Source organism: Chiloscyllium punctatum, chromosome 48, assembly GCF_047496795.1.
Source record: "Chiloscyllium punctatum isolate Juve2018m chromosome 48, sChiPun1.3, whole genome shotgun sequence".
Taxonomy (NCBI): Eukaryota; Metazoa; Chordata; class Chondrichthyes; order Orectolobiformes; family Hemiscylliidae; genus Chiloscyllium; species Chiloscyllium punctatum.
Window position 1 is genome coordinate 42,832,917 of NC_092786.1, and position 406,895 is coordinate 43,239,811.

At 42.5% G+C, this 406,895-nt stretch overlaps 3 protein-coding genes across 12 annotated transcripts in view; all 3 read left to right on the forward strand.

Annotated features, from left to right (window-relative positions):
* The window catches only part of atosa (atos homolog A), a 104,313-nt gene extending 13,191 nt beyond the window's left edge, over positions 1-91,122 (forward strand). Inside the window, exons 1-13 of one of the 6 annotated variants that reach the window (XM_072565064.1) lie at positions 21,332-21,465; positions 28,800-28,930; positions 54,463-54,647; positions 54,833-55,038; positions 62,772-62,897; positions 64,218-65,823; positions 67,880-68,008; positions 73,207-73,286; positions 76,307-76,412; positions 83,882-84,040; positions 84,289-84,357; positions 85,660-85,859; positions 90,476-91,122. In XM_072565064.1, coding sequence (XP_072421165.1) covers positions 28,927-28,930; positions 54,463-54,647; positions 54,833-55,038; positions 62,772-62,897; positions 64,218-65,823; positions 67,880-68,008; positions 73,207-73,286; positions 76,307-76,412; positions 83,882-84,040; positions 84,289-84,357; positions 85,660-85,859; positions 90,476-90,629 — 3,024 coding nt within the window. In that variant the 5' untranslated portion in view covers positions 21,332-21,465; positions 28,800-28,926 and the 3' untranslated portion in view covers positions 90,630-91,122. Of the gene's footprint in view, positions 1-21,331; positions 21,466-28,799; positions 28,931-52,376; positions 52,398-54,460; positions 54,648-54,832; positions 55,039-62,771; positions 62,898-64,217; positions 65,824-67,879; positions 68,009-73,206; positions 73,287-76,306; positions 76,413-83,881; positions 84,132-84,288; positions 84,358-85,659; positions 85,860-90,475 lie in introns of those variants that run through there. The other 5 variants (XM_072565065.1, XM_072565066.1, XM_072565063.1 and 2 more) reach the window with 5 other exon arrangements.
* Positions 91,123-107,634: 16,512 nt separating this feature from the next.
* arpp19a (cAMP-regulated phosphoprotein 19a) lies at positions 107,635-120,489 on the forward strand. The gene is made up of 3 exons (XM_072565068.1): positions 107,635-107,775; positions 116,213-116,335; positions 119,554-120,489. Exons 1-3 carry the CDS (start codon positions 107,716-107,718, stop codon positions 119,722-119,724), a joined length of 354 nt encoding a protein of 117 aa, XP_072421169.1. The 5' UTR covers positions 107,635-107,715; the 3' UTR covers positions 119,725-120,489.
* Positions 120,490-124,463: 3,974 nt separating this feature from the next.
* myo5aa (myosin VAa) lies at positions 124,464-401,214 on the forward strand. 5 transcript variants are annotated; one of them, XM_072565069.1, is made up of 41 exons: positions 124,464-124,917; positions 184,812-184,922; positions 192,145-192,316; positions 196,898-197,042; positions 213,541-213,697; positions 219,408-219,551; positions 223,707-223,788; positions 225,017-225,124; positions 226,533-226,645; positions 236,464-236,729; positions 240,520-240,601; positions 241,550-241,690; positions 242,669-242,794; positions 244,369-244,452; positions 264,747-264,896; positions 330,794-330,891; positions 341,044-341,130; positions 341,319-341,427; positions 345,823-346,034; positions 349,311-349,467; positions 351,359-351,598; positions 353,925-354,173; positions 354,529-354,622; positions 356,046-356,191; positions 357,178-357,303; positions 359,933-360,076; positions 361,258-361,317; positions 362,818-363,045; positions 364,640-364,740; positions 373,628-373,705; positions 375,631-375,829; positions 380,486-380,560; positions 381,674-381,767; positions 383,138-383,284; positions 384,997-385,151; positions 389,614-389,703; positions 390,520-390,670; positions 393,319-393,601; positions 395,356-395,530; positions 397,004-397,084; positions 398,776-401,214. In XM_072565069.1, the coding sequence occupies exons 1-41, from the start codon at positions 124,891-124,893 to the stop codon at positions 398,926-398,928; spliced, it is 5,640 nt and encodes a 1,879-aa protein (XP_072421170.1). In that variant the 5' UTR covers positions 124,464-124,890; the 3' UTR covers positions 398,929-401,214. The 5 variants fall into 5 exon arrangements, with proteins under 5 accessions (XP_072421170.1, XP_072421172.1, XP_072421173.1 ...); XM_072565070.1 differs by lacking the exon at positions 124,464-124,917 and adding an exon at positions 131,973-132,093; XM_072565071.1 differs by lacking the exon at positions 380,486-380,560 and having other exon boundaries at positions 124,473-124,917.
* Positions 401,215-406,895: the final 5,681 nt, after the last annotated feature.

Genomic DNA, 406,895 nt, shown 5'->3' on the forward strand with positions numbered 1-406,895 from the left:
AAATACCATGATAGTTTTACTTCTTTCATATGTAAATCACAAAATGTTTTTTTAAAAGTTGCATTCTCAGGTTAACCGTAACAATTGGTGTTAGCTAGACATGACTCAGAAGAGATTTGCCTGGATGTTGCCGGGAATGGAGGGTTTGAGTTTTAAGGAGAGGCTACGTAGGCTGGTACTTGGTGGGGGGTGACCTTATAGTGGTTTATAAAATCGTGAGGGGTATAAATAAGGTGAATGGCAAGTGTCTTTTCCCTAGGGTGGGGCATTTCAAGACAAGAGGGCATATTTTTAAGGTGAAAGGAGAAAGATTTTCAAAAGACATGAAGGGCAACATTTTTACACAGAAAATGGTTCGTGTGTGGGATGAGCTGCCAGAAGAAGTGGAGGATGTAGGTACAGTTACAATGTTTAAAAGACATTTGGATAAGTACATGAATATAGTTATAGTCATAGAGTCATGGAGACCAGATATCCTAACCTAATCTAGTCCTATTTGCCAGTACTTGGCCCATACCCCTCTAAACCCTTCCTATTCATATACCATCCAGATGCCTTTTAAATGCTGTAATTGTTCCAGCCTCCATCACTTCCTATAGTAGCTCATTCCATACACGAACCACCCTGTGTGTGAAAATGTTGCCTATTAGGCCTCTTTTTTAAAAATATATCTTTCACCCTAAAACTATGCCGTCTAGTTCTGGACTTCCTACACTTCAGGGAAAAGACCTTGTTTGTTTATCCTATCCATGCCTCTCATGATTTTATAAACCTTTATAAGGTCACCCCTCAGCCCCCAATGCTCATGAAAAAACAGCCCCAGCCTATTCAGCCTCTCCCCATAGCTCAAATCCTCCAACCCTGGCAACATCCTTGTAAATCTTTTCTGAACCCTTTCAAGTTTCACAACATCCTTCCGATAGGAAAGAGACCAGAATTGCACCAATATCCCAACAGTGGCCTAACCAATGTCATGTACAGCCGCAACAATATTCAATGTTCTGACCAATAAAGAAAAGCATACCAAATGCTTTCTTCACTATCCTATCTACCTGCGACTCCACTTTCAATGAGCTATGAACCTGCACTCCAAGATCTTTTTGTTCCGGTTGTTTGGAGGGATTTGTGCCAAGCACAGGCAGGTGGGGCTAGGTTTAGTTTGGGATTATGGTTTGCTTGGACTGAAGGGTCTGTTTCCATGCTGTATGACTCTATGACTCTAAGTAATTGAACAGTTTAGTGCAGAACCATGTCCAATAATTTTATCCACCCCTTGTTAGAACTTTGGAGATGAGCAGACTTATAAGATCATAGAATCCATACAGTGGGGAAACGGGCCATTAGGCCCACTGGATCCACACAGACCCTTCATAAAGATTTCTACCCCCCCCACCCACCCCACCACATTCCCATAACTCTGTACTATCCATGGCCAATCCACCTAGCCTGCACATCCCTGGACGCTATGGGCAATTTACCATGGCCAATCCACCTAACCTATACATCTTTGGGCTGTGGGAGAAACCCGAAGCGCCTGGAGGAAACCCATACAGACACTGTGAGAATGTGCAAACTCCACACAAACAGTTGCCTGAAGCTGGAATCAAACCTGGGTCCCTGGCGCTGTGAGGGAGCAATGCTAACCACCGAGCCACCGTGTCACCCGAATGATTACAAATATATATGCATCTGCTATTGCCTCAAAGTGTAAACACCTTACACCTTCTTGCCAGCAAAGCAACAGGTGCCTCCATTAATTTTTAATAACCACTTCATCCTCATCTGTTGTCAAGCAGACTTCAGAACAGGCCACACAAACTCCTTCATTTTACCCAAATTCAAGGCATTGTCCCAAAATATCACAATCTATCAAAACATTACAAATTTGGGAAAGGTGAAAATGGTGTGATATTGGTTTGAATTCTAAAAGAGAGGCACCACAGTGCTTTTAAATTTTAATATTTTAAACAGTTATTTCAGCAAGGGAATCATGGGGTATGAAGATAAGGGCAGGAAAGTGGAGTTGCTCTCATCTAATGGCATAGCAGACTGAATGGGCTGAGTGACTTACTCCTACTCCTAAGACTTATGGTCTTATTTCAAAAGTATTAATCATATGAGTGTACATTGTGACCAAGGTTTCAGTCTCCCATTTCTAAACACTGGTGCATATCCTACCTCCCACCAGATTCCTTGAACAGAATTGCTATGCTTGCAAACAAACTACCCAAATCTGCACATAAGGTTATCTACGTGACCTTCAAACACAATCTTCACAGCTGCCTGAATAGCAGGAAGTGACGTTTTAAAGTCTTAGGTGGTGAAAGACGAATCCTACTACCTTAGTTAATAAATGTTACACAGAAATGCAGTTTCCTCATCATACAATTTTAAAAAATTATTTTAATTGCAGTGTCAACAAGTATTTGAGGGACTATCCTCGTGTCTGGATTTTCCCCATTAACAAGTTTTAATTACAGTACTTTACTTCATTGATTTATTTAACAGTATGTCACGCCTCATTTGATTTCAGTATATATGAAAACCTTACACCTTGACTGAGTGAGTAAAGAAATTACATTACAGAAAACTAAATGGGCGGTAACTGAGGTTTTGGCTTGCAGATCAAACTTCCTGCTTGTAATCAAACAGTTTGTTCAGCTTTAAGTCAAAACAAGGCAGACCACATCCCCTGCAATTTTTCTTTTTCATAAGTAGAGTTCTGGAGTTGATTTTAATGGTGAGGTTTGAGGTACCAATGTCTGCATAAAGATTACTGTTTAAGTAATGGACAAAGTATGTTTGAAAACACTGAAAAGTTTCATGTCCACTGCTATAACTGACAATCCATCCATGTACAGTCAATACTTAGAAACTCCTTGAATTTTACTGCTGTTTTCACTAGCAAACTGAAGATAATTGATAGAGATGCTGGGTAGAAATTATGCATTAATCTTTGATAGGGACAGGTTTTAAAGGCAGTGAAAGATAAGACAAGTTTAGTAGAAATTACCATATAGAACTAATAAATGGTTCACGTATTGACGATTTAATTATGTTGTTCCTGTAACCTGATTTGCAACTGCAATAAGTTCAGTGTTTAAAAAATTAGAACTGCAATAAATGTCAACATGTATACAAAGGGAAATGTCAATTCGGTGTTGGCTTTAGATTTCAGAACATTGAAAATTTGATTCAAATTTGAAGAGGCCTGTATCATTAGGTATGTTACAAGCTGTTTCATTCAAAAATTGTTTAAAATATCACAAGGACACCGTCACTTTAATTAAAGATAGTATCACTAAATCACGACACTGCCATTAGATTTGATTAGCGAGCAATGGAGCTGAAACTGATTGGTTCAAGAGATTAAACCTGATTACAAATCATTGTGAGTCGAAGAGTGTGGCGCTGAAAAAGCGCAGCTGGGTGGACTGCATGAATTGTCATCAAAGGGTCATCCAGGGCAAGAGGGATAACAGCTAGAGAGTTTTATTGCTTTTATTATATGTAGATGAAGTCCCCTGACAATCAAGGTGGATCTTTGAGCTGGTTAGTTCACTATTCACCCAGATCTGTGACTGCCCGGGCACTGCCTCCAAGATTACCAGATTTGACTTAATCCCGAACCTGTTTCTCTGAAATGAAAATTGAGAGATAGGCCTTTTAAACTGAGGTGCTGAGTCAGAAGATGTCCTCGTTCAAGCTACTGAGCTCATTAATGAAGATTTTATTTGTAGTCACTCGAACGGGGTTCAAACCCATACAATTGTAAACTGGTCTCACATTGATTTATAGAAGAAAGTGAGGACTACAGATGCTGGAGATCAGAATTGAAGAGTGAGGTGCAGGAGAGTTGACATTTCAGGCATAAGCCCTTCATCAGGAATGAGGCTTGTTGGCCAAGGGTGCTGAGAGATAAATGGGATGGGGTGGGGCTTGGGAATGCGATAGGTAGATGAAGGTGGGAGTGAAAGTGATAGGTCAGAGAGGAGGGTGAAGCAGATAGGTGGGAAGGAAGATAGACATGTAGGACCATTCAAGAAGGTGGTGTCAGATTGGGAGGTTGGGACTGGGATAAAGTGGGGGGAGGGAAGATGCAGAAACTGGTGAATTCCACATCCTACCTGTCTATCTTCCTTCCCACCTATCTGCTCCAGTCTCCTCTTCGACCTATCACTTTCACCCCACCTTCGTTCCCAGCTATTTTCCCCTAGCCTCATCCCATCCTATTTATCTCTTCCCCTTGGTCCACAAGCCTCATTCCTAATGAAGGGCTAATGCCTAAAATGTCAACTCTCCTGTTTCTCAGATGCTGCCTGACCGGCTGTGCTTTTCCAGCACCACACTCTTCAATTCTGATTTCCAGCATCTGTGGTCCTCACTTTCTCCTACAAATCAATGTGAGATCAGTTTAAAATACTATGGGTTTGAACCCCTGTTCGAGGGGCTACAAATAAAATCTTCATTAATGAGCTCAGTAGCTTGAACGAGGACATCTCCTGACTCAGCACCTCAGATTAAAGGGCCCATCTCTCAATTTTCATTTCAGAGAAACAGGTTCGGGATGAAGTCAATTCTGGTAATCTTGGAAGCAGTACCCAGGCAGTCACAGACCTGGGTGAATAGTGAACTAACTAGCTCGAAGATCCACCTTGATTGTTAGGGGACCTCATCCTCCCATCTAATAAAAGCACTAAAACTCTCTCTAGCTGTTATCCCTCCTGCTGTTATTCAGTCCATACCTTTGATGACTCTTTGACAATTCATGCAGTCCACCCAGCCCCCATCATTGCTCTGCCCTCCACACCCATTCAATACCAATTCATGCCTCATATCCTCCCCCAAACTCCTTTGGTCATTTGTAACCCTGTTATGACTCATAAAATGTAGACCACATGAAAAGTTTGGGAACAATATGAGGATGAAACAAAATAAACTTCAAAAAATCTAAGAGAACTCTTCCTCTATATTACTCACACAACACCAGGATATAGTCCAACAGGTTTAATTGGAAGCACGCTAGCTTTCGGAGCGACACTCCTTCATCAGATGATTGTGACAATCACCTCACCTGATGAAGGAGTGTCACTCCGAAAGCTAGTGTGCTTCCAATTAAACCTGTTGGACTATAACCTGGTGTTGTGTGATTTTTAACTTTTGTACACCCCAGTCCAACACCGGCATCTCCAAATCATGATCTATATTACTCAATAGTCACAAAACCTTCCATTCATCATGAAGCCTAAAGGAAGCTTTTACATCTTAAGGGATTAATCTCCTATAAAAATAAACTAATGTCTATTCATACCTCACTCAGATAACAGCTAATGTTTTAATACTCTTTAAGCTGTCAATCAAACTGTGCAAAAATCTGTTGATAAGATAATTGTAACTTTTGAAGCCAAACTTGTGAAGTCTAAGCAACAGCATGATAGACTAAGGATATGTACAAAACCCGCAGTTACAAAGCAAATTATCAGTTTGTTACATAAACATGTTTGAAATTTTCAGGTAAATTGAACCTACAGTAGGAGAGTTGAAATTCTGCATTAAGGAACACAACACGAGAATACATGTTTGTGGCAATAGTGAACTTTTCCTAAATAACAAAGGCAGCAGTATGAATCTATTGTTAGACACAGCAAGCAAAGTCAATTCAACCTCCCAATCACTGGATTCATAACACACTGAAATTAAAACATGCAATGATGCTCAAAATTCCTTAGTTCTTCCTAATAGTATTTCACATGCACGATAATTCCCAGAAGCGTAGCATTCCAACTGAACCTCTGTCAACAAACATATTGACTTGGATCCCATTTACCACAGCCTGAGAAAAAGAACAGGAAATGACATCTCCACAGGAAATTATGTCACCAACCCAAGGAAACCTAAACACATAAATAAAAAGCGGGCCATACCAGCAGTGCTTCACCGGAGGCTCACTGATGATGTTACCTAGTATGGTGATGAAATGTCTGAAATGAAAACCTTCCAGCTTTGAGAGCAAACTTACATCCAGAACAAAATTAACTATTTATTATTAAGAATGTAACTTTGTCAGAATATAGATAAAGTACAAAGCAATCTAATTAATATCTATGTCTATTAATATCTAAGCTCAATTTACTTTGATCATAAATCCTCATTCTCACACTGATAGGCAGGCATGATTAAGGGCTTCTTCAAAAAAAAGCAAAGTTTACCTGTTTTAGCAATGAATTCCTGCATTAAGAAATCCTTAGTTAATGGATTGTATTAAAGATGTATAGGACTGTTTGTCTTGCTTGGATTCTGAAGCCATTGGTCAATGCAAATTACTTCAGAATTATTTACCAACATATTATAGTCTGGGAGTCTCTTCTCAGAAGATTAAACAATTCAATAACTGGAGTGAAATCCAAGAGTGCAAAACCAAAAGCCTGGTCCTGAAGCGTCCAAAACAAAACTGCCTCCTATCCAAACCCAGTCAACACCAGTTCATTTTGTGTTTTCTCTTTTCAACATCCTCTGGTTGGCAGGCCTTTGACCAAGTCAACATCAAACCACCCGCTAAATTCCTGAGTGTAACAATGTCTCAGTGCCTAGCTTTCCACAGTGACCTTTGAGAAGTAATTCACCTGCATTATCTTTCCAGGCCAATTTCGAACAGCAAATATCAGACTTTTGTTCTTCCCTTTTCTTTAGAAACAGGCTGTTGTTCAAAGCTCAATAATCAATTCTCAACTTCAACTCTTTTCCAAACCCAAAATTAGGAGAAAAAAACAGAAGTATTGGTGGTCCTAACACTATAAGCCATAGTAAACTTCCTCACACAAGATCTTAAGTGATGAAAAATTTACATTTTCACTGGGATCCCAGCAAAAAATACTAAACAAATGACACTGGCTAAACAGTGAGTCCTTGATTTGTGAGTTGGCCAAATCAGGGCAGCATTTGGTTAAGATTTGAGTTGTGAAAGCTGCAAGGTTTTTATGAAAGTTTCAGGTGCCATTCCTGTACCGAAAGGAAAATGTGTGTGAAACAGAGAAGCCTGAACCACAGCCAAAAACAGAACAAAGAATTTTTTTTCAAAAGCAAAGGAAGCTCACCAGCTGCATTGTTGAATCTGCACTGAAAGTAACTTTATAGTCGTGCTACTATACCCTAGATGTCAATAACAATTGCAAAAGAGAGGGACCATCAGGAAGATGACTACCAAATATACCAGTATGAACTAGAAGACTATGTCAGTGACTATTGGAAGTACATCTGAATGTTTGCTTTTTAAGCATAGGGTGGAGCTATGTTTCTTAGATTTGGCCACTGTAAAAACCAAAACGTTAATCGTTATTTTGCAGGAACTCTCATTTGATGAATTATGGGGAGGGATGAGAAGGACTTTGAAAGACTAGGGTGTGTATTAGAGTTTAACCCATGCAGTTGTGCATTAAGCAATAATTCCTGGCCAAGAGAAGAAGCAACTATGAATTGAAAAACCTTTTCAGATAGCAAGTAGGTGGGATCTGAAACACATTGCCTGGAAATGTAGTAGAGGCAGGTTCAGTTGAGACATTCAGGGGGTTATTTGATTTTATTTAAACAATGCAGGATTACAGGGAAAAGGAAAAAATTGCCACAAAGTTAAAATGTACTGAGGTAATAAACAATAGACAATAGACGCAGGAGTAGGCCATTCAGCCCTTTGAGCCTGCACCGCCATTCAATATGATCATAGCTGATCATTCCTAATCAGTATCCTCTTCCTGCCTTATCTCCATAACCCTTGATTCCACTATCTTTGAGAGCTCTATCCAACTCTTTCTTAATTGAATCCAGAGACTGGGCCTCCACTGCCCTCTGGGGCAGAGCATTCCACACAGCCACCACTCTCTGGGTGAAGAAGTTTCTCCTCATCTCTGTCCTAAATGGTCTACCCCGTATTTTTAAGCTGTGTCCTCTGGTTCGGCACTCCAATTTTCAGCCAACCAATTTTCAATCCAATCTAATACTTTGACCCCAATACCATGCGCCCTAATTTTACTCACTAACCTCCTGTGTGGGACTTTATCAAAAGCTTTCTGAAAGTCCAGGTACACTACATCTACTGGATCTCCCTCGTCCATCTTCAGAGTTACATCCTCAAAAAATTCAAGAAGATTAGTCAAGCATGATTTCCCCTTCATAAATCCATGCTGACTCTGTCCTATCCTGTTACTACTATCCAGATGTGTCGTAATTTCATCCTTGATAATAGACTCCAGCATCTTTCCCACCACTGAGGTCAGACTAACTAGTCTATAATTTCCTGCTTTCTCTCTCCCACCTTTCTTAAAAAGTGGTATAACATTCGCCACCCTCCAATCCTCAGGAACCTACCCCAAATCTATCGAACTCTGGAAAATAATCATCAACACATCCACGATTTCCCGAGCCACCTCCTTCAGTACCCTGGGATGTAGACCATCAGGCCCCGGAGACTTATCAACCTTCAGATCTAACAGTCTCTCCAACACCAAATCCTGGCAAATATAAATTCCCTTAAATTCAGGTCCTTCAGCCACTGTTACCTCAGGGAGATTGCTTGTATCTTCCCCAGTGAACACAGATCTGAAGTACCCATTTAATTCTTCTGCCATGTCTTTGTTCCCTGTAATATATTCCCCTGTTTCTGTCTTCAAGGGCCCAATTTTAGTTCTAACCATTATTTTGCCTTGCACATATCTAAAAAAGCTTTTACTATCCTCCTTTATATTCTTGGCCAGTTTACCTTCGTACCTCATTTTTCCTCTGCGTATTTCCTTCTTCGTAATCCTCTGTTGCTCTTTACAAGCTTCCCAGTCCTCAGTTTTCCCACTTATCTTTGCTATGTTATACTTTTTCTCTTTTAACATTATATGTTTCTTAACTTCCCTCGTCAGCCACGGCCGCCCATGCCTCCTCCTGGGATCTTTCTTCCTTTTAGGAATGAACTGATCCTGCAACTTCTGCATTATACACAGAAATATCCGCCATTGTTCCTCCACGGTCATCCCTGCTAAGGTATTGCACCATTGAACTTTGGCCAGTTCCTCCCTCATAGCTCCATAGTTCCCTTTATTCAACAGAAGTACTGTCACTTCTGACTGTAACCTCTCCCTCTCAAATTGCAGATTGAAGCTTAATGTATTATGGTCACTACTTCCCAATGGCTCCTTCACTTCGAGGTCTCTGACCAATTCTGGTTCGTTACACAATACCAGATCCAGAATTGCCTTCTCCCTGGTCGGCTCCAGCACCAGCTGCTCTAAGAATCCATCTCTGAGGCACTCCACAAAGTCTCTTTCTTGAGGTCCAATACCATCCTGATTCTCCCAGTCTACCTACATGTTAAAATCCCCCATAACAACTGTATAGGTGGAGCAAACACAATGAGCAAAATGACTTTCTTCTGTTCCATAACAACTCTGAATAGGTAAGCAGTGAAAATTAAAATAGCTAGTGGAAATGAGATGTTGCACAGAGTCAACTCTTAAGACCTGTCTGAACAGGACCCAAGAAATTCTCCTATACAGTGAAAAATGCTTTATGAGAAAAGTGAACTTTAGAATTCACCATTTTAAGTTAATGTCCACTGGCAACAGCCATGAGAATCAGTTATTGGTTCAGGAGCAAACACTGCAATTTCTCAGAGGCTGAGCTACCTGAGTGGATAATGAACTGGTTGTGGTTTCAATGTCTGTCATAATTTTCCATAAGTACTACTTGTATAGAAGAAAAGGTCATGACGTAGGGATGCAAAGCTGACATAAACCATGAAGCTGCTGTATGTAGTTGAACAACAACATCTACAGGCAGTAGCTCCAGTTATTGATAGCCAGTAACACAGTAGCCAGGACACAGATATCAGTCAAGCTGTGTGGGAAATGCAGTCTATTATGCGCACTGTGAAGCTGACCTACCTACCAAGACGTTTGGAGATCATGTGGTTCAAAAGAACACTGGACTCACCCATGTAAGAAATCTGGCTTCAGAGATGCAACCTGACACTACACAAAGATGTGACAAAGATGTTGCCAGGGTTGGAGGATTTGAGCTATAGGAAGAGGCTGAATAGGCTGGGGCTGTTTTCCCTGGAGCATCAGAGGCTGAGGGGTGGCCTTAAAGAGGTTTATAAAATTATGAGGGGCATGGATAGGATAAATAGACAAAGTCTTTTCCTTGGGGTTGGGGAGTCCAGAACTAGAGGGCATAGATTTAGGGTGAGAGGGGAAAGATATAAAAGAGACCTAAGGGACAGCTTTTTCACGCAGAGGGCGGTACGTGTATGGAATGAGCTGCCAGAGGATGTGGTGGAGGCTGGTACAATTGCACAATTTAAAAGGCATTTGGATGGGTATATGAATAGGAAGGGTTTGGAGGGATATGGGCCAGGTGCTGGCAGGTGGGACGAGATTGGATTGGGATATCTGTTTGGCATGGACGAGTTGGACCGAAGGGTCTGTTTCCATGCTGTACATCTCTATTTCTCCATTGGTACATTGATGAAATGCAGCTATGGCAATTCTGCATGAAAACCATAAGTACTTTATCTTTTACCTGATGGACACAAATGGACTACCTGCATGTACAAAACTCAACATTGTGATTATTCCCAAAATCGCCAAGGTACCAATTTCAGAAAAGCTGCAGTTACATCAGTCGGCCCTCGCAGAAAGTGTAGTGTTCTCGTACAAGGGAAGCTTTAGAGTGAACTGAATTATATACTACATTATCATTCATTGTGTACATCACACAAACCTGTGCAGTTCTGTTACAAACGTGTGAAGGAAAGATGGCATAATCGTATGTTTGGCTCAAAATTTATAAATCTTCCTTTAAAGGGATGCCTACACTAAGTTCCAATATTAGAAGAATTGAAACCCAAATTCACATGACGCAGTTCTTTTGCAAGGTAGATGCCAAGTATATTGTTTGGTTCACTTGGCAAAGGAATCTCAGGAAGTCACTGCTTTCAGGACACTGTTTACGAGAAATTATTTACAGAGACTATATTTAAATGTATCTGTCTGATGCAGCAGCATATGATGGAATGACTGAATGTATGTTAATGTATTGTCGATATTGCAGTAATGGGTAGAACCAAAAAGGAACATGACTGAAATATACACTCATTGATGGCAACGATGGCAAATTGAGAAGGATTTGTCTTCAACAGTAAAAAGTACCAGGTGAATGTTAGGTTAAGTCAACTCTTTTGACTCTCTCTCTATATTTAGGTTATGGGATCCGCCCTAACCCAGGCTAAGTCTTAGAGGTATAACAAATGATTACTGCTCAAGACAAAGAAGACCTATAGAGATATCTCTGATTTTACTTCTTCATGTCATGCATACCAACCTTCTCCAAAATGCCTTGTTGTTCAGAGAGTTTGTAAGGAAATACAATCCATATTATGGCAGCAGGATTATCAATATGTGTTCAAAACACTCAGATTAGTTTTTTCAGCAGAAAGTAGTACAATGCTGCGACATGGCGAAGAAGGCAATTCTAGAAATCTTCTAAAAAAGGCTGAGGAGCGTTTATCATGCAAGATGGCAAGTCAATTTATCACAAGTACAATCCAATTATTGCAATACAGAGCATGAAATACTTGCTTTGGCATTCTTTATCACAAGAGTCAGCAAGTAACTTCATAAACCATTGGAAATGATATGGTGTAAAACCATGGTTAAACAGTGTTCACTCTGGTTTTCTTAATGACTGCACAGACCTCCAAGGCCCATATGCAGCAGCGACCTGTGTGCAGTTTAAAGGGAATGTTGCTGATAAAGGCATCACTACACCATAATGACTTCTAGTGAAACTTAATTTGCTACAAACCTGGACCTTGAATGGTTACCTCAGACACACTAGACAGTCTGGACATTAGAGTGGAAGATTTGCTTAAGGTAGATTTTGATTAATTTTGACCAGCAAAAGTGCAACCAACTTTAGGAATAAACAGCTCATGAACCATGGTTGAAGGTGTTATGGAAAGTTACAGAAGATGACAGTAAACAACAGGTTCCAGATACACTTCGATGTTTTTGGTCAAACAGAGATGAACTAGCCATTTGTCTGTTTAGTAAATTTGTTTTAGATTTTCAAATAAGTTTAACCTACTCTACTTACCCATCCAGTATGAAAATGGTAATTCTGTGTTCAGGAACCCAACATGAAAGTACAACTGAGAGTGTTCACCATCAACAAGGCACAAGTCAGGAGTATGATAGGCTATTCCCCATTGTTTAGACCATTGAGTACAGGAGTTGGGATGTCATGTTATGGTTGTACTGGTGAGGCCACTTTTGGAGTAGTGGTTGCCCTGCTGTAGGAAGGATGTTATTAAATTGGAGAGGGTGCAGAAAAGATTTACAATGATGTTAGCAAGTCTGGAAGGTTTGAGTTATATGGAAAGGCCGGTATTTTTCTCACTGGAGCATAGGAGGTTAAGGGGTGACCTTAGAGAGGTTTATAAAATCATGAGGAGCAAAGATAAGTTGATTAGCAAAGATCTTTTCCTTAGGCTTGGGCATTTTTTATGGTGAGAGGGGAAATATTTAAAAGGGGCCTGAGGGGCCACATTTTCATAATGAGGGTATTTCGTGTGTGCAATGAACTGCCCGAGGAAGTGGTAGATGCAGTTACAGTTCCAACATTTAAAAGACTTTTGAACAGGTACATGAATAGAAAAGGTTTAGAGGGATATGGGCCAAATGCAGGCAAATGGGACTAGTTAGATTGAGAAACTTGGTCAGCATATACAAGTTGGATTGAAGGGTCTGTTTTAGCTCCGTATATGAGCCTGTCTGAATAGGTGCACACTTGCTTGTCAAATAAGGCAATCCAGCAGATTATTTTTTTGAAACAACCACTGATGCATGTATTTATTTTTGTCATGTTTAAACCTCTAGGGATTTTAAAACTTCAAATCATTACCGTTAAATAGACCTGTTCCATCCTTCAAGGGGGTTGACATTTAATCCTGTAGTCATGTCTCTCGCTGTAGTTTTAAGTGTCGTGTAACAGCCCAAATGGCATCTCTTTGAACTTAGCACCAAGTTCAAATGGCGCTACTGTATTTGGATTTCCCTCTTGTGAATCACACCTCTTCTCCTTTCTCCTGTTGGCAAAAGTTTGATTTGTCACACATGGAGGAGGACTTCCACAACTGGTTTGCCTATTATTGTAATGGTCCACAGATACTTGTCAACTTGACAAAGACCTGCCCCTACATCTCAAAGGTTATTAATTGACAGTGTAGTGATTGGACATCCTGCAGATATGAAAAACAGCAAATAAACACAAATTAGGTCGTAATGGTTGTGGTGTTTTTAAAATCATGCATTGATAATGTATTAATCAAAGGTACATATTGGAAAAGCAACATGAGAAATTTTCCTTCCATGAAATATATTTCAGGCAAGTTTATCCTATCTTCATAGCTGAATTAAAAATGTAATGTTAATTTTTCTGATGTTTCAGGATGCATTTAAAAAAGAAAGCCCTGTCATAATGGTCTAGTATCCATTTAACTTTAGATGTCTTCTTTTGTTACATTTTCTTTTGCACTTATGCAACGCTTGCAGTGTAAACAATTAGGAAAAACACTCCCAAGTAACAGTGCAAAACTCAGAAAAACTGAAACTCTAAGCAGCATATATAGCATATGAAATGTAGGATCTCAGAAGTATATGGTATTAAGAGCTGACAAGGAGTTCCATGTAAGAACTGTCAAGTGCAAGGGAGCCCTGTTCTGTTGGATCTTCTTCTGGAAGTACAAGTCCAGAAAATAGTCATTCAATGCTGATGCTTTTTGAGGTGCTAATTCTTTAGTCATTTACAAAGGCACAACAAAATAATAATTGGATTAAACCGTTTTCTGTCAATTAAAGGGTTTGATTCCCTGATCAATTTGATCTCATTGTCTGCATCGAGAAGTCATTTTAATGTTACGATAAGATTTGAGAAATCTCAGTGATGCAGCTTTATTGCATAAGGTGTAGAAAACATAAACTAGCATTTATGGTTTTGATATCATAATATAAAGTATTGTAGAAGTGTTTTGTCATCATAAAGTGACAGTATCTATCAAAAGAAGCAATTATATTCTCTGATGGAGACTTCAGTTGTGTCTTGTATATTTCAGTAGTGAGTGAGAAACACTTGCAGTGTCAGTACTTCATTCATGGCCGTAAGCTGTATAGTTGTTACCATGGTGCTTCTGATAAATTACAACTTTAGTGTCTTTGCCAGAATGGTATTGCAACTTCTTTGATCTAGAATTAAAGGGCTGATCAAACTGGATAAATCCAGTTATTTCTGACTACCATGATTGCATCTTTCTTTCACAATTTCTGAACAGTTTTGGGCAGCGAGTATTTACCTGGCCTTAAAACCTTGAGCACACATTCTAGCAGGGGGAGAAAGGTTTTGTTGGATATGTACATTTTTGTTTTTCTTTTTGGGAGAGCAAAAGTTTTCTAAGTTTAAAGCCAAGTTTGTCTTTTTTATTTTTGCCTGCATTATGTTGGATAAAATCCTTTAAATTATTGGACTTTACCATATTTATACCATCATAACCTAACTAAACCTGTTTATTTGCACTTTTCCTCTGTTGGCATTTTAACTGATATTCACAGTAACATCATAATCGATTCCAAAATAAAAAAAAGAACCCTGAATTTTTATAAGTCTGAAGTGTTGGCGAGGGATTCAGATGATTTCAAGCACTTTAATTCATTCAAAATAACTCCATTGGAAATACACAGATTAGTGAAACTATTGTTCAAATACACCAAAGTTGAATATAGTTAGTTAATCTTACTAATTTGTCTGAACTATACCCTGCACTGCTCCAGTGTGAATTTTCATTTCCTATTTCAGCTGCTGCTAATTTTCTGGTGTTTATTTATGGGGTTACTTTACTCAGATCGAGGCCCATGGTGCATCCGATTAGTTTTGCTTCTCTGAGAGATAGATAACTTCAAAGAGTGGGCAGCAAGATACCAGATAGAGTGGAATGGAGGGGAGTGTGAAGTTATGCCCTTCAGTTGCAAGAATAGAAAAGTAGTCTTTTTTAAAAGATAAGAAAATTGTTGGAATTGATGTTCAAAGATTTAAGTGTGCTCTTACAAGGAAGACAAAATTAGCATGGAGGTGCAGAAAGCAATTAGAAAGGTAAATAGTACGTTTGCCTTTATTGCACGAATAAAGACACTTTTTTCCCAGTGGTGAAGGGTTTTGGTGAAGCCACATCTGGAGCACTGTGTGCAATTCTGGTCTCCAAGTTTAAGAAAGAATATTCCTTAATTGCAGGTACAGCAAAGGTTCACTAAATTGGTCCCTGGGACAATGGGCTTGCCTTAAAATGAGGGCCTGAGGAAATTGGGTCTATAATCTGTGGAGTTTACAAGAATAAAATGCTATTTTGGCAATACATATGAGATTCTGAAGGTGCTCGAAAGGATAGTTGTTGATTATTTCTGCTTATCAGGAAATCTGTCCCTTAGTACTGGAGGAATGTTGCCTCATTTTTATTGTATCAGTTGTGTATGATGGAAATGGCAAAAGCTATTCTACTCTAAACACAGGGGTACAGTCTCAGAACAATCATATAGGACTGAGATGGGAAGAAATTGTTTGTGGATCTTTGGAATGCTCTCCTCCAGAGTGTTGCTAATGCCTCATAAGGCCGGAATAGATAGATTTTCAGTTAGTCAGAGAATCAAGAAATATGGGGAGTGAGTAGGAAGCTGGAGTTTAAGCCAAACATCATCTATGATTGATTGTATTGAATGATGAGCAGGTCACGTGGTCCATGCAGGCAACCTCTGCTTCTACTTCTTGTGTCGCTTTGTTGAGCAACTCTCCCTGTGCCTCTTCTCTCCTGTGAATATTGACTGTTGATTTCATAGGCACTAAATAACATTTGGTACTTTCCCCAACTGGCCATTATTCATATTTGTCTTGACATTGTGAGGCCAAATGTAGCCAGTTCTGATTCTAACTTTTCCATATACACTTCTTCATTAGGAAAATCCAGGTTGACTGATTTCTTCTTCTCTGTTCAAGCACCAAATAACTACCTACACAATTAAGTTAATCTAATTTGGCAAGGATAGGGGATGAATCTGGTTTAGTTATCTAGTTATCTGTCTCTCCAGTGAGAAGTGACTTTAAATTGCAGTTACAAATTGAGAGAAGTCTTGTAAAACTTTATACCATTCAAGATTCTTTCTGTCAAGTCGTTTATGGTCATCATGATCCATGATTAGTTTTACACTTTTAATTGATCTTGTATGCTTTACCTTGTCAATGTTATGGAAAAAAAAGGATTAACTTTGAAGTTTTCAAAGTTTGTGACTCATTTATTTCATAATTGGATGAAGGCATTTTTAAAAACTACATCACTTTCCTTAATCTAGTCTGCTTTGTTGAGTTATTCTGATGATAGACATTACCATCTTAATGGATACAATGGGAGGTCCAGCTATTTGTGCAGCAAGAAAAATTAATCGCCAGTCATTCTTCCTCTTGAGAGCTGTGCCATGTCAAATTGGTACCATTTCCCATCTTTTGGGAACCCATTTAAACAATTCTGTTTTGCATCTGATTGTAGATTATTAGAAATCCAAAGGTAGTGAAGAAAGTCATGACGGGCCCCCTGGACAGGGTGAATAACCAAGGTCATTTAATTGAGTCCAAAACTCGATGGCATAGGTTTAAGTTGAGAGGAGAAAGCTTCCAAGAGATCAGTTGTGAGAGGGGATTCTGTAGTCCGAGGGACAGACAGACGTTTCTGTGGCCAGCAGAGAAAAACAGAATGGTGTGTTGTTTCCCTGGTGCCAGGATCAAGGATGTCTCAGAGAGGGTGCAGAATGTTCTCACAGGGGAGAGGGGCCAGCAAGAGGTCATTGTCCACATTGGAACCAACGATATAGGAAGGGAAAAGGTTGAGATTCTGAAGGGAGATTACAGAGAGTTAGGTAGAAATTTAAAAAGGAGGTCCTCAAGGGTAGTAATATCTGGATTATTCCCAGTGCTACGAGCTAGTGAGGGCAGGAATAGGAGGATAGAGCAGATGAATGCATGGCTAAGGAGCTGGTGTATGGGAGAAGGATTCACATTTATGGATCATTTGAATCTCTTTTGGCGTAGAAGTGACCTGTACAAGAAGGACGGATTGCACCTAAATTGGAAGGGTCTAATATACTGGCAGGGAAATTTGCTCGAACTGCTCGGGAGGATTTAAACTAGTAAGGGGGGTGGGGGGACCCAGGGAGATAGTGAGGAAAGAGATCAATCTAAGACGAGTACTGCTGAGAACAGAAGTGAGTCAAATAGTCAAAACAGGCAGGGACAAGGTAGGACGAATAAATTAAACTGCATTTGTTTCAATGCAAGGGGTCTAACAGGGAAGGCAGATAAACACAGGGCAGGGTCAGGAACGTGGGACTGGAATATCATAGCAATTACAGAAATATGGCTCAGGGATGGGCAGGACTGGCAGCTTAATGTTCCAGGACACAAATGCTACAGGAAGGACAGAAAGGGAGGCAAGAGAGGAGGGGGAGTGGCCTTTTTGATAAGGGATAGCATTACAGCTGTGCTGAGGGAGGATATTCCCAGAAATACATCCAGGGAAGTTATTTGGGTGGAACTGAGAAATAAGAAAGGGATAATAACCTTATTGGGATTGTACTATCCACCACCTAATAGTCAGAGGGAAATTGAGAAACAAACTTGTAAGGAGATCTCAGCTCTCTGTAAGAATAATCTGGTAGTTATGGTAGGGGATTTTAACTTTCCAAACATCGACTGGGACTGCCATAGTGTGAAAGGTTTAGATGGAGAGGAATTTCTTAAGTGTGTACAAGACAATTTTCTAATTCAGTATGTGGATATACCTACTAGAGAAGGTGCAAAACTTGACCGACTCTTGGGAAATAAGGCAGGGAAGGTGACTGAGGTGTCAGTGGGGGAGCACTTTGGAGCCAGCAACCATAATTCTTATCGTTTTAAAATCGTGATGGAAAATGATAGACCAGATCTAAAAGTTGAAGTTCTAAATTGGAGAAAGGCCAATTTTGATGGTATTAGGCAAGAACTTTCGAAAGCTGATTGGAGGCTGATTTTCGCAGATAAAGGGATGGCTGGAAAATGGGAAGCCTTCAGAAATGAGATAACAAGAATCCAGAGAAAGTGTATTTCTGTCAGGGTGAAAGGAAAGGCTGGTAGGTATAGGGAATGCTGGATGACTAAAGAAATTGAGGGTTTGGTTAAGAAAAAGAAGGAAGCATATGTCAGGTATAGACAGGATAGATCGAGTGAATCCTTAGAAGAGTATAAAGAAAGTAGGAGTATACTTAAGAGGAAAATCAGGAGGGCAAAACGGGGACATGAGATAGCTTTGGCAGGAGAATCCAAAGGGTTTTTACAAATATATTAAGGACAAAAGGGTAACTAGGGAGAGAATAGGGCCCCTCAAAGATCAGCAAGGCAGCCTTTGTGTGGAGCCACAGAAAATGGGGGAGACACTAGATGAATATTTTGCATCAGTATTTACTGTGGAAAAGGATATGGAAGATATAAACTGTAGGGAAATAGATGGTGACATCTTGCAAAATGTCCAGATTAGGGAGGACGAAGTGCTTGATGTCTTGAAATGGGTAAAAGTAGATAAATCCCCAGGGCCTGATCAGGTGTACCCGAGAACTCTGTGGGAAGCTAGAGAAGTGATTGCTGGGCCTCTTGCTGAGATATTTGTATCATCGATAGTCACAGGTGAGATGCCGGAAGACTGGAGGTTGGCAAACGTGGTGCCACTGTTTAAGAAGGGCAGTAAAGACAAGCAGCACCTCGCATTTATCTGAATTAAACTCCTTCTGCCCACTTCTCAGCCCATTGGCCCATCTGGTCCAGATCCTGTTGTAATCTGAGGTAACCCTCTTCACTGTCCACTACACCTCCAATTTTGGTGTCATCTGCAAACTTACTAACTGTATCTCTTACTAACTGTAAAGACAAGCCAGGGAACTATAGACCGGTGAGCCTGACCTCGGTGGTGGGCAAGTTGTTGGAGGGAATCCTGAGGGACAGGATGTACATGTATTTGGAAAGGCAAGGACTGATTAGGGATAATCAACATGGCTTTGTGCGTGGGAAACATGTCTCACAAACTTGATTGAGTTTTTTGAAGAAGGAACAAAGAGAATTGATGAGGACAGAGCAGTAGATGTGATCTGTATGGCCTTCAGTAAGGCATTCGACAAGGTTCCCCATGGGAAACTAATTAGCAAGGTTAGATCTCATGGAATACAGGGAGAACGAGCCATTTGGATACAGAACTGGCTCAAAGGTAGAAGACAGAGGGTGATGGTGGAGGGTTGTTTTTCAGACTGGAGGCATGTGACCAGTGGAGTGCCACAAGGATCAGTGCTGGGTCCTCTACTTTTTGTCATTTACATAAATGATTTGGAAGTGAGCATAAGAGATACAGTTAGTAAGTTTGCAGATGACACCAAAATTGGAGGTGTAGTGGACAGTGAAGAGGGTTACCTCAGATTACAACAGGATCTGGACCAGATGGGCCAATGGGCTGAGAAGTGGGCAGAAGGAGTTTAATTCAGATAAATGCGAGGTGCTGCATTTTGGGAAAGCAAATCTTAGCAGTACTTATACACTTAATGGTAAGGTCCTAGGGAGTGTTGCTGAACAAAGAGACCTTGGAGTGCAGGTTCATAGTTCCTTGAAAGTGGAGTCGCAGGTAGATAGGATAGTGAAGAAGGCGTTTGGTATGCTTTCCTTTATTGGTCAGAGTATTGAGTACAGGAGTTGGGAGGTCATGTTGCAGGTGTACAGGACATTGGTTAGGGCACTGTTGGAATATTGCGTGCAATTCTGGTCTCCTTCCTATTGGGAAGATGTTGTGAAACTTGAAAGGGTTCAGAAAAGTTTTACAGGGATGTTGCCAGGGTTGGAAGATTTGAGCTATGGGAGAGGCTGAAGAGGCTGGGGCTGTTTTCCCTGGAGTGTCGGAGGGTGAGGGGTGACCTTATAGAGGTTTACTAAACTATGAGGGGCATGGATAGGATAAATAGACAATGTCTTTTCCCTGGGGTTGGGGAGTCCAGAACTAGAGGGCATAGGTTTAGGGTGAGAGGGGAAAGATATAAAAGAGACCTAAGGGGCAACTTTTTCATGCAGAGAGTGGTATGTGTATGGAATGAGCTGCCAGAGGAAGTGGTGGAGGCTGGTACAATTGAAACATTTAAGAGGCATTTGGATGGGTATATGAATAGGAAGGGTTTGGAGGGATATGGGTCGGGTGCTGGCAGGTAGGACTCAATTGGGTTGGGATATCTGTTTGGCATGGACGAGTTGGACCGAAGGGTCTGTTTCCATGCTGTACATCTCTATGACCTGAGGGGTAGCTTTTTCACACAGGGAATGATCGTTGTATGGAACAGAGGTGGGTACAATTTAATTTAAATGAATAGGAAGAGTTTAGAGGTTAAATGCTTACAAATGGGACATCTGGTCGGCACGAATGAGTTGGATCAAAGGGCCAGTTTCTATGCTACATGACACGATAAAACTACTTTTTTGAAGATAAAGATCTAGTGACTTTTCTCTGATTTCATAACAATTAACAGCATTATCTCCTAAACGTTTTCTCATTGTTACCCCATTTTCAGGGTTAAAAATTGTTGTGGCCTGTGTGAGATTGGGGTATGGAAGGGCCAGTGAGTTTTCAGACCTTTTAGAGTGGGATCACAGCTGTTGGGATTCGAGTTCCATGGCGGCAGTTGCTGGCTCAGAACTCACGACCTCCAGAAAGAATTAGTTTGCGATGCCATCTGGGGCTCGACCTCCACGTGGGGAAGGTATCCATTAGAATTAAGTAAGAAGAATAATTTAAATGAGTTTATATTGTGCATTGTCCGGATTTTGTACTAGGAATTGCTTCAAAACCACATTTATAATAACTCCTGTTCATGAATGTAGAGATGTTTTAAGCTTTGTTTCAATTTACATGTCTAGTTTATGTGTACTTTAATATTTGCAATGGCTTAGTCCAAAATTGCCATTGTGGTAAGCTATTGTTGGACTCAACTTTTAATTTACCTGCTTGCAGCTGAAAACAAGGAATCACTATTGCTGAACAGGAAACTATAGTAGAGTTTGACACTGGGGTTTTTCTATTGCTGCCAGCCAATCAGCTTGCACGGCTGTTGCTATGCTTGCTGTAAGTCTGCCTCATTGTTGAAACAGTACGTTGCAGAGTGATAGGCTGGAGCTAATATGCACCACAGCAGAACATGTTGTTTTGACCATTGCAGACATCTGGTGCACTCAGATACTGACAGTACAGCCCAGCATTAGCCAGAGGCAACTTCCTTTACTCAAGGAGTCAAACATTCTTTGTTCAAAAACGAAAATTATGGCTGCATAGAAAAGGTGTGTACTGTGAAGAGTGTTTTTGTGCATTGTATTTTCATTGCTTTTTTTTTAATTCCCGCCCCCCCGTAAAATGTTTAAGTGAGTTGAACACAAAAAGTATACACAGAAATGATGAGGTTTCTCTAACTTTGTTCTTTTATGTGATTTGAGTTCAGTAGATTTATTACGTATGACTCACATTATCATAAATTATTCATGAATAGGAAGGCTTCAAGTTGTTTTCGTTACGTTTTATTTGCGATTTGTAGACCAGCTTTCTTTGATTTCTGCCTGCTAGGATACCTTACGGAGCTCTTCCTCTGAGACTTAGCAAAGCATTATCAATTCTTTGTCACTATTTGTCTGCCTTAGGTGAGGTAGTTTGTAATCTGCAAGAAAAAAAGATTAGAACCTTTGCAGACGCACCATCTAGGCAGCTTTCTGCATTTACATGGCTTCCGTTCTCAGCTGTGCACTTGATTATATTTTGTTCCGTTTTGTCTTTGAAACAACACTACATAAAGAGAACAGACTCAACCAGTACCTTTTTTATGTTTTGTTTTACAAATTAGTACTTTGTAGGCTATTAGGCTATTATAGAATCTATTAATCTCTTCCGATATATCTCTCAACAGGATAATTTCATTTCAGCCACTTTTAAACTACAAGGATTATCAAAGTGAACTCGTCAGTTTTAGACTTCAATATTTTGTGGTTTTCTGATACTAGGATAATTTTTTTAAAACAGTTCAGCCTCTCAATGATTTAACGTACATTTGACCAAAGCTACTGTATACTTTGACAGCAACAATGAGGTCAGTCCTTATGACTGTTTCTCCCCCATGCTCACAGTGTGACACCTTTACTGAAAGAGTGGGGTTTTGTCACTGGCAGGGCATGCATTCTTCTATGCTCTCTTCTTGTAAATGCAGTGCACATGTTTGGGTATTGTTTTCCTCATTCCCCTTTTCACTGAACCACTTTCAATCCACTTCCACACCTGGTCCTCAACAAAAAGACACCACATCCTCATCTGTGTATTTATTTTGTTACATTCACGACCACAACATGTGATCATTATGTTTCTCACTTTGCTCCTCTTCTGTCTCGAACAAAATGCCCCCGAAAGTTTTATTTTTGTAACGCACGAGTTATAAGTGTAGGCTTTTAAATTTGTTGTGTGGCATGACACAAGTCTTAAAGGGACAGACCTTTGTAAGTTGCCAGAGTGGGTAGCTGAACAGTTTTAAGGAAACATTGAACCCCTTCCTACATCGACTCCTTCTTGAAGTGCTGAATATTTGGGTCCTGACTCAGGGAGGGGTTGGTGAGTTTATCTCGAAGGAAAATCTTGTTATACTGGTTGTACTGGAGCTCCATTTTGAAGTATACAAGTCTTATAATGTCTTATTTGCAGCTTTACAGGTTCTGTCTTCTGGGAGAGGGTGGGTTTGAAATTTTAATGCTGCTGGCTCATCGTTGTTTTTTTCCTCTCTTCTTCCCAGAGAGGATAATGGATAGAGGTGCTATGAGTGCTGGAGCCAAGCTAGTTGAAGAGGGTTGCAGGGACGGTTTTGTATGGCAGGCCTCCTTCCTGGAAGCAGTGATTTGAGACAGGAAAACTCTAGCCAACTTCCAGACACCTAAAGGCATCATGAATAGTATAGATACCTAGAGACAACCTTCCAGGCAGAAGACCAACATAGAAGGTGGGGTTGACTATCTAGGCAGGATTTCAGACCTCATCCAATTCCTGGGCTTCAACTCCTCCAGTAAGTCATGCTGTGGAAGTATTCCTCCTTCATGTTGGTAACTCTATTTGCTTTTGACATGAGAGAAAACACCTCAAAATGGAGACAGGGCTGTCTTTCATTTACTACTTCAGTAATAGAGAGCCTCCTATTGGTGAGCCTGCATTATGATCACAAATTAGCCAACTCACAGGAAATGTGTGTCCCTTGGTGCAGGCTTCTCACCTCAATTTGACCCTGATAACAAGCCCTGACGTTTGTGGGAAAAATCTTTGTGGTTGTGATCTCTCCCTTTTGGAACTAACTTCTATCTGAGGTATTCCCTATTACCTCTGTGTCTTCAATTTACATTTCTCCTTTCGTCTGTGCTTTGTGCCATAGCAGAAGGCTGCACCTGTACTAAACACTATACACCCTTCTTCAGTGATCCTTCCCATTCACTTTTCCGTGCCATAATAATATGTTATCTCTGCAAAATTGAAAGGCACAAGACTGATAGAATGATCCTGAAGTGGACTGTCAATTGGTTTAAGCCAAAAAGCAAATAGTTTTTGTCTGGATCAAGGAAAAATATAATTAAACAACTGTCTCATAAATTATTACTCTGCACAAAGATCAGACCGATCAAATTCAGAAAGACTTGAGTAGAATCATAGAATTTTACAATACAGAAGGAGGCCATTCAATTCATCAAGTCTGCACCAGCTCCAGAAAGAGCTGCCCAGCCCTATCTCTGTAGCCCTCAATTCATCACTCAAATATATATCTTGCTCTCTCTCTAAAACTTCCTATGGAATCTGCCCTAACCACACTCCCAGGTAGCACAGTCTAATAACCCTCTGAGTGGAGGTTTCTTCTCCTCTCACTCCTAGCTCTCTTGCTGATAATCTTGAAATTGTGAGTTAGTGAACTACCATGGTGGAAACATAATATCCTTCTTTACCCTGTCACAATTGTTCATAATTTTGAACACCTCAGTAAGGTCACCTCTTAATCTTCTCTGCTCCAAGGAGAATAAGTCCAGTTTCTCTAACATTTCCTTGTATCTAAAATCCCTCATTCCTGTATCATTCTAGTAAATATCCTTTGCACTGGCTCCAGGGTATCTTTTAAATAAGGTACCCAGAACTGAACACACTGCCCCAGATATGATCTGACTAATGATTTGAGGTGGTGTAACACCACTTCCTTGATTTTATACCCCTGTGTCTCTATCTATAAACCCAAGTAACCTGTAAGCCGCCTTAATAACTGTTACAAGTGCCTGACCACCTTCAGAGAACTATGCATGTGAACCTGTCTGCTCCTCTCAGTCATAACATTGACCCTGTACTGTCTCTCTGTGTTTCCTCATATTTCTCTGCATTGAAATTAATCTGCCAGGCACCTGTCTTTTTGTCCAACTTGTCAATATTGCTCAGCATCATCCTCATAATTCACTATTCTCCCTAATTTAGTACCATCTAAAAATATAGATTTTTATTCCTCAACACTCAACGTCCGAATCATTCATAAATAAGAAAAAGCAAGGGTTCCAACACTGGTCCCTGGGGAACAGCACTTTCAACTTGTCTCCAATCTTAGAAGTGCCCATCTATATCTGTTTCTTATCTTTTTAGCAAATATCTAATCCATGACACTAATTACGCATCAATCCTAAATATTTGTAATTTGCCACCCAATCTGCCATGTAGCATCATACAAATGCTTTATGAAAGTCCAAATATCTCACATCCAGACCTCTACCCTCATCCAATGTGTATCACCTTGTCCAAGAAACCGAATTTGTCAGACATTACATGGCCTTGACAAAGCCATGTTGAGTCAGTGTGGTGCTTGAAAAATACAGCAGGACAAGCAGCATCTGTGGAGCAGAGGAGTCGCTGTTACAGGCATAAGCCCTTCGTCAGGAATGTGGGGGGCCCCCAAGGGGTCTGAAAGATAAATATCAGGAGGGGGTGGGACTGGGGGGATTGTAGTTTGGAATGTGATAGGTAGATGAAGGTTGGGGCTGATGGTGGTAGGTCGGAGCGGAGGGTGGGGCGGATAGGTGGGAAGGAAGATGGACGGGTAGGACACTTCAGGAATCACAATTTCTCCTCCTACATGGTCAACAATGCCTTCCAGTGCATCTTCTGCACTTCCCACACCTCCAATCGTGAACACCACCCCTCCAACCACAAAAACAGTAGAATTCACCAGTCCCCACCTTCCACCCCACCAACCTCCGAAAACAATGCATCATCCTCTGCCATTTCAGTGACCGACGTCCGATCCCACCACCAGAGATATATTTCCCTCCCCACCCCTATCAGCATTCCACAGAGACCATTCCATCTGCGAGAGGTGTAAAACTTTCGCCCACACCTCCCATCTCACTTCCATCGAGGGCCCCAAAGGATCCTTCTACATCCAGCAGAGATTTTCCTGCACTTCCAAACACTTCATCTACTGTGTCCGTTGCTCGCGATGTGCTCTCCTCTACATTGGAGAGAGACAGAATGCTGACTTGTGGAACATTTCAGAGAACATCTCCAGGACACACACACCAAACAACCCCACCGTCCTGTGGCCGAACACTTCAACTCCCCCTCCCACTCCGCCAAGTCCTACGTCACCTCCACTGCCAAATCCTAGCCACCCAACGCCTGGAGGAGGAAAGCCTCATCTTCCACCTTGGTACTTTGCAACCACATGGCTCGATGTTGATTTCACCAGTTTCCTCATCACCCCCCCCCCCCCCCCCCCCCCCCCCCCCCCCCCGTTCCCAGATCCAACACTCCAACTTGGCACTGCCCTCTTGAACTGTCCTGCCGGTCCATCTTCCTTCCCACCTATCCACTCCACCCTCTGCTCTGACCTATTGCCATCACCCCCCCACATTCCTCTACCAATCGTATTTCAAGGTTCACCTGCCCCATGCCCCCCCTCCTATATATCTCTCATTTCCACCCCCCCCCTCAACCACCACCACCACATTCCTGATGAGGGTTCTGCCCGAAACATCGACTCTTCTGCTCCTTGGGCGCTGCCTGACCTGCTGTGCTTTTTGAGCATCACACCTTTTACTCTGTTCTCCAGCATCTGCACTCTTCACTTTCTCAAAGCCTCCATCAGTTTTCCCACTATTGAGTCAGTTTGACAGGTCTGTAGTTTCCTGCTTTATTCTTTGCCCCTTGCTTAAACAATGGTTTCATGTTTGCAGTCATAGAGGTGTACAGCACAGAAACAGACCCTTCGGTCCAACCCGTCCATGCTGACTAGACATCCCAACCCAATCTAGTCCCACCTGTCAGCACCTGGCTCATATCCCTCCAAACCCTTCCTATTCATATACCCATCCAGATGCCTTTGAAATGTTGCAATTATACTAGCTTCCACCACTTCCTCTGGAGTTCATCCCACACATTTACCACTCTCTGCGTGAAAACGTTACCCCTTGGGTGTCTTTTATATCTTTCCCCTCTCACCCTAAACCTATGCCCTCTAGTTCTGGACTCCCCCCATTCCAGGGAAAAGACTTTGTCTATTTACTCTATTCATGCCCCTCATGATTTTATAAACCTCTATAAGGTCACCCCTCAGCCTCCAACACTCTAGGGAAAATAGCCGTTGCCTATTCAACCTCTCCTGATGGCTCAAATCCTCCAACTCTGGCAATCTCCTTGTAAATCGTTTTTGAACCCTTTCAAGTTTCACAACATCTTTCTGATAGGAAGGAGACCAGATTTGCACGCAATATTCCAATAGTGGCCTAACCAATGTCTTGTACAGCTGCAACATGACCTCCCAACTCCTCCGGGACAAGTTCTGTGTTCAGAGAGACCGAGAAAATTTCGAATAATGGCTTTGGAATTTGCTCCCTTACCCCTCTCAGAAAGCTAGGATGTATCCCATCCGGACATGTGACTTCTCTACCTTGAAGATTGCCAGCCTTTTTAGCACCTCTTCTTCATCTATCACTGTACTGCTCAGTTGCTGCACACTAATTTTTCAACTACAACATTATCACTATTTTCTAATTTGGTAAAGGCAGAAGCAAAGTACTCATTTAGTACCTCTGTTCTTTTCCAATTTAATATTGAACCTTATCATATTATGATTGCTATTTCTCAAATGCTTGTTTTGGGTTCTCCATTTCCTATGACTAGTTCCAGCACATTTTCCTGCCTGGTAGGACTGCAAATGTACTGTTCCAGAAAATTCTCCTGCACACATTGCAAGAATTTCTCCCTCTGCGCTGCACACTGTACCTCTTTCTCAGTCTACCCTGTAGTGATTAAAATCATCACTGATCACAACCCTACTTGTCTTGCAGAGTTCCATCTACTACTTCTACTTAGAGTCATAGAGATGTACAATATAGAAACAGACCCTTCAGTCCGACCCGTCCATGCCGACCAGATATCCCAACCCAATCTAGTCTCACCTGCCAGCACCCGGCCCATATCCCTCCAAACCCTTCCTATTCATATACCCATCCAAATGCCTCTTAAATGTTTCAATTGTCCCAGCCTGCACCACTTCTTCTGGCAGCTCATTCCATACATGTACCACCCTCTGCATGAAAAGATTGACCCTTAGGTCTCTCTTATATCTTTCCCCTCTCACCCTAAACCTATGCACTCTAGTTCTGGACTCCCCGACCCCAGGGAAAAGACTTTGTCTATTTATCCTATCCCTCCAAACCCTTCCTATTCATATACCCATCCAAATGCTTCTTAAATGTTGCAATTGTACCAGCCTCCACCACTTCCTCTGACAGATCATTCCTCCTTCCCACTATTTGGAAGCCTGTAATAATTACCCACCAAGGTCACTGCTCTCTTGCTGTTTCTCACCTCCAATCACATAGATTCTAATCTAGGAACTGCATTTCGTTCAAGGGCAATGATGCTATCTCCAATGAAGTCAGCTACATCTCCCTTTTTACCGACTGTACCAATACAAAAACTGTTATAATCTGAGATGCTAGTCCTTTTTTGACCTGAGCCAAATTTCTGTCAATGCTTCCAGTTCCCCATTTTTAAAAATATAATATATGTTATTGAGGAAAAAATAGATTTTTTAATTTTACAAGTAAAAAACACAATGCAATTCAAAACAGTACAAAAAAACCCCAAATAATAAAATAAAATAAAACCAACCCACCCTCCTGTACAAGTATATAAACATAATAGGAAAATATAGAGTTTAATAAAAAACTCAACTAGCTATTTAAATAAATAACCAACAATAAACAAACAAATAAATCGTAATAACTCAGCCCAGTCAAACAAAATGCTCATATATTCACAGTTCCTCCTCCCTGGATATTTGTCTTGCGAAACACAATGGTTACAGCTATATAAAAGCCCTTGTTAGATTGGCAAATAAATCTGTGTCAAGTTATTCCAAAAAGGGCTGCCATGTCTTGTAAAAATTCTCAGTTTTGAGGTGTACCATATTTGTGAGAAAATCCAGGGGAATATGTTCCATAACAATCTTCCGCCAACCCGACAGGCCTGGGGTTTTTTTTCAGATATCAAACCTAGCAAGATATTCTTTCTTGCACAGAATGTGAGAATATTGAAAAGTTTTTTTTCTTATGCACGTCTGCAGGAAATACAGTGGGCAGGCCCAAAAGGAGAGCGATAGGGTCCTTCTCCACCCTTACACACAGAATCCTCTCCATTGCGCCCGCCACAGCACTCCAATATGTTTGAAGCCTATCGCAAGACCAAAGACAATGGGTAAGAGTGTCCGTGCAGACCTTGCATTTGGGACATGCTGAAGATATCCCTGGTTTAAATTTTGACAAACAGTCCAGAGCCAAGTGGACCTTGTGGAGAGTCTTCAACTGTAAAGCATGAGTCCTCTTGCAAATTAATATCTTCCTTGCATTCTCCCAAATATCCTCCCATGCCTTTGAGGAAACTTCAACACCCAGCTCTCTTTCCCACATCTTGCAGAGTCGATCAGAGTCATCTGAGGGGGCACCCCCAAACTGATGATATAAAGTACTAGCAGAGAGTGTACTCTTAGCCCTTATCACCCCTCTCTCTATGTCGGATTTGCAGGGATCAGTCAAAAGTGTGGTCTTTTTTTGAATAAAATCCTAAACTTGAAAAAAACAAAAGAGGTCTCTATTAGATAACTCATCTTTCCGTACTAACTGATTGGAGGATATAATTACATCTCCCTCAAATAAATTGCCCATGCAAGACATACCCCTAGCTGCCCAACGTTTAAATCCTGAATCTATTTTACCCGGTTTAAAAACCCGGCATACCCACTAAGGATGTAAAGAAAGATGTTTTGCCAATATTGCCTTCCCTCTGCCAAATTGTCCTCTATGCTTTAATAGTATTGATGACTATTGGGTTATGGCAATATTCCCTAACTGTCCTCATCTTGTCTAAAAACAGCAAACTGATAAGGGGCACCTTGCCTGGGAGGCTTCGATATCTAGCTGTATTGAAAAAAGATCCCCACAAACCCAATCACTCATGTAGGTCAAAAGCAAGCTTAACTGGTCATTTTTAATGTCTGAAAGGTCCATTCCCCCCAATCTGTGAGGCAGCTGCAGTTTGGCTAATTTAATGAGGGGCCGCTTACGATGCCACATAAAGGAGCTGAACCAGCCGTTCAGCTTTCTGAGTGTTTGTTTATTGAAAATCAGGGGGAGCATCCGTATAGCGTATAGCAAACAAGGGAGAATATTCATCTTCATAAGCACTATCCAACCAAGTCACGAGACTGGAAGTGCCTCCCATCTTTGAAACTCTTGTTTAATTTTTCCAAATAATTGAGTAAAATGAGCTTTGAACAGCCAATCCTGAACTGGAGTAATGAATATGCCCAAATACATACAACCCCCATCAATCACCAACATAAAAAGCAATGGTGAAAAGGGACAACCCTGCCGGCTGCCCCTAAAAATATTAAAATTGCTTGATCGTACCCCTCCCCAGTTTTTTTTAAAATGATACTCAATGCATTTACATACATACAATTTAACCTTACCCATATCTCTTTCTTGCCCATTCGAGGGTGAAAATATCTCTGTTCACTGTCAACACTTAAACCTTCCTTCACCTTTTCCCCATTCCTGTTCTTCTCTCTCTTTTTTTCCTCTCTGGTATTTCCAAAACTTGACTCATTAGTTAACCTGATGAAGGGCTCCTGCCTGAAAAGTCGATTTTCCTGCTTCTTGGATGCTGCCTGGCCTGCTGTGCGTTTCCAGCACCACTCTAATCTTAACTCTAATCTCCAGCATTTGCAGTCCTTTCTGTCCTTTCTCAAAAGCAATCCCTCCTGAAGATATTTTCTTCATTGCAAGCCTGTTTTTCTTTCTCATTTCCAATTTCAAACCCTATGCAACCTCTGACACAACCACTTTCCCCCCAAATCATCGATCCATAGCTTATCATCCCCAAAGCTACCTTTGGATCACTACATGCAGAGACATCCTTTGATAACTTTCTAGTTTCAGACTCTTGGATGTCTTTCTATTTGTAATTCCCTTGGCAAGTTCCTAAACTGTCTTCACTTGTTTTTTTTAGGACTCTTCATTCCCACAATAAAAGTCATAAGAATTCATCTCTGACTCTGCTAATGAGTTTTATCACTGAAGTCCTGTTAGCAAATGATTCATCATTTGTTCTTTTTCTTCTATTTCATCAGCACACTCCTTCTCGTGTACTCAGTTTCCCTTGCTGTTAATATTTTGACAACTTCTGTGATGTTGCTTTTGCTATCCCCACAAGGTCATGTTGCATGTATTCTAGTATTGCTCTTGTCCCCTCCTTTTCATAATTCATATTCCAACTGTGACATTTGAACAGGCAATCATGTTTCATATATGTACACAGAGTCATGGGGATGTACAGCATGGAACAGACCCTTTAACTTTCTTTTAATTCCAAGGTTTTGTTTGAATCTGCATTGTTTGCCTGACATCAAGTCTTGTCAAAACGTTTTGACAGACAAAATTGAAACTGTCCTTTTTGATTTCTATTGCCTTATAAGTGCTTGTGCCCTAAACTCCATTAATCCCCCGATCTCACTTCAAGCGAAAAATGGTGAAGTAGAAACATCTTTTGGTTTTTTTCATTTATTCTCTGTTTAAAAACCTTGTGTAACACTGTCAGTGTTGACTGCCCCCACCCCCACCCCCAATGCACCAGATGTTATCAATTTTTAATCAATATCTTTCTATCACAAAGTTCAGTATACTTTCTAAATTGACATCTATGTTTCCACAAACTACTGATAAGTCAGAATGTTCAGCTTTTGTCAAATGTTCACTTCCACATAGCACCACCAGCCCCTTCCCTGCCCTTACGCAATGATTGCTTTCAGCCCTGTGTGCTCTTCTTTCCCTTTTCATTTCCACTATTTGGAATACAGCTTACAGCTCTGCAAAACTGCCTCTGCAAATCCTGCACCAGTAAAATCTAGGTTTTTTTTCACCTATTTCACTGGCTTTTGAGACTTGGATACAATGTAACCTTTAATATTTTTTTCCCTTTATATCCAAGTGGGTGGAACGAGGGGGGTCATTTAATTATAAAAATTGGGCTAGTTTGAGCTTTGTGTTGGGGAGAACATGGAGCCTGAAGTCTGAATGTTTTCCTGTTTCCAACTCCTCCACTTCTGGCTCTAACGAGGTGAGCCAGAACCTGAAGTATAATGAGGCTGTGAAGCTTGTTGCCATTCAGCTTTTGACTGTCAGAGTTTCTAGACTATTGACAAACTTGGCTGCTTCATCAATGCTACATCCTGGATTCTGGTGTCTGTCTGTTCATAGAATCCCTACAATGAAGATTCTTCCTCTCTTCCCCTTCCCTGCTGTATAATGTTTGGTAAAGCTCTAATACCCTTGTCTGAAGTCATGAGTATTGTGTTACTGTTAATTTTTGGCTGAGAAAACATCAAAGTCAATTGCTGATAAGTTCTGAAAGTATTTCTTCTTGCAAATGTTTGAAATTCAAAGACTTATTTTGCTGAATCTGCAAGTGTGGGAAGAGAGCAAAGTGAGAACAAGGTCTCTGCATGTGCCCACTTTCCATCCCACTAGGCTATGCATTCAACAGGTTATCCTCAAAAACATCCGCTAACTCCAATTAGACCCCACCACCCAGAACATCTTCCCTTCCCCACCCCTCTCTGCCTTCCAGAAGGACCATTCCATTCGTCACTCCTTAGTTCATACCACTCTCTCCACCAATGCCCCCAGTAGCTTGCCTTGCAAATGTAATCCTTCACTTTCACATCCAGATAGCCATCCACCACACCACCTCTATTCCCTGCTCCACTGTTCTAAACCCCACCAATCGTAATAAAGGCAGGGTACCCCTTATCCTCACTTTCCACTCCATTCATCTCTGCATCCAATGTATCATCCTCGAACACCTTCGGCCACTCCAATTAGACCCCACCATCCAGAACATCTTTCCCTCCCCACCTCTCCCTGACTGTTCCTTTCATCACTCCTTGGCTTGTGCCACTCTCCCCTCCAGCCCCCACAACTACCTTTCCCTGCGACCATAAAAGATACAAAGCCTGCCAGCACGTCACCTCCCTCATCTCCATCCAGGGCCCCAAATAGTCCTTCAAGGTGAGAGAGGTTTACCTGCCTCTCCTCCAATCTAGTTTACTGCATCTGGTGCTCTCAATGTGGTCTTCTCTACATTAGGGAAACCAAATGTACAGATAGGGAACATTTTGCCGAGCATCTCAGCTGGGCTCATAAGGGCCAGCCTGACCTGGTCACCGCTCGTTTCAATTCCCTTCCCACTCCCTCTCCAACATGTTCATCCTCAACCTTCTCCATTGCCACAGTAAACCAGACTGCAAATTGGAGGAATTGGTGGGCAGCACGGTGGCACAGCAGTTAGCACTGCTGCCTCACAGCGCCAGAGACCCGGGTTCAATTCTCACCTCAGGCGATTGACCTGTGTGGAATTTGCACATTCTCCCTGTGTCTGCGTGGGTTTCCTCCGGGTGCTCCAGTTTCCTCCTACAGTCCAAAAATGTGCAGATCAGGTGAATTGGCCATGCTAAATTGCCTGTAATGTTAGGTGAAGGGGTAAATGTAGGGGAATGGATCTGGGCGGGTTGCGCTTCGGCGGGTCAGTGTGAACTTGTTGGGCCGAAGGGTCTGTTTCCACACTGTAAGTAATCTAGTCTAAACACCTTATCTTCCACCTGAGCAGCCTACAGAACTCAACATGGAGTTCTTCAATTTCAAATAACATTTCCACCCATCCCCTGAATCCCTTTCAATCCTGCGTCCTCCCTTCTAAACCACCTACTCATCCTTCCTTCCAGCTATCAACCAGATTCATCCCTCCCATCCACCAACAGGTCATAACTTTGTTCACCTATCACTACCTCACTATTCCAACCCCCTCTCCACCCAAACCCCTCGCCCCCACCACCTCTCTTTATCTGCAGCCACTCCTACTCCCACCTCCATTCCTGTAGAAGGGTTATATCCAAAATGTCGACTTCTCCACCTCCTTATACTGTCTGGCTTGCAGTGTTCTTCCGGTCTCCTGCCTGTTCCCTGATTAGTGCCATAGGATTCTGCAAAGCTGTCTGAGAGGCAGTTGGGGTCCCCAGCAGTGCCCCTCTCCTCGATATTGGTTTAGTTATGTAATCAAACATTTGGAGTGGAACTTAAAACCATGATCTTCTGGCAGAGTGATAGAAATAACATGTAAGAACTAAGGCTTTCAACTAGTTCAGAAAGGTATGACCATGCAACTGCAACAGTTCTAATACATCATGAATTGCTTATGAGGTGTATAGCTGGTTTGTTTGGAACAATTTAAACAGCTTTGCATTTTCTATTTTTACTAAACATTTCTTGGTTTTAAAAAATCAGCTATCTTAATAGCCTTGCATTTGACAGAACTTCAAGTGACCTTGTAACGACTGAGGTTTATGATTTATACAACCACACAAACAAGTAACTTTCACTTATTTCTATGTAGCTTATTTTCTCTGGAATTCATTATAATTGGGCCTAACACTGTTATAAACACATCCTCATTCTTTATCATTTTGCAGAGGTACTTGCTCACAAGGTGGCAACAAGCATGAGTAATCAAACTAAATCTCCAGGGAGAGAATAAATTTGTGGGATAAAATTGTGCATCATTCAATCTTTAATGTTGTGCTTCCAGTGTTACATGCACTCCAAGATACTGTTTAGATTAGATTACTTACAGTGTGGAAACAGGCCCTTCGGCCCAACAAGTCCACACCGACCCGCCGAAGCGCAATCCACCCAGACCCATTCCCTACATTTACCCCTGCCCCTAACACTATGGGCAATTTAGCATGGCCAATTCACCTAACCTGCACGTTTTTGGACTGTGGGAGGAAACCGGAGCACCCGGAGGAAACCCACACAGATACGGGGAGAATGTGCAAACTCCACACAGTCAGTTGCCTGAGGCGGGAATTGAACCCGGGTCTCTGGCGCTGTGAGGCAGCAGAGCTAACCTCTGTGCCACCATGCCGCCCATATTTAAAAAGTGCCACAACTGAATTATTGACTTTCAGCAAGATCAACGCTGTGGGCAGGATTCGAACCTGCACATCGAGCCCCCAGTGGAATTCATTGCCAACGCCTGAACCTCTCGGCCATCACAGCAGCAGCATTGCGTTCTCTTTCCCGAGATTTTTACACACTTGCTGCAACTGCAGACGCCAACTTCTGTGAACAAGCAAAATTCTATTAAGCACAGTAAGAACAAGCTTTCTGGAGAAACCCTTTAACATACTTCACAGGGCTTGCAGAGCCGTGTCAAAGAGCTCTCTGAACAAAGGAAACAGTCCATCCTTTACCCAAAAATCTTTATATCACAGTCAGTAATGCCCACATGACAACTCCCAGCCATCCCCTCCCACAGTCACATGCCCTCAAGACACAATGCAGTGACCACATAATTTCCAGAAAAAATACATTGTAAATCATCCCTTAATGATAAAATCTATTGTGAATTTTTTTAACTACAGGGGAGAAGTCAAAGTTCCAATTGCATTGTTCTTATTGACTTTGAAGAGGATGATGATGTAATTCTTTTACTCTGAATAACTAGGAAATGGCCATGCAAATGGCTCTGAATGGCAAGGATGGGAATGTAAATTTCTTAGTCTACCTGTAAGACCGAGACATCCCACCCTAGCCTCGTGACATCCAATTTTCTGCAGGTCAGCACAGCAAATTAACTTTTTTTTAATATCTCAACTGTAAGGCTGTAATCATCATTTCCCTTCTAATAAAGGGAGTACTGACAACAAGTTTTGTTCGCATATATAAAGTTATTGAATACGTTGGAATTATGTATGAAGTGGACAAAAGACTGTACTCAGTACAGCAAATTCAAGCTAGCTTGGCTGAGTGAATCAAACTGCAAGGTATCATGCACTTTTATTGAAACATTCTTTCAATGTATAATGTTGAGAATAGAAATTGTGGAGGAGTAGAAGGGTATCCAGATAAACAAATAAATGGAATCCAACGCACAAGTACAAAACTAATCAGAAAAGCTGGTGGAATGTTGGCTTTTATCTCAAGGGTTGGAATACAAAGGAGGAAGCTATGTTTGAGATGAGCCCTCATCAGGCACCCTCTGGAATACAATGTTTGATTCTGAGCACATCGTATCAAAGGAGGGCTGTTGACATTAAAGGGATGGGGGTGACAGAGGAAACGTTGTAAAGCTTAAGTTATGAGGACAGGTAGCATAAATTAATACTGTGTTCTTTTAAATTGAGAACTAATTGAGTGGAAGTACAATATTAAAAACTAGAAGTATTTAATAGATACTGAAAACCTATTTCTTCTTCAAAGGGAATTCATAGGAGAGGAATATAATCTCTATATTGGAGATGGCCGATTCCGACATCTGAATCGAGATAGTGCTTATATTTTCATTACATGTAATAGAAAACTGTTGTTCCGTCATTTAGAAGACCTGGATGCTGTGTCAATTAACTGGCATTGACTGATTTTTGTTAGTCATAAGCATTGAGTGTTACGGTTCAAAGGCAAGCAAACAGATTTGAGGTACATATCAGCCATGGTCTAATTAAATAATGGAATAAGCTTAAGTGGCTAAATTATGTGGTTCCTACTGAACTAAATTGGCAGCTTTGCTCTACATCCACTGTCAAAATAACAATAATACAATTGTGACAAACTTGTCGTGCTCCTTTTTCACATTTGGATGGTTGGAAGGAATGTGATGCCACTTTTTACTCTAGAAGATGTTTACATGCTTTAGCTGCACATAGAACATGGTTTATTTTGATTCATCTGTCATAGTAATAGAGCTACAGCATTTGGTCAGAGGCATTTAAATTATTTCTCCTACTGTCCTGAAGTTTTCTGTTTGACTTTCATTAGATTTTCAAATCCTCCCTTAATCTCTGTGTTACATGAATGTTAAACTTCTATCATTAGATCTTTTTCTTTGGCATGTCAACTTGTATATCACTTAATATTCTAACAGTTCTAATCAATCATATTTATAAATTATTTGCATTGAATTTGTACAATTTGTTGAACCTGGACAACATAACTTTCTGTAGCACTCTTTGAATACTTTTATGATCCCAACTGACATTATTACTGAACAAGTCAGTCAGAATCTAGCCTGAAATATAGCTAAAAAGATCGGTTTTTTTGGTTTAGTTCACAAGGTGGTCTTTAACTGAAACACAGCCAGATCTGGCTTTAACGATAAAACAGAAGTTTATTACACAACAGAAGATAAAGTAGAATAAACTGAGCTATTTGCATATAACACATTAAGTTACAATATTTGATCTATCCCAACAGCAGCATTTCACTGTACTCAATGTTTTTTGCCTCCATTACAAATGACTGACAATTGGGTATATAACAACTGTAAAATCACCAAGAAAGTTGAACAGACAATTAGACTGAGAATGCTCTCACACTGCAAACTAGGAAGGGGAAAAACACTTATTTTTTTAAAAAGCATAATGAGTAAAAGAAGAATGGGGTCAGGATTGCGATGTCTAAAAAGGATTAATTGGAAGCTGATTTTTCAGCTTTTAATATATAATTTTTTGATGTTTTAGTATTTTTATTCATCAACAGTGCAGGTCAGGTGAATTGGCCATGCTAAATTGCCAATAGTGTTAGATGCATTAGTCAGATGGAAATGGGACTGGGTGGGTTACTCTTCGGAGGGTTGGTGTGGACTTGTTGGGCCGAAGGGCCTGTTTCTACTCTATGGTAACTAATCTAATCTAATAGTGGTAATGACACTATAGATATCTAAAACATATGTTTTCCAGTTGTACAGTTGTAACTATGACTCGATTGTCATGGACCAGACCAGACCCCCTCAAAACATTTCAAGAAAGTAGCCCAGACCCTAACTTTGCGAGTTGTTTTAAGCAGGTGTAAGTGGATATCCCAGGAGTGATGCAGCTTGTCAAACCACTCAGTTTTAAACAAAACAGAATTTATTTACAAGATTACTGAATGCAACACACAAGAAAACAGAATACAGAGTAACTTAACCTATCCAAAAGCCCACAGACTCTATCAACTTAATGATGCTGTTCCAAATTCCTGCAACAATCCCCATAAACACCCCTTGGCAAACAAGGTAAAATCAAACACAGGATCTTGAGTGGACAGAGAGAGATGGCAGCATGGAATACATTCTTCCAAGTAGCTGTTTCTTGGATTAGCAGCCTCTAACTGACCTGACCCCTTTCAGTTTACAGCTAGGCTACTTCAAACCAAACCAAACCAGAGAAAAGCTGAGCTGGGAGAACTGGCTGCTTCCCTTTCAGTGTACAAGTGTTTTTTTTAACTTGAAAGCCTTGTACCTGAGGCAGTATCTATTAGCTATATTCAAATTGGCGCTAAAACCTATCCAAGCCAGACTTTTCGGAATTACTGCTTTTATGATTTCTTTGGAGGAAAAAAAAAGCCAAGGTACAGCATAAATTTGTTAAAGGAGCAGCATCATCACATGATAAATCATTAAAAACTCAAGTACCCCTTAAGTTGTAATATTTTCATAGTGGAAGGTGATGGTCTAGAGATAATATAGTTGGATTGTTAATCTGGAGACCCAGTTAATTTTCTGGGGATCTGCAATAGCAGATGATGAAATTTGAATTCAGTTTTTAAAATCTGGAATTAAGAGTTTAATGATGACCATTGTTGATTGTCAGGAAAAACCCTTCTGGTTCACTTATTGTCCTTTAGGGAAGGAAACCACTTCTGGTCTCCATGCTACTCCAGACCTTTAGCAAAGTGGTTGACTGTTCACTGCCCAATGGACAATAAATACCTGCCCAAGCCAGCGATGCCTTTATCCCATGAATGAGTTGTTTTTTAAAAAATTGTCGCTATAAACGAAAATTATGTGTCACAGGTTGAATTCTGTGTCAAATCACTGCTTTCAGTTTGATTTTTATTTGTGAAGACTTCAACATTGGATTCTCTTTTAGGATCAAGATATCCTCAACAGCAATTTCCACATTTTCACATTTAACTGTACATTTACAAACTACTGTTGCTGTCATTTTGAATAACAACAAAGTTTTGCAATTATTAAGGCCACAAAATGTGGGCCAGTGTTCTCAAATGTCCAAAATGTGAAATATTAACTCAACGTGCAAATGAGATTGAATTCAAATGCATATTTTCACTTGTTCTGGGCTGTTCAATTTCTCACAAGTGTTTGAAAGTGTAAAGCCTACACTGGATTAGTGGTGCTGGAAGAGCACAGCAGTTCAGGCAGCATCCAAGTAGCTTCGAAATCGACGTTTCAGGCAAAAGCCCGAAACGTCGATTTCGAAGCTACTTGGATGCTGCCTGAACTGCTGTGCTCTTCCAGCACCACTAATCCAGAATCTGGTTTCCAGCATCTGCAGTCATTGTTTTTACCTAAAGCCTACACTGTTAATTTCAGCTCGGTAAATTTAAAAAAAAACAGCCATTTAATATAAAACCTTCAAAATCTGCTCAGTTTCATTTGAAACCAACATAGTCATATTGATTAAAAATTAAATTCAAGGAGCTCTTGTGGCACAGCAGTAGTGTTCTTATCTCTGGGTCAGAAGGCCCGAATTCAAGTCCCACCTGCACCAGAGATATATAATAATATATCTGAACAAGTTGATTAGAAATATCTAAAATCTAAGTTAACATACCCAATCGGCATCGAATTATAAAAATCATAATTTAGCATCTAAATAAGCAGATTTTTTAATATTCACTTGCGGGACATAGGAGTTGCAGATTGGGCAGCATATAATACCCATCTCTAGTTTTTATTCCTTGAGAAGGTGGAGGGAGCTGCTTTGTTGAAGCACTGCAGTCCATGTGCTGTAGGTAAACCCATAATGCCATTAGGGAAGGAATTCAAGTGTTAGGTTCTTTTCCCAATGTTTCGCACACGAGATGCAGTTTGCACACACCAACCTCTGCAAACAATTAAAGTTTATTAAAGCTTATACAAGCTAGGTGATCCCCTTTGACCTCCCCCGCCCCTGCCCCTGCCCAAAGCAGGCGTGCAAGGTTGAGTCAAAGAAAACACATCCCTTTACACAGTCAGATGGCCAGCAGATACTCTGGCCAGATCCCCACAGTCACATGCCACTCCAGACAACCCACAGTCATTAACAGTCACCCCAGGTAGGGTGAGATCAACCTTGGAGATAATGTACATGCTAATGCCCTAATCCTGAAGAATTGTTATGTAGACGATTTCCTTACTCAGTGATTTCCCCAAGACAATGTAGGTGTGAGGTATCCTAGCTTTGAGAGGTGGTTCGAAAGCATTTCTGAATGGAAGAGATTGAATGATAGTTTAATTTGATAATAGTAGGGGAGTAGTAGCAAATGACTGTCTAATTGGAGTGGGAGTCATTCACATTCTTGCCTGACTGTCATCCTCACCCACTTACAGAAATTTCACTCAGTATAGTTTCACCCTTTTAATATGATATTAATGTCTAGAGAGATGTTCCCATTTCATCTTTTAACATTATGCAAGGATTTTGACCCAGTAACAATGAAGGAATGCACATTTCCAAGTCAGGATGTTGAGTGGCTTGGAGGGAAACTTGTAGTTGGTGGTATTTCTATCTACCTGCAACCCTTGTCCTTCTAGGTTGAAGGTGGATATGGGTTTAAAAGGTGTTCTCTAAGGCTCTTCGGTGAATTTATGTGGTGCATCTTGTAGATAGTAATAGTAATGTGTACTGAGCATCAGTGGTGGAGTGATTGAATGCTTATGGATGCGGGCTGATTTTTCTTGGGTGGTATCAAGCTTCTTCACTGTTGTTGGAGCTGCACCCATCTCGGCAAGTAGGAATTATTCCATCACACCTCCGACTTGTGCCTTGTAGATGGGGAACAGGCTTTGGAAAGTCAGAAAGGGAGTTCTTGTTGCAGCATTTGCTCCTGATCTCTTGTAGCCATTATATTTGTATGGAGAGTCCAGTTGAGTTTCTGGCCAAAGTTAACCCCACGATGTTAATTGTAGGGAAGTTAGTGATAGTAATGCCATTGAATATCATGAGACATTGAATGAGATTGTTATTGATTAATTAGATTGGAGATAGTTATTGCCTGGCATTTGTGTGACACAATGTTACTTACCCCATGGGGTCTGAAGTCAGATAGTAACTGCTTCACTATCTGAGGAGTGCTGAAAATTGTTGGTGACCATCTCCACTTCTGACCTAGTTATGGAGGGAAGGTTTTTGGTGAAGTACCTGAAGATGGCTAGGTTAGGACACTATTCTGAGGAGCTCCTGCAGAGATGTCTTAGAGCTGAGATGACTGACCTCCAATAACCATAATCATCTTACTGTGCACACAAGCATATCAAAAACGTTCACAAGCCAACCATGTTGTTTCAGCTTAGGGACCCCAGCCGGTTAGAACAAGTGGTGACCTTAATACTTCACTGACACTATCAGAAATTCTGAAGCCTTTACCACTATCCAAGTATTATGTCCCAAAAGAAATGGACAATATGCATTTTCTTCCAAGATTGATACCGGCGCAAGAGCAAATATTAACCCTTTACACATTTCACAGCGAAGTACTCAGGAAGTTGGGACAATGTGGCACAATTCTTGCAGGATAAACATAACTGTTTACAACTGTCTGACATCCAATACATTGACGTTATTTGTCTCGCATGTCGTTGTGGATTGTCCATACGACACCTGAAACTTTATTTAAAAACAAATGATCTCACTTGTGCACACCGGCAGACCAATAATGGTCTTAATTTCAACAATGTAAAACGCTTCTGCTGAAGTTAAATGGGGGTCTGTTCAGTTATTGGACCCTCCCAGTACTTCAATTATATAAGACCATAAGAAATAGGAGTGAAAGTAAGGCCATTCGGCCCATCAAGTCCATTCCGCCATTCAATCATGGCTGAAGGGCATTTTAACGTCACTTACCCGCTCTCTCCCCGGATCCCTTAATTCCTTGCGAGATTAAGAATTTATCAATCTCTGCCTTGAAGACACCAAACATCCTGGCCTCCATGGCAATGAATTCCACAGGCCCACCACTCTCTGGCTGAAGAAATGCCTTCTCATTTCTGTTTTAAATTGACCCCCTCTAATTCTGAGGCTGTGTCCACAAGTCCTTGTATCCCTGCCTGACGGAAACAAATTCCCAGCGTCCACCCTTTCTAAGCCATGCATTATCTTGTAAGTTTCTATTAGAACTCCCCTCACCTTTTAAACTCGAATGAATACAATCCCAGAATCCTCAGCCATGCATCTTATGTTAGGCCTACCATTCCAGGGATCTTCCATGTGAATCTCCACTGGACACGCTCCAGTGCAAGTATGTCCTTCCTGAGGTATGGGACCCAAAACAGTATTCTAAATGAGGGCTAACCAGAGCTTTATAAAGTCTCAGTCGCACATCACTGCTTTTACATTCCAACCCTCTTGAGATAAATGACAACATTACATTTCCTTTCTTAACCACGGACTCAACCTGCAAGTCAACCTTTAGAGAAACCTGGACTAGCACTCCCAGATCCCTTTATACTTTGGCTTTATGAATTTTCTCACCGATTATAAAATAGTCCATGCCTATGTTCTTGTTTCCAAAGTGCAAGACTCGCATCTGCTCACATTGAATTTCATCAGCCATTTCTTGGACTATTCACCTATAAGTAAATATAGTTGTGTACAATTAAGAAATGCCCCAAGGGGTCTGGGTTGTTCTGCTGGCTTATCTTTCCATATGGACTTCTGTAAAGGCAGGTGAGACTTTATTTAATTTCAAAACTGTACTTTAGTCATAAAACACACGTACACAATGTCACTGACCAGTTTGGTTTGGTACAGTAGCATATGAAGAAAACAAACAAACATTGGAGTCTGACTCTATCAAACAGATAAACCTCATGTAGTGAAAAGTTTTCTCTGATTTAACCTCTTTGACGATGTTGTTACCTCTGGACTTCAAGCTGGGGCTCTTGGTCTAGGGGTAGAAACACTACCAATGTACCACAAGAATTCCTCAAGTTTTCATCTGCTGCAATTTCAATTTACACCTAAAGTGAAGCTGCTTCACATGAAGTGCCATGTTGATGCAAATAACCATTAATTTAAGTTTTTAAATATAATAGACAAGAATGTTTTCAAAAAGGAAGCACTTTTAATGTCTGCAGAGTTAATTCTCACTGTATGAATAATCAAAACAAGTTTGTTAATACTTTATGTAGCTATGGATGCAACTTGACTGACGAAGATCATACAGCAATGAAGCAGTTTAGTTCAGCTGTAACATTTATTCATAGATGAAATTGTCATGCCATAATGTTCTAGATCAACTCTTAGGTGACAGAATAACCCCACATAAATCCTTGCTATAGTGCTGACCATGCACAATTAATCCTTGGTATTTTGCACCCAGAATTACATTCTTTAATCACAACATCAATAATGTACATGCTGCAAAAATGATTTCATTAACCATACCCCAACTGATAGCCATGCTTAACTTGTAATACGGTTGATTTTTAGACACGTTAACCGTAGTACTATATTTGAAGAATTCAGCTGATTTTTTTTAGATCACAAGATTGGGTGTCTCTGACTTGGCCAGCAATTACTCCCATCTCTGATTGCTCAGAGGACAGTCAAACATAGGTCAGACTGTCTGGAATATGCTAGACTGAGTAAAGACAGCAGATTTCATTCCCTAAAGAACATTAGTGAACCAGATAGATTTTCTGAAATTCGCCAATGGTTTCATGGTCATCATTAGACTTTTAATTCCACATTTATTTTTAATTGAATTCAAATTCCATGAGAATATTTCCTGTGTCCTTGGATTAACAGTCCAGCAAAATATCACTCTGTATCATCTCTTACTTCTAGAACTGGATTCTTGTGTCTTTTGCACACAGAATTTGTTTTCAGACACTTATAACTCCCAGTCTTTCTCTATTTTGTTGTCACTGGTTGTTTCTGTGTTCCCTGGATATTGTAGTTCTGCAGTAATAGGGTAGAAACTTAGTCAAATGCAACTTGCTTTTCATTCATTCGCACTTGGATTTATCACAAGAAATTTCCTTGATGCAGAGGAACCTAGATTATCCAGCATTCGAATTTCGAATTATTCAGACAAGATTGCAAGGTCCCGATGCTTGGCTAAACTGTTTTATCCGGCATTCGATTATCCAAACAAAATATTCCCCGCCTGTCAGTCAGATAATCAAGGTTCCTCTGTATACTGTGGGCCATCAAGTCTTTGCAGTTTAATTTTGAATTTATTTTGAGCTATACGGAGAAATTTTCTGTAAAGTACTTGCAAATTCCCAAGTCTGGAGAAATTTTCAAATCCGGCCCAGCCCATGTACGGGGTAGGGGCTCTTGCAAGGCTCTTCTATAAACTTGCCAGTTATGTGAATAAGTTCATTTCATATTTTTAGGGGATTGTAATTTGACTGCATTTATACTGTTAATATTTTTGGTTATGTACATTTAATTGACTGAAGAACAAGTTTAAGTAATCAGTCTGAAGAAACCAGTTAATTACTGAGTGCTTAAGCAGTGTTTAAACTTTAAACTTTTTGTCTTTGTTCCTTCCTATCTTTTCAATTTGGAAACAAAGTTGTGAGGCTACAGGAAAAACTTGATATAGGACTGAAGTAGAAATTTTCTGTTTAATTTTTAAAGGTATGTCAGTAGAAATAAATGAAATGTATACTTGGCAACAATTTGAGTTGATATTGTACCTTAGCGGTTGGCGCAAAGGTGCTTGAGAATTAGAATGGATGTAATGAAATTTGGTAAACATTTTGAAGGCAGCAGGAACAAGTGAAGAGTGGAAGTTGACGGTGTTGCTAAGATGAATGCAAATAGTCTTCATGATGAACGTGTTGAAGAGTCTGATTCAAGTATGAACAGGCAGCCAGAGATGTGGTTTAGGCGGTGGCACTGATTAAAACAAAACTTTGTCAAAGCTGATGAAACCTTTGTCCCATAAAGACTGCTCTCCTCCTTTAATGTTAGGCAAGCAACATCACAACTTTGAAGTTGTTAAGGCGTGAATGCCTTAACATTCAATGTCAATGGGTGAGTGGGGGTGGGGATGAAGGTGATAGGTCAGAGAGGAGGGTGGAGTGGATAGGTGGAAAGGAAGATAGGCAGGTAGGACAGGTCATGAGGGCAGTGCTGAGCTGGAAGGCTGGAGGTGGGTTGAGGTGGGGGAAGGGGAAATGAGGAAACTGGTGAAATCCACATTGATGCCATGGGTTTGAAGTGTTTATAGGCGGAAGATGAGGCGTTCTTCCTCCAGGCATCGGGTGGTGAGGCGGCAGCGGTGGAGGAGGCCCAGGACCTGCATGTTCTTGGCAGAGTGGGAGCGAGAGTTGAAATGTTGGGCCACAGGGCGATGGGGTTAATTGGTGCAGGTGTCTCGAAGATGTTCCCTAAAGCGCTCTGCTAGGAGGCGTTCAGTCTCCCCAATGTAGAGGAGACCGCATTGGAAGCAACGAGTACAATAAATGATATTGGTGGATGTGCAGGTGAAGTGGAAGGGACTGTTGGGGATGTCAGGAGAGGAGGCCCTGGTCATGGAGGTTGGAGGTGTAGAGGGATTGGATATCCATGGTGAAAATGAGGCGTTGGGGTTCGGGAAACGGAAGTCTTGGAGGAGGTGGAGGATGACGTTCACCCATTGTACTCTTTGCTACCCTCCTCTCTGACCTATCACCTCCATCCCCACCCCCATTCACCTATTGTACTCTGTACTACTTTCTCCCCACCCCCATCCCCTTTCATTTATCTCTCCACTCTGCAGCACCTTGCCTCTATTCCTGATGAAGGGCTTTTGCCCAAAACGTTGATTTTCCTGCTCCTCGGATGCTGCCTGACCTGTTGTGTTTTCTAGCACCACTCTAATCTAGACAAAGATGCTAACGTCAAATTCACCCAAAGGTTACGAGAAGTGCATTAAAATGATTTCTAACCTACTCTGATCTCTGTTCACTATAGATTGAAGTAAAATATTCTGCTTACCCATCTAAATGGACAGCCAAATGTAGAAAAGAAAATTGAAAGTGGATAAATAGAGGTTCACGACGGATCCTGCCCCTGATGATCTATGACAGAATTGATACATTGTACCCAATTGCATTGAATAAATGATAACTTGCCAGTGTCTGAAGTACCAGTATTATCTGCCACAGGTTTGCACCCTATCAGCAATTGTTGAAAAGAGAAGATGTCACGTTGTTCTGAGTTTAAATTGAAGTCACTGGGACAATCATTTGAGAAGCTTCGTGTACATGATTTTTGTCGATACATAGCTTCAAAAGCTTACATCATGTGTTATGCACAGTATTTAACAGGGGTTCAGCAAGTTGTCTAAAATACAGAGCTTAAATCATGATTATTGCAGTGACAAGTAAGCTTTGTATCTGTTTTTCTAGTCAACCTACACACTTCTGGAGCAGGTGGGACTAAGTTTTTATATATATATTTATATACGCACACACCGATATATGCTTTTGAAAATCTAGCAAGTTTTTTATGGAAGTTGATGTGCCATCTATACTAAAATGGAATTTGATGAAAAGGCACACCGAATTACTTTTGATGAATAAAAGTTGATACTGTATTTAGTTTGACCCTTCAACTTCTGAAACACTATATTGTAACTATCAGCTATAGCATGGTTTGTTTAATACTCGTTTAATTTAAAATTCCTGCAACAGCACCATCTTTCATGGTTCCTTCATTTGGAAAGAGAGTGGATTAACTGGAAATTGCTCTGTCATTGGACTTCTGCGACTGGCTAAGAGCAGTTATGTTTTGGTATCCGAATTGGTACTGCAAACAGTTCTTGCTGCACTCACCAGGGAGCAGGAGTGCTTTGTTGCTGTGTCCTATTGAGCAAAGTTGTACTGTAATTGTCAACCAAGACTGAGATCTGAACTCTTGGTATTAGAATAGGGAATTAAAAATCACGAATCCAGAAAATGTATGTGGCAATCTGCTTTCAGTGTTTGCTATGGTGGGAGGTGTAAAGTTATTATAAAGCATTACATACAAGCTGATAGTTTCAAATCACTACAAGGAAATATACAAAGTTAGATTTACTTAACTAATCTTTAAATTCTTTTTTGCATTGACGTTGTGTTATTGACTAAACCATTTTCAGATGTTGAAGCCTTTCATGCTGGTAACTGCATTTTTTTTAAAGTTGTTTTATTTGAAGGAAAAGTAGTAGGTATGAACCTAGTTCTAGAACTGGAGCCACCTGTTAATTCAACATGTAGAAAATGTAATTAATTTTCAAAATTTGCAAAATCTTATTTCAAAATCAAAATTTTGTTTGGAAAATAGCTGCATTCTAATACTAAAAGACATTCTTAGTCTACATTTATAATTTTTCAAGCTGTACCATCTCCTTAATGAATTATAGTATGTCATAAACAGAATGTCCTTAAGTACAAAACAATTTGTAACTTTATAACTTTATAACTTGTTGGTTTTAAAGTTTTAGATGATTCAGTATGTGCTGGGTTGCCAATAATGACTAATATCATTACAAAAATAAGATTCTCAGGTGCTTCTAACTATCTTCAATTACATGGTACTGCAGAGTTAACAGATGTTTAACTGTGTGGGTTTTCTTTAAATTTAGAATGCTTCCAAAGTTATTACCAAACTAGTCATCTGTTTATAAAGATCTCACTTGTCATTGTTACAAATATTGCATCTATCCAGTTTTTGTCAGGTTGTACAGATCAAGAAATGTACTATCGTAAAACAAAACTCACAGATTTGCTATTTGGAGTTTGAAGCTTCCTTAGCCGATGATTTATATAAAGTCTGTGTCCTGTACATTTTAACTTGTTTACATTGGAAATTGCTATACAATATGTAAAATTATAGGACTGCAGCCTTTAAATGCACACATCAAAACTACACTACTCAATAATTAAAATATTTTTATATATCTCTGCATTCTAATGTAATTGGATGATGAAGTTTTATATTCAAAAATAAACCACGACAGTCCTGATTATCATAATAGTTACTTGATACATTACCCCCTTCACTCCATAACCTGCTCTGACTGTACAGACTCCACCCTGATCTGTCTGGCTTCAATACAGCTGCAGCCCTTTTGTGTCAATGGTACCATGCCTTCAGCATTTTAAGGGTCCCATTGATTTACCTCCCTGACCATCATCTCCTGCCCAATTCCTTTATCTCCTTTAAGATTGTTTTTGTTGAAGTTTTTCTTAGCTAGCTGTCTTAATCTCTCCTCTTTCTTTTGGCTTGGTCTCAATTTTGCTCACATTCTGTGAAGACCATGTAACATCTCCTACATTGTTGGAGACTCAATAAATGCAAGCAGATATATCTGATACTGGTTGATACTGGTGTGAATGCTCACTGTCCTATGGCCAAATCATGTCTTCTGCTTAAGTATTGGATACACAACGTGTATTAGGGTGGAGCAGAAAAATAATAATTCATATACCTGTTGTAGGATTCACCTGACGATAGTGTAGCCCCATATATTACTAATGTGAACATTTAAAAGATAAATTTGACTTAGTAAGATTCTGTAAGAAGAAGTAATCTTTTTGAATTTTAAAGTAATTTCAATATACTTAGATAATGTTATAAACTTGGCTAAAGCAATACTATCACATAGGGTGTGTTCGGTTTGAGGTTAAGTATTCCCAGTTGTCTGCAGTCTCAATTACATGAACATGCTTCATCAGCTAGTTGATTTGTTTTGTTGCATGAGAAACCCACTCAATGGCACTGGTCTTGTACTTCATTACCTGAAAAAAAAGCTTTATTCTCTCTTATTGCCAAGTGTGACATTGACATTGAGGTAATCCTGTTTCGGATGTGTGTGGTATTGGTTATATTAATGCGGGGTAAAATATCTGTTAAGTGATGTGCCTGTTCCTCTTGCTGTTTGTTGTTTTGTTATATTGCATTTAAGCTCTTTTCTGTTTTACTTTGTCCTTTGAAAAGTTTTTTTTTGATTCTTCAGTTTCAAGTATGTATTCAGAAACGTTATCAATTTCCAGTGAATGCAAAGTACTATTCAAATCCACGTTTTTAAGAAAAACTGCCTTTACTGCAACAAAATCTTTGTGACCTTCTGTCTGCTGAAAAAATCATTTGTGTACTCTGTTAATACTTTATTAATGAGTAGTAATTTATTTACTGTGTTTAGCAGTATGTACTGTTTCTAAGGCATGTGTTTCTGTGAGGAGAAAGTGAGGACTGCAAATGCTGGAGATCAGAGCTGAAAAATGTGTTGCTGGAAAAACGCAGCAGGTCAGGCAGCATCCAAGGAGCAGGAGAATCGATGCTGCCTGACTTGCTGCGCTTTTCCAGCACCACACTATCGACTCTGATCTCTAGCGCCTGCCGTCCTCACTGTCTCCCACTGTAAAGACACAATTGCATTCTCCCAGTTCCTCTGTTTCAGTTGCATTTGTTCAGATGATGCCAGCTTCTACAACAGGGCCTCTGAAATGTCGAACAACCTTCCTCAACAGAGGATTCCTCACCACCATGGTTGACATGGCCCTCATTGTTCAAAGTTTGTGAGAAGATTTGTAGCTTGGGTGCTTGTTGTTGTGGTTCTGTTCGCCAAGCTGGGAATTTGTGTTGCAGACGTTTCGTCCCCTGTCTAGGTGACATCCTCAGTGCTTGGGAGCCTCCTGTGAAGCGCTTCTGTGATCTTTCCTCCGGCATTTGTAATGGTTTGAATCTGCTGCTTCTGGTTGTCAGTTGCAGCTGTCCACTGCAGTGGCCGGTATATTGGGTCCAAGTCAATGTGCTTATTGGTTGAATCTGTGGATGAGTGCCATGCCTCTAGGAATTCCCTGGCTGTTCTCTGTTTGGCTTGTCCTATAATAGTAGTGTTGTCTCAGTCGAACTCATGTTGCTTATCATCTGCTGTGTGCAGCTACTAAGGATAGCTGGTCGTGTCGTTTCATGGCTAGTTGGTGTTCATGGATGCGGATCGTTAGCTGTCTTCCTGTTTGTCTGATGTAGTGTTTTGTGCAGTCCTTGCATGGGATTTTGTACACTACATTGGCTTTGCTCATGCTGGGTCCTTCATCCTGGTGAGTTGTTGTCTGAGTGTGGCTGTTGGTTTGTGTGCTGTTATGAGTCCTAGTGGTCGCAGTAGTCTGGCTGTCAGTTTGGAAATGCTCTTGATGTATGGTAGTGTGGCTAGTCCTTTGGGTTGCGGCATGTCCTCGTTTCATTCTTTCCCTTAGGCATCTGTTGATGAAATTGCGCGAGTATCCGTTTTTGGCGAATACATTGTATAGGTGTTCTTCTTCCTCTCTTTGCAATTCTGGTGTACTGCAGTGTATTGTGGCCCTTTTGAATAGTGTCTTGATGCAACTTCTTTTGTGTGTGTTGGGGTGGTTACTTTTGTCTGTGTGTGTGGCTTTCCTGTATACCATTGTGGTGAATTCTCTGTTAGGTGTTCTCTGTACCATCACGTCTGGGAATGGGAGTTGGTTGTCCTCAGCCATGTCTGACCCATTTCCTGCACCTCAGGCCTCATTCCCTCTTTTTTTTTTCTCTCTCTCTTCCACAACAACGATAGGCTCCCAAGTCCTCACCTACCATCCCACTAGCATCCACATCCAAAGGATCATTAGCTGCCACTTCTGCCACTTCCCAGTGGGATGGCAAAACCATCCAAACCACAACCCCAGGATGCTCCTAAAGCATCGGACCTTGCAATTGCAGAAAGTGAAACATCTGCCCACTCACTTTCTCTGTCCGCACTAATCAAAGTCCTAGACACACTTTCCAGATGAAGCAGTGATTTACCTGCACCTCACTCGATCTAATTAATTGTATTTGCTTACAATGTGGTCTCCTGTAAACTGGGGAGACGAAGTACAGACTGGGCAACCGCTTTGTTCTTTCTGCAAAAATGACGCTAATCTTTCAGTTGCCTTCCATTTCATCACATTACCGTGTTCCCTGGCTAACATGTCTGTCTTTGGTTTACTGCATTGCTCTAGAGAAGCTTAGTGCAAGCTGGAAGAACTGGACCTCATTTTCTACTTCGGAACCTTACAACTTTCTGGACTCAATATAGAGTTCAAAAATTTCAGGGCTTGAATGTCTTCTCCCATGTTCTTAGCCCAACCCCCACACACCAGGCCTTGTCATCATATGGGCTACTATCGGAAACAAACCATTGTCGGCTATTCATTCTCCCAAACTGACCTTTCCCTATTCCTTTGTCTGCCCAACTGATTTTCTCTCTCTCCCTTGGTTCAATCTCCACCTATCGTTTACTCTTCCTTCTCTCCCTCTGTCTTCATAAGTACCAACCTTTTCCTAGCTACAGTCAGTTCTGAGAAGGGTCACTGGACCCGAAGGGTTAACTCTGCTTTGTCTCCACAGATGCTGCCAGACCTACTGAATTTATTCCAGCAATTTTTGTTTCTCCAAATTGTATTTTTTTGGCATTTATCTGAACTAGTTGTGCCTCAGTAAGCATGTATCTCATTTTCATACGACAATTTCTTTGTCACTGTAAGTAACAATAACTATATTGTTAGATTACTAGTGGTTTGATAACAAGAGCCTGCTGCATGAATAGTGCTTTTTGTCCTTCCCTTGAAATTTTGATTCCTATTTGTAAAATAAGTGGCTGATGAAACGCTGCTTTCAGCATATTGCTGTTTTATTTTTCATAAACTTGATTATTTTGAAAGGTGCAGTTTCCATCTAAATTTACATCCAAAGACTGTATATTTCATGTGTTTCAAAAATGGTTTATCATTGAGATCCATATTTTGCTGTCAGTTATAAATGCGAAGAGCCCAGATTTAGTCTCAACTCCAGGTTGTGAACAAATGGGGGCACGCAGTACAGAAACAGACAGGTGTGAAGATTCAAGCTGACATGCTGGTTTTCCAGGATCATCTTGTACCAGGCCTTTGCCCAGAGCTTGAAAGGGGGAGCAGCACTGCTACCTGTGTCAATTGACCTTGTTGAATTCTTATTAAGCCCTATTGTTAGAGGCTAATTTAATGTAGCTGCCTTGGTTCGCCCTCCCAGTTACAGACCAGGAAACCAGCACTCCTGCAGGCTTTGAATTGCTCAATTCTGAGAGAGATCCTTTCACAGTGGTGGACTAGCTGCTGGGAACATGGTTTTTTTTTTAATTTTAAAGTGAAAATCTTGGGGTTCCCACATTTTGTACCTGAAAAGTCAATCTGCTCTTCTTCTGTGCTGGAGGGTGTCTTATTGCCCTTTGAGCTTTGAAAGCCAACTTCCCATCTTTAATTGGATATTGCACCTACATTCTGGCCATTAATTTGGCCATTCTAGGGGAAATCACAACAGATGACTGTACATCACGCTGCACTTTTCTGACTTCCATCTTGCCTTCATGTCAGGTCCTGAATTCTGACTGAGAATTCTGCCTGTTGTGATAACTTGATTTTTTTTTACATAAAGTGTTCAGAGAAGGCTGTATCGTTGAACATGTTATAATTTGGATAAGATATTAAAACAAGGCCTAACTGCCTCATTTTACTCATTTGGGTAGATGGCACGGATCCAAGAAGAGTAAGAGGAACTCCTCAAACATTCATCATGCCACCACTGAAAGCTGATCATTCATCTCTTTTGGTAAATTTAGCAGCAAGTTCCAAAAAGAAAGTGACTTCTCTTGATAAGTAAATAAATTGGAACTTTTTTGCCTGTTTTCCACAAAAGGAATTTGAAAACGACTAACCTTAATGTTGCAAGTGTACTCAATTTATAGGAAAGGCTTTCAGGCAAAAGATGTAAACCATTCTATTTATTTGTCCAAGAGTCTAAACAGTCAGTAATTTTTTTTGGCTTATTCAAGTAATTTTTTTCAAAAAAAACCTTGTACTTAAGTTGAAAAATCCTTTGATCTCTATCTTTGAAGAGAGCAAACTCAGAAAACCCTACAAGACAACTCAGAGGTTCTCCCCTTGGCTCTTAGGTTTAAGTTAAGGCAACCCATTCATGTGAGGATTTGTGGAGTATGTATATTTTATGAAGAGACAAGCACGAATTGAGGTAAATCTGTACTGTTGTCTGGATTCATCTATTGTAACTGTTGTCCTTTATGTTTGCTTGATGTGAAATCAAGCAGCTGAATGAACAGTGTGAAGAAGTATATGTGTGTATAAAATAGGGTTGCAAATATGCAAGCTATAAACCATTGTTATTGTATGAGCACAGTTAAGGCAGTATAAGCGAACTCTATTTGAATATGGCATTCAGATTGTGTATGGAAATAACTGATGCTACTGAACCCAAGAAGGTGTCTTCTACAACAAACTTAAACTTTTAGCATGTTGTAAAGCAAATTGAAGAAATGTATATTCCAGACAGACCACAGTAACACTGCTTATGCTCCTACAATGAATACAGGCTACCTTCTGTTGCATTGCATACAGAATGACTTTGAGAATTATGGATTATTTATTGCCACATATATCTAGAAAGATACAGAAAAAAAGTGTTACCACGATCTGGCTCCGTTTGAGTTACAAAAAGAATAAAAAGAAATAGAGTTAATCTTCTGTAAAAGGGGTCTTCCAACGCAGCTCGAGGGCTTCTGCAAAGTGTCCCAGGCCTTGAGGACTCTTCGCGCTTCAGGCTTATCACAACCTGGTAAGCACTGCTGCAGACAACAACCCACTGAATCCCCAAGGTCTACTGCAGCCAGGAGTCCTCACACTAGGCATTGCCACTGCCGCAGCTAATGACCTACCGGCCTCCACTCCGGCTTCCCCACGATGCCAGAAAATGGAGAAATGAAAAAGATGCAAAAGAGAAGGATGCAGCCAACCTGGCGCAGACAAGCTCAGGAGCCTGAACACTACCTACCATACCGGTGTTACCATCTTGGATGTACATTTTGTTGTGATAAAGAAAGTAATTGCTGTACTGTACAATTGAATTTATGATCAGGCAGATGTATTTTTGAAGACCCCCCGGACTATATTTCTGATTCCTTTCTTTGAATTTTTCTTAACAAAATTAGTTGCAAAGTGATATTTCAGTGTTATGCTTTATACCAAAAAGATAATTTGATCACAGAATTTACAGTAAAAACCACAAAGGGCTCCACAACTTGCACAATGACTGTTGCAGTTATAATTGCCATGAATTGCTGAATTTTAATTCCGGCTTCTAATTATTGGCTGGATTTGGTATCAGCTGTAACAAAGGACCCAGTATATATTCATTATGAATCCTTCACTGTGTGTGATGTGATGTAGGCATTTTGACATTCAAAGAGGAACAATGGTTTTCACAATTAGTAAATTAATGCTTTTAATCTATACTGAAGGTAATTAAGTTTCTTGGTGGTGCCTGAAATAAAATAAACAACTGTCAAACTTCAGTTTGATTTAAAAAGCTTCTGCAAGAAATCATAGGCTATTTTAGTTGTCATAAACATCTGAGATGACCACAAATGATCCTTGTCAATGTTTTACGTTTGAGTCCTGTTTTCAATAATCGTGGTTAACCCAGATTATGGCTCAATTTATTTATTGTGTTTCAAAAATTTGCTAAGCCACTTCCTGCAGTGATTAATACTGTTTAGATTTTCAGCTTCTTCATACTAGCTCTTGTGTACAATAAGATAGGTAAGGCTAATGGGATTTATAAGGAGTCCTATGTAGTTAAATACTTATTCTTTTTCTTGCAGATACAATAGATGAGTATTTTGAATATGATGCTGAGGAGTTTTTGCTTTCCTTGACCTTGCTGATCACTGAGGGGCGCACTCCAGAATGCTCGGTGAAAGGTCGTACCGAAGGATTTCATTGCCCTCCAGCACAACTTGGACAGTCATTAAGTACAAAACACGAATGCATTGAAAAAGTGCCACAAGTATGTTCTTATCAAACTTTTAATAGAAGATATCCAATTCATATTAAATGTTAATTTCTCTCCAAACTGAAAACATAAATCAATAACTTGTCAATGTGGACAAGTTGGATTTTGATCGAAAAGTTTTGTTTTCATATTAGCTCATCATTTCTCTTTTATTTTATATCTCCCTGTATTTTTGACAGTGTTGTCAGGCTAGAAGAACCAGGTCTCGGGTTTTGCTTCTGTGGAGGAATAATATTTCCATCATGGTTGAAGTGATGTTGCTTCCCGACTGTTGCTATAGCGACACCGACGGTCCATCCACAGAGGGGAGTGATATAAACGACCCTGCTATCAAACAGGATGCTTTGCTGCTGGAAAGGTGGTCTTTACAGTCAGTGCCCAAACAGTGAGTCTTTGTTCTTCACTATTGTAAAATGCTACCAAATTTAGTAGTCATCTTATTTTTCTTCTTTTGTTGTGTGAAAAAATGAACAATGCTGTTGAAGAAAAGAATATAACACCGAAACCATTGTAAGACTTCAAGAATCAACTGCTGTTGTATTTTGGTTTTGGAATTCGTTTTGGTACGATGTACTACAGTGATTAGATTTAATAATCTTGTTTCACTGTGGGTGAAAGATTTAGCATCTTTAATAGATGCAAAATAGATAATTTGGTGCTACTATCATTGGGATAAATTGATCTCTAGTCAGATAATTTGTGTATGAAGTATAAGGGAGCCTTATTATGACTAAATTTGGTTTTGTAGTCATCTCTAACAGTGTTTCCCAGTGCTCTCCGTATATTTTCATTCATTATTCTCTTTTTAACCCACTCTAAAATAAAATCTTGACTGTGCTGAGAACAGTGGCAAAAATATTGCAGTATATGCTGATGTACAGAAGCTTACATAGTAAAATTATTCTAATGCTGAAATTATAGATGTATTAGCTTATAAATGTTTTAATTTTTAAGATTTTAAAATAGTTTAATTATTGAAATGGGGTATTTTGCTTATAGGATATGCATATAGGGGCTTACATTGCTGAACAGAAGTACTTGCCAAAGCTTTGCAAACTTGGTGCTGTTACATATAAAGTCATAGAGATATACATCACGGATACAGACCCTTCAATCCAGCTTGTCCATGTTTTCCTAAATTAGTCCCATTTGCCAGCACTCTAAACACGTCCTATTCATTATACCCATCCAGATGCCTGTAAAATGTTGTAATCATATTAGCTTCCACCACTTCCTCTGGCAGCTCATTCCATACACGCACCACCATATGCGTGAAAAAGTTGCCCCTTGGGTCCCTTTTAAATCTTTCCCCTCTCACCCAAAGCCTATGACCTCTAGTTCAGGACTCCCCCCAGCCCAGGGAAAAGACCTTGTCTATTTACCCTATCCCTAGATTATGGATTTGGTTGGGGTGTTCAAATGTGTCTGCCTACTTATCGGCTGCTGCTAATCTAAATAACAGTCTGGTACTATCTAATCAGGTTCTGCAAACAGAATAAATATTCTTGGAGCAGGATGACTACGGTTAGTTAATGCAGAATGGCCTGAAATTGGATTTGCTGATCATGCATGTCTCCTTCCCTGTCTGCACAGAGAACCAGAGTACATCCATAACACACAATCTGATGAAATCCTGGCTTGTGTCATCCAGTTGATAATATTATTTAATAAATGTGGACAAAGTTAAAAATCACAACACCAGGTTATAGTCCAACACACCCCCATACACTCTCACTCACGTGCCTACCCTCTCACAGGCATATACTCTGTCTCACACACACACACACACACTCACGATGTCTCTCTTACTCCCTTACACTACCTCACATGCACGTGCGCACACATGTAAGTCAATGGGGTGAATTTGCATTTAAAGATTTATATTGGCAGATACATTCTACGTTGTTCAAAAAGCACACAATCTGTAGGCAGGCAGTCCATGTGACATTTTATAAATTCCTACTTTGGAAATAGAACGAGTCTGACTCAAGGTTGGAATACAGACAGACTCCACCTTTAATGCATTGTCTGAACTGAGATGTCACCTTTTTTTAAGTAATACCTGCAGCTGTCTTGGGATTGTGACTTGAGAGAAGTTCTGCGATTTACATGTTAATGAATTGAAACCTGCAACCCATTCTAAGTGATGAAAGACTTAATAGCAATCTAGATTTGTTCAATACATCGAAACGATTGTTTTAGCACTTTGATCTTTTACTATAAATTCTGCGTCCTAAAGCCCTGCCCCACTACCTATCTGTCAAAGAAGCAGCACTCGAAAAGCTTGTACTTCCAATAAACCTGTTGGATCATAACCTGGCATTGTGAGTTTTTTTAAAAACTTTGTCCACCCTGGTCCAACAATGGCACCTCCATGTCACTAATAAATGTGCTACTAGTACTACCACTTCTGATTGCTGGAAGAACTTCTCTCATATTAACTTCTACTGTTCTATTTGGATTGTGTTGTGTTTCTAAAGGACATTCTTGGTTAGCCTCCAGAAAAGAGCATTAAAGTTGAAGTTTTCTATTTGTTCATTGGATGTAGGCATTGCTGCCTAGGCCAGTGTTAAAACTCTATCCTTAATAGCCGTTGAAAATGGTGATGAGATTCCTTACACAAATCTGTCCAGTCCATGGGCTGTCAGTACACCCAGTGGGTCTGAAGGAACTTAGATGAGTTACTGCAGTGCATTGTGTAGATGGTTCATGCTGCTGCCATTGTTGAAGGTGAATGGTGTGCCAGTCAAGTGGCTACCTTGTCCTCAATGGTTTGGAGCTTAGTGAGTGATATTAGAGATGCACCCATCCAGGCAAGTGAAAAGTATTCCATCATACTCCTGACTTGTAGATGGTAGACAGGCACTGGAGAGACGGTTATATGCTGTAAAAATCCTAGCCTCTGAATTGCTCTTGTGTACTCATTTCTTGACTAATCTCATTCAGTTTCTGATCAGTTGTAAACTGGAGATATTGATAGATGGGGGTTTAGTTATGATAATTCTACTGAACTTCAAGGGGAGATGGTTAAGTTCTTTATTGTTTGAGATGGTTATTGCCTGGTACTTGTGTGCATAAATGTTGTTTGCCATTTATTGGCGCTAACCTGGATGTTGTCCGAGTCTTGTTGCAAGTTGACATGAGTTACTTCAGTGTGTGAGATATTGTAAATAGTTTTTAACATTGGACAATTGTCTTCAAGTATCCCCCTCTGACCTCATGGTCAAAGAAAGATCATTGCAGCAGCTGAAAATGTTGGGTCTGTGACACTACCCTGAGGAATTCCTGCAGTGATATCCTGGGAATGAGATGACTGGCCTTCAGTGACTGCTACCATTTGTATGTGCTGGGAAAATGCCACTTGAAAGCGCTGAAAATTTTCTATTCCATCAATTTGTTGATGCTTGAGAGTAGATTGATGGGGTAGTATATACTGGGTTGGATTTATCCTGCTGAGTAGATGCCAATGTTGTTGCTCTACTGGAACGGCTAGATGGAGCACAGGTCTTCAGTACTGCTGCTGGAATGATGTCTGGTCCTGTAAACTTTACAGTATCCAGAGCCTTCAACCATTTCTTGAAATCACGTGCAATGAATGGAATTGACTCAAGATTGGCATTTGTGATGCTGGGGTTCTTAGCAAGTGGATGAATCATCCACTTGGCGTTTCTGATTTGAGAATACTTCAGCATTATCCAAAAAGTTGGTACCTTACTTACGTACTTGTGTGTGGAGCAGAGTAGGGTTTTATCACAAATGCTATGAGGGTGTTCAATTTGAAGATCTGTTTATATATGTACTTTGTGGGTGGTACATTCTATCCCATGGTTTTTGAAGGTGAACTATTTGGTGCTGACAGTTTTAGATTTGGGAGATGAAGTTCTACAACAGTGTTATTGTGCTGTTGTTTGAAATTTACCTTCCACTGTTAAAGTGTTGAACCTTAGCCTGGTATTGCTTGAGATAAATGAAAGAAACAGGACAGAAAGCTCATTGTTATTCATCATATGCACCAAGAAGTAATAAGGAGAAGTATTTTCTTTCTTTGAACGTTCAGTTGGTGATTCCAGTGGGATAGTATCCCAACCAGGGTAAGTGCAACTGTCTATTTTTATGACACCTTTTCTAGTTATCTACCAATTTGGGATGAGAAGAGTTTACATGAGGATTCCTCAATCACAGATGCTGTTGCTCAAAGACACCTCTGTCCCAACACAAGAGTCTAGTGGTCCTCATGCTTCTGTCACCTGTGTGTACATTCATGACCAGGTTCATAGCCCTGTCCACTTTAGAAGACCTCTGTCACAACATAACTTGACAAATTAACCTTGGCAGGTGACTGTGCATCACTTTGTTCCAAGCATGGGGCCTTGGCATTCTCATTGTCCATACAGTCTTAATGAGTTGGTGGGCAGATTTTGATGATACATCAAACTTCAATTACTAGGATCACCCTGCCACTGTAGCTGCCTTCTGCCTTCATAGCTAGTCAGATATGCAATTAGGCCAATGTTCTTTTAGCTATTGTGCAATTAAGAACCTTTTGAACTGCAGTTTGTCTGGCATCTCACCCCAGACTTTGCCCTCTTGGGTGTCCCTATCAGGAGCAAGGAACTTTTGATGGTTCAATGAATTGCAGAAGTACAAGCATCTCTATATTGTCAAGGTGGCAATTAACAGAATAGTGGACAGGAGAGCTTGTACTTTTGCTGAGGAATGGAAGAAGACTTCCTTTTTAAAAGTAAAAGCTATTGTTAAGGGCTTTTATCTTTTGCACAAAGAGATAGTTGTCATATGTGGGAATTTGTATGATGTTATACTGCTAGCTGATGGTCATACTAGACTATGGGTAAAGAACTGCTTGAGCTACAGCAGACAGAGAGGAGGAGTAGTTGAAGGGAGTTTCTCGAAATGGAGAAAGGTGATCAATGGTGTTCCCCAGGGATCAGTGCTGGGGCCAGTGTTGTTTGTGATATACATAAGTGATCTGGAAGAGGGCATTGTTGGTCTGATCAGTAAGTTTGCAGATGATACAAAGATTGGTGACTAGCTGAAAGCATAGGGGACTGTCAAAGAATACAGGAGAATATAGAATAACTGGAGAGTTGGGCAGAGATGTGGCAGGTGGAGTTCAGTCCAGGCAGATGTGAGATGATGCATTTTGGGAAGTCTAATCCTAGAGCCAACTATATTGTAAATGAAAGAGCCTCTGGAAAAGTTGATGATGAGCAGAAAGACCTGGATGTTCAGGTGTATTGTATCCTGAAAGTGGCTGCACAGGTGGATAGAGTGGTCAAAAAGGCATATGGTATGCTTGCCTTCATCAGACGGGGTATTGGAGCTGGCAGGTCATGTTAAAATTGTACAAGGCTTTGGTTCGGCCGCATTTAGAATACTGTGTACAGTTCTGGTCACCACCAAAAGGATGTGGATGAAATAGGTTAGGATTGTTTTCATTACAAAAAGGGAGATTGAGGGGGGGATCTGATTGAGGTCTACAAAATCATGAAAGGTATAGACAGGGTGGATAGAGATAAGCTTTTTCCCAGGATGAGGGATTCAATAGCGAGAGGTCACTTATTCAAGGTGAGAGGTGAAAAGTTTAAGGGGAATGTACTTGGAAAGTACTTTACACAAAGAGTGGTACGTGCCTGGAACACGTTGGCAGCGGAGGTAGTAGAGGCAGGCTCGGTAGGTCCATTTAAGGGGCGTTTGGACAGATGTATGAGTAGGTGGGGATACAGATGCTTAGGAATTGGGTGATAGGTTTAGACAGTGGATTTGGATCGGCTCAGGCTTGGAAGGCCAAAGGGCATGTTCCTTGGCTGTAAATTTTCTCTGTTCTTTGTTCTTAGATAAGTCGGATTCCAGAGTGAAACCTGTCGTGATAGATCATAAGTTTCATTTTTGTAATTTGTTTACCATTGTGGTCAGTCACTGATCAAATCCACAAGAGGCTGCCAATGTTCTTTTAACAAATGAACATCTAAGTTTATTGCACACAAACAAAAACCAGCACATTCAATTTTACACTAGTGTGGGGGAGTTCAAATCTAGGGAACATGTTTTTAGGTGAGAAGAGAGATTTAAAAAGGACACAAAGGGCAACTTTTTAAAAGTGTTTTTTGTGTGTTATGAACTGCCAGAGGAAGTGATGGATGCTGAGTAGTTAAAACATTTAGAAGACATTCTAATAAGTACAGGAATAGGAAAAGGATATGGGCCAAATGCAGACAAGTGGGACTAGTTTAGTTTGGGAACCATAGTCGGCATGGATAATTGGACTGAAGGGTCTGTTTCCATTCTATATGGCTCTGACTTATTTGGGCTACACTGGGACAAGACAAAATAGTTCTTAGAAAAAGCAACTAAGGGCTAATTTAGAATCTGCCATGTCTAAGACAAGCACAGAATATTATGATATATCGGCATGAGTGGATTTTATCGACAGTTCATTCTGAATTTCAGCACTGTAATGGTGCTTTTGACAAGTTGATAAAGAAAGACAAGAAATTACAATAGCCAAAAGCCTGTCAGAGACCTCTGACGATTTGAAAGCTGGACTGACTTGTACTAGTTTTAGCAGTTCCAAATTATGCTAAGCTGTTTACATTGTTTACCAGTACTGCTGAGAGTGGTACTACAGGGGAATGAAATGGGGATTGAGCCGCCACTTACTTATTTTTATTGCAATTTAAATAATGCTAGCTGAATTATTCTGTGGAGAAGAGACTTTGAATTTGGTATTGGCTTTACCGCACTTTGAAATCTAAATATCTAATAATTTTGTTGATCATAACCTTTTGATTTTTCTTGAAAGGTTTCATAACAAGTACTTGAGACTGTTTGTTTCATTGGAGTTTAATGCTGCAACCACACAGGTTAAAAATCACTCACACAACCAGTATAGATAATATTATGCAGATAGCATCAAGAGATATAGTGGAAGAAAACAAGTATCATGACCAAAACTGGCTTATAGAGTATGATAATTATAGAAACTCCATGTCTATTTAATGTAAATATTACTTTGGTCAAAATTAAATCTGCTTAAGTAAAATAAGTGTAGTGATAAGAGAAACGTGTAATAGAAAATTGTAAATGCCTCTTAAAGTTGACTTTTCTGCAGGAAGGTGTTATTAAGGCTTATAATTTATTATTATTATTATTATGAATCTGTATTGTAAAGTGGATAGGACTACGTATAGTTTTAATGTAGATTTAAATTTCTATGTCCTGTGGCTTAAGGGCAGGACAGTTTTATTTTTATATTACATTACCTCTCTGCCGAAGGATTGTCAGGACATCTGTTTCCATGCATTGAAAAGAGGCTTTTAAAAACAATCTTTGAGTTGAGTAGTTGAAACAAGGGTCGAAGAGGAAAAATTTGGGCTGTTGCCAAATATGCAATGACACAGGGAGATTGAGTCAAAGATAATTTTCCTTTCAGGTAGGAGGAGAGAACTATCCAATAAGTCAGTATGTGAGGAGATTTCTTTTTGGATAGAAACAGGTCATCCTGAAAGAACGTATATCGTCAGTGCAGTTCAGCAGTCTCGAAAATAGTCAAGGCAGACTGGATTGGCTTAGAAGCTAGTAAGAGAAAAGTTTCAAAAACCGCTTTAAGATGTCAGAGCGGAAGACATCTTATGTGGCTGTTGAATGTATGAGTTTAAGAAACACATCTTAATAAGATTAAGTAATTTAATGATCTCATGAAAAAACATTAGCTAATGAAGAACACAGATATTTTCCAGAAAGAAACCAATTATAACCATGTTAACTGAATAAAGAACTTTAAAATGGAAATTGGGTGACCCCTGAGTTTTGAATACACACAAGACTGTTTTTTGAGGTTAAAAGGGTTAAATCTAAACTTGTGTGAAATAAAGTATTTTTTCCCTTGTGCGATAAACTTTGATATTGTTAAGTATATTGGTAGCCTCCTTTTTGAATATGTCCAGTGACTATCACAGTAAACAAAATGTAAAAATAAAATTTGTCATCTCTCCAGTGGGATTTCACTCTGGAAGCTGACTTGTCCAGTATTACCATCAACTGAGATCATAACATTTGTTTTAATAATACTATTAAAGTTTCTTATTTTTAAACCTTCAGAACTGGAGATCGATTTATTGAAGAGAGGAGTCTTCTGCAAGCTGTCCGTTCATATGTCTTTTTTTCTCAGCTGAGTGCTTGGCTGAGTGCGTCACAAGGTGCTGTTCCACGCAATATTCTTTACCGGTGAGTAACTAAATAGTGATTTCATGTTTTGGAACAGTACATTTCAAAAAGAGAGGTTCCTGTTCTTTTTCTTGTTATAGATAATTAATGATGATAAATAATAGCAATAGCCCCTCCCCCAAAAAATGTAGGCATCTCTCTGTATTGATTATGTATAGCTTGAAGGACATCAATCGACAAGCAAAAGGGCAAGGTGAGGAGAGAAGTGTCCACGTGGTACCTCAAAATTAACCTGGCATGATCATGGAAGTAACACATTCGAATAGAGAAAATTGGTGAGGACATATGGGATAGAAAGTGAGGATGTTGAATATATACTCCAATTTGCTGGATGTGATTAGTGCTGATCACCAGGGACTGTATAATATAATATAATTGAGGAATAGAGATCCATCATGTCTCAGTTTGCAGGTAATGCTAAATTAGGACAGTACAGTTTATGGTGTAAATGGGATCAGAAAGTCGGGATGTTGACAGATTAAGTGAGTCAGCAAAACTGTGGCAGATGAAGTTCAGTGGGGAAAATATATTGGGAAATGTCATTTGCATCTCAGTCAGGTGTTTCCTATGTGTCGAGAAGGATGACCAGAGAAATTTCGAAGTCCAAGTGCAGATAGTATGACAAGATTAATGGAGAGTACAAATAATTAAGAACAACTTGTTTTATATTAAAGGATTTTATAAATATGCCTCAAGGCATTTTAAAGAAGCCATAAAAGCAATGGTGGATTGCTCTTCAGCAGGTTAGCAGATTGCCAGGTAAATCCTGTTGGGCTCTGGGGATATGAGGAGCCTCTCCTTCTTGGACACTCTTTAGTCCACAATGAAACCCCAGGGAGCAGTGGCTAATTCTGTGGCATCAGTGCCTCCTGTCCGCTGTGATTGCACACCTCTTGGCAGGGCCTGCCTAACTAGCTGTGCTGGTTGTGAAGGGATTTATCCGTCAATGTGGACTCTTTCTCTATCTACAGTTGTACCAGCAGCCTCCACCCCCAGTGAGATCACTGCTGCTGGTCCAATGATTGGTTTAACAATTGTTTTGGAATGGGTGAGCAAGGAGCACTATTTTTAAAGGATGGCAAGCCCAATAGCAGCCACTAAATTAACTGTACCTTATAAAATGCAACCCCACTTCCTACCAAAGGAAGGTATACCTTGGCTTTTGTCTCCAGTGATGAGAAACCCTTTCACTTACAGAAATTCCAGGCTTTAGCTTTTGTTGTTTCAGCATTAGGCGTAATGATGCATTAGATAAGTTTTTTTCCCACCGATTTATATTTTTGTATGTGACTTGTTAATTTTGTTTTTATTAATCTTCAGAATAAGTGCAACAGATGAAGATATGTTGCTAAATTTTACCCAGCCTCCAGTTGAACATGTCTTTCCAATTCCTAATATTTCCCATAACCTGGCTTTGCGAGTGAGTGTCCTATCCTTGCCCAGGCAGCCTACCTACCCACTGTTGACGTGCAGTATCCATAGTACTATCAGTTTCTATGGGAAAAATATTCCCAGTCAAGAAAAAGATGCTTCTCAATCTACCAGTGGAAAAGAGCACTGTATGCCAGGGGTACAACAGAAGTATAATAAGCAAACATTGACAGCTGTCAGAAACCATGGATCGCTATCAACAAATACAGTAAACACAAGAAAATGTCCTTCTCCTGAGATCTTGGAACCAGGCAAATCATCAACAAGTGATTCTGACAAAATACCTGAAATCCGAAATTCACAGACTAAGGCTCAGTGTTGCAATTGGGCAAATGCTACTGAAATAACTAAACTACAGTCATATGAGAGCCAAACAATGAAGACATTGAAGTCATTTGCAGCTACAGATTCCAATGGAACCAGCAGTACATCTTCTCCTATTCTGTCAGGTGAGATTAACCCTTTGATAGGAAATTTGCTTCAAGAAAGGGAAGAAGTGATTGCGCGAATTGCCCAACAGTTGAGTTATTGTGAACAAAATACACATACTGCTGGAAGTCCTTTTAGTGCAGTGCAAGAGCCAAGTTCAACGAGTGCAAAACTACTTCAGAGCTCATATGAAGAAAGCCTGAAAAGCCGAGGGAAAGAGACTCCTTGCAGTTCAGCTGCCTGCACTGAAAGCAGTTTCCTCGAAAACAGATGCATGGAGAAGAGCAGGACCTCTTCCCAAGATACCCCAGTCACATTATGTAGAAAGGTAAAAGTTGGCATTGATAAAACAGTTTGCCCAAAATCACAGACACGACGAAAACTATTTCCAGTGGACTCTGTTACTGATAACAGTGGCACATCAGAAACAAAATGTCCTGCTGAAAGAACTGTAAATAAACATAATAAATCAGACCTGTCACAAACCCTTGACACAGGTAAAGTGAACTGCAAGTGCCCACAATCTGACAACGCTGTAATTGACAAGAAAACTACAGTAGAGTCATTATGTCCTGTTTCCTTCCATGAGGACATTGCGAACTGTACAGATAATTCTAAATTACATCTACATACCCCTGATACACACCATGGTATCTCAGAACTTGACAATGCAAGTACATTTAATAGAGAAAAATCAGACTGTTCCTATCCCAGTAACTTGGACTCGAGCACTTGTACTCACAACGTCATAAACAATGCAAAAAATAAATCCGCTAACACAGAAAGCTCACATCCCTGGTGTTCAGCCTCTGCAAACCGCAGAGGTTTGGGGTATTCCTGCTGCAAAATTGAAAGCAATAAATTGGATACGTCCAGTGATGGTTACTTTGGCACAATACAACCTGCAGCCAAAGAAGCTGTTAGTTCAAAAAAGAAAGGAGAGCAGGATAAAACAGATGTGGAAAATCAGAGCTGTGACTCATTACAGTGCACCCGCAATTCAGCCATGCCAAGAAGACTTACTGGAGACTGTAAAGAAAAGCCTGGAGAATCTCAGGTGTATAGTGTAAGAACATTTTACTTTCCACTCCATTGGCAATTAATCATCTTTAAGCAATTTAATTTGACTAGTTTGGAATGCAACAATTTCTTAATATTATGGAAAGATATTCACCATACTCTTGCCTTGTGTTAACTTCAGTTATATGCAGACTCAAGTTTAATGAGTTTTATCGGTCTTCCAAACACTCTTGGCACTTTCTTTTTTAGTAATCACACTTAATTGGGACCTTTCATTATGTGCTTGGGAGGCAATTCGAGCAAATTCTTAGTTCCATAGGTGTTTGGGTGATTAGGTATATAAGGTTGTGGTTGTGGATACAAAAAGCCAGGGGAGTCCATTTTGTCCTCATGTCCAGATGCCATGTCAGAACCTTTAACATCACTGACAGCACCATCCCATACAGCTGCCTCCGTGATGTTAAAAGAAAGTATTGATTCCCTTCACTGCCTTGCCCGTGCAGACCTTTGCTGTTTTGCTCACTGACCCTCAATGACGCCTCACCTGACTTTGCATGTGGTCCCTTCCTGCTTGCCTCACTGTACCCTCATTTCTCCCACAGCCATTGCCGCTTCTTTTACCCCTGTTCTCTCCCTGCAGTATGTCTTGCGTTGTTTCATAACTGGTTTGCTTCCCTCACTGTCCACACAGTCTTGTCCCATTTGCTTCTTCTATGATTTTGATTGCAAACTTCACCGCTTATTTGTCTCCTTTCACTACCTTTTCCCCTCCCCTCCCAAATTCTGTCATGCACCACCCCCACTCTGTTTCCCTTGCTGCTGACTCTCTTCAGCATTGGACAGCAGAAAGTGTAGGGAAGAGTTGTAGAAGTTATGGATCAAAATAATACAAACATTTGCAAGTTAGAATAAATGAATTGATTTGCATGTTAAGTAATATAGTTTCTTAGATTTTATATATATGTACTTGTGAATCTAATTTCAGTAAAAAATGTGCTACTTTATGATATCTTAATTCAATGTACAATATTAATTCTTGGTCATTCTTGTTTCTGTACTGAGCTGCTTGCATGTGATTTATTCAGTATTACAGTTGTTTGGCACCTTTATGAATATTGTAATTGTGCACTGATTGCAACATAGGATAATTAATTCCTCTTGCGTAACTTTCATTCAGAACTCAACTGTTTCAAATTAGGCTGAAAATAACTGGGAACATCTGGATAGTTTAGAAACTGGCTCATGGGAGTGCTATGAAAGACAACTACCTTACTGTCACAGTATTTCATAGCAGTTTCAAATCAGCCCATGGGAGTTTTCTATCCATCCCACTGTTCCTAAGCAGTTAAATATCTCAGCTTGCAAATGCACATGAAACTCTTGGTGAAGAACATTGACCATGAAGATGAAGGATGTCAATGGGAGACTGTGAAACAAATTTTTCAGTTTTTAAAACTCAATGCCAGCATCAAGCAACTAGATATAATTGTTTTATTATTAACTTTGAAGTCTGATGGAGGGCTTTTGTGTGATCAGGTGTCACAGAAAAAAATTGACAGTAAGCCTGATTAGTGCACTTTCTGTCTCTATCTCCCACTACAACTATTATTCAAGGACTGGGAGATATTGGAGGCTGGGTTAGGGTTAGTGAGGAAAAGGAGGGTTTAGTCAGTACAAGGTTGTGACTCAGACTTGGGGGTTAGTGAGGGGCTTCACAGCATAAGCTGACTCAAGCAGTTAAGTGGAAAGGTACTTAATTTCTGGATCCGGGAGTCCACCCTGTCATTAGCTGCTGAGTTTCCCAAGGTCCAGGGAATGGGGGTGAAATTTAAAATGGGAATTAAATGTGCAGCACACAGCCTCATTGGAATATTACCAAGACGTTAAGTGGAACTGTCATCCAGTTATTCAGGACTGGATTGAAACAAAGACCAATACCATACTTTAGCCAAGTGCAGCATCCAACCGTGAAAATGTTTCTTTACCTAAGTCTTTAAAAACTATTGGTCATTTACCACTGTTCAAAGACCTCAGAAAATTCCAAATATCCATTACTTTCTGTTTAGTTTGTAAGTCCATAATGGGGCACATTTTTCTTGCAGAAGAACTTTTCAAAATCTCCTTTGAAACCTTCTGGCAACTTTTGGAAGAAGCAAAATCGACGTTCATTAGATGGGGTTTCAACTAAAGTTTTTCACCCATGTACTGGATTGCCCTTACTTTCAAGTCCTGTAAGTTCATGTTGCCTTTGTTTTAACTGGCTTAATATTCTATTTTTAAATCCACATTTTCATAAGTTTTTTTTTCTAAGAGTGGGTCATTTAAAGTGCTGTAATTATAATGCTGTCTCCTCTGTAAACTCACTGGAACAGGAAGTCTGTGCAGCTGGCATTATTGCTGAGTGACCACTATTGTTTATTCCTATCTGTTCCATACTCCACCCTTCTCACTGCTCCCCCACCACCTGTCCAGAATCCACTTGCCATTTTGCTCAGGGAGTGTGGCAGCAGCTGCTGTTTCTGAGATCTCCTCTGGGTACACAGTTTTGCAGTTTGTTAAAATGACAAGGCAAGTACTGCAATAAAAAAAACCTTAAAACTGAAACCATTCCACAGGTCCTGCAGCATTGCTGGCAGTGATGTCAGATATCACTTGTTTGTAAGTCATCTATGACAGCATTAAAGTAGGTTGATTCTGTCCCACGTTTCCCATGAAGAAGTTGATTAAAACTGGCCTCTTCCAAGTTATAAAAGTTGATCTACATTTTTCAAAATTGTTTTGAGAAAAAAAACTCAAACTGTTTAGACCTTAGGCCATATTGTTTAAAGCCTCGTAGCCACAATTACAGGACACAGCTGGTGGAAGCTTATGTATTTGGTGCTTCATTTGAGTCATACCTGCAAATTTTGAATGACTGGATTCTGTGCTGTCAATGACTTTGCATGATGCTTGGTCAGGGGTAGACTTTTGTAACATGATGCGTTTGTATTCTTCAGACAATTCTGTTAACACATATTTGATTGGCAATTTACTGCAGTTGTGCACAGCAAAGTGTTCAATTATTATTTATTGTAACACTTTTTGAGTGGAAATCTTTTTCAAAGTTTATTCCTAATCTTGCGTGATCATTCAGTACTTGTCTCTCTAAGATGTTGGATGCTGACTGCTCAACTAACCAGTAAGTTACAGAAGCTACACTTCTGTGAGCTGTATGGGCATGGTACTTTATATCAGATCAAACATTGGAAATTACTCACACCAGACATCATTTTATTTTTGACTAAGAAAAAAATGCATCTTGTTGCTATTTCCTTTCCTTACTTGTCAAATTTAAGTTTCTTTGTCTTCTACACATCTGTTATAAGTACAGGTCTTCAAAACGTTTTGGTATTATCGGAATGACTTTATCGGAATGTTTGAAGTAGTCTCCGTTTTCAGTCTCCAAAACAAATCTCCTTACAACAGTAGTGCTTGCAGTACTGAATTACTGACATTTCACATCAGCGCTCTGTGAATACATTTGTGACATCTGGTGGTAGAAACAGATTTTTGTAAAACTTCTGTTCAATATTTGGCAACTTCAATCTGGCACAAAGAAATTGATGGTCTTAATCTACACCTAAAAACAGTTCCAAGAAGCCAAAATGTCCTCCGAATTATCTAATCATCATTTGGAGTAGGGTAGGGTGTGACACACATGATGGATTGCATAAATATCAGATTGTGGAAGAAGACAACAAAAACAATATGATTATGTTGGGAGAGATTTACTTCTTCATTAACATAGAAGCAAAGTAGGCTAAGTAAAGGTAATTCAGTTCTGAAGTATATTTTGGAGAAGTTTTGAGAACCATAAGAAAACCAATCACAATGAATTAACTGACAACAATTAGTTAACAACCTGATTGTAAGGGACTACTTTATAAATGTTGATTGCACTGATTGAATTTGTTATTACGTTTTGCAGAATGCAGGAATAAACAGTCAATCAAATAAAGCAGTGAAAGATGTTAAAAAGGACCTTTTTAAGTAGTGGAATGCCACAGACATTGATGTTAGGGCCTCAAACTCTGGAATTAAGAGTCTAATTGTCGATTGTCGATTGCTGGAAAAACCCTTCTGGTGCACTAATGTCCTTTTAGGGAAGGAATCTGCCATCCTTACCTGGTCTAGCCTACATGTAACTCCAGACCCACAGCAATGTGGTGACTCTTAATAGCTGGGCAATAAATGCTGTGCCTAGCCAGGAACACCCTCATTCCATGAATGAACACAAAAAAAATTATGTATGATTCATTAGTAACTTGGATGAGGAAAGTGAATGGACTATAGCCAAGTTTGTGGATGACACAAAAATAGGAGAAAAGGCAATAGTCAGGATGACAAAGAATCTGAAAAGGGATATAGGCAAGTTAAGTGGGTGGGTAAAAACTTGGCAAATGGAATATAAAGTGGAAAAATGTAAGGTTATGCACTTTGGCAGGAAGAGCAAAGGAGCTGAATGTTATTTCAGTGGAGAAAAACTGCAGAAAGCTAAAGAACAGAAGGATTTGGAAACCTTGTACATGACTCACAAGAAGCTAATATCTAAGTTCAGTGGGTAATTGAGAAGGCCAATGGAATATTAGCTTTTACTTCAAAGGGAATTGAGTATAAACATAAGGAAGTTTTGCTAAAGCTACACAGGGCACTAGTCAGACCTCAGCTCGAACATGTCAAGGCTCCTGATGGAAAGAAAGATATCCTGGCCCTGGAAGCAATCCAGAGAAGGTTCATCAGCCTGGAGGTTTGTCAACTGCATTCATTGCTGGAGTTTAGAAGAAAGGAGGGGCATCTTAGAAACCTATAAAATTGTAACAGGACTAGATTGTGAACATCCTTACTGCAATGATCCTCAGACTGAGGAGCACAGAACCAGGGGTCACATTTGAAGGATGCAGGGTAGGCCATTTAGAACTGTGATGAGAATTTCTTTTACTCAAAGTGGTAAGTCTGTGGACTTTTCTGCTACGGAAAGCAGTTGAGCTCAAAGCGTTGAATGTTTTCAAGAAGGAGATAAGTGTAGTTCTTAGAGCTAAATGGATCCATGGATATGTGGCTAAAGTAGAAAGAGAGTACTGAGTAGGATGATCAGCCATGATGATGTTGAATGGTAGAACAGGCTAGAGGAGGTGAAGGGCCTACTGCTGTTCCTATTTTCTATGTTTCTATCTTGATCGAGGGTATGGAGGGACCCTCTTAGAAGAATGTTGGTCCGGTACTCATTGAAGTTTAGAAGAATGAAAGGTGGTCTTATTGAAACATATAGGATTCTTAGGGGACTTGACTGAGTCGATATGGGAAGATTGTTTCCCCTTGTGTGACAGCCTAGGACCAGAGGGTGTAATTTCAGAATAAAGGGCTGTGCATTTAAGAACGATGAGGAGGAGTTTTGTTTTTCAGAGGATAGTGAATACGTGGATTTCTTGACTACATAGGGTTGTCAAGGCTGGGTTGCTAAGTACGTTTAAGGCTGAGACAGACAGGATTTTTATCAGTAAGGGCATCAAGGGATTTGTGGGCGGCAAGGTGGCTCAGTGGTTAGCATTGCTGCCTCACAGCTCCAGGGTCCCAGGTTCGATTCCAGCCTCGGGTGACTGTATGTGTGGAGTTTGCACATTCTCCCAGTGTCTATGTGGGTTCCCTCCGGGTGCTCCGGTTTCCTCCCACAGTCTAAAGATGTGCAGGCCAGGTAAACTGGCCATGCTAAATTGCCCATAGTGTTAGGTGCGTTAGTCCCAGGGAAATTTAGCATTAGCCATGCTAAATTGCCCATAGTGTTAGGTGCGTTAGTCCCAGGGAAATGGGTCTGGGTGGGTAGCTCTTCGGAGGGTCACTGTGGACTTGTTGGGCCGAAGGGCCTGTTTCCACACTGCAGGGAATCTAATCTAATCTAATCCATACAAGAAAAATGCAGGCAAGTGGAATTGAGGATTATTAGATCAGGTATGATCTCATTGAGTGGCGGAGCAGACCCGATGTGTTGATTGGCTGACTTCTGCTCGTACATCTGTCTTTTGGAATGTGAAAGAAACTTGCAAGGTTCACCAAAGGTAATAGTAAAGCTTTAGAAACATATTAGGAGAAAGGGTGCTAAAGATACATAAGGGAGTTAGGTGTTATTGAGTTGTTAGATGAGAACATGAATATCATTTAAGTGGGTGGACAAAACTAAGGCAATTCAAGTCAAGTGTGACTCAGTGTAATGTCATCTGATTCAGAACTGAGGAAAGCAAATGGGAATATATTGATTGTGATGTGGAATAGCAAAAGAATTTGGGTATCCATGTGCACAAAACACTGAAAAACTAGCAGACAGAAAATAAGAAGTAATGAAAAAGAAAACGAAATGGTGGTCTTTGTCTCAGCAGGCTGGAATCCAAACTGAGGAAATGGTGCCTCAGTTATACAGAGCCTTTATCAGAATTTAGAGTGCTGCATTCATCTTGAGCATGAAACTATAAGAAGTATTCACTCAAGTTATGATTTGGTGAAAGGATGAAATATTGAGGGAAAAATGGCATAAACATTGTATTTCCCTGCATTTAGCAGGAAGGTGGATGGTCTGATCAAGCTCTTTAAAATGATGAGAGTTTTGATAAGAGAGTTATCCCTATTTTTGTAGGAATCCCAGAACAAAGGGCAACATATTCAAATTGAAGCTAGACTATTTTTGCATGAAATCAGGAAACAGTGTTCCGCTGGTGGAGTTGTGAAAATATGTATTTTCTCCCAAGAGGTTGCAACTATTTAATCAGTTGAAATATTCAAGACCTTCATAGACTTATGTTGGCTTAGGGTATGAACGGATGAGGATGATACGTGGGTGAACAGAGTGTAGGTAACGATCGTCCATGATTTAATTGAAGGTAGAGACAGATTGGAAGAGCAGAATATTCTCCTTCTATTCCTTTTGTTCTTAAAAATGTGGCGTCCAGAACACGGAAATTCTATTCTCCAATAAATTTCAAAACCAGTCTGGTCATGCTCATTTTGTGTGCCTGTATAGCAGGTAGGTTTCATGTTTGGTTGAAATTGTTTAGTACAGTATCAGATGTTAATTGTTTCGTAATGCCAGATGACGGACATTAATTGGGGTTTCACTTGTGCTGCTATACACAGTAAGATGATTAAACTGGTTGTTCAATGTTGCATGTTTGTATTATGTATCTTTCTGACTATAACTTATAAAAGTGTGTAAGCCTTCAGGTTCAGTTTTGTTTTCACCACCTAGCTTTCTGGAATAGAAATCAAAATATTATCTTTCTGGATATTTCCTGTAAATTACTGTTGCAGACTATTTTACAATCATTTGATGTGGTTAAGTGTCAAAGAGTCTGTAAGTCAGCGTAACTTATTTTTAATAGAATTTATCTTGTTGTACACCAAGGTTCCACCAAGAAAAAAACATTCGGGATACTTTGACCTGGACACTTCATTGCAAAGACTAAAAGGGATACCTTGCAAAAGGTATTTCTGTGTCTTTTTCTACAGTTTGAAAAAAAAACAAGTGGCACTCTTCAGGATTCAAGTGAAAGTGTTTTCGTACAGGACGCATACACAAATTATTTGGCAATTCATTCATTTACTCTAATGAATTGCATTTGAGGATTGTGAATTATATTTAAAGTTAAAAGTTACATAAATTGGCTGTATTTTTTTTTAAAACAATTCCACAGTTTTGCCTGAGATCATTCTCTGCTATTAATTTCTTTCCTTAAATTGACTACGTTGTGACTTGCAATTTCTCGATCAACAAACTTTGACATGAAGCTTTAATCAGAACGGTATTTTTAGGACGACTTATCTGCAGAGTGTGCTATAGTACTAATCATCTTAGGACTTATTACTGTAATTCTTTAACCTATTTGAATTGGAGCTCCTTGATGCCACTTTTCTCATTGTGATACATTTAAACTATTTGTGCCCACGTCCATGTCAGACCTTTCCCTGCTCTATAGCACACCCTTTGTTGTGAGATGTTATTTAATGTATTTCCAAATACAGTGTTATAGAAAAAGAACTTGGTTTGCAATTTTTAAGAGATTTGTAGCTCAGGTTGAGGTTCAGCTTGTAAGTTTGCTTGCTGAGCTGGTAGGTTTGTTCTCAGACGTTGCTTCACCATACTAGGAACATCATCAGTGAGCTTCTGGTGAAGCGCTGGTGTTCTATCCCACTTTCTGTTATGTGTCTTGGTCTGTTAAGGTGGGTGATATCATTTCCGGTTGCTCTTCTCAGAGGTTGGTAAATGGGGTCCAAATCAATGTGTTTATCGATGGAGTTTTGGTTTGAATGCCAGGCCTCTAGGAATTCCCGTGCCTGTGTCTCTTTAGCCTGTCCTAGGATGGATGTGTTGTCCCAGTCGAAGTGATGTCCTTCTTCGTCTGTATGTAAGGATACTAGTGATGTCTTTTGGTGGCTAGTTGGTGTTCGTGTATCCTGGTGGCTAGTTTCCTGCTTGTCTGTCCGATGTAGTATTAGTTACAGTCCTTGCAGGGTAGTTTGTAAATGATATTCAATTTGCTGGTTGTTGGTGTAGGGTCCTTTAGGTTCATCAATAGCTGTTTGTGTGTTAGTAGGTTTGTGGGCTACAATGATGCCAAGAGGTCGGATTAGTCTGGAAGTCTTCTCCGAGATGTCTTTAATGTATGGTAGTGTGGCTGGAGTCTCTGGGCGTGTTGTCTCTTTGTTTGGGTTTGTTGTTTAAGAATTGGCGGACTGTGTTTATCGGGTATCTGTTGTTCTTGAATACGCTGTACAGGCGTTTTTCTTCTGCTGCTCATAGTTCCTGGGTGCTGCAGTGTGTTGTGGCCCATTTTAAAAAGAATGTCCTGGTGCAGCTCTATTTGTGGGTGTTGGTTTGAATGCTCCTGTAGTTGAATATCTGGTCTGTGTATGTTGCTTTCCTATAGATGCTGGTCTGCAGTTCTCCATTGACTGTTCATTCGACTGTGATGTCTAGGAAGGTGAGTCTTGTTCTTCTCTTCCTGTTTGATGAAATTCATGCCAGTAAGGATATTGTTAATGATTTTATAGGTTTCCTCTAATTTGTTCCATTTCGTGATGACAAAGGTGTCATCTATGTGGTGGACCCAAAGCTTGGGTTGGATCGTGGGGAAGCCTGTTTGTTCTCGTCTCTGCACTACTGCTTCTGCTAAGAATCTTGATATTCGTGATCCCATGGGTGTCCTGTTGATTTGTTTGTACATCTTGTTGTTGAAGGTGAAGTGGGAAGGAGCTGGTACTGTCTAGTGTCTGTGTCCTTGGTTCATCTAGTAGTGAGGTCAGTATTTCTTTGGCCAGGCTGATGTTAATTGATGTAAATAGTGCTATTACGTCGAAGGAGACCATGACTACTTCCTCTTCTATCTTGGTGTCTTTGATGTTCAGGAATTTTTGGGTGGAGTTGCTTGAGTTTTCTACTAGGTATTTCAGTTTACAGTGAAATTCCTTTGCTAGTCTGTGTGTTGGTGTGCCGGGAAGTGAGACTAGGGTCTGAGGGAAGCCCCTGGTTTGCATACCTTACATCAAAGACATGACCGGCTATCCTATTGTATCCTTACACACAGACAAAGAAGGACACCATTTCGACTCGGACAACACATCCATCCTAGGACAGGCTAAACAGAGACACGCATAGGAATTCCTAGACAGTTGGCATTCAAACTGGAACTCCATTGATAAACACATTGATTTGGACCCCATTTACCAACCTCTGAGAAGAAGAACCAGAAATGATATCACCCACCTTAACAGACCAAGACACACAAATAGAAAGTGGGGTAGAACACCAGTGCTTCACCAGAGGCTCACTGATGATGTCACCTAGCATGGTGACGAAACGGCTGAGAACAAATCTACCAGCTCAGCAAGCAAACTTACAACCTGAAAAAAACTTGGTGTTCTGGAATTTTAATGTTATATAAAAGTGCCTTAGTAGAGGTACCACTAACAGAGTTGAATGCTGTCTGCTGGCTAATTGCTGATGCTTTTTATGCTTAATATGACATTTTCTTTTTTGACACAGTATTCTTTGTGCAGAAGTATGCTTGACATAACTTTTGCTGATGAAATTAATGTTGGATACCAATAAGCATTTCCAGTCAAAAGTTAGAAGCACAGAAATAAAAAGAACTGAAAGCTGGAGGAGGGGAATCTGTGTAAAATTCTGAATACAAAGGCACATTCTAAACTTTGTTATTTCTATTGCCATAATTACTTAGTAAGGCACTTGAGTTGTCAGTGAAGAGGGACGGTTTTGTTGAAATAAGTTTTTAGAAATATTTTGGGCTATTTATTTGAGCCGATTAAAGGTTACTACTTAAATGTTCATGTTTAATTGAATTTTAACAATATATTCTGAGTTTACAGAGTTTTTGGATAATTTAAAACACAGAGGGGACAATGTTTGGTTTCTTCTAGTATCAAATTCATCTACCAAAGGATAAAGAGTATTTGCTTTTATGTCGTATTTTCTCTTCCTTTTATAGCCGGAGGCAGTATTTAAGACCAGAGAATGATGCTGACCAAGGGAAGCAGCTCCTGAGCATCAGTGCTCCACCAGCAACTAGTCTTAGCCTGCTTGGAAATTTTGAGGTACAAATCATAACTCCACACTTGTCATGCAGAATGAAATAGGCTAAACAACTGATCTTGTGTTTGGCTTATTTTAAGGAGGTTTTTTGAGTGACGTTGCTGCTATATATGTTTGAAATTCCAGTGAGTTACTTTTACAGATATGTTTAGATCTATTCATATATCTAGTGTTAAGCATTATTTCTCAGATCTGCTCGCAAGAGTTTGACATATGATTGGGTGAATTTTCCATGTTACACATTTGAGTCAAGGTAATAAGTAGTGTCAACACAGTTACTGGTAGGTTTTTGTTCAAAAGACATTGTGCTTTTAATGGATAGTATCATAGCCTGGGAAAGGAACAAGATCCCCATGTCACGTTCTTGTTAAGCTAAGTCTCCTCTATGATTTCAAGAATAATATGGCTGTACATTAATTTATGCCTGCAAATCTGTGTGGAAGTCCTAAATCCAGTGCCTTCAAATGTTTTCAAATATCTTTAAATAATTAAACTATATTACCAAAATTGCTATTTTGAATTTGAGTCGTTAGGCCTGTTTCAGCCAGTAAGGGCAACTATATGCTCGTGATATGCATGAGACAGGATTTTCTGATTACATGTTAAGAAGATTGTTAGGAGCTCTCCATTTTAAAGTGGCCTAGTCTTAAAGGAGTTCCAGCACAAGAAACTACGGCTACCTTTTCCACTTCTCAATTTGAAAATGATTTGCCATATGGATCTAAGTGGAGATGTTTGTTCTTCTCACAGTGAAAAAGAGAATCTTCAGAAAATGAAGGAGGTACTTTTAACCACACCAAATATGAAATTTGAAGTACTTTTTGACTTGAATAATTCAGTGAACAATGTTGTATAACTTATCGTAGCTACATATGTTGTAATAGGCTATGTAGGTTGATACAGTGGAGAATAATAATAGATTGCATATGGTTTAAATTATGTCTAAAACTCTTGGTTTCCAAGTAGTACTTCATAAATTTCAATCTCAAGTCCATTTATTTTTGGAGACAAGAATTGAGGACAGTTTTTTCTTATTTTTAAACAGTACCTTTTATTATCAATTATGATATTTTCCTGGAATTAATAATGGCTTGCACCAATTTTATTTAGGAGGTGAGGAGTTTGTACATTATTTGTAATATAATCGAGGGCCCGTTTAATTTCTGTTGGTGTTCATGTGACATCAACAATTCTCACTAATACCGTGTAAACTAGGAAGTATTTATTGTTAGTAATGAGATTGTGATTTGAGAAGTGTTTCAAGGTTAGGAAAGGGTTTCAAGGAAATGGAATCTTTAGCTATATATAGTCTAATAGGAGGCTATTGAACCCAATATCTATGTTTAGAACTCTGAAAGAACTTTTTTTTTCGTTCTCCTCCCCTTCTCTGATGCTCTTATTACTCCTTCAGTTTTAAATGTTATTGATTTTGCTGCTGCTGCAGCTTATAGGAGAACATCCATGTCTTAAACATATTCTCCTAACACTGCTATTATTTTGGTGAAAATCTTAACTTCCTACAACTTGGCTACCAACTAGTTGAACGGTGCAAATGGCTATTCCCTTCTGGCTATAACAGGACTCCTCATAATTTTGAACAGCTCTATTGACCTTGGTTGTTTTTGATTCAGTGACAAGAGCCCAGTTGCTTCTTTTGTCTGTCGTCGTAACTGACGTCTGCCATGATCCTCTTTTGCATTCTGTCCATAACCTTGATGTCCTGCCTAAAATATTGCATCCAAAATTTGACACACTTCTAACTTCAGCCTGAACATTAAAAAAATTCAGGATTAGCACTGAAATTTTGAATTATTTCCCAATCTGGTTGTAATAATTCAATTAGCTGCATCTTCAGCAGTGGTATGTCATTTGAATTTTCAGGAAGAAATTGTCAATTGCAACAATTTCAACAGCATTAAGAATCAGTGAAATATTGTACTTCGTACCTTGAATTTCTATATATATTTTAATGATATATTGAGGAAACATCTGAGAAAACTTAGTACCTGGAAGAGGAGCAATTAAGTCAAGCTGCGTAACAAATATGTGCTTCAAATGAAATCTGTCACTTGTGGTTTATATTTTCGTTCCATGACTGATTCTCAGTGTCTTTTCTTCTTGTATGTTAAGATGTGTGTATTAAAGTACAAGTTAAAACGTCATAATTTTTAGCTCATATGCCAATTTTTTTGTGAGTAATATTTGTAAGACTGCAATGTGGTACATATTTTGATCCTGTATGTCATTCGCCTGTTTGGCTGTTGCATGTGCATTTGAGTCTAGAAGCTACAAAATGATCTTGACGGTACATTGTCATTTTCAACTATGGCTTGCCAAATAATTGCTAATGGTCTTGCTGAAGTTAGAATGCATTGAACAAACATAAACAACCAAAATAAACAGGAATCTATCATGGGCACTCTATTGTCAATGTTATACATAGTAATGGGAAGTTTGCGAAACTAGAGATTTTCTTTTAGTCCATGTCTTAAATGTTGGTCAGAATCACAGAGAATACAGCTCTGATATTTAGTACTTTTGAGAGCTATTTTCTTTAACTAGAAACGAGGAGTGCTAATCTTGCCATTTTTGATTTTAAAAGTGAAGATTAGAAACACTGGTTATTTCACTTTTTTTTTTCTCCTTGGTGAATTGAGTCAGTAATGTTTACTAACTGTTCACCCTTTTGCTTTATAATAACCTTGCCAGCAGAAAGGTTTTGTCTGCAATAATAATACTAATTGTACACCCCTCTACATCCAAAAGCAATAATGGAACAATGGCATTCTTCCAGCTCCAAAACTGGGAATTTAAAAATAATCAACTAGAACAGAAACTTTATAGTGTTTACATGTTTCAAAAGCTGATTTATCAACTCATGATATTTCAGCCAAAATGTGTTCTTTATTGCTCTTGAACTGAACAGCTCAGCATTTTCAGAGTGTGACTAATAGTTGACCATACTGCTGTCCATCTGGAGTTACATGTCAGCCTGACTGGGTAAGGGTGGCAGATTTCCTTCCCTAAAGGATATTCGTGAACCAGATGGGCTTTCTAATAGCAGAAATTTAAGAAAAAGCTTAAAGTATGTTTCACATGTCCAAAATTATGTCGACAGTGCTTGGAATTATCAGTTTCTTGGTTGGTTCAGGTTTTTTGTTTTGCATTTTACAGTAATTTATCCAGGTAGAATTTTGAAGTGTTGATTTCATATAACAGGAAATGACTCTACAGTTGAGTATTGCATCACTATTTTTAAACCATTTACTGCTCATCTACTTAAGAGGCAAATAATACTCAATTTAGTAAAGTGTTATAGAGTCATAGAGATGTACAGCACGGAAACAGACTCTTTGGTCCAACTCATCCTTGACGATCAGATATCCTAACCTAACCTAATCTAGTCCCATTTGCCAGCACTTGGCCCATACTCTCTCAACCCTTCCTATTCATATACCTATCGAGATGCCTTTTAAATATTGCCATTGCACCAGCCTCCATGACTTCCTCTGGCATCTCATTCCATACACACATCACCCTCTGCGTGAAAATGTTGCCCCTTAGGTCCCTTTTATATCTTTCCCCTCTCACCCGAAACCTATGCCCTCTAGTCTGGACATCCCCACCTCAGGGAAAAGAAGTTGTGTATCCTAGGCCATTCCCCTGATGATTTTATAAACCTCTATGGGGTCACCCCTCCGCCTCTGACACTCCAGGAAAACATCCCCAGCCTGTTCAACCTCTCCCTATAGCTCAAACTCTCCAACCCTGACAACATCCTTGTAAATCTTTTCTGAACCTTTTCAAGTTTCACAACATGCTTCTGATAGGAAGGAAACCAGAGTTGCACACAATATTCCAAAAGTGGCCTAACCAATGTTCTGTACATTTGCAACATGACCTTCCAACTCCTATACTCAATGCTCTGACCAATAAAGGAAAACATACTAAATGCCTTCTTCACTAACCTATCTACCTGCAACTCCACTTTCAAGGAACTATGACCCTGCACTCCAAGGTCTCTTTGCTCAGCAACACTCCCCAGGACCTTACCATTCAGTGTATACGTCCTGCTCTGATTTGCTTTCCCAAAATGCAGCACCTCACATTTATCTAAATTAAACTCCATTTGTCGCTGTTCAATCCATTCGCACATCACATTAAGATCCCATTCTACTCTGAGGTAGCTTCCTTTGCTGTCCACTGCACCTCCAATTTTGATTTCATCTTCAAAATTACTAACTATACTTCCTGTGTCCACATCCAAATCATTTATATAGATGACGAAAAGCAGTGGACCCAGCACCGATCCTTGTGGCACATCACTGGTCACAGGCCTCCAGTCTAAAAAGCAACCTTCCATCACCACCCTCTGTCTTTTACCTTCAAGCCAGTTCTGTATCCAATTGGCTAGTTTTCCCTGTATTCCATGAAATCTAACCTTGATAAACAGTCTCCCATGGGGAACCTTCTCAAATGCCTTACTAATGTCCATATAGATCATGTCTACAGCTCTGCCCTCATCAATCCTCTTGTTACTTCTTCAAAAAACTCAGTCAAGTTCGTGAGACATGCTTTCCCACATGCAAAGCTCTGCTGAATCAGTTGCCTTTTCAAATACATGTAAATCCTGTCCCTCAGGAGTCCCTCCGACAACTTACCCACCACCTATGTCAGGCTCACTGTTCTATAGTTGTCTTGGCTTTCCTTCCCACCTTTTTAAAATAATAAATGCAGTTTAATTTATCAATCCTACCTTGTGCTCTACTTTGTTCCTGCTTACCCTAACTGTTTGACTCCTTCCTTTTCCCAACTGTACCAGTCTCAGATTGATCTCTTTCCTCACTATATCCCTGGGTCCCGCCTGACTAAATTAAATCCTCCTGAGCAGCTCTAGCAAATCTCCCTGCCAATATATTAGACTCCTTCCAATTCAGTTGAAATCTGTTCTCCTTGTACAGGTCACTTCTACCTCAGAAGAGATTCCAATGATCCAAAAATGTGAACCCTTCTACTCTGCACCAGTTCCTCAGCCACGCATTCATCTGCTCAATCCTCCTATTCCTACCCTCACTGACTCATAGCACCGGGAGTAATCCAGATATTACTACCCTCGAGGACCTCCTTTTTAAATTCCTGCCTAACTTTCTCTACCCTCCCTTCAGAATCTCAGCCTTTTCCCTTCCTACGTTGTTAGTTCCAATGTATACAATGACCTCCTGCTCTTCCCTCTCCCCCTTGAGAACATTCTGCATCCTCAGAGATATCCTTGATCCTGGCATCAGGGAGGCACAACACATCATTCTGAGATTTTGCTGCTGGCCGCAGAAATGTGTGTCTCTGCTTCTAACTAGAAAGTCCCCTATCAGAATTGATCACTTGGAACCCCACGTACCCCTCAATGCATTAGAGTTAGCTCGATACCAGAAACTTGGCTGTTCATGCTATGTTCCCCTGATAGTTCATCACCTCCTACATTTCCAAAACAGCATACTTGTTTGAAATGGGGATAACCACAGATAACCACTACCTGCATATCCCTCCTACCCTTCCTGGAGTTAAGTCATCTACCTGATTCTCTCTGTGGCTTTTCTCCCTTTCTATAATTGCCATCCATCACACCTCGTAGCTCTCATAAATTCCTTATTACCTCTAACTGCCACTTCCATGTGATCTGATAGGATTAGTAACATGGAAACTCTTCCTGGACTCCCACATCCGATAGGAAGAGCATATCAATTTACTAAAGGCGATCTTTACTCCTTCAAATCTATAGTCCCTGAAAATTGCACCATCGTTTTGCTCTAAAAAATAATACTCCAGGCTAACTTCGTACTTATGGTTTATATTTTTAAAATTTACTCGAGACAGCTCTCAATAAAACATATAATCAAGAAAGAACCTGCTGTACTACCTACTGTAGACTTGCAGCAAGGTTCCACTTAAAAACTATGTACGTATCTGTTCCTGTGCTGTGAGCTCTCCCACACAAGTTCTTCCAAGGTCAGCTGTGAATTTCGCTGTTTGTTAACATTTCTGAGACGAACTCCAATGTCCAGAGATACATGAACTGAAACAGCAAAGGCAGTAACTGTGCGGATTCACTGCTGTGTCAGTTAGCAGTATAGGTTTGTTTCTTTCTCCCCCTGTGGTTGCTGCCTTTTGTCTGTCTTCCTCCTTTTAAAAAGTGCAGTTGTTTTGATCTTTTTACCCCAGAGTTCCAAAACAATGCAACAGCATATAAAACAGTAATTGCTGCTCCTGGAATTCGAGGAAATCACCTCCAACGCCTAAAATACCTCAATAAAGGGGCAGCCTGTTGCAGCCAGAAATTTTCCTATCCGCCATCTTGGATTACCCAGAATCCTTTGTTAAGGTGATGCAGTAAGCCTGAAATCATTGGTCAGACAGGTTCTTGATTTTCTCTAAATCCTTGGCTACAAGGTGGTCCTCTTCCACCTAACTGATACTAAACTTGTTAATGGAACAGTTGCAACAAAATCTTTATTCAACAGATACCGCATGGATAGACTAGCTGCACCAGTGTCAATTTTGCTCATCGGCAGAGCCTGGGTTTACGACTACTGTTGTTTCTATTGCCACAAGTGGAAACCTGGTACATTTGAGTGCACATTAACAAGCCTTTATGAGCAATAACAGATTTTCACCAAATTCACTTTTACTTTTTTTGATCAGTCAAATGAGTGTAACACACCAGAGCAAAATGTATAATGCCTTCTGCTGATAGCCAGTTTTCTTGTAATATTGTAACTAGTTTCTAATGTTATTATCATTAAACAGCCACAGGACACCGTCTCATATTGTTTGGCTATTACCAGAATATATGTCAGTTCCATGTCAAAATTATACATTCCATTTCTCCTGATGTATTTTAAACAGCCGTAGAAACATCCTGATTTTAGTAATGGTTGAATTCTATATACATTAACATTAAAGTATTTTGTCAATCCTTAGAAAATTTTAATCCTGGCAGAAAATAATTACATCAAAAAATGAAGTAGGTGTATGGTGCAAAATAATTTAGGAACATATATAATTCTGTTTGTTAGGATCAGATTTCTTTATGGTCCTACATAATAAGGATACATGGTTGCAAATAAATTCAACAGTTCATACGGCATCATAAATTGTAAATACGGCTTAAATATTTTATGACTATCCTTGGAGCTTCCAAGATTGGAATATACCTTTCAGCCTTCTACATTGCACCAGTTTGTTTTGTAGAGTATTATATAGAAACATAAGGAAATGAAACTAATTTTATGGTGGATCATTTGTATTAATTGAATTTTATTTCATACTGGAATTTTGTGGATTAATGCACTAACTTCATTGGATATGTTGTATGATTGATTGCTGAGTAGTATTGCTTATAAAATAAGAACAAAACCATGAAACCTGATCCAAACTGCCTTGTAATTCTAACCTGAATGTCTTTTAATGTTCTCAGGAGTCCATCCTGAATTTCCGCTTGGAACCTTTAGGATCTGTTGATGGTTTCACGGCTGAGGTGGGAGCAAGTGGAACATTCTGTCCCAGTCACATGACTCTTCCAGTTGAAGTGTCATTCTACAGTGTCTCTGACGATAATGCACCATCACCCTACATGGTATGTGTTATTACACATTCCTGTAGTTAAAGACTTGTGATCAAGGTCATGGTGTAGCAGTATTTGGTTAGGACCCATATCTCTCAGACTGGTAAATCACTCATTTATTTATTTGTTAATTTTTGCTCTTTATGGGTATGTTGATATTGATGCTTATCAGTTAAAAGTTATTTGACTATTTTTGATAATTGAAAATTCCTGTAAAAAAGCAACCTGATTTGAATTGATGATTGATTATTTATTTGTAGGGTGTAATTAATTTGGAAACCTTGGGAAAACGAGGCTATCGAGTACCTCCATCAGGAACAATACAAGTGGTAAGTTACGTTAAGGTTCTTTCTCGATTGCTAATTGCTGTTCAGATGTATGGAACTTTTGACAAACATCATATGATAACACAAGGAATCAACTTAAACTGTAATATCTCTTGGTCGTTTTCTAGGTGTACTGGGAGTGGAAATTAGAACTGTGTAGGTTGCCCGGTTATTCATTCATTTCAGAGCTGAAAATGTGTTGCTGGAAAAGCGCAGCAAGTTGGGCAGCATCCAAGGAGCAGGAGAATCAACGTTTCGGGCATGAGCCCTTCTTCATGCCCGAAACGTCGATTCTCCTGCTCCTTGAATGCTGCCTGACCTGCTGCGCTTTTCCAGCAACATTTTCAGCTCTGATCTCCAGCATCTGCAGTCGTCACTTTCTCCTGTTCATTCATTTCAACATATTAACAGATAGCGTTCATTGAAATATTATGAAAATGCACAAGGGAATGTTTAATACGCTATTATTTTTGTTTGATACTTCAAAGCCCGTCCTCTCTGGTTGCCCCACCCACACACATACACACACCCCCACACAAAGGATGTAACATTTTAAGAGTAATGATTTCTCAGATTAGTGCAAACTGTTGTATTTTAATATTATCTCTTAGTGCACCCTGAAAGAGACTGTGATTGCTCATACTCATATATTGTGGAGCTATTTTTGTTTTGTGAACTGCAAAAGGTTTCTAATTGGATGTGTAAAAGCTCCTATGTTTAGGAATCTTGGCCTTTTTAGAATAAGTTAATGTGTGACAGTAGAGTAAGATGATAATTCTACACTCTGGAAAGTTAACACAAGGTATGCAGTTGTGGGATGGAAATATGATTTCCTACCACTTTGCTAAGACTTGCCAATCTCCACACTGTGGGTGCGTTAAATGTAAGAAAGCTCTCTCCATCACACCACCTGAGAATTGTTAAATTCAGACAGTTATCACTATGCCATTCATTCATATTTTTACTAGCTTAAAGTCCTGTTTCCAAAAAGGAAGATATTTCTCATATGTATGCTCAACCTAAGTCACTACATGGCAAACAGTAATCACGCTTATAGGCAGAACTTAAAAAGTTTAATTGTACTGCCATCGATGGTCAGTATTATGTGAAGTAGTGGTATGTGTGTGTGTGAACATGTATTGAAACCATATTACCTTGATTTCATAAACATGCCACCACGTTTTGTGCACATTATTTCTGCTTTTGATGAAATTCGTGAATGCCAGGCAATCTTCTGGCATTTTTTTGAGTAATGTTATACAAACCTTTAATCTCCTTTTTAAAAAAGAGTAAATTGTTTTTCAGACCTTATTTAACCCAAACAAGACAGTGGTAAAGATGTTTGTAGTGATTTATGATCTGAGAGATATGCCAGCCAATCACCAGACATTCCTACGACAGAGGACATTTTCAGTTCCAGTGAAACGTGAAACTGTCGGACATGCCAATAAAGAAAATGTAATTCAGACTGAGGAAAGAATACTTCGCTACCTCGTCCACTTGAGGTAACTATAAACATGGAATGCTTCAAAGTTATACTGCACTTGGAGGTGTGGTGGACAGCGAAGAAGGTTACCTCAGATTACAACAGGATCTTGATCAGATGGGCCAATGGGCTGAGAAGTGGCAGATGGAGTTTAATTCAGATAAATGCGAGGTGCTGCATTTTGGGAAAGCAAATCTTAACAGGACTTATACACTTAATAGTAAGGTCCTAGAAAGTGTTGCTGAACAAAGAGACCTTGGAGTGCAGGTTCATAGCTCCTTGAAAGTGGAGTTGCAAGTAGATAGGATATTGAAAAAGGTGTTTGGTATGCTTTCCTTTATTGATCAGAGTATTGAGTACAGGAGTTTGGAGGTCATGTTGCAGCTGTACAGGACATTGGTTAGGCCACTGTTGGAATATTGCGTGCAATTCCGGTCTCCTTCGTACCAGAAAGATGTTGTGAAACTTAACAGGGTTCAGAAAAGATTTACAATAATGTTGCCAGAGTTGGAGGATTTGATCTATATGAAGAGGCTGAACAGGCTGAGGCTGTTTTCCCTGGAGCGTCAGAGACTGAGGGGTGATGTTATAGAGGTTTAAAAAATCATGCGGGGTATGGATAGGATAAATAGATAAAGCTTTTCCCTGAGGTGGGGGAGTCCAGAAGTAGAGGGCATAGGTTTAGGGTGAGAGGGGAAAGATATAAAAGAGACGTAAGGGGCAACTTTTTCACACAGAGGGTGGTACATGTATGGAATGAGCTGCCAGAGGAAGTGGTGGAGGCTGGTACAATTGCACCATTTAAGAGGCATTTGGATGGGTATATGAATAGGAAGGGTTTGGTGGGATATGGGCCAGTGGGCCTAGATTGGGTTGAGCTATCTTGTCAGCATGGACAAGTAGGACCAAAGGGTCTGTTTCCATGTTGTACATCTCTGTGACTCTGTGAGTCTATGTGTAGGAAGGAAGCAGAGTTCACATTTCAAGTCCAGTGACTCATCATCAGAATGGAACTCAAATGCAAATTTTGATATCTTCCCACAGATCCTGCTAGACCTGTTGAGTTTCTCTTTTTGCTTCAGATCTCCTGCATCTGCAGTTCTTATGTTATTCATAGTTTACTTGGTTTTTATGTAAAATAACAACCATGAATTATTTTAGTGTCCAAAGGTTTTGAAGATGACAAATTTAAAATCCATTTATTTTCCATGTAATAATGTAATAAAATTCTTTAGTTTTTTTCTAATTATTTTAGAACTGACAGACAGGCACCATTGGACATGAACATGAACATGAAACCTGGCTTGGACTTTTGTTATTTTAATCGGGGATGTTATTTAAACTTGGATAACAACACAAAACTGGTTATTCCTTAGGCTGGGACAAAAATGGAACAGTAATTTTGAAGTGAATTCCATGGTTGTGCAATGACCACCTAATCGATGCTTTCAACACTGATTAAAGTCACATTAATGCCTAGATGGAGGTGGGAACTGGTATATTGTTGTTCAAGACTTCTGCAAGTGAAGTCCTTCTCTTCTGCCTAGTGTAATATATGCACTACAGATACAAGCTATATTCTTCTACCTGCCGTTGCTATGTTACCATGAGTGTATACATGTGCCATGTAGAGGGAGGAAAGATGATTGCATGATTTTTTTTGTCTTATTCACCCAAAGTCTGCTTAATCACAGTCATACTACAAGATCCTTCAACACAGACCTAACAACTCAGCAAAGGCCTAGCTTGAAATAAAGCCAACAATATTACATCCATATAATACTTCTGTGTGGATCTATGAGAAAGTTGTCCTTTGGATTCATAAATCCTGAGCTGTTGTTTCAGCTGAAATCTCAGAATTAGGATTGGAGATATAGGGAGACGCTGTTTTCCCTAGACTGTCGGAGGCTGAGGGGTGACCTTATCGAGGTTTATAAAATTATGAGGGCCTGGTTAGGATAAATAGACAAAGTCTCTTCCCTGGGGTGGGGGAGTCCAGAACTAGAGGACATAGGTGTAGGGTGAGTGGGGAAAGATATAAAAGAGACGTAAGGGGCAACTTTTTCACCCAGAGGATGGTATGTGTATGGAATGAGCTACCAGAGGATGTGGTGGAGGCTGGTACAATTGCACCATTTAAAAGGCATTTGGATGGGTATATGAATAGGAAGGGTTTGGAGGGATATGGGCCAGGTGCTGGCAGGTGGGACTAGATTGGGTTGGGATATCCAGTCGGCATGGACGAGTTGGACTAAAGGGTCTGTTTCCATGCTGTACATCTCTATGACTCTATGAATCTAGAGTAAGACTTGACCCGCAAAGGGCAGATGTACAATTTGTGCTTGAGGTTCAGTTCAATCCTTGACTTAACAAAGCAGCTTTGCTCTATTGTAATTGAGTGAATCGGTTTCTTCAAATAACTCTGGTCTCTGTTCTGCTTTATATGTGTGAGTCAGATTTACCCAGTAGTAAGATTTCAAACACATTTTGTCATCAGTATTATTCCGTCCCTGGAATTAATGAATGTTATTCAATTGATTTGAATACTGTTGCAGAATTTCACTGAGCGCCATGTAAAGAATTTATTGGTTAAATAGAATTTTTTTTCATTGCCTATTATTGTTGCAATAACCAAATTACTGATTCATGTGCTGCAAACTACCATTTCAAACAGACAATTTTGACAGCAATTTGTGTCCACTGACAAAACAATATAGGTAGATTGAACAAAACGTTACTTAATTTTCCCCATTTTTTTCAGTGCAGTATATCTGACAAACTTGTTGCTCCCTAAAATAGAAATTATTTTCAGTGACACGTTTTTTTGTTTGCGGTACAAAACATGTGCAAAATTTGGATTTTTTTCCATTTAATTCTAAAAATATTATGGAAAGGTAGCTGATAATATATTCAGTACATTTCTCTGATTCCAATGCTTAATTTTCCAAGGTAAAAGTGAACTTGGGTGTCAAAAAAATTATAACTATAGATATAAGACTCGAGCTCATTAATAATACATTCTTAGCTCATCAGTTGTCCACTTTTGTAGCTCGAGAAAGACCATCCTTGTATATCATAGCAGCACTAGTGACATTGCTGAATAGCAATAAATTGTGTAAATAATAGACCTAACTCCAATTTGGTAGTATATAAGAAAGAGGGAAGAGATATTGTGAAGTGAATTTTTCTGGCAAAATGCCATATGCATATTTGACTAGAGCAATATTTTCTGATTTGATTTCTACGTACAACAGTCATCTGGCACCACATCCACAAACATTCAGTCCCTCGACCATCAATGTTCAGTAGCAGCAGTGTGTACTATCTATAGGATGCAGTGCAGAAATTCACCAAGGTTTCTTAGACAGCACCTTCCAACCCCACAATCACTACCATATAGTAGGAAACACCATCACTTGCAAGTTCCTCTATAGACCTTCAGTATCGCTGGATCAAAACCCTGAACTCCTGCCCCAATGGTTTTGTGGGTCCACCTACATTAATTGGACTTCAGCGATTCAAGAAGACAACTCATCGCCACCATCTAAAGAACAATGAAGGATGAGAAATTAATGCTTGCCCATGAATTAATTTTTTAAAATGAACACATACTTAACCATGGAGCTCAGTCATTCAGACCTACGAAGAAATGGGCTAAAGGCAAAAGCATATCTGGATCTTAAAAAAAAAACAAAAACAAGATATAAAATATGTAGTATGGAAAACAATCGTGTATTTTATCATATTTTTTCTTCAATGGAGTACTTCCATCTCAGCAGTTTCAGTAGTGTTCGAAGATTGAGTTTTTTAGTTGAGGAAGGCTTACATAATTCTCAAAATGAAGTATAAGTTCTTGAAGTGAATTTAGTCCTGTCGCTAATGAGGTAAATATACTGCACTTTAATTTGAGTTTGTTTCCAGGGTTTAGTTTTATATAAAACTAATGGTAATTTTGTGTTGAACCATCATAGACAAATCCACACTTGAACCTGATAACTTACTGCTGTGGGCCGACGCTACAGAAAAAGCGCAAGGATAGTGGAAGGAGAAATTGGTTCTCATGTTGTAGATTAATCATGGGATTTCCTCTATAATAGAAAGGCTTAGGTTTATACAGAGATTTGGTTAGGACCCTTAGCAGCATTGACATCACAAAGCACTTTACAGCCAATGAAGTTTTTTGTTTGAAGAGTATTCTCAGTTCAGATGCAGTGATCAAGTTCATAATGTTTTTTGAAAAATGAAATTCCAGGTTTTAGAACAGGTTTTTGAAAATAAAAGCCAAAAAGAGTTGACTCCCCTTCCTTTATCAGTGCATAGAGATCCATGTACCAGAACTTTCCAGATTGAAATCCGTACTCTCCCACGGTTTGTTTTACTTCAAAATTTGCTGGGCCAGAAATTTGAGATAGTCACTGCAACATTTGGAATTCATTGTTTATAAATACATTTATGGGCGTTTAGACCTGTCCAACCTAATGTTGTTTCTCTAAACCGTTCCACAAATTGTTAAAAAGGGTAAATTTGTCAATGTCAATATTTTCTTGAAGGTAGACAGATAATTCAGCTTTTTTCTATACTTTACAAATAATAGATATTCAGTCAACAAGTAATGTGAATATTTTTGTGTTCCAGGTTCCAGAGTTCAAAATCTGGAAAGATCTACCTCCATAGAGATGTCAGACTCCTCTTTTCTCGAAAGTCGATGGAAGTTGACAGTGGTGCTGCATATGAATTGAAATCTTATACAGAGATTCCAACAAATCCTCATTTTTCAGCACGATGTTAGAAATATTTGTATTCTTTAGGACATTTTTCTGTTTTGTTTTCTGGAGAATGACACGTGTTCAGCTAATTAATGGAAATAAAATAATGCACAATACATGATTGTGAGAATTTATTGGTACTAGTCTTTTAGAGCCCCAGCACCTATTAGACAGTGGACCAGTCTTGTGTAAGTGTTTTGAATAAACTCCCTTGTATTTAAATGGAGCAGTAGACTGGAATGAAAACCATGATATCCTGATATTATCTGTACTGTTACAATGGAAGTCACAAACCACTTTATTGGATGTGTTGCAATAGTAAAAACCAGAAATAGTTTAGAGTTTAAACATTTTATTTTATTTGTCTTTTTATTTAATATTTAAATTAATGTTTCACTTATTGCACAGGTAATTTTTGTCCTGTTTAGTGTTATTATGTAGCATAACGTTATGTAAAATCATACTCTGTATTTCTTTTGACATGAATAATACACAAATATACAAAATATATGTAAAGTTCTTTGTCTGTCTGTCTGTCCATGACTGTGTGCAAAGAAGTATTAGATTTTAGTCTTTGCCTGTTGTTCCAGAATTATGCTTTCCTAAACTGGTCTAACAATGTAGTGGAGTAATTTACAGAATTCTTATGTGCTTTCCTTCAAAGGTTCTGAGTCCTGCTGCCTCCAGTTTCTTGTCCAAGTGGTCAATCTTCCAATATGTTTTAGACAATGAATTCTCAGGCTATTCAGTTTTAGAGGGCAACACCACATTTTTTTTCTCACCAATGTTCATACATGGCATTATCTGATAAGTCTAACTTAATGAAAATAATTAATAGGTAAGTCCTCTCCATAGCAGAAAGACAGTGAACAAAATTCTAGCACCCAAGTGAAATAATTTTTAATTTTTTTTCGTACATCAATTCTGTTATCCTTAGCAGTTGTTATGATTTTTCATCATCTTAATATTCTTCTGCATGAAATATAACAAATTATACTACAATATTTCCAACATAGTAAATAACCCAATATGTTTTACAGAAGCAGGAGTGTTGAAGAACAATTCGGGCATATAACTCAAAGTAATGATCCAAATGTACATTTTGAGGAAGGTTTTGACAATGGCAAAGGACTAAAATACTAGAGGAGTTTAGAGAAAGCATTTTAAAAAAAATAGCGGATGGGGAGTTGCGATGGAATGGGATGCATATAGCAAAGTTTTGGACATTTTCCCACTTCTGTTGAATGGAGTGAGGGATGGATAGCCTATTAATAAAAAGGTAAAGAACAGTCTAAAGGTGACAGTGACCTAAACAAGAATCTCTTGGTGGTGGTGAGGTTTTACTTTGACGGTGTGTGGTGGTGACGGCTTGGCTGGCTTATTGGTAATTGGTGGGGACTTCTGCGTTACTCTGGGTTTGCTGTTTGGATGAAATTCTGAACAAATGCAATGACAATGATAGAGCCGAGTATCCTTAGTACATTTCTGGAAGATGGAGCAGTTCTTATGAATCATGTAATTGAAGGTAGCACTAGACTGAGTGGGAAGCTTTCAGAATGGTACTCTGTGACACTTTCAAGATGATTCTGTGGATGAGAGCTATGTTAATGTAGGTAGAAACGAAACAAATAATGCTAGGAAGATTGATCCCAGAGAAATATTGGTGGAAGGGATCAAGTGGTGTTGAAATAAGCACGGAAATTAGAAATATAAGGAAGGATAATCTGTCGGTATTGAACTCTCAAATATATCTTGGTGCTGCAAGTATGGTTGAAGTGATTGCTTCTGGGAAATTTAGAGATGTGTACAGATCTGGGTGTTTGCAATGATTCAGGGATTTTGGGAAAAGGGGATTACAGATGAGTAATCATCAAAGGGTTGAGGATATGCATTTTTAGAGTAGTTTGCAAAATAGGAAAACCATGCCAGAAGGAAGGAACTGATTTGATAATGCAACACAGCATTTAGCTGAAGAAATAAGTTCCATAAGTGCAAGTTGGTTAGAGGTTAATGAAGTATGAATGATGTGGGTCCTAAAGGAAGATTATAATGGTGCTGGGAAAGCACAGCAGATCAGGCAACATCTCAGGAGCAGGAAAATCAATGTTTTGTGCAGGAGCCCTTTACAGGAATGAGGCTTGAAGCCTCTGAGGTGGAGAGATAAATGGGAGGGGGTGGGGCTGGGGAGAAAGTAGTGGAGAGTGCAATAGGTGGATGGAGGAAGGCGTAAAGGTGATAGGTCAGTGAGGAGGGTGGAGCGGATAGGTGGGAAGGAAGTTTGACAGGTGGGACAGGTCATTAGGATGGTGCTGAGCTGGAAGTTTGGAACTGGGGTAAGGTAGGCAGAGGGGAAATGAGGAAACTGGTGAAGTCCACATTAATGTCCACAAGGAAGTAAAGTTAAGTGTAAGTTTATAATAGATTCTTCAACTATTGATGCATCATTAAATGTTGAGTTGAAGATTTCTTTGCATTTATCTAGCTTAAAGAATGGAGATACCCCTGTCCAGTAGTAACAAAGCTAATACAGCAAATCTCAAAAAAAAGATAATCAACACTGTTGCCATTATTCAAGGTCGTGTGTTAATGTTTCTCTTTACTGTTTAAACACACAATACTGGATTTTGAGAAAAATAACAAAAGACATAATTACCACAGCAATCATGGGAAAGATGTCAAATCCCATTATAACCAATATATGCAACTTGAATTGTTTAACTATTATTTACAAGGTGGGTCATCACTGAATCCTGAGATACAATATAATCCTAATCTTATCTCATTTTCTCCTCTGGATTTATTTGCTAATGAAGTTGATGCCCCCAATCACTAATAATGGTCCAAAATATGAGAAATTGAATTATGTAAAGTAAATAAGCAGAAAAGAGATTGGCATTTGTAGTTTTTGAAAGGAGCAATTTATATAATAAAATAAAGAGGTGCAGATACTGAAGATCTGAAACAAAAACAAAAATTGCTGGAGAAACTCAGCAGGCCTGGCAGCATCAGTAGAGAGAAAATAGAGTTAAGGTTTTATGTCTGGTGACCTTCAGAAATGTTTATAGCTGTATATCAGAAAAGGAGCTTAAGATACTGCTGTGAAATTAGTGCTGTTACATTAATTGATATTGTATGAAGTGTTGATCATCATCATTTGAGGCTGACATCCACTCAGGGGTATGAGCTTTTGTCACGTCTTTGTGACTGAACTGGCCGATTATTGATCTGCGGATCTTTGTGCGAAGAGGGCAGGATGCCCCACAGCAGTGGATCCAGAGTGTAGGAGTTTCTTCCTTTTCTTTCCTTTCATGTCTTACTAGAATTGTTGACCCAAAAAATGATACATCTTTTTTTTTAATCATTTGTGGGAATGTGGGCATCGCAGGCTGGCCAGCATTCATTGTACTTCCCTTGGTTTCTTTTGCCCTTGAGAAAATGTTGGTGAGCTGCCTTCTTGAACTGCTGCAGTCCATCTGCTGTGGGTTGACCCACAATGCCATTAGGGAAGGAATTCTATGGTTTTGACCCAGTGACGGTGAAGGAATGGTGATATTTCCACATCAAGATGGTGGGTGGCTTGGAGGAGAACTTGAAAGTGGTGGTGTTCCCATGTATCTACTGCCCTTGTCCTCCTGGGTGGAAGTTTGGAAGGTGCTGTATGAGAATCTTTGAATTTCTGCAGTGCATCTTGTAAATAGTACACACTGCTGCTACTAAGAGTCGGTGGTGGAGGGAGTGGATGCTGGTGGATGTCATACCAATCAAATGGCAGCTTTGTCCTGGATGGTGTCAAGCTTCCTGAGTATTGTTGGGGCTGCATTCATGGAGGCAAGTGGGAAGTGTTCCATCTCGCTCCTGACCTGTACCTTGTAGATGATGGACAGGCTTTGGGGAGTCGATGGTGAGTTACCTGCAGCAGTATTCCTACCCTCTGACCTGCTCTTGTAGCCACTGTGTTTTATGTGGTGAGTCCAGTTCAGTTTCTACTTAACGTTAACCCCCAGGATATTGATAGTGGGGTATTCGGTGATGGTAAACCATTGAATGTCAAGGGACAGTGATTAGATTGTCTCATATCGGTGAAGGTCCTAGCCTGGCATTTGTGTTGCGAGAATGTTAATTGCCACTTGTCAGCCCAATCCTGGATATTGTTGAGATCTTGTCACCTTTGAACATGGACTGCTTCAGTATCCGAGGAGTCGTGAATGGTGCTGAACATTGTGTAATCATTGGCAAACATCCCTACTTCAGACCTTGTGATGGAGATGAAGCAGCTGAAGATGGATGGGTTAAGGACACTACCCTGAGGAACTCTTGCAGAGATATCCTGGAGCTGAGATGACTAACCTCCAACAACCATAACCATCTTCCTATGTGCCAGGTACTACTCCAACCACTGGAAAGTTTGCCCTGATATCCATTGATTCCAGTATTGCTAGGGCTCCTTGATGCCGCACTTGACTCAGCTTGACAAACAGGTTGTTGCCATTTGGACAATTGGTAGCTATCTCCTCTGAGTCATTAATGTCAACACTCTTCCCTTTAAGGAGAGCTTCAGAGTGTCTCTAGTATTCAGTTTATCCTGACTTGGACTGTTGGCAGTTTGAGAGTTGAGAAAACAGGAATCAGCTGGGGAGTAACTTTTCAGTCATTTGAGAGATGATGTCCACTCTACCCTGTTTGGTTTTACAGGAATTTGTCTGAATGTGGATTTAGTTTCAAGAAGGTTGTTTGTTTGGGCTGCCATTGAATCCTGAGGCTGCAGTGGAGCCATTGTTAGTTGAATTTCTCTGAAGCTCTTGTGTTTCATCAATGCAGTTCATAGTCTCAAAGTGCTGGAAAAGCACAACATCCAAGGAGCAGGAGAGTGGTATGGGAAGTACGCAACGTTATTGAAGGGTATCTCCCTTCATGTAGGGTGGAATGCTCAGCTATTTATATGCACATATTTCAGCAAGTAGCAGATGTGTTGTCTCATTACTATATTTTTAATTCAGTAATTCATATGCAATTACTAGTCACTGCCCGATACAAACATCTAGACAAAAGCAATCCGAACTATTTTAATACTTGCAATGCTGAAAATCTACCAGCCACCTGCTCCAGTGAGGCGCTAGTTGAATTCAAAACAAGGTAGCAGTGACACAGTTGCATCTCCTGCATTTTGTGGAGCCTTTGTCCTCTCTTTATGTGACAAATGGTAACAGGGCAATCAGAAACCCATGGCATGATTACATAGCATCAAAAAGGATTTATGAAAGGGAAAGGCAAGTCTGAGAGAATTTTTGAGAACGTAACTAGAAGGTAGATAATGGGGAGACCATGGATATAGTTAGTGTACTTAGACTTTCATAAAAGATTAAGGTGCCACAGGAGATTATCACTCAAATTAGAACTGATGGTTTTGTTATATATTATTGGGTCATAAAGTCATAGAGATGTACAGCATGGAAACAGACCCTTCGGTCCAACTGCCGACCAGATATCCCAACCCAATCTAGTCCCACCTGCCAGCACCCGGCCCATATCCCTCCAAACCCTTCCTATTCATATACCCATCCAAATGCCTCTTAAATGTTTCAATTGTACCAGCCTCCACTACATCCTCTGGCAGCTCATTCCATACACGTACCACCCTCTGCATGAAAACATTGCCCCTTAGGTCTCTTTTATATCTTTTCCCTCTCACCCTAAACCTATGCCCTCTAGTTCTGGACTCCCCGACTCCAGGGAAAAGACTTTGTCTATTTATCCTATCCATGCCCTTCATAATTTTGTAAACCTCTATAAGGTCACCCCTCAGCCTCCGACACTCCAGGGAAAACAGCCACAGCCTGTTCATCCTCTCCCTGTAGCTCAGATCCTCCAACCCTGGCAACATCCTTATAAATCTTTCCTGAACCCTTTCAAGTTTGACAACATCTTTCTGATAGGAAGGAGACCAGAACTGCACGCAATATTCCAACAGTGGCCTAACCAATGTTCTGTACACCTGCAACATGACCTCCCAACTCCTGTACTCAATACTCTGACCAATAAAGGGAAGCATACCAAACGCCTTCTTCACTATCCTATCTACCTGCGACTCCACTTTCAAGGAGCTATGAACCTGCACTCCAAGGACTCTTTGTTCAGCAACACTCCCTAGGACCTTACCATTAAGCGTATAAGTCCTGCTAAGATTTGCTTTCCCAAAATGCAGCACCTCACATTTATCTGAATTAAACTCCATCTGCCACTTCTCAGCCCATTGGCCCATCTGGCCCAGATCCTGTTGTAATCTGAGGTAACCCTCTTTGCTGTCCACTACGCCTCCAATTTTGAGGTCATCTGCAAATTTTGATACAAGTTTGCTGACAATACAATATAAAGTGGGAAAGTTAATATGTCACACTTCACTGTGATAGAATGCTGGACATCAAGCCTTCCACGGTCATCGCAACAGTTAAAGTTTTCAAAAGAAACAAACAAAAATCCCCAAATTACTTATTTTCAGACCTAGGTTGATAGAAAACACAGTCCAGGTTTCTGTAATTAATAAGAAATACTATTTATTATAGGGAATTATATTGTAGCTACAGGTAAAGGAACTTAAATGAAAACTCAAAATCCCTTAATGATGCCCAGTCAGACAAGAATAAATGGGAGGGGAGATGGGTGGAGCCGAAAAGAGAAAACTTTTTTAAAAAATTTGCAGGGTTTGTCACAAAATCTGTTCAGTTGATTCTGCCAGTCTAATGGTTTCTCCTCAACTTTTTCTGAGGACTTTGACTGGTTGGCAAGTGTCACAGATTCACTTACAAAAGGTCTATGACTTATCCACTTCCAAGTCACAAATTGTAGCATCTGTGGAAGGAAAGATAAGCTGTTTTTTTTCCAGTTTGATGTGGCATAATGTAGAGAACTTGGAGAGTTGTCTGCTGCAGACCAGCTGGTTTCTCTTCTGGTCTGACTGCCTTGTTCACTGCACAAGTTGTTCAGCTACCTGATAACTGATGGTTGTTGGCAGCCAGAGGACCACTGCCATTGACAACTGGCCACTAGTCCACACCAATCAACCTGTAAACAACCCCTCAGCTCCAATCGTCTGCTCAGTTCTGGAACCCACAGCTAAACAAAGGGTTCACGATGAGTATCCCGCTTTCAAAACATGTAGCCAATATTGTAAATCCTGAACATTTGTGCAATCTGGTTTAGAATAAGATGGGTTGAGAAGAAAATTAGTGAGACAGAGAAAACTTAATATAGTTGATGACATTTTCCGTTCTAACGTTTAGATCTGAACTGAGATGTCAGAATGATCGAGAGATTACACAGCCTGGATCATATTTCAACAACAATTTGTATGTAAATAGTATCTTTAACCTAATAAACCATCCCAAGGTGCTTCACAGGATTATAATAAAATGAAATTAAACACCAAGACCAGAAGGTGATATTGGGCTTGGTCAATTACACAGAAAGGAGATGCTTCTTAAAATCTGCCATTTTAAGTACAGATATATCTGAAAGATACTATTTTTCTGTTTTGAAGAAGAATAGTGGAGTTATCCCTGCTGTTCTGGATAACATTTGCACCTCTATTGACATCACAAAAAACAGATGATGTGGTTATTATCACATTGCTGTTTGTTGAGGTTTGCTATGCGCAAATTTACTGCCACAGTTCTTAAATTACACCAGTGACAATGCTTCAAGGGCTTGTATTCCTAAATTTCAAGCTATTCAAGTCAGGCACAGTTTTAAAAAAGAACAGGCACAGTTAAAAACCATGTGGACGCACTGTTACAAGGGCCCAAAAACATCTCCTCTTCAGGCAGCTGAGGAAATTTGGCATGACGGCGAATACCCTTGCCAAGTTTTACAGGTGCACCATCGAGAGCATTCTGTCGGGATGTATCACTACCTTGAATAGCAATTGTACCATTCAAGATCGGAGACGATTACAGATAGTGGTGAACTCGGCCCGGACAATCACAAAGATCAACCTCCCACCTATAGAATCCATCTACCAGGCCCGCTGTCAAGGAAAGACTGCCGGCATTCTCAAAAATTCATCCCACGCTGGCAATGTTTTTCTACCATTTGTGAGAAGGTACAGAAGCCTGAACACATGCACCAGCCGGTTTTGAAACAGTTTCTACCCAACTGTTGTTAGAATAGTGAATGGACTCACAAACTCTTAACATTTGCCTGTACCTGTGTTTTTGGTTTTGCCGCTGTTTACCTATTATTTACCTATCTATGCTACTTAACTCTGTGATCTGCCTGTATTGCTTGCAAGACAAAGCTTTTCACTGTGCCTCGGTACACATGACAATAAATTCAATTCAATTATTTATTGCAACTTTCACACAGTAACACAAAATCATTACAAAACAAAATTTATCAAGTCACATAAAGTGATAGGACCAATGACCAAAAGCTTAGTCAAAGTTGAAGAAGTGATTCAACGTGGGTAGAGAAGTGAAGAGGTTTCGGGACAGAATTCTTGAGATGAGAACCTATCCAGCTGAAAGCCCAGACAATAATGGCACAGTAATTAGAATTGTTAATGTTTAGGAGATAAGAATTGGAAGACTGCAGGTGTCTCAAAGAGTTCTGGGGCTGAAAGAGATTACAGAGATAGTGAGAGTCAAGCCATGGAGAAGTTGTTTAAATAAATATTTTTATTGAAAAGCTTTTTAAAATCTTTTACAAAACATTGACATATAAAGAAAAAAAAACCCATCAAAACAGAAAATAAAAAGTACAAAGAACAAGGCCATAGCATAATACCATTGTTAATAAACAACCCATTATTCTACCAAAACAAACCTATCTACTAAAACTAAACTACAAACATATTATATAAATACTAACTTAAACTACATTCAAGTAACTTAAACTAAATAATATCTCACCACTTTATTCTATCTTACTCATCACACCTCCACTGAGGCTCACATCCCTGGGAGTACCTCCGTACAGTACCCATATTCTTTTCCTTCCAGTCTCCTCCTCCCAGGGCCCCATAGGCGCCCATAAAGATTCCCACGGCTATACCACAGCCCTGACTAATACTGCAGACAAGTCAGTTTCAATATAATTTTAAAAGGACCTATAGAACTCCTCCATTTTGTGGTGCACCATATTTGTGAGGTAATCTTGGGGGAGATGCTCCATCACCAGCTTACACCACCCCATAAAACCTGGTGGTTTTTCTGACGTCCAGCTATGGAGAGATTTTTTTAAAAAGGATGAGGATTAAAAAAATACAAGGTATTGTTTAACTGGGAACCAAATTAAGTCAATAATATAGAAGCTAAGAGAGAACTAAGCTTGGTCAGAACTAGCATGCGTGCAGCAGTATTTTGGACAACCTGAAGTTTACAGACACTATAACGTGTGGCCTCATATTATGTCAAAGGTTGAATAATCAACTGCTTATCAGGGATTGATTAACTCTATGGATTATTTGAAGCAGTAAAACATTAAGTTATGAAGAGACATTAAAGCAAGCCAACTGATTTCTATGTGTAATCACAGAACAGATTAACTGGGAGGCAGAATCACACATTATACATATGCGGCACATGGAGTCTTTAAAAGTTAACTCTTTTCAAGGCAAGTTACACGTATAACATTCTCTTCTTTCTCTTATTTACAATGACACGTAAGCCTTCGGACTGAAATTACCAAAATTGTCTGTGTTTATTTCAGGGAATTTACATGGAGAGAATTTCTCTTCGTGGGCTCGAGTGAATGATCTCATTCAATTCTCTGCTGCTCACTTCGTTATGTATGCACTACTCCTACACTGTGTTGCACTGCAAGTGGTGGAACAACTTGCCATTGGTGGGACCTTGTAGGATTTACACCATTGGAACCATGTTTAGACCCTAGCTGTGCACAACACATCAAGAGGGAAGGCATGTAGGTGGCAAAAATGGATCTTCATGGCAAATGCAAGAGCACATTCATAAATGGATTGCTGATCCACATCATCATCTGTCTGATTGATTGTCATTATAAAAGCAGCTACAGGAATCAAACTACACAGGCTACCCTTTGACAGCCCCAACCATGTCAGGACCCTGTCTAAGCAAGTTCCATACTTTCCCTTAATGCCCAGCACAGCCCAGTGTGATTGTTCAAAGTGAGAGTGTCATGTGTTGAAAAGCCTTCCAACAGTTGAGAATGTTAACTTGTATTGAACAACAGGACAAGTGAAGAAATATTTTTAAATGAGGCTGCATTTGCTTCTCAGAATACAGGGGCTGTTTACCTTTTGAGCAAACAGCAAAATTACAAACAGTGAACAATTATTTCACATAACTCACATCAGTTGGAAGCAGGTGTCAGTTAAATCCTAATGATGGAACACTGGACTCAAAATGTTAATTCTGCTTTCCCCCCACAGATGCTGCCAGACCTGTTGGGTTTTGCCAGCAATTTCCGTTTTTGTGACAATTAAATCCTGTTTGGATTGTTCTGCCTGACAATATATGATTGTATCAGGCTGGAGGTGATGTTCCTCCTTCTCAGTGTTCTCCTCAGAAGACTGCTACTGTTCTCCCAGTTTTTTCACAATACATTAAATTCCCTCTTTGCCTGCTCCAGTTTGCAGTGCACAGCATGTAAGGATTATGCCCCATACTCTGTCTGATTGAAATGCAAGAGTTCCCCAAACCAATGAAAACGTTAGAACCTCATCTCCAGGAAACCTGATGTCTACTCTGCAATGAACCGTGTATAAAGAAAGGACTGCATTATATCAATGTTCAGTCTCAGTCAGAGGTTACTTCATGGAAATACCCTCATTGCAGGTGGTAGCCCTCATCTTCTGGTAATCATCCTTGTCAGGCACCTAGCTGCTGAAACAAAAGAATATAAGAATTCTCAAGGACATATGGTAGCCATCTGAGATGTGATACTGATGACCACAGATGATTTGTACTTTGATGGAATAGAACCTCTTTCTGTTGATGAATTTAGCCACATTATGATCTGGCACTCTCAATGCGACGTGTCTACAGTGTTCTACACCAGTGGAAGCCAGCTACGTTGGCAGAGCCTTCTGCCCAGGATCCAGCACTGACCTTGTCACAGGATAATGAGATGGAACAGTGTGATCTAGCACAAGTTATATCAGTCATAATCTTGATGGACTTGTAGGGTGAGGATTGAAAGATCTCACACATGTCTCCTGTGTTTCCTTGGAAGCAGCCAGTTACACAAAAGCTTAGCACAGGTGGTATTTTAATGGCCACCAGCCTCTTCAAATCTCCAGAGGATGACACAGTTCTGTGACTGTTGCCTGGACCATCTTCAGTCTGTGGCGATTCGGCACCTGGATCATCTAGAGAAAGCAGAATCAAGAACAATAGACTCTGGGTTCCTGTCCTTCTGGTACATTTCAAAGGGACCAATCTCTTCAGGTGGAGACTGTGCTCAGCAGCTGCTGCAGCTCACTGTGGGTCTTAGACTTGCAGGAGCTCGCTGTTGGTCTTCGACATGCTGCAGCATCCATTCCTCCTCCATTTCTCTGTGCCTTTGTTGCAACACAACAACAGTAAAGATAACCTGGCTGCATCTAGATTCATTGATCATGGTTTGAATCGACCTTTGTGGGCAATATCGGAAATAGAACAGGTCTTTGGTAAGGTGGGCTGTAAGATTTGCAATTTAGTATAGTTCTCCATATGGTGGGACATGAAAGACTCCAACAAGGAAGGCCATGGAATGACATAGGGACCGTATTCTGATGTAGGCAGCACAATCCATGTCCTGCAAATCCAGCAGAAGATTGTAAATGCATTTGGATTCCTGAAATTTTGCCCTCACAAGAAAAGCAGCATAGCACATCTGAACATGTTGGGAATAACATAGAGTTCAAGGTGAAGGGAAATTAGCTCTGTGTTCTTGGCAGCCTCGGAGAACTTGAATTGTCTTTGTAATCTGTAGGACCTTTTGTTTGCCTATGATTACTGCAGCTTCGGAACTTCCTGTAAACCAACAACTATTTGATTTTTAAAAAAATATCCATTTGCAGGACTATGGACGTCACTGGCCAGACCAGCATTTATTGCTGAAAATGTGTTGCTGGAAAAGCGCAGCAGGTCAGGCAGCATCCATGGAGCAGGAGAATCGACGTTTCGGACATGAGCCCTTCTTCAGGAATGAGGAGAGTGTGTCCAGCAGGCTAAGATAAAAGGTAGGGAGGAGGGGCTTGGGGGAGGGGCGTTGGGAATGCGATAGGTGGAAGGAGGTTAAGGTGAGGGTGATAGGCTGGAGTGGGGGTGGGGGCGGAGAGGTCAGGAAGAAGATTGCAGTTTAGGAAGGTGGTGCTGAGTTCGAGGGTTGGGACTGAGACAGGTGGGGGGAGGGGCAATGAGGAAACTGGAGAAATCTGAGTTCATCCCTTGTGGTTGGAGGGTTCCTAGGCGAAAGATGAGGCACTTTTCCTCCAGCTGTCGTGTTGCTATGGTCTGGCGATGGAGGATTCCAAGGACCTGCATGTTCTTGGTGGAGTGGGAGGGGGAGTTGAAGTGTTGAGCCACGGGGTGGTTGGGTTGGTTGGTCCGGGTGTCTCAGAGGTGTTCTCTGAAACGTTCCGCAAGTAGGCAGCCTGTCTCCCCAATATAGAGGAGGCCACATCGGGTGCAGAGGATGCATTAAATGATGTGTGTGGAGGTGCAGGTGAATTTGTGGCAGATATGGAAGGATCCCTTGGGGCCTTGGAGGGAAGGAAGGGGAGAGGTGTGGGCGCAAGTTTTGCATTTCTTGCGGTTGCAGGGGAAGGTGCCGGGAGTGGAGGTTGGGTTGGTGGAGGGTGTGGACCAGCATTTATTGTCCATCCCTAACAGAGTGCTGTTAAGAGTCAACCACATTGAATTGATGATCCAGAGCTTTTAATTTACCTGACTTCCTTTCATCTTTGTTCAGTTGTTCATTCATCTTCATGAGCGTAATAGAAGTATTCCCTAAAGACTTTTTCAATTCAAAGATGATATTCTCAAGTTTAGGATTATTTTCACAAGCAGCGTAGTGAGATTCTTGCTAGACAGCGGTGAGTTCCCAATTGAGATTCATTATTGCTTCTTAAACATCATGTTTAACAGTCTAACTTGCAACAGGTTGTGATCTTAGGTATTCCTGATGAAGAGCTTACGCCCAATACATCGACTCTCCTGCTTCTTGGATGCAGCCTGACCTGCTGTGCTTTTCCAGCACCACACTTTTCAAGTCTTACCAAACTATACAAACTAGCTCTGGATAATTTGACATTGGAAACCAGAGCAAGTCCTTGGCGGGTTCAAATCACCACTTGCTCCAAAGGATTGCTATTTTAGACTCTCAGCACAAAATCTTGGGCATGCTCCATGGGCACCAGCCACACACACCCCAGGCCAATGGATGCTGACATCTAATATGTGTCATCCACTAAGAACCCCAGTGGCATATCTCTGATTCACTTACAGGACGCTTCTGCACCTCAGCGTTACCACTCAGGCTAACCCAGCAACTCTCACTGTAATGCGACAGCAAGGACACTATACATTCAGGGATAAGCACTCAGCTCATGGACTGGACCAGGCTGCATCACCAAGATCTTTGCTTGCTCTCATAGCGCCCACTCACTTTGAGCCTACCTGGATGCTCACAGCATCTCTGCCTTGCATTATCGTGTCTTCGCTTGTTTTGTGCTTTGCCTTCACTCCATTCTCCATTCCCCCACCTGTCTTGATTCTGTCTGCCGTATTATGGTCTGTTTTTCTCCTGGAATGGCAGAGATGCTGATATTAGGGAAAATGAAGGTGGATGTCACAGCTGTTACTGTTGATGCAGGTGAAGAGCTGTCTTGAGCAGAGGGCATGCAGGGTTAGTGTTGTCAGGGGTCAGGGTGTGTGTCAGCGAGTCAGGGAAGATAGTGCAGGCAGTAGTGAGACTGATGGAGCATGAGCATTGGTAGGAGGTAGTTGCAGTAACAGTGATGGAGTAGGTGTTATACCACTTACACTGACAGAGTGGAGAAGGACATTGACCTTCCTCTTACAGTGCTGGTCCAGACAACTGTGAATGCTGTATCCAGGGTCGCAACATTGGAGTAGATTGGCATAATCTGGTGAGATGGTTTCCACAGCTGGCCCTGGGGGAAGAGCACATCCCACCTGTGTACTATTGTTTATCATGACATCCAGGACTATGTACACAAAGCAGGGTACCCTGTATGTCCTATGTGGGTCAAATGTCAGGAATCATGAGGGTAGTTCCAGAGTGCTTGTCTGGGTGCACTAAAGGTTTTTAAATGTGGCACCGGTGCCAAGGATGTGGATCAACTCTGGAACCTCCAGTGAGTGGTGAGATGCTCTTGGAATGTCATATGGTAAGATGGGGCAGAGGTCAACAGGATACATGCTGTTAGGATAGGAACACTAATTAATGCAACGTGGTAGGTAAGGTATAGCCTTACAGTGAGAATCACTCCATCAAATTGAATGAGACTTGCATTTAGCCAAAAAATATAAGATTGACAAATAGATTCTGTGGGCTTCTGTCTAAACGACATGAATATGAAAGTTTAGTTTGACTCTGGATTGGTCTTCTAATGTGGTCCATATCTTTTAGGGATCTTTTAACTCTTTAGCCATTAATTCTGATGTGTATGTCTTTGTAGATCGTCGTACCCAACTGCTAAGTAAATCTTAATGGCTTGATTTTCTGACACACCTGAATCTAGAAACTATAGTGCTATATGCTGTTCATACATTTCAAAATTCTGTTAGGAAGTCAGCTGTGTCCCAATTTAATCTAGATAATTTTGCAGACATTCTGAAAATATGCCTTTGGCCGTTTCTTGCTTTCTGTTATTGTGGCTACACTTGCCTTTCTCAAGTGAGCTAAACCGCCTCTTGATAGGGATTTGCCAACTTACCTACAAGCTATGTTATCAACACTAATGCTGCAGCAAACAAAGACATTGAGAGTTTTCTTACAAACTTTGGCAAGACTTAAGAGTGTTGACCATTTGTTTCACTTATAAAATAACTTATTTGCTGACTATTCAAGCATGATAGGCCTCCTCAGCTAAATGTTTTCACTGATATCCACCATGTCATGTTAATGAAAATGTTCAATTAATTGGCCACTTGTCATGGTTAACTCTGCAATTTATTGATTTAAAACAGTACAACCCATTATATATTATGAGGCGATGTTTGCAAACCTACAGCAGATCATCTGGCAGATGGTGTTGTAGCACTGTATACAAATAGGAATCCTTAAAGGTGAACTTTCTTCCAGGCTAGTAACAGGAGGGTGGCGAACAACGTTCCCCATTATTTGTTTTGCTGCTGCGCAGATCTCCAGGGTATGAATTAGGCAGCAGTATCTGGAAGCAGAAGTTATTCATCAGCACATCGATCAATGGTCATGAAGCTTCTCAGCTTACAAGAAACATCGCTGGCCAGGATTGTGCTGGAATCGTCAAGGCAAATGAATAAATAAGGGTTTCAGCAGATGATCTGAAAGGTAACATCAGGCAGTATAATGGTGGTCCAGAGGTTGTTTCAATGTTTAGCTCTGGTCAAAATAGCACCAAGGTTGTGAATGTTGTGGTCAGGATCGAACAGTTGCTAGAAAGAGGGATAATGACAGTGTCATAGCCTTCCCAGTATCTCATTTCTGCTCATCCAGGCACCATAAAATCCCAACAGTGCAAAAAGAGGCCATGCTGCCCATTAAGTCCGCACTGACCCTCCAAACAGATCCCACCATATGCCAGTAACCATACATTTACCATGACTAATCCACCTAACCTGAACATCTTTAGACTGTCTGAGGAAACCAATGCACCTGGTGAAAACCCATGCAGATATGGGGAAAATGTGCAAACTCCATACAGACAGTTATCCAAGGCTGGAATCGAATGCTTGTCCTGTGAGGTAGCAGAGGTAATCACTGAGTCACTGTGCTGACTCTATCAATCCTGATCACCTGACCAGGACGAATAAGAGTACTGAATCCTAATGGCTAGACCACCAGGGAACACATAGATGTGTACAAATATTTGCATGCAGAGTTATGTCATTTACTTTATTCCAAGATATTAGCAACACATTGTCACCATTCAAAAATGGATTTTTTGGTGATGATTCCACTATTTGCATTTACAGTTCCCTTAGACTCAAAACTCAGTGGTTAGCACTGCTGCATCACGGTGCTAGGGACCCATGTTCAATTTCAACCTCAGGTGATTGTTTATGTGGGGTTTGCATGTTCTCCCCATGTCTGCATGGTTTCGTCCATGTGCTCCATTTTCCTTCCACAGGCTAAAGATGTGCGGGTTAGGTGGATTGGGAAAGATAAATTTCTCTGTAGTTTCCTGGGATGTGCAGGCTGGGTGGATTAAGTACAGTAAATGTGGGGTTACAGGGATAGGGTCAGTGTTCTACAGAGGGACAGTGCAGACTCAATGGGCCAAATGGCCTCTATCGAACTGTAGGGATTCTAAGATTTGAGATGCATTTTTACTGATCCCATTCCCATCTCCTTTTGCTTTCTCGTTTTCTTCTCGAATCTTTCTTGCATTCCACCAAATAATTGATATGAGGAAAATCTAGGAAAACACAGTCATACTTGGAAACCAACTTGGCACTGGGAATGACGACATTATACACTTTTCACTGTACTCATGCAGTTATATACACGTGACAATAAAATCTAATTCTAATTCTACTAGTAATACTGATCTTCCACTTTTACCTGTATACAAGATGCGTCAAACCACTGTGTCCCATTGCCTAGTATTGAGGGGAATGATAAGAAACTACAACTCCCAGAATCCACTGCGGATTACGTCACCAGACGGTTGTTGTCTGAATGAAAGGTTAAGACGAAAAAATAATCCTGATTGTCTTCAGCTGAATAGTAATTTAAATTAAACATATGTCCAAGTGGACTCAGGAAAAGAAAGTCTGTTTCTAAAGAAATGCTGAGGTAGTTTCTAGAATGGTGACGTTATAAATGTAGGCGGGGTGACGGAATACGCTTGCGCGGACAGCAGTGCGGAGGGATACGCTCCAGCTCAGACTCCGTTATCCAGCGCTTTCTCTGAGGCCGGCGGCAATGTTATCAAGGAACGAGGTGGTGAAGCGGTCTGAGGAAGCTTCGGCTGAAGAACGGCAGGTAAGGGACGGGAGCCCAGGCCCAGGGCCAGGCCCAGGCCCAGGCCGGGTCTCCGCGCTCTGAGGGCGGCTGTTACTGGAGGGAAGGGGCTGGCGGCACTTGCATTCCCGGGCGCATAAAGCTGCATTCAGAGGCAGCGTTGCGCTAACCGCCCACTGTCTCCTTGGAGAGGGCTGTGCTCAGGCCTGGGGGGGGGGGGGGGGGTCTTAGATGGGCTGCCGAGGGGGAATGGAGCACTTCAGGCCGAGGAGGAGGAGGTGAGTAGGGAAGATGTTGTAAAGGGATGAGGGAAGGTTTTGTGCGGGCGGGAGGGAGGGGGGGGAGGGCGGGAGGGGGCAAGGTCTTGCGGGGGGTAGGGGCGGAGGGAGGGGGTTTGTGCTGGAGGGGGGGGGTAGGGGCGGAGGGAGGGGGTTTGTGCTGGAGGGGGTGTAGGGGCGGAGGGAGGGGGTTTGTGCTGGAGGGGGGGTAGGGGCGGAGGGAGGGGGTTTGTGCTGGAGGGGGGGGTAGGGGCGGAGGGAGGGGGTTTGTGCTGGAGGGGGGGGTAGGGGCGGAGGGAGGGGGTTTGTGCTGGAGGGGGGGGTAGGGGCGGAGGGAGGGGGTTTGTGCTGGAGGGGGGGGTAGGGGCGGAGGGAGGGGGTGTGTGCTGGAGGGGGGGGTAGGGGCGGAGGGAGGGGGTTTGTGCTGGAGGGGGGGGGTAGGGGCGGAGGGAGGGGGTGTGTGCTGGAGGGGGGGGTAGGGGCGGAGGGAGGGGGTTTGTGCTGGAGGGGGGGGTAGGGGCGGAGGGAGGGGGTGTGTGCTGGAGGGGGGGGTAGGGGCGGAGGGAGGGGGTTTGTGCTGGAGGGGGGGGTAGGGGCGGAGGGAGGGGGTTTGTGCTGGAGGGGGGGGTAGGGGCGGAGGGAGGGGGTTTGTGCTGGAGGGGGGGGTAGGGGCGGAGGGAGGGGGTTTGTGCTGGAGGGGGGGGTAGGGGCGGAGGGAGGGGGTTTGTGCTGGAGGGGGGGGTAGGGGCGGAGGGAGGGGGTTTGTGCTGGAGGGGGGGGGTAGGGGCGGAGGGAGGGGGTTTGTGCTGGAGGGGGGGGTAGGGGCGGAGGGAGGGGGTTTGTGCTGGAGGGGGGGGTAGGGGCGGAGGGAGGGGGTTTGTGCTGGAGGGGGGGGGTAGGGGCGGAGGGAGGGGGTTTGTGCTGGAGGGGGGGGTAGGGGCGGAGGGAGGGGGTTTGTGCTGGAGGGGGGGGTAGGGGCGGAGGGAGGGGGTTTGTGCTGGAGGGGGGGGTAGGGGCGGAGGGAGGGGGTTTGTGCTGGAGGGGGGGGTAGGGGCGGAGGGAGGGGGTTTGTGCTGGAGGGGGGGGGTAGGGGCGGAGGGAGGGGGTTTGTGCTGGAGGGGGGGGTAGGGGCGGAGGGAGGGGGTTTGTGCTGGAGGGGGGGGTAGGGGCGGAGGGAGGGGGTTTGTGCTGGAGGGGGGGGTAGGGGCGGAGGGAGGGGGTTTGTGCTGGAGGGGGGGGTAGGGGCGGAGGGAGGGGGTTTGTGCTGGAGGGGGGGGTAGGGGCGGAGGGAGGGGGTTTGTGCTGGAGGGGGGGGTAGGGGCGGAGGGAGGGGGTTTGTGCTGGAGGGGGGGGTAGGGGCGGAGGGAGGGGGTTTGTGCTGGAGGGGGGGGTAGGGGCGGAGGGAGGGGGTTTGTGCTGGAGGGGGGGGGTAGGGGCGGAGGGAGGGGGTTTGTGCTGGAGGGGGGGGTAGGGGCGGAGGGAGGGGGTTTGTGCTGGAGGGGGGGGGTAGGGGCGGAGGGAGGGGGTTTGTGCTGGAGGGGGGGGTAGGGGCGGAGGGAGGGGGTTTGTGCTGGAGGGGGGGGTAGGGGCGGAGGGAGGGGGTTTGTGCTGGAGGGGGGGGTAGGGGCGGAGGGAGGGGGTTTGTGCTGGAGGGGGGGGTAGGGGCGGAGGGAGGGGGTTTGTGCTGGAGGGGGGGGTAGGGGCGGAGGGAGGGGGTTTGTGCTGGAGGGGGGGGTAGGGGCGGAGGGAGGGGGTTTGTGCTGGAGGGGGGGGTAGGGGCGGAGGGAGGGGGTTTGTGCTGGAGGGGGGGGTAGGGGCGGAGGGAGGGGGTTTGTGCTGGAGGGGGGGGTAGGGGCGGAGGGAGGGGGTTTGTGCTGGAGGGGGGGGGTAGGGGCGGAGGGAGGGGGTTTGTGCTGGAGGGGGGGGGGTAGGGGCGGAGGGAGGGGGTTTGTGCTGGGGGCGGTTAGGGGCGGAGGGAGGGGGTTTGTGCTGGGTGGGGGGGGAGAGGAGAGGAGAGAAGTGCGGTGGGGTCGGGGAATATGGTTCACTGATGGAGAGAGTAGTGGTGACTGGTAGTTTTCATGGTTGAACCTGAATGGTCCTGTTGTCTTTCCACCCTGGACCTCATGCTGCTGCTGACTGAGGGGCACTAGCCGTTTTATAGAGACTGGAGTGCCGCTACTGCCTTGGTCTCCTGCGGCACAATGAACTCTGCCCAGTTGGAAAGATCAACCTGCAGGATTTCATGTGTCTAGTTGTGTTTATGATTACTGTATCTGCTGAGTTAACTTTAGGTCCTGATTTTGCTGATGCACTGTTCCTTTGTAAGGTGCCTTTATTGCAGAAACATGTGAATTTTATTGGAGTTTGCTGTTCTACCACTTCCTTTGTTGGTAATTAAAAGTTGTAATATGTTTGTTAATTACTTTCAAAAAACTGCAGAATGCCAGCCAGCTGTTGCTGCATTGGTGTGCTCCTACCCAATCGCTTGCAAATGACCAAAAGGCATTGTGGCCAGGTCTATCAAGTAGCTATTCACTAATAATCTGCACACCAGTGCTTTGTTTTGCTTCTGCCACAGTCTCTGCCTTGTATTTTATTACAGCTTTCATCCACGCATGGCCATAAACTGATTTATTGTTATCACATGTACCAAGATAGTGAGAAATCTTGTTTTGCTTAATATACAGGCAGATGGTAGCATATACAGTGCCATTGCAGTAATAGAACAAAAGTTTAGAATACAGTGTTACAGCAGCAGAGAAGGTGTGGAGAGAGATCAGAATGAACATTTCAGGTCCGTTCAGAAGTCTGATCACAGCGGGGAAGAAGCTGTTTTTGCACATGGAAGACAGTATAACCGGGGTGGTACGGTCCTTTGGTTATGCTGGATGCCTTCCTGAGGCAGCAGGAAGTGTAGACATTCACCTCTGATGGAAGGCTGGTTTGCATGATGAACTGGGCTATGTTCACAACACTCTAGTTTCTTGCAGTCTTAGGATGTGCTGTGATGCATCCAGATAGGGTGCTTTCTGCAGTGTATTTATAAAAATTGGTAAGAGTCCTTGTGGATATACTGCATTTCCTTAGCACTGAGGAAGTAGAGATTTTGTGCTTTCTTGACCTTGTTGACGTGCATGGACCAACACACATCACTCCCAGGAGCATGACAATCTCTATCATCTCTACCTCAGCCCATTGATGTGGGCAGGGGTGTGCCCTCCACTCCGCTTCCTAAAGTATGTGACCAGTTCCTTCAATTTGCTGATTGTTGTCTTGCCATTATGCTGCTAAGTACTCCATCTGTTTCCTGCATTGTCTTGTCATTGCTTGAGGTCCGGCCTACAACGATGGTGTCATCAACAAACTTGTAAATGGAATTGGGGTGGCATTTGGCCACAGTGAGAGAGTATTGTGGGGGGCTGAGTATGCAAGGAGGAGGAGAGAGTGAGGACTGCAGATGCTGGAGAGTCAGAATCAGCGTGGTGCTGGAAAAGCACAACTGATTGGGCAGCATCAAGGAGCAGGAGCATTGATTTTTCGGGCATATTCCCTTTAGCAGGAATGAGTACGCAGCCTTGCATGGCACAGAATATTGAGGATTTGGTGGGAGAGGTTTTGGCACTGCTGCTTATTGATTGCTGTTTGTGGGTCAGGAAGTTGAGTTGCAGCTACAGAAGGGGGAGCTGAGACTAGGTTTTGGAGTTAGTTGCATTTGTAAGCTAACTGCATCTGCAGGGTTTGCTGCAAGAATTTGAGGGATCGTATCCCAAGTATACTTCAGCTGTTTCATTATCGTTCCCTGTCATAAGGTTACATGGGGAGCTGTTAGCTGATGATTGCTATGTTGTTTTCGATGTAGAATTTCTCCAATAATGAAGTTGTGCATGGCACCTTGGCTTGGGCTGATAAGTAGCAATTATTGTTGTGATGTGCATGTCCCAGGCAATGACCATCCAGATGGTCTGGTGTTAAATACAGGAGATGCCCAAAGAGACTTGGGGACTCTGGTGCATAGATTTTTAAAATGCTTCAGACAGGTACTGGGGGGGGGGGAAAAATCAAGGAAGCTAATGGCCTTTACATCTGGATGACTAGAATATAAGAATGCAGGACTTTGTTGCATCTGTACAAAACCCTGCTTCGACTCCACTTGGAGTTCTGAGCAGATCCAGGTGCCATGCCTCAGGAAGAATATATTGGCCTTGGAGAGTATGCAATATAGATTTAAAAGCATGATACCTGGACTTCAGGGCTTATGTTATGATAAATTTGTACAAATCCGACCTGTTTTTAGAAGGTTAAGGGATGATCAGATCAAAGTTTGAGATATTAGTAAGAAAAGACAGAATTGATAACTGAACTATTTCCACTGGTTGGAATCCTATAACTGGCAGAACATAGTCTGAGAATTAGAGGTAGGCAGTTCGTGAGAGATATTAAGCACTTTACACAATGGTAGAGATTTGGCACACTTTGACAAATAGCAATTAATGTGAGATAGATTTATTTAAATCTGGGATAGTTTTAAGTTATATGGGATGTGGGCCAATGTAAATGCCCCAGATCAGCCAAGATCTGAGTGGTGGAACTGATGGATATAAGAACAGCAGTAAGCCAATCTCCAACCAGGTAGCTTAATTATCCCTTTTGCCATTCAATTGGCATTACCATTGCCAAGTTTCCCCCTGTGTCTCATACACGTGGGCATGCACAGACAAATGTGCATGCAGCTTTTATACCATCTACAAGGCAGAAGTCAATGTGTGAAGAGTTTTTTTACTTGAATGGGTAAAGTTTCAATTTGATATAGAACACATCTGTTCCATCTTCAGTGAACTGTGGCTGCAGTTATAAAAATGATATAAAAATGCTTGTGGTACAGTAGATTAGATTTTTTAGATTAGATTCCCTACAGGGTGGAAACAGGCCCCTCAGCCCAACCAGTCCACACTGACCCTCTGAAGAGTAACCCACCCAGATTCATTTCCCTCTGACTAATGCACCTAGCACTATGGGTAATTTAGCACGGCCAGTTCACCTGATCTGCACATCTTTGGACTGTGGGAGGAAACCCGTGCAAACACCCCACAGACAGGCTCCCAAGGCTGGAATCGAACCCAGGACCGTGTTGCTGTGAGGCTGCAGTGCTAACTACTGAGCCACTCTGCCACCCCAAAGGAGTAGTGTCCTGAACTCTGAGTCAGGGTGTCTAGGTTCAAGTATCAACTACTCCAGAGGTGTGTAGTTAATGTCTCTGAATAGGTTGGTTAGAAAACCTCTATAGTGCAAATAGTTGTCTTCAGCAGCAATCTGACCTCCATTTTCTAGATTGTCAAGGAAGCAGTTTTTACTATCCTGATTTTTTACATTTTATGTCAAAATAATGTGGCTTCATCAATAAAGCAAGCTCACCATTGTTGCCTTCAAGGAAGGACTGATAATAAATGCTAATCTGCTGCATTGGCCGTCTTGGGAATTTCTTTTGAAAGAGAACAATTACAATATATCCTAGTTTTGTATCCAGTTCCTTTGACAATTAGCTTGATCATTGTCCTCCAATTATTGACCCACCTGCAACTAGAAACCGATTCAGATTTACTCAGTAAATCTTTCATAATGTTTAACTCTTCCTTAAATCTTTCTTTCTCTGTTCTCAAAGTAACTGGAATCTTTCTTTCATAGTGCCATTGCAGTAAATCTCCTCAGCAGCCCCTCTTAATTTTGTTCTCCTTTAAAGTATGAAGTTCTGAATATACGCTGTATTCAGCTGATATATTTCATAAAAAGTTTTGCATAACTTCCTTGAATCTTGCAGAAAAACAAAGTCAAAACTTTCCATTTTGCAGTTTTCAGGAGAAAAGCTGTTTGGTAAGTGTACTCTAGCCTAGGTGTTGTCTTGTTGAAAGCAATGGGGAAATATAGGCTCCCCAAGCCCCTGGGAAATTGAAAATTGCGCAAGTTTGAACCTATTTCTTTTGTTCGCACTGCGAGCCACACTAACATCCAATTAGTGATGATCTGATGAGCTTTTAACATGTTTCATTAGTTTTGTGAGAAGTGACATTTGTTCCCAAGTAGGGACCTGTTCTCTGGAAACATGACTGTTCAAGCTTTTTGGCTTTTGTGAACTAACCAGAACTTGGGAAGCCAATTGTTTCTTCTTTGCCATGTCATGGCCAGTGAGTCAACTTGCCAATCATTCAAGCACCCATTTTCTAATAGATTGTTTTGGTTATTTGAAACTTGTCAGTTCGTCCAGATAAATGTAAGACAGCTTTGGCAACATTTTGAGCAATAACTATCTTTTGTGCTTGACCTTGAAGTATCTGAACCTGCTATTGATATTCAGACTTGTATGCTTGCACTCCTAAATTTCTATACCAATGGGGGAAATAATGGAAGAAAATTGAGCTGCTGCTGCATTCACCAGCTGGTTCTCTCTTTGCTACTAGACTTGCTAGTGAAGGAGAAATTACCTGTCATTGGAGGTGTAGTTAGCAGGATAAGTGTGTGCCAGCATTTTGTCATGTGGGGCTAAAAGTAGCAGGGGCAGGGGGAAGAGGGAGAATTGGATGACACCTTTTTGTAGAGACGGTTGTCTGTCATTTGGGTCTGAAGGAGGTTGTAAGTGGGATTTGGAGGATAGATGGAAAGGCCACAAGGAAGAGTGAATAGTTTAAAATTATCCTCAAAGGAGCACTCAGTTACCAAGTAGCCAAGGATGATTGACTTCATTCAGGCAATGGATAACTACCTCATGAATGTGGAATTTTAGCTCAGATTTGTCTTCAGGAGCCACTGTATGGAGATAAAACAATGGATGATATTGTATTAATTGTAACATTTCAGTCTGAGATGCTGTACCACCGTACTGTAGGAACTACCTGGTTAAGTTATCAGCTTTGTGATTTCATTGCATATTTACATTAACTGTGATCTCACCCACATGAGGTATGTTTATGGTCGGGCTTTTGTGTATAGAAGTATCAGTTTTTTTTTGAAAGAAAACAGTTTGCTAACCTCATATCTTCATTGGAATGTGACCTTTTAAATTTAATGGAGGCTGGTGATTATTAAAGATACCGATGAATTCTTCTAATCTGCTCCAGTTCAAATGCCCTGTATCAAAACAAAAATATTGTAACTTCCTTCTGCTTTGGTATTGTCTTAAGTTATACCGTTTCATTCATTTTGTTTCCTCTCTCCTTTGCATCAAAATGAATTGCTTCACATACTGTAGTAAACTGGTTAAGTTGAAAATCCATTCTGGGAAACCCATTACTTTTGTTTCTGTCCTTAGCTGGTTTTGTAACTATGCAGCTACAGCCCCTTTAATCTGTCAGGTTTGAATGTTGTCAACAAGTGTTTAATGTGGGCATAACCAGAAAGGGCATAGGCTAACAGCTTTGGATGTGGTACTGAGCTACCTACTGAACACTTGCAGTTCATGCAGTCAGATACATAGTGGCTGTTATACCATTTCTGATGGCAATTAAGTGCGTGGGTCTGGAGTCGCATGCAGGCTACTGTGTAAGAATGGGAGATTTCATACCCCAAAGTACATGAGCGAACAAGGTGGACTTTGTGTCAATCTAGTTGTTTAATGGTCACTATTACTTGTGCTCTTATTTTAGATTTTAATTAGTTGAATTTTAAATCCCCAGTTTCCATGATTGGGTTTGAACTGTCTTCTCGATTACCAATTCAGTAGCATACCCACTTTACAATGCTGCTGCACCTTACATTAACTTGTTAAATGCTTTTTGAACTTTATGTACACAAACCACATTGCCCTCATTGATCCCTCTGTTACTTCATCAATTTTGACTTTCATTTATTACCTCATTTTCTCATTGCCAATTACTTTTAGTGTCCTCGTTGCTCCAAAAAGAATTAGATTCTATTATCCAAGGAGAAGAATATCTCTTTAAACCCCAACTGAAATATCACCTTGTATATGCAGCTTGTATGTTGCAATCTTGCTCACATTAGTTGAACCTGCCCTGTCCCAAATTTGGAGTTATCTGTTAAGTTTGATATTGTCAAATCGCAATAACAATAAAATTCCTTGAGTTTGTGTTGGAGAAACTATTTTGGTAAGTTACAGCTGGAGATGATTAAATTGCATTAGAACTGAAAACTGTCCACTGAGGTTTCTTATTCTGTTTGCTTTCCAGGAAATGGATGACACAGTAATCAGTCCTGAAAAGGCTGAAGAAGCAAAATTGAAGCTAAAGTATCCAAAGCTGGGACAGAAGCCTGGAGGATCAGAGTTTTTGAGGAAACGTCTACAGAAGGATGTACGTATTTCTAAGAAACAGTCTGTCTTTTTCCTGGGATGAGACAATCCAGAACTAGAGGGCATAGGTTTAGGATGAGAGGGGAAAGATATAAAAGGTGCAACTTATTCACCTAGATGGTGGTGCATGTTTGAAATGAGCTGCCAGAGGAAGTGGTGGAAGCTGGTACAATTACAACATTTAAAAGGCATCTGGATAGGTATGAATAACCAGCGTTTGGTGGGATTTGGGCCAGGTGCTGGATTAAGTTGGGATATCTGGTCAGCATAGACGAGTTGGACCAAAGGGTCTGTTTCTGTGCTGTACGTCTGACTCAATAAATTACTTTAATATCTGTAAATTCTTGTGGATGATTTCAGATTTGATTTCAGTTTTATAGCTTTGGACTAGGTAAATCTCCAATATGGAATTTGTAATCAAGCAAATGTCTTTATGCCATATGGTTATTTGAATTGAGTTTTTAATAGTTGACAAGATAATGAACTATTTATTTGTTGAAATTAGCTAAATTAAGGTTGAGTCTGAATCTTCTCTCCTTCCAATTTTAAAAAAGTCACTCCAGAACTTGTGTGAAGGCATTGCATGGGTTTCTGTTTACCCTGTATACAAGGTGTTGCACTCTTATTTTCTTGACATTTAATAGCTATGTTATTGTAGCTATATCTCTCTTTCTGAATTCTATATTTCTTTGCTTTCTAAATTCTCCAGTTCTTTGCTCAATTCAAATTTTTAAAATCTGGTTTGTGACTCTTCATTTTTAATGTGTTCAGTGGAAAGACTTTAAATGTCTCAGTATTGCAATAGTCTGACTGAGCACTTCATAATAATTTTGTCTCCTGACCTTCAATGTTGGGTGTTTGAACAAGTGAGCAATGTAGCCATGTAAGCATCTGTGCACTGATATTCTTTAAAGATTGCTAAATCCAGCAGTTATAACTGGGCTCTAATTCTACAGGTCTGATTGACTAGAGGTGGTCAATACTTTTCCTTCTGATTGAGGAGGAGCGATTGAGACACTTTACAGCTTGCTCCAAAATTAAGTCATCTGACATTCTAATAACTAGCATATTTTCCCTTATGTTACAGGGTGCTCAGAAGTACAGAATGATCTGATTAGTAATACATCTAGTTACATCTCATTTCACTGAGTTCGCAAACCAAAGTTAGACTATCTGCTAATTATCACCATCTTGCTTTCCAATTGGAAATGTATTTGCTGCACTTGAATTGTGTAGTGTAGTTTTCCTTTCTGAAACTGGTTTTCTTATAGAAACCATTTATCTTCCATTCATATATTTGATTAACATTTTTGTCTTTGCATTACCTATTATAGCAGTTCTGTGTATATCTCCTGAAGTCTGTGCTAAGTATTTTTACCATTCCCTGCAATGGTAATAAAGAATATCCTTTGCATTCACAACCAAAATATTTCCTGTCCTGGGTTTGCTTGGATAACTTATAATTGGTATAAAACTTTTGTCAAATCGTTGGATCAATAGCCTGTAATATTTTGTAACTCTGCAATTTAATCCATAGAGGTTGTGTTTGGATCACTTTAAATTTGTATATCCAATTAAATTGTTTGTAGTGTTCCAACTTTCCATTTAACTGAAGTGTTTTTTTTGTTGCTATTTTTTCAGACGTGTATAAAAAGTTGTATAAATTGTTTTGCTTGTTTTTTAAACTCTATTTCAGTGTATGCACGATATCTTACTTTTGCTGTGTTTTAGTGCTGTAACACTTGGGGGAGCACTTCCTTATTACCAATCAGTCGATCAGTCTGTGGCTTTTAAGTTTAAATGCTCTTTTTTCAGTTATGTGCTGTTTTTAAAAAACTAATATTAGGGTATGAGTTAAAATAGAATGGTCTGCCCCACCTCTTTTCCCCCCCCCCCCAACGCATTGTTGTTATTTTTTAAAATTCTCATTGGAAATGCTTGGGCTGTTAAGCAGGCAATATTTATGCATATGATATCACAATGACTCTACATTTGTAGAGTCAGTATTCTTTGATAAATAATATTTTAAGTTTTTTTAAGAAACATTCTATGTAGGATCAGTTTTGGGGCCACAGTTAATTTACAATATCTTCATGACTTGGATGAGGAGTGTGAATGTACTATTACCAAATAGGAAGAAAAGACTGGAGAGGATGACTATCTGCACATAGGCATGTAGGCAGGTTAAGCAGTTGGGCTAAAAAAATGGGGAATGTTATGTGGAATGTAGGGAAAATGAGGTCCTGTGCTTTGGCAGGACGAATAGAAGAGCTGGATATTATATGGAGGAAATCTGCAGAAAGTTTCAGTATGAAGGAATTTGGGAATCCTTGTACCTGAATCTCAACCAAGGTTCAGGGTAATTAGGATAGCAAATGGAATGTTGACTTTTACTTAAAAGGAATGAACTATAAAAGGAAGGGGAGGGTTTAATAAAATTATACAAGACACCAGTTAAACCACTTCTGCAAGATTGCAAACAGTTCTGCCTCTAAGGAAAAGTTTACTTGCATTGGAGGCTGGTCAGAGTTCATTCATCATGTCTTTGGTATCGAGGGGCTGTCATATGAGGAAGGTTGGGCTTGTCCTCATTAGAGTTTAAAAGAATGAGGTGACCTTACTAAAACATTGAATCTTGGAGACTTGATGTGGTTAGTTGCAGAAAGTTTGTTCCACCTGTGGGAGAATGTATGAGCAGAAGGCATAATTAAGGGATTGCCTATTTGAAGCAGGTGAGGAGGAATTTCTTCTGAAGGTATTCAATCTGTGGAATTCTGTACTAGAGTGCTTGGCTCCTTAAGTATATTCAAGGCTAGGATGGACAGACATGTAAGTAGTAAAGAAACCAAAGGTTATGGGGAAAAGGCAGGAATGTGAGTTGGGGATTATCAGATCAACATTAAATGGTAGAGCAGATTCAATTGGCTGAACGGTTGACTTATGGGACTTCGTGCAGCTGGCTACCGACTAGTTGTGCTTGGGCATTGAGTGCACATATGCAACCGTTCCTGACCTCTCTTCTGCTTGATGGCAGGAGTTAGGTTTTAATTATCATAACTTTCGTAAATGCCAGTTGCAAAAGTGTGGTTTACACCATCTGATGCATTGTGTGATATTCTACAAAGTGACTGTCAAAAACTAAACTTAAGAGTTACAATCAAGCTTTTTAAAAATGGAATGATTGCTATCATATGAATTTTTCTTTATTTTGTGTTGCAGCCAAAGTACTTTGATTCAGGAGATTACAACATGGCTAAAGCTAAAATCAAGAACAAGCAGCTGCCAAACAGTGGAGCAGACAAGAACCAAGTGACGGGGGAACACATTCCCACTCCGCAAGATCTGCCTCAGAGAAAACCTTCCCTTGTTGCTAGCAAACTGGCTGTCTGAGACCTCGTGAAGAATACATAAAACTCTTGTCATTCCTTTTTCTTGCTATTAATACCCGTGTTTTAGCTTTTTTCTTTGTTCCATTTCATCATGACTGACGGCTTAGCAGATAACTAGTGCCAAGTTGTTGTTGCAAGAAAGTCCTTTAAATTCAGGCTGAGAACCAGCCTGAGATTTCATAAATGATGAACCATGCACTGATAAATAGGACTTTGGTGTTAAAAGTAGAAAGTAGTCAATTCTAATACTGAAGCAGGCAGGAATGTACATATAGTAACTTCTGTAGAAGCACTCCCATTGAGTATTTTACATTTTTACTGTTTCTGGTTTCCCATTAACTAGTGTAATGTGAGTTTCTAATCTTGACTGAGTTAGGTAAACCTCTCTTTTTCCCTCTTTTATGTTCTTGTATAATGCGGATCATAATATTGCAAGTAACAGTCCTTGTGGATGTTAACACTAAAATGGAAATGGCATGTTTGTAAACAAGGACAGCTGTCCATTTCTTAGCTAATCTTGAGGAACGCAAGAGCTTTAAACCTATTTAAATGTCTGTAAATTGGACAATATTTGTCCACTCTGATTTGCCCTCTTGGATGTATTTCACTTCATCATTATTGTCTCTAGCGGTTCTGAATGGTATTGACTCAAGATTGATAGGTTAGGGCTGTCATATATTCAAGGTGATTGAAATGTGCATGAGCATAGACTGTGCAGTCACTTTGTGCCATTGTTTTGTAAATAAAATAGTTTTGGACAATATGTGCAATGTCTGCCTTAAACATCGGGAGATTTTTTGTAAATATTTGATTGCTGTAAATCTTGAAATTCAACTGAAATCTCTGCACTCTTGAAGTACCTGTCCTTTGTCGGTGTGCTTCGAGTCCTCAAAACATGACTGAGGAAGTGCGACTCACTTTTAGCTGGTCGATAGAGCTATTGCATCATTTGGGGATGTGTAGTAGACTTTTTCAAATGAAAATTTGAAGATTAAAAGCAAAATATAATTTTCTATTTAACTTGAATATCCAGGTAATGTTGAATATGTAAATGATTATCCTCTTACACTATGGATGGGGCAAAGAAGTAAGCCCTGTAACTACCCCAGGCAGAAAAGAACAAATCTCTGTCAGCACCAATTAGATTTATGATACTCATCAGGCCATGTGCATGTCTAGTCTTGAGCTTTGAATATTAATGGTAGAGGCTCCAACTTTCTTTCCATTCATGGTTCATTAGGAATGTTTTTCCACTACTATTACCTGCCACTGTATGTTGGAGGGAATTAAAAGTTGCTACTTGACTGTTTAGCTGTCTTAAGAACACACCTTTACTCATCAAAACCTGGAGTAGTTTGTGTACTGGAGCTTCTGGTCAAACATTACCCATTGCTCTTCATTACCTCTGAAGTAGTAATTAAACCACAAATGATTACCTACCAAATGGGTGTCTTTGTGCTGATCCTGGTGTGATTAATGTGAAGAGGTGAGTACTAGAATGTTAACAAAATCCAAAACTTAAAGAACTAGGTCTCTTTACCTTCTGGTAAATGATAAATGTGGCTTTGATATTAAAATTGAACATACTCATTCTTGAGTACATTTATTTCTCAATTGTTGCCCTCTGTCCAGCCTGTAGCTTGTCATCTTTTAGCTAAAATATGGGTCTGAGACTCTCCACAAACAACAAGGGATTATCGTGTTGAAAAAGCTTTTAAAAATGCAGCCATTCCTTTGGGATTACTGTCTCCTTTAGAGTGGTCAATTCCTTAATGTGTGCAGTGTATTCAAGTCTTGCTGCTAGGTAGTTGATATAAGTTTGTGATTTTAAAGGTTTTGTTTAAGTGCCTGGTGCTTTAGGCTAAATATACCATGTTAATAACTCCCTTCAGTGGAAGTGACAGGTCAAATGGCAACCGTGGAGTGAGCTGCAGTGAGCAAAAATGTTATCGAACAGAGTATGGAGGATGGTAGCTGTTGTAATGCTGAACATTAACTGCAGCACCTCCATTTTTCTTTAGGAGATTAGACTGGTTTCCTTAAGTTTTAATTGTAACCTAAAAGATCACAGGATGACATCTTGAAGTTGATCACTAACTGGCCTTCATTTATGTTGGAGACTGGCAAACTGGCACACAAAGATCATTAAATTTTCTAGTCTCAAATTGTGGATTTTAAATCCATTTTCGTTGACACTTATTTCAATAGATATCATCAGCTTGTAATGTGGGACAAAATTGGAATGAACTGGATGATCCAAAGAATTTCTCACTAGAGTATTGCAGCTAATTTTAAGTTAGTTAATTTCAGTGACCACTAGTTTTTTAATACCCCTTCATTGATCAATGGGAAAGATTTAAAGGTCTGTTCAATCTCAAATTAACTGTGCATTTGAACGTGATGTTTTCTAATTTAAAAATCTGTTGTTACTTGTGGGTTAAATGGTAGCATACTGTGAAATGTGTACACCTTAAACATCCTGTTTAAGCTAATGTAATAAATTTAATCTGTAATCCCAGTACAAAATGTATTTTAAATATACACTTATCTGTGGAGAGGTATATAATTAGTGCTTGTGGTTAGTGACTTTTTTAATCAAGTACTTTTTGTCTACTAATCCTACAACTCCCAGTGGCACTGGATTTTGTGATTTGTATACATGTTCTAGGTCTCCACATTTGCATCCAGGTAAACTTAAAGTACTAACAGCTGCTCTGAGTAGATGTAGTGGGTTTTTCAACGTCAAGTGTGGTTACCATCAACGTAAGGAAACCAGTATCATCTCACTTGCCGCCAATATCATCTTGCACTCTGAATGGGAGTGCTGTTTGAAATAACGTGCTTAAATAATTAAGGAGTACCTACCCTAAGATATTTCTGAACTTAAATATTTAACATTTGAGTGATTTTTAGAAAAGCAATTGCTACAGCAGACAATGTGAACTATACAGGGGCTAGTCCCATTTACAGTATTGTATTAACTCTGCAAAATCAAAGTGTTTTTCCAGTCACTACAATAGTTAAAAAAATTGTCAGAGGAGCCAGATGTTTGGACCTATTGCGACCAAGGTGCAGGTTGTGTTCATGGCACCTAATTTGCAAGTTCAGTGTATATCTACAGAACTGGGAAGGTTTGTACAAATGAAGCCAGAGAAAGCCATTCAGCCCACCATCATGCACCGTCTACCTGAGGACATCTATTTCTACTCATTCCCCATAGCCCTGTGTTTTATATTTGTCTAATGCTCAATAACAAGTCCTATTGGATTTCTTTCTCTTTCCACCCCGCACTCCCGACCATAACTTCCTGTGTATATTCTTTCACGTATTGCCTCTGCTAATTGCAACCTAACAGGGCCTGTCCAAATGTGTAATGTCTGATTCATCATGTAGCTATTTTTCATTAACCTGTTTAAGATGTGTTATGACACATTTTAAGACGGAACGGTGGCTCGCTGCAGCCTCACAGCGCTGGGGATCTGGGTTCGATTCCAGCCTCGGGCGACTGTCCGTGGAGTCTACAAATTCTCCCTGTGGGTTTCCTCCCACAGTCCAAAGATGTGCAGTGGCCAAGCTAAATTGCCCACAGTGTTAGGCGCATGCGTCGGAGGGAAATGTGTGGGTTAATTTTCGGAGGATTGGTGTGGACTTGTTGGGCCAAATGGCCTGTTTCTATACGGCCAGGAATCTAACCATTTTCGCTCAGACACTATCTCTGCGCCACAATAGCAACTCAGTCCATCCGATTTCATTAGATAGGTTCAACATTAGTATCCGGCCAGTATGCCCCGACACGAAATGTGCAAATATAAATTTACTTTCTGATTTCCTCTCTCAATTTCGCTCATATATGAATAAGTTGCAGCTGTTTAATACGGCTGTGGTTAACTCATCAGGCCGACTGTATCTGTAAAGTGAGGAGAGTTAGACTAGACTCGAAACCTTCACAGATGCTACGAAACCTGTCGAGTTTCTCTGCCGTTTTGCATTTTTATTCCAGGCTAGTCCTGGATGCACTGTTTATATTCGTTTTTGGAGAACGACCACCCATCCCCAGGGAGACATACAAATAGATCAACTAGGCAAAAGTGAGGACTGTAAATGCTGGAAACCAGAGTTTAGCACCCCCCGCCTCTCGCCTCTATTTCTGATTAAGGGCTTTTGCCCGAAACGTCGATTTTCCAGTTCTTCAGATGCTGCCTGACCTGCTGTGCTTTTCCAGCACCACTCTGATCTAAAAAAAATGCAAATAGATCAAACCAGCTCTGAAAATTAACTCGATTACAATAAATGATTTGGGGATGCCGGTGTTGGACTGGGGTGTACAAAGTTAAAAATCACACACCAGGTTATTAGTCCAACAGCTAGTGCTTCCAGTTAAACCTGTTGGACTAATAACCTGGTGTGTGATTTTTAACTTTGTACACCCCACTCCAACACCGGCATCCCCAAATCATGTGTGATTTTTCACAAGAAATGTGGAGTGCGAGTTGTTTCTTTATAAACGTATTGACATTTTTATTTTAAAATCACATGCGAGCAAGAGATGTGACCTAATTAGTTTTTACATTCAAATAGAAAAATACTCCCAGAACAAATTCCGAACGCGTTAAAGTGCACCAGTTGGTTGCAAACGTTTGGAAATGGAGTGGGGTCAATGCAGAGTTTGGTGCAAACGTGTGCAGTCAAGTGAGCACGGAGTAACTCTGAGCATGTTGCAGGTTCTCTCCTCTGCCTTGAACATTTTCCAGAGCTCCCCGGGACCTAGCGGTGGCGCTGTCTTTCCGGGTAGATTTCTGACACTTGCTGACTGGCTGCTGCCGATGGGAGGCACGTTGAGCTCAGATTTTTTTCTCTCTCTCACCCTCTCTCATGCAAGAAAGCATCTTTAGGTCTATCTCCCTTGTACCCAGAATGCACAGCCGGGTAGCAATTCAGTAACACAGGTAACATGGCGTTTGATACCTTTGGCTGAGATTCCGAGGGACACAGGAAGGCGCTGTGTGCAGTTTTGCTCCGAGGTTCCTCTTGCTTTGGGAAGCCGATGTTTTGTGGGAGCTGACTGAACCCCCCCCCCCCCGCCCGACCTTCCCTTTCCAACCGCTGTGCAGTGGGGAGGGAGGCTGGTCCGGACGGTAGCACAGGCACTGACTCGCCCCACGGGAGAATGGCAGCATCCGAGCTCTTCACCAAGGTAACAGATTTTCACATTTCCAACCCCTCCCTTGCGTTTTGTTCCTTCAGGCCGGTCAGCCGGTTGCAGATCACCGCGGTGCATCCTATTGTCGAGTGTATTGCAAAGAGGGTCAGACTGGGAGGGAGAAGGAATGAGGGTTTTTATTGAACAATGGATAGAGGAGGAGAGACTGGGGGATGTGGTCCTTATCGCTGCTTATATTCTTGGCTTTGATTTGTGATTCAGTGGTGAGGTAGAGAACAGCTCTGGTGTGATGTTCCATCTGGCTGTGTGTGTGTGTGTCTGTTGGGGTGGAGGGGAAGAGGAGCTAAATTCCATTCATTCCACATACATGGAGATCCCCCCCCCCCCCCAGTAGAAATACAGCGGCTCCCATTTGCCCTAAACCTGTAATTGCTGAGTTTCTACAGTCCCCCACCCTTCATTGGTGTTGGACGCGGGGAAATTAACCTCCTCTCTCTCTCCCTCCCCATTCTCAAAACTCGCTACGTCAAGGAAATGTATCCGAGCTGCTGATTTATTGGCCTAAACAAAAAGAGACACACTGAAAGCAGGAAGAGCAAAGCGCTTTCTGACTCCGCATCATCGACACTTCCTCAACCAAAGCGTTTGGCAGCACAAATGAATGAACGGCGCTGTAGCTCGGATTAATTTCACAGCGTTTGACTGAGATGCTCCCAAAGGATTGTCTCGCTCTCTAACACCTCGCCGTGTTGGGTTTGTGTTGGCAGTAAAATGGAGCGGCTCGCCAAGCCATTTCTGGGCCCAGCCTGGAAAACTGAGGGGGTGGGGAGTGCTTGATTCCTGGTGGTCAGCGTCCTCCTGAAATATAAAACCTACCAGGGCTGCTTCCCAGACTAGTGTTGTCGCATCAAAACTAAATCCTGTGGATGCTGGAGCACCTCAGGTCTGGTAGCATCAGTGATCGTTCACTCTGTTCTCTCCCTCTCCCCACAGATGCTGCCAGATTTGCTGAGCTTCTCTAGTATTTTCTGGGTGTAGTTCACATTCCGTGCCCCTTCTGTTTACAGCTAATTTCCTAAATTATTATACCTTATATTTCCCTTTCGACAACAGGTCCATCTATTTATAAATCATTCGTCATTTAATTGCTTGTCTGTTGACCTACTCTGTGTGAAAATGTTTCAATAACAGTAATAATACCTAACGTGCCTTTAGAATGTATCTGACGGGAGTAATGCCATAATCATGTCATTAAGTGTTCTATAGTTCCTAATATTTTACAGCACATTATTCCCAGAAACTAATTCATTCCAACGCATTCAATTTCTTAGTGGATATTTGAGTGTGTACACCCCTGATGAATTATTTTTACTGATGTAGTCCATTGCAACAATGATTCTTGGACATTCATGTTATGGCCGGGACCGGATTCAGTGGTGAACCTTATAGCATTTACACTGGGAGTTCAGGCAGTAGATGTGACGGTTGCCAAATTATCAAATGAAAGACTGATCTTTATAAATGGCTCTTGTTTCCTCTGGATTCTAAGTACTTTACATCTGGTGAAGTATTTTTTAATATGTAGTCCCCATTGCAATGTAGCAGCTAATCTGGTAATAACCAGCTGATCTGTTTCTGTGATGTTGGTGGGCGGATAAATATTGGCCAGGACGCTGATACCATGCTGTCCTTTGAAATTGTGTCATTGGGATCTTTAGCGTGCACTTGAGAGACAGATCAGGCCTCAGATTAACTTCTGATTTCCAGCATTACACTGATTTTACAGTTGACCTGAAGGAGATTTTCTCTGGGTTATGATTTCTGCAGCTGTAGGACAACCTCTGATATCTCTCTTTTGTCAATTTTGCCCACTTATATGAGCAGGGATGATGTGTGGCAGCAGATGAGGCAACTAAAGACATTGTAGTCAGTCTAATCCTGTACTTGCCTCTCACCCACACAAGTACTTTCATTGTAGATGTCTGGATAACAATCATGAGGAAAAGTGTGATTGATTTTCTCTTTCTTTCCGACTTTTTGGTTTCCAGCTCACTGCTTAATGTATGAATTTACTGAGTTGTTAGGAGAAGGGGAACGTTCTCACAGAGTCATATAGCAGAAACAGATCCTTAGGTCCTACTCATCCATGCCCACCAAATTTCCCAAATTAATCTACTCCCACTTGCATGTGTTTGGCCCATATCCCTGTAAGCCTTTCCTATTCACGTATCTATCCAAATATCTTTTAAATGTTGTAACTGTACCTGTATCTACCACTCTCTCATATAAGTCACCCTCTGCATGAAAAAAAATGCCCCTTGGGTCCCTCTTAAATCTGTTCCCTTAAAAGATATGCCCTCTAGGTTTGAACTCTCCCACCCGAGGGAAAAGACCTCTGCTAATCACCTTATCTATGCCCCTCATGCTTTAAAAACCTCTGTAAGGTCACCCCTCAACCTTCTACGCTTCAGTGAAAGAAGTCCCAGCCTCTTTTTACAACTCAAACCCTCCATTTCCAGCAAAGTCCTGGTAAATCTTTTCTGAACCCTCTCCGGTTTAAGAATATCCTTCCTATAGGAGGATGATCCAAACTGTACACAGTATCCCAAAAGTAGCCTCGTGAATGTCCTGTACAATCTCAACATGATGTTCCAACTCCAATACTCAATGTTCTGAGCTATGTAGGACTTTGCATGTTGTGCTGGTGAGTGCAATGTAAATAAAAAAGTTCCTGCTTGTCAAAATATGGGCTGCCCCAATGAATCATTTTTCTGCTTTAGTCAGTGTGAGCATTTTGTTTAAAAAGAAACAGTTTGGCCTAGTCTAAGGCAAATAGTGAATTTGACTATCCTTTAACTTTGTTCCAACAATTTATTTTAACTATAGCATCATTTCTTCAACACTGGCCACTTTCAGTAATTTACTCTTTTGCTGGAGGACAGTATACTTTTGCTGATGTGTTGGGGTGAAGCTGCCCCAAATTTATTTCGCGTGGTTTTGAAACTCCAGCTGAATTTAATTCAGTCCCAAGAATGACCATTCTAACTTCCTAGCCCTACACAGCATTTAAATTATTTTCTGAAAGGGATATACATTACCATTCTTCCTCTGAAAGTGGCAGAGGCAGGGTAATTGAATATTTCCATGGCTGAATTAGGTAGATACTTGACTAAAAAGGGAGTCAGAGTACAAGAGGAGAACAGTGGAGTGACGTCATGCACTGATCAGCCACATTCATACTGAGTGGCAGAGAAAGCACAAGGGGCCAAATGATATACTCCTTGCAACAGTAGTAGACTCGCCAACTTTAAGGGTAATGGAATAATGTAGGTTAGATGGGCTTCAGATTGGTGTCACAGGTCAGCGCAACTTCGAGGGTCGAAGGGCCTATAATGTGCTATGTCCCTGCTCTGGACTGTGTGTGTTTGTGTGTGTGTGTGTGTGTGTATACTCTTATGAGGATAATAGATGCATTTCTGATATTTCTGAAACTTCGGTGCATTGCATTTCATCACAGAAGAAGTTAAACTCTATCACAGGATGCCTGATGAATGAATTTTTGATTTTTTCCAAACATTGAAGAAACGTTTGGGAGTCACGTTTAAAAATGTTGATAACTTCCTATGAAAAGTGCACATCGATGGCCTTGAAAATAAATAGCTTGGTTCGAGGCTAAATGCCATAATTGTATTTGCTGCAAGTCTGAACCAATAATTTAGTTTATATCATGGTTGATCTTAGTGGAAATAAGTTTTAGTTTTATTCATTCATGGCATTTGGACTTTGCTGGCTGGGCCATTGTCCTTGGCGCTGGTGAACTTTCTTCTTGAACCATTACAGTGCTATTAGAGAAGGACTTCGAGGATTTTGATCCAGTGACTTTCAAAGAACTGTCATGCTGTGAACAAATGGGAGTTCATTGAGTAAATTCTCAAAACTGATGTTACATTCCAGCTACTTGTTGCATCCTCCTTGAAGTTTTGCACTTTTAAATTCGAAATGCACTTTAAAGTTGAGGCCTAATCCCCTGATAAATCAAACAATCAGCACATTTGTCAAGTGATATGCAAGGTCTGTGATGAACCTGTTTTGATTGTTTCCTGTGCCACTTGCACACTGACAATAAATTATTTTGTAACATTTGTGAGCCATTGTTCAGTGTTCTTTTTGAGTTCTTGTTATTTGTGCCTTGTACCTATACAAAACTGATGTTTGAAATGACTGCTGTTATTTTTTTCTTGAATTTGACTTCCTGTGTTTTGTTACATTGTTAATGTTGTAGTAATTATTAAAAATTTGTTCATGGGTTGTGAGCGTCACTAGCGAGGCCATTATTTTATTGCCCATCCCTAATTGTCCTGGAGAAGCTGGTGGTGAACTGTCTTCCTGAACTGCTGCAGTGTGTGTGTGTGTGCATATGTTGGGGAAGTTAATGATGTGGGTGGAGCTGTTCGGACATTCACATTAATGTTTGTTAATGTAAGGGGGAGGCAATGGCCAAGTAGTCTAATCGCTGGACTGTTAATCCAGGGACCCAGATAACGTTCTGAGCACCTGAGTTCAAATCCCGCCTTGGCAGATGGTGGAATTTGAATTCAATAAATATCTGGAATTAAGTATTTAACGATGACCATGAATCCATGTCAGTTGTTGGAAAAGTCCATCACTAATGTTGTTTAGGGAAGGAAACATACCATCCTTACTTGGCCTGGCCTACATGTGACTCCAGACCAACAGCAATGTGGTTGATTCTTAACTGCCCTCTCAGCAATTAGGGATGGGCAATAAATGAGGGTGAGGCCAGCAACACACTCATCCCGTGAAATGAGTAAAGGGAAAAAAAGGGCAAGGGATGCACGTTAAGGGAAGAAATCTGTGAGTTTCTGATAAAAGTTTGGATGTTATAATTTCCAGGTCTTGCATTTGTGGTTCTTTTTAAGCATTCTATGTTTTAATGGCATGATAAGTGATTGCATGACTGACTTTTTAGGTGATTTATGAAAATGATAGCAAGCACTTTCACACAGTGAAATTGCACACTAAGTCATTGGAAAATAAATGTGAGCCTTGACAGTGAATATTGCCAACTGACTTGATCACAGAAGCGAAGGTAAAGAACCACAGCTAAGCACAACGCTCTTGCCAAACACCCAGGCCTGCATTTGCAGATGGGATTGTCGTAATGTGATCAGCAATAGGAGCTTTTTCTTAACCTAATTTGATGTTGAATCTAGTTGTATCACTGTCATCACCACTTCATTAATATCTGCATGCAGTGTATTTAACTGCAGTCATTGGGACTGTTGTTCGTGACTTTTTAACGTGCTCCATGTCATATTACAGAGGAATAATTGTACAAATTTTTCTGCAGGCTTTTTCACACACCGTTTTCAATATAATATAGCTGGGAGCTTTGTGAATCGAATAGATGTGCCCTTTTGTGGAGGAGGAGAATGTGTGCTCTCCTAGATTCTATAATATTGATACTTTAAGTGGGATATTCTGGGTACGTTTTCAAAAAAGAAAGAAGGTAATGGATTTTAGGTGCAGGGGAGTCGTATCTTTCCGAAAGATAGTTTTGAATGTTCTGTTTATGATAGGCAATCCTGTTCTCATTCATTTTTCGCACATCTGTTTAAACATGAATTTTCAGCATTAAGACTAAGTTATTCAATATTTGTGGCATTGCAACCAAATCTGATGTCTTTACACATCAAGCATGTGTGCTGATCTGTAAGGGTTAATGATTAGTCGAGCTGCTAAAATTAGAAACCGTGACATTGGATATAAGAAAGCAAAAAATTGACTGAGGTGCTGGCTTCTGATCCCTATAGAGATGATGACTGCAAGAATTAAAGCTGAGATGACCCATTCAGGCATCATCAGGAATGAGGCCTGTAGAGAGAGGAGGAGAACCTCTTCTAGGTCGGCTGTAGAGAGAAGAGGAGACTCACTTTTGTCTGGGATGTCCATGACCCTTGGGCTCCCAGGTGGGCAATGGCCACTTTGGTAATGTACTGAACATCAACAACTGCAGTTGCAACCCAAACCAGAGAGTCAGCTTCTATACAGGCAATAAGGAGCTGTTAATACTGACCTGGCAATTCTCTATCAGCCACATCCTCTTAATATGAAAACCTGTGCATGATGTACAATTCCTGACCAATTAGCGTGCCGCATTCAAATTACTGTCTGCTTTTACTCCCTTTCTTGTTGGTCTCTACTTTTTAAGGTTCTTGATACTGAGAAGTAATTTGTGACCTGTTATTTTGTAGTCTTCTGGCACAATGGTAGGGAATGATGACAAGCCTTTGCAATCAAATCTGTTCTAGAATTAAAATAACGCCCAGTCCCAGCACAATATCTTGTCTGTTTCCCATCAGGGTTACAGTGGTACACAGTGGCTTGTTTAATTCATTTCCTCTCCCTCTTATACCAGCTGGAGAATTTGAATTTTTGTTTTAGTAATATTTTGAAAAAGGTAAATTGTAAAGATGAATAATTTGAGAGAAATCCTAGATTAACTTTCAGCACCAGTAAATGTTAATATTTAAATGTAGTGAAGCAGGAAAGGGGGTGTCTTTTATTCACAGAGACTCAGTCTTGATTTGAAGTGGTATTTTTCAGGGTCATTCACTTGCGTAGTACCAGCTGAGCCTATCCTCTGGGATGTGACGTAATGGCCAGGCAGTGCTCTTGTGGTCTGCTAGGAGGCTGAACAGCTTGTGAAATCCTGTCTTTGTCATCACATTGAAGCTCTGAAAGGGTTACGCAAACCTGATGGTTGGGAACCAGCAAGAGAGCAAAGATAATTCGGCATTTTCTGCAGCACATAATCCTGCTCTTGTCATCTGATGGGCACAAAGCTAAATTTATCATGTCTTTGCAAACAGCCTGTTCCCTTGTGCTCATTTGGATGATGGGAATGCTGTTTTAGGGCTATGTATAAAAGACTTCATTCACCTAGTAATGTTGTGTTCTCTTCTCGCGTCATGATTGTGACCTTGTTTCCTGTGTGTTTTATGGAGGAGGGGTTATCATGTACTTCAATATTTTACAAGTAAATTGTTCCATTTTATTAGTGAGAAGGCTGCAGTCCACACATCCTCCTTGTGTGTACCTGGCATCTATATAAGCAGAAAATATTCCCAACACATATTACATGATTGAGGGGATTTTCAGATGGATTGGGATTTTGTGTATGTGAAAGTAAGTACTTATTCTGTCATTTTATGCACAGTCCAAAATATGCTTGGTTTTACAATTGGGTCCACAGTTGGATTTTATTTGATTGCCAAATTTAATTTAATGTTGTCAGACTTCCAATTCTATGTAGCCAGACTGGGAATAAAATTAGATTCTGAAATGTCAATTGGAGAAAAGGGTATATGGGGAAGATAAACATCACTTGTTAAATAACCAGTTGCTTTGCTGCCAGGATAACAATGACATGTTGCAGAAGAATCCTTTTTTTTTCTGTTTTTCTTTAATTAAAACAACAATAATGTTTGCATTTTCAAACCTAATGTACTCTCCATTGGCTAGAAATCAGACTAAGGGTTGTAGGAATACTTAGTGATTGTAGCATAAGGCAATGGAGGATAGTTTTCAGAACTTGAACAAGCTTGACCAATCTAAAGTTCTGTCAGAGGTCTAAAATTTCAATTTATCTACTGTATTTTGATGAAACATTCAACCAAAGTCTTGTCTGTTAGTTAGGATTTAACGAGCAACATGGAGGCTAGTGGTTAGCATTGCTGCCTCACAGCGCCAGGGACCTGGGTTTGATTCCACCCTCAGTCGACTGTCTGTGTGGAGTTTGCACATTCTCCTTGTATCTGCATGGGTTTCCTCCCACAGTCCAAAGATGTACAGGTTAGGTGGATCGGCCATGCTCCATTGCCCATAGTGTCCAGGGATATGCAGGCTAGGTGGGTTGGCAATGGGAAATGCAGAGTTATAGGGATATGATGGAGGGCTTGGACTAAATGTGATGCACTGCAGAGGGTCAGTGTGGGCTCGATGGGCTGAATGGCCTGCTTCCACACTGTAGGGGGTTCTATGATAATTCTTTGCTTTACAATCTTGGGCACAGTTTTAAAAAGGTGTGGAGTTTTCCTGGTGGTATGGTCGTTTCCTCTGTCAGTCGATATAAACCAAAAAAGAAGATCTGGTTATTTGTCTCATTTGTTTTTGGTTTATGCACAGCAAGATCCCACTATCTGCTACATTTGTTTGTACACCAACCGTGATTACATTGCAGCAGCAATTGATTTGGGTATGAAATGGTTTGGAGTATGATCAATTCAAGTTCTATCTGGCAGCAACAACAGCAAAAAGGAAACACAGTTTCTTCTTGTACACTGTGGGAGACCATCTTTACAGTCTCAGGGAATCAACGCATTGACATTAAAATACTGTGAACCTCTGAGTGGTTGTACATTACTATGTATTTATAAGTGTAGTTTTGGCCTTTACTCCTCCACCAAGGTATTATCCTACACTCCTAACAAAATTGCGAACCTTTTAGTGGACCTACAATATAGATTGATAAATGTGTTGCTGGAAAAGCGCAGCAGGTCAGGCAGCATCCAAGGAGCAGAAGGACTTATGCCCGAAACGTCGATTTCCCCTGCTCCTTGGATGCTGCCTGACCTGCAGCGCTTTTCCAGCAACACATTGTTCAGCTCTGATCTCCAGCATCTACAGTCCTCACTTTCTCCTACAGTCTAGATTGTCCACATAGATTGCAAAGTTGTATCTATTATCGTATACCTAATACATGAATTTTGGTTATTGTAACTGTAACTGGCAGAGAGATCTGTGTCATCCTTTTTTTTTGCAATCTGTTTTGACCCCAGCATTGGATGGTTTTCCGAAACTCTATCTAGTGGCTTCCAAAGTATGTTAACCAGCAACACCGCCTGTTCCAGGACTGTCCGCTGACCGTCTTCCTTTGCTCAATTGTGTTCAATGCATTGGTAACTCAGTACTACAGAATTTTTCTGCTGAGGATTAAATTGCATTGATTCTCTCTATTTGTCATTGAGTTAGTAAACAATGTAATTGACCTTGTTTGAATCTGTTGGAGGTGACAAACTGATTTGACAGTGACCTTTCCAACAGTGTATTTATAGTACAGGCTTGATGTCAGTGGCAATTGGTTTTGGCTTTGCATTGACATTAAACTTTGGGAATATAAGATTCAAATGTCCTCTGTCACCATCACCTCCAAAGAATCTAAATTAGCTTTTTTCCCTTAGATTCTGATCCTGAATTCTGTCTGCCAGTGTACTATACCTGAAATAAATCCCGTTTTAGTAAATCAGCAAATTATAGTGTGAAACCAGAACACAGTGCTGGAGAAATTCAGCAGGCCTGGCAGTATCTAAAGAGAAAATCAGAACATTTAATGTCAGACAAAGGGTTACTGGATTTGAAACGTTGAATCCATTTATCTTGCTAGAGATGCTGCCAGACCAGCTGAGTTTCTCCACTTCCTGTTCTGGTTTCAGATTTCCAGGTCCACAGTTCTTTATTTTGAGGACCAGTGTGTTCAGTTTTTATTCAGGCCTAAAGTTTTCAATGTGAGAAATGCAATACTTTAACCAAACGTATTTTTATGTCGAATGGCACACCAAGTTCGTTCTTTTTTTATACGGAGGGTTCCTGACAAATATTTATTTCGACATTTCCCTCAAATTTTTATCTGCAATTAGTTTAGATTCCTAATATGTTTGTAAGCGTTGTGTATTTAAACAGTGTGAAATCAGTGTTGTTATGTAATGTTTTCATGTAAATATGAAATAAAATGTTGGACATCTGCTTTAAACATTTTGCATATCCACGGGGAGTTGTTAATCTTTAATAATTCTACTGAGCTCTGTGTGGTCTGCTTTGCTCTAATAATAAAGGAAGCGATGGAGGGTCATTGTTAAGTTACCACTGAAACACTGGCTATAGGTTCTCCAGGCAAAAAATGGTACTCATTAAGTAAATAATTTCATTATTAATCCTGCTTTGTATTGATCAGGGCAGCTAGTCTAGCATGTTGTCAAATGGGTGGCCATACTCTTCAAAATTTACAATGGATTGAAAATCGTTGTTTCAAGGATAATTTGGGTCGAGAAATACATGTGAATGTATTTAAGTCCCTTGTCTTTGGACTGCTTTAGAATAGTTTCCAGTTTTCTCAGTTTTCTACCCTTTGCCCCCATCTCTCTCTGTACCCTTGACCCCTCATAACCTTTGGTTCATTGCCATTCTTGTATCTCTGCTTTTCCACACTATTACATTGGGACCTTGCTCCAGCTGTTTATCTTCAACATGTCTGATCCTAGGTGCCATCTGATGGCCAAGGAATCAATTTGTATTCCAGTTATCAGCTAATATTGAATTTGATCTCGACTGCTAAGATCTGGTCTGGTTGCCGTCTTGTTTCCCACAGTATTGCTCAAACTCCAAACAAAGTGGCCGGATGGTCGGATGAGGGGACAGCACTTGTAGTCTCATATTCTGCCTTTTATGTCCTCAGTGTTTCAAAGCACTTTACGACCAATTCAGTTCTTTTAAAATGTTGTCACTCCTGTGATGCCAGGGAATCTAGTCACTGATTAGCACTCAGCAAGACCCTGCAAATATCAATAAGATATATGCCCAGATGATCTGTTTTGATGATGTTGGCTTATCCTTTTGTTCAGCAGGATGTGGGCCTCAGTGACTGGAGCCTGTCCTGATAGCCCTCGGGATGTTGGTGGTGTGGTAACTTCTTGATGGGTTCAGCCCAAGGCTGGGGAGGGGGGTATGGGTGGAGGTGTGTATGTGTGTGTGTGTGTGTGTGTGTGTGTGTGTGGGGATAGGTACACCCATGCTGCAGTTAAGAAGGGATGGTTTTCACCCAGTGACAGTGAAGACGAGCTTGTTGGTAGTGGTGTGTCCATGCACCTGCTGCCCTTGTCATTCCAGAGGTCAAGGGTTCAGGTTTGCAAGGTCCTAAATAAGTAGGGTTCAACAATGGCCAAGCCAGAGGGAGATTTCCCTTGGTCTTTGAATGGTACCACTGGAACGTTTTTACAGTGAGATGAGAGTACAGAGGTTTATTGCCTCACCCAAAGACAATATATCATTGAATGTAGCTGCAAGTACTGCACAGGAAAGTCAACTGAGATTATGTTCCTGTCCTTGAGTGAGGCGTGAATTCTCAACCCTCTCATGTGGTTGCAAATGCTCCCACTGAGGCAATATTGACGCATCTCAGGTCTTGAGGATGGACTGGGACGAATGCAGCTGAATTACAACTTGGGACAGCCGTGGTGAGTTACAAGCAGGTATTGGGTCTGAGGTGCAGATGGTTGATTTGTTGGGCATATTTTTAGCAGACTGTGCGTGTGCCGTATAAAGTTGATTTTTAACAACTTGAAAAGAAATTTAGCATTGTTTTGACCCTTATTCTGTCTTGGTTGATGTATGTCTTGAACCTGTAATTCCCCTAATCAGGAGAATGTTGTTAAATCATCATTAAACTTTGACCAAAGGTTAACTAATATTTAAATAAATATTGCCCTGTCTGACCACAGTCTAGGTAGATAACTGAATTGACCATTTTTAGTCTCCCTTTCAGACTCCCCAGGATCACATGAGAATCCTGGAACTAATACTCAGTTTAAACCCTGCCCCTGTGAATCACCTGGGGATTTATTTTATAACCTGTTAAAGTTGCTACATAAATGTACATTCTAGTGCACCATGTCACAGTAGTACTTTGGCTAAAACGTGGAGGAACAGTTGTCCTTGAGGATCTCCTGCAACCAGATTTTAAGCTGCTACCTGAGAAATGTACAAGCTGGTCTGAACCCCTCCCAGAGGCTCCAACCTAGGTCCATAGTCCGTGATTCTGGGAGATGGAGTGAGTGCGGTCACTAGCTCTCCTCCTCTCCCTATATATAAAAAAAAGTGGGCGACACGGTGGCACAGTGGTTAGCACTGTTGCCTCACAGCGCCAGAGATCCGGGTTCAATTTCCGCCTCAGGCGACTGACTGTGTGGAGTTTGCACGTTCTCCCCGTGTCTGCGTGGGTTTCCTCCGGGTGCTCCGGTTTCCTCCCACAGTCCAAAGATATGCAGGTCAGGTGAATTGGCCATGCTAAATTGCCCGTAGTGTTAGGTAAGGTGTAAATGTAGGGGTATGGGTGGGTTGCGCTTCGGCGGGGCGGTGTGGACTTGTTGGGCCGAAGGGCCTGTTTCCACACTAAGTAATCTAATCTAATCTAAAAAAAAGTGTGTCCCACCTTTAGCAATCTTCACTAAGATGGGAATGGGGTGCATGTCTGACTGTGTCTTTGTAACTTGGTTATATAGAATCAGAAACTACACATAGAGGTATACATGGTTTCTAGTACACAACCATGTGCTTCAACAATCATATATTTCTCTTAATGTATCACAAGGTGCTTTAACAGTGAAACTTTTGAGACCGCTTCTAGTTTATCTGTTGGGGTTAGGCATGCATTTAGCTATTTTCTGACTGCTGCAAGATATCCAGCTTCTGGTGCCCTTGCTGTGAAATAATGAGTATCTTAAAGCTGTCTAGACAGGATTCCTACCTCATGGAGCGCCACACATTCCATTCTTAATCAGGTGTGGTTTGAGTATGACTGTGATCTGGCAAATGGCCATTCTCAACGCTTGGATTCCAATTTGTTCGCCTTACTTGCTTTTTCTAATAAATGCTTGTATGATGGTTGAGATGGACTTTATGTAGAAATAGCTGTAAGTGTCTGAGACCACTGTATATAGGAATAGGTCATTCAGCTTTTCAAACCTGCTCAACTGCCCAATTAAAGTGTCATCCCTATATCCCAAACTCCATCTACTTGCTTTGTTCTGGAGTAGATCACCCCTAATTCTCTTCACTAAAAGAGGCCATACTGTTGTTCTAAGAATACATGGGAGTTCTTTTGGGTCCTGTGTTTTATCTGTCCCTTTTCAACTTACCCCAAGTCTGTTCAAGTGCCTAGTTATCACACTGCTGCTATGTGATCTTGCTGTGCACCAAACGTTATTCAGTCCGAATCAGTCAGTGCACTTCAAAAATAATTCACAGCTCAAATTGAGCAATTCTGAGTGCGTGAAATGCATGATATAGATTCAAGTTTGTTCATTCGGTCTCTCTTGGTGTGATACTTAGTGTAAAAAAAGGAACATCTGTTTCTAGATGCTTTGCACTTTCTTTTCCTCATGTACTTTTACCCATGTTTCTAAATGCAGCAACTTGATTTTCTTTTTAACCTGTTCGTGGAATGACAGTATGGTTGGCAAGGCCGTCCTGAATTTTCCCCAGGGAGCATAGTGGTGAACCCCTGAAGTCACTGTGGTGAGGTACAGGGTATTCTGGTATTTTGGTCCAGAGATAAAGAAGGAATGATGATACAGGAACAGGAGGAAACCATTTAGTCCCCGAGTCGCTTTTGCCATTCAAGTGAGATTGTGGCTGATCTGTGACTTAATACCTTCAGTTTTAAATGCAAGTATTGCCATTGCAGGGGAGAGTTCTGAGCATGTACTGGACATTGTATGAAGGCATGCTCCCCAGTTTCACTCCTGAAGCATCTGGCTCTAAGTTTTTAAATTATGTTCCACAGTCTGAGCTAAGATGGTGCGTGAATTGGAGGGTGAGATGGAGGCAGTCCTACACATCTACGCTGCTATGCTAGGTGGTAGATGTTGCAGTTTTCAAATGCTGTCTATGTACTCAGGCACTTGTTGAATTGCATTCTGTTGATGCCCCAATGTGCTGGTGGTGGTGGAAGTTAATGTTTAGGCAGCAAGGTACTGAATGTTTGGAATGGTCTTGAGCTTTCTGAGTTGGAGTTGCACTCATCCAGGCCTGTGGTGACTATTCTATCTTATTCCTGACTTGTGTCTTGTGGATGGTGGACAAGCTTTGGGGAGTCATTGTAGAATTCCTTGCCTCTGGTTCTTATAAACACAGTATTTAATACTTGGAAGAATTCAGTTCCTCGTCAATGATAATTACAAGGATGATAGTAGTGAGGGATTCAAAGTTGGCAATAGATTGAGTCTCAGAGTTGGTTAAACTCATTCTCTCTCTCTCTCTCTCTCTCTGTCTCTGTCTGTTTTTCTCTGCCTCGCTCTGTCCCTGTCTCTCTCTCTCTCGCCATCCCCTTGGGTAACGTTTTCTTGTCTTGAGGGCCAATATGTTTGGATTTAAAAAACGTTTATTTTTATGTAGTTTTCTGCACTGTTGTTGTATGTTGTTGCGCATTCTGTTTTAAAAAAAAAAATACTGTCACTGTATATTGTTCCTGCACTGGCCTTCTACAATTTTATTCTGCAAACCATTTATATAAATACAACATTGCACTGAAAATTTAATGAACACAATTTATCTCTAGGCTTTGTCATTGGCAGTGGTTATGTTTCCTTTTTGGAATCATCAAAAGATGAAACGATTGAGAGAACAGATTTTTCAGGCATAGTTGATGGGAGCTGCAAAGTTACCTTCCAGTGACAGTGCTAGTTATTAAATTTTTTAAAGAAAAGTGGGAAATAAAATGAAGCACTCACATTAGGAGAATCTATTTCTGTTGGAAAGCAAATCAATAACTAGTGCAAATATATTAAGGAAAATGGAAGAGACAGAAGTGAGACCAGGAAAACTATTTTTTATAAACACAGTTGTCTTCATTTGGAATATGCTGTCTTAAAGGGTGATGCAGGTCTGATTCAGTAGTAATTTTCAAAAGGCTGTAGCTATATACTTGTCGGGGAGAAAATTGGAACTGCATGGGTTTGAGTTCATTGCTTTTTCAAAGAACCAGCACAGGCACTGAATGATGAACTATGAAACATTTGAAAGGAATATTTCAAAAGGCGTGGGATAAGGGCAGAATGTCTCCGCAAATGAAATTGTCTACATTCTATGATTTTGAGATGTGCATACTGCTTTAATTGCATAAGAAATGAAAAGCAGCCAGTTATTTCTGCTGCACATCTCTCTGGTGCATCTCTGAGGACTGTTTAAATGTTTCACTAAACCAATAATGGCCAAACAGCACAGTGTATCAAACAGGTAGGTTGGGGATATCCTGTTGTTTGATTACTTGTGGCAATGCAGCAGTAAAATGCAGATTCTGCTGCCTTTTAATGCATTTGATAAAGATTTTTAATGAATATGTGCATAGGGAGTGTTGCAACATTTTGTTGCAGTGAAGTGAATGCATGGTTCACTTTACTCAAGTCTTGAGATTTACCTGGATTCCTGTTGGCCTGTGTAAGATTGAGTTAAGTTTTTGAATTGTGGTGTAGAGAAAGATTAAGCAGAAAGGAGTACATTTATACAGCAGAATTTATTGCCTGTTATTCTTTGAATTCCAAATATTTCGGTTTGTGCTATACTTGTGGCATATGTGAAATTAACTGCTTCTTGGAGTGCAGTTGTCATTCGTATATACCTGCATGAAACCATGATTGTATATCTGAAATAATTATTGGTTGCAAAGTGAATTGGCATATTGTGTGGCCTTGCTAAGATTGTCTCATGAATATAAGCTTCTTTCCCTATGACTATTTGTTCCTAGTCAGAATGTATTTCAATAGTTTATGCACTGGGTGAGGAATTTTTGTGCTTGTTTCATGTGGTTTCTGTAGGAAATAGAAGTAAAGGTGCAGCTTGATGCTAAAGATTGGTTTGGGTCAATGGTTTTCTCCCTGTGCGTTGAGCCATTCTGTATGAAGTCGGCATTGAATGTAGATTTGGTGACCAGTATTCAAGGGAAAAGAAAGACTCTCATTTAATTAACACCTTTCATGACCACACTAGGCACTTTCTGGCCAATGACATACTTTTGAGGTGTAATCTGAGAATCATTGCAGCAAATTTAAATATGGCAAACTCTCACAATTAGCAGCGTGATTTTCAAATATTTATCAATGGAATGAGGTGTTTGCTGACTAGACTGTCATTAATTGCCCATATCTAATTGCCCAGATTATTATGGGCCTGGAGTCGCATATAGGTCAGACCAGGAAAGAGTGGCAGGTTTCCCTCCATGAAGATGTTAATTAGTGAGTAAGATGGGTTTTTATGACAATTGATAGTAATTGCATGGGTGCCATGAGTCTAGCCTTTTTATTCTAAATCTTTTAAAAAATATATATGTCATGATCTGTTGGGTTGGAGATTGGAACCCTGCCTCTAGGAACATCAGCCTGGCCTCTGGATTACTAGTTCAGTGACATTACTACTATGACACTGGCTTCCCAGGGCTATATATTTGGATTTTTTTTGTGAGGGAGGTGTTGGTTAAGAGAGAAACATTGGCCATGAAATGGGAGCCAGCTTCCTTGCTATTCTTTGAGCACAAGACAAGGGATCATTTATTTTCACCTGAACAGGGAGCTGGGACACCGTTTAACTGAAAGATGGTACCTCTGCCAGTGCAGCACCCCGTTGGTAGTGCAGGTGGACCTGGAACATTGTGACTCAGAGGCAGGTATTCTACCAGCTGGGCTGCAGCAGACAGTAAGAAAGGGGAAGGTGTCCCAAGTTGCTCTGATTCAGCCAAAGAATGGCCAGTGTGTTGTACCTTGATTTCCAATCTGACTAAAACAAAATGGGTTTTCAATGAGAGAGATCTGTGCCATGTGATTCCATATTCTTGGTGTTCAAGTATCAGTAATCTCCCTTTCTGAAATGTTAGGAAAGCTGGCCCAAATTTAATAGGCTGAAAGAAACCAGGCCATGTTAAGGGGTTAGATCTCATGGTGAGAAATGTGAATGATACACTACACACATCATAGGACTGGATGCAATGCCACATGATCTTAAATGAAGTTAATGTTTTCCTTTTTCTCAGCAGACACGGTTAAAATTCTTTAGCAGCATGATGAGACTAAGAATATGCATAAAGCAGAGACTGGTCCAGCATTGACGCATATTGGTTTTGTTTCTAACAATCTGCTGGTAAAGTTGCCTTTCTGCACTTATACAGGGCTATGCCATGTTGCACACTGTATCGTGTTTTTAACCCAGCAGACTGTTATCTGTATCATCAGACTTCTCTCTCTCATTAGACTGACTCACCAGGACTAACAGGATTAACTGCATGATAAAATTAAAAGTACTTCTGAATCAGGATGCAGTAATTGCCTGCAATAAAGCTCTATGACACCTCAAAGTGACTCCCACATTATAACCTCCAAAGGGCAATGCCCAGTTTTCAGCACAATATGGCAGGATCCTGATGTGGTAGGTCTACAGTAGGTTTGTCATGTTTCCATCCACCCTTTGGTAAATTAGGACTTAGGAGTAAAGGAAATAAGAACTAGTGTAGGCGTTTGCCACCTTCAAATCTGTTCCTTCACTGAATTAGATCAAGGCTGTTCTTCCATGTCATCTTCATCTTCCCACTCGATATCCATGTTTCTCAACTCATTCAACAATCTATTTGAAAATACTCAGCACCAGAACACTCTATGGTGGAGGATTCTCCGTACTTGGAATAGCAGTCACTTATTTTGCAACATTTTCTGGACTCTAAACTCGGGGCAACCATCTCCTGGCATATACCCTGACAAGTTCCTTTGAGCGTTTCAATGAGATCATTGATCATTGCTCATTTATCTAAACTCCAAAGAACATAAGTCTGGCCTACTCAATCTAGCTAGGCAGTATCTTCAATTACAGGAATCATAGTGGTCTATAGCATGAAAAATGACCCTATAGCCCACCAAGTCTGCACTGGTCAGTCAGTCTAGTAAAACCTTAGTGTGCTGCCTCCAAGGCCTGTGTGCCATTTCTTCAGTAAGGTGATCAAAACTCTTCACAGTAGTCTCATCTAGGTGCTATATTTTCAGGAAAACTTCTTCATAGTCCAATCCCTTTGTAGTAAAATCCAGCATACCCATTACTTCCCTAATTAAAAGCTGCGCTTGTATATTAACTGTCTATGATTCATATTGAGAAAAGAAGACATGCTGTCTAAGCCTTTCACTTTGCATTCGTCAGGACAGAATTGCAAGAATACCAAATATCAAACGAATCAACAGATTATACAGTCTGAGAGAAGAAGGTACTGATTAGTTGACAAGCAATTTCTAATTGGCAGAGTAGTTGTTGTGGAGAATGCACCAAGTAACAGTTGATTGCTTTTGCAAGGATTCCCGTGAATGCCAACATTTCCCACTATCTTTAGCATTTAGAAATATTCTTATTTTTGTAATTATCTTCCAAAGTAAAGAACTTCAAACTTCTCCGCATTTTCTGTCCCAGTAATCTTTACCTGTTTAAATCCTTCTGTCCTGCTCACTGCATACTTTGCCATCTAATCAGTAAATTTGGATAAATTACTCCAACTCTTGGTTTCCTTATCCATATACAGAACAACCTCGGTTATCCGAACATCAATTATCCAAACAAGATTTCAATGTCCTGTAAAAATGTTCAGTTATCCGAGCAATCAGTTATCCAAACAAAATACTCACCGCCTTTCTCATTCAGATAATCGAGGTTGTTCTGTAATTGATGTAAACTGTAAGTGGCTGAGGCCTAAGCGCTGATACTTGCTGTATGCTACCAGTTAGACTGCCAACCTGAAAACACCCTGAGGCAGAGTATTTCAAAGTTGCACAATCCTCAGAGAAACACATTTCTCCTCATCTCTGTTCTAAAAGAGTAACCCCTAATTTTAAAACTGTGTCCCGAGGTCTGGAACCACCCACAGGAGGAAACCACATTCCCATGCCTGCCTTATCAAGACTGTTCAGGACAGGGTTTCTGCCCTTTAACCAATTCTCCACTTTTCCTAATATTTAAGCTTGATCCCTTGACCTTGAACCTTCCAACCTAACATTTTATGAAGCATTTTATCAAATACCTTTTGAAAATCTAGATGGACAACACCCATTGGTGTCCCCCTCGTCTATCTGGCCAATTACAGTCCTTTAAACACATGCTTGGTAGACTGGTCAAAAACAATTTTCTTTTTATTAATCTTTGACTCTCTGTTTCCTTTGTCACGTCCCTGATCACTTTCCCTTTTACAGATACCAAGCAAACTGCTCTATCGATCTCCACTTACTCTCTTCCCTCCTTTCTCAAACTGCAGGATTACACATAGAATTATAGTCATAGAGTTATACAGCACGGAAACAGACAGCTTGCCCATGCCAACTGGATATCCTAAATTAATCTAATTCCACTTCCCAGCATTTGGCCCATATTCCTCGAAACCCTGCCTATTCACATACCCATCCAGATGCCTTTTCAAGGTTGAAACTGTACCTGGCTCCACCACCACCTCTGGCAGCTTATTCCATGATCACACTACATTCTGTGGAAAAAGTTGCCCCTCAGGAGTATCCTACCTTTCAAACTAGATTCTGGGGGTTTCTGGAAGTTGAGAACGAATGCCCCCACAGTCTCTCCATCTACCTCTTTCGGAAGCCTGGGATGTAGAGTATCCGGCCCAGCTGATGTACCAGACTGAAGTGCTGTCTTTGGGGATGCCATCTTTGTGAAGGGCAGAGGACATAAATACTGCAGTACAGCTATGAAGTGTGTGAGGGCACTGACTTTTTGTTGTCAAAATTGATGGTCATTCTCAGCCAATTTTTAAAAAGATTTAAAGATTAACCTTGTGTTTAAAAATTCCCATGTAAATACCTTGTCTGCTTTCATAATAACTCGCTCATCCCTTTCCACTGTGTCTACATGTCTACGTGATTGTGCTGCAGTGGATGCTGCTACTTCTGTATATGTCTTGTGGGACTCTACCAAAAATAAATCCCCTGTAGCATTTTACATTTTATTAATTGTACAGCGAGATCCTGGAGTGATAGACTGGAAAGACTTGATGAAGACAGGCTATTATTAAGGCATGTAAACTAAGAGCTCTGTGCTGGTCACATCACAATCTAATGATTTTTCATGGCTCCTTGTAGGGGTGCTGATCTCATGACAACACTGGTGTATAATGAAAAGGAGTGTCTTGTTTGCTGATTCATATGACCACTGCTCAAAAGATCATGAGACTAATCTGACAACACAGACTCTTTCCAATTGGAAGGCCTGCTAGCCAACACTAAACATCACAGCTAGCCTGAGAATCCAGCCTTTTAGAGGTTTCCCAGTACAATTACATTCGCTTCCCTGCTTAGAAACTATTTGACTTTTTCTAATTGTTGTTAGTACTTCTCACGCATGAACTGAAGGAGATTTCCAAAAGCTCTTTGTTGTACACCTTCAGAAAGCAGCATCAGAAATGTTGAGAAATATAATGGTTTAAAAGCTGTGATGCATTCTGTTTGATTCTGTCGTGTGCCTTCCCCCTTACCTATGGGATGCTTGATCTCAGAAGCCAGACCAATGGAAGTCTCACGATGATTATAAAGTAGGAAGAGATCTTTACTTTTAAAACATTTCCTTTCTTGTTTACCTGAATAACAAATCAAGTTTACAAGACGAAAGCACTTCCTTTCATTTATTCATGGGATATGGGCATTTATAATTGTCCCTAATTGCCCTTTGGAGATGGGATAATCTACCTCCTTGAATAACTGACTCCCTTGTCAGGGCATTTCAAAGGGGTAGTTAAGAATTGACCACATGGTTATGGATTTGGAATCCGATACAAACCAGACCCAGAAGGGATGGCAGGTTTTCTTCCCTGAAGGACTTTATTTAAAAAAAAGACATCCAGTTGCTTTTTAAAAGCCAATTTTATTTAACTTTATTTTAGATTCCCCAGATACCGTGGTGGGATTTGAACTCTTGGCCCTAGATAGTTAATTCATGCCTCTGGAATACAAGTCCAGTAACGCAACCACTGTACCACCTTTCCACAATGGACTTCCCCAGTCTGTAGCTTAGCTGAGGCCTGTCCAACTCTGCTCATCTTGTGGGTACCAACTGGATAAGAACGCCATCAAACATTTACAATGTTGAACAGATCCCCATAACTGAAACCCGCCCACTTTTGAAATGGGGACATATATTAATAACTGACCAGTATTCGTCAAGCAAGAGAAATACTAAACTGTAAATCAGATTAGTCATGTGCAAATTAGAGGAGGTCATGATTAAATTGTGCAGCATTAGCTTAAAGCCAGGGAAATTGTGACCCAGTGGTTACCATTCATGGGCTGGATGGTTGGGTTTCGAATCACTCCAGGGCTTGATGGCCAAGGAAGGTGCATTCATGACGTGGCCAAACAGATTAAATATCAACCTGCAAGTCCCGCCAGCTTATAAATGGCAGGCAATAAGAGCAAAAGAGGCTTCTAGTCAAGAGGAAAGAAAATTGGAAACTCTTCCATCTCTTTCCATAACTCCAGACCACAGCATACAAGTCAAGGTGTACAGTAACTCTGGCTCCTTGAGTGAACTGTACATCATTACCAGCAACATCTTCAAATCACAAGACCAGATCAGTGTCCCAGTGAGATGAGTACGGTCAAGAACCATTCAATTCAGTTGATTCTTAATTGTTTTGGATTGAATTAGGAAATGGAAGAAGCGTCCATCTTAAGTTCAGAGTGAACTTCAGTCCCTGTGTAAGATACAAGGGACACAGATTACATTGGAAAAAGACAAATTTAAGATTGCTGTCAAGGGATTCTGCACTTAGTGTGATCATCATTTGGACTGGATAATGGGTACGGTAGTGGAGACACCCTTTGGCACCATGTCTGACGTTGTGATATGGGAAGTTTTATCTGGAGATGCAAGCTTGGTCAAATCATCTTCCAGTCATTCGAGTAGTTTGTATTTTTTGAAAACAAGATGTCTGGAGAAAAGATACAAAAATGAAACATTGAGTTTCCAAGTGAAGTTACATATATTCAGGGCAGTGCAACTGATGATAATTCAAATAAAAGCAAAATGCTGTGAATGCTGGAAATCTGAAATAAAAACAGAAAATGCTAGAAACAGTCAGTATGAGTGGCAGCATCTCTGGATGGCGAAACAGGGGTCCAGTATGACAATGAAGATCATTGTGAAGAAGTCTCATATGAGACTGGGAGCTCTGTTTCTCTCTGCACAAATGTTGCCAGACCACCTGAGTTTCTTCACCACTCACTGTTTCATTATTGATGAAATTCAGCCCCTTTTTTCTTTACAGTTTGAAATGAGATGGTGGTTGAAATTTAATCTTTTTAGCTATGTTATCAGCAGGGTTTCATGCAGAGTATTACACAAACATCGAGCCCCTGGTCAAAATGGTAGATCCCTTGATATGGAGATCCCAGAGGCAGATAAAACTGTTTGAGTAGTGATGTTAAATTATGGAATCTCGACAGGGCAGAAAGAGGGCATTCAAGCAATGGAATCTGCACTGACCTTCCAAAGTGCAGACCTGCCCAGACCCAGCCCACTACCCTATCCCTATAGCCATGCATTTCCCATGGCCAATCCACCTAGCCTGCACATCTTTGGACTGTGGGAGGAAACTGGAGAACCTGGTGTATTAATAAGAGCCATTCTAATAAAGTATGCTCAGCTTTGTACAGTCATTTTAATATATGGCTTTGAAACAGTCCTTTGAAATGGAATTTTAATTTTTCCTAACTTGCTTAAGAATTTATGAAATGGGGCGGCAGGAGGCCATTCACGGTGGCTCAGTGGTTAGCACTGCTGCCTCACAGCATCAGAGGCCTGGGTTCGATTCCAGCCTTGGGTGACTGTCTGTGTGGAGTTTGCACATTCTCCCCGGGTCTGCGTGGGTTTCCTCCGGGTGCTCCGGTTTCCTCCCACAATCCAAAGATGTGCAGGTCAGGTGAATTGGTCATGCTCAATTACCCATTGTTTAGGGATGCGTAGGTGAGGTGCATTAGTCAGGGGTACGTATCAGGTAGGGGAATGGGTCTGGGTGGGTTACTCTTCGGAGGATCGGTGTGGACTTGTGGGCCGATGGGCCTGTTTCACACTGTAGGCATTCCAAGGATTCTTAGGCCTCCTCTGCCCTTCAGTAGAGTCCTGGCTGATCCTGCTTCTTGACAGCTCCTTTCCATCCTACCCGTCTCCTGCTTTATTTCATTAATACTCAAGGTCCTTCTGCATGTTGTCTTGAATATACTCCAGGACTGAACAGCCACGTCTGTCTGCATTGGAGAATTCAGACGATTCATATACTTTGAGAGACTACATTTCTCACCTTAGTCCAAGGTAGCTGATCCTTTACATGGAGACTGTGGCGCATAATTTTAAATTAAATCTCCCAGGCAAGGGTAGCATCTTCCCAGCATTTACCCTGCTTGACACCTTCAGAGTGATAATTGATTTGATTGAATCAATTTTTATCTTTCTATATTCAAGTGAATGTAGCCCTTTGGCAGGCAATTGCCTTTCATCTGGATGTTTGGCCATGATCTGTTGTTAAGCAATTGCATCTAAGAGGTAAAGGGTAGTAAAAGATAAAGCTAAAGTCTCCATTGTTTTACCAGAGAGAGGCGCCTGGTCCTGGTTTAACCCAAGGGTCACCATGCCTGAGGCGAGGGGAGAGGTTGAGAAGCAGAGTCCTTCATGATAACCTCCAGCAGTGCCGGAACTGAACCCACACTATTGGTGTCAGTCTGCATCAGAAACCACAGTGTTGGCATGCTGAAGAATGTGAAGCCCTTTTTCTTTCTCTATAAATAATTTTTGTCTTGCAGTCAGCGGATTCCAAGTAGATTAGCGGCTCCCAGTTGAAATTTGGTCCTGGGTTGGGAAACTGGTGGCTGATTATCAGAACAAGCCGATGTTTCAGGTGGCAAAAAAAAACTCACTTCAGCAAAGAATTTTAAAAGCCAAGCCGAAAATACATTTGTGCCAAGTCAGACATCTACAAATCGATGTGACCTTTTTAGAGATGGAAGGCTGGGGAGAATCTGAACATGAGCAGACACAGACTCATTGGATTCCTGCAGGTAGAAGCAATTCCATTGAAAATATTATAATCAAAGGAGCCACGTGTTTGGATAAATCACAGATCAGGCTATTTTCCAGGCTTTGCTGCTTCACTTCAAGCTCAATGTTAGCGTCGCGATTTGGAGTTATATTTGAGGTTCAGTGTAGTACTCCAAAGACACCAGTTCAAATCAAAGGTGGCTGGTGGAATTTAAGTTCAATAATTAATAAATTTGGGATTTAAAAAAAAACTAATCTTCACAATGATGAGATCCCCAAAAGCCCATTTGGTTAACTCATGTCCTATGGGGAGGGAAATCTGTCATCCTTACCCAGACTGGCTAATAGTGACTCCAGATCCACAGCAACGTGGTTGACCCTGCTTAACTGTCCTCAGAAATGACTTAAATGATTGTATGAAACTGCAAATAAGAATAAAATTGGATGGATCACATGGCATCAGCTTTTGCACTGGCAATGCCAAAGGCACACCCTGCCTCGTGGATCCTCCTCGCTGTCATCTGGGCACTTGCTCCAAAATTGAGCAATGTGATCCATAGATCAGTCAAGATATTGTCTTACTTAATTGGTTATAACTTAGAGTGAATGTCCCAGATTTCTCCACAACCCCCTTGGGTAGATCCTCATCCAGCGACTGGACAGATCTGCCCTTTGATGATGGCACTGTGATTGCCTTCAGAGTCCATGAAGTGAGATGGGAACAGTCCAGCTGATTACTACCAACTGCTCTCCCTCAGTTGATACATCTTTGCGTCTCTGTGTTGAACACCATTTGTAGGAAACACTGGGGACAGAAAGGGCACAGAATCTACTCTGGGGGTGGGATCTCCAATGTCCATCACCAAAAACCATTCACCAGTGTCACTACTGACCAAGCTGCCTGAGTCCTGAACAGTGTAGCTTCCAGACCGGCAGATGGTGACAGATGAAACCTACTTGACCTTGTCTTTACCAGTTGCAAAGGTGTGTGTCCATAACATTATTGGTAGGAGTTGACCAAGGTACAGTCCTTGTAAAAGCCATCATGCTCAGGACTGCCTCCATCATGCTCAAAAGTGGGCATCCATGAGGTGTCATGGGACATCAGCAGCAGCAGAATTGTATTTGCTTTAATTTATAATCGTATAGCTGGGCCTATCCCTATTTTATCATTACCATCAGGGAGAGGATCGATCTGGTTCAAAGGTGAGTGCTGAGAACATGCTTTGGTCCCTCGTAATATTCTGAACATCATACTGATGATTTGTGTTCCAGAACCAGCCACATCTTTAGTCAGGCTGTTCCAGTAGCATTACGACACTGGTATCTACCATGTAATGTAGAAAACTACTGAGATACAGTCCAGAAACTACAGGAGATATTCAAAATGGTCACTTACCACCAATTGCTGATGATCAGGAAAGGAATGGAAGGTATCATTGAGAGTGCCATCAAGTGACACTTTCTCAACAATAACCTGCTCTCTGATGTTCACTTTGGTCCATCAGGGCCACTCAGCTCCTGAGCTCATTACAGTCTTAGTCCAAACATGGGCACAAGGGCTTGAACTTCAGAGGTGAAGTGAGCGTGACTGCCCTTGACATCAAGCCCATGTTTAACAGGAGGGTGACACCAAAGATTCCTAGCAATAACTGAAATTATTGGGAATTATGAGGGGAAACTCTTCCATTGGTTGGAATCGTACCTGAAAGGCGATGGTTGTTGGTGGTCAGTCATCTCAGCTCTAGAACATCTCTGCAGATTAGATTAGATTCCCTACAGTGTGGAAACAGGCCCTTTGGCCCAACCAGTCCACACCAACCCTCCGAAGAGTAACCCTCCCAGACTCATTTCCCTCTGACTAATGCATCTATCACTATGGGCAATTTAGCGTGGCCAATTCACCTGACCTGCACATCTTTGGATTGTGGGAGGAAACCGGAGCACCCGGTTCAGCATCAGTGTTCAGCATCATTGACAACTCCCTAGAATACTGAAGCAGCCCATGTTCATGTAAGAAGTGGACAGCATTCAAGCTTGGGCTGATCGGTGGCAAGCAACATCACATAAATTCAAGGTAATTACTTGCCAGGAGGAGAGAATCTAGCCACCTTCCATTTAATTTTGAATGACATTATCATTATTGATGCCATCACCATACTAACCTGTGGGTTTACGATGGACAAGAGCTGAATTGAACTAATTATGTAACTTCCTTGGCTGCAGGAGTAGGTCAGAGGCTGGGATTCTACATTGAGTGCCTCATTTCTGACTCCATACAGTCTGTTTACTATCGACAAGCCACAAGTCAGGAATATTAAAAAAAAAACCCTGCAGTTTAAGAACCAAATAAATGTTAAAGAATTTATTGCAACTTACAATTTCTGAGGAAACTTTTCGCTTGGTGGCTGAGAAACACTGGATGGACTGATTATCTCCATCAAGGACATCGCTGCAGTACAATCATTCTTGACCCTGTAACAATAGGTAAACTAACTGTCCTTGTACAAGTTGGAAATCTAACAGCAGGAGCATGGTATCAGTTGGTGATTGGAAGATAAGAAATGGATCAGTAACTGCTTTTAAGATAACAGACAGTGGAAAGGTATTGTTTATATTCACTGATTCTTAATTTCTAGGTTCTTTTAACTCTCTATAAATTAATTCTAATGCACCAAATGTTTTAATAAGCGATATGACAGAAATGCAGGAATAGTGTGAACTTGACTGACTTCCCCAATCCCACATCTACGCTCATAACATTCTCACTAAATAAAATGTTGCTGTTCACATTTGCCTGTGATATTTCTTGCTCTCGGTTGGTATCTTTTTTTTTGCTCTTTTGTTTCATTGTGACACAAGGACCTCTGTCATAAATGGAAAGCTGAATATCAAATTAACAGAACCTCAACGCACAGTTCCATGTAGTATGTCATATAGTGGCGTCAGAAATATGGGGAGCTGCAAGACTTTTACGTTAAATTCAATGGGAATCATGCCCACTTCCAGCAAACTCCTTATTTTCTTTCCAAACCACGACTATTCCGTATACAGTGATGGTAAAATAAAGCCCGTTTCTCTCATTCTCACCAGGAAGCATTTCATAACAGAAACTGCTGGAGAAACTCAGTGAGTCTGGCAGTATCTGTGGAGAGAGAAACCGAGCTAATGTTTCCAATCTGGGGTTCCTTCAGAACGTGAACTCTGTGGTCTCTCCACATGCTGCCAGACCTACTGAGTTTCTCCAACAATTTCTGTTTTTGTTTTAGATCTTTAGCAACTGCAGTTCTTTGTTTTATTATATAATATTTGATACCATTTTAATTAAGAGTTTGCATTCAACCTTAGAAGGTGTGGAGGTTGCAGGGGTGAAAGGTGTGGCATAAAACAGGAGCAATGCCTAACAAGGCCTTTTGGAAATGAATATTTAACACTTATGACTCTGACACTGAAGCCATCAGTTAATGCTCAAATATTTTTGTTTCTGGTTGTGAGTTGCTAACTGTGGGAGCAAATGGCAAGTAAAGCCCAATGCTGACCAATTCTCATCGGACATGTTGAGTTTCTAACTATGCTTGCACATAGTCCCACCACGTGGTACGCTTCCAATTAATTGGCCATCGCATTGTTATGGTGATGCATTCCTTTCTTATGCCAAAAGACTCATTATGCAGTTAGTGATTTTTCCACCATTTTCTACATCCAGCGAAGAGGGAAGGGAAACGTTCAAAACAAAACCAAGATCTTTTTGCCAAGTAGGGGAGTCCCAAGCTAGAGGACATAGGTTTAAGGTGAAAGGGGAAAGATTTAAAAAGGGAGCTAAGTTTTTCACCCAGAGGGTGGAGTGTGTATGGAGTGAGCTGCCAGAGGAAGTGGTGGAGGGTGGTACAATTACAACATTGAAAGGCATCTGGATGGGTACATGAATAGGAAGGGTTTAGAGGGATATGGGCCAAATACTGGCAAGTGGGACTATATTTATTTAAGATATCTGATCAACCCTATTGAGCTCTTGTATTTGCTAATTGATCTTATTCCACCCAATCCACATCTCCTTTAAACGCGTCATTGTTTTTTAGTCCCTCCCTTGGGGCCAGCTTTAAGCGATGACTCAGCCTCTGATTTTAATCTCCATCTCTGATGTTCCTTTTGCCTCTCAATTCACAATTGCACATTTGTGCACAGTACTCTGGATGTGGTCTCACCAATGCCTTATATTACCCCCTAGATTTGTATTCACGTCACCTCATGACAAACAGTAACATTTGATTAGCTTTCTTGATTACCTGCTGAACCTGCATACTAACGTTTTGCAATTCATGCACTAAGACAGCCAGATCCCTCTGCATCTCAGAGGTCCACAAGCTCCCACCCATTTAGATAATGTGCTTCACTTTTATTCTTCCTGTCAAGTTGGAAAATTTCACATTTTCCCACATTATATTTTATTTGCCAGATCTACTTATAGTTTTCATATCCTCCCTCTGTCCTGTTCACCACTCGCTTCTCTGCTTATCATTGTCTTCAATTGCTTGGGTCACGTAGTTTAGAATTCCTTTTCTCTTTTAAGTCCCCTTTTACTGTGCTTTAGGATACTTTTCTAGATTAAAGCTGCTGTACCATGCTTACTGACTATGACATTGAATATTTTGACCTGTGTGGGCTGTAGGAGAAAGTTTACTTTTCTAATATATGGGTGAGCAAAAACACTGCGTGAGTTTCTTACTTTTGGTTTAAAATAATATTTTATATGTACAGGATAACTCCTTACTTGCTGAATCCAGCTGGTATAGGATACATTGGGAATTGGAAAGCTGCTTTTGCCCTTTTTGTATCTTTTTACCAAACCTTTTCCATGTTCTTTTTGGTTTCCTGAATGACATTAATGTGCTTTTGGTATGGTTACCTCCACTTTCAGGCTCACTATTGTCTGATGTTGAATTAAATTGGCATACTGTTGTAGAATGTCAGCCAGGCATGCTCTGGATCATTGAATAAATCGACAGTTCAGACTGGTTTCTTAGATCTCATTATAAGCAACATACTGAGGTAGTTTTTTGGAAGGTTGCTGAAGTCTGGTTTCCAAGCAACACTATGGGACTAATAGATTGTGGTGTCTCCCACAGGAGGTACCTTGGCCTCTGAACATCAAATTATTAACGTTCTAGGGTTACCAGTGACCAGAAATTGAACTGGATCAGCTCTATAGACACTGTTGCCTCAAAAGTAGGTCAGAGGCTTGGAATGTTGCAGTAAATAACTCCTCTACTGGCTCCCCAAAGTGTGTCTGTCATCTATACGGCACAAGTCAGGAGTGTGATGGAACACTCCCCACTTGCCTGGATGGGTGCAGCTCCAACAACGCTAAAGAAGCTTGACACCATCCAGGACAAAGCAGCCTGCTTGACTGGCACCACATCCACAATCTTCAACATTCACTGGCTTCACCGCTAACACACAGTGGCAGCATGATCTATGACATGTATTGCAATAACTCACCAAAGATCATCGGTCCCTTGCAACCCAAGACCTCCGCCACTTAGAAGGACATGGGCAGTAGATAGCTGGGAACACCATCACCTGCAAGTTACCCTCCAAGCCACACCTCATCCTGATTGAAAATATATTGCCATACCTTCACTGACATGGGGTCAAAACCCTGAAATTCCCTCCTTGATGGCATTGTAGGTCAACATACAGCATGTAGACTGCAGCAGTTCAAGAAGGTAGCTCCTTCTCAAGAACAAAAAAAAAACAAGGGTCATGCAATAAATACTGGCCATTTAATGTATATAAAATTCTTAATGGGATTTATGGAGGTAGGTTAGTTGCTTCTCTGCTGTTTTGTTTATTATGTTCAGCTTTGTGTTTTGACTGTCTTAAAACTTTTGAGAACTGAGCATTGTTCCTTCACTGTCATTGGGTCAAAATCCTGGAACTCCATCGCCAACTGCATTGTGGGTGCTTCCACACCACACCATCCCCTAATAAAAATAGCTTGGAACATTGTTTACGTGAGAGATGCTGAGTAAATGCCCATTGCATTTGTGTTTGTCCTGCTGTGTCTTACTGGGAGGACCATTGACAGTCCAGGTGGGAGTGGTACCAGCAGGTCAGGGTAGGAGGGTGAAGGTCAGAGACGGAAACCGGACTGGGTCATCATTAATCTCTGAGGTAGTTAGGCTTTGGTGAGTGTTTGAGACTGAGCATTGTGTAGGAAGCATTCATTTAAGTATGAAGGAGATTGTGTGTGACATAAAGTCTGGTCCTTTTAAGAGCTATATTGTGTCTGCAGCATGTTCCAACCTGTTGTTTAACACTGTGATTGGTGAATTTGAACGGGGACCATGATGTGATTGTTTGCTATGCAGCTGTTCAAGAGCGAAAAGAAAATCACAAAGTTCAGTGCTCCATTAAGATTAAATGAATCAGATTAAAGATTAAAATAAGTGTAAAACTAGAAATTTCCTGTCTTGAACTTAATTTAATCATAATTCTTAACCAGGTTGTGTTGCTCCACAGAGACATTCTACTGGCAATTTTGATTCAAGTTTTCTCTGCACCACTTGGGGTTTAGTCTCTTTCCCGGAGAGGTGATGGATTCATGTTGTCACAGGCAACTGAAGCACAGCCAACCCTGCCATCTGGATATCCAGAAACCATACCATTCTTCAATAAGTCATGAAAAACGCAGAGAAAAACAACTTCGAAGCAGTTTTGTGAAATTAGCAGCAGATACGAGTTCTCACTCATGGTTTTCCATGTGTACAGTTACCTGTCTATCCCATTTATTTGTTTATCCTGTTAGTTACTCATTCCTTGATAAGCAGAGAGCTTGGGAACCACAGAGTTGACATGAAGCCGTGCTGCCTAGGCCTGAGCTACCCTCCTGTGAAGATGTTAATGCTCATTATAACTCCAGTGTTTCCAAGCTTTTATTTTTGTCTGCGATTGTCATCGTCTGTGGAGCCTCAAAAGTCGCAAATGACTTCACTTAAACTTGATAATGCTCACGTGTCATTAGAATTTATTACATTAGAATAGATTCTAACGTATCCACCACTAAGGCAGTTGCAGGAAAGAACTAAACAGCTGCTGCAATGACCAGGCTGTTTTCCTCCCTGTTGTTTATGAGAGCTTGCTCAGTGTTTCCGATGGATGACGTTTGAAAAATAATTAATTGATTGTGAAAGTGTTTTCCGCTCCCTAGAGTGATGGGAATTCAGCTCATACAGCCTGCTCCTTCATTCAGCTGGATCATGGCTGATTGTTTACATCAGTGCCATATTCCTCCACTACCCCCATTTAAAAAAAAAAGACACGGGTGTCAGTGGCTAGGTTAGCATTATTATCTGTCCAAGTTACACACATGTGCTGTGGGTCCACAGTCACGTGCCAGACTTGGTAAGGACTACAGATTTCCTTCTTTCCTAAAGAACAATAGTGAACCAAATGGGGTTTTATGACATAGTGTTTACATGGTCACCATTAGGTCCGCTCTTTTATTCCAGATTTTTATTGAATTCAAGTTCCACCTTCTGCTAGAGTGGGATTTGAACCCATATCCCCAAAGGATTGACTTGGGGTTCCGTTGACCAGTGACATGATGCCATTACGTTACCTCCCCCTCCCCATATCCCTTAATACCTTTGAATATCTAGAAACTTATCAGTCTTTGTCTTGACTGGACGCAATGACTGAACTTCCACAGCCCTCTGGGTTAGGGAATTCCAAAATCTGAGTGAAGTTCCTCTTTAACCCAGTGTTAACTGCTAACATTACACTTTGTTACATTTTCTCTTGTAGCAAGTATATCCATTCATAGGTTCGGAGACTAAAACTCGACAAAAGATCTGTCCCTCTTTCTAGACAATTGTGCAGTGTTTCTCCACTCTCTTTCACTGGCTGTCTCTGTCGTCTTTGACCTTTCTTGTTATCTCTCTTTTGCACCTTTTTGTTTGCTTCCGTAGTGTCCCCTTCCTCTTCATCGTGTTTGGATGCTTCTGGGCCACAACATTCAAATTGTGCAAAGCAGCAAGAAAGAAAAGAAGTTCAGAAAGGGTTGAGAGATTTTGAGGGCTGAGTTTATCACTGCTGCCGGGTTACTTATGGCACGTGGATCATGGGGTGGATATTCATTCCCTAAATGAAAGGAAAGGTGGCGCATTGTGAGTCTGTTGAAGCTGCCTTCATTTGCAAGACAACGAGTGAATGCGGAACCAAACTCGATTTGAAAATCGCAGAAGTATTATGGTGCAGAAGAAGCTAATTTGCCCTATCGTGCCTATACCAGCGTGATAACGGAGCATCATTACCCAGTGCCAATCTCCTGGTTTCCCTCCCCATACCCTTGCCCACCATTTTAAATCAGATAATTGTTCAATGCCCTCTTGAATGCCTCAGTTGAATCTGCTTCCACTGTGTTTCCAGGCAGTGAATTCCATCACCTCACTACTCGCTGAGTGAAAAAATGTTTTCTCACATCAGATTTACAAATACATTTTCGCACATTTACAAATAAATTTAAATCTATATCCTCTTGTTTTTGCCCCTTTTGCAAGGGGGAAATCTGTTTTCCCTATCAACAGTAAGGCATTCGCCAAGGTTCCCCATGGAAGACTGGTGAGCAAGGTCTCATGGAATACAGTCATTTGGATACAGAACTGGCTCAAAGGTAGAAGACAGAGGGTGGTGGTGGAGCCTTGTTTTTCAGACTGGAGGCCGATGACCAGTGGAGTGCCACAAGGATCGGTGCTGGGTCCATTACTTTTCGTCATTTCCATAACTGATTTGGATGTGAGCATAAGAGGTACAGTTAGTAAGTTTGCAGATGACACCAAAATTGGAGGTGTAGTGGACAGCGAAGGTTACCTTCGATTACAACAGGATCTTGATCAGATGGGCCAATGTGCTGAGAAGTGCCAGATGGAGTTTAATTCAGATAAATGCGAGGTGCTGCATTTTGGGAAAGCAAATCTTAGCAGGACTTATACACTTAATGGTAAGATCCTAGGGAGTGTTGCTGAACAAAGAGACCGTGGAGTGCAGGTTCATAGCTCCTTGAAAGTGGAGTCGCAGGTAGATAGGATAGTGAAGAAGGTGTTTGGTACGCTTTACTTTATTGGTTAGAGTATTGAGTACAGGAGTTGGGAGGTCATGTTGCAGCTGTGCAAGACATTGGTTAGGCCACTGTTGGAATATTGTGTGCAATTCTGGTCTCCTTCCTATCGGAAAGATGTTGTGAAACTTGAAAGGGTTCAGAAAAGATTTACAAGGATGTTGCCAGGGTTGGAGAATTTGAGCTATAGGGAGAGGCTGAACAGGCTGGGGCTGTTTTCTTTGGAGCATCGGAGGCTGAGGGGTGACCTTATAGAAGTTTATAAAATTATGAGGGGCATGGATAGGAAATAGTCTTTTCCCTGGAGTGGAGGAGTCCAGAACTAGAGGGCATAGATTTAGGGTGAGAGGGGAAAGATATAAAAGAGACCTAAAAGGCAACTTTTTCACACAGAAGGTGGTATGTGTGTGGAATGAGCTGCGAGAGGAAGTGGTGGAGGTTGGTATAATTACAACATTCAAAGGGCATTTAGATGGGTATATGAATAGGAAACATTTAGAAGGATATGGGCCGAGTGCTGGCAGGTGGAACTAGATTGGATTGAGATATCTGGTCAGCATGGACAGGTTGAACTGAAGGGTCTGTTTCCATGCTGCACATCTCTATGACTCTATAACTATATCCAGCCCACTCATGATTTTATCATGAAAGTCTTTATCAAATCACCCCCTTAGCTGCCTTCTCAACAAGCAGAACAATTCCACATTCTTCAATCTGTCTTCATAACTGAAGCTGCTCATCCTTTGTGATATCCACACCAAATGGTGCCCGTCTGGAATTAAAGTTGCAAACGTGTAAGAAGTTGACCATTATACATAGGAGACAATTAATGTATTAATGTTTCAATTTTGACCCTTCTTCAGCAGATGCTGAATTTGTTTCCACTGATATGTTGGTGAGTGCACATGTAAGATATGTCACATCTTTGCTCAGTGAATTACCCTCCAAGCTCCAGTAAGAATGTGTTGGAATCTCCGAGCCAGACTTCAGTGCAGTACTGAGGTAACACTGCATTTCTGAATGATGCTGCCCTTCACCTGAAGTTGAATCAGTGTGCGCTTGTGGTTCAGGTAAATACTGAACTTTTCCCCAATGTACTGACCGTGCTCTCACCCAAAACACTCTGATCTGCTCTTTATCATCGCACCAAACATACATTCGGGATTTCTATGGTTTGGATCACGGGAGATTTATGTTCATGCACTGGATGCTCACATGCTGAAATTGGTTAACATTTTCAGGTCTCAAACTCAAGTTGTGATAAAGGAACCAGTACAGATACAGGGTTTTTAATTAAAGAAATTTTACATCTTTCACTACATACTTCAGATGGAATTTTATGCGCGCATAATGGATGGAAGGTTAAGAATCCACAAATTGGGAATTCAAACACCTATTGTGATCGTGAGAAGGTGGGAAGCTTTTGGACACTCGTCAGATAAAATTGTACGTGCATCTTTTCAGCTTACTGAGGAGTGCATTACTGAGGAGATAATTCAATGCGATTAGGGTGAATCTGTGAGACTTGGGATCCCGGAGTTCGTAGTCTTGTGCAACCCTGTGTTATAGAAAAATTGCACTTTTGAAACAGGGCTTAAGTGTTGGCGATGTCATTGCGTTACAGCCAACACGTTTTAAAAACTTGTGCTTTAAAAAGAGTCCCCACTTCGTCGGTCATGTAACTACAAATTCACGTTAATGCGTTATAGCCGAATGACCAGTCTGAGCATCATGCACACAGGAGCTTTGTAACTCTTCCAGATTAACTCAGAGGCAAAGTGTAATGTCTAACTCTTATCATATCTACCAGAGAGACGTGTTTAATTCCTGCATGCGATGTAGGCATCACTGGCAAGCTCAGCATTTGTGATCATCCCTGATTGTCCTTAAATTGAGTGTTATCCTAGGCTACAGTAGAGGACAATTCAGACCCCACCATATTGTTGTGAATCTGCAATTGCATAGTGGGTAGGGGTGCAGGTTTCCATCCTTGAAAGCCATTAGTTTATACAGCAATAGATGATAGTGACCTGGTAACTATCACTGGGATCGATTTTATATTTCCAATTTATGAATTGAAATTAAAATGCACCAGATAGAGATTTGAACCCCTGCCCCCAGAGTGATAGCTTGGAGGTCTGGGTTACCATGATGTCACTATCCCCTTTTTGTCGACTGCATACACTTTAAAAGAGAGCTGGATGTCTAGAAAGCCAAGACACTGCCTCAGTATTTCTATATTTGAAAATGAATACCCAGACCCCATATAAAATGAATGATGAGCAAAAGGCTGATTATCATTAAATATTTACACTTATCCCCTAAAGGTTCCTCCTCCTATTTGTCTTTGAACTGTTTAATAAAACCTTTTTGTGTTTTGCTATGCTAAAAGTTATGAGATTGTATTCTTAACTCTTGACAACAAGCCTTCTAATCAATAATGTAAACAGGTTGAATTAGAGGATTTAACTCTGATTAAATAATGACTGTGCAAGAAATCCCTGGAAATTGAGAATTGATGATTCTGAAAGCTCACCGTGTACATAGCATTGAATCTGCACATTTCTGGTCCTCCTCCCCAAACCCCCGGTCCTCCCAAAACTTGGCTTCTCTGATTTGAGGTTTGTTTTTAAAGCAATTGAGACCTATCTGAAATACAGCTTCTAGATTTGATTTTGCTATTCAGTTGCTACAGCATTGATTGAGTGTGACTTGAACAGTGATGAATGGGGTTAGTAATCGCATGTAAAAAGGCCGTGTCCTTGTTTTGGGGAGGAGGACAGTGTTGCAGGAATCTCCAATGTCTGTCAGTGACTCTCTCCCTGTGTAGCACTCACTTTCAGAGGGAAGAGCGTGGCTGCAGGAAGAGTTCATGTATCTTAATTTTTAGGGTAAATTTGGCAACCCCCCACCGCTTCACGCCCAGCAAAGAGCTACATTTGAAAGGAATACAGACCATTCAGCCTCTTGTATTGGAGCTCTGTCTCTGACATGCTCTCTGTTTATTCCATGGAGATTCCATCAGAACTTCATTCTTTATTTTCTTTTGCTTGGATTGGTTCATGCTTATTAACTTGATACTTGACCTTCTGCTAATGTCTGGAGTCTTAGTCTTCATTCTTCGTATCATTTTTGCTTTGATAAAGCCACCTTTTACTATTGTTTTCATTTTGTAATAACTGGAAAATTGAATAGTTCCCAAACGGTAGTTGGTGTCCAACTCTTGTTTCTCTTGACTTTCTTCCAGTCCATCTCTCTCTCTCTCTCTCTCTCTCTCTCTCTCTCTCTCTCTCTCTCTCTCTCTCTCTCTTCAGATGTGAGATACTTGGTCTGTGCAAGTATCTTGATTTGGTTCCTCTGCACCTCCCACTTCAGAGAGAAACAAGCCTGTTCTCAGGCCGGGCTCTCTTTTCCCCATTGTTAACATCTTCTTTGGTCACGTTGCCTCTCCGTGTGAATGCAGGCATTTTACTCTTGCCAGCATCTTGGTCCTTCCAAGCCATCCATACTGGTCTTTTCCGTGAGAATTGATCTTGTGATACAGCACGGTGGCTCAGTGGTTAGCACTGCTGCCTCACAGCAAGAGCGATCCTGGTTCAATTGCAGCCTCGGGTGACTGTCTGCATGGGTTTCCACTGGGTGCTCTGGTTTCCTCCCACAGTCCAAAGATGTGTGGGTTAGGTGAATTGGCCATGCTAAATTGCCCATAGTGTTCAGGGATGTGTGTGTAGGTTTGGAGCGTTAGTCAGGGGTAAATGTGGAGTAATGGGTCTGGGTTGGATACTGTTTAGAGGGTGCGTATTGACATGTTGGATCTAATGGCCTGTTTCCACACAGTAGGGATTCTATGATACCAATGCTGTGAATTGTTGCATTCCCTGGATGTAAATTTATTCATCCCTGCATACTTCCTGTGTTCTAAATTGCATACATCAACAAACCTGTTGACAAGGGCAAGAATCTGTTTGAGGCCAAATTTGAAATCCTTTCTGAAGATTTCTGAAGTGAATAGCTCCCAAATCCCATTGACACCAGTCTTCCACTTCTCAAAGCTTAACATCAAGCATAGAACAGACAGCACAGGAAGGAGCCTCTCAGCCCACCATGTCTGTGCCATTCTAAACTACTCCAATCTAGTTGCACGTGCTCCCTATCCCTCTATTCCCTCCCTGTTCATTTATGAGTCTAAATGCCTCTTAAACACTGCTAACGTATTTGCTTCTATTCCTCAGGATTCCCTCCAACAACGTGCCCACCACTAAAGTCAGGCTAACCGGTCTGTAGTTCCCTGGCTTGTCCTTACCACGTTAGCCAACCTCCAGTCTTCTGGCACCTCACCTGTGACTATTGATGATACAAATATCTCAGCAAGGGGGGCCAAACAATCACTTCCCTAGCTTCTCTAAGTTCTAGGGTAATGATCAGGTGCATTTGGTTAAGAAAAAGAAGGAAGCCCATTTCAGGTATAGACAGGTTTCCACTTTTATGCATTTTAAGACATTCAGCACTTCCTCCTCTGTAATATGGACATTTTTCAAAGTATCACCATCTATTTTCCTACATTCTATATCTTCTATGTCCTTCTCCACAGTATACACTGATGCAAAATATTCGTTTTGTATCTCCCCCATTTCTTGCGGCTCCACACAAACGCCATTTTGCTGATCTTTGAGGGGCACTATTCTCTCCCTCGTTACCCATTTGTCCTTAATGTATTTATAAGAACCATTTGGATTCTCCTTAACCCTATTTGCCAAAGCTATCTCATGTCCCCTTTTTGCCCTCCTGCTTTCCCTCTTAAGTATACTCCTACTGCCTTTATACTCTTCCAAGGATTCACTCGATCTATCCTATCTATACCTGAAATGCGCTTCCTTCTTTTTCTTAACCAAATCCTCCATTTCTCTAGTCATCCAGCATTCCCTACACCCATCAGTCTCCTCTTTCACCCTGGAATATATAGTCTCTGGGCTCTTGTCTCATTTTTGAAGGCTTCCCATTTTCCAGCCGTCCCTTTACCTGTGATCATCTGCCCCCAATCAGCTTTTGAAAGTTCTTGCCTAATACCATCAAAATTGGCCTTTCTCCAATTTAGAACTTCAACTTTTAGATCTGGTCTGTCCTTTCCCATCGTTATTTTAAAGCTAATAGAATTATAGTCGCTGGCCCCAAAGTGCTCTCTCATTGACACTTCAGTCACCTGCCCTGCCTTATTTCCCAAGAGTAGGTCAAGTTTTGCACCTTCTCTAATAGATACATCCACATTCCTCTCCATCTAAACCCTTAACAGTATGGCTGTCCCAGTCGATGTTTGGAAAGTTAAAATCCTCTGCCATAACCACTCTATTATTCTTAAAGATAATTGAGATCTCCTTACAAATTTTTTCTCAATTTCCTGCTGACTATTAGGGGGGCCTAAAATACAATCCCAATAAGGTGATCATCCTTTTCTTATTTCTCACTTCCACCCAAATAACTTCTCTGGATTCATTTCTGGGAATATCCTCCCTCAGCACAGCTGTAATGCTATCCCTTATCAAAACTGCCACTGCCCCTCCTCTCTTGCCTCCCTTTTAGATGCTTCCTGTCGCATTTGTGTCCTGGAACATTAAGCTGCCAGTCCTGCCCATCCCTGAGCCATATTTCTGTAATTGCTGTGATATCTCAGTCCCATGTTCCTAACGGTGCCCTGAGTTGATCTGCCTTCCTTGTTAGGCCCCTTGCACTGAAATAAATGTAGTTTAATTTATCAGTCCTACCTTGTTCTCTGCTTGGTGCCTGCCTGCCCTGACTGTTTGACTCGCTTCTTTTCTCAACTGTACCAGTCTCAGATTGATCACTTTCCTCACTATCTCCCTGGGTACACCCCCGCCACCCCTCCCCCCCCCCCATCCTTACTAATTTAAATCCTTCCGAGCAGCTCTAGCGAATCTCCCTGCCGGTATATTTGTTCCCTTCCAATTCAGGTGCAATCCGTCCTCCTTGTAAAGGTCACTTCTACCCCAGAAGAGATTCCAATGATCCAAAAATGTGAATCCTTCTCCTATACACCAGCTCCTCAGCCACGCATTCATCTGCTCTGTCCTCCTATTCCTACCCTCACTAGCTTGTAGCACAGGGAGTAATCCAGATATCACCACTCTCGAGAATGTCCTTTTTAACTTCCTGCCTAACTCTCTATGTTCTCCCTCAAGAATCTCAGCCGTTTCCCTTCTTATGTTGATTGTTCCAATGTGTACAATGACAGCCTGCTGGGCCCTCTCCCTCTTGAGAACATTCTGCGCCCTCTCTGAGATATTCTTGATCCTGGCACCAGGGAGGCAACACACTATTCTGATTTTTCGCTGCTGATCACAAACATCTGCCTGTACCTCAGACTAGAGAGTCCTCTAACACAATCAATCTTGTGGAACCCGGCGTACGTCTCATTGCATTAGAATCTGTCTTGATGCCAGAAACTTGCCTGTTGGTGCGACATTCCTCTGAGAATTCATCACCCCCTATGTTTTCCAAAACAGCATGCTTGTTTGAAATGGGGATAGCCATAGATGGCTCCCTCTCCTACCCTTTCTGGAGTTAACCCATCTACCTGACTGTATCTACAGCTTTTCTCCCTTCCTATAACTGCCATCCATCACATCCCCTTGCTCTTGTAAATTCCTCATTGCCTCTAACTGTCGCTCCAACTGATCCATTCGATCTGAGAGAATTCGCAACCAACGGTATTTATTGCAGATATAATCCTCAGGAACACACAAACTCTCCCTGAACTCCCACATCTGACAAGAAGAGCATATCACTCTATTAAGGGCTCGTTTTGCTTCTTCCAATCTACAGATCCAGAAAACAGCACCATCTTATTCCTCAACAAAACATTGCTCCAGGCTAACTTAATACTTATGGCTTATATTTTTAAGTTTAATCAAGAGACATATCTCAAATAAAACATATAATCGTGAAAGAACCCACTCTACTCATTATTGTAGATTTCCAGCAAAGCTATACTTAAAAATATTCTCTTATCTGTTTCTGTGCTGTGACCTCTCCCAAACAGGTTCCCCCAATATCAGTTGCAAATTTCACTGTTTGTTCATTTTCCCAGATGCTCTCCAATGTCCAGCGATACATGACTTCAAACAGCAAAGGCAGTAACTGCACAGGTTCACTGCTGTGTCAGTTAGCAGCATGGGTTTCTTTCTCTCTCTCTCTCTCTCTCTCTCTGTGTCTCCTGACCTGACCTGTGCTCCCTTTGTCTGTCTCTCTCCCTTTTAAAAGTGCTGTTGTTTTGACGTATCATTTCTCCAAAGTTCCAAAATAATGCAACAGCATATAAAATAGTAATTGCTGCTCCTGGCTTTTGAGGAAATCACCACCAACACCTAAAATACATCAAAAAAGGAGCAGCCTGTTACAACCAGAAATTTTCCTGTCCTCTATCTTGAATTACACAGAATCGAGTGAAAACAATCCAAGTTTGTCCAACCTCTCCTTAAAGCTAACACACTTCAATCCAGGCAACATACTGGTAAACCTCTTGCACCCTCTCCAAAACCTCCACATCCTTCTGAGAGTGTGACAGCTAGGACCCCACAGTACTCCAAATGTGACCTAACTAGTTTTACACCACTGCAGCTTGACTTACCAACTTCTATACTCAATGCCCCGAATGATGTAGGAAAGCATGCCATATACCTTCTTTTCTAAGATGTATTGCTTTCAGTCTTTGCTTTCTGGTTACTAGACTGATCCCTGTGTTGATGGAATTATCCTAAGGGACTGAGCAGATTGGGGTCATGTTCTGCAGTGTTTGGAAAACTGCGAGGCAAGCCAAGTGCTTATAGGGCTCAACAGTCTGAATATAGGAAGGATATTTCCTCAGGATGGGTGAGGGGAGTGCACCACAGTCTGAGATTAATGGGTAGATCATTTTGGATTGAAGGGAGAGGGAGTTTCTGCACTCTGAGGTTGTGAACCTTGGAATTCTCTGCTCAAGTGGGCTGCAGAGGTCCAATCATTGATCATCTATATTCACGCCAAATACTGATCGATTCCTGGATATTAAAGCCATCAAGGACTGGTGCAGGAAAATGCTGGTGAGGTAGAAAATCTGCTAGATTTCATTGAATAGCAGAATAGGCTCAAGGGGCCCAATGGCTTCCATCTCCCAGTACCTGTGTTCCTCGTCTATGTTCCTGTTCAGGCTTGTTTTTAGAGCCCTTTGCTCTGTTATATTGATTATCTTGTTGCTGTTCCCTCCTCTTCAGAATTTCATTACTGTCCTTTCCCTTACTTTATGAAAGTTTACTTCCTTACACAGACATTACTGCCATTGTTCACCTGCAAACCACCTCAACTCTGCAGATTATGACTTGTTTCTTTTCATTCCCTTTACTTAAAAAAAAGTCTTGCTGCGTTGCTCAAAGAGGGAGTATATAGAAAATTCATAATTTTAAATGTAAAGACTTGAAAGTTAGCAGTGTAGAACAGACCCCTTAAAGTTGCGCCTTGTTGGTGAGAATGGTTGATTGCTGCTCTCGGGTGTGAGAGGTTTGAAATAAAGTTGATTATTTTCTCCACACAGTATCAGGCTATCTGCTGCCTTAAGGAAAAATAAAAATTACAGTTTCAAAATGTGGGGGGTTTTTCGTTTAGCTTTTCTTAAAAGTAAATCATGCAGCTCGTGTTTGCTTGTGCAATTCCTAAATGCTTTGAAATAAACTGTAATAGGACACCATTTTATGTGATTGAATAGTGCAATATTCTCAGTAATTAAGCAATCATGTGCAGCACATTAAAAGTACATTAGTTTTTGTATGTGCAATGTGTAAAAGAACAGATCAAGGTCAAATGTAATTGGAGATTGAATTTATTCTTGGTGCAAGAACAGTGGCCGTCAGCTATGGTCTGCCTCTGTCCTGGTGACTCTGTGCACATTGTCTGGTATTTGGCTGCTGTTTTATTCAAACCCATTGCTCTACCACTTCCTCCTTTTGTGTGGAGGGGTTTTTGCTGACTCAGGATTGGATTAGACAATCTAACTTTCTGCTGCAAGAAGCAAAATATCGATTCTGACTTCTGTCCTCCGAACGTTAAAGCCCAACCTCCTCCAAAAATGTAGTTATGACAGAGAGACAAGTCTCTGCAACAGCCAAGGGCTGGTACCACTCCTCCTCTCCTACTTGATGAGGAGGAGACTGGGTGGCCTCCTCTTAGAAGTAAAAACAAATAGTAGGCATGAAAAGACTTGTACGTTTGTCTCCTTTGTTTGACAATCCCTGTGCCCACAATCAATACATATTTTGAAGGCAATTTGGCATGGTGGTGGATTGTGAGTAATGTTTAAATAGGGCACTATTTATTGAACTTGTGCTCTTGGCAGATGCCAGGTTGAGGTAGTGCCAATGAGGTGTTTAGCTGGTGCCTTGCTGACAGCGAGCTCGTGTGGTACTCCCATTCAATATTGCATATTTACTGCTTTTTAAAAGCTGACAATGTGTGTTTGTTGAAGCTGTAATGGAGTTCTAGTGACATGTCCCCCTTGATGCAACATTGAGAAACGATTATTACAGTTTCAACGTTGGTGTGTATTTTCATGCGATTTCGTAGGATGTAACATCCAGTGAGTCCTCCCAATGTCAACCTTGACACGTTAAAGTGGGATGGTGGAATGGGCCTTGTAATTATGGAGTGCTTCATTTTATTGTTGACTTTTCTTATTGAATTGCAGTCAAAGGCATTAACTTGGCCTGAAGGTAGTGTTCTCATCTCATTTGGAAGGTCATGGGAGTTCAAACTTTGTGGGTAGGGATTAAGTGTTGGATAGCTTTGCCGAATCTAACAAGAATTAGAGCCACTGATGTAGCCTCAGAGAGCCAGTGAGTGGATCAAGGACTGATTTCAGCACAGTCTTTGGTGGTGGGAGCTTCACATAGTGCACTGATGCTGCAAGGCTGTAATATCTCTTACACTACAGGTCGTGCTGCTATAACGCGACAGCTGTGTTTCTCTGCAAGCTTGCACTATAGAAAATCATGCTGTAGAAGATCGCTAATGGAAAATGCTATGCCAGTTCAGTAGAAAGTTTGCATTATCCAAACAATGGCCACAGTTCAACAATTGTGTTATAGCTAATTCACACTGACGAAATGCATTATAGCAGAATGACCCATATTTCATTTAAACAACTGCAGATAGTCACTAAGTAAGCAGCTTATTGACGGTATCATGCTACCAGTTTATATAGTTTTTTTGATTGAGTAGACATTTGCACTGATCTGCTGTTTCAAATAGAAGTGTTCCAAACACCTCGAGACAATCATTCAGTGCTGACCCATGATGTCCTCAGCCAGTAAGAGAGGGGGATGGTGGGATGTGAATCTCCCAAGGTGAAACAGAAACAGTTTGAGTTCCTCTGCTCAAGGGTGTAAGTGTTCAAAATAGAACTTCAAGAAGAAAATTGAACCCTCTGTCAACAACTCAATGACAGATTAACAGACCACTTATCTCAGCAATGGAAACTAGTTTCTCTATTTGCCTACAAAACAAGTGATGCATTTCAAAAGCAACTCCATTGGGTAGAGGGCTGCTGGCTGGCTGTGCAAGGTATTATTGTGTTGCTGATCTGTAGGCAAAAGCAGCGGCTCAGTTTTGCAGAGCAAGATCCCACACTCTGCACTGACATGGGATGATTGGCTGGTCTGCCTTGACATTACTGAGGGAGAGTTGTCAGCCAGGACAGTAGAAAAACTCCTTGCTTTTCTTTGGAAAATCAGCAATGGTGTCTTCAACTTGTGCCAGCCAGCTTGCAGTATACTGCACCCTTTTGAGCATGCTCCTCAGTCCAGGAGTAGGAATTGAGCCAATGGCTTTAAGATTTGATGTTCAGATTGACAAGGTGACATTTGGCCCATCGGAAACTGGAGCAAGGGATGGATATGCCCAGATCAGAGCTGAAAATGTGTTGCTGGAAAAGCGCAGCAGGTCAGGCAGCATCCAAGGAACAGGAGAAGGGCTTATGCCCGAAACGTCGATTCTCCTGTTCCTTTGATGCTTCCTGACCTGCTGCGCTTTTCCAGCAACACATTTTCAGCATGGATATGCCCTAATCTACTTTGGACAGATAGTGTCCACTCTCCAAATTTCTCCAAGTCCACACTTTCTACAGAGAAAGTTGTGACTTCTTGCAGTGAAGTTGTGATTTATTGTTTGAATCCTGAGTTTTGCACACCAGTCTCTAAGGCAACGGTAAAGCTCCTTCCTGGGTGGCATTGAGCAAGGATTATCTGACTAGTCCATGCATGTTGTTGAAGAGAAATATCTTTTTATATTATATCTCTTGTTTCGTTTTTTTCTTAGTCTGAAACCAGTAGTTGAAACCAAAGACTCTGAACTCGAAGAATGCTCCATCCTTGGGATCTGAAATTTAAAAAGCAAACATTGGAAGTAAATAGTCCGTAAAATGTTGGGTGGGACCCTTTGGTAGAGGAATTTCAAGGTGTGGTTTGTGCAGAGCCTCTCCCTGTTGTGACTTGTAGAGGTGAGATTAGTGAATGAATCTCATTCTAATACAGTGTGTCATGGCTTCTGGTGAACAAATGTGAGCTTCTAAATCATTTATTCGCTGACTGATTGGTCTGTGAACCATGCACACCACCTGTAAATACCTGTCCCATCTGATTTATTCATGGCAAAATAACTACTTTTGCCTCACTGCGGTTTAGTACAATGCATCTACATCTTAAGTCCCTTTAAATTTATTTTCCTTTTCATGCTTTGATCTTCTGCATTCTATTCTCCATGTCTATAAATCATATTGTCACCTAATGCATGACAAGAGGACAGAGAGGAGTAGTCTTCACTCAAGACATTGCTAAAAAGCTGAAGTCCCCTGTTGGATAGGAAACTTTAGTCGATGTCACTGCCTGATTCTAGTCACACTAATAAATTTCTCTTTAGAATTCTTCGTATAAATGGGAGAAATTTGCATTCGGTTCTGGTCTCCCTGCAATGGGAAAGATGTGAAACTTGAAAGGGTTCAGAAAAGATTTACAAAGATGTTGCCAGGGTTGGAGGGTTTGGGCTATAGGGAGAGGGTGAATAGGCTGAGGCTATTTTCCCTGGAGCGACTGAGGCTGAGGGGTGACTTTTTTTAGCGGTTTATAAAATCATGAGGGGCATGAATAGGGTGAATAGTCAAGGTCATTTCCCCAGGATAGAGGTGGCCAAAACTACAGGGTTTACGGTGAAGGTGAGGGGGTAAAGATTTAAAAGGGACCTAAGGGGCAATTTTTTCATACAGAGGGTGGTGCATGTATGGAATGAGCTGCCAAAGGAAGTGGTGGAGACTGGTACAATTATGATATTTAAAAGGCATCTGATGGGTATATGAATAGGAAGGGTTTAGAGAGGTATGGGTCAAATGCTGGCAAATGGGACTAGATTAGTTGAGGATATCTGGTGAGTTGGACCAAAGGATTTGTTTCTGTGCTGTATAGCTCTATGACTCTATTTCGTTGATGCATATGCTGAGAATTGCCTCGGCTTGCAGAAACATGAATTTCAATATTCCCTCCTACGCCATTGATTAGTTACTAGTCTGATCTTACTTTGGCACATCGTTCATTGGAAACAGGTGCTTGGGATGAGGTGTGGGGGTGGGATGGGACAGGATAGAAGTAAACAGACAGTGGAGCCAGTAACCTGTCTTTGGATTTCAGAAATTGATCAAGCCTAGGTCCAGTTTTTTAAAAAAGTTTTTGTTTTGTCTCATCTACCTGTCACTGACCACAAGAATGTCCTCTGTTTTGCTGTATAGCCCAATGTGGAATCTAAACAATTACTGTTTGGTATTATTGTACCATCTCTTGGAGGCCTATTTGAAGATTATTGAAGAATGTTGGACTGTACTTAGCTGTTATCCCAATTTTTCTGGCTCAAGTGGAATTTGATGGAGAGTTGTTTCATATGCATCATGCCAATAATTTCTGCTGCGATTCGTGTTGAATAACCTTCTACCCCAAGCAGGATAGACACACCACCTTGGTGCACAATTAGACATAGCTTTGTTTCAATCTCGCACGGTGGCTCAGTGGTTAGCGCTGTTGCTTCACAGCACCAAGGATCCAGGTTTGAGTCCAGCTTCAGATGGCAGAGTGGAGTTTGCACCCTCTCCCTGTGTCTGCATGGGCTTTCTCCAGGTGCTCCGGTTCCCTCCCATAATCCAAAGACGTGCAGGTTAGGGTGGATTGGCCATGCTAAATTGCCCATAGAGTCCAGGGATGTGCAGGCTAGGTCGGTGAACTGTGGGAAATGCAGGATTGTAGGGATAGAGTAGAGGGGTGAGTTTGGGTGGGATGCTCTTCAGAGGGTCAGTATGGACTCGATGGGCTGAATAGCCTGCTTCCACACATTGGAATTCTAAGATACTGTTATTAAGGAAGGAAGAATTATAACTTCAGTATGTAAAAACGTGATCACAAAACAACTGATATGAAGTCAGCAAGTGTGATAGCAATGGGAGAGGCTTTGTGCTGAATCACTTCAAAGTGTGGGAGTCTTTGACCCACCTGTTTGTATGCTAAGGGAGTTAACCATGGCACCAGCATGGAGATCTTTATCTGTCTGAAAATATTTTCATTTTGCAGACTATTTCACTGTAAGCTTGACTTCTGAATGGGACAGTGGTGGACAGATAGTGTATAATGCACTGAATGATATGCGGATTAACCCTCTAGAATGTGAGTCCCAGTTTTGATTACTGGTTCCTGAAGAATTGGTTGATCCTCTGGATTTAGATAGTCGATCTCTGGGCCTCTGTGCTGAGGAGGAGAGAAACCATTCGTGTTGCCAACTCTGGACGTGCTAAGGTCCCACCAATGACCTGATGACTTTAGGGACTCTGCAACTTGAAACTCATTTTTTTTAAGTCTTCCCTCTTTCCCCTTGGATTACTAAATACAGACCTGGCTGCAATGAGTTGCACTGACCTGTTGGTTCCGAGAATCTACACAGGCATTGCCAGTTGCAGAGGACCTTTCAACTTTACAAAGGCCGTTCTCTTCCTCCATGTTGACCCTCTCCATTCCTCTTTAAAGTCAAAACTGTTGTGCTTTATTCCTTAAACAGCCACTTAATGTGTATGTCTATCTCTCCATAGAGTAGAGAGACTTGGGGTTCCTTTTGGTGAATAATGCCAGCCATGGAGTGCTCTCTGCCTGGGATGTAAATGTAGTGCATAGTGCCTTCTACTGGCCAGTTTGGGAATGGCATTGACTGATCCGTTGATTGCAAGTTCCCAACCTCATTTTTAGCTAAGGAAGCCTGAAGGAAGTAGTTAGGCTTTTAGTTAAACACCAGATGGGAGATGAAGTTTTCTTGACTTAGGCTCTTTTGACTTGAGCATTATCATGTTCTGCCAATATAGGACTGTTTGCAAACATATAGTATGACTGTTTAAATCACATTGAAATGCATCCTTGCATGAGATGGATGGCATTAATATGGATGTTGGGAGTCACCTAGACAGAGGTCCCAAGAGCCCACGTTGTCCCTCTTCAGGAAGGACATTGTGACAATTTGGCACTTGACTGGGCACAGTGGAGAGGGGTGGAGTGGGAATGCTTCACTCCCACCTTGACTTAAGAGTTGGCAGCTTTTCATTGCCTGGCAGTGCCAATAAGGCACGCATCCAAAGTGCAGATTGTCTAGGCTGTGAACGAGCAATGTGGAGTGTGGTGATGATTGGGGAATGGTGAGTGTTGATTGGTCAGTCACAGGGTAGGATTTGTGGAGAAGGGGATTCGGCAGAATGGGCTGCACAAGGGTGGGGTGGTGGTAGCTGTCAATTGTCCACTCTCCCACTCCATGTGCTTCTTCCATCTGCACACCTGCAGGCAAGCTTGAGAGTTTGCTTCTGCAGTTTCCTGTTAGCCGGATCCTCTATCTGCTCCTGCGTGAACATTAGTAGTAGCAGGGCCAGTGGGCATGAATTGTCCACTCATGGGTCTCAGTTGGCAGTGGGCAGGGATCTGATCTGGGAGAGGTGGGTAGGTGGCAGCCACTCCACCTGATGAAATGGCTTCCTGTCACCGTGCATCATGGGGCAAGGGCATTAATTCACTCTGTGTGTGTCTCTCTCTGTGATGATTGCGACTGAAATGAGGCTTGGTATACGCGAGAACAGTGCCCTTTGAACGATCTCAAAATCATCGTCCAAAGCCCACTCCAAACTTCTTGAATTGCTGGAAGGTTTGAGGCCTGAGTTGTTGGAGTTGGTTAATTTTAACAACTGAGTCTAGCTTGGATAATTGTATAAAATGAAATTTCATCATCCTGACGTTTTCTGTCGGCTGCTTAGAAGAAGGGATGTCACTTCCTCATGAGAGTTGAAATATGAGTCACTTCCTTGGGTGATGTGGGATGCTGCTTTGACCCACTTCAGTATGTCAGACCTTAAAGGAGACAGTGTTGTACTGAAGAGACACTCTCTCTTAATGTATATCTCAAATGTGGTATCTCCTGCACTTGAATTCTCAACTGTTAACTCAACGGGAATGCTTTCAGCCTCACTGTGGCAAATTATGCTGCATGGTTAACTGATTTTCAGATTGATCTGTAATCCAATTTATGCTACACCAGTTTCACGTTAATTTTCAGTTCAAAATTTGAGAAGGAGTTCTCATTTAAACAGTTCCTTATGACTCTTGTCCACTGTCCTGTGGCAATGAATTAGTCTGAAATGTAGTCTCTGCTTTATGTAACTGAGTCATTGATCACATTTAGTCGCATGAGGTCACAGACTGCCTCATTCCACCCGAAGGTGAAGGACCAATTTCATAGAATCATAGAATCCCTACAGTGTGGAAGCAGGCCATTTGGCCAATCAAGTCCATACTGACCCTCTGAAGAGCAGCCCATCCAGACCCAACTCCCTATCCCTGTAACTCTGCATTTCCCCCCATGGCCAATCCGCCTAACCTGCATATCTTTGGACTGTGAGAGGAAACCAGAGCACCCGGAGGAAACCCACGCAGACACAGGGAGAATGTGCAAACTCCACACAGACAGTTACCTGAGGGCAGAATGAAACCAGGTCCCTGGGCCCTGGAAATAGTACTTTGGATTTTCAATCGCACTTCTTTTTTAGGGCATATCTCCTCACCTTTATTCTTGATGCCTTCGCCCAGTCATCCACAAACCCAGGTGAATTCTCTGGGGGCATGTGTGCTGAAGGAGTTACCAAGCTCATAGTGAGAGCTGCTGTCTGCTATGTTCAACATGTCAGCTGCTATTTCCTTGCAGAAAGTGTTATTGTACCAAGGTGTCACATAGTGGTGAGTGGGTGGTTCATGTCTGTTATTCCATACATCATGAGAACTCACTGTTTTACCAGACTCCGCGGAGTGGGATGGGGTCCCTATAAAAGATTCAAAACGTATCACCACATAATGAAGGGGAAAATAAGACACAGGGTCTCTCTTCCACTCTTGTATTGCAGCTACTTATGGATCCACGTTAATGGAAGCTGGATAATGATAATAAATACCTGGGAATATAAATCAGATCAAAATACTCCAATGTACTTCAATATGAAAAGTCTTGTTCAGTGGCTAAACTCATGCAAAAGTCTGGACACTGTATATCAGATATTGAGTTGAAATACTTGCAATCCATAATTTTAAACATTCATTGGTCACAACCTTTTAAAAGTAGCAGGTAGTCAAAATGACTATGCAATTGAGTGTTTTTCGCAGATTCAGCAGAAATATTGTGGGGTACAGTAGCTTAGTGGTTAGGCTAGTAATTCAGAGGCGAGAGTGTGGTGCTGGAAAAGCACAGCAGGTCAGGCAGCATCCGAGGAGCAGGGGAATCAACATTTCGGGCATAATCCCTTCATCAGGAGGGCTGCCTGACCTGCTGTGCTTTTCCAGCACGACACTCTTGCCTCTGATCTCCAGCATCTGCAGGCCTCACTTTCTCCTGGTAATTCAGAGGCTTATACTAATGATCTGGAGATGAGTTTAAGTCCCAGCAAAAGAACTGTGGATTTTGGAAATCTGAAACGAAATCACAGAGTGTTGGGAAGACTCAGCAGGTCTGTGGAGAGAAAGCAAATTTAACATTTCGGATCTAATGACCCTTCTTCAGAACTCTGTTTTTCCAGCAATGCAGTGACCTGAGGAAATTTAAATTTAGTTAATTAAGTCTGAACCTAAAAGCTAGTGCTAGTAATGATGGTGATAAAATTGTTTGTATTTGTTGTCATGCCAGTCTGTCTTGCTCGTGTTTCTTTTGGGAACGAAATCTGTCATTTTTACCCAGTCTGGCCTGGTATGTGGCTCCAGATCCACAGCAATGTGTTTGACTCCAAAATGCCCGAGCAAACCAGTCAATTCAAGAACACTGCCCACTTCCCTGGGCAAGTAGGAAGATACCATGAATGCTTGCTTTGCCCAATTGACAATGTTCAATTCCCATGAGTGAGTACGAGGGGCATTGACAGTATGGATGCTGGGATGAAGTTTCCCCTCCTGGCAGAGACTCAATCTCAGGGACCCAGTTTAAAAATAAGGATGGGAGAGGGCCTCCTGTTGAAGATGGAGAGAGCTTTTCCTCAGGGTGATAGGTCTGTGGAAGAAACCCAGAGAGCAGTGGAAATGGGACCGTTGATTATCTTGAAGGCTGGGTTAGATTCTCACACCCTTTCCTGGGATATAGCTCATCCCCAATTGCTCTTGGAAATGTGGCTTACTGCGCCATTTCAGGACACAATTAAGAGTCTGGAGTCATGAATAGGCCAAGCCAGGTGAGGATGATTGGTTTTTTGCAACAATTAATAGTCTCAGTGACAGTGGCCTATGAAACTAGCTTATTATGCCAGATTTTTAAAATTGAATCCAATCACAGCCGGTCGGATGCAGCACCAGCAGGGTGTTAGAGGGTGTAAGTGTGGACAGTAGAGTTGATGCCACAATCAGATTAGCCATGATCTTATGGAATGATAGAACAGACCAGGAGGGCCAAATGGTCTCCTCCCACTCATCATTCTTTCATAATACATGTACTGACTGGGAGTGTTTCATACCAAACCTCTTGACTTGGTGTGATATTTCAGTAATCATTAGGCCTGCTCTCTGGATATTGTAGATTGACTGCGGAGTGCTGCTGTGCAAGTGATCTTTCATCCAGTCAGCATTCTTTTATAAAGTGGCTAAGTTTGAAACAGTTTCATAACGCTTTATCAGCTGGCTTTGTCTTTTATAATTGTGTCAAACTAGCTTGTGAGAACAAACTGTCACCTGTGAATTTTAAAATGAGATTTACTTAGCCCTGTCTCACTGCCTGCTGTCATCGTCCATTTCCCTTTTTATCACTTGGCTCTCACAGGGAGTGGCTCTGAAAATAACTGGGTTAATCCCATTTGGTTGGTAAGCAGTTGGAGCACACTACCTGGCAAAGAGATTATGCTGCTTTGCAAACTTGCAATCTCTCGTTAAACCAGAGCAAGTTAAAAGTTTGAGGGGCAACTTTTTCACGCAGAGGGTGGTGCATGTATGGAACGATCTGCCAAAGGAAGTGGCGGATGCTAGTACAATTAACATTTAAAAGGCATTTGGATGGGTATATGAATAGGAAGAGTTTAGTGGGATATGGGCCAAGTGCAGGCAACTGGGACTAGGTCAGATTGGTGTGGACAAGTTTTCTGGTCGGTGTGGACACATTGGACTGAATGGTCTGTTTCCATGCCGTAGGACTCTGATTCTTATCTGCCACAATATCCTCTTGAGTATGCAGGCCCCTTTGTTGGGATTTGCTGCATGTTCAGGAATGTAGATTTTGAGGAGGGTCAGATTCTTTCATTCCTTTTCCGGAATCAGATTTGTATCCAGTCTGGACTAAATCCACTCTGTTTTCACTGTCATGATTTGGACGCACTGTCCTTAAATCGTCATCCATTTTTTCTTCTTTTGGATGCATAGTGTCACATGATAGATAGCTGATGTGGAAATATTGTACAATGGAAATGGTAGATATTGTGGGCAGTGGAGGGAACTTGAAGGGAGAGTAAGTGGAATGTAATTCTGGATTTGCAGTCAGCATACACCGGTGTGGTAGGCAAATACACTCTGAAAAGTCGACAAAACGCCTGGGAAAATTCCATCCTGGAATGAACCATTGGAGAAAAGCCGAGTCACTTAAATTGAAGGAAATCTTGCAGAAGGGATAGAACGCAGAAAGAGTCCCCTCGGCCCATCGTGCATGTGCCAGCTCTGCAAATGCACGTCGTTACCCACTGTCCATTGCCACACAGTGAGGAGCTGCTCCTCCTGTCACAGGCTGGATCTCTGTCATGCTTGCTGTTGATTAAGTTCACTCATGAACCCATTGTCAATTACTTAGAGAGGGAACCAACCTGTGATTGGAGGAGTGCTGAGGACTTAGATAAGTAACATCTGACAGTGAGGGAGCCAGCGGGGAATGGGAGTTTGGTGGAGGGCCAAGAGTTGGGAGGGCTCAGATCCTGAGGGCCAGTAGTCAACAGTTGCTTTACTATGACTGGGAGCAACCTTTTAACCAAGGCAGCCACCTGGGTCCCAGAGTGTTGGGGAGAAGGAGGAGGCTGCGAGGGGAGTATGGATGGGGCAGTGGTGTGAGAGGAGAGACAGGGAGGCTGCAGTGGGATGTGGGGTAGCATGGGAGACAAAAAAGGGGATGGGAGAGGATGGACATTGCAAAGAAGTATTTCAAAGCCATCACTAAAGGAACACACCACCTACTAGCAGTGAGGAAAATCTGAAATCGCTGAAGTAATGAACAATCTACAAGTTATGGTCCTTACACTGGATTAGCAATCCGGAACCCTGCACTAATAATCTGGGGGCTTGGATTCAAATCCCACTGTGACAGATTATCAAATTTAAATTCAACTAAAAAAAAATGGAATGAAAAGGTTGCCTAGGGGTGCCCATGATGGCTGATTTGTCACAAAAACAGGTTCACTAATATCCTGTAAGGAAGGAAATCTGTCATCCTTGTCTGGTCTGGCCTGAAATGTCAATTTTCCTGCTTCTTGGATGCTGTGCTTTGCTTTTCCAGCACCACTCTGATCTAGATTCTGGTTTCCAGCATCTGCAGTCCTCACTTTTACCTACATGTGACTCCAGACCCACAAAAATGTAATTGACACTCAACTGCCCTCTGGGCAATTAGTAATGGGTGATAAATGCTGACATAGCCAGCAATGCCCACATCCTGTGAATGAATAAAACAAAAATGGATATGATGATTCTAGCCTAAGCCTGCAGATGTTCAGGAGTGACTGAGTAACAATGTAGTGGTGATGTACAGAATGCAACATATCGAGTTACATTGAATTCTGAGATCTGAGATACATTAACAAGGCTCGTAACTGGTTAATGCAGTCTGACCTTGTGAAGATGCGATGAAATCATCTTAGTTGCTATGTTACCAACCTAGAAGGTGTGATTAAGGTGATGGCTTTTTGTGTGTAGAAGCGTGTTTCAGTTATTTTGGGAAAATAAAATATTGCTATCTTACCCTTGTGGCCTTGTGCCAATTTAAATACCGTGACATCTTGGACATCTGATGCTTTCATTGGTGTTTTGTGGCTTTAAGATTAATGGATGGTTGATCATTATTGAGGGAATTATTGAATTCTTCAAAATCTGCTTCCGTGTCAGTCTAAACACCACACGCAAAATCACAAATGCTGTTAGTACTGTAATGCGGGTAATGTTAGCACATGTATATGTCATCTCATTGAGGAGTTTGAGTGAGAATGTGAAAGTCTCCAGAGAAGCAGTCAAAAAATAAATTAGTGCCCTAGGGATCTTTCACAGATTATGACTCTTGCGTATACCACACATCCCTGAAGTCAGCTGAGCAATCGGTGCCAACTTGGCCATTTTACACAGTATGTTAATGATTGATAGTAATTTGGCGGAACCTGCACATTTCTGCTCTGTGGGATGCTTGTACTTGGAAGAGAGGAAGGGGGAAGCAGACTCAATAGCTGTCCACTATGAAAGAATGATAAGCCCTTGGCACCAAGGCTTTGACAAAGGGTCAGTTAGGCTCGAAGCGTCAGCTCTTTTCTCTCCTTACAGATGCTCCCAGACCTGCTGAGATTTTCCAGCATTTTCTCTTTTCTTTTCAATTTACAACTGACTTTGATCTCCACTCCCTGCTAGAGTGGACCTGGGAGTACAGCAACTTGAGGTCAGGACTGGAAAAATGTTTCTTTTATTTTTAAAGGCTTCAGAATTTTGGGATGCTGTCTTCTCTGAGTGCAGATGACTGTGTGAAGTTTGTCCAAGAACTTTGCTTTCACTCAAGCAGCCAATTGAATGGTTCTTGTGCTTCCATCTAGGAAGGATGTTCTTGAGTAGGTCTCGGCATATCCCCTGCTCCCGGTGATAATTTCCAAGCCTTTTGTTTCAAAAAGAGGCCAGCTGTCAGATATATTGGGTTTTCATATTGACTAGCTGTGAGGTTACATCTGGAATAGTTGGCATTTGCTCTGTGCCAATTAGCTGAGCAATGACAATGCAGACTCCCCATCTCTTCCCCACTCCAATGGAATCTTGCCAGGAGCACATTGAGAAACCAAAGGAAAAAAGTAACCCAACAATTTTGTATCTCAAGTTTGTTTTGCAAATCATTTTCTGTTTGCTCTAAGTATTGCTGCAGCCATCAGGAACAGTGAACACTCACGGTACACCCTTCCAGCTCATCAGGTTAAATGCTGATGAACCCATTTACTGGTTGCTATGGAGATCCTCACCAGTCTCCAAAATTCTTTTTATTTCCATTGCCTCAAGGGAATGCCACGTGAGCACAAGACTGTACTGTCAATTATGAGCTCAGCACGCTGCCATTTTGTGCAAATTCAGAAGCACGTCCGAGAGTTACCAATAAAAGCAGAAAGTGGATTGATAAGATTTCACAGAATCAAAGTGATACTTTTATTGTGTCCGAGAAATAACTGCTTTCTGATATGGACCGGACTGCTTTCTATAATAGTGTTTCCCCAGTGAGTGCGCAAATGAATGCTTTCAGTATGAGTCTGAATTATGAAGCATATAATGGTGATACCTACACACAGCAGATGATGTGTGTGGAGCAAGGGAGTGCTTTTGCTTTGGAATGTGAGAATCTCTAGCCTTACCAGAGGTGCCCTTCTCCTTGAACTGAGTGGCTTGCTGAGAGACAATTTCACAGAGCAGTCACATTGCTTTGGTCTGGAATAACATAGAGGCTAAACAGTATAAGGACAGCAGACTTCCTTCCTTAAAGGACATTAGTGAACTAGATAGGTTTTGTCACAATGGATAATGATTGTGATGCTGGCCATTGCTGAGACTAGCTCCTATGTTCCAGATATATTGATAGTATCGAAATGCTACCAGTTGATGTGCTGGGATTTGAACCTGAGTCATAAAGCTTGAGTCAGGGCTTTGGGTTATTGGTACAGTGACATTCCCATCTCCCTGTGTATGGGGAATATAAGCCTTTAGTAGCCAACTGGATACCATTTGTAGCCTCACTTTGGTCAGAAATTCATCTCTGGGATCTAACATCTTCAACTCCCTCGATATTGTACTTCTCTGAACTGTCTCCATCATTGGCTTTTTGAAGGTGAAGCAGATAGATAAAGTGGTTGAGGAGGCATTTGGGATATTTGCCTTTATTAGTCAAAGCATTGAATACAAGACCAAGGAGATTATACTAGAGCTGTCTCTAACTTCAGTTAGGTCACAACTAGAGGACTCTGTGTGCTGATCTAGTTGCCATGCTATAGGATGGATGTGATAGCAGCAGAAAGAGTGAAGACTATTCACCCAGGTTGTTAGCTGGGTTGGGGTGTTTCACTAGTCAAGCATAGATTTATTTTTCACATTTTGAGCAAACACAACTGAGAGGGCCCTGATTTGAGGAATGTAAAATTATGAGGGGTGGAAATACGTAAGATGGGAAGAACAGTTTTCTTTTATTAAAGGGGTCAGTAGCTGGGGTTGGGGAGGGCATGAATTTAAGACGAGCAGGAGGTTTAGAGGAGATATAAGGTGAATTTCTTTTCATCCAGAGTGCGGTGGTTTAGATGAACACTTCAAAAATCATAGCATACAAGGTCCCAAGAAAATAGGACTAGAATAGGAGGCTGCTTGATGTCCAGCTCAGATGCGATGGGCTGAAGGGCCTCTTCCTGTGTGGTAAAACTCTATGACCGAGTCATTCTTTAGTTTAAATTGGTTTGGTAGAAGCTGAAGAATCCACACTGAAAGCTGTAACACGGATGGTGTTGTACATCGAGCAACCTTCATTTTCACTCATACATCTAAGAAATGAGAGGTTTTCTTTTAACCAGCCCAGCATGAAATGGATGGATGCAGTGGAGAGTCGGTGAAAAATAACATCAGGTGACCTACCCTCCTTCATAAGGTCTGAAGTGGAGACATTCACATCTCAGCTACTGAAACTGTTGGATGCAGATGCAGCAGGACCTGGGCAATATCTAAGCTGGAGCTGATGTATAACATTCTTACCACACAATCAAAAGAGAATCAAACCATTGCCCCTTGACATTCTGCATCATTTCCATCATTGAATCCCTCCCTATCAAAATCCTCGATCTTACCATCTAGTAGAAACTGAGATGGATGAGCCATATAAATGCAGTGGTTCCAAACACAGGGGCAGAGGGTAGGAATCCTGCAGCGAGTAACTCACCATTTGACTCCCCAAAGACTGTCCACCATCTGCAAAGCATAAGTCAGGAATGTAATGGAAAACTCTTCACCTGTCTGAATGGGTGTAGCTCTAACAACACAACGTCAACACCATCCAGGACAAAGCAGCCCACTTGATTGGCACCCCATCCACAAATATTTGCTGCTGCCACTATTGACGCTCAGTGGCAGCAGTCTGTACTATCTATAAGATGCACCACAGTAATTCACTAGCAATCCTTAGAGAGCACCTTCCAAACCTATGGCCACTTCCACTCAGAAGGACAAGGGCAGCTGATACATGAGAACTGATGAAGGGCTTCTGCCCGAAACGCCAATTCTCCTCCCCCTTGGATGTTGCCTGACCTGCTGTGCTTTTCCAGCACCACACTCTCAACTCTGATCTCCAGCATCTGCAGTCCTCACTTTCTCCATAGGGACATCACCCCCTGTAAGTTCCCCGTCAAGCTGCTTTGCATCCTGATCTGGAAATATATCCCATTCCTTCAGTGTTACTGGATCAAAATCCTGGAATTCTCTCCTTAATGATAGTGTGGGTCTACCTACAGCACATGGGCTGCAGTAGTTAAAGAAGGCAGCTCATCACCACCTTCTCAACTAGGTATGGATACGAAATACTGGCCTTGCTATGAATATACACATTCAATGAATGAATGAAATGGTAAAGACAATACAAAGCTGATAGGATTTGATTTACCACTCAATTAGAATAAACTTGGAATGGAGCACATGGGGTGGTAATTTAGAAAGGGAGGAGATTGCTGGTGAAATGTTATGCCCACCCCATGGCCTGTTTGTTAATGAGAGGGGTATTTAATCTGGGAGTAGGATAATGGATGGGGATTCTACCATCTTTTCTCCTCTGCTCTGATTTCTGTCCATTGTGTCTTGCCACCAACTGATGCCCACCAGACATCTCTTGGTGTTACCGGAGTGGTAGGTGGAGTACTGATAACATTGCAGTTTCGGGTGCAGGAGTCTTGGGAACCTTTTGTGATAATCAGTGTAGCTACGTAACTGATCAGATTAAAGGGTTGAGATATAAACAGTAAGGTGCGTTCAATGTCAAATCGAGGACAGGAAGGGTCATAAAGTTGGGGAGGCAGGAAAATAGATAAAGCGGCAAAGGTGGTTTGTTTTTAAGCACTGCATAATGACTTTATAATTGTTCACTTTCTGGGAAAGAGAGTTTGGCAATGCTGAGCAATTATCACTTTGTTGTAGGGCTACCCACACTATTGGTAACCAGATTTAACTAACTCTGAGAAGTTTAATCGGCAATAACTGTTCAAAAGCAGCTTCTTCTTGGAAATTGTGGGAACGTGAAGGAGAAAATGCCATTGTTGCAACGATAATAATGCTGAAGCACCATTATTGGCAGTTTACCAGCCCGCCTCTTTCTCACTATTAGCCCTGGATGACCTGTGCAATAGTAACTATGTGTTGTTCGAGTGCTGTTACTTTCTTCAGAACAATCTGCCTTAATGTGGCAGTCTGTGTTTGTGTTTTACTTCAATTGTGCTTCCTATATACTTGTGTCAGTCAGTTGTAAGGTTGAACTTGCAGTCTGATATTTGGAACACCAGAAATAAAAACAAGACATTTCTGATGTGGACGGTTTCCTTCTGATTCCCATTTGGTCTTACTGTGGACCCAGCTGATGTTATTACTTGGGAAGTCGGATCCCAGATTGAAACCTGGCTTGATGGATGTTATTTTTGCTTTAACTACACTGTAAAATGCAATGCGGCAGATTTGGCTTTAACAACAGAACACGTGTGCATTATGCAAAAGAAATGAAGAAGAATGGAATAAACCAATGTATTTATATTATAACAAGTTTAAATGTTGTGCAACACATGGTATATTGCTATCTCATTCATCCCAACATCACCCTTTTCCAGTGCTCACACCAAACAGAATTCCCTTATGTATCAGATCTGGAGGGTTTAACTTAACTGATGCTTCAATTCCCAGTCCTGAAAATCTGACAGCCTTTCCCTTGAGTCTTCGCACAACTGAGCTCAGACTTAATGTTCTGGTTAGAAAATTTAAAATTAAACTCCTTACACTGAAGTAACCTATATCTGAAGAGTTCTAAAATATAGCCTTCTTCAAGAGAAAAGGACTTGCATGTCTAACTTTAACCATGACTTCTACAAACCCTGAACTGAAACCAGACATTTTTGTCAGACTGGTTTTTGCATAATTACGTGTCCTTTAATTGAAGTTTGATGCACAGTTGTTCACTCTGTTCACTCAAAACCCAACCAATGAAAATAAACTCCATTTCTCACCAGCAAGTAAACTGTGTTGCATACTGTGTTTAAAAATAAATCCCCATAGTTACAGCAATACTTGGGAGATAATCATTAAACCACTTCACAGGCACAGATCAAAACCAGCATGCCACTACTTCAAAATCCAAATTTATATAATGTACAGAGGAACCTTGATTATCCGAATGACACGTGTGAGTACTTTGTATGGATAATTGAATGTTCGGATAACTAAATGCCGGATAACACAGTTTAGCCAAGCATCGGTACCTTGCGATCTTATTCAGACAATCCAAAATTCGGATAATTGAATGCTGGATAATTGAGGTTCCTCTGTATTATGCTAATGTATCAAAAAGAAAGTTTCTATTTCCTGTCACAGTACACTTTGAAAAGGGCAAAGCTGTTTCCTGTTGTCCAAAAGTTCAAATTAAGAACTGGATTTCATACTTGCTAAACCTTTTTGCTATGTGAGCCCATTTAACACCCCAGACTTTGTGACCCTCTTTTGGGCAAAGGTTCTTAATGACTTTTGGTCATTACATTTGTCAGAACTATACAGTCAGGTCCACCAAGGTTTTTGGTGTGTCAACAAAGCAACAGTCACAATTCCCTTCAAATGGAACTAAGTTGGATGAGAATCGTGCTGAATGAGCCACTTGCAAACATAACACGTGCAGATGGAGAAAGTTGCAGCCACTTAGCCACAAACCCTGAGGAGGTTTTCCTCATTCATCTTGGGACATGCTGAAGATCTGATAGGGTACTGATGGAATTAGGGGTCTGTCATTGGTTTTTAACTCCTTCCACTTCACAGGGCTCATTCTCAAACTGTTCCTGCTGTGTGTGTTACAGTTTGCCAGGGTGTGGATCCCTGATACAGAGGATGTCTGGAAATCCGCGGAGCTTCTGAAAGACTACAAGCCAGGAGACACAGTGCTTCATCTGAAATTCGAGGATGAGCAGGTAAACTCCAAGTCTTGCGTTTTAAATCCATGATCGAATGTGCGCTCACAAGTTTGCCAACCCATGGTCTACCAAATGAATAATTATTGCCAACTTTGAAGTGTATACTTGTCTTCCTGTCACAGAACACAGACGTGAAGGTTTACAATCGCTGTGATGTCCTCCATAAATAATCAAACTTTGGGGTACACATTGCATTTCTTTTTCCCTTGCACTGAACAAGTCAAGATGTGATTGTTTAAGCAGCAATAATGAGTTCATAAATTTAAGAATCCGGGGGGGGGATGTTTGGCACGGTGGTTCTGATTGAGCCGAAATAATTGAGGAACTGCAGACACAGTTTAGACCGGCAAGGATATTCATTCTGCAAACTTTTACACGCCCTTTTAAAATGAGTCAGCTGGAAGTTAGCCCGACCAACGAACTGGCTCAAATATCAAATCAAGTATGAACATGAGGAGTTTCTGCTAATTTATCCATTTGCAGCCCTTCACGGAAGCTGTCCAGTTTTGGTTTTAATTCACCTTGTTTGGAAAATTTATGACATACCTCTGTTGCACTCTGAGGTGGGACTTGAACACCAACTTTCTGCCCAAAGGGAGGGACATTACCACTGAGCTACAGGACCCTGAAGGAAACTTTGTTTATTAGGTGCTTGGGAACTAGCAGAAACTTTTTGAAAAGTTTTTAACTGTCAAATTCACTTGGCAACTGATGGACACACATACACCAATGGCTCTAATGAATGGTTATGCATCATTCTGTAAAGTTATTTTCAGTTATTTTAAAATCTGATTGCTCCCGAAATCTGATTTCAGTTTTGTGACTGTGCAAGCAAGTTTGAACTGTAACTTGATTTGTAACATCACTTGGAGAAAATGAATTGTTTCGACCCAGATTGCCAATTGCACTCAGCATAAACCTTTTCTCCTTTGCCACCTTTTGCCATTTTTAAAAAGCTGCATTCAGTATTTTTCTGTGAATTTACAACACAAACCGGCTCTGTGTATAAACAGAGTGCAGACCTTCTGGGCATGTGGAAATGTTCGTATTTAAAAAACATCAATTCTGAACAAATGTCATCCCTCCCCTGGGCTTCATCCTAAACAGGGTTTTAGCAAAGCTGCTTCAGTTTGAATTCCAAATGCAGCAGTGATGAAAAATTTCAGCGAATCACTTGCACCCAATGGAGCTTTACATCCTACCCAAACAAATATCAATTTGTCAAATGTCTTTAATATGTTGCTCCAATGCGTTTGCAAGACTTCTGTCCATTGCTGGACTATGGCAGAGCCTCTCATCCACCAAACACAGGAGAGAGCCAAAACCTAAAGCAACCTTGTAACTAGAGTAACAAACTGACAAGTTGGGCATGGTCCAACCTGCTGAAATTTTGGAATTTCCAAACATAGAACCATGGACAAAATGAATAACCTTCAGAAAGATGGCACAGGGGCTCAGTGGTTAGCACTGCTGCCTCACAGTGCCAGGGGACCTGGGTTGGATTCCACCCTCAGGCGAATGTCTGTGTGGAGTTTGCACATTCTCCCCCATGTCTGCGTGGGTTTTCTCCGGGTGCTCCAGTTTCCTTCCACAGTCCAATGATGTGCAGGTTAGGGGGATTAGCCATGGGAAATGCAGGGTTACAGGGATAGGGCAAGGAGGTGGGTCTGGGTGGGATGCTCTTCAGAGGACGAGATGGGCTGAATGACCTGCTTCCACACTGTAAGGATTCTATGAAGACATGCAATGTGTTTGTTGGCGGGGAGATGGGTGGTGTATTGATATTGTCACTGGATTAGTAATCCAGACGTCATGGTAATTACTCTGAGGAGCACCAATTCAAATCCCACCAGGACACCCGGTGGCTCTTAATTTCAATTAATAAATCAATAATACTGAAAATGGCAATTGTCATTGGTTGTTGTAAAACCCCATCTGAGATCCTCTAGGGATGGAAATCTGCCCAAGTTTACCCAGTCTGGGCAACATGTTACTCCAGACTTTCAGCAATGTGGTTGGCTCCAAACAGTCCCCTCTTACAATTGCACATCCCTATTTGTGCCTTCCCACCAGTGTCCACAGCCCATGGAAGAATAAATAAAACCAACCAGTGTAATGGACCATTCCATACCCCCAGTAAATATGTCAAGGAGAAAGCCTAGACCCTGACCTTTATCTTAATTAAAGGCAAGTGTAATGTGCTGTGTTTCAGATTAATCTGATCGGTCACACTAACTGGTTTTAAGCAAAACACACTTGATTCTTACCCCCCCAGTTAAAATACAAACAAAAGAAAGACTTTAACTCTATTGAAAAACTTAACAGAATAATCGATTATTTAACTACTAAACAGCAACTGTTCGAACATAGTAACATCCCGTAGACGTACCCTTGGTGAAGGCAAATTCATAAAATGATTGTCTCTCGTGTGCTTCTGGCAGCAGGAAGAGAACCAAGGGTTTTCGCTGTAACAGAGAGATGTAGCAGCTTCAAAACCCCAGCAACTACTGAAAACAAAACTAAAACCCTGGTTCTGTGGGAGCCTGACTCCACCCATTCATGCTGCTTCTTTTGTTCCAAAATTTTTAAAGACCCTAAAGCCTCTCAAGCTGGTTACCTGATTGGCTTGGAGGAGACAGCCTAGTACCTATGGCTCAAAATCACTCTTCCAAACAAAAACAGGAAAAACTACACCTCTTTAAGCCATAGCTTCATCTCAACAGACCAGTTTCCACATTATAACCAAACCGGGGGGCATCTTATTCATTTGGAAACTGACTACGAGCTTTTGGGGAGAGGAGCCTTTGTGCAGATGTCTCTGCCAGGAAATGGAACACTTCTCCACATTTCAACTTCTATCTGTATCCAATCAAACAGGTGTTATGGACTAGGCAGGACCACTCAAAACATTCTAAAGCAGGCTCAGTAAGTGTACAGTGAAGATTACCAGGAGTAAGATACCTAGGTTGACCGCCAGGTTTTAAAGCAGACAAAAATTTATTCACAAAATTACACAATGAAACACAAAGAACAGAATAAAGAACCCCTTCAGAACTCAGTCTGTCCAAACTAGACTTAATTATGTTGTTCTGAATATAACTGTCCCAATAAGCAAACCCCCTTAAACAAAACAATAAAAATGGAATAAATGCTTAGAGGTTGAAGTTAGAAGGCCAGAAGGAGAGAGAGAGAGAGAGCCTGTTTCCACACAGTGGAACTCCTAACTAGTTCTGGACTGAACTGCTCAGCTAGAGAAGCCCAGCAGGTCAGGCAGCATCCGAGGAGCAGGAAGATCGAAGTTACAGGCTTGATGAAGGGCTTTTGCCTGAAACATCGATTTTCCTGCTCCTCGAATGCTGCCTGACCTGCTGTGCTTTTCCAGCACCACCCTAATCTAAACTCTGGTTTCCAGCATCTGCAGTCCTCACTTTTGCCTTGCTCAGCTAGAGAGCTGACCATTCCCCTTTCATTATACAGGTCACTTCTATAACATGACCACTTGAACCTGAAGTCTCCTCTATTTACATATAAACAAAAGGCCTTTCAACATCCTTTTTCATCTCTATACCAAACTAGTCACCTCAGAGTTGGGAGGGTTTTATGACTCCTCTGGAAAACAAAAATCAAGGACACAGTAACCTTGAGAAAAGGAACAGCTTATAGAAAAAAGGGACCAGTTTTGTGACACAGGAAAGTTTGCAATATTCTGCCCCATCGTGTCCTTAACCCTCACTGCAGAACACTACACTGGTATGCCTTTTCTATGTGTCACATTATAAGACCATAAAGACATTAGAGCAGAAATAGCCCATTCAGTTCATGGCCGACCTGATGATCCTCAAACTCTACTTTCCTGCCTTTTTCCCCATAATCCCTGTCCTGATGAAAAATCTGTTCATCTCAGATGATAAACTTTTACCTTGAATATTCTTGACTCTTTGGTTCTCTTAGTTTTGTTTGGTTCTCTAAGTATGTTTGCCAATCAGTGTCAATTTTTGGTCAGTTCTAAATTAGCAACGAATTAGGAATTAGAGTGAAGTAGTCCAATCACATTTTACTTTGAATCCTTCCAGTTATAAGTCACTTTTCTGGTCTGTTGTTTTGAGTTAAACAAAAGATTAAAGAACAACCCTGCGTTATACTTTTTAAAAATTCTTTCTTAGTATTTCCACAGTATTCCCTGTTGATTCCAGGATTTTAACCTCGTGACCGTGAAGGAGCAGGGATACTGCTCTACATGTTCCTCGCTATCTGAGCTAGTCTGTAATTACAACATTGCAAACTGTTTGTGTCTGCAACAAAGTGCTCTGTAGTTCCTGATTTCCTTTATGTAAACATTAAAAGCCAAAATCAAGTTTGAGGAATAGACTGTTTCAAATAGGTTCAAACTTGGTCAGCACCCTTGAGGAGGGAGAAATGTAAACTTCTAAAGGAGTTTAGAAAGTAAACTTTTTGGACTTTCAGGTATTCTGCTGTTTCGAAATCTTGTTTGAATAAATGTGTGACTTTGAATTATTGCATTGTTGTCACCTCAATTTGGTTAGGAATTGGAATTGTTCCCAGGCATGGAATTTGCTTCCTACTGACATAGTCCAGTCTGTGCTGTTACCTGTTGTGCCTTTCCTCAGCTCCTGATTGGCACGCACATTGTAAAATGGGCCCAACTACACACGCTGTTGCTGATAATTTTATTCCAATAACTTTGGCTTGTTAGCGATTAAAAAGTAAAACTTTTAAGATGGGGCAATTAGCAAAGGCTCCATATTCAGGTAATTCTAGTGGTAATTCCTGTCTCTCCCCATTTCCCTCTCCCCACCTCCCCCCCCCGCCTCCCCCCCAAACCCCCACCAACTCTTTACCTAGAGAAGGGAAGGTAGAAACCAGTGTAAAATGGTGTCATTCTCTGCTGCCTGGTCTATTTCCAACTAATAGTATCAGACAGGTATTGTTAACAGTCAGCACAGTCATTTGACATGGCCTGCACTTAAATTCTTCCAGAAAATATTGAGGATTTTATCAGTTGGAAATTGCTGACGAGTGAGTGATAATTTTATGACATGAGGAAACGGAACTTAAGACTATAGTAACAAATCAATCTCATTTATTGAGTTTTTTTTTAAAAAACTGCAGTTCTGAGGTAAATTTCATCTTCAAAAAGCAAAGGAATTCTTCTCCAAGACCAGGCAATGGGGCTATGATGCATGCCTAACGTTTGTGTGTGCAGAGGGAGAGCATGGGCTGTAAGCCACTGGGGATTTTCTTACTCTTTGACACGTGGTCTGCATTTTTAATTAATATGGACAAAAATATTCCAAATTCTGAAATTCTGCCGATAATACACAGACCACCGATATCCACAGGGTTGTAGAAAGCATAATTAAATTGATTGCCAAAAGCAAACCTGTTGCCAGTGTGACTTCTCTGCAGATCTCATCGGAGAACACTCCTTCAATTTTGACTGTCGTGCTTTTGAAAACACATGTTGTCCATTTGGTTTTGCTGGAGCTGTAAAGGCAGAGGTATAATGGAGCCACATCCTTATATTATCATCTTTCGAACAGGGTGATGCCTGAACCCTCCACCTACATTCAGTCTAGTCCAGGGCATTCTCACTGTAGGACCAGTTCAGTTGTGATACGCCTCTATCTCCCGTGTTAATCTGTGGTGTTTGGCAATTCTGAGCAGTTCAGCATGGAGTGGAAGGTCTCCAGACCGTCATTAAACCATGTACCCAAATCAGGTTTGCTTGAGCTCAGACAAACTTAGTGTTGCCATTGCATTTCTTTCAGTATCAGGACAGAAATCAAAATTAAATTCAATCAAAATCTCAAAGTACAGTAAACATGAGCAGTAACAATAATAACTATCCTTCTTCCCAATTGGTCCAAAGAGAGAGGAAACCATGTAATGTGGAAGCAGTCCATTGAGTCCACACCAACCCTCCAAAGAGTATCCCTGTAACCAGGCATTCCCATGGATAATCCACCTAGCTTGCACATCCCTGAACACTAGGGACAATTTAGCACAGCCAATCCACCTGACCTGCACATCTTTGGACTGTGGGAGGACACCGACACAGACGCGGGGAGAATGTGCAAACTCCCCACAGACAGTTGCCTGTGGTTGGAATTGAACCCAGATCCCTGATGCTGTGAGGCAGCAGTGCTAACCACTGAGCCACTGTGCCACCCTAATATTTTTTTCTCTCTCTTTAATAATTTGATGAGGTGGGGAAACAACTCGTTAGCTATGATATTTAGGTCTGATATTTTGCTAGCATTTTGTTTGTTGAATTAGTGGATAGCACTCTGGTCCCAGAGTTAAGAGGTGAGAGTTAACATTCTGCTCTAGAGGCTTCAGCAGTAAAGCCTAGACTGGCAGCTCAGTGCAGGGCTAAGGGAGTGCTGCCCTGTCAGCGATGTTGCCTTTCAGATAAAATGTTCAGTCCTGATAGCTGTAAACAATCACATGGCATATGAAAAAGTGGTTTCTCACCAGTATCCTGGCCAGCATTTATTCTGTGACCAGTATCATAAAAACTGACTACCTTATATCAATCACATTGCGCTCGTTGATACAAATTGTCTGCCAGAATTCCTACATTATGCCCTTTAAAAGTACTGCATTGCCTGTGAAGCACCGTGGCATGTCCTAACGTTGTGATAGGAATTATATAAACGTAAGTTTTTTTTTCTCTTGTGCTTCTTTTCTGTTTATGGGAATATTTGAATAATATCGTGTACTAACTGTGCAGGAGAGCCCTTCTTTGTAATTTCTGAAACAGTTGTGTCCCCCCATACCCACGGGTGATATGTTTTAAGACCTACCGTGGACAGGTCCAGACCTATTCATTTCAATGGGAAATTTACCTACCCAGCAGCCCCCGGTCCCTGGTTCTGGAAGGTTCCCTATAATATGTTTGGGTTGCGGTAAACCAAGGGTAACTGAAAACATGGAAAACAATTCCACGGATACAGGAGACACCTTGTATGCCCGAGCTGACACAACAACAACAACTTGTAATTTTATAGTGCCTTCAACTTAGAAAATCCTGCCAAGGTGCTTCTCAAGAGCCTTGTCCCTGCGATTAAAATGTACCAGGTCATATCACTCCAAGTACCAAGGTACCTCTGTGCTTGGTCAGAAGCTTAACTACCGCATGACATCCGCATCGTTCCATATTGGTTTTGTAAGTTATGCTGTTTTTTTTTAACAACAGGAAACTCAACATAACATCGATCCACAAACTAAGGAGCTTCCACCCCTGCGAAACCCTGACATCCTTGTGGGTGAAAATGACCTCACAGCACTCAGTTATCTCCATGAGCCAGCTGTGCTGCACAACCTTAAAGTACGCTTCATGGATTCGAAGCTCATCTATACTTACTGCGGTGAGTAAGGAATTATTCAGAAACAACTCTGCCCTTGACTTTTTAAAAACATTGGGTGATTTGAACTCAAATTTAATCAGTTACACATTTCTAAGCTTTTTTTTATTGGTTTGGGCCGGGACATTCTTGTTGCTTTCTTGAGGTTCCATTCAAGATTGATCGATGCGAATGTGCGCAGAGAAAAGACCCAATTCATTTTAATTATGACAGCTAATGACAATTACAGAGGCATTACCAACCTAGCTGTCCATGAGTGGTGGATGAATTTGTTGGATTCCAGTGTCTGATGCTCACTGCTGCAAATTTGAAACTAGGTCATGGTACCGCATCTGATTTTACTGGCAATGATATGGTGCACTGCTATTAATGAAGAAAAGCTGTTACTTTTCTCTCTCCAGAAGCAGTAAATGTGTTGTAAATTATCTGTTTTCCGAACGGACCTCTTGAATGTTAATATTGATCTCTCTGTGTACCTTCTCAGCAGCCGTAGCACTTTATCCTGCTCTCTGTTCTGTTCAGAGTCGAAATGTGTGGCGCTGGAAAAGCACAGCAGGTCAGGCAGCATCCAAGGAGCAGAAAAATCAAGGATTTGGGCATAAGCCCTTCATCAGGAATGTGGGGGTGGTGGGGGGGCAAGGGGACCGAGAGATAAATAGTAGGGTGGGGATGGGGAAGGGAGCTGGGAAGGTGATAGGTAGATGGAGGTGGGGGGGATGATGGTGATGGATCAGAGAGAAGGATAGAGTGGATAAATGGGAAGGAAGATGGACAGGTAGGGCAGTGCCAAGTTGGAGGGTTGGACCTGGGATGAGGTGGGGAGGGGAGATGAGGAAATTGGTGATGTCAACATTGATGCCATATGGTTGGAGGGTGCCAAGGTGGAAGATGAGGCGTTCTTCCTCTAGGCATCACGTGGCTTGGATTTTTCGGTGGAGGTGTTCTGTTACCCTGATGCACCTGTAGTATGATCTGCCTGTAAAGCATGGATGACAACACGTTTCACTGTACGTTAGAACACGTGACAGTAATAAATCAAATCAATTCAGTATATATAGTATACATATGTATATAAACTGTGTTATATAAATACTGTGTGATTTTTCTTTCCCATATTGGGAAGATGGACCTTTGGTGATAAATATATACTGTGGTGCAATTCAATTGTTGTTAGTTGGATACTGGATCCTCTTGAAAGAACATTACACTTAGTTTCCCAGAAGGAAAAATCAGTAAAACTGGCAAATGACACATACTTCTCTGACTCGAAGAATACAATCAATGCATTAGTTTCCAAGTCTTACTGCTTTCTCTTTGAGTTGCTTTAAGAGTTGCTAAAAGGAGGCAAGAACTTGAAACATTTTATCTTGTACTTTGACTTCTTGTCTCCTTTTACCAATGTTCAAGTTCTGTACCATCAAGCAAATATTTACATACTTGTCATAAGTTGCAGGCTAATGTTTTGTGACATTATCAACCCATTCTTTAAATGTTACAATTGTCGAACTGACACCCCTTTCTCAGAGGTCAAGTGCTTAATTTAACTCTAAGCTGTGAATCACTATTGGTTTTAATTGTAATTCGTAGCACGTTTGGGATGTTTCACTAAATGCTGTTTAAATATCTAATTTCAAGTTATTGGTCAAACTCCTACTGAGGCTCACTTGCATTTGTTAGGTGCTATATATATTCATTCACGAGGCTTCTACATGAAAACGGATCATGTCCAGGTACTCTGACTTTTTGTATTTAACAATTGAGTGGGTGTAGTAATAGTTCCCTGCTATGTTATCTGTGGCAAAACTTCAATCAGAGTTGACTCATAAGTCAATCAACTTTTTTAAAAATGCAGTATAGATTGTTACGGTCTGAAACTTGGTGTTCTTGTGTCTGTCCTAATAAGTTCAAATTAAAAATGCATCAAAAACATTTCTGTTTTCAGCAGTACACCAACTCTGTATTACAAAATGACTAATATTCCCATATCATGCTGCTAATGGAATAGTTTGCTGCTGGTCTCTGCAGCTTAGTTACTGGATTCAGTGTAGATTTCCAATGGACTTGATCCATTCCCACTCTCTAGATGTCCAGGGCAATAAATCAATTTTATTTTACTACTGCTGTGCAAATTTCTGTTGTGTATTAAGGTTTTGATTCCAATTTCCATTCAGTAGATTCTTGATCTTGGAACCAAGTTGACTCTGAAGGGATCCATGTAATCCACCCATTCGCAGGCAGTTTGCAAAGTTTTATCTCTTGTGCTTTAATCACAGATGGTTGAGATGTTCTGAAATACCAATGCGGGCTATCATGTAACCTCTCACTTCACATTCAAATGCATCGCTATCAGGAAGCGTAATGTTTTGGAGAGAGTCCTGCTTGTTGGTCACAGCTTCCTTTACGTTTGGCAATGTAATACAGGAGTTGTAGCTTCATGCAACATTCATGTTTCAAATGGCTTTGCAACTGACTTCCAGCAAGTCATTTTGTTGCTGCTAATATCCTTCTTGAATTATATTGACCACAGTTGGCAAGGAACCTGCTGAACACATCGAATAATGTGTGACCATTCACATTTGCAATCTTTTGTTTAGGTGAAAGACAATGATTAGATTACAGATTTTGCATGTTTATTTATCTTATGTTTCCAAAATGTTCTCTTCCCTGTGACATTCCACACGCATTTCAAATTATTTCTGCAGCTAAATATTTTATAAATAATAAGCAATTTGCTTGAGTCAGAATTGATTTTGCAATTTGGTTGATTGCTTTTTTATTATTAAAGAGTGAGTTGCGGTAGCTGCTATCCTTTCGGACGATCTGACAACACTTGCACCCAAGACAAGCATAACCTGAATCTGTTTATGGTCAATAGAACAAAAAGAGTGGCACTTCCCTCTGTTACAGACCAAAACCAATGTGAGCTCCCAATCTTAACTCAGATGGTGGTAACAAATATGAATGAGCCACTTAGAATCATAGGAATCTCAGCATAGATTTGGCCCATAATACCTGTGTTGATGTCATGTTGAAATTGGGTTTTTCTCCTCTAATGCCATTTCCCTACATTTTAGAGAAATCGCAGATGGTTGAAATATTCTGAAATGTCACAAACTGGTGGAGGCGATGGCCTCATGGTTTATCACTCGGCTATTAATCTAGAGACCCAGGTCATATTCCAAGGGACCCGAGTTCGAATCCCACCATGGTTGATGATGGAAGTTGAATTCATTTAAAAAACAAACCTGGAATTAAAAGTCTAATGATGACCTTGAATCCAATGTCAATTGTCGGAACAACCTATCTGCTTCATTAATATCCTTCAGGGAAGGAAATCTGGCATGTTTACCTGGACTGGTCTACATGTGATTCCTGACCACAGCAGGTTGACTTTTAACTGCCCTCTGGGCAATTAGGGATGGGCAATAAATGCTGACCTAGCCAGTGAACATCCTCATCCTGTGAAGGAATAAAAAAAATCAATTTCACCCTTTTCAGTGTTTTCTTCAACTATTCAAATGTCTCTGGATATGTGTGGTACCCTTCTCGAATGTGAGGGAACCTGACGAGAGTGAGAACAATAGAAGCTGCCATAAGCCTCTTGCTGTTGCACTCAGGGATTACATGGGGCTACTTAATTGTGGAAAGGATTGCTAGCACATGAAGCTGTACTAACAGCATCTTTATGATGCCTGTCACTACAGTAAAATGTACCAACATCTCTCGCAGGTGTCATTGAGCCTAACAAAGTATTATTGAGAGAGCTGGCCAAAAGCCCAGTTGAATAGAGAGGTTTTAAAGAGTGACTTGGAGAGGTAGAGGTTCAGAGAGATTGGGGTGGCACGGTGGCTCAGTGGTTAGCACTGCTGCCTCACAGCACCAAGGTCCCAGCTTCGATTCCAGCCTTGGGTAACTATCTGTGTGGAGTTTGCACATTTTCCCCGTGTCTGTGTGGGTTTCCTCTGAGTGCTCTGGTTTCCTCCCACAGTCCAAAAATGTGGAAGGTTAGGTGAATTGGCCGTGCTAAATTATCCATAGTGTTAGGTGCATTAGCCAGAGGGAAATGGTTCTGGGTGGGGTGCTCTTCGGAGGGCCGGTGTGGACTTGTTGGGCCGAAGGGCCTGTTTCCACACTGTATGGAATCTAATAAAAAAAATAAAAATAACAAACAGCTTCTCTCTTTCCTCACAGAACAAACTCTGCATCCTGTTGATTGCTGACAGTGTTTTAAAATGTAGGCAGTTGTAGCTGGTTTGTGGTGGTGAATAATATTTTGAAAAGTACTTGGCCAGAGTTGTGCAGTGCTGATTACTGCTGTGCTAATGATACATACTCCTCAGAACTGAGCTTGATATTCCTTAGTCCTTCTGAAAATAAAGATCATTTTCTCTGTACACTGGCTAATCTTAACTGTGGGATTAGTTTTTCTTGTAGGTGACAGTTTTCTTTTATGGACTAATTTGTGGGATTGCATTTTGTTTCTCTCAATCTTACCGACATGAATAATGTACTAATTAAAAATAGTGACAGGAATTCAACTCTTATTGCATTGTATCTATCATTTGAATGTTTTCTGTTTCTTAGGTATTGTTTTGGTAGCCATCAATCCTTATGAACAGTTACCTATCTATGGAGAAGATATCATCAATGCCTACAGTGGGCAGAACATGGGAGACATGGATCCTCATATCTTTGCTGTGGCTGAGGAGGCATACAAGCAAATGGCGAGGTTTGTGCACGAACCCATTCCTTTCCACGGTGCTGTTAAAGCAGAGGAGTCTCTATGATGAGATTTCTAAATACTTGGAAGTGTATGGTAAAAAAGGGCAAAGTCAGTATGGTTTCATCAAGGGGAGGTCATGTCTGACAAATCTTCTAGAATTGTTTGAGGAAGTAATGAGCAGGTTAGGCCAAGGAGAGCCAATGGATGTTATCTACTTGGACTTCAAGAAGGCCTTTGACAAGGTGCCACACAGGAGGCATAGAGTAAGATAAGGGCCCGTGGTGTCAGAGGCAAGGTGCCGGCATGGATGGAAGTTTGGCTGTCTGGCAGAAAGCAGAGAGTGGGGATGAAAGGGTCTTTCTCAGGATGGCAGCTGGTGACAAGTGGTGTCCCACAAGGGCTAGGGTTGGGATCACAACTTTTCACTTTATACATTAACGATCTAGATGAAGGAACTGAGGGCATACTGGCTAAGTTTGCAGTCAATACAAAGATAGAAGAACAGAAAGCATTGAGGAGGTGGGGAGGCTGCAGAAAGATTTGAACAGGTTAGCAGAGTGGGCAAAGAAGTGGCAGATGGAGTACAAGGTGGGCAAGTGTGAGGTTCTCTGGTAGGAGGAATAGACGCATGGGCTATTTTCTAAATGGGGAGAAAATTCAAAACTCAGCTAGTGCAAAGAGATTTGGGAGTTCTAGTGCAGGATTCTCTGAAGGTAAACTTGCAGGTTGAGTCAGTAGTTAGGAAGGCAATGCAATGAGGACATTTATTTTGAGAAGACTTGAATATAAAAGCAGGGATGTCCTTCTGAAGCTCTATATCGCTTTGGTCAGACCACATTTTAGAGTATTCTGTGCAGTGTTGGGCCCCATATCTCAGGAAGGATGTATTGGCTCTGCAGCGTGTTCAGAAGAGGTTCACGAGAATGGTCCCAGGAATGAAAAGCTTAACCTAATGAGGAATGTTTGAGGACACCAGGTTAATACTTGACGGAGTTTAGAAAGATGAAGTTGGGGGGGGGGATCTATTTGAAACGTACAGAATACTGAATGGCCTGGACAGAGTAGATGTTGGGAAGATGTTTCCATTGGTAGGATAGGATTTGAGGGCATAGCTTTCGAGTAAAGGGAAGATCTTTTTGAATGGAGATAAGGAGAAACATCTTCAGCCAGAGAATGGTGAATCTATGGAATTCATTGCTGCAGAAGGCCGTGGAGGACAGGTCATTTAAGTATATCCAGAACTGAGATAGATAGGTTCTTGGTTTATCAAGGGATATGGGGAGAATGCAGTTGAGAAATGTATCAGCCATGGTTGAATGGCAAAACAGACTTAATGGACTGAACGGCCTGATTTCTGCTCCTCTGTCTTGTATCTTACATTGTTACAATACACTTGCTTTGAGCTGAAAAAGCATTGCCAGTCAGTTGACCTGTCTGTCAGCCCTTTACGTTTCCTGAATATTTGGATTTTATTTGCTCTGGAGAAAGACTTGCATTTATGTAACGCTTTGCCTGATAGAGTGACATCATTATTGTCAATGAATCACTTTTCAAATGCAGTTTGATGTCTGATACATGAATATCAACATGCACTGTGTCCCAACATCCGAGAGAGTGATTGGTGCAAAATGGTATGGTTTCAGAAGCTATGTTTTTAATAGTTAGCAAGAAAAGAACAACATTCTAGGAAATTAACAAAGAACAGAAACATACAGCTGGATCGAAATCTGGATTCAGGGTACCCTGATTACTGTGAAAACCTATTGCTGATTAAATTGTTTAAACTCCTTGTAAAGGCCTGGGGTTTGCAGAACAGAATTATTACATGCATTTTTACACACATTCTATCTGTAGTTCCACTAAATTGCTGTACACCGCCCATACCATCAGCACTGTTGATTGACTGCATGTATCAGCAGGAGTCTCGATTTCATGGTTAGCTTGAGCAACTTAAAAATGACAAGTTCTTAATTAGGAGGTACATTGCAAGTGCACCAGAGTTTTCTGCTGAAACACTGGAGGTGTTGGTGCTGGTGCAGAATGTGGTGGAGTGGAAAGGCATCTTGTACCTAAAACAGGATAGGTCACTCTCTTAAGAAACAGTGGGGAGAGCTGTTGGTGGTAGCCAGTGCCAGGAATGTAGTTCCAAGAATAAGGAGGAAGATCAGATTAAAATTGTCAAGGTGAGCAAGTTCAATCTTCAGATGACCTTTTTATAATCCCTGTAGAAACCAGGGAATTTTGAAGAAAAAGGGTGAAGTTTCCAACCATCAGAAATAACCAAATGGCTAGATTTCACGTTTCAAGACTTTGCTGTAACAAACAAACTAAAACCAATGTAAATCAAACATACAACAGACCTTAAAAATATCAGGCAAAAGACTTAATTTGACATACAAGCTATGGGATACCCCTCACAATCTCCTTTTACTATGCAGTACGCTTTTGGCAGATGTATAGCTTTTCCAAGAACACGTATGGATTTTTCCCAGCTCTCCAACAGGGTTACCTGACCCTAGTGTGCTAAATTGATGTCCTTCAAAAGTTATTTTGAACTCTGCCTGGGTCTTCGAAAAGAGACTTGCATCAGCAAAGCCTGCCTCTGTGATGCCTTGTCTTTTTAAATCTCCAAACATCCCTTCAGTTATGTTGAATAAAATTCATTCTCATAAACATCCTGCTTCTCCACTTTGGTATCCGCCCTGTGTTTCTGCCTGTGCAAAAGCAGCTGTCCCCTTTCTGTGAGTTACTGTGTAATGGTGTGAAAACTATCACTTGGTTTCAATAGGATTTCTGTCAGAATTTCATTGCCATGGCAACCAGGCCACATTAGGCCTGTCTCCAAGCTGGAGTGCTTGTGTAATGTTAAAAATCACACAACACCAGGTTATAGTCCAACAGGTTTAATTGGAAGCACACTAGCTTTCGGAGCGCAGCACCTTCATCAGGTGGAGACAATGCTCCGAAAGCTAGTGTGCTTCCAATTAAACCTGTTGGACTATAACCTGGTGTTGTGTGATTTTTAACTTTGTACATCCCAGTCGAACACCGGCATCTCTAAATCATGTGTAATGTTACTTTACCTTTAAAGGAGACATTTTAAAACAGGGTTGTCCTGTAGAGTTCGTCAACAAACACTGAGAACACTGGAGAAGCTCTGCAGGTCTGGCAACATTTGTTTCCTGTTCTGAAGATGGATCTACTGGATTTCCAATATTAACTCTGTTTCTCTCTCCCCCGATGCTGCCTGACTTGCTGAGTTCCTCCAGCATTGTTTGTTTCAGATTTCCACTGTCTGCAGTATTTTGCTTTTGTTTGAGTCTGTAACATTCATCATTCATCCTCCTAACTTCACTACCAGTCTTATCCATTAGTCAAATTGCTATCCCTTTAACACCAACCTACTAGCGATCTCTATCAATTGGTGTTCAACTCTAAAGTTCACCAGTTTAACGTTTTCATCACCCACTTAGCACTGAAGCAAACCTCACATTCATCAATTCTCACAGACTGGCAACAGCCACATCTCCCAAATATATTGCAGGATACACACTGGTGTATTTTGCTGCTGCTGACAGTATGGGATAGTGCAGAACTCGTAGCAGAAGGATAGATGTGTCTCCAATGAGACCGTCCTGGAGTTGTCTTGGGAAGGGCCATCACTGAGGACGTGGCCCACCCTCTGTGCCATTTTGAGTCAGAGAAAAGAACAAAGAACATTGCAGCCCAGGAACAGCCCCTTCGGCCCTCCATCCCTGCCCCAACTCATTTTGCCCTTCCATGTTAAAACTGTCTTCACTTGCATGATCCGTTTCCCTTATTCCCTTCCTATTCATGTATTTGTTCAGGTGCTTCTTGAATGCTGCTGTTGTGTCTGCTCCCACCACCCCCTCCTCTGGCAACGCATTCCAGGCACTCACCACCCTTTGTGTGAAAAACATGCCTCGCACATCAGCTTTAAAACCCCCCTGACCGCACCCCCCCCCAGCCAACCTTGTGAGATGTGCCAGTGAAGATGGAAGAGTCACAGTCTTACATTGCAGACACCAGCTTTGATTCTGATGTCACATGTAGTTTCGAAGTTAAGTAAATGGAGGGATCTGCATGTTGGGGTGAGGGACAATGAAAGATAATGCCACCACCAGCTGCCTGAAGGATGAGGTCACATATTCCTTCCGCTGTGGGTCACTCAAGTGAAGGGTTTCATAGCTCTCTGTGTGTTTCCTGTCAGACATATGCACCTTGCCTAGGACTCTCTCTTTTATGTGACTGTGTCTTACCCAGCTTAAACCTCGGTTTCTTAGACATTTGACTAAATGTTGTTACACTACTATTTGTTTTAGTTACATCAGGAAAGTATTGGAAGGTGTTATTAACAGTGCTTTTAAACAGCACCTGCTCAGTGATGCCCAGTTTGGGTTCCACCAGGGCCACTCAGCTCCTGATCTCATTACAGCTTTGGTTCAAATGTGGACAAAAGAACTGATTTCCAGAGGGGAGCGGGGAGTGATAGCTCTTGACATTAAGGCTGCATTCAACTAAGAGTGGCATCAAGGAGCCTTAGCAAAACTGGAATCAATGGATATCTGGGGAGGGGGGTGTGGTGGGCAAACTTGCACTGGTTGGAGTCTTACCTGGCACATAGGAAAATGGTTGTGGTTGTGGGAGGTCAGTCATCTCAGCTCCAGGACATCTCTGCAGGAGTTCCTTGGGATAGTGTCCTCAGCCCCAACCATCTTCAACTGCTTCATCAATGACCTTCCCTCCATCATAAGGTCAGAAGTGGGCATGTTTTGCCGATGAGTGCACAATGGTCAGCACCATTCACAACTCTTCAGACACTGAAGCAGTCCTTGTTCAAATGCAACCTGTTCTGGACAATATCCCGGCTTGAGCTGACAAGTGGCAGTTAATAGTCATGCCACGCAAATGCCAGTCTATGACCATCACCAATATGAGACAACCTAACCATCTCCCCTTAACATTCAATGATGTTATCATTGCTGAATCCCCCACTATCAATATCCTGGGGTTACCATTGACCATAAATTCAACTGGACTTGCCACATAAACACAGGCTCCAAGAACAGGTCAGAGATAAGGAATACTGTGGCGAGGGAACTCCTCTCCTGACTCCCTAAAGCCTGTCCATCTACCAGGCACAAGTCAGGAATGTGGAGCAATACTCCCCACTTGTCTGGATGAGTGCAGCTGAAATAACACTTGAGAAGCTTGACACCATCCAGGACAAAGCAGCCCACTTGACAGCAACACATCCATAAGCATCCAGTTCCTCCATCACCGACACCCAGTAGCAGCATTGTGTACCGTCGACATGATGCACTGCAGAAATTCACCAAAAATCCTTCAGCAGCATCTTCCAAACGCACGACCGCTTCCACCTAGAAGGTCAAGGACCACAGATACATGGCAACGCCACCACCTGCATGTTCCCCTCCAAGTCACTCACCATCCTGACTTGGAAATATATCGCCGTTCCTTCACTGGTGTTAGGTCAAAATCCTGACGATTCCCTCTCTGATGGCATTGTCGGTCAACTGACAGCATGTAGACTGCAGCAGTTCAAGAAGGCAGTTCACCACCACCTTCTAAAGGACAAAAAACCTAGGGACGTGCAATAAATGCTGGCCATCCAAAGACACCCATATCCTACAAATGAATTAATATAAATGTATCTAAAAGTTTTGGTTGGATTTGTGGAGGTGGATTAGTTACTTGTCTGCTGTTTTGTTTATCATATTCAGCTTTGTGCTTTGACAGATTTTAAAACTTTTGAGAACTGTGCATTGTTGAAAGAATCCAAAGAAAAATGTATGGGTAACACAATCGCAGAAATGGTTGCTTGATTCTCTAAGTCTCAAGTGCTGAATTATAGAATAGAAATAAATTATAATGGGTCTTAGGACATTTATTTATAGCAATCCTGAACTGAACAAAAATATCTAATAATTCTTTTCAGCATCTCATTAACTACTGCAGTTACATTTGGAGGAAAAGGCACAGACAGCTGCTGTAAGATGGGTGGCTGTGGGACTGGAACATTAACACACCCCTAGTCTTAATTAGCCTCATTAACATGGGCTTGCATGCTTTGTTCATTGATGCTCATCTTAATATATTGTTTTCTTTCTTAAAATAACAAAAGTTTCAATTACCATTCTATTTGTTCCATTTTAATTTCATCAACCAATGTTAACTTGCACTCTGCTATATTTGGAATATAGATGCCTTTTGAACTCGTTTCCAAACATCTGACTGTGAATCATTTGAAACTCATTGTTTTCACCAGCTAGTTACATACTGAAATAATTAGATAATCACGTTTTGTAGTCTGTAGTACCGTCGTCCTTATGCAACCAGAAATTAATTGGATTTATGGTCGAAATAGATGGCTGTTGATTTACTTTTAATTTTTGAGAGAAGTAATGTTGCTTTTTAACCATCCAGGCTATGGAAAGTCAGTTTTAACTTGTGAAGATACATCTCTGATTGAAAAGAGTTGTGCTTTTTTTTTGTTAAATAGTATTTAAACAGTTGAGGGTTAGCTGTTTCAAAAGCTGAATACTGCGGATGCTGGAAATTTGTAATTAAAACGGAAAATCTCTGCAGATCTAGCAGGATCTGTGGAGAGAGAAACAAAATATATCAGGTTATGACCTGAAGGGTTAGCTGTTGTAAACTTGTTCACCATCCTACGAACAAAGTCAGTTCCAGTTCTCTCAATATGAAATGTTGAAAAGAGCAAGTATGCCTTTTTCGCTCCAGCTAACATAAACACAGTTAATGTGACATAGAGTTGGGAGTCTGTGCTGTCCGGTCTATTATGAAGGCTGTCTGTTTCCACCTCAGTCACATTCACCCCCTGCCTCATCTCATCTGCTTGAACCCTCATACACTTACCTGTGGACTTGACTATTCTGAGGCAGTCTCGGAGAACATTCTCCACTCTCCTCAATGTAAACTTGAGATTATCATAAAGCCTGCTGCTTATATCCTAATTTTCACCAAGTCTTGTTTGGCCATTGACCCTGTCTTCTGGTTACTGATTAACCACCAAGAGAAAATCTAACCAGTTCACTTGACGTTCAGTGGCATCATCCAGCATACACTTCCCTGCTATCATTACCCTGGGCATTACCACTGATTAGATATTGAACTGAACCAACCATGTAAATATGGCCCCTGCAACGGCAAGTAATACAGAGGCCGACAGTTCTGTTCACTTCCTGACTCCATAGAGTAAGACCAAAAAGATATTTGAAAATAACAGTAAGAATTGTAAAGAATAGAATTTTAAAACAAATGCCATCAAAATGAAGGTGTCTCCGGCCAAGCCAACATATATTGCCCATCTCTAGTTGGCCTTGAGCAGGTGATGGGGAGCTTCCTTCTTAAACTGCTGGTGTCCATGGAATATACATACCCACGGTGCTGTCAGGAAGGGTCTTCGACTCAGCCACAGTGAAGGAATGGCAATATACTTCCGAATCTAGATGGTGTGAGGCTAAGAGTGGAATTTATAGTTGGTACATCAGCTCAGTAGTACGAGACAATGTGAAGGTATCTCATTGGCATGCTGTTTATATAAGCGGTGTAAGGACTCTCATGGTGGATGAGCATGAGCTGTCTGACTTTCTGTTCACTGATTCTTCAGCAATAAACTGCAAAAAGTTCTGATTGATCTCTTTATTTGAATAGTTTCATGTCAAATATATCCATGCTCCTAGAGAGGAAGGCGATCACTCAGCTGATGGATAGAGCGCTCTACCTCTGTTGCAAGTTTGTTTTAAAGCTCTAGTAAAGAATTGGCTTGTCTCTGCTTTATATTTTGTATTAAAGCGCGTTCCTGCCGCTCTGCGATGGAGTGTTTCGTGTACCACTTGAGTCATCCTGCACCCTATTTCCATACTGGGTTCCTCCAGTCATGTTGCCCTTTACCCCAAATCAGTGCTTTCATAAGAACTGTTTTGATGCTTCATATCAGTGATCATCCCTTTCCTCACACTGTAAACTTCTAGCTGGATGTTTCAATCAAATGGTGTTATACTGTAACCTCCAGAACTTTAATAACACATTGAAAGAACCAGCAATAGCTCTTTCTGGAATAAACTGTTTCCTGGCAGAACAGGAGAAGGAATTGAAAGCAATATGCCAATTATTCATGCCTGGGAAAATGAGAAGTCTAAACTACGTAAACAAACTGCTTTAGCAACTGCTTGATAACTGGCTGCCTTATTGCCACAAGGACAGAGGATTGGCCTGCAGAAGAATCGAAGGAGGTAATGGCAGGGCAGACTGTGTTTTGAACAGACCATTTAATGCTGAATGTAACCAGGAACACAGAAGCTACCCCAATAAGAAGGTAAGCTACAGACTGGATGACTCCAGAACTGCTGTGGATGGCCGGGTAGGATCATCAATAATGTCACATCATAAACTTCACAGACCGAAAACTCTACAAGAATTCAGCTTTGGGATTCTTTGGCAGCAGAGCTCTGGAGGACTACATTGCTCTAGAATCGGACCTGTACATAGATGCAGTTCGAGTTCATGGTGCTGGAACAGCACAGCAGGTCAGGTAGCACTTGAGGAGCAGGAGAATCAAAATTTCAGGCATAAGTCCTTCATCAGTTTCCTGATTCTCCTGCTCTTCGGATGCTGCCTGACCTGCTGTGCTTTTCCAGCACCATGAACTCGAACTGCATCTATGTACTCCCGACTCTGATCTCCAGCATCTGCAGTCCTCACCTTCTCCATAGACAGACGTGGTTGGTTGGAATCATAGCTAAATTTCGCCATTAATTGGGTAATAGTTAAGTTGGATTTTGAGGCTTAACTTGCTTACGTGAGGGCTCTTACTTTAGTTTCCATACGCAGGAAAGTTTAAGTAATTGTTTCAGGATTTGATTGTCTGTGAGATTTGTTAATAAGTAGCTGAATTAAAGGTAATTTATAAACACCAATAGTTTTTAATCACAAGTTAGAAAACTGCTTCGCCCAGCACCATTCCCCCCTTATGTACAACAATGTTTGGACTGTGTACAACAATTAAATGACTTATTTGCTAATTAATCATCTGTGGTCACTGCCACAGTCTGTTCAAATCACATGAACTCTTGTGCTCTCCAAATCTCACTACCCCGAAGACATTGAAGATCTGGTGGGTCATTCTCTGGAACAGTCCTGCCCGTGGGTGCAAGAGGATCTGTGGTCCTGCAGGTCCTGCTTCTCGCTGAAGCAAAACTGAAAGGAGAGATGCAGCATAAGATGTAGAAAGGTGCGAGAGCAACGGAAACAAGAAAGAAGGATTAAAAAAGTAAGGAGAGAGTGAGTGAGAGAAAAGGATAAGTGAGAAAAAAAGAGGGGTATCCTATGTTTATGAAATGCCATCTCTAAATTTTGATGCCCCAAATCGATTCCTATCCAATGAAAGAATTTAGAAGTACGGGCACTCACTATCGCAGGGAAACAGCAAGATCCCGCAAACATTTAGCATGGAAAATCTGTTTTTAGAAAGAGTTTTTGAAGAATTAAAAGTTTGGTCAGAAACAAATGCATCTTTGAATATTAACGTGGTATTTTTGATACCGAGCTGAATTATCAATAACAATACATAAGAGAACAGAGCAGGAGATAGAGAGAGAGAGAGAGAGAGAGAGAGCGCAAGCGAGCATCAGAATGATTGGTTCAGGAAATGTTATTTTCATTCTTTCTTGGAAGGTCGGCATCACTGGCAAAACCAGCATTTGTTGCCTATTCCTCACTGCCCTTTGAGTAGCTTGTTTGTGCTGTCTGAGAGAGCAGGTGGAAGGTCGAGTCAACCACATCGTTGTGTCTGTGCAGTCACGGATAAGCCAGACTGGATAAAGGTGGCAGATTTCCTCCCTTAAATCTGCCCAATGGGATTTTACAAGTCGATGGTAGTTTCATGGTCGCCATGACTGCAACCTACTTTATATTCCAGATTTCTGAGTTGAAGTTAAATTCCAGCAGCTGCCGTTGTTTCCAGGCGCTGGTTGATGCTCAGTCTCCGATGTGAGGTTTATTTGTGCGCTCCTGCTGTCTGGCAAGGGACATGATACTGGGTGTGGGTCCAGAGTCCTCGTTGTCCCCACTCCCCCCACCATCCAAGTTTTGTATCTCTGGGTGAGACCAAAAGACCAACCTGTGCTTTTATGTTTTAAATTTGTCTTTGCTTTGCTTTGAACTTGTAACACTGTCAGATTTGCAAACCTTGCTTCAACTTTCAGAATTTGAACTGCCTCATTTATTGTCTTGTATATCTCAAAAGATTACATCTGACCCAGCTTCTTTCAAGCCTGTAAGTTCACACTTAGCTAAAATTGTTTTCTCTGGAGTCAGATTTCGGGTATTTGTAGCACATTGTCCCCTCGATTGTTGGAACCACTTGCTCTACGTAAAGCCCATGAAACCCCTGAACCAATTGATGAATTATTCCATGAAAATTAAAAATAGCACAGAGTGGAAAATGCTGCAGCTAGGCAGACTAGGGACCATCAGTCTGTCTTATTACCTACTGTTTGCGGATGGAAAGAAGTCAAAAGCCACTGCCTCCAATATTTAAGTCTGATTTTCCGCTCACTCCTGGTCAGCCCAGGAAATTTCGAACAAATTATTTCAGATTGGGACAGGAGGTTTGGTTTGGATTGCTTTGTCAGGGAGTTGACTTCCATTGGAATTGATTTTGAGAAACATGCAGCTACTTGCAGTCCTGATGACCTTTGGCCTTGCTTTGAAAGCATCGAGTGGGCCTGGCCTCTGATAAGAGAGTGCTGAAAGACTGAGTACAAATGGGTTCCTGTCCTGGAGGAGGACTTGCTAATGTTAAAATAGATGTGTATGTTTTTAGCACGGGAGGAGACCATTAGGCCTTTCTGTCTGCACTGACTTTAAACTGCTCTTGTAAGCTGGTTGTATACACAGACAGAGCCACAGGCCCACTCTCTCTTTCTCTCTCTCTCTCTCTCTCTCTCTCTCTCTCTCTCTCATACGCATGATCAGTTTGAATCTTTAGATACCAACACCATTTTGAATTGTGCAGTAATGTTACTCACCACTAGAGCACAGAACTGCACCACACAGGAACACACTCTATAGCCCACCATATCTGTGTTGATCATGTTGCCATTTTAAACTAACCCCATCTGCCAGCACATGGTCCACATTCCTCTATTCCTTACCTGATCATGTGTCTATCTAAATACCCCTCAAGCTTCTGCCGTCTCCACTGGCAGCATGTTCCAGGTACCTACTGCCTGTTGTTTTAAAAAAAAATTCCTTGCACATCATCTTTAAACTGTTCCCCTTGCACCATAAGCCTATGCCACCTTGTATCTGACATTTCTCACCTGGGAAAAAGACTCCAAATATCCCGATGCTCCCAGCCTCATTCCTGATGATGGGCTTTTGCCTGAAATGTCAATTTTCCTGCTCCTCGGATGCTGCCTGGCCTGTGCTCTTCCAGCACCACACTCTTGACTCCAAGTATCCACCCTTTCCATGCACCTCATAATTCTATAAACTTCTATCAGGTCACCCCTCAGCCTCCAACACAGTAGCAAAAACAATCAAAAGTTTTTCCAGTCTCTGTATAAAGCTGATACACTCCAATCCAGGCAACATCCTGGTAAATCTCTTCTGCACCATCTTCAAAGCCTCCACATCCTTGCTAAAGCGTGATGACCAGAACTACACACAATACACCAAATGTGGCCGAAACAAAGACTGATACAACTGCAGCACAACTTGACAACTTTTATATTCAATGCTCCGACCAATGAAGGCAAGCATGTTGGATGCCTTCTTTACCACCTTCTCCTGCACTTGTGTTGCCACTTTCAGGGAGCTTTGGTCTTGGACTCCTCTGTATATCAATGCTCCTAAGGGTTCAGCCAGTTACAGTAGAATTTCCTCTTGCATTTGACCTTCCAAAATACATCACCTCACACTTGTCCATATTAAACTCCATCTGCCAATTCTCTGCCCAATTTCCCAGTTCATCTATATTTTGCTGCATCCTTTGATATCTTTCCTCACTGAACACCAACACGAATTACCCATTAAAGACCTCCCCCACATCCTCTGACTCCACACACAATTTCCCTCCTTTCTCCTTGAGTGTGTCTTCCCTTTCTCTAGTTATCCTCTTGCACCTAATATATGTTTAAAATGCCTTGAGATTCTCTATAATCCTAATTCCCAAAGTCATTTCATAACCTTTTCCAGTCACCCTAATTTCTATAAGTTCTTTTTTAAATTAACTTATGGAATGTGGGTATCTCTGGCTGGGTAGGCCAGCATTTATTGTCCATCTCTAATTGTCCAGAGGGCAGTTAAGACTCTACCACATTGCTATTGGTCTGGAGTCACATGTAGGTCAGACTAGGTAATGATGACAGATTTCCTTCCCTAATGGACACTACGAGCCAGATGAGGTTTACTGACCATCGGCAATGCCTTCATGGTCATCATTAGAATCTGAATTCCAGCTGCTGTGGTGGAATTTGAGCTAAGATCCCAGAATATGAGCTGGGTTTTTGGATTAACGATAATATCACTAGGCCACTGCCTCCCCTCCTCTTGAGGCAAAACATCAGAGATTCTCAATGATCTTTGTGTGGGAAACGATTTCTTCCACTGTTTATTCTGGACTTTCAGTCTCGTGTTCTGGGAAGAGGCTGGACTGTTGGCAAAGCCATAAGCATGCGCACCGACTGCGTCTCTACCAATCCTGCTAGCTTCAAACTGAGACTGATTATTACAACAAGTCATCAGGAGCTGGATGTTCCAAACAACTGTTCGTTACAGATAAAAGAACAGCAGGAAACAGATGCAGTGATTTGTAGATGGAAACACAGCCATTGGTATTAACTGTAGCTGTTTTTCCTTCACTTGTGATTGGATAGTGTTTTGGGAGCTAATGGAACTGGCTGACTCTACACTTCAGGAGGTGCAGACTTTGTTAGTGGAACATTTCTGATGCCATTCATTGTGTAGTGCCTGGCAGTGATTTCAAAATGAGCAGTTTCACGCCCATTTCATCAAGGGTAAATGCTGATTGAGCTCCCTTTTTGGAAGCTGAATATTTGCAATCTTATGTTTGCATTGTTTTAGTTGCTAGAATATCATCAGCTCTATTCAATCTAACAAACCTTAGAGAATTGAGTTAAAACCAATTCAGGTGAGTGTTTTTATTTGGTGTATGGCAGCAATACCATGGACATTGAAGTTACTAGTTAGCACAGATCATACTAGAAACCTGCTAAGGCTATTTGCCATGTTGATATGTAAGTTAATCCTTATATTTGATTGTCACAATGTTTGGATTTGATGCTTTTAATAAATCATTTTGCCCCAAACAGCATTTTCCAGGAGTGCACCTCATTTTCTACATACTCAGCGTCTTCCGAGCATTGATATTGTATTGGCAGCACAGAACCAGGCTGTTAAAGCCAACAGCTCTTCACTGGGTTTATCATCCAGGAGTGCCACCTCCTATGTTCTGTAATAAACCTCATCAGGTTACCCCTTGTTTGGCTGCTTTATGTTTTCATGTTGGCAACTTTTGCAAGTATTACAAGACTATCTGAAGTTAATAATTAGTTTAACTTTCCCACAGTGCTGACTAAAATATCAGAAGTGAGTGCTGCACTCTGGTAAATAGTTTTATTCTTAAACTGCCTGAAGGTAGTTAAAAATCACACAATACCAGGTTATAGTACAATTGATGTCACACGGAATTAAGGGCTACGGGGAGAATGTGGGTAAGTGGAGTTGAAATGCCCATCAGCCATGATTGAATGGCAGAGTGGACTCGATGGGCCGAATGGCCTTACTTCCACTCCTATGCCTTATGGTCTTAACAGGTTTATTTGGAAGCACTAGCTTTCAGAGTGCTGCTTCTTCATCAATAGCGCTACGAAAGCTAGTGCTACCAAATAAACCTGTTGGATTGTAACCTGGTGTTGTGTGATTTTTAACTTTGTCCACCCCAGTCCAATACCAGCACCTCCAAATCATGCCTGAGGATATTGGTCCCTTCGGAGCAGCTAAAGTCCCTTTCGAAGTTATTTGATGATGGGTTCTTGAAAGTTAACCACAAATTGGACTTGATGCTTAGGCTGAGTCCTTTCACAATTCTGAGTTAATGAATGGGGAAAGTGGGAGAGAGGATCATTTTAATTATGAGTAGCAAAAATGACAAACACTATTTATTTAGCAACCGTGTCACCACAGTGCCAGTGTTGGAACAGTGAACTGCTCCTTTTCTAGTCTCACTCCTCCACTGGTCAGAACAAAGTTTGACTTTAAGAGACAGCGATGTTGTCAATTGTCAGCCGGGTTTCTTCACTAATAATAAGCGGCTTCTTACAAACAAACTTTTGTTAAGCTATCGCGAATCTCGGGGGGAGCGAATGTTCTCCCCAGTGTCATCCTAAAAGTTTAAAATAAGTGCATAAGGCTTCCCCATTTTACCTGATTTTCCCCGGTCTAGCTGATTTTCCGACTATGATTGATGAAAAACATTGCCCAGGTTTCTGTACATAGTAAGAGTTACTATTTAAGCATAATTAGACTCTACCTACAAGAAAACAATTATACGCAGTCAGCATAAGTGCGATAAATTGAATCTTTAATCCCTCTCTTACTTATGCACACACTCTCACTGTCTCTCGCACACACTCCCTCTCACTGTCTCTGCCTCTCTCACATTTTCTCTCTCTGTCACACATAAAGACGCACATTCATATGTGTGCGTGCACACTGAATAACAGCTTACAGATAGAGAAAGGCTGGGAGGCAGTTCAATGGTTCCTGTTCATTGGTTACTGATATGATTCTTGTACTGGTGAGAAAGTTGCTTTCCGGTTATCTTTTCCCCATGCTTCTATTGGTTTACAAGAGACACAAGGTAGCTGGGTCACTCGTAAAAGAATTCTGACATAGCAATTAAAAGCCACAGCTTCCAAAAGCACCTGGTGGGCCACATTTGTTACTTGTTAATTGTTTAAATAATTCATTGGGTGATTTGGTTACAGTTCTTCAAAATTTCTATTAAACTGAAACTGGGTTTCTTCCCCAGTGGTGAACGGGCATCAGGACAGAAAAAGGTGGAGACTAATGTTTGTGCTAAACTACAGAAAAAAACTTCCAAAAAACCCTTGTAAATCTCTGACGGTTTTTCACTGCTGAATTGAATGTATGAATTATTGGTGTATGAAACAGCCAGAACTAATTCCAATTATATCTCAGCAAAATTGAAGCTGTTAAACTTGGCTCCCACCAAATGCTCTGTACCTATGCCTCTGACTTCATCTACTCCCTAACTGCCAAGTCAGGCTGAATCTAATTGAGTGAATCACCATTGGTTCTCTGTGTGATCTTGAATTGCACTCCATATTCCAGTCTCCCATCCAGGCATGTTATAACAAATCTCTGGAACCTAGACCTCCTGACTCAGAGATAGGGACATTACTACAGCACTGCAAGAGCCCTTGTGTTCTCCCATACATCAAGTATATTCACTGCACCATTGCATAATGGAGTGTCAGCCATCTTCTGGCAAATCTCCAGAAATCTGTTCCCAATCCCCTTGCTTGAAATCTGAATTCTTATCTTCAAATCTCTTTGCGTACTTAATTGCTCTTTCTGTCATTTCTCTTACTTCTGTTAGTGCTTGAAACATTTAACTGGAATAAAAGTGTTATATCAATGTAAGTTGGTTGCAGGAGTAGTGTGTAGGAGAATGGGGTGGAGAATGGGGCATGATGCCTGTTGTATAAGGCATTGGATGTTTTCCCGTTTGTACTTTGCAGTCAGTTTATTCACCTTCCTTTCATTTTTCCATCATACAAATTCAGTATGAACAGAAGCATTTGGAACTGGTTCTGAATTTCCTGTGGTATAGGAGAACTGCAGTTAGCTCTTGGAAACAATATCCTCACGCAGGAAAAGTGAACCAAAGGCACACCGACCTTCCTCAAGTCATACGTAATAGGTCTTGGAATAAAGCCCCCAATCTTTCCTCTTGATACCAAAAACCTGTAACATTTTTACAATGCACTAAACCATTTTAATAACACCCCCATCACCATGATGGATATTGTTTCCAATCAACACCGCTTTGTTCTGTAGTGTAAGTTAATATGACCAGTTGAAATTTGGCATTCTTGCATTTGTCCTGATGAATGCAAGTTGGAAAATTTTGGATACGTATCTATCTTTTTGACAAGATTCAAGTTCTCTACTATCAAGGGACTGATATTCTCCTCTGGTTAACTGGGTAAGTCCCAGCAGTGTCTTGGCTGGTGCTGGTCACCCTCACTTGCTGCTTTCTCAGCTATGTTGTCAATGTTCTGTTGTAAATAAAGAGTGTGATTCCATGTGCCTTTTTAAATATCATTTACACCTCTCTTGCTTTGCTAACTGATCACTAAACAACAGTTTATAATCTGTATTTCAGAGATGAACGGAATCAATCAATCATTGTTAGCGGAGAGTCTGGAGCAGGGAAGACTGTCTCGGCTAAATATGCCATGCGATACTTTGCGACAGTCAGCGGTTCTGCCAGTGAGACTAATGTAGAAGAGAAGGTCCTGGCTTCAAACCCCATCATGGAGGTGAGATTGATGACGAAGAGGCAATTTAACTAACTCGCTGCTTTCCTAATGATTAAATCTGAAATATGCTGTAATAGTTCAAGGGTCATTGAGAGGATATGTTTGATAAGAGTCAAGAAAAACATTGGTTAGGCCACTTTTGGGATAATGCGTGCAATTCTGGTCTCCTTCCTATTGGAAGGATGTTGTGAAACTTGAAAGGGTTCAGAAAAGATTTACAAGGATGTTTGCCAGGGTTGGAGGGTTTGAGCGAGAGGGAGTGGCTGAATAGGCTGAGGCTGTTTTCCCTGGAGCATTGAATGTGGAGGAGTGATGTCATAGAGGTTTATAAAATTGAGGGGCATGGATAGAGTAAATAGACAAGGTTTTTTCCCTGGTGTGGGGGAGTCCCGAACTAGAGGGCATAGGTTTAGAGTGAGAGGGGAAAGATATAAAAGAGACCGAAGGGGTAACTTTTTCATGCAGAGGGTGCATGTATGGAATGAGCTGCCAGAGGAAGTGGTGGAGGCTGGTACAATTACAACATTTAACAGGCACCTGGATGGGTATATGAATAGGAAGGGTTTAGTGGGACTAGATTAGATTAGGTTCTCTACAGTGCAGAAACTGGCCCTTCGGCCCAACCAGTCCACACCGATCCTCTGAAGAGTAACCCACCCAGGCACATTTCTCTCTGACTAATGCACCTCGCACTACAGGCAATTTAGCATGGCCAATTCACTCAACTTGCACATCTTTGGTTAGGTTGGGATATCTGGCCGCCATGGAAAAGTTCATCCGAAGGGTCTGTTTCCGTGCTGTACATCCCTCTGACTCTATGACTCTGTAAAATCTAAGCTGAATTGTCACTTGCTTTCGGTTGAAAAAGAATTTCTCTTTAAATATGGTGTGAACGAATTTATTCATTTCAGTTTATTTCATGTTCCCTGAAAGATTAAAAATTTTCTTGAATATGTTTGATAGGATTACATGCAAACTTAACTATGTTGTTTGTGCTGTTCACTCTATCTGAATTGGACACAGCTAATGTGGACCCATGATATAAAAGCAGAAAATACTTGAAATGCCTTTGCAGTTGATGTAGGTCTTGTGTAAGTTGTGACAACTTAGTCATTTTCCTTTGTAAGTTTTCTTGATGGAATCATAAGTAAGGTGGAGTGGTCAAATATATGTTCTTCACCATCTTGTGGAGATTGTAGTTCATCTGTCTCCAAACGTCATTTGAGCTTATCCTGCCTTAGTTTGTCTAAAGTTGTTGAACTGCCAGGCGCAGCTGCTTTGAACACGATACTACAAGGTGGTGTTAGCAGCGATATTGTAGTAATCATTGGCTCTGTTACTAATAGAGCAAATGGTTTTGCCTTGATCTGTTGAATTTTATGAACTTGACTGCTGTTTTTAAAGAGAATTCCCCTGGACAATTTTCAAAGGGTGATCATTTGAAAACTTTGATATGCTCGAGCAAATCTTTAGGATTGCGAACTTTCTTTGATCTTGGAAAGAGGCAGATTACATTGACACTCATATAATGAGCATACAAGATCTGCTGATATTTGTTTGGCTTTTATCTGTGTGTTTTAACTGCTTCCTTGTTAGAGAGGCAGATTCCACAACTCCAACTGGACCTTAAACACAGCAATACAGCACGTTAACATTTGACCAAGGTCTGGCTAGTTTTTCGAAGAGATTCTTAATTCTTCCTGAAGTGCTGAGAGAAGACAAATGCCAACAAAGAAGAAAAGTGATTGGGAATATCAAACTCCTCTCAGCTGCTTGGCTAAAGATGACAGAAATCATTGGAAGAGACTGGGAACTTTTCAGAATGGGGAGCAAAATTAATTCCCCCTCATGAGGGACTCACGCCGTGTTAGAATGAACTGCACGGATCCACAAGGCTTCTCCAGGAATGGAATACTATCTAGTTTAATTGCAAGTCCTGATTGCGCGGCTGAAGTTGGAATAATTGCAGCATGGATTTGTTGAGGTTATTGTACATGCAGTTCAGTTGGAATTTGCAGAGAATGGTGTGTACCCCATGATGCAATGATGCGTGCACCTATTGGATTTCGAATTGTATGATGAAGCAGTTGTTTACACAATGACTATGATATTGACTATCCTTAGAACAAGAAGAACATTCATCACTGGCTTGGTCACCCTCTTAAATTTAACTTTTGGGTATCATTTTTAAATTTCACCATTGAAACGTTAATGTAAATCTTTCTTTTGCAATTGATGATATTTCTGGAAAACGAGAACTGACATTTTTCTAAACTTTAACCTGTCCCTTGGGTGCAAGTTACATTGCACCAAAGAAAATTATGTGGGAGTTGCCCTCTGTCACCGACAGACTGTTAACTAGGTAACTGTTAACAACTGGGGAGTACTGTGGCTCAGTGGTTAGCACTGCTGCCTCACAGCGCCAGGGACCCGGGTTCAGTTCTTACCTCGGGGCGACTGTGTAGAGTTTTCACATTCTCCCCATTTCTGTGTGGGTTTCCTCCGGGTGCTCCGATTTCCTCCCACAATCCAAAAGATGTGCAGGTCAGGTGAATTGCTCATGCTAAATTGCCCGTAGTGTTAAGTGCATTAGTCAGGGGTAAATAAAGGATGGGGGAAAGGTTACTCTTTGGAAGGTCACTGTGGACTTGTTGGGCCAAATGGCCTGTTTCCATACTGCAGGGAGACTAATCTAATCTAGTTTTGTTCCTCTTCATTATGTTGGTTTATTAGTTAATCCACGCTTTGTGATGTGACTGGCAGAATGGCAACTGGTAAGATGTAATTTTGCAGATGGTATTTCAGCTCATTGCAGGCTGGAAGATATGAATATTCCCTTGAGCAGAAGGGAAAATGGAAGCCCAGCTTAGAATCTTTGACCTTTGGAGGAGTTGCATTATATTTTCAATGGAAACAATTATAGTTAAAAACTGTTATGGTTAGACACCTTAAGGAGTTTTGTAACTTCTCAATCAACATTTCTTCAAAAGCAATACCTATGGTAGAAGGAACCATTAGTCATGACAACCACTGGGAGTGTAAAGTGAAAGTTATGAGAGATTTCCAAAGACCAAAGTGAACTGTAAAAGAAACTGACAGATTCCTCACCAATTCCCTCCTTCTCCCTTGGGTTTGGTGACTAAATCGGTCCCTTGGTTGAGGGAGTTGTCTAATAATGGGCTAAATTGGACTAATAGTCTCTGAACTTAGAGGTATGAAACATACAAAATTCAGAAGAGGCCTGACAAGGTAGATTATGAGAGATTGTTTCTGGTAATCAAAGGGTCTAAATGTGAAGGCACAGACTCTGGATAAGAAAGATTGATCATATAACACTGGGATGAGAAGAAATTACTTCATAGAATCCCTACAGTGTAGAAGCAGGCCATTTAGCCCATTGAGTCCACACTGACCCTCTGAAGAAGGTTCCTTTTAACCCTACATGTCCCATTGCTAACCCACCTAGTCTGCGCATCCCTATGAGCAATTTAGCATGGCAAGCCACAACCTGCACATCTTTGGACTATGGGAGGAAACTGGAGCACTCACAGGAAACCCACGCAGACGTGGGGAGAATGTGCAATCTCCACATAGACAGTCGCCTGAGGCTGGAATCGGACCTGAATCCCTGGCACTGTGAGGGAGCAGTGCTAACCACTGAGCCACCGTGCCGCATTTCACTCAAAGGGTTGTGAGCATTTGAGTTCTGCACTCTGGAGGGTCGTGGAAACATCATCTTTGAATGCATGTAAGGCTGAGAGAGACAGATCTTTGGTCTCTTGGGAAAGTGAGGGCTGTGGGGAGCGAGCAGAAAGGTGGAGTTGAAGTCAAGGCCTGCCGCAGTGATTGTATTAAATCACAGAGCTCTCTTGACTGGCTATTTTTCTTTTCTATTTCTTGTGTCCTTGTATTTCTAAGGTAATTTATAGAAGCTGAGCTAGAAATTGTTTTATTGACCCAAAGTGTTTGCTTTTGGGGAAAAGAAATCCCACTACACCTTTGCAGAATCTCACACGTTTGATGAAGAAAATAATGCACTCAGCATCCCAGACAGCTCGCCTTGTTAGATTGAACTGCATGAATCCACTAGGCTTCTAGTTTAGTCTCTGGTCCATGTATAAGTTTGTAGGCCTCAGTTGCTGCAGCACATGGAATGTTATGGTTCTACTCTATGCCTTTGGGCAAGGGAGTGGGTAACCAGATTACCCTTCCAGCTGGAAGGTGCACATAAGAACAGAATTTGATTTGCATGCGATGTGGTGTCAAGGTTGTGCCAGCTTTCAGGCAGAGAATGATGTATGATACAACATTGTGCCAGGATTTTGATTAGTATAACATTGCGAATTCCCTATCTTGCCAGGGCTACAGGCAAAGTGGGCACTGTTTCTCAAGGAGAGGAAGCAGACTTAGAGCGCTCCTTTTCTTTAACTTAAGTGGAATTGGCAGAATGGATTGTTGGGAAATATGCTCAAAGAGGGAGGGGCAAAGCATTGCAATTTTATTTGGAGCAATATGTTGTAAAATGGAGGCAGGCTAATGATTTTAAAGTGTTTTCCTGGCATCGTGCCTGCTTTTCTCACCTGAATCCATTAAATTGATTTTGTGACTGATCTAGTTTACGGAGTAATTTCCAGTAAATGTGCACAGTGTAATTCCACGGAAGAGATCTTCCAGCTGCCGCCTCTACCCTAGAGCAAGTCTATATATTTTTCACGAGCTTGCGGCAGCTGTCAATGTGGACTGACCGAGACTCTTGACGTTTCCCAGTTGTGCTGAATTATCAAACAGTCCTGAGCTGCCCCTCTTAACCAGGTGCATGAATTCCATTGGCATTGAGCTCAGAGTGATGCAACTTCAAATCATTTGGGAAAAGGTGCTCTAATCAGTCTAGTTTGGAGATGTTATTACACACCTCCGCAACAGGTGGGAGTTGAGCCCAGGCATCCTGACTCCGAGGTAAGGACACTGCCACTGCGCTGCAAGAGCCCAAATCATTTAGCAACCCTACAGCAAGCTAAATTACTACAGCTGTTTTTGATTAGATTCTGCAAAGATAAAATTGAACAGTAATATTTTGCATATGCTGTCTGCTTTTGAGAGACTAGATTAGATTACTTACAGTGTGGAAACAGGCCCTTCGGCCCAACAAGTCCACACCGCCCCGCTGAAGTGCAACCCACCCATACCCCTATATCTACCCCTTACCTAACACTACGGGCAATTTAGCATGGCCAATCCACCTGACCTGCACACCTTTGGACTGTGGGAGGAAACCGGAGCACCCGGAGGAAACCCACGCAGACACTGGGAGAATGTGCAAACTCCACACAGACAGTCGCCTGAGGCGGGAATTGAACACGGGTCTCTGGCGCTGTGAGGCAGCAGTGCTAACCACTGTGCCACCGTGCCGCCCACATTTTCAAAATTGATTTTGAAAATTTTCAAAATTGTATATTCTTTGTGATTTATTGTGCCTCTGTATAATGACTAATCTAATGGACCTAAAATTTCTGCAAATGTCCAAACTCTTTGAGGAGCTAATCAGTTCTGTTCTGATTGACTCTGTGTATGATCTAGAGAGAATTTTCATTCAGTTGGGCTTTAAAATGCAGGCCTGCCCAGTTCTCCAGTGGTGGTATGACAGATTGTCCTTTTATGAGCATTGGTTTAAACAATCATTTTAAGATGCATGTCTCTTTTTGCTTGGCAGTCAATTGGAAACGCAAAGACGACCAGGAATGATAACAGTAGTCGATTTGGGAAATACATTGAAATTGGATTTGACAAAAGGTATCGTATCATAGGAGCTAACATGAGAACCTACCTGCTGGAAAAGTCGAGAGTTGTGTTTCAGGTATGTGCTTTCACAAGCCACACCTTTCTGTAATGAGAGAGCAACTCTGTGGTCCTATGGGATTATGGCAACTTTGCCTTTATATAGTCAGATGCCTAAAAGATCTCTAAAAGCATGTAGATAGGGACTGCATGTATTGTACATATTGCTAACTTCCCAGTAATTGTTGAAAGTGGTTTACATCCACTTCTTTGGGAAGGGTTGGGATTTTTGAGCCATCCTGCAGGATGATTCGGACTATAATATTGAATGAAGGTGGAAACCATGGTTCCTGGTCCATTAATAGCTGAGAGCCTTGGTCTCCTGCAGCCACTATGTGAGTCCAAGTCTCAGCATTTACTGTTTTCTTTCATTCATTCATGGGATGTGGGTGTCACTAACTCAGCCAGCATTTATTGCCCAGCCCTAATTACCCAGAGGGCAGTTAAGAGTCAACCATATTGCTGTGGTTCTGGAGTCACATCTCAGCCAGACCAGATGAGGATGGCAGATTTCCTGCCCTAAAGGACATTAGCGGACCTGATGGGAATTTGGCATTGGATTCATGGTCATCGTGAGATTCTTAATTCCAGAGTATTATGGAATACAAATTTCACCATCTGCTGTGGTGGGATTTTAACGCAGGTTCCCAGATCATTACCTGGGACTCTGGATTAATAATCACTAGACGACAGCCTACTCTCTCAGATTCCTTATCTTCTATCCGAGTTGTCGGATGTTGTTCCTTAAGGGCGTTAAATCCTCCGTTAAGGTGAAAGGGGATGTGGTGAGTTACCAACTGTACAGGTTGGTGCTGATCTACAGAGGTGGTTTTCCTCCTTATCCACTTTACATCTCTTGGGAAGTAAGGCAGGGCAAGTGACTTGAGGTGTTAGTGGGAGAGCACTTTGAGGCCAGTGATCATAATTCTATTAGTTTTAAAATAGTTATGGAAAAGGATAGACTTGATACAAAAGTCAAAGTTATTAATTGGAGTAAGGCCAATTTTGATGGTTTTTGGCAGAAACTTCCAAATGTTAACTGAGGGAGGCTATTCTCATGTAAAGGGACAGTTAGAAAGTGGGAAACTTTCAAAAATAAGATAACGAGAGTTCAGAAACAGTATGTTCCTGTTAGTTGAAGGGCAAGGCTGGTAGGTGTAGGGAATGCTGGATCACTAGCAAAATGTAGACTTTCGTCAAGAAAAAGGAGGCGTATGTCAGGTAGGGACAGCTGGGATTGAAGGAATCCCTAGAAGAGTATAAAGGCAGTAGGAGTGTACTTAAGAGTGAAATCAGGAGCGTAAAAAGGGGTTTTGAGATCATTTTGGCAGAAAGGGTTAAGGAGAATCCAAAGATATCCTACAAATACATTAAGGGCAAAGGAAGAACTAGAGAGAGAATTAGGGCCCCTCAAAGATCAGCAAGGCTGTCTGTCTGTGGAGCCACAGGAGATGGCTGAGATACTAAATGAGTATTCCACTTCTGGATTTACTGTGGAGAAGGACCTGGAAGCTAGAGAACTTGGGAAATAAATAGTGATGTCTTGAAAAGAGTCCATATGACAGAGGAAGAGGTGTGGATGTCTTCAAATGCATAAATCCCTTGGACCTGATCAGGTGTATCTCAAAATTTCAAGGGAAGTGAGAGAAGTAATTGCTGGGCCCCTTGCTGAGATATTTTTTGTCATCAAGAGCCATGGGTTAGGTGCCATAAAACTGGAGGTTGGCTAACGTGGTTTAAGGAAGGTGGTAAGGAAAAGCCAGGGAACTATAGACCAGTGAGCCTGACATCAGTGGTGGGTAAGTTGATGGAGGGGATTCTGAGGGACAGGATTTACATGTGTTTGGAAATGTAAGAACTGATTAGGGAGAGTCAAGCTGGCTTTGTGGGTAGGAAATAGTGTCTCACAAACTTGGAGTTTTTCGAAGAAGTGACAGAGAATTGATGAAGGTAGAGAAGTAGACATTGTCTATGTGGTTGTCAGCAAGGTTCTGCAAGGTTAGATCACATGGAATCCAAGGGGAGCTAGCCAGCTCGAAACTAAATTAAATTGAAGGTAGGAGACAGAGAGTAGTGGTGAAGGGTTGTATTTTTTGGACTGGAGGTCTGTGGTGTACCACAAGGATTGATGCTGGGTCCATCTGCTTTTCATCATTTATATAAATGATTTGGATGTGTATACAAGAGGAATGGTTGGTAAGTTTGCAGATGATACCAAATATTCCTGGTGTAGTGGACAGTGCAGGAACTTACCTCGGAGTATATTGAGATCTTGATCAGGTGGGCCGATTAATTCAGATAAATGTGAGGTGTTACACTTTAAGGCAAATCAGGGCAGGACCTATACATTTAATGGATGGTCCTGAGGTGTGTTGCCAAAAAAGGAGATTTTGGGGTGCAGTTAGTTACATGGTTCCTTGAAAGTGGACTAGGTGGTGAAAAAGGCATTTGACATGCTTTGCTTCATTGGTCAGTGCATTGCGTATAAGAGTTGGGATGGCATGCTGGAGCTGTACTGGACATTAGTTTGCCTCTATTAGAATATCATGTTCAATTTTGGTCTCCCTACTATAGGAAAGATGTTGTGTAACTTGCAAAGGTTCAGAAAAGATTTGCAAGGATGTTGCCCAGCTTGGAGGGTTTGAGCTAAAGGGAGAGGCTGAATAGGCTGGGGCTGTTTTCCCTGAGCATTGGAGGCTGAGGGGTGACCTTGTAGAGGTTTACAAAATCATTATTGGCATGAATAGGATGAATAGCCAATGTCTTTCTCCCAGGGTCAGGGAGTCCAAAACTAGAGATCATAGGTTTAAGGTGAGAGGGGCAAGATTTAAAAGGGACCTGAGGGGCAACTTTTTCATGCAAATGGTGGTGTGTGTATGCTGGTACAATTACAACATTTAAAAGGCATCTGGATGGGTGCATGAACAGGAAGGGTTTAGAGGGATATGGGCCAAATGCTGGCAAATGCAACTAGATTTATTTAGGATGTCTGGTTGGCATGGACAGGTTGCACTGAAGGGTCTGTTTTGGTGCCATACAGTCTGAGTGGCAATAGCAGTCAGAGTACTCTGTAATCCCAGCTGTATGATTGTGGATGGCTACAGTAGGGAGCGTTAATAGCACTGGGCGGTGCCCCATGATTAAATGTATTGCTGCACAGAGGTTAAGTGCAGGGAGGTTATTACTAGAACTAGATAAAACAGTGGCTAGGCCACAGCTAGAATATTGTGCAGTTCTAAAGTCCACTTATAAGCCAGATGTAACTGCTCTGTGGAGAGGGTGCAGAGAAGGTTTACCGGGATGTTGCCTGGGCTGGAGAGTTTCTGTGATATGGAGAGACTGGGATTGTTTTCCTTTGAGCAGAGAAACGGAGGGGAACATTATTAATTTGAATTTAATTCATTCAAGGGTTGATGGTGTCACTGGTGCCATCCCTAATTGCCCAGAGGACAGTTAAGAGTCAATCACATTGCTGTGGGTCTGGAGTCACATGTAGGCCAGACCAGGTAAGGTTAGCAGTTTCTTTCCCTAAAGGATATTACTGAACCAGATGGGTTTTTCCTGACAATCAACATTGGATTTGTCGTCACCATCAGAGTCTTAATTCCATATTTTTATTGAAGTCACATTCCACCATTGGCCATGGCAGGATTCAAACCTGGGTCTCCAGAACATTACTTAGGTCTCTGGATTAACAGACAGCAACAATCCGACTAGGCCATCACCTTCCCATCCTTCCATTCATGATTGAGAAGTATAATGTTGTGAGGGGCATAGATGGGGTTGACAAGAAGAAACAGGCAGAGGTTTCGAGGGAATGTGTGGAAAACCTGTTTCCCCCAGAGTGGTGGGAATTTGGGACTCACTGCCTGTAAATGTACCAGAGGCAGAAACCCTGATAACATTTAAGAAGCTTTTAGATGTGCACTTGTGATGCCAGTACATACACGACAATGGGCCAAGTGCTGGAAAATGGGACGATAAAAGTTAGGTGGCTGTTTTTGACCAGTATGGATGCAAATGGCTGAAGGGCCTTTTTTTGTGTAGTTGATCTAGATGACACTATAACTAATTGTATATGTGCATACGCACCTTGGGTGTTAGTCATATCCTTCAGTTCTGCTTTAAAACTGCATCCATGAGATTTGAAACTGTCATCTGCCCTCTCTTCCAGGCTGAGGACGAAAGAAATTATCATATTCTGTACCAGCTGTGTGCCTCTAAACATTTACCAGAATTCAAAGCTCTCAGGCTGAGTACGTTTCTCATTATTTTATCAACTTAAGCTTTGAAATCATGAGCAAAGAAACTCGTAAAACCTAATTGCAATTTTGTTTGTTTGTTCATGGGAAGTGGGCATCACTATCTAGACTGGCATTTATTGCCCAGGCACAAGGTAAGAGTCAACCATGTTGCTGTTCATCTGGAGTCTCAAACAGGCCAAATCGGGTAACGATGGCATTTCCTGTCCCTGAAGAACATTAGTGAGTCAGATGGTTGTTCCTGACAATTGACAATGGTTTCATAGCTGTCATTTGACTCCTGTTGAATAGCATGGTCCAATGCAATGGTCCCAAATAAGAATGGCTTTCATACGAGTCATGTGCCATGACTGGTACAATTTAGGTTCCTCCATTAATTGAGAAGCCACATTAGAACCCTCTACTGCATCAAAACTAGGTCAAGAGATTTGATGCAGCCTGATATCCTGTAACAGATTCTGCAAATTGCTGCCCAAATAGTCCCTAAACAGTGCAGACCTCTGTCTCTGAGAGGAATAACATGTCTCGCTGCCAGAAAATTTGCTGCCATTGCTACGTGCTCCTTTCTGCATTTTTTTTTAAAGAGACTCGCTTGTGGTATTAGCCTGTTTGCAACAGCTTATCAAAATGTTTACTTTCCTTGAGCACAGTGTATCATAATCAAAAGCTGTTTACCTCCCATTACTGATACCATGGATTGGATTAGTAGTGCTGGAAGAGCACAGCAGTTCAGGCAGCATCCAACGAGCAGCGAAATCAATGTTTCGGGCAAAAGCCCTTCATCAGGATTCCTGATGAAGGGCTTTTGCCCGAAACATTGATTTCGCTGCTCGTTGGATGCTGCCTGAAGTGCTGTGCTCTTCCAGCACCACTAATCCAGTCTTTGATTTTCAGCATCTGCAGTCATTGTTTTTACCTTGATACCATGGATTGGCACCTACGCCACAGTTGATAGAGAAACCTGTTTTCTCAGTCAGGGTGATTGTCATTGTCATTTCAGTTTGGTTTGGAAACTGCCCTAAATGACCTTGATTACAAAACCGAAGCGGATCATCCCACCCAGCAGAGAGCTGTCTGAAGTATTATTGAACATCAATTTTAGTTTGCGCTTTTGGTGTACATTATCTTCCAAATGCTTTTTTTTTCTTTTTTGAAAATGTTTTTTCCCAGGAGAAAAATATCCTGCTCATTAACTGTACTGCTCATATCTATTTGCTTTCAGGCAATGCTGAAAACTTCCACTACACAAATTTGGGAGGTAACCCGATGATTGAGGGAATAGATGACGCCAAAGAAATGATGAATACCAGGCAGGCTTGCTCTTTACTAGGTGAATATACAAAGTGTTTCATTGACTTCAATCTCACGTTTCAACTTTTGATTCTAAAGAGTCAGATTTGGCTATTTGAACCCCTCTCTATGACTCTCGAACATTATTCGGTTGAAGTTGTCATTGTGTTTGTTTGTTCATGCTGTGTGTGTGTGTGTGTCATTAGCGAGGCCAGTGTTCAATGCCATCGCTGGTGGTGAGTCATCTCCTTGAACTGCTACACTGTGTGTGATGCATGCACACCCACAAGGGAGGGCCAGAGTCTTGACTCCATAATGAGGAAGGAACAGTGATATTTTTCCACGTCAGGGTGGCGTGAGGGAAACTTGTGGATGATGGTTTTTCCGTGAGCCCTTATTCTTGGTAGTCGAGGTTGCTGATTTGTTTTGGAAGTGCTTTTGTGGAAGCCTTGGCCAGTTGCTGTTGTGTGTGTGTCATCTAAAAGGTGCACACTCACAGCTACGGTGCCCTCTAATGGTGGGAGTGAAAACTGAAGCAGGTGGCTACTTCGTCCTGGATTTCAAGCTTCTGGAATGTTGTTGGAGCTGCACTCATCCTGGAAAGTGGGGAGTATTCCATCATACTCCTGACTTGTAGATGGTGGATAGGTTTCAGGGAGACGGGAGGCGAGTTATTCCCTGCAGAATTCCCAGCCTCTGATCTACTCTCGTAGCTGAGGTATTTATGTAGCTGGTCCAGTCAGTCATCCACATTGAGAAAACTAAATAGCAGTCAGTCTTCTGCAGTCACACCTGCTTTTAATATTTTCTTCAAATACTTTATTCATACAAGTCATGCCCATTTCTCCGGGCTTCTCTCATTACACTTGCTGCTTGTTTAGTGAGTCAGGCCGATCATACTATTGAAATTATTCAGGCTATTTTTCCAGGTAAGTGTGAGCCAATGTCAATTTAACTTCTTCCTTGAAGAGATTGCCAACCTTCACAGCAAACCAGAATGTCACATTATCCAACTTAGTTTAAATTGTTGCTTAAAACTGTGCTGGTACATTATTCCAAATACTCACTCAGTTTTGAAATATCCTTTTGAAAAGGGCGACGTCTGTGAGGTAGAGAGATGTGCTTTCTTCCCTCTGAAAATAGCCTTTCATTTTTCTCAGAATTTTGAGATCCAAGTGCCAGAACGCCTGATACAAAATGAATTGTCACAGCTTTCAGTATGTTCCCAACCGAAAGATTGCACCTTGTAAGGTGAAACATGTTTGTGGTGTTGGCTTGTACCTAGTTTCTTTGTCTGCTATTTAATGGGACTGATAAACAATTCATTGTTAACTGTAAAACACGAAGATTAATTTCTCAGCTTATTTCACGGTACAGGATTTCACTTTAGACGTGACGCTTATTTTCAAAGTAACCTGTTTGACAAAGTCCTTTTAAATCTTTTGCAGGTATTAATGACTCCTACCAAATGGGAGTCTTCCATATTCTTGCAGCAATTCTTCACTTGGGAAACGTGACAATTAAATCGAACGAGCGTGATGCTGACAACTGCTTTATCCCTGTGAGTATTCCCCAATATTGGACAATCTCCAGAGTTTGTTCAATTTGTAGCCACAGCAAAGGCTGCGAGAATTGGAGAAGCAAAACACAGAGCATGCTGCAAGTCTGAAATATAATCAATAGAAATTGTTGGGGAAACTCAACATGTCTAGCAGCATCTGTGGAGAGATATTGAAAACAGCTGCTGTCATCTTTCTTCAGAGATTCAGCTTTTGCATTCATGGGCTGCTTGAGGGATTTCTGAAGGCTCATCCTCCTTTACATATTGATTGGCAAAGATCAGTTAGATAATCAACATTCTTCGTTCGAGATAGAAGTGAGTGTTTGTGTCTGACTTGGCCATAGAGTGAATATTACAGATGAACTCGATTTGATTTTCACTCGATATCCTCAGCAATTATTCATTCAAACAGGAATCTGGACCAGGACCCATCAACAGTTCACACTTCCCTAGTGTAAGAATGACAGCACAAAAACACACGCTGTTCAGCCTGTTGGTCATTATGCTGCTCTCCCTACCAGTCCTCATCTGATCAGAGGCCATCGACTCCAAATAAGGGGTTGCAGTTTAAAACCGAGATGAGGAAGAATCTGTTCTCTCAGAAGGTAATGAGTCTGTGGAGTTCTTCACCGCGGGTGGCTCTTGAGGCTGGGTCATTAAGTATATTCAAGGCTGATTTTTTATTTTAATCAGTAAGGGAGTCGAGGTTTATGGGGAAAAGGCAGGAAAGTGGAGAAGGGGTATCAAATCAGCCTTAACTTAGTGAAAGATGGAGCAGATTCAGTGAATTGAATGGTCTATTTCTGCTTCTGTATCGCATGGACCCGAACCCTGTTCCTTCATCCTGTTTACTTGGCTTCTCCTTAAATGCTTTGCTCCCAATTGCCTCAACAATTCCATACAGGAGCCTGCTCCACACTCTAATGAAGTGGAGTGGTGATAATGCGACTGGGCCTGTTATTCAGAGGCCTAGGCTAATACATTGGGGGCAAGGTTTCGAATCCCACAGCAGGTGGGGGGGGGAATGTAACTTCAATGAATAAACCTGAAATTAATAGCTCGTGTCACTAATTTTTACAACTAATCTCCTTTCGGGAAGATAATCTGCTGTTTGCTTCCTGGTCTGGCTGAAATGTGACTCTGGACTCACATCAATGGGGTCATCTCCTGAATAAAGCCAGAAGATGCTGGAGAAACTCAATTGGCCTAGCAGCCTCTGTGGACAGTGAAATATAATTCTCTCCAAACAGAAGAAAGGTAATAAACGAGGTGTAGGGGAGCAAATGCAGACAGGTGGGAAGGTCAGTGAAGCAGAGGATGTAAGAGATTACAAGATTCTAAGTGTCAAAGTACAAAAGCTAAAAGGAGTGATGATACTTATCGAGAAGCTGAGATAAGGATATATTGAGTAGGTGTTAATTACAGAATGGAGGTGAGTTGAGCTGGAGACACAAAAAAGAGAAACAAGGTACAGACCTGGGGGATTTGGAGCTATGTGTGTGAGGGTGCAAATCAAAATGAAGCATAGATAAAGCTGGTGGGATCTGAAGTTGTGCCTACTTTAAGTGGAAACTGAGATGCTGTGTCCACCAACTGGAACACTTTGGCAGGCCTAGGGCACAATAATGAGCCTGGCAGCAAGATGCATTGAAATGCCAAGTGACTGGAAAGGTGCATGGGTCATGCTTGCAGACTGACCAGGTGACTTGCACGATACAGTCCCGTAGACTGCATTCATTGTCCCTGCTGTAGAGGACACTGCTTGTGAACAGTGAACTGGACTGAAGTAAGTACGAGTAAATTGCTGCTTCACCTGTAAAGGAGTGGTTTGGGGCTTGGTCGGTCAAGGAAAGGGGTGAGAAAGCAAGTGTCCCTCCCACTTGGAATTGTGTGGGATAGTGCAATTGACAGGAGATTGTTGAGGTCTTGGTACATTTCCTCATTGAGCCTGAGGGTCCCTCAGTCCGTTGTCCTGAACCTTGGCACGTGCCAGTTTTCAGCACATGACCATGGATACCTCTTTGCTTTGGATGACTGGGAAGTTGCAGCAAGGCCCACAGAGCATCTTTCACCAAATTGATGTTCCTCCGATAGCAGTTGATGTCTGTCTCCATGTATCTTCCCTCGGGACTGCCCAAACGGCTCTCAGTCCTTTGGTTCAACGCTGTTTCATAATATTATCAGGTTGTCCTTCTGTCTCTTGTTGCCGAGGGCAAGTACTTCTAACCTTTTTGAGCTTTCCTGATAGCTAACACCTGTCGATTCCACAAATTTAAGCACAAATGTAATGCAGTTTTTTAGCTGCCTTAAGAAGGTGTGCTGATGTTGGGTAAAATGCCATAAAATAATTCTTTTTGTTTCCTGGACATTTATGCATTAAAATACAGGCAGAGTATAAAAGAAAATGTGAGACCATCGAAGTTGTCTTTGCTGATCATTCATCTTGGCTTTGATGTTGAAATCCATTGTTGTTAGTGTTCACTCCCTACAAGCGAATTGCAACTTAAAACTCCCTGTGTTTGGTGCTTATTATGATTGTGCATCAATTAAACTTCAAAGGTAGTCTTCCATCATAGCATTTCCAACCTCAGGCTCTCTGGGACTGACAAAAACTAAGGAAGGATACATGATTATATATTCAAATAGTAATTTGGGCTAGCAAGATGGACGTCAAAACATACTAGTGTTCATTGTCCTCTGTGTTTGAGGTTGTCTTGTAAAATCATAGGACAAAGCCAAGCTGAAAGAATCTTGGTATCATGATTGTCTAGTGTAAGGTTAGATTAGATTAAATTAGATTACTTACAGTGTGGAAACAGGCCCTTCGGCCCAACAAGTCCACACCGCCCCGCCGAAGCGTAACCCACCCATACCCCTACATCTACCCCTTACCTAACACTATGGGCAATTTAGCATGGCCAATTCACCTGGCCTGCACATCTTTTGGGTATTGGCAGGTGACTTTTTACTGCCCCTTTCAGGTAGCTGAACAATTACTTAGCAGTTATAACAGTTTGTGCTTGTATGTGTAAATGCCATATCGTTACAACCTCTGCTAGTTCTACATCTCTGAGATTTCTGAAGTCCTTCAATGTTGGCCTCATGTACAACCTCCATCTCAATGCTGCCCCATTGGTGACTATCAGTTGCCAAGGTTCTAAATCCTGGAACTCTCCCTAAAACATTTGGCTTTCTTCCTAGTTTTCCTCTTTTACGGAGCCCATTAACTACCCACAACTTTGGCTAAAGTTAGTCCATCTTGCCGTTGTGTTCCCTTATCGTCTTAATATCAAACTTTTATTTGTAGTACTCCTGATAAGTACCTTGAGGCATTTTACCATGTGAAAGTTGCTGTAGCTTAACAAATATACCAGAGCCCTTCAGTAGTGCAGTCAAAATAATTAGCATCAAGTTCATTGACAACATATTGAAAGACCTGACCAAACACTTGGCCAACAAGTGGTTTGAAAGGAAGAGCAGGAGGAGAATACGTGAAGGAGTTTAAGGTTGGGATTGAGAATACATCAGTGATGTAGGATCTACACATTCAAGAGCACAGGCATCAGAATTTGGGTGAAGGGGGGGATTAGGGGAAGGGGGTGAGGAAGGCTAGAGGAGGTTAAAGAGGAGAAGGGGGTGAGGAGGGCTAGAGGAAGTTTAAAGTTAAAGAGGGGTACCAGGTGAGGAGGGCTGGAGGATGTTAAAGAGGGGAAGGCCTGTAGCGGGTTCGAGAGAGGAGGGAGTGGAAGAGGTTTAGAGAGGAGAAGGAGTAAGCTGAGCCTGACTGCATCCAAAGAAAAGTAAGAATTTTAAGTCTTGGCACCCAAACCCAGTTGCTTCCTCTGGATATCATGGATGAGTGTGATCTGGATCAGGATCGGAACAGCAAATCTTTGAGTGGTAGCAGTTTGGGAAGGATGGACAATGGCTGAACAGTAAAATGATTTATCTCGACTGAAGCTTACATGGATGGTGGTTTTGGCAGTTACTGGCCTTTGGTAGGGGCAGAGGCATATGGTTTTAAGTTGGGAAGATGGAAGTGACTGGTTGAGTGATATAGGATCAGGATGGAGACTCAAGCTCGGTGTAATTGAATGCCAAGCTTTAAGCTGCCTCGTTGAGCCTGAGCTCAGGAAATGTGCTTGTGCTTGGGACCAAAGATGAGAGCTTTAGTCTCCAGTTCCATTGGAGGAAATAGTGACTCATTCAAAACCAGTTGCTGAGCGACCAGTGTGAGAGTATGGACCTTGTGGAGAAATCTGGAGAGGTGAAACTGATTGATTGTCTTCAGTAGAATATTAGGAGCCCGAAGATCTTGTGGCTCTGTGGTAATGACCCTGCCTCTGGTCCAAAAGATCTGGGTTCAAATCCCACTTGTCTCCAGAGATATGTCATAACATGTTTGAGCAGGTTGATCACCTATAATTATAGGTGGAAGGATGCCCCATGTCGGTGAATGATGTTGGCGAAGGAATAGCCGAGAACTCAAAAAGCCGAGGGAGCCAAGGACCACTGTTGGTCCTGTTTCTGTGATCCCTGAGCCACAGATTGACCTGTTCCTGCCTGTTACCTGTCTCCTCGACTCTCTCTTACTCCCATCTCCAGATTCCCAGTCTCTCTCTCTCTCTCTCTCTCTCTCTCTCTCTCTCTCTCTCTCTCTCTCCACGTGCAGTGTTGGCAGAGTGTTGACCAATCAATTACAGCTTAGATTACTTAGTGTGGAAACGGCCCTTCGGCCCAACAAGTCCACACCGCCCCGCCGAAGCGCAACCCACCCATACCCCTATATTTACCCCTTACCTAACACTACGGGCAATTTAGCATGGCCAATTCACCTGACCTGCACATCTTTGTGACTGTGGGAGGAAACCGGAGCACCTGGAGGAAACCCACGCAGACACGGGGAGGACGTGCAAACTCCACACAGTCAGTCGCCTGAGGCGGGAATTGAACCCGGATCTCTGGCGCTGTGAGGCAGCAGTGCTAACCACTGTGCCACCATGCCGCCCATGCATAAAAATCAAGCAGCCTCCTGTTTGTAGAGACACAATGGCTGAATGCCTTCTACATGGATTAGGGACTTCTCTTGAGACATTTTGGATAAGTAGTGTTGGCTAATTGACGTCCTCTTGCACATGAAGATTTGCAATGTCGATCTGAGTTTGAACTAATTTCCACAATTAAAGGATGTGTTTGACCTTCTGTTGCAGCTGTGATTTTCGTCCACAATTAGATCATTTAAAATCAGACAAAAGCACATTTTCAGAAACTTGGCCCTGCTGGAGAATTGTTTGAATGTTGTGCTTAGTCTGGAATAATTCTGGGGGAGGACCCTCAGCCCTTTGCATCTGCCAGAGTCTTGGGAGAGATTCATTTTTCAACAGATAATGTCTATTCCATGAGATTGCAGCAACATTACGCTGGGGTTTTCTGAGTGACTGTTTATTGACGATAAAGGGAATATTCATCTGTATAAATCATTGCCTCCTCAATAAATTGTTGCATTGAAATTCAGCTGTAGACGTTTTTGCAACATGTCATCCTCTTTGGAATAATATTCAGGCTTTTGCTGTTTATTTTCTTATTTAATAATATGCATATTTTTGAAAGTGCTCTTAAACATTCAGCGGTTTAAATAGAGGTTGCATCGCCTTTATGTAATGGTAAATGGTAATAACTCGGATGTAATTCATAGTTAATTGGGTTGCAGCATGTGTGTTTCTTGGGCAATCTTTGTATTGTGTCTCCCTCTGTTGCACATAGAAAATAACATACAAATGTTCCTGGAACAAATATACAGCTGTGTACAGTGCATACTGCCTGCTGAATTTCATTCTGAAAATTAAATAAGTGGGTTCCAAATTAAACGGGCGACACGGTGGCACAGTGGTTAGCACTGCTGCCTCACAGCGCCAGAGACCCGGGTTCAATTCCCGCCTCAGGCGACTGTGTGGAGTTTGCACATTCTCCCCGTGTCTGCGTGGGTTTCCTCCGGGTGGTTTCCTCCCACAGTCCAAAAATATGCAGCTTAGGTGAACTGGCCATGCTAAATTACCCGTAGTGTTAAGGGGTAAATGTAGGGGAATGGGTCTGGGTGGGTTGCGCTAAGGTGGGTCAGTGTGGACTTGTTGGGCCGAAGGGCCTGTTTCCATACTGTAAGTAATCTAATCTAAAGAATATTACATAAAACAGCATTTAGAAAGAAAAGAATATCTTATTTATTTCTAATGTTATTATAGACATATGTAATAGATGTATGGCCAACTAAGCGTCACCACATCTCCCAGATGCCAAGAAGACATTTTTCTGTATGCTCACATCTGGCACTTCCCTGGTTTGCCGCAGTCCATCTTCATGCTATTATCAGAGTTACTTTTGCCACAACCTTTCCTACATTTCTGCATTTAATGGGGTCTGTGTTACTCCAACCTTCTGTGGCTGCTGCATTCCATAAACATTCCTGTAACATTACATCTGTCAGCCTGGGCCTATATCATATACATTGCACTGTGCAATGTAGGTGCTATTTCTATTTAATTTTCTTGAAAATTGTAAAAGAAAGACACCAATCTGAGACCACTGGCAAAATAAACTGGAAGGTGTTAGATCTGCAGTTGATTCCAAGAAATACATATCCCTTCTGCATTTTATTTACATATAGCCCACACCTGTTTTTAAATGAAGGGAATCAGGGTTGGACTTATGCCTTGTATGAAAATCAAAGTTTTACTGGAGAAATGTCAAGCTTATCTCTGGATTGTACATTGGTCTGTATGTCCATGCTTCAAGCAGTTTTTTGTTGTGAGGTGTGTAACTTGTATGAATGTTTGTTTTGGTTTGAATGATTGGATTACGTTGAAATCACATTGTGAAACATTGGTGCTGAATAGCTTGGCATATTCACTGGAAACTTGTATATCTACTTTTCTAGTGAAGTCTCTAACTTAATCAAGAGTGTTTATATTAACTTATTGTAACAAACTCAAAATTAAAATATTGTTGCTAATTTTGGACAATGCAACCTTTTGTATTCTCCACATATTTAAAGCCTCTTAGAAGATATTCAGAGAAATTATATTTACTTTTTTAGTAAAATACTTCGAAAAAAAAATGACCCATCCGTAACACAACTGAAATTGCTGGAGAAACTCAGTAGGTCTGGCAGCAGCTGTGGAGAGAGAAACAGAGTTAACGTTTTGAGCCCAGTGACACTTGTTCAGAAATTGAGGACTACCAAACCTGTTGAGTTTCTCCAGCAATTTCTGTGATTGGTTTAAACCCTCAGCATCCACAGTTCTTTGTTTTATCACAGTGGCGTCAGTGCAGAGACGCTGAAAGGTTGTTGCTGTTCTTCAGTTACAAGATGTTCCTGTGGGACTAGTTCCTTTACTATTTGTACTGCACATTATAATACTTCAAACTAGTGGTGGCTGTAAGCTAGACTGAGGGGGGGGGGGCACAGAGAGGGTAAACTGGAAGAAACTTTTCCCTGAGAAAGTCAATAAATGGGGGACGGGTAGGGGGCACAGTTTTAAGGTAAGGAGCGGGACATTTCCGGGGGATTTGAAGAAATGTTTCTCATCCAGAAGATGGTGGCATCTGGAACTCACGACCTGAAAGAGCAGGAATCCTCAAAACATTTGATAAGTATTTTGATGAGCACTTGAAATGCCATAGCATAGAACCATTAAGATATAGTAACAGAATCAGGCCATTCAGCCCATCATGTCATCTTCGCATCTCTTCCATGGTTGATACATTTCTCAACCCCATTCTCCTGCCTTCTCCTTGTAATCCTTAATCCCCTTACCAAGTGAGAACTTGTGTATCTCTGCCTTAAATGCACTGAGTTACTGGGCTTCCACAACCCTCTGTGGCGATTAGCTCCACAGGTTCGTCACCCTGTGGGTGAAGAAATTCTTCCTCATCTCCATTCTAAAAGGTTGTCCCTAAACTCTTGAGGATGTGTATCTGGGTCCTAGTCTCTCCTACTAGAGAAACTATCTGCTTCATCTCCACTCCATCTGACCCCTCAGTTTTCTGTAAAGTTTCCCCGAGGCCACGGGGAAAATGGTTGACATGAGGTAGAAGCTTGAAGATCGATGATGGGTGCGGCACCCTTTTCCATTCTCTATGATGCTCTTTTAAAAAATTGAGACTGTGGGTGTCAGCAAACTGGTTGTGAAGAAAGGCTGGGCGTGGCTTGTATTACTGCCGTCAGTAAACACAGCCTTAATTCATGTTCCTTCAACTAAATAACACACAAGTACCTGTTAACATTTCCCCCTTTTACCTAACTCCATGGGCATTCTAAACTGGGAGTGTAAACACTGACAGGCTGTGACCCCTAAAGATATCGTGTGTCGCCTCAGCTTTACCGTAAATACATCTGAAGGTTTTTTAGACCTTGCAGCTCAGTTATCACAGCAGGACGACACATTGATGCCGAGTGACACAGAATACAAAAGATAACGTTTCCAATTTATATGCCAGACTCCAGCTGAAGCTTTGCCAGGCTTTAAGTTTAATTTGTCACAGTTCATGGAATTCATAAATAATTTTTCCTTTAATCTCAATGTTCAGATTATCCTCTTCCAAAAATATCTTGGATTGTAATCCTCCCGGAAATAAAACTTCAACTGGGGATTTTGACTTGTCAGCAGCTCCATTGGCGATTTTAATGTTGGTGTCTGAATTCTGTACTGAATACCCGCTGTAATATCGTCAAGTTAAACAGCCCTCTGTTGGTTGATTTAACAAAGGCATGGTAACTAGAAAAGAAGGAACCTGTTATTCCCCCCTAACTGTGTATTAATTCTAAACAAATTGCTGCAGGTTAGACAAATAGATGATTGACTTACAATCCGATAGGTACCAAAGCTACCTGTCACTAAGTTGTTGGATACCTCTGAGCTTAGCCACTGTCTGATGGAACACTTCACCTTGTAATTATAGCAATGCTTTTTAAAGAAAAGAGCAATTAAAAAAGACCTGCTAGTGATGTGGGCCATGCTCAGAAGTACTGTTTCTCTTTAGTTCCATCTTAGTCATGTCGAGGAAATGCCACAAACAAAATATTTATGCTTAATCCCTCTGAGTTAGTAAGGATAGGGAGAGGAAGAAGTTTACAACAGAGGATGAATCTGGCAATCTCTGAGGCCATTCTGTTTCCTATTGTCATTTGAAACAGAAATTGCTGGAGGCATGGCAGCATCTGAGAGAAGGAAGCAAAGTTCACATTTCGAGGCCGTTCTGATGAAGAATCATGGGGCTCGAAATGCTAACTCTGCTTTCTTCCCACAAATGCTGCCAGGCCAGCTGAGTTCCTCCAGCAATTTCTGTGTCTTTTTCAGATCTCCAGCATCCCACTGTAATTTGTTTTCTTTGCGTTTAGTTCTGACACTGGGGGCAGGAGCTGAATAAAGCACCACGTGCATTCAAGTTGCGTGCTGAAATTTGCACCTTCCATATGATTGGAGTAAAATCAAAACAGGAATTGCTGGAGAAACCGAGGAGGTCTTGGCAACATCAGTGGAGAGAAACAGAGTTAACGTTTCAATTCAGAACCAGTTCTGTAGACTCGACCTTGACACTGTTTCTGCCTCCACGGATGCTGCCAAACTTGCTGAGTTTTTCCAGCACCTTTAGTTATTTCAGATTTACAGTATTCACAGTATTTTGTATTTGTGTGACTGGGGGGGGTTGACCATATTACAGGTTTAATAATGCTGTTTTATGTCTTCGCTGGCTGACGTTGAAGGGAAGTGAGCTGACCGAATTGCACAAGTTGATGGTATTGTGTTCTTCTGACTCCACAGCCAAAAACTGAACACCTGATCATCTTCTGTGAACTGCTGGGCGTGGACTACGAGCAGATGTCTCACTGGCTGTGTCACAGAAAGATTGTCACTGGCTCAGAGACCTACATCAAGCCCATGCCCAAATTCCAGGCCATCAATGCCAGAGATGCTCTGGCAAAACATATCTATGCCAGTCTCTTCAACTGGATTGTACTCCATGTCAACCAGGCTCTGCAAGCTTCAGTAAAGCAACATTCATTTATCGGTGTGCTGGATATATATGGGTGAGTGGAATGGTCTGCCGTTATTCTCTCTGAAGAGCGTACACATTGATTTTGAAGCATTACATCTGGTTGCTTCCACTGCACTGTTCTGCAATTCACATGAAATTCTATGTTAGAGCATGAATTCCCTTAATGTCAAGAACAAGGCAACTTAGTGGTCACTTGTGATAATGGTTTACAATGTGTTCTACAATATAGTTTGGAATGAGATTTTGATTCTGGATGGTATACATGGGGATCTCCATTTAAAATAAATACTGATGGAAGATACCAGATGAAGCAAGTCAAGGAAAGTAATACAGGTTGTTGCCAAAGTTAGATAGATCGGAGTAGATAAGGATCCAAAGTCTTGGTTCGGGTGAGGTGAAATTTTAAGCGTTTGAAGAAAGTGAAGGCAGTTGGCTATGATCATTTATCACCTTCTTGGTACATCCATTCACAAAAGCCCAGATACTATTCCCTCCTGTCTCTTCCATTTCAAAAATTCCCCTTTAGTTTCTCCCTTTCAACGTTCCATTCTTGAACAAATACGTTTGGATGTTTGGCCTCCGGTACAATGTCTGGGGATCCATTCTATGGTTTTTGATCATTGTGCTGCTTGCATTTGGTACCAAATTTGATTTCTATAAACCTACCCTAGTCATTTAATCTACCCTGGGAAGCCCTTTAGGGGAGGTGATAGTGTAGTGATAATCATACTGGATTAGTAACCCCGAAGTTCTGATGAATACATGGGTTCAAATCCCAACGCAGCAGCTAATGGATTTGAAGTTTGATGAATAAATCTGCAATAAAAGCTGATCACAGTAATGGTGAGCGTGTTATTAAAAAAGAACTTTCTGATTTGCTAATCTATTTTGCAAAAAGAAATCTCCCACTTTTATTTGGTCTGGCTGACATGTGACTTCAAACGCACAATCACATGATTGACTCTTAACTGGCCCTCTGAAATGGCCTTGCATGACATTCAGTTCAGAAGCAATTAAAGATGGGGAGTGAATTTTGGCTTTGCCGGTCATGCCCTTATCACGTGAAAGAGTAAAAGATAATTTTGTTGAAGGTTGATTGTCAGACTAACTGTTTCCATATTATCAGCTGCCATGTAATGCTTCTTGCATTTATACAGATCTTTTATCATTACTCATTAGTGTCTTGAAACATGTCCTATTGATTTGACACCGAGCTGTAGATGGTACGATCACAAGTTGATCAAAAGATAGATTTGAAGACAAAGAAGAGTGAGCCCTGGCAGCTGATACATGGCCTTAGTGATCAAGTGATGAAAACTGGGGAAGCCCCGTGATCTTAGATTGTTGCTTTTGAGAAGGTTTGAGTAAGGAAGTGATAACCAGGATAAATCAATTAAAGTTGAATGGTTATTACACTGTTAGGGTAACCACTTAGTTGCTTGATGTTAGACATGAAAGCTCAAATTGTTACAATCTTACTGCACAGCTCAGTGACCTTTATGTAGTCAGTCAATTGTGGACTGAACCAAGCACTGTACAATTTAAACAAAAGACCTTCTCCAATATGTTCTGTGCTCTGGCTATTTAATTTCACATTCCATTGATTACTTGCTGCTCTGCATTGATCACCTATGTGAAGTGTTGTGCTATTCTATGACTCCTAGGTAACCTTTACCACCATCCCAACCTGGCACCACTCATTTAACATGTCACATCCATTTTTTTCCTTTCAACGTGGGATACTTTACACTAGATCCTGTAAATAGTGTCTGTCATTGTCCTATCTCCTTGTGTACTGTCTCCAAGCTATTTTGTACTTGATGGGCTCCCTTAACTTTCCCTGCTGCATCTTATTTCATAGTTTGGAGTTGCTCAGGAGAAACTGAATTGAGTGATTTGACTATTTCTTTCTGCTGAAGGCTAAGAGAGATGGATTTCAGATGTGTTGTAAATCTACAGTGTTCTCTTGTAGCTACAGCATACTTGGGCATTGCACCTTTATCATGCTCTCATATTTTATTGTAGAAACGCAAAATTAGGAGCAGAAATAGACCAATTAGCCCTTCCAGCCTCCTCCTCCATCAGTATGATGATGGCAGGTCATCCAACTCAGTACCTGTTTTCTCCCAACTCCCTTTGATGCCTTTTGCCCCAAGAATTCATCGTCTCATATTCACGTCTTAAGCAGCCATTCCCTCAATTGTACCTTTATCATATTCAGCCTGGAGTCCGGTTACTAATGGTGTGCCACAAGGATCTGTTTTGGGACCACTGCTGTTTGTCATTTTTATAAGTGACTTAGATGCAGCCATAGGTGGATGAGTTTGTAGATAACACTAAAGTCGGTGGAGTAGTGGACAGTGTGGAAGAATGTTACAGGTTGCAGGGAAACGTGGATAAATTGCAGAATTGGGCTGAGAGGTGGCAAATAGAGTTCAATGCAGCTGAATGTGAGGTGATTCACTTTGGGAAGAATAACAGGAAGGCAGAGTACTGGGTCAATGGAAAGATTCTTGGTAGTGTGGATGTGCAGAGCAATTTTGGAGTCCATGTACATAGATCCCTGAAAATTGCCACCCAGGTTGATAGTGCTGTTAAGCAGGCATACAGTGTGTTAGGTTTTATTGCTGGAGGGATTGAGTTCCGGAGCCGCAATGTCATGCTGCAACTATACAAAAGGCTGGTGCGGCCACACTTTTGTATTGTATACTGTTTTGGTCGCCCTGTTACAGGAAGGATGTGGAAGCATTGGAAAAAGTGCAGAGGAGGTTTACCAGGATGTTACCTGGTCTGGAGGGAAGCTCTTATGAGGAAAGAATGAGAGACTTGGGTCTATTCTCTGGAAAGAAGGCGGCCAAGAGGGGATTTGAAAGAGACATACAAGATGATCAGAGAATAAGATAGTTTTGACAGTGAAAGTCTTTGTCCTCTGATGATTACGTCAGCTTGTACGAGGGGACATAATTACAAATTGAAGGGTGATAAATTTAAGACAAATGTCAGAGGCAGGTTCTTTACTCAGAGAGTGGTAAGGGTGTAGAATGCCCTAACTCAGCCACTTTAGGGAGATTTAAACAATCCTTGGATAAGCACATGGATGGTGATGGGATAGTGTAGGGGGATGGGCTTAGAATAGTTCACAGGTCAGCACAACATCGAGGGCCGAAGGGCCTGTTCTGCACTGTATTGTTCTATGTTCTATGCACATGTTCCAAAGAACGTCATTAAAGGCAATTGTTTTGAATTCAGTATGGTTTACATGTCCTGTGGATCTGAGCATTTATTACAGTAAATGACAATGTTTTTGAATCTATTTCTTATGCCATGAATTGCCGCTGTTTTCATTCTCAGTCTGGTGGAATTGATCAGTTGATGAGTATGTGTGTGTTGTGGGCCACTCCTGAATTTCTGCTGCTGCTTACTTTCACCAACTATTCTGAGTGTGGGACCATCACTCTGCTGATGTGTTCCTGTCTGAGATGCTCCAAGTCCATTTGCCACCTCCCTGTGTAGTTTGGCAGCAATAGGGATCCAGGCATATTGGGAGATAGAATCTGCCCTCTCCTTCATGACAATTCTGAGTTAATTCTGCATTGACTTGATATCCTGTCATCTTTGTCAGAATATTTTCAGACTACGTTGGCCAATTTGAACACCTCAGTTTCTAGAATAGCTGATTAATCTCACATTAACACCAAGCCAGATAAAGCTAACAGCCCAGGCTCACAATGTGCATGCTTTCAGAAATCAATCTGTTTGTTTTATTTTCAAAGTGAAGTTTCAGTTGCTTACTGCATTTACTGTTATGAATATTTATACAGATTTGAGACTTTTGAAATAAACAGTTTTGAACAATTCTGCATCAATTATGCTAACGAAAAATTACAGCAGCAGTTTAACATGGTGAGTACTATGTCTTAGTTTCTTTGTGTCTTGACTAGTATAATTTTTGTTTAAACTGGTGCTGGTCTTTGTGCTGTTGTCCGTGAGGTTAGATATTCCCCATGGCCAGTGATATTGAGTAAGTGATGTTTTATTGGCTGCCAGTTAAAACCATCCTTTAGTTCTCTGGAAGTCAGTGGGACATGGATGTTGGTCCATTAGTACAATGGCCAGCAGATGTGACAAACTCCATCTTGTGCGTTCCTTCAGGTGTAATGCTTGACCTGTAAACATCAAGAGCAGGTTTCCCAAGAAAGGCCAAGGAAGTGGTCAGCTTGACACACTGAACTAAAGAATTGGCAGTATGGTGGCTCAGTGGTTAGCACTGCTGTCTCACAGCGCCAAGCACCTGGGATTGATTTCACCTCTGGCGACTGTCTGTCTGGAGTTTTCACATTCTCCCAGTGTCTGTGTGGATTTCCTATGGGTGCTCCCACAACCCAAGGATGTGTAGGTCAGGTCGAGTGGCCATGCTAAATTGCCCACCGCATCCAGGGATGTTGTCTCCCTATAATGGGTCACAGAGAAAATCTGAACTAAATGTAGCACATGGCCAAGTAATAGTGGTTAGAATCAACACCTTCTGATAGCTGCATTGAGGTTAAATAACAAAAGCTGTCCTGTAAAAGTGCTAATAGCCTTCCCCTCAACATCCAATGAATTCAAATGCTTTTTACTGAGAGGCTAATGTACTTTCCCAAAATTACGTGATCATTATCAATGCAGTTCCCAACAACTATTCAGCAGCATTGAGTTCAGTCACTGTGTGGTGCTGTAGGAATAGACCCTTTCTCCTGTCATAAATATGACTCCTGCCCCTTTCAGAATGGTTGACTTTAACCTGATTTGATACATTGAGCAGTTTGGAGACCGGAGATGTTTAACAGATGCTTTCTCTTTGCTGTTCAGCATGTCTTCAAGCTAGAGCAGGAAGAGTATATGAAGGAGCAGATTCCATGGACACTCATAGATTTTTATGACAATCAGCCTTGTATCAACCTAATTGAAGCTAAACTTGGCATCCTGGACCTATTAGATGAAGAGTGTAAGGTAAGCCTTGACAGTTGTGCATGGGTTGGCCTGTATTCAGTGACAAGTCACTTGCCTCCATGTTCTCCCATCACAGTAATTGAGCTTCTTCCTCAGTTCGAGTTGACCAAGGTATGTTAGATATGACATTCACCGTATTTCCAGACAACAGAGCCCTGGCACCTAGTCCAGCTAGTTTTGACAGACTTGTTCAGCTAAGAAAGATTTCCACTGCTGTTAGATTGTTGGCTGTTATTTTGACCAAATTACAAACTGGGGTGGTAGTCAATTTGCGGTGCATGCAGGCAGACCACAGCCAGAGTTGAAATCTGGCCACAGCAAGTTCTAAATTGAAGTTTGCTGAATCTGGAAATGTGTGGGCTAGCACCATGTAAATTAATCACAAAAGCCTTGAGATTGTTTTGCAAAAAAAAAACAAATCCAGCTTGTTCTCTGTGCCCCTTAGAGAAGGAAATCAAGTGAGTCCAAATTCGGAGCACAGAGTTGGCCTTGGAGAAGTCCAGGAGCTGCTGTAAAAATCCATCTGTAACATTCTGCTATTACCCCCACCTCCGGATGCCTGCACTGTCTCTTCTCTACAACCCTTACCCCTCCCTTTACCTTTTGTTCATCGATACCTTTGTTCTTTAGTTTGCTGACACTATAACCTTTCTTTGCCCTCTCCTTCTGTACCACATACTCCTCACCCATCTCTTCCTACACTGTACAGCCCATTAATATCTCCACCCCTCCTTTAGTTCGGAGGAAGAGTCAGTTTGAATTTGAAATATTAGCTCGGTTTCTGTCTCCATGGATGCTGCCAGATCTGCTGAGTTTCTCCACTTTGTTTTGATTTCACCTCTGCAGCATCCTCAGTATTTTGTTTCTACTTTCACCCCTGGAGTTTAGAGTACTTGTCACTTGAGGTTTGTTCTAATTTTACAAAAGCACATGTTGATCCTTCTTGATCTCTGGCGTTGTTCTTTCTTTTACATGAAGATGCCCAAAGGATCTGATGACACGTGGGCTCAGAAGCTTTATAACACTCACTTAAACAAGAGTGCGCTGTTTTATAAACCACGCTTATCAAACAAGGCCTTCATCATCCAGCACTTTGCTGACAAGGTAAAAGGGCTTTTCTGTTGCATTATTCCTTGGATTTCTTGATCTGTTCTGTTTTTGCAAGGAATAAAAGAATGGTTTTGCTGACCAGGTAGTTAGAGCAATGGTAAATTATCTCTTTTTGCAAGTAGAGGGTTCATGTTAATTTACTGAAATTCAACAACGATTGCCTGTCACATAAAGATCCCATTTCTTTGACCTGCTTCACAGTTGGTTGCACTGACGGATTTTATTTTTTTTTATCTTCTGCCCTTCAAAATCTTTCCTAAACTCTGTCTCTGTTGGCCAAGAGCAATCTTTCTCTTGTTTATTATCCCATGACCACAGCTGGAAGTGTGCGTGCACTTGTTTATCCATGTTCATCCATTTCAGTCAAATAAAATCCTCCTAAATTAGTGACCACTCCAGTCAGCTACTGAAGGCAGACTGTTTGTTTGTTTGAATTCAGCGCCTCCAGGAGAGAAATAAAGTTGGCAAAAATAAAATTGCACTGTTCAATAGCCTTGGCCGAAGATCTGTATGAAAAATGTGTTGCTGGAAAAGCGCAGCAGGTCAGGCAGAATCCAAGGAGCGGGCGAATCGACATTTCGGGCATAAGCCCTTCTTCAGGAATGCCCGAAACGTCGATTCTCCTGTTCCTTGGATGCTGCCTGACCTGCTGCGCTTTTCCAGCAACACATTTTTCAGCTCTGATCTCCAGCATCTGCAGTCCTCACTTTCTCGTAAGATCTGTATTACCAACCATAAAACCCATTCCAATTCTTCCAGGACGTTTTAGGCTGCCCTTCAGTAGGTTCACTTGTGTCTCTGCTCCTCAATACTGATACTAGTTAGCTCCGTTGGCTGGTTTGTGATGCAGCGGTGCCAATGGCATGAGTTCAGTTTTTTGGCTGAGGCTACCATGAAGGATTTTCCTTCTCGCTCTGTCCCCTCATCCAAGGCACGGTGACTCTAAGGTTACGCCACCACCAGTTGTCTCTCTATGCTGAGAGATTGGGTCAGTGGTGACTTTTCTTTTGAACCTGAGGGAGAAATGTAGTTTTAAGAGCAAAAAAAAAGTTGTTTCCATTGTCTGTCACTAAATAGTATCAAATATGTTATTTCTCTATCTGACTGTTTCCCAATAAGATTTTAATCTTGTGAGTTTGATGACTGTACACTGTATGAAAGCAGATTAATCTGGTTCAGATCTAGCTGCTTCAAGCTTTATAGCAGAGAAGCATCAGTCATATCTGGATTTTTTAAAAGAATATTTCCATCTTATTGATTAACTTGTCTAATGTTTGAAACTTGGATAGAAATATAGAACTTGCAATTCTCCTAAAAATAGTTTGGTTTGAATTTTGAATGTTTGTTCTTCTGATGTTTACCATTCCTATGACTGTGAAGCACATTTTAGCTTCTTAATAGCAGAGCTAGTGCTCTTCACTCCACTGACTTTGCATTGCTGTGTCAAACACAGACCTCCAAATTCCTGCGTTTTGTTTTGAATCAATCTTGACTGTGACCTTTTACAGGAAGTTGTGCAGATTATTCATTAACCTAAATCTAGTATTGTTCCAAATGGTCTTTAACAGGTTGAGTACCAATGTGAGGGCTTCTTAGAAAAGAACAAGGATACTGTGTACGAGGAACAAATCACAGTGCTGAAGGCAAGCAAGGTGAGTGCACTGTGAGAATCTTGAGCATGGCTGAACTGCTGTAATTGTGGCAGAAAAATAGTCCATTGTTTCGACAGAATGCCGCACTCATTGTAAAACTGTATCACACCTGGTCATCTGTCAACACTCCTCCAAGAAATAACTACAACATATCATAACATAGATTTGGAATATTCTTGGTGTGGGTCGTAATTTGAAAGCTTTGTGCTGGCGCAAAGCAAGATTATTGCTAGTATAAATATTAAATCGGCATTGTTTTACAATTTTTAAAATTCTGACCACTCCTGGCCTTTTTAATATAGGGAAAAAAAAAGAAGCAAACTTGGAAATCCCTTGATCCACATTGGGAGTATAAGATGTGACCAGGATGTTTAGGATCAGTGGTTGATAAAACTTAAAGTTGTCACTGAATTATTATTAAGTTGATGTACAGTGTGTCATGGTCTTCTTGGGAGCTTAAGGAACATTTGTACATTTTTCATGGGTAATTGGGCCTCTAAACAATAAAATGGACTTGCTAACTCTTCCCTCCTCCTAGCTGGCCCATGTAGCTAAGTTACACACAGCAGGGTGGTTTCAGACTGTGCTGAGTTAACGTGTCTCTGCTTGGGCAGTTCTACAATATACCTGGTTTAGGGGTGGAAAGGTTGGCCTTTGTTCCTGTTCCTGATGGTTATCTAGCACCTCCTGTTGAAAGTGAATGGAAATGGTGGTGAAAGGGCGTGGCCTTGCTCATAATACGGGTCCCGAGAGTTAATCTGATGGGGGACACTGCTGCCCAACTCGACCAGCATTGATGAGGATTTCTCCTGTGAGCTGGTGGCCCGTCCTCATGGTTGTCTGTGTGTGCGTGCTGTATGTCTGTCTGTGCTCTGTGTGTGTGCACACGCGCTGTGTGTCTATCTGTGTCTGTGTGTACTGTGTGTCTGTCTGTGTTCTGTGTGTGTGCATGCTGTGTGTGTGTGTGTGCGCATGCCGTGTGTCTGTCTGTGTCTGTCTGTGCTCTGTGTGTGCACGCACGCACACACTGTGTCTGTCTGTGTCTGTGTGTGTCTGTGCTCTGTGTTTGCATTCTGTGTGTGTGCGTGCTGTGTGTGTGCGTGCTGTGTGTGTGCGTGCTGTGTGTATGTCTGTGTGTGTGCAGCGTGTCTGTCTGTGTGTGTGCGTGTTGTGTCTGTCTGTGTGTCTGTGTGTGCTGTGTGTCTGTGCGTGCTGTGTGTTGCTGTGTGTCTGTCTGTGCGTGTGCGTGCTGTGTGTCTGTCTGTGCGTGTGTGTCTGTGTATGTGCACGTGCTGTGTGTTTGTGTGTGTGCTGTGTGTCTGTCAGTGTGTGTGCGCTGTGTGTTTGTGTGTGCTTGCTGTGTGTGTCTTTGTGTGTGTGTGTGCTTGCTGTGTGTGTGTGTGTGTGTGCTTGCTGTGAGTGTGTGTGTGTGCTTGCTGTGAGTGTGTGTGTGTGCTTGCTGTGTGTGTGTGTGTGTGTGCTTGCTGTGTGTGTGTGTGTGTGTGCTTGCTGTGTGTGTGTGTGTGTGCTTGCTGTGTGTGTGTGTGTGTGTGCTTGCTGTGTGTGTGTGTGTGTGCTTGCTGTGTGTGTGTATGTGTGTGCTTGCTGTGTGTGTGTGTGTGTGTGTGCTTGCTGTGTGTGTCTTTGTGTGTGTGTGTGTGCTTGCTGTGTGTGTCTTTGTGTGTGTGTGCTTGCTGCGTGTGTCTTTGTGTGTGTGTGCTTGCTTTGTGTGTGTGTGCTTGCTGCGTGTGTGTGTGTGTGCTTGCTGCGTGTGTGTGTGCTTGCTGCGTGTGTGTGTGCTTGCTGCGTGTGTGTGTGCTTGCTGCGTGTGTCTTTGTGTGTGTGTGCTTGCTGCGTGTGTGTGTGTGTGTGCTTGCTGCGTGTGTGTGTGTGTGTGCTTGCTGCGTGTGTGTGTGTGTGTGCTTGCTGCGTGTGTGTGTGCTTGCTGCGTGTGTGTGTGTGTGCTTGCTGCGTGTGTGTGTGTGTGCTTGCTGCGTGTGTGTGTGCTTGCTGCGTGTGTGTGTGTGCTTGCTGTGTGTGTCTTTGTGTGTGTGTGCTTGCTGTGTGTGTGTGTGTGTGTGCTTGCTGTGTGTGTGTGTGTGTGCTTGCTGTGTGTGTGTATGTGTGTGCTTGCTGTGTGTGTGTGTGTGTGTGTGCTTGCTGTGTGTGTCTTTGTGTGTGTGTGTGTGCTTGCTGTGTGTGTCTTTGTGTGTGTGTGCTTGCTGCGTGTGTCTTTGTGTGTGTGTGCTTGCTTTGTGTGTGTGTGCTTGCTGCGTGTGTGTGTGTGTGCTTGCTGCGTGTGTGTGTGCTTGCTGCGTGTGTGTGTGCTTGCTGCGTGTGTGTGTGCTTGCTGCGTGTGTGTGTGCTTGCTGCGTGTGTGTGTGTGTGCTTGCTGCGTGTGTGTGTGCTTGCTGCGTGTGTGTGTGTGCTTGCTGTGTGTGTCTTTGTGTGTGTGTGCTTGCTGCGTGTGTGTGTGTGTGTGCTTGCTGCGTGTGTGTGTGTGTGTGCTTGCTGCGTGTGTGTGTGTGTGTGCTTGCTGCGTGTGTGTGTGCTTGCTGCGTGTGTGTGTGTGTGCTTGCTGCGTGTGTGTGTGTGTGCTTGCTGCGTGTGTGTGTGTGTGCTTGCTGCGTGTGTGTGTGTGTGTGCTTGCTGCGTGTGTGTGTGTGTGTGCTTGCTGCGTGTGTGTGTGTGTGTGCTTGCTGCGTGTGTGTGCGCTTGCTGCGTGTGTGTGTGTGCGCTTGCTGCGTGTGTGTGTGTGTGCTTGCTGCGTGTGTGTGTGTGTGTGCTTGCTGCGTGTGTGTGTGTGTGCTTGCTGCGTGTGTGTGTGTGCTTGCTGCGTGTGTATGTCTGTGCGTGTGTGCTTGCTGCGTGTGTATGTCTGTGCGTGCTGTGTGTGCTGCGTGTATGTCTGTGCGTGCTGCGTGTATGTCTGTGTGTGCGTGCTGCGTGTATGTCTGTGTGTGCGTGCTGCGTGTATGTCTGTGTGTGCGTGCTGCGTGTATGTATGTGTGTGTGTGCTGCGTGTATGTCTGTGTGTGTGTGCTGCGTGTATGTCTGTGTGTGTGTGTGCTGCGTGTATGTCTGTGTGTGTGTGTGCTGCGTGTATGTCTGTGTGTGTGTGTGCTGCGTGTATGTCTGTGTGTGTGTGTGCTGCGTGTATGTCTGTGTGTGTGTGTGCTGCGTGTATGTCTGTGTGTGTGTGTGCTGCGTGTATGTCTGTGTGTGTGTGTGCTGCGTGTATGTCTGTGTGTGTGTGTGCTGTGTGTATGTGTGTGTGTGTGCTGCGTGTATGTCTGTGTGTGCGTGCTGCGTGTATGTCTGTGTGTGTGCGTGCTGCGTGTATGTCTGTGTGTGTGCGTGCTGCGTGTATGTCTGTGTGTGTGCGTGCTGCGTGTATGTCTGTGTGTGCGTGCTGCGTGTATGTCTGTGCATGCTGTGTGTCCTGCGTGTATGTGCTCCGTGTATGTCTGTGTGTGTGTATGTCTGTGTGTGTGTGCTGTGTGTATGTCTGTGTGTGTGTGCTGTGTGTATGTCTGTGTGTGTGTATGTGTGTGTGTGCTGTGTGTGTATGTGTGTGTGTGCTGTGTGTGTATGTGTGCGCGTGTGCTGTGTTTGTGTGTGTGCGCGTGTGCTGTGTGTGTATGTGTGTGTGCGCGTGTGCTGTGTGTGTGTGCGCGCGTGCTGTGTGTGTATGTGTGTGTGTGCGCGCGTGCTGTGTGTGTATGTGTGTGTGTGCGCGCGTGCTGTGTGTGTATGTGTGTGTGCACGCGTGCTAGAACATAGAACATAGAACAATACAGCACAGAACAGGCCCTTCGGCCCACGATGTTGCGCCGAACTTCTATCCTAGATTAAGCACCCATCCATGTACCTATCCAAATGCCGCTTAAAGGTCGCCAATGAATCTGACTCTACCACTCCCTCGGGCAGCGCATTCCATGCCCCCACCACTCTCTGGGTAAAGAACCCACCCCTGACATCTCCCCTATACCTTCCACCCTTCACCTTAAATTTATGTCCCCTTGTAACACTCTGTTGTACCCGGGGAAAAAGTTTCTGACTGTCTACTCTATCTATTCCTCTGATCATCTTATAAACCTCTATCAAGTCACCCCTCATCCTTCGCCGTTCCAACGAGAAAAGGCCAAGAACTCTCAACCTATCCTCGTACGATCTACTCTCCATTCCAGGCAACATCCTGGTAAATCTTCTCTGCACCCTCTCCAAAGCTTCCACATCTTTCCTAAAGTGAGGCGACCAGAACTGCACACAGTACTCCAAATGTGGCCTAACCAAAGTCCTGTACAGCTGCAACATCACCTCACGACTCTTGAATTCAATCCCTCTGCTAATGAACGATAATACTCCATAGGCCTTCTTACAAACTCTGTCCACCTGAGTGGCAACCTTCAAAGATCTATGTACATAGACCCCAAGATCCCTCTGTTCCTCCACCTGACCAAGAACCCTACCATTAACCCTGTATTCCGCATTCTTATTTGTTCTTCCAAAATGGACAACCTCACACTTGGCAGGGTTGAACTCCATCTGCCACTCCTCAGCCCAGCTCTGCATCATATCTAAGTCCCTCTGCAGCCGACAACAGCCCTCCTCACTGTCCACAACTCCACCTATCATTGTATCATCTGCAAATTTACTGACCCACCCTTCGACTCCCTCCTCTAAGTCATTAATAAAAATTACAAACAGCAGAGGACCCAGAACTGATCCCTGCGGAACTCCACTTGTAACTGGACTCCATGCTGAATATTTACCATCTACCACCACTCTCTGACTTCGACCGGTTAGCCAGTTTTCTATCCAATTGGCCAAATTTCCCTCTATCCCATGCCTCCTGACTTTCCGCATAAGCCTACCATGGGGAACCTTATCAAATGCCTTACTAAAATCCATGTACACTACATCCACTGCTCTACCCTCATCCACATGCTTGGTCACCTCCTCGAAGAATTCAATAAGACTTGTAAGGCAAGACCTACCCTTCACAAATCCGTGCTGGCTGTCCCTAATCAAGCAGTGTCTTTCCAGATACTCGTAAATCCTATCCCTCAGTACCCTTTCCATTACTTTGCCTACCACAGAAGTAAGACTAACTGGCCTGTAATTCCCGGGGTTATCCCTATTCCCTTTTTTGAACAGGGGCACAACATTCGCTACTCTCCAGTCCCCTGGTACCACCCCGGTTGCCAGTGAAGACGAGAAGATCATTGCCAACGGTACTGCAATTTCCTCTCTTGCTTCCCACATAATCCTAGGATATATCCCGTCAGTGCTGTGTGTGTATGTGTGTGTGCGCGCGTGCTGTGTGTGTATGTGTGTGTGCGCGCGTGCTGTGCTTTGTGTCTGTGTGCGCGCGTGCTGTGTGTGTGTGCGTGTGCGCGCTTTGTGTCTCCGTGTGCGTGCGCGCGCTTTGTGTCTCCGTGTGTGTGCGCGCGCGTGCTGTGTGTCTGTCTGTGCGCGTGCGTGCTGTGTGTCTGACTGTGTGTGCGCGTGCTATGTCTGTGTCTGTCTGTCTGCGTGTGCACTTTGTGTCTGCCTGTGTGTGCGTGCTTTGTGTCTGTCTGTGTGTGTGTGCTGTGGGTGTGTGCTTTGTGTCTGTCTGTGTGTGTGTGCTGTGTGCGTGCTGTGTGTCTGTCTGTGTCTGTGTGCGTGCTGTGTGTCTGTCTGTCTGTGTGTGTGTCTGTGTGTGCGTGCTGTGTGTGTGTCTGTCTGTCTGTGTGTGTGCGTGCTGTGTGTGTGTCTGTGTGTGCGTGCTGTGTGTCTGTCTGTGTGCGTGCTGTGTGTCTGTCTGTGTGCGTGCGTGTGTGTGTGTGTCTGTGTGTGTGCGCGTGTTATGCGTGTGCTGTGTGTGTGTCTGTGTGCGTGTGCTGTGTGTGTGTCTGTGTGCGTGTGCTGTGTGTGTGTCTGTGTGCGTGTGCTTTGTGTCTGGCTGTGTGCCTGTCTGTATCTGTGTGCGTGCTGTGTGTCTGTCTGTGTGTGCGTGCTGTGTGTCTTTCTGTCTGTGTGTGCGTGCGTCTGTCTGCGTGTGTGTGTGTGCGCGCGTGCTATGTCTGTGTGTGCGTGCGTGCTATGTCTGTGTGTCTGTGTGTGTGTGCTATGTGTCTTTCTCTGTGCGCTGTGTGTGCGCGCGCGAGCTGTGTGCGCGCGCGTGCTGCGTGTGTGCGTGCGCGCGTGCTGTGTGTGTGTGCGCATGCTGTGTCTGTGTGTGTGCGCGTGTGTTGTATGTGTGTGAATGTGCTGTGTGCGCACGCGCCTGTGTGTGTGTGTGTGCTTTGTGTCTCCGTGTGCGTGCTGTGTCTGTGTGTGTGCGCGCGCGTGCTGTGTGCCTGTCTGTGCGCGTGCGTGCTGTGCCTGTCCTTTGTGTGTGTGTGCTGTGTGTCTGTTTGTGCTGTGTGTGTGTGCTGTGTGTCTGTGTGTGTGCGCGTGCTATGTCTGTGTGTGTGCGTGTGCTGTGTGTGTGTCTGTCTGTGTGTGCGCTTTGTGTCTGCCTGTGTGTGCGTGTGCTGTGGGTGTGCTTTGTGTCTGTCTGTGTGTGTGTGCTGTGTGTGCTTTGTGTCTGTCTGTGTGTGTGTGCTGTGTGCGTGTGCTGTGGGTGTGTGCTTTGTGTCTGTGTGTGTGTGCTGTGTGCGTGCTGTGTGTCTGTCTGTGTCTGTGTGCGTGCTGTGTGTCTGTCTGTGTGTGTGTGCTGTGTGTCTGTGTGCGTGCTGTGTCTTTCTGTCTGTGTGCGTGCGTGCATCTGTCTGCGTGTGTGTGTGTGTGTGCTGTGTGTCTGTGTGTGTGCGCGTGCTATGTCTGTGTGTATGCCTGTGCTGTGTGTGTGTCTGTGTGCGTGTGCTTTGTGTCTGTCTGTGTGTGCGCTTTGTGTCTGCCTGTGTGTGCGTGTGCTGTGGGTGTGTGCTTTGTGTGTGCTGTGTGCGTGCTGTGTGTCTGTCTGTGTCTGTGTGCGTGCTGTGTGTTTGTCTGTGTGTGCGTGCTGTGTGTCTGTCTGTGTGTGCGTGCTGTGTGTCTGTCTGTGTGTGCGTGCTGTGTGTCTTTCTGTCTGTGTGTGTGCGTGCGTCTGTCTGCGTGTATGTCTGTGTGTGTGCGTGCTGTGTGTATGTCTGTGTGTGTGCTTGCGTGTGTATGTCTGTGCATGCTGTGTGTCCTGCGTGTATGTGCTGCGTGTATGTCTGTGTGTGTGTATGTCTGTGTGTGTGTGCTGTGTGTATGTCTGTGTGTGTGTGCTGTGTGTATGTCTGTGTGTGTGTGCTGTGTGTATGTCTGTGTGTGTGTGCTGTGTGTATGTCTGTGTGTGTGTGCTGTGTGTATGTCTGTGTGTGTGTGTGCTGTGTGTGTGCTGTGTATATGTCTGTGTGTGTGTGTGCTGTGTGTATGTCTGTGTGTGTGTGCTGTGTGTGTGTGTGTGTGCTGTGTGTATGTCTGTGTGTGTGTGCTGTGTGTATGTCTGTGTGTGTGCGCGCGCGTGCTGTGTGTGTATGTGTGTGTGCGCGCGCGTGCTGTGTGTGTATGTGTGTGTGCGCGCGCGTGCTGTGTGTGTATGTGTGTGTGCGCGCGTGCTAGAACATAGAACATAGAACAATACAGCACAGAACAGGCCCTTCGGCCCACGATGTTGCGCCGAACTTCTATCCTAGATTAAGCACCCATCCATGTACCTATCCAAATGCCGCTTAAAGGTCGCCAATGAATCTGACTCTACCACTCCCTCGGGCAGCGCATTCCATGCCCCCACCACTCTCTGGGTAAAGAACCCACCCCTGACATCTCCCCTATACCTTCCACCCTTCACCTTAAATTTATGTCCCCTTGTAACACTCTGTTGTACCCGGGGAAAAAGTTTCTGACTGTCTACTCTATCTATTCCTCTGATCATCTTATAAACCTCTATCAAGTCACCCCTCATCCTTCGCCGTTCCAACGAGAAAAGGCCAAGAACTCTCAACCTATCCTCGTACGATCTACTCTCCATTCCAGGCAACATCCTGGTAAATCTTCTCTGCACCCTCTCCAAAGCTTCCACATCTTTCCTAAAGTGAGGCGACCAGAACTGCACACAGTACTCCAAATGTGGCCTAACCAAAGTCCTGTACAGCTGCAACATCACCTCACGACTCTTGAATTCAATCCCTCTGCTAATGAACGATAATACTCCATAGGCCTTCTTACAAACTCTGTCCACCTGAGTGGCAACCTTCAAAGATCTATGTACATAGACCCCAAGATCCCTCTGTTCCTCCACCTGACCAAGAACCCTACCATTAACCCTGTATTCCGCATTCTTATTTGTTCTTCCAAAATGGACAACCTCACACTTGGCAGGGTTGAACTCCATCTGCCACTCCTCAGCCCAGCTCTGCATCATATCTAAGTCCCTCTGCAGCCGACAACAGCCCTCCTCACTGTCCACAACTCCACCTATCATTGTATCATCTGCAAATTTACTGACCCACCCTTCGACTCCCTCCTCTAAGTCATTAATAAAAATTACAAACAGCAGAGGACCCAGAACTGATCCCTGCGGAACTCCACTTGTAACTGGACTCCATGCTGAATATTTACCATCTACCACCACTCTCTGACTTCGACCGGTTAGCCAGTTTTCTATCCAATTGGCCAAATTTCCCTCTATCCCATGCCTCCTGACTTTCCGCATAAGCCTACCATGGGGAACCTTATCAAATGCCTTACTAAAATCCATGTACACTACATCCACTGCTCTACCCTCATCCACATGCTTGGTCACCTCCTCGAAGAATTCAATAAGACTTGTAAGGCAAGACCTACCCTTCACAAATCCGTGCTGGCTGTCCCTAATCAAGCAGTGTCTTTCCAGATACTCGTAAATCCTATCCCTCAGTACCCTTTCCATTACTTTGCCTACCACAGAAGTAAGACTAACTGGCCTGTAATTCCCGGGGTTATCCCTATTCCCTTTTTTGAACAGGGGCACAACATTCGCTACTCTCCAGTCCCCTGGTACCACCCCAGTTGCCAGTGAAGACGAGAAGATCATTGCCAACGGTACTGCAATTTCCTCTCTTGCTTCCCACATAATCCTAGGATATATCCCGTCAGTGCTGTGTGTGTGCGCGCGTGCTGTGTGTGTATGTGTGTGTGCGCGCATGCTGTGCTTTGTGTCTGTGTGCGCGCTTTGTGTCTCCGTGTGCGTGTGCGCGCTTTGTGTCTCCGTGTGCGTGCGCGCGCTTTGTGTCTCCGTGTGTGCGCGCGCACGTGCTGTGTGTGTGCGCGTGCGTGCTGTGTGTCTGTCCGTGTGTGCGCGTGCTATGTCTGTGTCTGTCTGTCTGTGTGTGCGTGTGCTGTGGGTGTATGCTTTGTGTCTGTCTGTGTGTGCACTTTGTGTCTGCCTGTGTGTGCGTGTGCTGTGGGTGTGTGCTTTGTGTCTGTGTGTGTGTGTGTGCTGTGGGTGTGTGCTTTGTGTCTGTCTGTGTGTGTGTGCTGTGTGCGTGCTGTGTGTCTGTCTGTGTCTGTGTGCGTGCTGTGTGTCTGTCTGTGTGTGTGTGTGTGTGTGTGTCTGTCTGTGTGTGCGTGCTGTGTGTCTGTCTGTGTGTGTGTGTGCGTGCTGTGTGTCTGTGTGTGTGCGTGCGTCTGTGTGTGTGTGTGTGTGTGTCTGTGTGTGTGCGCGTGTTATGTCTGTGTGTGCGTGTGCTGTGTGTGTGTCTGTGTGCGTGTGCTGTGCGTGTGTCTGTGTGCGTGTGTCTGTGTGCGTGTGCTGTGTGTGTGTCTGTGTGCGTGTGCTTTGTGTCTGTCTGTGTGCGTGTGCTTTGTGTCTGTCTGTGTGTGCGCTTTGTGTCTGGCTGTGTGCGTGCTGTGTGTCTGTCTGTGTCTGTGTGCGTGCTGTGTGTCTGTCTGTGTGTGCGTGCTGTGTGTCTTTCTGTCTGTGTGTGCGTGCGTCTGTCTGCGTGTGTGTGTGTGCGCGCGTGCTATGTCTGTGTGTGCGTGCGTGCTATGTCTGTGTGTCTGTGTGTGTGTGCTATGTGTCTTTCTCTGTGCGCTGTGTATGTGCGTGCTGTGTGTCTGTGCGTGCACGCGCGCGTGCTGTGTGTGTGTGTGCGCGCGCGCGTGCGTGCTGTGCTTTGTGTCTGTGTGTGCATGCTGTGTCTGTGTGTGCGCGCGTGTTGTATGTGTGTGAATGTGCTGTGTGTGCGCGCGCGCGCCTGTGTGTGTGTGTGTGCTTTGTGTCTCCGTGTGCGTGCTGTGTCTGTGTGTGTGCGCGCGCGTGCTGTGTGCCTGTCTCTGTGCGCGTGCGTGCTGTGTGTCTGTCTGTGCGCGTGCGTGCTGTGCCTGTCCTTTGTGTGTGTGTGCTGTGTGTCTGTTTGTGCTGTGTGTGTGTGCTGTGTGTCTGTGTGTGTGCGCGTGCTATGTCTGTGTGTGTGCGTGTGCTGTGTGTGTGTCTGTCTGTGTGTGCGCTTTGTGTCTGCCTGTGTGTGCGTGTGCTGTGGGTGTGCTTTGTGTCTGTCTGTGTGTGTGTGCTGTGTGTGCTTTGTGTCTGTCTGTGGGTGTGTGCTTTGTGTCTGTGTGTGTGTGCTGTGTGCGTGCTGTGTATCTGTCTGTGTCTGTGTGCGTGCTGTGTGTCTGTCTGTGTGTGTGTGCTGTGTGTCTGTGTGCGTGCTGTGTCTTTCTGTCTGTGTGCGTACGTGCATCTGTCTGCGTGTGTCTGTGTGTGTGCGCGTGCTATGTCTGTGTGTATGCCTGTGCTGTGTGTCTGTCTGTGTACGTGTGCTGTGTGTCTGTCTGTGTGCGTGTGCTTTGTGTCTGCCTGTGTGTGCGTGTGCTGTGGGTGTGTGCTTTGTGTGTGCTGTGTGTCTGTCTGTGTGTGCGTGCTGTGTGTCTTTCTGTCTGTGTGTGTGCGTGCGTGTGTGTCTGTGTGTGTGCGTGCTATGTCTGTGCGTGCGTGCTATGTCTGTGTGTGCGTGCGTGCTATGTCTGTGTGTGTGTTATGTGTCTGTGTGTGTGTTATGTGTCTGTGTGTGTGTTATGTGTCTGTCTCTGTGTGTGCGCTGTGTGTGCGTGCTGTGTGTCAGTGTGTGCGTGCTGTGTGTCAGTGTGTGCGTGCTGTGTCTGTGTGTGTGTGCGTGCTGTGTCTGTGCGCGCGCGCGTGCTGTGTGTCTGTCTCTGTGCGCGCGTGCTGTGCCTGTCTCTGTGCGAGCGCGTTCTGTGACTGTCCTTTGTGCGCGTGCGTGCTGTGACTGTCCTTTGTGTGTGTGTGCTGTGTGTGTGTGCTGTGTGTCTGTCTGTGTGTGTGCGCGTGCTGTGTGTCTGTCTGTGTGCGTGTGCTTTGTGTCTGTCTGTGTGTGCGCTTTGTGTCTGCCTGTGTGTGCGTGTGCTGTGGGTGTGTGCTTTGTGTCTGTCTGTGTGTGTGTGCTGTGTGTGTGCGTGCATCTGTCTGCGTGTGTGTCTGTGTGCGTGCAGTGTGTGTGTCTGTGTGTGTGTGCTATGTTTCTGTCTCTGTGTGCGCTGTGTATGTGCGTGCTGTGTGTCTGTCTCTGTGTGCGTGCTGTGTGTCTGTCTCTGTGTGTGCGCTTGCTGTGTGTCTGTATGTGAGTGTGTGTTTTGTGTGTGTCTGTGTGTGCGCTTTGTGTCTGTGTGTGTGTACGTGCTGTGTGTCTGTCTGTGTGTGTGCATGCTGTCTGTGTGTGGGCATGCTGTATGTGTGTCTGTGTGTGCGTACTGTATGTCTGTGTGTGCATGCTGTATGTCTGTGTGTGCTTTGTGTGTGAGTGCGCGTGCTTTGTGTGTGAGTGCGCGTGCTGTGTGTCTGTGTGTGTGCGTGCTGTGTGTCTTTCTGTCTGTGTGTGTGTGCGTGCTGTGTGTCTGTCTGTGTGTGTGCGTGCTGTGTGTCTGTCTGTGTGTGTACGTGCTGTGTCTGTCTGTGTGCGTGTTGTGTGTCTTTCTGTCTGTGTGTGCGCGTGCGTCTGTCTGCGTGTGTGTATCTGTCTGTGTGTGCGTGCTGTGTGTCTGTGTGTGCGCGTGCTGTGTGTCTTTCTGTCTGTGTGCGTGCTGTCTGTCTGTCTGTGCGTGGTGTGTGTCTGTGTGTGACTGCGTGTGCTGTGTGTCTGTGTGTGTGCGCGTGTTTGTGTCTGTGTGTGTGCTGTGTGTCTGTATGTATCTGTGTGCGTGCTGTGTGTCTGCGTGTGTGCATGCTGTGTGTCTGTCTGTGTGTGTACGTGCTGTGTCTGTCTGTGTGCGTGTTGTGTGTCTTTCTGTCTGTGTGTGTGCGTGCGTCTGTCTGCGTGTGTGTATCTGTCTGTGTGTGCGTGCTGTGTGTCTGTGTGTGTGCGTGCTGTGTGTCTTTCTGTCTGTGCGCGTGCTGTGTGTCTGTGTGTGCGCGTGCTGTGTGTCTGTGTGTGTGTACGTGCTGTGTCTGTGTCTGTGTGCGTGTTGTGTGTCTTTCTGTCTGTGTGCGTGCTGTGTGTCTGTCTGTGTGCGTGCTGTGTGTCTGTCTGTGTGTGCGCGTGCTGTGTGTCTGTGTGTGCGCGTGCTGTGTGTCTGTGTGTGTGCGTGCTGTGTCTTTCTGTGTGTGCGCGTGCGTCTGTCTGCGTGTGTGTGTGTCTATCTGTGTGTGTGCGTGCTGTGTGTCTGTGTGTGCGCGTGCTGTGTGTCTGTGTGTGTGTACGTGCTGTGTCTGTGTGCGTGTTGTGTGTCTTTCTGTCTGTGTGCGTGCTGTGTGTCTGTGTGTGTGCGTGCTGTGTCTTTCTGTGTGTGTGCGTGCGTCTGTCTGCGTGTGTGTGTCTATCTGTGTGTGTGCGTGCTGTGTGTCTATCTGTGTGTGTGCGTGCTGTGTGTCTGTCTGTGTGCGTGCTGTGTGTCTGTGTGCGCGTGCTGTGTGTCTATCTGTGCGTGTGCGTGCTGTGTGTCTGTCTGTGTGTGCGTGTGCTTTGTGTGTGTCTGTGTGTGCTATTTGTGTGCGTGCTGTGTGTGCGTGCTATGTGTCTGTGTGCATGCAGTGTGTCTGTCTGTCTGTGTACGTGCTGTGTGTGTGCGTGCTGTGTGTCTATCTGTGTGTCTGTCTGTGTGTCTGTCTGTGCGTCTGTCTGTGTGTGCGTGCTGTGTGTGTGTGACTGCGCGTGCTTTGTGTGTGTGTGCGTGCTGTGTGTCTGTGTGTATCTGTGTGCGTGCTGTCTGTCTGTGCGTGTGCATGCTGTGTGTCTGTGTGTGTACGTGCTGTGTCTGTGTGCGTGTTGTGTGTCTTTCTGTCTGTGTGCGTGCGTCTGTCTGCGTGTGCGTGCTGTGTGTCTGTGTGTGCATGCTGTGTGTCTTTCTGTCTGTGTGCGTGCATCTGCGTGTGTGTCTGCGTGTGTGCGTGCTATGTCTGTGTGTGTGCGCATGCGTGCTATGTCTGTGTGTCTGTGTGTGTGCGCGTGCGTGCTGTGTGTCTGTCTCTGTGTCTGTCTCTGTGTGTGTGCGTGCTGTGTGTCTGTCTCTGTGTGTGCGTGCTGTGTGTCTGTCTCTGTGTGTGTGCGTGCTGTGTGTCTGTCTCTGTGTGTGCGCGTGCCTGTCTGTGTGTGTGCGCGTGCTGTGTGTCTGTGTGTGCGCGCGTGCTGTGTGTCTGTGTGTGTGTGCGTGCTGTGTGTCTGTATGTGAGTGTGTGTCTGTGTGTGCGCTTTGTGTCTGTGTGTGTGTGTGCGGGTTGTGTGTCTGTCTGTGTGCGTGCTGTGTCTATGTGTGTGTTTGAGTGCTTTGTGTGTGTCCTGTGTGTCTGTGTGTGCGTGCTTTGTGTGTGTGTGTGTGCTGTGTGTCTGTCTGTGTGTACGTGCTGTGTGTCTGTGTGTATGCATGCTGTGCGTCTGTCTGTGTGTGTGTGCTTTGTGTCTGTGTGTGGGCATGCTGTATGTCTGTCTGTGTGTGCGTGCTGTATGTGTGTCTGTGTGTGCGTGCTGTATGTCTGTGTGTGCTTTGTGTGTGAGTGCGCGTGCTGTGTGTCTGTGTGTGAGTGTGTGCTTTGTGTGTGTCTGTATGTGTGTGCTTTGTGTCTGTCTGTGTGCGTGCTGTGTGTGTGCTTTGTGTCTGTGTGCGCGCGTGTTTTGTATCTGTGTGTGTGCGCGCTTTGTGTCTGTCTGTGTGCGTGCTGTGTGTGTGCTTTCTGTCTGTGCGTGTGTGTGTTTTGTGTCTGTGTGTGTGTGCATGTTTTGTATCTGTGTGCCTTGTGTCTGTGTGTGCGTGCTGTGTCTCTGTGTCTGTCTGTGCGTGCTTTGTGTCTGTGTATGTATGCTGTGTGTCTGTGTGTGCATGTGTGTGCGTGCTGTGTATCTGTCTGTGTGTGTGTATGCATGCTGTGTGTCTGTGTGTGTGCGCTTTGTGTCTGTGTGTGCGCACGCTGTGTGTGTGTGTGTGTGTGTGTGTGTGTGTGTATGCGCGCGCGTGCTGTGTGTCTGTATGTGAGTGTGTGCTTTGTGTGTGTCTGTATGTGTGCGCTTTGTGTCTGTGTGCGTGCTGTGTGTGTCTCTGTGTGTACTTTGTGTCTGTGCGTGTGCGTGTTTTGTATCTGTGTGTGCTTTGTGTCTGTCTGTGTGTGTGTGCTTGTGTCTATGTGTGCATGCTGTGTCTCTGTGTGTCTGTCTGTGTGTGTGCGTGCTTTGTGTCTGTGTGTGCATGCTGTGTGTGCGCTTTGTGTCTGTGTGTGCATGTGTGTGCGTGCTGTGTGTGAGTGCACGTGCTGTGTGTTTGTCTGTGTGTATGTATGCATGCTGTGTGTCTGTGTGTGTGTGTGTGTTTTGAGTCTGTGTGTGTGCGTGCTTTGAGTCTGTCTCTGTGTGCGTGCTGTGTGTCTGTGTGTGTGTGCTATGTGTGTGTGTCTGTGTGTATGTCTGTGTGCGTGCTGTGTCTGTGTGTGTGTGCTTTGTGTCTGTTTGTGTGTGGGCGCGTGCTGTGTGTCTGTGTGTGTGCGTGCTTTGAGTCTGTGCGTGCTTTGAGTCTGTGTGTGTGCGTGCTGTGTGTCTGTCTGTGTGTGCGTGCAGTGTGTCTGTCTGTGTGTGCGTGCAGTGTGTCTGTCTGTGTGTGTGCTGTGTGTGTGTTTGTGTGTGTGTGCTGTGTGTGTGTGCATTGTGTGTGTGTGGTGTGTGTGCTTTGTGTGTGTGTGCTGTGTGTGTGTGTGTGCTTTGTGTCTGTCTGTGTGTGCGCTTTGTGTCTGTCTGTGTGTGCGCTTTGTGTCTGTGTGTGTGCGCTGTGTGTCTGTGTGCATGCTGCGTGTATGCATTGTGTCTGTGTCTGTGTGTGTGTCTGTGTGTACTTTGTGTCTGTCTGTGTGTGTGTATGTATTTTGTATCTGTGTGTGCAATGTGTCTCTGTGTGTGTGTGTGTGCTTTGTGTCTGTGTGTGTGTGTGTCTGTGTGCGTGCTGCGTGTGTGCATTGTGTCTGTGTGTGTGTGTGTCTGTGTGCGTGCTGTGTGTGTGCATTGTGTCTGTGTGTGTGTGTGTCTGTGTGTGTACTTTGTGTCTGTGTGTGTGTGCTTGTCTATATGTGCGTGCTGTGTCTGTCTGTGTGTGCGCGTGCTTTGTGTCTGTGTGTGCATGCTGTGTGTGTGCTTTGTGTCTGTGTGTGTGCTTTGTGTCTGTGTGCGTGTGAGTGCGCGTGCTGTGTGTCTGTGTGTGTGTGTCTGTGTATGCATGCTGTGTGTCTGTGTATGCGTGCTGTGTGTCTGTGTGTGTGTGCTTTGTGTCTGTGTGCGTGTGCGTGCTTTGTATCCATCTGTGTGTGTGTGCGCTTTGTGTCTGTGTGTGTGTGTGCTTTGTGTCTGTCTGTGTGCGTGCTTTGTGTCTGTCTGTGTGCGTGCTGCGTGTCTGTCTGTGTCTGTGCGTGCTCTGTGTGTGAGTGCGCGTGCTCTGTGTGTGTGTGCTTTGTGTCTGTGTGTGTGTGCTGTCTGTCTGTCTGTGTGTGCGTGCTGTCTGTCTGTCTGTGTGTGCGTGCTGTCTGTCTGTCTGTGTGTGCGTGCTGTGTGTCTGTGTGTGTGCTTTGTGTCTGTCTGTGTGTGTGTCTGCGTGCTGTGTGCGTGCTGTGTCTGTGTGTGTGCTTTGTGTCTGTTTGTGTGTGTGCTCTGTGTCTGCGTGCGTGCTGTGTCTGCGTGTGTGTGTGTGCTGTGTGTCTGTCTGTGTGTGTGTGTGTGCACGTGCTGTGTGTCTGTCTGTCTGTGTATGTGCTGTGTTTCTGTCTGTGTGTGCGTGCTTTGTGTCTGTGTGTCTGTCTCTGTGTGCTGTGTGTCTGAGAATAAAAGAGGGAGCAGGAGAGAAAGAGACAGGAATAGGGGCATTCCTTATTGGGTTGTGAGTATATAAATCAACTGGCTGTCTCCATGGTGTTGGCATCTTATAAATATCTCTGCCCTCAGTTTGAGAAGCCTCCCAGTGCAGTTTCCTGCCCCCCACCCCATCCCACCCCAGCCCAACTCACTTCTGTCAAGTCAGCCATCCTGAAGCAAGGATACTTGGCTTTGATTTCAAGAAATCCTGCATTATCATTAGTTATGTCGAATTGGTATTAAGGGGCAGTGACTATTGGTGGAACATTATTGCAGTGAAAGGGAGAATGAGCAGGAGAGAGAGAGACAGAGACGGAAACCCCAAACGCTGGCCACTGTGCTGTTTTTATTTGGTTATGTTTTCTGATTCAATGCTGATTGTTATGTTTCTTTTGTCCTGTTTGATGCACATGGATGTTGACTCCTCAGAAGGTAAAAGTTTTTTAAAAATTTCCAGTTTGTATCTCTGGCTGTTGCATGAGATGGAAAGCCCCAGGGCTGCGCTGTTCTAACAACCAAGAAGGACATGGCTTGATCTGTCTGCTGCATGAGACTATTGAATAGAGACATTAGTGCCCTCACCAGCCTCACTATAATCCACCTTATCTATAAATACGGTGGATTTTTAAATATGCATGCTTATTTTGGCTGTCCTTGAGCTCAGTCAATAGTTTCACTATCCTGAATGATACAAAAAAATGAAGCCTAGAAGATTTATCTCTTCAAGCTACCCTGCCAATCAGTATAATCACGGATGATCCACTCATCGTCTCACCAGCATTCCATTGCCTTTGATTCCCTGAAAGTCTGCTGATCTCTGCCTTGAATTTCCTCACCAATGGAGCATCTACAACCCTCTCGGGTGTTGATAATTCCATAGGTATCAAGTCTCCTGAGTGAAGACATTTCTTCTCATTTCAGTCCTATACAATTGACCTCTTCGCCTGAGACGGTGTCCCCCTTGCTCACAATTCCTTACAGAGTCTTGGAGATCCTCTTGCCTGAGTGTCCCGTACAGGTTGGGGTGATGTAAAGGCGGATTTGTAACAGGTCTTAGTCATTAGGCCGGCACTGAGATGCTAATCACTCAAAACCAACTCCTCTGTCAGCCGCTGTTGATGGTATTTCTGACACCAGCCGACTGTCAACCAGGCTGCTGTCTGCACAGCTCAGATGCAGGTTCCCAAGAGGGCGGCACGGTGGCATGGTGGTTAGCACTGCTGCCTCACAGCGCCAGAGACCCGGGTTCAATTCCCGCCTCAGGCGACTCTCTGTGTGGAGTTTGCACGTTCACCCCGTGTCTGCGTGGGTTTCCTCCGGGTGCTCTGGTTTCCTCCCACAGTCCAAAGATGTGCAGGTCAGGTGAATTGGCCATGCTAAATTGCCCGTTGTGTTGGGAAGGGGTAGATGTAGGGGTATGGGTGGGTTGCGCTTCAGCGGGGCGGTGTGGACTTGTTGGGCCGAAGGGCCTGTTTCCACACTGTAAGTAATCTCAAATATCAGGATTACTGTGCTAATGTCCTCAGAACATTTCTGAAGAGATCAAATACAGCCGTTGCCTCTGGGAGGGTCTGGCTTGGGACAAAGAAGAATCATTTGGGAAGGCAGTGTGCACATTGAGAGACTTCATCAGGGATGTGTATGAGTGATGTTGAGTTAACAGAGGCAGCCCGAAACCTGTCTTCCCCCATCCTTCCTGTACCACTTACCCTCTGTGCGACAGAGTTGGCAGATTCAGCGTTGGACTCCTTGCCAGCTCTGAACCTGTCGAAGCAGAGTGAACACGGTGCTCGATCCAGAGAGACTGTAAGATAGCAAATGGAGATTACCAAACAGTGCAAGGGTGAAGGATGAGGACAAAATGAAACTCTGTGATGACGTTGTCCCTCTGCCTCCTCTCCAAGAAAGACCACTGAAGAAATGGCTATAAATCTGTGCCTCAACATGACGCAGTGTTTGAATAGAGAGGAGTTGTAATTTAGAGGGCACGCAGAGTTCACAAAGTGGATTCCGTGTTTGATGCATGCAAAATTGCCAGAAACACAGCAGCTTAATGATTGCCTTCTGTTACTGACTGTACTCTGAATCTGTACTCTGCAATAAATCAGTGCTGGTATTGGATTGAACTTATTGTCATGTGTACCGAGGTACAGTGCAAAGCTATGTCTTGAGAGCAATATAGGCAGATCACAGAGTTAAATAGCATAGATAAGTAAAGAATAGGTACTCTAAGTGTTTTTAGAAAGTTACAGTGAGATTTGAAAGGAACTTTCTCTGGAAGTAGTGAGTTGATTTTGCACCATCCCAGTGGAACATAGAATCCTGAAGATGTCATTTGTATTGTTGGAACTGGTGTGCAATCCTTGTCTCAGTGCGCGAGGACAGTGTATATTTGGGTCAAGATTAGAGTAATGATGAAGGGCTTTTGCCCGAAATGTTGATTTTCCTGCTCCTCGGATGCTGCCTGACCTGCTGTGCTTTTCCAGCAACGTCTAATCTTGACTCTAATCTCCAGCATCTGCAGTACCCACTTCTGCCTAGTCTATATTTGGAGCCTGTCCCTTCATTGGGAGCCTTTAACTCTGTGCTCTCTGCCTCTGCTTGCTGGTGGATATTTTCAAATCAACTTGATTCAGAGATGTTCTTACACAAAGCTGGAGTAGGTAGCACTTGAACCCAGGTCTCCTGATCCAAAGGTAGGGACTTTACCATTGCACCACATAAGCCCCTTCTCTGTTTTCTGGTTAAAAAAAAAGAACCTGAAGTATTGCAGCTCTCCTCCTGTGATCAAGTATCTTGAGGTGAGTTAATGAGAATTTCAGGTCAAAATTAGACCTGATCAACAGTCAGTTGGGTTCTTTGTGAATTAGGGTCGAGTGTGTGTTTTTGACTAAGCACAGCAGGTCAGGCAGCATCCGAGGAGCAGGAGAATCGACGTTTCAGGCATAAGCCCTTCATCAGGAATGAGGCAATTGGGCCGGGGCTGAGAGCTAAATGGGAGGGGGGTGTGGTTGGGGGGGGAAGGTAGCTGAGAAAGTGATAGGTGGATGAAGGTGAGGGAGAAGGTGATAGGTGGAGTGATGGACAGGTCCAGACGGCGCTGCCGAGTTGGAGGCTTGGGAAAGAGATAATGTCGGGGGAGGGGAAATGAGGAAGCTGTTGAAATCCACATCGATCCTGTGTGGTTGCAGGGTTCCAATGTGGAATATGAGGCGTTCTTCCACCGTGCGTTGGGTGGGAGCGGTTTGGCGGTGGAAGAGGCCCAGGACCTGCATGTCTTTGATGGAGTGGGAGGGAGAGTTGAAGTGTTCAGCCACTGGGTGATGGGGTTGGTGGGTGTGGGTATCCCAGAGACGTTCTCTGAAACGATCCGCAAGATGGCGCCCTGTCTCCCCGATGTAGAGGAGACCGCACCGGGTGCAACATCTGTCAAAGATCTACCTGTACCTCTACCAATGTCATCTGCTGGTTTTCTGTGCTGTAATTTTTGGGCGGCATGGTGGCACAGTGGTTAGCACTGCTGCCTCACAGTGCCGGAGACCCGGGTTCAGTTCCCACCTCATGCGACTGACTGTGTGGAGTTTGCACGTTCTCCCCGTGTCTGCGTGGATTTCCTCCCACAGTCGAAAGATGTGCAGGTCAGGTGAATTGGCCATGCTAAATTGCCCGTAGTGTTAGGTAAGGGGTAAATGTAGGGGTATGGGTGGGTTGCGGGTCGGTGTGGACTTGTTGGACCGAAGGGCCTGTTTCCACACTGTAATGTAATCTAAATCTAAATTTCAGTGTTGTTCTATTTAGGATCGTTGAGCTGTTAATTTGGTCGGTGCACAAATTGAATCTTTGTCTTTTCTAAGAGCCAATTATAGGATTGCTGCCCCTTTAAAATATTGACTGTGGGTATGCAGTATCAGCCAACCCAGTGCCTGGTTTCTTGGGTGTGAGCTTTCGGAACAAAGGGTTAAGGATTTGCTGATGTGAAATTTTTTTCTCTGCTTGTTCTTGCGATTCACACCAAACCAGTTGAATCTTCTCGCGGAGCTCTTCCAAGATGAGAAACCGGCCACCAGCCCGACTGAAGGACGTCCCCCTGTTACCAGGGCAACTGTGAAATCGGCCAAGCCTCGGTCACTGCAGGCCAGCAAGGAGCACAAGAAATCAGTGGGACACCAGGTAAGACTGGCACTTGGCTTGAGGTGTCTCAGTAGTTGGGGTTTGCATGCCCATATTGCTGCTGTACTAAACCTGTGTAGCAATGACTGCCTCAGGGGCCTTCACTAACAAACCAAGAGAAATGGAGTTTCAGTTCCCTCTGTTGGGGAATTTAGATTCAGATGGAAAAAGATTAGGACGTTTGAAGCTGGATATTGGGTTGTTCATCCACTGTGACTGCTCTATTACTGTCCTTTCCAGAAGGATGGTCCTTGTTTGTTCACATCACTTCAGTCATAGAGATGTGCAGCATGGAAACAGACCCTTCAGCACAACCCGTCCATACCGACCAGATATCCCAACCCAATCTAGTCCCACCTGCCAGCACCCAGCCTGTATCCTTCCAAACCCTTCCTATTCATATACACATCCAAATGCTTTTTAAATGTTGCAATTGTTCCAGCCTCCACCACTTCCTCTGACAGCTCATTCCATACACGTACCACACTCTGCTTGAAAAAGTTGCCCCTTAGGTCTCTTTTATATCTTTCCCCTCTCACCCTAAACATATGCCCTCTAATTCTGGACTCCCCGGCGCCAGGGAAAAGACTTTGCTTATTTATCCTATCCATACCCCTCATAATTTTGTAAACCTCTATAAGTTCACCCCTCAGCCTCTGACGCTCCAGGGAAAACAGCCCCAGCCTGTTCAGCCTCTCCCTATAGCTCAAATCCTCCAACCCTGGCAACATCCTTCTAAATCTTTTCTGAACCCTTTCAAGTTTCATAACATCTTTCCGATAGGAAAGAGACCAGAATTGCACGCAATATTCCAACAGTGGCTTAACCAATGTCCTGTACAGCCTCAACATGACCTTCCAACTCCTGTACTCAATACTCTGACCAATAAAGGAAAGCATACCAAACGCCGCCTTCACTATCCTATCCACCTGCGACTCCACTTTCAAGGAGCTTTGAACCTGCAATTCAAACTCTTTGTTCAGCACCACTCCCTAGGACCTTACCATTAAGTGTATAAGTCCTGCTAAGATTTGCTTTCCCAAAATGCAGCACCTTGCATTTGTCTGAATTAAACTCCATCTGCCACTTCTTCGCCCATTGGCCCATCTGATCAAGATCCTGTTGTAATCTGAAGTAACCCTCTTCGCTGTCCACTACACCTCCAATGTTGGTGTCATCTGCAAACTTACTAACTGTACCTCTTATGCTCACATCCCAATCATTTGTGACACTCCACTGGTCACAGGCCTCCCGTCTAAAAAACAACCCTCCACCACCATCTTCTACCTTTTGAGCCAGTTCTGTATCCAAATGGCTAGTTCTCCCTGTATTCCATGAGATCTAATCTTGCTAATCAAGGGGAACCTTGTCGAACGCCTTACTGAAGTCCATATAGTTCACATCTACCACTCTGCCCTCATCAATCCTCTGTGGTAAAGAATTCCAGAGATTCATTACCTTCTGACAGGACAAGATTCCTTCTGTTCTGTCTTAAATAGTTGACTCCTTACTCTGAGATTATGTCCTGGGATCTTTCACAAGGGGGAGCAGCCTCTCAGCACCTATCCTGTCAAGTCCCCAAACAACCTTAACTGTTTCAATCAGGTCTTCTCTCATCGTCCGAAACTGCAACGCGTACCTGTCCAACCTACTCAACCTCTGTTCTTAATAAAATCCCTGATGATGGAGCAGTGCTCCGAAAGCCCATGCTTCTAAACAAACCTGTTGGACTCTAACCTGGTGTTGTGTGATTTTTAACTTTGTCCACATCTGGTGTCAATCTCGATTTGGACTGCTTCCAAGGCCAGTGTAGCTTTCTGTGGAGAAGGGGACCAAAACTGCTCACAGGATTCCAGCTGTAGTCTGACTCCTGCCTTGGATAGTTTCAGGAAAACCTCCAAATTTTTCTATAACTGAAGTAAAGGCTAAAAATTTCATTTGCCTTCTCTATAATCTGTTGAACTTCTATGTTAGCTTTGTGAGATTCATGGACAAGTACTCCCAAATCCCTCTGTGCTACAGCTTTCTACAGTTCATCCCCATTTAAATAATATTCAGCTTGTCTATTCTTCCTGCCAAAGTCCATAACCTCACATCTTTCCAAATAATATTCTATCTGCCAAGTTTTCTCTCTCTCTCTCACACGCTCACTCACTTTCTCACACACTCGACAATCTCTCTCTCACACACTCTACAATCTCTCTCTCACTCACTTTCTCACACACTCTACAATCTCTCACTCACTCACTTTCTCACACACTCTACAATCTCTCTCTCACTCACTTTCTCACACACTCTACAATCTCTCTCTCACACACTCTACAATCTCTCACTCACTCACTTTCTCACACACTCTACAATCTCTCCCTCACTCACTTTCTCACACACTCTACAATCTCTCCCTCACTCACTTTCTCTCACACTCTACAATCTCTCATCACTTTCTCACACACTCTACAATCTCTCTCACTTTCTAACACACTCTACAATCTCTCTCTCACACACTCTACAATCTCTCTCTCACTCACTTTCACACACACTCTACAATCTCTCTCTCACTCACTTTCTCACACACTCTACAATCTCTCTCATCACTTTCTCACACACTCTACAATCTCTCTCACTTTCTCACACACTCTACAATCTCTCTCTCACACACTCTACAATCTCTCTCTCACTCACTTTCTCACACACTCTACAATCTCACACACTCACTTTCTCACACACTCTACAATCTCTCTCTCACTCACTTTCACACACACTCTACAATCTCTCTCTCACTCACTTTCTCACACACTCTACAATCTCTCTCATCACTTTCTCACACACTCTACAATCTCTCTCACTTTCTCACACACTCTACAATCTCTCTCTCACACACTCTACAATCTCTCTCTCACTCACTTTCTCACACACTCTACAATCTCTCCCTCACTCACTTTCTCACACACTCTACAATCTCTCTCTCACTCACTTTCTCACACACTCTACAATCTCTCTCTCACTCACTTTCACACACACTCTACAATCTCTCCCTCACTCACTTTCTCACACACTCTAAAATCTCTCCCTCACTCACTTTCTCACACACTCTACAATCTCTCACACTCACTTTCTCACACACTCTACAATCTCTCTCTCACTCACTTTCACACACACTCTACAATCTCTCCCTCACGCACTTTCTCACACACTCTACAATCTCTCTCTCACTCACTTTCTCACACACTCTACAATCTCTCACTCACTTTCTCACACACTCTACAATCTCTCTCTCACTCACTTTCTCACACACTCTACAATCTCTCACTCACTTTCACACACACTCTACCATCTCTCTCTCACTCACTTTCACACACACTCGACAATCTCTCCCTCACTCACTTTCACACACACTCTACAATCTCTCTCTCACTCACTTTCACACACACTCTACAAGCTCTCTCTCACTCACTTTCACACACACTCTACAATCTCTCTCTCACTCACTTTCTCACACACTCTACAATCTCTCCCTTACTCACTTTCTCACACACTCTACAATCTCTCCCTTACTCACTTTCTCACACACTCTACAATCTCTCCCTCACTCACTTTCTCACACACTCTACAATCTCTCACTCACTTTCTCACACACTCTACAATCTCTCTCACTCACTTTCTCACACACTCTACAATCTCTCCCTTACTCACTTTCACACACACTAGACAATCTCTCTCTCACTCACTTTCTCACACACTCGACAATCTCTCTCTCACTCACTTTCACACACAGTCTGCAATCTCTCTCTCACTCACTTTCTCACACACTCTACAATCTCTCACTCACTTTCTCACACACTCTACAATCTCTCAACCACTTTCTCACACACTCTACAATCTCTCTCTCACTCAATTTCACACACACTCTACAATCTCTCCCTCACTCACTTTCTCACACACTCTACAATCTCTCTCTCACTCACTTTCTCACGCACTCTACAATCTCTCTCTCACTCACTTTCTCACATACTCTACAATCTCTCTCTCACTCACTTTCTCACACACTCTACAATCTCTCTCTCACTCACTTTCACACATACTCTACAATCTCTCACTCACTTTCTCACACACAGTCTACAATCGCTCTGTCACTCACTTTCTCACACACTCTACAATCTCTCCCTCACTCACTTTCACACACACTCGACAATCTCTCTCTCACTCACTTTCACACACACTCTACAATCTCTCTCACACTCACTTTCAAACACACTCTACAATCTCTCCCTCACTCACTTTCACACACACTCTACAATATCTCTCACACTCACTTTCACACACACTCTACAATCTCTCCCTCACTCACTTTCACACACACTCTACAATCTCTATCTCACTCACTTTCACACACACTCTGCAATCTCTCCCTTACTCACTTTCACACACACTCTACAATCTCTCCCTCACTCACTTTCTCACACACTCTACAATCTCTCCCTCACTCACTTTCTCACACACTCTACAATCTCTCACTCACTTTCTCACACACTCTACAATCTCTCTCACTCACTTTCACACACACTCTACAATCTCTCACTCACTTTCTCACACACTCTACAATCTATCACTCACTCACTTTCTCACACACTCTACAATATCTCTTTCACACACACTCTACAATCTCTCTCTCACTTTCTCACACTCTCTACAATCTCTCCCTCACTCACTTTCACACATACTCTACAATCTCTCACTCACTTTCTCACACACAGTCTACAATCGCTCTGTCACTCACTTTCTCACACACTCTACAATCTCTCTCTCACTCACTTTCACACACACTCTACAATCTCTCCCTCACTCACTTTCTCACACACTCTACAATCTCTCCCTCACTCACTTTCTCACACACTTTTACAATCTCTCCATCACTCACTTTCTCACACACTCTACAATCTCTCACTCACTTTCTCACACACCCTACAATCTCTCCCTCACTCACTTTCTCTCACACTCTACAATCACTCCCTCACTCACTTTCTCACACACTCTACAATCTCTCCCTCACTCACTTTCTCACACACTCTACAATCTCTCCCTCACTCACTTTCTCACACACTCTACAATCTCTCACTCACTTTCACACACACTCTACAATCTCTCCCTCACTCACTTTCTCACACACTCTACAATCTCTCACTCACTTTCTCACACACTCTACAATCTCTCACTCACTTTCTCACACACTCTACAATCTCTCTCACTCACTTTCACACACACTCTACAATCTCTCCCTCACTCACTTTCTCACACACTCTACAATCTCTCCCTCACTCACTTTCTCACACACTCTACAATCTCTCACTCACCCATTTTCTCACACACTCTACAATCTCTCACACTAACTTTCTCACACACTCTACAATCTCTCTCACACTCACTTTCACACACACTCTACAATCTCTCACACTCACTTTCTCACACACTCGACAATCTCTCTCTCACTCACTTTCACACACAGTCTACAATCTCTCTCTCACTCACTTTCTCACACACTCTACAATCTCTCACTCACTTTCTCACACACTCTACAATCTCTCAACCACTTTCTCACACACTCTACAATCTCTCTCTCACTCACTTTCACAAACAGTCTACAATCTCTCCCTCACTCACTTTCTCACACACTCTACAATCTCTCTCTCACTCACTTTCTCACACACTCTACAATCTCTCTCTCACTCACTTTCACACACAGTCTACAATCTCTCACTCACTTTCACACACACTCTACAATCTCTCCCTCACTCACTTTCACACACACTCTACAATCTCTCTCTCACTCACTTTCACACACAGTCTACAATCTCTCCCTCACTCACTTTCTCACACACTCTACCATCTCTCTCTCACTCACTTTCACACACACTCTACAATCTCTCACTCACTTTCTCACACACTCTACAATCTCTCTCTCACTCACTTTCACACACAGTCTACAATCTCTCACTCACTTTCTCACACACTCTACAATCTCTCTCTCACTCACTTTCTCACACACTCTACAATCTCTCCCTCACTCACTTTCACACACACTCTACAATCTCTCACTCACTTTCTCACACACACTCTACAATCTCTCACTCACTCACTTTCTCACACACTCTACAATCTCTCTCTCACTCACTTTCTCACACACTCTACAATCTCTCCCTCACTCACTTTCACACACACTCTACAATCTCTCACTCACTTTCTCACACACACTCTACAATCTCTCCCACACTCACTTTCTCACACACTCTACAATCTCTCTCTCACTCACTTTCACACACACTCTACAATCTCTCCCTCACTCACTTTCTCACACACTTTTACAATCTCTCCCTCACTCACTTTCACACACACTCTACAATCTCTCTCACACTCACTTTCACACACACTCTACAATCTCTCTCACACTCACTTTCACACACACTCTACAATCTCTCACACGCACTTTCTCACACACTCGACAATCTCTCTCTCACTCACTTTCACAAACAGTCTACAATCTCTCCCTCACTCACTTTCTCACACACTCTACAATCTCTCCCTCACTCACTTTCTCACACACTCTACAATCTCCCTCACTCACTTCCTCACACACTCTACAATCTCTCCCTCACTCACTTTCTCACACACTCTACAATCTCTCACTCACTTTCACACACACTCTACAATCTCTCTCACTCACTTTCACAAACAGTCTACAATCTCTCCCTCACTCACTTTCTCACACACTCTGCAATCTCTCCCTCGCTCACTTTCTCACACACTCTACAATCTCTCTCACTCACTTTCTCACACACTCTACAATCTCTCTCTCACTCACTTTCACACCCACTCTACAATCTCTCCCTCACTCACTTTCTCACACACTCTACAATCTCTCTCTCACTCACTTTCACACCCACTCTACAATCTCTCCCTCACCTACTTTCTCACACACTCTACAATCTCTCCCTCACTCATTTTCTCTCACACTCTACAATCTCTCACTCACTCATTTTCTCACACACTCTACAATCTCTCTCACACTCACTTTCACACACACTCTACAATCTCTCACACTCACTTTCTCACACACTCGACAATCTCTCACTCACTTTCTCACACACTCTACAATCTCTCTCTCACTCACTTTCTCACTCACTCTACAATCTCTCACTCACTTTCTCACACACTCTACAATCTCTCAACCACTTTCTCACACACTCTACAATCTCTCTCTCACTCACTTTCGCACACACTCTACAATCTCTCTCACTCACTTTCTCACACACTCTACAATCTCTCTGTCACTCACTTTCACACACACTCTACAATCTCTCTCTCACTCACTTTCTCACACACTTTAAAATCACTCCCTCACTCACTTCCTCACACACTCTACAATCTCTCCCTCACTCACTTTCTCACACACTCTACAATCTCTCTCTCACTTTCACACACACTCTACAATCTCTCACTCACTTTCACACACACTCTACAATCTCTCCCTCACTCACTTTCTCACACACGCTACAATCTCTCTCTCACTTTCACACACACTCTACAATCTCTCCCTCACTCACTTTGTCACACACTCTACAATCTCACACTCACTTTCTCACACACTCTACAATCTCTCTCTCACTCACTTTCACACACACTCTACAATCTCTCACTCACTTTCTCACACACTCTACAATCTCTCTCACTCACTTTCTCACACTCTTCAATCTCTATCTCACTCACTTTCTCACGCACTCTGCAATCTCTCCCTCACTCACTTTCTCACACATTCTACAATCTCTCTCTCACTCACTTTCACACACACTCTACAATCTCTCTCTCACTCACTTTCTCACACACTCTACAATCTCTCCCTCACTCACTTTCTCACACACTCTACAATCTCTCCCTCACTCACTTTCTCACACACTTTTACAATCTCTCCCTCCCTTACTTTCACACACACTCTACAATCTCTCACTCACTTTCTCGCACACTCTACAATCTCTCTCTCACTCACTTTCACACACACTCTACAATCTCTCCCTCACTCACTTTCTCACACACTCTACAATCTCTCCCTCACTCAATTTCTCACACACTCAACAATCTCTCACTCACTTTCTCACACACTCTACAATCTCTCTCTCACTCACTTTCACACACACTCTACAATCCCTCTCACTCACTTTCTCACACACTCTACAATCTCTCTCTCACTCACTTTCACACACACTCTACAATCTCTCTCTCACTCACTTTCTCACACACTCAACAATCTCTCCCTCACTCACTTTCTCACACACTTTTACAATCTCTCCCTCACTCACTTTCACACACACTCTACAATCTCTCACTCACTTTCACACACACTCTACAATCTCTCCCTCACTCACTTTCTCACACACTCTACACTCGCTCACTCACTCACTTTCTCACACACTCTACAATGTCTCACACTCACTTTCTCACACACTCTACAATCTCTCTCTCACTCACTTTCACACACACTCTACAATCTCTCCCTCACTCACTTTCTCACACACTCTACAATCTCTCCCTCACTCAATTTCTCACACACTCAACAATCTCTCACTCACTTTCTCACACACTCTACAATCTCTCTCTCACTCACTTTCACACACACTCTACAATCCCTCTCACTCACTTTCTCACACACTCTACAATCTCTCTCTCACTCACTTTCACACACACTCTACAATCTCTCTCTCACTCACTTTCTCACACACTCAACAATCTCTCCCTCACTCACTTTCTCACACACTTTTACAATCTCTCCCTCACTCACTTTCACACACACTCTACAATCTCTCCCTCACTCACTTTCTCACACACTCGACAATCTCTCTCTCACTCACTTTCACAAACAGTCTACAATCTCTCCCTCACTCACTTTCTAACACACTCTACAATCTCTCCCTCACTCACTTTCACACACACTCTACAATCTCTCTCACTCACTTTCACACACACTATACAATCTCTCCCTCACTCACTTTCTCACACACTCTGCAATCTCTCCCTCACTCACTTTCTCACACACTCTACAATCTCTCTCACTCACTTTCTCACACACTCTACAATCTCTCTCTCACTCACTTTCACACCCACTCTACAATCTCTCCCTCACTCACTTTCTCACACACTCTACAATCTCTCTCTCACTCACTTTCACGCCCACTCTACAATCTCTCTCTCACTCACTTTCACACACACTCTACAATCTCTCTCTCACTCACTTTCTCACACACTCTACAATCTCTCCCTCACTCACTTTCTCACACACTCTACAATCTCTCTCTCACTTTCACACACACTCTACAGTCTCTCACTCACTCACTTTCACACACACTGTACAATCTCTCCCTCACTCACTTTCACACACACTCTACAATCTCTCCCTCACTCACTTTCTCACACACTCTACAATCTCTCTCTCACTTTCACACACACTCTAAAATCTCTCACTCACTCACTTTCTCACACACTCTACAATCTCACACTCACTTTCTCACACACTCTACAATCTCTCTCTCACTCACTTTCACACACACTCTACAATCTCTCACTCACTTTCTCACACACTCTACAATCTCTCTCACTCACTTTCTCACACTCTTCAATCTCTATCTCACTCACTTTCTCACACACTCTACAATCTCTCTCTCACTCACTTTCACACACACTCTACAATCTCTCTCTCACTCACTTTCTCACACACTCTACAATCTCTCACTCACTCACTTTCTCACACACTCTACAATCTCACTCTCATTTTCTCACACACTCTACAATCTCTCTCTCACTTTCACACACACTCTACAATCTCTCACTCACTTTCACACACACTCTACAATCTCACACACTCTACAATCTCTCCCTCACTCACTTTCTCACACACTCTACAATCTCTCACTCACTCACTTTCTCACACACTCTACAATCTCTCACTCACTCACTTTCGCACGCACTCTACAATCTCTATCTCACTTTCTCACACACTCTACAATCTCTCACTCACTCACTTTCTCACACACTCTACAATCTCTCTCTCACTCACTTTCTCACACACTCTACAATCTCTCTCTCACTCACTTTCACACACACTCTACAATCTCTCTCTCACTCACTTTCACACACACTCTACAATCTCTCTCACTCACTTTCACACACGCTCTACAATCTCTCCCACACTCACTTTCACACGCACTCTACAATCTCTCCCTCACTCACTTTCTCACACACTCTACAATCTCTCCCTCACTCACTTTCACACACACTCTACAATCTCTCACTCACTTTCACACACACTCTACAATCTCTCCCTCACTCACTTTCTCACACACTCTACAATCTCTCACTCACTTTCACACACACTCTACAATCTCTCACTCACTCACTTTCTCACACACTCTACAATCTCACACTCACTTTCTCACACACTCTTCAATCTCTATCTCACTCACTTTCACACAGACTCTGCAATCTCTCCCTCACTCACTTTCTCACACACTCTACAATCTCTCCCTCACTCACTTTCACACACACTCTACAATCTCTCTCACTCACTTTCTCACACACTCTACAATCTCTCCCTCACTCACTTTCACACACACTCTACAATCTCTCACTCACTCACTTTCTCACACACTCTACAATCTCTCCCTCACTCACTTGCACACACACTCTACAATCACTCCTTCACTCGCTTTCTCACACACTCTACAATGTCTCACACTCACTTTCTCACACACTCTACAATCTCTCTCACACTCACTTTCACACACACTCTACAATCTCTCACACGCACTTTCTCACACACTCGACAATCTCTCACTCACTCACTTTCTCACACACTCTACAATCTCTCCCTCACTCACTTTCTAACACACTCTACAATCTCTCCCTCACTCACTTTCACACACACTCTACAATCTCTCTCACTCACTTTCACACACACTCTACAATCTCTCCCTCACTCACTTTCTCACACACTCTGCAATCTCTCCCTCACTCACTTTCTCACACACTCTACAATCTCTCTCACTCACTTTCTCACACACTCTACAATCTCTCTCTCACTCACTTTCACACCCACTCTACAATCTCTCCCTCACTCACTTTCTCACACACTCTACAATCTCTCTCTCACTCACTTTCACACCCACTCTACAATCTCTCTCTCACTCACTTTCACACACACTCTACAATCTCTCTCTCACTCACTTTCTCACACACTCTACAATCTCTCCCTCACTCACTTTCTCACACACTCTACAATCTCTCTCTCACTTTCACACACACTCTACAGTCTCTCACTCACTCACTTTCACACACACTGTACAATCTCTCCCTCACTCACTTTCACACACACTCTACAATCTCTCCCTCACTCACTTTCTCACACACTCTACAATCTCTCTCTCACTTTCACACACACTCTAAAATCTCTCACTCACTCACTTTCTCACACACTCTACAATCTCACACTCACTTTCTCACACACTCTACAATCTCTCTCTCACTCACTTTCACACACACTCTACAATCTCTCACTCACTTTCTCACACACTCTACAATCTCTCTCACTCACTTTCTCACACTCTTCAATCTCTATCTCACTCACTTTCTCACACACTCTACAATCTCTCTCTCACTCACTTTCACACACACTCTACAATCTCTCTCTCACTCACTTTCTCACACACTCTACAATCTCTCACTCACTCACTTTCTCACACACTCTACAATCTCACTCTCATTTTCTCACACACTCTACAATCTCTCTCTCACTTTCACACACACTCTACAATCTCTCACTCACTTTCACACACACTCTACAATCTCACACACTCTACAATCTCTCCCTCACTCACTTTCTCACACACTCTACAATCTCTCACTCACTCACTTTCTCACACACTCTACAATCTCTCACTCACTCACTTTCGCACACACTCTACAATCTCTATCTCACTTTCACACACACTCTACAATCTCTCTCTCACTCACTTTCACACACACTCTACAATCTCTCTCTCACTCACTTTCACACACACTCTACAATCTCTCCCACACTCACTTTCACACGCACTCTACAATCTCTCCCTCACTCACTTTCTCACACACTCTACAATCTCTCCCTCACTCACTTTCACACACACTCTACAATCTCTCTCTCACTCACTTTCACACACGCTCTACAATCTCTCACTCACTTTCACACACACTCTACAATCTCTCACTCACTCACTTTCTCACACACTCTACAATCTCACACTCACTTTCTCACACACTCTTCAATCTCTATCTCACTCACTTTCACACAGACTCTGCAATCTCTCCCTCACTCACTTTCACACACACTCTACAATCTCTCCCTCACTCACTTTCTCACACACTCTACAATCTCTCTCACACTCACTTTCTCACACGCTCTACAATCTCTCACTCACTCACTTTCTCACACACTCTACAATCTCTCTCACTCACTTTCTCACACACTCTACAATCTCTCCCTCACTCACTTTCACACACACTCTACAATCTCTCCCTCACTCACTTTCTCACACACTCTACAATCTCTCCCTCACTCACTTTCACACACACTCTACAATCACTCCTTCACTCGCTTTCACACACACTCTACAATCTCTCTCACTCACTTTCTCACACACTCTACAATCTCTCTCTCACTCACTTTCACACACAGTCTACAATCTCTCACTCACTTTCTCACACACTCTACAATCTCCCTCACTCACTTTCTCACACACTCTACAATCTCTCTCTCACTCACTTTCACACCCACTCGACAATCTCTCACTCACTTTCTCACACACTCTACAATCTCTCCCTCACTCACTTTCTCACACACTCTACAATCTCTCACTCACCCATTTTCTCACACACTCTACAATCTCTCACACTCACTTTCTCACACACTCTACAATCTCTCTCACACTCACTTTCACACACACTCTACAATCTCTCACACTCACTTTCTCACACACTCGACAATCTCTCTCTCACTCACTTTCACACACAGTCTACAATCTCTCTCTCACTCACTTTCTCACACACTCTACAATCTCTCACTCACTTTCTCACACACTCTACAATCTCTCAACCACTTTCTCACACACTCTACAATCTCTCTCTCACTCAATTTCACACACACTCTACAATCTCTCCCTCACTCACTTTCACACACAGTCTACAATCTCTCACTCACTTTCTCACACACTCTACAATCTCTCCCTCACTCACTTTCTCACACCCTCTACAATCTCTCCCTCACTCACTTTCTCACACACTCTACAATCTCTCACTCACTTTCTCACACACTCTACAATCTCTCACTTTCTCACGCACTCTACAATCTCTCTCTCACTCACTTTCTCACATACTCTACAATCTCTCTCTCACTCACTTTCTCACACACTCTACAATCTCTCTCTCACTCACCTTCACACACAGTCTACAATCTCTCACTCACTTTCACACACACTCTACAATCTCTCCCTCACTCACTTTCACACACACTCTCCAATCTCTCCCTTACTCACATTCTCACACACTCTACAATCTCTCTCTCACTCACTTTCACACACACTCTACAATCTCTCACTCACTTTCACACACACTCTACCATCTCTCTCTCACTCACTTTCTCACACACTCGACAATCTCTCTCTCACTCACTTTCACACACACTCTACAATCTCTCTCTCACTTTCTCACACACTCTACAATCTCTCCCTCACTCACTTTCACACACACTCTACAATCTCTCACTCACTTTCTCACACACACTCTACAATCTCTCACTCACTCACTTTCTCACACACTCTACAATCTCTCTCTCACTCACTTTCACACACACTCTACAATCTCTCCCTCACTCACTTTCTCACACACTTTACAATCTCTCCCTCACTCACTTTCACACACACTCTACAATCTCTCTCACACTCACTTTCACACACACTCTACAATCTCTCTCACACTCACTTTCACACACACTCTACAATCTCTCACACGCACTTTCTCACACACTCGACAATCTCTCTCTCACTCACTTTCACAAACAGTCTACAATCTCTCCCTCACTCACTTTCTAACACACTCTACAATCTCTCCCTCACTCACTTTCTCACACACTCTATAATCTCTCACTCACTTTCTCACACACTCTACAATCTCTCTCACTCACTTTCACACACAGTCTACAATCTCTCCCTCACTCACTTTCTCACACACTCTACAATCTCTCCCTCACTCACTTTCTCACACACTCTACAATCTCCCTCACTCACTTCCTCACACACTCTACAATCTCTCCCTCACTCACTTTCTCACACACTCTACAATCTCTCACTCACTTTCACACACACTCTACAATCTCTCTCACTCACTTTCACAAACAATCTACAATCTCTCCCTCACTCACTTTCTCACACACTCTGCAATCTCTCCCTCGCTCACTTTCTCACACACTCTACAATCTCTCTCACTCACTTTCTCACACACTCTACAATCTCTCTCTCACTCACTTTCACACCCACTCTACAATCTCTCCCTCACTCACTTTCTCACACACTCTACAATCTCTCTCTCACTCACTTTCACACCCACTCTACAATCTCTCCCTCACCTACTTTCTCACACACTCTACAATCTCTCCCTCACTCATTTTCTCTCACACTCTACAATCTCTCACTCACTCATTTTCTCACACACTCTACAATCTCTCTCACACTCACTTTCACACACACTCTACAATCTCTCACACTCACTTTCTCACACACTCGACAATCTCTCACTCACTTTCTCACACACTCTACAATCTCTCTCTCACTCACTTTCTCACTCACTCTACAATCTCTCACTCACTTTCTCACACACTCTACAATCTCTCAACCACTTTCTCACACACTCTACAATCTCTCTCTCACTCACTTTCGCACACACTCTACAATCTCTCTCACTCACTTTCTCACACACTCTACAATCTCTCTGTCACTCACTTTCACACACACTCTACAATCTCTCTCTCACTCACTTTCTCACACACTTTAAAATCACTCCCTCACTCACTTCCTCACACACTCTACAATCTCTCCCTCACTCACTTTCTCACACACTCTACAATCTCTCTCTCACTTTCACACACACTCTACAATCTCTCACTCACTTTCACACACACTCTACAATCTCTCCCTCACTCACTTTCTCACACACGCTACAATCTCTCTCTCACTTTCACACACACTCTACAATCTCTCCCTCACTCACTTTGTCACACACTCTACAATCTCACACTCACTTTCTCACACACTCTACAATCTCTCTCTCACTCACTTTCACACACACTCTACAATCTCTCACTCACTTTCTCACACACTCTACAATCTCTCTCACTCACTTTCTCACACTCTTCAATCTCTATCTCACTCACTTTCTCACGCACTCTGCAATCTCTCCCTCACTCACTTTCTCACACATTCTACAATCTCTCTCTCACTCACTTTCACACACACTCTACAATCTCTCTCTCACTCACTTTCTCACACACTCTACAATCTCTCCCTCACTCACTTTCTCACACACTCTACAATCTCTCCCTCACTCACTTTCTCACACACTTTTACAATCTCTCCCTCCCTTACTTTCACACACACTCTACAATCTCTCACTCACTTTCTCGCACACTCTACAATCTCTCTCTCACTCACTTTCACACACACTCTACAATCTCTCCCTCACTCACTTTCTCACACACTCTACAATCTCTCCCTCACTCAATTTCTCACACACTCAACAATCTCTCACTCACTTTCTCACACACTCTACAATCTCTCTCTCACTCACTTTCACACACACTCTACAATCCCTCTCACTCACTTTCTCACACACTCTACAATCTCTCTCTCACTCACTTTCACACACACTCTACAATCTCTCTCTCACTCACTTTCTCACACACTCAACAATCTCTCCCTCACTCACTTTCTCACACACTTTTACAATCTCTCCCTCACTCACTTTCACACACACTCTACAATCTCTCACTCACTTTCACACACACTCTACAATCTCTCCCTCACTCACTTTCTCACACACTCTACACTCGCTCACTCACATCACTTTCTCACACACTCTACAATGTCTCACACTCACTTTCTCACACACTCTACAATCTCTCTCTCTCACTCACTTTCACACACACTCTACAATCTCTCCCTCACTCACATTCTCACACACTCTACAATCTCTCCTCACTCAATTTCTCACACACTCAACAATCTCTCACTCACTTTCTCACACACTCTACAATCTCTCTCTCACTCACTTTCACACACACTCTACAATCCCTCTCACTCACTTTCTCACACACTCTACAATCTCTCTCATCACTCACTTTCACACACACTCTACAATCTCTCTCTCACTCACTTTCTCACACACTCAACAATCTCTCCCTCACTCACTTTCTCACACACTTTTACAATCTCTCCCTCACTCACTTTCACACACACTCTACAATCTCTCCCTCACTCACTTTCTCACACACTCGACAATCTCTCTCTCACTCACTTTCACAAACAGTCTACAATCTCTCCCTCACTCACTTTCTAACACACTCTACAATCTCTCCTCACTCACTTTCACACACACTCTACAATCTCTCTCACTCACTTTCACACACACTATACAATCTCTCCCTCACTCACTTTCTCACACACTCTGCAATCTCTCCCTCACTCACTTTCTCACACACTCTACAATCTCTCTCACTCACTTTCTCACACACTCTACAATCTCTCTCTCACTCACTTTCACACCCACTCTACAATCTCTCCCTCACTCACTTTCTCACACACTCTACAATCTCTCTCTCACTCACTTTCACGCCCACTCTACAATCTCTCTCTCACTCACTTTCACACACACTCTACAATCTCTCTCTCACTCACTTTCTCACACACTCTACAATCTCTCCCTCACTCACTTTCTCACACACTCTACAATCTCTCTCTCACTTTCACACACACTCTACAGTCTCTCACTCACTCACTTTCACACACACTGTACAATCTCTCCCTCACTCACTTTCACACACACTCTACAATCTCTCCCTCACTCACTTCTCACACACTCTACAATCTCTCTCTCACTTTCACACACACTCTAAAATCTCTCACTCACTCACTTTCTCACACACTCTACAATCTCACACTCACTTTCTCACACACTCTACAATCTCTCTCTCACTCACTTTCACACACACTCTACAATCTCTCACTCACTTTCTCACACACTCTACAATCTCTCTCACTCACTTTCTCACACTCTTCAATCTCTATCTCACTCACTTTCTCACACACTCTACAATCTCTCTCTCACTCACTTTCACACACACTCTACAATCTCTCTCTCACTCACTTTCTCACACACTCTACAATCTCTCACTCACTCACTTTCTCACACACTCTACAATCTCACTCTCATTTTCTCACACACTCTACAATCTCTCTCTCACTTTCACACACACTCTACAATCTCTCACTCACTTTCACACACACTCTACAATCTCACACACTCTACAATCTCTCCCTCACTCACTTTCTCACACACTCTACAATCTCTCACTCACTCACTTTCTCACACACTCTACAATCTCTCACTCACTCACTTTCGCACGCACTCTACAATCTCTATCTCACTTTCTCACACACTCTACAATCTCTCACTCACTCACTTTCTCACACACTCTACAATCTCTCTCTCACTCACTTTCTCACACACTCTACAATCTCTCTCTCACTCACTTTCACACACACTCTACAATCTCTCTCTCACTCACTTTCACACACACTCTACAATCTCTCTCACTCACTTTCACACACGCTCTACAATCTCTCCCACACTCACTTTCACACGCACTCTACAATCTCTCCCTCACTCACTTTCTCACACACTCTACAATCTCTCCCTCACTCACTTTCACACACACTCTACAATCTCTCACTCACTTTCACACACACTCTACAATCTCTCACTCACTCACTTTCTCACACACTCTACAATCTCTCACTCACTTTCACACACACTCTACAATCTCTCACTCACTCACTTTCTCACACACTCTACAATCTCACACTCACTTTCTCACACACTCTTCAATCTCTATCTCACTCACTTTCACACAGACTCTGCAATCTCTCCCTCACTCACTTTCTCACACACTCTACAATCTCTCCCTCACTCACTTTCACACACACTCTACAATCTCTCTCACTCACTTTCTCACACACTCTACAATCTCTCCCTCACTCACTTTCACACACACTCTACAATCTCTCACTCACTCACTTTCTCACACACTCTACAATCTCTCCCTCACTCACTTGCACACACACTCTACAATCACTCCTTCACTCGCTTTCACACACACTCTACAATCTCTCTCACTCACTTTCTCACACACTCTACAATCTCTCTCTCACTCACTTTCACACACAGTCTACAATCTCTCACTCACTTTCTCACACACTCTACAATGTCTCACACTCACTTTCTCACACACTCTACAATCTCTCTCACACTCACTTTCACACACACTCTACAATCTCTCACACGCACTTTCTCACACACTCGACAATCTCTCACTCACTCACTTTCTCACACACTCTACAATCTCTCCCTCACTCACTTTCTAACACACTCTACAATCTCTCCCTCACTCACTTTCACACACACTCTACAATCTCTCTCACTCACTTTCACACACACTCTACAATCTCTCCCTCACTCACTTTCTCACACACTCTGCAATCTCTCCCTCACTCACTTTCTCACACACTCTACAATCTCTCTCACTCACTTTCTCACACACTCTACAATCTCTCTCTCACTCACTTTCACACCCACTCTACAATCTCTCCCTCACTCACTTTCTCACACACTCTACAATCTCTCTCTCACTCACTTTCACACCCACTCTACAATCTCTCTCTCACTCACTTTCACACACACTCTACAATCTCTCTCTCACTCACTTTCTCACACACTCTACAATCTCTCCCTCACTCACTTTCTCACACACTCTACAATCTCTCTCTCACTTTCACACACACTCTACAGTCTCTCACTCACTCACTTTCACACACACTGTACAATCTCTCCCTCACTCACTTTCACACACACTCTACAATCTCTCCCTCACTCACTTTCTCACACACTCTACAATCTCTCTCTCACTTTCACACACACTCTAAAATCTCTCACTCACTCACTTTCTCACACACTCTACAATCTCACACTCACTTTCTCACACACTCTACAATCTCTCTCTCACTCACTTTCACACACACTCTACAATCTCTCACTCACTTTCTCACACACTCTACAATCTCTCTCACTCACTTTCTCACACTCTTCAATCTCTATCTCACTCACTTTCTCACACACTCTACAATCTCTCTCTCACTCACTTTCACACACACTCTACAATCTCTCTCTCACTCACTTTCTCACACACTCTACAATCTCTCACTCACTCACTTTCTCACACACTCTACAATCTCACTCTCATTTTCTCACACACTCTACAATCTCTCTCTCACTTTCACACACACTCTACAATCTCTCACTCACTTTCACACACACTCTACAATCTCACACACTCTACAATCTCTCCCTCACTCACTTTCTCACACACTCTACAATCTCTCACTCACTCACTTTCTCACACACTCTACAATCTCTCACTCACTCACTTTCGCACACACTCTACAATCTCTATCTCACTTTCACACACACTCTACAATCTCTCTCTCACTCACTTTCACACACACTCTACAATCTCTCTCTCACTCACTTTCACACACACTCTACAATCTCTCCCACACTCACTTTCACACGCACTCTACAATCTCTCCCTCACTCACTTTCTCACACACTCTACAATCTCTCCCTCACTCACTTTCACACACACTCTACAATCTCTCTCTCACTCACTTTCACACACGCTCTACAATCTCTCACTCACTTTCACACACACTCTACAATCTCTCACTCACTCACTTTCTCACACACTCTACAATCTCACACTCACTTTCTCACACACTCTTCAATCTCTATCTCACTCACTTTCACACAGACTCTGCAATCTCTCCCTCACTCACTTTCTCACACACTCTACAATCTCTCCCTCACTCACTTTCTCACACACTCTACAATCTCTCTCACACTCACTTTCTCACACGCTCTACAATCTCTCTCTCACTCACTTTCACACACGCTCTACAATCTCTCACTCACTTTCTCACACACTCTACAATCTCTCACACTCACTTTCACACACACTCTACAATCTCTCACTCACTCACTTTCTCACACACTCTACAATCTCTCTCACTCACTTTCTCACACACTCTACAATCTCTCCCTCACTCACTTTCACACACACTCTACAATCTCTCCCTCACTCACTTTCTCACACACTCTACAATCTCTCCCTCACTCACTTTCACACACACTCTACAATCACTCCTTCACTCGCTTTCACACACACTCTACAATCTCTCTCACTCACTTTCTCACACACTCTACAATCTCTCTCTCACTCACTTTCACACACAGTCTACAATCTCTCACTCACTTTCTCACACACTCTACAATCTCCCTCACTCACTTTCTCACACACTCTACAATCTCTCTCTCACTCACTTTCACACCCACTCGACAATCTCTCACTCACTTTCTCACACACTCTACAATCTCTCCCTCACTCACTTTCTCACACACTCTACAATCTCTCACTCACCCATTTTCTCACACACTCTACAATCTCTCACACTCACTTTCTCACACACTCTACAATCTCTCTCACACTCACTTTCACACACACTCTACAATCTCTCACACTCACTTTCTCACACACTCGACAATCTCTCTCTCACTCACTTTCACACACAGTCTACAATCTCTCTCTCACTCACTTTCTCACACACTCTACAATCTCTCACTCACTTTCTCACACACTCTACAATCTCTCAACCACTTTCTCACACACTCTACAATCTCTCTCTCACTCAATTTCACACACACTCTACAATCTCTCCCTCACTCACTTTCACACACAGTCTACAATCTCTCACTCACTTTCTCACACACTCTACAATCTCTCCCTCACTCACTTTCTCACACCCTCTACAATCTCTCCCTCACTCACTTTCTCACACACTCTACAATCTCTCACTCACTTTCTCACACACTCTACAATCTCTCACTTTCTCACGCACTCTACAATCTCTCTCTCACTCACTTTCTCACATACTCTACAATCTCTCTCTCACTCACTTTCTCACACACTCTACAATCTCTCTCTCACTCACCTTCACACACAGTCTACAATCTCTCACTCACTTTCACACACACTCTACAATCTCTCCCTCACTCACATTCTCACACACTCTACAATCTCTCTCTCACTCACTTTCACACACACTCTACAATCTCTCACTCACTTTCACACACACTCTACCATCTCTCTCTCACTCACTTTCTCACACACTCGACAATCTCTCTCTCACTCACTTTCACACACACTCTACAATCTCTCTCTCACTTTCTCACACACTCTACAATCTCTCCCTCACTCACTTTCACACACACTCTACAATCTCTCACTCACTTTCTCACACACACTCTACAATCTCTCACTCACTCACTTTCTCACACACTCTACAATCTCTCTCTCACTCACTTTCACACACACTCTACAATCTCTCCCTCACTCACTTTCTCACACACTTTTACAATCTCTCCCTCACTCACTTTCACACACACTCTACAATCTCTCTCACACTCACTTTCACACACACTCTACAATCTCTCACACGCACTTTCTCACACACTCGACAATCTCTCTCTCACTCACTTTCACACACACTCTACAATCTCTCCCTCACTCACTTTCTAACACACTCTACAATCTCTCCCTCACTCACTTTCACACACACTCTACAATCTCTCCCTCACTCACTTTCTCACACACTCTACAATCTCTCCCTCACTCACTTTCACACACACTCTACAATCACTCCTTCACTCGCTTTCACACACACTCTACAATCTCTCTCACTCACTTTCTCACACACTCTACAATCTCTCTCTCACTCACTTTCACACACAGTCTACAATCTCTCACTCACTTTCTCACACACTCTACAATCTCCCTCACTCACTTTCTCACACACTCTACAATCTCTCCCTCACTCACTTTCTCACACACTCTACAATCTCTCACTCACCCATTTTCTCACACACTCTACAATCTCTCACACTCACTTTCTCACACACTCTACAATCTCTCTCACACTCACTTTCACACACACTCTACAATCTCTCACACTCACTTTCTCACACACTCGACAATCTCTCTCTCACTCACTTTCACACACAGTCTACAATCTCTCTCTCACTCACTTTCTCACACACTCTACAATCTCTCACTCACTTTCTCACACACTCTACAATCTCTCAACCACTTTCTCACACACTCTACAATCTCTCTCTCACTCAATTTCACACACACTCTACAATCTCTCCCTCACTCACTTTCACACACAGTCTACAATCTCTCACTCACTTTCTCACACACTCTACAATCTCTCCCTCACTCACTTTCTCACACCCTCTACAATCTCTCCCTCACTCACTTTCTCACACACTCTACAATCTCTCACTCACTTTCTCACACACTCTACAATCTCTCACTTTCTCACGCACTCTACAATCTCTCTCTCACTCACTTTCTCACATACTCTACAATCTCTCTCTCACTCACTTTCTCACACACTCTACAATCTCTCTCTCACTCACCTTCACACACAGTCTACAATCTCTCACTCACTTTCACACACACTCTACAATCTCTCCCTCACTCACTTTCACACACACTCTCCAATCTCTCCCTTACTCACATTCTCACACACTCTACAATCTCTCTCTCACTCACTTTCACACACCCTCTACAATCTCTCCCTCACTCACTTTCACACACACTCTACAATCTCTCACTCACTTTCACACACACTCTACCATCTCTCTCTCACTCACTTTCTCACACACTCGACAATCTCTCTCTCACTCACTTTCACACACACTCTACAATCTCTCTCTCACTTTCTCACACACTCTACAATCTCTCCCTCACTCACTTTCACACACACTCTACAATCTCTCACTCACTTTCTCACACACACTCTACAATCTCTCACTCACTCACTTTCTCACACACTCTACAATCTCTCTCTCACTCACTTTCACACACACTCTACAATCTCTCCCTCACTCACTTTCTCACACACTTTTACAATCTCTCCCTCACTCACTTTCACACACACTCTACAATCTCTCTCACACTCACTTTCACACACACTCTACAATCTCTCACACGCACTTTCTCACACACTCGACAATCTCTCTCTCACTCACTTTCACAAACAGTCTACAATCTCTCCCTCACTCACTTTCTAACACACTCTACAATCTCTCCCTCACTCACTTTCACACACACTCTACAATCTCTCCCTCACTCACTTTCTCACACACTCTACAATCTCTCCCTCACTCACTTTCTCACACACTCTACAATCTCTCTCTCACTCACTTTCACACACACTCTACAATCTCTCACTCACTCACTTTCTCACACACTCTACAATCTCACACTCACTTTCTCACACACTCTTCAATCTCTATCTCACTCACTTTCACACAGACTCTGCAATCTCTCCCTCACTCACTTTCTCACACACTCTACAATCTCTCCCTCACTCGCTTTCTCACACACTCTACAATCTCTCTCACACTCACTTTCTCACACGCTCTACAATCTCTCTCTCACTCACTTTCACACACGCTCTACAATCTCTCACTCACTTTCTCACACACTCTACAATCTCTCTCTCACTCACTTTCTCACCCACTCTACAATCTCTCACACTCACTTTCACACACACTCTACAATCTCTCACTCACTCACTTTCTCACACACTCTACAATCTCTCACTCACTCACTTTCTCACACACTCTACAATCTCTCACTCACTCACTTTCTCACACACTCTACAATCTCTCCCTCACTCACTTTCACACACACTCTACAATCTCTCACACTCACTTTCACACACACTCTACAATCTCTCTCTCACTCACTTTCACACACACTCTACAATCTCTCTCTCACTCACTTTCTCACACACTCAACAATCTCTCCCTCACTCACTTTCACACACACTCTACAATCTCTCACTCACTTTCACACACACTCTACAATCTCTCCCTCACTCACTTTCTCACACACTCTACACTCGCTCACTCACTCACTTTCTCACACACTCTACAATGTCTCACACTCACTTTCTCACACACTCTACAATCTCTCTCACACTCACTTTCACACACACTCTACAATCTCTCACACGCACTTTCACACACACTCTACAATCTCTCACACGCACTTTCTCACACACTCGACAATCTCTCTCTCACTCACTTTCACAAACAGTCTACAATCTCTCCCTCACTCACTTTCTAACACACTCTACAATCTCTCCCTCACTCACTTTCACACGCACTCTACAATCTCTCACTCACTTTCTCACACACTCTGCAATCTCTCCCTCGCTCACTTTCTCACACACTCTACACTCGCTCACTCACTCACTTTCTCACACACTCTACAATGTCTCACACTCACTTTCTCACACACTCTACAATCTCTCTCACACTCACTTTCACACACACTCTACAATCTCTCACACGCACTTTCTCACACACTCGACAATCTCTCTCTCACTCACTTTCACAAACAGTCTACAATCTCTCCCTCACTCACTTTCTAACACACTCTACAATCTCTCTCACTCACTTTCTCACACACTCTACAATCTCTCTCTCACTCACTTTCACACCCACTCTACAATCTCTCCCTCACTCACTTTCTCACACACTCTACAATCTCTCTCTCACTCTCTTTCACACCCACTCTACAATCTCTCCCTCACCTACTTTCTCACACACTCTACAATCTCTCCCTCACTCATTTTCTCTCACACTCTACAATCTCTCACTCACTCATTTTCTCACACACTCTACAATCTCTCTCACACTCACTTTCACACACACTCTACAATCTCTCACACTCACTTTCTCACACACTCGACAATCTCTCACTCACTTTCTCACACACTCTACAATCTCTCAACCACTTTCTCACACACTCTACAATCTCTCTCTCACTCACTTTCGCACACACTCTACAATCTCTCTCACTCACTTTCTCACACACTCTACAATCTCTCTGTCACTCACTTTCACACACACTCTACAATCTCTCTCTCACTCACTTTCTCACACACTCTAAAATCACTCCCTCACTCACTTCCTCACACACTCTACAATCTCTCCCTCACTCACTTTCTCACACACTCTACAATCTCTCTCTCACTTTCACACACACTCTACAATCTCTCCCTCACTCACTTTCACACACACTCTACAATCTCTCCCTCACTCACTTTCATACACACTCTACAATCTCTCCCTCACTCACTTTCACACACACTCTACAATCTCTCACTCACTTTCACACACACTCTACAATCTCTCACACTCACTTTCTCACACACTCGACAATCTCTCACTCACTTTCTCACACACTCTACAATCTCTCAACCACTTTCTCACACACTCTACAATCTCTCTCTCACTCACTTTCGCACACACTCTACAATCTCTCTCACTCACTTTCTCACACACTCTACAATCTCTCTGTCACTCACTTTCACACACACTCTACAATCTCTCTCTCACTCACTTTCTCACACACTCTAAAATCACTCCCTCACTCACTTCCTCACACACTCTACAATCTCTCCCTCACTCACTTTCTCACACACTCTACAATCTCTCTCTCACTTTCACACACACTCTACAATCTCTCACTCACTTTCACACACACTCTACAATCTCTCCCTCACTCACTTTCACACACACTCTACAATCTCTCCCTCACTCACTTTCACACACACTCTACAATCTCTCACTCACTTTCTCACACACGCTACAATCTCTCTCTCACTTTCACACACACTCTACAATCTCTCCCTCACTCACTTTCACACACACTCTACAATCTCTCCCTCACTCACTTTCTCACACACTCTACAATCTCACACTCACTTTCTCACACACTCTACAATCTCTCTCTCACTCACTTTCACACACACTCTACAATCTCTCTCACTCACTTTCTCACACTCTTCAATCTCTATCTCACTCACTTTCACACACACTCTACAATCTCTCCCTCACTCACTTTCTCACACACTCTACAATCTCACACTCACTTTCACACACACTCTACAATCTCTCCCTCACTCACTGTCTCACACACTCTACAATCTCACACTCACTTTCTCACACACTCTACAATCTCTCTCTCACTCACATTCTCACACACTCTACAATCTCTCACTCACTTTCTCACACACTCTACAATCTCTCTCACTCACTTTCTCACACTCTTCAATCTCTATCTCACTCACTTTCTCACGCACTCTGCAATCTCTCCCTCACTCACTTTCTCACACATTCTACAATCTCTCTCTCACTCACTTTCACACACACTCTACAATCTCTCTCTCACTCACTTTCTCACACACTCTACAATCTCTCCCTCACTCACTTTCTCACACACTGTACAATCTCCCCTCACTCACTTTCTCACACACTTTTACAATCTCTCCCTCACTTACTTTCACACACACTCTACAATCTCTCACTCACTTTCTCGCACACTCTACAATCTCTCTCTCACTCACTTTCACACACACTCTACAATCTCTCCCTCACTCACTTTCTCACACACTCTACAATCGCTCCCTCACTCAATTTCTCACACACTCAACAATCTCTCACTCACTTTCTCACACACTCTACAATCTCTCTCTCACTCACTTTCACACACACTCTACAATCCCTCTCACTCACTTTCTCACACACTCTACAATCTCTCTCTCACTCACTTTCACACACACTCTACAATCTCTCTCTCACTCACTTTCTCACACACTCAACAATCTCTCCCTCACTCACTTTCTCACACACTCTACAATCTCTCACTCACTTTCTCACACACTCTACACTCGCTCACTCACTCACTTTCTCACACACTCTACAATGTCTCACACTCACTTTCTCACACACTCTACAATCTCTCTCACACTCACTTTCACACACACTCTACAATCTCTCACACGCACTTTCTCACACACTCGACAATCTCTCTCTCACTCACTTTCACAAACAGTCTACAATCTCTCCCTCACTCACTTTCTCACACACTCTACAATCTCTCCCTCACTCACTTTCTAACACACTCTACAATCTCTCCCTCACTCACTTTCTAACACACTCTACAATCTCTCCCTCACTCACTTTCACACACACTCTACAATCTCTCACTCACTTTCACACACACTCTACAATCTCTCTCACTCACTTTCACACACACTCTACAATCTCTCCCTCACTCACTTTCTCACACACTCTGCAATCTCTCCCTCACTCACTTTCTCACACACTCTACAATCTCTCTCACTCACTTTCTCACACACTCTACAATCTCTCTCTCACTCACTTTCACACCCACTCTACAATCTCTCCCTCACTCACTTTCTCACACACTCTACAATCTCTCTCTCACTCACTTTCACACCCACTCTACAATCTCTCTCTCACTCACTTTCACACACACTCTACAATCTCTCTCTCACTCACTTTCTCTCACACTCGACAATCTCTCCCTCACTCACTTTCTCACACACTCTACAATCTCTCTCTCACTTTCACACACACTCTACAGTCTCTCACTCACTCACTTTCACACACACTGTACAATCTCTCCCTCACTCACTTTCACACACACTCTACAATCTCTCCCTCACTCACTTTCTCACACACTCTACAATCTCTCTCTCACTTTCACACACACTCTAAAATCTCTCACTCACTCACTTTCTCACACACTCTACAATCTCACACTCACTTTCTCACACACTCTACAATCTCTCTCTCACTCACTTTCACACACACTCTACAATCTCTCACTCACTTTCTCACACTCTTCAATCTCTATCTCACTCACTTTCTCACACACTCTACAATCTCTCTCTCACTCACTTTCACACACACTCTACAATCTCTCTCTCACTCACTTTCTCACACACTCTACAATCTCTCACTCACTCACTTTCTCACACACTCTACAATCTCACTCTCATTTTCTCACACACTCTACAATCTCTCTCTCACTTTCACACACACTCTCCAATCTCTCACTCACTTTCACACACACTCTACAATCTCACACACTCTACAATCTCTCCCTCACTCACTTTCTCACACACTCTACAATCTCTCACTCACTCACTTTCTCACACACTCTACAATCTCTCACTCACTCACTTTCGCACACACTCTACAATCTCTATCTCACTCACTTTCTCACACACTCTACAATCTCTCCCTCACTTTCACACACACTCTACAATCTCTCTCTCACTCACTTTCACACACACTCTACAATCTCTCTCTCACTCACTTTCACACACACTCTACAATCTCTCTCACTCACTTTCACACACACTCTACAATCTCTCTCTCACTCACTTTCACACACACTCTACAATCTCTCCCACACTCACTTTCACACGCACTCTACAATCTCTCCCTCACTCACTTTCTCACACACTCTACAATCTCTCCCTCACTCACTTTCACACACACTCTACAATCTCTCTCTCACTCACTTTCACACACGCTCTACAATCTCTCACTCACTTTCACACACACTCTACAATCTCTCACTCACTCACTTTCTCACACACTCTACAATCTCACACTCACTTTCTCACACACTCTTCAATCTCTATCTCACTCACTTTCACACAGACTCTGCAATCTCTCCCTCACTCACTTTCTCACACACTCTACAATCTCTCCCTCACTCACTTTCTCACACACTCTACAATCTCTCTCACACTCACTTTCTCACACGCTCTACAATATCTCTCACTCACTTTCTCACACGCTCTACAATCTCTCACTCACTTTCTCACACACTCTACAATCTCTCTCTCACTCACTTTCTCACCCACTCTACAATCTCTCACACTCACTTTCACACACACTCTACAATCTCTCACTCACTCACTTTCTCACACACTCTACAATCTCTCTCACTCACTTTCTCACACACTCTACAATCTCCCTCACTCACTTTCACACACACTCTACAATCACTCCTTCACTCGCTTTCACACACACTCTACAATCTCTCTCACTCACTTTCTCACACACTCTACAATCTCTCTCTCACTCACTTTCACACACAGTCTACAATCTCTCACTCACTTTCTCACACACTCTACAATCTCCCTCACTCACTTTCTCACACACTCTACAATCTCTCCCTCACTCACTTTCTCACACACTCTACAATCTCTCCCTCACTCACTTTCTCACACACTCTACAATCTCTCACTCACCCATTTTCTCACACACTCTACAATCTCTCACACTCACTTTCTCACACACTCTACAATCTCTCTCACACTCACTTTCACACACACTCTACAATCTCTCACACTCACTTTCTCACACACTCGACAATCTCTCTCTCACTCACTTTCACACACAGTCTACAATCTCTCTCTCACTCACTTTCTCACACACTCTACAATCTCTCACTCACTTTCTCACACACTCTACAATCTCTCAACCACTTTCTCACACACTCTACAATCTCTCTCTCACTCAATTTCACACACACTCTACAATCTCTCCCTCACTCACTTTCACACACAGTCTACAATCTCTCACACTCACTTTCTCACACACTCGACAATCTCTCTCTCACTCACTTTCACACACAGTCTACAATCTCTCTCTCACTCACTTTCTCACACACTCTACAATCTCTCACTCACTTTCTCACACACTCTACAATCTCTCAACCACTTTCTCACACACTCTACAATCTCTCTCTCACTCAATTTCTCACACCCTCTACAATCTCTCTCTCACTCACTTTCTCACGCACTCTACAATCTCTCTCACTCACTTTCTCACATACTCTACAATCTCTCTCTCACTCACTTTCTCACACACTCTACAATCTCTCTCTCACTCACCTTCACACACAGTCTACAATCTCTCACTCACTTTCACACACACTCTACAATCTCTCCCTCACTCACTTTCACACACACTCTACAATCTCTCCCTTACTCACATTCTCACACACTCTACAATCTCTCTCTCACTCACTTTCACACACACTCTACAATCTCTCCCTCACTCACTTTCACACACACTCTACAATCTCTCACTCACTTTCACACACACTCTACCATCTCTCTCTCACTCACTTTCTCACACACTCGACAATCTCTCTCTCACTCACTTTCACACACACTCTACAATCTCTCTCTCACTTTCTCACACACTCTACAATCTCTCCCTCACTCACTTTCACACACACTCTACAATCTCTCACTCACTTTCTCACACACACTCTACAATCTCTCACTCACTCACTTTCTCACACACTCTACAATCTCTCCCTCACTCACTTTCTCACACACTTTTACAATCTCTCCCTCACTCACTTTCACACACACTCTACAATCTCTCACTCACTTTCACACACACTCTACAATCTCTCTCACACTCACTTTCACACACACTCTACAATCTCTCACACGCACTTCCTCACACACTCGACAATCTCTCTCTCACTCACTTTCACAAACAGTCTACAATCTCTCCCTCACTCACTTTCTAACACACTCTACAATCTCTCCCTCACTCACTTTCACACACACTCTACAATCTCTCCCTCACTCACTTTCTCACACACTCTACAATCTCTCCCTCACTCACTTTCTCACACACTCTACAATCTCTCTCTCACTCACTTTCACACACACTCTACAATCTCTCACTCACTCACTTTCTCACACACTCTACAATCTCACACTCACTTTCTCACACACTCTTCAATCTCTATCTCACTCACTTTCACACAGACTCTGCAATCTCTCCCTCACTCACTTTCTCACACACTCTACAATCTCTCCCTCACTCGCTTTCTCACACACTCTACAATCTCTCTCACACTCACTTTCTCACACGCTCTACAATCTCTCTCTCACTCACTTTCACACACGCTCTACAATCTCTCACTCACTTTCTCACACACTCTACAATCTCTCTCTCACTCACTTTCTCACCCACTCTACAATCTCTCACTCACTCACTTTCACACACACTCTACAATCTCTCACTCACTCACTTTCTCACACACTCTACAATCTCTCACTCACTCACTTTCTCACACACTCTACAATCTCTCACTCACTCACTTTCTCACACACTCTACAATCTCTCCCTCACTCACTTTCACACACACTCTACAATCTCTCACACTCACTTTCACACACAGTCTCCATTCTCTCTCACTCACTTTCACACACAGTCTACAATCTGTCACTCACTCACTTTCTCACACACTCTACAATCTCTCACACTCACTTTCACACACACTCTACAATCTCTCACTCACTCACTTTCTCACACACTCTACAATCTCTCACTCACTTTCTCACACACTCTACAATCTCTCACTCACTTTCTCACACACTCTACAATCTCTCTCTCACTCACTTTCTCACACACTCTACAATCTCTCACTCACTTTCTCACACACTCTACAATCTCTCCCTCACTCACTTTCTCACACGCTCTACAATCTCTCCCTCACGCACTTTCTCACACACTCTACAATCTCTCTCTCACTCACTTTCACACACACTCTACAATCACTCCTTCACTCGCTTTCACACACACTCTACAATCTCTCTCACTCACTTTCTCACACACTCTACAATCTCTCCCTCACTCACTTTCTCACACACTCTACAATCTCTCCCTCACTCACTTTCTCACACACTCTACAATCTCTCACTCACCCATTTTCTCACACACTCTACAATCTCTCACACTCACTTTCTCACACACTCTACAATCTCTCTCACACTCACTTTCACACACACTCTACAATCTCTCACACTCACTTTCTCACACACTCGACAATCTCTCTCTCACTCACTTTCACACACAGTCTACAATCTCTCTCTCACTCACTTTCTCACACACTCTACAATATCTCACTCACTTTCTCACACACTCTACAATCTCTCAACCACTTTCTCACACACTCTACAATCTCTCTCTCACTCAATTTCACACACACTCTACAATCTCTCCCTCACTCACTTTCACACACAGTCTACATTCTCTCACTCACTTTCTCACACACTCTACAATCTCTCCCTCACTCACTTTCTCACACCCTCTACAATCTCTCCCTCACTCACTTTCTCACACACTCTACAATCTCTCACTCACTTTCTCACACACTCTACAATCTCTCTCTCACTCACTTTCTCACGCACTCTACAGTCTCTCTCTCACTCACTTTCTCACATACTCTACAATCTCTCTCTCACTCACTTTCTCACACACTCTACAATCTCTCTCTCACTCACTTTCACACACAGTCTACAATCTCTCACTCACTTTCACACACACTCTACAATCTCTCCCTCACTCACTTTCACACACACTCTACAATCTCTCCCTTACTCACTTTCTCACACACTCTACAATCTCTCTCTCACTCACTTTCACACACACTCTACAATCTCTCCCTCACTCACTTTCACACACACTCTACAATCTCTCACTCACTTTCACACACACTCTACCATCTCTCTCTCACTCACTTTCTCACACACTCGACAATCTCTCTCTCACTCACTTTCACACACACTCTACAATCTCTCTCTCACTTTCTCACACACTCTACAATCTCTCCCTCACTCACTTTCACACACACTCTACAATCTCTCACTCACTTTCTCACACACACTCTACAATCTCTCACTCACTCACTTTCTCACACACTCTACAATCTCTCCCTCACTCACTTTCTCACACACTTTTACAATCTCTCCCTCACTCACTTTCACACACACTCTACAATCTCTCACTCACTTTCACACACACTCTACAATCTCTCTCACACTCACTTTCACACACACTCTACAATCTCTCACACGCACTTTCTCACACACTCGACAATCTCTCTCTCACTCACTTTCACAAACAGTCTACAATCTCTCCCTCACTCACTTTCTAACACACTCTACAATCTCTCCCTCACTCACTTTCACACACACTCTACAATCTCTCCCTCACTCACTTTCTCACACACTCTACAATCTCTCCCTCACTCACTTTCTCACACACTCTACAATCTCTCACTCACTCACTTTCTCGCACACTCTACAATCTCTCACTCACTTTCTCACACACTCTACTATCTCTCTCTCACTCACTTTCTCACACGCTCTACAATCTCTCTCTCACTCACTTTCACACACGCTCTACAATCTCTCACTCAGTTTCTCACGCACTCTACAATCTCTCTCTCACTCACTTTCTCACCCACTCTACAATCTCTCACACTCACTTTCACACACACTCTACAATCTCTCACTCACTCACTTTCTCACACACTCTACAATCTCTCACTCACTCACTTTCTCACACACTCTACAATCTCTCCCTCACTCACTTTCACACACACTCTACAATCTCTCACTCACTTTCTCACACACTCTACAATCTCTCACTCACTTTCTCACACACTCTACAATCTCTCTCTCACTCACTTTCTCACACACTCTACAATCTCACACTCACTTTCTCACACACTCTACAATCTCTCTCTCACTCACTTTCACACACACTCTACAATCTCTGACTCACTTTCTCACACACTCTACAATCTCTCTCTCACTCACTTTCTCACACACTCTACAATCTCTCACTCACTTTCACACACGCTCTACAATCCCTCACTCACTCACTTTCTCACACACTCTACAATCTCACACTCACTTTCTCACACACTCTTCAATCTCTATCTCACTCACTTTCACACAGACTCTGCAATCTCTCCCTCACTCACTTTCTCACACACTCTACAATCTCTCTCACACTCACTTTCTCACACGCTCTTCAATCTCTCTCTCACTCACTTTCACACACGCTCTACAATCTCTCACTCACTTTCTCACACACTCTACAATCTCTCTCTCACTCACTTTCTCACCCACTCTACAATCTCTCACACTCACTTTCACACACACTCTACAATCTCTCTCTCACTCACTTTCTCACACACTCTACAATCTCTCACTCACTCACTTTCTCACACACTCTACAATCTCTCACTCACTCACTTTCTCACACACTCTACAATCTCTCACTCACTCACTTTCTCACACACTCTACAATCTCTCCCTCACTCACTTTCACACACACTCTACAATCTCTCACACTCACTTTCACACACAGTCTCCATTCTCTCTCACTCACTTTCACACACAGTCTACAATCTGTCACTCACTCACTTTCTCACACACTCTACAATCTCTCTCACTCACTTTCACACACACTCTACAATCTCTCACTCACTCACTTTCTCACACACTCTACAATCTCTCACTCACTTTCTCACACACTCTACAATCTCTCACTCACTCACTTTCTCACACACTCTACAATCTCTCACTCAGTTTCTCACACACTCTACAATCTCACACTCACTTTCTCACACACTCTACAATCTCTCTCTCACTCACTTTCTCACACACTCTACAATCTCTCACTCACTTTCTCACACACTCTACAATCTCTCTCTCACTCACTTTCTCACACACTCTACAATCTCTCACTCACTTTCACACACGCTCTACAATCCCTCACTCACTTTCTCACACACTCTACAATCTCTCTCACTCACTTTCTCACACACTCTACAATCTCTCTCTCACTCACTTTCACACACACTCTACAATCTCTCACTCACTCACTTTCTCACACACTCTACAATCTCACACTCACTTTCTCACACACTCTTCAATCTCTATCTCACTCACTTTCACACAGACTCTGCAATCTCTCCCTCACTCACTTTCTCACACACTCTACCATCTCTCTCTCACTCACTTTCTCACACACTCTACAATCTCTCACACTCACTTTCACACACACTCTACAATCTCTCTCTCACTCACTTTCTCACACACTCTACAATCTCTCACTCACTCACTTTCTCACACACTCTACAATCTGTCACTCACTCACTTTCTCACACACTCTACAATCTCTCTCACTCACTTTCACACACACTCTACAATCTCTCACTCACTCACTTTCTCACACACTCTACAATCTCTCACTCACTTTCTCACACACTCTACAATCTCTCACTCACTCACTTTCTCACACACTCTACAATCTCTCACTCACTTTCTCACACACTCTACAATCTCTCTCTCACTCACTTTCTCACACACTCTACAATCTCTCACTCACTTTCTCACACACTCTACAATCTCTCTCTCACTCACTTTCTCACACACTCTACAATCTCTCCCTCACTCACTTTCTCACACACTCTTCAATCTCTCTCTCACTCACTTTCACACACACTCTACAATCTCTCCCTCACTCACTTTCACACACACTCTACAATCTCTCCCTCACTCACTTTCTCACACACTCTTCAATCTCTCTCACTCACTTTCTCACACACTCTACAATCTCTCACTCACTTTCTCACACACTCTACAATCTCTCACTCACTTTCTCACACACTCTCCAATCTCTCTCACTCACTTTCTCACACACTCTACAATCTCTCACACTCACTTTCACACACACTCTACAATCTCTCACTCACTCACTTTCTCACACACTCTACAATCTCTCACTCACTTTCACACACACTCTACAATCTCACACTCACTTTCACACACACTCTACAATCTCTCCCTCACTCACTTTCTCACACACTCTACAATCTCTCACTCACTCACTTTCTCACACAGTCTACAATCTCTCCCTCACTCACTTTCACACACACTCTACAATCTCTCACACTCACTTTCACACACAGTCTCCATTCTCTCTCACTCACTTTCACACACAGTCTACAATCTGTCACTCACTCACTTTCTCACACACACTCTACAATCTCTCCCTCACTCACTTTCTCACACACTCTACAATCTCTCTCTCACTCACTTTCCCACACACTCTACAATCTCTCTCACTCACTTTCACACACGCTCTACAATCTCTCCCTCACTCACTTTCTCACACACTCTACAATCTCTCTCTCACTCACTTTCACACACGCTCTACAATCTCTCCCTCACTCACTTTCTCACACACTCTACAATCTCTCTCTCACTCACTTTCACACACACTCTACAATCTCTCACTCACTCGCTTTCTCACACACTCTACAATCTCTCTCTCACTCACTTTCACACACGCTCTACAATCTCTCACTCACTTTCTCACACACTCTACAATCTCTCTCTCACTCACTTTCTCACCCACTCTACAATCTCTCACACTCACTTTCACACACACTCTACAATCTCTCACTCACTCACTTTCTCACACACTCTACAATCTGTCACTCACTCACTTTCTCACACACTCTACAATCTCTCACACTCACTTTCACACACACTCTACAATCTCTCACTCACTCACTTTCTCACACACTCTACAATCTCTCACTCACTTTCTCACACACTCTACAATCTCTCACTCACTTTCTCACACACTCTACTATCTCTCTCTCACTCACTTTCTCACACACTCTACAATCTCTCACTCACTTTCTCACACACTCTACAATCTCTCTCTCACTCACTTTCTCACACACTCTACAATCTCTCCCTCACTCACTTTCACACACACTCTACAATCTCTCTCTCACTTTCACACACACTCTACAATCTCTCACTCACTTTCACACACACTCTACAATCTCTCCCTCACTCACTTTCTCACACACTCTACAATCTCTCACTCACTCACTTTCTCACACACTCTACAATCTCACACTCACTTTCTCACACACTCTACAATCTCTCTCTCACTCACTTTCACACACACTCTACAATCTCTCACTCACTTTCTCACACACTCTACAATCTCTCTCTCACTCACTTTCTCACACACTCTACAATCTCTCTCACTCACTTTCACACACACTCTACAATCTCTATCTCACTCACTCACTTTCACACACACTCTACAATCTCTCCCTCACTCACTTTCTCACACACTCTACAATCTCTCCCTTACTCACTTTCTCACACACTCAACAATCTCTCCCTCACTCACTTTCTCACACACTCTACAATCTCACCCTCACTCACTTTCTCACACACTCTACAATCTCTCTCACACTCACTTTCACACACACTCTACAATCTCTCTCACTCACTTTCACACACAGTCTACAATCTCTCTCTCACTCACTTTCTCACACACTCTACAATCTCTCCCTCACTCACTTTCTCACACACTCGACAATCTCTCACTCACTTTCTCACACACTCTACAATCTCTCCCTCACTCACTTTCTCACACACTCTACAATCTCTCCCTCACTCACTTTCTCACACACTCTACAATCTCTCACTCACTTTCTCACACATTCTAAAATCACTCACTCACTTTCACACACACTCTACAATCTCTCACTCACTCACTTTCTCACACACTCTACAATCTCTCCCTCACTCACTTTCTCACACACTCTTCAATCTCTCTCACTCGCTTTCTCACACACTCTACAATCTCTCACTCACTTTCACACACACTCTACAATCTCTCCCTCACTCACTTTCTCACACACTCTACAATCTCTCTCACTCACTTTCTCACACACTCTACAATCTCTCTCTCACTCACTTTCACACACACTCTACAATCTCTCCCTCACTCACTTTCTCACACACTCTACAATCTCTCTCACTCACTTTCTCACACACTCTACAATCTCTCTCTCACTCACTTTCACACACACTCTACAATCTCTCACTCACTCACTTTCTCACACAATCGACAATCTCACACTCACTTTCTCACACACTCGACAATCTCACACTCACTTTCTCACACACTCTTCAATCTCTATCTCACTCACTTTCACACAGACTCTGCAATCTCTCCCTCACTCACTTTCTCACACACTCTACAATCTCTCCCTCACTCACTTTCTCACACACTCTACAATCTCTCTCACACTCACTTTCTCACACGCTCTTCAATCTCTCTCTCACTCACTTTCACACACGCTCTACAATCTCTCACTCACTTTCTCACACACTCTGCAATCTCTCCCTCACTCACTTTCTCACACACTCTACAATCTCTCCCTCACTCACTTTCTCACACACTCTACAATCTCTCTCACACTCACTTTCTCACACGCTCTTCAATCTCTCTCTCACTCACTTTCACACACGCTCTACAATCTCTCACTCACTTTCTCACACACTCTACAATCTCTCTCTCACTCACTTTCTCACCCACTCTACAATCTCTCACACTCACTTTCACACACACTCTACAATCTCTCACTCACTCACTTTCTCACACACTCTACAATCTCTCACTCACTCACTTTCTCACACACTCTACAATCTCTCACTCACTCACTTTCTCACACACTCTACAATCTCTCACTCACTCACTTTCTCACACACTCTACAATCTCTCACTCACTCACTTTCTCACACACTCTACAATCTCTCACTCACTCACTTTCTCACACACTCTACAATCTCTCACTCACTCACTTTCACACACACTCTACAATCTCTCACACTCACTTTCACACACAGTCTCCATTCTCTCTCACTCACTTTCACACACAGTCTACAATCTGTCACTCACTCACTTTCTCACACACTCTACAATCTCTCACACTCACTTTCACACACACTCTACAATCTCTCACTCACTCACTTTCTCACACACTCTACAATCTCTCACTCACTTTCTCACACACTCTTCAAACTCTCTCACTCACTTTCTCACACACTCTACAATCTCTCACTCAGTTTCTCACACACTCTACAATCTCTCACTCACTTTCTCACACACTCTACAATCTCTCTCTCACTCACTTTCTCACACACTCTACAATCTCTCACTCACTTTCTCACACACTCTACAATCTCTCTCTCACTCACTTTCTCACACACTCTACAATCTCTCCCTCACTCACTTTCACACACACTCTACAATCTCTCTCTCACTTTCACACACACTCTACAATCTCTCACTCACTTTCACACACACTCTACAATCTCTCCCTCACTCACTTTCTCACACACTCTACAATCTCTCACTCACTCACTTTCTCACACACTCTACAATCTCACACTCACTTTCTCACACACTCTACAATCTCTCTCTCACTCACTTTCACACACACTCTACAATCTCTCACTCACTTTCTCACACACTCTACAATCTCTCTCTCACTCACTTTCTCACACACTCTACAATCTCTCTCACTCACTTTCACACACACTCTACAATCTCTATCTCACTCACTCACTTTCACACACACTCTACAATCTCTCCCTCACTCACTTTCTCACACACTCTACAATCTCTCTCACTCACTTTCACACACACTCTACAATCTCTCCCTCACTCACTTTCTCACACACTCTACAATCTCTCCCTCACTCACTTTCTCACACACTCTGCAATCTCTCCCTTACTCACTTTCTCACACACTCTACAATCTCTCCCTCACTCACTTTCTCACACACTCTACAATCTCTCTCTCACTCACTTTCACACACACTCTACAATCTGTCCCTCACTCACTTTCACACACACTCTACAATCTCTCCCTCACTCACTTTCTCACACACTCTACAATCTCTCTCTCACTCACTTTCACACACACTCTACAATCTCTCCCTCACTCACTTTCTCACACACTTCTACAATCTCTCCCTCACTCACTTTCTCACACACTCTACAATCTCTCACACTCACTTTCTCACACACTCTACAATCTCTCTCACACTCACTTTCACACACACTCTACAATCTCTCACACGCACTTTCTCACACACTCTACAATCTCTCTCTCACTTTCACACACACTCTACAATCTCTCACTCACTTTCTCACACACTCTACAATCTCACCCTCACTCACTTTCTCACACACTCTACAATCTCACACTCATTTTCTCACACACTCTACAATCTCTCACTCACTCACTTTCTCACACACTCTACAATCTCTCACTCACTCACTTTCACACACACTCTACAATCTCACACACTCTACAATCTCTCCCTCACTCACTTTCTCACACACTCTACAATCTCTCACTCACTCACTTTCTCACACACTCTACAATCTCTCACTCACTCACTTTCACACACACTCTACAATCTCACTCTCACTCACTTTCACACACACTCTGCAATCTCTCTCACTCACTTTCACACACACTCTACAATCTCTCACTCACTCACTTTCTCACACACTCTACAATCTCTCACTCACTCACTTTCACACACACTCTACAATCTCTATCTCACTCACTTTCTCACACACTCTACAATCTCTCCCTCACTCACTTTCACACACACTCTACAATCTCTCACTAACTTTCACACACACTCTACAGTCTCTCACTCACTTTCACACACGCTCTACAATCTCTCACTCACTTTTACACACACTCTACAATCTCTCCCTCACTCACTTTCTCACACACTCTACAATCTCTCTCACTCACTTTCACACACACTCTACAATCTCTCCCTCACTCACTTTCTCACACACTCTACAATCTCTCCCTCACTCACTTTCTCTCACACTCTACAATCTCTCCCTCACTCACTTTCTCACACACTCTACAATCTCTCCCTCACTCACTTTCACACACACTCTACAATCTCTCACTCACTCACTTTCTCACACACTCTACAATCTCACACTCACTTTCTCACACACTCTTCAATCTCTATCTCACTCACTTTCACACAGACTCTGCAATCTCTCCCTCACTCACTTTCTCACACACTCTACAATCTCTCCCTCACTCACTTTCTCACACACTCTACAATCTCTCTCACACTCACTTTCTCACACACTCTACAATCTCTCTCTCACTCACTTTCACACACGCTCTACAATCTCTCACTCACTTTCTCACACACTCTACAATCTCTCTCTCACTCACTTTCTCACACACTCTACAATCTCTCACACTCACTTTCACACACACTCTACAATCTCTCACTCACTCACTTTCTCACATACTCTACAATCTCTCACTCACTCACTTTCTCACACACTCTACAATCTCTCCCTCACTCACTTTCTCACACACTCTACAATCTCTCTCACTCACTTTTTCACACACTCTACAATCTCTCTCTCACTCACTTTCACACCCACTCTACAATCTCTCCCTCACTCACTTTCTCACACACTCTACAATCTCTCACTCACTCATTTTCTCACACCCTCTACAATCTCTCACACTGACTTTCTCACACACTCGACAATCTCTCACTCACTTTCACACACACTCTACAATCTCTCACTCACTTTCTCACACACTCTACAATCTCTCAACCACTTTCTCACACACTCGACAATCTCTCACTCACTTTCACACACACTCTACAATCTCTCTCTCACTCACTTTCTCACACACTCTACAATCTCTCACTCACTTTCTCACACACTCTACAATCTCTCAACCACTTTCTCACACACTCTACAATCTCTCTCTCACTCACTTTCTCACACACTCTACAATCTCTCTCACTCACTTTCTCTCACACTCTACAATCTCTCTCTCACTCACTTTCACACACACTCTACAATCTCTCCCTCACTCACTTTCTCACACCCTCTACAATCTCTCCCTCACTCACTTTCACACACACTCTACAATCTATCCCTCACTCACTTTCTCACACACTCTACAATCTCTCTCACTTTCACACACACTCTATAATCTCTCACTCACTCACTTTCTCACACACTCTACAATCTCTCTCTCACTCACTTTCACACACATTCTACAATCTCTCACTAACTTTCTCACACACTCTTCAATCTCTATCTCACTCACTTTCACACACACTCTGCAATCTCTCCCTCACTCACTTTCTCACACATTCTACAATCTCTCTCTCACTCACTTTCGCACACACTCTACAATCTCTCTCTCACTCACTTTCGCACACACTCGACAATCTCTCTCTCACTCACTTTCACACACACTCGACAATCCCTCTCTCACTCACTTTCACACACAGTCTACAATCTCTCCCTCACTCACTTTCTCACACACTCTACAATCTCTCCCTCACTCACTTTCACACACACTCTACAATCTCTCCCTCACTCACTTTCTCACACACTCTACAATCTCTCTCTCACTTTCACACACACTCTACAATCTCTCCCTCACTCACTTTCTCACACACTCTACAATCTCTCTCTCACTTTCTCACACACTCTACAATCTCTCACTCACTTTCTCACACACTCTACAATCTCTCTCACACTCACTTTCTCACACGCTCTTCAATCTCTCTCTCACTCACTTTCACACACGCTCTACAATCTCTCACTCACTTTCTCACACACTCTACAATCTCTCTCTCACTCACTTTCTCACCCACTCTACAATCTCTCACACTCACTTTCACACATACTCTACAATCTCTCTCACACTCACTTTCTCACACACTCTACAATATCTCTCACTCACTCACTTTCTCACACACTCTACAATCTCTCCCTCACTCACTTTCACACACACTCTACAATCTCTCACACTCACTTTCACACACAGTCTCCATTCTCTCTCACTCACTTTCACACACAGTCTACAATCTGTCACTCACTCACTTTCTCACACACTCTACAATCTCTCTCACTCACTTTCACACACACTCTACAATCTCTCACTCACTCACTTTCTCACACACTCTACAATCTCTCACTCACTTTCTCACACACTCTACAATCTCTCACTCACTCACTTTCTCACACACTCTACAATCTCTCACTCAGTTTCTCACACACTCTACAATCTCACACTCACTTTCTCACACACTCTACAATCTCTCTCTCACTCACTTTCTCACACACTCTACAATCTCTCACTCACTTTCTCACACACTCTACAATCTCTCTCTCACTCACTTTCTCACACACTCTACAATCTCTCACTCACTTTCACACACGCTCTACAATCCCTCACTCACTTTCTCACACACTCTACAATCTCTCTCACTCACTTTCTCACACACTCTACAATCTCTCTCTCACTCACTTTCACACACACTCTACAATCTCTCACTCACTCACTTTCTCACACACTCTACAATCTCACACTCACTTTCTCACACACTCTTCAATCTCTATCTCACTCACTTTCACACAGGCTCTGCAATCTCTCCCTCACTCACTTTCTCACACACTCTACAATCTCTCTCACACTCACTTTCTCACACGCTCTTCAATCTCTCTCTCACTCACTTTCACACACGCTCTACAATCTCTCACTCACTTTCTCACACGCTCTACAATCTCTCTCTCACTCACTTTCTCACCCACTCTACAATCTCTCACACTCACTTTCACACACACTCTACAATCTCTCTCTCACTCACTTTCTCACACACTCTACAATCTCTCACTCACTCACTTTCTCACACACTCTACAATCTCTCACTCACTCACTTTCTCACACACTCTACAATCTCTCCCTCACTCACTTTCTCACACACTCTACAATCTCTCACACTCACTTTCACACACAGTCTCCATTCTCTCACACTCACTTTCACACACAGTCTCCATTCTCTCTCACTCACTTTCACACACACTCTACAATCTGTCACTCACTCACTTTCTCACACACTCTACAATCTCTCTCACTCACTTTCACACACACTCTACAATCTCTCACTCACTCACTTTCTCACACACTCTACAATCTCTCACTCACTTTCTCACACACTCTACAATCTCTCACTCACTTTCTCACACACTCTACAATCTCTCCCTCACTCAATTTCACACACACTCTACAATCTCTCCCTCACTCACTTTCTCACACACTCTACAATCTCTCTCTCACTCACTTTCTCACACACTCTACAATCTCTCACTCACTTTCTCACACACTTTACAATCTCTCCCTCACTCACTTTCTCACACACTCTACAATCTCTCACTCACTTTCACACACACTCTACAATCTCTCCCTCACTCACTTTCTCACACACTCTACAATCTCTCACTCACTCACTTTCTCACACACTCTTCAATCTCTCTCTCACTCACTTTCACACACACTCTACAATCTCTCCCTCACTCACTTTCACACACACACTACAATCTCTCCCTCACTCACTTTCTCACACACTCTTCAATCTCTCTCACTCACTTTCTCACACACTCTACAATCTCTCACTCACTTTCTCACACACTCTACAATCTCTCACTCACTTTCTCACACACTCTCCAATCTCTCTCTCACTCACTTTCTCACACACTCTACAATCTCTCACACTCACTTTCACACACACTCTACAATCTCTCACTCACTCACTTTCTCACACACTCTACAATCTCTCACTCACTTTCACACACACTCGACAATCTCACACTCACTTTCACACACACTCTACAATCTCTCCCTCACTCACTTTCTCACACACTCTACAATCTCTCACTCACTCACTTTCTCACACAGTCTACAATCTCTCCCTCACTCACTTTCTCACACACTCTACAATCTCTCACTCACTCACTTTCTCACACACTCTACAATCTCTCACTCACTCACTTTCTCACACAGTCTACAATCTCTCCCTCACTCACTTTCACACACGCTCTACAATCTCTCACTCACTTTCTCACACACTCTACAATCTCTCCCTCACTCACTTTCACACACAGTCTCCATTCTCTCTCACTCACTTTCACACACAGTCTACAATCTGTCACTCACTCACTTTCTCACACACTCTACAATCTCTCACACTCACTTTCTCACACACTCTACAATCTCTCACTCACTCACTTTCACACACACTCTACAATCTCTCACTCACTCGCTTTCTCACACACTCTACAATCTCTCTCACACTCACTTTCTCACACGCTCTACAATCTCTCACTCACTTTCTCACACACTCTACAATCTCTCCCTCACTCACTTTCTCACACAGTCTCCATTCTCTCTCACTCACTTTCACACACAGTCTACAATCTGTCACTCACTCACTTTCTCACACACTCTACAATCTCTCACACTCACTTTCTCACACACTCTACAATCTCTATCTCACTCACTTTCACACACGCTCTACAATCTCTCACTCACTTTCTCACACACTCTACAATCTCTCCCTCACTCACTTTCTCACACAGTCTCCATTCTCTCTCACTCACTTTCACACACAGTCTACAATCTGTCACTCACTCACTTTCTCACACACTCTACAATCTCTCACACTCACTTTCTCACACACTCTACAATCTCTCACTCACTCACTTTCTCACACACTCTACAATCTCTCACTCACTTTCTCACACACTCTACAATCTCTCACTCACTTTCTCACACACTCTACTATCTCTCTCTCACTCACTTTCTCACACACTCTACAATCTCTCACTCACTTTCTCACACACTCTACAATCTCTCTCTCACTCACTTTCTCACACACTCTACAATCTCTCCCTCACTCACTTTCACACACACTCTACAATCTCTCTCTCACTTTCACACACACTCTACAATCTCTCACTCACTTTCACACACACTCTACAATCTCTCCCTCACTCACTTTCTCACACACTCTACAATCTCTCACTCACTCACTTTCTCACACACTCTACAATCTCACACTCACTTTCTCACACACTCTACAATCTCTCTCTCACTCACTTTCACACACACTCTACAATCTCTCACTCACTTTCTCACACACTCTACAATCTCTCTCTCACTCACTTTCTCACACACTCTACAATCTCTCTCACTCACTTTCACACACACTCTACAATCTCTATCTCACTCACTCACTTTCACACACACTCTACAATCTCTCCCTCACTCACTTTCTCACACACTCTACAATCTCTCCCTTACTCACTTTCTCACACACTCTACAATCTCTCCCTCACTCACTTTCTCACACACTCGACAATCTCTCACTCACTTTCTCACACACTCTACAATCTCTCCCTCACTCACTTTCTCACACACTCTACAATCTCTCCCTCACTCACTTTCTCACACACTCTACAATCTCTCCCTCACTCACTTTCTCACACACTTTTACAATCTCTCTCTCACTCACTTTCACACACAGTCTACAATCTCTCACTCACTTTCTCACACACTCTACAATCTCTCCCTCACTCACTTTCACACACACTCTACAATCTCTCACTCACTTTCTCACACATTCTAAAATCACTCACTCACTTTCACACACACTCTACAATCTCTCACTCACTCACTTTCTCACACACTCTACAATCTCTCCCTCACTCACTTTCTCACACACTCTTCAATCTCTCTCACTCACTTTCTCACACACTCTCCAATCTCTCTCTCACTCACTTTCTCACACACTCTACAATCTCTCACACTCACTTTCTCACACACTCTACAATCTCTCACTCACTCACTTTCTCACACACTCTACAATCTCTCCCTCACTCACTTTCTCACACACTCTACAATCTCTCACACTCACTTTCTCACACACTCTACAATCTCTCCCTCACTCACTTTCACACACGCTCTACAATCTCTCACTCACTTTCACACACACTCTACAATCTCTCCCTCACTCACTTTCTCACACACTCTACAATCTCTCTCACTCACTTTCTCACACACTCTACAATCTCTCTCTCACTCACTTTCACACACACTCTACAATCTCTCCCTCACTCACTTTCTCACACACTCTACAATCTCTCTCACTCACTTTCTCACACACTCTACAATCTCTCTCTCACTCACTTTCACACACACTCTACAATCTCTCACTCACTCACTTTCACACACACTCTACAATCTCTCACTCACTCACTTTCACACACACTCTACAATCTCTCACTCACTCACTTTCTCACACAATCGACAATCTCACACTCACTTTCTCACACACTCGACAATCTCACACTCACTTTCTCACACACTCTTCAATCTCTATCTCACTCACTTTCACACAGACTCTGCAATCTCTCCCTCACTCACTTTCTCACACACTCTACAATCTCTCTCACACTCACTTTCTCACACGCTCTTCAATCTCTCTCTCACTCACTTTCACACACGCTCTACAATCTCTCACTCACTTTCTCACACACTCTACAATCTCTCTCTCACTCACTTTCTCACCCACTCTACAATCTCTCACACTCACTTTCACACACACTCTACAATCTCTCACTCACTCACTTTCTCACACACTCTACAATCTCTCACTCACTCACTTTCTCACACACTCTACAATCTCTCACTCACTCACTTTCTCACACACTCTACAATCTCTCACTCACTCACTTTCTCACACACTCTACAATCTCTCCCTCACTCACTTTCACACACACTCTACAATCTCTCACACTCACTTTCACACACAGTCTCCATTCTCTCTCACTCACTTTCTCACACACTCTACAATCTCTCACACTCACTTTCACACACACTCTACAATCTCTCACTCACTCACTTTCTCACACACTCTACAATCTCTCACTCACTTTCTCACACACTCTTCAAACTCTCTCACTCACTTTCTCACACACTCTACAATCTCTCACTCAGTTTCTCACACACTCTACAATCTCTCACTCACTTTCTCACACACTCTACAATCTCTCTCTCACTCACTTTCTTACACACTCTACAATCTCTCACTCACTTTCTCACACACTCTACAATCTCTCTCTCACTCACTTTCTCACACACTCTACAATCTCTCCCTCACTCACTTTCACACACACTCTACAATCTCTCTCTCACTTTCACACACACTCTACAATCTCTCACTCACTTTCACACACACTCTACAATCTCTCCCTCACTCACTTTCTCACACACTCTACAATCTCTCACTCACTCACTTTCTCACACACTCTACAATCTCACACTCACTTTCTCACACACTCTACAATCTCTCTCTCACTCACTTTCACACACACTCTACAATCTCTCACTCACTTTCTCACACACTCTACAATCTCTCTCTCACTCACTTTCTCACACACTCTACAATCTCTCTCACTCACTTCACACACACTCTACAATCTCTATCTCACTCACTCACTTCACACACACTCTACAATCTCTCCCTCACTCACTTTCTCACACACTCTACAATCTCTCTCACTCACTTTCACACACACTCTACAATCTCTCCCTCACTCACTTTCTCACACACTCTACAATCTCTCCCTCACTCACTTTCTCACACACTCTGCAATCTCTCCCTTACTCACTTTCTCACACACTCTACAATCTCTCCCTCACTCACTTTCTCACACACTCTACAATCTCTCTCTCACTCACTTTCACACACACTCTACAATCTGTCCCTCACTCACTTTCACACACACTCTACAATCTCTCACTCACTCACTTTCTCACACACTCTACAATCTCTCTCTCACTCACTTTCACACACACTCTACAATCTCTCCCTCACTCACTTTCTCACACACTTCTACAATCTCTCCCTCACTCACTTTCTCACACACTCTACAATCTCTCACACTCACTTTCTCACACACTCTACAATCTCTCTCACACTCACTTTCACACACACTCTACAATCTCTCACACGCACTTTCTCACACACTCTACAATCTCTCTCTCACTTTCACACACACTCTACAATCTCTCACTCACTTTCTCACACACTCTACAATCTCACCCTCACTCACTTTCTCACACACTCTACAATCTCTCACTCACTCACTTTCTCACACACTCTACAATCTCACACTCATTTTCTCACACACTCTACAATCTCTCACTCACTTTCTCACACACTCTACAATCTCTCACTCACTCACTTTCTCACACACTCTACAATCTCACACTCATTTTCTCACACACTCTACAATCTCTCACTCACTTTCACACACACTCTACAATCTCTCACTCACTCACTTTCTCACACACTCTACAATCTCTCACTCACTCACTTTCACACACACTCTACAATCTCACTCTCACTCACTTTCACACACACTCTGCAATCTCTCTCACTCACTTTCACACACACTCTACAATCTCTCACTCACTCACTTTCTCACACACTCTACAATCTCACTCACTTTCTCACACACTCTACAATCTCTCACTCACTTTCACACACACTCTACAATCTCACACACTCTACAATCTCTCCCTCACTCACTTTCTCACACACTTTACAATCTCTCCCTCACTCACTTTCTCACACACTCTACAATCTCTCACTCACTCACTTTCTCTCACACTCTACAATCTCTCACTCACTCACTTTCACACACACTCTACAATCTCTATCTCACTCACTTTCTCACACACTCTACAATCTCTCCCTCACTCACTTTCACACACACTCTACAATCTCTCACTAACTTTCACACACACTCTACAGTCTCTCACTCACTTTCACACACGCTCTACAATCTCTCACTCACTTTTACACACACTCTACAATCTCTCCCTCACTCACTTTATCACACACTCTACAATCTCTCTCACTCACTTTCACACACACTCTACAATCTCTCCCTCACTCACTTTCTCACACACTCTACAATCTCTCCCTCACTCACTTTCTCTCACACTCTACAATCTCTCCCTCACTCACTTTCTCACACACTCTACAATCTCTCCCTCACTCACTTTCTCACACACTCTACAATCTCACACTCACTTTCTCACACACTCTTCAATCTCTATCTCACTCACTTTCACACAGACTCTGCAATCTCTCCCTCACTCACTTTCTCACACACTCTACAATCTCTCCCTCACTCACTTTCTCACACACTCTACAATCTCTCTCACACTCACTTTCTCACACACTCTACAATCTCTCTCTCACTCACTTTCACACACGCTCTACAATCTCTCACTCACTTTCTCACACACTCTACAATCTCTCTCTCACTCACTTTCTCACACACTCTACAATCTCTCACACTCACTTTCACACACACTCTACAATCTCTCACTCACTCACTTTCTCACATACTCTACAATCTCTCACTCACTCACTTTCTCAAACACTCTACAATCTCTCCCTCACTCACTTTCTCACACACTCTACAATCTCTCTCACTCACTTTTTCACACACTCTACAATCTCTCTCACTCACTTTTTCACACACTCTACAATCTCTCTCTCACTCACTTTCACACCCACTCTACAATCTCTCCCTCACTCACTTTCTCACACACTCTACAATCTCTCACTCACTCATTTTCTCACACCCTCTACAATCTCTCACACTGACTTTCTCACACACTCGACAATCTCTCACTCACTTTCACACACAGTCTACAATCTCTCCCTCACTCACTTTCACACACACTCTACAATCTCTCACTCACTTTCTCACACACTCTACAATCTCTCAACCACTTTCTCACACACTCGACAATCTCTCACTCACTTTCACACACACTCTACAATCTCTCTCTCACTCACTTTCTCACACACTCTACAATCTCTCACTCACTTTCTCACACACTCTACAATCTCTCAACCACTTTGTCACACACTCTACAATCTCTCTCACACTCTACAATCTCTCTCTCACTCACTTTCACACACAGTCTACAATCTCTCCCTCACTCACTTTCTCACACACTCTACAATCTCTCCCTCACTCACTTTCACACACACTCTACAATCTATCCCTCACTCACTTTCTCACACACTCTACAATCTCTCTCACTTTCACACACACTCTATAATCTCTCACTCACTCACTTTCTCACACACTCTACAATCTCTCTCTCACTCACTTTCACACACACTCTACAATCTCTCACTCACTTTCTCACACACTCTACAATCTCTCTCACTCACTTTCTCACACTCTTCAATCTCTATCTCACTCACTTTCACACACACTCTGCAATCTCTCCCTCACTCACTTTCTCACACATTCTACAATCTCTCTCTCACTCACTTTCGCACACACTCTACAATCTCTCTCTCACTCACTTTCGCACACACTCGACAATCTCTCTCTCACTCACTTTCACACACACTCGACAATCCCTCTCTCACTCACTTTCACACACAGTCTACAATCTCTCCCTCACTCACTTTCTCACACACTCTACAATCTCTCCCTCACTCACTTTCACACACACTCTACAATCTCTCCCTCACTCACTTTCTCACACACTCTACAATCTCTCTCTCACTTTCACACACACTCTACAATCTCTCACTCACTTTCTCACACACTCTACAATCTCTCCCTCACTCACTTTCTCACACACTCTGCAATCTCTCACTCGCTCACTTTCTCAAACACTCTACAATCTCACACTCATTTTCTCACACACTCTACAATCTCTCCCTCACTCACTTTCTCACACACTCTACAATCTCTCACTCACTCACTTTCTCACACACTCTACAATCTCTCACTCACTCACTTTCACACACACTCTACAATCTCTATCTCACTCACTTTCTCACACACTCTACAATCTCTCACTCACTTTCACACACACTCTACAATCTCTATCTCACTCACTTTCTCACACACTCTACAATCTCACACTCACTTTCTCACACACTCTTCAATCTCTATCTCACTCACTTTCACACAGAATCTGCAATCTCTCCCTCACTCACTTTCTCACACACTCTACAATCTCTCCCTCACTCACTTTCTCACACACTCTACAATCTCTATCTCACTCACTTTCTCACACCCTCTACAATCTCTCACACTGACTTTCTCACACACTCGACAATCTCTCACTCACTTTCACACACAGTCTACAATCTCTCCCTCACTCACTTTCACACACACTCTACAATCTCTCACTCACTTTCTCACACACTCTACAATCTCTCAACCACTTTCTCACACACTCGACAATCTCTCACTCACTTTCACACACACTCTACAATCTCTCTCTCACTCACTTTCTCACACACTCTACAATCTCTCACTCACTTTCTCACACACTCTACAATCTCTCAACCACTTTCTCACACACTCTACAATCTCTCTCTCACTCACTTTCTCACACACTCTACAATCTCTCTCACTCACTTTCTCTCACACTCTACAATCTCTCTCTCACTCACTTTCACACACAGTCTACAATCTCTCCCTCACTCACTTTCTCACACACTCTACAATCTCTCCCTCACTCACTTTCACACACACTCTACAATCTATCCCTCACTCACTTTCTCACACACTCTACAATCTCTCTCACTTTCACACACACTCTATAATCTCTCACTCACTCACTTTCTCACACACTCTACAATCTCTCTCTCACTCACTTTCACACACACTCTACAATCTCTCACTCACTTTCTCACACACTCTACAATCTCTCTCACTCACTTTCTCACACTCTTCAATCTCTATCTCACTCACTTTCACACACACTCTGCAATCTCTCCCTCACTCACTTTCTCACACATTCTACAATCTCTCTCTCACTCACTTTCGCACACACTCTCCAATCTCTCTCTCACTCACTTTCACACACACTCGACAATCTCTCCCTCACTCACTTTCACACACACTCTACAATCTCTCTCACTCACTTTTTCACACACTCTACAATCTCTCTCACTCACTTTTTCACACACTCTCCAATCTCTCTCTCACTCACTTTCACACCCACTCTACAATCTCTCCCTCACTCACTTTCTCACACACTCTACAATCTCTCACTCACTCATTTTCTCACACCCTCTACAATCTCTCACACTGACTTTCTCACACACTCGACAATCTCTCACTCACTTTCACACACAGTCTACAATCTCTCCCTCACTCACTTTCACACACACTCTACAATCTCTCACTCACTTTCTCACACACTCTACAATCTCTCAACCACTTTCTCACACACTCGACAATCTCTCACTCACTTTCACACACACTCTACAATCTCTCTCTCACTCACTTTCTCACACACTCTACAATCTCTCACTCACTTTCTCACACACTCTACAATCTCTCAACCACTTTCTCACACACTCTACAATCTCTCTCACACTCTACAATCTCTCTCTCACTCACTTTCACACACAGTCTACAATCTCTCCCTCACTCACTTTCTCACACACTCTACAATCTCTCCCTCACTCACTTTCACACACACTCTACAATCTATCCCTCACTCACTTTCTCACACACTCTACAATCTCTCTCACTTTCACACACACTCTATAATCTCTCACTCACTCACTTTCTCACACACTCTACAATCTCTCTCTCACTCACTTTCACACACACTCTACAATCTCTCACTCACTTTCTCACACACTCTACAATCTCTCTCACTCACTTTCTCACACTCTTCAATCTCTATCTCACTCACTTTCACACACACTCTGCAATCTCTCCCTCACTCACTTTCTCACACATTCTACAATCTCTCTCTCACTCACTTTCGCACACACTCTACAATCTCTCTCTCACTCACTTTCGCACACACTCGACAATCTCTCTCTCACTCACTTTCACACACACTCGACAATCCCTCTCTCACTCACTTTCACACACAGTCTACAATCTCTCCCTCACTCACTTTCTCACACACTCTACAATCTCTCCCTCACTCACTTTCACACACACTCTACAATCTCTCCCTCACTCACTTTCTCACACACTCTACAATCTCTCTCTCACTTTCACACACACTCTACAATCTCTCACTCACTTTCTCACACACTCTACAATCTCTCCCTCACTCACTTTCTCACACACTCTGCAATCTCTCACTCGCTCACTTTCTCAAACACTCTACAATCTCACACTCATTTTCTCACACACTCTACAATCTCTCCCTCACTCACTTTCTCACACACTCTACAATCTCTCACTCACTCACTTTCTCACACACTCTACAATCTCTCACTCACTCACTTTCACACACACTCTACAATCTCTATCTCACTCACTTTCTCACACACTCTACAATCTCTCACTCACTTTCACACACACTCTACAATCTCTATCTCACTCACTTTCTCACACACTCTACAATCTCACACTCACTTTCTCACACACTCTTCAATCTCTATCTCACTCACTTTCACACAGAATCTGCAATGTCTCCCTCACTCACTTTCTCACACACTCTACAATCTCTCCCTCACTCACTTTCTCACACACTCTACAATCTCTATCTCACTCACTTTCTCACACCCTCTACAATCTCTCACACTGACTTTCTCACACACTCGACAATCTCTCACTCACTTTCACACACAGTCTACAATCTCTCCCTCACTCACTTTCACACACACTCTACAATCTCTCACTCACTTTCTCACACACTCTACAATCTCTCAACCACTTTCTCACACACTCGACAATCTCTCACTCACTTTCACACACACTCTACAATCTCTCTCTCACTCACTTTCTCACACACTCTACAATCTCTCACTCACTTTCTCACACACTCTACAATCTCTCAACCACTTTCTCACACACTCTACAATCTCTCTCTCACTCACTTTCTCACACACTCTACAATCTCTCTCACTCACTTTCTCTCACACTCTACAATCTCTCTCTCACTCACTTTCACACACAGTCTACAATCTCTCCCTCACTCACTTTCTCACACACTGTACAATCTCTCCCTCACTCACTTTCTCACACACTCTACAATCTCTCTCACTTTCACACACACTCTATAATCTCTCACTCACTCACTTTCTCACACACTCTACAATCTCTCTCTCACTCACTTTCACACACACTCTACAATCTCTCACTCACTTTCTCACACACTCTACAATCTCTCTCACTCACTTTCTCACACTCTTCAATCTCTATCTCACTCACTTTCACACACACTCTGCAATCTCTCCCTCACTCACTTTCTCACACATTCTACAATCTCTCTCTCACTCACTTTCGCACACACTCTACAATCTCTCTCTCACTCACTTTCGCACACACTCGACAATCTCTCTCTCACTCACTTTCACACACACTCGACAATCCCTCTCTCACTCACTTTCACACACAGTCTACAATCTCTCTCTCACTCACTTTCTCACACACTCTCCAATCTCTCCCTCACTCACTTTCACACACACTCTACAATCTCTCCCTCACTCACTTTCTCACACACTCTACAATCTCTCTCTCACTTTCACACACACTCTACAATCTCTCACTCACTTTCTCACACACTCTACAATCTCTCCCTCACTCACTTTCTCACACACTCTGCAATCTCTCACTCGCTCACTTTCTCAAACACTCTACAATCTCACACTCATTTTCTCACACACTCTACAATCTCTCCCTCACTCACTTTCTCACACACTCTACAATCTCTCACTCACTCACTTTCTCACACACTCTACAATCTCTCACTCACTCACTTTCACACACACTCTACAATCTCTATCTCACTCACTTTCTCACACACTCTACAATCTCTCACTCACTTTCACACACACTCTACAATCTCTATCTCACTCACTTTCTCACACACTCTACAATCTCACACTCACTTTCTCACACACTCTTCAATCTCTATCTCACTCACTTTCACACAGAATCTGCAATCTCTCCCTCACTCACTTTCTCACACACTCTACAATCTCTCCCTCACTCACTTTCTCACACACTCTACAATCTCTATCTCACTCACTTTCTCACACACTCTACAATCTCTCCCTCACTCACTTTCACACACACTCTACAATCTCTCACTAAATTTCACACACACTCTACAGTCTCTCACTCACTTTCACACACGCTCTACAATCTCTCACTCACTTTTACACACACTCTACAATCTCTCCCTCACTCACTTTCTCACACACTCTACAATCTCTCACTCACTCACTTTCACACACACTCTACAATCTCTCCCTCACTCACTTTCTCACACACTCTACAATCTCACACTCACTTTCTCACACACTCTACAATCTCTCTCTCACTCACTTTCACACACACTCTACAATCTCTCACTCACTTTCTCACACACTCTACAATCTCTCTCACTCACTTTCTCACACTCTTCAATCTCTATCTCACTCACTTTCACACACACTCTGCAATCTCTCCCTCACTCACTTTCTCACACATTCTACAATCTCTCTCTCACTCACTTTCTCACACACTCTACAATCTCTCTCTCTCTCACTTTCACACACACTCGACAATCCCTCTCTCACTCACTTTCACACACGCTCTACAATCTCTCACTCACTTTTACACACACTCTACAATCTCTCCCTCACTCACTTTCTCACACACTCTACAATCTCTCTCACTCACTTTCTCACACACTCTACAATCTCTCCCTCACTCACTTTCTCTCACACTCTACAATCTCTCCCTCACTCACTTTCTCACACACTCTACAATCTCTCCCTCACTCACTTTCACACACACTCTACAATCTCTCACTCACTCACTTTCTCACACACTCTACAATCTCACACTCACTTTCTCACACACTCTTCAATCTCTATCTCACTCACTTTCACACAGACTCTGCAATCTCTCCCTCACTCACTTTCTCACACACTCTACAATCTCTCCCTCACTCACTTTCTCACACACTCTACAATCTCTCTCACACTCACTTTCTCACACACTCTACAATCTCTCTCTCACTCACTTTCACACACGCTCTACAATCTCTCACTCACTTTCTCACACACTCTACAATCTCTCTCACTCACTTTCTCACACACTCTACAATCTCTCACTCACTTTCTCACACACTCTACAATCTCTCTCTCACTCACTTTCACACACGCTCTACAATCTCTCACTCACTTTCTCACACACTCTACAATCTCTTCCTCACTCACTTTCTCACACACTCTACAATCTCTCTCTCACTCACTTTCACACCCACTCTACAATCTCTCCCTCACTCACTTTCTCACACACTCTACAATCTCTCACTCACTCATTTTCTCACACCCTCTACAATCTCTCACACTGACTTTCTCACACACTCTACAATCTCTCTCACACTCACTTTCACACACACTCTACAATCTCTCACACTCACTTTCTCACACACTCGACAATCTCTCACTCACTTTCACACACACTCTACAATCTCTCCCTCACTCACTTTCACACACACTCTACAATCTCTCAACCACTTTCTCACACACTCGACAATCTCTCACTCACTTTCACACACACTCTACAATCTCTCTCTCACTCACTTTCTCACACACTCTACAATCTCTCACTCACTTTCTCACACACTCTACAATCTCTCAACCACTTTCTCACACAGTCTACAATCTCTCCCTCACTCACTTTCTCACACACTCTACAATCTCTCCCTCACTCACTTTCACACACACTCTACAATCTATCCCTCACTCACTTTCTCACACACTCTACAATCTCTCTCACTTTCACACACACTCTATAATCTCTCACTCACTCACTTTCTCACACAGTCTACAATCTCACACTCACTTTCTCACACACTCTACAATCTCTCTCTCACTCACTTTCACACACACTCTACAATCTCTCACTCACTTTCTCACACACTCTACAATCTCTCTCACTCACTTTCTCACACTCTTCAATCTATATCTCACTCACTTTCACACACACTCTGCAATCTCTCCCTCACTCACTTTCTCACTCATTCTACAATCTCTCTCTCACTCACTTTCGCACACACTCTACAATCTCTCTCTCACTCACTTTCGCACACACTCGACAATCTCTCTCTCACTCACTTTCACACACACTCGACAATCCCTCTCTCACTCACTTTCACACACAGTCTACAATCTCTCCCTCACTCACTTTCTCACACACTCTACAATCTCTCCCTCACTCACTTTCACACACACTCTACAATCTCTCCCTCACTCACTTTCTCACACACTCTACAATCTCTCTCTCACTTTCTCACACACTCTACAATCTCTCCCTCACTCACTTTCACACACACTCTACAATCTCTCACTCACTTTCTCACACACTCTACAATCTCTCCCTCACTCACTTTCTCACACACTCTGCAATCTCTCACTCGCTCACTTTCTCAAACACTCTACAATCTCACACTCATTTTCTCACACACTCTACAATCTCTCCCTCACTCACTTTCTCACACACTCTACAATCTCTCACTCACTCACTTTCTCACACACTCTACAATCTCTCACTCACTCACTTTCACACACACTCTACAATCTCTATCTCACTCACTTTCTCACACACTCTACAATCTCTCACTCACTTTCACACACACTCTACAATCTCTATCTCACTCACTTTCTCACACACTCTACAATCTCACACTCACTTTCTCACACACTCTTCAATCTCTATCTCACTCACTTTCACACAGACTCTGCAATCTCTCCCTCACTCACTTTCTCACACACTCTACAATCTCTCCCTCACTCACTTTCTCACACACTCTACAATCTCTATCTCACTCACTTTCTCACACACTCGACAATCCCTCTCTCACTCACTTTCTCACACACTCTACAATCTCTCTCTCACTTTCACACACTCTACAATCTCTCACTCACTTTCTCACACACTCTACAATCTCACCCTCACTCACTTTCTCACACACTCTACAATCTCTCACTCACTCACTTTCTCACACACTCTACAATCTCACACTCATTTTCTCACACACTCTACAATCTCTCACTCACTCACTTTCTCACACACTCTACAATCTCTCACTCACTCACTTTCTCACACACTCTACAATCTCTCACTCACTTTCACACACACTCTACAATCTCACACACTCTACAATCTCTCCCTCACTCACTTTCTCACACACTCTACAATCTCTCACTCACTCACTTTCTCACACACTCTACAATCTCTCACTCACTCACTTTCACACACACTCTACAATCTCTCTCTCACTCACTTTCACACACACTCTGCAATCTCTCTCACTCACTTTCACACACACTCTACAATCTCTCACTCATTCACTTTCTCACACATTCTACAATCTCTCACTCACTCACTTTCTCACACACTCTACAATCTCTCACTCACTTTCACACACACTCTACAGTCTCTCACTCACTTTCACACACGCTCTACAATCTCTCACTCACTTTTACACACACTCTACAATCTCTCCCTCACTCACTTTCTCACACACTCTACAATCTCTCACTCACTTTCACACACACTCTACAATCTCACACACTCTACAATCTCTCCCTCACTCACTTTCTCACACACTCTACAATCTCTCACTCACTCACTTTCTCACACACTCTACAATCTCTCACTCACTCACTTTCACACACACTCTACAATCTCTCTCTCACTCACTTTCACACACACTCTGCAATCTCTCTCACTCACTTTCACACACACTCTACAATCTCTCACTCACTCACTTTCTCACACATTCTACAATCTCTCACTCACTCACTTTCTCACACACTCTACAATCTCTCACTCACTTTCACACACACTCTACAATCTCACACTCACTTTCTCACACACTCTACAATCTCTCCCTCACTCACTTTCTCACACACTCTACAATCTCTCACACACTCACTTTCTCACACACTCTACAATCTCTCACTCACTCACTTTCACACACACTCTACAATCTCTATCTCACTCACTTTCTCACACACTCTACAATCTCTCCCTCACTCACTTTCACACACACTCTACAATCTCTCACTAAATTTCACACACACTCTACAGTCTCTCACTCACTTTCACACACGCTCTACAATCTCTCACTCACTTTTACACACACTCTACAATCTCTCCCTCACTCACTTTCTCACACACTCTACAATCTCTCACTCACTCACTTTCACACACACTCTACAATCTCTCCCTCACTCACTTTCTCACACACTCTACAATCTCTCCCTCACTCACTTTCTCTCACACTCTACAATCTCTCCCGCACTCACTTTCTCACACACTCTACAATCTCTCCCTCACTCACTTTCACACACACTCTACAATCTCTCACTCACTCACTTTCTCACACACTCTACAATCTCACACTCACTTTCTCACACACTCATCAATCTCTATCTCACTCACTTTCACACACACTCTACAATCTCTATCTCACTCACTTTCTCACACACTCTACAATCTCTCCCTCACTCACTTTCACACACGCTCTACAATCTCTCTCACTCACTTTCACACACACTCTACAATCTCTCACTAAATTTCACACACACTCTACAGTCTCTCACTCACTTTCACACACGCTCTACAATCTCTCACTCACTTTCCCACACACTCTACAATCTCTCTCACTCACTTTCACACACTCTCTACAATCTCTCCCTCACTCACTTTCTCACACACTCTACAATCTCTCCCTCACTCACTTTCTCTCACACACTACAATCTCTCCCTCACTCACTTTCTCACACACTCTACAATCTCTCCCTCACTCACTTTCACACACACTCTACAATCTCTCACTCACTCACTTTCTCACACACTCTTCAATCTCTATCTCACTCACTTTCACACAGACTCTGCAATCTCTCCCTCACTCACTTTCTCACACACTCTGCAATCTCTCCCTCACTCACTTTCTCACACACTCTACAATCTCTCTCACACTCACTTTCTCACACACTCTACAATCTCTCTCTCACTCACTTTCACACACGCTCTACAATCTCTCACTCACTTTCTCACACATTCTACAATCTCTCTCTCACTCACTTTCTCACACACTCTACAATCTCTCACACTCACTTTCACACACACTCTACAATCTCTCACTCGCTCACTTTCTCACATACTCTACAATCTCTCACTCACTCACTTTCTCACACACTCTACAATCTCTCCCTCACTCACTTTCTCACATACTCTACAATCTCTCACTCACTCACTTTCTCACACACTCTACAATCTCTCCCTCACTCACTTTCTCACACACTCTACAATCTCTCACACTCACTTTCACACACAGTCTCCATTCTCTCTCACTCACTTTCACACACAGTCTACAATCTGTCACTCACTCACTTTCTCACACACTCTACAATCTCTCACTCACTTTCTCACACACTCTACAATCTCTCACTCACTTTCTCACACACTCTACAATCTCTCTCTCACTCACTTTCTCACACACTCTACAATCTCTCCCTCACTCACTTTCACACACACTCTACAATCTCACACTCACTTTCTCACACACTCTACAATCTCTCACTCACTTTCTCACACACTCTACAATCCCTCTCTCACTCACTTTCTCACACACTCTACAATCTCTCCCTCACTCACTTTCACACACACTCTACAATCTCTCACTCACTTTCACACACACTCTACAATCTCTCCCTCACTCGCTTTCTCACTCACTCTACAATCTCTCACTCACTCACTTTCTCACACACTCTACAATCTCACACTCACTTTCTCACACACTCTACAATCTCTCTCTCACTCACTTTCTCACACACTCTACAATCTCCCTCACTCACTTTCTCACACACTCTACAATCTCTCTCTCACTCACTTTCACACACACTCTACAATCTGTCCCTCACTCACTTTCTCACACACTCTACAATCTCTCTCACGCACTTTCTCACACACTCTATAATCTCTCTCACACTCACTTTCACACACTCTCTACAATCTCTCCTTCACTCACTTTCTCACACACTCTACAATCTCTCCCTCACTCACTTTCTCACACACTCTACAATCTCTCACACTCACTTTCACACACACTCTACAATCTCTCTCTCACTCACTTTCACACACACTCTACAATCTCTCTCACACTCACTTTCACACACACTCTACAATCTCTCACACTCACTTTCACACACACTCTACAATCTCTCTCTCACTCACTTTCACACACACTGTACAATCTCTCTCACTCACTTTCACACACACTCTGCAATCTCTCCCTCACTCACTTTCTCACACAGTCTACAATCTCTCTCTCACTCACTTTCTGACACACTCTACAATCTCACACTCACTTTCTCACACACTCTACAATCTCTATCTCACTCACTTTCACACACACTCTACAATCTCTCTCTTACTCACTTTCACACACACTCTACAATCTCTCCCTCACTCACTTTCTCACACACTCTACAATCTCTCACTCACTCACTTTCTCACACACTCTACAATCTCTCACTCACTTTCACACACACTCTACATTCTCACACTCACTTTCTCACACACTCTACAATCTCTCACTCACTCACTTTCTCACACACTCTACAATCTCTCACTCACTCACTTTCTCACACACTCTACAATCTCTCCCTCACTCACTTTCTCACACACTCTACAATCTCTCTCTCTCACTTTCTCACACAGTCTACTATTTCTCTCTCACTCACTTTCACACACACTCTACAATCTCTATCTCACTCACTTTCTCACACACTCTACAATCTCTCACTCACTTTCACACACACTCTACAATCTCTATCTCACTCACTTTCTCACACACTCTGCAATCTCACACTCACTTTCTCACACACTCTTCAATCTCTATCTCACTCACTTTCACACAGACTCTGCAATCTCTCCCTCACTCACTTTCTCACACACTCTACAATCTCTCCCTCACTCACTTTCTCACACACTGTACAATCTCTATCTCACTCACTTTCTCACACACTCTACAATCTCTCCCTCACTCACTTTCACACACACTCTACAATCTCTCACTAAATTTCACACACACTCTACAGTCTCTCACTCACTTTCACACACGCTCTACAATCTCTCACTCACTTTTACACACACTCTACAATCTCTCTCTCACTCACTTTCTCACCCACTCTACAATCTCTCTCACTCACTTTCTCACACACTCTACAATCTCTCCCTCACTCACTTTCTCACACACTCTACAATCTCTCACTCACTCACTTTCACACACACTCTACAATCTCTCACTCACTCACTTTCTCACACACTCTACAATCTCACACTCACTTTCTCACACACTCTACAATCTCTCTCTCACTCACTTTCTCACACACTCTACAATCTCTCTCACTCACTTTCTCACACTCTTCAATCTCTATCTCACTCACTTTCACACACACTCTGCAATCTCTCCCTCACTCACTTTCTCACACATTCTACAATCTCTCTCTCACTCACTTTCTCACACACTCTACAATCTCTCTCTCTCTCACTTTCACACACACTCGACAATCCCTCTCTCACTCACTTTCTCACACACTCTACAATCTCTCTCTCACTTTCACACACTCTACAATCTCTCACTCACTTTCTCACACACTCTACAATCTCACCCTCACTCACTTTCTCACACACTCTACAATCTCTCACTCACTCACTTTCTCACACACTCTACAATCTCACACTCATTTTCTCACACACTCTACAAAATCTCCCTCACTCACTTTCTCACACACTCTACAATCTCTCACTCACTTTCTCACACACTCTACAATCTCTCACTCACTTTCACACACACTCTACAATCTCACACACTCTACAATCTCTCCCTCACTCACTTTCTCACACACTCTACAATCTCTCCCTCACTCACTTTCTCACACACTCTACAATCTCTCCCTCACTCACTTTCTCACACACTCTACAATCTCACACACTCATTTTCTCACACACTCTACAATCTCTCCCTCACTCACTTTCTCACACACTCTACAATCTCTCCCTCACTCACTTTCTCACACACTCTACAATCTCACTCACTCACTTTCTCACACACTCTACAATCTCACACACTCACTTTCTCACACACTCTACAATCTCTCCCTCACTCACTTTCTCACACAATCTACAATCTCTCACTCACTTTCACACACACTCTACAATCTCTCCCTCACTCACTTTCTCACACACTCTACAATCTCACACACTCACTTTCTCACACACTCTACAATCTCTCCCTCACTCACTTTCTCACACAATCTACAATCTCTCACTCACTTTCACACACACTCTACAATCTCTCCCTCACTCACTTTCACACACACTCTACAATCTCTCCCTCACTCACTTTCACACACACTCTACAATCTCTCCCTCACTCACTTTCTCACACACTCTACAATCTCTCACTCAGACAGCCTTTCTTTACACCCACACTCACTCTTTTTCACTACACTCTCTCACTCTTCCTCTCTCAACACTTCCCTGGCACGATCTCGCACATGCAGTGAAGTGCTGGCCTCCCCTTAAATTATTGAAGTTGGCATTACCACAGGATTTCAATCGGGGCTGAGAGATGTTACTGTGTGGGAGAGTCTGGGACCCTGTGTACATACGGCAAAAAAGTCACTGAGGCTTTGAGGCAAAATGAATTTGTGATTTGGTCCAGAGAACAAGCGGCACCAGCATCTTTTGTTGCATTCCCATTGTCTGAACAGCAGCAATACCAAGGACCTACATTTACATTGCACCTTTGACATAATGAAAGATTCCAAGATGCCTTCACAGAAACATTATAGAGCAAACAATGACAATGAAAACTACATCAAGCTTGAGGAGTTTTTTCCAATAGGTAAGAGAGAGAAAGAGAGGTGCAAGGACGGGGCAATTCCACAACTTGGGGCTAAGGCAAATATAGGCAGCAGCAGTGAAAACGTTATAATTGGGAATGCACATACAGCATTTAGAGGAGTGCGGATATTGCGGAAGGTTCTGGAGGAGATTTCGGAAATTGGGAAGTGCACGGCCACAAAGAGATTGGGGAACAAGGATGAGAATTTTAAATCCAACCCTGCAATCTGTCAGACATTACAAGGCTGTAACATAAGCCATTTGATTTTTGTAAAAGAAGTTCCAATTACTGATTTATAAAGGAGGGCAGCTCGATGCTAATGGATCATGTGAAACACAGTCAGCACCTTGGTGAATTATCTTCTATTGTTTTCACTTTTATATTTTTCTTCTTTATTTAGTATTGTTTGCTGCCTGCCTTAAGCTAGTCTAAAAGAGAAGGTTCCCTTTCTCATTTTCAGACTTGCCTTTCCTTCCTTTTGTTAGATTCCCAATCTGATTGTGTTCCTTTGTGGCTTCTCAATGCCCTGCATTGTCCATTCTCTTCTCTGGGCTCCCATTCTGTGACTTGAGGAGATGGGTGTGCCATCTTTCTCCCAGGTTTCTGGAGGAACTGCTGAAGACCTGATTGCTGGGAAGCAGATAACTGGGATCAACATATAATGTCCCTCAATTTTTCTGACACCTCTCCTCCAACGCCCCCCCACCCCCCCCCCAAAAAAAATGAGGAGAGTCTCTGGGCTCAAGCAGATGTCTGACCAAGACTTTTGAAGGTAATTTTGAAGTCAGTGGGTCAAGAGAGTGGAAGGCACATGGTAACCATGGAGACCGCAATAAGGAGTTAAGGCAGGAAAAATTTGAGGGGGAGAAATAAAAGCAGACAAATCACAGGTGAGAGGAAAATGTAAAACTGATAGATCAATTTTGCAAATTGTAATTACTTTTGTTTCAATTTCTTGCAGTTTCGTAACTCCCTTCATCTGCTGATGGAAACCCTTAATGCGACAACACCTCACTACGTACGATGCATTAAACCCAATGATGACAAACTTGCTTTCACGTAAGCCAAACGAAATGTGCTTTCATTCTCACCCTATTAACTTGCGGCATTGTGTCTCTGTCACTATGGCCTCTGTCTCTGAGGCTACAGAAGAAGAATTCTAACTTTGTAAGCCTTGCTGTAGATTACCATTTGAGATGGGCTAAAATAGAAAGTTATGTAAACTGATTCAGAATGCATTGTAATTTCTTTTAGCAAACAAAAGAAAATCCTGTGCATATTGTCACTGAGAGATGTACTTTTACACTGTCTTATTTTCTATAGACTCGACAATCTTTAAAGTCTCTAGAGTGCAATCATGAAGAAAGGGAAGGTTATATTAAGAACAGTTTTATGACCTTCTGTATTCAGTGATTTTTTTTGTTTTGTTGTAATTGTGTGGCCCTTTCCCTAAAGTCATCAATGAAATGTGGATTTTGTTTGAAAATTGAAATTTTCACACCAAGGAGTACTCTTTATAGCTTCAGTTATACAGGGCATTGGAGAGACTTGAATACTTTGTGCAGCGTTAGTGTCCTTTTTAAGGAAGAATATAAATGCTTTGAAGGTTAGTTGGAGGTGGTTGACCAGATTAGTACCTGGAGTTGGTACCTTATGAGGAAAAAGTGATCGGACTGGGCTCGTTTTCACTAGAAGAGTGAGGTGTGAGTAGGTTAAAGTATGTCAGTTCCTGTATGGTCTCGGTCATGTGAATATGGAGAGGATGTCTCCTCTTGTGGGTGAGATAATGAGAACTAGGGGTCCCTGTTTAAAAATGAGGGTTCAGCCTTTTTCAGAGAAAGGTGAGAGTTTTTCTTTCCCTGAGGGTTCGGCAGCTTTGAAATTCTCTGCCTTAGAAAGCTGTGGAGAAGAGGCTCAGTCAATACTCTCAAAGTGGAGGTCAATGAATTCTTGTTGAACAGTGGAGTCGAAGGTTAGATTGTACTTAGGCATAAGGAATTCAAAACACAAAGAGAATAGCCATGATCTCATTGAATGATGGAACAGACTTGAAGGACCAAATGGCCAGTTTCAGCTTCTATTTCATGTGTTCGAGTTATTGTTTATTTGTGTCACTGAAATGGTCAACACAGAAAATACTGCCCTATTCTCAAAGGTGGCTCCATTACTTGAACAGTGATGAAAGTGCTTCCATAATGGCGTGAGGAAATTCATTGTTCAGCAGCGTGTTAAAAGCGATACTATATTGCAGAAATGATTCTGGGTTGTCGATTGCTAGAATTGTTCCAGTTGCGGAAGGAAAAGTTTTAATGACAGACCCTTCATCTTGAGTAATGGTGTGAGCTGTATAATGGACCAGTGCTCCTACGCTGTAACTGCCCAGCACCCCTGCGCTGTAACTGCCCAGTGCCCCAACTCTAACTGCCCAGTGCCTCCTACGTTGTACGTGCCTCATACGCTGTAACTGCACTACACGGTAACTGCCCAATGCCTCCAACGCTGTAACCGCCCAGTGCTTCCTACGCTGTAACTGCCCAGTGCCTCCTACGCTGTAACTGCCCAGCGCTTCCTACGCTGTAACTGCCCAGAGTCTCCTACACTGTAACTGCCCAGTGGCCCAAGCTGTAACTGCCCAGTGCTTCCTACGCTGTAACTGCCCAGCGTTCCTACGCTGTAACTGCCCAGTGCCTCCTACACTGTAACTGCCCAGTGGCCCAAGCTGTAACTGCCCAGTGCTTCCTACGCTGTAACTGCCCAGTGCCTCCAACACTGTAACTGCCCAGCGATCCTACGCTGTAACTGCCCAGTGCCTCCAACGCTGTAACTGCCCAGTGCCTCCTACGCTGTAACTGCCCAGTGCTTCCTACGCTGTAACTGCCCAACGTTCCTACGCTGTAACTGCCCAGTGCCTCCTACGCTGTAACTGCCCAGTGCTTCCTACGCTGTAACTGCCCAGTGCCTCCTACGCTGTAACTGCCCAACGTTCCTACGCTGTAACTGCCCAGTGTTTCCTACGCTGTAACTGCCCAGTGCTTCCTACGCTGTAACTGCCCAGTGCCTCCTACGCTGTAACTGCCCAGTGCTTCCTACGCTGTAACTGCCCAACGTTCCTACGCTGTAACTGCCCAGTGCTTCCTACGCTGTAACTGCCCAGTGCTTCCTACGCTGTAACTGCCCAGTGCCTCCTACGCTGTAACTGCCCAGCACCCCTGCGCTGTAACTGCCCAGTGCCCCAACTCTAACTGCCCAGTGCCTCCTACGTTGTACGTGCCTCATACGCTGTAACTGCACTACACGGTAACTGCCCAATGCCTCCAACGCTGTAACTGCCCAGCGCCTCCAACGCTGTAACCGCCCAGTGCTTCCTACGCTGTAACTGCCCAGCGTTCCTATGCTGTAACTGCCCAGTGGCCCAAGCTGTAGCTGCCCAGTGCCCCAACTCTAACTGCCCAGTGCCTCCTACGTTGTACGTGCCTCATACGCTGTAACTGCACTACACGGTAACTGCCCAATGCCTCCAACGCTGTAACTGCCCAGTGCCCCCTACGCTGTAACCGCCCAGTGCCCCCTACGCTGTAACTGCCCAGCGTTCCTATGCTGTAACTGCCCAGTGCCTCCTACGCTGTAACTGCCCAGTGCCTCCTACGCTGTAACTGCCCAGCGTTCCTACGCTGTAACTGCCCAGTGCCTCCTACACTGTAACTGCCCAGTGGCCCAAGCTGTAACTGCCCAGTGCCTCCAACGCTGTAACTGCCCAGTGGTCCAACACTGTAACTGCCCAGTGCCCCCAACGCTGTAACTGCCCAACGTTCCTACGCTGTAACTGCCCAGCGCTCCAACTCTGTAACTGCCCAGTCCCCCCTACGCTGTAACTGCCCAGTGCCTCCAACGCTGTAACTGCCCAACGTTCCTACGCTGTAACTGCCCAGTGTAGGTACGCTGTAACTGCCCAGTGCCTCCAACGCTGTAACTGCCCAGTGTAGGTACGCTGTAACTGCCCAGTGCCTCCAACGCTGTAACTGCCCAGCGTTCCTACGCTGTAACTGCCGAGTGCTTCCTACGCTGTAACTGCCGAGTGCTTCCTACGCTGTAACTGCCCTGTGCCCCCTACGCTGTAACTGCCCAGTGCTTCCTACGCTGTAACTGCCCAGTGGCCCAAGCTGTAACTGCCCAGTGGTCCAACACTGTAACTGCCCAGTGCCCCCTACGCTGTAACTGTCCAGCGTTCCTACGCTGTAACTGCCCAGTGCCCCCTACGCTGTAACTGCCCAGCGCTCCAACTCTAACTGCCCAGCGCCTCCTACGCTGTAACTGCCCAGTGCCTTCGACGCTGTAACTGCCCAGTGCCCCCTACGCTGTAACTGCCCAGTGCCTCCCACGCTGTAACTGCTCAGCGCTCCAACTCTAACTGCCCAGTGCCTCCTACGTTATAACTGCCCAGTGCCTCCTAGGCTGTAACTGCCCAGCGCCTCCTACGCTGTAACTGCCCAGCGCCTCCTACGTTGTAACTGCCCAGCGCCTCCTACGTTGTAACTGCCCAGTGCTTCCTACGCTGTAACTGCCCAGTGCCCCCTACGCTGTAACTGCCCAGTGCCTCCTACGTTGTAACTGCCCAGTGCCTCCTACGTTGTAACTGCCCAGTGCCTTCGACCCTGTAACTGCCCAGTGCCTTCGACCCTGTAACTGCCCAGTGCCTTCGACGCTGTAACTGCCCAGTGCCTTCGACGCTGTAACTGCCCAGTGCCTCCTACGCTGTAACTGCCCAGTGCCTCCAACGCTGTAACTGCCCAGTGCCCCCTACGCTGTAACTGCCCAGTGCCCCCTACGCTGTAACTGCCCAGTGCTTCCTACGCTGTAACTGCCCAGTGCTTCCTACGCTGTAACTGCCCAGTGCCCCCTACGCTGTAACTGCCCAGTGCCCCCTACGCTGTAACTGTCCAGCGTTTCTACGCTGTAACTGTCCAGCGTTTCTACGCTGTAACTGCCCAGTCCCCCCTACGCTGTAACTGCCCAGTGCCTCCAACGCTGTAACTGCCCAACGTTCCTACGCTGTAACTGCCCAGTGTAGGTACGCTGTAACTGCCCAGTGCCCCCTACGCTGTAACTGCCCAGTGCCCCCTACGCTGTAACTGCCGAGTGCCCCCTACGCTGTAACTGCCCAGTGCCTCCAACGCTGTAACTGCCCAGTGTAGGTACGCTGTAACTGCCCAGTGCCCCCTACGCTGTAACTGCCCAGTGCCCCCTACGCTGTAACTGCCGAGTGCCCCCTACGCTGTAACTGCCCAGTGCTTCCTACGCTGTAACTGCCCAGTGGCCCAAGCTGTAGCTGCCCAGTGGTCCAACACTGTAACTGCCCAGTGCCCCCTACGCTGTAACTGCCCAGTGCCCCCTACGCTGTAACTGCCCAGCGCTCCAACTCTAACTGCCCAGTGCCTCCTAGGCTGTAACTGCCCAGCGCCCCCTACGCTGTAACTGCCCAGTGCCCCCTACGCTGTAACTGCCCAGTGCCTCCCACGCTGTAACTGCCCAGTGCCTCCTAGGCTGTAACTGCCCAGTGCCTCCAACGCTGTAACTGCCCAGTGCCCCCTACGCTGTAACTGCCCAGTGCCCCCTACGCTGTAACTGCCCAGTGCTTCCTACGCTGTAACTGCCCAGTGCTTCCTCCGCTGTAACTGCCCAGTGCCTCCTACGTTGTAACTGCCAGTGCCTCCTAGGCTGTAACTGCCCAGTGCCTTCTAGGCTGTAACTGCCCAGTGCCTCCTAGGCTGTAACTGCCCAGTGCCTCCTAAGCTGTAACTGCCCAGTGCCTTCGACGCTATAACTGCCCAGCGCCTCCTACGCTGTAACTGCCCAGTGCCCCCTACGCTGTAACTGCCCAGTGGTCCTACACTGTAACTGCCCAGTGCCTCCTACACTTTAACTGCCCAGTGCCTCCTAGGCTGTAACTGCCCAGCGTTCCTACGCTGTAACTGCCCTGTGCCCCCTACGCTGTAACTGCCCAGTGCCCCCTACGCTGTAACTGCCCGGTGCCCCCTACGCTGTAACTGCCCAGTGCCTCCTACGCTGTAACTGCCCAGCGTCTCCTACGCTGTAACTACCCAGTGCCTCCTACGCTGTAACTACCCAGTGCTTCCTACGCTGTAACTACCCAGTGCCCCCTACGCTGTAACTGCCCTGTGCCCCCTACGCTGTAACTGCCCAGTGCTTCCTACGCTGTAACTGCCCAGTGCCCCCTACGCTGTAACTGCCCAGTGCCTCCTACACTGTAACTGCCCAGTGCTCTGATGCTGTAACTGCCCAGCGCCACCTATGCTGTAACTGCCCAGTGCTCCAAAGCTGTAACTGCCCAGTACCTCCTACGTTGTAAGTACCTCCTACATTGTACGTACCTCATACGCTGTAACTGCCCAGCGCTCCAACGCTGTAACTGCCCGGTGCCCCCTACGCTGTAACTGCCCAGCGTCTCCTACACTGTAACTGCCCAGCGTCTCCTGCGCTGTAACTACCCAGCGTCTCCTACGCTGTAACTGCCCAGCGTCTCCTACGCTGTAACTGCCCAGCGTCTCCTACGCTGTAACTGCCCAGCGTTCCTACGCTGTAACTGCCCAGCGTTCCTACGCTGTAACTGCCCAGCGTTCCTCCGCTGTAACTGCCCAGTGCCTCCTACGCTGTAACTGCCCAGTGCCACCTACGCTGTAACTGCCCAGTGCCTCCTACGCTGTAACTGCCTAGCGTTCCTACGCTGTAACTGCCTAGCGTTCCTACGCTGTAACTGCCCAGTGCCTCCAACGCTGTAACTGCCCAGCGTTCCTACGCTGTAACTGCCCAGTGCCTCCTACGCTGTAACTGCCCAGCGCCTTCTTTGCTGTAATTGCCCAGTGCTCTGACACTGTAACTGCCCGGCGCTCCAACGTGTAACTGCCTGGTGTTCCAAAGCTGTAACTGCCCAGTGCATCCAAAGCTGTAACTGCCCAGTGCCTCCAACGCTGTAAGTGCCCAATGTCTCTTACGCTGTAACTGCCCAGTGCCTCCTACATTGTAACTGCCCAGGTACTTCCAATGCTGTAACTGCCCAGTGCCTCCTACGCTGTAACTGCCCAGTGCCTCCTACGCTGTAACTGCCCAGTGCCTCCTACACTGTAACTGCCCAGTGCTCCAACACTGTAACTGCCCAGTGCCTCCAACACTGTCATTGCCCAGCGCTTCAACGCTGTAACTGTCCAGTCGTTCCTACGCTGTAACTGCCCAGTCGTAGGTATGCCGTAACTGCCCAGTGCATCCAACACTGTAACTGCCCAGCGTTCCTACGCTGTACCTGCCCAGCGTTCCTACGCTGTACCTGCCCAGCATTCCTACGCTGTAACTGCCCAGTGCCCCCTACGCTGTAACTGCCCAATGCCCCCTACGCTGTAACTGCCCGGTGCCTCCTACGTTGTAACTGCCCGGCGCCCCTATACGGTAACTGCCTGGCGTTCCAACACTGTAACTGCCCAGCAACTCCTACGCTGTAACTGCTCAGCTCTCCTACGCTGTAACTGCTCAGTGCCTCCTACGCTGTAACTGCCCAGTCGTTCCTACGCTGTAACTGCCCGGTGCCCCCTACGCTGTAACTGCCCGGTGCCTCCTACGTTGTAACTGCCCAGTGCCTCCTACGTTGTAACTGCCCGGCGCCCCTATACGGTAACTGCCTGGCGTTCCAACACTGTAACTGCCCAGCAACTCCTACGCTGTAACTGCTCAGTCGTTCCTACGCTGTAACTGCCCAGTGCCTCCTACGCTGTAACTGCTCAGTCGTTCCAACGCTTTAACTGCTCAGTGCCTCCTACGCTGTAACGGCTCAGTCCTTCCTACGCTGTAACTGCCCAGTTGTTCCTACGCTGTAACTGCCCGGTGCCTCCTACGTTGTAACTGCCCGGCGCCCCTATACGGTAACTGCCTGGCGTTCCAACGCTGTAACTGCCCAGCAACTCCTACGCTGTAACTGCTCAGCTCTCCTACGCTGTAACTGCCCAGTCGTTCCTACGCTGTAACTGCCCAGTCGTTCCTACGCTGTAACTGCCCAGTGCCTCCTACGCTGTAACTGCTCAGTCGTTCCTACGCTGTAACGGCTCAGTCCTTCCTACGCTGTAACTGCCCAGTCGTTCCTACGCTGTAACTGCTCAGTGCCTCCTACGCTGTAACGGCTCAGTCCTTCCTACGCTGTAACTGCTCAGCACCTCCTACGCTGTAACTGCCCGGTGCCCCCTACGCTGTAACTGCCCGGTGCCCCCTACGCTGTAACTGCCCGGTGCTTCCTACGTTGTAACTGCCCGGTGCCCCCTACGCTGTAACTGCCCGGTGCCTCCTACGTTGTAACTGCCCGGTGCCTCCTACGTTGTAACTGCCCGGCGCCCCTATACGGTAACTGCCTGGCGTTCCAACACTGTAACTGCCCAGCAACTCCTACGCTGTAACTGCTCAGTGCCTCCTACGCTGTAACTGCTCAGTCGTTCCAACGCTTTAACTGCTCAGTGCCTCCTACGCTGTAACGGCTCAGTCCTTCCTACGCTGTAACTGCCCAGTCGTTCCTACGCTGTAACTGCTCAGCTCCCCTACGCTGTAACTGCCCAGTGCCCCCTACGCTGTAACTGCCCAGTGCCTCCTACGCTGTAATTGTCCAATCGTTCCTACGCTGTAACTACCCAGTGCTTCCTACGCTGTAACTGCCCAGTGCCTCCTACGCTGTAACTACCCAGTGCTTCCTACGCTGTAACTACCCAGTGCTTCCTACGCTGTAACTACCCAGTGCTTCCTACGCTGTAACTACACAGTGCTTCCTACGCTGTAACTGCCCAGTGCCTCCTACGCTGTAACTACCCAGTGCTTCCTACGCTGTAACTACCCAGTGCTTCCTACGCTGTAACTGCCCAGTGCCTCCTACGCTGTAACTACCCAGTGCTTCCTACGCTGTAACTGCCCAGTGCCTCCTACGCTGTAACTGCCCAGTGCTCTGGCGCTGTAACTGCCCAGTGCCCCCTACGCTGTAACTGCCCAGGTACTCCTAATGCTGTAACTGCCCAGCACTCCAACGCTGTAACTGCCCAGCACTCCAACGCTGTAACTGCCCAGCACTCCAACGCTGTAACTGCCCAGCACTCCAACGCTGTAACTGCCCAGCACTCCAACGCTGTAACTGCCCAGCACTCCAACGCTGTAACTGCCCAGCACTCCAACGCTGTAACTGCCCAGCACTCCAACGCTGTAACTGCCCAGCACTCCAACGCTGTAACTGCCCAGTACTCCAACGCTGTAACTGCCCAGTGCTTCCTACGCTGTAACTGCCCAGTGCCTCCTACACTAACTGCCCAGCGCTTCCTACGCTGTAATTGCCCAGCGCTCTGACACTGTAACTGCCCAGTGCCTCCTAGGCTATAACTGCCCAGTGCCTCGGACGCTGTAACTGCCCAGCACCTCCTACGCTGTAACTGCCCGGCGCTTCCTACGCTGTAACTGCCCGGTGCCTCCTACGCTGTAACTGCCCGGTGCCTCCTACGCTGTAACTGCCCAGTGCATCCTTCGCTGAAACTGCCTAGCGCTCCTAGGCTGTAACTGCCCAGAGTTCCGACGCTGTAACTGCCCAGAGTTCCGACGCTGTAACTGCCCAGTGCCTCCAACACTGTCACTGCCCAGTGCCTCCTACACTGTAACTGCCCAGTGCCTCCTACGCTGTAACTGCCCAGTGCCTCCAACGCTGTAACTGCCCAGCGTTCCTACGCTGTAACTGCCCAGTGCATCCTACACTGTAACTGCCCGGCGTTCCAATGCTGTAAATGCCCAGTGCCTCCTAGGCTGTAACTGCTCAGCAACTCCTACGCTGTAACTGGCCAGTGCCTCCTATGCTGTAACTGCCCAGTGCCTCCTATGCTGTAACTGCCCAGTGCCTCCTATGCTGTAACTGCATTGCGCTCCTACGCTGTAATTGCCCAGTGCCTCTAACACTGTAATTGCCCAGTGCCTCCTTGGCTGTAACTGCCCAGCGTTCCTACGCTGTAACTGCCTAGCCGTTCCTACGCTGTAATTGCCCAGCGATCCTACGCTGTAATTTCCTAGCGCTCCAACACTGTAACTGCCTAGCGCTCCTACGCTGTAAATGCCCTGCCCTCCTACGCTGTAACCGCCCAGCGTCTCCGACTCTGTAAATGCCCAGCGCCTCCGACTCTGTAAATGCCTAATGTACCCATTCTATCACACATGAAATGTGAGTTTTCTGCCGTATGACCCTGATCAGTTAATGTGATAATGCATTGCTTTTAAGATGTTTCCCTTTTAATCTTATAAATTTTGCGAGTTAACATTGAGCAGCATTAAAAGAAGTTGATTAATTGAAAGCTTTCGCTCACAAAATCCTCACATTGAAGTGTCAGTTTCTACTATAAAAAGACTGAAAAAAGAAGAGGTGTAACTATCAGATGGTGAGACTCTGAGCTTGTTGCTGTGGTTGGCTGTTGACAAATGAGAACCAGGTTTGTGTTTTGGGCCTGAATCACACTAACCTGGATTGGGCAAGTTAGCTTTAGAGAGATTTTGTCCATCCACTTAGAATTTAATCATGTTCAGACACACGTGACATTAAAGTGTTTTATCTTCAAAAATGTGCTGCTGGTGAAGTTTGGCCTTGAATTGACTGCTGTTGATCTGAACCCTGACAGAGGGAATCTATGTGCATTTGAAGCTTGCATTTGAGAATAGTGCTGAGTATGACCAGGAGCAGGTTAATTTTGCCTCTAAATGCTATCACTTCAGAGTCTCATGGTTCACTGTCTTGTCATATAGTGTATTCTTTTGATTATTCTACTCTTTCATTGCGGTAATCGGGGTTGCACACTGATTATTAGGCGGACTCTTGGGTTGTGAGCCTGCATTGCCTCTTTTCTGCAAACGTTGGCCGCATCTTGTTCCACTTGTCAGGCCCATTACGGGATCACAGTATCCCACTCACTGAGAGCAGTAAGTCGGGCTGTTGAACAGCAGCGCCACTGGGGAGATGGTGGCTGTTGCTGGTATGACAACAGCTCCAGGCCTGGTGGTGGTCTGTGCATCCCAGGGCAGAGGTGAGCAGGGCTAGGGTAGGATTACTGGGGCTGCCAGGTTTGCTTCAGTTTAGAATCTGGTTCGCCTGATCATTTTGCATCCAACATCTGAGAAGAGCTTGACATATGCCTGTCTCCGTAGGTTTGATCCAAAACGAGCTGTACAACAGCTTCGAGCTTGTGGTGTACTCGAAACCATTCGGATAAGTGCTGCTGGTTTCCCATCAAGGTAATGTGCACCACCTGAGAGGAGATGTGGAAGTCCCATTGTATCATCATGTGAAGTGACCTGACAACGACTTTGCTTTGAGTCATCTTTTAATCTCTTTATGTTCATGTTTTACGCGCTCTTCAGTTTTCCTGCGGGCTTGAAGTTGACAATTTGTTTTGATTCATTTGAGTCTGTGGATTTTTCAGATGGACATATCAAGAATTCTTTAACCGTTATCGTGTCCTGATGAAGCAGAAAGATGTCCTCAGTGACAAAAAGCTGACATGCAAAAATGTCCTGGAGAAATTAATCAAGGTGATCTTTTGAATTGCACCAATTTATAAAACAATTGCAGTTTCATAAGAAAATAATATTCAGTAAAGGCTTTGTATTTTAATTGGTGGACAATAATATTTTGGGTAGATGATTAGGGTAAAATATGAACCATTCTCGAATCTTTATCCTCATATCTATTATTGTATGCCCATTAGTGTGATGATGTCAACCTGCATTGAAATCATGCTTCTCACAGCGAAACTTATTTGGAAGTGTTTCACTGAAGCATTGTAGGAACAGAAATTGAGCAAAGAAGGGAATTTTGGGAATGGTGGTCAACAGCTGGTAGCTGTTCTCCAAGTGTCAGATTATGGTTGAGGGATGAAGTTCCACACCTGGCTCCCGGGTGAGCTGAAGACATGGTCATTTCTGGTGGCAAATACATAGGACTGGAATCAAACTGACCATTTAGGTCATGTAGGCTGGTCATAGTGAGTGGCAGAAGGTAAGTCAAGGAGACTTTGAGAAGTTGAGGTGTTGGGGACCAGGATCGGTGAGTAAAGGTCAGAGTGATGATGGAATAGAAATAGCAGATGCTGGAGGAATGTGGCAATTTTAGCAACATGTTATTGGGTTAATAACAGAATTAATGTTCGAGTTTTAAAAAGTAAGGCTTTTCTTCAGAACTGGAACTTCAGAACTTTAGTTCTGGGCAGCACGGTGACTCAGTGTTTAGCACTGCAGCCTCACAGTGCTAGGGACCCGGGTTCAATTTCAGTTTCAGTGACTGTGTGGAGTTTTTGCACATTCTCCCAGTGTCTGTGTGAATTTCCTCTGGGTGCTCCGGTTTCCTCCCACAATCCAAAGATGTGCAGCTTAGGTGAACTGGTCATGCTAAATTGTCCATCGTGTTAGATGCATTAGTCAGAGGGAGTTGTGTCTGGGTGGTTGCTCTTTGGAGAGTCAGTGTGGGCTTGTTGGGCCTAAGGGCCTGTTTCTACACTGTATGGTACCTAATCTAATCTAGTTCTGAAAGAGAATCATTTTGGACTTGAAACATTTAAAGATCAGATTAAGGTTCTGAAGTTCTGGCTCTGAAGAAAAGTCTTATTTTCTCTCCATACATACAGTCAGACCCGCTGAGCTTCCCCAGCTCTTTCTGTTTTCGTTTCAGATTTCCAGCATCTGCTTTTTGTGTTTATGATGATGATGGTGGAGTCAAGGCTGGGATCTAGGCAGCAGTATTTGGGACATACTGTAGTTTCCAGAGGATGGGAGACTTGGAGAGTATTACAATTTTCTTACAATTCAGTCATGGGATGGGAGTGTTGCTGACTGGGCCAGTATTTATTGCCCATCCCGGGTTGCTTTGAGAAGGTGGTGATGAACTGCTGCCTTGAGCTGCTGATTTGGTTTAGCTAGCCCCTTGATGCCTTTTGGGAAGGTGTTCCAGGATTTTGACCCAGCGAAGGAACGGTGTTATATTTCCAAGTCAAGGTAGTGTACTGCTCAGAGCAAACTGTCCAGGTGGTGATGATCCGATCAGCAGTTTTCAGTTGTGAGTTTTAAAAAAATTTCAAAGTACTGTAGAGGCTGGAAATCAGAAACAAAATCAGGAATTGCTGGAAAAACTCAGCAGGTCTGGCAGCAGCTGTGGAGAGAAACCAGAGTTAATGTTCCAGGTCAGTATTGAGTAATGCTCATTAACTGCATGATGTGTATGAGGGCATACAAGAAGGTGGAAGGGACATTAAGACTGTTTCACTGGATCTCCCGTAAAAGGCAATTTTGGAAAAACAGAAACAGTGGGCGGCACAGTGGTTAGCACTGTTGCCTCACAGCGCCAGAGACCCGGGTTCAATTCCCGCCTCAGGCGACTGACTGTGTGGAGTTTGCACGTTCTCCCTGGGTCTGCATGGGTTTCCTCCGGGTGCTCCAGTTTCCTCCCACAGTCCAAAGATGTGCAGGTCAGGTGGATTGGCCATGCTAAATTGCCCGTAGTGTAGGTAAGGGGTAGATGTAGGGGTATGGGTGGGTTGCGCTTTGGTGGGGCGGTGTGGACTTGTTGGGCCGAAGGGCCTGTTTCCACACTGTAAGTAATCTAATCTCTAAGTAATCTAATCTAATCTAATCTTGTTTCACCATCTGCTCAAAGGGGTGACTCTGGTTTTTTTTTATTCACTCGTGTGATGTGGGCAAGTCTGGCTAGTCCAGCATTTATTACCCAGAGGACAGTTTTGAGTCAACCACATTGCTGTGGGTCTGGAGTAAGCCAGACCAGGTAAAGATGACAGGTTTCCTTCCCTAAAATACCTTGGTGAACCAGCTGGGATTTTTCAACAGTGATCAGCATTAAACTCTTTAATTCCAGATTCTTTTTTTATTGAATTCGGATTCCACCATTTGACATAGGTGGGATTCGAACTCAGGACCCCAAGGCAAGAGCTAAAGTTTCAGGGTTAATAGTCTCTCAATATTACCATGAGGCCATTGCCTCCCCTTTGTTACCTGTACTATCCTTTTAAGTGCTGTTTAATTTGACCATAGGACATGTGCATTGCAGGAAGGGTCAGGATTTATTGCCAACAGCTAACTCCCCTTGTGAAGGTAGGAGGAAGCTGCAGACCATATGTTGAAGGTACATTCTCTGAGGTTAGGAAATGTGTTCTTGGTTTTTGACCCAGTGACAGCCAGCAATGGAAGGACAATAATGGTTCCCGGTCATGGTGGTGTATGGATTCACAAAAATCACAGAAATGTTATTATGCAAATGGAGGCCATTTGGTCCATCATGCCTGCACCACCTCATTAAATGAGCAGCTAGTGCCAATCTCCTGCATTTCCCACATACCCTTGCACATCATTTTCATCAAATAGTTGATTTGATTGAAGGAAAGCCTGGTTGTGTTCCCATACATGTGCTGCCCTTCACCTTCTGGCTAGTAGAGATTTGGAAGGTCCTTTTAAGAATCATGATCTTAAAATTGCTGTAACAATCACAGGAGACCATAATACATTCGCCTATACAGAGGAACCTCAACTATTCGGTATTCGATTATCTGGCAAGATCACAAGGTCCCGATGCGCGGCCAAGCTATGTTATCCAGCGTTCGATTATCCGAATGAAATACTGCCCACCCATGTCCTTCAGGTAATCGAGGTTCCTCTGTATACTAGCAGGTTCTGTCATAAGCAGCTTTTCGTATTGCATGCATTTCCTCAAAGTGTCACCATTACTTCCTACAACACTTTCAGTAATGCTGTAACTATATTGAGTGTCCTCTAATATTAATTTATTCAGTAAGTAGTCAAATTCTGCCTTTCTAATTTAAGTGAATGTCAGTGACCATGGTTTGAAGATACTCAGTAAAATGACACTGAAGTCAGGCACTAGAACGAATTATGAATCATTGGTTTGCCTCAAGTTGTTTTCTGTATCCTCGGGATTACAGAGGTAAATATTGACCTTGATGAGTAACAGTGATAGCAGCAGTGGCAGTGAAACTTCCTCCATAAATAGACAGTATTATTTGATTTGTTGTTTAGTCTAGATGTTTGAACTGACGTTTTCCATAAATAGATGGTCACAGTGACGTTTCTATATCCATAATAGGCCAATGCTTTCTCATGGTGTATCATATGTTTTCAATCATTAACTCATAAATATTTTCAAACTTCAGTCATATACTTGTGTTTTTGAATCCTTCTTGAATAAAGATTTCGTTGGGATCTGTGTTAGGAATTTAAAAGACAGGTATCACACTTCTGTTAGGTATGTGTCTAGCATTTGGACTGGAGATCGAGTTAGCAATTGCTATATTTGACCAGGATCTAACTGGGACGTGGACTTAAAGCATTTATTCCCAAAGCAGAAAATTCCTGATGAGGGGTTTATGCCCGAAATGTCGATTCTACTGCTCCTCGGATGCTGCCTGACCTGCTGTGCTTTTCCAGCACCACACTCATGACTCTGATCTCCAGCATCTGCAGTCCTCACAGGATAGCCATTGTTGTTAACCCCAGAGTAGATACAGTGTGACACTGGTAAAGCACAGCAGGTCAGGCAGCATCTGAGGAGCAAGAGGGATGACGTTTTAAGCATAACTCTTCTTCAGCACTGATGAAGGGTTAAGCCTGAAACATTGACTCTTTTGCTCCTCAGATGCTGCCTGACCTGCTATGCTTTCTCCAGCACCACACTTTATCAACTCTGAGTTCTCGAGCATGTGCGGTTCTCACTGTCTCCTAGTTGTTAATCCCAATCCACTCAGACTGTTGGAATATTGTTGCTGACTCATTTAGATCTGAATTTCTCATCCATTAAGTAAGAGATTTACACGAGTGGTGGATTCAGAATAATTGATTTATTTTGTTCGCATAGGTACATTCCCATCTCCGTTGTTATACTATAATGACTCTGTCCTTGTTGTATAGGATGAGGACAAGTACCAGTTTGGTAAAACAAAGATTTTCTTCCGCGCTGGGCAAGTGGCCTACCTGGAGAAGCTGCGAGCAGACAAACTCCGAGCTGCTTGCATCAGAATCCAGAAGACAATTCGGAGCTGGCTGCAGCGGAAGAAGTATCTCCGCATGCGAAACGCTGCGATTACGATTCAGCGATATGTGCGGGGCTACCAAGCCAGATGGTACGATGCTTTCCAAACCAATCGGTTATCTCTCGGTGCAAACCTATACTTGTGCAGCAGTACATTGGCACTGCCTCTTCAACAGGGTTGACAGGGGATTGTGAGTTCTCCCTCATGAGAATGAAGTTTTCACCTGGGCTGCCACTAAGTAATGGAGCAACATGCATCAATCCAGGTGAACTTTGAGCACCCTGATAGAGACAAGGTACAGGGACACTCCTTGATTGGAGAAGGCATCTAAAGGAAAATTGTTTGATACAAGTCTAAATTTGTGATTTTTGAGAAGATATATAGCCCAGGTCAAGGTTCAGGTTGTAAGTTGAGCTGGTAGGTTTGTTCTCAGACGTTTCGTCACCATGCCAGGTAACATCAGTGAGCCTCCAGTGAAGCACTGGTGTTCTACCCCACTTTCTATTTGTGTGTTTTGGTCTGTTAAGTGGGTGATATCATTTCCGGTTGTTCTTCTCAGAGGTTGGTAAATGGGGTCCAAATCAATGTGTTTATCGATGGAGTTCTGGTTTGAATGCCAGGCCTCTAGGAATTCCTGTGCATGTCTCTGTTTAGCCTGTCCTAGAATGGATGTGTTGTCCCAGTCAAAGTGATGTCCTCCTTCATCTGTATGTAAGGATACTAGTGATAGCTGGACATGTCTTTTGGTGGCTAGTTGGTGTTCGTGTATCCTGGTGGCGAGTTTCCTGCTTGTCTGTCCGATGTAGTGTTAGTTACAGTCCTTGCAGGGTAGTTTGTAAATGATATTCAATTTGCTGGTTGTTGGTGTAGGGTCCTTTAGGTTCATCAATAGCTGTTTGTGTGTTGGTAGGTTTGTGGGCTACAATGATGCCAAGAGGTCAGATTAGTCTGGAAGTCTTCTCCGAGATGTCTTTAATGTATGGTAGTGTGGCTGGAGTCTCTGGGCGTGTTGTCTCCTTGTTTGGGTTTGTTGTTTAAGAATTGGCGGACTGTGTTTATCGGGTATCTGTTGTTCTTGAATACGCTGTACAGGCGTTTTTCTTCTGCTGCTCATAGTTCCTGGGTGCTGCAGTGTGTTGTGGCCCATTTTAAAAAGAATGTCCTGGTGCAGCTCTATTTGTGGGTGTTGGTTTGAATGCTCCTGTAGTTGAATATCTGGTCTGTGTGTGTTGCTTTCCTATAGACGCTGGTCTGCAGTTCTCCATTGACTGTTCATTCAACTGTGATGTCTAGGAAGGTGAGTCTGTTGTTGTTCTCTTCCTGTTTGATGAAATTTATGCCAGTAAGGATATTGTTAATGATATTGTAGGTTTCCTCTAACTTGTTCCGTTTTGTGATGACAAAGGTGTCATCTATGTGGTGGACCCAAAGCTTGGGTTGGATCGTGGGGAGGCCTGTTTGTTCTCGTTTCTGCACTACTGCTTCTGCTAAGAACCTTGATATTGGTGATCCCATGGGTGTCCTGTTGATTTGTTTGTACATCTTGTTGTTGAAGGTGAAGTGGGTAGTAAGGCACAGGTCTACTAGCCTGAGGATACTGTCCTTGCTGATGGAGTTGGTGCTGTCTGGTGTTTGTGTCTTTGGTTCGCTTTGAGGATGATACTTTTGTCATCACAAAATGGAACAAATTAGAGGAAGCCTACAAGATCATTACAACATCCTTACTGGCATAAATTTCACCAAACAGGAAGAGAACAAAAACAGACTCCCCTTTGTACATGTCACAGTGGAACGAACAGTCAATGGAGAACTGCCGACAGCATCCACAGGAAAGCAACGCACACTGATCACATAATCAACACAAACAGAGCTGCATCAGGACATTATTTAATGGGCCACAACACACTGCAGCACCCAGGAACTATGAGCAGCAGAAGAAAAATGCCTGTACAGCATATTCAAGAACAACGGATATCCAATAAACACAGACTGCAGATTCTTAAACAACAAACCCAAACAAGAGGAGGCAACATGCCCAGAGACTCTAGCCACATTACCATACATCAAAGACATTTCGGAGGTGACTACCAGACTACTCCGACCCCTTGGTATCATGGTAGTCCACAAATCTGCCAACACACTGAAACAGCTACTGATCAATTTAAAGGACCCTGTATGAACAACCATTAAATCAAATGTCATTTACAAAATACCCTGCAAGGACTGCAGCAAGTGCTACTTTGGACAAATAGGCAAGAAACTAGCCACCAGGATATACGAACACCAACTAGCCCCAAAAAGACATGACCAGCTCTCACTAGTATCCTTACACACAGATGAAGAAGGATACAACTAAGACTGGGACAACACATCCATCCTAGGGCAGGCCAAAGAGAGAGACACATGGGAATTCCTAGAGGCCTTGCATTCAAACCGGAACTCCATCGATGAACACATTGATTTGGACCCCATTTACCAACTTCTGAGAAAAAGAACTGGAAATGATATCACCCACCTTAACAGACCAAGAGACACAAATAGAAAGCGGGATAGAACACCAGTGCTTCACCAGAGGCTCACTGATGTCACCTAGTATGGTGACGAAACGTCTGAGAACACGGCTACCGGCTTAGCGAGCAAACTTCCAACTTGAGTATGTCTAAATTATTTATTGGAAAGGTATGAATGAAACTTAACACTACTGTCTCAGGGTTCTCATTCATTGATTCATACAGCATGTTAGTATCATTACTCATTTAGCATTTAGAATAAACCTGTTCTTAACATGGTCTAATGATCTGGGTATCTTATTTACATTTTTTGGGTATTTTACAGCATTGGTTGTTCTCAACATGTGAACATTGCAATTTGAATCTATGTAAGGCACAAGCGATTGTCCCTGATTTTCACACGGTTCTTTCTTTCCAAATTGACCCAGTGAATACAGGGGACTACACTGAAAAATATTCCTCTCCTCCTCAGCTACTCAATACTTCAATTGTTTGCAGGAGCAAAGAATGTCTATTGGTTTAAATCCACAACGTTGTGATGTGAGTGTTATTTATTGTACTGGGAAGAACTGAGGTAAGTCTGAGTTAGGACATTGTGAATTCCAGTGCATCTCAGGGAAGTACTGAAGGAGTGTTGCACTGTTGGGGAAGCCATCATTTCATTGAGATGTGGTGCCACCTGCCTCTTGAGTGAATGTCAAGAGACCTCTGGCCACTTTTCAAAGAAGAGCAGCCATTACTCGTTCCCCCCCACCCCCCACTGCAAAGATTTAACCTCAGTTGTCAGGGTGATAGCTGCAGGATGTCTTCCTCCTCGAAGATTTTGGATAACAGTGGGCCCTTTGTTGTGTTCCAGCTATGCTCAGTTCCTCCGCAGGACTAGAGCAGCAATCATCATCCAGAAATACCAGCGAATGTATGCAGCTCGGCAAAAGTTCCTGCGGATCCGGTCAGCGACCATTGTTATCCAGTCATTTGTGCGAGGCTTTCATGGAAGGCGGCAATACAAGGCGGTAAGTGACTGCTTTAGTAATTCCATTCATCCATATTTTTTCTTTAGATTAGATTCCCTACAGTGTGGAAACAGGCCCTTTGGCCCAACCAGTCCTTACTGACCCTCCGAAGAACAACTCACCCAGACCCATTTCCCTCTGACTAATGCACCTAACGCTATGGATAATTTAGCGTGGCCAATTCACCTGACCTGCACATCTCTGGACTGTGGGAGGAAACCGGAGCACCCGGAGGAAACCCAAGCAGACACTGGGAGAATGTGCAAACTCCACACAGACAGTCACCCCAGGCTGGAATCGAATCTGGGTCCCTGGTGCTGTGAGGCAGCAGTGCTATGCTTTGGAGGTTTACAGCATGTCCAGAAAGAACAGCCAAGAGTTGAGTGTATACAACTTCACTAATGATGTGCCGATATAATTACTCCCTCGCTATAGCATGCATAAATATTACACAGGAACCACATCAATATTGTATTCGTTGTTATACATTCAAGTGTTAAAATGAAGGTTGATAGTATTGATACATTTTCCAGACATGGCATTGTCATTTGGTAACAAGTGGAGTAAATCTCTCTCCCGTGTGCCCCAGTGTTCCACTTCAGCCTGAACCTCAAATACAGACACAAAGTACAATGTTGCCAGTTTATCATTTCTCCCATCAGCCATCCCCCATGATTATTCGTGGCCTGTGAGTAAGAATGCCAGTTTGTACGGTGTGGCCATGTTGATGCTATAGAGCATCTTTACTGAAGAGCCCAGCAATCAGACACGGGTGCTAACGGCCACTGTGTAAACCCTGCGAAGTCTTTTACTGACCTGGCTATTGTTTTGTGTATTGGATCAAGTAGTGAGCATGGTGAAGACTGAGATCTATAAAGAGAAATGAACCCTTGTGAATGCTTGGGGTGCAAAACTAAGAGGGCATGTGTGATAAGCGACAGTAGAGTTGCCCCATAGTTGGCCAGTAATGACTTCATTTAGACTCTAAAAAATAAATTTTAAAATACGTTTGGATTCTCCCCTCCACTACAGATGGACAGACAGGCAGACAGACCCACACAGACAGACATATGCAGACACACACATGAATAATCCTAAATTAACGATGAACTGTATATGCCTTCCAGTTAATGTGGGACACAATTATATCTCAATTGCTTCCAATTATGATCAGATGAGCAGTGTTGTAGAAGCAACAATTGTAGTGATGAATTCTTTCTGAAATTGTGCATTTATCATTCAGATATTTGTGATCTCAGCCTGGCTCAATTGGTAGCATGCTCACCTCTCAGGTTAGAGGTTGTAGGTTCAATCTACAATTCAGCATCTGAGCAACAGCCTAATACATCAAAGCAATGATAAGGTTGAGCTGCCCTGTTAGAGACAATGTCTTTTTTTTAAATGATCCAAAGCGAAATAACATGGCACTGTTCACAAATACAATGTCCCCTCTGTATTGCAACTGGTATCATCTTCACATGGCCATGACTGACGGGAGGTGAACTGCTCGTTTGTCGTACAGTGCGCTGTGAATAAATTGGCTGCTGCAATTGCTGTTGCAACTGCATCTCGAAAGTAATTCCTTGGACTCAAAGACCAATCTGTGGAGGGAATCCAGAAACGCAACTTTCAAGATGGTTTATTCATTCAAGGATCAGATCCAATGCCAGTACCTTGTCAGAATCATTTAAGCGGCATTTGGATAGGTACATGGATGGGTGCTTAATCTAGGATAGAAGTTCGGCACAACATTGTGGGCCGAAGAGCCTGTTCTGTGCTGTATTGTTCTATGTTCTATGTTCTACCTTGTCCTAAAGGCAGGCAATATAAAGCTTTTTCTAATACCGTTTAAATCTTTAAACGTTTATTTGTTGTTTGAAAATGCAAATAGATCCTCCGGGAACAGAAAGCTACCATCCTTCAGAAGCACGTACGTGGCTGGATGGCGAAACTCAAATACAGGAGGATCCAGCATGCCATCGTCTACCTACAGTGTTGCTACCGCCGCATGATGGCAAAGCGGGAGCTGAAGAAACTGAAGATTGAAGCAAGGTCTGTAGAGCACTACAAGACCCTCAACATTGGCATGGAGAACAAGATTGTGCAGCTCCAGTGCAAAGTCAACAACCAGGTAACCCTCATACCTCTCCACTCCTTTAGAGGTTTCCTCTGGTGGACCAATGGACATTACTGTCATCAGTTGTATACTTCCTCATTCTGATTCTTCAACTCCATGCACTGTAGTGTCAGTCTGTAGCTGAACATTGAGCATTTCCCACTGTATTGTACAATCTGTACTGTAGGTTGCTAGATCCCTTCTGCACCAGAAAACCGTTCTGTGCACATGCACACATTTCCCTGTTTCGTTTCCTCTGCTGGAATCTTATTCCATGCCGTTGTTCCTTATACAGTCCTACCTAAGTACAAGTTATTGTTGCTGAGTTAACCCAACCTTATCGAACACTGGCTGCTGGAGAGTTACTACAAACATTGCTAGCACTGACCTCTGCTGGAAGTATCTGGATTCCGGATGAGGATGGACTCAGTCTTGATTGTGACGTTGTTCACTTTTTGAGTGTCAATGTTAAAGCTCGTTGATTTTTTAAAAAAAAAGGCCATGAGAGCAGAGATACAGAAAGAGTGCTTGCAGTTGGTGGGAGCTTAATCTATTAATGGAATTGATATTTCTAGAAGATGAGAGAAGAAAATTGGAGAGTTGAGGGAGTGTAAGATAGTGGATATATATTTTAGCAGGCAGTATATTGCCTTTTATTGCTATAACCCACCAACAAATCACCCACTCCTCCAATGATGCAATTACCAAATTAACAAATCACCTACCCTATCAATGATTCAATTAACAAATTACAAGAACTGCCCACTAGAGGCAGTGTGACAGTGATTAAAAAGAGAACAAAAAAGTTGGGAAGCAAGAGGAGGAGCTAAATCCAAGTAATGTTCGAGGAGGTAATGCATCACACATCCTGTGGTGCCCACCTCTTTCTCTAAGTGCCTTGAGGATATTGGTGGACACCATCTGCTCCCCCTCCAAAGATATCCAGGCATAAAGGTAGCCACAAGAAAGGGGCACGTGATCAGGGCACCACCATCCCCTCCCTGCTGCCTGCCCTGTTGATGGCAACTTTAGCCATGTCTGAGTCCAGGCCTACAGAGCACCCACTTTGCACCAATTGCCCACAGATCAGGGGCATGGGGTTGAAGTGCAACCAAAAGCACAACCGAAGAGTCCTGGAAAAATGAAACAGAGGCTACAGTCACCCACAACAAACACACACACAGTCCATGGACAGCACAGCCAACTAAACAGTAAGGCTGGGAATACATGAAGCTTTAACATTCTATTGGGCAGGACTGAAGAGTGCAACACCACCAGTCCCCCAACACGCACGCACGCGCGCACACACACCTGCACTACAGACTCCTGATGCCAGCTCGTCTTCATTCTACTGGATTGTTGGTGCTTGTTTGGGCGATGAATACAAGGGTATTTCTTATATTGCTTCAGTGGATGTGAGCATTGATGACGGGGCAGCATTAATTGCTCATTGCTAATTGCACTCAACTGAGTGGCTTGTTGGGCCATTTCAGAGGGCAGCTGAGGGTCAGCCACATCGCTATGGGTCTGGAGGCACAGATTGACAAGACTATTTGAGGATGATAGATTTCATTCCCTGAAGTACATTAGAGCTAGAGGGGTTTTTGTACCATTATGTAATTTATTCATTGTTAATAATGAGATGGGCATTTTTAATAATTACCTTTTAGGCTCTCTCACTTCCTATGGGATTTGAACTCATGTCTTACAGCTTTGGGCCTCTGAATCAGTGTACCACCCCCACCCCCACCTTCGTACCGCCACCCCGAACCCAATGATTTGTGAAGATGGAAGTGTGGAACCCTACAGTGCAGACAGAGGCCATTTAGACCATCAAGTCTGCACTGATCCTCCAAGGAGTATCCCACCCATACCCAGACCCCCAGCTTATCCCTGCATTTATATTGTCAATTATTCTAACCTGCATTGCTTTGGACTGTGGGAGAAACACCCAGAGGAAACTCTCACAGACATGGGGAGAATGTGCAAAACTCCACACAGTCACCTGAGGTTGATATTGAACTGGGGTCCCTGGTATTGTGAGGCAGCAGTGCTAACCACTGTGCACTGTGCTTCTGTCTAACATAAACAGACTTCCATGGTAAATTATCTACATAACGTACATATGTTCAATTTTAAACAGTGTCCCATTGTTTTTTTTTCTGGCACATACAAATAGTCCAATTTGTTGAAAGCATCAATAAGCCAATTCCACAGTTTAGCTCGATTCAGAACTATGCTTCTACTCTCCAATTAATCAGATAGTGACCTTTTGGATTCTCATTGCTGTCTCACTGGGCTACTGACTCCACTAACCCTCCCTCCCTCTGTCTCAATGTAGACAAAAGAGATTAAATCGCTACTGGAGAAGTTGAGCAATTTGGAGGTCGTTTATACCAACGATACGGAGAAGCTGCGGACAGAGGTCGATCGGCTGCGTGTAAACGAAGAAAATGCCAAAGTGTCCTCCAACAAGATAACCAGCCTGTTGGAGGAGATCGCAATTCTACGGAAGGAACTCAAGGAAACGCAGGCTCAGAAAAAACACCTTGAGGAAGGAGCAGTGAAATATAAAGAGGAAACAGAACTGGTGAGAATGTCCTCCATCTCCAGTTCTTCAAGTTGTGTAGGAGCTTTAAACTATCCTTTTAGAAAAAACATCAATTTCAAATTAAATCTTGGAAGGTAATTTTTAAATTCATTATCTAAACGCTAGCATCTGTAGATGACCTAATTTGTCCAGACATTAGTTTTGAATGCCACTGCTGAATCGGTCCTGGTTTTTCCTAGTGTGAGATTAAACTATCTACGTGGCAGTCCAGGACAATGACGAAAGTTGGGATTGCGGGATTGACTGGGGAATATGAAGGTAGTCATGTGGCACTGTATTGATGGTGAAGAAAGGTAAAACAATTAAGATTGTCCTTTCATAACCTTCCTCACAGATGGTGTCTCAGCTTAAGGAGCAGAACACTTTACTGAAGAATGAGAAAGAGGATCTGAATCTTCAAATTCAGGAACAGGCCAAAGAGATAACAGGTGACACTTGCATCTCTCTGTGAGGGTGACATGCAGCCTGACCAGGCAGAGGAGCTTAAAGCTCCCAGGATCTTCATAGATTTATTGAAACTCTGTACCTTGTGGGGAGCGTCAGTGAAAAATTGTAAACGAATCATATGAGAGCATTGTGCTTTAGGAATTATTGTAATTTAAAATAAATATTGAGGACAGCATCATAAGCTTTATTTTATGACCTATGCAGCAAGATTTTCATCTTGGGAATGTCACTGCCACCTCTGACCTTGCGATTGACTGCCCCCATCATTGCTGAAGGTAGTTTGGCCCAGGATTGTGCCGGAAGTCCCAGGGTTTTTGACAACTGGCCTCCCAACAATAGCAACAAACTTTGTGTCAGAGATTCGCCAGCTACTGAGAGTATTCCCCGGCTGCTGACTTTATCCCGCAGTTTTTCACCATATCCTACAGATGTTGGGATGGGGATAGTTAGTCTCACTCTATTCATTTGAAAAAGAAAATTCACTAACTGCCAAAAAAAAGTGCATAAATCCTTTTCAATAATGGAGCAATTTTTAAACATTACTTTCTAGTGCCTGGTACATAATGTTGTTGGTCACAACACCTTGATGAGTCTGTATTTAAAAATGCATCAATTCATTAAGTAAAAGCAAAATACTGGGGATGCCGGAAATCTTGGTTTGTTTCATTAGTTTAAAAGCGATTTCAGCATAGCTAAGAAGTGATGTATTCCTGGGCTATTGCCAGTTGTTTTCTTGAACTGGCTGCTTTATGGGGTGTGAAGGTCCTTCAGCAATCAGCCTTTCACCTCTCTCAGGGCAGTGACATTTTGTGAAGGTAGAACCAAAATGTGGAGCTTACTATGTGTTGTTTGCAGCCCATTATTTGGTATCTTCAGCACCCTGCAGTAAAGCACTGTCCCACGCAATAACTCCCTGGGTGTCATGCTTTCTATCCCTCTTAGCAGTATAACATGGGGGCTCTGACAATATCAAACATGAAGTGTTGGATCCTTGAGTGGGCGGCACGGTGGCACAGTTAGCACTGCTGCCTCGCAGCGCCGGAGATCCGGGTTCAATTCCCGCCTCAGGCGACTGACTGTGTGGAGTTTGCACGTTCTCCCCGTGTCTGCGTGGGTTTCCTCCGGGTGCTCCGGTTTCCTCCCACAGTCCAAAGATGTGCAGGTCAGGTGAATTGGCCATGCTAAATTGCCCGTAGTGTTAGGTCAGGGGTAGATGTAGATGTAGGGGTATGGGTGGGTTACGCTTCGGCGGGCGCGGTGTGGACTTGTTGGGCCGAAGGGCCTGTTTCCACACTGTAAGTAATCTAATCTAATCTAATCTAATCTAATATCAATGTCACTGTATTGGAAGTAAGGTCTCTTCATCTTCTGGTTTAGTAATACTGACCTTGGATCCAATTGCAGAGTCAATGGAGAAGAGAATGGAGGAAGAGACCAAACAGCTTGAGATTGACCTCAATGATGAGAGGTCCAGGTACCAGTCTCTTCTTAATGAGTTCTGCCGATTAGAAGAACGTTACGATAACTTGAAAGAAGAAATATCTTTGGTTGTAAGTATCTTGAATATATCTTCACTCCACAAAGCCAAATTTACGTATGAGTATGACAATCAGAGCTTCACTCCCGACACGCTGTTCCTCAGCCTTGCAGTGTGACCCCTCCTTGAACAACCAGCCTCTTTGACAATGTCCCACGTTACAAACTGCTCTGGTTCCTATCTTTTGTATTCACATTTGTTCCTATAACCTTCTGAAGTAAGTAACCACATCACCATCAGTGCTTATCTCAGACATCAAGCTCTTGTCCACAGCTTCACCTACTCCCTTGATGCTTTTAACCCTGTTTTGTTTCTCTCTTCTTCCCAAACTATTTCCTGCTCCCCTTCTGTGAGATCTTCACCTGTCTGTCAATGCACCACAGAGCCCCTTCTATATAGCCAAGTCGGTATTTTTAATCAACTTGTTCAGAGAGATTATTACACAACTCCTGAGCAGGTGGGACTTGAACCCAGGCCTCCTAGCTCAGAGGTATGGACATTACCACTGCAGCAAAAGATCCTTTCTGTGTGACCAAGTATCCACTCAGTTAATGGCCTGCATCTCCATATTGTTAACCACAATTGATATACAATTAATACTCCATCTACAATCCACAAAATAATTGGTTTATTATTCACCTGTCGACACATTACATGCGTAAGTAACCAACACTTAATTTTAATCTTCATTCCCTCTTCACCGATTAGCAATCATTCTTCCTTAGTATTAGATAAGGCCACTTCTAAAAAAAAACATTATGAAATGAATTGCATTGTACACAATGTTAGCATATGTAATTGTAACTTGCATAAAAATGACGTGTATGGGTTGCACAAATAGCTTCCATTTTATTGTAATTCTACTTTTATTTCATTGGATCTACAATATTGTTTTGCATGGTTTGTAACAAAGCTCTAAAAGAATGGAATGGGTTTGATCGGATCTGCCTCTGGTTAGATTGAAGTAAGTTAACGGCGGATGTGCCCATCCATTTACAGAATGTGTTGAAGCCTGGTCACAGAAGGACAGATTCCACGCACAGTAGTAATGAATCAGAGTACACCTACAACTCCCTGCTTTCCTCTGAGCCGGGGGAAGCTGAGGATGGGACACGAAGACCAGAGGTTAGTGCCAAACCTTCCTCAACTGTTTATCCAGCGACACATAGCCCTATGTCCACCACAAATTTATACAAAGTAAATTTAAGACTGGGCAGTTCAAAGAAGTAGAATTCTATAACACTGTGTAACAGGTCTGCTGGCATCTGTGGGCAGAGAAAGGAGTTAATATTCCAGGCTCTTAATCTTTTATGAGAATTGGGAAAAGTTAGAAAGGTGATAGAGAGAGACAGGACAGTGGGAGGCAAAGTACAAAAGGGAAGTAGGTGAAAAACTGGAGAGATTAAATGACAGAGAAGGTGGAATGGTGCAAGACCAGAGGAAGTGTTAATGCAAGTATGTAAGAGACAAAGAATCTGTCTAAAGGAGGTGTGAATGGCAGCATTGTGAACAACTTCTGTAAAAAGTAAAAGAGTAAGTTGACATACTTTTTTGAAGTTTCCATCGCATATAGACAGAGTAGTCAAAAAGGTGCTTGGCATGCTTGCCTTCATTGCTCAATCCTTTGAGGATAGGTGTTGGGACGTCATGTTGAGGTTGTACAGGACATTGGTGAGGCTTCCGCTGGAATACTGTTTCCAGTTCTGGTTGCCCAGTTATAGGAAGGATATTATTAAACTAGAGAAGGCGCAGAAGAGATTCATCAGGATGTTGCCACATATGGAAGGTTTGAGTTATAAAGAAAGGCTGGGACTTTTTCCCCTGGAGTGAAGGAGATTGAGAGGTTTATTTTATAAGAGTTTATAAAATATAGAGGGTATACTTCGAGTTAATGGTAGTTGTCTTTTCCTGCGGATGGGGGATTTCAAAACTAGGCGACACATTTTTTAAGGTGAGGGGAGAGATTTAAACAAGACTTGGGGGCAAATGTTTTGCGCCAAGGGTGGTTCATGTGTTGAGTGAACTTCCTGAGGAAGTGGCGGCTGGAGGTACAATTACGGTGTTTCGAAGATATTTGAATAAGTTCATGAACAGGGAAGGTTTGGAGGGATATGGGCCAGGAGCAGGCAGGTGGGACTAGTTTAGTTTGGGATTATGGTCAGCATGGACTGTCTGGATTGAAGGGTCTGTTTTTCTGTTGTATGACTCGATGTGCAAAGAGAAAGTAAACCAATTGGAGCGGGGTGAGGCAAGGTTAAATTCTAAAATATTTGAACTCAGTCCATTATTTATCATCATTGACATTCTTCCATCTCAGTCACAACATAGAAATCAGGAAGTCCACTGGGACACAATAGCTTCCTATTGGGCACTTTGCCAAATAAATGTGGAAAATGGGAGCAGGGATAGACCACTTAGCCCTTTGAGCCTGCTCTGCCATTCAGTAGGATCACAGCTGATCTGGTATCGGAGTAGAGAATATGGTGCTGGAAAAGCACAGCAGGTCCGGCAGCATCCGAGGAACAGGAGAGTCGACGTTTTGGGCACATGCCGAAACGTCAATTCTCCTGCTCCTCAGATGCTGCCTGACAGGCTGTGCTTTTCCAGCACCACACTCTTGATTCTGATCTTCAGCATCTGCAGTCCTCACTTTCTCCTAGCTGGTCTGATATCCCTCACCTCCACTTTCTTTCCCTTTCCTCATAACACCTGATTCCCCAATTTGATTAAGAATCTATCTCTCTCAGCCTTAAATATACACAGGTCTCGCTGTTAACAAGTTCCAACCCTCTGACAGAAGATTTTTCTCTTCATCTCTGTCTTAAATGGAGCCCTTTATTCTGAGACTATTGCCTGTGGTACTAGACTATCCCATGAAGGGAGACATCCTCTCTGTATTTACCCTGTCAAGCCCCTTAAGAATCCTATCTCTTTCAGTGAGATCATCCAACTCAGTCCCCTGTTCCCACTTTCTCCCCATATTCTTTGAACCTCTTAGCCTTAGGAACTATATCTATCTCAGGAGTAACTTATTAACGGCTGAAGGCACCACTCCATAATAAGCAACTTCTGCCACCACCGGCATTCGGGGCAATTGTGAGTTGTTGGTTTTGGTGTTGGTACCTGCTATTCAATGTAAAATGCTGGAAAGCCTTCTGTAAAGAGTGTGCAATTTCCTTAGTGGAATTGGAGAAAATCATTAATGAAACGCTTACTCACGAATATAGTGTAATTCAGAATCATTACTGCACAATAAATGACCATCCAGCCCATCAAGTTATCTGCAGAGCAATTCAGTCTGTTCCATTTCACTGGAGTCTCCTCAAGGGCCCATGCAATTTCTTTTTGAAGTCAACTCTATGGTTTGAATTTCGTCAGCTGTTGAGCAACAGGTCAACAGCAAAATGTGTCTGCACAAAGTTACATGAACTTATAATTCCAAATTAACCAGTAGAAACGCTAGTGTTATCTTTAACTTAAAGCCTTAGAATATTTGCATTAATTTGATCAGTTCTAGATGACAGATTGTACAGTGGCTCCAGATAATCCACTGATCGGATTGATTTTAATTCTCTCTGACTGTTTAAACAGGAAGTAAATCTGAAGATTTGAAGTTTCAAATCCTCTCTCTATTCCTGTTCATTGACTGTTGGTAACCCTAAGTAAATTTAAGATAACTTTCATCAGTGTTGTTCCAGAGAGGGTTAAGCGGGCCGTTTGATTCCTGTGTTAATAACTGTTCTGTTTGAAATAGGACTTTCCAGAACAGAGAGGTGCTCTGGATATGTCCCTGTTCCTGAAACTTCAGAAGCGTGTGACTGAGCTGGAACAGGAGAAGCAAGCCTTACAGGAAGAACTCGATCGGAAAGAGGAACAAGCATTACGAAGCAAAGCAAAGGTAATGCCCAGCGCTAAGCCGACCATTCGGGAAATTCCGGCTGGGATCTTTCTCAGTGACTGGTCTGTAAAATTTGAACAATGACGAATCCAAATCAACGCAAGGAGGCCATTCACTCCATTATTCAAGTGCTGGCTCTTTGAAAGGGCATTGAAGGGTTATTCTAAATCCCACTCTTTTGGATGAATTTAGTGCTTTTCACATAGGATATCCAACATAGAAGTAGGTCATTTGTCCCAGTCATAGACATATTTATTTGGAATAATATCGAACTGCACATGGTCAATTTGCTTCAAGTTCAGTTAATGTCCCTCACTGTAGTTCTAGCCCTTGGTTCGGTGTAGTATTCTCTACTTTGGTTGTTCTGCGACTTTTTTTATTTGATAGGTGCAAATGCATCCCCTTTTCACAGGAAAACCGATTTGATTTTCATGCCCCTTATTATTATGTGGAACATCTCCTATATAGGAACAAAAACTGGCCATTTTTTGCCTTGAATCCCTTTGTTCCCATCGGTCAGCTAAATGATGGGCCCACCTTGGTTTCACGTGCCCGCCCTCCTCTGTATCCCTCAATATCCCGACCCAATTAAAATCCATCAGCCACAATCTTGAAAAAGGTCAATTGTCAGAGGGTCATGGGCCACCAAGGGGGGGAGAATTCTAGCTTTTCCTTTAGCCGATGTGTGGCAGAGTGCTTCCTGATTCGGGGTGCCCATAACTGAGCACTCTCCAAGTGGGTTCTGAATGAGGTGTTGGCACAGTTGAGCTGACATCTCCTCTCACTGTCGCCCTTTGGTTGGAGCTCCCATAAGCCTCATTCGTTGAGGTGAGAGTTCAGATTGTAGTCGCAGCCTTATGATATTAGGTGTCATTGCCATCCAGTCAAATGGCAGAGAGTGGGATCCAAGCAAGGTATGTTCTGGAGACTTTGACCATTGTAGAATTAATAGATGTCCCTTTAGGTCCAATTGAACGTGGATTTGAGGGAGGGGTTTAGTTTCTGGAACACTGCAAATGGACTTCCATAGACTATCTTTGACCTGTGCCCTTGCAATATTTCAGCATTGAATCTTGGAAGGGTAATGAGATTGAAGAAATCTAGATCTCATTTGTGAAGTTGTGGCATGATGCTTCCTTCTACCTCAGACAGCTAATGCGTCTTGTTTGTTCTGTGTCCAGGAAGTGGAAGATCAACGAGTTAAAGCCAGGGGAGCTGAGCTGGAGTATGAATCCCTCAAGGTAAAGGTGCCATATGCTGCTCGATCTGTTCTTGCAGGTTCCTGTTCTTCCCTGGGCAGGGGTCTGCTGTATGATGGTGAGGGAGGGGGACACTGCCTGAAGAATTTGTCAGAAAAACTGCAACAGTACCAGTGACTCATCAATAAATGGTTCCCGTTGAAGCTACTGGTATGAGCACCAATGGACAGAAACCCTTGAGATATTTTTAACAAACCTGATAGGAAGAAATAGAACAGGAGTTGCCCATTGAGCCCCTCTAGTCTGTCCCACCATTCAACAAAGTGATGTCCCATCCACATTCTCAATTCCTGAACTCCCTTGAGGTGTTTGGGTGTTCAAAGTATCAATCAACAGAGATATTCAGCTAAAATCCAGGTATTTAGGCAGAGATTTCACATGAAGCCTCAGTACCTTACTCCCCTTGCCTATCTCTGCAATATAGAATTTAGTCAGGTCATGTTTACAACCTTCAGAAGAACAGAGTTCTTATACAGCATCGCAGTTGGCATGATATCACTCCAGAACCAAAGCCCTCACCATATGAGTGATCCCAGTGGGAATTGTAAAAGTTATATTAAATCAGTGATTTCCATCTGCAGGGATGCATTTGGAATCACTTGTCAGCAATGTTTGTGTTTTACAGCACCTAAGGGGATGCCAGAAGTTACTGTCACTTTCACCATTGTAATGACAGTAAGTGTTGGAAGCTTCAATGTTGTTACAACCCTGAGGTTGGAGCCTATATTCAGTTTGTCTGCAACGTGACCCAGCAGAGCGGAAACTCAGTGGTGTGAAAAAGATACCCAATTACTTACTGCCTGTGCCTGTGATTGGTTACTCAATCTGCTTGATGTCACTGAATGCCAGTGATCCCCTGTAATTGGCACCAAAATAAAATTAACACTGCCTTGGAGATTGCTGATCTTTGTCAGTAAATTTCTTTGAGGTCAGTGGCAGATGACAAAATCCAGGCCTTGGAATTTCTGCTTAAGTAACAGTGAGTGCAGCTTAGTGTAAATCATGGTATTTTTTCTGATCTCTTAACCATTGTGAAATAGAGACATAAATTAGAAGCCTTTCATTTTGCACTCATCAGGACTGAAACACAAGAAGACTAACTTTAGAAAGGGAACGACAATTTATATTGTTTTTCTTAATAATGAAATTATATCAAGTACAGTCGTGTGATTTAGATGTTTCGCAAGATTCATTCCAATTAGAGCAATGTTCTTCCACATAAAGTGAAAGTGTCTTTGTGGACTTCCAAGCATTCTCTACATACAGACTTGTTCACTTGTCAACACACCCACCACACTACCACAATTGGTGCTGATATAAACCCACACAATGGAGGCAAATAAGCTTGGAAGAACTGTTTCCCCGTCTGCATTAAGAGTATTAAGTCTCTGTATTCAGGAAATGGTATTACTCAACTTATATGAGTTCAGTTTTACGATGAATTTTGCATTTTTACTAGATAATCCATGTTTTATTCCACAGAGGCAAGAACTAGAGTCTGAGAATAAGAAGCTAAAGAATGAACTCAATGAACTGCACAGAGCCCTGAACGAGAAGGCTTCCCCACATGTTACTGCCCCTGGTTCTCCTGCTTACAAAGTTCTACTTGACCAGTTGACTGCATCAAGTGAAGAACTGGAGGTTCGTAAAGAGGAAGTTCTCATTCTGCGGTCCCAGTTGGTCAGTCAAAAGGAAGCAATGGCACATAAGGTAAGACTTATGTACCCCACCAAAATCAAAAAGGCCCACCAATACTTAATGATATGCATATATACTTCAATTGTTTATTTTAAGAAATTATGGGAAAAAAAATGTGCTATAGAAATGCAGTTACATTCCTTTGTCAATGCTTGGTTCATATTGCTGTTCTAGTAATGCCTTAAAGTTACTAACAAACTGTTTTGTATTCTTCCTCTCAATTCCACATGCAAACCTAGGAAAGTAAGGTAAATGCCTTTCTGTTATCTGACCAATTTGGAAAAGTATTAAGGTTTTTGAAAATGTTCAGTGTTGGGACCTGTCTGTGTAAGTGCTCTACACAGAAACACATTTTGATGGCTAAATGTTTTTACTTACTCACATTTTAGACACAGGTGCCTGGTCTTTACATCATAAAGGTACATTACAACCGGTGCTGAAAAATGTGTTGCTGGAAAAGCGCAGCAGGTCAGGCAGCATCCAAGGAACAGGAGAATCGACGTTTTGGGCATAAGCCCTTCAGGAATGAGGAATGTGTGCCAAGCAGGCTAAGATAAAAGGTAGGGAGGAGGGACTTGGGGGAGGGTTGGCCCTTGGACTCAGCACCACCTTCTTGACCTGCAATCTTCTTTCCAACCTCTCCACCCCCACCCCCACTCCGGCCTATCACCCTCACCTTAACCTCCTTCCACCTATCGCATTCCCAATGCCCCTCCCCCAAGTCCCTCCTCCCTACCTTTTATTTTAGTCTGCTTGGCACATCTTCCTCATTCCTGAAGAAGGGCTTATGCCCGAAACGTCGATTCTCCTGCTCCTTGGATGCTGCCTGACCTGCTGCGCTTTTCCAGCAACACATTTTTCAGCTCTGGTCTCCAGCATCTGCAGTCCTCACTTTCTCCACATTACAACCAGTGTCCACTATCAGTTTTCCAGACCCATTCCCCTTTTTGATGCATCACCGATCCTCTAGAAAAATGGACATAGAATATGAGAATATTTTCAATTTAAAAGCTGGAGTGAGCAAGAATTGTTGAAGAATGAGTCAAAGTACTTACTATTTTTGCTTGTTTTTAATGACCTAAAGGGAATCTGTTTGGACGCTTGGTTCACTTGGCTGGATAGCTAGTTTGTGATGCAGAGTGATGGGCTCACTTCCCATCCTGGCTAAGGTTACCATGAAGCTCCTGCCTGAGGCCTGGTGACCCTCAGGTTAAACTCACCACAGTCATCTCTCTCTCTCTAACCAGAGAGCACTGCTATGATCCTCTGGGATTATGGTGCCTTTACCTTCCTTTTGCATCATGGTACTCATTTGGAGGCTGGAAAAGAACATTTAGACCACAGAAACAGCAAATGGTCCTCAACAACTGCACGCATATGAAAGTCAACACCTTTTAAAACAGACCTAACTGTTGCCATTTAAATTTTGCATGAGCACTTTGTTGGTTCCCATCAGAAGAAATCAAGTATTAACAGTTCTAGTTCCTCTTCCCTCAGTTTGCCCTAGTCAATGCTATGATTATTTGCTGCCCATAACAAGTGTTATGTTCAACTGTGAAATCCCACAGTGAATATTGCTGGAAATCTCAATGGGTTCTTGTTTCAGGAGACGATGACAGACCCGATGGTCCTCTTGGAGGATGTACGTAAGATGAAGGATCAAGGTGAAATAACCCAAGCATACTTGGGACTTAAAGAAACCAACAGGTAATGTTGCTGGAGGGACTGGTGTAAACGTGAGTGTTAGTGTGTGTTCATTTAACATGCTCATCATTTCTGTTCTTTCATTAATCAGCACACCCTCTTCAATACTTTGTTCTGATACTTTGTCATTATACTTAGGAGCAAGGACTGCTAATATATAAAGGGGTGACTTATATTGGAACGAGATAAATGACTATGAATTATTGCAAGGATTCCATATTGTAAAGGGATCCTTATAGTGCTGTGAGATGGTGTTGAGATTTTTTTAAATTGTGTCAGAGATCTACATCATACAGGAACCGTGATCTGGCACGCAAGTTAATTTCTAATAGAGAATTTCCTGTGTAATTGTTTTTGAGCACCGGACAGATTTAATTTTTGTCATTATATTAATTTGTTCAGTTGTGTGGGGACACATTGTTTATACATTATGCTCTGATTTGATGACATAGGAGCAGGAGTAGGGCATCTGGCCCTTCCAGCCTGCTCCACCATTCAGTCAGATCATGGCTGATCTTTTCATGGACTCAGATCCACTTACCCGCCCTTTCACCATAACCCTTAATTTTTTGAACATTAAAGGAATTATCTATCTGAGCTTTAAAACCTTCAATGAGGATGCCTCAACCACTTCACTGTGAATGGAATTCCACAGATTCACAACCCTCTGGGTGAAGAATTTCCTTCTCAATTCAGTCCTAAATCTGCTCCCCCTAATTTTGGGGCTACGCCCTCTTGCCCTGCTAGTGGAAACATCCTCTTTACGTCTATCTTATTTATTCCCTTCATAATTTGATATGTTTCTATAAGATCCCCTCTCATTCTTCTCAATTCCAATGAGTATAATCCAAGTCAACCCCCTCAACTCCAGAATCAATGTACTGAACCTCCTCTATACCCCTCTCCAGTGCCAAAACATAGAACATTAAAGCGCAGAGCAGGCCCTTCAGCCCTCAATGTTGTGCTGACCTATGAACTAATATAAGCCCATCTCCCTCTTTATCCCATCATCATCCACGTGCTTATCCAAGGAAGCTGCATTTGCTACATTCTTTCTCAAGTAAGGAGATCAAAACTGCACACAGTACTCCAGGTGTGACCTCATACAGCTCCCAAAAAAGCTGCAACATATCCTCCCTGCTTTTAAACCCACTCTGTTTGGCAATGAAGGACAAACTTCCATTAGCCTTCCTAATTACCTGTTGTACCTGCAGACCAACCTTCTGCAATTCATGCACAGGGACACAGGTCCTTTTGCACAGCAGCATACTGCAATTTTTTACCATTCAAGTAATAATCCTTTTTACTGTTATTCCTACCGAAATGGATGACTTCATATTTATTAATATTGTACTCCATCGGCCAGACCTTTGCCCACTCACTTAAGCTATCTATGTCCCTTTGCAAAGTTTCACATCCTCTGCACACTCTGCTCTACCACTCGTCATAGTGACAACTGCAAAATTTGACACACTACACATGGTCCCCATCTCCAAATCATCTGTAGTTCCCAATCATTAAGATTATGCTTTAAATCTACACAGCCTACTGTCTATGTTGAATAACTATGGTCTATCCTGAGGTATATCTGTGTGTTATTTAATGCAGAAGCCTAAAAGAACTGTAAAAATTACTTTATGGATTCTAGTAACAATGTGATAAGACAGCAGCAGAATAGTACAGCACAGAAGAAGGCCATTTGGTCCATCAGGTTTATGCTAGCTGTTTTGAAAGGCAATCCATTTAAACTCGATCTATTCGCTTTGCCTGGCATTTTATTTCTTTGTCGAGTATTTATCCAGTTTTATTTGGAAAGCTATTGTTAAATCTGTTTCTAATGACTTAACAGACAGTGCATTCCAAATTCTAATCTCACAATTGACTTAAAAAATCTTTTCCTCGTACTGCCTCCAATACTGTGCAAATTCTCAATCTTGTCAGCTGTGTACTTTTACACATTGTAGAAGTGCATGTTTCTGAAACCCGAAACTACAGGACATTGGAATTCCAATACCCTCGTGGAGTTTTTTTTTTAGGCCTTTTTTTCCAAGCAACATTGAAAAAGATTGAGTTAGTGTTTCATCAATTAAGAACTGTTTTTCAGTTTTCCTCAAATGTGCAGTCAGCGGGTAGTTGCAATAGAGTGCAGTTGTGAAGCTGAAGACAACGCATTAAAATTTAAATTTGCCAAGTTTTTAAAAAACATTTATTTAAAATTTCCGTTTTTTTTTGGTCAAAATTCTTCAACTCCTTCCTGCACAGTATTGTGGGTGTACCTTTTCTTTTATTCACTCATGGGATGTGGATGTCGCTGGCTTGGCCAACATTTATTGACCATCCCTAGTTTCCCCTTGAGAAGGTGGTGGTAAGCTGTCGCCTTGAACAGCCACATCCACATGCTGTAGGTTGACCCACAATGCCCTCCAGGGTTTTGACCCAGCAACAGTGAAGGAACAGCGATATATTTTCCAGTTAGGATGGTGAGTGGCTGGAGGAGAACTTTTAGCAGGTGGCGCTCCCATGTGTCTTCTGACATCCTTCGAGATGGAAGTGGTCGTGGGTTTGGAACTTGATGTCTAAGGATCTTGGTGAACTTCCACAGTGCCTTTTGTAGATAGTGCACACTGCTGCTACTGACACCAAATGGACTGCAGTGGTTCCCTCTTGGCAATTTACTCGCACCACCTTGAAGGCAAATGCGCAATGAACAATAAATGTTGGTCCAGTCAGCAAAACCTTTGTCCCTGAATGATGATTATTTTTAAATGTGCCTGCTAAAAAGCATAACTAAAATAGAATGCAAGTAATGTTAGCCATTTTTGTGAATCCTAAGAGCAATGCATTGCAACGATAAAATGAAGTCAACAAAATATCCAGTCCCCTCAAAGAACAGCAAGGCGGCCTTTGTGTGGAACCGCAAGAGGTGGGGGAGATACTAAACAAGTATTTTGCATCAGTACTTACTGTGGAAAAGGACATGGAAGATATAGACTTTAGAGAAATAGATGGTGACATCTTGAAAAATGTCCATATTACAGAGGAGGAAGTGCTGGATGTCTTGAAGCCCATCAAAGTGGATAATACCCCAGGACCTGATCAAGTGTACCGTATGACTCTGTGGGAAGCTAGGGAAGTGATTGCTGGGCCCCTTGCTGAGATATTTGTATCATCGATAGTCACAGGTGAGGTGCCGGAAGACTGGACGTTGGCTAACATGGTGCCACTGTTTAAGAAGGGTGGTAAGGGAATGATAGACCAGTGAGCCTGACCTCAGTGGTGGGCAAGTTGTGGAGGGAATCCTGAGGGACAGGATTTACATGTATTTGGAAAGGCAAGGAATGATTAGGGATAGTCAACATGGCTTTGTGCATGGGAAATCATGTCTCACAAACTTGATTGAGTTTTTTGAAGAAGTAACAAAAAGGATTGATTTAGGGCAGACCAGTGGGCATGATCTATATGGACTTCAGTAAGGCATTCAGCAAGGTTCCCCATGGGAGACTGGTTAGCGAGGTTAGATCTCATGGAATACAGGGAGAACCAACCATTTGGATACAGAACTGGTTCAAAGGTAGAAGACAGAGGATAGTGGTGGATGGTTGTTTTTCCTGACTGGAGGCCTTTGACAAGGATTGGTATTGGGACCACTACTTTTTGTCATTTATATAAATGATTTGGATGTGAGCATAAGAGGTATAGTTAGTAAGTTTGCAGATGACACCAAAGTTGGAGGTGTAGTGGACAATAAAGAAGGTTACCTCAGATTACAATGGGATCTTGATCAGATGGGCCAATGGGCTGAGAAGTGGCAGGTGGAGTTTAATTCAGATAAATGCGAGGTGCTGCATTTTGGGAAAGCAAGTCAGAGCAAGACTTATATACTTAATGGTAAGGTCCTAGGGAGTGTTGCTGAACAAAGAGACCTTACAGCGCAGGCTCAAAACTCCTTTTAAGTGGAGTCGCAGATAGATAGGACAGTGAAGAAGGCATTTGGTATGCTTTCCTTTATTGGTCAGAGCATTGAGTATAGGAGTTGGGGGGTTAAGTTGCAGCTGTACAGGACATTGGTTAGGCCACTGTTGGAATATTGTGTGTAATTCTGGCCTCCTTCCTATTGGAAGGATTTTGTAAAACTTGAAAGCGTTCAGAAACTATTTACAAGGATGTTGCCAGGGTTGGAGAATTTGAGATATAGGGATGGGGTGACCTTATAGAGGTTTATAAAATCGTGAGGGGCATGGATAGGATAAAGAGACAAAGTGTCTTCCCTGGGGTAAGGGAGTCCAGAACTAGAGGGCATAGATTTTAAGATGAGAGGAGAAAGATGTAAAAGAGACCTAAGGGACAACTTTTTCATGCAGAGGGTGGTAGGTGTTTGGAATGAGCTGCCAGAGAAAGTGGTGGAGGCTGGTAGAATTGCAACATTTAAGAGGCATCTGGATTGGTATATGAACAGGAAAGGTTTGGAGGGATATGTGCTGGCAGGTGGGACTAGATTGGATCGGGATATCTGGTCAGCATGGATGAGTTGGACCAAAGGGTCTGTTTCCGTGCTGTATGTCATTGACTCTCTGACTTTCAGTAGATGCAAAGGGATTAGAATGATTTTAGAAATAAATTGCAATGCCAATGAAAATGGTGGTAGCAAGACATATTTGTACGTTAGGTGAAGGAAGCATCCTGTGATAACCAGTTAAATTGGTCCTCCTGATGAAAAAATGGAACCATGAATGTGAGCGTACCTGCAGATCCTGCCAAACTGGAATGAATTATTGTCATCATGATTCATGGAAGACTTTGAGTAAAGTCTTTTATTAGCTTCTGACATGGAATGTTAATTGCTCGAGAATCAGAACAGTACGTTTTTTTTTCATTCACCACCCATTACTTTGATACTAATTTGCTAACTCGTATTTGACCACACGTATTTGGTCAATCAATATCAATGGTTTCTGACAGTATTTCTAAGGTTGTGATTCTGGACATTACTGAGAAGGTGACTGATTTGATGTTGGTTGTGGAGAACATCAGGATGTGGGTATTATGGGAGTTTGCAGACAGCACTGTGATGGGTTCCCTGGAGAATTTGGAACATAGGAATAACAGTCGGCCATTCAGCCCCTCGAGCCTGTTCCACCGGTCAATGAGATCGTGACTGATCTGTGGCCTAACCACATGTATCATCCTTGGTCATATTCTTTGATACCTTTTCTTAACAAATGATGTTAAACCTGAGGTAAATAAATAAATACTGACCAAGTTCTAGTTAGCTCAAGGACTGTCAGAGCATGCCTTGTAAATATAGCTTTCTAAAACAACCCATTAAGAGACACAAATCAGTGAAACTATTTTCTCAGATGTTTTTAACCAGGGAAGTAATAGTGTATTAAGGGAGGATGCCTCGTAACAATGACACCGTGACGTAGGAAAGATTAGATCTAAATCAATGAACTGTATTTGTATCAAGGAGGACCCTGGTTCTTAGAATGCTGTTAAGAGAGTCATAGAATCATACAGCACGGAAACAGACGCTTCAGTCCAATTAGTCCATGCCAACCTACTTCCTAAACTAATTTAGTCCAATGTACCTGCATTTGGCCCATATCCCTTCAAACGGTTCCTATTCATGTAATTACCCAAATGTCTTGTAAATATTGTAACTGTACCACTATTCATCCACTATTTCCTCTGGCAATTTATTCCACACATTAACCACTCTGTGTTTAAAAAAATCTTCTCCCCTCATGTCCTTTTTAAATCTTGCTCCTCTCACCTCAAACATAAATGTGGCCCTTACTTTTGAACTCCTCCATCTTAGGGGAAAAACCTTTACTATCCACTTTGTCAATGCCCCTCACGATTTTATAAACTTCTATAAGGTCACCCCTTAACCTTCTACGCTCCAGTGAAAGAAGTCCCAGCCTGTCCAGCCTCTCTTTATAACTTAAACCCTCCATTCCCGACAACATCCTGCTAAATCTTTTCTGACCACTCTCCAGTTTGGTACTATCCTTCCTATAACAGGTGACAAGAACTACTCTCAGTACTCCAGAAGAGGCCTCACCAATGTCCTGTACAACCTCAGCATGTCAACCCAACTCCTTTACTTATCGATCTGAGCAATGACAGAAGTGTGCTAACCACCTTCTTAACCACCCTATGTACCCGTGATGCAAATTTCAAAGAATTATGTACCTGAACTTGCTGTTGGACAACAGATCCAGAGTCCCACCTTTAAATTGTATAGGTCCTACTCTTGTTTGTTTTCCCAAAATGCAATACCTTGCATTTATTCAAATTAAATTCTATCTGCCACTCCTCAGCCCATTGACCCCAATTGATCAAGATTCTGTTGTACTCTTAGATAATCTTCTTCACTGTCCACTATACCACCAATTTTTGTGTCATCCGCAAACTTTCTAACCGTGCATCCTATATTCTCATCCAAATCACTTATGTAAATGACCAACAGAAGAGGGCCCAGCACCAATCCTTGCGGCACACTGCTAGTCACAGGCCTCCGGTCTGAGAAACAACCCTCCAACACTACCTTCTGTCTCCTACCATCAAGCCAATTTTGTATCCAATTGGCAAGCTCACCACGTAATCTAGCTTTACTAATTGGCTTATCATTTGGCACCTTGTCAAAAGCTCTATCAAAGTCCAAGTAAACAATGTCTACCGCTTTTCTCTTATCAATCTTTTTGGTTACTTCCTCAAAAAGCTCCAAGTTTGTGAGACACTATTTCCCTTGCACAAAGCCTTGCTGACTATCCCTAATCAATCCTTGCCTCTCCAAATGCATGTATATCCTAAATTTCAGAATCACCTCTAACAACCTATCCACCACCAAAGTCAGACTCTCTGGTCTGTAAGTTCCCAAGCTTCTCCTTACAGCCTTTCTTAACTAAAGGCACATTAGCCACCCTCCAGTCCTCCAGCACCTTACCTGTGATTATAGATGATGCAAATATTTCTGCTAAGGGCCCCACAAACCTCCCTAATTTCCCACAACGTCCTGGGATCAGGTGCTGGAGATTTATCCATGTTTAGCTCAGTAATGGGATTGGAAGCACTGGGAACTGTTATGAGGGGGGCAGAAAATATGCCACTTCCACAATGTAGCAAAATTGGATCATTGGAATAAGTCTCACCAATTTGTCTGTAGTTCTGTGCAGGTCTTTTGCCCATAAGTCATTGTACGAGATTGTGAACATAGGTAGGAGTTTGTTTGATCAGTATGTGAATAAAAACCTGATAACTTAAGTTGTGACTTATACAAATGGTATGTGACTTAGCCAAAGGCGTGCCTCAAAACTATAATTATCTTTTAGTTAAAATTTTTCAAAATGTTTCCTTGGGTGAGAAAGATGAAGTCAAGCTGGTGTTACTGCTTCTGAACACTTCCTGGCAGTGCAGGGGTCTGGATTTTGGGTGAAGCCAGCATTGTGTTTATCCATGATATAGCCTCCAAAGTCAAGTATCTTGTTGACACTTGGTGTCAAGGCGCATGTGTGTGAATTGTCACTTGGATCCAGCATCAGAAGCTGCTTTATATAGGAAGGGGATATAATCCTTTAGAAGAGAAAATGAGAAGGGAAAAGAAAGTATTAAACAAGTATGTTCCTATTTCACTGGAGATTTACAAAAGATCAATCTCCCTTTTCAGATGAGCCATAATTAACTCCTTTTTGAGATCTGAAAAATAACCTTCCTTTCACCACAGCATTTGGTGTAAATTATTGATTAATTGACTGATTTCCATTCATTGTTAACTAAAAGAGCTGATGAGTCATCTAGACTTGAAATGTTAGCTTGCTCGCTCTCCACAGATGCTGACCCACTGTGATCTCCAGAATTTTTGAGTTTCAAAACAGATTCCAGCAGCTGCAGTAATTTCCTCCTACATTGCGGATGTTATTAAGTTGGATGAGACCTTGAGCCTGAAATTCCAGGGTTCCCTGGTGAAAGTGCAGCATTCAATGAATTCTGACCACCTGCAGTCTACATTGACCGCATCCTGGACCATAGGATGGGACAGGATCATTCCCAGGGTTTGGGCATGTGCCCAGCAGAGGTGCCAGTTCCATTGTGACAGCAAATATCAAAGTTGCTATTTGGAAACTGATCTGAAGGAAAAAGGGACCTTTTAGCTCCCTGCTGTTAAGAGAGCAAACTTCTGACTTTTGAAAACTCATTATTTTTTGTTTGCGGGGATCTAACCTTGCCCTTGAATAACACCAATGTTTCTGATGAACCATTTTGGGGTACACTGTGGAAAATCCCAGGAATGCAACCCCTGCACATCCCAAACTGGATTCACCATGACCCCTTTCTCCCTCACTCTCCACCCCCCCCCCCCCCCCCCCCCCACTAGTGCATGAACTGGGAATAGCAGTGTTGCTTTCTGTAAAAGGTAGATGACCATTGAATTTTGCTTCAACTTGTCACAATGCAAGGATCTTCAGCATTGTATTAAACAAAACACTGTTCGAATGATTGAACGCATGTCTTCAGTAGCCACCATAGCAATTATTTATTTTGTTATTTCTAGACAATAACATGTTTCTGTTTTGCTCATTCTCCTTGTCTGTTTTTGTCTGATTGTCTTGGAAGCACTTTTTTGCAAAAATGTTAACAACTGCAGAAATGTAACTTGCTGGTTGTACGTTATTAATATGCAAAATTTTGATTTCAAAAGCAGAATGAAATGTGAAATTAATGTGAGATGGTTATAAGTCAATGTTTTATGACTGTAGTCTCATCCAGTCTGAATGTATCTCCCTCTTGTATGTTGCCATCATTTGTGAGCCTTGTCATTAACATTTCATACTCATTCCCATCACTTGTCCCTTCTTTTTCCCTGTTTGCGAATTTGTGCTCATGGAAGACCAACACAGGATTGCCATTTGCTGAATGAGGATGGAGAGCTCTGGATGGCCTACCAAGGGTTAAAACAAACCAACAGGTTACCACATTTATGCCGAGGGCCTTTCTACATTTGCACTTTGTCACTAACCAACCATTGTTGCTGTGCACTTACCTTATAGAAATATGCTTTGGCATGTTTTACTGTCATGTCTTAATGTTATGGTGAAAACTACTCAAACTTGTAGATGTAGACTTACTGTGTTAACAAAACCTAAGGTAGAATTTGCTGTTTAAGAGAAAATCTCGCAAGTGGATGGTGAATTCTAATGGAACTTTTTAATAGCTGCTGTACAATATCTTCAAAGTAGTTTTTATGCACATCTTCTGCTTGACGGCCAAATAATCCTTTTTAACAGCTATGTACTGCTAATCCGAGAATAACAATGGTAAAGAAGTTACTGTGAAATGTAACATGGTGGTGGCAGCTCTTAAAACCTTAGAGCATGTGACAGACAGTCCCTTTCTTAAATCAAGAGTGATGAAACAAAAATCAGTTGGTACAGAGTTAATTATGATCTAACGGATTGAATGCTGAGGAGCATGCAATGCAGTTTATGAACAGCATCAAAATCTCACCCAGACTGCTGGCCCTCTGTGAAAAGAGGCAATCTGAACTCTGTTTCTAATGACCCCAGCACAAAATTATAGTTAATTACCAGTCCAACTCAGACTCACCACAAGATTAAATAGAGTAAAGGGAGCTTTGCTCTATAGCTGGTGGCAATATAACTCAATATTTTGTTTGTTGCACTGAAGAAGTTCCTCAGTGCTGGCATCCTATATTCTGATGTGTGTAAAATGTAATTGAGAAAAAATAAATCCAGGTATGAATTTTCTCATTAAAGGAGGACAGCATTCATGTAGTTTTCAAACTCATTCTTTCCAGTAGAAGAAGCATCTACACAAAGGCAATTAACCCGGGAACTTCTAATACTGAACTCTTTGGGAAATGCATTAGTAACCTGTCACTATTGCCATGTTCATGACTCTTTAAAGCCAGATCCACAAGGCGTGGTCTTCAATATGCATCCAGCAGCTAGTTTTTGTAGCTGTTAGTGTGAATGTCATATTTTTGCTTTATTTGTTTAAACCTTCACAAAGCGTTACTTAAGAAGCTATAGAAATTGAGAGGTCATGCTGCGGTTAGGCAACTTTTGAAGTACTGCATTCAGTTCTGGTCTCCCTGCTGTAGGAAGGATGCTGTGAAACGTGAAAGGGTTCAGAAGAGACTGACAAGGATCGTGCCAGGGTTGGTGGGTTTGCGCTAAGGAAAAGGCTGAATAGGTTGGGGCTGTTTTCCCTGAAGCAGTGAAAACTGAGGGATGACGTCATAGAAGTTTATAAAATCATGAGGAGCATAGATAGGGTAAATAGACAAGGTCTTCTCCCTGGGGTGGGGGAGTCCAAAACTAGAGGTCATAGGTTTAAGGGGAGAGGGGAAAGAGTTAAAAGGGGCTTAAGAGGAAGTCTTTTCACAGAGGGTGGTGCGTGGAATGAGCTACCAGAAAGAGTGGTGGAGGCTGGTACAGTGACAGCAGTTAAAAGACATATGGATGGATATATGAATAGAAAGGGTTTTGAGCGAATTGGGCCAAATGCTGGCAAATGGGATTAGATTAATTGAGGATATCTCGTCAACATGGACGAGTTGGACCGAAGGGTCTGTTTCTATGCTATATATAGTTCTATGACTCTGACTTGACGATGAAGATTTAATATTAAAGTTCACTAGTTGGTAGGTTAAACGATGAGGATGCCTTCTACTTTCTTTCTTATTTTAAAAGAGTTTCTTGAATGTTTTCACTCCCTCACTTTCCTGTAACACACTGAAAGGTTTAAAGAATGTCATGATGTGAGTACTGCGCACAAGCACCGCTGTAACCTTGAGGGTTGACCATGTTGCATATGATTTTAGAAAGCTACAGTTGCAGTCTGATAATGCCCTCTGTTTTTTGTCTGCAGATTGCTGGAATCTCAGCTTCAGGGTCAGAAAAAGAACTATGAGAATGAGCTGGAGATCTTACGCGGGGAGGTGCAGAATTTGAAAGAGGAGATCAATCGTCAGCAGCAGTTATTGGCCCAGAACTTGCAACTGCCCCCAGAGGCCCGCATTGAGGCCAGTCTGCAACATGAGATAACTAGGTTAACCAACGAAAATCTTGTAAGTACTACTTTGCTTTATCAGACCAACATGATCACCAAATACATCCGTGTTAGTCAGGCACGGTGGTTCAGTGGTCAGCACTGCTGCCTCTCAGCACCAGGGAATCGGGTTCATTTCCAGCCTCGGACGACGGTCTGTGTGGAGTTTGCACGTTCTCCCCGTGTCAGCATGGGTTTCCTCTGGGTGCTCCAATTTCCTCCCACAAGCCAAAGATGTACAGGCTAGGTGAATTGGCCATGCTAAATTGCCCATACTGTTCAGGGATGTGCAGACTAGGTGGATTAACCATGGGAAATGTTGGGTTACAGGGATAGGGCAGTGGGACGGGTCTGGGTCTGGGTCTTTGGAGGGTCAGTGTGGATTCAATGGGCCGAATGGCCTGCTTCCACACTGTAGGGATTCTATGATAAAGGAAGCCCATTTCCTTTCTGATCCTATTATACATGTATAAGCTACCAGCTGTAGTGATTAGGTCCTTGTTGTTTACAATTATACTTACATGCATAGTGCTAGTGGGATCATCTACTGAAACCTTCAGCCATGTTTAGTGAAGTTGCTGTTCCCTCGTTGCATCTACGATATATTGGAGGTCAGTTGTCTGGATGACAGGGGTTCAATTCCCAGATGGTTGAGGTTACAATGAAGGGCATGCCTTAATCTCACCCCTTGCCTGAGAGGTGTTGGCCCATGAGTTAAACTCTCCACCAGTCATCTTTCTCTCTGTAATAAGCGACCAGCCCTATGGTCATCTGGGACTTTGGTGACTTGGCCTGATATATTATGGAACTGAAGAAGAAAACTATATTCTTAAATATAATCGTAGAGATTATAGTCATTCGGCATTACATTCAGGATGTGAAGTACTTTTTAGTAGTTCTGTCATTTTATGATCAGTTGCTTGCATGGTTACCAGTTATGACAAGTCATACACAATTCCTAATGTTGTTTTAGAGTCCTGGCAGGGTATGCATGCAGTCATTCAGAGTGCAGTATCTTTGCAATGTGCTGTTTTATTGCTGGATTCCTGGTGGTGGGAACTTTATTTCATCTGCACTCTTCTTTTCTTGGCATTTCGGCGAAGATTCATTAAGCAAGAGTAATTTTCGGTTTCAACTGAATCGTTGAGTTTTCCAGCAGAAATGATCAGTAGATGCTTTTTCTAAATAAGATGATATGCTTTACGACACAGTGTACAGTTAAAGGGGAGCCATCAGTTTTACATTTTTCCTCATCTAGTTAAATAATCACGCCAGCACGACAGTGGAATGTCATGCTGCCATCTTTGGCATTTTAAATTTTGTTCACAAATTCCAGAATTTAGTGCTGGTGGCATGGAGGTCTACAGCACAGGAAAAGGCCACTCGGCCCATCAAATTGGGTGGCACAGTGGCACAGTGGTTAGCACTGCAGCCTCACAGCGCCAGAGACCCGGGTTCAATTCCCGCCTCAGGCGACTCTCTCTGTGTGGAGTTTGCACATTCTCCCCGTGTCTGCGTGGGTTTACCTCCGGGTGCTCCGGTTTCCTCCCACAATCCAAAAATGTGCAGGTTAGGTGAATTGGCCGTGCTAAATTGCCCGTAGTGTTAGGTGAAGGGGTAAATGTGGGGGGAATGTGTCTGGGTGGGTCGCGCTTCAGCGGGTCGGTGTGGACTTGTTGGGCCGAAGGGCCTGTTTCCACACTGTAATCTAATCTAAATCTGAATCTAAATCTAAATTGTACCACTCAAAAGCAAGCAGGTAGCTATTCTAATACCATTTTCCAACATTTGATCCCTAGCCTGTATGCCTTGTAGCATGTGTAGGTACTACTTAAATGTAATAAAGTTTTCTCCCTCTACCATCCTTACAGGACCTGAGTTCCATCTTTTTGCCGCCCTCTGGGTGAAAATGTTTTTCCTCACATTCCCTCTAGATCCTCTGCCCCATCCCTTAAATCTATTTCCCTTGGAGATTAATGAAGGGGATATATTGGTGTTTAATGAAGTGTTCAATGCTGTCTGGAACAGAACAAAGATGTGGACAAGTCAGTGACCTGGTTCCACAGACACACATCCACTACTCACTGCCCTCCCCACCCCCTTCAACCCCATTAAGAACTAAGACCAAGGCTGATGAGATGAGAGCAAAAGGTTTGGTCTCTTGACCATCTCTTTGTATCTGAGGAAAATGGAATACAGATAGAGGGATTCTAATGGCCAACAACAGTTTCTATAAGTGAAGGAGTTAATTTTACACTTTCATAACGTGGAGTCTATCTGCAAAACAGCTGCTTTGATTTAATACATAAATGCATAATAACCAAACTGACTCAATTATTTATCACTAACTAGTTCCTACACCAAGTGTTTTAATAAATTTCACATGGTTTCACAATGTTGTCATTTCAGTATGTTATGGCAGAGATATGCAGATGTTACAAATTTTGTCTCTTGGTTAAAATTTGAACCCCTCTTGAAAGGAAAACTAAAAAGCATGTTGTATTGAGAGCAGCACTGATTGAAGCAGGAAGGAAAATTGCAATATTAAACCTATAGCTGAGATTAATATGTGGCAAGGGAAGAGAAATAGACAAAGGATTAGATCGAGGGAAGTATAGAAGAATCAGAGGTGATCCTATAGAAACATGCGTGATCCTGAGGGGAAATGATGGGGTTGATGACGAGAGAATGTTTTTCCTTGTCAGAGAGATGAGAGCTCCTCCTCTGAATGTGGTTACAGAGCCACTGGTGGCGGCTGCCATTCTTTGTCTGATTGTATTGTGGCCTTTTGCCAGTCGCGCAGACTGTCCAGTCTTCACATGGTACCCACTGTTGGCAGAGACACAGACCAGCAGTAAGCTGCAGGAGCCCTGATTGAATAAGGAGTAGGAAGGGATCCCCCACTCGGTCGGGGCTGAGGACAATTTGAATCTGTGGGATTCTCTTCGCCAGCAAGCAGTAGAGGTAGGGTCATCGAATATTTCTAATGCTGGGTCAGACAGATGCGTGATTAACAAAGGTGTCAGAGAAGGCGGAGTTGAGGTCATAGTCAAATCAGCCATGATCACAGCCACACCAATTCACATATTTACATTGAAGAAGTGCAACTTTGTAAATTAGGCAGTAGGTGCCAAAGGAAAATAGTTTTCAAAGCTAATGGTTTACGCTTGCCACTGTTCAGTCAGTAGGTGTACTCTGTTTGTTTGGGGTGTACTCAGTGAGTGTTCCTGCAGCCAGTCACTGGGTGTCAGGTGAAGTCTGGGCAAAGTTGGGCTGGGTTGGTCAAACAGACACAATGCAATGGCAGCTGACTCCCATAACATTGATCTGGTCACCCCTTCACTTTCAGGAGAGGGCTGTACTCCCTCAGTAGTCTCACAGAAGTGTGTGAAACTAATCCTGCCCAGACAAAATGCGATGAGCTAAAATGAAAAGCTAGTGCTACTAATCTGGAGTAAAAACAGAAAGTGGTATATGACACAACAAGTCAGTTAGCATCTGTTCAGTGAATAGATTGTTTATGACAGGAATTCTGATGAAGGGTACGTGCAATGCCAGAACAGTCTTTCCTCTTTACAATGCTGATTGGCTGCTGTGTACTTTCAACATCTTTTCTTCATAATTTGGTATTCTATTTAAAAATGACACTTAATCCCTTATTTTCCATGTTTACATTATTTCAAATGGAACATCTTCACTCCAGGAGGTGCAGACTTGATGGACCAAATAGCCTACATCTTAAGGCCTTATGGACATGGGGCTGTAGGAAATTTGCTCATGTCCATCTTTGTTTGAAGGAAAGACTTAGCTGGTTATAATTACTCAAGTTGCAGTTACCAAAATCACATTGCAGTTCACAATTGCACTGAATTCACCTGATGTAATTCAGTACTTTCCTATAGCGTAATATACTGTCAAGACTTGAAACTTAAATATAATTATTCACTGCTCTACAAGTTGTTTACCAGCCCTTGTTGCTGAGTAATAAATTTGGGCTTAATCCATGAATAGTTTGAAATGTGCTGTTCATAAGGTACAGTGCTAATCAATCACTATGCCTCAAACTCCAAAGTAAGCACTGATAGTCACATTCCTGATGAAGGCCTTATGTGACCTGCTGTGCTTTTCCAGTGCCACTGTTCTCAGTACTTTCTTCTAGTTCCATAGAATGTTAAACTCTATCTGTGGGGAGGCAAATTGTTCATTCTCGTAACAAAATACACCATAACTTTTTGCAAAGCTTGTGAGCAGTCTTCAAAGACTGGCACAATCCATCTCAAAATCCATTTCTGAACCTATCGAGGCACTGTGGCAGCTTCTAGCAGCCAACTCGTTGATCACCCGCTGTGCAAGTTATCTCTGTTTGAACTTGCATTTTACACGACCTGATAATTCCAGTTGTGTGTTTAAAATGCTGCAGGATAATCAGGTGAGGTGAGAGATCAAAACCCAGTTTTGTTCAATGGTGTCACTCAAAATTTAAGGCTAGTGTTTTGATTAGTGCAATATGAGTTACTTTAAGCATGTTTGAACGTGGAAAGAACTTTACTGGGATAAAGTGATGACCATAAGGTACATTCACTCCTGTTAGATAACTGCCGAATATTTCCTGGTTTATTGGCACAATTTCTGAACTGTTTGGGTAATAGCACAAATCTCACCACTATTTTTGCAGTATTATGAGGAGTTATATGCAGATGACCCCATGAAGTATCAGTTCTACAGGATTTCGCTTTACAAACGGATCATTGTATGTAGATCAAACCATTATTTGGCCTAAATTGTTATTCTCCCACTTTCTCTGTCCAGAGCACTAACAGCAGAATGATTTGCCTGTGCACCTGTGAAGACAAATCCGTTTTTACCTCTCTATGTTTTGTGGCTACACAGCAACTTACTGTTTTGCGATTGTCATGTTTTAACACAGCACAGCAACATATTTCCAGTGCAGTTCAATGCTAATCCTGTTGTCTCAATCTCAGCAGTTTTAAATCACTGGTTGAAAGTGCAAGAATACTTCAGTACTTCTCTCTTGCTAACTTTACAATGCTATTAAAATTCATTTATCAATTAATTAAGATTGTTTTCAGTACTTGTTCATGTGTTGTCCAACTTGCATAAATTGGAGAAAGCATTTTCTAAATGCGTAGTTGATTCGTCAACTGGACAGACTTCCCTACGTAGGACTCCAGAATTGCTGTTATTTCTAACCAGAAGCAATGTGTTACCAGTGAACGTACTTCAGCTGGAACAACTCGGGTTCATGTTTAACTTCATGGCAATATCCAGGCTATTGCTGTGGCTCTGGAATGTGAGTTTATCTGAATTGGAGAAATTCAACAGTTTCAGGGTGGAACCTAATCCAATTATTTGAAATAGGCTTTTAACTTTAGATTGAAGTCTCAGAATAGCACGTTTAGTTATGTCCAAGACAATTAATTCTTAATAACCTTAAAGATACATTTGGCTCAACCGTAATTAACCCAGTCAGTTTTCTCACCTTAAGTCGGAAGCATAGTTGCAAAGGGGCGAATTGATTTCACAAGGTGTAGCTCATTCACCCACTCTGCCAAAGTTTATTAGTCCAGTTAAAATCCACTGAGCTAGTCTTGATGAAATCTGCTTCTGGTATTCGTGCTAACCCAACAACTTAATCCTAAGGGTTTGATCTGTCAGCCATGTCTGCATCAACTAACCCCCTGCTGCCATATAATTCATATTTATCTATGCTAACCTGTAGTGCCAGCAATCAGCACTTGCTTTGCATTGTGCTATTTTACTAATCTTGACTGTTAGAAATTTTCATAATTTTGGCAGCATACTCCAGTATTTTTAGTTTAGTTTTCTTTGCCCTTTACTACAGGATCTTATGGAACAACTTGAAAAACAGGACAAGATTGTCCGGAAGTTGAAAAAGCAGCTGAAAGTATTTGCAAAGAAAATTGGAGAACTAGAAGGTATGGTTATATAGACTGAAAAACACGCTTCTTCCAAAATAGCTGCCAGTAAGTTAAATTGCAACAGTTGCTTATCAAAGCCCCTATTAAACGGAATACATTTAATGTTTCTGTAACTTTGCTGTGCAGTATTTTTGATAATATCCCTTCTTGGATGTGATGACCTTTTGTCGCAAATTAAAGTGAAAAATTAAGTCTTATTTTTGACCCAGTAACAATAATAAGATTAGTCATGATCATATTAAATGACATAACAGGCTTGACATGCTGCATTGCCTACTCCAACTCCCAGCTCTTGTGTTCTTGGATAACAATAGGAAGGGTTTACAAAGTGACAGTGACATTTAGCTTGTGGTCCCTTGCCTGGAAAAATCTGATTTTGTTTTTTCCTTCCTTTGTGAGATATGGCCATTGCTGGTGAGATCAGCATTCATTGCCCATCCAAAATGGCCTCTCAGAAGATGGGTGTGAGCTACTTTCCTGAAAATCATTGAATGACTTGTTCAGCCATTTCGGAGGGTAACCTCTTTGCTGTGGGTCTGGAGTCATGTGTAGGCTGAAGCAGTTAAAAACGATTGACTTCCTTCCCCAGAAGACATTAGTGAGTCAGATGAGCTTTCAGAACATTAATTTTGTGAACACTATCATTAACATTAGTTTTTTTCATTCCATATAATTCACGTGACTGCAGCTTCCTTTGAGGAGTTTGAATCGTTATTCCAGGTTATTAATCCAGGCCTCTGGATCCCCAAATCGGTAATATAACCACAATGCAGCCAGTCCCCAGGTTGCAAATGGGTTCTATTCTGGAGTTTGCAAATCAATTTGTACGCAGGTTGGAATACAATGCAGGATGATATAAGAGTTTTTTGTAAGGAAATGTTGATATTTTGTGCCTTTAAAATTACACTCGTGTATGGGATCACATTTATAAATAGCAGCATTCATAAATCAGGCAGTTGTAAATCGGTGACCCCCTGTACTGTCAAACTATCGATTTTAAGTGGTATCCTTTTGTATAACGTTGAAATGCCTCTTTCATATCTCAAGATACAATATTACAATTGTAGTTTATATTATAAAGACGGTTTTAAGTACAGTTTGCATTGTGGAAATTAATATTTTTGACAATGTAAAATAGCACTCTACAAAGTGGGAACATCATTTGAGTACTTGCACTTCAGTAACTTGGACGTGTAACTTAGATAGTTTTACTTATAATTGAAAACTTATTCATTCGTATGATTTTGTCAAAGTAGTAAACTGTAGTATTTACAGTCTCTTCCTGCCTAAACAAATTGCACGCAGTGCTCCATGTAAATAGAGCATTGGGGTGGGTTGCCTGCTCATTTTGTCTTTCTTTGTAATAGTGGGTCAGACAGAGAACGTATCTCCAGCTCAGCTAGCAGATGAACCCATCCGGCCTGTGAATATTCCAAGGAAAGAAAAGGATTTCCAGGGAATGTTGGAGTACAAGAAGGATGATGAGCTTAAGCTTATCAAGAATCTTATCTTAGGCAAGTTTATTTTTCTGTAATATCAGTTGTGTTTGCTCATTTATCATTTGAAGATAAAACGCCATTACTTCTGCAGTTGGAATCATTGACATGTTGGTTCTGCACTGTAATGCGTTGTTCTTGTGGAAATGCACACAGTCTTTAATTAAACCGAATTTGGAGTGGCAGATAATAGCAATGAGAGAAACACTTCCTGAAGCTTCCTCCACTTGGGCTGGAGTGAGGCGCCTTGTGTATACTGAATTTTCCATGAATTGCCCCTTTGTATACCTTCAACATGATTATCGCCAAGTTTCCCTCAGCATCTGTACACCACTGGTTTTCATCACTGGGTCAAAATCCTCATACTCCTCCTCAACCCCACATTGGTAGACCCATCACTATCAGCACGGCAGCAGTTCTTTGGCAAAATTTGAGCCACCTTTCAGGTCTTAATTGATTCCTACACCTGTGACATGTGTAAGTCCCTATGTTGTACTGTATCAATACCTTTGAAGGCTGAAAGACTATTTCTCTATTAGTCTGGTTAGTCTATTGGATGGAGTTGTAACTCTACCTGACCTACACATCTTACACTGAAATTGAACAAACAATTCAGAAATCAGAGTTCTTACTTTTCAATTACTCAACCCGTCTCTAATAGTTGTTAATTTTTATTCTGATTTAATTTTGCCTTTTAATATGATGTAAATGGATGCATTTTATCAATAATTGTCACACTCTCAGCACATAGGATTAATGATTAAATATTCATATCTTTCTAAAAAAAGCAAAATTGGATTTCTGTTTGCAGTTAGGAATCAGCTTCCATCATATCCCACTGGATTGGAATACAACTTCTATGTACTTTACACCAGTGACTGTAGATGTTGCCTGAACTGCATCACAAAATCAAAATGAACACTAACTGAGACCAATCTCTTCACTACTTAATTCAGTTAGTAAAACGCAATTCCTCTGATTTACCAAATAAATATGGCGACCACCAGCATCACTCTGTGAGACAGGGTGAGGAGATAGACAATAAAATAAGTCTTATCACATTCACTATTTAAAACTCGAGGGATAATTCTTGCAGGTATTTCAGTTGCAAGGTGAATAGGCCTGACATGGGGTAGCAAATGGCTTGACACAGTGGAAAATGCTGCTCTGATTACTTTATTCCCAGTTCAGTGTGTCAAACATTCCAGGTAGCGAGAGATAACAAAAGCAAATGAGTGGAGATCATGGAAAAGTTGGGGATTTTTTGGGAATCTGCACCTGAAAGCATTAAAATGCATTGATTAGTGAAAAGAGCTAGTCTGTTTTGTTTTCTGTTCATATTTAAGAAAGTGGTCGAGGAACCAAGTGAGTAACTGTGATGGATGATTTATCTGACTGTGTCATCACTGGGCACTTAGCTCAGGCACTGAAGTGAAGGCGCTGTGATGGCATCTGTTAGTTAACACTCAACCTGCAGTGTGAATGGTAACAATGACTGAGCTCCCAATACACCTCGGCTGCGTGTTGGTTTGGACTGGAACAGCATCATCTTCAAGTTGGTGGAGAATGCCATGTTGATTCTTGTCTTCAGTTGCATTGTGACCTATGCTACAGAATGTGCAATCTGTACATACACCAAGCAGTATTCTAAATAGTGGTCTGTGCTTGGCCTGTAGCTGTTTATTTAATGCCATCTTCTGAAACTAAACAGTACTCCTTTTAAATCGCAGAGCTAAAGCCTCGTGGTGTGGCTGTTAACCTGATCCCTGGATTGCCAGCATACATCCTGTTTATGTGTGTACGTCATGCTGATTATATTAATGATGACCAGAGAGTCCGGTCTCTACTGACATCAACTATTAATGGCATCAAGAAAATCTTGAAGGTATGAAGTTCTTTTCATGGATAGTATGAATCCAGGAAGTACAATCTATATCCATTTACAAGGCATTAGTACACTGCATGAAATGTGTAGGAAAACAGTGAATTATAGAGTTGTTACTTGCTGCGAGGGGATTTGTGCATTTTTTGTTTAGTTGGCCAATCGAATATCATGACCATTCAGCACTCTACTCAATTTAATTCTGGTGGGCAGAAGAAGTAGTGACTATAAAAACTGGGAGCTGGACTATAAAAGAAAAGTGCTGATTGGGAACTCGATGCTTTGTCTAAAGATAACACATCACACAACACCAGGTTATAGTCCAACAGGTTTAATTGGAAGCACTAGCTTTTGGAGCACCACTCCTTCATCAGGTGGTTGTGGAATACACCTGATGAAGGAGCAGCGCTTGGAAAGCTAGTACTACCAAGTAAACCTGTTGGACTATAACCTGGTGTTGTGTGAATTGTTACTTTGTACACCCCAGTCCAACACTGGCATCTCCAAATCTTGTCTAAATTGGTTAACCTATTTCTCCCTCTCTCCTGTATTTGCAGCGTTTATTTTGTTTTTTATTTATCTTAGGATAGCCATAATTTTGCTTTGTGTTGTGTTTACTGCACACTGTGTGTCCCAGCATTGAGATGTTTTACTCTGTTACTCCATTGCGACCATACTCCATGAAGCACAATACAAGGCCATTCCCTCACCAGCCCCTACTGTGGTCACGTAGTCCAGCTTCACAAACCAGAATGATTGCAATTAAATAAATCCTTTATATGCAATCAAACCATCAGCATGAAGTCTCCCTTATGATGATCAATTAGATCTATCTTGCAGGAGTTTAGAGAATGTTGTGTGCGAGAAATTTATTGTGATTGTTTGTAAAGCATTGTTAAAGCACTGTTGTGGTGGGGTTGTACAGTCTTTGCCTCTGAACCAGACAGCCTGCGTTCTCTGATTCCTGATGAAGAGCTTATGCCTGAAACGTCAATTCCCCTGCTCCTCGGATGCTGCCTGACCTGCTGTGCTTTTCCAGCACTTTCCTCTCAGCCTGAGTTCAAATCCCACCTGCTCCAGATAACACCTTTGAATAGATTGATTAGAAAATATCAATACATCAAGTTGGCTCTTGTGATACAGTAGTAGTGTTTCTACCTCTGAACCAGAAGGCCCAGCATCAAGTCCCACCAGCGGCACGGTGGCTCAGTGGTTAACATGGCTGCCTCACAGCGTCAGGGACCTGGGTTCGATTCCCAGGTGACCGTCTGTGTGAGTTTGCACATTCTCACCATGTCTGCGTGAGTTTCCTCTGGGTGCTCTGGTTTCCTCCCACAGTCCAAAGCTGTGCAGGTCAGGTGAATTGGCCATGCTAAATTGCCCATAGTGTTAGGTGCATTAGTCAGGGGTAAATATAGGGTAGGGAAATGGGTCTGGGGGGGTTATTCTTCGGAGGGTTGGTGTGGACTTGTTGGGCCAAAGGGCCTCTTTCCATACTGTACGGAATCTAATCTAATCGAAGATCATCTCAAACATGATCTGGCAGTATTCTATGTGAAAGCCAAGTAACTGGGAAATAAAGGATATATAACAGGAACCGAGCAAGATGATGTTTATGCAAAGGATAGGACATACTAACTAACAAGAGTGTTAGGTGTTGCGTTTCCAGGATATTGGTTTCAGTAGGTTTGTTGTATCCAGGAGGCAACAGACAGCAGCTTGTTTACTTTAATGTCATGAGGCTTAGTGACTTAGTCCTGAAGCCAATATAGGCATCAGTGAGTCAATGCAACATGCTTAAATCTGATGACCTCTGTACAAATTACTGAGTAGTTGGAAGTTGGAGTAACATTTTGATTTGGCAACCTGCCTTCCTGAAAAGTTGTCACGGTTTAGAGAGACTGCAGACAAGACTCTTTGCCAAGAAATAGAAGATTTTAATTAGGAATGAAGATTGAAGAAAGCACAGCTTACATTTAGTAAATGTTGAGTTATGTAAAAGGTGTTCAAAGCTCTGCAATGTTTTGATGAAGCAAATCAGAGAGAAACATTTCTCCCTTGCCCAAGGTAGTAACTAGAGGGCAATCATTTAAAATTAAAACAAAAGGAGAAACAAAGAGAATTAATACAAATATGTGAGAGTATGGAATGTTGTAGCAGAATCCTCAATAATAACTTTGAAAAGGAAAATGCTTAACATTTTAAGGAAGAAAAGTTAAAATGGTATGGGGAAATAAAATAGAATGAAATGATTAGTCTTGAGAGTTGTCATATTCATAAAACCATAGCCACTCCTACAATGCTGTGATCCAGTGGAATAACAAGGTGTGCATATTGTGTAGCGTGGCAATGTGTGCAGAAAGTAGTCATTTAGGAACAGCATTTCAAATGCCCCAGAGCAATTCCCCAGCTCTACATAAGCAAAAGCTAAAATATTTGTTGCATCTGAAGGCGCAGTCCACAGTATTAATTTTGCCGCCGTGTTAGTGACCTGGTTGGAAAATCTGTCAAGTTCCAAAATAATAAATGAATTTGTTATACATTTCGCTTTTGCATTACAAATACACCACAGCCAGATGTCTCATTTTGCTAATCAGTTTTTTTCTGGAGCCTTTTTAGTAAAAAGACAACTGTAGAAGCTGAAGTTTATTGTGGGAAATGTAAACGAAGTGGTTCAAAAACAGTGAAGTTTACGGACTGTTACTGAATATTTAATACAAGAGAAAAACTGAACTGTCAGACACTCGTGGGAAAATGGAAGTTCAGTCTGACTTTACTGTCACTTTGTGCATTTTTTAATTAATGTGTGACTATTAAACAATATCCACATTAGTTTCCAGGAAGCTCTGGTGCCATTTTGTTACTCAGCAACAGAGCTGCTGAATATAAAAGCCCACTCCAAATTCAGTTGAACTCCACTGTGAATCTCAATTTTGTAGTATTAGCAGAATATTGTCAGCAAACAGTGGTGAGACAATGATTTTGAAATTACCAACATTACTTTGTTGTGTGTAAATTACCTCAAGCTACGTTTAATTCAGCTAAAAATCGCACAACACCAGGTTATAGTCCAACAGGTTTATTCGGAAGCACTAGCTTTTGGAGCGCTGTGCTAAGAAATCTCAGAGACAATCAAAAACTGAAACAATTACTTAACCTTACTGCATGTAGCAACCAAAATAAGACCCCTCAAGTAAGCAAGTTAAGCCTCACAACCCACCTTAACTATTTGCTCATTAATGGTGAAATTTAGCTGCGATTCCAACCAATTGTGTCCGTCTGTGGATGCGTCCAGGTTCAATCCTTGTGCAGTGCTCTTCTCCAGAGTTCACTGCTGAAAAATCCCAAAGTTTAATTTCTATGGGATTTTCTGTCTTATGAAGCTTTTAATGTGACATTCTTGATTATCCTTTAGATCAATTCATCCACAACATTGATTACAGTTCTGGAGTCATGAAGTCTGTGGTTTGCCTTCTTATCAGGAGTAGCTTCCCTGTTCCTTGTTACGTTTGGTGTTAAACTGTCTCGTCTCCCAGGAAACAGCTTGTTTATGTTGCTTTGATTCCTTCGCAGGGATGGTTAATTGATGCTTTTAATTCCTTTCATCTCTGGAAACAATTTATTCTCAGAAAGAGTTATTGCTGATTCTTTCAATCTCTGAACAGGTATTAAAGTTCTCAAGTTTGCAGTATCATAACTTGCTGAGAGAAAAGACCCATAATAACTTCTCCTGTGAATCAACACTGAATTCAGATGTATTTGATGCCTGATACCAATCACTACAGGCTACTTGAGTGTTGTGGTTTGAGGGGGAGATTCAGTAATACCTGTGGACATCCTTGAAAACCAGAATCTGCTATTATAACATTAATTTTTTAAACTTTAAAATAGAAGAATATATTTGAATATCTGTCTACTTGTTTAAAATGGCAGATTTGCAATTTTGATTTTTGCAAAGTTTTTTCTAGCAGGACTTAAACATTGAATTTGAATACTTATTAAACACTTTAGATTTCAGAACAGGATCTTAATAGGTAATTGTGAAATTATGGGTGTATTAAGGACATTTCTTATGCAATAATTATCTTGAGTGAAATTACTTCTATGTGTCATGATATGAGTCACAAGACAAACTTAACTCTATTGTCAGAACACCTGTGTAAATTAACAGGCTATCCAAATTCTGTTTTTTTTGGCTGAAATTAAGTGACTTTCTCTGCACATATGAACTTTCTCTAGAATAAACATACCTTAATATTTTATAAAACTGCGGAATCACAGACATTACAGGATTGACGATGATTATTTGTAATATAGCAGCTCTCTTAAAAGCTCAAATTATTGTGAGCAGATACTAAATATCCAAACTGAGAACTCAACAATTTAGTGTTGTTTCACAAGGGAAATTTTTAAAGCTCATATAAGATTCCTGATCTTGTTTTCTCACAACCTACTTTTATTTCAGAAAAGAAGCGATGACTTTGAAATTGTGTCATTCTGGTTGTCCAACACTTGTCGTTTCTTGCATTGTCTTAAGCAGTACAGTGGGGAAGAGGTAAGGTGCAGGTTTATACACTGTCATGCAAATATTCTCTTAAATAGCTTACTGTATTATCCTTATGTAACTTACAGAATATGTACCTTTCCATATTACAATTGCATGTTATTGTGCTGGCTACATTCTGTTAAAATAGTAAAAGATAACTCAAAACAAAACATGCAGAGAAACAAGCCTGTGATTTCCAAAACTTGAGAGAATTTGATTGTGTATGAACCAACCGATTTGATATAGTAATAGAGAGCAGAAACAAGCATTAAGTAATGATTCTGCTGTTGAATAATTTCTCCTAACCATCATTTGCACTTATTTGTTTAAATGGTTATAATTTTGGAATTTATTCATATTTCCTGATAAATTATGTAGATTTAAAATCTGATGATCAGATTATGTTCCACCTTGCACCAGTGTGCTCACCATAAATACACAGTATGCTTTCGGCACTACTCAACTCCCTGGTTTACAAGAGGAAAAACCAGTTGCATTAAACCATGCTACAGCCTCCAAATAGAAAATGGGCAAGGAATTTAGGGGGTGCACATGGTCAATTCATTCAATACAGCATTAATCCATATAAATCATCACAAAGGAGTTGAACACACATTGTCACAAGCAATTGAAACCAGTTCCCATAGAGTTTTGAATTAAGATTGACAGCAAAAGTATCAAGTGGTTTGACTTCTCTTGGTGTAGGCTATGTTATATTTTCTCTCTATTTAATTTATTAATTGTGTAACATTCTGAAGAGGGCTCTCTCCATGGAAAGAACTTACAAGTCTCTGGTTTACCAATGCTCTGTGTGTATTATCATAGGCATTTATGAAGCACAACACTCCTCGACAGAATGATCATTGCTTGAGAAACTTTGACCTTGCTGAGTACAGGCAAGTCATAAGTGACCTGGCAATTCAGATATACCAACAGCTGACCAAGGTCATGGAAAATATCTTGCAGCCAATGATCGGTAAGCATTTGCAAATAATGAGAACTAAGAAAATAGATCTGTTACTGAGGACAGACTGTGACTGTGGCTTGTGAAATCAGAAGGCTCCTGAAGCTGTTTGTTGTGAAAAAAGTTGCTTTTGCTTGGACATAAGAGGAATTGATTTGTTAAAATCCACTTATGATTTGAGTTTTGAATTATATTGTTTTTTGAAGAAGGGAATATACTATTTTGAGATACAATGGGCACCGTACATTTTGTTGTGGAAACTCTTCACCGACATACTGAACATAAACTTTAGGAGGAAGAGTTCTAAAGGTACTGAAAGGTGCTTCCTTTGGTAACAAGAAATATTGTTACTTGAGATGAGAGAATAGACTGAAACAAGGGGCCAGCATTGATTAGATTAGATTTTTTTATTAGATTAGATTCCCTACAGCATGGAAACAGGCCCTTTGGCCCAACAAGTCCACACCGACCCTCCGAAGAGCAACCCACCCAGACCCATTCCCCTACACCTACCACTACGGACAATTTAGAATGGCCAATTCACCTAACCTGCACATCTTTGGACTGTGGGAGGAAACCGGAACACCCGGAGGAAACCCACGCAGACACAGGGAGAATGTGCAAACTCCACAAAGACAGTTGCCCGAGGCAGGAATTGAACCCAGGTCTCTGGTGCTGTGAGGCAGCAGTGCTAACCACTGTGCCACCGTACCACCCATTCTGTTGACAAAAAGCTGAAAAGGGACAGGAAATCTTCTGAACTCCAACAGCAGTACAAAATGGCTTTTGAAAATGAAGACAATTAAGTACATTAAAGATGGAAGGTAACCTTCTGTCAATCACAAATCTAATTAGCCAATAAGCATTGCAGCGTTAGATTGTTAAATTTATCAGCTTGATTCTGAAAGTCTGGTAACTGATCTGTGTGGATTGTGCTCGCTTGCTTAAGCCTGGGTGATGAATCAGAGCTGGAGGATCTAGTAGAAGGTGAACTGAAAGCAAAAATGCAAATATGTTGTGATTGGAGCAATGTTTTAAACACCACCTTTGTGCCATTGCACTGAAATACAGAAGTTGATGCTGTTGATGCCCATTGTCCCATTGCCACATTCTTGCTTAACCCACTTTGCTGTTCCTTTCCCTGCCCTCCCAAGCTGTCCCCCACTGCTCATTGCTATACACAAGATTTTGAACATTTCAGTAAACAGAACTTGTGCCATTGACATTTTACACAAACTGCACTTTTTGTGATAGTTAATTCCGTGGTGTCTGCTGGCTGTCATATTCACAGGCACAGCGGCTGCATGTGCAGTTTGTACTGGCAACAAATGTAGTCCTGCAGGAGGATAAATCAATGTCAGTCTGTGTAACATTAACAAATTTCAGCCTGCCTTTATTTTGGAATACTGTACTTCCAACTAACATTGACTATCATTAATTGCAGGCAATGGCTCACAATGTTTTTTGACCCCAGGGCATTGAGGCAAGCTAATGAATTTCTGCTCAATTGAATTTTGCAAATATTAACTTTTAAATATTTACTGCCTCTGGTGGAATACAACAATTGAATGTGAGTGACCATAACTATGATGGACCCACCACCCTCCCAAACCTTTTTGGGTGGAAAATACGACTCTATTCTTCATTTTATGGATGTTTTGTATAATGGTGTGGCCAACCTCGGTATGCTTTTGACACTGGGTGGAAAAATACGACGTTCTGTTTCCCATGGGTCCCACCAGCCTTTATAGGTACCCTGTAATGTTGAATGTGCAATGTGAGGGATGCTGAAGAAGCCCAAATATCTTTTATTCTGTGAGTAGAGTAGGGGACGAAAAGCAATTGAATAACAGAATTTAAAATGGCAGTATTAAATGGAGGTGGGTGTACAACGTTGTGCTTGGAAATTGGACTAACGTGAAAATATTCAGTGTATCATTTTAAGAAAACTAATGTGTTGGCCGTAAAGGACTGACACTAACCTTCATTGTTGCTTCAAAGAGAAAACTGGATTGTGTTGTGGATCAGACCAGAGCCCTGAAAATATTTTAAGGTAGCCTAGACACTAATTTTTTCTTATCTTGAAAGCAATTGTAAATTCCAGATGTAATTCAACTGGTCAAGCTACTCAGCATGAAGCAGAACACACTTTATTTATCCACTATAGTTAAAGTAAAACAAAATAAAGAGTAGTTTAGAATAACCTAACTCTATTGCAAAACTTAACAGAATAGTATGTACAGTAATTATCACTAATTCACTGTTCTAATATAGTAACATTCTATAAACACATCCCTCGGCAACACAGTAAGTTCAGAAATCATATTTTCTCAAATAGACAGCCTGCAATAGCTGTAACCACCTGAGAGGAAAGAACTATCTTCTACTTCCTCAAGACTCTAGCAGGTTCTGCTGAATCTAAAAGCTTAAAAAAACCTAGAAATCCTGGTCTGAGACTGGCCACACCCATCCATGCTGCTTCTATTGTTCCAGCTTTGAAAGAAAACCCAAGGCCTCACAAGCTGTTTGTTACCACAGACCGTTCAGCACCTCTTGTTTAATCTCTCTCTCTTAAAAGAAATGGCATAAAACACCTGTTAAAGCCACAGCATCGTCAAACTTGAAAGTTCTCATCCTAACTTTCTCGTATTGTGAAATAGTTTCAGGTATGTTGGAACATGAAACTATTCAGGGAGTATCTGGCCTAAAGCCCACGGGTCTACGGAAGAGGACTTCCAGTGTTGCAGATGAAGGTACCTACACTCTAGATTCCATTGTCCGACAACTGAATAATTTCCATTCCACAATGTGTCAGCACGGCATGGATCCAGAGCTCATCAAACAGATCGTCAGGCAGATGTTCTACATCATCGGTTCCGTCACCCTCAACAACTTGCTTCTTCGCAAGGACATGTGTTCATGGAGCAAAGGAATGCAGATCAGGTAAGTGATCCATCCAGAATTGTTAGAAAGGTCACATACACTACAGTACTGTTGTCAACATTTGCTAAAGAACCTGTTTGGTAATGACATCTCTGAATGTTACTCACCTGTAGAGCAGGTGGCACCTGAACCCAGGCCTCCAGGCTGGGAGTGCAGGGACACCAGTCACAGTGCTCGCAGTACTGTTTGATACTTATTGTCCACCAGAAAGCAAGACAATTCCAACCTGGCCAATGACCACCCTATCAGTGTACACTCTACCATCAGCAGATGATGGAAGGGCTTATTGACAGTGCCGTCAAATGGCACTTGTATAACAATAACTTGCTTACTGTTGCTTAGGGCCATTCAGCTCCTGACCACATTACAGCCATAGTCCAAACATGAACAGAAGAGCTGAACCACAGAGATGAGAGTGATTGGACTTGACCCAAGGCAGGATTTGACATTGTGTGCCATCAGGGGTGTCACTTTTCCTCAACAGGCACCACTCCAGCAATGCTGGCGGACAAAGCAACCTGTTTAATTGGTGCCACATCCATCACCCTCAACACTCACTCCTTTCTCCACTGAAGCACAGTGACAACAATATATCATCTACAAGATGTACTGCAGGCACTCACCAAGGCTCCTTTGACTGAGTCTTCTGAACCCATAACATCAACCACCTAGAAAGGCAAAGGCATTCTGTGCATGGGAAACCACCACCTGAAGTTCCCCTTCAAAGCACACACCATGCTGACTGGGACTATATCATTGTTCCTCCACTTTCACTGCATCAAAATCTGGGAATTCCCTTCTTAATAACACTGTGGATGTCCCTAAACCACGAAGACTGCAGTGGTTCAAGAAGGCAGCTCACCACCACCTACTCCAGGGAACGTAGAGATACGTAATAAATGCTCGCCCAGCCAGCTACACCCACATCTCGCAAACAAAAAAAAAGTTCTGATATTATGCAAGATTATCACTTGTAATGGTCTGATTTTTTAACAAAAGCATAATAACATTGCAAAACCAATTAATTTCAAAATTGATTCAATTCATTTATGTCTGTTTTCTTAAATTAGATAATACTTGAATAATCTTAAGCAAGGTGATAATGGGAGGAAAGATCTCTGTTGTGAGGAACAAAGAATTTAATAAACTATTGGGAATAAAAGGAGACAAGTCTCCAGGACCTGAGGGCCTACACTCTAGGGTTTTACAGGGAGTGGCTGCAGAGGTAATAGCGGTATTAATCGAAGTATTCCAAATTCACTAGATTTCAAAATGGCTCCAGCTGTTTGGAAAACTGCTAATGTGCCCACCCGCGTCCAAGAAGGGAGGGAGAGAGAAAGCAGGAAAAGTTAAGCCACTTAACATCTTTCATTGGGAAATGTTAGAGTCCATTATTAAGGCAGAAGAAGGACATTTCGAAAAAACTTCATGCAGTCAGAATCAGTATGGATTTGCCAGCTGTTATTTAGTATTTTTTACCCCTTTTCCTCTTTCCTAGTTTCTTTCTATCTTAAATGAAGTGAAACAATGCTGTTGCCTATCTTCCTTTTGTCGCCCACCCCCACAGAAATTCATCTACCTACTCTAGTTTAATGTTTCTGCCAACTTATGTTTCTTGAACTATTTTTACATAACCTATTTAGAAATTATTTCATAATTTCAAAAGATTTCTTTTAATAATCTGCTATCCTGGAAGGGATCTGTCTCTGAAAATGGTCAGATGTAATTTTGTTGGGTTTTTTTTTGTTCTGCAGGTACAATGTCAGCCAACTCGAAGAGTGGCTGCGGGACAAGAACCTGCAGAATAGTGGGGCAAAAGAAACTCTTGAGCCTTTAATTCAGGCTGCACAACTCCTGCAGGTGAAAAAGAAGACTGATGAGGATGCAGAAGCCATTTGCTCCATGTGTAGTAATCTTACCACTGCTCAGGTAACCTGGAAAAGCGATTGAATCTCTGTGCGCATGTGCTGTATCTCTGCATGTGTGCTGTCTCACTGTGTACATGGTTTCTCACCGTTTTGCTGCATGTGTCATGTCTCCCTGTTTATATTTGTCACAAATAATCATTCAAAATCATTTTTAGGGCAATTTTCTTGTCAAACTTTTGCTTTTCTTTGTTGAAGGTGTTGACTCCCTATTGGGGTATGGTTCAATATTAGTATAATTTATATCGATCAGACACTGGTCATCCTCTAGTGCCTAGATCAATTGGCCATTGTTCATGACTGAGTGTCGACAGTGAATGTTTAGCTGTCTGTTCGGCCAAGCCATAAGGACTGAATCCTATCCAGTCCTCGAAAGACATCTTCAACAGGGATAGCCATTAACAATAGTGACCTTGGCCAATTCTCCCCCATCTCAGAATCAGAACGCAAGTCCAACTGGACAGTGTCCATTGCTTCCCCAATCCATTTCAGAGTATTAAACTTGGTTCTCCTGCTGATTACTAAAGGATTTCCAAAATTCTAATAAATCAAATCCTCTAAAACTAAGAGCTTTTGTGTTCACCCATAGATTTGTGGTCATCTTCAGTATTTTCCAACTTAAAACAGGTCCGTGCTATCATGGTAAATTTCTTATGCACCAGCAATGGCTGCTAGGATACAGTCACCAGTTTGGAAACATTATTAACAGCACGGGGACTTTATTGTAATTTAAGACAAATATTCTATCTTCATGGGAACCTGTTCTACTGGAGCTCCCAATTGAAAATGTACACTCGTGGTGATTGACATGGAGCCATGAGCATCAGTACGATATTCTGCGCAAAATGTTTCTTGCTCCTTCCAGGAATTTTCTTTTGTGAAAAACATTGAAAGTTCAATGTAAGTACTTAGGTGTGGGGCAGAGAGTTAGGAAATAAATGTTTCCTTTTAAGGTCCTTACATTGGCAGTGGTTTATGTAAATCAAAAAAAAAACAAAGAAATATGGATGTTGTCAGTCAGAAATGAAAACAGAAATTGCTGGGAAAAAAAACTCAGTAGGTCTGGCAGCATCTGTGGAGAGAAAGTAGAGTTAATGTTTTGTGTCTCATTCTGAAGAAGAGTCACTGGACTCAAAACATTAACTCTGCTTTCTCTCTACAGATGCTGAAAGACATGCTGAGTTTTTCCAGCAATCTTTAAATGTAAATCATGTTATTTATCCAAGAAGTTAAAAAAATGCTGGTTTTGTATTGGGATTGAAATGATTTTATTAGGAAAAGACTTAATTGGTCAAGGAAAGCAGACAATAAATTCATATTACGACTGATATACCATTAGAATTTATTGAGAGAGAACGTCTGATAATGTTGGATAACATGGTAGCAGTTGGTACAGCAACAACGTAGTGACAGAATTCTAAGTTGCATAATTAAAGATTATAATGGGACTTATATTTTTTATATCTTTGCCAAACAGATTGTGAAAGTCCTAAATCTGTACACTCCTGTTAATGAGTTTGAAGAACGTGTCACTGCCTCATTCATACGCACTATTCAGGTAAAACTTTTCAAGATCTACCTTAGTTTTTCATTTCTTAAGATAAATGTTTCATGTATATTGTTCTCCCCATTCTTTTCATTTATATTTAAAAAATATTGGGAACTTGCAGTATGAATACTAGAATGTTCAATGTGACATTTCATTTTAAGGGTTTATATTATAGTAAATGATCAATTTTGTTTAGTAAAGCTTTTCAGTGACTTTTCTCATCATTTATTCAGCAAATGTGTTGATAGAAAAACTCTAATTATTGCTGCTGTTTGATGATAGTAAATGTTCAGGGCTTTCTAGTGATTAACTAGAATATTGGCAACAGAATTTAGTCAAATGTTGAAGTTGAGCAGCTTTGAACTAAATTTGTTCTTTTTTGCTGCTCTGTGTTCTTTCAAACTCGCGGAGTTGTGATCTTATGATAAGATTTGTTTCTAATGTGAGTTTTTAAGGAAAACCTTTGAAAATTGTGTAGGAGGTTTTTTTGTACGTGACATGGCACTTCTGTACAAGAAACAACAGCATATGTGGTAAGATTGTTGTTCTTTCTCTAATAAGCATCACTGTTGGTCCATGTGAATGACACGTAAGTGCACGGGAAGGTAACTGCTGAGGATTAACAAACCTGCAGAGAAATATGTTAAAGTTGTACCTTTTCTGTAGCCAAAACATATAACATAGCTATAACTATATTCTGCATTCTGTTCAACAACCCTCTGAAACTTATGTAAGGTATGATTTGCCTGGATAACATGTACTGTAAAAAGTTTTGTTTTACATGTGACAATAATAAATCAAATCCAATCTAAATATTGACACTTGCGTGAGTGGGTAAAGCTTGGCAGATAGAATATAATGTCAGAAAATGTGAAGATATGCACTTTGGCAGGAGGACTCGAAAGGTGAATATTAACTAAATGGAGAAAGACTGCAGAAAGCTGCAACACAGGGATTTGAGGTGGTCATGCATGAATCACATGTTCAGGTAATAAGGAAGGCAAATTGAAATAAAGGCCAACATTCAAAAGAAATGAGGGTATAAAATTAGCAAAGCCTTGTTAAACAAACCAGACTATAGCTGGAATATTGTGATTAGTTGTACTGGTATTGGAGGTGGGCAGAGTAGGGTCCTTAGGTCGATTTGAAGTAGAGAGGGGTTTTCTTTATGAGGTATCTTCTAATTGGAGTATGGAAAAATGAGAAGGAGCTTTTGAATCATGTAATATTCTTAGGGGTTTTGACAGGGTGGATGTTGATAGGGTGTGTTCCCTTTGGGAGAGTCTAGGACCAAAAAGCATAATTCAGAATAAGGATTGGACAATTTACAACAGAGATGAGGAAACATTTCTTCTCTGACCTTAGTGAATCTATGGAATACTTTGCTGCAGAGGTTGGGTCATTAGGAATATTCAAAGCTGAGAGATTTTTATTCAGTGAGGGAATCCAGGATTATGGGGAAAGTGAAGTTGAGGATTACAGACAGGCCATGATCCCATTGATTGGTGGAGCAACTTCGATAGACTAAATGGCCTATTCCAACTCTTATGACTTATGGTTGTTTCTGTAAAGTATTGGACACATTTAGTAAAGTGCTGGCAAGGTTAGAAAACCTGTTTCCAGTGCAAGTAACATTTGTAATCTATAGTTCGACCTACACTGTGTTAATTATCTTCCAATTTTTTGTTCCTGTTCTCTAGGTTCGTTTACAAAATCGAAAAGACTCTCCTCAGCTGCTAATGGATGCAAAATTCATATTTCCAGTTACATTCCCATTCAACCCATCTTCTTTAGCACTGGAGAGCATTCAGATTCCAAGCAGCATGAACCTTGGATTCCTGTTGCGTGTCTGAGGAACACTGAAGATATCAATTCTACATTGGTCCGAGAATTGTCATCCCCATTCACTACACACAGCTAGAGCGATGTTAAAATATTTGCATTATAAAGGAATGTGTGCTGGAAGTGCAGAATGTCAAACACTTTCATGCAGCACCTGGTGATGACTGCTATGCTGCAGTTTTGATGAATATACTTTGAGTTTAACAACTGTAAATTAAGGTTGTGTCATACTTTAATTATTAGGAGTTTGAAGTAAGGGGAAGTACAACTGCCATATATAGCACCATTTGTCTAATAGCTATTATTTAAGTCAATATATGACGTAGAATGATGTGGAATACAAAGGTCTGTTAGAATATAATCTAGAGATTACGTTGTTAGTTTTGGTGTTTTGCTTAGCACATTATTATAGTTACCGTGTTCAGTGTCCCCCGACAATGCTGAACTATAACATTTAGCACTGCACCGTATAGTGTTGAGTTGTAATTCACTAAACAATATTTCATGTCAACTTTACACCTTTTTCAAAGTCGTTTTAACCTTAATTTATGCAAGTAATAATCACTATTTTAAGTTCCAAATTTCACTTAAAGCACAAAAGCACACACAAGGGCAAAATATTAAATTCTCAGATCAATCATAAAGGCATTTGGCAACAGGAAAACAAATTATAGGTTGAACAATAGATTTTTTTTTCAGTACGTGAATTCATAGCTTCTTTCCCTTTTAAATGCGCCTTAATGGAATTTCTTCCGACTTTGCAATACAGGAATTGCTCAATTATTTCATTTGTTTGTAATTGTGAATGTTATGTTTAAAGGGGACAACCATAGAAGTTGAATTAGAAGTTTTTTTTTCCCCCAGTATTTGCAATACAGTGTTTAGTGACCTCCGGGGTCAGACATCATGCAGGCTGCTGTGACTATGATGCAGGCATCACCCTGAGAGGGCAGTCTCGATCTCAACCATGCCACACCCACCCACCACCACCACCACAAACACGTTCCCCCACCCAGCCTCCAAATTCCCAATGATGCAGGTCTATTGTGGATTCAGTTCTGAAAACTTTTAGCCTGGATATGCCCAATTTAAGGAAAATTGGTGCTGTGACTGGAAATTGAACCAATATAGAGTTAATAATCACTTATTGCACCCTCCATTGTTTACTCGTTTGAAGTTTTTAAATGTATTGATCGAGCATCCAAGTTCAGAAACCTGATTTCCGAGCAGTGGTTTACATATCTGTCTGATGTTATATGTGTCCCTATTTATAATGCTACTGGATACTTGATATTTAATTGAAAGCAGAAAGCAAAAGTCTTTCTAGATACAATGGACTAAAGGTCAATACGCTACTCTGTAGACTTATGGAGTAGTTTAGAAATTCCACAATTATCTCTCAAATCAATGTTGGTCAATATTTTGGTAGAAATATTTCTGAATCCGTGATGCATCATTGTCTGTTTTATGTTTTTTGCATTTTTGTACATTTCAATCTATTAATGTCTTAAAATATAAAATCCCCAGATTTCTCTTTCACAACTATTTGCTTAATTCAACCCATTACAGAATCACCACATGTATTGGTGATCCTAAAAATAGTAATAACCTTTGGGTTATACATAAACATGTGTTTGTGAAGGGGACAAGTTCTGGAGACAGAAAAAAAAATCCTTAAAGAAAGATTGCCTGGGAAATCAATTTGATCTAGAATAGTAGTTGTCACTCCACAAAACCCTACCTATTCTACAACAGTATTTTTTCTTTGTTTTCAAAATAATATTAAAGCCAGGATACAAAGTAAAAGTTGCGTTATGAACCTCAGCGCATGTAGAACAATGTAAAAATTGCATTGCTCCTTAATGATGTTGAGAAAATATGAAGGCAATCTTCCTTTGAAATATTGGTTGTGCACTTTAGTTAAATCCTATGCGTATATATAGTTTTCTGTTTCCTGCTTATATTGTATTTTACTTTTTTGTATCATAAACTGTTACGAAACGTAAGTACATTACTAGTGGTTAGTACTGAGGAACTGGAGATATTTAAAATATCAACAACAGCTAGGTGAAACCAATTGCTGTTGTATAACCTAGATCACTAATGTTGACCGTGGATGATTACTTCTGTACTTAACCAGCTAGCAAACAATGAGTATGATATTGATGTACAGAAAAGTTATGACAACCCTGTAGCATTTCCTGTTTGTTGCAATTAGTAAACGTGTGCATCATGGCAAATGTATATTGAACTAGGTACTAAGGTAATGTCCAACTTGTAAAAACAAATAAAAATTTCAACAGTATGAGCAGATTTTGTATTCTTTTGAGATGATGATGCAGCTCCTGTCCAATCTCAATGCAGTTAGACTTTATAGAAAGATTTTTAGCTTCTGAATTTTCACAATCAGTAGCTTGTTTTTTGCCTTTGGAAAGCAGCTTAAAACTTTGGTCTCATTATTCTGTTATAGACATGATGTATTCCAAGCTGAAAGATCAGTAGCACATGTGAATATTTCCAAAGAGAGATGTACTGTCACCTGACTGGGAATGGACAAATGGAACATCCTTTACCCATAAGTGAAGGATGTGGAGGTGCCATTATTGGACTGGGGCGGACAAAGTCAGAAGTCACACAAGTCAGGTTATAGTCCAACAGATTTATTTGAAACCACAAGCTTCCTTCAGGTGAAATGCAAATGAAGGAGCAGTGCTCTGATATCTTGTGATTTCAAATCTAAGCTGGTACCCCAGTGCATGGTGTTCCAATGTTAGGATGCTTCTTTCCAAAGTAATTCTGTCTTTCATTCTCCCTCTTTGTCAATCCATTCTCTGTTCATTTTACAATCCCACAGTTAATTTTTAAAATATATTCATTATTTGTCACATTTAACAAGATCTCAGTACCTTGTTGCCATCACTGCACCATTTCGAGCTGGCACATTGCATAATTACAGCAGAGAAAAGTAGAACGAGACTTACTCTGTACCTAACCCTATGCTTGTACCTGTCCTGGGAGTATTTTATTGGGATAGTGTAGAGGGAGCTTTAATTTCAGTTGATAAGAGTAAAGACAGCTTTATTCTATCTTACCCCATGTCCTGAAAGTGTGGGCAATGTCGGTGGACTTTTAATTTCAGTTTCAAAGAGTACAGAGAGCTTTGCTCTGTATTTAATCCTGTGCTGTACCTGTCCTGGATGTTTTTAATGAGGACTATTTTGAGGGAGATTTACTTTCAATTTACTTCCAGTTCCAAAGAGTAGAGGAAGCTATACTCTGTATTCCCTGACCTGGAAAGGTTTGATGATGACAGTGTCGTGAGAACTTTTACTTTCTGTTCAAAGGAGTAGAGCAAGCTTTACCGTCAGAAGGAAGCCATTCAGCCTATTGTATCAAAGTTGGCTCTCTGCAAAAACAACTCTTGATTCCATTCTGTTCTCCTTTCCCAAAGTCATGCAATTATTTTCCTTTTGAGGGATTTTTCCTTCTGAAACCCTGACGTTTTCTGCCTCCAAGACACTTTGTGTGTTTTACATTATAAGCCACTCATTGTGTAAAATGATTTGGAGACCCTAGTGTTGGACTGGGGTGTACAAAGTTAAAAATCACATAACACCAGGTTATAGTCCAACAGGTTTAATTGGAAGCACTAGCTTTCGGAGCGCTGCTCCTTCATCAGGTGGTTGTGGAGTACACAATTATAAGACAGAATTTATAGCAAAAGTTTATAGTGTGATGTAATTGAAATTATACATTTAAAAATACCTTGATTGTTTGTTAAGTGTCTCATGTGTTCAAATGGCCATGTTAGTTTCATTCCTTTCATATGTAAATCACAAAACTCTTTTTAAAAGTTACATTCTCAGGTTAACTTTAACAACTGGTGTCAGCCCAGATAATGTGTTGAAGGTGCTAGCCCCCTGTGTTCTGTTGTCTGTGCCATAATGTTTAGACTGATTCTAATCTTAAAAAATGAGTTAACAGAGTCTTACATGGGTCCATGTAGTTTTTGAGCAAAGTACAATGTAACTCTGCAAGTACAAATTCACCCCACAAACGTATGTGTGCATGTAGATTTGTGTGTGACTGGAATGGGGGGTTGTGAGTGTCTGAGTGTGTGTGTGTGTGTGTGTGTATGTGTGTGTGTGTGAGAGAGAGTATATATGTGTGTGTGTGTGTGAGAGAGAGTATAACGAGATCGAAGTCTGAGAGAGGGTGCATACGAGAGTGTGGGAGTGTGTGTGTCTGTAGGAGTATGTGAGAGTGTGTGCATGTCTGTGTATAGGAGTGTGTGCGTGCGCGCGCGTGTATAGTGCAGTAGTGGTCACCTATAGTGTGACATGAACCCAAGGTCCTAGTTGAGGCCCTCCCTATGGGTACCAAACTTAGCGATCAAAGTGGTTAAGCACAGGCTGATAGCTATGTTCAGTACCCATAGGGAAGGCTTCAACCGGGACCTTGGGTTCATGTCACAGTCCAGGTGTCCACCATTACACTATATATACATACACACACACACACACTCCTACAGACACACACACTCGCACATGCATCCTCTCACAGACTTAGACCCCTTTACACTCACACTCACACACATATACACACTCTCTCACAGACACTCTCAACCCCCCACCCCAGACACACACACACAAACCCATATGCACACATACACATATACATTTGTGGTGTGAATTTGTATTTGCAGAGTTACATTGTACTTTGCTCAAAAACTGTATGGATTTTTGTAAGACTCAACTTTTTTTAGATTAGAATCAGTCTAAACATTGTGGCACAGATAACAACACACAGGAGGTGAACATCTTCAACACATTATCTGGGCTGACACCAATTGTTAAAGTTAACCTGAGAATGTAAGAAGAACAACAACTTTTCCAATCCACCCATATGGATTGAAGCCCCTCATCCCAGGCACCATTCTTGTAAATATTTTCTGTGACCTTTCTCAAGCTTTCACATCCTTCCTAGGATGTGGTGCCCACAATGGGGCATTATACAGCAGTGTATGCCTGACCGAAGTTTTAACAATGTTTGTTGCTGTTTGTACAATATGCCTCCATTTATAATTTCTCAGTCATGTTCCTTTTCCATATATTAATTAAGTCACCTCTTAACTTTTCTAAACTCCAGTGGATTCAAACTGAACCTGCCCAATATTTCTTCATAAGATAAGTCACCCATTCACGCTATTAGTCTAGTATACCTTCTCTAAACTGCTTCCTGGCATTCTTCCTTTAATAAGGAGACCAGGACTGCACATAATACTCAAGGTGTTTTCTCACCTTTGTCACTGAAGCATAATCTCACTACTTTTGTATTCTATTCTCCTGTCAATAAGTGATAAAATTCTATTAGCTTTTCTGATTACTTGTACTTGCATACTAACTTCTACCAATTCAGTCAACTTTCTATTGTTATGGACCAGACCAAACCCCCTCAAAATACATAAAAAAGATAGTCTCGACCCTAGCATTTTCTTATTTTAAAAGAGAGTGCCAGGCATTGCAATCTGGGTGCAATTTGGTCAAACTAACCAGGCTTGAAGCAAAACGCACTTTATTCATACACGATGATTAAAATACAACGTAAGAAGGAAGATATTGGAAAAACAACTCTATTGGAAAAACTAGCAGATTTAAAGATGATTTAACTACGAAACAGTAACTGTTCCAATATATTAACATTCCATAAACACACCCTTGGCAAATGCAAATTCAGTAAAATAGATTGTCTGACATGTAATCCTCCAGTCTAGAAGATAAAACATTGTGAGAAAACTCTGTGTGTGTGTGTGTGTGTGTGTGTGTGTGTGTGTGTGTGTGTGTGTGTGAGAGAGAGAGAGAGAGAGAGAGAGAGTGTGTAGCAGGGAGAGGTGTACTGCAGCTTCCAACCGCAGCTTCAAGAACCTAGCAACTGCTACTGAAAAACTAAAACTAAAAATCTGTGAGGGCTTGACCTCACCCATTCAGGCTGCTTCTATTGTTTCAACTTCTTAAAAAAAGACCAAGGCCTCACGAGCTGTTTACCTAATTGAATTCAAATAGACAGCTCAGTGCCACTGTCTTTAAACTTCAGCAAGAAACCCAGGACAAAATATACCTCTTAAAGCTGTAGTATCATCGCTCTATTCATGCTGCTATTATCAGTTTTCTTCAATGAGTTTCCGTTTTGGAGGCAAGTCTAGTGTGTGGCACTTTTTCAAATGTCTTTTGGACGTTCATGTCTACCATATGACTCTGATCAACTGTTAATCCATCAAAAAGGTTGAATCAATCAGGTAAACCTGACTGGCTTGTATTTTCAGGGAATATCCCTATATCTTCTTCAGACAGAGGTGAAACATTTGCCATTCTTCAGTACTCACCACTCCTGAATCAAAGGGAAATACGGGAATTTGTGGCCAATGTTTCCTCAATTTCTATCCCGATTTCCCTCAGCATTCTTGGATGTGTCTCATTTGATCCTAGACACTTAACAACTTTAAGTATAACCAGAACATCCTCTTAACCTGCCCTTTCTCACATTTTAGCCAATCCATTATTGCAACTACCTCTTATTTCACCATGATTTTGACAGCATCTCCTTCCTTGGTAAAGACCAATGCAAAAATATCCATGTAGTACTTCACAATTAATACTAATCATGCTGATCACATTTGTTTGTATCCAGCAATTTGCAAGTTGAAATTGTTTTGAATGAAAGATGCACTGCCTGGGAGGGTCATTGATCATGATCTTCAAGAAGTACTTGGATGAGGGGACATAAAATGCCATAACATTCAAGGTTATGGACTAAGTGCAGAAAGTGGGACGAGTCAGTACAGACGTGATGGGCTGAAAAGCCTCTTCTCTATTGTATGATTCAAACAAATTCCATCCTATTGACAACAGAGAGTCAGTCGGTCTTGGACATTAGTTATTGTACCTGATCACAGGCGATCTGAAGTTGCTGTTTATACTATACTTTGGAATACCTGTTGGAATATTGTGTGCAATTCTGGTCTCCTTCCTATCGGAAAGATGTGAAACTTGAAAGGGTTCAGAAAAGATTTACAAGGATGTTGCCAGGGTTGGAGGATTTGAGCTACAGGGAGAGGCTGAACAGGCTGGGGCTGTTTTCCCTGGAGCGTCGGAGGCTGAGGGGTGGCCTTATAGAGGTTTACAAAATTATGAGGGGCATGGATAGGGTAAATAGGCAAAGTCTTTTCCTTGGGGTTGGGGAGTCTAGAACTAGAGGGCATAGGTTTAGGGTGAGAGGGGAAAGACATAAAAGAGACCTAAGGGGCAACTTTTTTCACACAGAGGGTGGTACGGGTATGTAATAAGCTGCCAGAGGAAGTGGTGGAGGCTGGTACAATTGCAACATTTAAGAGGCATTTGGATGGATAGGAAGGGTTTGGAGGGATATGGGTCGGGTGCTGACAGGTGGAACTAGATTGGGATCGGATATCTGGTTGGCATGGATGGGTTGGACCGAAGGGTCTGTTTCCATGCTGCATATCTCTATGACCCAATGACTCTATGTATAAACCAGGTGATTAAATTGCCTGTAGCTCTGCCACTCAGGTCATCATCACCTTTATAATTCCCACACAGGCTGGGGTTACCATGAAGGGTTCCCCTTCTCAACATCACCCTTCACCTGATGTATGGTGACCCTCGGGTTAAAACGCCCTCAGTCATCCCTCTAAGACTATGGTGACTTTACCTTTCTTTGACTTCATGCATTGTATTATGTCGTGCCGTACTGGAAGCAGCCATACTTTGATGCACAAGTTACTTCTGAGTGACTGGTCAAGCAACAGAACCCCAAGTTTGAGCAGGAGGGATTGGACTGATGAACTATTATTTCTGTCATTGCCCTTTGTTATGAAGGTTTGCAGTTTTGCTTGCAGTATTCAGCCTCATTGATACAATACCAGAGTTTTGATTACACCACAATATCTGAACAATCATATTTT

Coding starts and splice junctions, on each gene's coding strand:
- arpp19a (XM_072565068.1), top strand. CDS start 107,716: ATGTTATCAAGGAACGAGGTGGTGAAGCGGTCTGAGGAAGCTTCGGCT. Junction 107,776..116,212: donor CTTCGGCTGAAGAACGGCAG/GTAAGGGACGGG, acceptor TTTGCTTTCCAG/GAAATGGATGACACAGTAAT. Junction 116,336..119,553: donor GGAAACGTCTACAGAAGGAT/GTACGTATTTCT, acceptor TTTGTGTTGCAG/CCAAAGTACTTTGATTCAGG.
- myo5aa (XM_072565069.1), top strand. CDS start 124,891: ATGGCAGCATCCGAGCTCTTCACCAAG. Junction 219,552..223,706: donor AGTCGAGAGTTGTGTTTCAG/GTATGTGCTTTC, acceptor CCTCTCTTCCAG/GCTGAGGACGAAAGAAATTA. Junction 357,304..359,932: donor ATGGGACACGAAGACCAGAG/GTTAGTGCCAAA, acceptor TGTTTGAAATAG/GACTTTCCAGAACAGAGAGG.